Source organism: Camelus bactrianus, chromosome 14, assembly GCF_048773025.1.
Source record: "Camelus bactrianus isolate YW-2024 breed Bactrian camel chromosome 14, ASM4877302v1, whole genome shotgun sequence".
Taxonomy (NCBI): Eukaryota; Metazoa; Chordata; class Mammalia; order Artiodactyla; family Camelidae; genus Camelus; species Camelus bactrianus.
Window position 1 is genome coordinate 50,427,525 of NC_133552.1, and position 576,716 is coordinate 51,004,240.

Genomic DNA, 576,716 nt, shown 5'->3' on the forward strand with positions numbered 1-576,716 from the left:
TATATGTATATATGTATTTATATGATATTGCCTAGTTAGCCAGCATATTTAAATAAACTAGAATATTATCCAATAAGAATAATGGTTTTAATTCATTGAGTATATGCTTTTCCAGGTACCAGGTTTATATAATCTCATAATTTCACTTGACTTGTGAGGAAGCTGAGGATAGCAAGGTTAATCAACTTCTTCAAGGTCACATAGGTAGTAAGAATCAGCTAGCATCATATCTAAAGAGATAAGTTATCTACTCCTGCTATGAAATAAAATTACCAGAGAAAGATTTACTCTTGAAATAAGGATAATCTTCTTGTTCATTTTCTTCTTACTATGCTTAGCAATCCGTCCCAATTTACACAAACTTTTACTTATTCTAAATCTTCTTTAAAGGGATTCCTGAATTTTCACACAATTGTCCATGCCATTATTTCTAATATTTCTAACTACTCTGAGCTAACAGTAAGCTTTTCTCACTGAATGCTATATTTATAAGTATGTAGCCCAGTTCTATTAATGTCACAATTTTCTGCCAAAATACATACTTCAATTACCCCTGTCCTTTCAATCTATTTTTTTTTAACTTTCCTTCTCAAGTGGCTATTCCTGTTCTAATGACCCAGAACCTTTTATATCACAGTTTAAAACTAGTGCCAAATGTGATCTAAGAATAGCAGAATAATTCCAAGTGGCTTTTAACTGTAAATGTCCATGAATAAAAACATAAATATATATTTAAATAAAATAATTTTGTTATATATTGGATTCTTTTCTGTATAATCTGGGTATGTATTTCAAAACTTTGAGTTCATATGTATCAGTATCATGAAAACTCTGGCATCATTGAAAAAGTTCTTCCAAATAATTTTAAAATATGCTTATTTACTTATTTTGTCTTTCCAAAGATTAACATCAAGTATTCTCTAATATTTTAACATGTAGACCGTCCACTTTTCTTAATAGATTCCGCAGATAGACACGTTACAACATTTATTTTTTAATGGCACCTTTCCAAAAATGAATGCATTTTGGCACAAACCATCAAAATCTGAAATAGCACACCTAACTGCCAAAGTCATTTTGTGAATCTATCAGTAGGACACACTCTGCAGCAGCATTAAACTACCCTTAGGAACAGAGTTCATGTTTGTAGATGCCCAGACTAGGACTCACAAATGCCAAGGTTTCCTAGTAAGACTTTCCCTTAACGCACACTCTTTTACTTAATGTTGAGAAAACTACAATGGCTATTTTGGACTTTGTAATGTTAAATTGTCAAAAGTTGCTTTTATAGAAATAAACAAAAGCAGACAAATGTTAAAATCTGATCCATTCTTAAATTTCTCACATTTTTTTATATTAAATAGGGTTTAAAACAGAAACAAAATGTTTCACTTAGCTCTTTCTCTATATTTTCCAAATATGTCTCAAATATTGTGACGAATTATGCAATACAGCATTACACTGACTCTTCTTTATCTCCCTTGGTAAAAGTTGTCTATCTAAAAATTTTCTCCAAAAAATTAAATGATCTCTTCTTTAAATTGTCAAAACACTTTGCAATTAAAAACAGGCCTTTCTGCAAGTGAGATATAAAATGGTGTACTATGAATATAACAAAGCTTAAATTATAGATGTGAGTATTGAGAAATGATTCTTCTTGGAGGAATACTCTAAGAAGCAGTGTACAAGTCTCATGGTAGTGATGACAACTGAGAAGTGCAAATGACGATGGTAGGAAATTATCAAAATTATCTTCCATATATGTAAGAAGAATCATTGTACAACAGGGTGGCATGGAGAAATTCCCTAAGTGAGCACAAGTATTTTGAGCATAACAATTTGATAAAAGCATTATTGATTGGAAACTAATTTTCAAATGAGCAACTAAAATGTTTTAATTATTAAAATTTATGAAGGTTATTTGATTTCCTTAATTAGTGGACAGTTTTTCCTCACTTGGGGCACTTTTCAGTCAAGTACCAATGACTTATTATTTTCAAATCTAAAAAAATACACAGAAGCTAGTTTTTCATCATTTTCCTTATCTAGATTTCTCTTTGTGTTAGGCATGTTTTGCAATTTAAAAATCAGAGTTAATTTCAATTTAAATAAACTTATATGGTTTTATTTGTAATTATTTTACCAAACTCTGATGACGTTGAAGGGAGATGAATGTTAAGGAGGTTGCTTGAATGCTTAAACCTGACTGTTAATATTGGCTTATAATAGTACATAAACATTAAGCATACATCATATTTCTACTTCTGTATATATTACAGCATGCTCACCATCAAAATTTTAGTTTCCATCCATCACCATATAATTAATCCTCATTATCATTTTCATCCTACCCCTACCCTGCTGCCTCTTCCCTTCTGGTAATCACTACTCTGTTTTCTGTATCTATGTATTTGTTTTGGTTTGATTTGTTTTGTTCATTTATTTTGTTTGTTTGTTTGTTTTGATATTCCACATATGAGTGAAATCATGTGGTATTTGTCTTTCTCCATCTGACTTATTTCATTTAGCAAACTACCCTTAAGGTCCATCCATGCAAATGGCAAGGATACCTCAATTTAAAAAAAAAAAAATCTAAAATAAATAAAATGGTGCAGTTGAAAACAAAGAAGGGGAAAAAAACTGCCTGCTAAATCCAACCATGGTTGTGAAAGAAAAGGAATTCTTTATTATTATGACGTCTATTTTTCCTGATACTGTTTTACTCTTTCTAAAATTCAGAAACTGTGAGCACTCAGTAGCTAGGGTATCTTTAAGTATGTAGTAAATATTTATTGAACAAATACTATGTGGTTTGTGGGAATTGTACACAACCAAATTATCTCAATTATTCTCTAAAAAAGTCTATTACTTCAAAATTGTATAAATTAAGTCATCTGAAAGGTAACTAACAAGTCCATGGTCCTACAGCAAGTTAAACTTTGAGCCAGATTTTTCACCTCAAGTAATCTTAATCTAGGGCTTTTTGGTGCATCTCTGAATGTACCTTCTCTGATGATCAATGTTTCCCTAGTTCTCTTCCAGTGATGTGTCCCTTTTGATGTTTCTAATCATGACTGGCTATTAACTTGAGTTTCTGTATTTAATATCAGCCTCAGGTGCTGAAAACAAAGGTAATGATTTTGATAAAGCACTCAGAAAAGATTATGAACCATTAATCTTTTTGATATAAAAACACCTACAAGAGCATCTCAGCTTCTCTAATACTTATCGATAAAAAAAAAAATTTTCTTTATGTAATTTGATGCCCCTGACTCACCTAGTATACCTCTGCCTCCAAGTCTTAATCCTTTTCCCCCTATTCTGCTTACTTACAGTCGGTGTGCTGGGAAGCAGTTGCTAACATAGCAGTTGCCTGAGGGTCTAGTGGGAGAACTGCAGGGTTTGCATTTTCCCCTCCAAGAGCTCAGAGAGAAAGGAAGTAATGTCTATAATTTCAACATAAAGTTATACCACGTCATCATCTACTCAGAGTTCTGTGGTCAAATAATCCTACCCTTTAATTCATCTTATGTAATGACAAGTTCTACTTTAAAGGGAAGGAGTTTCCTTTTCCAAGTAGATTTAAAAATAGGTGCATAGTATGAGAAACAAATGCAGGCCCTGGAGAAAGAGGTGGAAGGAGGGAAAGCTATAAGCAGGTCTAGAGTGAAAGGAAGAGCTGAAAATTGACATGCAGTGTTACTAAGAGGAAATGTGACCTGGTGTGTGTCTGTAGAAGAAAATCCAGAGTTAATACGCATGCGTATAATGAGAGTTAATATTTTGGCCATGGTAATGTAAAATGGACAAAATACCCAAATAGTGGAAAAGGAGAAGAGATTACTGTGACAAAAATGGTAGAAGTCTATATATTTGAATGAAATTGAAAATAGTGCTGATTAAGCCTGGATTCCCGAAGCGCTCAGCAATCAATAAGCAAGGGGGAAAGCTGTTAAGGTTCCTTTAACCTGCGGGTCAGGTAACCAGCCCCATCCAAACCCGGCTGACAGCATATTTTTCTACCCTTTAGGACCTACAAATTATTTGAACATTTGGAAGTATTCCCCAAAAATCAAAAGCAGAAAAAATTTTGACTGATGAAAAATACAGGAAATTCTAATTTCAGAGTTCATAAAGTTTTTAATTATGACAATATAATATATATGGAAATTTGTTTTCCCTCTTGTTATATAAATCCTTATATAATATTCTCACTTTGCCACATGGCTGGCAAAGCATAAATATTTACTAATTGGCTCTTGACAGAAAAAAAAGTTTTTCAACCTCTTGTTTAATTCAGTCAGAACCACGTGGAATTGGATAGAATTCCTGAAACTATACTGTCACCAGCCAATTGGGGGTGTGGATGAAATAGATTCAATAATACTTCTTTACTCAAAAATGGATGGTATGGTAAAGAAAATAATATGTATGTGAATTAATCAAATAATTGCTTTGTTATTTAAATTTCTTATGTGAATTTGTATCCATATGGATACATTAATATGAATATGGATATATAATACATTTATATCATACAACTATTAATATATTCATATTATAATGAAATTGTTATTTGAGATCTGCACATGAAAGAATCTGACCTATTTTTATTCAATAGTACAAAGAAGAAACACTTTGGGGAAGATAGGGTATATTATCACAATGAGATTTTTATCCTCTATCAATTTATGTTCTTTTAATTTTAATGTAGTCAAGTTACACTACTGAGAATCCGTGGACAATCGTGAGAATGCTCTCCACCCACTAGCGCCCCATATTTTCCTCACAATGAACAGCTCTGGGAGAATGAACGTATAAATTGTTGGAATTAAGAATTGGCTGATTTGTTCTATAACAGCCTGGGGACCATCAAACACAATCTGTAGATGACACTTTTTGAGACTAGAGAGCAAATCTAGAAGGATGAGAACTATTTCTTAATTGGATTTATAAATTTAAACAAAATAGATACCTTGCAGTGCTTTAGATTATAAAGCGGAGAAAACAAAGATTTAAAAATAGAGACCATATGTTTAGAAAGAGAATGAAGGTCACATGACAGATCTTTCAAGGTGATTTTCTAAATTGAAGCTAAATTTAATTAGGTTAATTGTGGGAGACTGACTTAGAAGAAAGACAAGGCTTTATCTTTAAGAGCAGATTTGATTGTTTCAGGCACCAGATAAGATGTCCCTTGATAACTCTACTCAAGCAGCATATTTGAGATTGTCATTACTAACACATATGCATTTAAACATAATTATGTTACTATAAAAATTACAATGAAAGTAATTAATTCTTAAAAGGCTAGAGACAAAAAAACAAGCAAACTAAAATCAATTTTGGGTGTTTGTATTATAATAAGTATTTGTTCAAAAATAATCTAACACAATGTCTTTCTTTTTCTTTTTTTTTTTTTTGAGAAAATTGCTGAGTTAATCTTATCTTGCTAATTAAGTATTTCAGTGTTCTGTGTTTTGACTTCATGGTCTTTTTATGGCATAAAGATAAGATAGATATAGATAGATAAGCAAAAGGCAAATAAAGAATTCCCACAGTTTTTACTGATCACAAATGTATTTTTATAACATTTAAAATAATTTCAGTTATTAAAATTATTTCACAGTATCTCCTCCTTGTCAAAAGATAAAGCATTACCAATAAGGCTAAAAGAAACTGTGCCCACTAGTCCAAACCCTCGCTTTTTCCTAAGCATTCCTTTCTGAAGTGCCATTCAATCTCGGAGTCTGCAGAGCTGAATCCCAAACTGTCAGGAAGAGGAAACAATCATGGTAAAAAAAGAAGTATGGGGGAAACATATTAGTTACTATAACCAAATATATTATTACTAAAAGAATATAGAATAAAAAATCCAAACAATATATTTGAATATATAAATCTAATGTCAATTTTCTGATCCAGTCATCAAGTGGCTTCCCATTTTATTCAGAGTGTAAGTCTCAATCCTTACTAGGAGCAGAAAGCCTCATTCAGATAATCCTCCCACCCCACCTCTTTCTATTGCCTCCCTCACTCACTCATGAGTCTACCATTATTCCCAACAGTGCTGACAGAAGTCAAGAGGAAGATTCTGAGCATTTTGACTATTCATATGTCTATTACCAAACCACTGACGATGGACAGGGGTTGAAATTCTGTAACTTCTCTGGCCTTGATCTCATACCCACATAGGAGAAACGGTCATCCCAATTCTTTCTTTCATGTAGGTTTCTCAGTCTAAAGGGAGATGTGCACATAGAGGCACTTTTCCATTTGTATTGAGTTGCACAATCTTCTGAATTTTATGTAATATGCATACAGAAACTTTTGCCCAGAAAGCAGAACCTTAAATAAAGAGGATTTTATTGGTGCAATAAAAAAAAAATTATCCCACCAATCCAGAAAGCCTCTCCACAAAGGTAGAAGAGAAAGAAAACAACTTTATTACTGACTAAGCGTTAAGCCAGAATGCGATGCACGTCACAGACAATGCACCAAGAGACTGGAAAAATAGAAGGAACTCATGCCCTTTGATATCGCCAAGCAGGCACAACCTATTGCATACATGGTCTCAAATAATTAGTCCTCAAGTAAGAGGATTGACAGCACCATTTGTCACACACATTCATCCTAGATTCACTTGGTAATTGGAGTGGCCATCTGTGTTTGTTAATTGTTTTTATCCAAAGGGAAAAATAAACTTTTCATATCTTTATGACAAGAGGTAGTTGTACAACTTGGAAAGAAAAGCAGCCTAAGTTATCTCTGAGTCTCCCACAGAATCTGGTGGGTAGGGGCTTTGTCTTCTTCGATAATTACATTTGGAAGAGATGGTTCCTGTATTCCTGAAAAAGGCACTTCTGGGTCCTGGCAAGAGACTTATTTAGCTCTTAAAAATATTTACACACATTTAAAAGAGACAAAACATTTAAAATTACAAGTTTCCTAAAGAAAATGCTCAAAAGGGGAGAGTCTTTTCCTCTATGTTCTACAGGGAGAAATAAGTCTCTTGTTTTTAATTTACATTTGCCCTTACAAGGTAAGTTTTGAAAAAGGAAAAAAATAGAACAATATTGAATAAAAAGAGTGCATTTTTCTGTGGGCAAGTGTGTAAAAGGTTGATTTTTTAAGGGAGCAGTGTGAGGTATTGAGTGGAAAGAGAGAGACGTAATTACATAGAAGACAACATCTAAATCCTGAGAATTTTTTAGCACAAAGATCCCCATTTTGGTGAATAATTACAGAAAACTGAGGATGTAGTGTCCCTAAGAGAAAGTTCTTTACCATATTTCCCCCGCAGGACCAGCCCTATAAATTGCACTTTTGTAATTGACACTTAGAGTTTGCAGCTTAATACTGCCTTTCAGGGACATACTATTTCCTGTGCTAAACTTCCCATTTTTTAAAAAAATTAACACCAGTGCCAAACTATGCCTCTTTTTAAATTCCTTCATTTTCTAACTGTCCTCATCTTTTAATTTTTATCTTCATAAATGTAATAAGATTCTGGTTAAAGTGGTAAGATGAGCTAGTACCCAAAGTCCCTCTGCTCCAAACTCATAGAAAGGCAGTTTGAAATATAACAAGAATGTTAACTACATAATTGAGTTTAACAAATTTGAAAGTAAGAAAGAAAATAAATGAAAATCTGTAGATATCAAAGGAAAAGAGGAAGAGGAGGTGAAAGGGGAGGAGGAGGAGGAGAAGATGCAAACCAGAGTGGTGAGCACAAGGACCCTATTCAGCCAACAGCAGTTGCGCAATGGGCGGTTCTGCTGTACACTGGAGCTTTAATGCCCTCAGTGTGTGTGTGTGTGTGTGTGTGTGTGTGTGTGTGTGTGTGTGTGTGTGTGTGTGTGTGTGTGTGTGTTTGAGAAGAAGGACTGGTGTCAAAGCTACTGGACTCATGCTTGAGGGGGATCTAAAACCCTTGAGAGACTGAGGAAGCAAAAGGACAGTGGCCAGACCAAGTATTAAGTAGAAGTCTCACCTGCAACTCTTGGTAGCAAGCAGCCCAGGAAGCCTAACCATAGTCTCTATAGCAATCATCCTCAAACTATTAGAATTTGGTCAATAATTACTGGCTTTCTTAATTTTTGTTCCTCTCTTTATAACTCAGGACCAACTAGAAAAAGCCAAATATGTTCCCCAAACCAATCACATAAGATGCCCTGCATCTAGCTAACCAATCTCCAGCTTCCCCAAGCAAACAACACCAAGGTGGCGCAAACCTGAAGCATCCTTTTTTAACTCTAAAGCCTTCCTGCTCTCCCGCCTGCCTCTGAGTCTCTGCCAAATGCAAGTGATGGTGGCTGTCCACCTTGCTACAGCAAATCTGAAAAGATAGCACTTGTTGTTTCTCCTTTGTGTGGTCTTTGTTTATGTCCACACACTAACGGTTTTGGCAGAGGCAAATATGAATTCACCTCCAGGTACTTAGGAATTTTGAAATAATCTGTGCACTCAGGACTCTATAGAAATAACTCACCCAGATGAGCTATTAAAAAATTTAATATCAGCAAGGGCAAAATTTCTGTGAGAAAGAAGAACTAAACAAGAAACTATAGATAACGATTCTCTTCTCTTACATTTTGTCAATAGTTTTGCTTCATAGTTGGACCATGAGTTTTGTCTAGATTTCTTTAAGGGAGATTATTTCCATGTTGTTTTCATTTTTATGCTATTATTTCCTTTTGTATAGTCAGTGATATTTACTTATCTATTCACACTCTTAAAAAGGGGTTAGTGAATTTTTGGATTTTCCGCTTTACTGTTGTGTGGAAAGAACTTCTTCCCATGTAGGTTTCTCCTTCAAGGAGGAGTTCTGAGCGGGAGCTTTGTGAAACAAGGGAGTTTTCTCTTGAGAGCTGTGGACCCTCCAAATACTGAATGGGAAGAGTGTTTCCCAGGAACCTCAGTGTGGAAGTAAGTCTCTTGCATTGTTGTCATTGTTTATTTTTTGGATGAGTTGCTGGTTTTTTGTTTTTTAGTTTAGAAAAAGGATACCTCAGTTTTGCCCCATCTGTGCCCAGTTTTGCCTCTGTTCTGCCTGGAGGTGAGGGAAGGATGGGAGAGCAGGATGGTCAGTTGCCTTGGTTTGCATCCTTCCATGAGCTCCCACTGACCAGGCCTGCATCGCAGCTCAGTCTTCTGCAGACATTTCTTTTGGCCTTTTTTTTTTTTTTTAATTAAAGTGTAGTCACTTTATAATGCGGTGTCAGTTTCTGGTGTACAGCATAAAGTTTCAGTCCTACATATACATACATATATTTGTTTTTATATTCTTTTTCATTATAGGTTACTACAAGGTATTGAATATAGTTCCCTGTGCTCTATAGAAGAAACTTATTGTTTATCTATTCTATATATAGTAGTTAATATCTGCAAATCTCAAACTCCCAATTTATCCCTTCCTACCCTCTTCCCCTCTGGTAACCATAATTTTGTTTTTCATGTCTGTGACTTTGTTTCTGTTTTGTAAATAAGTTCATTTGTGTCATTTTTTTAGATTCCACATATAAGTGATATCATATGGTATTTTTCTTTTTCTTTCTGGCTTACATCACTTAGTATGACAATCTGCAGGCATTTCTGAAAGGACCACAGAGCTCCATGAATGTTCCACTGGGCACACTGACTGCCCTATACTCTGAAGATCCTCTATGTATGTGCTAGGAATCTCAACTTTGGAATTTTCTACATTCCTCTTTCATTTACACTCTTCATGAAGTTTGATAAGTTCCCTCACAAGTTGTATACCCAATCAACTATCTTCCCTGTATTGTTAGTAATTTCTTTCCCTCTGAACCTTAAAACTTAATTTTAGTGTAATTTTCAGTAACTAGAGAAGCAAACACACACGCTTAAAATGTGCTTAATCTTCATTATGAGCCCAAAATGCTGTTATACCTAATTTTAATGCTATTATGTTTCCATTTAAGGAAGTTTTCCCTCTTCAGTTTCAGATGTTCTTGGTTGCAGTTTTGTCTTAAAGAGTGTCAAAGAAAAATTGCACTGGATACTGTGAAACAGGCAAGGAAGACTTTACTCAATCCTATCACAATAGGAGAGAAAGGTCAGAAAGGAGTCTGAACACAACCCAGCTAAAACAAAAGGTGGGAGAGATTTTAAGAACTTGGGCAGGAGGTAGACTCATAGGCCATCCGTGGTTGCTAATTGGCCTGACTCAAAAGAAAAGTACACTCTCTCCTATCTTCATGCAGGAGGTAGTTTTACAGCTTGGATTATGATGCTTTCAAAATTAGGCTGCTCACCTCCCATAAAACTGGGAAATAGGGGTACCCCCTTCCTTGAAGTTTACATTTCAGAAGGATGGCACCCAGGTCCTTGACAAATTCAGTCCTGGGTTGTAAAACTGACAACAGTATTTTAAAAAGATATACATCTCAAATGGGCAGAGAAAGGATTGACAATTACAAGTTTCAAAAGGAAACGCTCTAAAAAAAGGAAGGTCAGGGAGCCAAGAATCAGGAAGAAGCCTGTCTACAATTTAGACAAGCTGAGGGAAACCTCAAGGCCATTTTGCTCAGGTGCAATAGATTTTCAGCTAGATTTCATTAACTTTCCTCCTAGACTATGCCAGTATTTAATGATTACAAAAGCCATTTAGAAGGAAATCCTAAAGACTAAGACACCTTTCCTAATTCATTGTATTTGTTACACCCTAGACAGTCATTTCATGCATACCATTCAAGGAATGCAGTTCACAAAACCAAATAGTATTCTTTTCAAAATTTGGCTTGTTTTCACTTGATTTCCTTTTGTTCTGTATTAGAAAAATGTCCTTGAAATAAACAAAGCAACGTAGAATACTTTATAGGCTGCCATAATTCATTGCTTTTGAAAAGATTTAGTAAATTATAATGGGATGCAAGTTCAATATCAATCAGAATCTCAAAGATTGTGAATTACTAATCACATATACAATAGGAGATAATTATCACATTAAATAGCAAAAGTTTAGTAGAATGTTAAGACTGTAATATAAAAGAAGTAAGATTTAATTGGTGCAAGAGATTCATTTTTGTAAAATAAAATAGGATATACAATTGACACAAATTACTTAAGATTTCAGATTTGGAATAGATGTCTAACTTTCTATATGAGAAGAGTATTCTGGGAAGCTCGTGGTATTTTTGTTTTATTATCTGATTGCTTAAGTCGATCAAATAACAAAAATAATTAGAATTTTTAGAGTTTGGGTAGCTATAATTCCACGGAAGTCTATCTCAGGCTTCTATGAGTAAATAGGCAATAATTTATTTTCAAGAGTGTGGCATATAGTGACAAATGTTACCCTTAAGTGTGTTATTGACTTTGATGATTTTAACTGTTTTTGCAAAGTTATACAACCTGCGTGGATGAATGTATCACATAAATTAACACTATGCTGCAAGAAAACAAAACTTGTAAAATTGTCAAACGTTCGTAAAACTGTTAGGCAACTGAAGTTTGAAGTAACCAATGTTTTAGCTAAAATATGCTTAGCCTCCCCTCAATACCCATAGAGGCTGGGAATATAGACTTGGAGGGAGAGATCTCCCGGAATCCACTTACTCCATACCTTTGCCTATAGGAGGATTCTATATCATTTTATCACTCGGATAGTCTTATCCAGTCTTATACCTTCTCTTTGAATATTTTTACTAACACACATATACAAACACCAAAAACATGAAGCTGAAACAAAGAACTGAGCGATCTGTAGTTTATGATCATGGCTGCACGTTGAAAGAGTACAAATCTAACTAACATAACTAACGAAATGGCTTCCCTGATGCCAAAGCTGTTTGCTGCTGTTTGCTGATTCATTTTAATACATCTTGTTTTTTGTTTTGTTTACTTGCTCAGTTGCTTTGCTAAAATAGCCTCCAACCTTCCCTTTATATTCTTTTGCCCAGAATATCTTACTCTTTAACCCAGAAGCTGTTTTCCAGAAAGACAGTTACAGGTTGATGACCTCGGAAGAATGGACAGGCCCTAAGGAGTTTTCTGTGACACCAGATGGACTTATCAAGATCAAGAAGAATACAGCACCAAAAACTGCCCCTGGTTGTTATCACTGTTCTGCTCCGTCCAGTTTTTCCATAAAACCTCAAGACCACAACCCCAAGATGGATTCACAGTCTCAGGCATTAGCCTGCTGTGACTCCCCTTTGCCTGGCAAAGCAATAAAGCCACTCTTTTTGGTACTCCCAAAACCCTGTCTCCAAGTCTGAATTCGTCTTTTGGGGCACAGAGGCCAGTTTTTCTGCAACAACATTGAATCTATCATTGAACAGAGATCATAATTTGTCATAACAACTTCATAGCATTGTAAGAATTTTATTTGTTAATATAAAGAAAAACATTTTCTGACCCATAAAGCACTACATAGATACAAGGCATTGTTATTAAAGTTGAATTTACTAAACGTAAACTGAAATTATAATCTTTATACTAATCTCTTATGTTTACATCTCCAATGTATGCAAACCAAGCCATGGACCACAACAATGACGTAGCAACTGACTACAGATGATCTTGCCAGTTACTTATAAGTTGATTCATAATTTATTGAGACCTAAACTTCTCTGGGAACTTTGTGTACTGTCTTAACAATATAATCCATGTTTGTGGTCCCGGAACGGTTATTCCCATTCCTCTGTGTACTGTTCCTATCAAATCATATTGAGAAAATGATGGTCAAAAGGTTACACTCACATGACTTTAAGATGTCACTGCGAGGCCCTTATTTGATTACTCCAAGTTAGGTAAATATTTAACTATACCTATCAGCAAATAAAATGTTTGAAGAACTAAGAAGATCCTCCAAAAATTCTGAGGATTATTTTGGCTTTGTTCAAATATTCTAAAACACATATTTTGAGCTATTTACTGTTTTGACATTGGTCACTTAAATCAGCAAATAAATAAGTAAAGAATACATGAATTGGCAGAATAATAGCACCTCAAAGATGTGCACACTCTAATCTCAGGAATCTGTTACATTACATGGCGAAAGGGACTTAACAGATAATAATTAAGGTTACAGACCTTAAAATAAGGCAATTACCCTGGATTACCCAAGTGGGTTTTAAAGAATCACATGAGTCATTGAAAGCAAATAACCTCTATTCCCAATCAGAAGAGACCAGAGGTGAAACGAAAGGATTCCGTGCTCTGTTGCTAGCTCTGAGATGAAGGAATCTGCATTCAAGGAGATAAGAGAGGCCTCTAGGAGCCAAGGACAGTTGCAAGCTGGCAGCCATCTGGGAAACAGAGGGACTTAAATTGTACAACTATAAGGAACTAGGTTCCTCCAACAACTTGAATGAGTTTGAAAGTCAATTCTTTCCCAAAGCCTCCGGTAATAAATACAGCCTTACTATCGACTTGACTTTAGCATAGTGAGACCTGTGTTGGACTTCTGGCCTCCAGTCCTGTGATAATTAATTTGTGTTGTTTCAAACTGCTCAAATGGTGCAAAATTGCTAAGGCAGCAAAATAACATTAATATAATGGGAAAGTTTCATATGGAATAAAGGCCACTGTTTCTTGATGCACACATATACTCCCTCATTCAATCCATGGCTTTTACTGAAAGCCATGGAAGAGTCAGGTGCTGCACAGTGTTATAACTTGGTATTAGAATCAAGGGAATAGGAAACATGTGCCAACTTCCTGAAATATGCAGAATTAGGATGCAGATTATGTATGATAGTGGCAATTTGCAGCAATAGGATTTACCACTATGAAAATGCAGTTTACTTTCACAAGTTAACGATGGAAGGGGTAATAAAGATGTAGGGAAGGGAAAATGAGGAAGAAAAGAAAAAGAGAAGAAAAGTGAGATACTTAAATATTATTTTATCTGTATGTCAGAGGCATTAATTTTCCATGCAACACTTAGGTGCCTGGAATTGCATTCTTTTTTTGGCCTTAAAGAAATCTGGGACTTAAAAAGCAATTGCCAGCATGGATGACACCATATGTACATAATTATCATGGGATCCTCTGCATTTCTTTTTTTTTAATTTTATGTTTATATTTTTCAAAGTGGATCCAAGTGAGGTTTTTTGAGTATATCCATAGGGCTGATTCCTAGAGGCTAGCCTCTTTTGGTTTACTCTGAAAAATACACTTCTAGAATTTTTATGATCATTATATAATTTAAACCACTTAATGGCAATGTTTTACTTAAGGAGAAGTTCTCATTTGCATTTATTTAAACTGAAAAGAAATTATTGAGACTCAATAAAAAAGAAAAAAAATTCTCATCCCACTTAAATCCACATGTATTGTTTTTCTTTCGTTTGTCCCTTGTTTGTACCCTCACCAGCTTCTCTTTTTCAATACTTGAACAATTATCTTTTATATTTTAATTAGTTATTTATTAATTGCAGAAAGAGGGATAATTCACAGTTTATTCTCTTTCCCGATGCCTTTGCAATTTTAATAATAGCTATGTTCAGATGTAAGTAGCTCATAAAATGGTTTTGTATATTTTGTTCTATTCTCTACTATAAAGACATTTATCATTTCATCTGGATTTTTGATTCCCTGTAGCAAAATTTGTTTAGCTTGTGATGTATGAAACCATAATGATAATTTCATGATTATTATTATGGTCTCTCTTTGTCTAGATGCCAGTTACCATATAACTTGTCACCCAACATTTTCTTTGGCAGGTTTTAGGATTTGAATTTTTGGCAAAAAAAAAAGCAAAAAATAAAAATAAGCAGTTTCCAAACACCAGCAATTTACTTTCAATACTATTTTAGCTTTGAAAACTCAGTCTATAAAGTCTACCATTTATATCTAAATTTTTTCAAGAAGTCTTATGATTTTATTAAGAATATTTCATCATAAGAAAAAAATCCATCATTGGATTTTTACTATATACAAGGTAAAATCAATTTTGTAAATACTTCCTCAAAGAGTAGGCATTGGGATGTTTGAAGAGTTGGGGTGGAATTTCTGGCGAGGGAAATACAATGTCATGAATTCTAATAAAACATATTTCTCCTGTTCTCAACTCCATCTACCATTACAGGACCTCTAGGTTCACCAAAAGACTTTCTCTTCCATGTTATTTACTGTTCAAAATTAGCTGTTAGTAATGAGCCAGGGGCGAGGGGGAAGGTGGTAATGGTGATAGTCTTCTGGGTGGAGGACAACTTCTATTTTTGTCCTGAGTCATTAATTTTTTTTTCAATATTAAAAAGAAAAAAAAAGCTAGCATTCAACACAATGGTTGGTTTAAGATTTTTGGATGAGACAGGATGCTTCTTTTTATTTTAAGTATTAAGTCCATGGAGAAAAAAAAAACATAATTGGATCTACCTAACAGGTTAACACACTTAAACTAAAAACTGAAGGAAAGTATCTAATCATTTGTGTGTCATGTAATCAGAAATGTAGCACTTTGAATATAATAAAAGTTGTTAGAAATAACTGATATTTAAATGGTACTAAAAAGCCTGGAAAATGTCATTTGAATAAGATTCAAATAACCTTTACTGAGCACCTGCTATGAACACTGGATACAAAAGAAGACTGTCCTTAAAAACTTTATGACCTTTTGGAATATATAGGTAGGTTAATAGATGATCATTTTATGGTAGAGATTTACAATGAGAGCTTTGGAAGCATACAGGAGGGAGTAAATGCAACTGAAGTTGGAGATAAAATACGGCTTCCTGAAGCAGAGAAGTAGGCCAATAAATAGGATGTAGGGAGAGAATGAATGATCTGTTGTGTAGGAGTTTAATGTGCAGGGTAAGAGGCAAAAGAAATCCTAGGGAGCTTGGGAAATTCAAATATTTCAGTATAGGAGGAGTCCAAGAATAGAGAAATAATTCTGAGCTTCCCATGTTATATTAGTTATTTCAAAATCATGATATTAGTAAAGTGATATATTTGTGATCAATTTGTTAATGTATTTCTCACACTCGCTCCCTTTTAGTATTGGTTTTCTTCACAAAGATATTAAGATAGATTTGGTGACCATAAGCATAAAGCTAAAAACAACTCTTTGCCTTGAGCCTTGGAAAGCAGAAATGGAACAGAGGCAATCATCTTACTATATTAGCTCCTTTCTCCTGGAAAGCCAGGATGTGGAGTAGGTTTTGTCTAAAGTAGTTTTCCAGTGTAACAGGTCTAGGTGGTGGTGTTCAGAGATGATTGTGTCAATGAGTGGGGCCAGGATCATATCTATCATCCATGACCAGCTTGTGTGTGTCAAGATACACCTGTGCCCACTGTAGCAAGTGGACTTCTGATCCCAGTTTCCAGAGAGTAGATAGAGGATACACTTCAGAATGCAGTCACACCAGTGGCAACTTCCTAGTAACTAGTAACTGATAGCCTTGATAGACAGAGGTTGTAGCTCCCCTGAAGAGTGGGGTCTGGCCTAAGTGTGCTTCTGAGAATACTATTATTTTATCATTTCCTCCAGCCCTTCCAACAGTTTCACAAGCATGTCATCCTACATATTAAAATACTCTTAAAATATCTTACAGTGGATTCTGCTTCCCACATGAACTCAACCAGGTTCATTGCCAGAACCCAAGACCCAGGAAATGACTTCTTGACCAAACTATTAGCACATACCTGTTCAAAGGAAGATCAGTAAGAGAGACAAACAAAACACATTTAAAGTGATTCAACCTTAGGTAAAATTGGCTTAAGCTATGAATCTAGAAGTGTGTTTATACGAGGGAATCATTTAATTTTAGTTGATCCATCTCTCTCTCTCTCTTTTTTTTTTATTCCTTAGAGAGGGATTATGCTAGACTCTGCATGCCTTACCAAACAGAAGGTACTTTCATTTTAATATTAACATAGGGCATGATACCTAAAACCTTAAACCTCTAGAATATAAAATCAGAGATTTAATTAAATTAATTCAAATTTATCTGTTTGATTCTACATGGTATATTTAATAGCAACAGCACAGATACAGAAAAGGGAGATCCTGCTTAAGCAAATTGAAAGCTGTCAAAATTTTGTTCAAAAATAGTTGGTACACGAGGCCAGTATTCCAATTGTTGATACATGAAGTGATATTGTTAACTATGCTTCAGGTAATGTCTATAACCAGACAAGGTCTAGATACTGCACTTTTTCTGACATACTCCAATACAGATATGTAGTGAAATGAAATACAGTATTCAAGTGGGAGAAGGTGTGCTGATCAATTCCCTGAAGGAATATGTACTTGAAATATAGGATAATGTTGGCAATTTATGCAGATCTGTAGGAGGAAATTAACCTGCACCGTAAAGCATGTAGCATCACTAATAAGGTAGGAAGTAGCCTGTTCAAAATGAGTGATGTCAGATGCCCTGCAGGTACCAAAGTGAAAGCAGGCTGTCCCTTGAAGCAGAGCCTCCCACTTCTAGCTGCAAGGAGGTGAAGACTGCTTTAGCATAAGCACTGGCACAGCATCTCAAGAAGAGAAGAAAAAGCTACCAGTTACAGCTCTCAAGTAGGATCAAGAGTAAAATAGCAGGATATGCTTACTTTCAATAAGAGAAAGGAACAGCTGAAATCCTATTTTTCTAAAAAACTTGTGACACAGAGGAGATAAATCCTTGGCCTCTTCTCTATGCTTTCATCCATGTAGATACAGGTATATCTGCTGTTGTAATGATTTCACAGCCATTCTGTTTATTCATTCATTTAACAAATATATCTACTATGTGTAATGCCCTGTACAGCGTAATGGAAGTAGAGACAATGTGACCAAAACCTAGAAGAACATGAGAACCATCTTAAGTAAAGAACGTGTAACACCAGTGCATGACATTACATGGACAGACATTAAACAGGTAAAAATGACGCAAAAGGACAGACTACGTACTATGAAGAAAATGAAAAGTCGGCAGTGATATGGGACAGAACCCTAGGAAATGTCAATGTATAGTTCGTGAAAAGAGAGGGAAAAGGCCAGAGAAGAATAACACTGAGAGTCTGGTGGTACAGAATTCAAGGAAGAAGATGTGTTTTCAGGAGGAAGAGGCCATGAGTGTTGAACACTGCATGCGTGTGAAGTGGAGGGGTAAAAGGAAAACACTGGATTTGGCCACTTAGAGGTCCCTGTGGCCTTGCTTGTGCTGTTTTTTTGTAGGTGAAGGAGAAAATACTTAGCATCTAATGGTTTCTCTTTTCTCAATCGTGTGTAAGCTCATCAGCTGCGATGACAGAAGGGGGTTAGGATAACATATACTTGAAGAAAGAAGCTATTATTTCTTAGGAATGAGGAAGTGAGTGTGCTCCTCTGTATCTAGTAGAATGATCATGCAGTGCTGCAGCCTGTTTGAAAGCTGAAATACTAAACATTAAGTAAAACTACTATGTCTGCTTGGATATGTGATTCAGCTGCTTGTCAGAGGTCTGGGGAAGGCTTGGTTTTGAGTTTATACAGGAGGAAAAATTCTCCTCTACATTCTTAAAGTCTCCAGCTGGGCCTCAGTGTTAAACTGACATAAACCAGATTAACAGGAGAAGAGCTTAGCCATTTTATTAAACATGTACATAGGGGTCTTCACAAGAGATCTTAAGAAGTGAGCAGAGCAGGAAGGTTTTATGTCTTTTAGAAAAAGAAACAATAAATTTGTGTAGAACTGATAAAAAGAAGTGATCTGGGCTAGGGGTAGAAAATGATGAAGTAACTAGGAAGATAAGGGTTAGTTTACCAAGGTTTTTGTACAGATTTCTTGGCCTTAATTTCCCATCTCCAGTGATAAAAATGTCTTCCTTTCTCTTGGTGCAGGAATGGTACTTTTCACATGGGAGTTTATCCTTCTGCTTTCAGGAAGAAAAAAGTGGTTCAGAGTATCCTTTTTACATCTGCTGTTTCTGAAGTGCCTTTCATTAAAAATAATCAATATGCCAAAGTAGCATACTTTGGAGTGACATATTCTCATTTCCTTCAAGTCCGTTCAGAGATGGAATTTTGGAAAGCAAATGTTTTGGAGATGGGAGGATGGGGAGAGGACAGGGGTGGATTCAAGCACACATTGAGGAGTTATTACATTGAGGAACCATAGACTCTGAGCTGCTCAGTAAAGAAGGTAAAGTGAGGAGAGGACAATGGATGGATTATTAGCAAGTGGTAGGATTAAGGGATGGCAGGAAAGAATGTGACAGAAGTGGCAGAAGAGCTGAACTGAGAGTACTTGAAAAAACAAACTCAAAGGAAAGAGATTGCTTATTTTTTAAGGCCGGGATTTTGCATTTAAAATTTTGAAGATGAGGTCAAGTTTTTGATGAGGACAATTGTCTTAAGTATCATTATAAGAGAAGATAGGTGAAAAAAATGTGGGGAAAATTTTATTATACATAAGCAAAGAAACTGAATGATCATTGTTTGAAGTAACTATGTGATATTGATGTTGCCAAGAATTATAACAGCAACTGTGGGAAAGTAAACTTTGAGTCAAGAACTAAGTTTTCACAGAGTAAATGGAAGTCAGAAAGAGACTGGTATATCATGGGAATGAGGAAGACGAGTAAATGGTTCATCTGAATGGTATAAGTCTCAAAGAAATGGAACTATTTTTTAGCTTTGAAAGATAGAAAGGACTTTATCATGTGATAGCTATAATAAGGTGAAAGAAAGATGACAGCTATCCATTTCCCATGGAACTGTGGTATAAAGTGAAATAAAATAAACAGCATCAGATTGAGATGGCAACAGAGGAAGTGAGAATTCAGGGCACACTCAGGTTTCTTTAAAGAGATACAGCAAAGTTTCTGAAAAGAGTTTCAGAATGCAAGAAAGTTTGCCTGTCATTGATATTAAATTCCAGAAAACAAAGAACCATAGTTTAAGAGGTAGGGATTAGGATTTGGGTCAGATTAGCAGGGAATAGTCTTGAGGTGAGAACTCAGGTTATGATGGATATCTTGAGGCAGAGGAAGCAGGAATAAGCAGCTTCATCGGGATTGGTCCTGTTCTACACGGAAGCTTGGTGCTAACAATTTACTCTACAATAGTGACATCCTAGAGTGTTATAACCCAAACGTCACTCAGATGTGGCTGCCTCCTCAGGCAGTTTGGAGTTGAGTGACAGAGGAGCTGTTCTTTCTCTCTTGTTGATTATTTATTACATTCCATCTGTCACTCACATTGTCTCATCTTCTCCAGGGAGCATAGAACTTCCTTAGACACTGACCAGACTTATTTATTTATCTTTTTGCTTTGCATTTTGCCTGCTCTTCTAAAAACATGCAAAAACAAACAAACAAAAAACCAATTTGTGTACTGAATTAGGTATGAGGCTTGAGATTATATGATACAAGTGCTCTCTATTTAAATTTTCTCTCAATTTAAAGGGTGACCTTAATTTTCAAATCCAAGTTATTCACGCATATAATTTAAAGAAGCACCTACTTCTACAAAGCTCGTTAAAACAAACGAGATCTCCAGAATACACCCCCTTCTTCAATGACCCACCCTTCAAAACTGATTCTTTTGCATTTATTGTCATTCCTCAAGTTATTTATTTACATTTTGACTTTTTACTTTTAAAAAATCATCTTTTATATTTGAGATGATTTGGACAGAAATTTTCAACTCAGTTAAAAACTGAGGAATCATAAAAATGCCTACTTCATAGTTAAAAAATATTTTGCAGTTTTATTCTTTGTTTTTTAAATCTAAACACACATACACTTACATACACTCACATATACTCCTCAAAATAACATTAATCTTGAACACTTTATACTGACATTTGGACTTTCAAATATACACATTTTCAATGGTCTTGATCTAAGGTTCATGGAAGTGAGATAATAGTTTGAAGACATGTCCATTTCAAAACTGAATTTCCGCTAAATGTCAGTGTGTAGCTCTCTGCTGTTTTTCTAGAGTGAGTATATAGGGAAATGTGCTGGCTTTAAACCCAAAAGATCTCTATTCTGCTGCCTATTACAATATAAATGCAACCAGGGGCATGTAACAGTCAAGATGTGGATTCTTCCGCAAAAGTGCTCTAAACATACTTGGTTTGAATCTTATGCATAAGTAGTTACAGTATTTTGCATGTAGGTAATAAAAATACTCTGGGGTTCCAAACTGTCAAATCTCTAGTGAGAAAAATGTAATGTTATGCTTTCAAAGCAAGGAGTACAAGTTTGTGTCTGTCTATGTGACTGCATGTGTGATTGTATACATACTAACTGGTTGCTTCTGGGTGGTAGCATTATGGGTGATGCAGTTTTGTGTTATTTTAAAATACATATATTTCCACAATAAGTATGTGGTACTTTTAAAATCAGAAATAGTATATGGATATTTTTAGACTCACTGCCTGAGAAAAACCTATGGATATTTCATAAGAAAAATATTCAGTAGGTTTTGGATATTTGGCTTTCAATCTCAGAGGTGAGATCAGTTTTGGAAACACAGACTTTGGAATCATCATTGCATAGATGTTAAAATCACAGGTTCTGTAAGGCCACTCAGAGGTGTCAGCATACAGTAAGAAGAGGAGAGGCCAAAAAGATAAAGCTAGCCTGCAGAAATACTAACCTTTCAGACTGGAGTTAGAAAGAGAACATGTCTGAGACACTGCAAAAGAGCAGCCGAAAATTTAAGGGAAATGCTAAGAAAAGTACTCCTTTCAAGAATATGGGGAAATAGCAAATGCCACATAGAAGCTGATTGAATCTGGGAAAATATATTGGTATATTGGTTTATCATTGAAATAAGATGTTGCAAAACTTAAAAAAGAATAAGTGGCATAGTGGAGTCAGAGCTGGGTTTTGGAAGTGTTGAGACGAGGGAGAGCACAAAGACAAGGCATGTAGGTTACCATTTATTAGGAAGCCTCAATGTATTTATTAGGAAATAGGAAAATAACATGAACAAGGTTAGGAAATAGGAAAAAATATCAACAAAGTTCTATCCTAAGGAGCAAAAACGTAACTGAAAGAGGTATCTGAGAAAACAGAAATTAGTCACCGGGCATGTCTATCTGTAAACCAGCAAGATAGTCCTCACCGAGAACCCACCTGGCTATACTGGCTCCTGGTCTGGGACTTTCAGGTCCCAGAACTGTGTGAAATAAATTTTCTCATTTAAAGTACTCTGTGTATGGTAATTTGTTATAGCTCAAACTGAGACAATTTCCATTCTTGAAATTGGAAATCCAAATCTCTTGTTACTTTTAACTTTTAAAAAATTCTTTATTGGTAACTATTTTTTATCTGTTGTCTGTTTTCCAGATGAGTTGTTTGTGGTGTATTTCCTGACTTGTATCAGCTCTGTATTAGATTGAAAAATGAGAATTCTCACTGACATTCTTTCTCAGTTGGTTGTATTCTGATAAGTTATTTTTTCTGGAGCATTCAAACTTTTTATGTACTTAGATTTTATTTCATTTGTGACTTCTGGGGTGTGATGGGTATTTTGCTTAGAAAAGCCCCTTAAACCAAATGAGCATGGAGAACATTGTAGAGTCCTGTTTTGTGGCTAAAATTTGTTTCCCAGATTGTAATTATTTCTACTTAGAGAAAAACAAAATGTGAAGCAAAATGAAGTTAATAAACTATAACTTTTCCCCTATAGCCATGTACTCCAAGCCTTGATAGTTAAATTCTAAGAGGTATTTATGCACGGTACAATAAAAACATGTCATACTCTGTAGAATTAGACCCTTTCTCTCTTCAGAAATCTTATACAAGCTTAATCTAGTAGAGATTAGAAAAAAATGACCCCCTTGAATCATACTTAAAAAGAAAAATGGTGCATTTGGATGTCATTATTGTTTCATAATCCTATTGTTAAAAAGGGGACATAATTATTCAGTTAGGGGCATAGGGGTGGACAACTGTTCAGATACTTTGTACAAAAAAGAAAGTCTTGCCTTTGCAAGACTGTGAAAACAACAGGATAATATCTACTGCACAAAATATTATTGAAATTAAAAATAATAGTATCTTTGTTGAAAAGTCCTCTTCTTATGTTTATCTTTGTATGTTTTAAGCACTGCCTCACTGTAAAATTAAGTCAAGTTTTAATCAGGAACTGAGCAAAAAAGAAGGGATTCTTCTTTCTTTGGGAATGATTTCCTAACAAAGTGTTCTAATAAACTTTATCTGAGTCAAAAATTACTTTTATAATAAAGGGTAAATACAGCTTACACAGACACACACACACACACACACACGCACACAACCTATTCCAAGCATGAGTCACTTTTATTTCCTCAATGACTTGAAATGCCATCTTTATTGTAGACCAAATTTCATGCATATTTTGGTGTTATATTTGAGCTCCTGCCTGTACTTTTGATTTATTTGTTTTGATGACAGTGACAAATTGTGTTAATTAGGCTAGCTTCCATGTTTTAATATCTGTTAAGACTATTTTACTTCACTACACTTTTGAAACTATTTTTCCTGGCTAGTCTATCAGATTTATTTTATCAGATAAATTTGAGTTTCATTTTGTTAAGTAAACCCCCCACTCTGTCCTGCTGCGAGTTTAATTGGATTTCAATTAAATTTATAGATTAATTTCAGGGTATTTGCTACGCTTATGAGTTTTCTTATCCAGAAACATTGTTCTTCCATTTATCTTAATCTTTTTATGTCTTTCATAGATATTGTTACTTTTCTTTCCTTCTCTTTCTCCCTCTCTCTCATGTCTCTGTAGATATAAATATAGATGGATAAAGATACTACATAATTGTTACAAATTTATATGGACTTTGGTTACTACTATAAAAAAGATTTTTCTGTCATATATTTGCTGCTAATTTTATTTACAAAAAAAAGAAAATGACTTATTTCGTGAATTAATTTTATAACATACTATTGTAGTCAATCTTTTATTTTTATGAGTTTTTTTAATGATTCTCATGTATTTTGCTGACATGTAATCAAATTGTGTTCAACATTTTCTTTCTAGCCTATTTTTAAACTGATATTTTAATTTTGTTTAATCAAATGAGCTAGCACTGTTAACATATGGAAAATGAAATTGGTTATGGTAGGTAAGATTGACTTGTCTAGTTTATAAATTTAGTTGGAAGGCTTCCTGTATTTTGCTTTAGCAGGACTATATTTACATAGAATATGGTGATTAGTTTCTTACATTAGTCAAATTAATTGACTAATACATCTATACACATGACATAGATACATTAGTCAAATATATATACACACACATTAAAGATATATGTATCTAAATTCCTTATTTAATATTTTAAAATTAAATATGAATGTTGACTTAGTCAATTTGCTTTTTTCAAAAAAAAAACTTTATTTTTTAGAGTAGTTTTAGGTTCATTGCAAAATTGAAAGGAACAGAGATTTCCTATATACTTCTGCCCCCCAAAATGTATAGCCTTTCCCATTACCAACATTCCCCGGCAGAGTGGCACATCTATTACAACTGATGAATCTACACTGACACATCATAATCACCCAAAGTCCATACTTTACCTTAAGGTTCACTCAGTGTAGTGCACTGTATGATTTTGGACAAATATATGACTTGTATCTGCCATTACATTATCACTTTCACTGCCCTAAAAATCCTCTGTGCTTTACCTATTTATTCCTCCTGACTCTGAACCCTGGGCAACCACCAATCTTTTAACTTTCTCCATGTTTTGCCTTTTCCAGAATGTCCTATAGGTGGAATCATACAGTATGTAGCCTTTTCAGATTGGTTCTGTCACTTAATAATATGCAGTTAAGATTACTCCATATATTTTCATAATTTGATAGCCTCTCTCTTTTTAGTGCTGAATAATATTGCCTGGTCTGAATGCACCACAGATTATTTATCTCTTTACCCATTGAAGGACATCTTCGTTGTTTTCTTCTTTTGACAAATTATGAATAAATCTGCAATAAACTTGTTTGTGCAGGTTTTTTGAAGGCATGGGTTTTCAATTCCTTTGATTAAATACCAAGGGGTACAATTGCTGAATCATATGGTAACAGTATGTTTAATATTGTAAGAAACCACCAAACCATCTTCCAAAGTGGCTATACCAATTTGCATTCCAGTCAGCAATGAAGGAGAATTCCTGTAGCTCCACAGTATCATTAATACTTGGTGTTGTCAATGTTCTGGATTCTGGCCATTCTAACAGGTGTACAGTGGCTTTTCTTATTTTTTTTTTTTTAATTTTTACTTTTCTAATGACATAATATGGAGCACCTTTTCATGTGACTAAACCATATTATTTTGATAATTGTAGCTTTATCCTAGTACACGAGTATACTTTATACATGACATCACGTAGGATAACATTTGTTCTTTAAAATTGTGTTGTCTATTCTGGGTCTTCTGCCTCTCCATAGAAACTTTAGAATCAGTTTGTCAGATAAACAAAATAATGTTTTGGGATTTTGATTGGGATTTCATGGAATCTATAAGTCAATTTGGGAAGAACTGTTATCTTGATAATATTGAGTCTTCAGTGGAATCTCTCTCCATTTATTTAGTTCTTTGATTACTCTCATCAGAGTTTTGTAGGTTTTCTCATACAGATTTTATAAATATTTTATTAAATGTATACTTTCATTTTTTGGATACTCATATAAATAGTATTTATTTTTAATTTTAAATTCCAGTTGTTTGTTGCTAGTATATAAGAAAGTGATTGAGTTTTTTTGCATATTAATCTTGAACCTGGCAACCTTATTATAATCACCTACTAGTTTCAGGAATTTTTTGTTGGTATTTTCATATTTTCTAAATAGATGATCATGCCATCCATGACTAAAGATGGTTTTATTTCTTTCTTTTCAATTTATTTATATTTTATTCCTTTTCTTGTTTTAAATATTAGCAAGGACTTCAAGTAAAATATAGAAAGAGTGGTGAGAAAGGATATCTTTGCCTTGTACCTGATCTTAGTGAGAGAGCTTCGCATTTTTCACCATAAGTAAGATGTTAGCTGTAAGTTTTTATAGCTATTCTTTATCAAGTTCAGAAAGAGTCCCTCTATTCCTAGTTTCCTGAGAATTTTTTAAAATTATAAATGGGTGGTAGATTTTGTCAAAGATATTTTCTGGATCTACAGACACAATTATGTAATTTCTCCTTTTTAGTCTGTGGATGTGATAGATTACATTAATCTTCAAGTACTGAACCAGTTTTATGTATCTAGGATGAATCCACTCAGTCATGGTGTGTAATTTTTATACACTGTTGGTTTTGATTTGCTAATATTTTGTTGATATTTTTGCATTTATGTTCATCATAGATAGTGTTTGTAGTTTTCTTTACTTGTAATGTCTTTGTATGGTTTTGGTATTAGGGTAGTGCTTGTTTCATAGACTGAACTACAGTCTGCCTGTGTTTCTACCTTCTGAAAGAGACTGTAGACAATTTGTATAATTTCTTTTTTAAATGTTTGGTGGATTTCACCAGTGAACCCATCTGGGCCTGGTGTTTTCAGTTTTGGAAGGCTCTTAATTATTGAGTAAATATCTTTAATAGATATAGGTCTATTTATATCATCTATTTCTTCTATGTCAGTCTTGACTGCTTGTGTCTTTCAAGGAATTTGTTCATTTCATCTAGGTTATATAGTTAGTATTTATATGGTTGTTTGTAGTATACCTTTATTATCTATCTAATGTCCATAAAAACTGTAGTGATGTCCCCTTTTTCATTTCTGATACTAGAAGTGTGTGCTGTCTCTCTTTTTTTCTTAGTTAGCCTGGCTAGAGTTTCACCTAATTTAATGATCTTTTCAAAGAACAAGCTTTGGTTTTGTTGATTTCTTTCTAGTAATTTCCTGTTTTCAATTTCATTGATTTCTGCTGCAATTCTTATTATTTCTTTTCTTCTGTTTACTTTGTACATAATTTGCTTTTAATTTTCTAGTTTCCTAATGTGGAAACTTAGATGATTGATTTTAGATCTCTTTTCTTTTCTAATAGATGTATTCAATGCTATAAATGTCCCTTGAAGCACTGAATTTTCTGTATCTCACAAATTTTGATAAGTTGAGTTTTCATTTTTATTTAGTTCAAAATATTTTAAAATTTCTCCTTTGACCCATGTATTATTTAGAAGTGCATTTGCATGCATTTTGGGATTTTTCAGTTGTCTTTTAATTGTTCATTTCTAGTTTAATTCCATTGTGGACTGAGAGAAGACATTACATGATTTTTATTTGTTAAATTTTTGTGGTGTGTTTTATGGCCCAGAAACTTCTATCATGGTGGAGGTTTCATCTAAGCTTGGAAAGAATATTTATTCTGGCATTATTGGATGCGGCAGTCTATAGATACCAATTATATGCAGTTGATTGATGGTATTGTTGAGTTAAGTATGTCATTACTGATTTTCTGCCTGCTAAATTTGTTCCTTTCTGATAGATGAGTGTTAATTCTCTAACTATGATAGTGAATTAATTTATTTGTCCTTGTAATTCTATCAGTTATTGGCTTACGCAGTTTCACACTCTGTTTCAAGGCACATAAGAATCATTATGTCTTCTTGGAGAATTGACCCCTTTATCATTATTTAACACCCTGCTTTATACCTGGTAGCTTTCCTTGTTTTGAAGTCCACTCTGCCTGAAACTAATATAGCTATTTCTGATTTACTTTAATTAGTGTATATGGTATATGTTCCCCTATCTATTTATTTGTAATCTATATGTATCTTTACATTTAAAGTGGGTTTCTTGTAGTCAACATTTAGTTGTGTCATGTGTTTTGACAAACTCATATTGTTATAGTTACGCTAACAATGACTCATTCTTTGAGAAAACAACTTGAAAGTTTTTTTTGATTATCTGAAATAGTTCAGATAAAATTAGAGTTTTTCATTCCTTGAAAGTTTCATGTATTTTAATTGAAAATATATTTTATTGGTCGGAACTTTTGATAATTTTCTCACATTTTATTATTTTGATTGTTCAAGGCTTTATATTATTTTTATGATTAAAAGTTCACTGTTTCTGGGAAAAACAATGATTTAATCAGAAATTTTAAGTATTTTAATGCAGAGTATGGCAAAATAGCTCAGAATTTGTTTTTGTTTTATTTTGTTTCATTTTACATGTTCTTTTCCTTTTCAACATTTTATGTATGGGGTTGCCTCCCATTTTCTTTGTTGGAGAGGCTAATACTTCTCTTGTACAGGTTTGCTTATCTTTTTTAACTTTCAAATTTTCTTGGTTGCTTTGGTTTAGATGCACCACTTATAAAGAACTTATAATTAGTTTACTGACTACATCATGTCTTATTGTGAAGTAACTATGCATCTCTGTCAATTTTTATATCTAATTGTTTGTCTATTTTTAAAATAGATTTTAGGTGCTGTTTATATATTCTATATACTGATTCCTTTTTAGAAATACTTTTATAAATATTTTCTTCCAGTTTGTGTCTTTATTTTTTAATTTTGCTTTTGAGGAGCATTAGTTCTTAAACACACCATAATTTATGTATCAATATTTTCCTTTTGTTTTGTGCTGTTACTTAAGATATCTCTCCCTGTTCCAAGTTTAAAAAGGTATTTTCCTCCAGTCTTCTAAAAACTTTATATTTTTCCTTCATATAAGATATTATTCAAAAGGGTTTATAAACAGTATTTGTACACTAAAAATCAGTAAAAAGATGACTACACGCAAGTACACATGCATGTGTGTATATGTGGGTGTGTATACATACATACCACCTAGTTAAAAAAATAAGATTATCTTATCCCAGTAATCCTGGTTTTTCCTCCAGACTCTATACCATGGATGTATGTAACCCCCTAGCTTGTTAAATAATTAGAAGAAAAGAATATAAAGAATATTCATTTCTTGATGACATACTCCTCCACTCAACATTATGTTTCTAGGAGTTATCAATATTGATGATAAAAGCTGCAGTTTACCTAATTCCATTGTTTTGTGCTGTTGTACAAATATATTGAAACATATTTATCTATTCTACTGTAATGAATATTTGGACTATTTCTAGCTTTCTGATTTTAGGAACAGTGCTACTGCTTACATTTCTGTACACGTTTTTTTGTGCAGAAATTCAAGCATTACTTAGGGAATATATCTAATAATTAAATCCCAGGGAGAGGACATGATGATTTTCGACATACTAGAGAACACCTAATTGTTTTCCAAAGTGGTTCCCCAAATGAACAAGCCAAGCAGCAAATGGATGAGTCATCCTCACAAAACTTGGTATTGACTTTTTAATATTTATTTAGCAGTGGATGTGAAATTGTATTTCAAAGGCATTTCAATTTTTATTTTCCTCATTACTATGGAGAGAGAACATTTTTTTTTTCATATATAAATCCTTTTCCTCTCCTCTCCTTGTGAATTTGTATACATTGCTTTTACCTAGTTTTCTACTGAGGTTTTTTTTTTTTTTTTCAATCTTACTGAATTATAGGGATTCCTTGTATGTTCTGAATACCAATATTTTACTTATAACCTATGTGGCAATTTTATTTTAAACAAATATATTTAATTGTTAATGTAAGAGAATTTTACCTTTTTTAACAATTTGGTATCTTACTTAAATACAAAGAGCCACGTTTAAATTATAAATGTATTTACCAAATTGTCTTCTAAAAGTTTTATAGATTTACTTTCTACATTTAGGCCATTACTATACTTAGAACTGCTTTTGTTTATGATATGAATTCAAGATCTGTTTTTTTTTTTTCATTTCTTTCCTCTCTGTCTCCCCTTCCTCCCTTCCCCCCTTCTTTTTTTTTTCTTTCTCTCTTTTGATGTGGATAATCAATTATCCCAGCATCATTTATTTAAATACTTCTCTTTCAGGTAGTAATCTTGCAAATGTATTAAAGTCCTTCTATAACGGTGTATTTAAGTGTGTCTGTTTACTGGGTGGTCTTTTCTATTTCTGGGTCTATTTCTAAATAATACTTCAAGAGAATCTCTGTATGACCACAAAGCTTTTTCTTATCTAGTAGTGTCTTTGCTGTTCTTTGAACATTCAACCCTAATAGAAATTTTAGAGTCTGCAGGTAGAGTTTTAGACGTACTGACACTTGTATTGTGATTGAGATTTCATCAAACTACAGACTCACTCAGATAGAATTTCTTTACAACGTTGTATTCCAATCCATGACCATCATCTATTTGTATACTTATTTCAGACTTTAATGTCTTTTGATAAAGTTTCATAGCTTATTTCATAAATGTCTTCTATGTATTTTCTTATAATTATTGTTAGGTGTTACATTTTAATATATATTTTTGTAAATTGTAGTTTTAACTGTTGTGGGCATGCCAAAATTCAACTAAATTTTGTATACTGAATTTCTTTTCAACTATGTTGAAAAATTACTTTGTTCGCTAAAATAAATTATCCGAGGAGTTTTTACTTTTTTAAAGTAGGCAATAATGTTATTCAGGAAAATGACAGAATTTTTTTCTTTCTCAATTCATTTATCTTTTCCTTCTTTTTTAAAAAAATTTATTGTTATTATTTTAACCTATTTATCTAGCTCATATTTAATACATATTGAGCAGCATTGGCTACAGTGGCACCCATCTCTTTTTCTTTTGAAAGGTCATGTTTTCTTGCTTCATAATTAATATGGAATTTGCGATAGGTTTTTGATGATTCTCTTTATTGAGTTAAAGAAACCTCCTATTTCTGGTTGGTTAAGAATCCTTGTTAGTGGATATGGACATTTATCAATTACTTTTCCACATGTGTGGAGGTCATTATATGGTCTTAGTCTTTTAATCTGTTTACTGTTTTATTCATTTTCAAGTTATTCTCTTCTATTGGCTTAATGTCCCAAGTTTGAAGTTAAATGCTTACTCCTCTTGCTTATTGGAATTCTTCTGAGGCTGAAAAAGAAGGTTCCAGAAGTGTCAGAAACTATACACTATATATTTTTCTATTCTTGTATGTCATCAATGTTGGTATCTTTTACATATACATATATATAAAATTATATATAATATATGTAATATGTAGAAAACAAAAAAGTTTTGGTAAAATATATTATATATAATAATGTGAATTATTATTATTATTATTTTAACTTAATCCCTTTGTGTTCCCATTAATTAAGGCTTAGAGTAAAAAGATTTTGAGATTTGAATTAAAACTGTTATCTCCATCCAGAATTTTGTGGTATAAATTATAGAATTTATTTATTCTTAGTTGTTTAATTTTGCCTTAAATTACTATCTTACCTGTAAGCTACCCCAGGGCAGGAATAATTTTATGTATTTCAATTGTATCCTTCAAATCACCTAGCAGAACACAAGGCCCAAGAGAAATTTTTGATTGATCTGTTTCCTTTCACCAAGAACATGAAAAATAATGTTTAGAAAATGCTTATACAAAAAAAAAAAAGGTCATTTATAGATAAAACATTCAATTTATTGTCCAGAGTGTGTCCTACTCTGAATTTTTTCTATCAGACTGCAGGAAAACATGCCCTCTAAGGAATATGGTACAGATTTTTTAAAGTGTTGTTGATTGAGATCTCTCTGAACTGCTAATTTTGGAAAAAATTGTTTTGAAGAAAGAAAAAAAAAAGTTCATGATATGCCTGTCAGACAATATTTTAAAGTAGCTTTCCCAGCCCTAAACATCATCTTGTACTTCAGGCTGTGAGTGATTGATGTGTTTCCATTCTAGATATGTCAGGAGTCAAAGTAATGCTTTATTTTACTTTTATATCCAAGGTGTCATTTCTACAAGTCTTAAACATGCTTTGGAAAGTTTCAAACCACTTTTGAACAGCATTTAATGAACTGTGAACAAATCTCGGTCATAAATTTTTTTTTGTATAGAGTCGCTGTGTATACATAAACTTTAAAACTCAGTTATCAAATGTTACTAGCAATGGAACGTTCATTATGTAAGCCAATTTTTAACAAGCTACCAAAATAAAAAAATTCCAATGAAGTTTCCTTTTCTTTATCTACTTGGAAACATAGCAGGATCAAGTCTAGTATGGTTTAGTAGAATTAACGTTAGGCTGGGGAGCAATATTGTTCTGGTAGATTATACTATTGTTCACACATATTTGTTCTTTATCTCTGCAGAAAATTATTTTTATCCTATCCCATTAATAGCCAGCTTATCCATATTACTTTTGTACCCTTCCTTATTGGAGGATTATTCATGCCTGTCCACTTGAATTAGGAGTGCCTTTGTGACTCCCCTTTGTCAATTAAATGTAAGCAGAAATGACAAGTGACATTTCTTTTTAACATTTTTTATTGATTTATAATCATTTTACAATGTTGTGTCAAATTCCAGTGTTCAGCACAATTTTTCAGTTATTCATGGACATATACACACTCATTGTCACATTTTTTTCTCTGTGAGTTATCATAACATTTTGTGTATATTTCCCTGTGCTATACAGTGTAGTCTATTCTACAATTTTGAAATCCCAGTCTATCCCTTCCCACCCTCCACCCCCCTGGTAACCACAAGTCTGTATTCTCTGTCTGTGAGTCTATTTCTGTCCTTTATTTATGCTTTGTTTTTGTTTGTTTGTTTGTTTTTGTTTTTGTTTTTTAGATTCCACATATGAGCGATCTCATATGGTATTTTTCTTTCTCTTTCTGGCTTAGACAAGTGACATTTCTAAGAGTAGCTTTAAGAGTTATATGTGGTTAGTAATGTCTTTCCCTCCTTCACTCAAAGTAGGAAGGTTGAAGATAAAAGCTCCTTTGTCAGCTTGAGTTCTAAAATGAAGATGATATGGATTAGAACAGATGAACATTGATGGACATTCGGTCTGAGTGAGAAAAGCCTTTAGTGTTGTATTCCCACTACAGTTCTGGGGTTGTTAGTAACTGCCACAAGAGAAGAGCTAGCCTATGCTGACTATTATCTTTAACTTATTATTCTGATTTTGTAAATTTTTGTTGAATTGATTTCATGTTGTTTTAACTCCTGATATATCATAGTTACTCAAATGGAGCATACTCATATATTTTAAGTGAAGCTCCAATTCATTTATTCACCTGTTAACTTATTCATTCAAAAATACTTACTACAGTCCTATTATGTGAATGACACTGTGCTTGTACTGATAATACATCAATAAGCAAGAAAAGCAATGTCTTGATCTAGCTTATAACCATGGAAGATACAGATATTAAGCCCTAACCTCACAATTAATTACAAATATTATGGGTATCATCACTACTATGTATTCTGAAATAACATGTTTTGAGGATTTGTTTTAGACCTAAGAGGTAGGAATGAGTTTGTTAGGAAAGCAATATTAACTTATCTAAACAGATAAAAGAAATAAAAAGAAAAAAGACAGTGAAAATGGCAGAGTAGACCTCTAAAAAATAACTTTTCTATAAAAGTAATGAGAACACTGGCAAAAATCATGAGAATTCATGATTTTTTTTTTTACAAATCAGGAGGTTAGCTAAAGTCTTATGAAAATCTGGGGTGCATTTTTTTTCCAAGAAAAAATAACTGAAACTTGGTAAGAACAGTGAGCTTGTGACACTTTGAACTTGGCTTATTCTGATTCCTTTGTCTCCAGCTCTACAGTGGTCTTTCAAACCAATAACCTGCAATCATAATAAAATCAGAAGGCTGGCCGACATTGGAGAGGGCAGAATGCTGTTGGATCTCCTTTAATTCCCATCCCTATAAATTTTTCATTATTTGATTTGTCTGTTGGTTCCAAGAAGTCGCAACTTGTTAGGCTGTATAAATTTGACCTGATGCAGGGCTTCCCCAGTGTGAGCAGTCTTTTTCCTTGGTAGAGAAAATATATATATATTGGAACCCGTCCCCTGCGATAACAAAGAATGACTGCATTACATTAAGTTGATTAAAGCCCCTGCTCAGTGGCATCCCAGTTGAACCCATCTGTGTGATTAACCCGTCTTGCGCTCCCTTCACCGAAACGCTCTCTCTCATTCTGTAAGAATCTCAATTTTTCTTAAGCGTTAAACAATTTAATTATCAGACAAAAGTGTGACTATCTAAGAAATCTAACCTCAGGTTGTTAATCCTTGTGAGGAGAGACTTATTTGCACTTTTAAAAGAAATTTGTTACCAAAGTACTCACAAAGTGCAGAATATTTATGAGACTCTCCGACTTAAAAACACCCAGAAAGCACCCCTCTACCTTAGTCCTGCATTAATCTTTGTTTCTTAGACTAATTTTCATCTTTACCATTTAGTGCAGTTAAAACATTAAACAGAATGTCCTCAATAACTATCCTGTGACTGGCATTGTGATTGCTGCTAGGCTAAACATATCAATATGGAGTAATAGTCCTAAATTTCAGCTTTATGAAGGCATCCTAGACGTTGAATCTCAGCCTTCCTATTATTAACTGTGAAATTAGGTACTTAACCTTCCTATGCCTCAACATTTTCCTGTGAAATTAAGGTGGTAATAGCAGGTAATGCTATGAAATTCAATACGAGAATTCATGTAAAACATGTAAACTAGTAAAACAGTACTAGGCACACAGTAGATACTAGATAAAACTGATCTATGATAACGGTTATAAGGAGAAACATTTTTTATTTCCTTGAATCAAAGACCCTCTTTGTACCCTCTTCAATTATGACAGTATAAACTTTCCATTTTTTTCTAAACTAGAAAGAGTTTCTGTTATTAAAAGGATGATCTTTATTTTTGAATCTTGCCTGCAATTTCACTAATGTAAATTTTTTCAACTTGAGGCTTTTTGATCATCTCTTGTGAGCTTTCCTGCAAAATTTAGTATGTGTGGTGACTAGAAATTTATAAACACTTGTTAAAGTTTATTCCAGACAGATGCCACCAAATAACAGAAGTATATAAAATTAGCATTCTACATATGAAAATATTATTAATATTCATATCCCATCAAGAGTAAAGCTGGTTTTTCCAGTCACACAATTTAGAAGTTTTTTCTATCAAATTGCATCTTTCAGTCACACCAACCATTCTATTCATTACAAGGCATAGTTAATGTTGTTACAAAATATAAGGACAGCTAGCAATGTAAATGTAGTCACTGATTATTATGAATATCATAAACTCCATATTCAGAAGACATAGACATTTTTGGCATTGTAAGTCCTATGTTTAACCCATCTGCATATGTATAATAACTAAAATGGAAATACTCAGGATCTTTGGTAATACTGCCAATAAAATGTGAAAGAATGCCCTTATTATCTTAAACTGCACAGTCCTCAGAAGCCCAAGTGAAGGGATTAGTACCACTGTTCAAAGGCCAATGCCAAAAGAGGCCCTTTCATCTCTTACTGAAATCCCAGATGTCAGGGCAAAGGCACTGAATGACTTCAAGGCACAGAGAATTGTATAACCTTGGATGTGCGTGTGTTTCTTAGGTAATTATAAAGGAAGGCAATAATTTGCTGAGCTCTAAAAGAACATACCACATTGCCAAGGCAAGGAATTTGTTTCTCAATGGATCTATTATCCAGAGACTTTAAAAATAGGTAATTTAAAAATTTAAAAATGCGTTTAAAATAGATAACAGAAAGTAGACTAAATTTCTGAACCTCCCCCCAAAAAGGAAAAGAGGAACAAAGTCTATCATTGATAGTTCCAGTGACAAAGGGTGTTTCCAAATGTGCAGCTATTTCACACAATCGAAATCAGCTAAGAAAATGACTTCCAGTTCAATATAGCTTAATGCTGGAAACATGTGAGTTAACTCCCATGTGAAGTTCACTACAGTCCACTTTTCAAATATCACATTAGCTGCATGGTGTCAGTAAGCATTGATAAATTACAAACAATAATGAGTGTGGAGAAATATGACCTTTAAGATTTTAAAAAGTCAATGGTTTCCCAAGAGCTCATCTGCTTATTAGATATTGTCTGTCTTCTTTCATACTTAAAATGCATTTATTCCACAAATATTCAGTATTTGACACATGCAAGGTATGGTACTGGATTCTATACGGAATACAAAGATTTATAAAATGTGGTGCCCAATCTCAAGAAATTTTAGAAAAACCAAATACCACTCAAAGCAATATATCATTATAATATAAATGGCACGTAGGAAGTTCTCTTGACTTTCTAAGACAGTAGAAATGATCTTTGCAAGAAGCTTTTAGGATCTTGGGATGACGTTATTAGCTGTATTATGCCAGTGGTAGTTAGAGAAGGTTTTGTTTAAGCAATGATACTGCATGAACAATGTGGTTAGAATGTCTGGCAGGTATGTGAAGGATGAACTGGAGGTGTCAAACATGGGAAAATGATTAGCCAGCTATTTCAGTTGTGAACTTTACTTTATTACATTTTAATAAATATTTATTACATCCCTAATGTTTTTCCTCCATGAGAAAAGAAACAAGATTGTTCTTCAAAGAAGTTCACATTGTAGGGTGTGTATAGTTGCTCCAGATAAAGCTAAATTGTGTATTTTTTAATTTTTTTATTACCCTGGGATTCAGATAAGTTTAAATATTTCTGCTGAAATACTTAAGTAAGAAATTTGGAGAGTTCTTATTTTAGTAGAAAATAGAAATCATGTAATTCAAACTACAAAAGCTTTGGCCTGAAAAGAGGAGACAGTTTTGAGCATAGCACTGTATTTATCACCAGGAAATATCTCCCAACATAGCCCCTTGTGAACTCATGTTCGAGTCATCTAGAAGACTGGGAGGTATTAATAAAACTTGACAGAGACATCAGTGAATGTCAACCATGTCTGATAACATGATAAACTACTCTACCACTATAGCAGCCAACCCTATTGCCTCTACCACTATTAAACCAACCCAGCTTTATAATTTCCTCTTATGAGGACTGGTGAAGTTTAGTATTGCTCAAAACAGTTTGGGATAAGTTTCTGTTACTTTAGTCATAAGCCTTCTATCTGACCCAAACAATAAAAATTAATTTCAAGCCACATTGAATAATGCTACTGTTTACAAAATTTAGAAGATATGGCAGAGGCACTTATTTAGGAATGTGACCATTTCAGTATTACTGGTATTAAATTAAAGAGGGGGGATAACTCCCTGGCTAAAACAACATAAAGGCAATGGTTATTTACTTATACGCTTAATATATAACATTCAGCAATTAAAAAATAAAGCAAATATTAAGTGGAGGAAGAACAAAATATTAAAAACAATTTAAAAAAAAAGATAAAACTGTATGGTTCAGAAGTAAAGAGTATTTATGGTCCTAATAAGATAATCACAGAATAATGATTTAACCAAAAATAATGATATAATATTGGAAACAAGAAGTTTGTTGATGAGATATATTTCTTAATTATAAGTTAACACCTAAAATTGATTAACTGAGAAAAGGCAGTTCAATATATTATTTTGAAATGCAAAAATAAAACAAGAAAGAAAATATTTTGGAGAAGCTTGGTGTGGAGCTGGGGAAGGAAGGCCTCTGAAGTTTTTCTCTAAAAAGATTTAATTTCATTAGATTTTTTGAATGATGTTCAAATATTGAAAGAAAATATTCAGGTTTAAGGCACAAGTAGAGTGCATACATACTTGCATTTTTATTATTATTACAGAAGATGCTGATTTTTAAAAAATGCGACGAGTCAGTCTATTTATAAAACAAGAAAACAAAGTGTAATCTCCATTGATTACATCTGAGCCTCCCACAGTGTTGAATCTCAACGAGCCGTATTAATGGGATGAATAAGTACTACATATTATTCCAACTGATGGATTATCCTAGATAGATTGAGAGAAAGTAACATTATGAGCCTCCAGTATATAAACAGCTTCTTATCAAAATGTGGAAGGTGGTTACATTCCTTGCTGTTTTCCAAATTGGTCATCTGCCCTTTTTATCTCTAGGAGTCATGTTAGATTTCCCCTTCAAATTTTTAAAAATTATACTAGTTGATATTTATGATTCAGTACAAAAAAAATCACATCTACACTACACGAATAAATTGAATTTAAAAAAGGAGTCTCAATTCTGTTCCAGTTTTTAAGTTTCATCTTTGAATACATCGATCAACTCTAAATTGCACCAGTTATATTAATATAACCAAAATACCGGGAAACTTTTGTCCTGATAATTTTTTGGATGAACAATTAAGACTGACAAAGACAAGACAGAAGTACAAAAAGAAGGAGTACAAATAATGAGTAACATAGGAATTTTAAAGTGTTTGTTCCAAGCTCTTGAATGTAACATTTTAGAACTTACTCTTTCATCTAAGACAGGGAGTCACACTGATATTTTATTGGAAAGTACAGAATATATATTGCTATGCCTGTATGAAAAAAATGCTGAAAATAATTTTGACAAAATATTTAGATATGTGACTCTATATAGGTTCTAGCTCAATGCATATGTATCTGAAGATTTTGTCTATTGCCATAAAAAGAGGCACATAATAAAACCACTCTCATGAGATGGAACTAGCGATATTTTCCCCACCTGGCATATTACTATATGTTGCTATTTTTAAAGTAATTTTTAATATCCATAGATGGAGAAAGGTTATCCTCCAAAAGCAAATATCAAAACACTTGCTTCCTAAACCTGACTCATATAAATGAATGAATAAATGAATGAATGAATGAATGAATGAATGAATGAGGGGTAGAGAGAGTGTTGCCAATCACACCTCCATGCATTTTGAAGTATTTCTGGTAGTTATTGAAATTAGTTGTTAAAGACTAGTTTGTAATTCTGATTACTCTTAAGTTAGTGGAAAATCATGTTTGACAGGAAAACTGCAAAAACTAGAAAATCTAACAAATTCTATGTTAGAATTGCCCCAAGTTCTTAACAGTATAATGACTCTTAGAGAGCACTTTCAAAATTCACAGTAATGCTTATTTTGGGGGTCTGGGAATACTCTAATACTGGAATCAGAAGACCTAGGAAAGTAAAATATCAATTTTGCTAATAGAAAAATATAACCACTGACCTCTCCAGCTCCCCAATTTTCAATGAAGACTGAATTAAGTCTGTAAAACTGGACTATCCAGACTTCCAGATTAATGTTAAAACTCATTTTCTAACGACATCTAGGAAAAGGGGCAGAAAGCTAAGAATCAATGAAACCACATTATTTTAGGGTGATTAGTAGGTACTTTTTATAAAAAAATAATTTTTAAAAAGAAATTAATTCTCGTATCAGTTGAGGCACAGAGAGCTTAAGAAAATTGCTCAAATCTCAAAGGTAGTAAGTGAAGGAGTCTGGACTGAACCCCAGTCTTTTGCTTCAGATGTCTATATTCTGTCTCCACTTATGCAAATAAGCAGTGTTACGAACCATCATCACCGCGATACGGAACAGAATTTTCTTACGGGAGAGAAAAATCTAGGCTCATGAATGTCTCCAGCTGCTTAACGGGAACCTAGATGATTTCATCAAGTGTATTTTTCCTAGGGTTTGAGGTTTGTTTTCCAGAGCAGCTTAGGAAGTATCCCCACAGCTTTCTCTAGAAGATGTAGAATATCACAGCAACTTTAAGGACATTAACTACACGTTTCTAGTTTTTCAGAGCTTCAGTTATGGTGGGGGGTGGAGGGGTGCTAATCCTATTAAAAGCAATGGACTTTCATTTCTAAAATTGTAATGCAAATGCTAGCTAGCTAATGTAATTTATAGTTTGGGAGGACTATATTAATATGCTATAGAAAGATTGCAAACAGATATAAACACAGATTACATCAATATATGTATGTAATGAATATCATTTGACTAATAGGTGAAATACATTTTTTTTCATAGTCTTTGCTGAAACAGCTTAAATATTAACTTTTGGGGCTCATTCTCTTCTGAGTGGAGGGATCAGAGGTGCGTGGATCTAGATGTATGTTGGTTCACTTTAGGGGAGTCATCAGGTTAAACTCTTAAGTTTAATATTTACAATGGTGCAAAGGTTCATGAGCTCCTAATCCTCTTTTTGTGGCTAAGAAAAATACAATCTTACTCTAATATAGAACTAGGCTCACATGCGTATTTATCAGATATGAATGAAAGGACGGCTTCAAGAAAAATAAATAATTCATCAAGACAGGGAAGCGAGTTGTGCCTCCTTTGCAACTTTTCTCCTAGGGCTTCACGTATAATCTGTCTCCGGAAAGCAATGAGGCACGTGAGGCTGATTTGTGCTCTCAGAAGCTTGTCCTCACAGTGTTTCATAACAATAGCTCTTTAAGTGTAGAGGAGATTCTTATGCGAAAAAGCTCTCTTTTTTATTTTTTCCCATTTTAAAGTGAAGGTATGCCACATTAACTCACATGAGTGTTTTTTCCATTTCCTTCTAACTATACAGAGACACATAATTTTTCAATTAGAATGGTGTGTTTATCTTCTTTTTAAGTTCTATTTACTCTTATCTAAAACATTACCTTGCTTAAACTACATTACTTCTGCTTGATTAAATTTTCAGTTAGTCCTGAAGTGCTGTGATGTAGGAGACAATCGTAAGCAGGACCTTGCCGCAAAGTACGTAATTAATTAGGCCACTGAAGGCATATTTTAGCTCTCAAAGGCAACTTTATGCAAAGCACCATACCTAAAATCATGAAGACCCTGGGTATTTGCTAAATAGAAAAGTTACAGAGGGGACAAGATGTGGCAGAGCACCATATATGTTTAAGAAATTTAATTCCACTGAGAGCTTCAATAAAGATTTACGTCTTAATCATATGTTCAAAACTTCATTTAAAAATTACTTAGACATACAAATGGCCAATAGACATATGAAAAAATGCTCAATATCACTAATTATCAGAGAAATATAAATCAAAACTACAATGAGGTGTCACCTCCCACCAGTCAGAGTGGCCATCATTCAAAAGTCCAAGAACAATAAATGCTTGAGAGGGTGTGGAGAAAAGGGAACTCTCCTACACTGTTGATAGGAATGTAGTTTGGTGCAGCCATTATGGAAAACAGTATGGAGATTTCTCAAAAAAACTAAAAACTAGACTTAACATATGATCCAGCAATCTCACTTCTGGGTATATATCTGGAGGGAACTCTAAGTTGAAAAGACACATGCACCCCAATGTTCATAGCAGCACTATTTACAATAGCCAAGACATGGAAGCAACCTAAATGTCCACTGACGGATGACTGGATAAAGAAGCTGTGGTATATTTATACAATGAAATACTACTCAGCCATGAGAAAGAATAAAATAATGCCATTTGCAGCAACATGGATGGACCTAGAGATCGTCATTCTAAGTGAAATAAGCCAGAAAGAAAAGTATCATATCATATCACTCATATGTGGAATCTAAAAAAAAAAAAAAAAAGACAGTATGAACTCAGAAACACTCACAGACTTAGTAAACAATCTTATGGTTACCGGGGAAAGGGGATGGGTAGTGATAAATTTGGGAGTTTGAGATTTACAAATGTTAGCCACTATATATAAAAATAGATTTTAAAGGTTTATTTTGTATAGCACAGGGAACTATGTTCAATATCTTGCAATAGCCTTTAATGGAAAAAATATGAAAACAAATATATGTATATATATGCATGACTAGGGTATTGTGCTGAACACCAGAGATAGACACATTGTAATTGACTATACTTCAATAAAAAAAGAAAACTACTTAAAGGAACTAGAAGTGTGAGGCTATAATCTTGAAATAGATAAATGCGTTATGTTAACTAATTCTTAATGAGCAGATAGATAACTCAATACAATTAAGACTCTGGATTATTAGCTTCCACTGGTGAGTGCCTACGGATGCAGGAGTGACTTTTGCACGGAGTCAAGTTTACAGAGTTTCTAGTTCAGAGGACAATGTATTATTATATAAATAATCATAACCAGTTTGATATTAGTGTTGTTGCTAAAACAGCTATGAGGTAGGCATTAACACTGCCTGATAGAGTGGAGGAAGGCATGGGGAGTTGATGACATTGGAGAAGAAATGTCAATTGTAAGGAAGATTTTAAAAGGTGAAGAATGGGGAGGGCAGTCGAGGCAAGATCATCATCATGAATGAGGATGGATGGGCACAGAAACACAAAGGGACCTACTTTAATGAAAAAACTGAGAGGTCTATTGATGTTAAAAAAAAAACATTTTTGGGGGGGATTGGTAAAGAGAAAAGTAGATCACAGCCAAATTGTGAAAGGTCTGATAGACAATATTACACTATTTGTGTAGTCAATCTAGTAAATCTTCCTATATACAAAAAACAAACAAACAAACAAAAAAAAACTGTGCTAAATGCAGAATGGAACACTAGACTCCAAAGGTAGAAGTCCTTTATTTCTGTATAATAGCAGTCATTTCCAACTCACTTCCAGATTTAAAGCTCAGAGATGTTTATTTTCTGAGGTTTTAATTTACACCCCACCATCTCAGAGACCTGTGTTAATTTACACCCCACCATCTCAGAGACCTGTGTTAAATGTACTTTTCTTCAGAAATGACTCAACTGAGGGACATTTTGAGCCCAAATACATAAATATATACTTTTTCTTTCTTTTTTTTTTTTTTTGTCTTAACAGCAGCAGGATTTTTTTTAACCCAAACTCATATTTTCGTAAACGTGCCAGAAACAGATGTTTTTAAATAAACTGTAAGGAAAAGTTATTGTTGATGGGGAGGGGGAATTGCTTACTCACATACATTCTGTCATTACCAACTTTTCAAATTATGCTTGTGAGCGCCTGTTATACATATGGTCCAGTTCCACAAAATACCTGACACACACATTTTCTTCTCGAGTACAACTGAAAATAGGTTGGCTGTGCCTGTTCGGGGTCATTAATTACCTCCTTCGATGCAGTGATCTGTCTAAGATATTAGAGTATTTTGCCTAGTCTTTTCCTTCTTTATTTCTTATCTTTTGTCTCTGGGAACAGGAAGAGCATTGCTGCGCAGCTGCTAAGCACACCAGCCTCAGAAACAAATTGAGTTGTGAGATTAAACACCAGGAGACAGTTTGGGTTTTTCAAATTTGCATGGCTAATGCAAACAGCCCCAAGAGCTCATCAGGGGAGGCTGGAGGGGACCTGGTGGGTGGGCTTTCTCCTCCCTGCTGGGAAAAGCAACGGTTAGCCCTTGAGCAAAGAAAACAAAACAAAAAGTTGAACCATAAAAACAAAACATGAACATAAGTGACATCTTTCAGACTCAGTCTAACCTTTGATTCATGAGTATGATAATCACCTTATTACTTTGTCATAAATCCCTGGGACTAAAATAAGCATTTTTTCAATGTTCAAAAATTGAAAAATATTGTGCTTTTACCTAATTAAAGTTGATACTTACATCTAATTAATGTATTTGTATTTATACTTGTGTTGTGTTGATGTAACTTTCTATCCTTTTCCAAGAAATATACTTTTACGGTAGAAACGAGAGAAGTGTCAGCTTTCTATTCTCCAAAATTAAAGAGGTACTGAGTTCTAGCTGTCTTCTTTTATAATAGAGTTTACAGTCACTCCCTCTTTTCTATTTTTGCATTTACAACCTGCAATATGATTTGTATGATCTTACATCAGTGTTTTTGCAATAGCAAAAAAAAAAAAAAAAAAAAAAAATGACCTCCCTGTGCAGGGATCACTCTATTCTAATTCTTTCTCATGCTCTTACAATATTAATCTTCCGAGTCAATGAAAGCAGAGACCTTGAAGACATCTACAGGGCCATGCTCCTATCCCCAAGATAGTGTCTGGCACAAAGGATGCGTTTGCCCTTTCATTATTTTTGAATTAATGATTAGATGTTGCTACCCTAATTAAAGTCATATTGAGTAAAATTTAAAATGGTCCTTGTCGTTTGACAGATGTAGACTGTCAGCAGTATCCATTGTTCTCACATTCTCATTTCAATCTAGTGGGAAGAATCTCAGAGGAAATTTAAACTGATGCCTTTATTTGTATCTGAGCAAGAGAAGTCTGGAGGTATTATGCACATTTATGTTTAATTATTAATCTTACACAGTATTCCAGGCACTGTTCAATGCCTCGCTAATGCAGAGCAGAATATGACCCTACCTTCGTGATGCTGCATGCTTAATAATGTGGGAGAAAATGTTGTAAATACATAGACCAGGTGAAAGTTTCTCTAAATATGGGTCCCCGAGCAACAGCATCTCCTGGACCCTGTTAGAAATCCACATCCCAGGACACTTCCTGAACTATTGAATCAGAAACTCCTGACGGGAAGAAAGCCGGCAAATCTGTCCTTTAATAAGGGCTTTCTGGTGATTCTGATGCACACAGGAGTTTGGGAAATCCTGGGCTAATGATGATATGGAAATATCGCTTTAGCTCATTTGCTAAAAATGTTATGGTTAACACTAACAATGGTGAGCTGTTGCTGCCAGGAAGGATACTTAAAAAAAAGTCACCTGGTCTCAGACCCAATCTGGAAATGTTCACAACCCAATGATAAGGTCAAATGCTACAAATTATTTCACAAATAAAAGTAAAGAGAATAGTACCGCCACTAGCTAGCTTCTAGAATTTTTCCAGGAAAAATGTATTATATCTCCACACACCTCATCTCTCCCTGTGCTCTCCACTGGAGTATTCTGAAACAAATTATAGAGCAAGTTAAAAGGTGTGTGTATATATATATAATTATTTCAAGATCAATAGCTAGAACAAAATAAAAATCTATAAAATCTAAGTTTCTAAAAAAAAATACATATATTTTTCCTAAGTGGCTGGGGAAAACATGTGGACCCTGTCCTGGTTTTATCCATGGTTCTTCTGTCTTATTTTTTCGCTCTGATGATCTACTTCTGTGTTTCTTGGTGACACCATGTCCCAGACATTCTAACGCGTGATGGTTCTATCCCAGCTTCTGCTTCTGTTTGAACCTTCATTCATTGTAGGTGGATGGCACATATTAATGGTATTGTTAAGGACAGTTTTATTTTCTTCAAGATTTTCATTACAGTCTCTTGGATACTTACTTTTTTTTTATTTTTCATCTTCAACGTCATTGTGTAATACTCAGTATGTGCCAGGCACTGTTTTTAGTTCTCACAATATATTAAACCGTTTATTTCTCACAATCACTCTTTGAGGTAGGTATAATTGCCATCTTCTTTTTTTCTTTTCAGAGACAGATGTTGAAGCACATTGAGACACGGACAAAGTAGCAGACTAGGATTCTGACCCAGTCAGTTTAGCTCCTGAGTCTGAGGCTGTGGTTACTAAATATTATACAATGTTCTTATCATCATTTTTCTAAAAAATTCCATATGTGAGGCCTCTAATTTCTAGCTCTGTTATTCGAGAGTCATTGCTCCTTTTTGTGGCTTTAATCATCTCCACCAACACTGTCTGTTGCCTGCATATTGTCTTGGGTGAGACTATACTGAGTTGGTGTGCTCAGGTGGGGTGCAGTAGATTCTGCCAGGGAAACTGTTATTGATGAGGTGACTTTTGAACTGGGTCTTAAAGGACTTGTATGTGCTTTCAAGGCAAAGCGGTAAAGGCAAAGTGTACTAGTAATTGGACAGAGCACGGGGGAAATCACAAGGTCATACACTCTGCTGGCGTATACAGGGCCTCGTGGAAATTTTGGTGTAGGAAACTTGCAGTGACTGTTGGCAGCACTGAGAAAGAGTCCTGGGGTGACTTACCTCCACACAGAGTTAGAGCTTGTCGAGTGGTACTCACATTTCACTCAGCCTCTATTTCCCTTGCTTTTAGTTTCTCTACAGACAGGAACATCTCTGCCACTACCCTGTCTAGAGAAGTAGTGTGGGAAATGTTAAGCGTACTAGGCTGAAAAACAAGCTAGATCTGAGGGTATAGTTCTTATTTATGTCACTTAGAATCTATGTGACATGGAGTCATTCTTATCACTCCTTTGCATCATGGGGAGTATCATCTAATATTAATAAAGATCAGTGCTTTCGATTCTAGGTGATTGAAACACAACTTTCACAGTGCAGGGCAAGTTAAGAGAACAAATCCAAATAAGTGAAAAGGGCAACTTACTTGATGAACTTTTTATCGCTTGTATTTTACTTAACATCCCTTGATGTCATTTTTTTCTACCTTATTATTGGGAAAATGGCTCACTACAAAATTATGAAAACCTTTTCCAACAAAACGAAAGTAGGTTCAAATCATACAATAAATGACAAAAACACTATAGTAAAAGGATTCACATTACTTTGTTAAGGTCTTTAAAACCTCTATTTTTGACACTCACTTTGTTAACATTTAACTTAAGTTTCCCATTTTTCCTACTGACCTCCCCAAATGGCAGCTTGCATCCCAAGTCTTTAGCACAAACCATGCCACAACTGGCCGGCACACTAAGTGGTCAGCAAGTGATAGTGTCCTGAGAAACTCCTGTTCCAAAGCACATTTTAAAAGTGAGCACCCATATTCTATCCTCGAAAGGAAAAGACTTAATCGCATTGCTTCAGAAGGACTAGAAGAAAGAGAAACAGGTTTTAGCAAGTGTTAAAATGCATCAGAAGAGCATGGAGCACTATGACATGACACCATAGCAGGACCTGGAGATACTCTGTCCAACTCAGCTAATTATAATGAATGCTTTTAACTAATACTTCACACTTACTGGACACTATCTTATATTTTGTGCTTGTATTGAATTTTTAATGTTATTATCTTTTAATGTTTCTTTACCAGGTGAAATTTCCTTGAAGATCTGATACAGTAAATTTCCTTTTTCATATTATATGACATATAATTTATTGACTAATGAAATGCTTCAAGACTGTTATTAATAAAGACTGCTATTTCCATTGATTTAAATACTTGTTTATGCTGCAATAAAAAACTAGAATATCTAAGAGCATATATAGTTCACCGAAGTTATTATATGTATCTGTAATAAACGCCAGGTTGTTGTACAATAATTAAACAAAAAATGGTGACCCATTATCATCATTAATATTTTAATGCTGTTTATAAGGATAAATTTGTCAAATTCAATTTAAAATTATATTTCTTCTTTCTATCTCTCTTGATTTTTTTTGGTATATAACTTTATAACTCCATATCATAGCAATTCATGATAAATGAAAACAGTTGTGAAGTATGTCTGCAAGGAGTAGCTTATGTTGGAAAAATTTACACTATACACTTGAAGTCTGCATAGAAGGCAATTGAAAATAGTTTTCTGAGAGTGCAGTCTTCAAGTGGTAATATTTTTAAAATAATTATGTCAGCATAATTATGTTTCTTCAAAATGTTAATTTATTAGATGTTCTTAATTTGCTATTTTATTTTTAAATTTCACTTTTGAGTACAACATTGTGTTTACTGCTACATTTAAGTAAAAAAAAAAAAAAAAAAGATAAATGAGCCAGTATGTTTTTATCTAAGAGCATAATTAGACAAGTTCATTGTCATGCATATTTACAAGGTAAAAAAATTAAAGGAGAACAATATGCTAAAATGTAATTTAAGTGTTATACACTGTTGTTAGGAAAGTGTGACTCGCAGAACAGTTTGCTGAATTTCTTCTATCCTTGATATTAAAAAAATTTTTTTGCTGCTTTTTTGTTGATAATTGTACTTTCAGTTATAAAATCAGCATTTACAAAATTTGGAGAACTTGTTACATTTATTTCTCATTAAGGGATAGACTTATGATTATTATCCTAAAAATTAAATATCACTTCTCTCTGATGATTCTAGAAAGATTAAAATGTATGAATCAATTAGAATATTTCCATGAAGACACTGAAGAACAGAATCTGAATCATAAGGCATAATTTTTTTTACCCCTCTAGCATTCATAAGTGAATGTCAACTGAATCTAACCTCTGCTGATTCTCCAATCTACACTTTGATTTCTACTCTTTAAATAATAGTGAGGTTGTTGTTAGAGTTGGTTTTGATTTTTCTGTGAAGGGATATTAATAGAACTCAAGGACCTGAGGAAGCTTTGAAGCAAAAATCTAACTGTTTATAATCATAGAGATAACAAAATATCTCTTCATTCACATCTGAAATTATATTTAGAAACTCCAAAGACAAAAAAGGAAAAAAAAGTGCCCTTTTTACTAGTAAATACTCAATTACTCACAGGACACTGATTATTGAGCTCAACCTTTTTATCTTACAGTGAGGAATTCATCAGATTCCCCCAAATCTGCCTTTACTTGGTGGCAGAGTGGGAGCCGTGTCTCCTACACACTGTCTAGGTTGATTTACACAGTACCATCTGCTGTATCATAATAAAATAGTCTTAAATCAACTATACATCAATAAAATAATCACTTTAATTAAGAAATGATATCAAGTTTATTTTCAAAATATTTTATGATCTAAGTTTGAGGTGCTACTTGTGCAAAATTTATCATTTTGGAAATCATCTGAGAGTCTCATTTAAAATCTACTTCACCAGACCAAAATGAAAGCAGCAAAAGTACATCAGGTATTTTGCAATAAGAAAGCTTAAAGAATTGAGCCTATTGACTCTCCAAAATGTCAATGTCAAGAAAGAACAAGAAAAGAACTTAAAGGAGAACACAGGGATATAACAGTTAACTAAGTGCAACATGAAATTCTGTATTGAATTCTGCCCTGGGGAAAAACAATGTTATAAAGAACATTATTGGAGAAGCTGGCAAAATTTGAATGTGGACTATGAACTAGATAATGGCATATTGTTCCATGTTAAATTTTCTGATTTCCATAGTTATCCTATGACTATGTAAGAAAATACTGTTGTTCTTGGGAAATATTTAGGGGGAAAGAGACATGATGTCTGCAACTTACTTTCAAATGTTTCAAATTCAGAGAGAGAGAGAGAGAAGTGGAGAGAGACAGAGAAAGAGAAAGAGACACAGAGAATTTTAAAGTTAATGTGGCAAAATGTTAAATAACTATGTGATTCTGGGTCAAGGGCATGTTCTTTCCATTTTCTGTGACTTTTTCTATAACTTTAAAGTTATTTCAGAAGGAAAGTTAGAAATTTTAAAAACACATTAAAATTAAAGAACTGAGCCTTAATGAATATTTATTAGAATAGGTCTTTTAGTTACAATTAGAAAGTTATTTTTGTCTACCTAGTAACAAAAATATTATTTTTGAGATTACATAGTTGTGTACAATTTTATCTGAAATTGCAAACTAATATACAGACCAAATACCAAATGAATTATCATTATTAGTGTTAGAGCAGGCAGATAGCTAGATATGAGCAGAGAAAGGGTGACACTGGTCACATGGCAGAAATTGGGCAAAAAGGAGGAGCATGGGCGAAATGTAGGAAACCCTACATCATGAAAAACAAGAGTCCCTGGGCAAAGAAAGAAAAGCAGGAACCTCAGAACTGATAAATGGTCACACATTTTGGGGCGACAAGTGGCCTGGAGGCCAACAAGGAAAGGTGGGAAAAGGCAGGAATCTCCAGTGTCTGAATGTGACCTTTTGCTTATTATGCCCTCATTTCAATAAAATTAGCCTTGCAGATTAGAATTACCCATATTGCACCCATGCCACGACCCTTCCAATCCAGACTAAATAAGGACAAAAATCCATCCTCCTGGAGTTGGGATGGAAATCAGGAAATACGACCCCAAACCCTTCCCTCCCCAACGAATATTCTGCCCATTCATTTTTACACTCTATGTAACCAACTTGCCAAAGAAATTCAGGGCAGCCACTCACCTGAGCCTGCCCCCTCTCCTGTTGAGAGTGTACTAGCCATCCCTTAATAAATCCCCATTTTACTTTCTTAACCTCCATGTCCCATCTCTGAATTCTTTCTGTGATGGGAAAAGAAACTGTTCACCACCAGCAACATTAGGATACTGTAAACCCAGAGGCAGGAACTCGTACTGTATAAAGAAAGTAGACATCACGATAATAGGAAGACCTTTTCCACTAAGATGGGTAGAAATTTGTAGCCAAGGGTAATTAATATAGCAAATACAGAAGAATTTAGGAATGTATTAAACAGACAGAATCTCAGCATTTATGATTTTTCCCAGGAGTTTGAAATACAGGACTACACAAAGTCCCATTCCCTGCCTACTGAAGTCCTTTTGTTCTCAATACTACTAAAGTTCAGTTATCAAAAAGAACACTTTTTCCTGATTATCACATCAGAGCAACTAGGAGCTGACATAGTAGGGCTGGTTATCCATTTGAAGAATTTGCCCCCAGCTGCGTTCCTCACAATTTAATCAGAAAGGTAGGGAAGCAATTACAAAATAGTTGCTCCAACACAAAAGATATATCCTGGGGCCAGCTGTGCTGTCAGAAAAACATTTCCCATGCATGGCAATTAAGAAACGATTGGGAGCCTATTTCCAGTAAGTCACAGAAGAGACATTTTAAAAAAAGGTGGGGAGGATGTGGCTTAACTGTGTCACAGGGAAGCTACAGCTGCAAGAAGTAGAAACAAAAGGGAAAAAAAATCAAGATAAGAATAAAACTCAGAGTCTCAGAAAATGTTTTAACAAATATAAAAGAGCAATTGATCTGTACTATTGACAACAAAACAAAACAAAACTGTTTCCACATTACCTTCAAGCAGCAATACTCACAAATTACCTATTTACATTTTTCCACTATTGTTCATGTTGAGAAAATAGTCTTATTTTATTTTCCTTTCAAGCATACCCCCCACTCTACAGTTCTCAATCCACTTGATAATATTTAGAGTCTTTCTGAAGAAAGTGAGTTAGAGTGATCGATGTGGAAATAAAAGTGAATCCTGGTGCTTCAGATTTTTTATAGTTTGTAAATCTCTAAATGCTATATATGCTACCTAGATTAATTATATTAAATCAGACAAATTTTGCGAGGTGTCTCTCTGAATGAGTATGATGTCTACAATATAGAAAAAAATTAAAAGAGGTTGTTAGGTAGTTTAGATAGAAATGAGCACTGGGCAGGGGGAGAGGAAGGGAAAAGGAACAATCCAGAACACAAGGAACCTGAGCTGTTAAGCAACCAGAGCGCAGGGAACCTGAGTTGTCAATCAATCAAATCAATCAATCAATCAATCATGAAACCAGGATATGAAAACAGGAAAAACAAAGGAACGGTGCCATTTTTCCATATGAAAACAGGAAAAACAAAGGAACGGTGCCATTTTTCCTCTCTTGGATTGGCCCACTCCCAATTCTCAGGAGTGCACTGTCTTTTACTTTTTTAACTTCACTAATAAAAATCTTGCTTATATCATGCTTTCTGTCTCCCATCAAAAATCTTTTTTTTCGGGTGACTAAGAACCGAGGTAATTCTTATTTTCCTTTTCCTGGTAACAAGGCTAATTTTATTAACTTCAAACATTGAATCCTTGGTAGAAACATTAAGGAGATGAACAATCTTTTGGATTATGTTACTGAAACAAAATACCTTCAACATTTAAGCAGCTTAAGATACGAGGCATTTATTTTTCACTCATAACATTCCACTATGGTGTTCCTAGTTGTCAGGCAGTTTTGGTCAATGGACCATGTAAAGAGCAACATTTGCCACCCTAAGATGTGTAGATTATTTTAGGCTGAATATTTTTAAGAAATAGAAGACTCAAGGAGTATTTTGAGTCTTCTTAGATAAAAGGCATAGTCCAAGAAGAGCAATATCACCAAAGAATATGGGCTAGATGTGGTGGGGAAATTCAGGAGGGCATGGAGACCAAAGCCCTCTCTGTGAACCAGGGTTTCTGCATGGTATAGCAAACATTTGCTTACCAAACATTTGCTTTTCCATCCACGTATTATTTGCCTTCCTCCTCTTTGAAGTCTCAACCCTTTATCCCCTTCTTCTTCTCTTAGATGGCATATAAGCCTCAACTGCCTAATATGTCCCTGGGTCTCCTTTTTCTTAAGGGAACTTCATATGTACATAATTAAATTTATGTATATAGTTAAATTTGATTTTCTCCTGTTAATCTGTCTTTTGTCAATTTAATTATCACTGCAGCCAAAAGAACTAAAACAGGTAAGAGGACATTTTCCCCTCCCCTATAGCTGATTTAGGCTTATAGCTTCTTTCTTCATAGGATTTGCTATCTCCTAGGATTTGGGAGTCTTCTAACTGGAGAAAGGAGAGAGACTGGAGACACACACACTTTATAACAGCAGAAATGCCACCACTGTTGCTCCACAGCCACCCTGTGAAAGTAGATACATGGCCACATCTGGAGACCAAGTGGAGTCTAGAGTCATTACTGGGAAATGTCCCTGGATAGACACCCAGCTCTCAGCCAGAATTCCACAACATGAAAAATAGAGCACAGATTTTGGTGGATAACTATTCACCAAAACCTTGTTCTTGACAGTTCTTCCTGCCAAAGGTATGAATAACAAAAAGAGTGAATAGAAAATATGTGATCATAAATGCCTGGGGGTGTGGGAGTGTAAGCGATGTGGGTACTATAAGAACTAATCAAAGTTTTAAGACCTTTTTATGATAAACTATATGACAAAGGGAACCAGAAGTTAATGCCTATTTTTATCTGCAAAATGTCTTTGACATAATTCCATAAAGTAAAGTAACAAATTAAAACTGCAAGTAATATGATGAGTTAGAAAGCACTGACTCATAAAATTCTTATTTTAGTACCAATTTTGCAAACTCAAACGAAGTATGCCATCTTGGGTAAGTCACTACATACTTCTTCTTCTGCCCTCTAACACATGTCAGAGAGTCAAATTAGTTCATATCTAAATCACCATATACTTTTGAACTTTTGAGAATTTTAATTTTATAATTTAGGAGAATGATTCATCATGGATGTAAAAGTTCAATTTAATAGTTATTGTCTTTCACTGTAAAAGACCTGGGAGACTGATATATAATAATTAAAGCTGAGATTAGCATGTAATTGTGTGCCAGCCATTGTTCTAAATGCTTTACTTTTCTTTATTTACATTTCTCAATAGCTTTATCATGCTAGTATTATCTCCATTTCACACATGCACACATTTATGTGTGAAGTATATATATTTCAATATACATATGTGTATGTATATGTGTGTGTGTGTGTGTGTGTGTGTATGTATATATACTTGATCTATGATGAGAGTTTAAAGACACTGTATCTTATTCCTTAAAGGCATCATCTTAAATTGCAACTATGTTCTAATAAGTCAAGATAATCTTGGCTATATTGTGAAAATCTTTGTAAACAAAATCACACAACATTTTGCCATTTTTAAAATCCCAGTGACAGTGAACTGATAAGCTTAGTTTAGTATGAAACATTATATCAAATTATTTTATTTAGAGTAGGTAGTTAGAAAGTTAGAACATACTAAAAGATTAAAAGTGAAGAAGTGGCATAAGTATGTATAAAGTGTATTTTAAAAATCAGTACTCAGATCTGGAAAGATGAAAGCAATGTGCTATGATGAGAATCTCTAAAATCATGGAGACATTAATTGGGTCAACAAGAGTATCCTCATCCAGTCCCAATTCCTAGACAGAATTTAACATAGGTCAAATTTGTTTTTCTATCATTTTCAAAATACTAAAAATATATCTAGGCTAAAGAAGGTTTAAAATACATGTAAATCACAATGTATAACTGATTTTTCAGAATATAAGCAATATTTTCCTTTTATACAACATGCAATTCTTTAATGTATTACTCATTCAAAATGTATTCAGAAAAGACTGCAAATGTGAAATGTCTGAGTTGCACACTACTATAATAAAACAAGTTCCTAACTTCAGTCATGAGACAAAAACACAAATGCCTCTAATGTCTTTCAAAAAAAAAAGAAATTAAAAGTGTCATAGGTAACTGCTAGATTCATTTCCATCAAATGAGAAAGAGGGTTTTTGTTTTTGTTTTTGACTATAGGTAGCAGAGAAATCTACAGGGAAAATATGTTTCCTGTGCTAAGTCTCGAGGATTGCACTCAGGTAACTGTGAGAATCATTTTCTACCAAGAGAAATTTGGAAAAGTGGCAGATCTCCTGGGAAAGATAATGTTCTGTGTTTACTGAGTTTAAAATACCAGTGGGAAAATTTAGGTGATGATGCTGATCAAGTAACTGGAAGTATGAATCTAGCTCATTAGGCAGGTTTCAGCTGGATATTTGGAAGCTATTTGCATAGTAGTCATGAAGTTCTGGGCTTGGTTAGGCCTCTCAAAAGAGAAATATGTATATAGGTTTCTAAGGATAGATGGATGTTAAATGATAATGTTCAATGTAAAAAACCTAAACCAGATAAGTCTCCTTAGATCATCATTCAGGAGGGCAGCTGCCTTCCTTGGAAATGACCACTCAATGTTGTCAGGTATTTTCCACCTTAAAAAAATTCTTTATTTTAGGCTTTATGGAGACAAGAAAGACTTTCCATTAGAATCACTGAATTTACACTGGAGAATGAAAGAAAGATACATGTATGCAAAATCAACCTAAATTTAGACACCATACACACACAAATAACCACAAATTACATATAAAGGAAGATTCTTAAGTTAATCAATATTTTACTCATAAATATAATGGTGAAATTTTTAGCAATATATAATAAAGAGCATTTCTTCTGTTCTGAGTTTTCCTTGACAAAATTCAACTGATACTTTTTGGTGTCTTGTCCTGAAGTATTCTATTTTGGGAAAAACAGATAATTCTCAGATATTGTGTGTTTATATATGCTGAACATTAAATAGTAGAGATTTTTTCTTATTAATAGTATCCCTAAGATATTTTCATTACCTCCAATATCATCTACAAAATGCCAGCTGCTAGTTACTTAATACCTATGAATAGCTTCCACTTCGTTTTCTGTCCCCTAAGGCATTTTGCTATATTTTCTGTTCACCTTGTCTACTTTCTCTATGTTACACATGAACTGAGTTTTATTTCACATTTTTTCTGTGGAGTGGAAATGGAAAATTTAAAGTTCTGTTTTTTTTTTTTAATACAGAGAACAGTAATTTTTCAGTTGACATATAAGTTGAAAACAGAAATACAATAAAAATGTTTCAACAGTCTGTTAAATGTATTTTTTCTTCCACAGCACAATTTCATTCATTTGACCATTTAATACCAACAGTAATATAGACCACCCGTATTGTTAAGAACCAGAATTATAAAAACTACTCAAAAATAAATCATCAGAGAAGGTAGAAGTACAATGACAGAGAAGATAGAGGAAGATTAATTCAAGCATTCTGAAAATAGAATGAGAAGTAATAGTAGAAACTGGTGATTAGATGCATTTAATAACTCTTATAACAGGAATTTGAAGAAAATAATGAATGAAAAAAGATGGAATCAATAGGGCAACATTCTAACATGAGAAGTTAGAATAGGGATGCACTTACATCCACATGTGGTTTTGTAAGAAAGGGAAAATAATTTTTCCTCTCCCTTTTGAGTTCTAGGTTCAGGCCTCTTCAATAAAGGACAGGTTAACAAGAGAAAAACAAACAGGAGTTTATTAACATGTGTGCCTTATGTACAAATAAGAGATGTTCAGGGAAGAGTGAGTAACTTTGTGAGGTGATTTAGAACCCTGGCTTAAAAACCAACTTTAGCTCAAGACAAAAGAAGAAAGGAGGTCAGGGCAGCCAGATTGAAGGAGAAAAGTATGGTTAAAAAAAAAGTAATAAAGTTTGTTATACAGATTTAAGTTAGTGCCTTTTCCTTTTATGAGATTCTTCTCTTCCTGGTATAGAGAGGGAGATATCCTTACCATAGGAGATTATCTTTATAAATTTCCCTATAAAAGGGTAGCTTCTAGTCTGTTTCCAGAGATTCTCCTGCATCTGTTTTTCTCAAAATAATTAGCTTAAAATAATACTTATGCCAAAAAGGCACATTTTGGTGTGGAATATTCTTCTATCCTTCAATTTCTAAATACATGATCAATATTAGTTACTTCATCACATTTTGGTTCATTGCAAAAATACACTTTTTAAGCTTTTGTTTTAACATTTAAATAATTTTACACTCAGTTTAATTATATCGATGTAATGCAAATTGCATGGAAATATCACCAAAATGGCTTTTTTTTCTTAAGTAGGTAAAATTTAATCTTAAATCGCTCTTTTTACCATTACTGAACATTTTTGTTTAGTCTTTTTCTGAATAATTACAGACTGATTAAATATAAACTAATAGTTTTTTTTTCACTTATTCAAAAGTCTCTATGTTGTACGGTAACTTTCCTAAGAATATTGGATATGTTAGCACCACTCTAAATTCTCTTCTTTCCTTAAAGAATTCTGGGTATTGAAAATTAATACCTCAAATGAAGAATGTGAGTTCATGAGTGTACACACCAAGTGTCAGGTATTTTTCATAAGATTAATTGTTCTTAGATGTGCCTTCATGTCTCAGAGTCTTTATCTCCACAAATAGAAAAGAAGAAATTGAAGCTCCACAGTTCCACTGTTTATGCAGGCAATGGACTGAATGTTTTTGTCCCCCCAAAATTCATATGTTGAAATTCTAACTCCCAATATGATGGCATTAGGAAGTGGGGATTTTAGAAGGTAATTTGGTCATGAGAGTGGAGCCCTCATGCATAGGATTAGTGTTCTTATAAAAGGGACTCCAGAGTGTTCTCTTACCTGCCTTCTGCCATGTGAGGATACAATCAGATGTTGGCAGTCTGAAACCCAGAAAAGGTTTCTCACCAGAATCTGGCTGTGCTGTCACCCTGATCTTGGACTTCTCAGCCTCCAGAACTGTGAGAGATACATTTCTACTTTTTATAAGTTACTCACTCTATGGTACTTTGTTATAGGAACAAAACCTGACTATGGCAATGGAACACATTCATCCCTAATAATAGAGCCTTTATTGTTAGATGTCCCATTTGAAAGTCTCACTTGACATTCTGGGGTTCAAGAAATTTCTGGAATCCTTCCACACCAAAAGGAATGGAAAGGTTCTCCCCTGAGGCATCTTTAGTCTCTCCTTCTACCTTATTGACTCTATTTTGCTCCTTAATTAAAAAACTCACACAGGATGATTGATGGAATATGGGATGGGAAAGCCCCTGCCTCTGTCCCTTGTGCCTTTGCATTCCCTCCTACTTAACAAACTCTCTAAATGGTCCTATGCTGAGGCTTTAATCCTGAGCAGGGAGATCTAACCATGCATCTCGCTGAATAATCCCTTACCTCCATTTCCAGGTTTTACTATATGTCAAATGCATGTATGACTAAATATCTATAAATTCTTGGAATGTTTTTAGAGAAAGAATAACTGTGCATGTGTTCTATAATTTAAGCTTCAGGTTTTCACTAGTGAATTGGACTTACGACATTGTGAATACACTATAGTAACATTAGAAAGCATGTTGGAAATAACAGAAATAGAATGCTTTAAAACAAGATTAAATAGCATGGACTGATTAATAAATCCATTCTAAAGGAGAAAGGGATAAATGGAATTGTTTTATAACTAATAAATGTAAGTGAAATATTTATTTTTTAGATCAGGTAACCGGCCCCCATGATATTATAACTGCTTGAGGACATGTAATTAAGAAAACCAGGATGGAACCCAGGTCACTTTGCTCAGTGTTTTTCCACTCACTGTATGATATATAACATATTTATCTTTACGTTTTCTGAGAAAAAGCAGGAAGGTTTATTATCAATGAATGTGCTGCTTAGTAATAATGGAAATGTCACAAATTTAAATGCAGAAGTGCAGCTTTTAGCAGTAATGTTTCCCCCATATATACCTATTCAGTCTGGGCTGGAGAGAAGACACTGTGTGTCATTATGTGAACCTCAGTGATTGCACACAGACAGTATCTAAAAAACTTTGATTTCTGAACTGAAATGCAATTTTAGAGACCAATACACCAAAGGAATGCTGAATAAAAGAAGACAGGTTTAGCTGTGAATCTCACAACTGCACACTTACTATACATTTTGCAATTCAGTCCTCTTCTTTTTATTAAGAGTGAAAACACAGACTATCCTCCAGAATCTGGCATTATTATCATTATTGTCCATATTGTCAGTTTTCCTCTCTGCATTCCCTACATTATTAGTAGATAAGACTTGGATCATTATTTTGATAATTGCCTTTTTTTATAGCAGTGTTCTTTCTCACAAAATGTAAACATAAATTTAAAATATTTATATACAGTTTATGTTAACCAGTTGGGGTATTCATTTTCAGAAATGCTTATGAATAAGGACTATGTAACATACATTCTCTTTCGTAGTCTACACTTCTTTCACCAACATATCATGAATTCTCTTTCCATTGTTTTAGATATTATTTACATCATATTTTAATAGCCATGAGATTTAATGGTAGGAATATACTGTATTTTATCTAACTGATCCGCTAATAACAAATAGAAATATTATTTCCTATTATGAAATTACAATCATTAACACAATAAATGTTCTTGAACATTTACCATGGGATGATTGCAAGCACATTTTTATATATTTAATTTATCATTTGGAAGGCACTCCACTGTGGCAGAACGCGTTTTCCAGATATTCCTCTTCCCACGTACCTCACGCTCCTCCCTTTAAGAGATGGGTCCCCTATTTCCTACCCTTGAATCTCAGCTGGGGCTTCTGCCTTCTCTGACCAACAAAATAGGGTAAGAAAGATGCAATTTTCAAGGCTAAGTCATAAAATGGACAAAGCTTTCACCCGGGTGGCACTCTGGGCTCCTGTGCTTTTGAAACTCAGAGCCTACATAAAGGAGTCTTGCTACAAAGCTGGGGAGACTAGCTAGCAATGGAGAGCGATGCCTGCAGAACCACAGCTGTTTAGCTCCCACTCTTCTGATTTTACAGCCTCAGCCACTAGGCATATATAAGAAGGAGACTTTCGAAGAGCCTAGCCACAAACAATCCTCTGACTACAGTCTCATGAGAGACCTTAAACCAGAATGACTCAGATAAGCCACACCTGATTCCTGGCTCGTTGCTTATTATTCCTATTTTCAGCTACTAAGTTTTGGGGTGATTTATTATGGAGCAATAGACAACTAATATATCTCTGTTTCATGGCTTTCAGTGATTTGCCCAAAGCATCTACTGCCAATATTCTTCCAGTTTGTCTTTTTATCTTTAAACTTAACAGTGTCCATTTACATAAACAGTCATTACCTTTTAACAATTATAGTACCGTATTATATTTAAATGGATCTTATTACTACAGGACATCCTAAAAAGCTCTCCTAGACTTTTTTTTTTACAATAATTTATAGTTTTCTTTTAGGTTACCTAATAGCATAGTTTAATTGAATATGAGTGTGTGTTTGTATGTGTGTGTGGACTGTAATGATCTAAGTTTACTTTTCCTATAACTTTTTAGCTTATAATAATCAACCCCCCCACTAATAATTTGAAATTCCAATATTACTATATAGTCCATTGGCTTGTTTTGCTCCCTGTTCAGGAATCTTGAACATCACAGACACATGGTAGATAATAAATAAATATTAGTTCAAATAGTATTCCATTTTATTTCTTTCTTTATCTATGGCTGCGCGGTGGCATTTAAAAAATTATTAGGGTTGATGGGATATTTATACTTATGGCAAGGCAACCATGTTCCTCCTCACTGCTCTTCTTCTACAAGTCATGCTTTATTACCTATTACACATCTCTTCTTCTAGATGAAACTCAGAATCAATTTCTTCTAGTAAAGAAAAGAATCACATTGAGATGTTCATTGAATTTGCATTAAATACATAGGTTAATATGTAGTAGAAATGGCAGTTTTAAAATAGTGAGTCTCCCCATCTAAGATTGAAGGAAGTTAATAGAAAAGATACAGAGAAATAAGAGTCAGCAACTTAGTAACTGTCTTGTCATCATTACTCCACATTATTGTCCATCAATGTTAAAGGAGCTGGTACCAAAATAGATCAAGGAAGATGAGAATGCCATTAGTGTGATTAAATTGATGGCTACTCAGAATTTATCTGGCTTGTTCTCATGTGTCTGGTTCCTGTAATAAAATAACTTTATTTGCATTATCAGTGCTATTAACCAAAATATGTTGATCTATAATAATACCTCTTTCTAAAAACACAATAAATGCACAAGGTTATTTTGAACAGGAATGATAAGCACTATTACATTATCATAAAATCAAATCCATAATCTAATACTTATTAATCACCACTGATGTAAAATAGAATGTGCGAGGTTTACTATAGCCAATAGATTTCATGTCCTGTAGAAGTGTTCTTATGTAAGTAGGCGAATACATATTTTCACATTGGAAATTTACTGTAAGAAATAATAAGGCTTATTCTTTGACCATGTAGATTCATCTGTTTTGAATGTGTTACCCTAACTCGTCCATTGAGTGAATGACTACCTGCTATACATTATTCAAGGCACAAGTTACACGTAATATCATTGTACAGCTTTTCTGAGACCTCCTATTTCAAGCTGAGTGTATCACTCCAATTAAATGTTTCCAAAATACCTATTAGATTGTATATATATACATATTGGGTTCATTATAGTGCCTAAAAGTTGAAACATTGAAACCAGTTAGCCGTGGGCTTAACCTGTGATTCATCAATGTCTAGGTCTTTAACTGTGATCTAATTAGTCTGAGCTCAATATTTCGAGCTTCAAAATGTGCCACATTAGCTGCTGCAGAGGTTTTAGGTGAGATAATATATGCAATACATGCAGCTGAATACTTAGCACATATGCAAGGCTCAATAAATAGCAAATATTGGATGGTAGTGAACAAAATGTTAATGATGATGACAACTAAAACATTTGTTGGTCAATGACCTGATGGATTTCTTGGAGGCTGGAATCATATTTTAATTATCTTGTACAATGCCAGCTATACTGCAGGTGCACAATTAATATTTGTTGAATGGTTAAAATATGTGGAATTAAGATAGATAGATAGATGATAGATAGATAAGAGATGGTTAAAGTGACAATTCTTTACAACTGTTTTCTTGGAAAGGGAAATATATTAAGCTCTGATGTCTAGAGTACTTGATGCAAATCACAGAATTCTCATCATGTTTTAGAAGAATGCCAAATCTTCTATTGTGCAAAAAAATTTCCCCAATGATCTGGTCCAGTAAAATAATTTCAGACATGATAAATTATAACCTTGAAAGTGTAAGTAATGCCCCAAACATTCTCCTAAGGATGACAGGACACCATTAAGGAAAGGTGGTAGTCCTATAACCCTGACTCCAATGGTTATTGTTGGTAAGTCAGAATATAGCGTCCTCAGAGTGGCTTCTCCTTTTTGAGGCTAAGCAGATGTACCCTAGCACTCTTTTATCATCAGTGATTCATTGTTCTAATTATCCATCATCGCTGAAAACAAGAATAAGAGCTCAATAAAGTGTGTGTTTGTATCTTTTTATTTTGCTATAAAGATGAACAATTGGCTCTTTGATTGACTGAAAATACTTGCAGTTGGTGTTTATGTTTCATTTCATACTCTGGACTGTTACATTCCTATGTTTTCTTGTTTGTTTGTTTGTTTTTTTTCCTGTTTACCTTCCCCATTGGGATATGTCAGTTCTTGATACTGCATTTAATGTTTTCAAAATCCTGACAGATGTGAATCTTTAGGAGTCACACACAGAAACTGGAATTCCCCAAATCAAAAGTTATTCTTAAATGTTTATGCAACCCTCATATTAAAATTTTAAAATTGCAAGCAGCATTGCTAGGCCACAGAAAAGTTGTTAAAGGATGGCATCAAAAGCTTGACTGGAACCCTCAGCCGTGGGGAGAAAGGGGATGGGTGAAAATAACATGTGCTGTTAGTCATGAACTTCAAATTCAGGGGAAGACCACACCCCCTCACACACTGTCCTAACTCACACTATGGTGATGGAGATTAGACTGCAGCCCTAAGCGCATACAGACTTCCATGCTGAGAGACAATGAGACAAGAGTAGCGAAACCACATGATTTTCAACTAGAACAGAGACACAGGCATTTCCTCTAACTTAGATGGTGCTCTAACTTTTCTCTTATTTACCTTCTAGAGATCTGTTGAATCTCCTATTTATAAAGCGAATATAATGGCTTTTTATCCCATCTGACACGTTTTGTCCATTAATGTCACCATTTAGTTCATTTACATTGAAGGTAAATACTGATACATTGGAGATTAAATCTACTCCTATAACATTTGCTTTTTATGTTTCCTGCTTGGCAAGTTTCTTTTCCTCTCCTTTCCTGCCTTCTTTTTATTTTTATTTTTTAAAAGCTAGTCTCTTCTATTAGCTTAAAAGTTATAGAATCTTTTACTATTCTTTCTGTGATGAAAAGGTTATGATAAACAACCAAAATGTTGCCTCTTCCTGTGCAGTGCAAAAACCTTGGGACACTCCTTATCTCTTTAACTACATGCTATCTTATAATATATGTACATACTTATTAATAATATAGGTGTATTTAGATGAATATGTATTAGATATATATTAAACACAGTGATACCAAATTCTTTTATACAACCACTATTCTTTATGTATCTTTGTGTTTATCATTTTCATTGTTTTTTTTTTCCCTATATCTTCTAGTTTCTTTTTGGATGATTTTCTTTTTGCTTGACAATCATCCTAAATGTATCATTTAATACGAATATGTTAGTAATAAATTCCCTCAGATTTGCTTGTCTGAAAATATCTAGATTTCCCCTTTTATCTTGAAGGATATCTTTGCTGAAGAGAGAACTCTAGGTTGAGCTGTTGTTTTTCAATATTTTAAAGACATCATTCCCATTGCTGTTTTGGTTTTCATTTGGGTTGAGAAAACAACTGTAAGTCTCTATGTTACTGCTTTGAATGAAAACTACCTTTGAGTCATTTTTTTTCTTGCTACTTATAAAAATTTTTACTTTTCTTCTTTCATTCTTCAATAGTTGAATCATGTAACTAGATGTGGCTTTCTTGTCAATCATCTGCAAGACTTCTCTGTTGATTTCTTAATTTAGGCTACTCTACTTTTCAGTTCTAAAATTACCATGTGATTATTCTTTATACTTTTCATGTCCCTGACCAAAAATGTGAGCATTTTCTTATATCTCTGTACATATAAAATTCAAAATGATTTAAACATCTTTGTCTGATAACATGTTCAAAATTACTTTGGTTTATTTTTATTATCTATTTTTCTCTAGTTTCTCATTTGTTTGTTTTAACTTCTTTATGTGTTCAGTTATTTTTTATTGAGTTCTAGGAGTTATAAATCACATTCAATAATATAAACAGAATTTAAAGTCTAAGATAAAGTCATTTTCTTCTAAAGAGATTTTACTTTGGCTTCTGGAATTCAGAGAGCGGTACCAGCAGTCTGGTATTCCACTAACCTTTGGGATTAATAGTCTTGAAAATTTGCCTTCAGACTCTGTGAGAGCAAATCTACTTCTCATTCACCTTAATTCTTAGAATACAGGTTTGTGGGGTGTCTTAATTCAAAATATAGGGAATTCCCATATTCTCAATGGCAGACCTTACACTTTCTTCCAGTCCTGAAAGGATGTCAAAAAATACTGTTCACTTCCTTTGCCTTTCAGCTCCTTTTCCTGATTGGGAGAAAACCCTAAAAGAATACCGTTTTCAAATATTAAACTTTCCTTTCTAGGTTCCTACCTATTCCTGAGATATTTGTCTAGCAATATTTTACTATATAATTACCTTTTTAAGAAGCTTTAAATAGATTTTTTAGTCATTTGACCAGCTTTTCCAGTTGTCCTCACCAATAGAGTTTATCCAGATTAACTTATTCTTTCTTGTCTGACACAGGCATCCTTCCTCTCCTCTAGTGACACTCACTTCCTTGAAGATCTCATATTGTTTCTTTTTCAATATAATCTAAATTTGAATTTCTATATCTCTTGTGAAATAGAAACACATATCCAGCTGTCTATTAGACACTGTCACTAAGTATCTAATAATTACGTTAAATGAATTTTGTTAAAATAAAATTGCAAGTGATCTCCCTAAAAATTACTCCCTCTATAGTCTCATCCATATCAATTCATTGGGATTTCAAAATTTTAGTTGTGTAGGACAAAAATATAAAGTCTATATTGACTTTTCTCTTTTTCTCATACACTGTATTTATCCATCAGCCAAACTTGTCAGCACCACCTTTAGAAAATATACAGGATTCCACCTTTATGCTACTTTCACTGCTACCACTGGAATCTAAACCATCACTATCTATCAAGCTCTCTCTTGAGTAGCCAGGTTCAAATATTATGGGGAAGATAGGGAGAGATTGTCATAAATGCTGACAAACACGGATGTGGGAGTCAGAAAGTCTGAGTAGCCTAGCAACGTCTCTTTAGCTTATCCATTTATAAAAATGGAGAATAACTTTTCATACATCATAAAGTGCCCATGAGAAATAAGGGAGTCAATATTCATTAACATATAACAACATTGTGTATCACAGACCAAATGGTGTAAAATAGCAATTATTATCAAGCCTACTTTACTTTCTCTTATGTAGTTATTTTTGAAAGTAATAAGATCTAGAATTGTAACTGCTTAGTGAAAGTTCCCCATATTTTGCTTAATTAAAATCATTGTTATATCCAAATATATATTTAAACGTCTCATAACAAAGTATGAAAAAAGAGAAAATATACAAGCATAAATATTTCCTATTTGGAAGGAATTAAAGAATCAAAATTCTGAACGTTGATTTTATTTTTTTAGCTTTTAAATAAAATGTGATGTCCTTTGACTTCATTGCTTTATTCAATACATAGCATTACACAGACTTTATTCAATACATAGCATTACACAGACTTTATCTTTAATAAAGCCAATTTTATGTTGGCTTTAATTCTGCTCAACATAAAATGGTCTCTGTCCTATTTTAATGCCTGTTGTCAAGACTGAAATTTTTTTAATATTTTCTCGTCATTTGTTCAGGCTCAGTTTAATCACCATTTATCATGCTGCACTATCCTTCAAACTCTCCAAAACAAATTAAAGGAAAAGATGAGTAGGAGAATTACGTTTGTTCACTCCTTGAGAAGCCGATTTATTAAAGTATTCTAATTTAAGAGAAACACCTTCAACCAAAATAAAGCTATATGTGATAATATACATCACTATAACATATTCTATACATTATTGCTAAAATATAGGTTACCTAACAATTGGATTCAAAATCAGGAAACACTATAAAAATAATAACATTGGAATATTCAATGCTATAATAAATTAAACATTTTCTACTTAAAACCAAAGTGGCCTTCTAAGTAATCAGGATCTTTTTATAAGAATAGACGTGTATTTTGTTTAACTGAGCAACTTAATGATTTTAGTTCACATAAAAATGGGCCTGGAGCTGAAGGTGGGAGGTAAAGTATCAGAGAGCTACATTTTAGAGTGAGCAGATCTCTTGGTGGGTAAAGAGAAAACATTAAAATGGCAACTTTCTGGAACATTCACTCTTGTGTGTTGGGGAGTAGTGGAAAAGACTTTTAGAAACAGATTTGTAAATTACTGAAATTTAACTTATTTGCTAAATGATTCAACTGCGCAACATTTCCAGTCCTATACTCCCCCTGGCCTCATCACCCAGTCTCCCCACACCCCCAGTATGACAAAATTGTGGTCAGTGCAATGTTTGTGGGTGTGGAGGTGATCAGGGAAACCTGCAGCCTTTTGTGCCTGGACACAGCTTCATGCATCGGGTCATTAGTTGATTCAAACCCTAAGTTACTTCCGGGCCACATAAAGACATAGATATATTAACCGAGAGAAGAAATGTACCCTCACTACCCCCAAAACTATTTGAAATCTTGTGTAGGCATTGCATTTAATATGCATCATTCAATGTGAGAGTGAAGTCAATCACATTTGGCCTACGAATGGATGGTTCAATTTCAGTGAGTATTGAGTTGTAAATAATTTACCAAAAGAAATTAGGATGATCAGGTTTTGCCCACTCTTTACCCACAGCTGACAAAACAGCTCAGTCAGTTCCAGATATGGTGGAAAATCTTACAATAGTAGGCAAAAGAGCTTTTTGGCTTAAGATAAATTTTTATGAACTGAAAATATAATATGTGTACCTTCACACTGATGTACCTTCAAATCTGAACCAAAATACCAAATAGTACTTGTGTCCCCTTGTAGGGGAGGAGCGGGGAAAAGTGGCCTGTTGAGGTTGTGTGGCTGGGTGGGAGGGTGGTGGGGGAAGGGGCAAAAGTAAGAGGCCTTTCACTGGTTGCTACCTTAATAATAAAATAGGAAATCTTCTATACACTTTATATTTGCCTGATACTGTGAAGGAAAAGCTGGGCTGGGCTAACAAGATAACTCACAAATCTAAGTATCAGAATACTGATCTGAGTTCTGCTGGACTAACTCGTAAATCTAAGTTAATTAGTGTTGATTTGCTGTTCATGGTTTTTTTTGTTTTTTTTTTTTTTTTTTTTTTTTTGCTAGCCAGCTGGATTTTCAAAGACATATATCTGGCTTTGGAATGTTGGTTTGCTGCCTCTCTGCCTCCACTTTTGTGATAACGATGCTGCTAAAGTTGTCCCATGCCTATTGGCCAAATACCCCAAGCTTGTACTTTACCCTATAAAATCTCACGCGCATGTCTTGGAGGTGCTCAGAGCTTCGGAGCAGAAGCCCCTCTGAGCCCACCGGCGTAATACATCTTAGTACTCCAACCCTCCAAGTGGTGCTTGTTTCTTGGCTGGCCTGTAGTTTCCGTAACAATACTATATGTTGTGTTCTTTCCTGTATTTCCACGATAACCATGTAAGAGTGGTGTTACTTTCCTGATTGTACAGAAAGCAAACTACATCTCAGAGAGATTATTCACAGAGACAATGTTTAAAAATCCAGTGTTGAGGGAAAGCCTTGAAAACTACATTTTACCAGATTATGAAAAGCTTTAAGGGAAATGCAATCTCCTTACATGAAAAATTGGATCTAGAATACATCCATCTTCAAGCAGGTGGGGAAAAATATTATTATTATTTTTTAACTTCTACCATGTGCTAAGTACTGCTAAGTGCTTTTACATCAGTCATTTTCTTTGATAATCCCAGCAGCCCTATAAGATAGGTATTAAAATCCTCTTTTATTGAAAAGAGAAACTAATTTTTAAGAAAATCTAAGCATTCATTGAAATGAAAATTCAATCCAGGTCTGATTAATTCTAAACTTCATACTTCAGACTACTCTGTTTACTCTGTTTATAGCATTCCTTTCTGTTATCAAGATAAGAATCAAGATCTATGACTTAGAATCTGAGACAGATTCACAAGGATATAAAAATTCTCTTTGATAATGAATAACTGCGTTGAAATTCTTTTACTATGATTCTGAGAAATAAAACCTGCTAAAGTCATTATCAAATGATGATTATATTCAAAGCTAATCGATGCCATTCTCAGGAATCCAGTAATTACCTGGTCTTTAAAGCCATTCTAAGACAAAGCTAATTCCGCACATTTCACTCTAACTTTCACGAGAGCTAGGCAAACTCTAGTATCATTAGACAATCTTCATAGTTAACAATTTTCATGTATATGGAATTAGAGCTAGAATCACAGTGTTACAGTTCCATTTTGCATGCTTTACCAAAGAATATTTGCCTAAAAGAAAGATTTTTTTTTTGCTAGTGATATAATAAGAAACAACTTCAGTATGGTTTTTGAAATGGGGAAATTATTATGTTAAGGATTGATAGAACATAATTTTGGATACAACAATCATTTCTAAGTACACATTCACCATATTTATCCATATATTTCATAAATTTGAAGCCACACTTTTTGTGAGTATGAGAACATAAGAATTACTCAATTGGATTATGCCACCATCCATAACCTCAGCATTCTGTTACAAGCAGTACACAGTACAGCCAAGGATGGTCTGTGCGATGCTAATTCTTCATTCTCAGACTTGCTGAACTTGTCCACATTTTTAATATTAGATTTTAAACGATCTCAGAGTTTTCACCTTACGATCACACTTAGAATCAAAACCACCTGTGCCTGCACAGTTTACTGTCTGTGTTAACATGACTAGTATTTGATGTTATTCCTAGCATGGCTTCCCTTTTTAAGCACTGCTATCATTAGTATAATTTCGCTATTCTCAAATCTCTGACCCAACAAATTAAAAGTTACCAATTACTTGGTTTATTTCAGAAATTTTCTGAAAAAAATCACTTAAATGACCATTAAACTGTTTAACTAGACTAGAAAGCATCAAATGACTATTTTTTAATAAAGGCTTTGATTTCACTGCAATCCTTACCTTGCTATGTCCACCAAGCATACACTGCTATATTACGACCCTTTCTCAATCCAAATCAGAGCACCTGTTTGAAAAAAATCACCTTAAAGTAGATTTCAACAATCACAAACTTGTTGTAGATTTATTCTTCTATCTCTGAGACCCACTTAGACCCTGCCAAGGTAGTGATTGCCCTGACCACAGTAAAAAGAAACTCAGTTTTCTCTTGTCGACAATTGTTCTGGGTATGTTGTCAAGAAGGCAGTATATAATAATACATTAAAGAATCCTATTTTGTTTTAATAGGGTCCTTATTGAACATGTTGTTTTTTAGCTTGTCTTTCTTTTATAATGATCACTTTGGGGGGATAAATTAATATTTTGTTTTGTATCATTAATTTGTCAGTTATATAGCATTTGCTTAAAATATTTCCTTTTGTTTTACAAAAGGAATGACATGAGTGCTATATCTAAGAATTATAATCATCTAAATACGTAAATCTAAAAAACATCCCCCAAGGTTCTAAAGATTTTTAGCGGATAGACTATGAAGATGTTCTCAGCGGTAGATTTTAGTAAGTAAATCTGAAACCAAGTCTAATTTAAACTGAACTGTAACCAACCTAGATCTAAAAATGTTTGCCTAAACTTTGATTTCAAGCTTATGAAAAGTCTGATTCTCACTTGTCTCAAGATATTTGTACTTTCTTAGTAGTGATGGTAAGAAATGGTCATTCTTCACTCTGAGGTCTAGCTACCCTTGCGTTAATTTACCTAATGGAATGTTCCCCATATCTGCCTCTTTCCCACTTAATATGGATTGAAAAGTAGAACTCATTTCTTTATTGATAAACAGGTAACACACAAACACACACACACACACACACATTCCACCAAGTTCTTTTGGTATAAAGTTTACCAGAGGTTTTCAGACATGCAGGGGGTTTGAATTGCAATGATCCAAACAATGAAAAATTCTGTGTAGCGTCCTCTTTAAAGCAGTTTCTTAGCCATTTCAGTAATTTCAGCTCCAGCCCCCCATGACAGTGCAAAGCCTTCGCCTCCCTCTCCCGACCTCCTTTCTCTCCCAGGACTTTCCTCTCCACAGTTCACAGTCACCAGGATAATTATTTCTTCGCTGGTACAATGGTTGCAGATTGTCAGACTAGACCTAAGCAGGGGTCACACATTTTCTTTTCATTCCTCTTTACTTTAAATTTTTTATCATGATTCTCAAATTCCAGATTTTTTTCTGGAATGATTGGGAAATGAAGGAAAAAGACACTCTTGGTAAGGCCATACCTGACTGAAGGCAGTAGCTGTCCTTCAGAGAACCGAGTGAGTAGAACTGAAGTCAGCATGCAAATGATGACTGACATTAACAAAGCCAGTTACTACTGTTAACTGATAACTGAGATGTTTCAAGACAATTACTCTCCTGGTTACTTTTCACATAATTCTGGAAGATTTCTTGATGACAAGATAACTTCCAGTGTAAGATATTAGAAGCTGAATTTAAACAAAGGGAGAAAGAGAAGAGATAGGAATTTAAAGGGCCATACTAACCAGTAGTTAGGCTTTTTTGTTTTCCCCAGAAATCTTTCTTGTTCTATATTTTCCAGAATTTAAAAAAATTTTTCTCATGGTATTCAGTTGATTAGATTTACACTACTTGGTGATTTTAAATAAAAATGTTATTTAAAATATACTTCAGCTTACTGTCTTTCTGATTATATATTCCACTCGATCATTTATTTGCAAAGACTCTACTTGAATTACAAAGCTCAGGATAGTCCTATCTTTAAAAAAAAAAAAAACAGCCAACAAAAATACCTTCTACATAGTATTACTTGGATAATTTCATCTGCTGAAGTAACATTTTTGTTTCTCATTTCACATGCATATATCATCAAAGATAAAATTGCTACCTCAGAGCTATGTGGATCCAATTTTTACAAAATTAAATTGTGTTTGGAACTGACAAAGTTCATAAAGAGTAAAGGATAAAGTTGCCAGTAGCATTTTGCTATGAGGATCATGAAATATTTCCTTACAATGAGAGTAAAACTCTACTTCAGGCCCATACAATCTATAGTAAGTGCTGAATACAGAAATAATTTTGGCCTAATGCTTTATCTGGTGACAGAATTCAATTTTATTTTTATTTAGCAGGCATCTTAAAAATTGTAGTCTTTGCTTCAAGAGATATCTGTTATGTCTAAAACATTGCATCCGGCCTGGAGACACTCACAGTTTTGCTGGAGAGCCAAGAGTTACCCATATGAAGTGGTTAGGGACCGACACAAGGACATATAAGAAAGTCCTTAATTAAGGACACTCAGCTGTCAGTGTGCATCGTTTACATGAAGTATGCTATAGCCACAAGGAAGCAACTAATGGGAGTAGGGGTAGAGGTGAATCACATGGGATAAAAACAACAAAGCATCATCAAAGAAGAAGCGGTGTTTCTCCTAAATGGATAACAAAAACAAACTACAGTAAAATACCCATTAATGCTGTTTAATTCATAAGAACTTTCAGAATCACACACACAAAGCATTCCTGGCACTCAGCACGTTATTTAACATTCCTGAGTCTGTTTTCTCAGATGTAAAGCTGTAATAACTTTACCGACCACCCGAGGTGGCTATGAGAATTGAATGCCAAGGCTCCAACATAGACCACAGCCCGTGGTGAGTGCTCAGTAAACACATCCTGTCCCCTCTTAGTGTGCTGCCTATAGATCACACTTAACAGTGATTTGTCTGGCTTGGTAGACACACTGAGCTGGCGGACTGAAGCAAGAGCCTATGCATTTTAAAATGAAGCTAGAGAAGAGCTGCTTTATCAAATGAAACTAAGAAGAAAAGAGACTGCACTGGTTTATGCTTGTAAATAGTATATCTCATTTCATTAAATTTGATATTAAAAACAGATTTCTGAGTTTCAAATATTTCATACTGTTACACAAAATAAAAACCGATGTTCACCTCTGCGAGCTAATGGGCCATGAAGTAAATGTGCAGGGTTTTACGTGGTTTCTCATCTGGATTGAATTAATTTAGTGCAAATTAATGCATAGCTTTAGGTTGTTCCTGGTTAAAGTCATATTATGGGAGCCTTTGTTCCATTCATTTATAAAGGCATTTTCTATTTTACTCCTAGGGGGTGATGTACTTCAGACAGGTATTAAAAAAGTATTCTGCTGGCTTTTTTACATTCATTATTACAGGAAAGTTAATAGTTTCTACTACAAAATGTAATGACCATCTTTTTTGTTTCTAGTTGTCCAGTATCCTAAGGGAAATGTTATGTGTAAGACTTCCATGTGCATTCATTTTAATGACAGGTACAGAGGCAGGATGGTATCTTCAAACTAGGTACAACTCTCGACAAATCCAATAATTAAGAATATCTGTTATCAACTGCCACTTTTCAGCTGCTGCTGTTGGCACCAGGGTCTCCTTTTTTTAATGCAGCCAGTACTGATAATTCTTTTTTTTTTTAATTGAAGTATAATCAGTTTACAATGTTGTGCCAATTTCTAGTGTACAGCATAATAGTTTAGTCACACATACATATATTTGTGTTCATATTCTTTTTCATTATAGGTTATGACAAGATATTGAATATAGTTCCCTGTGCTATATAGTATAAACTTGTTGTTTATCTATTTTTTATAGTTAGTATCTGCAAATCCTGAACTCCCAATTTATCCCTTCCCACCCCCTTTTTCCCTTGGTAACCATAAGTTTGTTTTCTATACCTGTGAGCCTGTTTCTGTTTTGTAAATAAGTTCATTTGTCGTTTTTTTAGATTCCACATATAAGTGATATCATATAGTATTTTACTTTCTCTTTCTAAGCCAGTACTGATAATTCTTTCTAAATAAATATCTTCACATTTTATAACCAGATGGACTTTTTGTACAAATATTTTATCAGAAATCCATCTCACAAATATTTAAATATAAAATATGCCCAAGCTCTTACTTAAGGTTATTAAATGTATCCATGTACAAGAGACTAAAGTCAGGACTTTAATGGATATAGTTCTTCATTAAGACCCATTAATCCAATTTTAGAAATTTAAAAATTTATACTCAAATACACCAGTCTGTAATATAAAGGTCTATCAAATTATATCAATTAAAATGTGTTTTTAAATAAAAGTTCAAAATCTGCAATCACTGAGAATGGACCATGTTGTCATTTCCAATTGCCATCAAGAAATAGACAACTATGCAAAGAATTCAAAGAAATTTTAATGAGACAAACCCTTAAAATCGAATAAATATTATATTGTCCTGCAGAAATTGAATTTTTGATCACCATATCTTATGCTTAGAGAAAATTAGATAATGAACAAATGAACTGAAAATTCAAATGATAATCATGGGCATTATAATTTATAATAGCATGGTTTTCTCTTTTCAGATCCATATAATTTCATTTCTTGGATAAAGAAAGGTGCAACAAAATTTTCCTTTTTAATTTCTGATTCCAAGTGTTGTAACCTAAACTAACCTGGATATAAAAGGTCCAGAATAAAATAGTTATTTAATTCTAAGACTAATGATAACCACTTCACTTTTTTTCCCCTACATCTTGCACATTTAACAGATGTTATATATATATTTTTCCTATTTTGATGTTCTCCTTCTTCATGAATGCTCAAACTTGTATTGTTTTTAGGAGAAACTTCCAGGAAGTGGCCTGTCTACTCAGTCACACACACACTGCAGGTTATACCACTTTCAATGTAAACAATACTAACATACAAGAAATAACTGTAAATTAAAATTTTCAGGATTATTTACACTTAAGTTATGTTTGTGAATCATTCTTAAAATATTATCCTCATATGAGCTCCATGTGGTTCTATCAACTTGGGTCCTTTTTTTTTTCTGAATACTAATTTAACATGGAATTCAGTTAAAGTACGTATCTTTAAACATGTATATTTTACAGCTGCAAGAAATTTCTTTAAATGGCTCTTAAGGCAGGTTTTACTAACTAAAAGTAATGTGGATTTAATTAAAACAGAGACTTTCTAAGAACAATTAACTCCAATTAAATCCATGCTAAATGTTGAAAGCTACTTGCATTAGTCATTTTAGGTTGTTCACAAATATTTTGTTTCTCTCTCCTCTCAGTAGATGGTAGGATTGTAGTTCCTGCCCTGAGTTGAACTCAAGCGTGAGCAGGAGTTATGAGTGTCATCTTGGGGCAGATGTTTTATGGACAAATATGCTTTCTTCATATTTTCATTTTCCTCCACCAGAATGCCTGGCCACATTCCAGACTGTGGCTGCTCTAGCAGTCTCTGCCTGTTGTGACTATCTTGGAAGACTCAGTGCAGTCCCTGGCTCTCAGCGCAAGATAGATTAGAATATAAAGAAGAAATAAATAATAGATTTTGAAGCTAGTGAGATCTTAGGATTATATGTTACAGCAGAATAACTTTGCCTATCTGCACTGATATTCTAGGCGTTTCCTAAACAAATTTTGTTCCAAATTGTATACTGTAAAATATAGAATATAGCATAACTGTGGGGTATGCTAGTTTGACAACTCGTATTTTTGGATTGAGTTTGTATTTTCAAGTTTAACAGGAAACAGTAGAGAAGACCAAAAAATGTAATGGTGCGTAACTTGTGATCTTAGAACATTTGCAACGTAAATGTTCTGGAAACTCATTCCTGAATGTGGGTAGATGTAGCTTAAGAATATGTGAAGATAATATAAAAATGCTACTGAATGGTATTTGCCAGTTGTCATTCTTGTACAAATTTATCTACACTGTATTTTTTAGAATCTTTGAGAATGTAAAATTTTAAGAATAAAATTGAATATTAGCCTGTTTTCAAAAACTAACACATTGAAATCTGTAGATTTAATCTATTTTAAGCAGAATTTAAAATATTAAGCAACCAAAATATACCATGCCTTGCAGAAAATACCTGAAACAAATTTTGTAATGTATTTCATTGCATATTCATCTGAGCTGCTAGTGTTTTCTTTACTTTGTGTTCAATAACTTGAGAACCTGACGCAGTGTTTATAGCTGTGGCATTATTAAAACCTCCCTGAGCTTATTTTTATGCAAAACTATGTTTGGTAATGACCATTTCTCATTATTTTTATATCCACAAGTACAAATAAAATATGGAATATATTTTAGGTGATATTTTAAATGTTATACCACAGATAGCTTTTTCTTGGTATCAATTTGAAGAACCTTTTTGAAAGCTATGTTTGATTTACTCTGGGGATATAGTAGAACCCCTGATTAATTAATTAAGAAATCTTTATTTAGTTTTTACTAGGTACCATACAAAGTGCTTGTTACAGGACAAATAGAAGAGAATATTAACTCTTCAAATTATTATACTCCATATTTTTAGAGCATGCAACATCACCTTTTTAAATTTGCCCTCATTTTATGTTTCTGTTTTATTTGTATGTTGTTTCTGGTGAATATTCTCAAACACATTTTAATTGAATGGATGAGTGAGTGAGTGACTGAATGAATGAATGAACAAATAAAGGGAATAAGACATGCCCCTTGCCCTAAAGGAGTAGATAGCCCAGTGTGGGGTGGACACTGAGCAAAAATATCACAGTGCAATATGACAGCTGTCATGACAGACACAATTACCAAGTTCCCAGGCAGAAGGAGACTGAAACTAATCCTGCCAAGAGAATCAGGGCAGGACTCAATGACTTCAATAAAGTCAAACTTCTTTCCTCCCAGACTGCAATTATTACCACTGTTAATCAAATATGATCTTAAATTTTAAAAGCAACAGCACACAGCTGATGTCTTGTTTGACCTGAATATAATAATATTCCAGGAAAAATATACTTAAAAAAAACCAAATTTTTAAAATAAATTATATTATAAAGTAGAAATAACTGGTTCAGGATGCCACGGGGTCCATATGATCTCACTGAATGGTTTAGGGTGTCACTAAGAGATCTTTGAAAACACCATAGGAGGATAAGTGCTCTTTCCATAATAGAAGAGAATTAATGTTATCACTAAAGCATATCCTTATCCTTAAAAAAAAACCTAAACACCCTTGACTGAAATGCTAGAATATATGTCTATGATGAGAACTGAGATCATGGCAATGGCATAAACATTGTATAAATTTACACCGGAGCTTACATTCAAATAAATGAAAATTCTATGAAACAGAAATTAATTTCCATTGTATTTGGCATTATTTTCTATGTAGATGTGATTTGCCAGTGTGATAAACTCTTACGTTTGCACTGATCCCCTCTACCTCTTTTCCTTGGAATAGGAATTCAATTTGAGTTCAAAATACTGGTGTATGTATTTTTTCTCATACTGTCCTCTATAAGCTGTGAGCATCAAAATATTCTAAATAACTTGTGAAAAAAGAAAATTCTTTGTTATTCATAAGTTTTTTTTAAACAAAACAACAAAATTCAAGAGCTCAGGATCTGTATTTTTTAACAATAATTCAGGGTGATTTTAGCGTACTGAAGTATAAACACCACTCAACTGCATCAGTAAATTTATTTTTGTTGATTATATACTATATCCTTAAATCCACTCCTGCTTATGTTTTCAAACAAAGAATTATCTCCTCGTTAAATCTTGCCTTATCATCCCTCATTACAGATCCTACACACCCATTTACAGTGAAATTCTAAAGAGGTTATTACTGAACTAATTTCGCATTATGCTTAAGAACACAGACCTTGGAACTGGATGTAATATTCTGATTTCTTCAATAGCTGACACTTGCCCCTGGGGAAATAACAAGTTCTCTTGTTCAGCTTCTTCACTGCAAGTGCTTACAAATATTGAACTTACTTCATTATGCTATTATGAAGATTATTTGAGTTAATACAATGTAAAAGTTTTAGAACAATGTTGGACAAAAGTTTTAGAATCACCGTCTAAGTGTTTCCTGTTATTATTTTTATCCTCATTCATTTTGAATCTCAGTCGTAATACTAGTTTAATTTCTTAAATTCCAAGATACAGAGAGAATCCAAGAGAAAGAAGAAAATACTTCAAACAAATTCTTAGTTGTTACACTAGATGCTAAAAAGGTATGGAGCAATGTATACAACTTAATGAAAGGCTTGGATCATAGAATTCTATTCCAAAATATAACTGCAAAATAAAATCAATATGCTACTCATTAAAGGTAAAGCTTGAGCAAACACACAAACAAAATGAAATCAAGGAGAAGAACTTGGAGATAAGAAGCAATGGTGAGAGATGTAATTCAGTAAAACTAATTAAATCTAGATGATTGCTGGTAATATGGGTATGAAATTTAACATGTTTGTTAAGAAAAAACTCTGAAAATACATGAGGCAAAATAGTTAAATTACAATCAATAGGGAGTTACAATTCTATACAAGTTTAACAAAATATGGGAGGATGGGCGGGGAAAATGAGTTTTTGGAGATCCTGTTTTGTAAGATGGTAAGAAGTTATGTATACTATTGCTTCTGCAATTAAGAAAAAAAATTTTTAAAATATTTTTCTAAATTTTAGGAAAAAACTATCAATGTAATAGTGAAAAAAAAAAACTGCCTTATCACTCAAAGAAACCAAAAACATAAAAGAAAATTTGATTAAAATAGGAAAAGTTTGGGAGGAGGTAGTGTAGCCTAACATTTTTTTATAACACTAATTTATTTGTATTTATTTTTCTTTTCTGTCCTTTTTTGTTGAGGTATAATTGACATACAACATAATATTAGTTTCATAATGATTTGGTATTTGTATGCATTGCAAAGGATCACCATCGTAAGTCTGGTTATAATACAATTCTGAATGTATTCCTTGGCTCTCAAAGGATAGAGTAAGTTTTTCTAAGGTCAAATCTTACAGTATTTTGTTTCTAAATTAATATACAGTTGACCCTTGAACAATGCAGGGGTTAGGGACATCGACCCTTGCACAGTGGGAAATCCACATGTAAATTTACAGTCCAGCCCTTCTAATCAACAGTTCTGCATCTAGATTCCACCAATGGCTGGATGGTGTGGTACCGTAGCACGTACTTATGAAAAAAATAAATCCATGTATACATAAACCTGAGCAGTTCAAACTAATATTTTTCAAGGGACAACTGTACTTATATAAAGTAAATCGTATAGAGGATAAGTTCCCTGATATTTATAATAGTTCTTGGGTGAAACTTTCTCTATGAATTCTTTATTGAATGATTTGCTCTCTACATAAAGGTTTTGGCATTAAATATGCATCTGGAGCAGGACTTTATAAACTGTTTTAACATAGATCCAGTCTATAGATTTGAGATCTTAAATATGGGACAAGTATATCATCAGGCGTCTCATTATTTTCATCCAATTTCCTTGCCATTTTGCTTCCAAGGGATATGACAGAACATAAATGACATGCTCAGCCTCACTGTAAACCTCTGGATGTTGTGATCTGTGCCTCTAAATTATTCCATAGAATTCACAGACTCCAGCTCAGTGTTTACAGTGTAGATGTTTAGTAGAAGTTTTTTGAGTGAATTTAAAACAGATTTCCTAAAACCTTAATTAAAATTTCCCAAATAAAACAAACATCAAGGTACGTGTGTAGGGCATAGAATCAAATGGTCAAACTGGGTCACCTCTGAGTAAAATTCTTTCTTTATAAATCATGAGCTTTCCAAGTTTCTTATGTGCTATATTATCTAGGAGAATTATTTCTTAATTGGAAAACCTACCTTTACCTGTGAATTTAACTTAAGTGGTCTTTCTATATTATTACATCTTTAGAATAAATTGTTCTATCTATAGAAATATTTGTACTAATTTAAAGAGAAGTGAAAACAGCTTCTCATACTTTTTCCATAATGAAGTTTCCCTATTTTTAAAACTCCAGTGAACAGTACTGTTCTACAAGTATTAGTACAACAACTTGATCAGATAAGTTATTCTTTATGTGCATGTTATTTTTTAACTATATTAAATATTTTTAAAGAAAATAATTCTCTTCTTGCTTATATCTTAAGAAAATGTACTTTATGGGGTAATTCTTTTTGCAACATTTTCTTAGAGGCAAATGACATTTTCATTGTTCATGTTTTAGTGAGCAATTGATTTATTCTTATTATTTGGCTATTATATAGCAGAATTTTGCAGAACTTATCAGAAGTATGGGGAAAGGATGATTAGTTTTTTAGCAGATGTTTGCAGCTTATTTTTACAAGGTCACATAAAATTGTACCAATATATTGCAAAATCATAACCTCTAGTATACTTTCATGGCCTAAGATTTTGACCAGGTCCTGCAAGTTTATTGTAAATTGTGGTCTAAAGTGAACCGGGGGGTGGGGGGGCTTTAACAAAGGCTACAGGACTTTTACATGAGAATATTTTTTCCACTACGATACAGTGGCAGATGCAGGTTCACATAAAGAAAAATAAAGTTGAATCTAACACTTATAAAATTTATGTAAAAATTTCATCTTGCATCTGCACGTAAGAAATCTAAAATGAGAGTGTTCTGTGTTTTCATATTTTCTCCTAATATCTACATAATGATAAATAATTATATCTATTTTTGTGAAAAAAAAATGTTTGGCATAAGCTTGTTCTTTATAATAGGTTTCATTGTATGTTTCCCATATCAGTGTTAACCCTAAATGTCAGTACCTATGGCAAGTTCAACTGTGATAAGCATGAAAAGGAACTACATATTTGTAATTATATTTAACTTGGCCTGCTGTACAGAACTTTACATTAAAATCATGATGCATAAATAATATAATATGGCATGCAGATATTGCATTAATTTTAATTGATTTTACTTGAACTTAGCTTTACTTCAAAAAAATTAGTAACAAAAATAGGCTGCCAATATTTTAGCTGAAAATTCAAAAAAAGAAAAAAAATCAAGAAATTCGTAAAAGTATTCAGAAGAATAAAATATAAGACTTATAAACTAAGCATAGCATATTGTTTGAAGTTATTTAGTTTTGCTACTTGTGGCAATATTAAATTGGCTATAAAGTAATAAGGATGTCAAGGACAAAAGGAGAGGATAAGGCAAGCTGAGTGATACAAACAAACTCTTGGAGGACAGAAAGTGGATGGATAGGTATTTAGAGATTACCTTTAAATTGAAAGCTGGAATCTCGTTCTATTGAGTAAGGAGGCAACTTATTTTTCAGCTCCATGGGCAGTTCCAGAATTGGCTAGAGGAAGAATTTCTGAAGGTGACAGTAAGATATGGGACTGAAATCGTAAGAATAGTAAACATCAAATAAGAAGAGTTTTGAGACCAATATGTTCTCTTTGTACCAGATAAGACACTTAGTCAGGTAGTTACATTTCCCCAAGATGATAAAGAAATAAAAAACATTTATTCTATGGGAAACTATTAAGGGCCTTTATATATAGTAACAGCAGGTAGAGGTCTTATACTGAAAAGAGGGGCAGTTAGAGAAATTTATAATATTAACAATAAGACCCTCAAGCTCTGTTATGTAGGTTAAACCTGAGACCAAAAGCACCACACATAATCCTTTTATCTTTTTCACTCAGGAGAATAGAATATTCTTCCCTGAATATAATACGTAAGAAAACACCTGTTATGATATATGGAGATTATTCTCCTAAAATTAATGGGTTCTTACCCAACTTCTCACTTAAAACAGAGATCCCAAGCTATTCTTAAAGCCTCATTATTAATTATGACTAGAAAACTGTGATCACACATCTTTGAGGAAAGAATTTTGCATGAATGAGAGAAACCAAAACCGAGAAACTTAAAAAAGCAAGTTAGCAAAAACAGGCAAAAAAGAGAGACTGGAAGAAAACAAATCAATATGGTTAATATCCTCAGAAATATCAGAAAGTTTATTAAATCCATAAAATAAGCACAAGATGCTTTTAAAAAGGGACATTCCTTTAAAAAGAAATACACTCGGAAGTAAAAAATATAACCATTGTAGAACATTCATTTGGAGATAAACTTGAGAATTTCTCTAGTAAGTAGAATGAAAAGACAAGAGAAAAAGTAGGAAGAAGGATATGAGAAATTTAGGCCATCAAAGTTCAACACCCAAACTTCTAGAAATAGAAAACAGGGAGAGGGGGACCAGGAGTTAGTTATCAGAAAGACGGTACAAGATGATTTCTCAAACCAAAGGGCAAGACGTTTTCATGTTCAAACAATGAATCTGATTTTCATGACATTTAGTGAAAAATAAGCCACAGGAAGCATATCAGTTAATAATTCCGGATCACTGAGATTAACTAGATAACTCTACTTAAAATGTTCTTTCTTGCTCTCAACATGGCCCATAGCAAAGCTGAAGGGCCCCCAACACTTCCTACTAACATCTTCTCAATAGTTTGGACCTTAATAGAATTGGCTGCCTAAAAGAGCAGCCCCAAGGAGTGTGTGTCTGATTAGCTCTTTCCTAAGAAAGTGTCCAACACTTCCTAACCCTGTCAACACAAACTCTTCATTGATATTCACATGAACTAAAAATCTGTCATTACCAAAAGTCTATTAAACACTCATCTTCTTCTCAGAACTTGTTTAAGCTTTGTGCAAATACTAAATCCTGGATGTCAGATGAAGGTACTACTTTTTTTCCCTCTTAGCATATGCGTACTAACGAGAAGGTCGACTAGGCTCTTGATTAGGTTTTCATTATCACTTGTCCATTACTGTTTCATCCTTCTCCCTGAAAACTGCAGCAACTTAGAGGTGTATGTTATAGCTGAGATGCTTCTCCTTGACCTTCCACCTTCCTGCTCATTATTCTTCATCAATTAAATATTTTAGCAGCTGACTCACTTTTTTATTTCCTGTAATATTCTTGTTTTCATTTTTAAAAATTTTATTCATTATTATTTAATTTTATTGACATAATTTTTGTATGTTAAGCAAGTATCTTATTTAAATCATACTTTAAAAATAATTTGTAGTTTTACTTGAGTTTTCCTTCTGTTTTGAAATTTTATTGTCTCTTATTCCATTCGTTCTAGTTTGAAAGTTATTATGCTTGACTGATGTGTCATTTGACACATAACATGGATAATATCTCTGTTTCACAATTTTCCTTCCCCTTGACACTTCCAAATAGCATACCTTGTATTTTTGTTTCTTATTTTTCAAAATTTATTTTAATATTTAATTCAAATTTTAAATTGAAGCATAGTTGCTATACAATATTATATGTTACAGGTATACAATGTAATTATTCACAATTTTTAAAGGTTATAATTCATTTATAGTTATTATAAAATATTGGCTATATTCCTCATGTTGTATAATATATCCTTGTAGCTTATTTTATATCTAGTAGTTTGTCCTTTTTTTTCTCTCAATTTTTAAAAAATGTTTATTTTTTACTAAAGTGTAGTTGATTTACAATGTTAATGTCAGGTGTACAGCAAAGTCATTCAGTTTTGATTTAAATCTCTCTGTCCTCCACATGTTCAAATGTCTTGCCTTCCACTTCACTTCAGCCATCCACTCCCATGTCTCTGGGTTTTGTCATTGCTAATAACTGTTCCACTTCTAAAGCCTTGACTACAACACACAACACCTGAGCTAAAAGAAGACCTCTGAACGCTGATTTGAAACCTGTCTTCAATTATGTGAAAACTTCTTTTACAGAACATAATATCTGATCTTTTAAAATTGTCAATGAGGGTGCTTACAAACAAATTTTGGAATGGTATTTAGGAGTTGAATGATTTCTAACACCAAAGAAAATGTGGGTTCTTAAATTCTGGATATTTTCAGACTAGATTTTAGTTAGTTAAATGCACAAAAAAGCTTTCCACTTAATGACTGCTTGTTTTCTAAGAAAATATTAAGTAGATATTCTGTGGTTACGTGAAAGATAAGATCATCACTGCTGTTACAGGATGAGACAAAAAAAGAATAAATGATGAAAAATAAATTATCCTACATTTGAACAAATTATATGCTAGCATTAATTTTAAAGATCCCTAAGGAAAAGAAATAGGATGTTCCAGTTTTTTTTACAATGGGATTTATTCATCATTTCTACAAATAGAGCTGTAGTTAAAATATATAAATCTTGATGAAATTATTTTAAGAGAAGAAAATGTTATATTGAGACCCCAAATGTATTCAGAAAATCATTTCTGTTTAGACTATCACAATTTTGCAGTCTTCTTTGTATTACTGTTTGCATGCTTAACTCTTGAATTTCATGTTAATTAAATATTTACTCATTAAATTTAGAAACACAATTAAATGTTATCCTGAAAATAAGTACTTAAATTTTATTTTGAACGGTGTTCAGGCTCATATTGTAAGTTTATGAAAACAGGGGCTGAAAATTGAAACACCATTTTCTTACAACTATGGCAACCTACATACTGTTTTAATGAAAAATGCCAGTATAAAGTTTTACCAAGCACCAAAAATGCTCTAAACAAAAACACATCTTTGTATTATGTATTTGGATTGATAGCCTGCAGAGCTAAGATAACAGGTTTCTGTCATTTAAGAAGTTGATATAAATGGCTCTGTAAACTCCATATTATTTCTTAATTACTTGCTATGATATTGTGTGGGGACATCACTTATCAAATTGTAAGTTTCAATGTGTTATCTCAGGTTAAAATGAAAGCATTAGTCAAAAGCTTATGTGGATTTTGTTGCCATTCAATGAGTTTTGGTTTTCTATCAATGTAATACAAAAATATCCTTATTTTATTAAATCAACATGCTATATATAAGAAATGAAAATAAGCTTTCATACAGGTTTTTCCTTCCATTAAATGAACCCCTTTTAACTTAAGAAAAAGGACTAAAGTTATAAAAATGATAGTAATTAGCCAAATTTAACATTACAAAGTCTAAATTAAGTGATAACTCCGCACTATGGTGTATTATGTACTATGAGATGTAGAAAAGAGTGACTCAATTTCTATGCCTACTTCTTTTAAATTAGTATTACTTACTATTTGAAAATTAATTTTGTATTTTTACTTTTCATCGGTAGTAGAAACAACTAAATATATTTAGCTTTTGAAAATATGGCAAAATTTACTCAAGTTATTTAAATATGCTTTTATAAAACATTCCCTTTGTCATATAATTGGGACTAGATGTTACCGAATTTGACTTTTGGCATAGTTTTTCTGAAGGCTCATTGGGTTAATATTTGGAAATTGGTGCTCCTGTTGGCTCAAAGAGCAATTATGTCTCTGAATAGGCCCCTAACAGATTTTACATCCATGATACAGCCAACAGCATATTTACCCATCTTCATAATCAAGTGTAAGCTAGAGTTGATGGGTGTGCCATGTGCGTGCATAAATGATGCCTTCATCCCTTGCATCTGTTCCTATTAATAATGATAATTCTTAAACAGAGATTTTCATCTTTAAGAGTGTTACAAATGCCAACTAATTAATTAATCCCTTAAGTGCTTAATTGCATATGGATAATTAAACACACTCTTTGCCAGCAATGCTTATAGAGCAAAAATTAAAAGGGAAATCATATCAAGCCTGATTTTCTAACCAATGGGTTGAAGATGTGACTTCCATATATTTGGGTAGAAGCATACTTTATTTATGGCCCCATTTTGGAAAATACCTTTTGAGGAAAAGCATTTCCACAATATTGAGAAATATTATGTGATTATTCCTGCTTTTGAGAATTACAAGGAACATTGGTATATTATAGCTGTGGAGAGATAAACTGTTTATTTCTGTGAAACACAGAACATTGGAAACCTACTTGGTTTTTGAATGTCTTTTTCATAAGACCCAACTACATCCCCTGGAAAAAGTCTTGTTTGGAAGGATTTTTGAAAATTATGCAGTTTGTTTTGATTCCTCTCAAGGAGGTAGATTATTAATGTTCCTCTTTCTAACTTGGCTGTATGGTTTTCTGTATTTAAAAGCCTTCTCAAGTGTTCTTTCTTCAAAACAGTTTTCAATATCATTTCAGACTTAATGTGAGGATACTTCTATAAAATCAAAATACAACAAAAACTGATGTCTTACTGTCATTGACCTAGCAATAATAATTCAGCACTGAACATGAAATCCCCTGATACCAGTGTTTCTCAATGAAGGTGCTTTCTGCAAATTAATTGGAGTATTTCTTCATTGTGAGCAATTTTATCACACACTTAAGAAGGTGTTACATTTTCGTCCCCATTCCCAACTTCTCTCTTGCTTTCACACTTGATTCTATATGTTGCCAATGATCATATTATGATTGTTAGGATGTCTTATGTCCTCAATGTGTCTATGCTTCAAGAGCTCACGTCCATAATCTTGTGGCATTTTGTATAGTCTGGTGTACACAATATTTATTCACCAAGATTACTGAATTACTGCGACACAGTATTTGGATATTTTCTGGAGAATGGAGGGTACAGCTACTATTCTCAAGGTCAATATCTAGAGGTGTATATAGATAGCCACAGGACAAGAAAACCTACTGCAAATTCAGGACTCATGTCAGAAACTCTTTTCTCCCTAAGCTAATCAACACTGTAGACTATGTATTTTACTTGTTTAGATTAATAACCTAATCTATGCATATTGTAAATTGGAAGACAAAAGCTGCAATTTGATAAATGTGCTAAGTAATGAATACCTTAGCCTGTAGTATTCATTTTACAGATACTAACAATATTTATCTTGCCATTCAGGCACGTAAACAGAGTGTCAATTTTTGGAGATGAAGTAACAGTAGCAAAACATGTGAACACAGTATATACTTTTAAATTAATTAGTGAAATGATGGAGTGGGAAAGTCATATGTCTTCATGGAGGGGTTGGTGCTCAAAGTGGGGTTGGGACTGTTTTCTATCAGATACAATTTTTCTTATTTTTCCCACCACTGACTTATTCTGTCTTACCAGTTTTTATTAAAGTTGACATTAAGGACATTAAGCCAGGTATGTGTTGTTGCATTTGTTGTTTATGTATCTATATCTATCAATTGTAAAATCTTTAAATTTTAGCTCTGTATGTGAATAACTTCAGTGCACAAGTAAGTTTCTGATGGATTATTACTATATTATCAATGACATTTTTTGAAAATTGTGGGTTTTGCTTGAATATAGTAACAAAACAAGGAATGACTACTACTCTGAAAATATATTGTATCATTGTTCTCTCTGTAAGAACAGTTGATGCAAATTAAGTTTGTTAAATATTCACACTCACCAGTGACCCAGAGGTGACTTGAGAAGAAATTTTGAATAAAGTGGTCAGAATGTTTGGGGTCATTTAGCAACAGATCAATTAGATTGTTATTTTGAGACCCAAGATTATAAAAAATTTGTGACCATAAAGCATGTGAAGTCATTTTCAATCTCATGATATATAATTTAGGAAGTTAGTTAAAAACACAAAAGGCCAGAATTTTGCAGGAACTGCTTATCTGCACTCTTTGAAATACATCATCTAATTTTTATGCTGTTAGATCAGTATGCCGTATGCTACATCAACTTCAACATTTTGGGAAACATTAACTCTCTGAGGTTTGTTGATGTGGAGCAGGAGTATAAAGAATCTATTCTAAGCCTCATGGAAATCTGATTCGGACATTTGATTATCATCTAAATAAAAACTTGTTAGCCACATCAGGCAATTAGGATATATTCCTATTTTCTCAAGTGGAACATAATGACACCACGATGTGATAATGAAAAATGGGAAAGCAGAGGAGTTAACAGATATTAGGCTCAGGATGTGTTGGAAACTGTAGCCTCTTTCTGTCTGATTTTCTACCCCTTTGGCTGTTCTCATACAACTCTCCAGTCTTCTATTTTCTCATCGGTAAGTTGAGACTAATAATAAAATCTATTTCATGGGATTGCTGAGAAGACTAATGGAGATAATATATGTAAAGTTTATAAAGAATAAAGACTAAGCTAACTGCCTCATTAAAATAATTTATCATTGATAATATTATTATGCATAATTAGAGGATGCAACTTGAGGGGAGGTTTTGCTATCCAATGTATGTTTCTTCTTTTCTACAATCTTCTGCGGATGATAGAAATCCTGACATTGTAACTAATGACTTTGTGTTAAAGAAATCACCCATTTAAACATCCATTTGGAAATACAACATATCAATTTATTCACTTAAACTTTGGTGAGGAAGGTTTACTTGAAATTTTTCCCAGTTAGTGCATATTTTGTTTTTGGAGTTTAGAACTTTGAGTCACTTATAAAAAGAAAGCAGTACAAATTGCAGTCTAGTATTTTGGAAAATACTGGCAACTTACTGCCCCTGGGTAGGTGGGAGGAGACTAGAAAGGACAGAAATCATTAGAAGATAAATTTTAAATGTTTCAGATTTTCCAAAGGAAAAAATGAAGAAATGGCTATTTTTAAGACCCATACGACATACATTAAAGATAAGAGTAGCAAGGATCAAAGATTAGACAAAATTCTGTTTCTCCCTATACATTTTTTTTCCTGAATTACGAGCCTTTAAACTAGGAGGAAAAAAAAGGCAAATTTAGGAGGAAGTTTGCAATTTGTGGTGCAAATAACTTTGATCAAGGTAATACCCTTTCAGATATGAAAAGAATCCTTAATATGGGAAAAGGGTTTACTTAAATAGCACATTGTGTGGGTTTGACCAGCAGATGTCCCACCGAGATGGAATGAATTACTCAAGACTCTGTCGAAAGTCAAGAGGGCGAGAGGGAGTTGAGGACCAACTCCATGAGCCTCTCAAATGCTCTCACATTTATTGTGTACAATCAAAGGAAAAATCACTAACAGTTGTGTGATGGAATGCAGGAGTTTAGGGAAAGACAGGATGGGATAGAGATGGTAGAATCCACAAAGAGTATAAAAGCTTAGTTTATCTTTAGGGAAGTCCTGGGGAGAGGGGAACTAGATACATTCTTTAGATACGTTAATTACAAAGCAGACCACTAGACCAGCCAGTTCCTTGTCTTGGGGATAATAGGCTATCTAACAGCAGGCACGCCCAGCATTTATAGCTGAGGGCTTTCCAATGAACAGAGTGCTGTCTAAAACCTCAACTATGCAAGCAAGGCATTGTCCATGCTTTTTACGGCAAGGAGACAGGAGTGCGGATGCACTGGTGATTGCTAGCAAAGCAATTACTAAGCACATTTGTTCTTAAAGGTGACAAGCGGCTGGGGTCTGTTACAATTTGTTAACCCAATCATAGGCTCCCACAATCTTGGATATATATATTTTATAATTAGACATGCAGGCAATCTTATTTACAGAACTTTAAAATCAATAAACGGAATGCATACATTCCAGGCTCGGCTGGCCTTGCTTCTGAGTAAGTAAATGTGGAGTGTAGGAGATTGAGCACAATAAAAAAATAACATCAATGGCAATATATTTTCACTTCACTAGTGTGCATGTTATGATGGAATAAAATTAGCATATTAAACCTATAAAAGGAGATCTATTTTAATTAAAAAAGATGAGAGACTTCATATAATATCCAAAGCAAACGAAGTGGAAATGGTATTACATTTTATTTTAACACAAAGTATAGTTAAAATGATCATCATTATTATTTAATAAAACACAAATTGTAAGTTATCAGGATGTTTAAATTAGGTGATATGTAAATACCATCCAGCATTGTCTGCATGACTGAAGTTTTCAAATGATCTGCAAGAGTTTTCTTTTCTGTTGTCCTCTCCAGCCTCAGGAAAAATAAAAGCTTTCTCAATTTGAATTGCTTTCAGATCCCCACCATTTTGCTAATTACTCTACCTTGTCCCTCTCTCTGACATTTTGTCACTTTTACTGAGGTAGTGTTTGCATATATTAAGGAAAATTTAGTTCTGAAAGTCTAATCTGATAAAAAAATTTACATAACTGTTGATTGCAAATCAAGTCTCAAGGAAGAGGCAGAATGGCAAACTAACAGCTAAAAACTTTTATCAAGCCTTCTTTCTTGAAATAATTCTTTAATACAGGAAACAGTAAGCAGCAATGGCCTCGTTGAACATGCCTAATAATAAGGAATTCATTAGTTTCATTATTAATCTGTGGAAGTATGACTTTTCTCTGGGATCAGCTACTTCCTATTTCATTCTTGAAAAAGCTACATCCAAAATAACAATCAAGGCTGTTGGCACAGATTTCTGTTAGATTTTTGCCAAAACCAATAGATTCCTTAGATACATAGTTTTTTAAATACAAGAATTAATTTTTAGAACAGATTTTGCGTTGCCAAACTCTTTAATATTGCTCATGTAAAATAATGCTAAACAAAAAACTAGCATTGCATTTTATCTAGCTTAATGTGTATGCAATTATTTAGTATAGAGAAAGAAACAGAAACCTAGGTAATTAAAAATTCCCATATTTTGGTGTCTGATGCTTTATTTCTTTCCTAATTTGCATGGATTAGTAGTCAAAAGTAGATTGACCGGAAGGCTAGTAGAAACAGAGGGTTTCATGTAACGTTTGTTCCCTACTGGGCAGAATTTCCTGCTAAAATGAATTTGAGAGTGTGACAGGGACTTCAGACAAACATGACCTCCAAGTCTTTCCTCCTGGAATTGCAGACAAATAGGGAATAGCCTTACCTTTCCGTCAGTTCCAACCGCAATGGAAAAGTAGGAGCAGAGGGCAAGGAGAATCGAATAGGCCTCTGAAGGCCAGTCCTGCCTAAGGTTCATCTACCAGGCCTGAGCACAGAAGACCAATACAGTTTGCGAGTCCCAGTGAAGACTGCTTACTGCTTTCAGACTCAGTATTTTTGCTCCCAAATTAAGTGGGAGTATTGCCCAAGTGATGCTGGATTCAGAGAACAGGACAGTTACTCTCCATCCCACAGGAAACACAGGTGTAAGGAAGTAGATGGAGGCAATGCCCTCTTTAGAACTAGGAATGGCAACATAAGATTCTTTATAGTTTTCTATTTTAACTAAAAATGTAATGTAGGAGAATGTCAATGGCTTCTGAGGGATTTTTTTGACAATCGAAACAAACCTATGAGTCAATAATGTTTTCCATCGCTTCAAAAGAAGAGACCGTATTCCAGATGAAATTCAATAGCATGTGACAACCAAGATCTTTATATTTAGTGCAGAGTTTCAATGCTGTCAAAATGAAATTGCTATATTTAAACTATTCTTTCACAACTTCCCATTCAGAGCTATTGCCCAGGAGCGCAGCATGTTAGTTCAGGTGAGCATGATAAAGGTAAGATTAAGAGCTGATTAGAAAACTAAAAATAAATTTTAAAACACTGAAAAAGAGAGACAACTGCAAGTCTTCATTAAAGTGCCTCAGAGGGATTCTCCAGCAGCATCTGATGAAGGAGGCACTGCAGTAAGAACCAGCAAACAAGAACAACATGGCAGAAGGTGCTGGTGTGCGGGTCCCAGTGACCGAGTGGTGCAGCAGAAATTAACACAGCATTCTTCCCAAATGATGAAAGGGTTTACCTTACATGTTATACATTGGTTTAAGGATAAACAGGTGATTAGGTCACCATTTCAATGCAGGGAGGGGGAAAGCAGTATTCTTTGGAAATTCACAAAATTTATAGGCAAGAGATACTTTAGAATTAGAAAGCACTCGATTTGAATCCTGTCTCTATCATTTTTCAAGCTGTTATGCCTTGGATAAGTTCCCTAATTATATTTAAAATAAATAAAGCAACTTGGAACAGATGGGTTAGTTATACCTCTTCTCAAGTTCAGCTCTTATTTTCCATTAGCTAAGTAATATTGGATGACATTTTTAGGTCTTAATTTTCTTATCTGAAAATTGGGGTGATAAATATTCACCACACATCAATCATGTGTGATAAAACTTCCCAGAGATTTTTATGAATATGAAGTCTGATAATGTATGTAAAGCACTCATTTTTCTCTGTTTTAACAAATATTTGTTAATCCCTGTCTCCATTAAATTATATTCTTCAAGAAAAATATTTGGGAAAATATTAAATTGCTTCTTTGTGATGATGACACCATAAAACATAATAAAATCAAGTATTTGCACATACTGCTGATGGGAGTGTGAATTTTTACAGTTGGGAAAACAATATGACTATTCCATTTATTTGTATGTACCCAAGAGAATTTAAAAGTTATTTACATAAAATCTTACATGAATGTTCACTGGGGTGCTATGCATAATAGCTAAATGTGTAAGCATCTCAAATGCATTAAGTGATAAACAGACAAACAAAAGAAGTATATCCACACAGTGGAATATTATTCAGCCATGTAAAGGAGTGAAGTACTGATATGTGCTGCACCATGGGTGAATCTTGAAACCTTATGCCAAGGTAAAGAAGCTAGAAACAAAAGGCCCCATACTGTATGATTCCATTTTAAAAAAATCTCTAGTAAAGGCAAACCTCAATCTGTAGAGACAGAAAGTACATTAATGGTTGCCAGGGCCTGTGGGAGGAGAAGTCGGGAATGATTGCTAATGGGTACAAGGCTCCATTTGAGGTTGATGAAAATGTTCTAGAATTAGTGCTGACAACTGCACAATCTTGTGAATATTCTAAAAACCACTGAATTGCACACTTTAAGGTGGTAAATTGTCCTTGTCTGTGAACTTATTCTACAGAAATAAAACTACCAACAAATACATAAAAAATGGTTTAGGATATTTGTCATGGCAGGCAGTTGATAACAGAAATGATCATCAAAAGGGAATGTCTGAGTATATCCTAATAAAATAGTAACAAAATTATGAGTGTGCTTACTCGGTACCATGTTTTGTTTTGCAATTTGTATATGTCCCATCTTTTGTTCATCATATAATTGTTTTTTAGTTGAGACAACTTTTTGTTTTTTAAATTTTATTTTTATGAAAGTGTAATTGATTTACAATGTCAGTTTCAGGTGTACAGCAAAGCAATTCAGTTATGCATATACATACATATATATATATATATTTTCTTTTCAGGTTCCTTTCCATTATAGGTTATTACAGGAAAGTTACTTCTTCATTCTATGGAAGATGAAACAAAAGCATAGGATACAGTGACATATTTAAAGTGGCACTGTTTGAATTACATACCACAATTTACTTTCATAGTTTGGAAAATGAAGTCCTATTAAGCAGTATGAATGGGTTTTGAGTGTATAGTTATGAAGGAATGTCCAAGCTAATACACTGAGAAGCAATGGAGCATTGTAATTCAAATCATTGGTTCTGAGCCACAGAGCCTTAATTTATATCCCAACTCTAAAATGCATTGGCTCAAACGTTGGACCAAGTATTAGTTTCTTTCTTAGTCAGTGAGATGGGGATTACAATCCCTAAGTCATAGGATTGTTTTGATCGTTAAATGAAGTAGTTCACAAATTGGAGTATAGTAGACCATACGTGATGGTTAATTTTATGTATCAATTTGCCTAGGTCACAGTACTCAGCATATTGTTATTCTAGATGTTTCTCTGAGTATATTTTTTAGATGAGATTAACATTTAAATTTGTAAACTTTGAGTAAAGCTGATTACCAGACTATACACCATAATGTGGGTGAGCCTCATCTAATCAGTTGAAAACTCAATAAAGGGAAGATTGACTTCCCTGGAAAGAGAATTTTGCCACCAGATTGCCTTCAGACTCAAATACAACTCTTCCCTGGGTCTCCAGCTGGCTGGCCTACCTTGCCAGTTTTATATTTGTCAACCTTTGCAATCATGGCAGCCAACTCCTTAAAACAAACCTCTTGTTCTCTCTCTCTACACACACACACACATGCACACATCCTATTGTTTTTGTTTCTCTGGAGAATATGGAATAATACACCCTAACAAAGTTTGCTCTCAGTTTACTAAGAAGAAAAAAGAACATGCCAAAAATATATTTTATAATCTCATTTTTATATAAAGAAAAAGTTTGTGTTTATACACATACCTGTTTCTTATACCCAGACAAAAAGGTAGACAGATGTATGCGGGACTGAATAATGAAGAAATAGACTCAGACTTTGTATTTTGTACATATTTTTGCGGCCTACTTTGATTCATTAAGTGTATGGCTTTTGCAGTTTGAAAGGAAATGCCATACAATATTTAAAATTCATTTAAATGATTTAAAAACCAACAAAGCAAACAACAACAATCACAAATAAAGCATCTGGGAAGAATCTCTGTTATGTGAATTTGGAGGCAGAGTAACCACCGTTGGGCCACAATTAACAGTGAAACGTGAGCAAGAGGAAGGACAAAGCTGTGTCATGGTCCACACAGGCACATGAAAGTAGAGAATTAGTGAAAAAAATCTGTCTAATACTGAAATTATCAGTTTTTGTCAGAGACCTCTCTTCAATTTTATCATATCCTTCAATTTTCCAAATGATTTATGGTTTCTTGGAGATTCTTACTGAAACCAAAACTGACAGTCAGCTCGCCTATTTGAACTGCCTGTATGAGAGAACTCAACATACTAAGTAAAATTTCTTCACCTGATGTTTTGATTATCAGATGAACTAACATATAACATTTATTTTGTTGAGATTTGCCCAAACTCTCCAAAAGGTCCCAACTAATAAACTGAATAATATTTCTAAGAAATAAAGCAGTTTTTTTCCCTTAGGTTTTGAAGATCTATAATCTTTTGCTTTAGCCCATATCTGAAAACTAATTCCTGATGAAAAGTCTTGCTAAAAGTCATACAGCGAATTGATAGCAAAGCCACAAATAGAACCTAGTCATTCTTATTTTCAAGTCCAGACTTTAATCATTGAACCAGACGTGTTGCCACTTTCTCTGACTGATCACCCTTAGCAGTTAATCCTTCTTCCAAGATTCCCATTTATAGAGGTGACATAATTCAGGATTTCTGCATGGTTCACATGACAGACAAAGGCAGGTGTGGGATTAATTTGCTGAGGATGACAAAAATTACAAAACTGAAATGGTTTGGGACAATAAGTGCAAAATATGCTTGGTATTTTATAATGGAAAACTGCCAAGAAAATGACAAAGATATGTAGTGTGTCACTGCAATAATCCCATGGCTTCACTTACTCTATCAAATGCACACAGTGGTTGGAAAATAGATGGAAAGAAATTATTTACCGGCAATGCTGATGTGTAAAGACATATTCAAACTCGAGAACACAGTACAATCAGCTTGAGGGCGACTGTCCTCAAACCGGCAAGGGCTCAAGATTCTATGCCCTGAAATTAGTATCCTAAGCTTCATGGAATAGCAGAGAGAGTGCAGTAGCCAGGGAAACACAAAGCCCGGCTGCCACCCTGGATAACAGAGCGCTGTGTGTATTCTAAAGACAGTGGATACAGAGGCTTCTTCCTGAACTGAAGTTAGGAGTAGCTGCTGCTTCTTATCCACAAGCCCACGGTTTGAAATCATTCATTTTTCCCCCATAAACTTAACAAGGGGGAGCAGCATAAAATGCTATTAAAGAGTAGTAGTTCAAACTGAGTGATGATTTTTTGTTTGTAATAGAGGTGAATTAAGATAGAAGCAGTTTCTTTTATCTTTTTTCCTCATTTTACTTCTGCATTCACCCATCTCATTTAATAGCTCAGAAAATTAAAACTCTTTTCTGAATATTCAAAGTACAACAACCATATCTGATTAAATCGCTGCTGAATTGAAATTGGAATGGTTCTAATATCAGGACTAGGTTAAACTGCATCTCACTTAATTTTTAGATGGAGTTTCATAATATGATGTGTATGTATAGTTATGTATATGTGTGCTTTCCATTTTTTTTTCTGCTATAATCCTGTCTAGAAAATGAACCTTATGGAAGGAGGTAGCAGTAGCAGACCTATAGGTGCAGAGATCTGTCATGTGAATCTGAAATAGCCCACCTGAGTTTGTATCTTGTGAGGGTCAATTGTTACATCACCAGCGCATTGTTGTGTTATTTGTGTAAAAAGACACTTAGGAGTAAGTCTTGGCAAAGTCTGCCTTGTGAAGGGAGGCTGTTTACCTGGTGTGCTTAAAGTGCATAGTGCAATTATACCCACAGGTGAATCCATACTGTTCTTAGTTATTGCTAATAAAATCTGAAAGGTTTCTATCACAAAGACCTTATAAACTTAAAAAAAATGGCTTAAAATCTATGGAGATTTTACATACATACTGTTATATAATTTAAATAGGTTTTTAAAAAGTATTGTGTAAGTTTCTACATAAAGAATTCCTGAAACTCTTAGCCAAGTGTATCTTATCTTTGGGAAAAGTCTCTGAGACAATTACCAGTCATTCCCTTCTTCCAAATCCCAGCTCCTGGTCATACAGTGCTACCTGTGGAGACCTCTCACGATTTCAGACCCCACCTGTTACTGCATTTAAATTGTCCTGTCTCTGTCTTTTGTTTGTTATTTGTTTTGATTTGCTTTAGTGTTTATTCCTTGAATATCATCTTCCAGGTTCTACTGCCAGTCCTCTACATATGACGTTTTACAAGATCCTGTTTTCAGAGACCCTGCCTTTTAGAGCTTGGAGGGAGAGATCACAAGTTCTATTTTAGACAAAATCCGTTTTTGACTCTGCTACATATTAAAGTTACGAAGAGAAACAGACAGTTTGATAAATGAGTTTTGAGTTCAGGGAAATGGTTAGACTTACAGAATAAACATCAGAGTCAAGCTTTAGAGCTCATTAATTTATAGGTAGGAGGAAAAGGGTCTGGCCAAGGGGATGGTGGTGGGAGGAAGGAGTATGATGGTGCCCCTCATGCCAAATAAATATTATAAGAAGAAAGAAGTTCTGCACAGTGCCAAATAGAGCTGAAAGTCCAGCAAACTGAGAGCTTAGAATTAGCCACCAATATCTGGCTTAGGGAAGTTGTTAAGAACTTGGTAAGAACAACAGTGTCAAAGGAGGAGTGGGGATGAGACCCTGATTATTGTGAATGAGACAATGAAAAACACAAGGAAGTGGAGAAAAGTAAAGAGAATTCTTTCACTCAGTTTTGCAATAAAGAGAAGAGAGAAATGGAAAGATAATTGCTTAAGAGCTACTTAAGATCACGACTTTTGCTATTTTTTGTTTTAAATAGCTGGATGCTATCATAAAGAACTACTAGCAGACATCAAAGTGAAAATAATAAATACCCTTCTCTCAGGGAACTTTGTATGTATGCAAGATTACTTGTATCACTCATATTAATGTCATATTGAAAAAGATGATTATTTTGATAGATCTGGATTTAGAGTTACGCTTTGTTAGTCCTCTATAATTTTTGGTTACCTTCAATTACTTGGCAGACAATGTGGCAAATGAAAAATTTGCTAATCATGAAAGTCTGAACAATATATCATATTTAAAATCTAATTTTGATTTTATTACAGGTCATTAAAATGCGTAGAAAGTTACAACACTTGGTCTATTAGTGTGTGCTCTATAATTCTTTAAAGTGTTAAGAATTCCTTCTATCATCCATGTGACTGTGAGCTATGGTAAAGTGCTCTTTATCTTATTTTTGTAGTTTTCTATTCCAGGATAAAAATCTTCAGGGAATAAGTAAAAGAAGCTGTGACCATAAAGTTTATTTATTAGGGATATTAAGGGAAAAATGCAGTGAAATGTATGTGTAAATGTACTTCATTTAGTTTAACACTTATTTATTAACAATTGTGTTGTTTGTGCTCTCAAGCTGAAAAACATTAAATTTTTTACACATGCTGTCTACAGAAGGATATAACTTTATCTATAATTATATGTAAATTTGTCATTGGAATACCTCATAAGTAATATATTTTTCCTCATCAAAGAGTGAAGTTTAGACTCTAAATCTTTATCATCACACTATCTCCAGTCAACCAGAGCAACAAGGATCTATGTGCGGGTTTCCTTGTGATAATAGTAACATTGATGTTGTATCTTCCAGATGGACCTTGGCTTTCTTTGACAAGTTCATTCCTGAAGTGTTTTTCTTCCAAAGTTAATCATTACTTTTAAGTCTTCCACATAGCATTTCAGAGGAAAGCATTTACTAAGTTATATTGGATAGAAATCTGTCACTATATATTTTCTGACTGGTAGAAAATCCCAAACTCTGTCTGCAAGAGAGATTTTACAGGACACCCATCCTAAAAGACTTTCCTCTGGATGCTTCTGGGGATGTTACACTGGGATGAGGAAAGTACAGTTTCTGGACTCTTAACATCACCAACCCCTAGGAATTTACTATAGACACCCATTCTCTGGTCCCACCCCAAACCTAATGAATCAGAAATTCTAGGGGAGGGGCCCAGGAATTTGTGATTTAACAAGCCCTGGGTTGGTCTGATGTTTGCTGAACTTTGAGATGCTTTGCACAAGGGGAAACTATAGTATAATTATATTAATTTTCTGGTTTTTTTTTTTAAAGCTGTTTTCAAAAGGATCAACATCATTAAGATTTCCTCTCTGCTTGGAATTTTTTATAGCTTGTCTCAGCTGAGAAACTGTTTCTAAGATCTATAAATTTTAAAGGAATTAAATGCACTGCTCCTTTTGCCTTTAGCAAATTCAAAATTTAATTTCTTAGATCATTTTTGTCATTACGCATTTGGCAAATTTAGGCATACTCAATATACTTATTTTTCCTTATTATCATATCTATATATTTTAGGCAGATTTTACTTTCACTTTATTGATAGAATTACCAAAATAATTATAATCCATGAGTGTCACAGTGAAATTTGATCTCTTTTATGATGAGCATCTTTTACTCAACCGTTTTCAGTGTCCAATACTGGGAATTGGAGACTAGGATTTCAGGCTTAAAATGTAATTAAAGACTCTCTGACCTTCCTTTTTGTAAGTTTATGTACTAATCTTGGAAATACAAAGAGGTCCAGAGGTAGATTGTGTGTCTGTCATGATTTGGGTACATGTCTGGTTATGAATTTCACTCTGAAAACACTGGGAGGCAAAAAAGGTCTGGTCTAGTACTTACCTAATGGAAAGTGAGCAAAAAATGGAAGAGAGAACATTTTCTACAATTACAGAACATTTTCTATAAAGAAGGATCCTAAAAATATAGTTTAGCACAGTTGTAGTGAGTCCTTCCATAGACCAGCCCTTACTCCTCCCCAATGTTAAGGGTGAGGAAGGAGCTGTGGTGGTAAGAGGACCCACAACTTTGTTGAAGGTGAATAAGCCTAATACATTAGTTAAGAAATTGTACCCAAATGAAGCTTCACTAAAGAGAAGTTGAATGCAATATTAGTAGAAGTAATGGAAGGTCATGTAGTTGAGAAGTCTTGTATATGAGCAAGTAAGAAGTATCCCCTGGGGGTTCACAGAAGTAATTGGGATATATTTTGAGTTTATCTGGAGTTCCCTCTGTTGCAAATGGATGACTACTAGAGAAAAACTTATTTCAAATAATACAGCCTCATTTTTATCCCCAGACTAATTTGGGTATGTAGATAAAATTTACCTAACTGTACAAATAGCCACCAGGCATTGTCAAAGTAGAGTAGGATTGTGTCCAAACGTATTATTCTCTCCTGGGCAATATTGGATACCTCTTCCTGTTTCCTATCATATGGCTAGACTGAAACATAATCTTCGAACTGCTGTATAACTATAACTTGGCAATGTTTTCCCCTATTAAATAGATTATCCTCTCATGGAGTATTATTTTTCTATTATCTGCCTCTTTGCATTGGTTTCCCTTTTCTCCCTAAAAGTATTATAATAATAATGTCTTCATTTACTTTTTATCAGTTTTCTCTCATATTATTTAGTGGGGAAGTTATGGAGCTAAGCTGACCACCTTGGACGTGTGGGGCTGATATAAGGCGAGAGTGACTCCTGTATATAAGTAAGTGTTTAAGAGACAGGAGTGTCTCAAGGACTGTGTTATGAATCACATATGAAGAAGCAGACATTTTTGTTAAAGTCAAGAGGGACCTGAAGGAGACATGAGATTCAAAATAAGAAATTGAGGAGTTCAAGGACTAGAATATACAAGATCAAGTGCTGCAAGATTGGAAAAGATGTGCAGGAATGTGGTCCATGTAAATAACAGAAATGATGGGCATTTAATGAATCTAGTAAATGTTTCTTCCAAATACCAACATTGAAGTTGACCTCAAAAATGAAAAACAAAATCATTTAGAACTTCTGATTAATAGCATGTTAACTTTCAAAATCAAAGCTTCTCTGTGTATAATTATTTTATGACAATTTTTATCATATCATTCAGATGAACACATCATCCTAAACTTACAGATCTAGTCATACATATTTAATCCACTAAGACTTGTTAAGTGACAACAAATCAATCTCATATATATAGTATTGTAGAAAGTTGACCTGTGTCTATGAATTAGGTCATATATTTTTAAACATTATCTAATGTTCAACATTAATTGTGAATGCAGTAGGAAAAATTTTAAAGATTTGTCAAAAATATTTGAATATATATTATATACATTTGCCATGTCTTATAACCATCATAAGTCACAGAGGCATGAGATGAAATTATGATGTTTAGGGTACTTCTAATGGGTTGAAATAACTGAAGACATATGCCTCCTGGAAAGTGTGGTGTATACAGTTGATTTGCATACTTTTTCTTTGCTTCTGAGTGCATTAATATGTATGCTAAAATGCCTTCCTTTTCTTTCCACACTTCATGATTTGGTGCCAAATGAAATGCATTTCGCAAAATGAATGATGAAAACATGCCTACCAAGGATGAACAGTGTCACTATATATATATGCATAGATTATATTTTTACTATGTTTATATTGTATGTCAAAGGACAATTATGTCAGATGCTTAATTGTAATTCCAGATAACAAAGCCATATATTCATAAGTCAGATAAGGGTGACTAAGAATCCCATTTACTAATCCATTACATTTGCTGGTTATCATTAACCCAATAACTTGAAGAATGCTGACAAGGCTTAATGCTAAGTAGTTGTCATAGAGATCAACTCAATGAACCAATTTACTTCTAAGCTAGAGACAAATTATTGATTTCAAAACCTGCCTTATTGGATTCACCTCTGTAAAAGTTAGAAGTTATCTAACATCATGTAATTAAGTAGATGTATATGAAGTCACAAAGAAAAAAATATTAATACCTTTGGTAAAATGGATAATAAATTTGTGATAAAGGAGAAATACCTTTATATTTTCCTATAGGACAACAAAATAGTCCTAAAAGTGCCAAAGGGTTTACAATTTCACTAGCACTATAAAAAAAATTTCCCAATTAGGAATAAAAGTCAAAATAACTACAATTTGAACTCTCGAGAAACAACACTCCTTCATGAGAAAATGGCAACCGCAAAATTTTCCACATACACCCTTCAGGACATACTCTGCATATAACCATATTCTATCTCTAACTTCACTCTTCATATTACTCCAATCCAGTCCAAGTCCCCTCATTTGATGTGCTATTTTCAAAGTCTCTACTTTCCCAAATTCATTGGACACTTTAGCCATCTTACTCAGGTTCAAACAATACCTTACACAATTGATCACTCTTCTCTCTTAATGCCCCATGTATTCAAACAAACATATATTTATGGATATATACATATGCATAATATTCACACTGAATGAAATGCATGCAAACAGAGTTATGTATAGAGTGTGGCATAATTATTAACATGTGCATGCTCTTACTTATTAAACATATATACTAAGTTGTTATATATTTTTACTAAAAGGTATTTTTTGGAAACTTACTTTTTTGAAAGATGTTTATATTAAGTGGTGTTCTAACATAAAGGAAAAAGAAAAGTAGCTTTAGCTTCCTTTAGCCTAAATGTGGCTCTATATGCGGGTATACATGTAATAGAATGCTTTAGTACAGTTACCAATTTTCTCTTTTCATGCAGTTTGTATATGTTTTAGGATGTAATTTTCCCCCAAAGTTCCCAAAAGTCACTTTGTATCAAAGATGCTGAATTTTAAAATGTAAATAGAATGGATCTCAAAATTCTAAAGTCAAATCAAGCCCCGCTTGATGGTGTCTAATTATTCCTGGATTCTGAAATCTAATGTCCAGATAGGAAGTTTTGGACTCTATTTTCTAATGGGAGAGAACAGTACTGTGTGTTACTCTCAGTTAAAGACAAATTGTTTTATTCCTTCATTTCTCCTAATTTCACAGTCATAATTCTCTCTTTTGTGTTTTCTGACATCAGTGTTGTGACTCCCAAGAAAACTTAAGTCTCTCTTTGTGGGTTCCTGGACATTCACTCTGATCAAGATCTGCAACAATTTCTCAGTGAGATACTTTTCCCTGAGACTTCTCAAGTTTCTCTAATTAAGTGAAAAAGAGCTAATCCATATGACTTTTAACTCAAGAATCATCTCTGTCCTACTCAATTCCCTTTTCTTTTTTAATCATTTCTCTACTCCAAATGGCACTTATAATTCACTTCTACTTATTTCATAATGGCAGTAACTAATATATAATCACAAAACTCAACTGCATAAACTGAAATTATTTATAGCAGGTTAGTCTTCACTTAGGCTATGGATGAGAAACATAGGTCCTAAGTCCACGGAAACTACTATTTAGCTGTATAAACTTTTCTGAGCTTTTTAAACTCTGACTTTAATTTCTTGATATTAAAAACAAAATTAAATGTCCAAGATATATCTCATGTTTTCAGTTATTGAACTAATCAATAATTCTATGATATGAAAAAATATGGTATGCTATTCCCTTTTAAGACATTCTTAACAGTTAACAGCATCCTAAAAATCATGTACTGCATTTCAAACATATGTTCCCTTTGAAAACGATTAGTATATTTGTCTGTTATTGAAAATCTTTAAGGATAGTGATGAGTGAAGCAAAAGGATTTGTTTTATGAACTAGAATTCTGGGAAAATCCCATCTGTGCTTTGTAAGTCATCCTGGGCTTTGTGCTGTTGTTGTTTTCACCAGGAAGTATCAAGATAAATAGTTCACAAAATATAAATGATTTTTTCCCCTTCTAAGCCACTGTCCAAATGATCTAAAGCCAGGATGTGTGTTTATTTATTTATTTATTTATTTTTTTTTTTTCTCTCTCTCTGTGAAATAATAGCTAATGGATTTCATGGCTATGGTAAGAAACTGCTTCAATTTCTTTTAAAAGTTCCAAATCATTTTTTGGGTTCAAATACAATGAATACTTTGAACTTCAATATTTTAGACTCTTCAAGATACCAAAAATAAACAATAAGTTAAATGTAATTTAATTAAGTAGACTGACTGATACAGCAACTGAGTTCTATAAATAACCAAATCAATACTTTAACTAGAATCTAAAGGGTCAGGGATTTTTATTTTTTAACTTGTGTATTAAAGTGAGAGCTCAAAACTTTAATTTATAGATCATTAATCAAGCTGTTCTACTAAGACAAGGTATTTAATATTAGAGAATCATTTGTTTGTTCAATGACTATCACAGTTGTAAGCTATCTTAGACATTGAAAAATAGATATTCTTGAAAAGTATCAGAAATTTTGATGTCATTATCAGCAATATGGTTCCTATATCATCTATTTCAGATTGATAACCCCATTGTATGCCTTGTGGCTATGGTATCTGGGGTAAATCCAACTACCTGTGTATACATCAGGATAAAGAGCTTCTATTAAAAATCCATCTTGTCAGACTTACATAAGTGGACTTTTCCTATCTTGCATGTTCACAGTGTAATTCCATGGGGTCATGGAATATGACTGGGGTGTAATTCCATGGGGTCATGGAATATGACTGGGGTCATATTCTCTTCAGCAAGGCCAGGTGTCTTGTTTAACTGAGCAATCCAACATTCTCTCCCAGTTGCACTAGTAGTGTGTACCAACAGAAGGAAGGGTGGAGAGATGTGCCATGCTGGTATTTCAAACTACCCCAAATATTCCACAACCATTCCTGTGGACCCACTTGTGTCTGGTCCTGATCCTCTGGCTCACGGAGGCTTGAAGTTTGCCATCATTTGAAAAAAAATTGTTTTGGGAGGCCTTTGACTTTAACACTCAATAGCCAACCACATGGCTTGTGAGTTAGTTGTTCTTTTCCACTACTGACCTCAGTTTGTGCTTTTTTCCTCTCTCTCCTGTCTCTCATGAATTTCTGCTGAGATAAGACACTCAGAGTAACAATATTTTTGTTCAGAAAGAGGCTCTGATTCTGAACCTAGATCCCATTGTTAATAAAGTTCAATTAGAACTTGAATTGTGTCATATTGACCAATTTCAACCACATTAAAAGCATATATGCAGTTTGCTAGATGTCTAGATCTCGGTGGATTTCACTATCAATAAAGAGATAGTTTACACCAATAAAATGTTGACTGACACTTAGATTTTCCATATCTTGGCTATTGTGAACAATGTTGCAATGAACATGAGAGTGCAGATCCTATCTCTTCAAGATCCTGTTTTCATTTTCTTTGGGAATAATTCCAGAAGAAGAATTGCTGGATCATATGGCAGTTCCATTTTTACTTTTTGAGGAAATTCCATACTGTTTTCCACAACAGTTGCACCAATCTACATTCTCTCAATCAATGCAGAATTTTTTCCTTCTCTCTACATCCTCACCAACACTTGTTCTCTCTTGTCTTTTTGTTAACAGCCATTCTAACAAGTGTTAGGTGATCTCTTATTTTGGTTTTGATTTTCGTTTTCTTGATGATTGGTGATGCTGAACACTTTCTTGTACTTGTTGGCCATTTGTATGTCTTCTGTGCACTGAACTTTTCTGTGCAGTTCCTCAGAAAAAAATTTTAATCATATTGCTTATTTTTTTGCTATTGAGTTGCATGTTTTCTTTATATATTTTGGATATTAACCCCTGATCAGATATATGATGTGCAAATATTTTCATCCATTCTATGGGGTGTCTTGTCATTTTGTTGATGATTTCCTTTGCTGGGCAAAAACTTTTAATTTGATATACTCCTACTTGGTTTTTATTTTTGCTTTCATTGCCTTCTGGTGTCAAGTCCAGTAAGTCACTGGCAAGATCAGTGTCAAAGAGTTTACCTGTTATGCTTTCTCCTAGAAATTTAAAGGCTCAGGTCTTATATTCAAGTCTAATTCATTTGATTTGATTGTGTGTTTGTGTGTGTGTGTGTTTGTGTGTGTGTGTGTGTGTGTGTGTGTAACTTCAGGGTCCAATGTCATTTTTCTGGCTGTCAAGTTTCTCCAACATGATTTATTGATGGGAGAATCCATTCCTCATTGGATATTCTTGGCTTCTTTGTCATAAATGAAATGACCATGAATGCAATGGAATTTTGATAGGGACTGCATTAATCTGGGTAGTATGTATATTCTAACAGTATTAATTCATTCAGTCTGTGAGCACAGAACAGCTTTCCATTTATTTGTGTCTTCCTCAATTTCTTTCATCACTGTCTTACAGTTTTCAGTGTATGAATTTTCCCATGGCTAAATTTATTCCTTGATATTTTATTCTGTTCAATGCAATTGTACTGTAAATGGAAATTTAAAAAAAAAACTCTTTCTGATAATTTGTCATTCTTGTATATAGACAAAACTGACTTCAGATTTAATATCCTGCAACTGTACTGAATTTATTTATTAGTTTTTTTAATGGAGTCTTTGGAGTTTTCTATGTATAATACAATACCATCTGCAAATGGAAGTAGTTTACTTCTTCCTTTCATGTTCTTTCTGTCTCTCATTATCTCTGTCTTTTTTCTCTGTCTCTGTTTGTGTGTGTATATGTGCTTTTATTAGGATAGACTTTTATTATCCTTATATTCAGAAGAACATTTTTCCCAAAAAAAATCCAAATGTTCAGAACATCCTGGCTCAAATGTAGAATTCTATACTCTGTTATCTCACAATTATTTTTTCATGCAAGAATAATGTGAGCCTAATTAGTCCATATGAGGAATTCAATGCCAGTGTAATAAGAAAAAAAAATGTCATCGTGTGCCTAAAGACAAGACAAAATCCTCAAACTTTCAGTAGAATGGAATTAAGAAAAGAACTGTTAAGCCTTCCATTTGTCTTAGCAATTATACTAGTGCACTGAAAATTTATTTTCAAAGAGGCACACCAAAATGTTCAGTTGATAAAATCATAAATTTTATAGAAAATTTTAGAATATACAAATGATGGGGGATGATGCATTTATAAGGTAAATCTTATGCATACATTAAAACGAGAAACAAAATTTCTGTATAATATGTGGCTTTCTTACAGTATAAAAACAGATATTAATTTCTTGTTATTGACTCCTAGAAGTCATCTCTGCTTAGGTGAATACAGACAGTATACATCCATAATGACGACCATGTGATACTTAAAATGTGTGTGTATGAGTGTGTATGTTTACATATGTGTAAAAAAATACTGTTATCCAACATGGCTTTTGAGTATTCCCTATAATTGAAGAATACAGTATCACAAACAAATGTAAATGCTTACTAACATGCTGTGCTATTGTGCACACATGGGGGTTTGATTTGGACGTTGTGATATTTTAGAGAAGTAATGAAAGAATCTTTTAAAATCTTTAGTAAAGAAACATGCTTATAACTATGATATTTTAATCTGAGTAGTGAACATAGAATTCTGAAATGGAAAAATATCTTGTAATCCTTTCTATTCACCTTCTTGTCTACACTTAATTCACTGGAGATAAAAAAAAAATATGTTTGGGTTTATTTTTCTTATTACAAATTTTTCAAGGTTGGGGGCTCAACAAACTCAAATATTCCACAACACAAGAATAAATGAAAAATTTGAATCCCTCATTCTGAACTCTAAATCTATTCTTTTTTGCACTTTGCTTTTTCTAAAGGACAAAATTATTCACTTCTATGAGGAAAACAGTGTTCAATGTATTTGAATGAGTATTACCTTCAGCCTATAGTTATTCTGGTTTTAAAACAACCATGATAGAGAGTACTTTCTTAATTGAACTTATTTCTGTAATCTTCAAACGTTTTAGAAACAGCCATGTTTATCTCCAAAGTCTATAACGGAACTGTTGAATACAAATTACAGTCCAATCAAAGACATCTCTTGTGTTGCAAATTAAAAGCATTCTCTTTGTGCATGGAAGTAAAGTGTATGGAAAATGTTCTAAGAAAGACACTTCATTAAATTATCCTTTTCTATTTCAGAAGTTAGTGATATTGTATAATAAATATTTTTTAAGATTCTCAGACAACAAAGAATTTGCATGCCATCATCATCAATGCAATAATAATACAATCATAGTTATTGTCATGTCTGTTTATATTAACTGATATGAATAATATCAACATAGAACCATTAAGCCTCAAAATAATTATATATTACAACACTTAAAAGTAATGCTCCATAAAGTTAAATTATTGGGTGGGAATGTCAGAGATATAAGAAATCCCACTTAGTTTTCAAGAGATAATTCAATGGCATCTTGTAGAAAAATACAGATGAGTACACAGTTTATCTTCATTCTCTGATTCATTCATTTAGCAAATGTTTTCAGGGACACATTGCTAGCCAGACAGTGCTGCGATTGGCTCAGATACAACTGATAAAGAAGAATGAAAGATGTCAATTATATATTAAATATAAAACTGACATTTATGTATTTATCTGAAATATCTCTTCCAAAGAGAAAATAGCTATTATTCAAAGATTTTTAAAAAATTATCATGAAATAATATTTATTACTGCAAAACAGTACTCAAATAATAATATTTGAAGCAAGCTCTAGTAAAATTAATATTTTCAATGTTGCTCACACAAATAACACATTTTAAAAATCATATATAAAATGTGAAAATGCTATAATATTAAGTAAAAATGTAGAACATCATATCAGATTTATAATTATATAAAAGGGTGTATTTGTAAGGGCAATTTTGAAAATACTGATATTTATTAGGTGATTTTTGTCTTGGATAGCTATAGATTTTTTTAACTTGTTTTATTTTTGGTTTTTCACTTTGCTGACACTACTCTGCATATCTGTTATGATGTGAGAAAAGAGAACGAGGATAAAGATGCTGATGACACATTTAAAAGGTTCTACATCAAAACATACATATGACTATAGCATAATATTAAGATGTAGAATACAAAGATCTATTTATAATTATACAAAATCAAATATACTTTCTTATAATCACTATTATCCTTAATCTTTTTACTCACTTCCTCTCCCTGAGGTCATCATTATTTATTGCTTAATATTGATTTTTTATGACATATTCAATGTCTATAAAGACACACACAGTTTTTTACGGGAATCTGTTTTTAGAATAAGTAGTATTTTTAACTATATATGGCATATTTACCAAAATAAAAAATAAAAAAGCATTCTATTATGCTAAAAAGAATAGATTGAAAACACAAGGCCTGATTCTCCTGTTAAAATATCACAAAAGGAGAATTTTACATAAATAAAGATGAGCTAAAATACGAAAACAATTGATTCTCAAGCACTACTTTGAACAAATTTAAGTTTTTAGAAGCAGTATATTATTAGCTGATGATGGTGTCCTTGTTCAGATCTTTCAGTGGCTTCCTGTCACACTGAGAATATAATCAACGTCCAACCACGGCCTGGCCTAGGCTGGCCACCATCTACCTTGAATCTCCTTAGACACTCTGAGCCTACTAAGACTTCTGCTTCTTCACAAGGTTTTCCCTTTCCATTCTCTTTATAAAACTTCCCCAGATACTTCCATAGCTGGATCTCTCCTCTTATTTGAGTTTGTGCTTAAATATCCCTTCCTTAGAGAGTCCTTCTTTGAATAAACATGTCAAAATTTCATCCCGTGCTACTCCCTTCTCCATTGCTTGGGGTACTTAAGTGTATCGCATTTATTATCACCTCACATATATAGAAGCATATGTTTATAATCTCTCTGTTCAGCTGGAATTTAAGTTCCGTGAAGTCAGGGAAGATGTGTCTTTTTCAGAGTGAGCAAATGTTCTGGTTTATGTGAAACTTTAGTTTTCTCAAAACGTGGGACTTACAGGGCTCTAACTGGGATAGTCCCTGAAAAAACAGAATGTCTGGTCACCTTAGCTGTTTACTCTGGCTTTTCCTTCACCTGGAATAATCCACACATAGGAGATGCCTAATTACTGTTTACTGAATGAATGAATCAGTGAGTTTATCATATTAAACTTCAAATACAAGAAATATGTTTAAAAATATCATTTCGTTTCATAAAAATGGAGCTGGATTTTCTGATATCAATTTTTGTTTTGGATGGTTGGATATTTCCCATTGATCCTGTGAAACAGCTCACCAAAAACAAAAACAAAAAACCCCACAAAAAACAAAAAACAACAAACTGCTGGAGCTAGTTGTTGTAGCACCCTTAAGACAATCTCCAATCACTTTTTTTCCCCCACTTTAAAACTAACTTCTATTCATTCTGGCCCACTGCTTAAACTTAATTTCCCAGAGAAAACCTTTTCCACACTCTTTAGGACCTGCATGTGGGCATCTCTGGATAATGCTTTCCTTGCTATTTCCCTCTTAGACATGGCATTTCATGATTTCAAGGACCATGTCCATCTTGCTCACTGCTGATTCTCTGACACTTAATACAACACAGTACATCACTTTTTGAGGTCCCTCTAGCACATAGTTTGAGAAGCAGAACCATTTTCCTAGTTACATACAACTGATGCAGTATTACCAATGTGTATTTATAATATAATACACACATATACCCAAATACACATGTCATGTGTGTTAAATACTTAAAACCTGCATTTTGTACTATGACACATCGCTGCAAAGAACACCTCTCTCCCTGGGAAGATTGAGTTGCTCCCTATTTCTTACACCCAAAGAGACCTTCATAAAGGATGAGGAGAAAGGTAACATTGGGAAGAGAGCTGCAAATGGGTCCTGCAGACAAATATGGATATTATAACCAGTGGGGGGATTGGATTCTTACTATTTGGAAGCACTATATATCCTAACTAATTTATCTGAAGTGCCAGCCAAATCTGAAAATAATTCCAGGCAAATCTGAAAATAATTCCAGGCAAATCTGAAAATAATTCAGGTTGGGGAGTTTCCAGACTGGATAAGGAAAGAAACAAGGCACAGTGTATTACTCAATGCATTGTATCAATAAATTGTCCTATGATTAGACTGAAGTCATCTTCTACTCAGAAATAGGTTTTAAGATATTTTGGAAACTGTTACCATTTTATTTCCCATAGTTTTTTTTTAAGTAATAACTTTTGTAAGATGTCTTTTTACTCAGCTATAACAAGGGAAAAAACAAAACAAAATAATGAAAGTGTTCTGCTTCAGATTAAGGCGAGGACTCAGAATCCCCTGGGGGCCACAAACCTCCTTTGTTCCCAGAACAAAACCAGTGTGGATGGAATCCTGATGGGGCTAGAGACAAATGGTGCTGATGGCCTTCAACGGAGCTGACTGGAAAGGCAAGGACAGCTCCTTCTTTACTACACCAGAAACTGCTTTGCAAAGTGCCCATCTGTCCAAAATCAGCCTCCCTCCTTTTCTCCCTCAATCTCTCTCTCATCTCCTTTACTATCTGTCTGAAACCACAGATCACTGTGGCACCTCTTCTGATTAACCCCGACTCACTCTGATTGCTTTTTTTGTTTACTTCACTTCAGAACCTGCCTAGTGGCTGTGCTATGTTAATTTGCTCTCATTTATTTCCTGCTTTTTAAAGGTTGTTAAATCTTTTTAATCTTCTACTAAACTGTCAACTCTTTGAAGGCAGGTACCGTGAGTTTAATTTCTTTTATGCCCTCTCTCAAAACTTAGAAGAGTGCTCTGCCTGTATAAGCACTGAAGAACTAATTTAAGACAGCCTGGGACAGACTCAGCTTTTCACTTAAAGAAATGCTATTGGAAAAAGAGATGCGTATGTTTTGCAATACTGCAAACTGCAGAAAGGCAATCGCTTTTATTAAAGCATTTTCTAAATTATATCTAAGTTCAGAATTGAGGAATTATATGCCATTTTGGCACATACTATGCATTCAAAATATTTGTGTAGTTTTTTTTAATCGCTACTTTCTGATGTATTTGCATACAATAAAATGTATCCATTTTATGCATCCAGTTTGATGAGTTTTGACATACACACATACACAAACACACACACAAACACACACACACATGCTTGTGTACTCCGACTCTAATCAAGATATTTAGAATAGTTCATCATCCTCAAACATTCTCTCCTGTCCCCATCTGACCTGATTTCTATTAAACAAAATTAACTTTACTCGAGTAGAATGTACTTACCCAAATTTTATAACAAGGACACATTTCTATTTGTTAATTGGACTAAAATCTTAATTTACATCCTCAGAGGGAAATAATTAATGAATTATGACATATTTTCAGAAGAGCCTAGGGAAGAAGTACCAGTCTCTCCAAACCTTAACATTTAATATTTTCTACAAGTATTCAATTAGTTCTTTAGTTTTTCCTCAGACTTGATTATGACACTTTGGTCTTTTGTGTGTGCTACAGAAAATAATAGTACTGAGTAGCAATAAGAAGAAAGTGTGTCTTGCATTTAATAAAAATTCTATGCATAATTGATATATTAATGCATTATTGATTTGTACTACAATAACAATTTATCTATAAAACCTATTATAATTACTCTTTTTCACTGCAATTCCACAAAGGAATTCAGACATACATAAACATGAATGGAAACTTATTTTCTATACTGGATGGTACTCATTAAGTTTGTCTTTATTTCTCCCTCTTTCCAGATTTAGGAGCTTTTAAAATATTTTACTGAAATTGTGCAGAATGTAAGAAAACAAAGCATCTATACAAACTCTGTGAAGAAAATTATACTTCAATTCTGAAAAAATTACACTTAATAAGATGATATCACATTGTTGCACAAGCTTTTGTGACATATGTTTGAGTGTGAAAAAACAGTATTTCATAGTTAAAGTTCATGTTCCTTGAAGGTCCTTGTTATGAAAAGCTATGCTGCCTTATATTACTCTGATAAATTCTATACTGTTTGGATTCGATCTTTGTACTTGGCAAGGTGCTGTGGCATATATTAAATGCAGAACTGAGAAAGAGTATTTTGCACGTAGACACAACATTTTGAATATATTAAGAGATGCATATTAATCATCTTGGTTTCCTGGCTGTTACGATGAATTGACTTATAACTTGCTATGAATCTGGTTATTCTATGCAGGGCACTTCAGGTACAAAATATTTAATAAACAAAGAAGGGTAGGAAGAAGCAGTTGGTTTACTTTTTTTTTTATATAACTTTCTTGAAATGACATGAAGTTTTTGGAAGAGTATCTAAAAGGATTTAAAATTTTCTCATGAATAATTTTACAGTTCCAAAGGGGCTGGTTTCATGATAGGAAAACTGTTCATTTGTGTTTGTAATCTGGTCTTTGAACTGTGCTCTGAAATAACGTAGCTCGTTTTAGAGGCAGTCGTTTGGGTGGCATGTCCTGTAGTCCTCAGCATATATCTTTTCTCCTCACATTTTTTATAGTAATGATAATATATTACTTGAACTTTTACTATTCATTTTTATTTTATTTCTTTACTCACATCCTGGTATATCTCTCTAAAATGTGAGGTAAGGAATATAACAAAATACTATTCCAAAGTTTTTCTAGAAGTATCAATTTCTCATCCATGCAAACAAAGGTTTTTACACACACACACACCTTACCTAATTGTATTACCAATTTCCATATTCTCATACAATATTTTTAGTCCTTTATATTAATTTATTGTGGTAAAACATATATATAATGCAACATTTATATATTTTTTAAAATTTAAGTGTACTTGATTCACAATTCTGTGTTTCTGATGTACAGCCTAGTGATTCAGTTTATATATATATGTATATATGTATTATTTTCATTATAGGTTATTACATGATATTGAATATAGTTCCCTGTGTTATATGGAAGAAAACTGCTATTTACCTATTTTATTTACAGTAGTTTGTATCTGCTAATCCCAAAGTCATAATTTATTCCTCTCCCTTTTTTCCCCTTTGGTAACCATAAATTTGCTTTCTGTGTCTGTGAGTCTATTTCTGTTTTGTAAATAAGTTTATTTGTGTCATTTTTTAGACTCTACTTATAGTGAGATTATCATATGATATTTGTCTTTCTCTGAATGAGTTAACTTTACTAAGTATGATAATTTCTAGGTCCATCCATGTTGCTGTAATTAGTATTATTCATTCTTTTTAATGACTGAGTAGTATTCCCATGTATATATACCACATCTTCTTCATCCATTCATCTGTCAATGGACATTTTTGTTGCTTCCATGTCTTGGCTTTTGTAAATAGTGCTGCTATAAACACTGGTGTGCATGTATCTTTTTGAATTAGAGTTCCCTCCTGATATATGCCCAGGAGTGGGATTGCTGGATCATATGGTGACTCTGTTTTTAGCCTTTTAAGGAATCTTCATACTGTTTCCCATAGTGGCTGCCTGCACCAAATGAGGGGGATAGTTTAGATAGGGATAACAACCCTGTCTGCCTCATATGATGCTTGTAAGTTTTAAGTGAAAAGACCTCAGAAGCCTGCCTGGCAAATATTGTACTCAAGCTTTTAAAACTATTTAGTATTGTTTCAACAATAGTACTGGTAGTAGCAGTAGTAGAAGTAACAATAGAAAAAGGAGGGAGAGGGGGTGGAGAAGTAGAAAAGGATGCTTATTGGCTCTTCTCTAGTGGAAATTCCCTTAGGTACCAGATGTAAATATGAGTTAAGAGTAAAACATATACATGTGATTCTTCTTTTTTAGTTTCATTTTTGTTTCTGAATCAAACTCCTTTAAGGTATATCACTTATGAATTGCATCATGTTGTGTATGATCAAAGGCTTTGCTTTCAGACAGAACTGAATACCAATTTCCATTGTGTACCATTTAAGTGAGCTTGATTCAGATTCCTGTTAGTGTCTTTACATTTGCAAGATGAGGATAATATTAATTACTTCATAGATTTGTTAGGAAGATTAAGAATAGGATGGATATTAGCCATTTTACACAGGCCCTGGTACACAGAAATTGTTTATTATATATTAGTTTGCTCTGCTGGCTCTGTGACTGACTCATTCACTGAACTTGGACAACAAATCACATTTCCCCTCAGACTCTGGTTTTCTTGTTTACAAAAATAAGTTCTGAAATAAATATTATATAAATAATATATAAGGTAGTTGAATCAGTTGCTCTCTAAGTCATTCTGAACTATACGATTCATAGATTATTTGACAAGTAAATCATAATCCATAAAATAATCCTCTCAGCTCAACTTGTACTTATTGATTGCCTAAGTGCACACAATAAATAATTTACATACAGGCTTGTTTCTAAGAAATATAATCACATAAAAATCATATATTTTTAAAGTATAGTCATTAATTGCTATTCTAATTAGGTAGGTAAGAGAATAGCAGATATTAGGTACAACTAGTTAATTAAGAAAACAACGCTCCAGTCTTTTTGATTGTAATATATAATCTTAATAGAAGATCTTAATAGAAGAAAATAGAAGGGGGTAATCAAAGAAAAAGAACTTTCCCTAATATTCTGGTCACAACTGGGTGACACAGTCAAATATTCATTATTGATTTTATAGCCATTAAAACATTGCCAAGTTGATGAGATTTTGTTAGCAAACAGTTATATGATACATACTTTTACAATAAAGACAGGTTTTGGAGATCAGTGGGAGAAAAATTAAAGAGCAGTGTTTTAAGGAAATACACGACTGTCATGATTATAGAGGGTTTCATTCAATTAAAGTTTTAACTTTAATGTTTCAGAATTCAAGAGTTTTAATATATATCAAATTTTATAAATCTAGCATTTGTAATTATATGCTACATACTAAACACTATTTCTATGAGAGGTTACAATATTATTGAATCTAGATGCAAAATTCTCAATCAAACAAGATTAGCTAGTAAACGGTATCTGGGGATTATGTATGTATAATCAAATGATTAGGTGATGTCATCAATCTCATAAATGTAAGTTCCTGACACTGGCCAGAGACTAAGTCTATTCTTCAAGGTCCTGTCCATTATGGAACACTGAGGCAATCAGAGTGATATAAAGTTTGTAGTTACAATACTGAAATTACCCTGTTTCTTGGTATACAATCTGTGAAAATTATTATATAATAGAGGACAAACACAGGACAAAATAACCCAAGCTAAAGAAATGCTTGCTGTATTCCCTTTGGGCTGTTTTTATCTTGTTGTTCACTCTATGGCCCTTTTCCGAATCAAGAGATTCTAATTTTATGCATTTTAGGGCAGGTAGGCATTATTCTTTGGACTCATCATCCATTACTAAGTCCATCTCAAATGAAGTGTTGTTTTTATGCTTTATGTAAACTTTACTGATACTATAAAAATGATATATTTAAGAATGGTTTCCTCAGGAATTTGTCTGTAATTATTACTGAAAAATCCCAAATAATGACAGCAATGCAGGGTCTGAAGAGTTGCAGTAATAAAGCTTCTGGTAAATGAGGAATGGAGTGACCTTGACATGGCACATTAAATCTTCATTAAAGTGTCTGAGTTATTCAGTGATTAATGGTTTAGAATTGTGGGGTTGATGAATGGAATAAAAAACCAATAAAAAAGAATGTTACCAAGGTTATTAATTAACGTTTCAAATGTATTTTAAAAGGGAAAGGTGTAAAAAAATGACGTATATGGTAAATAATTTTAAGACTTAACTAAGCAAAATAGTCTAACAACTTGGAATCTCCATTAATTAGTGTATAAAAATGTCTAATAAGAGACTTTTTTTGTGTATTTTTTTGTCAAAGTCTCTATTTTAAGCTAGAAATATCTTAGATATAAAATCAAAATCCTTACAGGAACAGACTATTTTGATCATGAGGTCATTTTTATTTCAACGTCATTTTTAGTTTTCAATTGAATAGTCCTTTGTGCGACCAGCATATGAAATACTAAGTTCTCCTGACCAAACATTGGTGTCCTGTAAAATGTTGAATGGAGAGCCAATATTTTCTATTATCAGTCTGCTTTCTCTCTTTAAACAACAGATACACATGCACACGCACGCACACGCACGCACAGGACACCCCAGGAACAAGGTGGACCAATGGCAGATAGATACAACCCACATAGAGACCAACAGTTACTTTGGCAGCACCTTAAAAACAGGAAGTTGTGTTTTCAATTTAACTCAGACACTTCCAATGGTTTTTCTTTAAAAGTGAAACTATCTGTTTCTTGTGAATTTTTATAGTTTTGTAGTTTGAGCATAATAGCTGAACTCAGAGAAGATCAGAAGTATCAAAAAAAAAAAAAGACTTCATGGAACAGATGGTTGTCATATATGGTTTTAGCAGAAGCTTATGTCTTAAATTTGTAATGTGTGGGCATTTTCAAGAAGCAGCAGTGGGAGTAAAGTTCATGGGTTTGCTTGAACACGTCTTAGTAAAAATGCCTAAGGTAAGTAGCAAAAAGGTAATACTAGTAAGGAGCAAATTTGTTTAGGTAAATTAGTACCGACTTTCTGAGAACTTGAATGGCACATAAATAATGGATTCAGCCAATGTACATTAAGTGTGTAATGTTTATGTACACAATTGGTAGCAGTGAAACAGCAGCATTAATGCCACACACAGTTACTGTCTTCAAAATGCACTATAGTAGAAAAGAAATGAGATGCATCGTGATGTCACCAGATTTAAAGGAAAAATAAATGAGGTAGTTACACTTAAAATTGAATTTCAGATAGCAGTGAAAAATTGTTTAGTAAGAATATGTTTCATGCAATATTAGGGGCATATTTTATGAAAAACCATTCATTGTCTATCTGAAATTCAAATTGAACTGGACATCCTGTTCTGAGGGATCATTTAGGATGTGGGTGAATGTACATGGGAAGGGTTGGAATAGGAGGATGGTTGCTTATAACCAGAGCAAACAGCATACGAAAAAAGGCTAGAAAACAGAGATAATGATTTAGGAAATAATGATAAGGAAAGTGAGGGGCGAGGTGTCCCAAGATGAGGAGATAGAGTAGGTAGCACTCAGATAGGAATTCAGCATCTTAGGTAAATTTTATTTAAAAGACTCACCAGGTTAAAACTTTTACTCTGGTGGGAGATTGAGATGAATGGGAGATGACTCATCTGAAACTATTTAGGATGAATAGGTCATGGTGACTGAGGCAATGAAGAAATGAACAAGGAAGTATGAGGACTGACCATCCAGGTCAGACTTAGAGAAGGTAGGTGAAAGATAATGCAATTTCCTAAGAAAGGAAACAGAGGAAGTTGAAGTATTTGGAAAATAAAGGATGATACATTGTAACACTGTTTAATTTGTATTACTTACAGAGCATTCAAGTGAAGCAAGAAGTTAGATATAAAACTTGGAATCTCTTGGAGCGGCTGAAAGAATGGAGACTGAGATAAGTCTCCATTTGCAGCTTCTCTTGTACCAAACCATTTAATGTTAGAATTTCTTGGAGCGCTAAACACTTCCCCTGCCTGAGGTTCTTTCAGCCACTCCCAGAGCTTTAGTCTTCAATTTCAGGTCAATGCTGTCTTATTTTTTGAAGAGATCGCAAGTTTTCCATACAACTTCCCTAAGTCTGACCTGGACGGTCTTTGTTCCTCTCCTCATCTCCTCAATCAACTACTTCTTTGACTTCCACATCACAGAGCTCACCGAGTTTTTACAAAAAAACTCTGAACGGTGGTGTGGAAGTCAAAGGAATAGTGTTTCAGAAACGAAGAAATGATCAAATATATCTCCTGTTTCAAGAAGTAAAGGGAATTGAGGACTGAGAACAATCCAAAATTACTGTTACTCTATCACACGTATTTTTAGTAGAAGTGTGAAGTTGGACTCCATACTAGGGAAGACTGAGGAATTAGTGGGAGGTGAGGAAATGAAGACAGTGGGTGTAAGTATTTCTCCAGAAAAAAAATTGGATGAAAAAAGATGTAAAGCATGTAGTGGGACCTGGAGAGACTCCAGTGTGCTTGCTTGCACGTGTGCTCTCTCTCCCTCTCTCTTCCCGTGTCTTTCTAGCTGAGTGAGATTTGATATATAAAATGCTTCCAAAAAAAAAAAAAAAAACAGAGATGGCAGATTATAGGAGAGAGTAATACAGCAATGGCAGAGTGTGGGACTAAAACACCAGTGGAAAGATGGAGGAGGAAGAGCTCTTCCATTGTTTTGAGGGTTGGAAAGAGCAAAGGCTGGGGACAGACACAGGCTTGTTTGATTTTGGGTCCACAGGACTGAGATCATTTTCATCTTATGCATTCAATTGTCATTTCCATGAAAAAAAAAATGAGTGGTTGAAATGGTGGTTCTTGAACTATAGTGCACAAAACAGGATGTGAAGAGAGAGAGGGCTGATGGCCTTTACTGAAGAGTTTGTTCCCCTTCAACAAGAAAACAGGCCTCTATATAGGGATTCAGTCAGAGAATAACATGATAAAAGCAATTTGGGGGAAAAATTACTGGCTGCTATATCTTACAGAGATAAAGTAAACAGGAGAGTAAAATGGAAAGAATACTAAGGCCAAGAGATATGAGAGCTTCTAATTTTGCTGTGGTTCTTGACAAATTCTAACTATGCAGTTCTGTTGAATGACTTCTGAATTTACCAGTACGTATCTATAAAGTGGGCTGTTCTAGTATTATCCAGATCCAAAATTCCATTGCAGAAGTGGAGAATTGCACAAAACAAGATAAAGATATGAGGGTTTGGACCCCGTGATTGGCAGTAAGGAAGTGGGAGAAAATATATAAGTAAATATATGTGTCTGTATTTATATATATGATGATTTATTTATACGGTTATAAAATAAAAACAATACAATTAGCATTATCTTTTAAAATCTGAGATCTCAATTTGATTCCTGGCTATTTAAACACACTGAGCTTCAATTTTCTCACCTATGAAATGGAGTTTAACAAATATATTAAATTCGTGGGAGGATTTAGTAAGAATATGTTTAAAAAAGAAAAAAACACTTACCAGAATAGGGAGAATGCTCAGTGACCTTTCCCTTCGGGGACTGGGTATTGGTGAAGGAAGGGGATAAACAAAGAGAAGGAAGTATGAGATGCTAGAGTTAGCCCAGCAACTGTGAACCATCCTCCTTACACTTTTATTGTGGTTCCCTGACTATATGCTTCTCCTTAGGTTGATTCAAAACTTTAATCCATATCTTCATTCTTTTCAGAATTTATCCAAGTTTTTCTCACTTGATATCATCTTTCCCCTCCTCATTAAACTTTAACTCTGTCCTCCTATTGCACTTTTCCTAACCCTCCCCTTTATCACTTAGAGTTGTTTTCATGTACTGCTGACTATACTCCTCCCACGTGTAAGGTAATATAATCAGTTCTTCCTTATGACACAATGAGAACCTAATACAATGTGAAAGGAGATCCTAAGGTACGAAAATAGATATGAGAGATTCACATCAGAAGAACATGGGGTCAGCATTTTTAACATGCTCTACAGAAATGTTATATGTACATTAAAGCTTAGAAACACTCATGCAGGTGTCTCTAATATTTCTTGAGTCAATCAATACATTGTATCTCTATGAAGACTTTAACATTTAAGATTTTAAGTAAAATATTGAATGGTAAATTGAGTTTTTTTGGCATTTATGATTATATTTAGAATTAATAAACTAATATTTCCCTGTTGACTATAGGAGAGTAATACTGATGACACTAATTTAAAAGAGTAATTTGAAACTGGAAGAAGAGTCAGGATGAAAGATATTCAGCTGCTCTACCATTTTACGTGTATGATGTTCTAATGATGTTCAAAAGAGCAACCTGGAGGATTCTTATAGGTGATGTTCTGATAAAAAATCTGTATCTATTTCCTCCACTGTATCAGTGGGTCAACATTTTATACACTCCTTACATTGGAAATATAAATTTCCTAGGGCACAGTCTTTTTCACACAGACATTTGAATAAGAAATTTTGAAGGGAAATGGAAAACAATCTTGCTCTATACAATTCTCTACTTTTACCAAAATAATTTTAGATCCTAGTAATACTGGACCAGCCCCCTTTACAGATACATAAAGGTAAGTTACAGAAGTGAAGTAATTCAACAAACTTTCATAGTTATTTTCAGTTTCTTTATAACATTCACAACACTGTATAAAACTGTGCTTAACTAGCCAATGAATTCTCTAGACACAGTAAGAAGAGACAAAGAATGTGGAGTAAGAAAAGGAAAATAAAGTAATGAAAACCAAGGGAGAAGAGCTTTTCAGGAAAGAGACAATAATTAAGAGTATAAACTACATTTGCAAGCCCAGGGAGAGAATTAGAACAGATGGGCTGAGACTATGGTTGGGTCAGCAGTGATTTTTGATAAAGATATGTTTGTAGAGCATGGAGTAAACCTGACGGTGAAAAAATTGATGCAATAGCTCTAGACATTTATTTGTAAAGTTTGGATATGAAAGAAAAACCAGGGAAAGAAAGAAACCTAACACATAGTGAGCTCTTCCTGATTGTCAGTGTGACTGAGGCAGGTGCTCTAAATATACATTATCCTATTTTCATGTGAATGACTTATATTCTAGATAGTGTTATATTTACCATAGGAAAGAAGTTCTTGTTCAGAGTAGCGGTTCGAACAGTGTGGATGATAACTATTAGGGTACAGATTACAAATCTGGATACATTCAGGGTGGTAGAATCAAGACTTGGGAGATGTATGTACGTTTGAAGGCAGGAATGAATGCACCTTGAGAGATTTATTAGAAAGAAGGATATAAAATTTGGAAGAAAGTTCCTCCAAAGACCAGAGCAGATGGGAATCAGAGCAACGGGTAAGCTCTACAGAAGAGGCTGTACCTCAAACTGGTAAACTTAAAGTAAAGGTGTATATGAGTTGCTTTTATTTGTAATTGTAAAAAAAGAGCCTAGCTTTCTGAGATTCTTCTTTTTCTGAACAATATCAAGTTAATTCCTACAGTAACAACCCTATTGATCATAGACACATATGAATTTTCATTTGATTTATTACTATACATTCTGTGTCATAGCTCTATAGTTTATGGACTAGAAAGATGGTTTTAGCTAAAGTGCATATTTCTCTTTAAATGAAAAGGAAATTCATCAGCATGAATACTCCCACCTTTTTTAATGGGATATTACTTGACCTAATATGCATAAATAAGCTGCATATGCTATATGACAAGAGGACACTTGATACTACGTAATTATGACCAGTTGTTTGTATACTGATGCCCCAGCTTACTAGTTCATTATTTTTCAAGGTAACCTCAAAAGCCCATTCATATCATTTATTTTTAACATTTTTTAAACTGAAAAATCATGTATGTGAGACTCAAAAGAGAATAGATGAAGTTTTTCAGGGCCTCACAAAGGAACATTTTATAGTGAATACATAATAATATAAGAAGGAATTTGAACAGTCTAGCAAGCATTTGTATTCATTAAAGAGAGCTTTCATAATCAGACCCAATCAGACCCTGATTACACAGCAATTTAGCAGTATCTGCGCAAGCAGTTTTATCAGTTACACTCACATTCTCTGTGTTCAGGGATTGTTTGGGATACTGGTTAAAATATAATCATAAAAATGAAAAATTCCTTAGCTAAGATTTGATAAAAGACTTTGTGGGTTAAACATATGCTCATTTATGCCTGGTGAGTGCCAACCTCACAGTGTTTGGACAAAATGGAAGAAATAAAATAAATTTGCCTGCCATCTCACCCAGTTTGATGTGTTGATCTTGGATCTGTCATTCCATATCAGAGCATCTCATACTTGTTTTTAAGGCTTACTATATATAATATGGCCCCAGACTTTATTAGTCTGATACTATCTCCTTGGACTCACTAATATAGATCCTCACTTAATCAACCCTGTGTCGCACAAGTCAGCATTTTCCCTCCTGTTCATAACTTGGGTTTATTGTCTTTATCTTGCCTTTTACATTCTCTTTAGCAATCCACTATCACCAAAGTGTAATTAATTCCCTATCTCTTTTGTGGAATATCATTTAACTTTATTGCTCTCTGCTGCCTCTAGATTTCTCATCTATGAATTGTCTAGATCATCCCTTCTGCCTCTTGTGCCCAGTCATGCATTTCTTTTTTCCTTTCACTTGGTAAGCACTTTGAGAATAACATTGGGTTTTACATATCTGCATTACTTATGATAAATTTACATAATACATACTAACTAAGTAGATACTGAAATAATTGAATGACTTCATGATTATGCACTAACACACAAGTACATGGCATTCAAAATATATTTTCGAAATATGAAAAAAGTTTAAATTTATTTAGATCACATTTAAATTTTCTCAATAAATTTCACAATGACTATCTCACCATAACATCTTTGTAGGAGCACTTCAGAGGAAAGATAGTCAACCAGGTAGGTGAAATGACTTGCAACATGAATTATGTCTAAGATTTTTTTTTTTGTCAAACAGCACTAGATAAAATGGCTAAGACATAGTCTTTGAAAATAGCACATATTAGCTAACAATTATGAACTATGAAAGAAGTATCTATATTTCTGGAGTAAATCAGTCTTTCATATACTAGCAGGTATTTATTAAATACCACATCTTATGATGTTTTTAAAGGCCTAACATTTTCATAGCTGGCCTGAGTTTAGCATTTTATAAATAAGGACTCATTTAGTCCCTATAGGCTTTTGGGAGTAAGGTTGATGTTATTGTTTATTCTTATTTGACAGTTAAGAGACTGACTGTCATTGGAAGTTTAAGTAAGCAGTCGAGGTAGGATTATTCAGCCTGCTACATTATGCTGCAATTTCAACAGAAGAATGAAAAATGATGAGTGGCAAAGGAAATGCTAGCATTAATAAAGAGGACTAATACTATAGGAGTATGAACCATTAACAATTATGAATTATTGTTTAATAAATAATCAGCAAAGAGCTCAATATGAAAATAGTAACTAGGAGAATTGTGGATGGTTTTGATGAACTATCTACTGGTACCACTAGTGGAAAGAGGCCAGGCTGAAAACCATCACAGCAATATAAACATAAAGTCAGTTGCATTCAAATTAGGGGTTCCATTCCATGAAGCATAAAAATCCTAAGCATATTTGTCTCCTTTTGGAAAATCCACTCCTATCCCTAAATTTAATATATTATCAACTCTATGCTGTAAAACTGTAAGTAGCAATGTGGCTTAACATTCACCTGCAAATGAAAGCAATATCACTATGAATTATGTCTTAATGTAATAATTCCCAATATTTTCAAACATTAGGATCCTATCTAATGAAAAGACATTTTGAATGCCCATATATAATATGAAATGTGCTTGCATATGAATTTATGAAGCCAATACAATAACTCCAGATACCTGCCATTCAAGCACTTGTAACTTCACCATTGGGGGACTATTTTTAGGGGTTTTAAGGAAATTTGCCTTGTTATTTTAGGAGCTCTCTAAGATGTCCTCAACCTGGAGTCAGAAATAAAACAGGCAAATTATTATTCATATGTAAACATGATGCCAAAATAATTCAACCAAAGTTTTGTTTTTACCTTGTCCATATAATATTAAAAATATATTTAACTGGTATCTAAGATCCTTTACTAATTTTTGCATTATTTTAGGCAGAATCTGAACCTTATTGTGGTTGCAGGTGAGTGACTTTCAACATGAATTAGTTTAGGTAGGAGGGGATACATATTTAGTCCCAGGACAAAATTTGTGAAGGCCAAAGTTATATTTGGCATCAGGGATCCTGAACCGGAGCATCAGATGCTATCAGGATCTTTGTCGTATATCCTTTCTCTCTTCTTTTCTATGCATATTGGTTTTGGTTTGGGTTTTTAACGCACCAGGTTTTGCCACAAGTCTGTTATAATGGCTGCCAGCAACTACTGAGCCCAGAAAACTTTGGGTCAGATCCTCTACATCGTAGACAAAGAGTAGGGAATTATGGTTGACTGCTTGCATCAAATTACATAGGAATAAGCTGCTATTATAAGAAAAAAAATTGTTCTTTAGACATAATTGATTATTGTGTCACTAAAGATTTATATAAAATAGCAGTAGTCTCATGCGAGGAACCACCTTGTGACCGTTTTTTCCACCATTATTCTCTTGTACTCGTGGAAAGGGGATTGGAAGAAGAAGAAATACATATGCGTCCATACCACCCCACCTTCCCCAGCCAAACTTCTCAGTCTCCATTGTAAGTCCTCATCACCTTCCCCTTCTGTCAACTTTGGATATGCCCAGTGCTCAGTCACTGGATCTCTTCTTTTCTGTCTCTACTCATTCCCTAGATGAGCTCATCAATTCTTTTGGCTTTAAATACTATCTATGCCCATATGGTAACCAAATTTATATACCCAACCTGAGCTCTCCCCTGAACCTCAGTTTTATAGCCAACTGCTTTTCAAATTTAATAAGGCCAAAACTGATATATTGATTCCCACTGCACCTTTCGTCTTCCAGATCTCAGGAATGTCAATTTGATTCTCCAGCTGTTCAAGTCAGGAACCGTGGCAATCTCTCTCACAGTCCATATCCAATTTAAGAAAAAAAATCCACTCAGCTTTATTTTTGAAATAGATCTATTTACACATTCAATCTCTGCCCTTGCAGCTAAGAAGATAACTTGCTCCCCAAGGATACTGTCTGGAAATATTTTTGGTTGAGAAAACCATAAGAGTGCTACTGTTATCCACGGGGTAGAGGTCAGGAATGTTGCTAAAAATCCTATGAAACACAGGACAGTTTTCCACAACAAATTACCCCATCCAAAATGGCAGTGGTACGTAGGTTGAGAAACCCTGACCTGCACCAAGTTCCCTTACCTCTCCCTGTTATCTTCCTAACATCTCCTTAAATAGTCTAAGTTTCCTCCTTAGCTATCCACATACAGTCAAGTAACCACAGAGTACCCAGAAGAATCCTTTTAGAATATTCAGATCATATCACTCTTCTGTCTACAACCGTCAAGAAAACATGGTTCCTGTCATCACTTTCTATTGTCTCTGCTCAAGGGTGACTTTATTGCAGACACCTTTCATGCTCTCCCAAGCTAAACTAGGCACACACTCCCAACACCACTCTCTGTTTCCCTAACCTGATTTACTTTTTTTAAAAAATCATTTTACAAGATACATTAGTAATTTTTAATTTACCTATCCATTCTCTGCTGTTTTTAGGCTAGAATTTTGTTTCCATGAGATAAAGAATATTGTTTTTTTCTTCACTGATATCCCCAGTCATGAGAATTGTGCTTAGCTCATGAACCCAACACACTCCGTTGAATTAAGGAAAACTATATACCTAATATAATTGTTTATTCATATATTGTAAGAATAGCTTTGATACACTGTGGACTGCTTATAATTTTTAAATTCTCTCTTGGTTCCAATTGCAAACAATATTTCATAATTATTTTCCTTCCTGTCTGAATATTGTTTCCATATATATTTTTGCTCCTTTTTTTTTTTTTGTATCTACCCTTTCATTGCTAATGTGTCCTGAGAATCTGTCTTTTGCTTTCTTTTATCTCACATTAATCACTCTCTCAAAACTGAAATTGTAGTGTTCAACCTCAGTTTCCTTATGGTACTGACACCTCAATCCCTATCTTACTGCTCACCTAACTTTAAACACATCCAGATGAAAATCTCACTAGACTCCTATAACTCAGTGTGGCCCATCCAAATCACGAAGTAACCTGCCATGCCAGATAATCTACTTCTGTTCTTCATTTTCATTAGCCTTGTCACCTTGTCCCTTAAGACAGTGAACTGCAAGTTATCCTTCCTTGTCTTCTTATCATTCTCTCCTCACATAGAGTTGGTCAAAAAATCTCATCACATTATTAAAAGTAATTATATAATCTGGTTCAGTCTCTTGACAGTTGTTTTAGTGCCTCAGTTTAAGACCCCATTACCTTTTTGCTTGAGATACTATGATAACTTTCTGTTGGATTCTGTGCTAGAGATTTCAGTGTATTTTGCGTATTGCTACCAGTATCATATTCCAGGAAAATTCTGATAATCTCATTCCTGTGATACAGACTGGCTACAGTATGCAACTAACATTCTTTAGCTTAGTATAACAGCTCTGTCACGAAATGATCCATATCTACCTTTGTGTTTTTATCTACAGAATATCTTTTAACCTTTCCCTGAACTTTTCCCACACTGAATTCCTAATTATTCCCTTAACATACTATGTCCTTTATTACCTCTATCTTTATATATTGTTTCTCCCTTGTCTGGAATATCCTATCTACTTCACCTGGAAAATTCTGAATCATCTTTTAAGATGCAGCTTTAAAGTTACTTTATTAAGATCTCTGTAATCATATGTACCACTTTGTATTTTAATTTATCACCTAATTTCTCCTCCACAAAATTGTCATTTCCTAGAAGTCATCTTCTTTTTGCCAACAACTAATGGAGGAACTAGAACACAGCAACAATCAAAGTAGAAAGCATGAATGAATGAAAGGCCACATATCATTCTTTCCTATAGGTGGATTTCATTAACCCCATTTTATACATGAGAAAAGCAAACCAAAAGCATTAGGATATATATTCAAAACCTTTAAAACAATTAATGACTGAGCCAGGATAAGAAATTAAATCTTTTATTCTTAATCTGGCATTATTATTTATTATGCATGTGCACATATTGTTTTGATGGTGAGTGATTAAGATAGAAAATTTATCAAATAGAAATTTGTGGAATATAGCTTGGACAGCTTTAGAATAGATATTTATTTTAGCTGTACTTGTAAGTTCTATATGAAATTTTATACTGATTTTAAGAGGTTTTATTGTTGTTTTTGTTTGTTTGTTTTTGGAGCTCTAAAGTGCCTCTGAGAAAGACAGAAAATTAGAAGTTAGGAGGCTGCTGTGGAGAAAAAAGAGTAGGTAAAAAAAAGTCTGCAGAGCAGTTGTAGATAGACAATTTTGAACTCCCTCTTTTCCCATTGTATGGTCACATAAGAGGATTTTAGATTATCTCCATTCTGCCTTCAGAAGATTTACAGCAGGAAGTTAATAAAGCTCTCAGCAGAAGCTAAGACAAAAAATAGGCAGGGAAGGGAAAGATTTCATCAGAGAAAGATAGACTTAATTGCACTGCAGATACCAAGTGGTCTCTTTAGAAACGTTGTAGCAGAGCAGTGAGAGGAAGAATAACTGTCCAGCCCAGAGAAACAGAAGCCAGCAGCCCCTCCCTTGAAGGAGCACCAGAGGGAACACAGGAGAAAGCAAAGCAACAGCAAGTAAATGACAAAACAAAAGCAAACCAACAACCACCAACCAAACACAAAAAAATACTCCATAAACCGCACATTCAGATTTACACGTTACTGAACGGTGGAGCAGTATCCTCTGTGATGAGACCCTGAAAAGGCTCCCGGGGGCCAACACTTTGATTCTGACCAGTAATTGAAAATAATTTAGGAAGTAATGGGGATTTGTTATTATAGAGTTAACACAAAAGTCTCTTTAGTTTTTTGTTCGGTAGTAACTAATTTGCAAATATCCACAAAACAATTGATACAGGATAGATGCATTTCTTCTCATATGGAAAATGGATAATAGGGATAACTTAAACACTGTTGTTTGCAATATTTGTTATTGAAATAGTATTGTATGTCTACGGCCATCCCACCCTGAAGGTGCCCAATCTTTTCTGAAATAGCACTGTACATTAAATTCACTATTATTATGCATAAACATATAGGAAAAAATGTTCATATTATTTTTATTCCTAAGAAACAATTCAGAGTTCAGTTCCTCAATCTGACTCCAAAAATGAGTAGTAGCTTACTATGGTCTGAGTCTTTGTGTACCCTCCAAATTTGTGTGTTGAAACCTAATGTCCAATGTGATGGCATTAGGAGGTGGTGCCTTTGGGAAGGGATTAGGTCATGAGAATAGAATCCTCATGAACAAGATTAGTGCCCTTATATCTATTCCAATGACAAAAATACATATTACAATTCAAATGTTTAAAAATGTAGAAGACACATACAATTAACTCAGAAATCATGCAAAATTATCTAAAATTCTGCTACAGTGAAAACTATTGAGAATATTTTGTTCTTTTTTCATTAAGTATTTTTTCAGGACTAGGTAAGTATCTCTGTATTTCAAATATATTTTGTATAGGTTGTTTCTGTACATTAAGATTATACACTCTTTTTATCTTAGCACATCTAAATTTATATATAATAGTTTTGTCTCTAATTTAATTATACTTTTATGCAACACAATTTAAAATTACTGTATCACGCTGATGTATGGCAGCTTATTTCCATATCACATAATATTGGGAAATTTTAGTCATTGACAGTGCTTAGCTATTGTAAATAGTTCTGCTTCTGATTTCCTTCTACATATTTGTCTCTGCTTGTGTCTTATAATTTTCTTAGACTAGATTTTGAGAAGCGGAAAGTGGGATGAAAGAGTCTGACTATGTTTAATGATTTGACACTTGCTGACACTCACTGAAAAAAGTGAATTCCTATCTACACCTGATAGATATCTATTGCCTATTTTACTGCTATCATCAATCTTGGATAACCTCGTAGCGATGATTTAATTTGTATCCCTTTATGTCTAATGAGGTTGATTTTTTTTCTACATGTTTAGAAAATATGACTTGCTTTTTGTCTTTTTACAACTTTAAATTACAGGTAATTAAAAAATCATTTACATTAGGTAACTCTGGATATGAACAGCATCTGTTTGGTACTAGTATATTTTGTAAATGCCTTTATCAAATGACATTTCATTTTAAAACATTTCCTTGACTGTGCTCTTTGAAATGTAGATGTGTAAGTTATATCCAAATATTTCAGTCCTGATTTTCTAGTTTTCACTACTCTTTTAATGCTTAAATAAGTCTGTGTACCATCATCAAATATATATTTACTAAAATTTACTTCTTTTTAATTTTTTTTTTTACTTTTAACTTTTTAATTCACCTGAATTTTACTTTGTTGCAAACGGTTTATAGGAATCATATGCATTATAATTTCCTCTAAGTGCTTAATTAATTTTCTCATTATCATTATTATATCTTTCTCCTGCTACCATGGATTAAAATGCTCCCTACATTCCACAGTAAATACATACATTCCCAATTTTGCAGCCAGTCTTTCTAGTTTATTCCATTAATCGGGCTGTGCTGCACTTAAACTTAAATGCAAGTTTAAGTATTATGGCATTTGAAATTTTCCAACAACATTTTTGACTTTTTGAATTGTATATTGAATATGTTCTTAATTTTCAATTGGCTAGGTTCTTGTATTTGATTGTTACTTTGCAAAGAAGATAATAAAAGTTACTCATATTTTTTCTTTTGTAGCTATGTTTCGAATGATTTTTGTTTGTAAGTGTAACCCTCTTGTTTATGTTGATTTTGTTACTCTTTCAGGACTGCGCTTTTTGCCTTGCTACAGCTTTGACCATTGTTTTCACTCAATTTGTCTTCACTAGAAGACAAATCTCTATTCTGAGCTCTCAATAGCCATTATTTCTTCTCATTTTTAAAAATATCTTTATACTTTTTTCTCTGTAGTTTTCTGTTTGGAAAGAAAAAAACACAGCCCTAGTGGCTTTCCTGGGGGAGCTGGCATGGCATCGACAGCTAGGCTGTGTTCTTTCTCTGCAAAGTTATTATGTGCCCAGGTTCAGGTACACAAGAACACCCCCACAGTCTTAGCTGTACACATCTGAAAACAAGAACACTGCACACCATGCCAAGGACCAAATCCCTGCGTCTGCCAGGAAACGTGAGTGATTGCTGCTTGTTTACCAGTGACAGTTTACCATGCTCCATTTTCTCTGCCTTCAAGATTAAAAGTTTTAACATTTCTAGTTACTGAATTGTTCCTACTTTCTGAGAGCATCCGATCAAGACCAAATCTCCGCTTCCCTGAATCCTCCCCCAAATTATCTACACAAGCCAAATCCAATTACAGGTCCCTTTTAATATTTTTCTTACTCCACAAGTCTTCATGTTGCATTGCCTCCCTTGCTTCAACAAGTAAATAACCCAAATTTGTAAAACTGCATGCACGTCCCTGAGGGCCTTTCCTTAGAGGGCATGTTCAAACTCACTTTGCAAAATTTTTGTTTCTGTTTATTTGTTCTTCAAAATTGCTAAAGTTCTTTCTATCTAAATATTGCTTTGCTTTCCTTTACATTCAAAAGTAAGACATCTCTTCATGCTATGTTTTCTTTCTTTCCTACATAAAATTTTCAAGGATTCATATTTAGTGATACAAAATAAGTGATGATGTGTTTTACATTTTTATAAATTAGTTTTGCTTCAATCCTTTATATTTAACATGGCAGGTCAAAGAGATTTTCTCTTACTTGCATGTTGTTAAACTTTTGCAACAATATGTAATGGTCCAGGAGCCTGCAGAGTAAGAGAGAAAAATGTAGGCAGAATAAAGTCACTCTGGCTCTCTGATTAAGCACTGTAACGAGAGCTTTCCTAACTGCTTTTCCTTTCAGCGTCAGTGAATATTCAGATACTTGATGAAGCTGTGGCTGGCCTTTCCCTGAAGATTCAGCCTTGTGCTTGTACTTGGGTATCAAAAACAGCTGCTTGGGAATAAGGTTTATGTGAATGTTGAGTATAGATCCCCAGGTTTCCGTACCATGCTTTGTTCCAAACTGGAGCATCCTAGAAGGTCTTCTGTGCTTACTTCCCGAGTTTTCACTTCGTTTTTTGGGGGGAGGGAGCTCTGAGTTTGCTCTTACTCTATTCTTGGGTCCTTTTAGGTATGATTTCATTGATTAGGTCCAAAGATCAGACTCTGGGGCAGGCAACTGTAGCCTCCCTTCCTTCTGCCTGAAAGGAGCTATCACTCCTGAATAAATACCCCAAAAAAGGGTGATTTTCTTCTTCATCTTATTTGTTTTAAACAAATTTCTTTGTATACCCAAGAGCAACATGAAAGGAGATTTCTAACAACAGAATGAAGTTTCTCAGAAGAGCTTGTCTCTACAGCAAAAAGACTGAACTGAAGCTCTTTTCTTTCCCCCAGCCTTCTTTGATTAAAAACATTTTAGAATCTTTTTCATGTTTAAAATGTTGTTTCACCTACCTAATCTAATCTCTTAACCAATGTAAGATTACTTTTCGATTTGTTTACCTAAGAATTTTGGCTAAAATGGGAGGATTTCTCACTATTAGTACACCTGTCATATTCTTAGCAAAATGACTTTTCCTTACCTGAGAGCAAGATTTAGTAAATATATTACATCATAGATAATCACACATAAACTTTGGCTCTCAGTCCAATGCTCTACCATGCAGTCAGTATACTACCAACAAACTGATTGTTTGTTAAGATGCACAGCATTCTGGGACACAAATAAGAAATTCATATCTTTTGACTGCCTCTCGGCTCTTGTGTGAACATGGACAATGTTATTTCATCTCTCTGAGCTTCTTTATTTGTTAAGTCTGTACACTATTCACTTTATGGAGAAGCTACGAGAATCAGTTGACTATTGCAAGAATATAGAGATGAATTGGGATATTACTAATATTTTCTCAAGAATAAGTGGTATTTACTGTATTCCAGAGCAGAATGCTTTTTGAGTGTGATCTAAATAAATATCAATTATTGTGAGCAGTGCCTTAAACTAACCAAGTGCAAACAGGCTAGCAGATCTAGAAGAGGTGTGTCATCTTTCCAAAGTATCAAATATTATAGTATAGCTTGAAATATTAAAGGTTATCTTATTCTTTATGAAGATCTGAGTTTAAAAGGGAAGGAGTCCCTCACATTTTGTCATGTGCAAAGCAAAAGCATTATTATAATTATAATTGCCAATTAGAGAAAAAGCTATTAAGTAAGCAGAATGATATCATTATAGAAACCATTTTATAACAAAACTCAATTTCTATATGCCAGATCTCTCCTTCATTCACTTTAAACAGATCTCGAGTTTAAAGTGATGCATCTAGTTTTTTAAGTTTCTCTACAAAAAGAGATAAAATGCAAGGTGCATAGAATATCAGATAATGTGGGATGAAAATAAACATATCTAGATGTTGCCCAGTACTCAAATGTACAATATTAAATATGTTAAATTTGAAATCTTCTCTTTTAATGGAGTTTTATTTGTAAAAGGGGAGGTGGGGGTAAATACAATTACTATTCATATATTGACTATTTAAATCATAAGGAAAAGTAACACTATAATTATATAAAATATATAATGTTCCTCATTGTTAAAATAGTCTAAGAACTGACACACACGTAGCAAGTGTTAGAATGTATATCTATCCTTGTACTGAGCAGATTTTTGCCATGGAAACGTGTTTTATATTATCAGTAACAATTCACTCCCTTTCCTCAGAGACTCTAGGTACTGTAACATGCTGGCCTCGAGGATATTTCAAGTTCTTTGGCTGAACATCTGCAATAGTCACAGGGAAAAAGCATATCCCATTTAGAGTTCAGGAGCAAGAACTAGGATATTAGTACTTGACTAGAAAGAGAGATTATGCTGAGCTCTAGAAAAACACCAAAGTTATGCCCTACAATAGTTTTATTCTGTGTTTGGGAACGTGTTAGGAAAGTAGCATGTTATGTAACTGTGCTAGTAATAAAAGCAGCTTTTATTTTGAAAATGTGCATATACCAAGCTCTCCGCTCAGGGCTTTAAATGTATTATGTCACTTAGTTCTCCCAGTAATCCAACAAGGTAGATTGCATTACTACCCCTATTTGCAGGTGAAGACATTGAAACTTAGATTTGTTTAGAAAAGCAAAGTAATGTAGCTTGTACTAATACTGAAGTTGGCTTTTTATTTTAAAGAACCCCTCCTTTTTTTTTAGCATTGTAAACCAACATTTCAAGAAAAGCAATACAATCTGCATATATTGCTAGCAGAATGCCCAAACTGCTGTGCCAGAATATTACATTTATGAGCACTGAATACGTGTTTATTAAGTATAATGACAGTTGTATGTGATACTGTGTAACTTATTATAGCAATGCCTATCCAAGCAATAGCTTAGATTCTTTTTGTTCTATAGCAGTCAAAAATAATTCTTTCTAAACATCCTAATATGGTGATTTATACATATTAACACGTTTAATCCTCAAAATAACCCCACTATCTAGGTTATCTGAATTTTACAAATATGGACATTTGGGTACAAAGATGACAAGGGCTCTGTCCAATGTCACAAGGCTGCAGTGATCTAGCCAGGATTTCGACCCAGGTAGACGGACTCAAGGTATTGCCTTGCTTAAATCATGATCACTACACTTCTCTCTTAATAGGTTTTGACTAGAGAAATAAAACACCGTTATATCAGTAGAGAGATCCCTAGCAGAAAGCTTTACTTTCATTTTTAAATTAATAATATTTTAATTTTAAAATATACTGAAATAATAATGTTTATTGATGTATGAAAGCAAATACGGTACCAAGGCATCAAAGGTTCTTAGCCAGTGCTTTTCCTTTATAATTCAAAATTTATTAACTAACACAAATATGTCCTAGTTTTAAAATTCTTTCACAGCAAAAGGTAACGATTTTCCTATGCTCTTCCTTCAAAATGGATAGCTCTACTTTTGTGTAGAAAATAAATCATCCATAATTTACTTTAATAGCTAAATTATTCTGAAGTACCAACAAGAATCAGGAAGCTTCTCTGCGTGGATGGTTTTGAAAAATGTAGTAACATAATATTAACTGACAATTTGATATATGAGCATTTGTGGAACTGGGGATATTTTTTAAAATCATAAATACATTGAAATTTAGTACAACATATATATATAAATAAAATGAAAATCTAGACTGCTATAAGCCCACACATTTTTGTGACGTGAATATAATAATTACATGGCAATACTTTAGTCCAAGGTCCACTTATGCCTAACTTTAAAAATCACTCCAGGTGGCTTAAAAGACATAGAATATTGGTCTTAATAGAATATTAGTGTAACCCTCATAATTAAGAAAAAGTTGAGAATACTGAATTCAGCTGTTGGTCAAGTTCTTTAACATAGTTCTTAAGCTGTGTCTACAGTAATCATCCTGTTTTAATCAAGTTTTATTCTTGTGACAAGTTATTATTTTTACTTGTGGTATTTATATTCATCTCTCTTCTATCTAGTCATCTATAAAGCTATGCATCCATTTATTTAGCTACACAAATATACAGTCCATAGACAAAAGCATTGTCCTGGCATTTTGAAAGATACAAAAGTATCAGATTAATTCAATGACATTTTAGCCTAATGCAGAAAAAGATAAAGCAAACTTGAAAAAATGCAGAGAAAGTATGTGACATGGACATGAATTATAACTCATCCTACTCAGTTGTCTATCTAGTGTGGGAAAACTTGAGCTCACTGCATATGTATTGAAATAATAGGTGGACTGCTATGTCAGTGTTAAAACATACCCTAGCAAGACAACACAAATGCAAATTAACATCATAAGTATCGCAGTGATAAATTATGCCACTGTCTGAGTGAAGTGGAGCTGTAATCTTTTTCTCAAGAATCTGTGACTTTTCATCCTTCTTCAATACTGTGGCCCTGCTTTATCAGGCTCTGTTATTCTCATCTGCTCTATAGTCCAGGACCAATGTCACTGTCCAAAGTAACGACAACCAATAGCTACTCTGTCCCTATGAATTTTGATGGATCATCTTATTTTTTGTAACTCACCTCAAGGACTTGATTTAAAAATCTATAGGACTGTATACATGGGATATCAAGATACAGGAGGAATTTTATTTAAAAATGGGACTTTTTGAATGAGCACTGAGGATAAAGTTCAAAATTGGTTACGAATTTGCCCGATCCTGTCAGTTTTGTTTTATTTTCCTCTAATCTCTGTTTCTCTTTCTTCTACAGATGGTGCCAATTCATGATCAAAGCAAGTTGAGTCCCATCTTGGCATACTTCAACTGACTCTATTCTGGCTTTAGTGGGAAATAATTTAGAAGTTCTGTTAATTTTCTCCAGGTTTCAGCATGAAATCACCTTTTTGCTAGTCTGATCTAAATTAATGACCAATTCTTTCACGTAAATGTTTGCTATTTTCCTGAGTTCTAGTCACTATTTTGCTCCCAATGTGAAATCCTAAGCCCTATGTCTTTGCCTCTGAACTTCCATTCTAAAGGCCATATTTTGTTCTATAAAAGACTTTGCAGACATGGATTGTGTGAATTCCTGATTGTCAGGAACTACTCATCATCACTGACAGCTGCCCTCCGGAAGGAAGGAAACCACACTACTCATACAGCTTTGCTTATTTTGAGATAGCCTGGCCCTTTGACAAGCACAACCTGTTAGGCACATTAAAGATAGATTAGTTTCAGATTTTCTCTAGTATTCTGCTATGATTCTGCGCACCACAGAGATGTCTGTTGTAGAAACTCTAGGGTTATTCTGGTGAACCATGAGATCAGAACTGTGTTGCATTGGGTTGAGTATGCCATGACGGATAGGTACAAAAAGGGTCTCGTAGTCCATCCTTGACTTTAGACCACCTCTCAAATTGTGGAAAATTCTTACATATTTGGATCAGAAGCGATTTTAAAGAATTTCATGAGTATCCCTGGCCTTTCCTGAGACCTCTAGTCACAGGCATTAAAAAGCAGTATCCAAAAATAAGATGCTTAAAGTTATAATTCTAGTACTGTCTGCTGCAGAATCATGAAATCTGAGAGTTCAACACTCATTTCCTTATCATCTTTTTCATTCACTGGAAGCACACACAGATGCTGGGACAGCTGGTTTCATTGGCAATGAGTCTTTACTGCTTGCAAGAATGTGCCCTGCATGCCTGGGTCTAGGCCTTCTGAGAATTCTGACCATCTGCCCTTTTAGTAAAGCTTTCTACCCAAAGTGCATTAGATTATCTTGCTCAAGTTCAATACATGTCAAAATTGGGTCTCCAGACATTCTGGGAACTTGGTATAAATAACGTGCAGATAAACTGATGCTCTGGTCTCTATGTACTCCATTCTGATTATAGAAATGTAATTCTCATGGATACAATTTGATCCTAGAGAGAAATAATATGTTTTTTATGTTCATAAAATCTACTCCATCCAGTGGTATTTTTCTAAAATATGTTCACACTAATCATAGGCAAATTCTCTTATAGGCAGGCTCATTATGGTCCATTTCCTATTGTTTTTGTTCAGTGGAATCTGTTTTTCTTTCAGAGTGAAAATTAGATTGCTAAAAGCCCCTGGGCCATGGTAGTTCAAATGGTTGTCAAAGGAAAAGTCCAAGACTGTGTACTTAGGAAGACCTGCACATTACATATTGTCTAACTTTTAGAACAGGTATGACAGTTGGTTGTATTTTTGTATTTTTGGGTTTTTCTGGTAGATCTGCCCTACAGGGATATAAATTCAAGTGTAGAACTCCAATTAGGAAATGAGTTCTGGGAATAAAATGCCTGGTTAGTCACATGCACGGAGAATCATAGGCTGATGCCAAGTCATCCCCTGGAGGCTGGAGAGTATAATGGTTAAGAACAAATATTCTAGAATACAAACAACTCTTTGGGTCTATCTCCCATGACGTTCACTCACTCCAATGTAATCTGAGGCAAATTACTTTCACCTCTTCGTCTGTTAAAATGTAGATTTTAATGTTCTTCTATCACACATAAGTCTGGTGGGCTGACCAAGATACCCATCCCTGTGACACCTAGACCTCTAAGTCACCACAGCCTCCCCAGGTTGTGGCTGCTGCATTTGTTTTCAAAATTGGGCAGAGAAGAAATGAGATATATCCAGATAGATGACTTGAGTGTCATATGCATTCTCCCTTGCTCACATCATATAACTACAGAGAATATGATGATATGAGAACATATATTCTCATAAGAGTGTAAGAAAATATAGGTCATTGCTGTTCATCACTGTCTCTTGCCCATAGGTTCTCAGAAAATATTCACTGATTTGATGAATGAATGCATAGATATATGGGAGTTAAAAGCACTTTGGAGTCATGACCTCTCAACTGAAGTATATGCATTCCAGGTTTCATACAAAGTAATTTAATGAAATGTGGGAAATTAATATAATTCATAATTTGAATTACTTTTTAAAATAAGTATGTACTTTTATGGTTTATAATTTATATGACATGTTAATAAGCAGAATATAAATAAATGTAGAGTTTCTTATGTTTTTGTAGGCAGGGATCCATGACCAAGAGTTTGGAGACCCTGAACCAGAGCATCTCAGAAGTAGATGGATCGTGTCAGATAAATCCACTTGTACTGGGTAATTCTCCTACCAAGTATCTTGTAGATGTAAAGACAAACATACACTAGATTGTATATACTACTAATGCTTTTTTGAATAAAACATATTCTACATTAGGAAAAAAAGATAAAGAAAATTAGTTCCTCAGCTAAATTATGTATACACAACAATTAGCTGATGAATTATGATAATTTTCTTGGTTTTATGATTTTCATCACTATCTAAAGTGAAATTGATTCTTATTATGGTCAATCAGTAAAACCAACTTGGCATCTAAGGAGTTTATACCTGATCTCTTCTTAATTTCATTTACGATCTAAGAAGTAAACTGGAAATAGATCCTGTGATTTATATTAAAAGCAAAACACAGTTGAATACAGTCTTGGGGCTCAAACAAAAACTAGAAATGACTTATCTTGAACCATTTTTCTAGAAGTTAAGACACCTATTTAATATGAGAAAATTGAGTTAAGGAGGAGGTGGGGACAAGCAGTGATACATCCCAGTTCCCAGGCCAATGTTCTTTACATTAAATTGATGTATATAAAAATCGCCAGAGAGATGTAGACTATTTTTTTTAATTTAGCGGTATGAGTACTGTGGTATTTTAGATATTCGTAAGAGCTTATAGATGAAACCATGAGAAATTTTTAAAAATATGTTAATTTCAAAGTCAACACATATACCACATATACTTGTGTATATATACACATACACACAACCATACATACATACAACAGTATACACAAATACACACAGAAGATAGAGAGACAGAGACAGATAGAGACAGAAAGAGAACAGTGAGATCAAAATGCTTATAAAATTTTATCTGAGTTTCCTAACAAAGTTTAAAATGTTTTCGCTCACTTTCACATTATTAATTGCTTTTCAATCAGAATCTATATAATTTAGTGCAAACATAAAATGCTATTGACTTATATTTGGTATGATTAAAACAGTCATAATTTTAATAAAAATGAAAAGGATATTTCCCTAGAGGGACAAATGTTTTACTTTGTTTTTAGCAATTGATGATGTTTCTGCAAAATTTCAAGAGATTATCACCAGAAAACTATTGATCAAAGAAATGGTGTCCATTTAAAGATTTTATTTACAATATTGAGAAAAGTTTTGTATTAGACAAACCTGCCACACCCTCTCAGATGTGCCAAATTACCTCCTGCTTTCTCCACCAAGGTTAGTGCCCACCACCGGTTGCCCCTCTACATCAGATTTAGACGAAACGTCATGATGGGACATGTGGGATCTGACTTCCTAAGTGGCCAGTCAGGGCCAGATGAAGAACTCGGCATTGTGAGCCAGCTGCCGGGGGTGAGGCTAGGCGAGTGTTAACCTTAGTCAATCAAAAACAGGAAGTGGGAGGCTTGCTGCTCCGTTAAATCTCCTCTTCTTTCCCTCCTTATTAGATTTCTCCAAGATACAGTTCCACCTTTCAGCCTTAGCAGGGATGTCCCACAGGGCCAAGCTGACAGATCCCTCGAGAGCACTACTGGTCTCTGAGGGCTCTTTGAAGCAGTAGCCAGCACAGTAACACGGATGTTACTTTTCACCACACTGATTCACATTATTCTTTGCCTCAGGAACCTTCTTCCCACAGCCTCACCACCATGAACATGAACTTACCAAATAAAGTGAAATAACACCTATAATTCTTACTACCCCATGACTTACAATATGACTTACGATGTTATATTAGTTTCAGGTGTACAACGTAGTGATTCAGTGTTTCTACACATTATGAAATGATCACTGTCTAGTTACTGTCTGTCTCCATACAAAATTATAGTATTATTGACTATGTTCCCTAAGCTGTACATTTCCCTGATTTATTAATTCTATAACAGAAGTCTGTACCTCTTAATCCCTCTCATCCTATTTTGTCCATTCCCCAATCTCTTTTCTCTGGCAACCATCAGTCTGTTCTCTGTATCTATGAGTCTGTTTCTGTTTTGTTTTTTTGTTTTGTTTATCAGATTCCTCACATAAGTGAAATCATATGGTATTCGTCATTCCCTATCTGATTTATTTTGATTAGTATAATACCCTCTAGATTTATCCATGTCTCAAATGGCAAGTTGTTATTCTTTTTTATGGCTAAATGGTATATATACACCACCTTTTCTTTCTCCATTCCTCTTATCAGTAGACACTTAGGTTGGTTTCATATCTTGGCTATTGTGAGTAATGCTGCTGAACATTGGAGTGAATATATTTTTATGAATTAGTATTTTTGTCTTCAGATAAATACAAAGGAGTGGAATCACTGCATCATGTAATAATTCTATTTTTATTTTTTTGAGGAACCATCATACCATTTTCCTTAGTGGTTGTACCAATTTAAATTCCCACCAACAGTGCATGAGGGTCCCTTTTGCTCCACATCCTTGCCAATGCCTGTTAGTTGCTGTCTTTTTGACAACAGCTATTCTGGCATGTGTGACGTGACATCTCATTGTGGTTTTGATTTTTATTTCCCTGATTATTAGTGATGCTGAGCATCTTTTCATGGGCCTCTTTGGCCATCTGTATGTCTTCTTTGGGAAAAACGTCTATTCAGATCTACTGCTCATTTTTTAACAGGATTGTTTGCTTTTTTTGATATCGAGTTATATGAGTTCTTTATGTATTATGGATATTAACCCCTTATCTGACATACTGTTTACAAATATCTCTTTCTATTAAGTAGGTTACCTTTTCATTTTGTTGATGGTTTCTTTTGCTGTGCAAAACATTTTAGTTTGAAGTATTTCCATCTGCTTATTTTTGTTTTGTGCCCCTGCTGAGGCGACAGATCCAAAACAATACTGCTAAGACCAATATCAAAGAGTATACTGCCTATGCTTGTTTCTGTAAGTTTTATGGTTTCAGGTCGTACATTTAGGTTTTTAATCTATTTTGAATTTATTTTTGTATGTGATATTTTCTGATGAGGCCTAAAGGAGAGCTTCAAAGATCTTTTAAAAAAACATATTTCATTTACAAGAAAATTCCTAGAAAAGGAATCATTTATTCCTCTTGCATATCACAGTGTTTAGGAAAAATGAGTCCCTTATCATTACTCTAAATGCAATTTGAATAAACGTCTCTGTTTTGCTTGAGTGATTTTTATCTGGTGCAGCTTTCCAGTTTGTCTGTTAGCGCTCTGTGGCAAGACAATAAAAAGGTTCTGTTTTTAATATCTGCAAACTTACTAAAACTTATTTTGTATTCCAAAAGAATATTTATTTTTATTTCTTTAATATGTGTCCCAAGTTATACATAATTTTTAGGGATACTTTTACTATTATTGTTGAAGAGACATTTTATTCATATTTTTAAATTTAATGTTCCTATTATGTGGGGTGTTTTTGGTTTTTGTTGTTGTTTGTTTTGTTTTGTTTTGCCCAAGTGGTCATCCACCTACTTCAATGAACTAATTTATTAATTAATGCTTTTTTTTTTAATTCAGAGTTTGGTGCAGGAGTTATTAAACATAATAATTAAGTATCAAAAAGAAACATTTTTAAATATTTATGTTTTATTCACTAAAATTAGGTAAAAATAAACTAAAATTTTACTTTGTGACTATTAACAATATTAATATGAAAACATTAAAAACTCTAGGAAAAATAAAGTGTTCATTTAAAAATGTATTTTATTTTACTTTTATTTCTATTTTCATTTTAACCATAATATCAGAGATTAGAAGAGAAGTTTTGTCATGTGATCACAAAATCCACTACCCTTTTATATAGTAGGTGGTAGATAAGTCTTTAATTAATAAATGGTCCATTATTATAGAATTACTATATCCATTTTTTGAAATCTGATACTCAGTAATATATATTTTCTGCTTATTATATATTATTATTTTCAGATGCTGTTTATTTTAAACATGCTTAACATTTCTATATACTTTAGATTTGGTATTAAGCTGATTATACTTAAAATGTAATTTAAATATGTTATAATCTCAGAAGACATTAAATTTCATTTTATATGCTGAAAAATGACAATATTTTATTGTGAAATAAAATAGTTAGTATACATTCTAAGGAAATCCGTTTTTACATTTTTCTGAAATTTAATTTAGTTTCCAGTTATTTATATCAGTTTCCTAATTTTCTTTAGAGCAGTTCTGAAAGATCACTGTAAAGCAATGCATTTCATAGTTTTTAATACCTTTTCATATATTTTCACAGTAGTTGGATTATTTAGGCAAGATTCAAGAATTTTTATTTTATTTACACCTCATGTAAATTTAATTTATTACTTTTTATTGTACCAATCCTTTCCAGTCTCAGATTCTCATTATTCAACATATCGTTCTACATAAATCACAGTCTCTATGTTCCAATATATAGGTTTTTCAACACCGCAGCAGCAGTTTCTGTATTATCTATTTATTGGAGCAGTGATAAATGATACTGTCTTTAAGCTGAGTGGATCCCAAGCTAATAAATGACTTGTACAAAGTTTGTCCTTCTCGTCATCCTCAGATATTTTGATATAAAAGCCATGCTGTGGGCCCATTCTTGTTGTCTGCTGTTAATTTGAGGTTAGGGCCAGGATTAAACTCAGATACTAGGATAGATATGACTATAGACTATAGACATAATCAAAACTAGGGTCTGATTAAAAAAAATAGGGTCTGATTGGCAATGCTATAGGAGTAATACTCACTTCATAAAATTTGGGATCATTCAAGTTGTACTCAATGTGGCACTTAATATGTGGTATTCAGATTACCAAGAATTATTCTCTAAACATGAATACATTTGAAAAAAAATCAAAAAGTGATGTTAATGTACTTTTATCTACCTCATTTCAAAAAGAATTTTTAGAATAAAGTCAGAGTATAAACTGTCTTGTTTTGGTTTGGTTTTAATTAGGGTAGAGAGAAAAGAGATGCAAAATTGTAACAGGTAAAGCAGCAGTTACTACAGAGAAATATACGTTGTCAAATAGAAAAACTTACGTAATACCTAAATCTGGGAGGCTAAGTGATCAGTTACACAATTTGCAATCTCCTCAAATTTAAACAAAACAAGGGAACATTCTCCAGTAGTCTTCTTAGGAAGTTTCACCTGAAATCCAGAATCAGGATTACAGACTTGAAGCACCCCTTATCCTATAATATATATTATACAATATATATACACTATATATACATACATAGTATGTACTATATGTTATAATACTATGTTGTATACTGTATATAATATAGCGTGTGTGTGTGTGTACAGTGAGGAAAAACTCATAACCTCACTGCGGATCACAGTAGCTTGCAATTCATGAAGATCACGATGTTGCTGGTGTCACTTGATATTTCACAAGGTATGTGATGTGGAGTGTTCTAGCTTGAGCGGATTCTAACTTTACCTTATCTCTCTGGCATCTGTTGGTTAACACAATATTTACATAGTTTCCCTAAGAGTCAAAGACATTATATGTGGGAAATATTGGGTTTTAAAAGACGTAACATTTCATAATGAGATCAAACATTTGGCTATGATAAAATGGCTTTGACAACAGATCAGATCATGGCGATTCCACTGTGTTATGAGCTCAGCGTGAAGCTCATGTGGGTTCCAGATGATAATATTTCAGGTCTGCTGGAATGACTCTCTCTCTCTTTCTTTCTCATAATAGCTGAATTGTGGTTTTGAATGTAATACATACTATACCAGATATCATTGATTTTTTTTTTTGGTAGTTCTTAAGCCTTGTTGCTAAATCTCACCCATTAGATTTCTTATTTCCTAATGACTATCTTTTGTAATTTATATTATCTTCACTATCTTTTCACTCTTTAGCTCAGGAACATTTTGGTAATGAAGAAGGAGAGCATTTATGAAGTCACTAATTAGATTACAAAGAAAGAAAAGACTGGGTGGAGCTTTCATGGAGCAGGTCCTTTGAGGTATAGCAGGACTAACATGGCCAGTAATAGGCAAATTATTTACCCCTTTCAGCTTAATTCTCCAACTGTGAAATGAAGGAAATATGCCTACTTCACATAACAATTCACCATTATAAAATGTGCTAGTGTCTTGTAGGTAATCAATTTATGTTTGCTACTTTTATTGCCTTCAAAATAGGTATTCAGTTTTAGACCTAAATTAGAAAAAATAAAATCACAATGCTTTTCAAAAACATATAAAAATGCTTTCTAAACCTCAAATTATAAAGAAAAAAAAGATGTTCACATTGTAAGCACTTAGCTCCTTCTTACTCTTTAATATCATAAAGGAAAATTATTTGTGCTTTTTGGACATATATCTACAGTATCTGCAGTGATTATTTTGAATTTGAAAATAGAAATAAAAATTCTATAAAACAAATGTCCTAACAGTAGATTATTATAAAGTGACACTAAATACAAAAAAAGTCCTATCCCTATTTAAACACTTAAGAAATATGTTCAGTTTTCCTAAATCAGCTCACTTGGAAATGTCTAAGTGTCACTTTAAATCACACAAAGGAAATCCAACACACAGTTTTTGCTGTTGTCCCTGGAAACTGCAGGGCTAATCCCCTATGCAGTGCACATAAAATGTAACTCCTAGTATCTGGTTTGGTTTTATCTGATGAAGTGAAGCAGAGAAAATAGAGTATGTAAGTGCTGGCACTGCTTGTTTGCTGGCAAACACAAGATTTTTAGCTACCTGAATTATTTAGAAGTATTTGGAGTTTGTGTGTGTGCATATATCCTCCTTTTCCCACTCTTCTTTCATGAGTACAAAACAATAAAAGCCAGAAAAAATATTCACAATGCAGCCTGATGCTGGCATGGGAATACAGTTATTTTCTTTGAAATTTTAGTGACATAATACCAAATCAACTGTGTTAAATGGTTTTATATGACAAGACTAATAGCTACTATTTTTGTGGAGCTAAAAATCATTGTGCTCTTTTGCAGCAGACATGTGAATTGTAGAGTACTAGCAGCATTATTTCTTGTCTAACTAGCAAGCCACACATGACTGAGGTAAGACCACAGATGCTGATTTGCTTTATCTTGCTTTATGTAGGAAAAATAACAATGGCTTTACTTCCGGACTCATTGGAATAGGACGATTAGCATCCAGCAAGGCTAAGTGGTGAGATATCGCTCCTCTTATTCAGATCCAAGAGGGCCTAGGACCTCTATGTCATTGTAATAAATGCAAATTAGTGTGTAGGATTTAACTTATGTCAGGATATGGTCTCCTTTTTTCTCCTAGAAGTTGGTGATAGTCATAAACCATTCTTTAATCTTGCTAGGACTTCTGGTTTCAATTTGGTTTTTTGTGCTACCTGATCCATACATTTACTCTTCAGTTAACTAACTTAAAGTAACTGAAATGGAAGAAAAAAAATCAACAGAATAGTGACATCAAAGTGAATCATATCTTATACCCACCACTGCTACGGAGTAACCTTGTTTCTCCTACTCACTGAAAGAAATGAATGATCTTAACACCTATGGAAGATGTCTATTTTATTGCAACATTTTGTACAGGATGGTGTAATTTCTACTTCTTCCCTGTCCAAAATTCATCATTCTCTACATCAAAATTTGGTGGCAAATGTCAGTACATTTCAGCATTGCTTTCCTTCGCATCTGTTGACCAAATCAATAGGCTATATGGCAATACAAAAAAATAAATAAATATTTCTCCTAGCCAGTTATAAGAATAGTTAGAAATCATATTTTTACACTAAAGATGGGATTTAAGAGAATAGATTGAAATCAACTCTGGAAGAGGTGATGGGGGTGAAAAGGGTTGGTAGTTTTTGGTGCAATAATAACTGTTCCTAGTTAGGTTGTATAAAAATATATATTTATAAAAATAGAGCACCCAAATATATGATATTTATACAAACTTGTTACCTTATTTAATAAATGATAATTATATACCCACTGTGTGCCCTATTTTATTCCAAATGTTAGGATAAAAAGAAAATAATATAATAAAAAGAAAGTGCCTTGTATACATGAAGAGGAATAATATATGGTGTGGCCATCAGGGAACACCTCTCTGAAGATGCAGCGTTTGGTTTGAGAATTAAATGATGAGTAGAAAACAGTATAAAAGTAAGTAGACAGAGAATTATAAAGTTGGAACAACATGTACAAAGGTCCTTAATGTGGTCAAGGAACATAGTCAAAGCCAGTGGCTCATAAAGGGAAAAAGGTAAGCAGTAGGCTGGCCAGTAAGCAATGGCATGATAATATAGGGGATTAGAGACTTTGAAAACGGTTAGGGCAGGTTTTCCCAGACCCTGCGAGACCCCGAGACATTTAAGGGAATGTGCAAGGTCAAAAAGACTTTCAAAACAACACTAAGATATTACTTTCCCTTTTTTCCTATTTTGACATCTGCACTGATGGTGCAAAAGCAATAGGGAGTCTGCTGGTGACTGCACAAATCAAGGCAGCAAAATCAAACTGTACTAATGGTCTTTGCATTTTTAGGTGCCATGTGCTTGTGGGAAGATAAAATGTTAGTTTCAGTTAAGAATGTCCTTCAAGAAATTGTACAAAGTTACTCATTTATCTTAAATCTCAACCATTGGGTACACAATTTTTTTAATGTTCTGAGTGTTTAAATGGAAAGTATACTTAAAGCCATTCTGCTGTAAACCAAAAAAAAAAAAAAAAAAAAAAAAAGCACTTGAGAGATGAGTAACCAGGAAGGCAGAGGTAATACATATTTCAGACATTTTTTGTGCAAGATTCTGTTCCTTGTTCTCTGCAATTAACTCAGTAATCTGCTTCCATACCCTGGCTGTGCCCTCAGATTCCCTCTTACCTCTGGGCTTCAAAATAGCTGAAGGAGCTCAAGCTCTCATATCTGTAGGGAAATTTGTTTTTCACAATCCCCAATAATGTCCCTGAAATTTACTTCAGTTAGATAGGCTTAGGTCACACACCTTTTCCTTATTAATCCTTGTGGGTCATGCACGTAACATGTGCTGGCCGGAGTTTCTGTTTTTCATTTTTAGTTTCATGTTTCTACCCTGGAGCCAAAGGTAGGGTCACTTTCCCCAGAATGATTGGTATAACCCATGGGAAAGATAGAGAATGATGCTAGAAAGGCAGGCAAGAAATCCATCGTGCTGTACTACTGAGTTCGTACTAAATGGAGTAAAAGAGCTATAGATTTTTAAGCAGAAATGCCATAAATTAATTTGTGATTTTGGTAAACTGTTTAGGCTGCGGTACGGAAAATGGAAAATTGAGAGCAGATGTGATATCAGGGAGATCCATTAAGAGGCTGTTGCAGTAATTCACAGTGGAGACAATGGTATCTTGATTTAGGGATTAGTGAAAGTGATGCACAGAGGCAAACTGATTTTTTCTATATTTGGAGATTTTTTTAACCAACAGATGTATAGATCCTTTGGACTACAGGATGAGAGAGAGAGAGCAAAATAACGTTTGGGCTTTGAGCTTAAGCTCCAAAGAGCACTGGATAATGCCATGTCCCCAAATGGGTGAGAATCAGGAAGAAATGTTTTGGGGGAGAACAGGATTCTGTTTTAGGCAGGTAAAATTGAGATGCCTATTAAATGATGCTACTGGTAACATTGAACAGATATTTGGCTATATCAGTTAATTTTTAACCTTGCATTCAATATAGCCTATGGAAGTTCAGAGTATACAAATAAAGCTGATGATTTGGTGTCATATCAATAAACCTGGGATTAGGATATCTCATGACAGTTTATATTATATCTACTACTTCCTGTTCTCAAAGTCTTTAAGTATCTTTGTCTGGATATGAAAATATAATTCCTTAAGCCTCCTTGTCTACCTGTTCCACACAACAAGTATTCATTAAATAAATATATATTGAGCATCCAATATGTGCCATGTATCACTCATTAATTTTAATTAGCATATCAGGATGTAATTTTATAACATACAGATAATTTACATTTATTCCTGAAAACATGTACACCACCATGGAAGTGAATTTAAAAATGAAATATAATATTGAGCATAACAAAAATGATTCTTTTCCACACTCATTTCACAAGTGTATTTTCCATGTCCAACACTGGGTAGGCACTGCCAGGCACTGAGTAGGAAGTGGTCAATGAATAGTGTATCGTGAACAGCAGTTCACAACTTTAAAAGTAGATCAAGTAGATAATTAGGAGATATGTAATTCAGGAAAGAATATGAGGCCGACTTGAAATCATTACTGTTCACAGTCAACTTAAATTGGCTTGGTCTGTTTACATACAATTTCAACGCATCTAACCCCAGGATAATGCCACCTAGCCAAGCACTTCTCAGCCTAAGCTCCTGACATTTTAGACTAGAAAACGCTTTGCTATGGGGGCTTTCTAGGATGTTTAGCAGCATCCCTGGCCTCTACCCACTAGAGATGCCAATAGCAGTTCCCCAGTGTGGCAACCAAAAATGTCCCCAGGCGTTATCAAAAACTTCTGCCCAAATCGCGCCTTCTTCTTGGGATCACTTCACATTTCTTGCAACTACTTTCTAGATAGTTCTCCATGCATGCAGTAACATCCTCTCTGAAGACAAAACTCTAAGTTAAAATTATTAATCACCTCGCCAGTGTCATACAAAATCAGATCACTGGACAATTAATATGGCCATCAGAATTATCTCAGGGTGAATTTTTAAAGCCCAGAAAAGTTTATGATTTACCTAAGGTTATGTGGAGGGTTTGGATACAGCGTTAGCACTAAAATGCATGACTCCTGAATTTTCATTGTGTGTTCTTTCCACGAGAACCCTGACTTTATGTATGCCTATTTATCATGATGTTGCTATTAATTGCTTAGTGTCTAAGAATCGAAGTGGTTCACTGGATTCATGTTTACTCTCCTGGTATTTTTAAAACTAGTTTAAAAAAAATCCTAGTTCACACCTCTCTCATTTCCAAACAAGTTAGTCATAGAACCTTATAAATGATTCTATATAATGTTTTAGAGCATCGATCAATCTAAGTATCTTCTATTTCTGTTCTTATTAATGTCCCCATCCCAAACTCTAGGCTTAGGTCTACCAGTTACTTCATGTGTATACATCTGTACTAGGCTTCAAATTGTTTGGTCTCACCTCTGTCCTTCGAACTACATAGCACAGCCCCATTGATAAATCTTAAAACACCACTGATTATATCACTTCTCCATTCCTAAATGTTAAAAGGATTCCCCCAATTTTAGAGAACACATTTTAAGTTATATAGTATTTTTTTTCTGTAAATAAAATTATTTTTGGTTTAAGGACCTCCATCATCTATTTGCAGGCAAATTAACACATGTCATCAAGACTTTTACTTTAGCAGAATTGCTCTACTCACTCTGAAAAAAAACTTGAGCACTCTGTCTGGAAGACTTTCTTACACTGTTCCCTCTGCCAGAAAAGCTTATTTCTTCCACTTCTTCAAATCCTATTCTTTTTTTTCAAGTTCCAAAGACTCTCCATAAAAAACCAGCCTATACCAGCCCACAGTGATGTCTCTCTCTTCTGATGTGTCAAAAATATACTTGTATTATTTTTAATACTGCTTATTTTCATTAATAATTTGCAAGATATCATGCAATACCTCTTGGATTTACTTTCTTAGACCAGCTTGTGAGACAAAGATTTGTGTGTAAACAAAACTCAAGCAAAGGCATTATCTGAGGTGAAAACTCAGCTTCACTTGGAGTTTCTGGAGGGGGGGGTGGTCTGGTGTGTAAAACCTACAGCAGATTTTATCTCATCTCTAGGTAAGTGAGGTGGATTTCCCTTCTACTACAGCATCATTCAGTGTTTAGTAACACCCGGCCACTCTGGGGAGTGAGGTGGGCTGGACTGGGGTGGGGTTGGGTGTAGGCTTCTTGAGTTATGTAGCTTAATAAGCACAGTGGTAATCTTCCAAGAGATAGAAGCCAGACAGTAGGAATAGGCTCTTAAAAGGTGAAGGACAGACACACAGACTTTAAAAGAGATCACATTGAGATCTGGACAAAGAAACTGAGGTCTTTACTACATATGTCATTTTAATAATTGCAAAGCTGTTAACCATTTAATGTATTTATTCTTTCTCTGTTTCAATAGACTATGAGGTTTTAGACAAAAAGAGTGGTTCCTAGTCTGTGTCTTTTGGTACCTGCTCAGTAGCAAGAACTGAACACAGTCATTGCTTAGTCAATATTTGTTCATTCATATTTCAAATTAAATTAATTACACGATACTATGCTTAAGTTAGGTTATAAGTTTTTAAAATTATTATAGTGTTGTGAAAAATGAGAAAACATTATTATTTGCCCATGTGGGTTTCATCTTCCCACTTAAAGTATTTGGCTCTTTTCAGCATTTCTTTTCTTGGATTACTTAAAATCTCCCCTTTATGTGTGTTCCTTAATACTGATATTCTGTCTCTGCCAGCCAGTGAGTCTACCACAAGCCACTTGGCAAATTAAAATGTCAATTCTTTTTTAGGATATTATAATTATAGCTCCTTCAAGTTCTTCATGTGTTGAAGACTAAACCTATGCACATTGTTCTAATTTTTTGTATGTAACACTATAGATGTTTTTGGAAAACAATTTTTTTTTCTTCTGGCTTTTCCACAGTTACTGTAGAGATAGTGAGAAGGATGTAATGAATTTGATGTTTAGCCAGAAAAAAAGCAACATTTGTGAACAAATGTTTCATTTTTTATTGTAAGTCTATTTTTGTCAATACATGATTAATGTCTAACTTATCTTCTTGAACAGAGAATATTCTGAGAAACACAAATAAATAATTTAGAAGATTAAGTTTTCAAAAGGTGATTCTTTGTTATCTAATGACACTGCCCAGCCTTGAATATTATTAATCAAATGTGTTTCCTTAAGGTGCAATCATGTAAATGATGATATGTTCTCACCACAACCTTGAATAATTTATTTGACAACTCACTGAAAATCATCTCAATATTAGATAAAACTTAAGAATTCTAAAAAAAAGGCAAAAGATTAATTTCCTGTAAAATCTGCAATGTTTTGTTTTATATCAGTAATGTTGCATTTATATTTATTTCTCTTTATTAGCAGATTATTTTGACAAACCACTAAAACTGCAAGATAATCAGCATTAAGTGTTTTGATATCAGCTATAAGACCTTTATTTATTTTTTTGCATTATTTTTGCAAACAATTATTCTAGGTATATATGCATGCATACAAATATATGTATACACACAAACACACACTCATGGTCTTTTGAGGAGTGAGGGAATGGGAAGATGTTGGTCAAAGTGTACAGACTTTCACTTTAAGATGACTAAATTCTGGGGATCGAATGGACAGCACTCTGACTATGGTTAATAATACTGTCTTGTATACTCAAAATTTGCTGAGAGTAGAGTTCGTGTTCTCACCACACATGCCAAGAAAATAAATAAATGTAACTAGGTGAAGTGATGAATGTATTAATTAATGTGATTGTGGTAGTCATTTCATAATGTACAGCTATATCAAATTATTACATTGCACTCCTTAAATATATATATGTATATAGTTTTTGTCAATTACACCTCAATAAAGGTGGAAAGAAAAATAAAATGCAAAGTGCATGAAAACAGGAAAAATGAAAATTCGTATTACAGAAGAAAATTTAATGAGCTACTGGAAGAGAAATACAGGGAACAAACCAGCGTGAAAATCAAAGATTCTAAAAAGAAATTGATCTGGGGCTAGATTTGATAAAAAAGAAAGACACTGTGTAAGTGTTTTCTGAAAGCTTCGGGTACTCTATTGCATAATGGTACAGCCCAGTATGCCATGTAAGGCCATAATCAGTGGTGTTCCCATCTGTCCTCCCAGATTTCTTCATTAGTTTTCTTCCCAAACTCTAGGTTCAATGGTGTATATTTCTACCTTTATTTATTTTATTTCTTTATTCTCTTTTTCCTCTTTTTAACTTTCCTTTCCATCTTAAGTAAGATCTACTTCTTTCACACACTCTCTAATCTCGATTGCCCTTTTAGTACAGAAGAGGGAAAAACAAAAAGAAAAAAGAAACCACTATACTGGCAGTCAACCAAACTGGGCCTAGAGAATTAATTCCATCATTTATTGGCTATATTTTTCCAATTATAAAATTAGGAAAACAATACCTGTTATGATCAATACATGATGTTTTGTGACTTTCAAGTGAGATTACATACATGAAAGAAATTTAAAAGAGGAATGCTTTATTAGGTTGAGCCAACTCAAATAGACCTGCTCCAGGAAGTATTTCTGAGTCCCACATCTAAGAAGAATCTATTTATCCCTTTGGGCTATAAAGGCTTTTAGTTTATATCTAACTTATAGGAGTTAAACTATGAGCCTCAAAAAATTAGATGGAACCCATTTTGAAGTTATGGGCGTTATCTGTTTCACTCATGGACTTTTGATGTTACCTGGTACATAACCTCAGCTTAGTAAAATTTACTGAACAGGAAATTTTGTGTTATGTTTGCCTGTATTGCTCACTCTGCCCTTAGGCATAAACTGCTGTAACTGTATACTTCTCCATTTCCCCCTTCCTTTTTTTTTTTTTTTTTTTTTTTTTGCTTTTACTGGTTTAAAGGTTGACAATGTTGAACTAAAGTTGAACTCCCTAAAGGGAGTCCTGTGATCCTTGTGATCCTAGACAACAGTGATGATTAAAGAAATGCCCTTACTCCCTATGTTCCCAGTATGAGTCAGGTAAGACTCAGAGATGCTCCCTTTGTTTACCTATGACAAATCTAAACACACATCCTCCAAATTTCATTCTTTGCATCATAAATTATTTGTTGAAATGTTTGTGTCCACTGACCAATCTGGACAAAATATTTGACTAGACCAAACTTTGATTATACTTCTTCCCTTCCCCCAGGCTCTGGTATTTTGACCCATGCTCAGCCTGATCCAGCACGCAACCCCTCCTCAACAGGCCTTCTTGGGAACTGGCTGACTGCCTGGCCTTCCCTGAACACCTGTCAGACCATGGACCCCACTCCCTCACACCTTGTTCTCTCTAGTCTTCTTGACTCCTCCTCAGGAAAGAAAAGAGATGCTTACAGACTTTATGGTTAGAGCATTCTCTCTACTGCAATAGTCACCCTTTCTCAACTGTATTAGTCCTTTTTCTCCATTGTACTCATTCTTTCCTTTAAAGTCTCTCCTTACCTAAGCCCACGTTTGTTGTATTTGACAAAGTTATACACCTATTTCTAGTTTAACCTGAATGTTTAACACCCTCCCTTCTACCTATTTGTCTAATCTTTTTCACTATTCATTTTTTCTTGTCTCTTAAACTATCTTTCACATTTAAATCTCATTATTTAACCTGCACTCATTAATGTCCTCTGACCTAAGTCCCAGTTGCCTTCGAGGTGCATGAAATATTTTCTAATCAGTCCTCTACCTATTTATTTCAAATGGCTCTGTTTTTTAATTTTTTGAAGCTCTTTTTCCATATTGCCTGTATTTTTCATAGTATAAAATGCTTTGCTTATCATTTCCATTATTTTATTTTAGTGTTTTAGTTACTCTAAGTATTTATTTACTCTAAGAGGTTCCTGGGGTTTATTAATACTACTCCTGTTTGGTAGTATTTCCTGACTCCATTATGTTTAGTTGTCTACTATTATATTTTAAAATTGTTATTGTTTTTCTTCAAGAACATTCAACTGCCATAGTTATGGAAGGGGTATCCACTGGCTTCTTCCATGTAATTGAGGGATTTCATTAGACTAGTGACAATTATATGTTACTTTTGAAGTGTGAGTATGTCTGCACCATGCAGATTATATACAAAGTCAGATCCAAAATCTGTAGCTAACACAAGAATGCATATTTAAAATTCTTAATACCTATTACAGGAAGCTCATTCATTTATGCAAAGCCGTGGACAGAGAAAATCTTTTGACCATCTTTCCTAGCTGATGTTCAGGTTTCCTGGTTTTCTTTAAATTAAAGATTCAGCATTTAGAGAGTCTCCAAATACAGGGATTTTCAATTTCAATGTTAAAACCTTGCCAGTTCTAAGGCCTCATGCCGTATCCCAGAAAGGACACTAAAATCTAATCAATCAATAATAAATTAATACATTTGTACACACACACATAAATAAGGCAGAAGAGAGACCTTTTCCTTACACTAGAATCCCAACCAATAAATACAGAAGAAATGATGGACTGAAAATCCCATTCTTCACCGACAGAGTCATATTGATTAAGACAAAAATCATCAGTGGATAGATGCTAAAAACAGGGAAAAAATGATGAACAAGATACTACAGAGTCTCAAAAGTAACTTTAAATTATAAATAATAAAGGGAAAATAATAACTGTATAGTCAAGGAACATGGCTTTCACAAACTTAAGTGATCTAATTGAATATCACCAACAATTAGGCAAACTGACATTGCCGTTTCCTGTTTTCTGTTAATGGTGCACCAAGATCACTTTCCATCTGTGATTTTCTTGCCAATAATAATTTTTAAATGTATAGTCCAAATATGATAAGAAGAAAACATTAGACAAATCTAAATTGAAGGACAGACTCCAAAATAACCTGCTAGTACTTTTGAAAATGTCAAGATCATGAAAGACCCAAAATAGTTAAAGAACCATTCTAGATTAAAGACGTGCAGAAAGACATGACAATGAAATACAAGTCAAGATCCTGAATCGGTTCCTGATCCAGGGAGGAAAATGCTAGTGAGAGCATTGTTGGGACAATTAGCAAAGCCTGAGTTTTGGTCCTGGACAACTGTTATCAATGTCATCAACATTAAATTTCCCGATTTTGATAACTGCACTTTAGTCATGAAAAAAAGTATGCTGCTTTTAAGAAATGCACACTAAAACATTTATGAATAAAGAGGTATGAACCTTGCATTATTCTCAAATATTTCAAAAAATGTACATTATGTATATATTTTCATACAACTACGTGTGTGTGTATAGATAAATAGAAAACAATAAATCAAGTAGCCAAAAATGTGGATAATTAGCAAGTATTTATGTTTTTGCAAATGTTCTATAAATGTATATAATTTGAAAATTAAAATTTATAAAAACTAAAATAGAAAATAACTCTGACTACCTAGCAATTTATTAATTTCTACTTATTTTATCCTTTTCCCTTAAACATGTAGGGTCAAGGTACTATTAGTCTGGGGATTTTTTCTTTCAGCTTTCCATTTTCCTTTTGCTCCTGATAACAAATTTCCTCTACTCCTTGTGCACTTGGCTGGGTGCTTTTTTCTTGTCATATTTTGTCCAGCACACCTGGGCTTTTGTAGTGAAAGGTGATCCTACTAGTTGTCTGAATAAGAGGCTTCCTATTTCATGTTTCTATTTGTCTATTTAGGTGTATGTTTCCTGATTCCCTGCCTTGAGGGAGAGTCCTAGAAAAGAAATTTATTGCTTAGCCATTTACAGTCTTCATTAGTGATTTTCTGATTGGAGGCTGTGTGGTTGGCTTGCCTGGATTTAAAGGCTGGTTTTACCCTGCATTAGCTCTGTGACAAGTATTGAGACTCTCTAATCTCCTGTCTTCTCATAGGTTAAAGGAGGATAAAAATGATTATCTCATAAAGCTGGTAGAATGGAGGCTCATTCAAGGATGACAGAAAAGGATGAGATTAGAACAGGTGAATTGTAAGTTCTTGCTGAGAAATGTGATCTATGTTAGGGCAGAAGAGCGGCTCTAATATTAAGGAGATTATTCCAAACCTATCGTCTGGTTGTTAAAAATAAAACAGGGTGATAGGAACTACTGAAAGCAGGAGGAGGCTATTTGTGTTTATCACTTAACATTAATCCACATGACAAATAATTATGTGCCTGCATTATATGTCAGGCAATTATAGAAAGGGTAGGTGAATGAGGCCCTAAATCGCCTGAACAAGATGGAAATTAGAGACAAAAACATTAGAAATTTTCTGAGAAAACAATGGCAGGACCACTTACATTGGGAATGAATGATTTGTGATAGAAACAAGTGAAAGATGGTGGTGAATGTTTAAATCTGTAGAAAAAAATGATTTGAGGTGTTAACAACAGGAATGTAAAAGCTGGAAACTATGAGATTAACCAGAAGACGAAAAATGTTGGAAGTGTTATTATATTCCTTATAACTACATGCTTCAAGTATAAATGGTAAAAACCTAACTCCTGTGCTCCAAATTTTAAATGAACGCCAATTTTATATTTATATAGTCTTCTATTCTCATATCCTCATTTTTGTTGCATATCATTTATATTTTGCATGTTTACAAGCCTTTTGCCAATTATTTATTCTCCTAGTTCTCTAGATTTCTATATTTATATTGAAATTCCATGACTTAGTGAGCAAATATATATTGAAAAATATATAAACATACAGACACATCAGATATATTAATATTATATTTTCTAATATATATTAGCTGATTAATGCTTACCAGTAGGACTTTTTATTAATCTTGCACATTATTTTATTTAACTCATGCTTGTCTATATTTAGCCTTCAGGCAGATTTTTTTTTCCCCCTTCAGGAACGATATATTATTCAAAGTGAGTTTTTTCATTTGTATGAAATTTTGTCTGTCACCTTAAATTAAAATTATCTTACCTAGGCATTTCAATCAGGAGAGGTGATTTTAGTATGAAACTAGAAACAATCTCAGCTACTTAAAACAACAAACCTTAATCCAGCTAACCATAACTGTCCATCACAGATCAGCTGTGGGTTCTTTTTATTGTACTCAATTCTGAGCCCAAGGCTGACCACCTGAGGCTGATCAGCACAGCCCAGGAAAAAGAAGGTTCTAGAGCTGAAACGTCTAAGAGAGCAGCCACTAGCCACATGTAACTATTAATTTTAAGCTACTTAAAATTAAATTTAAAATTCAGTTCCTGAGTTGCACTCACCACAACTCAAGTGTTGGAAAGCACATGTCCCTCATCGTGGAAACTTCTACTGGATAATGCTCTGCTGGAGGGTCTGCCTTGAGCCCTCATGTGGGAGTGAAGCAGCACTTCTACTCTCAAGTGACTGGCTAGAACTAGTCACATGGCTCCACTCAAGCCCATGGGAGTTAATAAGTTCAGTTCTACCATTTGATGTGAATGGGGGAGAATTTTTTGTCAAGTATTTGTAGAGATGTTTAGCAAACACAACTATTGATTATTCTCAGTGAGTATTATACTGGGTCAGGGGTGGGATCAAAATTTCCTCAAATTATTTTACAAAACTGCATCAACATTTTCTCATATGGATTTTTTGGAGAAGACTTAAATGGGTCTCTTACACCTCCCCCACCACATAGGTGTTATTTTTCTGCCAGTAACACCTCCTTTTTTTCTCCCTTAACAACTTATATCAGAAATTATTTTTGACCAGTCCTCAAGGAGTTTCCACATTCTTTTTCACTTACTGTATGCAAAGTATTCCATCAAATGCATGTGCCATAAGTTTTTGAATTAGGACTTTATCAATTACCGTTTCCATTATTTTACTATTGTAAATATTATTGCAAAGAGTAACCTTGTCCCATTCATCAGTTCACATCCTTGAGAGTACACTGGCTGTATGCATTTTTGAAGCACTTTTTGAGTCAAAAATATATGCATTAGTACAAACTAAAACTGTGAGACACTACTGTGAGACTATACCCTCACCAGAACAGCTATAAGGAAAACACAGAAAATAGCTAGTTTTGGAGAGAATGTAAAGAAATTGGGACTCTTCTACATTACTGGTTGGAAATCAAAATAGTACAGCTACTTTAGAAAACAGATTTTAGTTTTGTTTTATTTTTTATGAAATTGAGCATATAGCTACTATATGACCTAGTATTTCTACTAAATATATACCAGAGAAAAATGACAACCTATGTCCACACAAAGACTTTTACTCAAATATTCACAACAGCTTCATTTGTAATAAGTAGGAAGTGTTAACAACTCAAATGACCATCAACTTGTGTATAAACAACAAAAAAAAATTGAATTTATCCATTCAGTACAACTCTACAGCAAAAAGGAGATTACAGATGCACCAACATATGAATGTAACTAAAAAGCATGATGCTAAGTAAAAAGGGACAAGCACAGACAACCACATATTACACAATCTCATTTTATTTTAAATAAGGAAAACTGTGGTGACATAATGGAAATCAGGCATCCAGGGAAAGGAATAGAGAGGAGACTGCAAAGGGATGGAAGTGAACATTTTTAATGACGGAAATGTCCTTTCATAACTTGAGTAGTGATTGCATGAGTCCATAATTGTATACATCTGTCAAAATGTTATCAAAATTTATACTTAATATTGGTATTTTTTTTTACCAATATTGGTATTTTTAAAATTATACTTAGTATTGGTTGTCAAGTAAACCTCTCTAAAGTAGAAAGGAAAAAAAAAACTAGAGAATAGGGTTAGAATTATAGATTTAACTATTAATTATATGGATGTAGCAGGGTCAGATTTCAGAACTGATTTTTATGGTACATGACTAGAAGGTTTGAGGACCACCTTTGACTCTGGGATTTTTTAGACAAAGTTAAATAAGATATGTGGACAATCAAAGGCAGTGAAAAAGGAAGTCCTCTCATTTGCCTAACTTTAGCTGTGACCTTCCATGTGCTTTCTGTGCTATCTATATTGCTCAGCTTTCATAATTTTGAATAGAATATAAATTTAGGAATTAAAAATAAATAAGAAATCTAGCCCCCAGCCAGAGAAACCCTAGATTTACAGTTGTTGACACAGCTATTCACACATTTTTAGATATATTAACTGCACCTTCGCTGTTCTGAGACTTTTAGTTTGGAACAATAACTTAAAAATCAAACAAGAACTCCAATTTCTCCACATCCTGGCCAACTTTTTTTTTTTTTTTAAATAACATTCATCCTGACAGGATGGATTAAAGAGTTAAGTGCAAGGCTTGAAACTAAAATTTCTAGAAGAAAATCTAGGGAAATTTCTCATGACATTGGTCTTGGCAGTGATTTTATAGGTATGGCACCAAAAGCAGAGGCAACAAAAGCTTTTACTTCTCAAGATACACTAGTTTTAGACATCTCCATTTTTGCCCCTGACTTTCAGGAAGCTAATCACGCCACGAAATTATTCTAATAACTGAATTGCAATGCTGCATATGTCAAATGATTCATTCCAAAATTTTTCCTTTTCCCTCAGATTTTTTTTCCCTTGCATTTTAGGTAATTATTTGTACCTGAAGTCTGGCTGTAAGTAGAACTTTTCTAATGCCTCGATATGGAATTATACCAGCCTGGTAGAAAATTCTTTGTCACTGCCCAAGAGATAAATATTTCACAAGTAACCAAAATACCTGCCCCTACACACAGAAGTCATATGACAGAAACAGTAGACTCCTGTGAGGTTCAGCCTATGAAGACACACTAATCTCTCAGCCCTCATGAGTTTATTTACTGGTGACTAAAAGGAATATCATTTTGGTATTTGTAGAATTTTTCTTATCCAAACCTGTGCCTTCTTTTCTGTCTTTTAGTAGAGAGCCTATATATGTTCAAAGCCTCACTATCTTTAAAAATCCTCCTCAGAGGCTACGACATGAGAGAGATGCTTCTTTGCTTTGCATATATTCATCACAGGGGAGATGTGTCTCTTTGAGCATGAAGTGGTGTGTCAGACCAATAATGTGAAACTTTTGCTTTTCTGCTTGAATTAAAATATCGCTCTGGGCTCTTACCCCACTCAACAAAGCACAAGCTTTTATTTGGTATCATTTTTTATTGCTGCTCTGCAAGTTCTATTTTATTCTTGAATAAGGAAGTCATGCTGTGAAGTAAAGGCTCTGTTCACTTTAAAGTACCTAAAGCCTTTGTAAACTGGCTTTGAACCACGTTCTGCATCAGCTAAGCATGGTGGGATTTATATAATTGTCAAAGTCATGGATTTCACCTAAAACTATAAGCAAATCGAGATAGTTCCAGAAATAACCCAACCAAATTTTCTCCAGATATATTATGCTTCTTTATATACATTCAATTCTGTATTCATAAGACCCTTCATGAAAACCGTGGGAAAAAAGAAACGGTTATTTAATTTATGGTGTAGTAGAATCTCCAGGAAGCTCCTCAGTGAATGAGCTGGTCTCCTAAGATTCTGACCCTAATGTGAATTAAGTACCTAAGGCTTTAAGAAGTCAAAGCAGGCCTCGCAACCACCAAGAAGGATCTGGGAGCATCCCTGCTTGTGCTAACGATTTTTAGAGCTTATTCTGTGCTGAGGTGCTTGAAAAGAGAAATTCAGTATCTTTTCCATCTAATACAGTTTTAACAGTCAATACATGAGACCGCTGTCTTTTTTCCTTTTAATGCAACTTCCTAGTTATCTTGCCCAATGACCCTGCAACAAAATACAAATTGCTTTCAAGTAGTTTAGGCAGAGAAACTTTTGAAAACTGTCAGAAAAGGTATCAATTTTCTTTTGAGACTACTGGCCAGATTGTTTTCGTGGCTTCTTTTAAAGCTGTTAGCATGCTTGATTAATAGGCTAATATTACTTTCAATAACATCATGTCTCAATATTTGGATATATAAGTCTTTCTAAATATAATTGGTTTGGGATAAAAACATTCAATATCAATTGTGACTGTCTTTGGCTGTGTACCACAGATGCCTAACAAATGAAAGTTCTCTTTTTCCTACGTCATTTACAATTTGGGGACGAGCAGCTGTGGCTGGTACGACTACTCACAAGCCAGGTCCCCTCTTATCTGGTTCTCTATTTTTTCTTAGTCTGTGGCTTGCTTCTCCATTGTCATAGGATGTTACTCAATCTCCCAGTCAACTATATGTTCCAGGCAAGAAGAAGAAATACAGTGGGAAATGGGTCTACTAGCTGAAACATGAGAGAGCTGTCACTTTGATATCATTAGAGTTATGCACTGATATTTACATATATTGATACAATATGCAATTTCTTTTACAGAAATATAATCAATCAGAAATAAAACTTTTTATGATACTATCCTCCTCCCCCAAAAATCTGTTTGTATTTTGTTTACCAGATTACACCGCATACCCTCTCCATCCAAAAGCCTAAAAAGACTGAGAAATTAACTTTTTTGAAGAAGAAAAATAAGATTTGGTTGAAGAAAAATAAGTATTATGCTGTTCAAGTAGCAATATGCCACATTATTAAAACCATATATGATATGCTATAAATCTATTGGCATAATTATGGCTCAGTTTATGCTTGTAATAACTAATCTAATAAAATTAGTTTGTGATACTATGCAGTTTTTGATTTGAGAAAATAACTATTGTCAATGTCGAAAATATATTGATAGAAAGCAGTAAACAGAATATTTATTGCATAAGTATTGATTTAGTTGTATTTCCAAGTGATGCTATTTATATGTTTACAGATAACATGTGCTAAGTAGACACCACAGATAGTGAAGCAAAATTTTGCCTAGTTAGTGGTATTTGTTATCTAAACTTCCAACTGAAGCAAATTATCACTGAAAAAGAATCTTTATAGATACAGAAGGACAAGCGCTAACAGCTGCATGCAATCTTTAAAAGCCTGTAATGTTTAATAACTTTAGTCCCAGAGAACATCCTTCTCAGATACATGTGTATATTAATACCTATCAAGGCATATTAACATAACAGTTTATACTTATTTACTGGGGCACACGTGTTTATGTTTATGCAATGTTTCTTTCATTTTTGCTTCTTTTAGCTATACCCACACCCTGCAGTCGTTTCTGCCATGGAACTTGTTTTCTTCTCCACTGAGTCACCCCCAAAATAAGATTTCCCTTCATGGCCTGATGCTTTCTGTAGTTTCTATCATGAACTTTATTTCCTCTCAATTCTCCATTTTAATAATTCTCACTTTGTCACCATCACTCTCTCCATGAAATTCTTCCTTCTGGCACTCCTCTGAGCCAGGATACCCATGTTTTTTCCCCCTTACTCCTTGATGCCTTGCCATGTGTTTTAGGACCATAGACTTCTGTCTCTGCTACCATATGAACCTCAATTCCAGAAAAATTTGACATTTTAATAATGTTTATTATACATATGTTATGAAATACTGCTCTAGGAAGCCTGACCATCCCTCGGCCCTAACTCCCCGCTGCTGAATTAATAGAGGTAACTTCTCTCTAGCCAGGGCCAGGCTGAGTCAACCACTGTCCCTTCAAGTAATTGCTAGTCTATTCTCTGATGTATCTGTTTGATCTTTTAAATGTTTTTCTGTTAAGTCCAAGCAGCCTTCAGTGCTTGCTTTGATTTGACTACTCATCTTGAGAAAAGGGGTATGTTTTTTCTGTCATTATCTCTTTCGATGCTCAGCATCTCCCTGATTATCCTCTTTCTGCTCCTCCTCCCCCTTCCCCACACTCTCTTCCTTCTCTATAGAATTCTCCAATATTTCCTATTAAATTTTCACCACACTTTTTAAAAGTCTTTTTTTTCATTCTCTAACAGAAGAAAAGATTTACCAGTTTTTGTTTTTCTTATATTAGAAAATGAGACAGAGGAATAGGAGGAGGGTAGCTTTCGTTTGATCATCCATATACTGTGTTATTTCACTTATCTTTTATATCTAACCTTCTTAAATAAGTTTTCTTCACTGTCAGCTCCATTTCTCATTGAAGATGCCCTCCATAGCCCTTTAGAATTTGATTTCCTTCCTAACAACCACATTCAAACTATTCTATAACTTTGCCTATAATTTTCTCCCACAAGATACTGCCTTATTTTCTTTCATCTTTGAAATTTGCCTTTCCTGACTATTGTCCTTTTCGAATCACCTTTCTTGACTTCTGTGATACTGCGTGCATTGTTCTCCATCTATATTTCTTTCTGCCTTCCCTTTACCAGGGTCTGGCATTTCTGTTTTGCTTTTTTGGGAACCTATGCTGATACTACTTAGTGGGTGACTGCCACGTTTGCATTTCCAGCACAGTACCCGTTTTAAAAATCTTACTACCTAATAACTGCTCTGCTTGGAAATATATTTATTATCTTCCTCATCCAAATTCTGAATTTCTTTATCTCCATTAGAATCCCCCATCCTCACCACTTAGTGGGTCCTTTAGATTTTTCTGTTTTCTGTTCCACTGTGTTTTGAGGGTGCTGAACCTCTGGCATTTAGCTGCTAAATCATGTTTTACCTATCCCTACATCTTTAAGACTTAACTCCTCATTTGTATTTCCATAGCTATCGCCTTATTCCAGGCACCCATCTTATCATGCTTACTTTATTAGCCTTCTCCATTTTTTCAGTTAATTCTTCATGATGATGCAAGATTAACTCACACTAAGTAGCAATATTATAACTAGTCAACAACCATTCTCCATGAGAGCAAAACTGATCTTCTTTGCGGAGTTAAGACTCCATTACATATTTATTTACTACTTATACTTTAGCTGCAAGTTAAGTTTTACCAATTTGGGCAAGAGAATATTTGTCATTCCCCTTAATCACCTCACTTGTTCTTATCCTTGAATACTTACTCTTCTGAAAATCAAAAATCAGATGCAAAACTTGTGTTTCAAGCTTAGAATCATGCTACTCTCATGATTTCTAACTCTATGTTCTTCTAGTTCCTATGAGATAGAAAAAAATTCATCTTTTTTATTTTATAACTTTAATAGTTATTATTCTTCCTAAATTCCTATAACTGTTTACATCTTGCTATTTAAGCATTTTAAAATGAACAGTTATATAGGGGTTTCTAGGTAAAAAACGTTTACAGAGTCATATATAGGGCTACACATTTTTGATAATTGCCAAATAAGTAATAACACTGACACGTTGTTTCCCCATGCTTCAGCTTTTGATAGTCTTGCATCAGAAGAAGCAGATATTTTAGAATTTGCTTCCATCTCTTTATTTAATGACAACACATAAAAAATATGTTTTATTACAGAAATATTTGCAAGTGAGATTTCATCTGCAGAAATTCTGTCCCTGAAAATATGCTACTTTCTGGAGAACAGGTGATATAAAGAAACCAGGAAAATTTTGGATATACAATGCATTTTCTGGGGAAAAAACTGAATTCTGAAGGAAAATTTTAAAATACCTTAAGAAGGAAGAAACTAATCAGGGCTATACAAGCAGTGTAAAGTATATCTGCCTCCAAAATTAACTTCAATATGCAGGAATATTTTGTGTTCATATATGTCTAGGCTAAATAATTTAAAGTATCTCATCTACTTGCTAAAACAAAGTATTTAAAATTGTTATATTTGGGATACCTTTTAAAAGGATAATCTTTGATTTATGCTGATGGATGGAAAACTCTCTCATACTTGCTGGTACATTAACAACTCTAATTTCATCAATTTTGAAGTTACTCTCATTCTCTATTAAAGTGTAGACAGCCCAATTTTTTACATTAATTACCAACTAATCTCATCCTCTCTATTTATAACTAATATATAACTTCAGATTCTAATTCACCAAATTAAATTATTTAATATTTCAGGATTTACTCTCTTAAAGTTATATAATATGAACATCTGATAAGTTATCAGTTGCTTTATAATGGGAAACCTTCATTAACATGCTTAAGAAAAAAAAGTTATCAAAATATCAAAAAAGGATGACATGTTTTCAGTTTTCTAAAGTTATTATGATCTACAAAGATTCATTATTCTGTTTATTTAAGAACAGCACTAACAACTTTTCTATTTTAGCTGCTATTCCTTCTGCTTAGAGTACTGTCTGCTTGACAAATAGTTGAAAAACTTCCCACAACAAGGTGATGAATGAAAGAGAAACTTCCTACAGTATGAATGACTTTAAGGGAACATTTCAAATAGAAATAAATTTGTGAAATCTGAGTCTATTGTAAGACTTTTGTTTCCTAGTGTGTATGAGGTGGGAGAGAAGTATTTCTATCCATCATGCTGTACATAATCCATCAAATAATCAGGTGTTAATTTAACACAAATCCTAGATCTCTTCAAAAGAGAATTATTACCCTGAAATTATCATCAGGTTGTATTCAATTACCACAAGTTTTTGTGTTTAAAAACTAAAGAAATACTTATATGTTATGTATCTTTTGGCACAAATTCAGGGACATTTCAGCACTAAGGAAAAGTAACTCCACAATTTTCCTAATAATTATGATTTTAAATCTCTGACTAAATTTACCTCTTTCTAGTTTTTCCTTCTCTGTTTAGGTATCTAAACATATACCTATTGTATGGGCCAATTCCTAGGAGCATCTGGTGGTAAGTCCCTTAATTGAGGAATCAAGAAGAAATGCACATTCTATTTACATAGCAAAGCAATTCATGCTTGGACACTTGCTGGTATTTGAGCTATCCCAAACAGACACATGTTTTATGGTATGGGTATAGGCACATAATATAATGCTTGGCACTGACTGAGCACTGAATTTTAATGTGTTCTCCTTTATTCTTCCTTGGATGTCTAAGTACTATTCCTCCTCCAGCTATGCCTATAAAAATGAATATTACTAACTTGAAACAGTACTGGTCTAATTCACATACTCTAGGGCCAAGAGTGATTAAACAGTAAACTCTGTAGCAAGATTGTGGAGCTGGGAGAATGTCTGCATCAGTTAGCTTTTACTGTATAACAAAACACCAAAACTCAGTGGCTTAAAACACCACCACTTATTAAGCTCAAAAGTCTGCAGAGCAGTAGGTGGGCCAGGCTTAGATGAGCAGTGTGTCTCTCGGTCTCTCCTAAGTTCCTATCAGTGTTTCTCCTCAGCAGTCATCTAACAAAGTTGCTCTGCTTTTCTTTCAGACTAATGATTAGCTGTGGAGACTGGAAAAACTGGGCCATGAGTCATCCTGCAGGCTAGCTCGTATGGGTAACTCAAAGTTATAAGAGCAATAAGACAAATCAAGTCCTAAAACACCACCATTTTTCTAGTTTCTTTCTCACATTTGCTAGTTGTTATTGTTTTCCATTAGCCAAAGCAAGTTACATTATCAAGACTAGGATAAGTGAGGGAGGGTCTATCCAAGGACTACAAAAAGAATGCTATGGACTAAATGCTTGTTTCCCCCCCCCAAATTCTTATGTTGAAACCTAATCCCAATGTGATGGTACTGGGAAGTGGAACTTTTGGGAGGTGATTAGGTCATGAGGATGGCGCCCTCACTAATGAGATCAGTGCTTTTAAAAAAGGACCTCAGAGGCTTCTTTGCACCTTCCACCAAGAGAGGACACAGTAAGAAGATACTGTTTATATACCCAGAAGCTAGCCCTCAACAGACATCAGATCTACAGGCGTCTTAATTTTGGACTTCCCAGCCTTGAGAGCCGTGGCAAATAAGCATTCGTTGTTAAAAAAAGAAGGGAGGGGGAAGACTAGAATGAGTAAGGAAGGACCTATCCAAAGGGGAATGCAGGGAAGCAAGACAAAATGGAAGGCTATTACGACAACAGTCTACCACATGGGTTATGATAAATGACATGATATAAATGGTAGAGTTTATTATTTTTTTTATTTTTAATCCTAAACCTGAAGATGGTTTTCCATTAGAGGGATACTAAACATTCTCCCTTTTCCATGGGAATCCCAAACTCCTGGAGACTATATAACATCCTGATCCTCTATGGAATTTTTAGGTTTGAGAGATTATCAGTTATTACTAACTATCTGGAATGAGTAACACAGGCCACAAAACAAGTCAAAAGAAAATGTTTGAGTAAAGCAGGATAGATGTTTGTGAGTCATAAAGCAGGATCTGGAGGGGCTCTTAATGACCGGACCCTGGACTTTGATATCACAAGCAACATCCTAAACTTTGGAGTGCTTCCCCTACAATATATAACATGTTTTGTATACTTCCCTTATTGAGAAGAAGCTTATGGAATTTCAATAAATCCTATGGTTATTTTTATAAAATACTATGTGAAAATACATTTGTAGATTTTGTTATCTTTAGATCCCTGGGGGCTGGACCTCCTTTGAATTTTACAATTAAGATTAAGTGAAATGTGTTCTGTACAGCACAGGGAACTATACTCAACATCTTGTAACCCATAATGAAAAGGAATGTATGTATGGATATGTATGACTGAAACATTATGCTGTACACCAGAAACTGACACAACATTATAAACCGAGTATACCTCAATTTAAAAAAAAAATGATAAAGTGAAATGCATAGAGAAAGTCAGGTACAAATTCTCCTCCGTAGACCATCTGGATTGATGATCTGACTATGATCCACAGTAAAGCCAAACGTCATAGAGCTTACTGATCAGAAGTCAGGGGCCGGCTGCCACCCATCTAGTTTTGTGTCTCAGCTCTGTTCACCAGCTGTGTGACTTTTAGCAGGGTAGATATGCTCCTTAACCTTTATTTCCTTCATTAGATGGTAATAAAAGTCCCTGTCCCTAAGGTTCTTTTAGGTTGAGATGAAGTCTCACGTGGAGAGGCCTGAGCACTCAATAGATTTCATCTGTTATAGATGGCAAAATGCACTAGAAGGGCTGGAAATAGAGCAATAACTGCTGACACATAATCTACAGAAAATGCTACGGACCTTTGCAATTGTTCTCTTAAGAATAGCCCTTTCGTCTGAGGAAATCGGATTGGTAAATTGAGTAGTCTTTCATTTCCTTAAAACCCCATCTCACAGAAACTGTCTTAAGAGGGGAAAATAAAATTTTATAAAATAATCGTGGTTAGGATGTAAATGCATTTCCAATACCAATGTAACATGCTAATTAAAAATGTAAATATTTGATAAGAAATACTTTGTTTAATCTAGAGTAGTGAGAAAAAATGTAATGGCATTGGACAGAAGAACAGATGGGAGTAACAACTGAGACATGAGGACATGTGTAGAAAACTTTCAGTGTCACTAAAATTTTACTGTTCAAGGACAGTTCCCTTCAACAGAGAGGTTACAATAACATCAATTCATACTAGATCACTGCACACATTAGCAACCTTGAATCACATAATACAAAGGTGTTTTTCAAAAATGACTAAATGCAAGCATATGACACTAATCCTGAGATTTTAAGAAATCAATTAATAAAATAGAAAGTGTGCCATACTTTTCCTTAGAAAAGTTAAAATTGAACTGAGAACTAAAAAATTACAATCGTTTTCCATGTGAAAGCTGGAGCGAGTTCCAAAATTCCTATGGGCTTTTATATTTGAGGCCCTAAATAAGGACAGTTCTGACTAATGCAGTGAGGTGGAAAGGGAGCATGGCCCAGTATAAACTGGAATAAATAGAGCCAGACAATGAAAGGGCTTGCAGACCAAGATAAATAAGTATACTCTCTGAAAGCAGAGTTTTAAAAGATAAGCTCTGATTAATGACTTAAGGAGATCATTCTGAATGATGTGTGGAGAAAAAAAAAGATGACAATTAGCAATGGATTCAATTAGAAAATTAGAAAGACTTTATGCTTTTGGAGTGTTGTTGAGAAAGTGATGGTCATTTTCATTAAGATGAAAACAATGGTCAGGTCACTTTCCAGTGAACAGGACTTCATAACAAATTTGATTTGGTGGCTAATGGAGAAGAGGAAATCCTCATGATTCCCAGATTTCTGACTTGACCTACTGAGTGAGATACCAAGATGGGAGAATATGGAGGAAGCATAGATTTGGAGGAAAAAGAAGAAATCATGGAATTTTCTTTTGGATATATTCAGTTCGAGTTGCCTTTGAGGAGAAGGTTGAATGAGAACTAAAGATGAATCTTAAGAGTTGCAATATTTAAAGTTCCATCAAAGAAAGGTGATCTGAAAATGGAACTGAAGAAAAAAAAAAAAAAAGAGGAACATAAGCAGTGTAATGTGAGACAGTGTGAATGGCCAGGAGAACCTCAAAATAGTTTGGTAGCTAAAAATTAAAGTAAATAAAAATAAAAGCAACAATATGTAATATACATGTTGACTGTTTTGCTATTTTAATGTAATCCCTTTCCTTTGATCCCAAGATCTTCAGTAAAGTTTTTTTCTAATTACTACCTTGTATAAATGTGTAGTTTTTGGAAGTGGGTAGAATTTTAGGAAGAATCTCATTTTCTCATCTCAATCAATAAAAACATTTAGTCAAAAAATATATATATACAAGGCATGGGGAGCAGATTTCTAGATAAGTAGGTCACCATGAAAATACAATCCTACAGAATTCCTAAAAATCTTAAAAAGGAATTTGTATTTCTATGGATTGTAGAACTTAGATTCAAGCCAATACAGTATGTAAATCTGTACGTAAATTACGTAACTGGAAGCACCTGCACCATCACTGCATGTTTGGACCTGCCCTCTTTTCACTGACCCAACACTCCCTGTGGCCTCCCAATGCAGGTACCTCAATCACTACATTCCACCACTTTATAACGTTGTTACGATTATTATCCATGCTTTGAAGTTAAGGGCATTTAAGCTCAGAAAGATTAAATAAGTTACCAAAGTTTACAAAGCTGGCAATTGACAAAGTCAAGCTATAAGCCAAGGTCTTTTAGTTTAACAACTGTATCAAGAGGTCCCTCAAACATTAAATACACATAGGAAGTCATATGGAGTGTTAGTCTTACTTTCATATTAATTAGAGAAGACCATATTATGTTATACACACACAAGTTCTCCTTTATTGAGGCAAAAATTCATACAGAGGTTCACCTAATATTTATTGCACATGCTCTGTGTGCAGCACTGGGCTAGAAACTTTAATATATGTGGTCTTTTATCTTGCATATGCAGAGTCTTGACCCATAGTTAATGGAATGTAAACATTCAGTTCTGTTGGTGCCACTGGAGGGTGTGTACTGTTCTATTTAAAGATGGCTGTTGGAACAGCAGGTGCTAACTGTGGTTGAGGTACAGTGTGAACTAACTGGGTGTCATGAGAACGCTGCTTTAGCTTCACTTAGCCACATATTACATCTAAACTAGAGACAACCACCTCTAATATCACAGACATAGATGTAACCAGGGAAGACTCAACACAAAAGCAGACTTCTCTGCAAAGTTTTTCATGCATTTGATCAATATTGACTGCATGCAATGTGCTGGGTACTATTCTAGGGTTGGAGATATAGCAATGAACTAAACAGACAAAAATTCTGCCTCTTGTAGCATACATCCCAGAGGAACTGATCCGCCTTAACTACATTTACTAAAGGATAGTCCTATGACAGCAAACACACGGTTTTGTAGCAATCACTTGTTCATCTTGGCAGCTTTTCTTAGATTTGCTGTTATTAGCCATAAAATGAAGAAAGCTACGTTATATGAGGGACATTTAAAGGGCTAATTGCAAATCAATGTGTGTATGTTTACTAGGAATGCAAAGATTTGCTTACCTTGGTAGACATTATTTTTTTGAGCTAACACTGAAGAACATTACAGATTCAGTGAAAACATGACTATTTCTATCATTAAAAATCATTTTGTCATATTTCAAGTGTGCTATTCTCTGCAGAAATGTTTGCAACTTCTATGTATTTCATTTTAAAGATCTGTGATGCATGACTCTCACTGGACTCCCACAGGTCTAATACAGTTGGAATGGAAAATAGACTTTTCATAATTGTAAGCAGTTTGACAATAAAGACATTCACACAAAAGATACCAACCCTGTATTATCACACACAGAGCATCTTATTCTTGGAAACAAAGCAGGCTATGTGAAAAGGACTAAATAGTGATGACTCAGAAGTCCCAGTTTTTATTCTTAACTATACCACTTAAAACCACGTGAGCTCCAAGAAATCACTTCCCCTCTCTGAAGCACTGTTTCCTCATCTGTAAATTGAGACCAGTATTTCTGCTTCTGTGGACTACAGTGCTGTTCTAAGGATCAGTTAAAAAAATATATAAAATTTATCTGAAAACTACTCTTCAAATATAAGATTGCTTGGCACACGGCAGGCGTTCAATAAATATGTGCTGACTGAATGGAGATTTTATTATCACTTTTGCATCCTGGACTGAAGTGTTTTAATTCATTGTAGACACAGGGAACTAGTATTTGAAGGGAGTGGGGTGACTCATTTATATTTGACAGATAATCAGATGGCACTGCCCAGTTTAATTATACATCTTCGTGGGGAGCTAAATTTATTATAGAAGATGAAGGGCAACTTGCAAAGCCTTTCGTCGAGCAGTGTGCACTGATCACAAAAAGGGAAATCTGAACTCAGTTAAATGAATTACAGAAAATGGAGCCAAGCTGAGGCATGTTTTCACCCCTGAAGCTCTAGCCCTTCAGATTGCTCCCTTTAATAAAGATTTTGTAAAGATTCAGTAAACATAAATGAGTGAAAGGAATCCATGGATTTTATGGGAATAGGAAAGCTTTTGGACCACGTGTGACTAAACCCTAAAATCGATAAAAAGCATTTCCTAAAGTAATGATTGTGATACTCTTTCCAATTATATCACTACAGTGATTATAGGCATGCATACATAATGAAAGGAAGAAATCAAGCTGCCTAATCAGCAGTTGGATTTTTTGTTTGTTTGTTTTAATTGCTTTCTTCACCAACTTGCTATTTTCTGTACTCCCCTAGATTAATGTGGCATGTATTTATTTCCTGAGAGAGAGTCTCAACCAGAATTTTGATGGCTAAGATATTTAGTTACCATAAAGTCATTATAGTGGTTTCAAGCCCCCCAGACTTCTCAGTTTCTAGAATTCCAACGCCAACATGATTCGTAATAGGGATTTTCTATTTTTCCTTCCGATAATGCTCCTCTGAACTACCAGGAAAGAAGCAGCTTGAAATACAGCACATTCAAAAGATCCCTTAAGTTGAAATCACCAGCTACTGCTTCCCACACTGATTTTGGGGAACATGTTCAGTCAGACAGGGACCTCCACAGGCACCAACTAGATGCTGGCAATTCTTCCTATTTGGTTTAACCTATTTCAACAATTACTATATGGCTTTGTTCTCCATACCTTCTCATGAAAGTGAGGAGAAAGGAAAATGCATGAATGATTATTTTAAAATAAATTCTTGAAGGTGATAAAAAGAAACACAGAAAAATGCAATGGGAGATCCTAATTCTGAGTGATGGTATCTGGAGGAATTGTAGAATGAAGAGAGTCATCATGGCACATAAAAGACAGATGTATTTGGAAAAGCAGAAATGATTTAGGTGAGAAGAGTGTAAGCATAAGGAGCAGTTAAGCTAAGGAGAGAAATGTAGAAGTCTGTGATATATTGAAGATGGTTTGAAGTAAAGAGTAGTGTAATGAGGTTGAAAATTTAGAGTGGTATAAAAGAGCAGTCTGTTTTCAGAAGAATAGTTAAAGGAAGTCTGTGCAGAAGGAATTTGAACTGAAACAGAAAAAAAAAATAGTTTAAGTGCTAGCTAGTGCTACTCCAAGTGTGGTCTTTGGACCAATGTGGATCCACTGGATTTTACCATTCAATGAGATAAAAATGGAAAGTAAGAGTAAGCATTTAAAAACCTTTATAGTACTCTACTAGAGTATTGTTATATTTTTTACTATATAAATATTTTTACTTGAGATGATGATACATCTGCATACAGTTGAAAGAAGCAGTAAAGTGAAATCTCATGTGCACATTACCTAATCTCCCGCCAATAATGACTTACAAAGCTATAATACAATATCATAACCGGGATAATGAAATTGGTAGTCAAAACACAGAACGTGTCCGTCAAACAAGGTTCCCACATGGTGCCTTTAAATATTCACAACCACTTCCCTCTTGTGCCTGCCTTCTCCTTAACCCGTGGCAACCAGCAACTTGTTCCCAATTTCTGTAATTTTGTCCATTCCAGCATATTCTATAAATGGAATTCTATAGTATGGAAACTTTTGGAATTCCAATAGTAAAAATGATGTTTGCATTTTACGTGTGTTTTTATTTGATTTTTCTAATTTATTTTAATTGCATTTGACAAAAAGATCGGTCCACAAAAGATTTGGGAGGAAAGCATCATTTCCCTTTTAATCACGAGTAATTTGAAAAGGACAGCCGTGCTGCAGTAGTAGCACGTGAAAAGTGATAAATGAGGGTGTTTGGAAGAGACGAAGCAGCCTAAGAGCAGATAAATGTGCCTGAATGGTCGGGCTGGGTTCTCAATTATTTATTAGCCATGAGGAGCAAGTAAGGGTTTCTGCAACTCCTACGGCTTCCTTTAAGTTGCCTTCCTCCTGCACAGCTGCTGCTGGAGGTGCTCCCTGGAGGCTGTGTTCATCGACAACACTGCCGGAGGTAGCTCACACTGAGAGTGACAGTCTTAACAGCAACACTCCAGAAGTGCTCCCAACAGCAGCTATCACAGGGTGCTTCATCTAACTGGATTCCTCACCCTTCAGCTCTCTTCTCCCCTGACTTCCACAATGTCAGTTTCCCTTGTTCTTTTCCTGTATCTCTGATACACTCTTCCTATTCTCTAAGGCTTACATGTTCTGTCTTTGAAGTTACATCCATCTAACCAACTGGTTATAAATTTATTATTGGTCATGGGTTGCATTGAAAATCTGAGAAAAATAGTACACAAACCCCCTCCCCTTGTAAAATGCCCATGAACCCATGCCCTTAATATTTGACTTTATGTGAGTCTACTATATATTCAAATTAATTTTCTAATTTTTGTCTTTAGTGAACAAAGCACCATATAATAATAAACCAGGATGAAAATCACCTTTGGATCAGTGAAAGTAACATCATCCTTACAGGGATAAAACATTATATAGAAATCTCTGAGGAAAGTCATTCTGCCCAAACTAAATGGGAAGACAGAGGTTGCTGATTTTCCAATGAAAAAAAGTAAGGTCATGTATTTTTTAGGTAGTAGTAGAGATGCTGCTTTATCCCTGGGATGATCATAAAGGAGATCTGACTCCTGAGATGGAAATTGCTAGAATCAACCTTGTCTACCCTTTTGCAGCCAGCTCCTACCACGAGAACACGTGAACTGAAATCATTGCGGGCTAAGTACCACATCCATCAGATGCCAAGCATGGCACAACACTGAGGAAGTAGAATTACCCTTCTGTGCAGAAATGCTACAGGTCATGCTGGGATTTACACACAAATAAGTCACCACCTCAGTGACAAAGCTTTGGCTATGTAGGAATTATCTTTAGTTGTGATTCCATGGATCACAAGGAATACTGGCAGAAAGGGTATGACATGTCGTTCTGTACCTGTCTGGCATGTAGGAGCTGTGTACCATAAACATCTGAGCATTTTGTGAAAAAAATTTGAGGTGAGAAGAAAGGGGCAGATACAAGGAGAGACTTGGGACTGATTTCCACTGAGGGACTTGAGATCAAAAGGAGTTTTAGAAAAATAAAATGGATATGACTACTCATGTATCAAGGTTCTTAGCCTCTACTAGCTATAAATAAATCATTAAAATATACATACAAAGAATGAACTAAACAAAGACTTATTTTTCTCCTGATAGTATGTTTAAATGGAAAATTAATAACCTGTTGATGAAAAAAATCCCAGAAGGTCAAAGTGACAAACAAAAATTAAAATTTAATTTTGCTCATAATTATTGCAATGAGATTATATTTATTTGATCTGAATAAAGAATTGAAGGGCAGTATGCAGATCATCTTTTTGTTTAGTATGATTGGAAAAACCTTCCTCATTTTCATCAACACTGCTGAAAACACTGGTTTACATGCATAATTGGGGAGCAAATGTGATCAGAGAAAGCTCTCTCGGTTCACTTCACAGTGTAAATTTGGCACTATTTCTAAAATTCAGCAAGACTCCACATTGAAGCCATATTGTGTTAAGTTGCCATATAGTTCTTTGCCTTCAGATCAATGGTGAAGCCACTTTTGGCAAGACTTGTCTCTTTTCTGTGTTAACTCTGTGAGCTGGTCTTGAGACGAGTTAAGGCAGTGGGACCCAAGGCCACAATCAGAGCATGTTTATAGTATGCAGTAAATAATTGCTCCACGCACACGTCAATTATATAAGATTTAGAACAAAGAAAATAGAAGTATGCATGTGCTAGAGATATTCTGTAAGCCTAATGAACAAAAAAACTCAGATTGTGCATGTGCCAGGAGAAAACAGATAAAAGCAGGACAGGTTCATCATAGGCACGCACCTCCCTGTGGCAATAAAGTGTTGTTAACCCCATGGTGTCTCCAGCTGAAGTCTGCCCAGCAGTATGGCAACTCCTTGTGCAGTTTTTCGTTTGGGCCGCTCACCTCCTAGAACCCCATGTCAGCCTCCCTCGGCTGACAACTGCATATTTGATTTTAATGTAACCTTAATGAAAATGCACAGCATTTTCAGGTGTCTGCAATTCTCTGCCTGCCAAAGTAAATGACTAGAATATACCACCCTCAAACCTGGTGCATCCTGCTATATATCACTAACATGGGAAAGTTCATGAAGCTTATTTAATCTCCTCTTCTAGAGCAGCATTTCAGTCAAAAGAGCTCTTAGTTTATTAGCACCATACATAAACCTGAATGCAGAGTTTTAAATAAAGAATGCATTATTCATGTAATCAAAACATTGCCTAAATCAGTGTGTATCAAAGTGCTGTTCCTTGGGTCTCACCCCAATTTACTGAAGCAGAAACTCTGGGGGTGGGACCCAGAGTCTATGTTTTAACAAGCCCCCCCAGGCGATTCTGCTGTGCCCTACAATTTGAACTCACTGGTCTAAGTAAACTATCTTCAAATTAAACCTTGTCATAAAAGAACTCCTTCTGATCAAATTGTTCTAACAGGGGAATTTCTTTTACTTCTCAAAATAAAAAATAAAATTTCTACTTCAAGTTAAGATTTTCACTCTGGAAATCTAGAAAATTTCTACACATAGATAAAATGACAGATTTGGCTCCCAGTTTGCAAAAAGCAACATTCTTAATATAGAAATGATTCAAAGCCTTGGCTCTAATGAAGCCAATTACATTTAGAGTAGCAAACAAGACATAGTCCAGTAGCGTCAACTGAGATTTTATGACATTATATACAAGCGTTCTAAGCTATGAATTTGGTGTTATGTGGTGCTACTGTCATCTCCAGTGCCACAGAATCAAATGTGTTAACAAGTGTTACAGATGCCCACCTAACCACAATATACTCCGATTTCCTTTCACTTGAAGATGTGCTTTCCATAGAAAATTTTGGCACATTCAAATCTTTGACAGTTTTTAAACTAATAAAGTGGTGTGAGAACACAGGTACTTGTGTAAGTCCAGAAGCTGGCCACAAACGGTGATACGGGAATTCTTACCCAGTTGCACGTTGAAAGAAATTTAGTGTCTATTTCTCTATGGCTAGTTTCAAAATACCAGAAGAAATGTCATTTTGCAGGTGTTGGTGGTCAGCTGTCATGTATCAAAGGGCATCTCATCTATTGTATTTCTTTCTGCCAAGCCACAATTTAACTCAACCACTTTCAGAACAAATACCTTCACCCAATTGTGCCAAATCACGTGTAGCTCTTTTCAGTCTGACTGCCTGATAAGCAAATTATAAGATGCTTGAAGGCAAGGACTGGGGCAAATCCAAGATTTAATTAGTGTCCAACCTTGTTCAAACTGAGCTTATTTTTCACACTTGTTTTCAGGATGGACTGTTATAAAGTACTCTTATAGTTCTGCTGGCTCCATGCTTACACTGCTAAATCTCTGGCCAAAAAGTATTACTGCAGCTCTTTTTTTTTTTTTAACAGCTTTATATTTTGCACAGTGACTAAATCTAAAAGATGAGCTCGCCCCTTCCTTCCTTCTTTCCTCTCTTTTAACTAAGTCCAGTGTGAAAATATAGAGATGTTCATAATTCAAATGCCACCATAATCCAAATGGCAGCCTATATTTTTATTTAATCCAATGGGAAAGTATTCTGGATGTCATGAGATGGTAATAGTAATGCTATTCTTGATCATGTACCACAGCATTTCATGATAATTTCATTTGTTTGGAGAGAAACAATGTATTAAAGATAGATGCATAAAGCTATACACCAGATTGTGAGCAGTTCTTATCCCTGGAGAATTACATTCAGGGAAAAAGAACAGATCAGGCAGAGGAGAGTATCATATGTTCACAGCTTCCATATTTTCTTAAAATTTTTTACTTAGAGAGCATGCATTTTTTATAATAAAAAATACCTACAAAGATTTAAAAGATCTCTGCTGAAAATAAGTCTGAAAATAGAAAAAATAGAGTCTAAGAATTTTCAAATAATAAAAAGGAATCCGTTAGGGGAAATTATACATGTAAAGTCTGTGCATCCTCACACTCACGTCTGCACATTGCAGACCACTGATCAAAATTCCATGCCTGTACACCCTCTTAGAATGGCCTTAATCACCTCTACAGGTTTTGCTTTGAGCTGAACTTCAGTATTGCTACCTCCCCACATGACATCTTCTCCTCAAAGGATATCACCATGACATCTCAAAGTTAATGTGTTTATAATAGTACTTGTTCAATTCTCCTCAAAGCGGTTCTGTCCTTATTGACTATTTTGTTTGACAGCAACGCTACTGACCAAATATTTTTATTGTAAAAATTTATCTCTAAAATTTACCCATACGTTTTTCTTAATACCAGTAACTGACTTTGTTTTCCTGTCTGAATTTCTGAAATAATTTTTCTGCTGTAAACCTAAAATTTCATCTTTTATTCTTTCAATCTAGTCTATATGCAGACTTCAGAATTGTTTTTATAACAGGACACATTTTATCACTGCATTCCTTTATTAAAACCTTTAACGACATCCCGCTAACAAGACACAATCCAAACTGAACCTGGACACCCATGCACACCTTTCACTAAAAAACTCCTGTCCTGCCCTTTCTTCTCTCATACTTGTATAGGAGTTGTATCTGTGCTCAATGTGTGTTTGGGATTAAATTCTTGGCTCATCCTGTAAATGCATACAAGTATTGTGAGCTTATGTAATTGCATACTACATTGAAGTTAATCTCCCTTCAACCAGACTATATCATCCACATAAGAGTAGTTTTTCAAAAGATAGGCAGCAGTTCGTATGGAGTAGACTGTGTCCTCTATTCCAAGCAGCTTAGTTTGAATTGCATAGGACTACAATTTGAGGAAAATTACTTCACCTTTTTCTCAATTGTAAAAAAGAGGTAATAACAGTATCCACCACAGTAGGGTGGGGATTCAATGAGATATTGCAATGTAAAGTAGCTGAGAATGTCCATATTTTCAACTGAGTAAATGGAATCTATTATATAAATTGCCTTTTTATATCATCATCTTAATGTTTCAGACACTAGATTCTATTTCTATTAATTGATTCATTAAATGTGTTTATTGCATACTCTGTTCCATGCATTATACTAGTCCCTGGAAAGCTAGAGTGACACATTAACACTCAAGACTCTCACTTTCTTAAAACCGACATTAAGCATCTATAATGTGTCATCACTGACAATTATCAGCAGTTATAATCATCTTTTCTAATCTTCAAATAACCCTGAAAGTAAATTTCATACATTTTTAACAAAAGGGGATATTGAAGCTCTAGTAATATGAATTAACTTAAGGTCACACAGGCAATGAACGGTAGAGTTGAAAGACGATCCTAATTTGTTGTCTATGTACCACCCCATCTTAAGCTCATATTGGTGACCACTTACTATCTTTAGTAAATCATGAACTATGAGAAAGGTTTAGATACATTATCTCAAATCATCACAACTGTAGGATTAGCATTTCTCTTTTAAATTTAATATAAAGAAATTAAGACAAAATGGTGGTGGAGGTACCCCAAGAACTATGCATGAGTTAGAAGCAATGAACTGTGTACACGCTGAAAGAAATGGGTCTTTTAAAAAATGCTGCCAAGATTAAAAAAAAAAACGAAAGAAAAAGAAAAAAGAAAAAAAAAAAAACAATTTAAGATATAGAATCAAATTCCATTCACGCGTGTAGGTAAGTAAAAAAAAGAAAAAAAAAACCACATAAAATAAGAACCATTTTGTAAGAACAGACACAAACAAAAAGGATACACATTTAGCACTGAAAATAGGTTTCTTATAAGGCGGAGGTTTAGAGTGGGAAATGCAAACAAAGGGAATAAAACATGAACACAAGAAGGGTCTTGCAGGAACCAATGACGTTGGCAGGGGATTGAGAGAGAGATTAGAAATTTACCTAAGAGACAAAACACACGCAGTAGCAAATGTTCACTCAAATCTATTCCATGATCTCCCCCAAATTCAAATTTTCCATTATGAATATTTAATTCTCTGGGAAATTTTAGGGTCAAAAATAACGTGGTTTTGCACTTTGATAATGAGACAAATAGGGACGTGTTAAGTAATCCTAGAAAATATTGATGCTTCCCATGTCTCATCCTCAGAATATATTGCACATTTCTAGATAATTATTAACTTTGAGGAAGTTATAGAAAATACCAATTTAATACAGATTAGTTATTTAAATTTTATTAATGGAAATTAAATAATTTTCATTTTCAAAAATTACCTTCAAATTTCTATTTCTGATGGCAAAATGCTATGAATATTATAGCCTATTATACCTTAACTCAGTGTTTTTAAAATTTTTCATTTAGCAGAGCTGTTTTTAATAAATTATGTTTAACCCTCAATAAGGGATATAAATGGAAATGAAGCCCCACTTGCACATCTAGGTTCCCTTTCTTTGGCCTATAGGAAGCCACAAGAATATATATTTCATAGGAAGAAAAAGAATACAGGGTTATCAAACAACTCACTCTGAAAACAATTTTCCTAAACAAAATGCAGTATTTTTTAGTCTAGGGAAGAAATCCAAAAATACCCTTTCACAGCTAGCCTCAGATTACAATCAGACCTGAAAAGGATTTGTTGAGTGAATAAATGATTGAGCACATATAATATAATGTTGCAAAGAATATACCATTTCTTTCCTAAATTTTGGAACATGGAATTACTTTGAACAAATTGCATGAAACACAAAAAAAAAGACAAAAAATAAGCTGAAAGGATGATTGAATACATAACCCTCTTTCTAGTCAACTGAATATAATCTTATCCATTTTGAATGCATTTTTTTGGTATTTATCTCACTGCCTAAAGTTAAGGCAGTAATATAATTATCTTAATTGTTTCTCTTTTATAATACAGTTGGCCCTCCATATGTACAGTTCCCACATCCATGGAGTCAAGCAATTGTGGATCAAAAATATTTGGAAAAAATATCCAGGTTGTATCAAAGAGCAAAACTTGAATTTTCTGTATATGGAAGGATGTGTCTATGTTATATGCAAATACAATGCCGTTTAAATAAAGGATGTGGGTATCCTCGGATTTTGGTATCCAAGGAAGATTATGGAACTAACCCCCATGGATACCAAAGACAACAGTATTATCTATCTGTATCTATCAATTGTCTATGTATTTCCACATCTATATAACTGTCTATATAACTGTCTCATTTCAAATCAGTTTTGGAACAATATCAGTTAAAAATAAATAATATGTAAACAATAATAATAATGATCAACCTCTATTTACTGCTTATCATAATTTAGGATCTATTTAGATGTACTATTTCACTTAACTCTTATAAAATTCTTTAAGAAGAAAATTCGATGATTCTTCTTTTATAGACAAGCAACTGCACACTAATGAGATTAAGTAACTTGCTCACATTTACCAGTCAAGGGAATACAGGTCTTAGAAGAACCACAATGGAGTTTTAGTAAATGTTAATAGTAAATTTTAAGGCATGAGTCAGAAAACCAAACTGAATCCAGGATGTATGAAACTTCAGAAAGATGAGGAAAATGTTTGAAAACAATTCAAAATAACCCATTGTATTTATGAGAAGGCTGTACATTAGTCACTAGGTTCTGTAACTTGAGACTACTAGAGCCTACCTGATGAAGAGCACAGAGACAAACCTGCAGTCTAGCAAAACAGTTTACTGGTCTGTGGCATCGAGATAGACTGTATGCCAGAGGTCCTTGTGATGCCCTTGTAAGGGGGCAGAGGTAGGAAGGGCTTCTGGTAAGTCTGGGGCTTGCCATGATAGCTTCTAAGGAGGAGCTAGGGTAGGAAGGATCACCTCTGGATTGGCTGCAATTTCTAAGGTGGAAGTAAATAGTTTTGAGCTCATGATTGCTGTCACCAGGAGATAGAGGCTAACTACTGAGGATCACACTAACCTTGATTCATAAAGTAAGACTAGCAAAGCAGGGCTATAGTAGCCTCTGAAAGAAGAGAAGTCATTTTGATATTATGCAGCTGCAATGAGAGAACTATTATTTCCTTTTAACTTTACAGCTGGCTTTATCAATGTCTGTTATCACAGTCTGATTAATTGCAGGGCTGATTTTTACTGTTTCTGTATTGAGTAGATTTTTTACTCTTTTAGTTTCAGGCTGTTTTTTACTTCTTCAGAATTCACAATTTATTCATTATTTAACAGTTACAGTCTGGAGCTAGAGAGTCTGGAAATGACTCTCAACTGTGATACTTCTAGACTAGGTGAGTGTGGGAAATTCACAGAACTTCCTACTATTTCAGTTTTCTCTGATATAAACTGGGGTAAAATAATTACACCATCCTCACATTTGAAATATAAATTCAGTACAGTGTCTGCAATTTAGTAAATGCTGTATAAGCATTGTTATTAATGTTGTTATTATTTTTACCATAGTCAACTTTAGGTAAAGTATTTCTTAATGCTCACAAAACATTTCTGATGTAAACAGGTTTTGCATTATATATGGAAACACAGTGCAATTCATTGTATATATAATGACCACAGAGCAAATGTGAAAGGCAAAGAAAAAAAGACACAGATATCAAAATGCATAGATTTTTAGCTTTCAATTTGCTTTTCTTTTTTCTCTTCCAAAGCAGAGTCTCACTGCCAGAACATGTTATATATTAACAGTGTGGATGGAAAATCTAACTAAAACTGTGTGCCCTTGGCCTAGTAAGAATTTAATCGGTCTAGAACTCTTTTCCTAGGTATAAAACTATGATTAAAGTACCCAGTCCATGGCTACACATGAGCTTCACTGCATTTCAGGTGAGAAAAAATAACATTCTAAGAGATCACACAGCTAGCGTCGATTTTTAACATATAAAGATTTTTAACATATAAAGACATGAGGCTTAGTATAGATATAAAAGCATCTTGAAAAAAAAAATCTGTGTAAAGTAAAACTGGGTATCTTTGGAACAAAACAGACCAAGTTTCTAATTTGATAATAGAAAAGAGAAATAATGTGGAGTTAAATAATAGACTTACTGTTTTGCCTAGAGCTGGTGTTACATGTATTCACGATCAAAACCATCAATTGTATATAGTTGGAAAATCCATATGTATTTAAAAGCATAAATAAGGCTACTTAGAATTGTACATTAGCTTTTCTATGATTTAATTTGTGCAAGACCTTCTAGAACAGAAAAAATGTTAAATGAGTAGTCAAAATATGTAGTTGAAACATGAAAATATTAAATCAAAATAAGGAAAACAGAAACTGCCTTGAATAGAATAATGATTATAACATATGACAGAATTTTTTTTAATATTAAAAATTTTGACATCTAGTATTTTAAGACTCTTGGGTATGGTGGTGAGTATATATATTATGACTGAATCTGTAGAATATAATATAAAATAAGAGGCATACACTTGTCAGTGTATTTGTTTTTTTTTCTTTCCTAACTCATTTGTAATGACTATTTCATACACATTAGATATTTCTCATAGTAGGTATAAGGGCTTTAAGTAGTCTATAAATCTTTCCCTCATTTTGCTCAGCCTTTGATTGTATTTGTACTTTTTCATCTCGGTACATTTTTCCTCTTTTCAAGGAAATACTGAGACTGACTCACCAGATTAAAAAAAAAAACTTCATGCTCTGATATTAAACCATGAAACTGTTAGATTTTGCACTGTCAGTTCAGGAAGTTTGAAGAGAAGACATCAGAACTATCTATGGTTCTGACAATCATTTAAGGAAGCACAAAGGGAATTACTCTGACTACATTTGCCACTTCTTTTCAGGAATCCTTTCTTTTAACTATTCCTGAAGATAATTTCCCACTACTCCCTCTTGTCTAGGATTTTTTTTTTCCCTACTGAAAACAGATTTTTAGATTGCCCTACCTCTGAAAATATAGCAAAAAATTTTAACGGGGAACAATTTTCTGATCTTCTTACATGGAGAACAGATAGCTTACCCTTTACATGACTCCTGTGATTAGGGAAAATGAAGAAGCATTATGTACAGGGCATTGAAATCCTCCATTTTCCTGCCATTATGGCATGCTAAGCCTAACATTCTAATTATACACATCTATAACTTTTATTCAAGAATTTTTTCCTTTAGTGAAAAATCTAGCTTTCCCAATCTTGGCTAGTAACTATAAATATATATATATATATAACTATAAATATATATATATTAATATATTATATTAATATAAATATATGTATTAATATAAATATATATTACATATATTTATATTAAATATATATATTAGATTACATATATATACATGTAAATTAGATGAATTAAAGACTTGCTGAATTATACCAAATAAAAGACTTCATTCATCTAACCTACCACTGTATGAACAAAAATAATCCATGTGGACTATGATTATTTATCTTACTATAAATTTCCTTTATACATGTACTCTTCCTCAAGCCTGGAATTCTTACCTCCTTTTTAAAATTGTTTTTTACTCAACTTCATCCTCCTTGATTAAAAATAAACTCAACTAAGCCAATTTTGACATGAACTCTTAGTTTCTTTTATGAGTAGATAATTAAAATTGTTTGAAATAGATGAAGTTGAATATGCTCCTCCCACCTTGCTATCAAGTAATAATGAAAATAGTTCTCAGACCAAATTTCATCATACATCCATTTATTAAGTAAATATGACTTAAGCGTCAGAGAATACTTCATAAAGCCTCTGCTCTATATGATGAAGTCACTTTTGTGGTTTGGCTATCTGAACACAACTTTCAGGCAATTGTTAGCAGAGGCACATCTGACAAGATCCCAGAAGCAGGACTCTGTTACTTTGATGACTGACAATTGGCAAACTGAAATTTTCCATTTCAACTTCTAGATGTAGGATCTTTTATGAATCACATTTTAGCCTTTTCCCTACTGTCCTCCCTAGATTCCTATGCTTGTGCATGCAAGTTTGTTACTCAACTAGAAAATATCTTAGCCATTTCACATGTATCAGCTACCATAAATTTCAAAAGAGATAGCCAATTCCTAACATTTATTGGGCTGATTGAAAATGGACAAATTTTACAGCTGACCAGCTCTGAAGCAAGGCCAGTACCGGCCTTCAAATAGACCTTATGTCAACCCACCCTGTGTATACTGTGCTGTTCTCAATGATGTATTTTAAATTAAATCACAGATTTTATAACATTCAGTTGACATATTGTGAAGGAATCCTCCTCTGTGGTAAAACAATTTTTTGAAAAGAAGAAAAGCAGTTATTTATGAATTTGCATACGCTCCTTTCCACCATAGGGGTTCATTTGTGATTATATAGTTAGGGACTCGTCATCTGTACCTATCAGAAAACATGACCATAGATTTTCCAGAGAGCCTATGCTTGAATGTTGAATGGCAATATTGCAGTTGTATGGGGAAGAAAAAGAGCCCATCAGCTAATAAATGTTGTAAAAGACTCACTGGTTTTACTACTTAGAGATTGGGACTTGTAAAAGAGAAATTGAGAGATGAAGTCAATCTGTTAGATGTCCCGAGCTGGGGGAGGGTGTGTTGGCAAACTTGACTTGATATGTAGCTGTAGCTAAATCTGAAAACCTAGCCTGGGGCAGGGAACAAATATCTGAAATCTTTAAGAACAGACACTTTCGAAGAGGAAGGAGGATCATGTAAACATAAAGGAGTCAAGCCAGAATGTCCAGGTCAGCCTCAGGCACAATAGCAGTGACTAAGTACTTAGAAACCTATCAAACTTGATGAGTGTGTAGAGGTGGCAGGAAAGGAAGGATCTCTAAGTATGAAAAATGGTACAAATTCATTCAGACAAGCAGGTAGTTTTTCAGCATTCTTTATGCTGATTACTGCCAGCACAATGTTTTCACTCTGTGATCTTAAAGTTTCCTTAAATGGCCTCTAAGAGACAGCAAAATGGAATTAGCAGTGTGCAAATTGTTTTCTGTACATGTGATTCTTCCACACAGTCTCTTTAATCTTTTGATATATCTCTACCAGACAAATAGCTGCTTTTAGTATTTAGTCTTTAGTTCAACTGACCTTAATGGCTTTTGTTATTTTCATCAACCAAGAGTTTCAGTAACAACCTAGGAACAGCCTGGAAATTAGGAGTGATGAGATCCTTTAAATCTAGGTACTCAATGGTTGTAGAGGTGAGAGATTTGCTTTCCTTGCTTGTATTGGATGCAATGGAACACCCAAGGTAATTTCTTTTTATATAAAAATAGTAAAATTAAGAAAATGACCTAATCGTTGGTCCTATATCGTAGCCAGTTTGATTCTAATGGACAGTTTGAATACCCGCTGTGTTAATCCCCGAAGTACAATGATAAGTAATATGCAATCCTAGACTTTAAAAGTCCTACTTCATCTGCTGAATATAATGTAGTTTCCAGATTTGGGGCAATAGAACAGATACATACAAGTTTGGGAAAATTTACTTTCACAAACAAATTATTTGATGAGGTCTAGGTAGTTTGATTTTTTTAACACAATTGTAATAACAAAAATGACTATCATGTGTTTAATAAACTATCATATCATTATTGGTATTATTATTACTGTGTACTTAACACGTGCTTAAAAAATTCAATCTTTGCAATTATCTTGTATGATATCTTATTAATGCCATTTTACATATGTAGAGAGGTTAAAATAACTTTCTTCTGGTCATACATCCAGTAGCAAATAAGAGAAGTAAAGGTCTGACACTGAACCCATGTTACATGACTCTAAATTATTCCTGTTACCATTGACTGATAGATTTTTTTGACAAGTACATATTAAATATCCACTATTTGTAGACACATCAAAAAACTTGAGATACATCTGTGAACAGAAACAGAGAAAAACTAACCCCTTTCTGGAGCTTTTCTTTTATGGAAACTATGATATTGTACAAGGAACAAAAGTAAAAATGAATAAACAAATGGTATGCTACATTAGATTCCGATTAAGTGCAATGAAAAATAGCGTAACAGGAATGTGGAATGTGGATGGGGGAAATTACTGTTTTAAATAGGATAGTCATGTCAGACTTCATTGAGATGGGGAGTTTTAAGTAAACACCTGAAGGATGTAAGGAATAAAGCCATATAGCTATCTAGAGGGAAAGGTTTAGACGAAGAGAACAGTCAGCACAAAGTGGGGAGTTTATCTGGAGCATCTGAGGAATTGAAAATAATCTATGTGGATGCAGTGGAATAAACAAGAGAGATCATAGTGGGAGAAGCAAGACAGTGAAAGGGAGTCAAATAATGTAAAGGCTTGCAGGCTGTGGTATGGTCTTAGTAGTTTTCTCAAAGAGCAACAAGGAAACACTGAAGCATTTTGTAGGTAAGAATGACATGCTTTACCTGATCAATCTGACAGAGAGGTGGGGAGGACACTCTAAGGGGGTGTGTGTGGCAGGGATGGAATTGCAGGGACAAGTTAGGAGGCTATTGCAGAATCTAGGTAAAAGACCATAGTGACTTGGGTCAGTGTAGTAATAATGTGGGACGTGGGGGAAAATTGTCAGATTTGGATTTATTTGAAAGCAGAGCCAACAGGAAATTCGACAAACTGCTTTTGAGACAAAGAAAGAAAAACTGAGGGCAACTCCAAGTTTTGGTCCCCAACAACTAGAATTATTGAGTTCCTATTAAGTGAAATAGATGGGAAAGAATATGGGTAAAAAAGCATTTTTTGTTTTTTCCCTTTTGAAATGGGGAGTGATAATAAATAATTTAATTTTAAACAAATTTAAGTTTTAGAAGTGGAATCATCAGGTAGGCTGCTATATCTCTGCATTTGGAAAAAGAGGGATCAGCAAACAGATTGATTCACATCATTTATAATATATAGAATTTGCAGTCATAAGATTAAATGGGATTACCAAGGGAGTATGGATAGATAAGAATCTCCTGAACTGTGATTCATTATGAGATGGGAGAGAAGAGGAATCATCATGGAGACTGAGCAACAGCAACAAGTGATTAAGATGGAAATCAAACAACAGTGACGACAACCACCATGGATGCCCTGGAAGCGTCTGTCAAGGGGAGAAGAGTTATCATCAATGTCAGAAATGACTACTGAGCTCTGAATGTTGGATTTTGTGGCACAGAGTGCATTGGTGACAGTGGAGAAGCCATTTCAGTCGAGAGATGAGAGTGGCAGACTGAACTGAATAGGTTCAAGAGAAAACTGGAGGCAGATTAGACTCTACAGATATAAACACATCCTTTAAACTATGTTACTGTAAAGGGAACCAATAAAATGGGGTAGTAGCTATTCAGGGAAGTGGGGACAAGGTAAGTTTGCCTGCTTTTAATGGGAGAAATAACATCATTTTGTATGCCTAAAGAAACGATTTAGTAGAGAAGTAAAAAATGATAATATACATGAGATGGAGAGAAACTGCTAGAGCAATATTCTTCAGTAGGTGTGACGAAGTTTACAAGTGTAAGTATTAGTTTTTGAGAGGAATGTAAACAGCTAATCTATAGCAAGAAGAAAACAGCATAAGACTACATTTGCAGTTAAGTGTTGTAGGAGCCTTTAGAAATTCTCTTTTGATGACTTAACTTTGCGAATTGATGGTCACAATAAGGTTGAAGATGGTGTAGGAGACATTAGAGAGCACAGCAGGTGTCAGAGTCATCTCAGAGAGTGGGCCAGTGAGTGAAGAAGGATATAGAATAACTGCAGGGCAGAATTAAAATCAATATAAGGTTTATGATCAAGAGTTTCGAATGCAAAGAGTTATTATGGTTCTATGTTTTCCCACAGCCATATTAGGCTCACAGGTGCAAGGATGAGGTCGGCAGAGAGTTGGATTTAAACAGGGTTATGGCTTTGTCAAGTGATGAAGAATGGGAAAGACAGGGAAGTCGAGATATAAGTCAGATCGTTTTACAACCATTGATCATGGGATTAAAATTAGTTAAGGACAGAAGAAAGGACATCGATGAGTTGAGTGACAGCAGAAAACTGACAGAAGCACCTCAGCGGCATCCTGGCGGAGGAACCCAGAGAAATCCAAGGAGGCGATGATCAGAGAGAGGGCTTCAGAGAACAGAGATAGGGAAGAGCTGAATTTTTGAGAGCAATGAGGGCATGACAGGAGAAGTGAGTGGCAAAAGTAGGGTAAAGGTGAAGATGGAGTAGAGTTCTAGAAGAATCATCTTGGCAGATAGAAGTCACTAAGATTTTTAGGGAGGAATGTATGAGAATAACCCGAAAGCCAAGATAAGGTACATGGAGCCATCTATTCCACATCGAGTCATTACATTTTTAATGACTGAGTTTGGGTCAAAGCAAGATTCACTGTTTTACATAGCACTCTTAGAATAAAACAGAATCACAAATCAAAGTATCAGTAACAGCTTCATGCATAGAGGCTTACCTTGTATTTTTTTTTTTAATGTTTAATTCTCTTGCTAGATTTCTTCAAGCACCTTCAATATTATTTTCAACCATGCTTCCCTGAACCTTAAGCCTTTTTATAGTTCAAATGGTTTCCACATCACTTAATAGCCTGCTGTGAATGACTGCTTTTCTAACCTGTTTAGTTAAAAACTGAAGCTGTTGATCCATTTCAGTTCTCAGAGCTTGGTTTCTTGCTTCCACAGCTTTTTGCTCACCTCACTTCTCTGATGCTTTCAGCAAGAGAGCAAGGCAAAGATGGAAAACATAGAGTTCATTCACGCTCCTTTCCCTTGAATCCTGGCATATTTCCGGCCACCTACTATCTCACTGCAGCTCACAGTAATTTAATCTCACTTTATACAAAGTAAGTAAAATTTCCAGTTTAAAGTATATCAGATTAGAAACAAGAAACACTATACAATTAAAAACAAGAAAAATGGAGCCAATTCAGTAAAAGAAATTGACACCTCAGAGGGCAAATAAAAACTCACACCTTGTCCCACAGTGTTCAATTTTATTCCAGAAGGAGGCCCTGCAGTAGATTTCACTTCTCCACTGGGAAATAAGCTTCCCTTTCTAGAAGAACAAATAGATGATATGTGGTTGACAAGCTGCCCAATAACCCATAGCTATTTATCGCCAAGAATTCCATGCAAAGCGGTCTAACACAATCACTGCTCAAGATTCCATGTCTGGAAGATTGATGAACTTTTTTGGAGAGCTTCCTAAAAATACAGAGATGTGACGTTTAATATATGCAGCCAATTTCTATTCCTGGAGAGTTCCCCAATTACCTGGCTTGATCATTCCGCACTCTAAAATACATAGCAAACCCTCAAGGGTAATTCATAATAAATTCCTTAGCTCAAATCAATAACATATATTTATGCTCTCTCTCATTTCTTAATTTTGCATAGTTTGAAGCTGTATAGTTCTAAATTTGTCTGTCTACAAAATAATACCACTTTCTTTACGGCTTTTGCCCCCAAATACTACTCTGTGCTTTACTTTCACACCATTTCTAACAGAGCTCTTTATCCTACTCTCCTCGCTACTTTTATCAATGAATCAAAATTTGAACCTTTCAAATGAGTTCTTATACCTCCACCATGACAATACCACCATGGCTTACTTCATGTTTCCTGATTTAACTGTGTCCTTTCCTCAGAAAAATTTACCTAAAATTATGATACAAACTTCTATTTTGTATGTTGGGGTTGAGAAAAAGACTCATGGGTGCACATGGGGTAGTGACAGTTTCCTGGGTAGTGACAGTTTATCGCAGACGCTGCACCTAGAATTGGGATGCAATGCTAAGACTAGAGCCTAATATCCTCCTCCTGAGCTCTTGGCTTTACTAGAGAAGAATCATCTATACTTTGAGCAAAAGTGGGGAAGCCAGTAAAATAAGACACATTACCATGGGCACATGTACATCCATATACAACATGTACTGATTTCTCTTCTGAGGTAAGAAAATGGTCTTATTATTGTTTTGACCCACTGCTCCTCCCACCCCAATAATAACACAAAGAAAAAAGGGACTGATTTCTTAGTTTTCCATCTTGCTTACTTAAATATAGTTATTTATAAAACTGAAGTTACTCGTTCATGTAATCAGATATAAACAGATAATTAAAGAGTTCTTGCTCATGGTATCACAGAGGGTTAACCAGTAGCAAAGCCCTGTAAGCTTCTGTGAGAAGGGAGGACCTTCTCCCTGGACTGGAACCCTTAAGCTTGATGGGGAGGAAAGAAGCCATTTATCCGCTATTTTAAATGTGACTCTGGCTGAGAGTTGCTAGAGCATGAGCTGAATTCTTTGCCCATATTTCCGTTTTTCTTACATGGAGAATTCATATTGTTCCAACTTTATTCTCTTTTCTTTACAAACATTTTGGATAAGTGAAGCAGAGAATAACAGTTTACACCTGCTGAAGGGAAAAGGGCTACATGTGGTGATCTTAAATTGTGAAGTGCTTTTAGGATGGAAAATGGCTTGGATTGTATACAGCTAAGATTACTTTAGCTAGCAATCTTCTTTTTTTTTTTATTAATTTGAGGCTTCATACAATATTTAAATATATATGCTTCCTCTTGTAAATACATCTGTCTCTCTTAGTGCTGGTTGAATTCTAGTTGTTTTTCTAACCCATAGGTTTTTATAGAAGTGAAAATAAACTCCTTATCATTCTATATATATATATATATATATCTGCATATAAATAGGAAACATTTATGGAACACATTAGTTAGGTCCATTAAAAATGTTTATTTTATATTGTTTTGATATTTGGGTGATATAGTACTTTTTTTTAAAGGTATGAATTTGCATAAATTCCCACTAATTAAAATATTTGATGGATATATTTGTTATCTGTTGCTGCATAAAAAATTACCCCAAGATTTAGCAGCTGAAAATAATAAACATCTGTTTATTCTCTCACAGCATCTGAAATGTGGGAGTGGCTTAGCTGAAATCTGCCTCCTGATCACTCATGAGATTTCAGTCAAACTATGCACCAGTGCCGTGGTCCTCCCAAGCCTGGTCTGGGACAGTAGAACCTGCTTGTGAGCTCACTCACATGTCTGTTGGCAAAGCAACACGTCCCCACGTGGCTATTCACCAGAGTTTGGTTCCTTCTCCTGACAGCCTCTGCTGAAAGTTTTCTTACAAATGGCAGCTTGCTTCCTCCAGAGGGAAGAAGAGGGAGGAAAGAAGGATCCCAAGGCAGAAGCCATAGTCTTTTATAATATAAGTTCAAAGGTAATATGGTATTATGAAATACATACTATCTATATAAAATAGTATTAAAGCATATACTGTTGCTCACATAGATCAATCACAGTACAATGTGAGAGAATACTACACGACACTCTGGACACCGGAAGGTATGGATCATGGGGCCATCTTGAAGGCTGGCTACTATAGTCAGATATATTACTAAACCTATTGTATTGACTTTTAAAATTAGATAATTTTACTCATGATTAAAAGTAGCAAAATGAAACTTTGTGTATGAATGATTCAACAGACATTATAAGTGGAGTTACAAACTTGTAAAATGGAAACATGCTTACAATGCAATAAGTGCATTTTATTTAGCATGCAATAAATCTTAAATGATGATTAATGGAATATAAATAAAATACATAAGCTTCATTCATAGTTTTAAATTTGTTTTTGAATGGAAATTAAATTACTTGTTTGCAGTCATTAAAATAGAGCTATGTGGATTTCAGACCATGCACATGGAACATAGATGACTCAGGTTCTTTCTATGCAAGGGCAAATTACAAATTTCAGATTACTATGAATTCTAGCATTTACACTCTTTGTTGCAAAATTAGCAAGCTGTAATGAGGTTATAAATAAACAAACACACACATATAACCTCACACACAGATGTCTGAAAAAGACCAAAAATAATGCAAATAAAATAATAGTATTCCGCTATTTCATTCTAAAGCTAAAAAGGAGGAAATTATATCATGTTACAAGAAAATATAAATGTACAAATTTTGCATAATATTTACATCTCATCAATCCATTATAGGAAAACACTTCATTTTTTGTGTAACACAATACAAAAATTATGTTTGGATAATTATTTTAAAAATAAATTAATTTTTTCATTATTTTAATTCTGATAAAAAATATTTGTTATAGGAAAGATACTGAAATATTAAACTTTTTCCATTGTAATCTTTGCAAGATCTTAATTTCTAGCTGTTTCATTCTCACTTTTTCTGCTAAACACATACTGTCTAATCAAAAGTCTCTAGAGGGCAGTCTCCTTCTCAGTGTTTGTCCTATGTCCTGGCCTGGGGCTACTGAAATCTATATTTCCTCATTCTGAGAATTGTAATAGTGAAGGATTTTTGGAACAAATAAAATTTTGTCTGACATCCCCTAATCTATCCTCTTCCCTCCGTCCAGAGCACCCTCTATTGCTGATCTCAACAATTAATAAAGGTTTGAATTTCTGGTTAGTTTTTACCCTCCCATAATCAGTGTGCAAACTAGGATAGAGAGAAAAGGCTGAACTACATCATATTTCATGCACACAAATAGATATATATCAGGCATATGAAGTTCAGTGTTGTATCTATCTAATAGATTGCTTAATTTACCATTAAGTAATGACTCCCTATTTCCCAGTAGTACTTACATACTCTTAACCATCAAACTTTCCTTTCTTATTTTTAAAATCTTATTTTATTTTACTTTTTTAAATTGAATTGTAGTCAGTTTACAGTGTTGTGTCAATTTCTAGTGTACAGCATGTTTCAGTCATACATATACATACTTGTATTCCTTTTTATATTCTTTTTCATTATAGGTTACTACACAATATTGAATATAGTTCCCTGTGCTATACAGTAGGACCTTACTGTTTATCTGTTTTATATATAGTACTTAGTATCTGCTAATCTCAAATTCCAAATTCCACCCCAGTTTATCTCTGTTAACCGTAAATTTATTTTCTATGTCTATGAGTCTGTTTCTGTTTTGTAAATAAGTTCATTTGTGTGTGTTTTTTTTAGATTCCATATATAAGTGATATCATATGGCATTTTTCTTTCTCTTTCTGGGTTACTTCATTTAGTATGACAATCACCAGGTCCATTCGTGTTGCTGCAAATGGCATTATTTTATTCTTTTTTAAGGTTGAGTAATATGACCCAATCTTTCTGAGTCACATTTTACTTGAACTTCTGAATCATTTTGTTTTATTGATTAAATAATCTAACCTGAAATTTCTGTTTTGAAAAGCAAATTTTTTTTCAGTTATTCCTATATTCCTGATTAGTTTGAAGTACTTACGACTATATAATTTTGAACTTTCTTTTCAGTTTTACTTTTTTTAATTCCATGGTATTGATTATGTGTGTGTGTCTATGTGTCTTCTCTATTGGTTTGGATATTTACATTCTCTTTCTTCTAAGTGAATATGCTTAAGTTTTTAAACATGTATATTTGATTCAATATGAATAAACAAAATTAATATTTTAAACTCTTCCCTAAAAATCAAGTACCTTAGAATTATTTAACCGTATATAGCTGTCTATTATTTATGCTCCACTTAAAAAAAATCTTTAAATTTATATTTATATAGATATTAATTAAATATAAATATATTTCAAATTATATATCAAAATATTATATAAACAATATTTATGTGTAAGCATATGTTTACCATTAAATTTTGTTCAATACTGCTATTCATGCTTTTGTCTTCAATTTTTTTTCTGAGGTTCATGTTTAACTGATTTTCTCTGCAATGCTTTATAAGAAGTAAACTCTTTTTTGTTTGTTTCTTAAAATGTTTTAAAGTTGTCCATCACACTTGCATAGTAGCTGAGCATATAATTTTCAGTTTACAATATCACCTCACCAGTTTCATGACCAAGATTCATTTTCTATTATTGGCACTACTATTAATGACAAGAGATGAGTTACCAGTCTAATTGTCATTACTCATATATCCTTTGTCTCTGATTATTTTTAATATTTCCTGTTTGCCTTCAGTGTTCTACACTTTCAATACAATATCTAAAAGAAGGTGTGATTCTATTTTACTGACTAAAGGCATCTTAATTTCTTTATCTGTTTGTACTGAATTAAAGATAATTTTTTAAGTACAATTCTAGGCCATTAATTTACTTTTCAGCTCTTTATTCTATCAGTTGTTTTTAATTCCAACAACTATATTTTTTCACATCTAGATGGTCTTTTTCTTTTTAAAATTGATTTTTATAATGCCTTATTATTTTATTATGGCATGCCTTCCTTTGATTATTTGTTTAACAATTTTAAACCTATACAATTTATACATGCATTCTGATTGATTTACATTTATAGTTTTGAGGTACCATCACTTGTATTTTCAGTATCTCTTTGCTTTCATTATCACTATTATTATTTCTTATGTGATATAATTTTGTTGTTGTTGTGAGCACATATTCAGATATTTTTTTCTTCCCTCTTTGGAGGCTCTCCAACAAAGACACTGCATCATCCAAGTTTATACTCCCTCACTGTGGACCAATGACCAGCTTTTGCAGTGACACAAAGAGCTGAACTACTTGCTTCAATTTTGGTCTTCTCTCAAGTTGACTTCTGCTCCAACTGCATCATGGTTCAACTTCTCCTCAGTCCAATCATGTTTCTCTTGCTACCACATCAGTGTTATTTCTGGCAACACTCCCCAAACCCACTGCACACACATCCCACTTTTAATGTTTTTTTTTTTTTTTTCTCCTGTAATCTGACCTAAGACATTAGGAAATGGTTTTAGGAAGTTGATTTTAAAATGGGATTTTAGAACTGGATTATGGCTGGTCAGGTGGCAATGAAATTTCCATGATTAGTGACATGATGAGTATGGGATCCCAAGCATGTTGTATCAGTGTACTTCAGTGTAAAAACTTTTACAAGTAGTGAACTGGTATGAGGTGTTAGTGGAAGGGAATACACTGATGAGTGCAATATCTCAGGCATTTGAGAGTTTAGGGAGAAAATTTAAGTTTAAATTCTGTAATATATGACTCTCACTGAGTGCCATCAATGCAATAGAGAAAGACATGGAGGAGTAAAGGTAATTCCTCAAGAATAAGGCAGTGTAAAAACATCAATGGCCTTGATGGCAGTATATAAAGACTTTCATCTCTACTGCTAGAAGCCAGAGAATCAGAAACTAGACTTCATTAGGCTCCATACAATGTTAAATTCTAAACCCTTGAGTTCTGATTTTGTAAAGATGAGAAACCTGGTTGAGAAGGAAGTGGCTTCAGAGACTTGGTATGGGGACATATGGGTTAATATGCTCAAGAACTTGAAAACTCAGGTTTTTCTAAATCTCCTGGGTTGCAGAAACAGTTCATTTATCCTTAATAAATATCCCCCCCACACACACACACACAGTTGCTTAAAGACAATGCAGAGGCATCTTTCTGTCTTGTAAGTCAGGTGGCACTCCTCTCTGGATTTATAGCTACCTTCAATGTTGGCCACCAGCCTAATGACTAAGGTCAAATCACAATGGAACAGAGCCAGGAAACTGCTGGGCCTATTAAGTAAGGAAAAGCACTATGAACTGAAGAAGCTGTAGGACCCAGGTGGTGTGCACCAGGAGAGTATATAAATAGACAAGATCTTGAGAGCTGGAATATAGGGAACAGAATATAAATTTAGATGAGACATTTCACTGATGTGGAATTACTCCTAATACAGGATTCCACAGCCCACATTCCCCCAGAAGACAGTGCTCATAGTGGCTATTTGACTCTTAAAAGCTTGGAAAAAGCAATGGACTTCCCAACATGGAGTGAAAATGCAAGAGGTACCATGGAAAATGGTGGAAGTCATGATAAAATGGCTCAGGGAAATGATAAGTGAGGGTAGACAGACAATGAAGTTCAGAAAAGCCACAAATTAAGCATGTTCTCCAGGAGGGACTAGAAAATACTCTTTACAAAAGTGATAAAGAATACCCTGTTGAGAGGGGCACGGGCAATTTTAAGAAGCTTAGTAGTGAATGTCTTCTGTGTTCTGCGGCTTAAAAGGGATGATCCCGTTACAGATACCGACTCCCTGATAGTAAGATCTCAACATATTGCTGGCCTGGTGGTGATGCACAGTCAATAATAAAGCAAGGTCAGAGCAGCAGCCAGCGGAGTCAGACGTGTGGGGAGCTATAAAGACGATTACTAAAATCAAGATGTCATAGAGACAGCCAACAATGCTATTTCTCAATGTATGTAATCAAAATAATAAATTATGGGTGATCTAGAAGTGGAGGGCAGCTGGTGCAATAAAAAATAATTATCCTTTCTCAGATTCTGGACTTGAGCCAGTTTGCAGATCTGCTATAGCACTGACTGATGGAAAGACCAAGTCTGCAAAAGGATGGAAACTCCAATACTACAACAAGTGCATATAATGATTCATCCAATCTTCCCACAAGGAGACCCATGTCCATTTACTCAGATAAAAACATACTAGAGAAAGAGGAATACACAGATAGTTCAAGAACTGCTGAGAAACAGGGGTCAAGTTGACACTGATAACCTGTGGACTTGAAGTGTCATCATAGCAATCCTCTTAGAGTAAATGCATATTAGAACAGATGCTATGCTGAATCCTGCCCTGTCATAAGTATCTATGTTTCTACTGAGTCCATGGAGCCATTCAATGGTTATCTCACCACCATGTATAATTGGAATGGATATACACATTTATTGACAGAACTCCCACGTGTGTTCCTCAGCCTGCAGGTTCCTCAGCTATAACACAAGAGAGGTCAAGCAGAAACATCTGAGTCTGCCCACCTAAGAGAGTGAATAAAATTCTCCAAAACAACTCATCTGAAGGCAGAAATTAATGACATCTTTAAATATCTAAAAAACGCAGGGATAGTTAACCTCATCACATCCCAATTAATTCATCATTTATAAAAGGATCTATCTGGCACTCATCATGATCAGATTGATTTGGGAGGATCACATTGTATTACTACAAACTGTGCAGAAGCATACAGTAACCCCAACTACAGCTGCTGTGCTAATGTAACATCTTTATTAGAGCAATTAACAAGGTCTCAAGAACATACGCGTAGCAGTTACTGGGTGAAAGTGTTCTTTCCCATCTCTATCGTGAAGGAGGGTCAAAGTAGTTTATATTTAGATTATTCCCAGAGCTATGTCAAATCCTTCTTCCTCTGTCAGTCATAATTTAATTTCAAGGGACCTAGACCTCCTAAATATTCTACAGAAATTCTCCTTGGTTTCCAACTTCAATAATATTACATTATTCAGGACAGAGGAGTAAGAAAGGGTGGCACGTTAGTGGACTTGTAGTGCATAAGCACTCTAGAATGTGTGAGATAAACAGTCTGAGGATTCAAGGACCTGCCACCTTGGTGAGGTTTTGAAGGGTACAGTACAGTGGTCTGGGGCATATCAATATTTCTCCTCCAAAATAAAGGACAACATACATTTTAAGTCTCTCACTACTGATGAGTAAGCACAAGGACTAGCAGGTGTCTTTAGGTTCTGAAGTCAGGATTCTCCACACTTGGGATATTGCTTTGCTCCTTTTACTAAGTGACCTGGGAAGTTTGTTTGTTTGTTTGTTGGTTGGTTTTTGATTTGAGCTGAGAGCAGGAAGGGCCTTACAACATATCGACATCATTGTGCAAGCAGCCCTGTTGCTTAGTCCATACGACCCAGGAAAGTCCATAGTATCCGATGCATCTGTGGTGACAAAGGCTGACATCCTTTGGTAGACTTTAGGGCAATCCCTAATAGAAGAATAACAACATAGACCCCTACAATACTGCAAGAAATTCCTATCATCCACAACAAATAATTATTTACTATTAAAAAAAAAAAAAAACCTGCCAGCATGCTAAGAGGTTCTGGTAGAGGAAACGCAGTTGGTGGTCAGATATCACATGACTACACCACCAGCACCATTCATCAGGAGCCGAGATCTCCCAGATAATTCAAGTCATTCAACTGGACAGGCCCAGAAGTAATACATCAAGAAAGTTATATACCCACTTACAGATACAACTAGTATAAGAGGACAAAATTAGGCTGCAGGAGCTGGTGGCCCTGCCACCCTTTGGTCACCACTGCTGTAGGAGAGGGAGGTGACAAATATCACTGTGGCTCAGACATGAGCTGCGGTATGAGCTGCTGTAGGGGTTGCAGTTTGTTCCACTCACCTTCCGCTTGAAGCTTCTCCAGGAGAAGAGCAAACATTCTGCATGTTTTCAGGTGGGATTTGCCTTTTGTATACAGCATGTAGATCAGAGCAGCCTAAGGATGGACTGTGGTGAGTGCCACAGGTGCTGTACAAATGCCCCCACACTGATTTCAGGATAGAAACACATTCACACAAATTTCCCTCCACTGTAAATCTCTGCCTGTCCCAAGGCTCTGCCCTCTCAGGTCAATACAGGGACACAAAGGCCATGCCCACTATTTAGGACAACTCTGAAGGGTCAGCCTGCACTCAGGTCTCCTGATCAGTGGCTGCCTTTACTACACTCAGAGTCTCTCCCTGTCTTTCCATGTCATCCTGAGAGCATGCCCCAGGACACTTTCTCCCCACATAAGTTGATCTCAGAGTTTGATTCTTGGGAATCTGATTTTAAGACAGGGTAAAATTTTTACTTTTGTTTACTATCCCATGCAGAACATGTAAAAAACGTTAGAAATGCATGCTGAAGACAGTTTGAGTTTAAACTGATCTATTTATCACTAAGGACCTGTCCCCTACGAGAGCTCTAGGTCATGGCAAACTTCCTTACTGAATCTCCAAGTCACTGGGTACAATTTTTCTAGGCCACCTACACCTTGTCTTGAATGAGAAAATTGTCAAGGCTTTCTGCAGTCCTCTTCTCAAACCTATCTGGGTCTGAGGGCAAATCTTTCACCCCAAGTAGTCTTGGAACCAGGTCCCAGACCACTGGATTACTTTGGCAACATCACAGAGTTCTGGCTGCGGTTTTTAATTCCAAGGTTATTTCTGGGACCTGTAGATTTTCGTTTTATTTAGGAATTTCCTATCTATAAAAATGTTTTTATTTTGTTATATTATATCCAGGTATATTATATATTATTGATAAAAGAGTGATCTTTATCTACTCAGTTGGCCATGTAGCTGGAATCAGAACACTCTCTTATTCAGTATTTAGCACATGGTTTAAGCCATAGAATAATATTCATTGAACATAAAATAATTTATAAAACATTTTACTTAAGGCAAATGTCATCTCTTTGACCCATTTCCCCAACAGAACACGTTGCAAGAAAATCTGGTATTTAAAAACACACATTTCTATGTCATGTATGTCTTAGTCTGTTTGGACTGCTGTAATGGAATACCATAGACTGGTTTATAAACAACAGAAATTAGACTTTTCAAGGTTTTGGAGATTGGCAGATTCAGTGTCTCATAAGGGCCTGCTTCATGGTTCAGAGCCTGCAGTCTTCTCTGTGTGGCCTCACAGGACCGAAGGCAGAAGGGAGCTCTCCGGGGTCTTTCTTGTAAGGGCACTAATCCCATTCATGAGGATGCCACCTTTGTGACCTAAACATCTCCCAAAGTGCCCCCTCCAAATGGGATTAGGCTCAACACATGAATTTTAAAGTTGCACAAATGTTTAGGCTATGGCAATGTTATGTTTGTATATTCTTACAAAATAAGATATTTCAAATGTTTCTTTTCCTGTGGTCTATAATGTGATTTCTGTTTCTGCAAGATGGTGACAGATTTCAATGTGATTGAATTATTTAACCTATTTAGATTTGTATAGTGTAAAAATAGAAGATAGACTCAGTTCTTGTTACATATACAAAGAATGGTGGAAACAAAGAATCCGACTAAATATTTTAAAGGACAATATGATGTGCTACACAGCAATATTTGCTATTATTTCTAAGAAAGAAAACAAAACAGGAAGGTTGGGGAGCTTTAGAGTCAGGAAACTTAAATCCAACTTCTGACCCTCTCCCAAAATCAGTGAACTGATTTTGGGAACATCATCAAACTTAGATTGGCAAAGGTCCCTCATGTGGGAAATGGGGCCAGTAATTTAAGTAAGTCATAGTGTCATAGGAACCAGTTAATAAGAAGACTATGAAATCATTAGAAAACATCTGAAATTTAATCATCATCATCATCTTAACAGTTATTATACTTTTAAACAAAGTATAATTTCTGATATGGACAAATAGTAAATGAAATTACCTAGAACTGTATGCAACTATAACTTTGAGAGTTGAAATGGTAGTCCTATCTACAAATGGAAAACCTTTGTGGAAATTAATTAATTAAAATACCACTTATTAATCATGTATATGGCTTAATAACATCATAAGCAAATCTTGGCAATCTGCTTGTCCTGTTCTATAGAAATGCTGTGCCTAGATCTATGTCTTAAATACTCAAATTGTAAATAATCATGGCATTTAATTATGTTACTGTTTATAAAATTAAATAAACATTGTAATAACTGGGGAATTAAAAAATTAAAAAGTCAAACATAAGCATCTATCACTAACAAGAGCTGCAATAATGCCTTCTTCTCTCACCAACCCCTTTCTCACGGTAACAGTTTTAGTAACAACTTAAAATATGTAGAGTTAGAGAGGCCTCAGTTTCAAAATTTAACTTTAATACTAATGTATCAGAATGCAATTACCTTACACACAAAGTAGATACCCTGCCATGAGGTTTAATCATAACCTATTGTGATGATCTATCTCTGAAGGTAACTTAATATGATAACATTAAATATTGAATTCCTATTATTAACACTCTTAATTTAATTTATTCTCACCAAGGAACTTTCAAATACGAAGTTTGGCATTTTCTACTCAGTATCAACATGAAGAGATTGTGCATTAGATTACCTTTTCTATCTTTTTTTTTTTTCCCACTGTAAACTAATTGTATTGTTATTCGGGTTAATTACATCAAGCTTGGTTAATCTGCGACTATGTCAGAGAAATGAAACCCCTGATGTTTACAAATTAGCCTGCTTTAGCCTTTTATGAACTCTGGACTGAGGTAAAAGAATTAAGTTAAGATTTAGAGGAGAGAACTTTCTGGGCAGCCAACCAGCCATCCTCAGGTGTGACGGCATCACAGAATGCTGTGTGCATCTTTTCTTGGATGTTTTCCAAGCAGAAGATGGTACGCTTCATTTAATCAACACTGATAAACAGTTTTAGAACATCTTCCATATGGTAGAGTGATTCTGATCAGAGGTTCTGGACTCTGACTGCTCACTGCTTACTTAGCCTCATCCTATTAGAGACTGGAGAATTTGGGACATATTTCTGAAGGTTTTTAAAAAGTCTTATTCTAATCTTTAAATATATTTCCCAAAACTAAATTGGGTTAATAGAGTTAGAAGAAGAAATAATACTGCAAAGAGAATTCAGTACACTTCAAGCATGGAAAAGCACAGAGTACGTTTAACTGATATCATCTTCACCATCATTTTTTAATTTTTATTATTATTATTATTACTATTATTATTGTTAGCAAATCACTATGAAAAGCACAAGCATTTAAATACAAATAACATTTTTCTTAGGAACAGCTAACTACCAGTTTATTCAGAAACAAAGAAAGAAAAATATTGTAAATACAAGGATAAACAGAGTATTGTGAAATGTAGACGAGTGTCTACCTCACAGCAGTCTTGTGAAGATGAAATAGCATATGTAAAATTCCTGACAAATGGTGGCTACTCAGAAGCAGCTACTGTTATAAACAATGTGTACATCTTTACTATGGCACCGCCCCCCCAAAATCACATTTCTAAAAAAAAATTAAGTTTTAGAATCATTGCTATGAGTTGCTATGGTTTTACTTCACCTTTACCATAATATGTCCAAGTCCCTGGAAGCTGCCCCCCACTTCAGCAGCCTCAGAAGAGGAGACTAGAAAACGTTTACTAGCAGAGCCTTTTCTCTGCTGTGGTGGCTGCACTCTCCCTGTGAAAACAGAGGCTCTCGCCGCCTTTTTGTCTTCCCCAGATCAGCCATGGTAAGAGCCACTGCTGTTCCAACTGCACATGCTGGCACTCAGTCCTTCAGCAGCGAGGAAGGGAAATGACGTGTTGACATCCTGCTCCAGACCAGGGTTTCTCAACCTCAGCACTGCTGGCATTTGGACAGGGGAGGTCTTTGTTGTGGGGAGCTGCACCGCCAATTGTAGTGTCTTCAGTAGCATCTCCAGCCCTCACCCTCCAGATGTCAGTAACACTCTCTCTCCCTTCAAGGATGACAAGCAAAATGTCTTCAGACATGGACAACTCTCCCCTGGGGCACAGAACTGCCCTTGGTCAAGAACCACCATTCTAGACACATGTGCCTATAAACTTTATGGTTGCTTTTTCTCTAGCTACCAAAGGAAACTTTTATTTCTCCTTTACCTGGAGTTTTGAAAGCTCACTATCATTACAGGTTTTGGGGTCATTTGCAAAGTGAGTAATTCAGATCTGGATGAACAGGAAACAGTTTTTGAAGAAAGTAGTATTTGGGGGCTGGCAGGATTTAGTGAGCTGGAGAATAGACAGGGTGGGAGTTAGGTATATGGGGCGGGGGTGGGTTAGCCGGAAGGAACAGTGCAAGCAAAGACTTGGATCTGTGAAAAGTTCCTACCCTGTTTGGTAGATTCCAACTAAATATGTATGATCAATGCTTAGGAAGTCTGGGGCCTGCAGAGGGAGATGAATTATTAAGCTTCAGAGTAAGATAGAGTAAGGCAAATTCTCCTTACACATCTGAATACGTTCTGTAGGACCAAGAAATGAAAGTTTCCAAAAGTAGGTCAATGAGCCTTCCAGGCATATGCTGATTCTGATGTGTGAATTACAGTTAATTCAGATTGGTGCATAAGGAATGCTTGATTCCCTCTATCGCTTGTTAGACAAATCACTTAGCACATCACCAAGACTTAACTGTAAAGGTTTATATTCTAATAATTGCAACCATTTACTGAGTACTAATTATGTGCCAGAAAAGGGCTACTTTGTTGAACTATGAGACATGTGGTGAACACTCACACCTCTGTATACAAATAAGAAATGGGAGGCTCAAAGAGTTTGGGTTTCAAATCTTTTAGAATAAAAATGTTTTTCTCAGAACTAAGTAAAATGTAATTAAGGCACCCAAATGTTTAATGTTGGGAGATGAGCTTACACTGGCATTTAGTAAGAACATTTATTACATAATACATCAATTTGATTCCAATAACTTTGTGCTCATATTAAAACTCTAAAGAGTCAACATTTGTTATGTAAAGTTAAAATCCTATTACCAAATTCCACTTCTGCAGGCCCTTAACAATACTGAACAATCAAGATTCCTAATTTCTCTTTTCCCTATTTCTCTACTATTCTCTGTCTTCTCCGCTTCATTAGAGAAACAGACACCCCTATGAATTCTAAATCTCAGTGTTTTGTAATCCAGTATAAAAGAAAAAAAACCCAAAATCTTAGTTGTCAGATATATGTGAAGACTGCAAATTGATCTGAAGATGAATACATCTATTCATGAGTGATTAATATTCAAGTGTCAACAAAGTGTAAGCTCAGACTTAAAATGTTCTGACTCCACAATTTGTGAATCCTGAAAAAGTACACTTTGCTTTGATGTTCCAAGAGAGTTCAGTACCAAAAGTAGAGGGTAGGATATTAGTCTTATTATAGATCTGAGCTCTCAAATGTAAGAATTCCCAAAACAGAAGATAAACAGTAAGATTCAGTTAGTAAAATGTCCTAGCCCTCACTATAAACCTCATCTTGGAATTACGTGTCATTACACAAACCTATAGCCACAAGAACGTCACATTCTACAGAACCACTGCTGACTAGTCTGCAGCTCTCTTTCCACACATCATTTCTCACTTTGTATCCCCTTAACTTTCACACCAATTCACCCATCTCCTGATCACCCAAATTTTATCCCCTTCCCTTCCTTTAAGGATGATCTCAGATGCCATTTTATATACAAACACTTCCTATCCTCACATCATTAATTCCCTTTTTCCTCCTTTAGATATTCCAGCTGACTTAAAACCGTATCAATATCATTTATAACCTTGTCAATTCTTTAGAGATAGAGCCATGTCTCACACATCGTTTGAATACTGATAACTACTGGAACAATGCCTTGCTCATAGCTGTTTAAGAAATGTTTATTGATGAGGATTTGAATTATCACATATGGCAGAATATTTTTCCCTATCTCGTTCTCTCTTCTTCCTGAGATTTGGCAAATTAGTTATGGAATATAAAAAGAGACACTCTTTGGCAGAATATTATATGGAGGAATTGATATAAAAGTTTGATAATTTTGTAGGTACCATACCCTGAATAACCATCTTAGAGTCCATTTTTACTCATCATTCTCCCTCTTTCTGAGCCACTTGAGGACTCAAATCGTATTGAGTACTCTGAGATCATCTTTATCTTTGTAATAACCTCCCTCCACCTCATTTGAGTCACAGAATATGTTTGTGAGGAGTTCTGTTCCTTGGCACCAGAAAGCTTTTCCTACAACAGGAAGGAAATGGCAACAAAAGTTCAATAGAGAGAATCCATTATATTGAACTATGAGAGAAAATGGCTTCATCAGAGGAATGTTAGATTATGCCCACTTACAGAAATACGTTAAAGCCACCTTTGTTTTGATTTGCAGTCTTGGTTCTTTGCTTTCTTTATGCTTAATTTTATTTCAACCAAAGTATGCAAACAGTTATGACTTGCTACAGGGTTAATGGCAAATAATGACTATTTCAAACATATCATGTCAGTCCAGCATCAAATTCAGTAAATCAGATTCATTCTTTATCAAAACCAAAAACTGATATCTCACAACCTGCTACTCATCACTGATTTGGAAAGAAAAACACTCATATTGTTTTCTGTATATTATTTCCATTAGGAAACACAATACCCTAGGCAAAACACCTCTCTTTGTACTTTGTCAACAGTTACTGACCTCTATAACAGAAACAAGTAACCTGAGTAAAATAATACCAAGGCATTAATAATTACTTAAAAAAGCTATTGAGCTTTTATAAGCTATGTTAATCACAGTGAGAAAACAAATATAACATTATACGTAAGCCAACTAGAAAATAGATTCTATCACACTCCCTCAAAGTAAGTCTTCGACTTCCACTCCTTAAATAGCAATGGAAGTGCTACATATCACAAATAAAACATTTTTCTCAACTTAACAGTAAACTGGTACTCTTCTATAATCATTCTGAAAAAGATCAAAACCATATTTATTGATGGATAGATGGATGAAAGGATGGATGGATAGGTAGATAAATACAAGTATGGCCCCAGCAATTGATAATTTTGTGTTCTTCTTAAGATTTAAAAATAATAATGAAAAAAAAATTTTATTTGATTGGTAAGAACTGTTTTACAAGAAATTAGATTTGAAGAGTATTAATTGAATATTTCATGGAAAACATGACACTGGAGTGATCCCTTAAGACTTGCCCTCACCAAGGGAATTAGCATGAGAAACAAGTGAATGAGGACGACTGAAGCCCAAGAGCATTGTGGGCTGAGTAAAGCATGAGTTATGTAGTCCGAGAAAAAGAGACTGGAGAAAAATAGTGGAACCAGATTGTGGAGAATGTGAAATCCAGGTAGAGTTGTGCTTTCTAAGTAGTAAAATAATTATATTCACTTGCACTTTGGATGATTTTCTTTGAATTACTTTTAAAATGCATGATGGTTTAGAATTTAATACTGAGTTTTCTTCACAAGAGGACCTATGGGCAGAAGAATGAAGAGGGATGAACTACACAGTGCAGGCAGACTGAGTCATTTATTTGTGTCCTAGCCGTAGAAAAGCTTGTGAAATTAAATGGGACATTTTTGGTGCTTCCTTACCCACTTTTCATTTTTCTACTTCTTAATGTCTCTCATATAATGATATTTTAATTGCTCAAGAGACTTTATTAGGGAAAATTTTTTACTCAACAGGGCTGTGCTGTGGTATATGTATATTTCTAATGATATTCCTTATATGAAACTTAATTGTTGCTTGCAACAATATAAGTAGAATAAATTAAAACAACTCTCTAGAAAAATAACTTGTAAATGTGTATCAAAGTTTTAAGAAAACTCATATTCTTTAAATGAGAAATTATTTTTAGTCTTACTGAGATAATAATCTCATCCATAAACATATTACAAAGATATCCACTAAGATATTATTTCTAACAGAAAATATAATGAAAAGGATTGAAAAGTTCAATAAGAGAATATTGGAAATACTGATTATGTTTTATCCATCCATACCCCTGGAATATGTAGCAGGAAGTCTTTAAAGGCAATGGGGAAAAGATAAGACATAGAGTCAAATAAAAAGGAAAAATATACTACTTAAACACACACACACACCCCTAACAAGGAAAACAACAAGGGTAATAATAACTCCTGTGGCAGGATTGCAGATTAATCCTAGTATACACTAGATGTATTCTCATTATCCTCAATTTATTCTCCTGTCACTTCGGTAGTTGAACAGGGACTGTATTTTCTACACTCCCCCCATTTGCCAGTTTGTAAGTAAGATGCTCAGTCTTTCCGATTTCACCCTCTCTGCTGGTCCTCTTTAAGGCGGTGTCTGAGAGGAGGAGGAGGTCGTACATCTTTCATGATACGTGGGAAGGGAGGGGACAGGGTATTTGGCTCACGCAGTGCTCTCCACGGCTCGGCACTGGCTCATCTCTGCTGCTTCTGGAACAGAATGATGACCACTAGGCATGTTGTGGTTTTATCCCTGGGTGTTCAGGATGAATTTGGCTAACCACATACATGGGGAAGTGAACTCTTCCCAGAGTTTCACATTAGAAGCAGAGCTGAAGACATTTGCCTTCGACATCCTCTTCTTCAAAAACCCAGGATGGTAAGGGAAGGATTTACTCCCGTAATCTTCCTGTCTGACTGTATCTCTCTTTATATAAAATTCTATGAACAACTCTTAAGGCCTGCTATTTGATGTCATAAACGAAGAAATAAAGACATGAAAGAAATATTTTCTCTTGTCAAAGCTTTCCCTTCAGTAACTTGATTGCAATGCCCTATTTAGATGTCAAAACCCTAATATTAAGTCTCTTTTTTCTTTTACATTCTTAATAAATCAATTCTAATTCTCCTTCAGGCAGGAGGAAGCCATATTTTGATTAGATAATGCTCCTTCTCTTTGAAAAAGCAAAAAGGGAAAAATATTTTTTAGTGTTAAAGCTGTTACACCAATAACAAGCCATCATAAATCAGATGTGTTCTAGGCACTTTCTTTCAGTTACATAATTTTATCCTCAAAGAGTCCATTGATCTGGGTCCTATTAGAATCTTCATTTTTATTAGCCTTTTGGGGACTAAATAAATTCCCCAAGGTGAATGACAGAGCTATTAAGTGTAAAACATGTGTTTGTCCTACTGTAACTGATTCATTTCACGTAATACAATGTCCTCCAGGTCCATTCATACTGTAGAAAATGTTAAGATTTCCTCCTATTTAAAGACTGAATAATATTCATTTTATGTGTATACCACATTTTCCTTATCTATTCACCTGTGGGTAGAATTTTTTCTTGTTTCCATATCTTGGCTGCTGTGGATAAGGCTGCAATAAGCATGAGTGTGCAGATATCTCTTCAAGATTCTGATTTCAGTTATTTTGGATATGTACTTTGGAGTGGCATTGCTGGATCATATAGTAGTTCTATTTTTAATTTTTTAGTAATGTCTGTAATGGTTAGATACAGTGGCCACACCATTTTACAGCCCCATCAACACTGCACAAGGGTTTCAATTTCTCCACATCTCTGTCATCATTTATTATGCTTAATTTTTCTGATAATAGTCTTTCTAATAGATACAGGGCGATATCTCTTGTGGTTTTGATTTGCATTTCCCTGATGATTAGTGATACTGAGCACTTTTTTCATATACGTGTTGGTCATTTGTATGTCTTTGCAGAAGTATCTATTCAAGTCTAAACTACCAAGTTATGTACATTAAATATGTACAGCTTTTTGTATATCAATTATATCACAATAAAATTGCAAAAAAACAGTTTAAAAAAAGACTTTAAAAGAATGCATATGTAAATAAAAATAAAATGGGATCCAAACATTTAACTTTGAAGAACAGAGATTTTGGTAATTTGCATTTTTCTCCTTTATTCTTTTCTGAGTTCCCTAACAGTCACCAAGAAAAAATAATATATAGTGAAAAGACTTTTCTGAGTCTTCAAAATATTCAATTTTGTTACTATATATTAAATTTCAAGAGATACTGTTTGGCACAAATCATTGTTCATATTTACAATTATTTTAAAGGTTATCAATAAGTAAAAATATCTGATTGAAAAATTTGATTATGGCTAAGATTTTTAAGGAATTTTGCCAAATCAGTTTGGAGGAAGCCTACTTAAATTTTTCATCAGAAGAGCATAAGCTTGTTTGTCTCACCTCAGAACAGCAGAATTTAGCATTCTCTTTTTACTTTAGCTAATTATGGAAAGGTATATTATTATTAATATGAATATATTTCTTTTAAGCTGAATATGAATCAGGTTTAATGTTAAATTGCATATTAAAGACATTAACTCTTTTCTGAACTCTCATAAAGCTCTCTTTTTTACCTCATTGTCTTTCAATTTAGAGTTTTTAATTATATTAACATTCCTTGTGCTTTTATAATAAGAAAAAAAAAACTTAAAAAATATCTAAGTTATGTCCCTACAGGACTTTGCAAAGCATCTCCCTTAAATAGTATTGATCAGCATGTTCATAGCTGCTACCATTTACTTATGATCTCTTTGAAATTATCTTCATGCAGACTTTCATTGTATAAACTAAAAGAAATAGGATATGGAAGAATATAAGAAATGATTAGCTCAAAAAGGAGGTACTTTGGATAACTGATATGTCTTTTAGTTATTTTAAATCTTACTCATAGAGAAGTATTTTATTTCAACTCTTTTAAGAGTCAAACTTGCAGTTTTTAAAGCATAAGTTATTGTTTAAAAATTCTCTTTTCTATATTAAACCTTTCAATCCACTAAATTGGTGATTGTATCACAACATTTTATTAATTAAATTAAAGTTTCAGTTGTGATTCATATAAATTCTAATCTAAGTGAAATCCTTAATTTATGCTAATTCTAAATCTTAAGGAAATTACAGTAAATTTTCTAAATTGCAAAAGACTAAAAATTCGGAATTAGACACCAGGGTTATTTTAATCAAACGTCCCACTTCATTTTGTCACTCCATGTGACTCATCACTTTCTCCAAAAATATTTTTGAACCCCTCCAAAATAACAATGTTGCTAATAAGTGGCATGAGCTGAGTACTTACTAAATGTAAGAAAATATTGTTAAGTATTCTTAATCTCCATGGCAGCCTCCTTCTCCCAGTCAGAGAACGTGCAGTAACATCTGAAGACTTCCTCATTCACCAGAGGTCTCTGCTGGGGCTTTTCATAGGCTCTGAACTTTGAATCTAAGAGAATACCACTGCAGAGGTCAGAAGTCCACCTCAGATGTCATTGGCCTAAACTCAGTGTCAACAGTGCTGTTATGCTTTCTGGAGGCTCTAGGGGAGATTCCAGTCCCTTGGCTTCCCCAGCTTCCAGGAGACAGCTGCATTCACTGGACAGCAGCCCCCTTCCTCCCTCTTCAGGGCCAACACTGCATTTCTCTGAACATTTTTCTCTGGTCACAACTCCCTCGGATTCTCTTCTTCTGCCTCCCTGGTCCACTTTTAAGATGGCTTGTGATTGCATTGGGTCCCCAGTGAGTGAAATTGGTGAGGAAAATTAAGAAGTACAAACTTTCAGTTATAAAATAAATGAGCCATGGGGATGAAATGTACAGCATGAGGAATATAGTCAATAATATCGTGACATCTTTATATGGTGACGGAAGGTAACTAGACTCATTGTGGTAATCGTTCTGTAATGTATAGAAGTACTGAATCATGATGTTGTACACCAGGAACTAACACAGTGCTGTAGGGTGATTATGGTTCAAAGACCACATAAATTCAGATGAAAAGAGATTAAATTTGTGGTTACCAAAGGCAGGGGGTGGGGGTAGGTGGAGGATAAAGAAGTACTAGGCATGAAGCGTACAACATCATTACGATAATTAACACTGCCGTATGCTCTATCGGAAAGTTGTGACGCAGGTAAATTCTAAGAGTTCTCACTGCAAGAAAAACTATCCTTTTTCCTTTTTCTTTTATGTCATGAGATGATGGATGTTCATTAAACTTACTGGGGTAATCATTTCACGACGTATGTAAGTCAAATCACTATGCTATACATGTTAACTTACTCAGTGTTGCATGCCAATTATATCTCAGTTAAACTGGAAGGAAAAAAATCTACATGGCAAATTTTATGTGGCACATATAATTATCATTCTCAATTTTCAGAGGCAGAAACAAAGACCCAGATATTAAACAACTGTTTCTTAGAAGCAAAACTGAAAAAATGAGACAGCTGATCCCTAAATCCAGCCAGTCTGAAGTTCAAGGCTTTTTCTGGTTTTCAAATTCTTTACAGTGACATAAATTCTCATGGTTTAACACTATGCCCTTTTCCATCCTGTTGGCTCTTCTACATGTTAGGTGCTCCAAGTAGAGGCACTAGTTTAAATCTGAGACAGGAATCAATGCTCTGAACAAGAAAGCTTTCCACATCCTTTGAATTTGATGTTGCATATCTTCTTCACTTTTTCATTCTCTTCTCCTGTCTTGGGTCTCTCTTTCTCTTGTCCTATTTGACTGATAGGCAGAACCAACTCTGTGAAAGCTGTTCAGGTAAACGGACAGATGAACCAGTAACAAGAAAAGTGCCATGACTAGATTTACATCAAAAATGACAGGAAACACTGACAAGAATACTTAGAAGCAGTCATTTGTATCTGATGGTAGTAAAAAATGATGAGAAAGAAACAATTCAGTAATCAAAATGCTGATTTTTTCTGACTGGACAGACTTTTAAAAGAGTACAATGATGAATTTCATCTTAGTCTTTCTACACAAATCTATCAAGTAAGTTGTTTCATTTGGATCCTTAAGCTCAATAAGGGACAGTAAGGTATACTGTTTAAGTATCAAGAGAAGCAATAATGTTTCCTAATTTGAAATTGGAATACAACTTGAATATAATAATAAAACTTTATAACTTATATGTTACTATATTATGGTTCAAAATTTTATTATTCAATTTGGCTTAAAGTTCCATTTTGATCTCAAGCCTCTTTTGACCTAAGATTGATACGTTTTGTCTCAGACTTCAGGGTGTGTTTCAATTATCATGCCCAAAGAGCTAGTGTCTACTGTTCTTCCCATTTATCATTTAGAAAATGGGGCTCTTATCATAAGAATGCCTAACATATATATTCTTCGGGGAATTAATTAATGTTATAAGGGAGTTAGAGCAGCATGTGACATACAGTAAACACAGTTTAAATATTGGACAGTATCTTCGTTACTACTGCTATTTTACTGCATGCAAGACAGTACAGTACGGCTATGGCAGAAATCACCTGTGCGCTTGGGACTTTGAACACTCAGGAGGCAAGGGGGACAGGGAAAGGGTACCACACAAAGAGGACAACATTTATTCCAATAGCAATTGTTGTCAATGCATTAAACTTAACTCGGAAGAGTTGGGGGCAGAAAATGTTTTTGGAATTTTTAGCTACCTCTATCATTTGTTGTCCAATCTGAAATTAGGAAACAAAATATGCTTGCAAAGGCATGTGGTTCCATTTAGCCTTCAATCAGGATATCTCAGTTACCCCCAGAGGAATAAAAACATACACTGTTGAAAAACAAATCACAACAATCAAAAGCAAAACAAAACAGAAATCCAAAAAAGAAAAACAACGTGTTCAAAAACCTTCCTTGTTCACAACCTACAGTCCATATGCTTCAGTCTATTGTGTCTTGATCTAAGAAGAGATGCAGAGCAGATGGCATGTTGGTGGTGAGCTTAGGAAAGCCAGTCTTCTGTTAAGAAAGATTGCTGCTGCCCGTATTTCTGATCTTCGCCACCCAATATTAATGTGCATCATGAATGCCAAGTGTGACAATAGGACCAAATGAATATTTGCGGTGCTCTAAATCTTGATGGCCATTTATCAACATAGTTACCCTATAAAAATTAGATCTTTTTTCATTGTTGATATTAAAATCCAGTATATCTAAAGCTTTTCCTACAGAAAAACCCCAAATTCCTCCAATGCTAAAATGAGAATTTTTATGTGCCCTAGAAGTCCATGGCCAAGGCACATTACTTATATTTTTATAAGTATATTTCTGTTTTTTTTTTTTTTCACTAATCATTCTGTTCTCAGTTCATGGTTGTGGCATATTGACTCACTATGCATCAGCTACTTGACCAATTTGTTTTTCCAAATATATCAGTTGTATCTATTTATCTATCTATGAATATATATACACATATGTATAATTCCTGTAAGATCACATTATCAACACTTCCAGTTTTGGTAATTATAAGCTATATAGGGGTAGGTAACAATCCCCAAACTCACCCAAAAATTTTGATAAGAGAAACTGCCCTTGATAGGCTGCTATCATTATTAGCACCTGTTAGAGGCAGACTTAATTAATTATTGAATAAGAAGGATTTAGGTAACTTCTCTTTTCTTATATGATATTTTGACCTGAGCAGCACTAAAAAACAGAGAATCTTGTTATCATTGAGGAATATGTTCAAATCTTAGATTTTTCATCTATTAATAGTTCTGTGCATTTGGAAAACTTTATGATTGTCATTTTTTTCGTAATTACTATAACATAATACTAACTGTATCATGGGTTTACTTTTAAAAATAAATGGAGCTATTTATTTAAAAATAAATGGTATATAAAATTTCTGATACAAGTTATCAGTATAATTAAAAGATATTAGCTTCTCCATTTTCTATTTTTCTTTCAAGTACTTCATGCTGCATCCCTCTCCAAGATTCATATTTACTTCATTTTCTATTTTCCAAACACACTAAGTCATATCAAAACAAAAAATAAGAGTTTTTGTCTGCAGAATATTCTCCATAAAAGTTCCCAGCAAACCATTATACTGTTCAGAATTTTATCCAAAAAAGTATAATTTTAATTAATTTTATCTAAAACTGTATAATTAAAAATCCAAAAAGTGATTTTAGAAATTTATATAATCAATTTTTATGAACTATTTTTTAAATAATTAGTTTAAGATGAAAGTCTGCAAAATTTCTCTGTAAGAAGACAGTTTTTGTGGATCATACACATCTCTTCCATGATAACTAAACTTTGCCATTGTAGCCTGAAAGTAGTCAGAGAGATTACATAAATAAATGGTGCAGTTGGGTTCCAATAAACCTTATTACAAATGGGCTAAAACAACACAAAGATACTACTACACATCTATAAGAACGGTACAAAGAAAAATTTTTTAAAACTGACAATATCAAACGCTGCTTTTGAAAAGAAACTGAAACTCATTAATTGCTAATGTATAACCAGTTGGGAAAACAGTCTGGCAGGTTCTTAGAGAGCTAAACATACTCTCAGCAGACAGTCCAGTAATAATACTCTTAGGTATTTACCTAATTGATTTGAAAAGGTATGTCCATATGCCTATAAATGTTTACAGCAGCTTTATTTATAATTGTTCAAAACTGGAGGCAACCAAGATTTCTTTCAATAGGTGGATGGATGAACAATTTGTGATACATTCACATAAGGGAATATTATTGAGGACTAGACAGAAGTAATCATGCCATGAAAAGACATGGGTGAACCATAAATCCATATTTTTAAATGACTGAAGCCATTCAAAAAAAGCTACATACTTTATAATTCCAATTATATGACTATCTAGAAAAGGTAAAACTATAGTGGCAGTAAAAAGGAGATTGGGAAGAGTTGAATAGGTAAAGCGCCTGTGATTTTTCAGAATGTGCGTCTGCAAATTCTTCACATGTCTGAGTTACACTCACTCCATCTCAATTCACATACAGTCTCTGAAGAGAGAATTCCTGATCACACTTTCTAAACAGGGTTTCTCCCACATTGTAGAATTTTTTTCTTCATAGAATTATCATAATCTGAACTTATGCTTGTACCTATTTTAAATTTGTTTTTGTCTCACTATGTAAGCTCCATTAGTGCAAAATCATTATCTACCAATTTCACTGTTCTTTTCCTCATATTTACCGCATATTTTAGAATTCAATCTTAAAGAAAAGTTGCAACAGTTGTATAGCAAATACCTGTATAGCCTTCATCTAAATGCACTATGTGTTAATACTTTGCAACACTTGCTTTTTTCTTTCTATGACACACACACACACACTTATATTATTAGAAATATTTGAGAGCAAATTATAGAAAACATTATTCTTTACCTTTTCAGTAAGTATCTCTTCAGAAGGTTATTCTCTGGTACAAAGAGGAATCCAGGACATTTAATATTGATACACTGTTATTTTCCCAATAATGGAATTTACAACAATTTTAATATTCCTTATCCAGAAATATCATATTTTACATTTTGCTGCCCTGTGTATTTATAGTTTCATTTACTTTAGAACTGTTATAAGTTGATGTTTTAAAAAGAAAACAATTCTTTTGTAGAATTATCTTTTCTGGGTTTATCAATTTTTCTATTTGATTAGATTCAGATTTTGCATTTTCAACAGGAATATCACATAATGGGTAATGTATTCTTACTGAATTGTGTTAAGGGACACTTGATACCAGTGTGTCCTATTACTGGTCATGGTAACTTTGATCATCACTTGTTTAAAATGATGTCTGCCAGCTTTCTCCAAGGTGGAGTTAACATTTTCTTGTTTGTAACTTATAAGTATGATGTGGTGAGATATCTTGAGGTGGTGTAAGCTCTGATCCAGCAGTTTTAGTCTCCATCATTTTTCTAGTTATATTACTGCTTCTAGTAATTTACTAATTAGCATTGTACTCTAAAGAAGAACACTCTCTCCTATTTGATCATATACTGAATCCATCTGAAATAATAATTTATGTTACTCCTGTGTCGGACGCATGTGAGCAAGTTGGTTTTTCAAAGAAGAAAGTAACAGGCAGCGTGAGAAAAATGGCAAAGAAATGATCTAAGTTATGCAGCCGGTATAAGCACAGAGAAACCTTGTAAAAGTGACAGAGAAAGTCCTGGCAGAGTAAATACTCAAGTTATTTGTTGAGTTAATTCTATTTGAGGAGAACTAAGGTGTTACAATTTTATGGAAACCAGAGAGAACAAGTTTTCAGGAAGTGTTTAGCTGGGCCAAATGTGAATGTTTTAAAGGTAAATGAAGCTATGAAATTAGCTGCTCTACTTATGAGGGTCACTGGTAACAAATGCAAAATTAGATAAGTGGGTTTGTAGGCATGAAAATATATTTAGGGGACCATTAGCAGAATTAGTAGTAAATAACATCAATTAAGTTTAGACCAATTTTCCAGGAGATATGGTAAACATTGAGAATGGTTGTGGCTAAAATAAGTAAAGTTTTTTTTTTTTTTTTTAAGAAAATAGGAACATGTGTAAGCAATTTCTGGGTGTCTGTAGAGACGATGTTCTGCAGGTGATGAAGAGCTAGAAGGGACGTGGACAAGTAGAGTTCTACAGATGTTAGGTGATAAATGAGTGATGTCTGGCACAGTCCTCTAATTACTTCAATCAAGTGGTGAGAGACTTGTAAAGAGTGCACTAAACTATATAAGGAAAAAGGCAGGGTATAATATATTTAAATAGTCCATTATAATTTATGCAATGTTTTCTTCCACCTATATAGTCATATTTAATTATCATAAATATCTAATGAAGGAGGTAATATATTTTTATTTTTTACCCTTCAACTAAATTTCTTGGAGTTACAAATCTTACCTTATAGACAAAGAAGACCCAGAACCTTAGTCCAATTGGAGGAGGTGAACTTGTGCATACGTTGGGGTAGGAGGTAAAATAATGGACAATTTAGTCTTTTAAATTGTATTCAATTTAAAACTGAAAAGCTGTCTAGTGATGAAAACGATTATAGAATGAGGATGCTATGTGATGAAAAGCACGAAGGCAGGGCCATGCACAGTATGTTTGATGGGCGGCACTGGGACGCTTCTAACTCTTTTCTGTGCTCCCAGGAGACTGGGTCTAGCTGTCTGTCACAGCCCTCCCAGCACTGCACCGCCATCCTCCCAGCTCCTCCTCCAGACTGCACTTGGCAAACAGGGGCTGTGTTTTCCTTCTCTTTATCTCTACTGCCTAACAGAGTTTTGTGCTAAAGGTATAGTTGCCGAATAGATGACAGGAGAAAGAGAGGAAGCTGAAAAAGTAATCTGAGGGAAGGGCAGATTTTCCAGCTTACAAAGTGATTATGTCAAAGAGTCACCAACTTCCCAGTTGTCTTGATTTAAAAGGAGGCATTCATTTTTAAGCTTTATAAATTAGATCCATGGCTTTAGAATATATTTCCATCAAAATGTAAGTAAATTGTTCAAAACTGTGTCCCTGCCTATCTTAGAGGATTTCAGTGGATTAACAAGGCTGATGAATTTAGCTCAGTTTTGCTAGAATTCATTAGTTATTGAACATGGGAAATGCCATTTTAAAAAAGACACCACATTAGAGTATATTAATGCAACTAATAATAGTCTTGGAGGGGAGGAATTATATTTTGCTTTCTAATCATTCTTTAGGGAAAAAAAAAAACAGGCTAGACTTAAAATATGGTGATTAAAGCGTATCATTCTTGCTTGTTCTTTTCCACAGTGTGTGTAGGGTGAAAGGGGGAGGTGCTGTAATGGAACTGAAACTAGAAAATTAACATTATGGTTAACCTCTCCATATAAAATAAGGCAGAGACTTCAATTCACTTGGAATTCCTGCCTTACATTTAAAATAAATTGCTAATTCACACCAAGGACCAGCATTTCATTCCATGTGATGGATAGTAAAAAGGATGGGTGGTTATTTTAAGCAAGAATACTTAGTCCTACCAGGTATGTTTTCTTATCACTTTTATGTGTTCCTGTGAAATGACAATGTGTGCTCTCCAAGGGCAAGGTATTCCAATGCGTCCAAATCAACACCAGCAGTTAAGAGTGCACTTAAGTACTGAAGAAGATTTAAGTAGCTATTTTGATTATGTTAAATATATGTAAAATCAATTACCTATTTATGATGAGAGAAAGGGAATGGCATTGTTAAATGAAGAGCTCGAGTGATTTTGTAATTTCCCTTTAATTAAGATAGTCAAGGTCCTCCTAACAATATATTTAACTTCAGGTGCCTTTGTTGTAGATTTAGAGATCAATGGGGGAAAAAAAACAGACATGTAACTGAAGAATAAGAAGGTACAGATGCAATTACAACTCCAAATAAGTGATCAAACTTCTTCAATTACAGAATATTGAGTAACTACTTAGTAACTCAAATGTTTCTAGAGTTATTTTCAGACATGCAGATATTAAAATTTCTGATAGTATAGTTCAAAGATTGTTTTAGCCCACTGCAACCAAAAATATGACTTTGAATTATTACCACAAATGGTAACCAGGGTGAGTCCTCTAGCTTAAGGCGGCAGGCAGAATTCTAAAGATGTTACCCCAAAATTCCCATCCCCTGGTTACTGAATCAAACATGAATCTAGGTACTGCTGTGTAGGCACTTTGCAGATGGAATCAAGGTTGCTAATTAGCTGATTTGAAATAGAAATATTATTCAGGGTAATCCACTCTGCTCAAAGAAATCACATGAGCACTTAAAGATGAGAAATGTAGCAGAGTTTGAGAAATTGGGAGGAAAAAGGAGGCAAATGAGAGAGTGATAGAAAGGTAAGATCCATTTGACGCTTGAGAAGGATTCACCTCACCATTGATGGCACTGACAAGGGTCAGGTATAAGAAAATGCAGGTGGCCTCCAGAAGCTGAAAATGACCCTTGGGCAGCAGGGAGAAAAGTCAATGGAGATCTCGGTTCTAGAGTTGCAAGGAACTGAATTCTACAAACAACCTGAATGACTCACTCCCTTTGAATCAGTAAGAAACAGAGCCTTACTGTTTCCTTAATTTCAGCCTTGTGACATTTGCTGAGTCCATTTGGACTTCTGACCTGCAGACATTGTAAGATAAATCTGTGCTCTAATCTGCTAAATTGCTAGTGATTTGTTATGGCGGCAACAGAAAACTAAAGCAGTTACTAATTTATTCTCACATGCAAGAAGTATATGACCTAGTGGAGAATTGTTTCACCATTAACAACTAGGGAATTACATATCCTTGGGGATGAATAAAGAGAAGCTAATGTTACAAGAAAGAGTCAATCATTTCTTAGGACAGATGCATAAACTGTAATTTGACCTCTATTAGATACATTCCTGTGTCAGGAAGTTCATTTCCTGCGAGATTATGTAATGTCCTTTTGAAAACCCACAAGTGATGTTCTCATATGCCATGAATCTTTACATCATTCTTTCTGGGCAACATTTACTAATTTCAAAATGTTTCCCAAAATTTTACTGTGTTTGGAGAAGAGATGAGGGGCCTGATGTCACTTACATTTTCTGACTTAACAAATTATGAAACTTTTCATCAACTGGTGGTTGCATTTATGAAAAATTTTTGGAGAATACAGTCTGTTACAGCCATCATAATAAATAGGGAGTAAAGGGAATTTTACTAATGTATTTTCATGTATATATGAGCCTTGTATATATGCTGGGAACAAAATTCTTGTAAGTGGAAACTTTTTAATTGCGTCTAACTGTTGTCTGTATGTCCTGTATTGCACAATTAGCATTTTAGCAATAGAGACCTGAGTTAGATCCTGAGCCCTGCCATGTTCCATTGAGTGACATTAGACAAGAAGGAGAACATTTCTTTCTAAGATGTAGTTTTCTCATTTGTAAAATGAAGAATGATAATGGTTCCTTCCCTGGGTTGTTAGAAGGATTAATTAAGCTAATGAGTATAAAGTGATTAGCACTATGCCTACTATGCAGTAAACTAAACAGTCAATATTGTTGGAAGAATAAATAGTAACAATCATCATCATCATTATCATCTGTTTTACAAAATCCCACTAACCTATGAAAGCTCCTTTTTTCCTACTGTTCTCTTACTATTATTCTATATACAGTATCATAATTTTATATATTCGTAAACACAGCAGAGATAGGCTTTTCGATTGGTTTCTTTTCATTTATTATATTGCTTTATATTCTTCATAAATTATTGATAAAACAATTTACCTCCACATTTCTAGTTGTTGCAAAGATGGGATAATTCTAATTATTTGTAGCAAAAAAAAAACTGTGATAAACATCATTGAACATATATAATTTTATAACTTTTGAAATTATACACTAAAGGTAAATTTCTAGTAGAATTTATGTCTTTAAAAATGTAATGCTTGAGTGTTTTCCCATCGGTAAGATGAATAATATTGCTAGATTCCTTTCTCAATTATGTGTCTTAATTTACATTGGTCTCTAAGTATTGGCTTTGTTCCTTTTAACTCAAATTTGTTCATTCTTTGCAATTCTCACATAATATTTATGTTATTATTCTTATTATAAACATTAGTGCACTTATAATTTTCTTACATATATAAAAATCTTTTTGTATACATAATACTTATGTACTCATTAACTTTTAAACTAATTATATCAGCAGTTTTTCCAAGTCTATTTTAATTTTTTCAATTACTTTTCACTCTCTACAGGTTTTACAGATTTATGTAATCCAATTAGTACATTTCTTCTCTGTGATTCCTTAATTATTTCAATGTTTAGATAATTATTACTGTCACAATACTAATCCAATAAAACCTCAATGTTATTTTCTGTTTGTTCTAAGATTACTTTGCATTTGTTAATATCACTATAAAAGTTCTAAGAGAACTTGTTTTGATGATGGAAATGTCCTATATCTGCATTATCCAATGCAGTAGTCATTAAACAAACATGACTATTAAACATTTGAGATGAGATTAAATAACCTTGTGTTGTAACCCTTGGGCTTAATAAGAATGTTTACAGTATGCAAAAAAATTTCTTTAAATATGTGATTTTTACTTTCCTGATACCAAAGACACAATTTATTTCCCCCTTTGGGCTAAGGAAAAACATGTTACACAGTGCTAGTTCCACCTAAAATTATACACTCTAAGTTTACATTAACTGATAAAATTCTAGATACCTCTACCATTTATTAGAACATCCAATATGGTTCTAATGGGCCTATAAGAGATGAGTGTTCTCTTTTATTTATGAGATATATACTAATTTATAATTATGAAAGAATGTATGCTTCGTAATTATGAATATATATTTGTTATGTGTATTTCCAGAAAAATGCAAAGACTTCATTAAAAAGAAAGGATTGTTCGGAAGTGAGTGTCGCATATAAAATCCAGCATGAAGGCGTCCCCAGTCCTTTATATTGCAAGCAGGTAAGACAGAAAAATGTTCCCATATGAGAGCAATGTGCATATCCAATCTTTTATCCCAGGAAATGAAACCTCTAAATGACCCTACTAATTATAATGAACCAAAAATCAGACACAGCAAAATGAACACTAAATGAGGAAGGAAATCCGATCTTTAAAACTAACAATTCCCCTGCTTCTACCCTTGCCTTTAACCAAGAGAGTCTCAGTGTTCCCCTCAGCTTGGCTAAGCTTTCGACAAGCTTCTTTTTGAATCTAGGAGCCTGATCTCCTTTTTCCATAGCATTTACTTTAGAAAACCTATCGTTGTGAATTCTTTCTCTGCCACTCTGAGATACTAATCAATGAAAAGCCTGTTGGCAGATTTACAACCCCTAAAAGTCTTTCTCAAGGATCTAGGAGCCATCCCTTTTAAATGTAACTTTCAAGTAAGATAGTGCCCCCATCTTTCACTTTCTGTGGGAGGGTAGGAGCCTAACTTCTCACTTTAGTGGGCACCTTACTCCAAGATGTTAAACTATCTCCTGTCATGAAGATGTGAGAATGGTAACTTTTCCTTTGGGTAAGGACAATTAGCAAACAGGTGGACTGTGATTTCCCCACCCTCATCCTTGACCCACAACACCACATCTTAAAAACTATCCAGCCCTTTATTTTAGTGGAGTTAAGCTCAGATTGAGTTCTGAAGTCTCTCCTCTATTGTTTTGAATAAAGTCTTCCTTGCCTGTTGCTATAGACTGAAAGTTTGTGTCCCCTACACTCTAAATTAATTGGTTGAAACTTAAACCCCAATGAGATGGTATTTAGAAGTGGGGTCTTTGAGAAATGATTAGATCAGTGGATATAGTGTCTTGGTAAAAGAGGCCCCAGAGAGCTCTCTCCCCTCTGTAGCCACGTGAGGACACAGTTTGAAGTCGGTCATCTATGAACCAAGGAGTGGGCCCTCACTAGGCATTGAATCTGCCAGCACCTTAATCTTAGACTTCCCAACCTCTATAATTGTAAGAAATGCATTTCTTTCGTTTGTAAGCCACTCAGTCTATGGTAGTTTATTATCAGAGCCTAAACAGACTAAGACACCTGTTTAATTATTCCAGTAAGTTTTTGTTTTGAAACTTCTTCCAATCTGCTTTTAATACACAGGCAGCGTGGTCACTCTGAAACCTAAATCAGATCATGCCTCTCCTCTACTCAGTGCCTACAGTCTTCCCTCTCATTCAGAGTGAAAGCCAAAGTCTGTGTAAGGCCCCAAAGGCCCCCTGCAGCTCCTGTTTCTAAACTCATAAACTCTCTACCTTGGTCATTGCCTTCTCCACCATACGTGCAATTCTGTATGGAGGAACCTCGGAGTCACCCTTGAGAACCCCTTTCACTGAACTCCCAATATCTAGTCATTCATCAAATACTGTCACGTTTACTTCCTGATACACTCAAAGCTGCCCTTGCTCCTTTCCCTCACTGTTGTCCTTCTGTACAAGCCATGTAAGTCCCTGCCGGAGTGACTGCTGTAGCCATCCAACTCTCTCTTAGGCTGCTAGCTACTGATGCTGCTCTGTGCTCTTCACTGTTAACAGGGTGCAGAGGCAGCAGGGATGAACTTTTGCAAATAGATACCTGGTTATGTCACACTCATATGTAAACTCCTTTGGTAGCCTTCCTTTGCTATTTTGATAATTCTTACATTGTAGAAAATGACCTAAACTATCAACTTGTACCACCTGACCTCTGATCACCCACCTCCTCTCCTACTTTTTTGTTCTGCCTCCAGCTCATCTCAAGGCCCTTATTGTCAATGGAACTCTATCCCTTCCCCTACACCTACCTTCAAACATGCACACACACTCCAGTGCAGCACCTTAACTGGGAAATTTCTAATTCTCTCTCTTTTCTCAGCTCAGATATAACTTCCCCATAAACATCACTCCCAGTCCCTCTTTACCAGGTCAGTCCCATCTGCTGTTTGTTTCCACAATCCCCATCTTTCACAGTATGTTTTTCCTATCACTTATCACATATAGCAATAATACATTTTGTGATGACTTAATATCTATTTCTCTTATTAGACTATAAACATCTGGAGAAGAGAAATTGTGTCTGTTTTGCTAACTATTTTATCCTACAGTAGGCTCTCCAAGATCTATTAAATAAATGCATCTATACTAATTTGTATCAAAAACTTAAAATTTCTACTAAGAAGCCTGAAATCTATTCTCAATCACTTTGTGTGTGTGTGTGTGTGTGTGTGTGTGTGTGTGTGTTTAACCCCTTACTCTACTGCACTGCTTCTCCTTTATAGGGGGGTCTACATGATAACAAGACTATGTGGAAATCTGTAGGAAGTGTCACCTCTGGCTCCCTTTGTTCTCCACTTGAAACTGGAGAAATCCCTTAATCTCTCAAGTTCTTGGTAACTGACCTAATCAAACTGGTGGTTGTTAAGACAGACTTCATTCATCTCTGGGAGACTACTTTAAGTATAGCAGGACCACCACTTGAAGATAAGGAACATTTCTGCTATTTTTAGGCTCTGTTGTAGCACAGATATTACAGTTGTCCTTTTTGCTTATGGTCCCTGACATGCACACCCGCATTGGAAAACATAACCTAGAAAGAGTGGGAAGTGAGCCTTAAGCTTTGACCTGTCTTTCTGTTTTTTCTAACAGAGAGCTATATTTACATTTTAGCAAATCACCACTTTGTTTTTACAAAAAAAAAAAAAAAAGATCACTCTAATGGGCCTCTTTGTTATTCAACGATAAATTGAAGATTCTATTATGAAAAGCAGAGCTTCAAGACAATAGATACTTAAACTGCTGTGCATAATAAATGGTTGTCTTTATTGCAGAATGATTTTTATCTTTGCAATTCACGAATCCTTTATCAAAAGTTACCCAGAGGAAAGTTGAAGTACCCCCTGGACAACGGCAAAAATGAAAAAGGAGTCACCTCATGCCAGACAAGAATACAAAGGGGAACATACTTGTGTGAAACTCAACTTACCTAAAAGGTTATCCTGGTTGTAGTGGGCAGGAAGTATGAGCAGAAGATGGTCAAATTAAACAAATGACTAAGGGATTATTATAAAACAAAATTCAACTGAGTAGATTTTAAAGATCTTACTGGCTTTAGTCAACAATTGATCATCCCATCAAGCAGAGAGAAAGGAGGTCTGAAAAGCCGTACAAAATGAAAGACTTAGAGGCAGAAGCAGGCAGGACAAAGAAATTACTAGTAAAGAGTGGATTGTTTCAGGCAAGGTCATCTTTGAGGGGACTGTTAGGTAGAGTACTTCACTAGTGCTCGCCAGGCAATTCCAGACTGACTGGTTTAAGATTCTACTCCAGGGAGAGGTTGAAATTTTAAGTTAGGTATAAAGTCTTGGTTTGGTAATGTGGGCTTAGCATAAGTGACTCCATTTTGAGCCTGTTGTCTCTTTTTTTTTTTTTTTTAAACAGGATAAAAATTTTCCCTCCCTGAGGAGAATAAACACTCCAAATTCCATCCTGAAAGGAAAAGGTCCAAGGATGGTGTTAGGGGCTAAATTACGTCCCTCCCAAAGTCAGACTAAAGCCCTAACCCCCAGTGTGATGGTGTCTGGAGAGATAACTTGGTTTAGAGGAGGTCATAAGGATGGGGCTTTTGTGATGAGATTAGCATTGTCACCAAAGAGACACCAAAGAACTTCTCTCTTTCTCTCCCCACCATATGAGGACAAGTGAGGAGGCGGCAGTCTACAGCCAGAAGACAGCTTTCACCAGAAACCACCCACACTGATACCTTGATTTGGTACTTCCAACCTCCAGAACTGTGAGAAAATACATATTTGTTGTTTCAGCCATCCATTCTATGGTACTTTGTTACGGCAGCCTGAGTGGACTGACAAATGGATTGTGAGGTTTAAATTGGGGGACTTGACTCCATAAAGAAGATAATGAAAAATCTCACCATTCAGAGGACTAAGAAAAACTCTTCTAGGTACCAGATATAAGAGAGATACAGAACTAGTAGGGAGAGAAACTTTACCAAAGGAGTATAAATATGTGAGAGACAGTCTGTGTGTATGTATATATATGTGTGTGTATGGTATTGTGGTTCATTTGTGTTATAATATAAGCCTTTGTAACGTCCCATTAAATGTGACCAATTTTACAGATGTTGTCGGGAAATAAATGCTGTGTTCATTTCTAAACTTACTGTGAAAAATCAGCATCCTGGAAAGCCAGGAGAGGGGCAAGGCATGACGCAATCTGCAAAGGTGTTCAGAAGCTGGCTGAGGTAGCATGCAAGTCTCAGGTCAATTCATGTTGCAGATGATCATTCATCCTGAACTTATTGACAAACATAAGATGTAACAGGAAAAGGACTAGGTTTACTATTGACAGGTGAAATGAGGTAAGAAGGGTGATATCTGAAAGCTGAAGAAGCCCAGAATTTCTGGAACAACAGATAATGATCTAATTTTTTTCCACTCTATCAGGCATCCTATCTGTGAAGAAGGAGAATCAACCTGTCCTTGGCATTGCTCCCTGCCCAAGATCATGAACTTCCCAGTCTGACTTTCCTTGGTTTGATCTATAACACTGCAACTTACAAAATTTTAACAACAGTGTTTTTTTTTTTTGTCCCTGCTGATAGCATTTTATTTCTTAGTCAAATGAAATGTTAAAAATAGATAACTACGGAATAACAAGTTCACAGTTTCAAAAGATTATTTTGAGCTGTAATAACCGGCTAGGGAGGAAAATTGCCTGACACCGTATTAATACAAATCCAATGACAGTGCCATCCCATGAATACTTAGAATACATAATATGTAAACATAGAGTAAATAAATAGAAAGTGTGCAGTCAGAATTACTGAATTATTCAAGAAAATGGCAATATTGTGTGAAGAACTTTTGGAAACAACACTGAATTTTGCAAGGAAATGTTCATTCAATTCTTGCATTTATCCGAAAATAACAAACAAACAAACAATAGGCAACTGTCATGAAGCCATAAAGTATACTTCTCACTCCAAACACTTTTATTTGGCCAATGGAACATTTGGAGTAAGAGTCTTATTTTAATTCTACTTCTGACAGTTCATTTCTCTCTTACTAGCGAGAATAAACAGAATTTGTCAAAACTGCTGGACTGCTTCCATGCCTTTAAGGCCATGTCTAGAAGAACAATTGCTAATGTAATTCAAGCAAGAAAAAGATCTTTAGTCAACTTAGACATATTCCCATAATACATTAATTTAGACATAGCTATAAAAGAGATTTTCAAGCCTGACATCCCAATATGGATCAATACCATTATCATATTTGTGACTAATAAAATTTTCTCACCAAGTTATATGACCCACAAGAATTTAAATAAATTAACATCACAAGTAATGATAAATTCAGAAAAGAATATCTAGATTATAGGCAAAAGAAACTTCATGTATTTATTTGCATTTTAAATAACCAATAAGACACTTGACATTATATATCTATTTTTCAATTATAAAAGGACATTTAACCAGAAGGTCACCATTACTTATACTTACTGAAGCAGTTTGATAAAAGAAAGAGAAATGTATAAATGTAAAACTGGCTACATTTAATTCTGCCTCTGTTTTAAAAGGGAAAAAATACAACATTCATAACACACTGAGATTTCTGTATAGTATTCCCAAGTTAATATCATATTAGAGCAACAAAATAAAATTTTAAAACAGTGGCCTTAAAAAATGTATTAAAATTATAAAATAATGTGATAAAAACAGAAAGAAATTAATTTGGTTTTATCTGAGTAATAGAGGATTCTGGCTTGGGTAGGGAAGCTTCTGACATGATGCAATTAAGTTAAAATTTAAGGAGTTAAGTCAAACCACTCAATATGATCTGTGAGAAAGGAATTGAGTTTAGCATCGCTAATGCCTTACATGTGATAGATAAAGTGCACTGCAATTTCTCCCTGTAATAATAACCACAACTCATTGGGAAAATGTTAACTCTACTTTATAGATGAACACAATAAATGTTAGAGAGGTATTCCATGCCAAGGCCATATACATTACAAGAGATAATGTCAGGTTTGTCAACATAGATTTATCCTCAAATTTCACTTGTGTTGTCATACATCATACTGTGTTCAACAGTGGGCATTTAAAAACAGTATCTGCCTATTCTATGTCTGTTTTATTGTGCCCTAATTACTTTAAGACTAGTAACTTTTTGAGAATACAGACTTCATTTTGTGCTTTATTCAATTGTTCATACCAAGCAAGATTCTGGGCTCAGAATACAAATGGCTCAACAAATGTGTGCTGAGAAAAAATTTAGAGGAAGTGTAGCTTAAGGAAAACATTGAGCAATAGAAACTTTTATATTAAGAATGTACAGAACAGCTTTGATCAAACAGAGCATGTAAGTAAATGTGTTCATGAACTTTATGCATTTGCAAAGAATAGTACAATGATGCAAAAAAGGTTTTGAAGAAAATAAATGGGATTGTTTTAATAGGCAACCGTGAACCTTTGTGAAATTTATAAAGAAATTTGACATATTTATGTTTTCTTCTATCTATAGTAAGTATACTGTACAAAGTTATTGCCATGTGATCAAGTGAGAGCAGAGTGACATAATCTCACCTCTTCTTTGAGTCTGAACTAAGTCTAAATTGATACACTACAAACAGAGCAGTGAAGAAGAAAGTTGAAAGTCAGAAGGACTGCAGAAGGGACAACATTTGGAGAGAAAAAAATAGGCACTTTTGCAGACTTACAGTGAGCCTGCGAGTGATCCAACCACTAGGAAGCAAATCACACAGAATGGGAGAAAATACGTGCAAATCACATGTCTGATAGGTGATTAATATGTGGTATTTATAAAGAACTCCTAAAACTCAACAACGATAAAAAGTCCAATTAAAAATGGGCAAGCAACTTGAATAGAATACAATGGTCAATAAGCACATAAAAAGTATCCCACTATCACCAATCATTAGGGAAACGCAATAAAACCACAATGAGATACCACTTCACAGCCATTAGAACAGTTATTAGAAAAAAAGTCAGAAAAAAGGTGTTGGCAAGGATGTACAGAAATTGTAACTCTTGTGCTTTCCTGGTGGGAATGTCAATGTTGAGCTGCTGTAGAAATCAGTATGGTGTTTCCTCAAAAAATTAAATACAGAATTACAATATGATTCAATAATTCTACTCCTGTTTACAGACTCAAAAGATTTGAAGGCAAGGGTTTGAACAGGTATATGTACACCAATGTTCACAGCAGCACTTTTCACAAAAGGAAATAAGTGGAAACAATACTAACATCCATTGACTATAAATTAATAAATAAAATGTGGTATAAACCACATTTATAATAAATGATATTATTAAAATGGCTAATTTTATGTTATATATATTACCACAATTTAAACAAAAGCAAATCACGTCTTTCATAAATATAAAAAAAAATGGCTTTCAGTGAGTTACCATTTAATTAAAAGAATCTCCAATTATTTGGCTTTGCCAAGTACAAACCTTTAGCAAATACTACCTACTTTCTTTCTTCCCTCTATTCCTACCTTTTATTCTGGCTTTCTGAAATGAAACTGCACGTTCACAAAGAAGCATACACACACACACACAAAATATTTGAGTCTTTTGAAAGCTAATAAACATATTTAATACAGATAATGACACAAAATTTTATAATAGACTAGTAGAATTTACCCAGAAAAAACATTTATATTTGGTTACAGCAAGCAAACAAAGATGAAACACATGAAAGCTTCAACCTACAGTTCCTCACTTAGGAAGTAAAAAGAAACAAACAAAATACCATCAAAAATGATCAAACAACAATAGTAAAACTAATCCAAAATGTCAGGCAGATTTAGCACTTCTGTAAGTTTTTCCCCTGAGTGAAATCGTATTTTACTCTCCAAAGAGACTATTTTGGGGAGAGGAGAAGTTGCATTATTTTGTGTCTTTGTTTATATATTTGATAAAAATAAAGACATACACATAAAGCATATGTAGGAAAGCAGAATTTACCACCCCCAAAAGTCTCTGGCACGTGGATGATTTTGAGCTGAAAATAATCAAGGCCCAAAAGACTCAAAGAAATTCTGAGTTCCTCTTAGCTGCCTAAAACAATCTAGATACAGTTCCCAGAACAGAGCTATCACCAAAGAGATCTGCGAAGAATATGGCTAGGTGTGGTGGGGGAGACCTAGAGCCTAGAGAGCAGAGTTTACTCTGTGTCCCATGTCTCTGTAGGGCCCAACAAATATTTGTTTACACACCGTTTGCTTTCCTATCTCCGTATCAATTGCCTTCCTCCCCTTTGAATTCCCAAACCACTACCCTCAACATCCTCTTTTGTTTTTAGCTAGACATGGTATTTAAGGTGAGGCTTTCAGCCATTTTGGTGAGTTACTCAGTTCCACTGGGTCTCTCCCACATGTTATTAAACTTTTGATTTTCTCCTGTAAATCTATCTCATGTCAATTTAATTCTTAGACCAGCCAGAAGAACCCAAAAGAAGAGAGGAAAACATTTTCTCCTGACACATACTGCATACTCTTGTGAGACAGTCACTGCAATCAAGATAATGAGCATATCTAACAGCCCAAAATGTTTCCTCTTGACCCAATGTAATCTCTCCCTTCCGCCCATCCAACACTTACTCCTCACCCCCAGGCAACCACAGATCTCCTTCTGTAATTTGAGCTTAATTTGCTTTTTCTGGAATTGTATATCAGTAGAATCAGTGAGTATACATTCTCTTTTTATCTGACTTCTCTTATTCAGTGTAATTATTTTGACATCCATCAATCCAGAGGCATGTATCAATAGTTCATTACTATTTGGGGCAGAGTAGTGTCTCATTGTATGTATATACCTCTATTTGTTCTTTCAATCACCTGTTGATGAACATTAGGACTGTTTTCAGCTTAAGGCTGTAACAAAGGGAGCAACTGTGAACATTTATTTGCAAGTCTTTGTATAGTTATACGCTTTCTTTTCTCTAAGATAAATATCTAGAAGTGGAACCTTTGCTTCATATGGTAGGCATATTTTTAACTTTATAATTAATCACTAAAACGTTTTCCAAAGTGATTGTATCATTTTATAGTCTCATTAAAATGAGTGAGAATTCCAGTTCCTCCTCCTCTCCAGACACTTGGTATGATCAGTCCTTTTTATTTTAGCTGTTCTAATAGTGATATTTTCTTGTGGTTTTAATTTCATTTCCCTTATGACTAATTATATTAACCATATTTTCAACTGCTTATTTGCACTATATTTTTGCTATTTTCTTTGGTGATGTGTCTTTTCAAATATTTTGACCATTTTTATCATGTTGCTTATTTTTTTATTGTTAACATTTGAGAGTCCTTTATATGTTAATGATGCAAGTCTTGTCCTCTCGTTCTTCAATAATGACTTTTGATTAGTAAACATCTTTAATATTAATGAATCCAAGATCACAAAAATTATTTCTTTCATTTTCTTCTGAAAATTTTATAGTTTTTGGTTTTCCATTTAGGTCTATTTTTAATAAACTTTTATATAAAGTGTGAGGTGTCTTTCAGAGAATTTTTTTTTCATACACGCATTCCATAATTCTAGCAATATTTGTTGAAAATAAAACTATCTTATCTCCACTTTGTCAAAAATCAGCTTTCCATATGTATATTTATCTTTTCCTGGACTATATCTTTTACATAAGTCTACTTACTTCTCTTTATAATAAAACCACATTGCCTTGATTACTGTAGCTTTATGATGTCTTGAAATCAGGGAGCTTTTACCTTGAAATCAGATAGCTTTCTAGTTCTACAACTTTGTTATTTTTTTCAAGTTGATTTCACTATTCTATATCCTTTGCATTTCCACATCAATTTTTGTAATAACCTTGTCAAGTTCCACAAGAAAGCTTGTCAGAATTTTTGTGTGTGTTTGGTAAAAAAAAATTTAAAAATAAATTAATTAATTAATTAATTATATGTGTGTGTGTATGTATGTATGTGTATATATATGTATGTATAAAACATTAAATATATTATCTTAACAATTTTGAACTATATAGTTTAGTAATGTTAAATATATTCACATTGTTGTGCAACTGATACCTAAAACTTTTTCATTTTGCAAAACCGCAACTCTATAACCAGTAAACACAAATTGTTCGTCCTGCCCTCCACCAACTTTTGGCAACCACATTTTTCCTATTTTTATAATTCTGACTACTTCAGATACTTTGAATGAGTAGCATTATACAGTATTTGACCTTTTATGACCAGTTTATTTCACTTAGCATTAATGTCTTCAAGATTTTTTCATGTTGTAGCACGTGACAGGATTTTCTTCTTTTTAAGGTTGTATAACAGTCTATTTTATGTATATACCACATTTTCTTTGTCTATTCATCCATTAGTGGACACTTGAATTGCTTCTACCTCTTGGCTATTGTGAATAATACTGCAATGAACATAGGTATGCGAATAATCCTTCGAGATCCTGCTTTGAATTATTTTGGAAATACACCTAAAGGTGAAATTGCCAGATCATGTGGTAATCTGATTTTTAATTTTTTTGAGAAATTGATACCTTTTCCAGGATTTGTGGCTGCACAATTTTAGATTCTCATCAATAATGCAAAAGGTTTCCAGTTTCTTTACATCCTCACCAAATGCTTATTTTCTCTTCTTTTGATAGTATTTCTTCTAATGGGTTTGAGGTGAGATCTCACTGTGTTTTTAATTTGCACTTCTCCTGTGATTAGTAATGTTGAGCATTTTTCATATGCTTGGTGGGCAGCCTGCTAGGATTTTGATTGGGATTTGCTGTAGCTATATAAAGTTTGGGGGAGAACTGATACCTTAACCATATCTTCAGCCTCATGAACGGAGTTACATTTATTTAGGCTGTCTTTAATTTCTCTCAGTTTTGTATTTTTGTACTTTTGAATGTACAGGTTTAGCACATCTTTCATCATATTTATCCCTAAACATTTTATATATTTGCTCTTGTTGTAAATGGTAGTTTTGGACTGTTTCTTAGTACCATATAGAAAACACTGATTATTTTTATTATGATATTACTACTTTGCTAAATTGACTTAATAGTTGTCATGTTTTGTTTCTTTTTTAAGAGTCCATTGGGTTTTTGTATTGATATTCAGGTAGTCTCTGAATAACAATTGTATATTTTTCTTCTTTCTAGTCAGTATGGCTTTTTTTTTTTTTTATTGCAGCAGGTACCATTTTAGTACAATATTGACTAAAAGTGTAAAGAGAGAAAATTCTTGTGTTCCTCCTGATCTTAGAGAGTAGGAAGTATTTCACTCTTCAGTGGTCATTAGCTATATGGTTTTCATTTGTACAGTTTATCAAGATGACAGTATAGTCTTCTATGTTTAGGTTGTTGATATTTTATAGGAAGAATGGATGTTGAATTTTTTTTTTTCTGTGATTCTTGAAATTATCACATGGTTTTCAATGTTTAGTTTGTTAACATGGTAAATTATATTGATTGATTTTGATTATTAAACCAACTTTTCATTCCTGAGATAAATTCTACTTGCAATGATATATTATATTTTATATTATTAGATTAAACTTGTTAAAGTATTGTTTGTATTATTTGAATCTGTATTTATCTGGGATAATAATAATTTGTTATCTTCTAGTCTAATTTATTTCTATGATTTTTGTTATCAGGGTAATGTAGGCCTTATAAAATTAACTGAGAAATACTTAATTTTCTGCAAATTTTTGAAAGATTATGTATAGAATTGGCATTATTATTTTTTCTTAACATTTTAAATAATTCATCATAATTTTAATAATAATCATTTACTATGGTCTTTAAACAGCGGAATACATAGGGATGCCATATCATTTACTTCTCATAGTAGAAATTTGTGTCTTCCTACCTTTTTTCTTGGTAGTTTAGCTAAAAGTTTATCAATGTGAGTGATCTTCTTAAAGATAGGAGTTTTGGGTTTGTTTTCCTTTTTTCAAATTTTGTTTTATTGATTTCTCATCTGATTTTTTTAATTTTCATTCTACTGTTTACTTAGTTACATTCACACTTTATTTTCTAGTTCTCTAAAGCATATGATATAAGACCTTGCATCTTTACATGCATTTCTCTTATAAATTTTGTGTTATAAAGTTCCATTAAAGCATGCTTTAGCAACAGCCAGCAAATGCTGATATATTGTGTTATTTTTCATTCAGTTCAACATATTTTCTAAATTGAACCATGGTTTATTGAGAACTGTACTACTATATTTTTAAAAAATATTTAGGGGGAATATCTAAAACAAAGCTATGTCTCTTAATTTTTAATTTAATCCCATGTGGAGACAGAATGAATTTTGTAGAATATTTAAATAGAATCATTTTAAATTTACTGAGATTAATTCTGTGACCCAAGATATATTTATTATATTTGTAAATATTCTATGTGCACTTCTAGAAAAAAAAGAGTATTTTTCTGCTGTGTTACAGAGTGTTTAATAAATGTCAATTAAGTCAATTTGTGTTATTCAGGCAATTTATGTCTTTATTGATTCCCTGTTTACTTGTTCTACCAATACTGGACACAAGGTATGGATATCTCTGGCAATAAATATGGAACTGTTTATTTTTTCTTACAGTTCTATTCATTTTTGCTTCATGTATTTTGAAGATCTGTTAATAGGTGCATAGACATTTAGAATTTTTAATTACTTTGACATCCCTTTTCATTATAAATACTTTTCTGTGTCCCTGGTAATACTCTGTTCTGAAATCTATTTTATCTAATATTAATAGAGTCACTCTAGCTTTCTTTTGTTAAATCATTTTTTTCCATGTTTCTACTTTTAATCTATTTATTTCTTTACATTTTAGGTGTGTGTTGAAGGCAACATAGAGTTTATTCTTGCTTGTTTGCCCAATCTGACAATCTCTCCCTTTTAATTATGGGTTTTGGAGCAATTATATTTAATTGTATTATTGATGTGGTTAAGTCTGTCATCTTGCTATTTTTTTCTATTTGTTCCAAATATTCCTTGTTCTTTTTTTCCCTCTTTTGGATTGAGTGTTTTTTATGATTCTGTTTTTTCCATTGTTGGTTTATTAGCTACAGTTTTTTTTTTGCTTTTTCATTTCAAGGAAGCTTTATATTTTATACTATCTTTAATTTATCAGATCCCACATGCAAATGATATTTTATCAGATGTATAGCATAAGAACATTCCAATAGAAGCATTGCATTTCCCTCTTTTCCCATTTTTATTCTATTGCTTCCATACATTTTATTTATACATATATATTAACCCCAACATTCATTATTATTTTTGTTTAAACAGTAATTCATTCTCTAAAGAGATTTAAATTATATGCATATAGCTAACAACTATACAACTTTTCCTACTTGGGGATCCATGTTTAGATTGGATATACTTTTTTTCTTTTTTTTTCTGAGTGAAGGATTTAATATTTTTTGTAGAGCAGGCCTAACAGTGATTGATCCTTTCAACTTTTATTTTTCTGAAAATATCATTTTTTGCTTTCATTTTAAAAGATATTACAGATGTCTTTAGAATTCTGTGTTGATAATTTTCTTTTTTCAGTATCTTAACAATATTGCTCCACTATCTGTTCAGTTACAAATGCTCCTGGCAAGAAATTTGCTTTCTTTCTTATCTTTGTCCCTCAGTCTGTAATGTGTTGTTTCAGTCAGGAGAGTGAATCTTATCACTATGACTCTATTTTGGCCAGATGCCCTCAAATAACTTTTATGGTTGAAAGGTTAATGAGGGTGGCCATTAGTATTTTGGATAGAAACAATTTAGACAGAATCTCTCTTTCTTGTAAAGAAATATCAAGACACAATAAAAGAAACGCCTTAGACTGCTCACAACAGATACCCCTGAACTCCAACAAATTAGTTCCTGAGCCTGCCTCCCACTTGGGCAACAGAAATCTACGTTGAGGCACCTTGCTCGAAGTACCCTGAGTCATAATGTTAATGCTGTACTTTCCAGTTTGTAAATTTCACATGCCTTTTTTCTCAGAACTCAGTGCACATATCTGTGGCAAGGCATTATCATTATTCTTGCTTTATAGTTTGAGTAATTAATGCTCATATTAATTAGATTTCTACCAGCTGACAGTGTTAAGTCTAGGACTAAAAGATTGAAAGCTCTGCCATACTTTCTTTTTATTTTTCTTTTCATAGTTATCTCTTTTGTGTGTGTGTGAGTGAATATTTAAAATCTACCCTTAGCAAATTTCAAGTATACAACACAGTATTATTAAAAGTCAGCATGCTGTGCATTAGATATCCAGAACTCATTCATCTTATAAAGTTTGTACCTTTTAATCACTGTCTCCCCCTTGCCCTACACTCCCAGCCCCTGGCAACCATCATTCTACTCTCTGCCTCTGTGAAGCTCTGCCATCCATTCTTAAGGGGTAAGCTCCATGTTAGATTCTGCAAAAGCACTCTAATATCAAAAGCACTTGATTTGGGGATATCCTTACAATTGAAAAAAAAATGCTTACTGAATACATGTATGAGCAGTTAAGGACACAGTAATGACTGGTTGAAAACTATGAAATTTCCAGTCAACTATAGCTATACCATTATCCTCTGGTTTTAACATTAGCAGAATTGCTAGGAACACAAAGATGATATTAATACAGATGTTTCCTTATGTAGACATTCATGCTGCCCGGATGCCTTTTTAAGCTTGAAGGACATTTTCACAGTTTACAAACAGCCTTCCTTTAAAAATAAACTACCTTGCTAACACCTTGCATACTAAGTTTATGCCTATGGCATTTTTAGAAGCAGAGTTACAAACCTCTGGGAATATAAATGTAATGGAAATCCTGACAGCTTTCTATCTTTAACTAAGAGAATGCTGTCAATGTTAGATGGCATTCTCCAGGTAATACTGATGAGGTCAGCTCTGTAGAGCAAACTAATTGCAAGATGTATTTCTGCTGACAAATTATAAACTGTGCTTACACATGCTATACAAATATAATGTAGTTCAGAGAACTAGATGGGCGCAGAACAATCAGTAAAAGTCATTACTTATATTGAATAAATTGAAAATTGCTGTTCCTAGCACTTTTCAGACTTCTGATGTGAAATACAGACAGTATTTCATATTTATCCCTGTGAAAATACAATCTTCTTTGTGACTCTCTTAAAACTCATTTATATCAAAATCAAACAATTTTCAGACTAGAAAATGTTAAATATAGTGTATAATTTTATCAATTGTAATCATTTTTCATTTAATTACAGAAGAGGAAATTATGTTTGCTTAAATGAAATTCACAAGGAGGACAAAAATATTCTGTTGAGCCTATTTGTTTCATAGTTTTCTCAAAAACTAAAATTTTATTTTTTCTTTTTTAGTTTGGTTTGGGATTTTTTGATAAAGTAAATGTGGATGTTTAGGTTTTTCATGATCTTTCCACTTCTTACTCAGTGATTTAGGCAAAAAAATCAGGGAAAAAAGATAGCAAAGGTGATCTATACATTTAAAATCTAAGTCTTGATTACTTGAGAATAAACAACACCATGGCACATTGCATTTCTCTATAACTATCCTAAATAATAGAAAGTTATCATAGGTTTATTACACTATAAATGTAGACTAGTTTACTCTTTATAGTTTTAAATGAGAAAGAACTGTCATCTTCTTTCAAGTATGTGGAATGGATTTTTTTGGTTACTATTCACTCTGTTCCCTCAATCTACTGCAATAACTTTCAAACTTTTTTGACCGTGAGTATGAAATTACTTTTACCATAAGTGCCAGTATACACTCTTGTATCTGGATGAAACAAAATTATCATATACAATTCTTATACTTCTGTGTGCAATATATTCTGTTATATACTACTTAATTTCATTCTATCTTTATTATTCTCATATTAAAAATACTATTTGTGATATGTTAAATCCATCTCACAACGTGAGACTTCACTTTTGAAAAGCAACGATCCATAAGTTATGTAGAACGATCCTTGCCAGGAATGCTCTGATATATGGAGAAAAGAGATAATAAGTTCTTTCTCTGAAGTAAATGAAAACTAAATCTATAATTTGCACCCATAAATACCTTAAACAAGAGTATATGAATCTACTAGGTAGCTCACAAATAGCGTTCATTCATTGTTTTTTTCCAGTGAAAAACCAAGGAGTTTGATACAAGAGTTTATTGGTTTTTTCCACAAATTTATTTGCATAGAATTTGTGTTTTATAATCCTTACACCATAATTTTCATACATTAATTTGACTTCTATTTCAAGAAGTGTGGCTAGAAAGGCTATCTTAATCAAATCCTCTCTTAAAAATAGCTGAAAATGTAGATTAGATGTTCAAATAAAAAAAAATCAAAGAGCTAATAACATGATAAACACCAGCCTAAAATCAAAGTAAAACAGTATCTCAGATGTTGAGCAGAGGAATTAAACTTGTTTGTTCTGTGAGCATTTGTCCAATTGATGAACTTCATCTTTGTATTTGAAAGAACTGTGTGCAGAGCACTAGAAGTGGGGAGATCAAAGTCAATATACAGGTCCATCTGAGCAAGAATTCTAATAGGCTGCTCTCTGACCCATAAAGTTAGGAGACAAAGGGCTACATTCACAGAATAAGAGGGAGGCAGTAATAAACCCACATCCTCCTTACTTTTAAAGGCTACAAGAAAGTCACAACATTGAGCAGTTCAAGCAAGGAAAATGGTTAGATAAAAAGATAAATAAACCATTAAGAAAACTTGCAGAGGACAAAAACATCCTACATGTAAAAAAGAAAATAACCAAAGTTAATAATTCATTTGATATGCTTATCTGCAGCTAATACATGGCTGAGCACCATTGGTTAAATAGAAAATGGGTAAGGAGAAATTATCCAGAATGTAGCTCAAAGATACCAGTGGAAGAAAACAATTTGGTTTGGTATCAAAAATTCAAGGTTCAATGCATTTTAGAAAATACTCCATTCACTGATTAACAGATTAAAGAAGAAAAAATATGATTTCCCAATAATTTAATAAATTGTTAATGTATTTGTTTAAGAAAATATTTGATTATACTTAAACATTCTTATTTGGGTGGAAAAAGAAGAAAATTTTTCTTAAAGTAATACAAGTGTCATGCACCAGGAGATGGTCTGCTCAGATTCTCCTTCAGGGTTGCACACATGACCCCAGTGGCTGGAAATGCTATCAGCAGATCACTCCAACCATCAGTTACCGAAGAGTCTGCTCTAGTGAAGAGAGCTACCTAACCCAAGGGAATACTCCTATCCAGAGTGATGGCAGTAGGGCTATAATACTCTGGACAGTGAGCCCCATATGAGACAATTTTAATAGGAGATGTCTTTCCAGGGATTCTGAGTCACACAAGCTTTCTTGGGGTCACATTGCAGGCTGATGTCCACCTGTGCTCAATGCTATTTCTGCCAACTCTCCTCACACATGTTGATAACTGAGAATATCCTGAATGCCAAACTTTGTCTCATGAATTGCTTCTAGGGAACCAACCTATGATAATAGTCTATCGAATGAAACTACAATCTATCTAATAAAACCACAACCTATAGTAAATATCATGCTATATGGCAAAACACAGAAAAAGTAATCTTCAAAAATTTGGTAAAAAGAAATATGCTGTTGGAGATTGTATTAATGGCCTTAATTCTTCATTCTTTACTTTTTCCAAAACTTTGCCACTGAGATACCAATCCCTTCCACTAAAAGGGTGAAATTTATTTCCCTACTCCTAGATCTCAGATGTGGCCATGTGACTTGTTCTAACCAACAGAAAAAGACAGAAATGATGGTATGCATGTTGCAAACCTACATCTTTGAAGCCCTATAGGTATACTTTACTCATCATTATCACTTTTAATCATCTTTGCGATAAAGAATCTTGACAGTTTCATAAGGCAAAGAATAATGTGCTAAGTTAGAGAAATAATAAAAACAAACATAATTATTTGTAAATAAATATATATATATAAAAATGCATTTAAAAAATTTGCTAAAGCACTTTATATAATTTTTATATTTGGCATAGAGAAAAATAAAAGCATTGCAGCATCTAGGCAATAAAGTGTCAAAAGGACAATGTAGGATATTTCATTACTGAAGTGTATATGTATATATATAATATGTATGTGGTAGAATATCAAATAGTATAAAGAATAACTTTCAAATTCAGTGACATGTTTAAAAAGTTTTCTGGACACCAAAAAATACAAAAATTATACCCATACATACCAGCAGTATGTTAAACTTAAGCAATGTTAATATGTTAAATATTAAATTTTGAGGAAAAAACATTATTTTTAGCAGCACAAAAATTGAGATATAGTTTGGTATGCATTTCATAACGTTTCAAAAGTATCCCATAAAAATATAAAAACATTTTTATGATTAAAGATGAATCAAAACATGGAAACTTATAAAATACTCATGAACTGGAGGATTCCACATTGACAATTTATATTCTCTCCAAATTAAAGTGTAAATTCAATGCAATCCCAATAAAAATTCAAAGAGAATTTTGACTAGTTGATAAAACAATTTTATAGAACAACAAAGGGCCCCAAAAGAGTCAAGCATTGCTTTAAAAAAAATTGTGAGATGAGGAAACTTGCTCTGTAAGGTATCAAGATATTATGAAAGTGTGATGTTGCTACAGGTAAAACACATAGACCAGTGGAAGAGAATAACAACTCCGAAACAGCGATGCTTAAATGGGCACTATAAATATGATAAAAGGAGCATTACAGCTAAGTGGAGGAATGAACATTTCAGTTAGTTGTGTTGGAATCATAATATAATATTGATCAAAAAATGGATTACTTTTCACTTTACATAAAAAGAAATTCCATGTTCAAAGTGCCTAACTATAAAAGAAAAAATATAAAGATTTAAAGGTGATATAGAAAAATATCTTCATTTCGTATTCATGAATCTATTTAATAAGGCACAGGAAATACTAACCACAAAAATAATTTGTTAAAGTAACTGAAATGAATGGCATTAACATTCAAAAGAAAGAAGGTGAAAAGGCAAACCACAGAAGGAAAACATTATTTTAACACATATCATGGGCAAAGAATTAGTTTCCAAATATGTAAAATAAAATTGACAAGTCAAAAATAATTACACAGTGAAAAAATTTGGCAAAAGAATTGAAAAAGCACTTCACTAAAGAGGAAATCCAAATGGCCAATATATATAGGAAAAGCGCTCAACTTCTTCAGTAATCACTGAAATGTAAAACCAATTCATGAGATACCTCTACACAGTCACCAAGCTGGGCGAAATTTTAAAGTCTCAGAATACCAAGTGTTGGTGGGAATGTGTAGTAATAGAAAGTCTCATCCAGTTGTTGGTGAGAGCAGAAACTGGTAAAGTCACTCTAAAAAATCAGGTATTAATATCAAATCAAAATGAACTTTTATCCAGGAGAATTGAAAACATGTTCACATAAAAACTTGTACAAGAGTGCTCATAGCAACACTATTTATACCAGCCAAAAAGTGGAAATAATCCAAATAGTCATCAATTAATAAATGGATTAAACAAAACTGGCATATCTACACAAAAAATTATTATTCAGCTATAAGAAGAATGAAGTACTGACACATGAATAGATGAATCTTGAAAGTACTATGCTCAGTAAAAGAAGTCAGACACATGAGTCCACATGCTGCATGACTCCATTTATATGAAATTTTCAGAATAGGCAAATCTACAGAGACAGAGAACAGATTAGAAGTTACCTAAAGCTAGCAGTGGGATAAGAGGATTGTGGTTAAGATAACTAAAGCATATGAGTTTGTTTGGGGGTGATGAATATATTCTAAAATTGATCATAGTAATAGTTGCACAACATTGTACCTATTTAAAACCAGTAATGTTTACACTACAAATGATGAATTTTATGATGTATAAATTTTTAATAAAAAGGAAATTTTAGCATTCCCTAAAACCCTGCAATTCTATTCTTATATACATATATATATATATACACACACTGCATATATACATAAATGTACATGGATATTATTAGATACTTTATGCATCTCCTCTATATTAATGTAGAGTGCTAACAAAATAACTCATAATAGCTAAAAAAATTTTAAAAAGATGTTTATCAAGAATGAATGGATTAACATATTTTGGTAAATTCATACAATTAGTCTATACTGCAACAAACATGATTCCACTACAACATATGGATGAATCTCACAAATATACTATTGAGTGAAACAAGAAAAACACACAAAAATACCTCTTGTATTATTTCATTTCTATTATGTTTCAAGACTAGCACAACTGAACTCTAAATTTTAGAGATGCATATGGAGGTAGTAAAATCTATACGGTAAGGCAAACATCAATTATCACAAAGGTCATGAAAGGAGAGATTACTTCTTTGGAGAAAGAAAGGGCTTTCAAAAGTGCCAAGGCATATAATGATATTCTAAGACATTGGTAATGGTCTATTTGTTTACTTCGAAGACTGTTACAGTCATAACTATTCTTCTAATCACCTGTATCTATTTTTTTCTACTCATAGTTATTTATTATATAAAGTAGAGTAACTCAGATTTTTAGTGTGCAGCACAATTGATCAAATGAATATTAAAGCACCTTGAATATTAATTCTGTGGTTACAGATAAATTTTAGCAAATTTGCAAATACAGAATTTGTGATTAATAAGACTAGACTGTATATGTGTATAAATATATAATATATACAGTTTGATGTAGTCCCACTTGTTGATTTTGTCTTTGTTGCTTGTGCTTTTGGTGTCATATCCAAAAAATTATTAAGATCAATGTCAAGGAGATTTTACCCTGTGTATTCATCCAGAAATTGTAAAGTACCATGTCATTTATTTACATCTTTAATCCATTCCAAGTTAATTTTTCTGGATTGTGTAAGACAGGGGTCTAACTTAACTTTTCTGCATGTTGTTATTCAATTTCTCAATACTGTTTTTTGACAAGACCATCATTCCCTCATAGAATGTTCTTGTGGCTCCCTTGTGAGTATTATTAGTCGACTATATGTAGGAGTGTATTTCTGGTCTCTCTATTCTGTTCCATTGGACTATGTGCCTATTTTTATGACAGCACCATATTGCTTTAATTACTATAGTTTTGTAGTATAGTTTGAAATCAGGAAGTGTGATGCCTTCATCTCTGTTCTTCTTTCTCAGGATTGCTTCGGTTATTTGCAGTCTTTGTGGTTCTATACAAATTTTAGGATTGTTCTATTTCTTGAAGATTTTGTTACACATACACACACACACACACACAAACACACAATGGAATATTATTCAGTCATAAGAAAGAAGGAAATCCTGGCATATGTAACAACATGGATGGACCCTGAGGGTATTATACTAAGTGAGATAACTCAGACAGAGAAAGACAAATACTGTATGATATCACTTATATGTGGTGTCTAAAAAAGCCAAACTCCATAGAAACAGAGAGTAGAATGATGGTTACCAGGGCCTAGGGGTTGGGGGGATTGGGAAGATGTTATTTATGGGTACAAACTTGCAACTAGTAGACAAATAGATCCTGGAGATGTAATGCACAGCACATTGATTATAGTTGAATTTAAAATTTTTATACTTCTTCACATATTCATAACTTTCAAACAGGTAGTTATCCCTGTAATAAGGACAAAGTAAATGATTCTTTGTGTATTAAAATATTTCATATTTAAGTAAGTTTACTCCAAGTCATTTGGCTTACCTTCTAGATATTTTCTCACCTCAATGCAATCAGAAAAGCATTCATATTGCAAATCAGTTATAGCTATTTCCCCTTTTACATGATCTAAATTGAGAAAATAAATATTAAAGTATTTTCCTAATGTGTAAAGAAATGTCAAAATGTAAGAATTCATATAGATATCCAGTTTATATTTTAGATTTAATATGTTTAGTCAGCTATGGTGTAATCTTCAATAAAAAGCCAATGTAACTATGCTCCCTTAAGATTTTCTTAACTGACATTTAAATGTCCATGTATTAGAATATTTCTAAGAAGATCAAAACCAATAGAACAGTATGTACTACAAATATTTTAGTTTGTGTCAAGTTTAATAATTATTTTAAATGATCTATTTATAATATTCATCATTTTATTTTCATTTAAATATATGAGTTAATATAATTTATATTATAGAGATTAAAATATCTATATAATTAAAATATAAATTTATATTTATATTTGGAAATCCTTTATTTGAATACTACGTCTATGACTTAGAATGAGTTAATCTTTACTAGTTTAGATCTTTTTTTATCACAATAAATACATTCCTTGCAGTATTCTATTAAAAAAATCAATGATTCATTAAGATTAAACATATAAAATTTTATCAAAATGACTAGGTATCAAAAATGCTAGCTCTTACGTTATTTATAACTAACATTGAAAATATAAATAAAATAATCATGTTATTTATTTCTACTAAGCTGGCTCCACCTATATGATTATATCATATAATTATGAAAATGGTGAGTCCCTTGACTGAGGTTATTTAGCATATTGGAGGGAAGTAGATTTTGAAATATGGAAACCTTTCTGTAGTCAAATTTTGATTATGGATCTTTAGTTCTCAATCAGGCTGACACGGACCTAGAAGCCATTCCCAATTTTAGATAAGACCACAGAGTTTGTACTTCCTTATTCTTATACAGAGTTGTCACCAGGCTTAATAAGAGAAATGAGACTTTAATCAGACTATGTGAAATATTATGATAGATTCACATTTTTCATCTTGAATACTAAAGTGTGATTTTCTTAGAAATTTTAGAGATGAGAGAAGCTAGAGATTTGAAATCCTTTTTTGTATTTTACTAGGATAGAACTACTCATTACACCAGTATCTGATAGGAAAATTACCCCATCAGTGGTAACTTACTAAAAATGGAATCAATTATCCATTTTAGAAAACAATGAATAATTGTGATGATTCAAGGGGTTCTTTTATAAAGCTTTGTCAGTTATAATCTTAAATAAAAAGTTAAATTGAAACTCAGATTAACATGTTGGGCACATATTTGGTACATATGTCATGTTGGGTAGGTGAAGCCTAAGAAGTCATAATTTTGGTTGTTAAAGGATTCCATAATTGTATTGCTTTGAAAGTGGGCACATATATTAAATATAGATTTTGGAAAAAATAAACTAGTGTGAAAGCTTTACTGAATCTACAGAGAAAGACAAATACTGTATTTACTCTATTTTTCCCCTTCCTTTATTATTTTTACTATTTGTAAAATAATACTATACTATACACACACACATATATATGTGTATATACATATGCATGTATCTTACTGGTTCTACTTACCTATTGATGGTTGAACCCTGTCTGACATAGTGATGTACTATATGACAGGCTTTGTGTAAGGAGGAGGAGAAAATGAGAAGTGAGTTCTTGAGTTAAAGGTGCCAAGAGATAGGTGATGGTGTCAGAGTTTTGGCAGTCTCTGTGAGGCTGAAGAAATTTGGAAAAGGTGATAACAGATTCAGCAGTAGCTTGGAAAGGTAGGAAGTAAAAGTCAGGACTGATGAGCACGAAGATTATGGAGGTTGTTCAGTTTTTGATAATGTTATCAGGCAGTGAAAGTGGGTGAGTTTAAGATATTGAAAGTGACATAAAGTAGTTGGGAATCCAACTGAAAAGACCCTATGTAATGAGGAAATACTGAAATACTGAAATGAAGGAGACTCTGATCCATGACATAAGCCATCAAAAGAGCTACGGTATTTGAAGGAAGCAAGGAGGGAAATGGTCCGGAAATGACAAAGAAAAACAAAAAACATTTAAATTTATGTATATATTTAACTTTTTTAACATATGTCTCATGTAGCTCTTGTGCAAAGTTGAATGGCTAAAAACAAACAAACAAAGCAGGATTTGTGAGATCTCTAGGGACCTTAGGAATACAGGAAAGAAGTACCCTCAGTAGAAAATGAAGTTTCTTCTAGAGCATGAAGGTTATGCGGAAACACATAGTAAAGGTCAGGAATATACAAAATGTTAAATATGATGAAACGTTCCAGGGGGAACAGTGGAGGTGTTGAATGATCATAAGAGGTGGGGAACTGGGTCAGCTTTCCATGCTTTGCATATGAAGTCTAGATGACTGTAAACTACCTGGGATAACTGAGCTTCTGGTAATGAAAACAGTTCTCAACAGATTTCTACAGTATTATTGGACTAGGTTCATTCATTTTTACGGAATCTTAGTCTTTGTGGATGATTGGAGAAGAATGATTTCTGATCAGAAGCAAATTAAATTATATAGACATGCCTCAGTTTCTGCTGATGGCCGTTCAGACAAGACCTGACCATATTTATATTCCTATTAAAATTCTTTTTAAAAGTGAAAAATAAAAGCCCAAATAGAGATGAACTGAGAGTAAGTAGGTGGAATGGGGAGTATTAAAACACACATATACCCTACATGGTATCATCTAATCCAGTTATTTTCTTGCCTAAGAAATATACTTTGGAGTATATTTATATCTCTAGTGAAATGCACAAAATACTTCAGGTGTTTCAAACACGCTTTTGAAATGATAGAATCTTACCTCAAATAAAGTATGTCCACCTGCTTTTAAAGCAAAAAACTGTTATATTTAGCATTAAATTAGTTTGATGGATACTCTCAGAAGCATTTTCAAACTTTAACCAAATTAGATACAAGTTTCAATGTTTCTAAAAGTTATAAATGGAATGCTTTAGGCATATACTTTTTGCAGTCACTTTTTTGAGCAAGGAAGTTGAGACTATACGGTATGCTGATTTGTTTCTGCTTTTTCTACAAGGTTGAAGAAAATAAGGGAACAGAATTAACACATATTATACTCTATCATCAAAACAATCTTGAATTAGAGGACTTTCTATATCATAGAAAGAACATTCAGTACTCAATCAATATTTATTTGTTGTCCACGGATAAGGCTCTGTCCACTATCCTAAAGATAAAAAGGATTAATAAAATATATTTAATGAATTTGTTAATTTGCTTACATGCTAAAATACTTAATTTTGGGAAGATTCTTATTACTGAAATGCTGAAAAAAGTTTGAAGAAGGAGAAATTGCCTTCAGGGGAAGCAGAGAAAAATCAAAATTATACTAACATTTAACCAAAACTAGAGAGAGAGGTATGTGAGAAAGAGTAAGTAAAGGAACAAGAAAAAAATAAGAAAAAGCTACTAGAATAACAACAAGATGAAAAATGTCAAGGGAAATAACAAGAATGAAAAGAAAAATAGCGCATGAAGAAGAAATAGAAAAACAGAATCAAGAAGACCAGGAACAAGCAAGAAAAAGAACAAGCAAGGAAAAGAACAAATATAACAAATATAACAAGCATAACAAAAAGAGCAGGGTCTGAAAGGGGAAAAGAGAAGAAGATGACACAGAAGAAATAATAAAGTAATAGTAGAGGAACCTGAAAAATACTGCCTTGGCTGGTGAATGTCAAAAGTAACAAACATGTAACATTGGTAGTATATATCCTGGTTATGATTATTTCTATGGCTAGAATGACTGCTGTTTAGTATGTATGCAAGGGTAATTTATTTTAATATATCTGGTCATTGGTTGTCTTTTGATATTTTTAAAATATTTTACAAAGTTAGTAAAAATAAACTTGAACTAAACTCTGTTAAAATAGATTTCTCTATTTTTCTATCTTGCTCAGGAAAATTTTCCTTTAAAGTCATCATATTGAGTAAAGTTTATATTGTGAATAGACTTAGAAGAGATTTCTTTAAAGATAAGTCTGGCTGTTTTTTAAACTATATTTAATATAAATTAATCTAAGAATTTAAATTTATGTATATATTTAACTTATTTAAAAATGCTAAAAATTAAGAGCATATAATTTGATGATATGAGTTCAAAATAGAGATTGTTATTAACTGTGAATCACAGCAGTTCTAAACTGAAAGGAATGCAAGAAAATTCTATATGGTAGGGATTGCTCATTATGCAGATTTGCACTACAATACTGTCACAAACCTCATGAGAGTATATAAATTTAAGGTATTCAAAATTAAATACCATTTAAAATTCAGTTCTTCAGCCCCACCAGCTACATTTTTATTGAATGACTTGTGTATAATAGAGAGTGTTTTTTTTGTGAAATTGGATGAGAAAGAGGTTAGCATATTACATTCTCTATAATTAATCCTTCGTGCAAAAGATAGATGAAATTTTTCTAAACTTCAGAGAGTTTATTTTGAGAGTTTCAACTTCTTCACAACTAAGTGCAAACTCAGATTAATAACAAGACCTAAGTGGATTTCAGTCATTTGTTGAAAAAAACCAGCTGCATTTCCCTGGACTGTCTTTTGGATCCCTAGTTGAATCTTGGTGAATTGAAACTCTTGAGCACATAAATTAAGGTGTCTAAGGGAGTTCTCCAGAAGCCCCCTGTTACCCATTGCAGCCAAATGTTCACTAGTTTCTGTTAAAGAAAAAAAATCAAAGTTGAGAAACAAGTAACTCTATTTATTGATGTATTGTTGTAGATGAAAATAGAGAAGATAGATTAGGCATAGTTATTTTGATTCAATTTAATCTGCTGATATTCCAGATACTGTACTAAACTCTGGGGATATAAAAATAAAAAGTCATGTAACAGTATTCAAGAAACTTTCTGCCTTAAGCAGTGGTTTTTGACCAGTATAACAAAGCATGACACAGCATAATAGTGTTTCCTAAATCCTTTCCAGCTATGTGCCAAATTTTGATGGATGTATAACATGTATTTTCATTTTAAATGCTATACACCTCTTTTTATGGCCACATCTGTCAGGCTGAATGCTACACTGTTTGTAGAGCAAGGTACAACTTGCTTTGTGTCAGAGGTAAGAGATGAAGCATAAAATTAAATGAATGTCAAAGAAAGTGTTTTCTGGAACATGCAAGAAACTTGGCCTCATGAGAACCTAAGAGAGTTTATTCAGGGCAGTAAACATTTCTCTTTAAAAACAACATGGTGTTGAATGGCAAACATTAAATAGTGCAGTAACTGTGGATTCTTTTATAGACACTCTGAGACATTGTTATATTGCACAGTTTTTGTTATATTATTACTGACTTGTGGGTAGTATTGTCTTCAGTCTTAATTCTGTCAAGCCTAGCTGCCAAAATTTCTTGTGCAGTATTTACAATTCATAAATATAAAAGCAGTAGGAAGCACGGACATATAAACACAAGTTTAAAATGCAATTTAATAGATACATGCATGTATGTATGAGATAGTAGTCCTAAGATTTCAGAGAAAGTGCCATAAAGGAGGGAACATCAACAAATAGCAAAAAGAAATTTCTTGCAAAATAGGTGGTAAACTGTTGAAAATGAAACTGACAACCAGTATTGGTTCTACCTGAAATTAATCTGGAATGTGGGGGTACTTGGGCTGTGAGATACAAGACTGGGGAGGTGAGCATAAGGCAGACCTTAAGAAACCATGATTGTCACACCAAGGAATTCTATCTGTCTGAAGAGACGATTAAGGAATTTTAATTAAAAAAGGAATATGCATCATAACATAGTCGGTAGACAAAGCAAAACAGAGATTTTGAAGTGAGGGTTTGAAACAGCTTATGGAGTAAACAAAAAGTTATTTGATGTAATATATTGAAAAGATAGAAAGCATTATGATTTTAATAAAGTTTTTAGAAAGTTCCTGCAATTAACAATAAAATTATTTGAAACTTTTGTCTTCTAAGGATTAGTAAAGTCATATTGCAGACTATAGTAGATTATAAAATCATGTTAGGAAAGACAGCCAAACAGCAAAGTCACATTAGAGTAGGCAGGAAGTTGAATGGAGATGGCTTCAGTTCACAGTGTACACCCACTTCCCGCTTCCCCAGTAGTCATTCTAAAGACTGACCCGAGGAGTAGACCGTTTATATCTGGGAACATATCCAATCCCACACTTTACCACCACTTGAGGTGCCTCAGTGGTGTCTTAAGTTTTGAGAAAGATTGTATCACCTCCCTAAGGGTCATGTTTTCCTGTCTTTTTGCTTGATGACCATTTGTTAAAACATTTGATGGTAGAGCAGCTACACAGAAGCATTTATGATAATGAGTTCACACATCTAAATAGTGTAAAACAGATTAAACATAAGACAATTATCAGAGTTCACAGTCTGCTTCTGAACCAGTAGCCAGGAGTGCTCAAACTAAACAAGAAAATAGATTCGGTTTCCAATCCAAAGTGTCCTCAGAGCCTGATATAGTTATGTTAGCCAAATTACCTAATTAAAAAGCATTTGCTTTTTTCTTAGATCTTTTTATTAATATTAAAGAGCCTAGACAGGACTGCATGGAGGTAAGCATGTCATTCTTCCGCTAAAACAGCACATGGTCTTTGCCAAGAGGCCGACGTGCTATCTAAAGAATCTCTGCCTGTTCAACTTCATGGGCAAAGATGTTGTCAACTGGCCTTTCTCTTCTCTGACCTAATCACTTAGAATTTCCCCACATGCTGGGCATCTTGTAAAGCACAGAGTTAAGAGGTTTGGAGAGAGAAGAAAATAGTCTAGAACCACCCTGAGGAGTTAAGGTTTCAGTTCTGAAAATGAGGCCCATGACTAACAACTCATCTGGTAAGTGCTCATCAGCAATGGCGTGTCCCCAGGAAATCAAATTTTTAGTATCAGGTTAATAGACTTAAAACAAAAGAGAAGTAATACTTCTTGCTCAGAAGATCAATAAAAGAGAGATACTCTCCAAAGGTCCACCATCTACTCTCTAATCATCTTCTAAGTTTTATTTCTATGAAAGTATATTCGCCAAGTAGCTTTCAAAAAAAGCTAGCTCTAACAAAATCACTGAAATATTGTTTTACTGGAGATAGGAACCTCCTTTTCTAATAATGAAGTGACAGAAGAATTTAAATTTCTGGCTATTTAGCCTGTTGGAGTGTGTGCCACTTAGAGTTACCTAATAATTGAATCAGGTACCCAGAAAGCAAATTCGTCATAAGGAAATTGCACCAAGGTAAGCCTAGTGGTTCTCCCCCTAGAATGCTTACAAATCCAGCAGTTCATTTATTACATGCTTTAGCTAGTTCATGAATAAATTGTGTCTAGGTGTTAGACCCGTATCAAGGAATGACCAAGGATTCAAAAAGCAATATTAAGAAAGATTACAGACTGATAATTTTTTTGTCCCATGTATCTTGGGTAAAAGTTGTCTATATCTTATATAGCCAACTCCTTGACTCAAACATCTTGGGTAGAAATTGTCTCCTAATGGAAACTGATTCTAGATAGCTACTAAGAGTTTTCAGCTCAAGTTTGCTAGCAATGACCATCTTCCAGAGATCTGAGGGATGTTGAGGAAAGGCTGTCTGTATCTGTTGATAACAATAATGTTACATGAGTCTCCTGAAGTATTAGGCCATGTCTGCTTGCAAGAATGTGGAGTGTAGGATAGATGATATCACTGGCCTGTCATTAACTCAATGGGAAAGTCAAAGCATCCCAGTAGGAATTTCATAAAACCAATGGCAATAACTTCAGTCAAGAAAGTTTCAGAGTCTCTGAGTGTATGACTAATTTAATTTTCAGAATTCCGTTTGCTCCTTATGCCATTCCTTAAGAATGGGGTTATATGAACCACAAAGTTTCTGAATAGTGGTAGGTCTTTCCAACATGTTCTGATAAGAATCTCAATTATATGGGTGCTCCTGTCACTAGAGAGATAGAATTGCCCAATTTGGGGATATAAAATCAATATTTTGGTTTGTTTTTCATTTTTGTTTTGTTTGCTACCTTTGAGACAAAGTTCTTTGAAAAGAAAAGGCTACTTGAAAATAAGCAAACAATGACCATCACATATTCAAAATCCATATCAGGAGATAGCTATATGGAATCCAGTTGGAGACGTTCAAAGGAGTCTTAAGGTTTGGGCTCCTCTGTCACACCTTTACAGTTCACCAGGATTGTAGTGGTAGCAGATACACCAGAGACAAATTTAGGAGTTTCATGATAAATTTTCCCCAACAATGTTTATTACTTACTATGGCCAATTTTTCTTTGCTGTGGTGGTAATTACATGTAAAATTTTTGCAAGTCTCCATTTGAGGTCCTCCAGGACGATTTAACCTCCAGTCTTGAAGGTGCCAAACGATATTCTCATGCTTGTCATTCAGATTCTCCCATTGTCCCTTCTCCCGTCAGGAGACAATCATGAGCATTCTAAAACTGTCTCTCTATATGTCTCCAAAGATTTGGTCTCTTGGTATATTATCCTGAGGGTCATATTATTGTAGGCTGTCTGGGAAAAGGATCAGCCAGGGAATTTCTTTTAGCTACCATGTCTATTCCTTTTTGTATAAACTTCTACATTGACGATAAACACCATTACAGAAATTTCCTTAATCTCTTGATCATTCTTATTTGGGTCGCCACCAAAGTGAGAAAACTGTTATTTCCGACACTTTCCAAAATCATGGATGACTCCAAAAGAATATCAACCATCAATATAGTTAACAGTACATACTCCAAGGAGCTTGACTTAGCTCAGTCATCTTGGCAGATTTTCCTATGATAAGGGATTACAGCTTATCCCACTTTATACTCTCCTTTTTTATTTTTAAGGTATAACCCATCCATAAATAAGATTTTTTTCTTCATTTTACTGAAGGGACTTCTATTAAGCCTGAGTGTTTTTGTTGTTGTTGTTGCTGGTGTGTGTGTGTGTGTGTGTGTGTGTATGTTTAATCTAGGAGAATAGTAGTAAAATAACCTCCTCTTCTATCAGGCTTTGATTGTTGGTTTTAACATTTTTTTTTAGCTTCAAGTTAAAAAAGTATAGTGCTTTATTTAGCTTCTGGTATTAAAGTGGGAAACTTACACCTACAAGTTATCTAGCACGTTCTTGAGATATTCAGTCTGGACTTTAGATACAGTTTATGTGTCAGTTCATGTCCAAATTAAATACAACCACATTTGGAATAGAGGAGTCCTCAGGGATTTCAAGGAAGAGATCATCAGGATAGCATTTAAGATGGCAATTAATATGGCAAACGTATACCATAAGTTGTTCCCCGTTAAGTTACTGCTGTGTCATAGCAGAGGGGGAAAGAAGGCTCCCTGGTTAAGGTGTGACCATAAGGCTATAGTCCATGGCATAGGGGAAGTGTGAGAATGACTGGAGGTAACTACCACCAGAGTAGTTTGTTGACTCCATGAAGCATTTGTGTAACAACTGTAAGCTTAAGGTCAATACTGTAGCACCCACATCACTTAAATTTTTTGCAAAGTTGTTCTTTAGCATATACAAAAATTTCTCATTCAGAATTTAAGGGCAAAATGGGAAGCTGACTCTTAGATTTCTCGTTAGTACCTTCACTGATTACTTCATTTTTTCCCCTTCATTTTCTTAATTCAAGTAGGCCAATTTTTTTTCCCCTAATATCCTTTTTCTTTAGAGTATCTACAACTATCTTTCTCAAGAGACTTTCTGCTCTGGTGTTTAATGCCTGGGGTAGGAGCAGCTAGTTGTTTTATCTGAAAGGCCATCAATTTCTTCTCAGTCTTACTCTGTTCTCGTACTAAGGCTTTTTGAAAATGTTCAATGATGTTGGAGATCTTGCAAATACTAAGCTTTATTTACAATAACAATCTAAAAATCATATTATTTTAGCACATAGACATAATTTTAGAAAGTGTTATAAATTCTGGTCTAGAGCTACAAGGATTTATTTCCTCATTATTTTTTACATTCAAAATTGTACTTTGACAGACTTTAACAAGCTATGATTACATCTGTATCCATGATATATTACAATGTTTTTAAAACTGTGTATCCACACTTATTGTTGTCAAAACAACATAGAGGTTCGTTTTAAATTTAAATAATCAACTAAAAATAATAGAACAAGTTATAGTAAAATATGTTCAGAAAAAAAAATGTCTGGGAGTCAAAATACGTATTAAAAATATCTAATTTTGTTCCTATAAGTGGTATAGAAGGGATCAATTTAAAAGTGAGATTACGATTTTAATATCTCAATAGGGTACTCTTGAAAGTAGAAGGGACCAATTGAAGGACATTGTACAATAGATGCATAGTCTACTTGTATAGGAAAAAAAATGTGAGGCAATAAAATAAAAATATGCTTTCATTAAAATGGCATAAGTTTCTCAAAACATATCGAAAGCTAAGGAAAGGCAAGATTCTGAGTAACCCATTTGTATGAATACATATTTATCCTCAGGGTTACTAGGACAATGATGGAATTGTCAACAATAGCCTTCTGTTTTGAAATCAGCTCAGATGGATTCTTTAGGGAAAATAAAACTGTAAACAACCACAACACATTCTTTAGGAGGCAAGGATGTACAATCTCACAGAATGCCAGATCAGGAAATTACAGCGGCCATTAGAACAATGTTACCACAGTAGCCTTCAGGGTTCTTCTTCACGATAGAAGAAAATGAAGGTAAGTTTGGAGGCTACACTTACTTTAAAGCTAAGCAAAATATTTTAACTAGGTTCTCTGTTAAAATCCCGCATATACTTCATCACTGGAATGCCAGAAACACAAAAATAAAAGGGAAATGAAAATTAAGTGGTTTAAAATATTGCTGGTCATACACAGAAGAGGAACATCTCAGTGAGAATTGAAGATAGGAGGTACACACTGTAAATTCGTTTAAAACAAGAATAATTCAATGTTATCCTTTAAAAAATTGCACTATTCTGCCTCTCAAATATTGCATCCATATGTGTATCTATGTTTCTGTGTATTATGTAGGTATGGATGTATGCACGTATGTACGTATGTACATATTTATCTATCTCTATATTTTGGAAGAACGCTTCTCCATGGATATCTTACACATTGTACACATGTGACAGCCCTTCATTCTAAACTTACTTTTCAAGAATGTCTGCATAGAACATAGCATTAAAGGTGGATTCTCCCTACTAAGCAAAGGGCATGTTTGCTCAAAGCTTTAAAAGAGAGTGTCTCCCTCAGGAGCATTGAGTGGACATGCTTATTGTCCATTTTAAACGTTTTAAGTTCCCTAAGTGCAGGATTCTCCTTCTGTAACTCAACCCCCTGGGTGCACAGGTATCATCTGGTTTTCTTTGTCACCTTGTGGAAATTGGGGCTTGCAGAACTGGAGCAAAAAATGCTCATACTCTGGTTACTGCCACTGCTGTGAATATACCCTTCTCATCTAGGAGTCTTGTATCTTCTGCCTGAATTCATGAAACTGTGGCAGGCTGATTTGTTTGCTTGCAAATAAGATCAAATCTTAGACCCTTAACAGTCTTAACATGTATTAGATATGGCATTGGATAACAGTTTTATGAGTATAACTGTTGTAATGATGGACGATCGGCTTGCATTTGTAGTGTTTTCAAACTTTGGGATATCGATGTGATAATCACAACATGCCTACTGGCTCTTTGCGTTTTCTATAAAAGAGAATGGATATCTAAGAGGATTCTGGACTTAATTCAACTTTGGAAATGCTAAAGTAACTACATTCAACCCAGGGTAGCTAGTCTCAAAGGATATACAAAGAAGCAGAGTTGCTTTTAACAGAAAAACTTCAGGGAGCCAAACTGGCATCATATTCTGTTGTTGTCTTAACCCAAAGGAAACATCACGCCATGAGTTGGCTACAGGCTTGTTGTTCAGATAAAAGTCTTAGGAGAATAACAGTTTGAAGAATGCTAGGAAAAAGCCTGGTTCTCAAGGTCCTATGGTGCCCTAACTCTCATAACACAGAACTATTTGAAGGAATGTTTGGGTTTCTTCTTTCCTCTGAGGAAGACAGGGAGAGAATGAGAGTGAGGAAGAGAATCTTATCTGCTAGAGAGAGGAAATGCCTGAATTTTAGGAACCATGTCAATCAAGAAGTAGGAGCTTTGCGTTTAAAAAATTAGCCCTGAAGACCAGCATGCCAAACCTTGCTTCATGGATTCTTGCACTCAGATGTGCAGCACAGCTACAAGTAAGCAGTTCAGCAAGAGCCTAGCCATGTCTCTGCTCATAAAGTGTCAATTTCTCAGTCTGAAATTGGATATAGTAAGTTAGGATTGGAAAGGCAACGAAGCTTCGGCTTGATGAAAAAAAGAGGAAATTCTGTGAAGACTTTAAATTCTTATTTATTAATTAAAATCAACTAGATGCTATAGGTTGATCCACAGTTGGACTTTGCTTTTGTTTTTCATTTGTAAAGAACCCAGAAAGGAGATGTGATCAACACATAACCAACCTACAACAAGGAGAACACAAAGGTCTTGCAATGTAGTTTACTTTATGCCAAATAAAATCTTCCTATGATTAAACTCTTGCTTGCACCATTCTGATGGGATCTCCATGATACACTCAGGTCAAAATTTCCAAATCACAAAATGATTGTACACTAATGTCCTGGGTAGATACCTTAAATTGTCCCTCCTATTCTTTAGGACAAAGGCCAGTTTCCATAGAAGGTTGCAGAAAATCTTTAGGTTACTGATGCCTATTCATTTTCTTAGGATCATTGTCCCTTCCCACTACATTACATGCCTTCCCCTTTCCAGCATCCTTCAAGAATCAGGGCAGTGTCTCTTCTCCAAGAACATACAATGCCCTTCTCCTCAATTCAGGTTGAGTAGTCTCCTGGTACACGGTCATAGCACTCAGTGTATTAAATTGCAAACATCTGTCTACTTCTCTGTTTCCTTCAGTGGACCGAATTCCATGAGGACAGGAAGTTTAACACTCATTAATTGTACTCCCTCTACATCCCAACCCTCAGCATATGGAAGCTGCTGAATAAATGCTTTTAGAATGATAGCACCTCCATGACGTGGCAACTGCATCATTGGACAGCTTTCTAAATCCTGAGGGAGTAGTGAGTACGGAGGGAAAGATTCCTGACATAGAACCTGTGGAAGATGGAGCCTGGAATCTATAGTTTAAAAAATTTCCCTAAGTGGTTACAATAACCCACCTGACTGAGAATCTCTTCCGTCCTATGATTTATTTAGCTTTTGATTTTAGGTACTAATTTTAATTTTATCAATCTCTCTCTCATCATTTTATACATAGATGATTATACTGGATGTTCCAAGTTAAACACTCTAAAATTCTAACATTGTTCATACTGCAGTTTAACTATTTGAATTAACCTGGTCATAAGTTTTTCTTCTTCTAGATAACTAAAAATGCCTTCTTAAGATCACACTTTTATATTTCTCTGAGTGAAATCTTTGAAGTAACTAAGTACTTGTAAATCCCTGTCCAATTTGTATAGGTAAATTGTATTTATATAAGTTTGTTTTCTATTAGTCTGTTCATTTACTATCTCCATAGTAAAAAGGGGGAATTTAATATTTTTGAGGAAAAATGGTATGGATTATAAACATTTAAAACATACTAAAATTATATGTTATGCTATCAATTTTGTTACTTTCCAATGTTATTTAAAAAAAAATTTGTGTAAGCAATACCAGAAATTGTAGCTGTTTATTCCTTTCCCCAACTCCACCAAAAGTCGTCTCTTTAAATCCTTTAAAAAGCTCTGCTTAAAGCATTACTTTTCAAAGATGTTCAAGTACTGACTGTAGGGATGAGTATTTGATGAGCTATGCAAGGTATCTCAAATTAAAAAAAAAATGATGCAAATGAACTTATTACAAAACAGAAACAGACTCACAGACATAAAAACAAACTTATGGTTAACAAAGGGAAAAGGGAGGGGGATAGGGACAAATTCGGAGCTTCGGATTAGCAGATATATAGATAGATAACCAACAAGGTCCTACTGTATAGCATAGGGACCTATAGTCAATGTCTTATAATAACCTATAATGAAAAAGAATATGAAAAAGAATATATATACAGACATATATATAAAATTGAATCACTACACGGTATACCAGAAACTAACACATCGTAAGTCAACTGTACTTCAATTAAGAAAATCAAAAACTAAGAAACAGGAAAGGAGCTGTGGTTAGAGGAGAGTTGAATTTAGACTAAATGTTTTACTATGATAATACTTAAAGCACCTTGACCATCTTTGGATTATCAATAGTGAGAAGATTTAACAAACAGCAACACAATTCTTTGATACTATTGCCTTCAGGCTGCAGGGTCTCTTCCCCCTTTCCTTGAATCTGGGCAGCCTTGTGACTGCTTTGACCAATAGAGAATGGGGAAAGCGACTTTACATGACTTCTGAGACCGGGCCATAAAAGGGATGAAGCTTCTGTCTTGTTCTCTTGACTACTCTTGTTTGCGATCTGAATTAAGAAGACTGGCTATAATGAAGACTGTAAAGAAGCCAATCCACATGCAGACAGCACATTCAGACATTCTGTTGAAGGTCCCAGCTAAATTCATGGTTTCAGTCATTCCAGAGCAGATGGCAGTCATGTGAGTGAATAAATCTCTAGATGATTCCAGGCTCCATTCATCCAGTTACCTTAGCCTTGGAGTCTTTGCAGCTGAGATACAGACATGAGGAGAAGAGACAAGCCATCTCCTCTGTGATTAATTTCTCATCCACAGAGTATGCGAGCATGATACAATGCTTGTTTTGTGCCACTAAACTATGGGGTGGCTCAAAAATAAAAGTTACACTAGATATAGGGAGAAGTAAAATTCTAAGCATAAAATATACTATATCTATTAATAATATTGTGTATTATTATCCCTAACATTATCATTTTTGACTATAAGCAAATGTGAAAGTAATTACAAAATAAAAATAGAAGCACATATACTTTTCTTGTAATTTATATTTATAAAATAAACATAATAATGGTTAAGGGAAATATATAATTGTTTTAAGTAAAATATTAATTATGAAATATAAGGATGAATGTTCACAAATGTTTTATTATTTGTATGCTTTTTTTGCCTAGTTCCAAACTATTTCCAGTTCTGCCAGCTAGTTCAGAAATAAACTAATAGACATAGATTCTTGCTATTGAATGTATTCAGTTATTTTCTACAATCTAGTATAACCATTTACCATGCTAATGCCTGTCTTTCTAATAATCTAAGTTAATATAGGCAGAGAGCAGTTGTTTGCTGGTTCTTAGAATCACAGGTTTTCAGAGGCTAGAGAGAGAGATGTAAATGTTAAGCCGTTTGGAAAGATTCACAGAGCATTTCCCTAGAACTGAGTTTCTACAGGCTGATAATTACAACAGGACTATTTTTGCCTTGTATAATAAACTCATGTTTGTGCTCTCACTATAGGATCTTCAGTCTCTAGAAGACCTGAATCATATAACTTTGAATTAACCCCCTAGTGATTAGTTTATGGATTTGTATCCCAACCTCAGCTGGGTAAGTAGTGGAACTTGTAACATTTGCTCTGTTATGCCTCCAATGTCAAGATCCCAAACAAAGACAATAGACAAGGATTCCCAAGTGATGGGAAAACAAACAGGCACTATGTTTTCTCCAACTTTCAACATTGAGAGAGTTTCCAGAAAGTAGTGCAGGAAAAGAAAATTCAGTCAAGGCCGTATGGGCTATATGAATTAAGGAGAAAAAACTAAGAGTCTAAGGAGAAAAAGCCAAAAGTTGATTAATGGAGGGAGAGGTGAGAGCTGTAGTGTGAAGTCTAGAGATCTAGAGATGGCACCACCCAAGTAGTCACCAGAGCATTCATCAATGCAGGCATGTTGGTAATTACCTGGGGCTGGGGAAAGAACCACCTTTGAACATCAGAGATTATGTAATAATGCCTCAAGCCAGGATAGTGCTTATTCCCAACAGTTAGACTGAATATCTCATGATTCACTCACGAGAGTATAGAGAAGGATCCTGCCTCAGCGGTGGGGAACATTAAAGTTAGACTGAGCACTGTTCTGGTCCTGCCTAAAAATTCTTAAAGCAAGACTTGGGAGGATCAAGCTGTTTCCAAGTAACCTAGCTGTGTCACATAGGAAGGTTCAGGAATATTTCTAAGCAGATAAAAATATCCAGCTCCCAACATGGTAAATTTCATAATTTCTAGCATCCAGTAAGAAACTAGCAGGTATTCAAAAAGCAAAGAAGACACTTATGACCCAAAATAATATTAACAGAATTTAATCAATTGAAACTCAACCCAGACTGAAGTAAGTGTTATAACTGGGAGACTAGAATTTTTAGATGGTTATTTTACCTGTGTTCTATGTATTTAAAAAGTTAAGATGCTCAGAAGGTATTAAAAAAAAAAAAAAGTCTGTCTAAAACCTCCAAAGATGAAAATTACAAAGTCTAAGGTGAAATTTACACTGGATGGGATTAAAAGCAGCTTAGACATTACAAAAGAAAAGATAATTGAACCTGAAAGCATAGCTATGGAAAATATTCAAAATGAAACAAAGACAGCAAAGAGAATAACAAAATGAACAAAGAATTAGTGAGACATGGGACAACATCAAGAATCCAACATGCGTAATTGGAATCCTTAAAAGAGAGGAAAGAAAGAGATAAGAGAAAATTATGTTTGAAGAAATTATGGCTAAAGATTTCCTAAAGTTGTAGAAAACTAAAAATCCATAGATCCACGAAGCTCAACAAACCCCAAGCCCAGGGACTTCAAGAAAACTATAAATCACAGTGACAAAATCAGTGATAAAGAGAAAATTTTAAATGTAACTAAACTGGGTAAATCAGAACAAGATCGGTGGAATAAACCAATTTAAATACCCAGGGTGGGATATTGTAACATAGTCTGTAAATTGTCATCACAGAGGAAATTGATAAAAGATAAATGAGATCTTTTTGTAATTTCTTACAATGGTAGAGAAATCTACAATGATTTCAGAATATAAAGTTTTACTTAAAAAAAACTGAAACCAAAAAAAAAAGTGTAGAAAGGAATAATGTTTTACAATAGATTTTTTAATTCGAAACATTGTAAATTAAAGACAATAAAGCAATAGTCTGAAGTATTGAAAAAAATATGGCAACATAGAATTATATTTGAAAATGCCTTTCCTAAAAGAAAAGAAACATTCTAAATTTGACCACATGACATTAAAAATTACTTCTCTTTGAAAGACACTGTCTAGGACATAAAAGGACAAGCTATAGACTGGTAAATAATACTTAAAAATCTTATACCTGATTAAAGATTTGTGTCCAGAAGGTATAAGAATGACCAAAATTCATGAACAAGAAAACAAACAACATGATTTTAAAAATGGGCAAGTTATTTAAGCAGACATTACACCAAAGGAGAGGTATTTATGGAAAATAAGCACATGAAAGTATGTACAACATCATTATCTATTAGGGAAATGCAAATTAAAATAATTAGATACTAGAAAACATCTATTGGAATGGTTAAAATAAAAACGACTGATCGCACTAAATACTGGTGAAGATGCAGAGGAACTGGGACTTGATACACTTCTGGTGGGAATAAAAAAATGTTATAAATACTTTGGAAAAGTTTTGCAATTTTGTAAAAAGATAACTATATGCTTACCATATGATCCAGCCATTTTATTCATAGGATTTTTCCAAGAAAAAAAGTAGCATATGTTCATATAGGTTTGTACAAGAATTTCCATGGTAGCTTTATTTATAATATCCAACAACTGAAATTAATTCATATATTCTTCAACTGGTGAATGAATAAATATATGGTATATAAATACTACTCAGATATCAAAAAAATACATTTTTGATATCTATCTTAGACTGAACTGACAATGATTAAGCCACACCATCCCCCCACAAAAAATAAAGGGTATGTATGATTTCAGCTGTACAAATTTTTAGAGATTGTAAACTATAGAAACAGAAAGTATGTCAGGTGTTTGGGAAAAGGACACTGGAGAGAGAACTGGAAGGAGGAATTACAGACATGTGGAAACTTTGGGAGTAACGGATATGTTGATTATCTGGTTGTGGTGACGATTTTTCAGGTATGTGCACATATCAAACTTATGAATTTGCACACTTTATGTGCAGTCAATTATACAACAATAAAGCACTTTATAAAGTACAATATTCTCTTACAAATGGTAGATTTATCAGCTCAGTTTCTTTGGTTGCGTTGATTAGGTTTTATTCATTTATTAAACATCATGAATTCAAAATTCAAGATTCCAGAGAATCTATCTTATTACATTTATATTACTACTTTAAAATCTTTAACCTAATTGTTTTTCATTTTAAAAATTATATTTAACATTGAAAACAGGCCAGAAAAGTTTTCATTGTAAGGGGTTAAAAATGGTTTGTTAGTTGCAAATCAGTTTTATATGCTCCTGAAATCAATGAATTACAAAAGATTAAAAAAAAAATTTGCAGTACATTTTCTTAAATTTTTTTATGTTATTTAACTATAGTATTCCGAAGCTTTCTCCTATTTTCAAAGTTGTATTTCCTAATTAGTGAAGTCAAAAATCATTAGGAGGTTTGTATTGCACTGGCTTGTCTACCTCTACAGATATATTTCAGAGTATCAGAGAACTGTAATTTTTACACCTCTGACAACTACCATGACAATTACAATGCATTTGACTTCCATAGCTACACAATCACTCTTTAATTTTATAATTATAATACATGTATAGACAAATCAGAAAGAATCAGTTTATTATACACTATGTGATAGGCTGAATTTATTCAACCTATGTTCCTCTCTTATGAAAATGAGACCAAGAATGATTTTTGAAAGCTTTTCTTTGAATCATTTTAAGCAATTTATGATTTTTTTTTTCTGCGCAGAGCCTGTTTACCTTAGCCTATGTTAACAACCCTTTCTTCTTCCTTAAAAACAGCCTAATTACTGTAGGGGGGACTTTCATCAGCCTTCACGTATTGCATCTAGAAGTGCTGGAACAATAACTCAAGGCGACTGATTGACAGTGACTGCTACCAAATTAGCATTTCCATGGAAGCCAGCATCAGTTATCGTCAACAGACATTATCCTCGTCTGAGATTTTCTGAACTGCTTTTCAATACAGGCCAAATCACTCAGTATGCAATAAAACAAAAGAAACTTTCTCTGAATTCTGTATTAGGATAGAAGCAAGGATCTTGTGTTCTTTCAAGCCAATGTTCTTTAAATTGTAAGAGTTAAACAGAACAGATTCTTTCTGTTAGACATTACCTCTTGCAGTGGGATGATTTGAATTTAGCAATATTTAATAAATGACACATACATTGAATTGAGAAAATTTAAATTTTAAAGATGATTGACTAATGAATTGCCAGGACATCTATCATGAAAATAATAAATTGTGTTAGTGTTAGATCGGAGCAAATGTGAAATAGCAGTAAATAACAGCTTATTTTAAGGAACAAGAATGGATTTGTATTTTAAACATTATTGTAAGTCAAAACAAAAATGCATCGGTATTTAAATGCTGAGTCTGAAAGCTGAAAGAGAATTTAGATACCACCTAGTGAAAATCTCTGTATATAAATAGGAAACTAAAACCAGAGATGTTCATGACTTATACAGTGTTAAATCATCAAATATAAAGAAATCAGGACAAGAATCAGGACATCTAAACTTGTACCTTACTGTTCTTCTCATTTCAAAACACACACACACATTTTCATCAGTCTCCTCCATGTCAAATATTCTCTTCTATTTCTATTAGTTTGATAATAAACTTCAGGATTACCTAATTAAAATTTTGTGTCACTATTAATGTTTAGAACGTCCCAACTCCTGAAAATCAGCTCTGTATGATGGCTAACATCTCAATGACTGCTTTTTTCTTTTAACTCTGCATAGTACATAGTAATCCTGAAACCACTAAACACACATCATGCAGTTAATATCTGATGAATTAAGTGACCAAAGTTACAATCCAGTACAAAACAGAATTCTGAATCAAATACAATAATGGTTCTTGATAACTGACTGTAATTTTATGTATTATCTGAGATATTAATACTTTACACATTAATAGATACACTAACCTGAGTTATATTTAAATAAAGCTTAGGACTATTCTCTAAATATATATATATATTTATAAAATACATCATAAATTGAGTTCGTTTCCGAACCACTAAAAGTAGCTACAATATTTCTGCTGTGCACCTCATGTTATTTATAATGTAACAGAAGAAAATTTTTATTTGAGAAATTGTCTAGATTGATTGCTCCTTTTTTTTTTTACTGGATATTTCCAACTTGGATGATTAGATGTCTTAGTCTCACTTGGACATTGGCACTTTTATATTAAATTAATCATCTTTACTTGGAACTATTTCATTTTAACCTGTTTTGATAATTGGAAATTCCATTACCTCTACAACTATGTATAGAACTTCAGGGTTTTTTAAGGTCATTTTTTTCACTTACTGTTATAGTAACTTTCCTCAGTCACCAAGTCTTCAACAATCTCTCTAATATCATGTCATAACAAGTGAACAATTTTATCTTTTCACTTTAAAGGAAAATATATATAATTTTATCTATGTTATAATTTTATTAACTCTCTTACATAAATAACCATTATTGGAAATAAAGAAAATTAGGAGACATAGTTTTAATAGAATGGTGGAAATCTTTTTGGTATATTCTTTTGGTTTAATATTCTTAAAGTTGTCTCATTTTTTATCACTGCAGCTCCCATTTTTATGCCCATACTGTTAAAGGGAAAAGATAATTTTTATTCATAACTGACACTGCAAGTTCTTACTGCATCCAGGGTTTTCTAATGAGACTATCCATCCAGTATGGCTAAAATAATGCCGAAATATTTATGCTAGTACATAATCTAACTGGCATGATCTGATTTCCCTGATTTGAACATAAATAAATATGGCTAGTTCTCTTTTCATCTTGTAAGTAATTGCTAACTACTTATCTACTCCTTATAATAGGAAATCCACTATTGCTACCATAAATTGTCCAATAATTCTTGGATTTACTCAGTCAAAAGGAGTAAACCCGACTTGTATATATCAAGCAGGTGGGTCTTTATGTTGCTGTGACATTGGCAGTAAAAGTGGATCCAGCTCATTCTGATTTAATGCCTTCTGGTCTTCGGCTTCCTTCTTGCTCTTGCATCTCCAGATGTACTATTGTACGGATATATCACATTTTGGCTCACAAGTTTACCATCCTTAAATACAAGTTTAATGACAGTTGACTGAGTCAAAAAGCCAGAAAAAGAAAAGGCAATCCCAAAAGAATCAGAATATAGAAAACAAATAAATTATTGTAAAAATTAGTCAAAGAGAAACAGATAAATGAATGTGAGAGTGACACAAGGTATGAGAAATTGCAGCAGAAAACTGTGATTGATGTTTCAAAATGTTTTCCTACCACTCTTATTCCCTTTACTAACATGATAATTCCACTACAGATAATCTATTCTCCTTTTACTTGAATCCACTATGGCTCCTTTCATTCACCAAAGCAATTCTTGTCATAGAAAATCCTTTCCACTTCTACTATTGCTATGTTTTTTTAAGTATGCGGAAATTTTAGAAAACCTGAAGCCATATAACTTCTGCAAGAAAATATAGGCAGTTTACTCTTTGACATCGATCTAAGAAATATTTTTTTGGATATGTCTCCTCAGGCAAGGGAAACAAAAGCAAAAGTAAACAGATAGGACTACAGCAAAGGAGAAAAACTTTTGCACCCCAAGGAAACTATCAACAAAATGAAAAAGCTGCTGATTGTGATTGAATAGAAGATATTTGCAAACAATACATCTGATAATGGGTTAATATGCAAAATATACGGAGAACTCACACAACTCAACATCAAAAAAAAAAAAAAAGAAAAACCGCAAAACAAAAAACATACAACCAAATTAAAAAAATGGGCAGAGGATTTGAAAGACTTTATTTTTTTCCCAAAGAAGACATACAAATGGTCAACAGGCATATGAAAAGATGCTCAGCATCACTAATTATCAGGAAAATGAAAATTAATACCACAATGAGATATGACCTCTCAGAATGACTATTATCCAAAACAAATAACAACTGTTGGCAAGGATGTGAAGAAAAGGGAACCATCCCACACTGTTAGAACGTTAATTGGTGCAGTCACTATGGAAAACAGTATGGAGATTTCTCAAAAAGTTAAATATAGAATGCTGCAGCAATTCCACTCCAGAGTATTTATTGGAAGAAAACAAAAACACTAGTTACAAGAGATATATGCAACCCTATTGTTCATTGCAACATTATTTAGAAGAGTCAAGATATTGAAGCAACCTAAGGGTCTATCAATAGATGAATGGATAAAAGACCAAGAGAATGTGGTGTATACACACACACACACAGAAGACTATTACTCAGCTTATAAAAGAAGTGCAGTCTTGCCATTTATGGCAAAATGGATGGACCTAGAGGGTATTATGCTACGTGAAATAAGTCAGACAGCAAGACAAAGACTATATGATTTCACTTATATGTGGAATCTAAAAACAAAACAAATGAACAAACCACAACAAAGCAGAAATAAAGTCATAGATACAGAGAACAAACAGGTGAATGCCAGGGTGGGTGGGGAGTAGGGGAAAGAGGGAAATAGAGGGAGATTGAGAGGTACAAGTTTTCAGTTACAAAAGAAACGAGTCACAAGTATGAAACATACAGTGTGGTAAATATAGTCAATAATTACATATTATCTTTGTATGTTGACAGATGGTAATTAGACTTATTATGGTGATCATTTTGAAATGTACAGAAATATCAAATCACTATATTGTATACTAGGAACCAACACAGTGCTGTAGGTTCATTATACTTCAAAAACAAACAAACTTACAGAAAGAGAGATCAGATTTGTGGTTACCAAAGGTGGAGGTGGGGAGAGGGGGAATTGGATGAAGGTTATGAAAGGGTACAAACTTGCAGTTATAAGATAAACAAGCACTAGGGGTGTAACGTACATGATTAATGTAGTTAACACTGCTGTATGTTATATGTGAAAGATGTTAAAAGAGTAAATCCTAAGAGTTCTCATCACAGGAAAAACATTTTTTTGTCTATTTCTTTAATTTTGTATCTATAAGACATGATAGATGGTCGCTAAACTTATTGGGGTAATCGTTTCATTTGTAAATCAAGTCACTATGCTGTGCACCTTAAACTTATATAGTACTTTATGTTAATGATATCTCAGTAAAAGAGAAAAAATAGTAAACACTTTTATTTAAAGTTATTAGAAAATATTATATCATACCATGACTTGATAAAATTAAAAAATCCGAATATATTAAAACTTATTCAATTTAATGCAGTATTTAATTTTTCTAAGCGTTGAAAAGAAATATAAAAAACACTGGATGGAAAAGAAAAATAAGTAAAATCAACTCCCTGTGCTCAAGGAATTTATAATCCAATAAGGAAGTTAAGAAAAACACTTAAAAAATATACTACAATAATTATGTTTAAGGATGCCATGATTAAAAGAGCAACAAAATATCACCATTCAATAAAGAGGTAAATTATTTTTGCTTAAATAATTATGAAACAATTTACAATTTGAAGTAGCTTATGAATTTTAAAAAATGATTATCATGTACCAGACAAAGATCTCTTTTTAATGAAAAAGAAACAAGACATCTACCTAAAATTAGTGGGCATTAAAAGGACACTCTTAAGATAATACATTTAATTGGTCTTCCTCAAAAATGGAAAGCAAGATACATTACTTAGGATAAATATGAAAATATACTGTGACATATGCAAGTATTTTATGGGAAGTAAAACCATGATTTAATGGGAAATTAGCAATTTACCAAGAAGATATGATTATTACTGGTGATCTGGATGGCTTAAACAACTAATATTTATTTTTACCAACTTCTGGAGACTGGAAGTCCAAGACTAAGTTGGTTGGGTTTCTCTGGAGATTTCTCTCCTTGGCTAGCAGATGGCTGGCTGCCTTCTTGCTTTATCCTCATGTGGTCTTTTTCTGTGTGTGTGTGTATGTGTGTGTGTACGCGCGTGCATGTTTGTGTGTGTGCTCTCCAAGTGTCTCATCTTCTTATAATGAAACCAGTCTTATCGGATTCAGATTAGGGCCCTAAACTTATGGCCTTCTTTAAATTGAATTACCACCTTAAAGGCCCTGTCTCCGAATATAGCAACTCTGGGGATTTGGGATTTGAGCCTGTAAGTTTTAGGGAGACATAATTCAGACCATAACATATAATTCAAAGATATGGATTTTACTGTGAATAACTGTGGAATAAGGTATACTACACAGTTTCAAACAAATTAATGACATTACTCTCTTAAGATAAAAAGTTCTAACCAAGAGTATGTGAACACAAAGACTAGATCATTTCAGATCAACTATATATTCTTTAGTGGAAGTTTACTAAGCTATTATTTTGAGTAACTTATTAGATGTAGCACATCTGGGTTTCAGAAAGGCATTTCATAAGGTCTCACATAATGTCCTTGGGAACAAGAAGTCACTTTGTTGAAAGGCAGGGCATTTGGGCAGAGTTGTCAATGGTTGATCATGCTCAGAAACAGATATATTTACTGAAAAATCTGTCAAGAGAGAAGATAGATTCTAGCAGCATGCAACAGAGGTGTTCGTCCCAGCTCTGTTTTACATTTTTATCAATGACTTGGATGATTAAAATTGCAGACAACACAAAACTTGAAGTGATAGCTGTTATGTTGGATGACAGACATCAGATGCAAATAAGAGCAAAGGATATCAGATGTCCTGTGAGAGTTACATCTGAAAATCAACACAATCTATCAAAGCAGATTTATACAAAGTCACCTCAAAGGCAGGCAAGGTCCCAGTCTTTCTGAAGACTTACTTGTAATTTGGCTGAATGCATTATCTTATTTCAAAAAAAGAATATGTCAATCAAAGGTGTAAAATATCCACCATGGGAGTGTAGAAAAAGGAGAGTCACAGATGCAAACTTTGGCTGTTGCCATTCTAACCCTGGTCAGGGGAGAAAGAATCTTAGCCAATGAGGTTCAAAAATACATATTCCATTAGCAAGATGATTATTATTAATATTTTTGATAAACGTTGTTATCTTGGTACCAATAAATATGAGATTCATCTAACTGTGTTTGTCCTTATGCTCTTAAAACAGCTTTCTGATTCTGCTATTGTTTTTCATCATGGGTCTGCCTACAGGGAGAGAATAAACTACTAAAACTGAGTCAAAGACCCCTTCCTTTTAAGATTTCTAATTTTATTTTGAATAAGTAAATTGTTGTTATGGTTTATAGATCAATTTTAAGAACCTGATTAAATTATCAAACAAGTGAGTGTGGGATCCATTGTGAATGTAATTATACGATCAGTTTTCTGACCCTGCAAATATGAAAGTCAGGTCCTGAACCACAGTAACTTCATGAACATCAGGGACCAGTTAGCATCACAGAAGAATTCTATGAAACCCTGAAGTAGGAATAACACCAACCCTTCTTAAACTCTTTCAGAAAGAACTCTGAAGAAACAAATGAGGAAATACTCTTAAGCTCATTTTACAAGACCAACATTACCCTAATACTAAAACCAGACACTACAAGAAATGAAAGTTACAGGTCAATATATCTGATGAACATAGATGCAAAAATCTACAATACAATATTAACAAACTGAACTTAACAGTACATTAAAAGAATCATATACCATGATCAAGTAATATTTATCTTGGAGATAAAAGGATGATTCAACATTTACAAATAAATCAAAGTACACACCACATTAATGAAACAAGGAATAAATGCCATATGTTCATTTCAGTAGATGCAGAAAATGCAAATCAAAAGTCAACATTCATCCCTGATTGAAAATTCTTGAAAAACTGGGTATAGAGGTAACATGTCCCAACATAATAAAGACCACATATGCCAATTCCACAGCTAACGTTATATTCAATGGTTAAAAGCTAAAACTTTTCCTCTAAGATAAGGTAAAAGACAAAAATTCCCACCCTGCCAACTTTTATTCAACTATGTATTGAAATACCTAGCCAGAGAAATCTGTCAAGAAAAAAGAAATAAAAAGCTCCCAAATTGGAAAGGAAGAAGTAAAATTGTTTCCATTTGCAGATGACATAATATTTTCTATAAAAGCCCTAAAGATTCCACCAGAAAAACTATCAGAAGCATTAAACAAATTTAGCAAGTTGCCAGCATACAGAATCAATATAAAAATTAGTTGCTTCTATACAATAACAAAAAACTATTAGAGAAATTAAGAAAACAATCCCACTTACAATAGCACCAAAAAGACTAAATTAAAACCCTGAGAAATAAATTTAAACAAGGAGGTGAAAGATTTGTACACTGAAAACTGTAAGATATTAATGAAAGAAATAAAAAAGACACAAAGAAATGGAAAGATATGACCTGCTCATGGATTGGAAGAATACTCTTCAAATGCCCATACCACACAAAATGACCTACAGATTCAGTGAAATCCCTATCAAATTTCTAATGGTACTTTTTACAAAAGTTGAAAACACAATTCTAAAATTTACATGGAATCATTAAAGACCTCAAATAGCCAAAGCAATTTTGAGGAAGAAAAGCAAAGTGGGAGGCATCATATTTCCTAATTTCAAATTAAATTATAAATCTATAGTAATCAAAACATTAGGTATTGGCATAAAAGCAGACACATAGGTCAATGGAACAGAATAGAAAGCCCAGAAATAAAGCCATGCTTATATGTTCTATTAATTTTCAGCAAAAGAGCAGAGAATATACAATAGGGAAAGGACAGTCTCTTTAACAAACATGTTGGGAAAACATTAAAAAGAATGAAACTAAGCCTTTACATCGTACACAAAAATCAACTCAAAATAGGTTAAAAACTTGAATATTAAGATCTGAAACCAAAACACTCCTACAAGAAAACAAAGGAGATGAGCTCCTTGATACCAGTCTTGGCAATGACTTTCTGATGTGCCACCAAAAGTAAAGGCAACAAAAAGCCAAAATCAGTATGTGGGACTACATCAAAGAATCCTTCTGCATAGCAAAGGAAACCATCTACAAAATGAAAAGGCAACCTACAGAATAGGAGAAACTATTTGCCAATCATATGTCTGATAAGGGGTTATATCAAAAATATTTTTAAAACTCATACAACTCAATAGTGAGAAAAATAAAACATTAAAAATGGGCAGAGGAACTGAATAGAAATTTTTCCAGAGAAGATATACATGGCCAACAGGTACATGAAAAGATGTTCAACATCACTAATCAGGAAAATGCAAATCAAAGCTATGAGATAATCACCTTACCCCTGTTAGAATGGCTATCATCACAAGATAGATAACAAATATTGACAAGAATACAGAGAAAGGAGAACATTTGTGCTTTGTTGGTAGGGGTGTAAATTGATGCAGGCCCCACAGAAACCACGACGGAGGCTCCTCAAAAATTATAGATGGGGGGGTATAGCTCAGTAGTAAAGTGAGTGCTTAGCATGCATGAAGTCCTGGGTTCTATTCCCAGTATCTCCATTAAAAACAAACAAACAAGCAAAAAAACTAAAGATAGAACTTCTATATTATCCAGCAATCCCACTTTTGCATATATATTCAGAGGAAATAAAAACAGGGTATCAAAGCAGTATCTTCATTCCCATGTTCACAGAAGCATTATTCACAATAGCCAAGATACTGAAGTAAGTGCCCATCAATGCATTAATAAAGAAGATGTGAAATATGCATAATTACATAAAAATAGAATATTGTTTGGCCATGTAAAAGAAGGAAACCCTCCCATCTGTGACAGTGTGAATGGACCTTGAGGGTGTTACACTGAGTGAAATAAGTGAAAATAAAACAAGTACTACATGATTACTTACAAGGAGAATCTGGGGGGAAAATGTCAAACTAATTGAAACAGTAGAAAAGTGGATTCCAGGGGATGAGGGACGGGAGAAATAGGAAAGTATATGGTAAGATAAATTCTATATGTTGCTTTTTCATATTGTTGAGGCTTTCCTTCATGGTGCAGAAGGTTCGTGCTTTGATACAGTCCCACTCTTGACCGGGTAATGGATGTGTCAATTAATTAGATGGAGAACATCCTTTTACATTGTGTATGTGTATCACATCTCTGGGATGTACACTGTAAATATCTTACAACTTGATGTGTTAATTATACCTCAATGAAGGTGGAATTTAAAAAATAAAATCTTTTGAAGAATCATTTTTGTTTCAATTGAAAAGGATCAATTTCCAGTTTCTAACTCTTAACTCTATAGTTGATAACAATTTAAATTAATTCATTGTTTCTGTAAAGGGCTTTGCCTCACCCTTTATTTGAATGTTTTTTTATTATTATTATTATTATTATTATTATTACTACTACTACTACTACTACTACTACTACTACTACTACTACTATTATTATTATTTGTTAACCTAGGTGTAGAATTTTAAGTTTATAGCTATTTTCTCTGGTCACTATGAAAGTTTTCAGTGTTTTTTGTTGATGTGAATTCACATGTTAGCTTGTTATTAATTTGCACATAATTTATTGATTTTTCCTGATTGTTTTTAGGATGAATTTGTTTTCACACGTGTTGGATAGTTTTCAGATGTTTTGTTGTGGACTTTTTTATATATTCTGTCTACTTTGGGGTGTGTTTTCTGAATTTGAGGAGTAAGTGACTTTTACCAATTGTGGAAAACTCATTTTCTCACTGACTCTGCTTCTATGTTTCTATGTCAGCCTATCCTCCTGGTAATCAAAATAGGTCAATGATGAATATTTCCATTTTGGTTCTCCATGCTTCTTTACTGTTCTTTCATAGTTTCCTTCATTTTTATTTGTTTCTTGAATTCTGGGTAAATTATTCAGATTAGTCTTTCCTGTCTACTAATTTCTCTGGCTCTATTTAGGTTGTATTAATTCCATCTATTGAGTTTAAAAAAAAACTCCCTCTCTCAGACACAGATGTATGTATTTATAATTTCCCATATCTATACATGTTATGTATTAAATTGAATGTCTGTCAATATAATTTCTAGGAGCTCTGTGGTCCTTATTCAAATGTTGCTTAATCCTGTTAGTAGTCATTTATTTCTGGATCATATTTTCATTGTTTTCCTTTTGCATTTTAAATATAAATATTTTATAATCAAGCATTCAACAATTTTTATATGTGAAGCCCCCTAGGATTTAATTTTGTCTTTTGGAATTCTTAGATGCCTGCATTTAAGGTGAATTAGCCTGGGTAGCATTTGCATTTATTTCAAACAGCACTCTTAGGTTCTACCAATCAAGGATCACTTTAAATTTGTATCTCATATTCAGAGTATTTTAGACCAAACATGTAGCATAAATTCAAATTTATAGACCAAATTTGTAGTTCGAGGGCATATTTATATTTGCCAATCACAAGGCAGAATTATCTTGTCTTACTTAGAACTGAAAAATAATTTAACATACTGGCTTTTTATAGGGCTGATTTTTTTTCTTTTTTCCCAGCCTTTGATTTCATAGGTAATGCAGCTCTACAGGGCTCTGGCTCCATGAAAAGGTCTTGTTTCCTACTTCCCCTATGATAATGATTAATTCCTTTCTTTTCCTGTTGTCCCCACAAGTGTAAAAATCCATGACTTTCAGTATTAGAGTCAGTGAATAGTCTCAGGGTAGCTTCTGGATTTGTTCACACTTGTCAGTGTCTGTACTGATTCACTTTTGTCTGAAGAAAATTTCCTTTATTTTGAGGGGAAGCTCAGCCAGTCTTTAAAAGAATGTTTTTCCTAGTGTGAATGATTAGGTTTGATGAAGCAGGAAAGCTTCTCATAATATTCAATCTATAATATTTCTGCATTCTGAAGAAGTTTCTTATGTGGGAAATTTGGCATTTCCTCTAGCATTTTAACCTAAGGAAGTATGGAGGTTGGGTGGGGAAATGGTGATATGTCTTTTTTGTTTCTTTATTTAGTCTTCTACTATTGAAATATATAAAAGCAGACAGATTTGTATGGTGAATCCCCATGTATCCATCACCCAGCTGTAATCATGATCTTACTGCTAATTTTGTTTTCTCTACCCTCACCTAGTCCTCCTGTTTTTAATATTTTGAATCAAATTCAAGATATATTATTTAACCCACGTATATTTCAGTGTGCATCTCTACAAGAGAGAGATTCTTTTTAAAAAAAAAATACCCCAAATCATTATGCATCATCTTTGTAAACTTGTGCTAGAGGGATTTAATCTATCCATATGTTGTAACATGGACCAAAAAGCAATAACAATGGGGAATCAGATGTGCCATCACTTTAAAGGACTGTTTCCTCACAATTAGAATTTTTTCAAAATTAAATATGTTACATTGTCAGTTTGTGATTACCTGGGTAGGGTTTAAATATGTGTCTAGTGTTCTTTACATGTTTGCACAGGATAACTTAATCAACCAAATCGATGGTAAGGTTGAGTTTATATTCCATGAGTGAAGAATGTTCTTGAAGATTTTAAACTGGACATCATTTTTGCCCCAATGTATTATCCTTTCTGGTTTTTACTTGTAGTTATTTTATGTAGGAATAAGATGGTCATGGTTATTATTTTTAACTTGGAAAATAACTTATAAAGATATTCTTGCTTTCCATAATAAGGATATTTTATTTCTAACTTTAAGGAATTTTGCCCTAGGTCCAGCATATCTGCTTTATTAACATGTCACGTGTGGTTTGGATGAAAGCTTTTATTCTGTCCTGAGCTGATTTGCCTTAATCAGTCCTCTCATTTGCCATATAAGTTTAATGTAATTTATCACTTTAAAACAGATTTTCCCCCATTTTATTTCATCTTTGATTTATTTGTGATTATTCACTGTCTTTAAAGGAATGTGCATGAATGAGGGACAAGTGAGATGCAATTATTCTATTATGTCACTATGCCACATAATTCACACGATCTTTTTTCATTTGATGTTCCAAATACTCTGAGATCAGCAGTCTAATTTATTATTATAAACATTGGACAATACACATATGCTAACAACTGCTTCATTATTACAAAATACTGTTCTGAATATATATATATATATATATATTTATATATATAGCACTCTGTATGACACTAATCTGTTTTATCCTTTAAGTGTCATATTTTGCCAAACATGTCCATACTTTAGCAATTATAGGTTTCATCCAAATTCCCCTTCCCCCTAGGTGTCAAGATAATTCCAATTCCTGTCATTTCAGTCACTTCTAATCTCATTTGATCACTTTGACCATTTACCACTCATAAAATGTCAAATTTATCACTGTATGCCTTATGTCACTAGCCAGTACTCACAACCACATCACTTATGTAACAACCAACCCAAATCCCATTCCTATACCAAACACCTTTTAAGATCTGAGTAAAGTCCTATTTTCTCCATGAAGTTGGTATCTATCCATTCAACCACCACTAATCCCTTTATTGTCTGAATTCTTGTTATCTTTAACTTTCTGATCTACATTTTTGAGCTTTCTTTGTATTATTTTTTAGCTGATACTTTCCCATGTCTAAGACTTTTTAAAGGAACTATAACTTTGTTGAGAAGGAACGAATTACGTATCTCCTACCAATGCCCCTACAAGTAACTTTAAAAATGCTGTGTAAGATAAATGGCAATAAATACTTATTAAATTAAACTGGTCTCAGTGGGTAATACTTTTCTTAATAATAAAGGCCATTTTTTCACCAATTTCACTTCCTTTTTATGACATAGGTAAAGATTCAATGTTCCTATTTAGACAAATGCAGATTTGAGTATTTGCCAATTAACTCACAGTGATCAATACAGATTTACTGAAGTGAGGAAGGGAATTTGGAAGGCACAAATAACTGAGTGTTAAATTTCAAGAATACTGTTAACAGTTCTTTGTTATCCATTTCCCTTAAAGATTAATTAGTTAGAAATATCTTTATTACAATAAATTACACAGTCTCCACAAACATTCAGCAATGTATATATTTTTTCATCTTAAAATTAGGCTAAACTCTTCACCACTTTGTATACAGAAAAACATATTTGCCTCATTAAGATTAGTAATGAGAATTGATTTTACAGGGTATAATCTGAATTTTATGCATGTCATTCTAACTGGGCTAATGAAATTATTTTGGTTACCAGAAGCATTTCAGTCTGGCTATCTGGAGTGCAGCATTTTACATGAGCTGCCAGAAATAAAAGCATTCATTTGCACTTCTAGACAGAAAATGTGGGTGTCTACAGGCTGCCATACAGAACTAGAGAAACCAATTGGACAATAAAAACCTTTAAAGTATCTCTCCAGATGGTTGAGCTGCTGTTCCTTCACGTGGAACTGCAACACTCTACTTTAGGTGATGGCATTTCTGCCTGTGTATGAAAATTCAAAAGAGACATTTAGAACTCAAAGAACAGTATTCAGCTTTGTTGGTGATCAATATTTTTAGCAAGATTTTTGGAGGTGTAATATTTATCATAGCCCTGATGATAGGGATACACAAGTTTCTTCAAATAACTGAGTAAATACGAGCTTTCTGTACAAACAGAAGCAAATAACTAATGTCACCCAAAGGAAGGAAAATAGCAACGAGATACTAAGATTAACAAGCTTAATATCCTATTGACTGTCAATAGCATTTTTTTAAGAAGGAATGAATCAAAGAGATCCCTTGTGCTTTGCGTGGTAAAAATTATGTGGGTGTCATTATAGTTTTTATGAAAAATGGCTAAATGATTATACAAATGTTATTCTCAGAGACTGGTGTCTGAAATGGCAGCCAATAGCTTCTGGATATATTAGATTTTATTAGTATTGTACAGATGTGTATAATTACTGCTTTGCTTTGCTTGAATTGAAGCCATCTGTTTATCTTAGGATGATTAGAGCATGTAACAAATTTAGTCCCTTTAGCAGCAGAATCTGAATTGCATTTATTTATTTATTAATTTATTTTTCATTTCATGAGATTTAAGGGTCAACCTGAGGAGTTCCTTGACACCTCAATTTCAAAAAAACCTTCAACTGTGAAGAATACTGATATTGACAGCCAAAATTTTTTTTCTATAAAAGGCTGCATTCAATCTGTTTTGCTAAAGTTCTAGGTTAAATATGGATTTGTTCTACCTGTAAACTGAACAGATGAATTATATTGATTTCTTTTTTAAAATCTATTGAGGCAGAAAAAAAAATCTTGTCTAGCATCAGTCTCTTACTGTGGTAGACTACATGAACCAATATTCCAATATTGACTCTTGATTGTGCTAAAATGGTCTGATTTATATTTTTTAAAAAACTGCTTGTTCCAGTTACCTTTTGCTGCATACTAAAAAGCCTACAAGATTAAACATAAACATTCTGTTATACTTTTAAAACTGTATACAGCACTTTACTGAGTAATTCTTCTATTCCAAGTGGTGTCAACAGACACCATTCAGTGGTAATTCAGCTAGTGGGTGGACTGAACTGGAAGTCTAAGTTGTTTCATCACATTCACATTCTGGTGCCTTGGTGGCGTAGGTACAAAGTTGGAGCTCCACCGGGAGTATCTATACATGGTCCTCTGTGTGTCTTGGGCTTCTTCAGAGCGTGGTGACCTCAGGTAGTTGAATTTCTTGTATGGCAATTCAAAGCCCAAAATAATAGTAGAAATTGTTAGTGTTCTTAAAGACTAGGTTAGTAATTGTCTAGCATCACTTGACAATATTCTATTGGACAACAAAATTTTTCAGGAGATTTTTTTTTAAATAAACCAGGCTATTTTCAGAGGAAATGAATGAGATTCCATCTTTGAGTATGAGAAATAGTAATTAACTTATGGCCATATTTTTATCTCCTACAGGGCTGAAGGCCTATATTTTAGTGTTTTTTTTGCATGTATTTTAATGAATGAGTTTGGACTCCCCTTCTCTTTCATCAACTTCAATATGTACTGTGTAGCTTTTCTATATATTTATATTAGATAGAAATTATAATTTTTTTCTATATCTTCTTAAACAATTTACATATTTATGAAAGCTAATAAAATATCTACCATGATTGTGGTCTTAAAACTTCCTTAAATTTTTTATTATATATTTTTGGGTCTAGTTTTTTGTATATAGAAGTTCATGATTTTTTAATCTTTTTTATCATTCTTCTTTTACCATTATTAACTCATTTTTGTCATCTCTTTTAATATTTCCCTTAAATTATGTTTTTTTTAATTTTTATGTGAAAAATTCTACTTTCTTTAGGTTGGCATTTGATATTTTTTTCTTATCTTTTATTATCATTTTCTTTTAACTATGTCTCAAAAGATATAAATAGCTTTTTAACAATTCTACATAATCATTTTTGATCATTCTGAACATATATTGGTATAATCCTAATATCTTGAGTATATTCATATTTAACATCCTTTAACCTAATTTTCTTTCTCTTTTCCTTTGAAACCTTTTATTCTATTGTTGAAGTTTTCTATATGCCACCCTGGTCTTCTCTGTGGATTTGGAAGCCCCACATTTTTAAAATTCTTTTATTGAATGTCCGTAAATATTTAACATCAATACTGAATTATAATTACTTCTAATGAGGTCTGACCTTCAGTGCATTGATTTCAGTCTCTCAGCATAAGAACAAGCTCTTAGCATTTTTATTCACTAAACTACGCCTCTGCTTCCATTTCCTTTTCTCCCTTACTTGTTAGAGCTGTCAAAACTTTAGTTTCACTTTTTCTAGGGTACACCATTTAGCCATATATTTTAAATTATTTTTCTCTTATAGTTATTGATTAAATTCATCAACATTTTCTATCAATATCTGAGCTTAATTTTTTTATCTCACTCCTTCCTTCATATATGCATTTTTTTCTTCTGAAAGTACATCCTTCTGTACTTTCAATGAATATTTGTGCTCCAAAGACTCTGTTTCACTTAATAATGAACAATAATTTACCTCAATTTAGAAATCTAGGCTAACAATTATTTTCCTTCATCACTTTTATGTTAATTTTCACCATAGGTGGCATTTAGATTTGATTAAAGAAAGTGTTATCAGGACAGCTGCCATCACCTGTATATATTCTGCATTTTGGCTGCACTAGTTTTAATTTATATTTACCCTTGAATAGTCTCCTTCCACTCATGTATCTAGATTAGAATTTATTCTTATTACTTAATACTTGAAATGTATCTAAGCTTGAGGATCTAGGTTAGCAATTTTCTGTGGTCTTTTACAGAAATTTCTATTAAACATTTAAAGAAATCTCAGTCTAGCCACTCATAGTTCTCATTGGATTTTTATTTGTTTAACACTTACCTTCTCTCTTGTATCTTAATCATCAGTATCTCATTTTCACTTGAAGCATTTTTAATTGTTCTTCTTGATAATCAACTGATATTTCTGTCTTTTTTTTGTAAGGATTAATTTCTATCTCTGTCATTCCTCTATTTATCTCTTTGAATAAACCAAAAACACTCTATTTCGGATTAACTTTATATTTGAAATTCAAATGGAAGCATATATATTTTTCATGCCTGTCTTAAAGCTTAGATATCTTTATATACAATCCACTGTTGGATTTCTTTTATGAAGTTGTATTTTGATCATTTTTCCATTACTCCCTATCTTTCTGTATACCTTTATCCCATCCAGCATTTTTTTTTTCCAGTTAGCTCTTCCCTTGTGACCTCCTGTCCAAAAAATAGGTCTTTAATTTTGGTTTGGGCTGATGCTGTGCACTTATTTTGGGGATGTAGAAAATCTATTGTTCAAAACAGCAGGTGGCTTGGCTCACTCTCTAGTCAAGAGTTTGTGAATTTCTTTTCCCACCTGCCTGGACTATGGTTTCATAAAAGCTTTAGTTCTGGGCAAAGGTCAGTATGAGTTGTATGAAGCCCTCTTTTGAAAGCTGGGGAGAGAATATGAACTACACACTTGACCTCTAGTTTCCATCCGTGAGCCTGACTCTAGTCATTTTCACGTTCTGAATGGAGGTCTTTTGTAAACTTTTTCATGGTTTCCATGAAAGGACAGAACTACTGGCAACTCCCACCTGCTTCCAGATCAAGAGCACAACAGGCCATGGTGTCAGCCCTGCTCTCTGCTTCCTATTCCAGGGTTCGTTTTGATTCTCAAAGATCTTGTTTGGGAGAATTCACTTCTGCATTTTTATATTTATTTGACTTTATAGGATTATTTTATATTTCATTTTATATTAATTACATATTTATCTAGGATTTCTATGATTTGGAATAGAAATGGGGTGATTAAAAATTATAATGTAATCATGAATGGGAGTTGAAATTTAAACCATATAAACTATATAGTTATTAATTGAAGTCTTTTATTCCCAATCTTTATCCATTTTGCTTCATAGAGTCATAGAGAAAATAATTGATAAAATGCTTGTGTAATAGTTTTAATTTTAGATATTAGAGAAAATACATTGTACTTTGCTTTAAATTTTTGCCAAAGTAATGTGGGTCTGATTACATATATATACATAAAAGATATAATGTATAAACATACATGTTTTATATGTACTAATATATATATTGTATATCAAAAGGCACAAAACTGAAGGAAATAATTAGGAATGTAGTTAAATTTTATACACTATCATGGTTTCGATTCAGTCAAGAAGATGCAAAGAGAATTAGTGTGAAGTATAAGCACTGGGCCCCAAAAGGTGATTATAGAGGATGAAGAGCACACATTGGTATCTGTTTTCCAGAACAGATTTTGGCCAACAGTGCTAAATTCACAAGATAACCTACACTGTCCTCATTTACTGAGTATCTCCAGATCCAAAGAAATCATCCCTCCATGCAATCTTGGAAGCTTCTCATTAAAATGACAGAGACTTTTTATCAAATTAGATCTCTGAATGATTGTATGTAAGACCCCACCAATATGTTCACTTGCTGAGTATTTCCACGAGAAAAAGAAATTACCTTTCATTTTATTTGAGGCATTCTACATATCTGAAAAATTTGTTAGAGTAGTTAATCTTCATTAAGCAATATTTTACTCTATTATACCACCAATCATGATTAATAAGTAGAAAAAAAGGTTAAGTATTTGTCTAAACAACTACTTAGATATATTTTTACTAGACAATTTTTAGAGTACTTATAGGTGCACATTAAAATTGAGAAGCTACAGGGATTTCCATACATGCTCCTTTTTAAAAAAGAATCATAAGTAGTTACATACAATATCCTTGATTTTGTCAATTATCCATTTTTCAATAAATTTGCATACTCACGGACCCCAAAACTAAACCAAGCAGTTCATGTTCAGGTGGTGCATTTTGTTTCTGTGAAGTATTAGAATGAACACAGCAAACATATGTATCTAACTGGTCCCTGATAGCCTTAAATTAAGAGTATCCTCTCCACAGTACTAAGAGTGTGTCCTGGTGTCCTGTGAGTTTCATGCACCTCATTAATATGCGTCTAATTTACAGCTCTAATAGCTATAAAACATAACTGTGAGTAAAACTGTATAGGATGACTAAGTTTTTTTTTTTTAATATTACTCGAGGAGCAGAATGATTTACAAGGGGGAAACTTTAAGAAAAGGAGGCAAAATAGAAAAACATTTTAATAGCTTACATGTGAGGCTATCTATTAGTCACTCAACTATACATTAAATAATATGTACTAAGTATTTTCTAGTTGCTGAAATATGAATGACAGTAGGAATACGGGGATGAGGAATGACTTAAGGGATAATCACATAAGAACATACAACAGGGCATCAAAACTGCTTAAGCCAGCAAGACTTATGTGTTTTCAGGTCTTACATTTAAGTCTTTAATCCATTTCCAGTTAATTTTTGTGTATGGTGTAAGATAAGTGTCCTATTTCATTCATTGGTATGTGGATATCTAGTTTTGCCATACCATATTAAAAGTATCCATATGACTTTAGGTTAAGAAATTCAGTTATTGGGAGAAGAATGTTCTCAGGATGAGTAAGGGAGATTTTAGAGAGGTAGACTTTTTTTTTTAATTTGTGATTTAGTGTCTGTCAGATGGCTTATTTGTGGGAAAGTGTATGGTAATAAACTTGGCTAAGTTAAAACACTGGGAACTTAAATTTCTCATATAATTTTTTTCAAAACATAATCTGTATCAAAAATAAAATTTAGAGTAAAACAATCTCTTTCAGAAAAGTATGTTTCAATATGTTTCATATTGAAAAGTATGTTTCAATATGCGTATCTAACAGGGAGGAGGGAAAAAATGCTGAATTTCCTGAAAAGAAAAATCTGGATTTATCTCAGAGGAGATGGTTAAAGCAAACCTAATGAGGTCATGAATGGAGTGTACAAATAGTGAGCAAATGGAACATGTATAAATTTAAATTCTGGATATAAGCTATTGCCTAGTTTATATTACATATAATTTACCTAGTCTCATTTTTGGTGCTTTGGAGTAACTTTACAGCAAGCAGTTTTTGCACTCCTTTGTGAATTTTTTTGAATTCTATTGTATAAATATTTAAATAAATATAAGCTTTATCATAGTGTACATACAGAAGTTTCTCAGGTTGATTAGAGTATTGACTTATAACTTAGTTATGATTTTATAATTTTTTAAAAATACATTTCCTCTTGGTTTTTCAAAGATATAGAGGAACTAATTAATACATTTTGTTAGCAGCCTAATAAAATTATTTTTAATACATATAAATACAACACAATTGTATGAGTATCAAACCACTCTCAATTTAAATTGTCAGTTTGGGTTGTTACAAATAATTGAGCTAATGTATTCATAAATATATCTTAAGTGTGCATAACATACTTCACTGAATGTTTTCATTCTTATTTTGGATAAACAAAACTCATATCTAATTAAAATTTTTTTAAAAATGCAATAATATATGTTCTAAATTCTAAGTAAAATGGCAAATGTTTGGAGGTTTGGATTCAAAATTTACATTGCTATTAATTACATTCCTTATAAAAATTAATCTTTGAATTAATTTTCTAAATATACTTTGAATCATTGGTTTTTCTTGCAGTTTTCTAGCCAATATTTTTATATTCAGGTATTTTTCAAAAATGATTTTTAGGGAGCCATCCAATTATTATAATATTATGATTATGATTTAAAAACTACAAATTTTAGTTTTCTATACTTAAATATTTGCCATAAATCTATTAGATCTCCTAAGAATAAGAACCTGTTGTGTGTTAAGGTCATGAAAACATATGACACAAGCTGGTACTTATGAATTCTGCCAGGACAGAATTAACTGAAGTGAGCTGGTCTGCTGTAATTGTATATTATGGGCAGAGAAGTAACTATTGTTTTCTTCAATACACAATTTTGTTTTTCTGTATTTATATAGATTACATTAAAGATTTATCTTGGTTTTATAATGGTGAAATGAAAATGATGCCTAAATTTTCTATCTAATATATAAGCAAATGTACATGATGAGAGAACAGCTTCTAAGGATCAGAGAAATGCCTTAATTGAATCACAAAGTGATATTAATAAACAGCAAACCCTCAGAATATTCAGTACTGGATTTACATAAACACAGAAGCTCATGCAACTCTTATTTACCTTAAAGATTAAACATGAAAACTATAAACTGTTACAAGTATTTTTAAATTAATTTCAGTTGGTCACTTATTTGTATAAATTGTCTTTAAAAATAGTACTACAGTGTATGATGACAATGTAATAGAATAAAGAAACACTTTTTCTTATTTCTTTGGGAAATAAATGAGACAAGGTAGCTCCATATTAGAATATTTACTCTAAATACCTGTTATAATCTTTACCCAGTTGAAACTCTGTACTGGAAATATTCTGGTACAAATAGCTACTCATGAAAATATCTAATTATTTAATTCCATATTTACTATTCAGTGGTCAAATATTAAACACAAATTATCTGAACAAAAATGTTTTTCTTCTATTCAGAATATTCTGTTTAACAGCCAGAACAAGAAGCAAATTAATTATAAATTGCATGGTTTAAAAAAAGATCTATCCAATTAATTTAACAAACCATTATTTATGCATTGATCTGCCTACCTATCTATAAGTCTCATTTGAGCTCTAATTCTATTCAAGAACTTTTAAAATGTTCTAGGTAAAAATATACATGATAAAGCAACCTGCTCACAAAATGTTCCTAGTATAACAGGAGAGGTAATTATACATACAATTATTTAAAATGTGGTATGAGAGATGCAGGTCATATGGTATAGAAAACATAGGAGAAGAGTCTCCTAACTTTGACTAAGACCAGCTGAATAGGTTTCAGAGAAGTCCCTACAGTGGATGCATACTCAGTGATTGCTAAAGTATGAGCTTCTTAGACCAATAGATACCATCCATAAAGCACAGGCAAGAACTGGGAGAGAGGAAAGAAATCTGGACATTTGGCGAGCTCCACAAGTTTGATATTGCTCAAAGGTGGTTCATGGGTTAAGGAGGGTGATTGCATCATGCAAGCTCAAACAAACAGGCGTTCAGCACCAAGAACTAATTGTATCATAGGAATGTGACTTTCATTTGAGGAACATAATACGAATTTTCTTTCTCACACATCCCTGAGATATGGTCATTTCATTTTTCCTTGATTTTAAAGGAAATCTGTTTTATTATCTATTGCTGTGTAGAATGATTCCAAAACTTAGTGCCTTAAAATAAGAATTTATTTATTTGCTCTCAATTCTCTGGATCAGGAATTCAGGCAGGACTCAGCTGGGTGGCCTCCAACACGAAGTTATTCATTTGGCTGTGTTATATGGAAAGTCCACGTCTTTACTTGTAGGCATAGTATCACAATATTTTTCCACATGGTCCCTTTGTTTTCCTAGGCTTGGTTTAGACTTTCTCATAATACGGAGGTCTCAGGATAGTCGGATGTCTTACATGGCTTTTGGCTTCTAAGAAGCCCTTTTTTAAACAGTGAAGTCATAAATTTACTTAGGCCAGCATCTTCCATAATTTGCATCCATTTATAAGAATTTTGTTCTTTAGAAAATACAGATTGAATTATACTAATGATTGTATTGATTTTGGGAGAGGACTAGATTTTGTGTATGTAAAAATTCTTAGACAATGCTGGTTTCTGGTGTGCAGATCACACTTTGAGTGGAAATCTGCTGGACTTCCTACTTTTCTGATGACTTCAACTTATATCTTTCAGGGTTACAGTATACTTCTTAAACAGAGATACTCAGAAGTTAACACAGTGGAATCCACAAAGCTTTAGTGAGTTTAGTTAATTTCATTACTCATATTATACCCAAATCTCCTAGAATGATTATAATAAATTTTTGATTCTTCTTCCACAAGCTAATTTAGAAGATTTTCAGGAGTCTCCAAAAGTTATGTATATTTTGGGTTACTTCTGAGAATATAGCTATATATAACATAATGATGGAGACTGGTATTAGTTACTGATATTATTAAAAGATGCCATCATTGACATTAAATTAGTAGTCAACAACACTATGGAAAACAGTATAGAGGTTCCTTAAAAAACTTAAAGTAGAGCTACCATATGAGTCAGCAATTCCACTCCTGGGTATATATCTAGAAAAAATAAAAACTCTAGTTTGAAAAGATACATGCACCCCAATGTTCATGGCAGCACTATTTACAATAGCCAAGACATGGAAACAACTTAAGTGCCCTACAACAGATGATTGGCTTAAGAAGATGTGGTATGTATATTCAATGGAATATCACTCAGCCATAAAAGAGAATGAAGTATTTCCATTTGCAGCAACACCTCTGGACCTAGAGAATATTATGCTTAGTGAAGTAAGTAAGACAGAGAAAGACAAATACTATCTGATATCACTTATATGTGGAATATGAACAATAATACAAATGAATCTATATACAAAACAGAAACAGACTCATGGACATAGAAAACAAACTTACAGTCACCAAAGTGAAGAGGGAGGGAAGGAAAAATTAGAAGCATGAGATTAACAGATACAAACTACTATACATAAAATTAATAAGGAACAAGGGTTTACTGTATAGCACAGGGAATTACATTCAATATCTTGTAATAACTTATAATGAAATATAATCCGAAAAATAAGAATCACTATGCTATACACCTAAAAGTAACATAGTATTGTAAATCAACTATATCTCAACAGCAATAAAAAAATATTTAGTAGGCAATGGTCTTTCTTTATAACTCTTGCCCAAACAGGACAAAATCCTCTGAGAAAGTGATAAAGAATGTTAAAATTGAAAAACAAACCAGACATTAGCCTCTCCCTTGATATAAATTCATCAAGATGCTCCAGAAAATAGAAGACTGACTCTGGATAACAGAGGATCTCTCTTAATAAGTAACCCATACTTTTGAAAACCAGTATCTGCTCCCCTTCCAAAAGTGTCTCATTGCCTACAGTATTCCTCCCTAAAAATCATGTCAGTTAGTGTCCCATTTCCTTTGTGTTCTTCCTGAACTTTCACTTAAAGTAATTATTTTTTGCTGCCAGGTCTACTTAGACTCCCAACCAAGATCATCCACATTTTGCCAACAACATCACAAAATGCACTCAATCTTTAGAATGGCTACTGGCTACTGTCTCCAATAGTTTTTGTCACTTTCACATCAGCGGCTGTCAGAATTACCTACACAATATGGATTTCCATATCTTATATTTTCCTTTAGCTCATGAGAAATGTCAAAAGTAACAGCAAACATTTATAAAACCAAATAAGAGAGAAGCCAAAATATTGGTTGTTAAATTCTTTATAGCACTCAAAGTTTCACAATGTATTTTCATCATTATATGGACTTTTTGGTACTTTAATAACCTGCCTTAGGACAACACTGTCCATATTTTTTTTATCTTTATTGAAATTTTATTCCAGCCTCTGCCCTTGTGTTTCCTTTATTTTGCACATTATAGCCTGCTCTGCTATGTGATATTCCCTTTCTTGGTATTTTTTACTTTTTTTTTTTTTTTTTGAGCAACCCAGTTCCCAAATCATGTACTGATTTTTTTCCTAACTCCAAGTTCATAAAAATATTAATAGACTCTACTGGAATATGGAACTAGAAGTATGCTTTTTTATACATTGTTTGGCACTATTACCTGTGATTTCCATCTGGCATGCAGTTATTGTTCAAATATTTCACTGCACAACACAGCAGCTGGTTGTATGAGTGGATTGTGTCATAATATTCTTGGATAGTGGGAAAGCCAAAACAGAAAGGAGCAAAGTAAAAGGGATTATTACAGATAAATATTTTTAATTGTTTTTAAAATTTAATACTAAAATTATAAACAACTTCTATAATAATATTCAACATATTTCTAAATACAAACATATTAGAAATATACATGTTAACTGAATGCCTATTATATTTGTAAATGATGATTTTGTACCTAATTAACAAACTTTTAGGATGTTAATTAGACAAAGTTTAACAAATATCTACCACTCCTTTATTCTCCACGTCTCCAGTACAAGGGATTCTGTTTTTTTAGGTGCCTAAGAGTTAATGGTAATTGCAGTGATTTGTCTAATATCAGGCAGTATTTCCCTATATATTATACAGTTTGTGTGAATAAGACTTTAGAAACGTTTTAACATATGGTTATATGTGTTCCCAGTGATTAAGTCCTTGTAGATAAAATGGTCTCCCCATCACATGCTCTAAGCCTATGTCTTTATTTCTCCTTCTTCCTGTTAACACAAGCACCAAATCTACTTTCCCTTTCCTTGGAGTAATGCTCTACAAACACTCTTTAGACAGCTGTCCTGGTTGATTACATTTTTAGAGGTGATATTTCAGGAAATATTAATGGTTAGAAAATGTTTTTTTTTTTAATTCATTGTTTCCTATTTTACTTTCCTTTGGTCTCTGTCTTTTTTTGGTAGTGCTTTTGCTGAGGGGAGATGTTGGAAGGTACTTTGGGAGATGTTGAAACATATTACCAAGGTGTTAAAAGCCTAATTAAAGTCATATTTGTCAAGCTTTTAAAGCTAAATCTTCAGTTGTCATCTAGTCTTGGCATTCCTTGGCTATTTTATTTAATCTTCACAAAAACCCTAAAATACAGGTATGTGGTCTTCGTCTGTAAATATCATACCCACACCCTCCAAGGTAGGCTGGGAAGAGCCAAGATTCTGACCAACCCCTGCATCCTGACACTATCTCCTCCCTCCCCCCCAGGTCACCTCATGCAGAGCGATAACACTCAAATGTACATTTCCTACTGTCACCTCTTCCTTGCTGACTCAGACTCTGTATTTTTTATATTAATAGGATTCTCAAACTTAAAATTATCTAACCAAAATTCCTTACTATATATATTTATAGAGATAGATATGCTACAACCTGACCTTTCTTTTTCAGAATATGACAATTTCATCCACCCAGTTGAGTATTTTTTCTCTTCTGCCCCACATAACAACTATCAGCAAATCCTCTCAACTTTATGCTTAAAATGTAACATTGTCCATCCATTTCTCATTCCTGTCCATAACTTATTGTATTGTAAATTCAAGGTATCTGAAGCTATTTTGTTTATTTTGCTAAATGCATCTCAACAGTGGGATTCCACTTAACTGAATGGAAATTTTGCATGGATACAAGAACATACATGTGTAGATCACTTAATTTTATGGACTAGCTGTCATCTTAGAGAATTAGCAATTTCTGTGAGGAAAAAAAGAAAATGTAATTACAGAGACATTTTCTGTCACATATGTGAAATACAGTATCTTTTGAAATTTCATCTTTTAAGATGGGACCTGGAATGCATTACATTCTTGGAAAAACTTCATAGTTAAGGAGTCATTTTTAGATTACAAATTAAAGCACAGAATAAGATCATACACTGATGAAATAAAAGCAACTTTCATTTAAGTCTGACTGATTAGGGAAGTGACTTTTGTTTTGTTTTTGTTTTTCCCTACCAAATATGTAGTTTTGAAAAATCCGCTGTTTTAACATTTCTGTGATTTTCTTTAGGGTGGTTCTCAGATGAACATCTTTAAAGATGTATTTATTAAACTATATTTAAAGAAAATAATTGTATACATTTATAACTCAAAATAAAAAGTGAAATTCTATGTAACCACCACATAGGTCAATAAATAGAAAACTATCAGTACTTTGGAAGCCCACCTACTGACCCTTTCCAACACTACCCACCTTCACTTTTCAAAGACAACCACCATATAAAATAGTAACACAACAGATTCATTTTGCTTGGACTTTGTCTAATTGAAATATATGGGAATTATTTTGAGTCTTGTTTCTTATGTTCATATATAGGAAACATGAGTATTATACCTGTAAATTATAAACAGATAAATGAAGAGTTAACACCTGAACCAGATACCTTCCATTGAAGCAAATATTGAAGCAGGATAAGCCAGAGTAATAGTGAACACATTTCAAACAAATTGAGATCTGGCAATGGTAAGCAATGTTGTTTACTTGATTTTTCAGATTTCAGGTTTCTGAGTGCCTTAATTTATGATTCCCTAAAATTTTAGTTACATACCATCAGCTAGTTACATATATCTCAAAGACCTTACTCTCCACTGCAGTAACCTTTTCGTCGTGTTTATTTATTAGTTCTGGTTTACTTTTGCACTTCAACTAAGCTAAAGAATTTTTAAGGACAGAGGTTATGTCTACAGTGTGACTACCTAACACAGAGCTTGATAGATTGTAACTATTCAAGTACTATTTATGTGAATGAATTAAACAATTTTTTATTCTCTGCATATCACTTGCATATTCTCTATTCTGCATATAACTTGCTAATATATTGTTACAGGACTTAGAATTATTTTTGCAGTAATAAAACATGTTTTTAAAGCAAACTTTTTATTTGAAGTATAATGTACAAACAAAAAAATTGGACAAACCATGAGCATACAACTCAAGTTTCCTGTTTGAACCAACCTACGTAACTGGCATCCAGATCAAGACACAGACTATAACTGCCACCTTAGGAAGCTCTCATGTCCTCTTCCACTCCCACCTTTCACAGATTGTGCCACATTCCTACCCCCTAACAAAAGAGTTTTGTCAACTGCATTTCACAGGGAGGAAACTTGTATTTAGAGGAGAAAAGTGACTTAGAAAAGTTAGAGCTAGTGGGTGGTAATGTCCCCAGGGCTGGGAGGCAGGGACAATATCCCTAGTTGGTTATGTACATTTTTATCACATAGGCATCTCAATGTTCTAGTGGAGTGTGTGCAGGCACCATAATCACTCTGCAGGTGGAGGGAGACAGTGAGGAGAAAAAATCAGAAAAGAGATTAGGAAGTATGGGGCACAGGCCAGCAGGTATCTAAGAGATGCTGGAGTGAGAGAGAAGATGCAGCCAGAGGACAAGAGACGACTGTACCAGTTTCCCAATGCATTGCACGGGGATTCTTGAGTAAGACCCAAGGATCTGCTTCCTGAGCCATTTCCTCACACAACCTCCTTCTCTTGGTTACTAGAGACTTTTTGACTTGAGAACTAGAGAAGAGATGACGGGAGTAGGGTGGTTTGGGGTAGTGTCAATGTATAGAGATGTGTGATTTACATAGTTATAAGTAGTTGCAGTTTATTTTCATTGTCTTATATTTTTACAATTGTATGATGATATCAAACATTTATTAATCCATTTTACTGTTGATAAAATTGAGGGTGTTTCTAATTATTTGCTATTTGGAATGACAACATAAATGCTATGGACTTATACATATCTTTTGCGTATATTCAATCCATTTTGTTTGGTGTAGTATATTATTCTTGTAAATGAAATTGCTGTGTTACAGAGGATGAGTGTCCTTAGTTTTAGTAGATCCTGCCAAATGGTTTTCCAAAGTTGATCATAGCATTTTATGCCTCTATCATCAGGGTATGAGGATTCTCATTTCCCTACATCATTATATTGTCAGTTTCTAATTTCAGCCATTACCAAGTGTATAAGAGTATCTAATTGCAGTTACAATTTGCATTTTTCTTATGACATAAATTTAAACAGCATTTCTTGTTTCTTGACAATTTCGGTATCACTGGTGAAATGTACTTTTAATTTTTTGCTTTTTCTTTTGCATTTTAGAAAATTGTGAATAGGTTTTACCTGTTAATTATATAGTCTAGCTAAAATCCTTTATTGTGTAAGTTAATTGCAAATATGTCTAATATTCGATAGACTATCTTTAACTCTGATGGACAGATATTAAGTTTGATGTAGTCCAATTTGTCAAACTTTTCCTTTATGATAAGTACATCATATATCCTGCTTAAGAAATGGTTTCCTACCTCGAGATCACTCTTACATTATTTTCTAGAAGTTTTATCATTTTATTTTCATATTGAGGTCTACAATCTAACTGGAATTGATACCTGTGTAAAATGTAAAGTAGGAATAAGGATTCACTTAGGTTCACAAAGGTTTGCAACTGAAGCAACACTAGTTATTGAAAAGACCATTATTCTTCAATCCTCTGTATGCCATCTTCATGGTAATTCCAGTCTCCACAATGTGTGAGGCTATTTCTGGGCGCTCCATTCTGTTTCACTGGTTTCATTTTTTTATTCTTGTGTTCATACCACAAAGTACTCACTATGGTGCTTCATAAAAAACATATACAAATATATTTGATAATTTAAGCCCTAGATTTTTCTTTTTCTCTTCTTCCTCCCTTCCCATTCCCCTTCTCTGCTTCTTCAATATTATCTTGGTTGATTGTGACCCCTGAATTTTTATATACATTTTAGAGTAAGCCTTCCACACCAACAACCACCCCAATCGTCAAAGTCAATTATGATTTTGACAAAGATTTCATTGAATCTAGACATCAATTGGAAAAAAATAACATATTTCTCCAGCATAAATCTTTCATTCTAGGAACATAATCTATTCTTCTGCTTATGTAAATATTCTAAGTAACTGTCAATAATGCTTTATAGTTTTCTGTGCTAAGGTTTCCAAATATTTTATTAGGCAAATGAATACCTATAGATTTGATGTTTAACAGTGCTGCAAATTTTTAAAAATTTTACATTTTATTCTCTATTTGCTGTTGCTGATATTTACAATAAACACAACCATACTGAAGAAAGTAGCCTTGCTAAAAATTTACTTATTAAGTCTAATAGTTTACCTTTAAATTATTGTGTAATTTCATCATTCACAATACAATCATGTCATCTGTGATTAATTAAGTTATTTTTTTCTTTACAGTCCTTGTATAATTTATTATCATTTCTTTCATTTATTTTTTTGGCAGTAGTATGGACCTTCAACCTGATAGAAAAGTTGATGGAGGCATTGTTTCTCTTTTTTCTAAACTCAGTAGAAAGTTCTATTATTTTACATATTTGCTAATAGACTTTTTCTAGATCCTAAGATTGTGTGTTGAATGTCATAATTTGTTTTGGAATTTATTGAAATAATTATATGATAAACTTTAAAATCTTAAGTATACACTGTTTCAATTTGATTGGATGTAACATATGCTAGGTTGGGTTTTCTAATATTTTCATTAGAATATTTATAACTGTGTTTCATTGTGTTTTTCTATAAATTATCCAATTTTATCTAACTTTTAAAATTTTGTGAAATAAAATATTTGATAATATTCCTACATTAGCTTTTTAATACCCATGAAGTCTACAGTGGGATCTTGCTTTTTATTTCTGAATTTGGCAAACTGTACCTTCTCTAATTTTTCCTTAATCAGTCTTACCAGGAATTTATAAATTTTATTACTTTACTGAGAAAACAAATTGAATTAATATTACCTACTGCATATATTAATCCCTATATTTATTCTTTTGTATTATATATTTATATTTTCATTGCATTTAATTTTCTGTTCTTTTGTTAATTTTTTTGAGATGGATGCTTCAATCACTAATTCAGATTTTTTTTCTATTATATGCTTGTATGAATGTATCTCCTTTAAGTGCAGATTTATCTGTAATATACACTGTTCTTGAAATTGTATTTTATTTAACATGTTCAAAAGATTTAAGCTTTAATTTGTTTTACTAGTAGGATTTTAGATGCATATATCTGAATTTCCAAATGTACAATGATTTCTTTTCTAGTTATCTTATTAAACATCTGATTTATAGATTCATTTCCCTGTGATAAGAGTATCTAATCTCTCTGTTTACAATTGTTTGAAATTTATACTGAGACTTGCTTTGTAATGAGATTTTTAAAAAAACGAACTCAGCAGTTTTGGATACTGCTTGTCTGTAGTTATTTAGCACTTAATTTAATTTATTTATCATGTTTTTTTAATATCTATATTTTTTGTCTTTATAACATTTGTTAGATAAAATATGATGAATGTGAATTTTATTACTTTAAGTTTTTAATTTACATACTTTGAAATTTAGTTATTTGTGAAATTAAGTCTGAATATTTTCTTCTGTATTTGTTCATTATTAATTTTCTTGTCACTCTATCTAATCAATTGTTAAATTGATTGCTTAATCTCAGGTATTTTATTGTTTACTTTTGTTATATCATCTGATCATATAATAAAATTTCTAGTTCTCTAATGGAAATTTTCAGTTTGTTCTAATTTCTTGATCTTATTAGCCTGTCATTTTAAAGTATTTGTCTAATATATCTAATGTATGGTACCTCTATGGATTGATAATTTGTCCAATTATTTTCTCTTTATATGTTTGGTTATTTTAAGTACATGATATTTTTTATTAAGAAGTCTAAAGATAATTTAAACCACAACATTTTATTTTCTTCTTATGTAGATAGTTTACTGAAAGAAATCGATTAAGGGAAAGCGCCTTAATCCAATGAGAAGCTGTGCTGATGTGATGCTGGATTTTAGAATTTGTGAGGGCTATACTATTTCTATATCACTTTTGCTTCTGAAGTGTAGGTCTGTAATGATCAAAAATGGTAATATATGATATTTACAAGAGGCTCTCAAACTTGACAGGTCTGATATCCAATTTTTATCTACTAGACATTGTAACTGACAAATATTTGGTTTAGCTTCTTGGCCTCTCAGTTGTCAGCTCTTGATTGGCCAAATGCCTCAAAATGAAAAAAAAGATTACCATTATCAAGTTATTTACCTGGGGTGCCAACCTCATAGTGACTAATAGCTCTTCAAGTTATTTCTGTCTTGGTAACTCTCAAAAATCTCATACAGATCAACTTAATGTCCATATATTTTTCTGACTTTTTAGCTATTCATATAGGTGTAACTGTCCAACAATTAATGTTTATTACTAGTGAAAGTGAAATCCTTATGTGAATATTTTATTATATAAACAAATACAAATGCATTTTATGCATAAGTATGTAGTAAAAATAGATTAACATTTTAAGCCTGCCGTTAAAACAAAAATTGTTTTTCTTGGATTTGAAATTCTCTAAAAGATAAGTCTAGTTAACCTGAAGCAAAATAATAGGATAGAAAGTATTGTCTATTTACCATTTCTTAATGTAGCAGGTGCTTCACATAATGAATTGATTTGACTAGTTACTATGAGCCAGACACTGTTAGAACATCTGTATTTAGTCCTTCCCCACCACCCTGAGTAGAAATCCATTTATCCAGTATAGCCTATATATTCATTTCAGGTTAAGTACCATATCTAGGAAGGTTAAGAATACTGCAAAATATCCAACCACCAGTAAGTTATAGAACTAGTACTCATAGTTGGAACCAGCTCTAGAGTCCAGGCTCTTAACTTTTTCATTATTTTGTTTCAACAGAAATATTTTATAAATGGTTTAAGAACATAAAGTTATTCAGTTCTTAAAAAAATATAAGTTATCCTAGCAATGCTTTTCAAGTGAGGGAAAATGTTGTACAATCCATTCACTCTAATCTGACAACCCAGAGAGCTTGGCATTATAAATTTCAATTTAGAGATGAAAAATGTTTGTTAAAATGTACATTTTCAGGTACCACCTCAGAATTACATAATCAGATTCTCTGGCAGTGTGGTCTAGGAATTTGAATTTTTAATACAGTTGATTTATATGCACATTCAAGTTTAAAGAATATTGTGCATGAAAAATGTTTCTAAACAAAAATCTGTCATTCAATACACTTGACTCTGTTAAAATTAAACTATAATTGAAAAGGTAGAGATAAATCCCTGTATGACTACTATGTAAAGCTAGCCATCCTTAATGATTTTACCACTACTGAGATTTTATAGGCAGTCACTCAACCTGATTTTTATGAGTACAGAAGGACTGCCTCTATCAAAGATTAAAGCTATCTATTTTCTTGGAATTATTTCATCAATTTCGATGAACACTGGCTTGTCCAAAGTGGCTACTTGGAATCCATTAAAATCAAGACTTTGAGAGCTTATGTTACATAGACCATCCATGTCAAGTTAATCAAGTAAATCCAAACTTTAAAAAATTCTTGATGGAGGAATTTTACTTGAGAGAATCAAAAAATTACCAAAATCTCCCTTAACCATAATACGACTCAAGAAAACTATAAAGTCAGGCAAGCTTTACAACAATCATCAAGGACCATTTGAATTTACAAATGGATTTGATTCAGTTATCCTAATCATGAAACTATCAATATGTTTTAGTATACACATTTCCTGGTTAGATTAATGCTTTTTCTTATCTGGAACCTCCAAAATGACTTATCAATTTTCTTTTTGCACCTTAGGAAATACTTTCAATACACTTTGGTGTGAGAGGATCTTACTTTATAATTTAATAACCAAGAAATTATGTAAAGTTTCTCATTAAAACATGAACTTTCATGCCTTATTATCCCAAAGTTTTCAAAAGGTTGAAGTAATATATTTTAAAATCGAAACTGTCCAAATTTACAATAGGATTTAATCTTGACCTAAAGTTGTATCCTTAGCTCTACAGAGATATATCACCACATACTGTACATTTTCAATATATAATAAGATGTCTCGTAAGGCTTAGATTAACTCCTCCATTGTCAGTATGCAACATTTCACCTTAAAACTAATGTTCTCATGTGTACATATACACGTATGACAGAAACATTTCCAACAGATAGTCACCAGACATAACTTTACATGACATGCAGCTAGAAGACAGAATTTTACTGAAAAAAGAGCACTATGAAGGCAAGCCATAGAACTGCATTGAGTGGGATAATTTCAGCTACTTTATCTGTTGTGCTCTTATATTTCAGAACACACACCCAACAACTCAAGCTACCTGTGTACATGTGTTAACAATTTTAGAGCTTGGACATTCATACATGAGAGGTTTAACCCTGAAAGTCACTAAACTACCATTTGAAGCAACAGATTTCCAGAACCAGATAGCTACTATAAAATTTAATGGATCAAAAATATAACATTTAGTTCTAGACCACTTCCTCCCAAGATCTTTAGCTGATTGCTATAAAATAGGCATACTTTTTGTCTCCTTTTCCTTCCCTTATCCTTCCTGTGTCATTTTCCTTGTGTTGTTTCTAGAAACTAGACTATAAGAATTACCACTATAATTTTCTCCCCTCTCTCTATTCTTTACTCCTTGAAATTTCTTTTATTTTTCCAGTTTACCATTCTCAAGGAATTGTGAAGCTATCATACTTTACAACCATTGACTATGTCCCAGACCCCTCTGATAGTCATTAGGTGAACCCCACACCCCCATAATCAACCATCAGGACCAATTTTTGCAATACCTCAAAGGAACTCAGGGGACATAAGAGAACAGGACATAGGGCTAATAATATAGGCTATGACCAAATTATTGTCTTACAAAACCATTAGTTTAACTCCACCTAGATATTAATTTGTCTTCTGCAATAAGACTAACAAATCCAGAGAATAATTTGAACTAGTCTTTATTTTCTTGTCTTTTTATATGTCATTATAGTCCCTGGGAATGTATTTGTGTCATCAGATGGCCTTAACAAGTTTTCCTCATCAAAACATAGCATATACATTACACAGTCATCTTGCCTTTCCAGAATTTAAACAGATTTCCTATTTTTTCATATGCTATAAGGAGCCTAATGTAGTGATTTACCAATGGATTTACTAGTTTACATAAGGCCTTCCAGTCTAGACTAGACTAAAATATGTGACCACAGTTTATTCCTGATTATTGCTCAGTTATCAAACAAAATAGTTTGAGTGCTCCATGTCCAACAATGAGTCTGTATAATAACAGACTGGGTAAACACTTAAGGAATAATAGATCAACCAAGTATTCAGTTAGCAAAAAAAGCCGGTTGGTTACCAAAATTTGGCAAACTAATCTATGGGATCCATTCATTTAGGTGGGTTTAGGCCAACTGAAAACAAAGACAAAAACCAGCTAAGAGGGAGTTTCCAAATGTTATCTAAGTTGTTTTGATTGTGTAAATAGTCTTGCCTTCCTCTGCTGTCTGATAAAGTTGCTTAAACATTAATTTCCAGTGATAATTCCAAGACATTATCCAGCAGATGGCATGTCAAGAAGAAACAATAGCCTCCATAGTCAGTTTAGCTCTTCTGGGAGTTGGGGTTGACCCAAAGGAAATACAGGAATTATTATGAGGGAAATGCTGTTATCCTTGTTTAACTAGTGGAGATGCAAACAGATGGATACCAGTAGGCATTACTCAGAGCTGAACAGAACGTGTACATTTTACAGCTGAAATCAAAAGCTTAAGAAACACCCATAGATAATTGAAATTGTTTTCCCTAATAACTATATCAATCTACTTTAGGGAAGACTGTTAACCCTGATTGGCTGAAAGCTAAAAAACAAGAAATAAAAACAAATGTAAAAGAGAATATACATCTCATTGTTCCACAGAGTGGTTTATAAACTCATTTTGCTTTTGTTCAGTTACTATTACATAAGTGATAAATTTGCAAGTGTATGAATAAATTCAGGTGTACTTTCTACTAAACTAATTTCAAATTATTCTTTGATAAGTAAGATCCGAACTCGCCAAGACTTTAGAGTTAACTTCTATTAACGTGAAACTCAGAAGGTAAAGGAACCAGTTCAGACACCAGAGTGAAAGACAACATAAATATAAAATACAAGACATTTTAAAAGACAATGGGCCTGGCTTTTGCAACAATCAATAGTAGAAAGGGAAAACAATGAAGAGGATACTATTCCAAATCAAGACACTTGTTAATGACCAAATATCATGTGACCAACTTACATGGGTCTTGGTTAAACAAACCAACAACAGCAAATTATTACTGAAACAATTAGGGACCCTTACTTATGATTTGGGTATCAGCAGCGAAGAAATATTGTTAATTTTTAAGTTATTTGATAATTGTTGCATTTAGGTTACCAATATGTAGGGGCTAATGTTGAACTGTTTCTTCTGGACTTGACTATATATGAAAATTTTCATTATTTTTACTAAAAGGTTTTATATAAAACAGGGTCCCTTAAAAAATAATATTATATAGCTTTTCACAAATTGTAGTGGAAATTTCAGACTCTTCTTTTATTTCCAAATCAGGCCCTCTAAGAACTAGAAGTTCTTACTCTTCTGAATTCACCATTCACCCTTATTCATCCACTCAAACCACATATATGTCTGACCAGTCATACAACATGACTGTTTGCCATTGCACAGGCTGTACCCTCTATCTGACGTGGCATTAACTGCTATTTAAAAACAAAAATAAGACAAAAAAAACCCTGACTTTTTAAGAGAAGGTGTCAGGACTATTAGTCTTGCTGCAAGGGAAATGGCCTCTGATTAGAGAGTTGAAAAATTCACTCTTGGTATAGAAAAAGAGAATACTCAACATTCAATAGATGAAAATGAAAAGGAAGGCCTGGTTAAACACTTTAGATTGAGTGAGACATATACTAAAAGGCAGCTGGGCAGATGGGTGGAATTAACTAATGTCTCTCTTTGGGTACAATTTGCATTTACATATGTTAACACAATTAGACTCAATCTAACCATGATTTATGTTGATTTAAGATGTTTGCTTTGTTTCCAACTAGATATGTATCCTCTGCTTTGTATTCCCATAGCCTTGTGCTTGCCACAGGATACCATATTCATTATTTTTTTAATTCTCTTTTGTGAGATTATAATTAATTTGAAAGTCTGAATGATTTCTTATGATTTACAACCTTGCACCTAGCACAATGTCTGGCTTACTCTACATACTAAATAGGTATTGGGGAATTTGTTTTTGAATTAAAGAGTTATTTAGAGGACAATAGGAGTGTGAAGAATATACACACAAAATTTAGGCAATATCTGGATCTATTAAAGTGTTAATTTTCAGTAAAGGAATTGAGAATTTAAATATTTTTATGTGTATTTTTCCAGGTAGTGAGTGACTTTGCTATTCCTGTAAAGATAATCAACACTCCGCTGACTCTGAAATCTAGTCGTAGGCTTTTGGGTGTTTTTTTTTTTTTTTTTTGTATATTTTATAGCATAAGCAGTTCAAAAGTACAGTTTTAGTATGCACCAGTTCCTGGCTTTTATCTCAGAGTCTTTGATAATGTTTAAGTCTTCGAGTTGTAAAATTTCCCTTGGGAATTGAAAATATATTCTTATGATGGCTTCTTGATCTTTTCTTGAACCCTCAAACAAAGACCAAAAGGAATATTGAATAGAAGTATAGAATATCAGGAAAACTGCTTCACTTAATTAATAACGGGTAATTGTTAGGAGAATTGAACAGGACCTGTGACGGAAGTCTACCTGACTATGAGGTTCAAAACTGAAATAAACAGGAAATCTACTTCAAGCCTATCAGATACCACAAATTTCAAGGCAAGGGAAATTTGAAAGAAACTTTATGGCTTCTTTGGAAGGAAAACCATTTATAAATATAATTGTTTATAAAATTTCAGAAAATACATTTTTCAAAATAATTGATAACAAACAGAATAACAGTTTATACTTGCAAGGCATTGTCCTATGTAATCCTCAAGGATTATATGATTTAGTTCCCCAATCATGTGATAAACAGGAACTAGCAATAGCTTCACCTTTAGAGAAGAAGGTACATGGAGAGCAAGAAACTCATTCAAGTAAATGGTAGATCTGAATTTTAAATCGAGCATTCACACTCTAGATCTCCTTTTCTGAATTATTACTTTATATAATACACACTGTGAGTTAATCTCCACAATTATGAAGAAAATTCACAAAACTCAATTAAGTGTTTAGCTTAAGAATGATATGGAAAGAGTCCTTAATTTGCTTTAATCACACACAATTTTCTTTAAGTCACAAAGCAATCTCTTCTCAGAGGATGTTAATATGCCTGATACATTTGTCTCTCTCTCTCCTCTACTTATGGTTCAAATTCTATCCACTTTTCAATATGTAACTTAAATGCTGCATCATATAATGCACTACACAAAAGTCATCTCACTCTGCTTTAGGCTATCATAGTACTTCTCCACAACTTTATTATGAAACATAATACCTTATGAAACATAATACTTTATGATAGTAAAAAGGGAATGGAATTTAAAGATTCAAATTCTGACTCTTTAATTTGCTATGGATGTAAGCTTGGTCTTGGACCCTCTGAGTATTGATTTCTTCATCTTCAAATTCAAGTTTATAGCCTGAATACATAAGGTTATTAAGTGTGATAGATTACACAAAGTATACCACACAGAGTCTGAAACACCACAAGAACAGAATAAATATTTTCCTTTTTGCCCTTCATTAATCTGAGAATCAGAAGACTCAATTCTGGTCTTTGTCATAGCTATTAAAACTTTGGCATCTACATGGCTTTCATAAACCTCGCCTCTCTTGTGCATTCAATATTTACTGGAAGTCCATGATGTACAAGACAACATGTAAGAGACTAGAGGAACACTTGTATACAAGTGAGACAAGGATACAATTACACACAAATCTTCATGGGACATGGTTCCTGTCTTAATGTCTAGTTCAGTTCAAATGAACAATGACAGCTTACCAAAATGTGTATCAGGCTAAATAAAGTGAGGAAAGTAAAGCAGTTCAAAAATACCAAACAATAATAACAAGAGGGAATAAGCTTGGTATAGAAGATACAAACTATGCAATTCTGTATCCTTTTACACATATATTTTAAGTGTCTTAGCTCAGGTTGCTATAACAAAACATCAGACTTTGCGGCATAAACAACCAACATTTGTGACAGTTCCAGAAGCCAGAGAGTCCAAGGTGTTAGCAGATTCAGTTCTTGGTGAGGGCTCTTTACCTGGCTCGCAGCCAACTCTTTTCTACCTGTGTGCTCACATGGCCTTGCCTTGGTGAGAGCACATGGAGAGAGAGCTCTCGAGTCTTTTCTTTATATAAGGGCATTCATTCCACCATGAGAGACTTACCCTCATGACCTAACCTCACCCTAATTACCATCCAAACATCCCACCTCCAGATACCATCACATTAGAGAGTAGGGTTTCAACGAATAAATTTGGGTTGAAACACAAACATTCAATCCATAAAATCAAGTTTGTTAGTGACAGTTCTAGAAGCTGACCAAACAAGGAATTTCAATTACTTACACATTTGATGTTATTTAAAAGAGAACAAACAAAAACAAAAAAGCTGCTCAGTATTGATTTTTCATTTCGATCGAAGTTAGGTACCCTTTGTGCTCACTCATAAAAAGAATCAAGTGGCATGTAGTGAACAATGACTTCCGAAACATAACTATCGTCAACCCAATGACGTTTCATCAGGTGATTTCTTAAAGTATATTTAAAATAAGCTAGTGACATAAAGCATGAGGAAATGTTAATAATTGCAGTTCTATGCTGAACCGGTCTTTGACCTTAGGTAAATTACTTTCTTTTCTGTGACTCATGTCTCCCATTTTTGAAAGGAAGATGTTAAGCTAATTTCTTAGCTATTTTCAGTTCGAAATATACTGTACAAATTTTGAATAATGAAATTTATACAGTTGCTTCCTTACATCATCATGTATTCAATGAAAAGGGTCCCAGCAGTGTGTCAGGGCCATGCCTTCACACAATCTAAGAGGTTCCCTTTTAAGAGAGATCACAGAACCATAAATATGAAAATAGGTGTAAGACCCTCCTCGCGCTTAGCTGAGTGAATTAGGGTGATTTAGTTAATGAATCTAAACACCACTTTCCTCAGCTTCCACCTGAATAGAGTACGTCTCTTGAAGGTGGCAATGAGAATTAAGTTATTAGATAATGTTTGTAAAGTATCTAGAAAAGAGGGAGGAGAAGCATGTGTATTACCTATACTATATCTGTGTCAAGGTTTTGTCAAAGACCAATTGTACCAGACAAAGTTAAATAGGCAAGAAAGAGTTTACTAAAGACTATTGAAATTTCTCTATGGGAGACAGACTGAATTCAACTCTACTGAAACCAAAGGCAAGAGGGTTTTAAGCACTGGGGTGAGCTCCTGGCAAAGTACTGCAGGACAAGATGGAGGAAGTTGATCAATGTGATTAGCCCATCTGTGTTTGCTAATGGGCACTTATCAAAGTTAGACTCCTGCCTCCCACAGAAGCTGAGAGATAGGAGTATTTTAAGTTTTCCACTGAACAATTTGGACATTATGACTAATAATGTTATACTGTGAATGCCTAATACCAGCAGAGGAGAACTGAGATACATTGTGGACAGCATGGACACTGACAAATTTCTAGGAACTTTAAAGTTGCTGAAATATTTATATTAATTCTATTTTACACATACAAATAACCTAGGGAAGGTTAAGCATCTCTTCTTATTTGACAAAGTTTTTAACGCGACTCAACACATCAAATAAACCTAATTACTTTTAATATCTCTCTTTTTACATGGTAAAAGGAAAAATCTTTTGTGAATTTCTAGGGGCCCTCTGGAAAAATTAAACTCCAAAGTCAGTTTGAGATTAAGAAAATTTCATTTAGAATTCCATTTTGGGAAGGAAAATATCAGAAGTTCTCAAAAATGTCAGAAGATTTGGGCACTTGGCTAAAAAGGATCATGGGTCACTAAAACAATACTTGGCTACCAATTTAATCACAGTGTCAAAGGATTTTAAAAGCAAATATAAGTGGTAACAATTGAAACAGCAACAACTTTAGCTCTTTTAAATGTGAGAAGACTTGGCTCATTTAAATAATCAAATTCATGTTAAAGTCAACATAAAACACAGGAAGTTATTCTGGTATAATATAATCCTTACCTTCTAGGAAAATTACTCATAAGGAAAATAAAACCTTTTACAATCTCATTAAGAGCGAGCCAACAACCTAAGAAAATTTTGCCACTGTAACAGACAGAAAACAAAACTCTAGTTTTGCATCAGCACACTGTTGACACTGAAGGTCATTAACAAAGGAAAAAGAAAAATGAAATTAACCCTATCTTTACTAGCTTTGAATACACAAATCACCATCTCCGAAAACCTATGGCTATTCCTAACCATTCAGGTTTTGTCCTCCATTTCCTTCTCATTCAGAAACAACCAATCACTTTACTTTAGGATAAAATTACTCCTTTTTCCTTAACAAAAACACACCCAACATGACTCATACTTTTCCTTAACAAAACACATCCTACATATCCAATATACTTTGCATACAAAATGGTTTTTCTCTTTCTGTAATTATTTCAGAGGTTTTCTTTAGCTATGTTGATCATACTTTTTAACCACTTATAAGTTATATTTTACAGAAAAACACAAGGAAATAGATCATTGTGAACAGTCATATCAGCATTCTGTAGCAGACAAATTTATGAATATACTATCTCACAATTTTTTAATAGGTATACACGTTCTTATGGTGTAATTTCTCAATATAGCAACCAATATATTTAGTCTCTCTGTATCATAAAAATAAGACACTATATAAACTGAAACATGCTTAATAATGAGTTTCAGTAGATTATTTTAGAAATAATCTAGATATTTTATGGATGTTACTTAATTTAGCATAATTTAACATTATCCTTACCAAAAATATTTTGGAGACCATTTTTAAACAGAGACAGAAAACATAATTATGGGTGAAATAAAGTTTATTAGAATAATGACTAAATTTGACTAAAATCAAATTTAGAATCTTAAATATCTAGTAGATATAATATCAGTTTATTTGACCTGTGAACCCAAGTAGAGTAAAAATGTATGTTTTTATTACAATTAATGCTGATAATTCAGAAGTCATAGCAGTTTTTATTAAAGTAACAATATTAAACTATCATTGCCAAAGTTTTACCTAATTTATGTGAACATGAGTTTTTGAGTATTTGGGCTAATTTTGATAATAATTTTTTTTTGCATTTTAATAATCAGAAGTTCAGTGATTTGTTTTTAATTTCTGAGAAGTGCAGGAATATTTATATAAGCACAAACTTCTTTATGCCCATTGTAGTAATGCCCCTTTACCAGAAGTTATAAATTTATTTGGTAATTCTGTCCAGAAGCAGGAAAATGTCAAAGCATATAGAAACTGGGAGACTTTAAAGGAAAATCAGGAGAGTGAGAATTTCCCATCGGGGAGAAAGGCACCAAAGTAACTGACCAAAAGTCAAACAAGATCTCAGCACATGACAAATACTCTAAGCACCAAAAAACCAAAGCTCAATCAAATGAGATCTCATTACCATTAGGAACACTATTAGAATTAAAGTCAATTACTTACCACCCTTCAATGCTTGGATATTGGAGTCACTGAATCAGAAGTCAATGGTTTCCTGATCCAGTCAGACAGAAGCTCTCAAGTTGTGCACCAGGATTCCTGGGTAAAATGCCTAGGGGTCCAAAGATGAATCCTATCCTGAGTTGCAGCACCAGAACTGTCCAAGAAAATTTGGAAGAGACAAAGTTAAGTGGGTAAGTTAACTGGGGAGAAAGATGCAACTCAACTTCACTCAAACAAAAGGTGAGAGGGTTTTCAAGTGCTCGGGTGACCTAGTGGAGAGGTACTAGGGGACATTAGTGGGGAGACTGGTCCATCCAATGTGATTAGGCCATCTGTGTGCTAACTGGAACTTACTGAAGTTAGACTTTTACCCTCTTGCAGAGACTGGGAAGTAGGGATATAATCTCCTTTAATGATATCATTCAAACGATGTCTCCCAGGTCCTTGAGGAAGACATTTCCGGACTGTAAAACTGGCAAGAGGCTGTGAGATCTATATGCATTCTAAGGGTCACAGACAGCTCAAAGTTAAGCATATCATAAACCATCTTTAATTGAAGTAAGTAGAATTCTTAAAAGGCAAAATAAAAAATCGTTTATCTTGTGCATGCCTTTTTTCCTTTTCTAAAGGTATATCATGGTTGCTCAAAATAAGTTATCAAATGAAAGAATCAGCCTCAAATCATCAAGGACATGGAAATCAGATTCAGATTCTAGAGGGAAACCAATGTAGCTTAAGGAAACAAGATAAATAATATAGGAAAAGAATCAGGTTATAAACAAAGGTCAGAGGGAAAAGAAACAGGAGAGCACTGTTATTCAGGCCTGCAATGCATGAACAACCAGAAGCAGGCAAAACCGAACAGATAATTACCTGAGGGATTTAAACTTTAGCGAGTTTAGTAAAGATTTCCCTACCACCTTAAACAAGAGGAAGAGGAACTGGTTCATGCCAAGACCTTAGGCTTCCCTTGGACCTAGGTCAGGCATGTGTATCAGAAATTTTAAGTTCTTTCAATTGAACTGTAAAGATTTTTATGAAAATTCTCTTATGAATGGATTAACATGGTATTCTCCCCAACTGGTTATATATCTTGATTTTTTAAAACACTATATTAAAAAATTACCAAGTTTGTCATGAGGTTATGTTTGTAACCAAACTACTTGATAGCTTACTAAGCATCTTGCATTAAACAAGTTCTTTGATTTTTGTATTAAAACACCACAGATTTTATTTCCTAGAAGAAAACACAATGCATGTCTTTGTTGACTTAGAACACATAGAGTTGATTTGTCAAAGATCACTAAATATAACTCTGCTCTGAAAGATCTCTCTCTATATATGTATACACACAAGTATTATATATTTAGTTAGCATTTTTATAGTCAAATATTTTTAAAGGACTAGAAAATATGACTGGGCAAATGTAATAAAATGTGGCATGCTGATGTTTGTTTGAATCTAATGTTGATAAATTACTTCTAGGCCATGAAAATTTTCATATCAAGCAAAAATGTCATCTATTATGTAATAATGAATGCACCTCATCTTGCCTTTGATTTATTTTTAAAATGCCCATAAGTTGCTAAAACACAACGAACCATAAAATACTTCAGAAACTAAAAAACGAAAATTGAAAATTTAGTTATTTGGTGTTTGTTATGGGGCACACAATATGTCAATATTTTCATTTATCATTTTTAAATAAATATTTTTAAAATACTTTTGAGCATGCATTAAAGAATTGATAAGAACATTAGTCTAAAAATAACCACTAAAAACATATCATAGAGAAGAAATGTGTAATTATTAGACCAACATAAACAGTAAAGGTGACTAAAGTAAACTGCAGGCTTTTGTATGAAAATGTCTGATATTATCTATGCTATGACTTCAGATTTCTTTATGTCACAGCCTGAAAGCAGAGGACGTTCAGAAGCTTCTCTGAAGGACAAGAGAGTGTATCCCTAGATTTTTTTCACCCCTCCTTGGAAATTTGTTGTGATATACACTGCCAGGGATTATTGGTCTATATTCTCTCTACTTTTGTTCTCTGTACAGATCGATAATTAATTTGTATTTCAGTGTCACTGATCCAAATTAATTTTTGATACGAGTGCTTGTTTTATTTGAAAGTTTCCTTAACTTATTTCTTTGATATCTTTCCCAATCTTGTCTACAACAACAATGTCAAAATCTGTATACAGTCTGTCTATGTGGCAACTGGATGCATTAGAAATGTAGAAAACAAAAATTAGCATGTTGGGTCAGATCCATAATTAATATACTTTAATGCTTTATTTCTGACAATTGGATTAAGGATTAATTTTTGTGAAATCATTTCCCCACTGATTCTCTCCAGCAAGACTGACTTTTTCATTGCGTTTTGCCAAATCTTATGAGCAGTGCTTTCAACTAGAATGAAGTGTATCAAAGTGGGTGGAAACTATTAAGGGTTCAAAGCTGTTTTGTATTCTATAGAAACCAGGGCAGGACACATAAGCCCTATTTGAGTTATACAATTTGCTTAGAGGATCCCCAGAGCAGTGCTTCCTGAGCTCAGATACCTTAAAGAAATTTTATTGAAAGAAAAATGTTTTCATTGTAGTCCCCTCATTCCTGGGTCATAGACATAAGTCTACCAGAATTTGAGCCACAGATAAACACAAGTTATAGACAATTACTGCTCCTCAGAAAATCACACTTCCAATCCTCTTGTGGGTTAAGCTCTTTACTTACTCATTTTTATCTGCTTCCCTGATCTTCTCTCTTATAATGTGTTCTCTCCAAGTGAGCTACCCAGTTTTTTATGCAAACTGATAGATACTACTAGGTTGTAAGAGAAGTTCAAACACATCTCCATTTCTTCTCAAACTGAAAAGGCCTCTACTAGAATTTATAAAATTTTATACAGGTTAAGTTCTGATTTAAATTATCCATCTTATAGGATAACACTCAGAATTCCTACACTTAAACATAGGTAGTAAAGATTTTGATTTTACTAACTAGCTTTCCTCTTTTACTTTCTTCCTTTTCACTGATTGTGAATAGTCACTTATCTTTTATTTTTCCCTCCAAGTGAAATAAATTATTCCATATTATTCATATTTGTATTCTAAAACTATATGTAAACAATCCCTCACTGAGGCAGGGAATAAGGGAATTAGTTATAAGAGAAATCATTTCCCTGCTATGCTCTGAGTGCCACACAAATATGAACTTCTTTACTTTACATGTGAATTGAACTTGAGACTCACTGACGAACAATATGGGGCAGAGCTGTGCTTGAATCCAGGCAATGTGGCTCCAGAGACATCCTTAACCGCTGCACCGTGCTAACTTGTTCTTCCTTTTAGCTAGCCTAGAAATTAAGAACATCCTGGAAGTAGAACTGGCAAAATGTCTTCTTTTCCTCTGCATGTCAATGCATCCTCCCTACAGGAAGAGTGTGATTGACTTTATTAACATTAAGCAAAATGGGTCATGAGCTAGTCCCCCTTCATCATAAGTATGTTAGAGGTCATCAGCATATTTGGTTTGCTCTTTGTCCCTGGTCTACCTCAGCACACCCAGATTGTCTGTGGAAGACCTCACGCTCCTCCTGGTGAACAATAATGTCCAGACCTAGAGGTAGAAGTGGTTTCAAGTTCAAGTCATGTTTTTTGACTCAGCCTGATCAGGAAGAAAGCTAATAGTTGCTCACCAGGTTACATTTGTGCCCATTATTCAGTTGGTTCAAAACTAAGTTTTGACTGTGTGGTGATTAATTTCTACCATTATTCCAACTATGTTAACACTTACTGAAAACGTACTATGATTCTCTCAAGAATTTTTTTTTGTAACTACATTTTCATGTAACTACCGTACAGCGACACAATGATGCAGGTGATAGTATATTCATTTCACTCATGAAAAAACTTACTTTCTGGTGGTTTATGTTTCTTGACAAACTTTGAATATATTACATCTAGTGAATAATAGAGTTCTGTTCAGAGCTTTGCATTCTCATGTTCTGTTTGAATTAAATAATAAATAGCTCATGGCCTATCAGAAGCTCACTGGAGTGTTTAGTACGCCTCCCCGCAAAATTATTAGATGCTTGTATAAAATTGCATTGTGGAATTTTGCCCTCATTTCACCCCTCTTTTCCAGGGTATGACATTAAGTGAGGAAATTTCCAAAGAGAAAATATCCTTGTAAGTTAGTGCCTTAGCTAGAGGAAAGTCCGATTAAACAAAGATAATGTAGAAAAAGTTATCATCAATGAAATCAAATAATTTAATTCTCTTTTTTCCAATTGGTTTCAGTTATTGAAGTAGTTTTGCCAATGGTACCTTTCCTTTGGGTAATATGTGTTGTAATAATATAATTGCCCTTAATCACAATAGCAGAAGGAAAAATATAGAAAGTTTAATGCATGGAACCTCCTCCAGCCCAGACACAGGACACAAACACACATACACACATATACTGTTAAAACTGATTTATAAAAAAATATTTATTTGTGGACTGCTTTAATTTTTCATAGTGTTTTAGATTTATGGTACATTTGTACCTGTGATGTTCTAAAACATTGAAAATTGTAAATGACAAGGGATTCTCTGGTCATCTAATCAATTTTATTCATAGAAATTGTTTTTATGCAAGAAAAGTGTTTAAGAAAAATTATGGTGAAAAATACAGAAAGCTTCTTCTCTAAGATCAGGAACAAGATGAGGATGCTCACTCTCACCACTTTTATTCAACATAGTATTCAAAGGCCTAGCCACAGTAATTAGGCAAGTAAAAGAAATAAAAGCATCCAAATTGGAAAGGAAGAAGTAAAACTGTTACTACTTGCAGATGACATCATGTTATATAGAAAACTCTAAAGACCCACCAAAATCCTGTTAGAACAAAATCAACAAAAATCTGTTGTATTTATATACACTAATAATAAAAAATATTGAAGAAAAGATCAATTTACCACAAAATTAAAATTACCACATGATCTAGCAATTCCTCTTCTGCATATTTACCCATAGAGATACTAATTCACAAAGACACATGCATCCTCACGTTCATTGCAGCATTATTTACAGCAGCCAAGATATGGAAAGAACTTAAGTTTCCATCACTGAACGAATGGATAAAGATATACACACACACACACACACACACACACACACACACACACCAAGGGATATTATTCAGCTATAAAAATGAATGAATTTTGCCATTTTTGATAACATGGATGGACCTTGAGGGCATTATGTTAACTGAAATAAGTCAAAGTAAGACAAATGCCATAGGATCTCACATATATGTGGCATCAAAACACAAACAGAACAAGCTCATAGATAACGAAGAACATATTGGTTGTTGCCTGAGGTAGGAGGGGTAGAGGAGGTCAAAATGAACACATATGTACAGTTACAAAATAATGTGTCATGGGGTTGTAATATACAGCATGGTGACTGTAGTTAATAATGTACTGCATATTTTAATGCTGCTAAGAGAATAAATCTTAATTTTTTTCATCACAAGAAAAAAATTGTAACTATGTAAGGTGATGGATATTAACTGGAATTATTGTGTTGATCATTTTCAAACGTACAAAATATCAAATCATCTTATTATACACCTGAAACTAATAATGTTCTATGTCAATTATATCTCAATTAAAAAAAAAACTACCAGAGGATTCCATGATATTAAATTTCACTGAGGAATAATGTCCTAAAACCCAACTAAACTCCACCTTGATGCAGTTTACGCTCTTTTTCAGAGTCATATCAAATTTTGAGAAGCAAAATTCACTAAATTCTACTGAATAAAATAAGTCATTGACTTTTAAGCCACATAAACAATTGATTTTGACTCCACTACTGATCACCAATGTGATCCTGAGCAATTTAAATAAACTTTTGAGTTCTTTGTTCTTTTCATTAAAATTGGGATTAAAGATGTCTAGGTATGTCCCAATTATTAATTGAAATATATATAAAATATAGATATATATTTTAGATGCTGAAAAATGTGGGTTGTAAATATTGCTTAAATTTTCACTGTTTATAAAATAATTTGGTTAACATAATGAAAATATAAACTATAAAAAAGCATGTTTAACCTGTACAGCTAACGAACATATACATTTGTCCAAAGAACCCCAGACTTCTGTGTATGGATATAGACTTGAGTACCCACTTTCCACATGACAGTAGAAATGGCAGTTATGTCTTTTATTAGTATAACTTTGCCAACATTTTTCATGTTGCATCAAAGTATATTGTTTTAAGTACAGTTTGGAAAAATGAGTTCTACGGTGAATCAGTGTCCTAGTGACTAGCTCATAATTCCTAAATTTGAATTCTTCCATCTTCAAAGCACACCCTAGCTATGCACCTTCTCAGTAATAAAAGAAATCAGCTGTTAGAGCTGACCTGAATACACTCCTAAAATATAAAATCATCGTTTCCCATGTTTTATCCCTATTAGAATGCAGTGTTTAAGAGTATGGAGCTTAGAGTCAAACAGCCTGGGCTGGTATTATTATTTTAATACTTTGTATCACTTTAGTTTTAAAGAACTCAATTGACACACTTCATTTTGAAAGACAGGGTGGTGACCTGGACACATAATTTCAGGACATCACAGAACTCCAATTTTACTGAATAAATAAGTGAATGTATTTTATGAGTAACTCTGAAACAACTGTTCTTTATGGTCTTTAAGGCTTAGCTTCAAAGCATAGTCATGAGATGATTGTGTAGGCATTTATGTAAGGTGACAGAACTATCCACCTCATAGTAATATATATGACATGACAACAATGTTGCAGAGAAATGTCTTTATGTTTCTAACCCCTCATAAACCATTCAGTATATCCCATTGCTCACTTTCAATATTAGTTTTCTTTTAATATCACAGTAGTAGCTAGATCAATTACAAAAGTTTCTTTTTAATATAGTAAGTGTTTTATTTCCCTACATGTCATAATTTAGAGGCATAAATAATTTCAGCATTAATACAAAACATTTATTGAGCCTCACTATGGACAGTGCTTATATGTGACAGGTGCTTAACAGTGATGGATTTGATCCCACAGGAAGTTAATTAAGTTATTCAGGCATTGAGTTTCTATTTGGAAAGCTTCCCTAAAAGCTCTCCTGTAATAGCTGATTGTATTTCTATTTTATATTACTAGAAAGCCATGGCTGGTGTTTGTTCTGCACCTGGTTTCCCACAGCATGTATCAAAATAATAATTCTTGTGACTAATAGCAAATATATCTTTATAATTGCAAGTAGAGTAAGACAGCATTCTTATGAGGAGAAAACTCCACGTTTTTCAGAGAAATAAATTCAAGTCATTCCTACATGAATAGTTTGGGATACAGTGTAAGATTCCATTGATTTATCTAATAATTTTGGGTCGTAAAGTAGATTTAACTTCTTTAGCAGGTCAAGTATAATACTAAAAAATAAAAAAATGTATCCCTTAGCTAACAAGGAAGCTCACGGGAATAAGAATATTTCAGAGTTCAATTGTTTTTTATATTCTGGATTTACTTTGATTACAACAATGTCTCCTGTCCTATTGTACAATGGTGGCAATTCACTTGGATGTTACATAAATAGTGTAGAAAGCATTAGACAAATTTCTAGGAAAGTAGATACTTGGAAAAATAAGTAGAGTTCTTCAATCAGTACCTTTACCAGATGCAGCACTAAATATTCACTTAGGACAGACACACAACTCTAAGTCAGGCACAGAATCCTAAGTTCTCTGCAGCTATCACCCTGCTCCCCACCCCCCCCCCATTCAGGAAAAAGCTTGGGCTGTTTTATATAACTTTTGTTTAAATTTAAAATCTATTGATACAGCATAGAGAATTACTTTATATTGATGCAGTTAATATTCACATTTCATTAGCATGTTTATATTACTATTTTTTAGTGTGAACTGAGTATGAAAATGAAAAACATTTCCTTCACATAGTATGAACTTTTATCCTTCACTCTCATTAAAGCTATGATTTTGCTGTAATACAAAGATTAAATTTCATTTTAGACAATTCTAACTAAAGTTCTGAGGAGCTCTCACTTTCTACAATGTTCTTTTACATTTAAGGCTGTTCCAACATAGTCTATATTGTACTCCTAATATGATCTTACCTTCCTCTTGAAATCTTTTCAGTTACCCACATTAACATTATGCTTCTTTTGAATCACAGAATTAAGAGCTGAACTCCACTGAAATGACTTCAGTACACTGCTTTCCATATGGAATGGTGACATAGTTTATTCAATATTAGATTTTTTTTCGTATAATCAGATAGCATCTTTTCTGGATTTCTTCTAACCCAGAAATACATGAAATGGCAATTTTGACATAGAGACATCCCTTCAGGGGAAATGGACTTCTTTTTTTTTTTTTTTTTTTTTTCCAATCATCTGTTAGTATCTCTCCTTGGTGGCCTCATGCCACCTCCTGGAACTGAAAGCAGGAATTAACCCACTTGCTGACAATACTGACATGTACATCATTAGTCCAGGTCCTGCTCCCCAGACTCAAATTGGAGCTCCATGCTCACTGTTGGCTACTCACATGCCTACTGGGCCTCTGCAACTCTCTGCACTCAATCCGATCTCCTGCTTTTCTTGCCAAACGGCCCCCACTTTTAATCTCATTTCAGTCTCACTTCAGGCAGTGGCCATACTTACAGTTGCTTAGTCTGAAATGGCATCGTCTGTGACTTCACTCTTCCTCTCACCCTGCACATTCAGTCTCAGTAAAATCAGTTGTTCAGTCTTCAGAATTCTCTGTAACTGGAAACTATTTTCTGCACTTCCACCGCAACCATCAACGTTCCCATAGGGATCATTGGAAAAACCTTCAAAGAAGTTTCCCTGCTTCTACCATTGTTCATACTATCTATTCTTTATAGGCCAGTCACATGACCTTCTGAAGTTCAAGTCATGGCATGTCACTCCTGCTCAGAATCCTGAAGTGGCTCCTCATTTAACTTAAGGTAACATTGTCTGCAAGGCCCTGCACAACAAGGTCCCTATTATCTTATCACTCATCCCATCCCTCTCTTAGGTATGCAAACGTAGCCTTCCTGAATATGACAGGCTTGTTCCTGCCTCAGGAATACTGCCCTAGTTATCCCCTCTGCATGGACCACTCTTTCCCCAGATACACATATGGTTAACAGCCCCATCTCAATCTTTGCTCAAATGTTACTTTCCTAGTGAGGCATACCCTGACCACCACATTTCATACTGCTACATTCTTATACCTCCCTCCATCACTTGTGTTCCCTCTTCCCTAGTTCTATACCCCTAAGCTTACCTGACTCTTTATAGCACTTCTCACCCTCCAATATTCTATATCCTACCTCTTTTATTATGTTAATTCTCTTTTGTCTATCTCCACTAAAACTGAACAATATTAACATTAGGTATCTATCACCTTGTTTTGTTCTGATGTACCCAAGTGCCTAGTCAAGTACTTACAGGTACATAGTATTTTTTTTTTTTTTGTAGGGATGAGGTAATCAGGTTTATTTATTTATTCTTAATGGAGGGACTGGCGATGGAACCCAGGACCTCATGCATGCTAGGCATGCATTTTACCACTGAGCTATACTCTCTCCCAACATAGTATTTTTTGAATGAATGAATAAATTTCCAATGTATCTCACATCATGCAGCCTGAGTTTAGCCTGTAGCTAAATATTACACTCAAAATTTGTTCATGACATTCACTTGCTATTTTAACATTCCTAACTTGTATAAAAATTAACCATACTTTAGATACTATGGAAATTCAAGTCTTACATGTATCTTGCCAGCTCATTCAGACTGAAAAAAAAAATTTTTTTTAATTCCCCCTCTGAAAAAGTGAACATTCAGTTATCTCATATATTCATTGTGGTCAAAGTCAAAGTTTACTCCTGACAGGATCTTTCCTGAGATGACTTCTATCTGCAAGTCTTTTTTTTATGTTACCTCATATGCTACTTCTCCCTAATTGCTTCAGATATTTGCATGTCTTATCTCTGCCTTAAAATTTTTTTCTGCTTTAATTTTGCTTTCATTTCTTTTAGAATGTGAAAGAATCACCTATTTTCCTAAGTTTACTTCTCTTAGATAGCCACGTTAATTTATGATTTAACAAATAATAATCAGTTCATAAATGTGAATGGCTTCTTTCAATAAATTATTCTAGATTATGAGTGAGGAACCATCTGGTTAGAACTCAGTGGAGTCCATTTTCAGCATCACATTCTCAGAGTTATGGGTGTGAGTCCCTGATTCATTCTGTGTTAAAAATATGCCCCTGGGTGCTGTTATGGAAGATAGAGTGCTGGTGTCAGTGGTCTCCTTGCAGAATGTCATTAGAAGCAGCAGCTATGCCACAATGAAAGCAGAGCTGGCAGTAAACCATGAGCCATATCAATTACATTTGAAAGTAAAATAGTCCCAGTAATGAAATATGTTAATTTGCAGTGAAAGCAACTGAAATCTTTGGAAAATGAGATTCCCCCTACCCTGGTGCACCTCAGGAATTTTTGTATTCCTGCTAGCATATTTGCTTCATGCCTTAAATATTTTGTTCTCTAAAAATGATGGCTGTGCTGACAGTTCTCTCTTCCTTCTTTGCTTGAACATCTCAGGTAATGGAGATGAGGTTCCTAACTAGCATTTCATTTGTGGACAAGTATCTGTCAGATATGACTCTAATAAGATGCTCAAATAGAGATGTGTGGTGAGTGGTAACCAGTACCTTCAGGTAGTAGAACTTTTGTACCATTCATGTCTATCTTAATCATCCAAAGATAAGTTTAACATCTTCATGAAACTGAAGGTTCTATTACGCAGGAGAAAAGAATTTTTTTACCCTCAGTAAATTCCTGTAACAAGAATCCAATGTCATAGCATGTTACAAAACTTAGTACTTTTTAGCTCTAGCAGTCTTGAACCAGCTTCCAGCGGATCAAGACTATACTTTTCAAACCAAACTTCTGAGAGTGGGTTACACATTATCATTTATTGGTTGAAATATTAAGTTAAATGAGTTCATTTTATTATCTTAATTACCTTATTAAAATATTTTGATTAATTTCTATGTATTAAAGTGGGAAAGAATTTATTATACTTAGGCCTTGTTTTTAGGTAAAATTATAATATTGTTACTATGTGTTTGTCAATGCTATGTTTTCCTGTGGCTTTCAATGTCTTTTTCCAAATGTGTCCACATTTGTGACTGAAACCTTTACCCAAGCTAATCTTGCTTCACAGTGCAAACGTAATGAATAATTTTTTTGAAATAAACAAGCTCCTGTCTTTGTATCTATGAACAAGGTTTATCCATCACTTCCTCTATATCCTCTTCTGCACCAGTAAATTAAAACTCACAAGAAATGACCTGATATAAATAAGTACATTCAGCAAACTAAAATTTTGACATAAAATATGGTTGCAATAATATCTAAATGATTGGTTTCTAAATGATTGAGTTTTCTTTCTTATTCAAGTGACTGTAAGGTTACAAATTGTTATTATATAGAATTTGGCCGGGACACACACATTAGAAACCCTGCTCTCCCTATATCTCTACGAAGGAACAATATTGACAGATGGTAAAGCAAGAAAAAACAGAATCAGCACTGTAGTCCTTTGTTAAAAGTGGGCCCCATGGTCCAATGTGGAATTTCTGAACACAGGGAAAAATCCGGTAATGTCTTTTATTTTTCTGGACAAGAGAGTTCTAAGATTCCACAAACCAAAGCAGGCCCAGGGTACACACATATACACACTCATACAGTCTAGGGTTGTACAAACCACAGTCTGAGCAGAGAGCACATCTGTCAGGTTCAGAGGAAAAGGAGTGGTAGAGAAACAAGAAAGTGATTCCACAAGGTGTGGGGCCAGCTCAGGTGTGACCACTGTCTGCCTGTTCCTCCTCTCTGTGCTCAGGTAAGAGAAAGCATCGACAAAATGCAGGAGAAAACTCTGGGAAGCCTAAAGAAACGTAAGTGCACCAACTACTGAATTTGCATAATCTCATGGATATTTTAACAGGACCAAATAAAATCCTTAGCCTCTCTTTGCTCTGCCATTTTTTAGTGCATAGTTGCCACATTTTTCAATCCGATTAACTACAAAGCTTCATAATGTATTCTAAAGTACCCCTCATAACACTAGTATCTGAAACATTTTTAGTCCAATTTTTACTACTTTTTTCTCCAACTAAAGGCATTCATTCTTTTAAAAATTTTGTTCTATCTAAATAAATATGATAAAGAATACCAAAAATGCTCACAATTTCAAATTTTTGATATAATTAATAATGACATTTTGCCTATTTCTCTGTTTACATAACTGATATCCCACTATATATAATTGTGTGCTATTTATTCTGAAAATATGCATTTATTATCTGCTCTTAGAGTGTGCCTGGCATTGTTCTTGACGCCAAGAATAAGCATTGCTACAGCAAATTAACTGCTGTCGTGGAGCTCATTTTCTAGTATGAGAGAGGCAATAAACAGAAAAAACACATATATACCAGATCAGAATGCAAAGAAAACAAAACCCTGGTAGGGGGAAGATAGCGATGGGGACTGGGGTAGGATTTTCCCTGTCAGCATTGCTAAGAAAGACTTCTTGATAGTGTGACCTAAGTGCAGAAATGTAAATATTGGGAGCATTTTCCATATTATTAAAATTGTAATGCTTATGCAATCAGATTTATTTAGACCCCAGTTGTTTGAGTTTCAGGTTAATTTTTCTGTGATATAAATGGATTGCAGACAGCGTATGTAGTGTAAGAGTTGCCCACATCTCTAATATTTTCCTAAGAATAGACATTTAAATATAGAATTACTATGTCAAAGTTTTATATATATAATGATCTACGAACCAATATTGGTCTGTTTTTCAGAATGCACATAACATTATTTATAATTTCTAGAAGTACATAATATTGCTCAGCTCCTTATATGAAAGTCAGCATTGATTACTTTTTGCATTTTTACTAATTCAATAGAAAAAAAAAGTAGGTGTTTATTTTTTGTTCTTTTAATTGTTATTCCCATGAATCCTAATGTAGGTGATCATGTGGAGCATAATTTTTCTTCCTTCTCAATTTTGCAGTGTCTGTTCAGGTGTTCAAGTACCACTAGATTGATCATTTATTGTACTTTGACCCTTTACTCTTACCCTTGTGCTTACTTTCTCCCACTAGCCTCTCTTTATTGCTCAGTAGTTGATAAACTCTTTCTGTAGCAACAATAAGTTCTGTAAACAAAATTTGATACCTCAAAGGAAAAATAAGTTCAAGACCCATTGTGTTTTGCTGGGCTCAAAGATAAGACATCCCACCTCTTGCCTGTCTACCTACTACACACTGGACTAAAATGGGTTCCCCAAACATTTTTTAATACCCCACAGGAAAAAGGATAGATTTCTTAAGATTCTTCATGACTTTACCAACTTTAAAACTTATTTTTTATCTCTTGTCCCCTAAACTCTAGCCATAGACCTCAAATTGCAATTCCCCCATCTATGTCATAATCTCGCTTACTTTCTTGCCTTTTCCTTCTAGAGAGAATGTGCTCTCCCTATATGTCCCACTTCAACTCCAGAACGACCATCAGTTGTTCAAATCTCAAAGCAGTAAGATTTTCTTTCAACTCCCTTTCAGTCTGGGTCAGGCATCCTTGTTCCGTTTCCTTGGTAGAATGTAGCATTCTCAACATACTTCAATCATCATAACCACATATTTACTTTTGGTCTCTTATACTAAATTCCTTGAGGATGCAGATAATGTCACATTCATTATATTTATTTGCAGCATTCAGTGGATAATCAAGAAAAATTCTTAAATAAATGGAAACAGGAAAAGTCTTTACTTTTCACTCATTCTGACATCTTCCTCAAATTCTCAACAGCATTTAAACAATATCTCCACATCAATGCCTGATTATCTTTAGAGAAAAGTTCATTCATGATACTTAGTGCTAAGAAGCTCAATATTTTCCTGTTGCCTACCATGCTAAATCAAAATGTCACAGCTTAAGTTTTAAAATCTTCTATACTATATTCCCAGTCTGATATTTTAGCCTGGTGTGGAGATGAACTACGTGCAAAAATCTGTGAGTTTCTCAGCATTGCCTACCACTATTTCCCAGCACCTGCCATTAGTCACTGCATTAGGAAGGACTTCCTCTTTATTCATAATATTGATCTGCTTTAATTGCCTTGCCTGATACCTACCTCCTAATTGGAGGAGAGCTCTCCTTTCTCTGAACTATGACTTTATACTTCTCTTATAGCAATCATTATTTCTGTTTTTGTTATGTGTACTTGAAGATTTTTCACTTTTGCCTCTCCAAATCATGCTTTTATTTCTGTCATAGTCATGCCATATTAAAATGATGAGTTTACACATTTCTTATTTACGTTTGGGGCCTCAACAGTTAGCACAACACCTCATATAATAGATATCCAACAACTGTTAAATATGTGCACATACAGTCAATACCACGGACATGATGAAAAAGAGCTCTTACAGCATCCAGTACAGTGTTTTAAATATAGTAGGTGATCCATAAATATTTATAGAACTGAATTAACAAACATTTGACCTAAGAATGAGAATATGCCACCAAAAGTCATTACTGGCTTAGCTAAATATCTATTCTCTATTTTCACTCTCTCTGAATAAGTATTTTACTATTTTACTTGACTCTCTTTGAATCTTTCATTACTTAACCTCATGGAGGTTAACCATATCTGGTTACCATTTACACATCAAGAAGGTGAAAATTCAATTTTGTTAGGTCATATTTCTATACTGATCAAAAATTAATATTAAATAGCAATTCTCTTTTCCTTATTATATTTAGAATATCAAAAACTACTTTTAAATACTAGAAAACATGAAATATTTAATGGTTGTAGGAAATAAGTGAGTGAAAAAAAGATAGAAGCAGGTCAAAAAGAAACAAGAACCAACCTGAAGAATTATTCCATGGCCAAAACTGGTATAATTTGAGCCAAATTTTTTTAAATGATAGTATTGGATTAAAAAATGTAAGATAAACATTCATGAATACACATAGATATGCATGAATAATTCAATCCAATATATAAAGAAGAGAACTCCTCCTCAAAGAAAAATTTAAATTAACATATGTAGAAGGAATTAAGGAAATCTAAAATCACTATTAAGAAAACACCACAGTAATAATTTTTCCACGCACAATCAACCAAGACATCCTAAAACCAGTGGGGATGAAAAGTCTAGAGATCTAGTGTACAATATGATGACTATAGTTAATAATACTGTAGTGAATACTAGAAATTTTCTAAGATAGTAGAATTCAAGTATTATCACACAAAAAATGGTAACTATGTAAGGAGAATATATGTTAAGTAGACTGACTGTAGTAAGTATTTTTCTACATATATGTGTGTGAAATCATGCTGTAAGATTTCAAATATATATATAATTTTAATTACAAATTTTAATTAAAAAATAAATCAAAATCAGTTGCAAAATTTGAGTAAAAAAAGGATATTTGCATAATCTCAATATTTACACCAAGTGATTTATCAATTACAAAATAAATAACACTCTGGCCATTGAGTTGTTTGTTTGGTCAAAGACATTATAAAATCAAATAACTACATTTCCACTCTGTCTGCAAAGTATTTACATATGAGTTCATTTTGTCCATTTATAATCTATTAAGAAGAAAGACTTTGAGATTAAAGTATATGCAACATTTAAAAATTATGTTTGATCATGTTTTGTATCCCATTTTTTAAATATACACAAACCATTGCTGAAAATTACAAAAGTCAGTAATTAGAAAATTATTTAGCCTTTAGGGGGTGGTTATTCCAAATAACCAAGTACTTTGATTTTAGGCACACTTTAGTTGTTGGCTTTTCTTTTGCGTGGCACTGTATTAGCAGGACAAAAGCTGCTTGGCATGTCTTATTGTTATTTATTAAACTAATAAACATGTCATCCGGTGTATAGTAACCTTGTGCTACCATCTGTTTGTGAATAAATAGACCCTTTCCAGCAAGATAAATGACTAAATCTTTCTTCATATTATAAGTAAAATAATGATCCATGGGCCAGCAAGTGAGGTCAATCAGAATCTTAAAACCATAGCAATTTAGCAACCATTTTTAGATGTCATACCTGCGAGGAGAAACTCCCAAAGCTACTGGAGGTTTATTAAATACAACACTGCTGATTCTGCCGGGCAGACTCCTTCACAGATGGCACATGTTTAGCTACCATTTCTGCAATTTATTGCCCCAGGACAGATGTCCTACAAACAATCTTATCCCCTGGTGATTTGCTGTTTCATTTGTGAGGAACTATTCAAAAACAGATAAAAGACAAAAAGGCCTAATCTTTTCACCATACACTTTGCTCATCTGACCAATATTCCTGCCGTAATTCTAAAAATTCCCTAATGTAAGAAATAAATGAAAACAGAACACTACTTTAATATGTCAGAACTAATATTACAGCCAGATTCCTTTAATCTCTAAGCAAATAATTTTTTTAAAGTTTAAGTGTACTAAGTACAGATGTAAATTCATGGTCATTTCATGAGTCAATTACACTCATTACTATTTACAAAACAAATGAATTTCCTATTATGCCCTAAACTAAATTAAGTCCCTGTTCTTTTCATATATTTTAATATGCTGACCTATTTCTTTTTCTTAATAATTTCAGGAAAATATACTAATAATTATTATAAAAAATTTTTAAAACCATCTAGTAAAAGAGATTTTACCTCATCACTTAGGCAGATATTTAACAGTGGAATTATGCCAGCATAATAACACATATTGTTTGAGTGTGAGACAGGAAGAGGGTAGGGCACAGCCATTCAAGGAATGATACAGCAATTAACATCAAATGGTGGAAGATTCAACCCCCAGTAGGCCTTGAGGCTGAAGATGGTGGGAGATTTGACTTCTAGCAGATCTTGAGCTTCATTATATGCCCATTGTAATATATTAACATGGTAAATAACATGGCCACAGGCGCCATGACAGTCCCAAGGCTAGCCACAAAAGGTCAAAGACTGGGAAACGGCCAAATTCCTGGGAATCCCACCAGCCCCTTCCCCAGGCTAGTTAGACTGGTCCTTCCACTTATTAGCATATGAAGCCACTGAGCCCATAAATACTGGCAACACGTGCCTCTCCACCACTGCCCCCTCTCTCTCCCTCTTCAGAGACCGCCCACACTCTGTCTATGGAATGTGTACCTACTTTTACTCCAATCTGAACACCCAACCCCCACACCTCGTGGCCTTTTTCTTGCCTTTCATGATGTATCTCTCAAAATAAATTTACTTTTACTCAACTGTGGCTTGCTCTTGAATTCTTTCCTGCACAAAGCCAAGGACCCACACTCAACTGAAGCCTGGGACACAGCCCTCCTCACGCCCCACATCTGTTTTTCCTGCATCAAGTGGACACGTGGGTATACAGGGAAGGTGACTTTTTAAAATGCATAATCTTTATTAAATACCAGTTTATGTTAAATTTTTTGCATCCCTTCCTGTCTCCTTGTGCTCTGCTCTCCTGTTACACTGTCCTGGTGATGAAAAGTAGGTGTTGCCTGTGTACTTACATCTAGAGTCAGAAGATACGGAAGAATCATTTCCTACAAAACTGATTCCTCATGGGCTTCCCCATGGTAGCTGAGGGAGGAAAGGGTGTAAAACAGATACTAAGCTTCATTGATCTGAGAAGCAAAATTCCAGTAAAATTCTATATTGGAAAGAATGGTTTGATTTTTACCTCCTTCATAGAAAGATAATTTATGTTTGAGAAGGGAATAAAGAAGTAATCTACAATCACCCACCATACTTGGGAATAGGTATTCTGACATGCCTAGCTCATTCTTCTCTGAAAAACACCTGAAGGCTAGCCTATGAGAAACTTTTCAAATTTCTTTGCTTTGTAACCAAAACATAAGCCATCATCATCTCTGTACAATATTCATACAAAACATATTCACTCTATATACCCATTTTCAGAATCAAAAACAGTAAAATTCTGTGTGAATCTGTTGGCCAGAGTACCACATTTTCACCCTGAATTCCATGCATTTCAGAATATATATTCAACACATTATTCTATACTAATAGAATTTAATGTTTGAGGGGCTCAGAGATCACCTGCTCATATTTGTATGTTTCTAGTAAAAATTAGGCAAAATGCTTAGGTGAAGACTTTCTCTGCAAGATGAGGAGGAAATACTTCAACACTTTGGATTTTTTTTTTTTTTTATTCCATTCATGTCTGGTCTGAGCCTAGAATGTAAACTAATTCTGTTCAGTCTTCCCAGCGGAGTTCAGGCTGCCCCTTAAGAGCTTCCTGAGAGTTCGTTAAAGTATCTAAGCCTGAAAGTCCACCTAGGGGTCAATTTTCGATTTCTAAAAACTTTAGTTGAAAAACAAAGTCAAGGAGCTACTTCAATGTTGTTGATTATTATGAATATTATTGGTAGGGAGTCCAATCTGTTTTATTTGTGACCCCATTACTTCACTTGTCTATGATCCTTTTAGTATTTCATGTGCTTTATATTCATAGTGATGACTCAAGATGCGGAGTATAAAACAAAAATTTCATTATGATAAATAGTCAAAGTTTCAACTATATATTATTGTTTTTGTTTCAAGATGAGTCTCTTTACTGATGAAATGACTAATCCCTAAGATCTGTAAAACAATAATATGTAGTTGAGTTTATGAACATTCATTCCAGGAAAAAGTTACTCTCTTGACAGTCGCACTTTATGGATCACCTTCTGCTGTCCATGTAAAATGTGTTCACAAATGAAATACACTGAACTTGAACACAATCTATAAATAATCATTAGAAATCCAAAGAAGAAAATTTCAAATGTGTTGGGTGTAAATTATCCAGGAATGTTTGGAGGTTTAAAAGTTTTGTTACCAATAAAGTAGGAAACATTATGAGTTTGGATAACATGACAAACAGGAAAATGTTAACAGTATCGGAATTATTTAACCTAGGGGAGAAAATTAAGACAAGTTATTATACTTATCTTTAAACACTGAAAGTACTGCCTTTTCAGTCAGGTTATATAATCTATGTTGCATGAAATCTATTTGAACAATTCCACTGACTTGAAAACAACAATTATGTTTCATGCTACCAGCCAATCTCAGGCAGGTGGCAGTTCTCACTACAATGTCCTCTCGTAGGGATCCAAGATGAAAGGTTTTCCACCCTGTGTAATATTGCTGGCCAGCATGACCATGGATGAAGAACATGGCACGCTATGTACCAGCTTTTCATGGTATCTACCCAGAAAGCTTATGCACTCTGGAATCTCTCACACTTCTTAAGTCACAGACCATATTTGACTTAAAGGAGCTGTGAAATTGTAGTCCTATAATATGCCCAGAAACATTAAAGAACTGCACTAACAACCACAATTGCCATGCAGAAAATTGATACCACTTCACTCCCCGTATGACAAGCAAGTCCATGTACATATGGGTATGGGTATAATGCTCCTAGAAGTTTGTGTGAATACTTATCCCCCCTTAAATTATGCATATAACTAAAATAGGTCATATTTAATTAAATATTCTATAAATAGGTAATCCATTTGTAGATCAAAGGTAAAATTTGTACAAAAATTATAGACAGAGAATTCTCCTTCCCATGTCAATCATCCTACTCTCCTGCCTTGTATAATTAACCATGTTTATTACTTTATGGTTCCAGAGGTTTTAATAGTAATTCAAATATTTACTCTTAAATATCTTTTCTTAATAGAAATTAAAATTCATAAAAGCATATTAAAATTATGTTTGTGATTTAATCAATCATTTAAATACTCTATGGCACAGATAAGATTTGTGTAATACAAACATTCCCAAATGTGAGCTGTAATGGTGTCAATGTTTCTCCTGGGAAATCACTGATATGAGGAGTGCAAATTCAGAGGATGATGTTGAGTTTCTCTAATGTGAAAAACTGTAAATGAATGGAATATTTTTGTACTTCATTATTAACACTTTCTAACACAGTTCTACAAATATTAAAATGCATCAGTATCTTATAATTTGAGATCCTGATTTGAGCTATCGAAAGCAGAGAGAGTACATATCTTTACAATCGATCCTAAGAAGCATCTTGATTTTTGATGATAGCTCTGTTTGTTTATAACTTAAGCAATACGCTTATGGATTCTTTGGAGGTCAACATAAAAGATTTCCAAAACCATAACCTACGCCTGACAAAAATGGGAGCCCCTCATGTTCTCGTGGTTTCCAGTTTAATAGTTGAGAGTTGGTTTGTGGTCAGACTGCCTCTGTTCATATCCCAACCTGGCTTCTTAGGAAATCTGTAAACCCAGGTGATATAGACTGAATGTTTGTATCCCCCAAATTCATATGTTGAAACCTGGCCCCCATTGTGATAGTACTGGGAAGTGGGCCTTTGGAGGTGATTAGGTCATGGTGGTGGAACCCTCATAAATGGGATTAGTGACCTGAGAGAGCTTCCTTGCCTCTTCTACCATGTGAGAAGATTATTGTCTATGAACCAAGAAGTTTCCATACCAGACACTGAATCTGCTGATGCCTTGATTTTGCAGTTCCCAACCTCCAGAACTGTGAGAAATAAATTTCTGTTGTTTATAAGCCAATCAGCCTATGTTTTTTTGTTATAGTAGCCCAAACAGACTGAGATATCAGGCAGAATACTTAACCCTTATAAATGTAGTTTTTTTCCTATCTCAAAAATGAATAACTATATTAATTTATATTTTTTGTTTGTGAGGAATAAATGTGAGCACAAGGACAAAACTGAAGAGTGGTGGCATACAGTACTCATTCAAGTGTAGGGAGTGCTGGTATAGCCACTTATACCTCCATCTATCATTTTCTCAGATTAAGATCTGGTCACTCCTCCAGTTGTACACTCTTGCTTTCTGGTTCTGTCTGCTACCCTTAGCAATGATACTGGATAGAGATTCCCACACTCTAGCTTCTCTGAGGAACAACTGCTAAATTGTGGCACTACTGACTGCTGGGACCCAGTGACTGTTGACTCTTGCAGAGGTTTTAAGGGCTTAAAGACAAAAAGTTTAATGATTACAGTTGGTAAAAATAAAAGTAATACATTTGAAAGATGAAAACGAACACATTCCTAATAATCTAGATTCCAAGCCTCCATGTTTCCCGGACTCCACCTTCACCACTACGGCTAAGTACATGTCTCACATTCGCTTTCCTTCAAATATTGCCCTCCCTAAGCCCCCTTTAAAATTATTAAAATTTATTGTTCTCAGCTACTTTATGAATAACTTCAGTTATTCTGTTTTTCTGTTATTCTGCCATTTCTGTTCCAAGTCTGGACTTAGATTACCTTTCCATTTCTTCCCTCCTCAGACTACTCCCCAACATAAGCATTGCTCCCACCCAACTGTTTTACAAGCTCCTCAAAAGTGATTTAAATTTCCTATTTTTGTGCCTCTTAACTTGTGAATCTCTAAAAATATTTCCAGTTTCATCAGACAAAATCTTGGCTATTTTTAAGATATAAATTAAAATACCATTTTAAAAGCCTCACCTATTTACCCTTAGCAAGATAAGCATTCTTCTTTCTCTTAATTGCAATTCACGTCAACCCTACCAAATGTATAGCATTTATAGGGGAGATTTTAAGTTGCTATTAATAAATTGATATTGAGATATATTTAAGTCAATAGTCTTGTCATCTATATTTCTTATACTTTATTTTATCCCTAGAGTTCCTAGACCAATGTCTTTACATAAATATTTCTTAATAATCAATTTTTTATTCATTCTGAAGTGGGGATTCTCTCTAAACACACACATGTAGACAAATGCACACCTGTGTATGCCTGCACTTATGCACATATATATCTGTGTGTAGGTGTATATGCATGTATGTGTGTGTGTGTGTGATGGACTGATCCAAAAGAATTCAGATACTATACAAAACTTTATAATGTGCTCTTCAAAACAGGTGTGAATGGGAGAGTCATGGTCAAGCAAATATGCCCATTTCTCATGTGTTGGATGTAGAATATTGAAGTGCACAAGCAAGGGAGCTCCATGTTAGATCTATAACCACATCATGTCACATTTGGTCTTTTGAAATGCCTTTGAGTGTAGCGAATAATGAGCACATCTTAAAACATGTTGGGAATGGTTCATCACCATGCTTTGTAGGTTTTACTTGGATGTAGCATATATTTCAGACTTGCAGTTCCAGATCTGACTGATCATTATAATCTCTTGGGAAGATTAATTATCAAAATCTCCAATCCCTGTATAGGGGATTACTGAATCATTTGCTTATCAATAGCCTTTAGAATCAGCACTTCTGGAATGCTCCCCAGGTGACTCTTTGCAAACCTTTGTATCTAAGGATACAGAAATTCTACAGGCAAACATGAAAGAGTCATAAATATGTATTTTTGTCACTAAGGGTAAGCTGTGCTCTTGTCACTGAATATGTAAGCATTATTATATTTGGGATTTTTCTCACCAAACTTTAGTCACTTTCAAATTCTAGGAGCTTTGAGAATATCATACATTTCCATGTCTTAAGTATTCTAGTCAATATAAAAATATGCTTCAGTGTTGATGTGGGAATATACAAGTGCATGTTTCTGAAATGTGTTTATAAGTTACATTTAACAATTACAATACTAGCAGTTTGGGACCTTTCTAATTTTTTGCATCTCTGCTTAGGATAATATATTTTACAAGCAGATGTATAGCATTGGAGGTGTCCACTGGGGGGGAAAAACACAACGTAAAAGTTGAGAGTTCTGTTTTATTCAGGAAGCTTACTGAGAACTACAGCCTAGGAATCAGCCTCTGAGATAACTGAGGAACTGTTCCAAAGAAGTAAGGGAAGAGCCAGGATACATAGGAGTTTTTGTTGAAAAAAATGAGGTCACACATCAAAAAACTACTACTTATCACAAAAAAACAGGTATCTCAACTTAATGATTTTAGTTTCTTCTCTACATATGGGAAGATGCAAGAGTCTGGGCTTACTGAAATTACTCCTTAGATATGAATCTTAACTATCTAGGGCCAGTGTCCTGTTTTTCTTCATCCTGAGTTCTCCTCAGGGTGCACCTTCATGGGTGGTTGCAGTGTCCGATGGCATGATGGAGAGCAATGTTCTTTGTTTACTGGAATGGCAAGAACACTTTTTTTTTTTTTTTCCCCTCACAGAGGGCTAGCCTGGGATGATGCTCAGTATACTTAGAATGAGTCATTGTTGAGTGAATACATGAAGGCCCACAGTTAGGGTTTTCATTGTTTTTCTAGTTCCTAAAGTAATACTGGAAAACTTTTCTAATAGAATAAAGAGAACTCCTCTACTCTCTATAAACATATTCACTGTAACTTAAAATTCTATCTATGCATGCTGATGGGAGGAGTGGAGTCTCAAGAGGTTCCTAGCTGAATTTTCTGGATTGACTCAGTTTAAAGATATGGAGTCTGAAATGAAGACAGGTAAAAGGATCTTGCCAAGATTGTAACTTTTATTTTAGTGGGAGTGTTACAGGAGAGTGAATGAGGGATTTCAAGAAATTCTGAAGAACACTAAACAGAGACAGCATGTATCACACACCACCAATCAGTGAGGATTTTCATGAGCACATGAGGTAGTTGGTCTGCAACTGTATTTCTAATAACCAAACACATATGTACCCTTTGACTGCTCAGAAGTCTACTGTATCTCTTTTGTGCTTTCAAACTCAAGCAAGGATTATCCCTAGTGAAAGGTAAATACCAATGTAAGGAAAGGAAGTCACTAGAACACAGTTGCTGGGGAGGAATAAATTTTCCCCTGCCCTTCTAGGCTCTTCTGGAGGGTCTAGGAATTAAATTCACGTACGCTAGATTAACAGGAGGAAATTAAACAAATGTTGAATAATATGTATAAATGGCAGAAACCCAGGAAAACTGAGTAACTCACCATCATAAATGAAGCCCTCACCTTAAATACTACTTTCAGCTAAAGACAAAAGATGATATTGGGGGGTAGTGGTTTGGGACTTCAAAGGGGAGAAAGGAAATTCACACGGAGATGGGAAAGTAAATGTTTGGTAAACAAACATTTGCTGTGTTATGTAGAGACAATGGAACATGGAATAGACTTTGATTTCTAGGCCCTGCTGAGTTTCCACCACCATACTTAGTCCATATTCTTTGAAGATATCTCTGTTGATAGCTCTGAGGCAGGAGGGAAGGGCTCAGGCCACAACAGTTAAAAAGAATGATACAGCAATTAGCACCAAGATGCCAGAAGATTCAACTCCTAGTGGACCTTGAACTTCATTATATGCTCATTGTCATATGTTAGCATGCTAACTGGCACTCCCACAGGTGTCATGATGGTTTCAAGGCTGATCATAAAAAAATAAAAAAGTGGGTGATGGCCCAATTCCCAGTAATCCCAGCCCCTTTTTCAAAGTGGTTGGAATAATCCTCCCACTTGTTAACATCTGAAGTTACTAAGCCCATAAAAACTAATAACACTACACACCAGGAGTCTCCCTCTCTCTTGCTCTGGAGACAACCTGCACTCTGTCTATGGAGTGTGCATCTCTCTGAATAAATCTACCTTCACTCTAGTATGGCTTACTTTTGGATTCTTTCCTGCACAAACCCAAGGACCCTCACTTGGCAGGGTGCATCTCAGGGACTGGACCAAGACCTTGGACAAGACTATCCTCTCCAAGCCCCATTTTTCCTGTATCAGCTCTATTCAGGGAACCCTTTATCTAAATTCTTTTAGGCAGGTGAGGGGGAGGTCAAAGTTTCTTCCTAAATCTTTTTTACCTAGATTATTTTTAGCTTGAAACAATCACACGTGAAAGAGACATTTTGGGGTGGCAAATTTTGCTTCCCTATAAACATCAAACCACCTCCCCAAAACAAAATTCAAAGCTCAAAGGAGGAAACTCCGTATTGACAGATACAATGTGAAAATCTGTGTCTTAAAATAAAAATCAGAACTTTACATTACTGACACTAGAGTGATATATCGAGTTATGACACAAATGTAGGTAACTCCAAGGCAAATATCTGTTATTCACATTTTACAAAGTAGGCCCAGGACTCCTATGTGTTGAAATTACTATTGAAGCAGTTTGCCTGTAATTATTACCTTGACAGAGATTTGCTAGGTTTAAAGAATCTGCTGTCAACTTTGGAACAACAAGGGGTGGAATAATAAGTGATATTTATAAAGAGAACCAATAGGATCTCTTTGATGATTTATTTACTTCTAGAAAGAACATAAAAGATGCTCTAAGGTGGCATATAAAGTTTTTAACTTTTATTCTGAGTTAAATTTACTTAAATGCATTATAAAATAAGGTTTTAAGAAAATGCAGATAAAATTGAACTGAAAAATTGCTTTTCTGAGAAATTATAAACACAAATACTTACTTTGTTTTGAAGAAGATATCTTAATAAAAAGGGACTTTTTGTGTCTTTTTTCTTCACTTTTCTACAAATAAGTATCTAATGCTTATAAGTTGCTTACTATATGCCAGGGACTGCTCTGATTGTTTTACAGATAGTAACTCAATCAATCCTCACAACAACCCTATGAGGTAGGGTCTTACTACTTCATTTTACAGATATGGAAGCTGAGGAACAAAAAGGATATGGGTGCAGTTCAAGATCACATAGTAAGCGGTAGGGAGTGAGCTGGGCCCGAGATGCTCAGGTGTCCTAGCAGGACACCACCAAGGGACAGCATGTGAAAGCTTAGGCACATGGATTCTGGGGTGTAGATGGCCTGGGATCAACTACTGTAATACCTGAAAGATTCTGAGATATTTAACTTAAAACGTACATCTTCTTACAATCCTCTTAAATGTCACAATTAAGTTAATTGGATTTTTAATACCACATAGCCAAAAAAGTTTGGTACTAAGAAGAGAAAATAGTTGCTCTCATTACATGTTCTACTATAATAGAGACTCCATTTTTGATGTGTGACTCCTGACAGCTTTTAGGTCCCACCTCTGTCCCTTGCCCTCCAGCTCCACATCTGGGTAATAGAGGAAGACCCCACCTTCTCCCTTCATGCAGCTGGAAATGCAAATCATGAAAGCCCTGAATGAAGAGCTGGAAACTTGCCCAACTTCAACTGATAACCGCAATAAAACCTCAGACTTTTTGCTCAAGTCATTCCTGACTGGCTTGGGTGGCAGTTTGGTTTCTCCCTCAAATCTCTTCCTATAAGGAATAAATCTTTTCATACTCTTGATGCATGGGTGGCATCATCAGACCTGACTTTCAAACCAGTTTTGGGTGAGAGGTTTGGCTAACCTTCTGTGGGGTCACCACAAACATCTAACCAATGTCTGTATTGCGAGAGCTAACTATCAATCATTTTCACTGTATCATTATGAAATTAACAGACAATAGTTTTCCCAGTTTGGTCTGGTGTATATACAGTTTAGCCTTGAAGAGATTCACCTTTGTCTCCTTTAACAGATTAATATATAGTTAAATTTGCAGCATTAAACATATACTCAAACATTTATGAAAATAACTGATAATAAAATTACCCCAGAATAGAAAATGGGATAATTTTATTGCCAGTTATGGCAGTTACTCAAAAAATTAAAGGTTGACTTATTATTGGATCCCAGAATTCTACTTCTATGTATATACACAAAAGAATTGAAAACAGGGATTTGTATAGCTAGCTAGACACGCATTTTCATATCAACCTTATTAACAGTAGCCAAAAGGTAGAAACGACCTAAATGTCCATTAATGGATAAACAGATAAACAAAATGTGGTATATACATACAATGGAATATTATTCAGCCTTAAAATGGAATGAAATGCTGACATATGTTATCAAGATAGATACACTTTGAAGACATTATGTTAAGTTAAAAGAGTGAGGCAAAAGGGACACATTTAATGTTAAATATATTTTACCACAGTAAGAAAAAGTTAAAAAAAATTACTCCAATGGCATCTTATGACACTTCTGCATTCTCTCATATATATATATTTTTAGCTCTGCAATGCCTTTTCACAAGTTATGGAACAGAAACAAGGCCTTTGGCCCAAATGAACACTGTGGATTGAGTGGCTTCCTGACTTGTGATAGTCTTTCCTCCAAGTCTCTCCTCTAATAGGGAGAAAAATTCTATAGGGTTTCTGAGTAAAGAATATTTCCTCCATAGATTTATAGAATATCACTGCCAGTATTGACTTCAAAAAATTAAAGTAACCATATTTATATGTTTCTTCCTTGCTTCCTCCCTCTACGTGGGTTAATAGGGTAAAAAAATAATAATAATAATTACATTTTATACATATTATACTTAGGAGTTAAATCCTATGAAAACTCATTTCTGCCTATACAGATTTTTAATAGTTTCCAAAGAAAGTATTAAGTACAACAGCATGATGAGCAATTTTTTTTTTCCCTGAATCTGACTTACTTTTTCTCCCTTATTCTAATATAAGCTGTAGGGGAGCAAAACCGCCACCCTAAAATCTCTCTTTGGTATATGGCCAAAAAATAGTCTGCCTGCCATTTCAGTAAATACAGAACGTTGCCCTCCATCAAGGCGTCAGCCACAGAAGACACCCCTGAAGGTTCACCCTGAGGGTAACTCAGGATAAAATGAAACAGGACACTGGCCCTAGATAGTTAAGATGTTTATCTAAGGAATAATTTCATTAAGACCAGATGTTTGCATCTTCCTATAAGTAAAAAAGCACTAAAATCATTGAGATACCTGTTTCTGTGATAAGCAGTAGTCTTTTGATGTTTGGCTATATTTTTCTTTGTTTCAGCAAAAACTCCTATATATCTGGCTCCGCCCTTACCTCTTTGGAGCAGTTCCTCAGAGCTATCTGAGAGACTGATTTCCATGCTGTAGTCCTCAGTAAAGCCCCCAAATAAACATCACTCACCATTTTTAGGCTGTGTGTTTTCTCTTAGTCAGCAAGTATGTTGATTATTTCACCCTGAAAACAATCAAGATCCAAAAGGAAGAAACTTTTGCCTTCCCCTCAGGTGCCTAAGGAACTTAGATGGAGGGCCTGTTCCCAAAATAAAGCCATCACCAGAGACAGCTACAAAGAATATGAACTAGGTGTGGTAGGGAAACTCTGGGCAGGGCCTAAAGATGAGAGTCCACTCTGTGTCCTTGTATGGCCCAGTAAACATTTGTTTACCAAAAATTTGCTTTTTCGTTTCTGTGTGAAATTCTGTCCTCCATTTTGAAGCCTCAAACCACCACCCCTAACATCCTCTTTTGTCTTTAACTGAAGACAATATTTAAGATGAGGACTTTGGACATTTTCCCGAGTTACTCAGTTTTCCTGGGTCTCGCCCATGTATACATGTTATTAAATGTTTGTTTGATTTTCTCCTTAATCTGTCTCATATCAATTTAATTCTTAGACCAGCCAGAAGAACCTAGAAGGGTAGAGAAAAATTACTTCCTCCCCAGCAATCAGTGTATATTAACAAAGAGTGAGAGAGCTGCTTTCCACTTATATAGAGATCACATTCTGTAAAACATCCACAGAATCAAAAAAAAAAAAAAATTTAGGTGAAAAGAAGAAATATCTTATTCTTTACATGCATAACTGGGAGTTAATTCACCCCACTCATCGCAAAGCATAAACCTAAATATCAGAGGAAGAGTACACTGTAAGATATAAAATTGAATCAATATATTTTTTATGGGATTAACATGAATCTTTATGCAGTTTCTTAAATCTGAGCAAAACCTATAGTGGTATTGGTTGAGTAGGCAGGGAAGACATTAAGGTCATTACTCTTTCCAGGGAAGACTTAGCCTCAACATAATAGTAAACTCTATTTATTTATGCAGTCATCTCAGATCAGTAGAAGTGAGCATTTCATCTTTGAGGTCATCTTTGCAAACTAGGGCTTGCTCTAATTCCATCCATGTCCTCATCCCAATTACTTTAACATTAGAACAGAAAACCCTCTAGTAATCTTAATTCCCTTCCACTTCTCTCAGCAAACAGGCTGCTTGCCGGGTGAAAATAAGACATTTATCATGTTATGAACTCCATCAGCATAATTAGTTATATTGTAGTCTAATGTATTACAACAGGGCTTTGGGGGCTGTAGAATTATAATAAGAAGGAGTAGAGCCTGAAGCTATGCCTTTTCTTAAACAGTGCATTTGAAGAACACAAAATCCTCTATCATCTCTTCCAACAAATACTCAGTTCAGTCTCTTGCGTAGTTTCTATGGATCTGAGAGGACTTCTTAGGAGGGGGGATGGGGAAAGGGAGGGGGCTAAAAGTACCATTGTGTGTTAAATAGCCAAACTATTCTAACATAAAATAACAACACACTTAAGTATTTGTTTAAGGATTGTTACTTTAACTTAAGATGCATATGCGTTTTTAGTGTGCTAGCAATTAAGAGGGTATTTTATTCCCTTTTAGGAGGCTGCCCTAGATGATCTATCCATTTTCTTTTTCTCTTTTGTTTTGTTTCCATCCCTAGGCTTAACTAAGAAATTATGCCTCATATTTTTAACACATTTCCTTTGCCATGAAGCAAGCCTCTGAAGGCAAATACTTTGTGCATTATAGTTAATCATATTTTTATAATAGATACCATTTTATACTATCCAGATTAAAATACATTGCAATTTTAAAAGGCAATTATGTGGAAAATCTTGCCACATAGATTTTTGTATCTCTTTCATTTTGTTTAGTTTTCAGAGTGCCTATTCAAAGCAGGGATCCTAGAAATGGATAATTTGTTTCAATGCCTACTTAGTCGGGAGTCTCAACATAGCATTAAGAACATGACCTACAAGATGTACATGATAAATTATGAGCTCATGTGAACTGGATTTTTTTTTGCCTAAATATTTAAAAGTATAGAAAACAATTTGTAGAAATTGTTTAACTTGCTTTTGGAACCATGATGGTGTACATAAAGAAGACAATGAAATTTAGATGTCATATACTGACTCAACTCCCTTGTAATCAAAGTAAGTTATGGCATTATCATTCACTAACTTTGTATGATCTTAGGTATAATGTGGTCATTAAAGTTATTACAATCTTATTAGCATATAGTCACTAAGCATATTAATGTTCAAACTGTGAAACTCTGTCATTGATTTGTTCTGGGGGTTTTACCTAACTTATATAAACACTTTTAACATTTTATACATGTTAGATATATTAGTAAGACAAAATATGGGTAAAAGTGAATGACTAGTATTTTAAACTGACTACTATCCATTTTTGAGATTCTCCTCTGCTCTGTTTTAACATAATTTTAATCAATTTTAAAGATACTCATCACCTCTGCCTTAAACATCTCATGAAATGTTCTGAACATAGGGAGGGCGCCTCTGAATGGATATCTATTGAATGCAGCTGGTTTGAAAAGTGATATCATTTATTTTATTTTTGAGCCTTGTAAAAGATCCTTTATTCCTAGATGTGGGTAGTCACTTTCAGTTATATTAGAAGCAGAGAGAAGAAAAGTAATAAAGCAGTCAAGAGACAACCGGTTTTATACAAAAGAGTTAGCTCTGAATACAGGCTGAAGTTACTGACCAAGAATGAAATTCCCAACCTGACCCAAGCCAAGTTTTCATGGCGCAAAGACCTGAAAAGAGAGAATAAACAGTTGACAAACGCTGTTGTTATTTGGAATCTGGGTACCTGAGGTCTCTTATTTACTCCTTCCCTATGTGTTCACATGTCAACCATTAAAGGCGGCAGGCAGAGCAGGTATAACAAAGTTATAACTTTAGAAGAGGATATAGAAGCATAGAATCAGGAACAATGAAGTAGGAAAGGGATCGAATGGTCTTCTAATCCAAATTCTTCATGTTATATAATGGGTAAAATGAAGCCAGAGCGTCTGACTTGCATAAATGTGACCGAAACACTCCTAGGATTCAGTATGCTCTTAATTTCTCTTTTATCCTTATTTCAATTTTTGAATTTAATTCTGTTGTTAAAAAAAAAAGCAAAAACAAAATCCCTAACTTTCCCTTCCCAAGTATGTTTTATTGAAAAAATTGAGTTTACAATAATTTATACACAAAAGTCCACAACCCCAAAAGTATGTATTTTCTTTTCCCCTTAACTCTCTGTGGGCATGAATCATGAACACAATCTCAAAATTAAAAAAAAAAAAATTGAGGCTAGTGTCTTTTATATGCTGTGTATGCACTTATAAATAGATACGCTAGATTTTGTTCCTATAGACAGATGCTCATTTAATCTTCAGTTTAATAAAATTTCCAAAGTATAACACTTTAATATGTTCTGCGAATTTAAAAATCTATCAATTAATCATCATTCCTTAAAAGGGAATTCAATCTTTGTAATAATATTAAGTAGTCCAAAATTTCTGTTCTTTTGGCTTCTATGTTTGCATCACTTTTTGTATGATATAAAGAGGCAAGACTTTTTAAAGTAGTAACATGAATATATAGGTAAATACTGTTGAAAAAGATAAAGTTTTTGTCTTTATATTTTATACATTAATAGCTCTCAATTGCTTGAATAACAACAACAAAGGAAATCAGTATGTAAGCAACTTTTAAAGTCCCCTGTGTATAAAGGAAGATGTACAATAATTATTAAATATATTCAATAATAGTAAGGCCAAATCTTGCATACATTATTGCAATTTAAAGAGTTATATATATATATAATGAAATATATTAATGTACATATATAAATTCACAATTTTGATAATAGATGAGTTAATTCTTATATGAAATGATGTTAAGTATTTACACATAAAGATACACTTACAGAAACTGTCTCAGCAAAGATGCTTTCCCCAAATTATACAGATGCTAATTGGAAAGCAAAATTAAATCCAACTTCTTTCTGCATGCACTGTTCTTTTTAGTACATTTGTTGCCTCATTACACCTCATCTACTTTACAATGAGATTAGCAATTTTATAGTATTTTTTAGTATTTCACAGGATTTTTTCATATTAGCACAAAGTAGAATTTTGAGCACAGTGAAAGGCAGAGCCAAATAAAACTTACATGTATTAATGACTAATATTTTTCAGCAATAACAGGACTATTCTCTTAGCCATTTGGAAGTCTCAAATGATTTCTTTATTTTCACTGTTCATACTCAGTTTTTCCTCTCAATTATACCACCAGCACCAACGGAATCAGTTCCACCTTTCAATTCCTTTGCTTTCATTTCACACACATCACTATTCTACACCAGTGTTTTAGCCTCTGCAGTGGGAATTCACACCAGGAAAGGCATCAAGAGGTATAAATAACTTAAATATGTTACAGATGCATTCTGTTAAGTTAATGTGTATGGTGTTATGTAAGTGTGTCTCTATCAAGTTGAACGAGCTTCCCATTAGCTTTAATGTGTTCAGATGTGTCCGGGTAAGATGATAAATACCATCTGTGCCTTGAATAGGAGCAAAGTAAAGTTGGTAAAAGTTGACTTCATTTGCCCTTCATCTGCCCTTAGTTCAAAGATGTCCAAGACTTGGAAGGTATTAAAGATTGTTATAATAAGAACAAATCTAGCTGTTATGTCAAAACACTAGTAAACTGTGGCACCACGTGATCATATCCTAGACAGTAGTTTAAGCAAGTGATGAAACTATGACGTGTGCAAATCAACAAAGAGGATCAGTTGGTAACAAACTTCAAATTTTTCTCCTTTGGGCCAATTTTTCTCCCTTTAATACACCCACCACACAGCTGATAATTGAATTTGTAATCATTGAACATGCAATGATAAACAAGACATAGTCTCTACTTTGAGGGATAGAGAGATGAATGGAAAGTATATACAAACAATCATAACACAATGTGACATGGGATGTGTACTGCGACAGAACTATACACTGAGATACTTAATTGTAGATAACTGATCTGATTGTGTGTAAGGTCATAGAAAAAGAAATCATCCCTCAAAACAACATAGAAAGGTCAATACATCATCATTATCACAGCCATTGTTACTTAAAACAGTGCAGGAGTGGTGAAACATGCTAAGATGATGCCAAAAAATGTATGCTAAAAGTTATTAAGTATTTAAAGTATGGCATGGTCAAGGAGAATGGAGGAACTCAGTGTGCTTGAATATATAGAAAGAAAGAAGGAAAGATATGGGAAGCAAGGATATATTGCTATTAGTAGTTAAATACCATTATAGATGAATGTTACAGAATGTCATAAGCAGTTATTTTTAGAAACAACACTATCAGTGATAAAGAGAACACTATGAGATATGCAGAGATATTGAAAGTACATGGCATAGGGGTCTCTAGTAACAGTTTTGAGGTCAAGTGTAAAACTGGAGAAAGACTTGATATGTAGTTTTTGCAATAATTGTTAGGACTGTGATACTGAGGACATGTGAGACAAATTACGCAGATAGTTTCCCAAATTTTTTAAGTATATGATAGTAACTTTGAAAGAGTTAACATGAAAAATGGAGCTTAGGAAAACAAGTATAAAGTCAATTGTAGAAATTACAGGTTGAAATATTAGAGAGTGCAAAAGAGAGCATGCAAGCTGATTGGAGATGCATTTAAGATAAGAATATCAGAATATGGATAAAGAAGCTTATATGTCGTAATGGCATAGCTGTAGAAGATAAGCAGAGGGGCTTCTTTAGGGAGAGTATAAAGTCAAAAGCCAAACATACCTAAGGACTGAAGAAGCTGAGGGTGGTGGGGGGAGGGAGAGAACAAGTGAGAGACAGAAAGAACTAATTTTCATTTTGTTTTGGAATGATGTTAGATTTACAGAAAGGTAACAAGGATATTACAGAGAATTTTCATAAACCTTTTACTGAGCTGCTTCTAATATGAACATCTTATACTATGAGTTTCTTATTACTTTGGTAACAAATTACCACAAAATCCGTGGCTCAAAACAACACAAGTTATTAACTTAACAGTTCCGGGGGTCAGAAGTTCAGAATGGGGCTCAAGGTGTCAGCAGTGTTGCTCTCCTTTCTGGAGGCTCTGGGAGAGACTTCATTTTCTTACCTTGCCCAGCTTCTAGAGGCCACCGGCATTCCTTGATTTGGGGGCTTCCTTTCATCTTCAAAGACAGCAAGAGCCAGGGGCCCAGGGTACTCCACCCCAAAATGTGCCTCAATGGTATACTGATTATTTTGAATTAAAGTTACCTAAGAAACAGCCAATGCAAGAAGCACACTCTGATTCTCCTTTCTCTCTCCCTGGAAGCCAGCAATAAATCTCTCCTGAGAAAGGTGCACTCCCTGAATCTGAAGGTAGAACGCTACGTTTATTACCAGAGAACAGGGAATTTGGGCTGAGAAGCTTATTTGAACAAATTTTGTTACTGCTTTAATTTACTACCCCAAGCCCAAATTCTGTTTAGATTCTTCACCACTTGAGCCCCCAGAAACCTAAAACATAAGGTGGGCAGGGCGGAAATGTTCCCTTTGCCCCCAGGGAGCTTTCTCACACTGACTAACTGCGATACTGACTCTCCTGCCTTCCTTTTCCACATTTAAGGAACATGTTATTACACGGGGTCCACCTTGTTAGTCCAGGCCACACCCTCTAATTTAAAGTCAGTTTACTGGCAAACCTTAATGCCACCTGCTACCTTAATTCTCCTTTGCACGTAACAGCACGTAGTCACAGGTTCCAGAGATTAGAATGTAAACATCTTTGGCGGTGGTGGGGGTCGTTATTCTGCCTACCAGCATAACCATGGTATCGTTGGCAAAACGAAGAAATTAACATAGGCATATTGCTGTTAACTAGAATCCAGAATCTGTTTGCGTTCCACCATTATTTCTACTATTGTTCCACAGCACTATTATTATGCACAGTAGGTAAGCCAGAGTGGTAACCTGCTCAAAAACATCTGGCTTGAATGTTTGTATAAAACAAATCCCAGATCATAGGCATGGCCATTCACAAGGTTCATCTCATGCAAAGCATCCTCCAATGCAATATCCCAGCCACTGAGTCTCGTGATGTCCTAGGAACATACCCACAAAAGCTATCCAACATTATCCTATTTTAAGTTATAAATTTTTTTGAATAATAATTTAACTTGGAATTTTCTTTTTAATGTTCAACCCCCGCCCCCACCCACATAGGATTCATTTTTCATTATTTTCACTCTTCCACTCTAGCAGATTATTTTTGTTTGGATTATTCAATAGCTACCCAGCAAGTTTTCCTAATTCTATTATTTCCCATCACAGTATATATTCCACATAACAGTTCATGACACCTTCTTAAAATACCATTGTACCATCATGCCCTAAAATTCTAAAGGATTTCTTTCACACTCAGAATAAAATCCGGCCTCCCTCTCCTGAACTCACAGGCTGAACATGATCTCTCTGACCTTCCAGACCTCATCTTCTATCACCGTTCTTCTGGTTTATTCAGTTCTCAACTTTACCAATCATATTCAGCCCTCACTGTTACTACCTAATATTTATTTTCCTTTGAATATTCTTCCTCTAAGTATGTACAGGCTTGCTCTATTATTCCTCTCAGATCTCTGTTCAAATGGTAGCTTTTTATAAGGTGTTCAAAAAAAATCTAAAATAAGAAGTCTACAAGCATACCAGTCTTTTCTCTCTTCTTCACTTCTTTAATATATCATTTAGCACTAGATACTGCATATTAGCTTTGCCTATTAAAATCATTACAGTTAAAACAAATTGCATACAAGAATATAACAGTTAATATTTCCAGTTATTACTTGCATGGTTTCTAGGTGTCAAGCATTGATCTAAGCATTTTAGATTAAACAATTTGCTTCCAACAACTCTCAGAGCTAGGCAGCACAGAAAACTGAGGCACAAGGGATTAGGCAACCTGCCTGAGGCTACAAGACCATTTAGAGGTAGAACTGGGCTGCTTCTGAATCACAGTGGCATGCTGCCCCTTATGTAGGCTGAAAAAAAAGAAAAAATTAATAACTTTTTCAAAAAAATTTAAGTTTTCTCTTTACTCATTTCTACCAAAAGATTTGAGTCATTGAAATTTAGAATATTTCTAAGCTATATCCTCACTCATTTCAACAACTGAAACCTGTGCTTCATCCAACTACTTTTACCCAGTTCAGGCCATTGTTATTTATTCTCTTGGTTAATGCACATATAAAATAGTCTGAGAGCCTCTCAAGTGTTCTCCTATATCTAATTTCTAATTTTCATATCTAATACAGGTAATTTGTGTCTGCTCCGTGGCTTTTGTCTTTCTCTTAAGCCTGCCTACTTGCACGAACCAAATACATTATTCTCATTTTACATCTCTTCATGTGTCCATTAATGAAATTCTCCCATCTGAGAGGAATGTTCTGTAGGTCCCATTGCACTGAATAGTTGAATAGTGGGAGGCTGGAAATCCAGGAAACTAGATCAAGACATTCTCATATATATGGGTCAATGCAATTTCTAAAATAGCTGCTGCCTTTCGAGATTTCAAAAGTGAATAAGAAAAAAAAAAAAAAGGATATTCTTGGATGTTATATTCAACCCTATTGACTCTCATAATTGGTATTATATAATGAAACTAAATAATGTATTCATTCTTTGTATTCATCTTCTAAGCCTTCTCTTTCAACATTGTATTACTGTGATTTACTGGTGCTAGTGGTATTGTGCCTAAAATAAGTAATAAAACTAATATTTCACATACAAAACCAAAGTGAATAAGATACACCAATAGTAAGAGCCCACTTTTAATACAGCAGATAGGTATTTCATATTGCTTACTAATACAAAAACAGAAAATTCTATTAATATCAGCAAGTAGATTTTTCTACCATCTCCTGGCACAGTTCCTTCAGTTCCCTTTACACCTGGGTGCACATATTGGCTCACACAAGGCAGTCCTTGCGAAATCTAAGCATCAAGTTACTAAAGTACCACAATTTATAACTAGTCCCATGTCCTTCAGCAGTTACATCAACCCAGATTTTTATGGATCTTGCTTATAGTACATCCCACAAGATGGTACATAACAGGAAACAGTTATAACCTTACAATCATAGATTCATGACTCACAGATACAGTTTCCATTTCTCTGAATTGTTCTCTCTGAAGGAATTAAACCTCAGGCATCCTCTATTTAACTTGTTTAAAAAGTTCCAAAAGAGCAGATATTTTTCTAGGATAGGCAGGAAAAAGTTCAATTCAGTTTGCTGAATGGGTGTGTTGGCAGCAATGATGGTTAATGTAGTGACCTATGTTATAACTTTATAAAAACTAAATTGTAGAATACTTTGGGAGAATGTTTAAAAATCCATGTGTGATTTGGAAAAAATCTAATACAGGCTATACTTTAAAAGGAACTATTTTGATTTTTTCTCAAACAAAATAATTATTTTCACTCAGACTTAGTAGATGGTGTTTATTGGCTTGAACTTATTCTCTTAGTGACAAGATAATTCTTTTACTCATTAAATGGAAGTGTTCTTAGTGCTTAATATCTAAGCTCGTAATTCCTGCAAGCATTCTGTTTCAGTAATATTAGATTCCTTGACAGCATCTGACAAGACTTCGTGATGTAGCATCAAAATGTATTACATAGCATGTGGTTCATTTTGAGGAAGTCCTTTATATTCAAAAGACACCTTACATTCTGACATGGTAAAATGTATCACAGTATTACTATAAAATATCTCTTATAGGAAATCTATTTCTTGATACTTAGAGGAAATCTGTGACTTTTTTCTTTTTTTTTATTCAGACTGCCTTTATGTGGCCAGCTGTATTCAAGTACAGTTTCAGTAACATTCAGCATGGCAGTTCACCAAGGTCTCTATAAATAAATGCTGGGGGAAATCACAAAACCTCTCTAGACTCTAAGTTGGCCAGATAAGAGATAATTCCACAAAAATATGGCTTAGACAATGTATCTTTGCCATGCTCATTATATATCTGTACCCTTTCCCCTGCTAGAAGCCACATCTATCTTCGATGTGTCCCCATCTAGCCCATTTCCTTTGTGTTGATAAAGGAGACTTGGGAACATAATAGTATTTCAGCCTGATTTGGAATATCTTCCCAGGCAGAATTATGAGGACTTCTGGGTTATAAGGAGAAATGATTAGTCGATTTTGCCCTTCTTTTCAAGTCAGAGCTGATTATAAGAATGCAAATAAAACTGGAGAGGGAAGTGGCATTGCATTGGCAAAAAGAAGCAAAGGCATCCATCCATGCAGAACTTTTGAGGAATTTCTCCTAGCTATAGTATAGCTACTGTATAGATTAAGGGAAAAGTCAGTGGACCAACCAGTACTCATGGTCAGAAACAGCTTGCTTAGGAGGTGGGTGGAAGATATCCACTCCAACACACCTTTACTAGCTCAGTTCTAACTCCAAGGAGCAGGGATCATCAGCAAAGGTATAGAATGTATCAGCATGTCTGAAATTGTCTGTGGTAGCACCCATGCCTGGCCTACATTTGATCTAGCTATGCATACCAGGCAAAAAGCTAGAAACGAAGATAACTAATTCCACCATGGGGATTCTGTCCTACTTCACTCTCAGTTACCATATCGAACATAATTAATATAAGACAAAAGTTACTGAGATAATCAAACCTTTTTTTTAAAACTGAACATAATTACTCTCTTGACACTCCATTTAAACTGGATTATTCTTACTTGTTCAAGTAAATTCATTAGTGTAGAAGAAATTTAGTCAATTGAGACTCATGCTCTTCCTATATCTTCCTCTGGCTGAAGATAAGGTTTAAGGGTTACATTTTGGTTTTGAGAAATGAGGAGACTGTGTTTAGACAAGTGCTTCTCAAACATCAATGTATATTAAGTCACCTAGGATTTTTTTAAAAAGCTGATTCAATCAGGGATGATTCTGATTCAGTAAGGGATGAGACCTGAGATGCTGTATTTCTAAGAAACTCAGCTGCCAATGATGCTAGTAGTCAGGACAAGACTTTGGGTAGCAAAGCACAGATTAAAGTCTCAGTTATATATCCAATTATGGTGCCTGGAGATGTTTCATTGAACTTTACTAGCTGAAGTAGTAGTTCTCCCACTAAATAATCTGTGTCCTTGCTAGTTCTCCACTTGAACAGTCTAGGGAGAGTTACCGTATATCCTGGTTCCCTTTGGATGGTATATGCCTGTTGAACCAATTTAATTACTAATAGTACTGCTTTATCCTAAAGTACCTCAGTTTGGTTGGTAAACTATATTGCCATCTTAGATTTAGGCCATGTTCTGCTGCAGAGTCCCCTCATTAAAACTTTGTGACTACTATAGAACCATCGTTCCTCTTCTCAACACAATTTTGTTCATTCTTAGTATCTCTGGGAGATTCAGCTATTTGACTAAGCCATAGTGATTCCGACTAAATTCCTTCTCAGCTCTGCAGTGGGGAAAGGAGTGCAATTTGAAGTGTCTTTAGCTTCTCAAATATTTTTTGGCACCTGTCACATGGCCTAAGAGTTAAACCTGATGTTGGGGTGGTGGGCAGGAAGCAGAGCTACTTTACAAAAGCCCTAACCACTTCTAAATATTGATTTATTTTCTAGTATATCTTTTAGACTCCTTACATCATCTAGTCTATTGGTGACAGGGCATGAGTCATGGGAGGAATGAAAATTCTGATCAACTACATTTGCTTGAAAACTTGAAAGGACAAAAAATTATCATTCTACTTGTTTCTTGAAAATTCTATGGGGGCAACATCATAGTACATAACCCAATGGTGAAGCAGAAATCTAAATATGATCTATGTTAAACGGGATTTAAACGCTTTAGAACTCAGGACCCATTTCTTATGACTATGTTCTGTATCTCATATCTGTATAAACTATAGTTCATAAAGTTTTCTGAAATTCTGGAGAAAAATCTTTCTCTCTATCTATCTATCAATCAATCAATCAATCAACCAAAGTTTAATAGCATCTATGTGACCTAGGAGTTGTGAATAAAGAACTCTAACATTAAGAACGTAGATCAAGTTAAATCTTGGTATACAACAAAAATAAACTTTGTTCTATGGGCATAAATAAAGATAAGAAAAGCAATAGATAGATGTAATGATACTATATTTTTTTTAAAAAGGAACTATCAGGCATCAGACAACTTTTTTTTACATAAACAATTATACCAACTACTAATATATTTATATTAAAAATTAAGACTAAAATATATTATATAAATTATTTAGTCATAAATTATATAGTATCTGAACTCAGGACAGAGTATACAGAGATAGAAAATAGCAATGCCAAATTAAAAATCAGAATTGAGCCAATAATTTAGATATTTCACAGAATCAATAAAGGAAAAAATAAAAATATCATCCAGATTTAATAGACTTGTATAAAGAAATGAGATGATAAAAGAAAAGAACGAGTGATGAAAAACAGATATCAGCATACATGTATACCTGTAAAGGATTTCAAAATTAAAAAGCAGGAGATATGAGAAATAAATAACGCATGAAAGATATACCAAAAAGGAAGATATTACAAGAAGGTAAAGATCTTTGAATACCCACAATAGTAAAGATGCATCAAATATTACAAAAATAAATTAACAACATTACTAGTAACATTTTGGTGCAAATTTGGATTTTAAAGATAAGGAGAAAACCCATAGTACTAGGTAGAAAAAAACTATCTATATATGCTGAAAATACTTTAGCCCCAGAAATCAACTTGAAAATATTTAAGCAGAGAAAATGATGGCGCCCTGATGTATGGAGCATGGAGAGAAATATCTGTAAACTGATATTTCCATACTCAAACAGTTGTGAAGCATGGCAAGAAATATTACCAGAAATGTAAGGATTAGAAGATAAACTAGTTCTGGAAAAGGAAATATTATAATCTGCAGTTGATATACTTATCTATATGAAAAAACCTAAAGAAATAAATTGAAGATTTTGGAACTTAAAGCATAATTATGCTGGGTCTGATGATGTTATATCAATGTTAAGAGAGTTATTAAACTATTAACTTGGAAGTAAAAATAAAATAGGCAATAGAAACAAGAGTATAAAATAGCTAAAAATTCATTTAGTAAGAAATAATCAGAATTTATACTAAGGAAAGTATACATCTTTTAAGGAATATGCTATTTGAATAAAAGAAAAGAAATATAATACAGGTGGAATTTTATTTTGTTTAATAAATCATGTGAGATTAATAAAAAATTTAATTAAGTAATTAATTAAATTAAATTAAATAAAGAATAATTAAAATTTCTAAACATTCCCACTGGAAGTTTTAGAAATAATGGTAAAAATATTTCAGCTTTGTAAAAAAAAATAGTGAGACTGTCAGATTTTAAAAAATGAATAATACAGTAAATGCATAATAGAAATATATTAAATAAAATAGCCTACTACTGATGAAAGAATTACAGACAGATAAATAAATTAGAATTAAAAGACAAGACAAAAGTATCAAGGAATTTTGTTTTCCAAAACAGTGACATTCCAATCCATGTATATTGAATAAATGATCTGAAAAATGGTCTGAAGAAAAATCATTTATATGTTACTTTGAAAATTGATTTTCTTTCTTAAAAATATAAAAGTAAGACTAGGAAAAAAGCGATGACAATTGCTATCTAATATTGGCAGAAATGTTTTTCTAAGCATAAATCAAAGGATATAATAATGGGAAACATGTATTTTTCATATGGGCAAGAATCGTTTTTATCCTTCAATCACCATGAACAAAATATAAAGGTACACAGAAATTCTAGGAGAAGTAAAACAACATGTGAACTATTGGTGAGGGTAAGTTAGTTTCTATAACAAATGATCCCCAAAACTTGGTGCCTTAAGTAACAGGTTTATTCCCTTCTTAATTATTTGGTCAAACAGGTAGGATAAAAGGTTGGGGGGTGGGGTCCTCCAATTTTATGCCAATATTCAGGGATCTACTATATTTCAATCTGGTGGTTTTATAAGCCTTTAAATCTTTATCCTCAGTTTTGGACCCACAGATGTGGACAACAATTGGATGGAAAATGCTTCTAACAGCTGCTTTTAGAAACGATATACATCACTTTCTTTCATAATTCATGTTTGGGAACTTTTATGATGGTCCTAAATAGCTGTAAGGGAGATGAGAATTCTCTCTAGTAGTTTGCACAAGAAAAGGAGATACTGAATTGGGATATTGAAAACACCAGCAATCTCTGTCACATGATGCTTAAATGTCTGATTATTTTCATAGATCATGAGATTAATATTGTTCTCTGAGAAGCAAAATACCTATATGTAGAGTACTTGGACTTTGGTCTTAATCTGTCTTAGTTTCCAGTTTCCCTTTTACTCTTCTGCAAAAATGAGGAAAACCACAAAATTTTGTTTTGAAGAAATAGTAAGGTATGCATGAAAAATTTCAGTATAGTGCTTATTAAATATTAATTGTTATTGCTATAATTAGACCCTATAAATCAATGTGAAAATTAAAAATAACTAACAGTGTTTAAAGGAAACATACAGCCTTTGAGCAATTAAGAAATATTAATGGTCAATTTTTAAAGAAAGAGATCATTACAATTAAAAAAAAAAAAAGAAACTGAAAAATCCAATAGAGGTATTCAACAACAAGCTACATTAAGCAGAAGAAAGGATCAGCAAACTCAACAAGGCAGTGGAACTCATGCACTTAGAGGAACAAAAAGAAAATGAATGAAAAAGAATGAAGATAAATTAAGGCTTACAGGACACCATCAAGCAGACCTATATATGCATCACTGGAGTCCCAGATAGGAAAAAGACAAAAGGACAAAAAACTTAGTCAAAGACATAATGGCTGAAAATTTCTCTAACCTGGGGGAAGAAACATATATACAGATACAAAAAGCCTAAAGATGATCAAATAAGATAAACCTAAAGAAACTTACAGTGGGACATACTCTAATTAAATTATCTAAAGTTAAAGACAGAGAGATAATTTTAAAAGCAGCAAGAAAGAAAAAAAACAACTTGTTACATACAAGGGAACTATCAGCAGGTATATACTATCAGCAGATTTTTCAATGAAAAAATTGCAGTCCAGAAGGGAATGGCATAATATATTCAAAGGGCTGAAAAACAAAACAAAACAAAAACCTTTCAACCAGGAATACTCTGTTAAGAAAATTAATCCCTCAAAACTGAAGGAGAGATAAACATTCCTGAAGATAAGCAAAAGTTAAAGAGTTCATCACCACTAGACAATTCTTACAAGAAATGTTAAAGAAGTTTCTTCAGGCTGAAACAAAATGATGCTAATTAGTAACAGAAAAACATATGAAGTAAAAACACTCACTCTAAAAGGTCAATAAACAGTTATATTTCGAATAATCTAATGGTGGTAGGTAAATCACTTACAACTCTAGCATGAAGTTTAAAAGACAAAAGTGTTAAAAATAAGAGTTACTACAATAATTTGATAACAGGCAGACAAAGTAAAAGTATGTACATTGTGACATCAAAAGCATAAAATGTATGGGGGAAGAGTAAAAATGTAGAGCTTTAGTATGTGTTCAAAGTTAAGTTATTATCAGCTTAAAATAGACTGTTATAAATATGTTTTATGTAAGTCTCATGGGGACCACAAAGCAAAAACCTACAGTAGATGCATAAAAGATAAAAAGCAACACACAATGTTAAAAAAAAATGAACAAGTCACAAAAGAAGACAGCAAGAAAAAAGAAAAGGAATAATGAAATTATAAAAGAGCCAAAATAATTAATAAAATGGCAATAGTAAGTCCATACTTATCAATAATTACTTTAAATGTGAATGAATTAAATTCTCCAATTAAAAAAAACAGTATCTGAATAAATTAAAAAAAAATAAGAGCTAACTATATGCAATATAGTGAATATGGAAAAAGGTATTTTATGCTAATGGAAAAGAAAAGAAAGCAGGGGTAATTATACTTATATTAGACATAATAGACTTTAAGCTAAAGACTGTAAAAGGAAAAAGAATTTCATTGTATAATAATAAAGGGGTCGATCCAACAAGAGGATATCACATTTGTAAATATTTATGCACCCAACACAGGAACACCTAAATTTGTAGAGTAGATGTTAACAGATCTGAAGGGAGAAATAGACAGCCAGACAGAAAGACAAATACTGCACAGTATTTCTTATATGTGGAATCTAAAGAAAAGTCAAATTCATGGAATTGGGAGAGGAAAAGTAGTCGCCAAGGGATGGGGGTGATGAGGGAAATAGGGAGAAGTTGATAAAAGGGTTCCAACTTTCATCTGTAAGATGAATAAAGTCTGAGGATCTAAAGTATAACAGGGTGATTATAGTTGATAACATTGTGTTATATAATTGACATTTGCTGAGAAAGTAGAACTCCTTACTCAAACAAAAACAAACCAAAAAAACTATAATATGTGAAGTGATGAATGTGTAATTAACTAGATGGGGGAATCTTTTCAAAAAGTATGCATGTATCAGATCATCATGTTGTACACTTTAAATATCTTACCACCTTATTTGTCAATTATATCTCAGTTAAGCTAAAAGAAAATAAAGAAATATATATAAAAACAACAATGACCTACTGTATAGCACAGGGAACTATATTCAATATTTTATAATAACCTATGATGGAAAATAATCTGAAAAAAGATATATATATACATATATATATATATATGTAACTGAATCATTTTGCTGTACACCTGAAACTAACACAGCATTGTAAATTAACTATACTTCAATGAAAATTAAAAAAGAAATAAATATAGAAAATGTTCAAGCACAATTGGAATAAAAACAAACATGCTTTTTCCTGCTAGCCTACTTATAAGAAATTCTACGATAAAATTATAAGACAAGTATTTTTAAAATATACATAGTTGTTTAATGGGCACAAAAAAAGTCCTTATTATAATCAAATTGCACTGAATAATTCAAACATTCACTTTCTGCCACATACCATAGTAAACAGTAAAAAAATTCTTCGCAGTCAGGAACATGATAAATACATCCCCTACTCTTCTGGCCCTATATTGTAGTAAAAGAAGAAGCGAAAAATCGTGTGAATTAAAAGACAAACTAAAACAAACAAACATAAAGCTAGATAAAATAACAGTAACTGTATTAAGTGATAAGGAAACAAATGCAACCAGGGACTCCAGAAAGTAACAGGGAGATACGACATCACTGGGGTTATTCAGGCTATCCCTGAAAGGTAAGGAATTAACAGACTAAAATTCAGAAGGATATTCCACATAAAGGGACTAAATAGCCAAGGCAAGACCTTGGTGCTGGATATGGATTAGCATGTTCTATGAACTGACAGAGTTGTGGCTGGAGCACCGTGAGAAAGAGGAAGCTGCCAGAGACAGAGTGGGAGAAAGAAGCTGGAGCTGGGTCAGTAGGCCATGTTAAGGAATTTGAATTGTATTCAAAATCTAATGGAAAGCTATTACAGGACTTTAAATAGTTGACCAACATGATGTAAATTACATTTTTAGAAAATCCCTCTCTGGTAAAGTGTGTATGAGAAAGTCACTGGAAAAAGCAGTTAAGAGGTTATGGCGATAGGCCAAGAATTGATTGTGGCTTGGACAAGAGTGTACCAGCAGAGATGGAGAAGAGTAGAATGAATCAGAACATATTGCAGAGTCAGAAAGGACAGAATTTGCCATTGAATTGGATGTGAGGGCCAGAGGGTGGAGTAAAGCATGGAAATTATTCTTGACTTGGTATTTGGATGGATTTTTTTGCCCTTTACCAAGGAAAAATGAGTGAAAAGCAAGTTTGAGGGAGAGATGAGAACTTCATTTTGGAGATACCAAATTTGACATAGCTCAGAAACATGAAAGTAGAAGAACCAAGTAAACCTGGACTATGAATTTGGAGTTCATAGGATAGGTCTAGCAGGAGGACTGCATTTTGGAGTCATGAGCATATAAGTATACCATGCACATGGTGATGGGGAGGAGATGGAGAGAAGAGCACTGAAGCATTTTAATATTTACAGATCAAGTAATAGTCAGGGAAGTAGACAAAGAAATAGCCCCTTTTATTGTCTGGGGGAAAAGCAAGGTCATGTAACATCACTGAAGCAGTGAAGATCATGTATCAGTTGTTTGAAATGTTCTGAGAATTCAAATTAAAGTAAGAATGGAAAATGCCTGTTGTACCTGGCAATAAAAAGAACATTATTGACATTGATAAGAAGCAATGATAAAAGAATTACAATTGGCATAAGCTATTTTTGTTACAGAAGTCTTATGAATATAAAAGCAACAGTTCATATCTAATTACCTGGTAATTCCTTCAAGGATATTTTCATCAAGAAGAAAAATCAAGAAATGTTAAAAGAGCTTTGTATACAAACATATTTTTGAGTTATTTCTCATATGCAGAAAGTGGCAGACTACCAAGAGACGATTGGTTTTAAAATATACGCGCATAAAATAAAGTGCTAAAAAGTTATTAAAATCATTTGTTAGAAGGTTAACTGATTTCACTGAGGATGCCCTATTTTTTTTAATGGAAGTAGCAGTGCTTGCGCCCAGGACCTTGTGCATGCTAAGCAGGCACTCTACTAATGAACTATTCCCACTGGCCTCCCTCTCCGTTAGGATGGCTTTTGGTATGTAGTTTTTAGATTGAAGGCCACAAAATGATATTAAAACTATAAGCTAGTATAAATATATGTCTCTACATATCAATCGAGCTAGCCATCCTTTTCTTTTTCACTTATTTTTATTGCTTTATGCTCAGAAAACTAAAAAGCAGGGGCTTAACTCACTTTGAAACTTACTAAAACTTTCTTTGTGGCTTAGAATATATTAATTTTATTGAGACTGTCCTAAGCGTGATCAAAAACAATGTTTTCTTCCCTTGGTTGTAAAGTCCTTTAAAATACTTCTAGTTGACTTTCATTAATTCAGCTATTAAATTTTTTCAATATTTTTGTGTGTTTATGCCTGATATTTTCTGAGGATTTGTTAAAAATTTCAACTACCATTCATCTATTTCTGTTGAGACAGGAGGGAAGAGGGCAGGATATAATCATGAAAAGAATGACACAGCATTTAGTATCAAGATGGTGGAAGATTCAACTCCTAGTAGACCTTGAGCTTCATTATGTGCTCATTATAATATATTAGCATGCTAAACGGCAGTCTCACAGCTGCTATAACAGTTTCAAGGCTGACCATAAAAGGTCAAAAAGTGGGTGATAGCCCAATTCCTGGGAATCCCAGCCCCTTCCCCAAAGCAGTTGGAATAATCCTCTCATTTGTTAGCATATGAAGTTACTGAGCCCATAAAAACTAGCAACTCCCACACCTGGTGGCCAATCTCATTTTTCCTAGCTGAACCCATGTTCTGAGGCTCCCATTCTCCCATCTGAATAAGATGGGCTGCATTCTGCTTATGGAATTTATATCTCCTAGGTCCCTCGGCCTTTTTCTTGCCTTTTGAGATGGTCTGCATGCACTCCGTCTATGGAGTATGTATCTCTCTGAATAAATCTATCTTCATTTTATGACGGCTCACTTTTGAATTCTTTCCTGTGTGAAGCCAAGGACCTACACTTGGTGTGGCACATCCCAGGGACTTATCTGAGACCTGGGACATAGCCATCCTCTTAGGCCCCTCATTTTTTTTCCTGTATCATTATTAATATTTATCTTACAGTTCTGGTAGTTGTTGCCTTATATATTCTGAGGTTGTGATGTGTGTGCATGTATGTGTGTGTGTGAGAGTGAAATGTGTGTATTCCTGATAGTTAACCTTCTTTTATTGTATATGACATGCTTTTTTTAAAAAAAAATCATTATGTTATTCTATACTGTTTGATATCAAAATAGCTACCCCAGTTTGGTTTATATTTCCTTGCATAACTTTTTTCAGCTCCTTAATTTTTCCCCATTTTTGTGTAGATATTTGCTTTACTGTTTTTTTATGGACCACTTGATGGATCTAAGGAAGATCTGTGTGTGTGTATGTGTGTGTGTGTGTGTGTGTGTATGACTTCTTTCTTGATTTGATGGTATACTTCATCCGTTTATTGAAATAATTGTGATTTATCATATTTTTGCCCTCTTATATTTGCTTTCTATATACAATATATTATTTTTGTCTTGTTTTTTTTTTCTCTTTCCTGTCTTTCATTCAATGGGCTCACTATTCTGTTGCTATGAAAATCATGTGTTCTGTTCTAATTCTTTTTGTGGTTCCCCTAGCTTACTGAAAGTCATTCTTATGTCTATTTATCTCTACTAATAATTTAACTTATGGAATTAAATATAGTTAAAACGACTACTTGAAAATACACCTTCCTCCTGTTATTTCATCTCCTGTCTACCATCATTACTAGGGCATTACTACTGGCTGGAATTTCAGTTCTGGAATACAATATAATGTTTAGGCACCAGACTGTTGTAGAAAACCATATTTTACTAAGCTACTTATATATCATTTTTCCTCGTATAGATTTTTATCTCAATTTTTCTTTCCTTGAAGGAGTATGTAACCCAGGAATAGGCCAGTGTTTTGCCTGAGTTTGCATGGGATGGATCTAGTTTACATTTTGACCAGTAAAATTATAAATATTAATTAATAGTTATTTATTATTTATTAAACATTAATGCTAGGAAGCATCATAGTTTGGATGATAAATTATACAAATACCATCTATAAGAATTTTCAAGAGGGATAATGAATGAAACATTCTGAAACCTTGTATTTCTCAGAATAATTTCCCCTTTCAATTAAATGAGACTTCTACTGGATATAAAGAGTAGGTTTGAGGTTTAGTTTACATGGCACTTTGAAGATTTTTCTTCAGAGTGTTCCTTCACTTGTCATTGATGATGTTGAAGTCATTTGTCAGTCTAAACTTACTTTTTTTTTTGGTAGGTGAACTGGTCTTTTTTGAGAAATATTTTAGAAGGTGCTTTGCTTTATAGATTATAGAATTTCCATGAAATGTGTTTATTTGTGGGTTTCTGCTTCGTTTTAAAAACATCTTTACTGCAATATAATTATTATTTAAAAACTGCATTTTTTTAATTATGCTATTTGATGGATTGGAACATAGTCTCTCACCTGTGAAACCATCAACACGATCAAGGTAATAAATATATCTATCACTTCCAAAATTTCTGCTGCCCATTTGTTTATTTGTTTATATGTGTTTGTGTTTGTGTCATGTGAAGAAGATAACTTGAGATTCACTCTCTTAATACAAAATTTTAAGTGTACAATACAGTATGAACTATTGTCACTATGTTGTGCAGAAGATCTAAACTTTTTATCTGTTGAACAACAAATCCCCATTTCTTCCTCACCCCAGGCCCTAGTGACCATCATTCTATTCTCTCCTTGTATGAGTCTGACTATTTTAGATATCTCATATATGTGGGATCACATAGTATTTGTCCTTCTGTGACTGGCTTAATTCACTTAATGTCCTCTTAGCTCATCCATGTTGTCCCATATGACAAGATTTTTTCTTTTAAGGCTGAGTATCTCATTTATGTATATATCACATTTTCTTTATCCATTCATCCATCAATGAATATTCAGATTGTTTTCATTTTGGGGCTATGGTAAGTAATGCTGCAATGAACATGGGAGTGCAAATATCTCTTTGAGATTCTGATTTCAATTCATTTGTATACCCAGAAGTGGGATTGGAAATAATACTGGTTAAATAGCTTGTAGTCTAATTCTCTTGAAAAACCAACCAAATATCTTTTGAATTTTATTCTTAGGGTTTGGGAGCTATTAAGGTTTTTTAAAGTAAACTCTCTAGCCTAACATCTTTAGCATATATTTAGTCTAAATTCCCCAAATATAAGAAGCTACTGACTCATTGTTCTCATATAATTAAATACTGACAAGAATCTGGAATTGCATTGCTTTCTAGAAATGATGACAGTGCCTCATTCTCCTGTGAATTTCAAACTTTCTTAAATCAGTATAGATAAATATCACATTTTTGTGATGTTTTCATTTACAACTCTGTCAATTAGTGCTGCTTGGAAATGTACTAAATAGTCTCCAAGTGGCTTGGAAGAGTTAATATCTCCCTAAATGCTTAATTTGCTACCGAAGATTGACAGAGACACAGAAGCAAACAGATACCGATAACATTTAGTAGCACTGAAATAAAGTGAAAAAGAATTGAAGCATTTTCTTTCATCTCTTCAGGGCATTATTTCTGTCTACTGTTCACCTGCTCTAATTATCCTGGCAGCTCACTTAAATTACGTTTTTTCTGCTACTAACAAGATAAGCCAGATTTTCCCCAGTGCCAAAGACACAGCATCATCAACAAAACAGTCTTGATGATACCCTAGTGACTTCAGAGTGTTAATCCATCTCATTGGATGCTTATCTAGGTTCCAAGGAATGCTATGCTCCAAGGGAGAATGTGGCACAGTGAGAGATGGGTTTAGTCTACAAGTGATGGTACCATTCAATTTGCTATTCTTATATTTACATTAGGTAAACTTTGGCAACAAGACTTCGATTTTGAAGCAAACATAGCACCATGCCTGCTGCTCATGTTGGGCTGTTTTCAGGTCAATTAGTGCCTCCTAAATTCTTAAAGCAGGTGCTAATCTGGTACTTAAACTGCTGAGACATTTGGCATGTTTTCTCTGTAAGCAGAAGTTGGAAGTACTTTTTATAAGAGTTTAAGAGGATAGATGAATAAACAGACACAAGACTTTCCCTTATTAACCTTACATTGTTTCTTTTTAATATGAAGCATATTAAAAAGTAAATCTTAGTTTAGAACCAGCTTAAGCAGCTTTCCTCTTAAAGAATAGAAAACCCATGACTAGCACATCTTGATTTGCTTCTCCATGTTAATGTTTTTATTTCTAATTTAATCTCTAATTTGTTAACGCCAGTGATTTAGGGAGTAAAACAGTATCTTCTTCAATATGGATTCTACCTTTTTTAATGAGAAGATGTCACTGAAGAAGCATTTTAGAAGAGTTCCTCATGAACAGATTTTTGTTTCAGAGATAATTTTGACAGAAAAAAGGAAACACTACACGGATAACCAAACATACTTTGTATGTAATCATCTACCAAATAAATATGGGTGAAGTCTTGGGTCTATTAGGGATTAGTGTTTAAAAGAAGAATACAAGAAAGGCCCTGGACTTAGGGCACTTAAAGTCTAGGACATGAGATATAAACAAATTATAATACCTTGTGAGGGCCCCAGGCAGCTATATTAAAATGCAAGAATGTCATAAGAGGGAGTGATCAATTCTACCACAGTTTATAGGACATTGGAAAGGCTTTTGGAAAGAGATTATACCTGAGATGGATTATGAAGTATAAAATTTGAGTTTTTAAGAGCATGAAAGGGGAAAGTATCCTTGGGCAGAAAATAGAAACAAGTTCAGAAACAGAAAGAGAGAATATTCCAAGAGAAAATAAAAGATGTGCAGCTCTGTTGGTATAAAATCAGTCAGGAAGGGCAGCAATGTGGGAGTTGAGACTAGAAATTTAAAGGCTGAACAGTGGTGTGACTCACATGACATGTTAACCAGCTTACATTTTTCCTGTGAGTCAGTAGTGCTCATAGTTCAGCTTGCAAACATCACCTTAGAGAGTTTGTTAAAAATGCAAATCCTGGAACTCACACTCCTAAGTTTTTCATTTAGCAGGTCTGTTTAAAACTCAGGATTCTGCATTTTCACCAGACCCTGTTTTCAGCCATACCACTATTTGAGAAAAAGGGCAGTCGATGACAGGGCAGCTTATAAATGGTGTTAAGCAGGAAAAAGACATAATTAGACTTGTGTTTTAGAAACTATTTGAGCAGTGACATTAATTACACAAAGTAGGATGGAAGCAAAAGTGAAGGAGATCAATCAAACTTGTTAATTTGTTCACTTACATTTCACTGAATGTCAAGTAAGTGCCAAGGTCTGTGCTGGGTATCATATGTACATCACAAGTCTCCTGATGAGGTAGGTAGTTTTTCAAAGTCTGCCCTGCTCGTTAGCTCTCAGATCCCTCACCGTGACCCACAGCCTCATGGGGAAATGCTTGCAGAGCTATTTTACTGATGCTCATAAAGAGCCAAGAAGTAGAGAGCTATGAAAGCCAGACAGTATGATTTGGTGCCAGTTTACTGGGAATGGAGAGTAAAAGAGTGGTTTCGAAGTTCTGTGAAGACTTCCGAGTGGGCTAGCAACCCACAAGTCCACATAGTTTATATGCAAAGAATGGGTTTGAATAGATTAGAGATTTGGGGATAAAAAAAAAAGCAGTTTGGGATTCTTGTAGAGATTATATATATGTGACCATTTGAGTTTTACAATTGGGGAATGAATATCTTCCTCTGAAATGTTACGAGTATCAAATAATTGGACACATATATTGCTGATGGCATTCATTGTTTTTTCTAGTTGAGAAAATACATCAGTCCTGTTTTTATTACTTCGAGTGACTTCAGAAATGGTTATTCATAAATTAAAGAAACAGATCATAAACTTTGGAGAGCATCTTTCCATTTCATACTTCCCTGTGCATCTGAGTCTGATTGAGAAGGAAGAGGTGGGCTTGGTAAGGAGCTTTGCTGCTGCAGCGCTGCCCTCTTCCCTCTCCCCACCCATCTACATGACTCCCCACATAGCCTGTGACATCTCCTTGCCTTCTTTGACCAATTATGAAGTACTGTTTGCCTCTCCTTCTTCAGATTTAGCAGACGAAATGTGAAACGTCTGTAAGGAATCACCGGTAATACATTTAACAGGGGCAATGATGAAATGAAGGTAATTTTAGGGTAGCAGGAATAACAACTTTGGAAGGAAACTGGGGCAAAGGTAGGCAAAGAAGAGGAGACTTCCTGGGCCCGAATGTAGAACACTGTATTGATTAGAAGACTTGAAATTTTCACAACATGAGTTTCTGGACAGCGAGCTCTCATGGTCACACTGCAGACATTGCCTTTCTCATGAAGCTTCTTTACAAGAAGTACTAGCTCTCAGGGTTAGTTTTTTGTTTGTTTGTTTGTTTTGTTTCTCAGTTATTGAAAGGCTTAAGACACTTGCAGAGAAAATTAAATGTTTTACTGCTTTGCTTTTTTTCTAATGATTCTATATTTGTTGCATAATTGAAAGAGATCTAGATACGGATACTAATACCTAGATCTAGATACAAAATTTGCAAAAATGCCAAATTTTAAATCATCATCTTATGGAGCATTCCAAGAATGTATGTGTGCACCCTCCATTTCCCTGGTGCTTTCCTTATTGTTTTGTGAGACTTTATATATTTTATTTAAATGCTAGTTACTCTGGTAGAGGAACTAGATTTTTTTTTTTGAATTGGGTAGAATGATAATAGCTAAATAGCAGTTAATATTTATTGAATATTTACTGTGAGTGAGCTAAATGCTCTAATTTCTAGGTGACTGACAAGCATTAGCTCACTTTCTCAAAAAAAAAAAAACATAGAGAAGTAGTACTATTATCAACTCCCTATTATAGATGGAAAGCTAAAGAGGCTGCTTTTTGTTGGCATTGCTTCTGAAGCTTCACAGCTTTCTTCCCTCTGTTCATTCACCCTTCCCCCACATGCTTTTTAATTTCCAAAGTTTTATTGACATCTCTTATTTGCTGTTACTTCCTCATTCACTCTGTAGCTGTATGATTCTTTGTCTATAATTCAATTGTCACCGCCATAGAAGAGAGCAGAGAGAAATCCACGTTTAACCAGAAATCTGCCAGCCATTCTCCACATGAGAAAAAATCATATACAATTTCCGTGTTTTATTTGTTTGCTGTCTAACAGTCATTACTGATGTTGACAACATAAAGAAGATAAGCCCAGTGTGGTAGTCCTGGTCCTCTAAGGAGCAAAGGTCAGGTGCGATTACACACTCAAGAGATTTATTACGAGAAAGGCTTGTGAGGCAAAAGGGAGAAAGACCCTGGGACATCTGAGAGAGGTACAGGTACATAACGCAGATCTGACCTTTCTGAAGAAGAGAGGGAAGGATGGTTAAGCGGAAGCAAACTAGACTGCCACGCAATTCATAAAAAACTTTGGCAAGACTGGTAGAGATTTCTTGAGCCATAGTTGCCTTTCTGAGGGATTATTCATCTCCTAGGAATCTACATGATTTCGTGTCATATTGCTGTGTCAAGGCACTGCCTAGAAGCAACTCATTAGAAGCATTGCCCTGGTGCAAACATCAAAATGAATTTCAGAGTGCAGTGGCTGCAATCATAGTCCATGTCCTTAGAGTTCTGAGTGGTGCATTTTCATAGCCACTACAGCCAACAGTGATCAAGAATCTATATTAAATAAATATTCATTTTCTGTATATACAAATCATGCACATAACTCATGAATCAATAAGATGCTGGAAGATGGAATAGTATATTGCTTTTCTTTTTCCTTTAGGCATGGTTTTACAAGGAGACAATGAGTATGAATTTGTTTAGAGGATTATGTACCAGGCTCCTTAGGAACTAGAGGTAACAAAAGTCTTGCCTCTAGCTGATTCTCCTTCCTTGAGTCAAATGGTTCTTAAATAAAGGAGATTTTACTTCTACAAAGGATAAAGGGATTGATTATATGGAGAAGCTTTGGGAGAGAGATGAATGAGACAAATGTATTCAGGCACCAAAACATTGCTGGAAGATTTGGAGGGTTTGAATCTAAAGTTTATATACAGTGGGATATTATTCAGCCATGAAAAAGAATGAAATAATGTCATTTGCAGCAACATGGATGGACTTAGAGATTATCATAGTAAGTGAAGCAAGTCAGACAGAGAAAGACAAATGTAGGATATCACTTATATTTGGAATCTATTATTTACCCAGAAATAGACTCAAGGGCACAGAAAACAAACTATGGTTATCAAAGGGAAAATGAGAAGGGAGGAATAAATTAGGACTTCGGGATTAACATATACAAACTACTATATGTAAAACAGATAAACAACAAGGACCTACTGTATAGCACAGGGAACTATCTTCAATTTCTTGTCATAAGATATAATGGAAAAGAATCTGAAAAAATAAATGTGCACATATATGTATAACTGAATTGCTCTGCTGTACACATAAAACTAATATTATGTATCAACTACACTTAAATTTAAAAAAAAATAAATAAAAATTTTAAAGGATTAGATCATTATGAGAGAAATAGAGAAAAAAATAAACTAGAATGGAAGGATGGCAACTGGCTTTTATTTTTATTTAATTTTTAAATAAATTTTATAAGATTACCTTGGAAGAAAGATGGAAAAAAAATTAGAGAACATTGGATAAGAAATAGTATATTATATAAGGTTAGAGCTTTCGCAGGGAACTGTGTGGATCTTGTACTCAAACTATCATCTAATGAATTCACCCTAAGATTTTAAGGAGGCATGTGTTAAAATATAATAATTTTTCAATGGATATAACAATTTAAGACTTGCAAAAAGAGAAATTAAAACCTTGAGTGTGCATACATATATTTGCTGATCTTAAAAAGAAATTTTGATATTCACTCTTGCTTAGACTATTGAATATGATTTATCTTTGTATGCTAGTTTCTCTCTAGACCATAATATATGGAAGATTAGGTGTCTTAAATATAGCCCATTGGTCTAATATAACTACTGACCATTACTATGCCTTGTCTGAATTCCCAGTTACTCTGGATCAGTGGAGCCTACAGAGAGTATTTTCACTCTGTTCTTTCCCATCACCCTACCTCCTTAGGGTTTAAATAAACTAATGTAATAGGAAGTTTAATTGTTTTTCTTTTTTACTTGCCTGACTTGTCCCTTGTTTTTTTTTTTCCCAACTCTTTGAAAATTCTAAATATTATTTTGTTTCTCTTAGTGGATAACTTTAATTTCTTATCAATTTTGATATATTAATCACTACCTGAACTCTCTTCTGAGTCAGAATGATTCCCTAACATTCTTTTATCCCTGGGCAATGTCCATGCTTTATTTTGCATTATTAATTAATTCATTTTTTTTTATTAAACTCTGTGCCAAGCTTCATGATCAAGAAATCAGATAAGGTCTATGCCTCTCATCTAGATTCTAATATGAAAAGAAAGACTATCTACATGTATTAAAATAAATAAAGCATTGCAAATTGTGATGTCTCAGGAAGGGAGTAAATAGGTGTGATAAAGTGAGTACAGTGACCAAATTTAGATAAGTTTTCATAAATGCATTTATTGAAATGTGTTAAAATCAAGTTTTAGCACATTGGATACCACTGGCATATAAATTCTATTCTTAACTCCTGTTCTAAGTATGTCATAAACCTGAGTTTGATAAATACATTGTAATGCTAGTTCTATGATATTTATTTTGGTTTCACCTGCTATCTGCTTAATTTGGATGATTGGCACCATTACTAAAAATATATATCAACCCCCAAGGTTTGTTAACTGTATTTAGCCTGAGGGATTACAACCCTTCCTATTGTGGTTAAAGAACAATTCACCTTGGGTATCTTCTGTCATATCAATGAGTGATTCCTGAATGCGGGAAAAAAATGGCTGGCTCTGCACTGGTAGGCTTATCCCCGCTGGTGCCTGCTGTCAGCCTGTGCGTCCCAGATAGGATGTGCTGTAGTGACTAAAATGACAGTTGGCAGCAATACCTGCTGAGGCCTGTTTTGGAGAAACTAGGTTTAAATGTCTATCTTGCTCTTTTGTGCCCAAAAGAAAACAGCAGTATTATCTCTTCACGTTTAACCAAAGAGCAGTACTACAGCCTTCTGTCAGATAATGATTGAAATACCAGAAAGCCGGCCACAATTTACAACATCAAGTCAGCTGTGTCTACTATAAATACTAATCAATATGAGTAGTGAAGGGGAAATAGTATGAAGAGCTCTAATCTGAAGTTTTTCCAAAGAGATTTTTTTATTCCTCGTAGGATAGGAATCATTACCTTTTTTTTTTAACGCAACAATTGGTAGCAAAATATGATAAGAGCTAGCCTGGGAATTAAACATCATGGTTCAGATCATTAGTCTGGTACTTAGCAGCTGTGTAATAATGGGCAATTGACCTGAAGTGGTTTATTTGTTCGTAAAATGTGGCTAAGAGTGTCTACATCACAGAATTGTTAAAGGTGAAATAATGCGTATGAGGGTATCCACCATGAGGTTTCTCACATGGTAGGTTTAGTTGCCTTTTTTTTTTTCTGTATCTCTTATTAAACAGTTAACTTTGGTTTGAACTTTCCGGTTCTCAGTTTTCCCACTTAACATAAAAGAATGAATTGAACCATCTTTTGACCTATCTACTTTAGAATTCTTAGTCTTTAGTAAGGAAAAACTTCTGACAGAGTTGACTGTTAAGGAATTGCCTCATGAAGTAGTCAATGCCCCATCCTTGTCACTGTGTCAATAGAAGATGACATCTATAATAGGGTTCCATTTAGAGAAATGTTTGTAAACTGGTAGACAGCAGTTGTACCATATTGGGACTGCACAGTTATTTCTTTTTAAAATAAAGTAGGCAATACTTATGATTTCAAAATAAAAAATAATAAGGTTTTCTGGTTTCTCTTTTAAAATAGCAGCACTGAAACTGCTTGTTCTACTAGACTGAATGGCAACAATTCTGCTGGAGCAGGGTCATTTGCTCCTTTGGAGCAAACCTACCATAATGTTTCAGAGATTCCATCAGTTCTCATTGTGGCCTCAAATCTCATTTTTTTTTTTTAAGACCTGCCCAGATCCCATAGGCATTTGAATTTGTTTTTCCCAGCCTAGAGGTTTAGGGAAAGACCTAAAAAAAACCTTCTGACTTTTAATTTCCATTCTTCGTTAAGTATTTTTAAAATACAGTTTGTGGCAATATCACCAAATGATTAACAATTTTAAAACATTAGCATTCTCAAAAAAAAAAAAACAAAAACAAAAACTCCAAACCAAACCAAACAAACCAACAACAATGTGATCACGTTAAGATGATTTTATAAATTTTTTTTTCAGGGCATAGAGTGTCAGCTGAAAGAATAATGACACCTAATAGCTAAATAAGCCAATTGAAATTAGGAAAATTCTCTTCAAGTGTAGAACTTGAACTTGCAAACATAAATATTTGAAGTGAAAGGAAACATGCTCTATAGCTTTTGAACTTCCACATATCCACCGACGCACTTCTCTATGTTTCCTACCTGAAGTTTTAGAAACAACGGTGTGTGTGTCTTTCAAACTTCCACACGAATGAAACTTTCTATATCTAGGACTTCCAATCTCTAAGAATTCTTTCTTGAAACTCCATAACAAGTCAGATGGCTAATCCTTTATATGAAAAGGTCTTAAAACATTTATAGTGGGTTTTTTTTTTGGTAAATTATACCTGGAATAGTTAATTTCTCTATTGAGATGAGACATGCAAATAGTGTATTCCTATGGGTTAATTTTTCCAGATGAAAGAACTTTTAACTTTTGAGCAAATTTCTAATGGAAAGTTGTTTAATGACCTCCCCCAAAAATGTTTAAAAGAACAAGAATAACATCTAGTAAATACTAGTAAGCCCTGAAGATGAGTGAACATATGTAACAGAAAATTATCCAGCTACCTTCAAGTTATATCAATTTTCCCAAATTTATTAAAGACTATCTCATATTCACTATTTCATTCCACTAAGCTTCCATATTTATTCAGAGAATTGTTCAAGCACTATAGCTACTGAGAAAGTAGTCAGGTATTTAGAAATCACCAGGAAGCTTTGCTAATTCACCTCCATATTGTAACACTGTGGGATTTTCCTACTCAACTAATTGCACTGCATGTCTGATGATTCAATCAACAATTCCACTGATACAGCTGAACACTTTGAAGTTACAATTGCTGAGTTTTAAGCTGCACTACAGGTTGTGAAGTTAGACTTTCTGATTAGGTTGCCAGCTTTAATAACTGAGCTCTCAATGTAGCACAATTTATTAATCATGCATTAGTCATTATTGACAAAAGTTGAATGTTTAACTCTGGATTTTTTTTCATTTCCCAACCCCACTGCCTCATATTTTAAGTTCAATTAATATAAATTTTGGAGGAATTTTTAAGTGTCAAATTCATGATATGACATATTAGCATTAACTACTTAATAAAGTAGAATTATTTTGTTAACTATAATATAAATGACATTATTTTGCAAAATAAAATTATTTTATCTTTATTAAATAAACAGTTTATTTAAGTGAAATAATTAAAATTTTCTTACCCCCAAAATATATTTCTATAATTCTCAACATATATAATATATCTTGTCTATGGAAATTAAAAATAAATTCATATATATATATATACACATACTTTTATGTCTACATTTAGATATCTATACACATATATGTGTATTATGAATGCATATATATATAATATTGATGTGTGATATATATTCAATTATGAAATTCAATAATATTAAAATTTTTTTCCAAAGAGGAATGAAATAATTCTGACTCATCCAATATTATACTCAATTCTCTTACTCATAAATTATTGTTCTGACAAAATTGCATAGTGTATAAAGATTCAGTTGTACATAATGGAAAAGTTCTAGAGATCTGCTGGACAACACTGTGCTCATAGTTAACAGTAGTATTGAACACCTATAAATCTGTTAAGTAGATCTCATATTATATGTTTTTTTCCACAATAAAATATATAACATTAAAGGTAAACAAGAAGAATAAACACCACCTAATTATGGCTTTATTACAGTGGAGATAGTCACACTCACTCATTCAGGTAATACTTTTGGGAATTTACTATGTACCTGAGATATTCACACTGGCAATAGGCACAGACAAGGAATAACAATCACATGAACGTTTTATAAATGCCCTGATCATAAGTACACACAGTGCTTCAGCAACAGGGTGTATAATGCAGGTTGAGAATTGACTAGAAATCTTTGCAGGGGTAGGGGTGGGTAAAAACAAGGTATAAAGGACCTTCCAAATAAAGGAAACAGTGTGTGAGAAGGCAACAATGCCAAGAGTCAGAGCAAATATGGGAACATCATGCTGCAGGTAAATAACTGCTTTCCTATGTTCTTAAATTATACACTGACTCCTAGAGAATATAGTAAGTTCCAGTCCTCATTCTTAATATATAGTTTCTCACTAAAAACATGTTTTTATGATATAAGTCAATTACCTAGGAAATATATTCAAAATACCTTAAAATAATAGAGTGCTTCATGATTTTCAAAAAGGCTAAATTTGATCTATTTCATGTCTCTTATAGAAATTAACTGAGATGTGAAAGGTAAGTATTATCTCAATTTCAGATTTAGATACAGAAGTGAGTGATATGTCCAACCACACAAACCTAGAAAGTGACAGAGGTATGAATCTTTAAAAAGACTTTTTTAGTCCAGGGCATAAATGATGAGATAGAAATTAAAGGATTTGAATCTGGATGGTTCCAGATTGTAGTCTGAGGTCTTACAACTGACAAGGTGTGTAGACTTCAGCGACTTTATTTAAACATCTCTAAGTTTGTCTCCTTATCTGTGAAACGGTGTCAACTGTTTATTAAAGAAAAAAATATTTTTGATAGCTTGGCACATAGTAGAGACAAAATTAATAGAATTTCCATCCTTCCAAGTCATATGTCCATAGAAATTACATTAATAAAAACCTCAAGGTGGGTTGGAAGGGATAGACTGGGATTCAAAATTGTAGAATTGATAAACAAGATTATACTGTATAGCACAGGGAAATATATACAAGATCTTATGGTAGCTCACAGAGAAAAAAATGTGACAATGAATATATATATGTTCATGTATAACTGAAAAATTGTGCTCTACACTGGAATTTGACACAACATTGTAAAATGATTATAAATCAATAAAAACTGTTAAAAAAAAACAAACCCTCAAATTGCACCATACCAAAGACTTAAAGTATTAGACAATATAGATCCATTATACCAATATTAATCACAAAAGAAGATGCTTTGCTAACGGGGTTTTTCTTTTTATCTTGAAGCAATCAGGAACATATCACAAAATACAACCCTCTGAAAATCAAAACAACAGTTTAATTTTGAAGTGACCAATAATGTCACTCAAAGACAACAGAGCAATCTTTCATGTTAATAACAGATTAAGAGAACAGTAATAAGGAAGGTCACCAAATCTTTGGGCTAGGTTAATTTTAAGTCATGGACTTTAATCTCCTTAATAGAACAAACTACTTACACTTTTAAAAAAAATTTTAACAACATATACACTTGCATAATACCCAGGGTAATCAGTATATATGCAAATTCAACTACTAATATATTCATTTCAATCAGTAAAGTATGCAAAACCTAACAGTTGAAGAATTCAGCTTAGGTAGTAAACAGTATGCAGCTGGTTCTATAAAAATAAAATATGACTACAACATAAAGGGAATTTACAAAATGTTTAAATCTCAAAACTGCTGTCCAAATTTTCATCAACTGTATTATTTGATAAATATGTTAATCAGTACCTAATCAGTACCAAATCTGAGCAATTAACAGTTTGTTGGGTTTTACTACTTTCAGTTTTAGTGACATAGCCTTTACAAACATTGTATATTTGTAAAATCAAAGACCAGAAAAAGAAAAAAGGAAAAGAAAAAGAAGAATAAAACATTCTAAAATGTTGAATGTCAGGATATATTTCTGTTTTACGTGTATAATCTTTTTACCAAACCTAATAACATATGCCTAGGAATAACTGTCATCAAACAACTATTGGCTTTTCATAACTCCCCTTCTCTGGGTAAAATCATGCAAATTTTGATTGTTAACATCTGGCATGTAAAATAAATCACTTTAATATTTTCAGAGTTCACAAGATTTAAAACTAGATTATTTATTTAACCCAAGTTTATAGAAAGTATAAATACAGAGATTGTATTAGTAAAATATAGTCATAAAACCTTAACTGGCACCATGTTGTCATGGGGGAAAAATCCTTTAACGTGGTATATTTAGATAAGAAATCTATTTACTACTTCTTCTGGTTTAAATACTTTGGTTAAAAGATTTCACTGTTCTTTTTATTCATTTGTAAATATAGATGTCTCATTTTGACTTTTAAAAACTACCTAATACTTTATATTAATTCATGAAACATCTGCACATCAATCTATTTGGATTTTTGTCCTTTCTTTCTTATCTTAGTCATCTAGGCAGTTATAGAACATCGTCTATCTCTGGGAAAACTTGACTATGATGGATAAATACTGTGGACTGTCCATCACATCCCAATGCCAGTCTCCTAAGGGGAAGAAAAGTAGGAAGGTAAAAACTGTATTTCACACTTTCTTTGCAATTAAGGTGTGACTACTTAGGAGGATGAGCTATTTAGGTTTTGCCAACCAGATGCACCCTCATGAAACCTGGATTCATTACTAGTTATGCACTGAGAGGCACGGGGAGTAGAAAATCCATTTTGCTGTTATGGATTATGGCAGAGGTAATCTCGTTTAGAAGCCAGGAGCTGGGTAGCAGCTTCTTGATTTTTGAAGAGGCACAAGATTTGAAAACAGTGTTTATGTTGACAGATTAAAATTCTGCCTGATCTTGGCAAAAGCAGCAACTCCTTCAATGGCCAAGTCCTGTGGATGATTTGGGGATTTATTCTTTAAGCATCAGACTACTGTCTGTTGATTCAACCTTCCAGATAGCCCTAGGAGTGTGCTTCAACTATGAAATCCCTTTTATTTAAACTAGCCAGAGTCAATATGGCTATCTTAAATAGAAAACACTGACAAAGATAGTAATTAGTAGATGGAAGTAGTGTGGTACACGAATCTTGCTAACCAAAGTGTAGTCCTGTCCTAGTAGTACTGATATCAGCAGGGAGTTTGTTAGAAGTTCTGGATCTCAAGCCCCACACCAGAACTTCTGATTCAGAACCTGCATTTTAACAGGCTCCCCAGAGGATCTGTATGCCCATTAAAGTTGCAACCTAAAGAATACGTGAATAAATAAACAAACAAAACAAAAAAAGGGAGTATTTTGGCTTGGTGTAGGTAAGCAGCAAGTGGGGGGCAAGGGCTCAGATACTGATGCCTGGAAAACATCAGATGCACAACATGAGGTGGGTGGCAAAGCAGTCAAATTGTTTCCTGCTGTAAGTTGGAAGGCAGACCGTGTGCTTAGGCTATTAGGGCTGAAAAGAAGGAGCAATTAATATTGGCATGTATAGTCTGCTTCCTGCAGCTTTCATAAACATCACAAAGAAATACTTTTAAAAAAAAAACAAAAAACTGGAGGTATTTTGTCTTAAGCAGAGACAGAAAAGCACACAGCTACAAAAAACCTGAGGATGCAACCGAAGTTGCCCAACAGTTATGTGATTTGGAGCATTTTAAGGCTTACAAGCCAATTGTAGCTAAACTCCTAAAACTGAGCAGACCCATCCCCGCTTATTGTTGATTGGGTAAAGAGGCTATGGAAATACACCGTGACCTCCTAGGCCTTCCGTGTGGAAGAAAGAACAGGCCCTAGCAGTAAATGTTCGGAGAAGTAAAGAATGCAAAACAAAGATAGGACAGCCAGGCAGGAGAGTAGCCATAACTTACACAATAAATCAGTCACTAGGACTCCCAGTTCTGGTTCAAAGGTAAAGGTAAGTCTGGTGCACTTCCCTAAACTGTTCTGCAGACACTAAAACGCCCACTACGTGGGCGTTTGACTGCAGGCTGATCACCAGGTTAGCCCTCGGACCGGTTGGAGCCAGAAAATGGATGCTATCGATTCCTGAAATACCACCCTGTTCCCTTACCACCAAGCAATCAGAAAGATGCCCAAGAGCTGATACCGAACCCGTGACCCCTTCTCTCACACTGCCATTAAAAACCCTTTCCCGAAAGCCGTTGCGGAGTTCGGGTTTTTGAGCACCAGCTGCCTGATCTCCTTGCTGGGTTTGCAGTAAATGCCATGCTTACCTTTACCACAACCTATGTCACTAGATTGGCTTTGCTGTGTGGCGGGGGGATTGGACCAAGTTCGGTTCAGCACGACTCCAAAGTGCTGAAGCAGGAGTGTGCACCAGCGGAGGTGAGGACCGTAAGTGAGATCTTACTTTGCTTTTGCATTTGCACTTGCTCTTTGTTAAATGTTCCCTAGAAGACAATGAGACCAAACACTCAGACTAAATCAGATTAGGTGTGCTGTCTTCCCACCCAGGACTTCCGAGAGCTGTCATTTGAAGACAGAGGGTGTGAGCAGTGCACAGAGACAGCATTTAGAAGATAGGAGTATTTAACTTCTAGTCTTTGGTTGTGCTAATTTTCCCATGGAACTGATTCAAGATAGTAGAGAAGAACTTTTCTGTGTTTTGAAGTAATAAGGTGACTATATTGCCAAAGGAATTTGTATGGAGTTTGCACAGCTCACAAAGTAATCTCTCTACTGCCCAAAGCTGTATCTCCAGAAGCATGTACTTCCCAAAGTCTATCTCAGATGTGCAGGGAGGACATGGGTCAAGGAATAACTTCCAGGAAGGCAAAGCCAGAAACAAAAGACAAAATAGTCTTTCTTAGCCTAATCAGAGACCACTAGGCCAGCTTTAGTACCTCACTCTGTTGCCACGTTCCTTTTAGCAGGACTCATCACTGCCAAAACCACTGACGGCTGTGATTTTCCAATTCTTTGTTTCCAAACAAAGTTTTTTTTATTATAATTATCATTTTCCTTTTCTAATTTAATGTATTTAGTATATGAAGATAGATAACTTAACATTTAGTTTATTAGTTGCTCATTGCTGGATATACCACATCCCACATCACACCTGAAGGGGAGGATTACTTGATACACAGGTGTGCAGACTTTATTCTCAGGGAGGTTTGGAGAAATGGTTCCCTTGGTTCACTTAATATTGTAAGAAGTTTCTCTTTATCAGCATAGGGATACATGTGGATATATGAACAGCAAAGGTGTAGATTTTTTAGAGACTGCTTGTTGTCTGACCAATTACCATATGTGCCTTTGTTTTTTGTAACAGGACCTCAATTTATTGATGGGAACAGGGAGGGGGTGATTATGGCCCTGTATTTACATGGAGACATTCTTGAAGTCCTACGTTGGATCATCTTCCCTCATCAGCCGGAAGCTCCTCTCACGGCCACATCTACCACAAAGGCTGCTGCTTCCTGCCCCTTCTGCTGCTGCTTCTGCTTTCTGCTTCCAAATTGCTTTCCTGAATTAAATTGGGTCTAGTACTCTCTCCACTCATTTTCACCTTGATTAAAAAGTCCTCTCAATATATTTTAGTAAAAAGTATTTTCTTTACCCATCTTTATCTCCTTTTCTTCTCTTACACACTTATACAGTGTCCTAAACTGATTCTACTCTTTCAACAGTTGTAGTCATGCTTTTCCCAAATGACTCTACAAGAAACTCTCCCTCAGAATGAACACCAACAGTTTCCTAATTGTGATGGTCCTTGTCCCATATGACGTCTCTTTTGACTTGCAGGCATGGTTGGCTACATGGTCTTTGACACCATTTCTTCCATCATATATATACTTTTATTTCACTCTTCCACTTAGCTGAAAATGTAGCTTTTTTTTTTCCCTTGTTTGGCTTTACTTCCCTTATCTTCTTCTAAATTGAAACACTCCCCAAAGTTACCAGTTCTTTTTTCTTCCCTGTTAATGTTTCCTTATAAGGACATGTATGTTTCAACAAATATTAATTTATTAGATGTACCTAGAAATATGTTAGATACAGACACAGCTATATATGTGACAATATTATTTTTAGGTTAAATAAGAGCACAGACAGAATATATAATCATAATATAGCAATTACACTCCTGATTACTGTGTAGTAACTATACGGGATATGTTTAAAAGATGTAGCCAAGCTAGAGAAATGTGTGAGTTTGCCTGAGAGAGTCAGAGATGTCTTCAAGAGAAAGTTCAAGATACTGGAACAAATTAAAGCAAAACATAATTTATTAAACTTGCTGGGCAAGAGATCTACCTTTGAAAACACCCTTGCTCCCAGTGCTGGAACAATTCCTATATACACTACAGGACATAGACATTGAGAATTCTGATTGGCTGTAAGAGAAGGACTAATACTGACTGACTGACTTTTGGATCAGAGGGAGATGCTTCAACATTCTCACCAGTTAGTTTATTCTGGACTGGTTGTTTATGATGTAACTTAAAACAGCAAAATATTTCAAGGACTTATGTTTTTACAGAGTGAAGTTCCTCAGGATTGTATTGATGTTTTATTCCTTGATATTCACTTGACTGAATTAACTTTGAAATTTTATAAGCGAGAACAGAAGCATCCTCCACCCAGACTTCAAAGGCTAGAACATTTCAAATATCATTTCAAACCTTTTGGTTCAAAATTGCCATATGACCACAATTTCTCTTCCACTCCACACACACACACACACATACACACACACACACACACACACACACACACACACACACATTTCCCCAGAGTTCTGCTGAAAAGTGGAGGGAAAAAGATATTGGGCAAAAGCCTCCTGATCTCTCTTGGATAGCTCTCGGGGTAGGGATTTCTCTACAGCTTTCTACCTACTTCTGCCTTAAACCTGAGGACTTCAGAGAGTGGGATTCCAAACTAACATCTAATTTTTCATGTTCTCTTTAAAAAATTATCCTCTGAGTTAGGGCAGTGATCTTTTTGTTTTATTTTATTTAGTTTTTTTTTCTCCTGCCTGTAAAGCATAAAAACTATTTCCGTATGTAGAGTCAGAATGTCCCTACTCATTGTGTAGCTGTAGGTACGATGTATCCTCAATCCTCCACTAACTTGCTCTTGATAACTGCAGGATCAGGTTGTTAAAACTCCATGACATTTTTTTTCCCATCACTAGAACTTAGCTCTTGCAAGTAAAACAATCTTGGAATTCTAGATGCTTATGTCTGTAATGAGATTAAGTTCTATATTTTAAAATTTAAAATAAGTGTAGTGTTTTAGTTCTACTCTGTGTTACTTTCTCATTGAAATAATAAATATTTATGAGTCACTGGATGGTAAGCTACAGTATTACTTGTGTGAATTATTCCACATAAAATATATCAATTAATATGTCAGAATATGGAATTCCACATGACACTCACATGTGTATATTTCACCTACACACTGAAGTGACCCAGAATAGAATATGTCTTTTGGTTTGTTATTTCCACATCTACACTTTCCATTCTGGAGGGGCATGGAGTAAATACAAAGAAACTAGGCAAACATATAAACCTGTATTGCTTTTAGCAAAAGGAAGAGAATGGCAGATTGATATTTAGCAGAGATGATATAATATAGGCACTTATTTTGGTCACAAAAAAGGGAACCCAAAACAGTACATTAAGGTGTATGTAGGAGGAGGGCAGAGATCCCTCAGTTACCAGAAACACATAACCTAAAGATAAGGGATGTCTATTCAAAACTTACCAATTCAATTCTAATAACTTTCTACGGTTGCCTTGATTTTGTACTACCATTCTCACTATACCGCTTAAGAACTAATAATCCTTGTCTAGTCTACTGAAATAGTTTCCTAACAGATCACTGAACTTCTTTTTTCTCTTCTCCCCATCTTTCCAAAGCAAAAAAACAATCATATCAATCTTTTGATCCAACACCACTGATGGCTTCTATACATGTTTAAAATGAAGTCCAAACCCCTCAGCCTACAATGCAAGATTTTCCAAAATTAATCCTAAGAACTTTTTGTACTTACCATCCACTCCAGTGCATTGCACCTAGGTGGTCTTATTCGATCTTTTTCCATTTGCTATTGATACCTTATTTTTCCTTCCAATTCTGATTTTATTCCTGTATCTTTACATCAATGTTATTCTCCTTATGTCTCCAACTGGCTAATCTGTTTTTTCAAGACAATGTATGTTGTAATGTCTCCAACAAATCTACCTTCACTCCAATCTGTCCCCTACCATGTAATCTACATTTTTTGTTTTTACTACTAATAATGATTTTATTCATCTACTGTCTATGTAAAGTTCATATTTAAAGACAAAATGTTAAATGCCAGTGAGAAATTAATAAAATAAAAGTATCCATTTATTTTTCCAAAGACCTCTATTTTCATAGACCAGGTAGGTCGAAGGAAGATACAATCTATGAGTGTACGAGAGGGAGCTCCACAATCAGGAGATTCAGGTTTGAATGAACTTTCAGTGGCATTTTAGCACTATCCCAGCACCACAGAATTATTGTAAATTTTCTTCTCTCTCTTATCATCTATACCCAAGGAGGCTGCATCCTATTTAGTGGCTTTTCTATTTGCAGGTGCCTCACAAAGCTGTGTTTCCAAGCCAGACTGCTCCCATGAGCTGCAGGCATGTAGCCAGTTGTAACTAGCTACCTCCCCACCTGTATGTCTGGGCACTTACTTGTCTCCTAACCTGCATCTCCTAAATCACTGAGGTGGTAGTGATACAACCTGCTTTCACCCATCAACACCAGAAACTTGGGGGTCCATCTTAGAGAATCCCTCCTTACTATAACACAACCATCAAATATTGACCAAGTACTTTTGGTTCTATTTCCACGCCATTAAAAAAAATTTTTTTAACCTTATCTATTATCACTTTTACTGGGAAATTCCAAGTCTTTATCTCTGAGTAAGAGATGAGCTCTTTCCTAGCCTCTATTATTACTCTTCCTCCACTCACCTCCCTGGAAATGTGTTTCTACACTGAAGACATGAATTTTTGAAAAGATAAATATTTATTATGTTACCTTCTATTTAAAAACACATCAATGGCCCATAAATGCCTATAAGGATAGTTTTCAATATATCCTTATAGGGATTCCCATGATCTAAGTCTTACCTGTATCTACAGCTGCATACCTTGCCAAATGCCTATCCTCTTTTTTATTTCCAACTGCGTAGAGTTCCCAGATCACTTCAGATTCTGTCAAGCTCTGCGACTTTTTTCTTGCCTCTAAAATTTTCCTGATATCCTAATTCCTAACCCAGGTCCCTTCAGTAGACATTCCCATGCTCTTTACTTGTACCTTGTCTATATCCTTCACATCCTTTTCCGTAACAACTTGTTGTAGTTATTTGCTAATGTACTCATCTTGCCCTTATGCTAACATGATGATAAATGTACTCTCCCCCCAGCGTCTAATGGTAATAATGATTTTATCATTCAATACCATGTATTGAGTACCTACAATGTATCAGAAAATGTTGAACTGTGACTATATTAACTCATCACTCTGTTACACATAATTCATGAGACAAGAAGAGGCTAAATAAATTGTTTAAGTCCCTTCATTGAATGCACATCTGTGCCAAACTCTGCACTGAGGCATACTGGCTGCTGATCCTGTAACTATCTCTCTTGCTAAGATCTAATTAAATGACTATTGACTAGATGATTGAAATATATAGACAGTCTTGATTTTGTGCAAGAGTTGATGGTTTTAATTTTACTCCAGGTACACTCAGGAAGCAGTGATGCATCAGAAGTTCTAGGTTATTGTGCTGATTAAGTGAATTGATTCCTGTGAATTACTTAGAACACACTCATAGTAAGTATCTGGTCAGTAAATGTGTTCTGCTAGCACATCTACCACTTTTTGATGCTTACCTATATGCTGGCTACTTTAACACCCACTTTACATAGATTACCTATTTTTATTCTTATGGCAACTTTGAAAGGTTGACATTATTTTCTCTTCATCAGATTAGAACTTAAGTAATCATCAAATGTCACATACATAGTGTTAGAAGCAAGATTTTAACACAGATTTATCAGTCTCTCAAACCCATATTTCTTGCATTTCATATGAACCAGTAAAATTTTTGATTAAATGATATTCATATAAATAAATAAACATGTAAATATATACACACATATTGCTTCTTTAAAATTTCATGACATGGCTATTGCTGTATCATTCAACTTTGAGACAAATTCTGTCACTTTGTTTATTGATTCCTGTTTTATATACTTCAAGGCAAATGATTATCAAACATGTTAATATTTATCATGAAATAATTAATATAATCTTTCCCTTTAAAATAATTTTTTCTTCCTCATGTGTGAAAATAACTATTAAGCTACACTGAAAGCTTCCAAGTAGAAAACATAACTTGAAAAACAATCAATTTGAGAGTGAGGCCTGTTTGCATAATTTGATTTATTCTGTTAACTAGATTATCTTTGAAATATTATTTTAAAACTCTGAAGGGCTTATTAAACTGAACACACAGAGCTCCAGTTTCTATTTCCAGACTTAGATACCTCTCAACTGCTGTCATCATGCTGTTAATTGAATGTTTGTGTGAAGATGATAGCATTTTCAACAGCAAGAGCAAAAACATTGTTCTCAACTCTTTGATTTTGGTCTCTTCTTTTTTTAGATATTTCTAAAGCTGGTTATAGCTTTGTTTCTCAGTCTCTATTTACTTAATCTTGGCTTTTGACTTTCTATCTGACAACTTCACTTTGGTGTGTCACTGCTTGTCACTCTGCTTTAATATGTTTTTCTTCAATAACTTCAAACACGGTAGCAGCCTCTCTAGCATCATGAATAAGAGAATATTTTAAAATATTAAAAAAAATGAATAGGGCAAATTAACTCTGAAGAATGGAATCCTCTTGATGTATATTCGTCATTTCAAAATGCTGATCCCAGGCCAAAAAACAACTACAGTGTAACAGGGACAGGCAAATCTGAAAGCTGTGAAAAGACTTAGGGGAAAATAATAAAGGATTCTGCAAAGTTATCAGAGTAGATAGCAACAAAAATACTTCTCTCCACCTAGAAGACAATATGTCTTGATATAACCATATTGGAACTCTGGACTCTATTTACAGCATGCAACTTCCAGAGGAAGGCTTGGGCATAAGCTGAAGTTAAGTTCTATCAGTTTTATGACTGAACCCCTCAAAAAACTCAGGACAACAAGATTCAGGAGAACTTACCTGGTTGGCATTACTTCATACATTTCACCACAGGTAGTTTCTAGGAAAACTGAGCATCTCTGTGTGACTCCATCTGGAGAGGACACTTGGAAGGCTTGACTCTGGTTTCTACTGGACTTCATCCCATGTACATTTTCCCTTTGCTGATTTTACTCTGTATTCTTTCCCTGCAATAAACCATAGCCATGATTAGAACAGCTTTTTTGAGTCTTAAGATTTCCACTGATTTATTAACCTTATGGGTGATCTTAGGGATTCCTAGGCCAGCAGGATTTTCATATTAATGAATTCATTTTCTAAGTCACTATTAAAATAACATAGGCTTCCCACTCGATTTTAATTCACCCTCACATAATTTCTCTCCTCTTTTTACTTCCTGCTATTTTTAGCCCGTGTGGTAAGTGAATCTAGAAAAGTCTGACTGATCTAATATTTTTCCCTTCTCCATGTAGCAGGGTAGGTGAGCTGATCTGGATTTGCCTTGTCACAATGATAAATTTCCCTTCTTTGACAAACTTATCCCTTAGGATTATATTTTGTATGGTGTGTGCAGATGAAAGTCCTCCCTGAAGCTTAAAGCATAAACTACACACATGAGTCAGCCTTTTATCAGACCTGTGTACTGGGAGATACAGGTCCTGTGGGTCCTTGGAGAAGGACAAGAAAGGGGTGTTTTGATTTCATTCTACTATTTCCCCTCATATGTATAGCTCACTGGTAACCCCAAGTAAAGGAAGAGTAATTTGCAGGGGAATATTTTGCCCTGAGTTTCCTAGAAGCTGTATCATCAAATAACATCAAATACTAAATAATTTTCTAAGTGACAAGGCTTCCAAAAATGCCTTAAGTCTTACAAAGTGGGAACATAGTGCTAACTAGTGCTAATTAGTTGCAGTAGATATGTCATGTTGGGAACACACTCAGCAGTTTCCTTTTAATTTGGAGGCCATGAGGACCAGTCAGCTGGGTGATCATGGTCTTCTTTCCTCTCCAGCTCATGCCTTCATGTGTCATTAGACAATTAACCTCTTTGTACTTCAGTTTTTCCATCTGCTCAGCAATAATGTTGACTTCAGAGGAATGCTGTAACAAATAGTGCTATATTTTAGGAAATTCTTTCTCCCAATTAGTCTGGATTTACTTGTTGCTTCTTATTTTAATGATAATGCCCTTGAGGAAATACGTAACAAAACCCAGGAGTAACAGATATTGGTATATTTTGCTGGGGAGCTATCGCAATGCTGTTTTCTAGGACTTGGTGTTAAATAACAAATCCAGATGGTCACATTTGCAGCAACAAACGTAATAATTCATAAGTGGCAGTGCAGGTATGACTATTTCCTCTGTGTGATGCCATATTCTATCTAGAATACACTTGTCTTAAAGCAATAATCAGCACAATGTTAATCCTATTTTTCTTAATAAGAAATTATATCTAAAAAGGCAAAGCTAATGTCAGTATTCCTCAACAGTGAAAAATTATTTCTTACAAACTCTAACTCACAACAGTGCTGATATAAATCTCTCCTAAATTTGCAAAACCCAATCAATCAACTGTCTGTCCACATTTGGAGAATTTATGGTCAATTCATTATCAGTTCCTTTAACGTCATTCTGATCAATTTACCAAGTTATTCACCATAATATTCCTAATGTACTTATTTTCAGTGTACAGTGGAAAAGTCAAGTTTCATAGTAGTGTTAGGCCTGCTTAACATCTTCCTTTCCAAATCCCTATTTCACCTCCGGTAAACCTACCAAAGTTGGCAACAGCATGTTCTAATAAAAAGTTATTTCTTCACACATTCATACTATGTAAAGACATATACTCAAGCAAAGTGAAATTTTTAAAAGTATTTAAGTAAGATATGCATATACCTGGGAAATCATCATGACTATCAATACCATAGCAAACGTATCTATCATTCCAGTTATTCCTCCTATTCCTTGTTTTGTTTTGTTTTGTTTTCATGGTAAGAACACTTAAAGATGGAATTATTTTATCTATTATGCTTGCTTTAGCTATTTATATTAAACAGATTAATCTCTAGAATCTGAAGGACAATTCAACTAAGAAATCAAAACCATTATATTTTGGTGTTTATTGTAGTGCTGCCCCACTTGTGGTTTTCATTATTAACGTATCAATAGTTGTCGTGATAGTGTAGTAACAGTGAACATTTTTTTGACTTAGTATAAGGACATACTTTCTTAACAACAACATATAAAGTAGTAACTGTTAAGTCAGAGTTCACAGCTGCTAAAACAGAGGCCAAGAGCATACAAGTAGCAAGTGACAGAAATGGGATACTTTACCCAAGTTACTCAATTCCAGATGTAGCACTCTGAACCATTTTCTCAAGCTTTCTTCTATTCGTTGCCAATTGTATGCCTCCTTCCTGTTCCAAATTAATGATTTCCTTTTATAAGAATGGTATTAAAAATAAAAATGTTCAATATATTTTTAGATTAAAATCATATTCTATTCACATAAGACTACTATTCAACATAGTTGGCTATGCATGTCATTTTTATGTCTAGTGAAGAATGGGGATCCAACAGTGAGCAACAGCCTAAACCTTGTCTATCTTGTCCTATTTATTACATTTTTTTCCAGCAATGTGATGAAATAAAAGCAGCAATTGATACTAAAAATTGCATGTTTATTATGTTCTAGGCACTGTTATTTTTGTTAATTTATTTAATGCTACTAATATCTCTATTGGTAGGCACTATTATTTGCCCCATTTCACAAATGAGAGCAATAAAGATCAGAAAGGTTAAACAAATTACCAAGGGTCACTCAGTGAACAAAATGAAGAAAAAAGTGTTGAATTCAATACACATGGCAGTAGAGTCTACCTTTTGTAGCTTTCTTAGTTCCAAAATAAATAAGCCATGGAAATGTATTATTCAGCATAAGGAATATGGTTGATAATATTATAATAATTCTGAATGGGGACAGCTGGTTACTAGATTTACTGTGGTGAATATTTTATAATATATGCAAATTTCAAATCACTATATGTAATATACTTGAAATTAACATAATATAGTACATCAACTATATTTCAGTTTAAAAAAAAGAAGATCAAGATACATAGAGAAGCAAAGGAACTTAAGAAAACAAGAATATACTTAAGATACATTTTAAAATCTTTTATTTGAAAGAAAAAGGACAAAATAACAGGATATAATCTTTTTAGATTTTAAAGAAATCTTCTGGTATCTTTGGGAAAATAATTGTTTTTCATTTGCTTGATGCTTTATTTTAAGGTGATTAATTCTTTGGCATAATAACTCATTGAAAAATTTAAATGTTTGTTTTCATGAAATAAGATATATAAAGACAATTTTCAAAATACTTTATTATACAAAATCTTTTAAAATGCCTAATATGCATGAACAATTATCAAAATCTTTAAACCCAAAGCATCTGGGGTCTTTTTGCATATCTTGAATTAGTTCTCAAAATTTTAATTATACCTTTCAGTTAAGAACTGTATTTATAAGCATCAATTTTCATAGTATTCTTACAATTCTTCAATTTTGTAATGGATATATTAAACTTTAATACTTAAATCTGGGAATAATGGAATTAATTATCTAACAATTGACAATTGATTTATCAATTGTGTTCCCTCTGTGTATTATATTTGATACCAGTGAGGAACAGGAGAAACTAAGCAATAAAGATATCTCAAAGGAGTTGACATATTCCAATTTAGTACTTATTGTCTGTCAGAAAATAGATTATGATTTAAAACTTTGATATCTCATTTGCATGATAAAGAAAGTGAAAATAAATTCTTATTAGTTCTTTCATATTGCAATGATTTTCCCCTCTACCTAGATTTTTGACAAAGGAATCAGTAATCCTAAATGTTCTGGGGCTTCTTCTTAATGACACTGCTGATAATACGGAGAAAAAGACTAACACCAATGTTTACAACTAAAGCTACCTTGATTTATTATAGAAATTTATTCAAATGTTCCATAAATATTACATATGATTATAGGGTTAGCTAAGAAAAATATAATTTCTTGTTTTTATTCAAGTAATAGTGTAAAAAAAGAAATTGATGAATTTTATATCTGTTATTCTATCTCAAATTATAAGGATAAAAAGTTGGTAAGTCCATAGTGTTGGGGGTTTGTTGAATGTTTGTGTGCTAAGGAACTACACACACACACACACAAATACACATGAAATGTGGTGTAGGTCTATTTAAATATCCACCCAAGCTCAGATGCACACATATTCATTTATTCATACATTTATTCAAAAAGTGTCTCAGTTTCTAACATGTGCTAACTCTTGTGGTGGGTGCTAGGAGGTATAGTGAAAAAAACGAGCATATTTCATATTCTTCTTGAGGAAAGGGTTCAGAGAAAACTGCACAGGTAAATGGAGAACTGTAAATCTAGTAAGTGCTATGTGTAGACACACACTTAGTATCAGTCTCACTTGTGAGTGCTGATTAAAAGCTTTCTTGAAAGAGTAACATTTGAAACTGAGAGATTTAACCAAGTGAAGAGGAAGACAAGTGCTCCAGGCAGAGTGAACACAATCATACCCAGTGGTAAAGGTATCATGACATTCGGAGAAACTGAAAGAAGCACACACAAAGGAGGCTGCCAAGGAAAGGGGTGTAATCAATAGGCCTTAAGAGGAAGGTTAAGGACTTAGGACTATACTCTAAGAAATAGTAAATCATCGAAGGACTGGGATAGTGAGAATGTCAGATTTACATTTGGAAAATTGATTTCAGCTATGGAGTAACATGGGTTGGAAGAAGGAGATATGTTTTCTGTTAACTGATTGCAGTCATCTAAGGTAGCGATGAGGGTAATTCTGATTAAAATGGTGTTGGTGGAGAAGGATAGAAATGGAAGATTCTAGAGTTTTCAAAAGGAAATTTGGTAGAACTGAGTGATATCTTCTATGAGATGGAACATATAGGGAGTAAAATACCCAGTTTTTATATTGAGGAACTAGATAGACAATGTGCCAATCAATAGCAGAAGGAACATAAGAGGACCAGGTAGGATGAATGGATGGAAAATGATGAACAATACTACGCTTATTTAGTTGAAATATGCATGTATGCAAAGGGCTATTAATATAGTTGGAAGCTGATTTTTGGAGAATCTCTGGATGAGTTTAATATCTTAAAAGCGTAATGATAAATTACTCAACTTCTCCAAATTGCATGAATTTACATTGAAACAATGTGATGTAAACCAGATCATTCAAATCAGCTTTTTAGTTGTATTTATTAAAACTTTTAACATAATTGTATACATGACTATTGCCTTTAACTAGTAAAAATAACATGATTTAAGGAGACATTCATTAATGTATGTTAGGTTTTCTAAGAAAGTAAATAAAATATATTGTAACTAATGATACTACTTTTTAAGATGTACTATTAGCTGCAATAATAGATACTAATTTTAAAAATACTTGATATAAATATTTTATACCCTGAAAGTAGGAAAGAACATTTCCTTTTTAATTATTCATAAAATTTGTATCAAATTTGCAAAGTTGACCATATATCAAGTCACTGGGAAATATCGATGAAGACTGATATATTTTGTTGAAGTTAACCTTCCTTTTTGGAGCAGTTGATCTGGGAGTATAAGCAGCTCTGAATTTTCCTGATAAATGAGGCTGACATAAAGTACATTTTATTTTCTACAGCAACATGTGACTGTAATGTTAAAAATGTGTGGAAGCATTATGTGCTTTTATCATTTTATTGACGCTTTAGAGAAATATTGTTTGAAAATTTACTATAGTTCGTTTTCTGACATGTAGGTCATTAATATTGGTTCATCGTGGTGGTGTCTATTTGTTTGATTTGAGTATCTCAAACAACATTTTACCCCAGAGAATCGTCTATCTTTTCTCTTTTGCCAATACCATGTCTTTCCTCTTCTTGCCTCTCCTTTCCCCTAAGTCACCCCCTGAAGCACACCCTAAGTCTATAAAGACTTCCCCAGCCTCTCCCAGTATTTCAGGTTTCTCATTCATCCCCATTTCTCAGCTGGAACAGATTTATTATTTACAAGTTTCAAAGGTGCTAGTTGGTTGAACAGGATTAAAGGCAAAGGAAGCAGTGAAATACAGGGAGGGCAATCCTTCAGTAGATTTTTATTATACATTTATTTCAATACCATAAAAGATCTGAGATAGAAATCACATATTCTGACACCAATACCAAGAAGTCAGTTATTCAGTTTTTGCTGAAAATGCTTACTGAACAGATTTTGTCTAGACCTAGAGAAACTTACGCTACTTTAAATTTTGTAAAAACTTTCTTTTATATATTTATAATTCTCAAGAGGAGAAAGAAAACAATAAATAAGTCAAAGTTTCTATTTGAAGAATTCTTGCTGTAGTTCAAAGGCTTTCTGAGCAGGTGGAATATGAACATAATGATATTGAAATTGATAACATTAATTTCTGCAGAGGAAATGCCACCTACATAAAGGAATGTAAGAAGATAAAACATGGGGTAATTTCTCTGAAACAAAAACTGCATTGACTATCAAAAATATTGCAGTTGCTGCAAATAAATAAATAAACAAAATAAGCAGTTCCTCAAAAAGAGATCTCAAAGACCCATGAAAGAAGAGATTCTTTGAAGATAAGAGTCAGATAAAAATATTTGGGTTAGCTCATTTGTCTCCTCACAAATCTTAAGAATAATATTGAATCAAACAAAGACTTTTCAACACAAAGCAGGGGAGAAAATCACTCTTCACTTCTCTCCTTTTTCTTCAACAGTCTCAGATCACCAGAGCCTCTCCCTTAAAGTCTGTGGTGGAGAGATTCCTTGTGCCCAAGGCCAGTGGATACAAAGCCAGAGCGAAGAGAAGGATCAAGAATTTGTAAAAAATCCCTGATGCCCATGGTAGGTAGAGATATTTAAAGATGGCCAATACTTAAAGTGACTTTGACTCGAATCACTCAAATGATACTCTAGACCTAGAGGAGAATTTTGCAGTTAGATTGAGAAATGATGGGAAATCAGAAAGCCTCTAGAGGACTAATGCAGGCAGTTATTTACATTTTCAAACAAATGAATCAGAATCTTTAGAATAAGTCTGTATAAAGAGGAATGAAATAAGAACAGTAACAACAGCAACAACAACAAACCCGAATATTTACTAAGAGCATACTGAGTCCCAGGCACGGTGCTACTTGAAAGTTGCTCACAGAAATTTGAAAGTGATTATGTGGTTATACAATTTAATTGTTTGAGGGGCAAATTTTTTTAATTAAACATGAAAGCTAAAGAAAATGATGTGGGCATTTGATGTTATTTAGCTTCAGAGAAAATAGTAAAACTCTTTTAATTATCCATTTGTGGACAAGTTGTAGACTCAGGCAAAATACTACTATATGTAGAAAAATGGAAAACAGTTTGAACAATGGTACCTAATTAACAGGACCTTTAAAAGAGCTCTTTTTTAATTTTGCTGTAGGGCTTCATAATTTTTTTATGTAATAATCACCCATTTGGTTGCAAAAAAAATAAGCTTCAACATGTGCTAGGTATTCAGGATAACAAAAAATTATGATCCAAGAACTTGAAGTATCATAGCTTGGGTAGTAGTCCTAAAAAGTTGATATGTTCAGAGATAAATATAAGATCATGAGCGTAATTTCAGAAATTTAACTGGACAAATCGGCACCAACAATTACAGAAAACAAAAACAAAAACCTTAGGAACAATAGTGTATAGTAAATATAATATGCAATAGTTTGAAAATGTGAATGCCAAAATTAGCTAATGAGGCATCGTCTAGCTTTGGTAGCTATGTGGTATGTAGGACATGATTGTGTAAACTCTGTGTTACTTTGTGTAAAGTAAAATAACTCATTTTAAAGGTCATGTTAATTAGGCATCACTGTTTAAATTGTTATCCATTTTTCTATATATGGTAGCCAACCTTTAAAGTACTTAATTCCAATGCAGATAGGGTCTTGCCAGCCTTGCTTCCTCTCCTTATGATTTGGGTGGAAACAATGCAGAATGTAGAAGTGAAAAGTTAATAAGCACTGAGGTCTATCAGGGGATGTCAAGGTTGAAGAAAAAAATAATGAAATACAAAGAGAAAGAAATGTCACTCTGAAGTCTACAAGAAAACTAAAATAATTGTCTATTTTCCAGAGAAAAATGAGGAAAGCTTCACACAATTCTTAGCTTCATGTCCACAATACAAGGTAAAAAATATATGCCCTTTATACAATCATGCCAGGAAATTATTCAGAAAAACAATGTGATGTCAGCAATATAAGCGAACATTTAGATGCAGGGTAATCACATGCAAATGATACCCATAAGTCTCAATTTGCATCCATATAAATATTTGTTCGAATAAAATTTTAAGGTAAGAAAAAAGCTATAAACTTTAATATAAATTATATTAAATGTAAACTTGGAATAAGGAAAATATTCCCTAGTGCAATCCTGTAAAAGAGATTTTGATATTTTCAAATAAATAGAAATGTAAACTTTTACATGTCAGCTAAAGTGATACCACAAACTGAAAAACACACTGAAGATACTTGGAACATCTATGGTAATAATGATTGAATATCCTTAACATATCAGATTATCTTTTAAATTAAAATGCCTGTATACACAGGTTATTTGCATACGTTCAAGGGCAGGTTGGATTTTAAGAGACTGTAAAATTGAGACTTCAAAGACCACACCTCCAAACCCCAGTCTATTTTTACCTCTGGGTTGCCTCTGGGTGTCTCCCTCTTTCATTGTTTATTTTCAACTTTAGCTGATCACCAAAATACTCGAAGGGAGTGTTGATGGTAATGCTTTTGGGTTCACTTACTGTCAATATATATCTGGTCTATTGTTGGAATAATCCCTGGCTCTTCCACCTAAGTGCAGTTCATCCTCCTTTGAGATTTTTCTTTCATTTGCATGTGGGATAACACAACAAGAGCGAACAGTCAGAATTCATGCTAGTGTTAGCCTATCTTCACAACTTTTGTATACATACATAAATTTCATTACTCAGGGTGAAAATATATTAGCACTTTAAAATTTTTACTTATTTTGTCACTTTTGTTTCCCTTCTCTGTTACTTTTTTTCTATACGATATATTTTTGTTAACAACGAGGCTGCATATTTAAAGATAGTACTTTGATGATGACATTTAACGCCACTGTTTTGAAGTCTGACACATTAACGTGGATTTTTTTTTAATTTAGTCACATTAATTATATGCTGTGAAGACTGAAGTGGAGTGAGGTTTCATATGGTGTAATACTCAAAATGAGAATATCTGTTTCTCATGTTGCCTGAAGATAAACATGATTGACTGCAAATGGTTTGTGTTTTATGCTGCCTAACAATATTGGCTAATGAAACTGTTAAGAGTGTCTTCTTAAAAATAGCCCTACCCCCAAAGAATTCTTTCAAAACAAGTACATCTTTATTACTCCGTGAAATTTTCAATGTCAAATACATTTTGTTCAGACACTTTAAAAAAAAAATCTTCATTCCTTATACACACTCCTGAATTCATGATCCTGTACGTGCAGGATGATGGTTTAGCTTTCTCAACCTCCATCCACATTCCCTCCACTTGAAGAAAGAGGAAGGTGGAAAATCCATACCTCGTTATCAGGGTTCTGGGAATGAACTAGGTTGTATCTTTCAGGTACTTCCATGAGATTTAGATGGCTCTATCTTAGATGAATCAGCAGGTTCTGGGGGAATAGAGCAGGAGCACTGTCTGGACTACCTGGTCTCCAGTTCTGTGAGCGCAGTACCATGTGGCGGCTTAAGGATGACAGCCAAAGCCCTGAAACTGGATTTAAGCTGCAGTGGTGTGACTTAGATGCAAAAAGCCAATGTGACAGTCCCTTAACTTGTAGTCCTCTGGCCCTTCAGTGATTTTTTAAGCATATGATTTGCATTTAAAAAATTTTTTGCTTAAAATACCAAGTTGTTTCTGTTCTTCACGTACTCCAGATTAAACAAGTTGTATAGATCTGTTTTTGAGAATCTGAGGTATTTTGTGTCTGAGGAAAGTTCATATGCATAAAAGACTAGAGTTCCTTGTGTTCATTTTACATCAAATGTAACAATCAGTATTATTTGATCATCTCAAATTTAATAGACTAACTTTAAACAATCAAACATCTGACCAAACAAATAAAATCTGACCAGATTTGGAAGAAAACACTTTGCTACTAAGAAGCAGATTTATCTATAGAAAGTTAAGTTTACTTGGTCAGTTATTTATGATGATTTTATTGTCAGTTATTGAGATTTTAGACAAGATAGAGAATGAAGAAGACAAGGGCTAGTATCTCGTCATTAGATTCTAGATGTGCTAGAGATAAGCTCATTATTCCTTCTTTCTCTCTCTCTTTTTTTTTTTTTTCCTCCTCATTTCAGGACATTAGTTGATTCCAAGTCTGCATCCTTCAGAGGGATTGGTTTCACAGTGCATGTCTTACGTGTTTAAGTTATACCCTTATGTGAGTCTCTTTTTAGTTGACTGGAGACTACATATTTCTAGCCCTCTAAAGATATTTAATGGTTTGAAGAGGATTTCATTACTTCTATCCTTTCCCAGATGACTTCCCTTTCTTAATTCCTTTTAATAGAGGTAGTTATCCAAACGTTAAACAATGGGATACCCAACCCCTACTTCCAAGGCCTGCCATTGGGCCTGCTACTGTCTCATCTATTCCTAGCTCTCCAGAGATAAAATCCTAGAGACTGGATTTCTTACAAAGAACGCACAGGATGACTGGAGAAACAGAGTAGGTATAAGACATTAAATAGTCAGTTGGAAGCTGGATATTTGTCAATGGTGATTAAAAGTATTGATGCCTAATTTTAAGAAAAAGGGGGAAGCAATATTAAATACAACAGATATTTTTCTAGGTTAGACTTAATGAGCATTTACAAATATTTCCTCAAAGTTAGATAAACTTCTTCATCAGTTGACTATGCATTTCCTCATCTGTTTATCAGAGCTATGCTTTCCTATTTTAGAATACCTAGCTTTCATTTTTTTTTCCTCTAGGTAATCTGAAAAATTTATTAGAGTAAGGCCTGGATATTTTTGATAACCAATCAGTGCTCATGAGATGAGCTGCACCTCTTAAAATGTCAAAATTTTCTAAGTATAAGACAACAAGCTCAAATTGGGGATAAAATCCATTATTGACTTACGGTCCTTGTCCCCTGGTATTGTCATCTAAAAGTTTACAAATGTAGATTAGATGATAACAGATTATTTAAATTAGCATTTGTTTTAAAATATGGGAATAGGACCTTGTCCCATTTTGTCCATAGTGCTCATTTTTAATTAGGCTACAGATAGTGTACAGCCTGTTTCCTTAATTCCTGCAGGCCTCATGATATCAATCACAATTTCTAAGAATGTGTGAAACATTCTGGTCCCTAACCCTGATTACCTTAGGTCACCATGGGATGTGACAATTACTAAATGAGAATAAGGAAGAGGGTGGCCCAAGTAACTGTTAGTGGAAGCAAATACGCTAATGTATGTATAAATGTTGTTCATTCCTCAAGTCCTATCTTTAATCCATCATTTCCAAGCAAGCCATTGAGAGCCATAAAAATATCGCAATCTCCTTGAAAACCTGAAGAATTTACTGATGTAAATACTGAAATAAAATGAAGCAAGAGTAAATTTCCATGTGTTCCCTTTTATAACAATATTACACTGAAATTCTAAATGTAGAAACAAGCTGTATTAGTCTGGGAACAGAACCAGTAGGAGATTTACATCTATCTATCTATTATGTTTCTATCTATCTATCTATCTATCTACCTACCTACCTATTTACCTATATATTAAGGGAGCTGAGAAGACCCACAATCTGCAGTTGACAGGCAGGAGGTTCAAAATGGGCTATGGTATCACTTCAGTTCAAGTTCAAAGGCTTTAGAATCAGGAAAGCTGTTGATGTAAGTTCCAGTCTTATTCTGAGCCCAAAGGCAGAAGACCAATGTCCAAGCTTGATGACAAGAAGAAAGCAGTTCTCCCTCACTCATCCTTTTTTGTTCTATACAGGCCTCCAGTGGACAGGATGAGGCCCAGTCCTCCCAATGGGAGGACAACATGCTTTACTCAGTCTTCTGATTTAAATGTTAATCTCATGCAGAAACACCCTTACAGACACACCCAGAGCCATCTGTTGACAAAATATCAGGGCACACTGTGATCCAGTATGTTTGACTAATAGAATTAATCATCACAAGTCCTCATGATACCCCCAGCAGTTAGTTAAACATTGTAACATCAGTTCATTACTGTCCATTTCATAGGTTATATTGGTATCAATGTAATTCTACTCTGTCTCAATTTTCTTCCTTTATTGATGCATGATTATCCCCTTCTAACAATCCAGAATCTTAAAGTTAGAAACTTCAGCAAAAAGGGGGAAGCTGGCCAGCTTCTTCCCATAATGGTCTAGCTACTGTCTCCTTTTACTATTTCCATCTTGAAGCTTATGTGACCTCCAGAGGGAGAATCCCTTTTATTGTACTCAAATAGATTTGCACTTGGGTTTGTGCTCTGTTTGTATGGTCCCTTGTTTCTAAAAGAGGTGAATTAAGCCTAGAATTGCCATGAAAGTATCATCTTTGATGTTCCAAGGAGAAGTGCCCTGGTCAAGTCTGTCACACAGGCAAAGTTTATTTTGGAGGCACTGGCCATTCTGTTTTCTAGAATAGGGCCATGGAGACAGTATATATGTTTCAAAGCCAAAAGAATTGGCTTCAGATGACAGCTTTTTCAATTTTAACTTGTTCAAGTAACTTAACCTCTCTGAACTGCATTTTTCCCTTCTAAAAACTCTTGCAGGGTTATTGTGAAATTAAATGTGTGAAATGCCAAGTTGTTCCAGCCTGATTCTCAAACAGAATCAAGTTGAATGGCAGTGAAACATATATGTTTATTTAAAAAGAACAGTGTTGAAGTGACTAAGGTAGAAGATTTGCAATCTGTTCCCTCTCCTCTCTTCTCTATTTCCTCGCTTTTTTTAATTAGAGGATTAATCTCTCTCAGAATTTTCCAATGTAAAAATTTTTTTGGATACTGTTTTCTGAAAGTCAGAAATGACCCCACACCTTTATGATTATACAGACTAAGTAAGTTATGTGTCAGGAGAGAAAAAAAAAAAGTATTTTGGAAGCAACACTGAAAATACAAATCTTAAATTACTTTTATCTATCTTCCAATTTACAATAAAATATTTATTTTTATAATGCTAGGAGAGAGCCAAACTAGGAAAGTATTGAAGAAACATGCAATTCATAATACACAGCACTGTTGTTATCACAGGATATTAGAAATGTGGAATTTCAGACTCCACCCCAGATTTCTGAATCAGAATCTGTGTTTAAATAAGGCCCTCAAGGTGAATAATATTTACTTTGGAGTGTGAGAAGCACTGCTGTAGAAGATTTTATGAAGTGTGAAGATGTTTATGTGAACATTTCTTTGCCTGAGAATACTTTTCCCTGGGATGTGGTGTTGCGTACCCCTGTAGTATCCAACGTTATGAATTTAACAGATACCTGGTGATTCTTATTGGGCTGGTTTATCTTATGATACCAAAACACAGGACTTTCTGAGGTAGTCACAGTTATCATGTTGAATGGAAGGGACTCCTGGGCCAGTGAGCCCTCCCAGATCAGGTGACTTATTTAGTCCTATTGGCCATCTTCTCTTTCCCATTACCACAATTATGTTACAAATATCCTCAAAATTTCCCAAGTGTTCTTGCTTTCTGCTCCTTTTTTTTTTTTTTGATTGAAATATAGTCAGCTGCTTTTTCTGATGATAGATCTTTTACTGGGAGCTTGCAACAAAGTAAATTTGAGTTATGGGATATTCTCATTTTATTCTTATAATTATTAGTTGGATGACATAATCCTTCCTTAAGATAATACAACATCAGTAAGCTGGTTTGGGAAATGTTCAAGAATTAGGCATATACCTGTATGTCTAGAAAGACATCACAGAGATGCTGTCATTTGTACCTACAATACAGAAAACTTTATGCTCTGCTCCAAATGGAGTGGTCATTAAACTAAATTTTAGTTTGATGGTCAAGTATGTAAGTTATTTCATACTTATATATTTTTAACCTCATTCTGTTGACTGCTTCTAGAATTAATTTCCATTGAAAGCAATTATCTGAGTGGTGGATATAGGTTAAATAGAGCTCTCCAGATGAATTCTGATCACTGTTTAGTTTAGAATCACAGTGGTTTCAGGATGTGGTATTTATATTTTTCTCTAGCTATCTTTTTAAAATAATTGAGGCGTGGCAAAAATTAAATTAAAATAATAGGCAGGAATTTGGACTAGTGCATGGTTTAAGAAATAAGTAAGAATGATTAAAATATTTTAATAAAATATTGTATAACTTCTAATAGTCATTAGTTTAATTTTTTGTGTGAATTTTTTGTGAATAGGATTATAACCATCTATCAATTTAAATTTTTATTATATAAGATATATCCATACATGTTTAAACTCATCTAGCAAAACTGGGACATAAAGGACACTATGCTATGAATCTGTGAATTTTTAATGTGAATTTTTTAAATTGGTACATTCTTTGGAAAATTACCAAAGTATAAGCATTTTTTCTTTCTTACTGGCAAAATGTTCATATTGAAACATATTCTGTTTTATCTCATAGATACATCATATTTAAAATCTAACAAAAGAAGGTAAAAGGTCACAGAGATGACATTAAATATGCATGACATTAATTAGATAAGAATATTAATCTACAGAGGACATTTTCCAATTTAGAAATTTGAAGAAACTTCTGAGCATGACTTGATTATTGTAAATATTATTTCAGCCCATTATATCTAGAGACCTGGGTTATCAGAACAACTTATATTAGTGAATAGCTTAATGGTAAGGTAAATAAAAATGCAGTATTTAAAGCTATTTTTTTCCTTCCAAAGAAATAATCACGTAATAAAAGTCTATAAAATAACAAAGTTACCAGTTTCAAACTGTCATTAAAAATGAATCTGATAGTAACTCTTACCACATTTATTGTGTATCCTGTTTTTTTAATCTATTCAATTGCATATTTGCATATATAAATATATAGAAAGGTTTGCATTTTTAAACAGCTTACACAAATGTTATCATAGTGTTTGCATTATTTTGTATTTTATTATTATTGTATAATTAATCCTTGCACACACAAATACACACACACACACTCACACAGAGTGAACCTAAACAGTTTCAGTGGAAATTTCAGAATGAGAGTAAGTCTAAAACTGGCTAACAAGGTAAGTCTGAGTCTTTCCTAAGTGTTTATTTATATAACATGTATTTAGAAAAAATATAATATTTTGGTTGGCAATAAGGAATTACATAGTTAATAATTTAACAAGAGGTCATTTAAATAGATATTTTGCTTTAATATGTCATGTTATTTTTCATTTTATGCTGTCAGATAACCTTTTATTAATGGGCTATGTGAATGACCATTGTTTGCCCACAGGATAGTTAAACATAAAATAGTGTTCTCCTTGATTCTTATTTTCCTTCATTAGGTAACACCATCCATGGTAATTATGTTGCAGCCTATTCCATATGCACACATACCTCACTCCCCCTTAGGACTTATGCCATAATTTATAGGATTTAATTTAATTTTATATTAGTATTATGTCCCCCAGCAGAGATTTTTTGGAATATTTTTATAGATTAATAAAATAATTCTTCATCAAGCTACCATCTGCTAGCTTGTCAACTTCATCTTACCTCTGCATCATGAAGTACTATAGGGCTTATAAAATCTTCTCAGCAGTAGAGTCATTTTTGTCACAGAATAATTATGGTGTTGTTGTTGTTCTTTTCTTTTTCTCATCATTGTCTACAGAAGTAATAGTATTCCATCATAGGGACTTGAAAGAAACACATTCAAGCATGAGTAGTGACACAACCACAAAACTTCCTCATATGTGATCTATAACTGCTGAAATTTCTTTGTAGTTTTTCATATAGATCTTTAATATAGGTTAATTCTGTATAGTATCTTAAGTTCCAGAAGCAAATTTGGCTGCTCCCCTACTAACCTGAAAATCTACATTATAAAAATTTTTATTTAACATGCTAAACATTTTTTAAAAAAATACTTTATTTGACTGTCAAACAGTTAGTTTTAAATATATGTGAATATTGACAAATGAGTTTAACATAGTTTATCAGTTATTTTTTTGTATAAATAGGATTTATGGAATCATCAGCAAATTTCAAAAATAAAATTGTTAAAAAGAAAATTTTGTGTAGTTGTATATTGGAGGATTTTTGTTGTTGATTTAATATTGCCTCTGTTTTTGCTTCATTTTTACTTTTCATGTCTTGTTCTAAGAAATATCTAGGTTTTCTTTTTTTTTGTTTTAGCATAACTACATTTTCTAAGTAAAACATATTTTTTTAAAAAGTGACAATAATCTACATCAAGGCAGAAGTACAAACATTATCTAATTTAGATAGAAAAAAAGAAAGGATACCATGCAAAAAAAAAAAAATATAAGTGATGCTACTTTTATAAACAAGGTTCTATTTACACACTAATATTTTAGTCTATTCATGAAATTCATGATTACGTTTTTAGGATATTTCTTAAAGTTAGCTTTAGCTTTAAATTTTAAAACAGATGCACATAGTAGTTTCTCTTCATTATTCAAAAATTAAATATAAATCATATTAAAACTTTAAATTGTATTATGTATCTGTTTTCTAATATATCCTTGGCAATGTTCTGGCGGAATACTTTTAGATCATAACTCTGTTTTTATAAAAATAAAATATTAATAAAAATACTTACCAGTTTCATTAAAAATTGTGACATACAAATTGTGACATCTACGATTTGGATGATGACAAATTAGTAATGCTTAAAACCTGATATAATGCTTATTTTTCAAAAAGATGCCTATAATTCAATCACATAGCCATAAATAGCCATGGTTTAAAATGTAAAATGCTACTACATGTCTATGAAACTCAAAAAGGGCATAAAGCTTATGAAATAATTTGGTGATACACTTGAAAATAAAGTAATGTTATTACTGTTTTTTTAAAAAATTGGTATTTTGGATTAATGATTATCAAACATGATCTTTTAATTTTTTCGTGTAAAAATAATTAGAATAACATCTAATTGACTGCATCTTTTACTATAACAGACGATACTCTTTGTAAAGACATTCTTTTCAAATAATTTGTATTTCAAATAATTACCTATTTCAAATAAAGCACCATTAAATATATAATAGATTATATATATATCTACATATATATATATATATATATATATCTGCACTTCACCTCCTCTTATTTCTACATTGGATTATCTTTTGTATATTCTTAAAATTTTTTCCGAATATATCATAAACCCATACTTGGAAGGTACTGATTGTGTGAGCATGCATTCTAAGAAAGTGAAGCAGTGTTCCGTGGCAATGTTATTATCACATTTATGCTCATTGCAAATAAGGGCCAGAGAACAGATCCCTAGGATAAACAGAGAGGCACATCAAGGAGACCAACTTTCAAATTGCCACCAATCCCGAAGGAACAGAAGATATTAAAAAAATGATCCCTGCTCACCTGGAAGTCTTATTTGACATTAAATTGGGAGACTTTGATTTAGAGGTGGCTAATGATCTGAGTATGGAGATGAAGGTCAATGAGTTTACTTTTCTTTTGCTACTTCCCATTGCCTGTTGAGCAGTAGTATGGTGTTATAGTTATTATAATAGGTTTTACTGAATCATGACTCTAATTATTAACTGTGATAATACTGCTCTAATTTTCCTTACTACAAAAATAACATACTTCTGTGTGTTGCAAATCAGATGGTGTATGTGGAGCCACCTAATAATGCACTGAATTCACTGCTTCTGCAACATTTTCCTTAATTAATTCTTTGTAGAGCATAGTAAATGTGTATTGGAATTTGTATCACAAATGGTTCACCAGAAATGTGACATTTTCTACATACTTATTTTACTCCATAATACATCTGATTGAGTTAACATTTAAATGGAGTTCTAATTTCTCTCCTTAGTGTAAGATAGCTTCCTCTTGGAAAACATGTATATCCTTGATAATAAACGTAAAATTCCTCATTTAATGTATAAAATAAGTGCTGTTTTTATTCTGGCTTTTCCAATGAGGAAGCTGACACTAGAGATGAAACAACATGCCCATGTTCATACAAGCAATAAGTGGTGGAGACCAAATTTGAAGACAAGTGAAACACACTTTTTTTTTTTGAATTCAGATATAAGTACACAACATGTGAAACTGAGAAAAATGCCCTTATTGTTATTGTGGAATTATTAAAATATCATGAGGATTTTCCATATCAAGCTGCCAAAAAAGTTCACTTCCTTTTGCCTCACCAAACTAGTCCTTCAAATTTTGTCTCCACTTGCTAATTATAGTCACCCATTCTTATATTGTTTCTAGCTCAGTGATGGCCATATAAGTCTTTGGGTCAAAGAAAATTGCCTGCCACTAATGTCTTCCTAGGCCAGCATAGACGGAGTTTCATCTATTCTGATTTATTCTCTTTACTTTTACTGGAGACGTTGATGTCCTGATCATACATCTTGTCAGCCTGCACCTGCTACTCCTAACTAGATAATTCTTTTTTTAAATTTTTAATTATCAATACACTACATACTTTTGCCCTATGTGTACAACACACAAGTCAAAATGATCTGAAGAATATAAAATAAAAATGAAAATCTACTGCTCAACACATCCCATTCCATTTTCCAGAAATGGTTGCTGCTATTCTTGTTGTTTATAGAGATTACAACCACTCTCTCCATGGGTAATGCATGTCTCTCCTTCTTGCTTACAATTAAAAAATAGGCATAAAGTGTATGAAGTACTCTGCAGACAACTCTCATCTATTTTAGATGGCCACCTTCAATGACACCCCTGACCTCCAGCATCAGAATCCCTTAAGTGACACCAGGCTACAAAAGAACGAAACTCTCTCTTCTCTCTCTCTCTCTCTCTCTCTCTTCCTGTTTCTCTCTCTCTCTCCATCTTGCAACATGCTGGTGATAGAAGAGATTGGCCTACCATATACAGTTTTGAGGAACAGCATTTGAGAAACAAGGAAAGAGACCAATACCAATAGCTTAACAACTGATGTCAAAATATATAAGAGAAAAGGAATCAGGCAGACAAAATAGTAGAGGAAAAATTAAGATAGATGGCCAGAAATATGATCAGGATTCAAGATCTCTTTTAAAATTCTAGACTGATGACTTTTAAAATGTTTTTAAATATGTGTCCATAAATTGAAATTTTTAAATGGAGTACTATCTAGTCCCCCTTCTTGAGTTTGCTGATGGAAAACTGCCATGAGGGGAAAAGAGGAGGGGGAGGCAGGAGGAGACAGAAGGAAAGAAATAACTAGGCAGCATAGCTAGGTAGCGAACTGGAGATCAGCCTTAGTGCCCCATTGAACTGAGTTTGACATGGTAAAAATTTCCTTACTTCTTCTTTTCATCAGAGTAGACTGTGGAAGGTAATCAAGGCAAACAGATACACAAGACAAATTGATGCTACCAGCAACTTTCCATGTTCCATAAGGTACTAAAATACATCATCTGCTGATGACTCCTGTGTTCTTTCCCCCTTTTATAACAGGCTTACTCCATTGTTTTGTTTTGTTGCTTGCCCCTCTGGCCCTCCCACAGGTGAGACTTGGAGAGCAAAAGGAGAAACAGTATGTAGGTGGTCTACTATCTTGATGAGAGAGCCTGATTCTGATTATTTCCTTGTGCTTTGATCATCCAACTTGGATTGTTCTCTAGTATTTTTTTCTTGTGATTTTAAATTGTTTTCCTATTAGTTGATGAAACATTAGAATTATTCTTCATCTAGTTTAACATGATTATAATTATTTGCTATTATTTTCTTGGCTTTTTTTTTTTTTTGCTGTTGACGGCTTTGCTGAGTTCTGTACCTCAACTTCTGTTTTAACCCCAACTTCTCAGTTCTTCTGCAATTCAAATTGTTGAATTTCTTAGATTTCTGTCAAGCATGTCTCTTGTTTATAACTTGCTCTCAAAAATATGCTGACTCATAATCCAAGGACTGAGAAACAGCACAACAAAAAAGAGAAACATGATAATCTGTGAAGTGAAAATAATTTAATTACTGTTCCAAATTGGTGAAAAATGATTTTAAATGATTTACACTTTAAAAATTTTCATATTACGGGTGGAGGGTATAACTCAGCAGTAAAGCGTATGCTTAACATGCACTCAGTCCTGGATCAAATTCCCAGTACCTACATTAAAATAAATACATACATAAATACATATATATATATATCACACACACACACACAAATCTAATTCTCTCCCCTCCCAAAAAAAGAAAGAAAGAAAAAAAATTTTGTATTATGGAGATATTTTACATTTATATAGAGTTTTAGTAATTTTCCAGTAACCAGGGAGTTTATGAACTGCCTAGTCACATGATAAACTGTAAAGCAGAGTCATTCAGTAATTGAAGAAAGTTATTACAAAGCATGACATACATGAATCACTTTCTTACAGAGACTTGGAATGTAGCCTGTAGTTAAAGGCACACTCAAATTTATTTTTTAAATTATGAATTGCAATTACATTAATATAAGGCTTCTTAAACCATTTAGCAGTGACCTAATCAGGATAAATAGGTCATTTTCTGGGAACTAATACTATATTGTTCATTGAACACATTCTAAACTTTATTGGATTAAATGAAACAATACCAATATTTCACCCCTTAATATATTTGTAATTAAAGCGATACATTCAGAACATACAACATAACTTAATAAATATTTTATTGTGAACCCACTCATGTGCCAAGCTCTCCTCTAGGTATGAATGAAAGATAAAATATTGCCTTGTCCTCCAGGAAAGGGACTTAGAGTCTTGCAGGAGATAAACATACATAAGTGACTACAATATAACATGCCATGATAAATAGTGCAATAGACTCCAGTAAAAGAAATGATTTTTTTTCACTAAAACACAGAGCAAGCAAGGAGGGAAAATTTATTTCAGTCTGACACGTGACCCAAATTGTACCCAAGAACAAAAGAAACTGCAGAGTCGGATTCCAGAAATGCAATTCAGGGAATATTTAAGGAGCATGTAATAGTTAACATTTTGCTGAATGTAAGTAACAGAAAGTTCATTGAACTAGTCTCAGTTTAGGAGGAATTTGTTGTAACATACTAGGGCATATCACAGAACTCAAAAACAGAACCCTGCTAGATCTCACATTAAGAGTTGGAGTCAGGGATTTATATGTCAACAGATTTCTTCCCTCCCCAGCCTCTGCTTACCTTTGTGAGAATGCCCATTAATTCCTTTCTTTTTTCAGAATCTAACTTTTTCTTTTCTATTTCACCTGGTCCAACCTGGATAATAACAGTTTCTTGTTTTTATATGTAACGGTTTCAGCTATTGTGAGAAAAACTGGACTTATTTTCTAGTTCTGTTTTCCATCATTCCCCGGAAGAGACTGATTTGCTATCTCAGGTCCTCTGAACTGGAGCGGGGTAGTAAGTATTGCTCCAATACAGAAACAGCTGCAATCAAGTAGGCAAAAGGAAGAGGGGCATTTTCTAGAATTAGAATGCTTGAGTCAATGAGGTTTCTAATCGGGCGATTACTCAGAAGCCAGTTACTATTACATAACTTCATAGTTTATGAATACTGATAACCAGTAATTCTCACAAGGTTGTATGACTAAGCCTAATTTCCAGAGATAAGACCTGGCAAAAATAAATGAATACAACAGGACCCAAAGTACTGTATAATTTTCAGAGCCACATTCAACTATTGGAGGAGGGAATAAAGAACCTGGCAACATTACTGGAAAGAATTACACAAAACATGGGAGGAAGCAAGTCCTTGAGTGTCATGATATTAAATTTTACTGATTTTACCAGATTTTATTGAATTCTTTTTTTTTTCCTTTACCCTGTTCTTTCTCAGAAAAACAGAAGAGTCTTTCAGCTAAGAGGGCAGACTCTGTAAATACAGGCTTCCCACATTCTATATTTTGGCTTCTACAACTAGAAATAATGATTTGGGGGATAACACTTAACCTCTTTAATATTAAAGTTTTTCACCTGTAAAACTTAGAAAAAATGAGGTCATTCATGAAAATCACTTGTCATGACGCCTGACAAAGAGCAGGTGCTTAATAAATATTAGCTGCTGCCAGTGTAGCCCCCAGATTTCTATTCTGGCCCACTTATTATTTTACATCCCATCCCTGGATAGTATATGAGATTCAAATACCTCTCATTTGCTTGTAATTCCCAAGTCAATATGTCTAGTCTGTAATTCAAACTAGATCTTCCTATTAATGCCTGCTACATGTCCAGGGCAGACACCAGGAGGAAGAACTGGTGATCCAACAGGCAGGAGCCCAACCACTTATTAACTTACATTTCACTAGTGCAACTTGCTGTGTAATTCATTCATCATGTATTCATCCTTTCCTTCTTTTAGCAATTACTCATTCAGTAAATGTACTCATTTACATATTTAATGAATCACAGATATAATGATAGCCACTGTAGATATAGTTCCTGCCTTTATGGCACTTAAATTTTTTTTATGAATAATAACATACAATCATCACATTAACAAATATCAACAGGATGTTAGAAGGACTTCTGTTGTATCAACTAACTGGGTCTAATAAAAAGCAACATGACATAGAGTTTCAAATCAACACCACATTTCTAGTTCAGATAGCTTCTGATGAACTACCAGTAGCTGGGGCAACCAGCTGCCCAGTAGTTATAAGGAAAAATGCTGGAAACAAACCAAATATCATCATTTTCTAGGAGGAGTACTGAAAGGAGAGAGAAGTTCTTTCTTAAACTCTGTCAGATGGAAGTTCTCCTAGGGAACAACTCATACATAGGGGTTATTCTTAGAAATAAAGGAGACCAATATATAATTTGCCAGAGGCATGTTTATTTAATTACGAAACCCACCCTTGTGCTATGACCGATTTATTGAAAGTCTTCTTGAGAGAGTTCAATGAGAGCATTTTTGGAAGAACTTTCTCTTAGCCTAAGACTATGGAATGTTAAACTTCTGACTTTCTTTCCCATTTCACAGTATAGAAAAACAGGATGCCTGACATGTATCCCATTAGGTTTGCAGGTACACTTTATCACAGACTTCACAGCCAACTCTGGTTATAGAGAGAACTGAAAATAAGAGGTTTTCTATTGGCATTTTTATCAGAAGCATTTGAAGGGACCATGGAGTTTTAAGACTATGTGCCTTAAAAACAATGAGATTGCATCATTCCACACTAGATCTCATAATTCTTAAGAAGACATGTTAGAAAACCCTTCATACTCCCTAGGCACCATGAATAATCAAGTAAATTATCAGGACCTGAGCCATGAAGAATACACAGGCAGAGTGACTTGAGACAGATCTATCAGAAGATTATGGCAGAAGTTAAGGTAAGATACAATTAACTGAGACTTGTTAGAGTAGTAGTGATGGATATAGAGAGAAACTGATGAACTTGGAACATATTTTCAAATTAGTGGTGGGTCGAATGACCTACAGGAAAGATTCAAGGATAACACCAGTTTGGGGCTTAAACAACTGAGGAGACAGTGGTTTCAGAACAAGGAACCCTGGCAGATTAATAAACCTAGTGAGGGAATCCTTTTCTCCATTGAGGTGATGTTCAATTTGCGATGACAGTTAGTGATAAAATAGGAAGCTAGAAGAGTTCTGAAGTCCAGAGCGCAAGCAGAGTGTTTGGACTTCAAGGGGAGCTGGAATAATCCTCCTGTTCCAACAGGAGGGAAAACAAAGATCATGATTACAGACAGAGCCTGGCTTTGAGGCTTAGAAATAAGCATCTTGAGAAAGCTCCTCCTCGAATACTTTTATTTTCTCCAGCAATCTGAGATGAAGCCTTTTGCTGAGAGGGAAGAGGTATAGCAGCTGGATATGGAGGAAAGCGCTAAAAGTATAAAGCAGTCTCAAGAGTGAGAAATGATTACACTAGAGAAATAGAAGACTTCTAAGCAGCATCAAGTTTCTATTTGAGGTCAGGTCTGTGGTCATGAATTTTAAGTTAAACCAGGAAGGAACAAAATCAGGCTTTGCCTTGGGTTTGAATTTGCTGTCAGAGACTATTTCATTACTAATTTTTATGCAGCCGTAGGAAAAACGGAGGCAAAATAGCCTCTGCTAGATGAGAACCTGCACAAGTCTGATGAGTTAATTTACAGGTTAACTGAGCAAATTCTCATACCAAATATTTCATACTCAAACGAGCTAAATATATATAATTTCTGATGAGAGATGAAGTTTACTAATTTCATGGTCACCACAACTTCATCATTAAGGGTTATATTCTGAGGCTATTAAACATAAATTTGATATTTAAAATTCAGTTTTGAAAACCTGAATTATAGACTTTAATTTCTTTGATTTAAATATGGAAATGTAAGTTACAACTCTATTTGACAGGGAGACTTGAGAGAAATATAACCTTGTTAGGATAATTATCCTGGTGCTATTATGAAATTGTTCTTAGCAATGTAAGGAAAAGAAGACTAGAAAATGTTTACATTTCAATAATACTATAAATAAAGTGATCATCAGGGTAGTCTTAACTCTTTTTCAAGCTTAATGCATGCTTTATTTCCTAGAGAGTGCTAAAGTCAACTCGGTTAAGATGGAAACTAGGTTTCCCAGGCTTTCTCTATGTTTATGATTCCAAGTTAGAATGGCCATAAAAAGAGTCTGAATGAGATTTGAAAGGCAAAGCTGAAGCAGTATCTATTTTCCTACAAAGGTCGTTGTGTTCAGCTAGGGTGACAGACACAGAGAGGGGTCTCAGCCATTTCCCGTTCCTCATTTAGTTTGTCTTCCCAACTGCTTGTCCTGTTGCCCACCAGTGGCCTTAAGTTACCCCGAGTGCTTGGCTGTGTAGCTTCTGAAGTGTTAGCTGCACAGAGTCCCCCTTCTTGAGATTCCCCCTTCTTAAGAAGATGGGCATGTTTTACTATTTCAGTTATCTCTTCAAATGCCCATGTTGTCATCTGTCAGTCCTTCAAGCAGAATCTTTAGTGACTAACTAGTGCCTTCTGAACGCCCCTTCCAGACCTTCACTTTCTCAGCACTTCCATCTTTATATAACATTTAATTCCTATACTAAACCTCTTAATACAGAAGTATTCATCATGATTCTGGTTTTCTCTTTAAACCAGAGAAATATACTATTTTTGATTACAGCATTTCTCTTTAATATTTAAGGTTTAATTTTTATGTTATACACTAGTGAAGACCTTATCTATTGACATGGGCCTCAAATTGTTTATACAAAGATGCTACCTTTAGGAGTTGAGGTCAAAGTTCCACACAGGAGAACAAAGTGCTTGGTTTGGATGCAGCAGCTCTATAGTTAAGACTGATACTTAATTTTCAGGAAAAGATATATCCAAATAATTTTTAGCTAAGACATTTCAAATTAGGCATGTGCAGAATTTATGGCCATCAATATGAGGAATACATTTATTTACATGTATTTCAGATTGCAATATCATTTAAAATGTTCTATGAGAGTACAAGTACTAGTTTATGAGTTTAATGTCCTTTAAAAAGTTAAGACAGATACAAGTTGGTGACTCTTGGATGGTTGTTTTATAGTTTCTTTCTAAACTCATTTAAAAGTGTTTCAAGTTTCAAAAATGAACTGAATTAGTGATGGCTACAGCTAACCATTTGGATGATGGTGCCTTGTTTTGGGGATTCTGGTCATATCCTCACCCCTGTCACTACCACTTGACTTATTTCTGTATTTTTCATTGCATAGGTTGTGAACAATGGTTGTAATGCATCTAGGATCCCCACTGAGACCAAACACAGTGAGATAATTGATGTTATCCATGAACAGTTAAAGAAAAATTGTGGTAAAACAACCATGCTTTTCACATTTTTTCTTTCAAACTCAGTTAGCAATGTCCATTTTTTAAAAGAGGTTTTCATTCAGTGGCAAAAATAAACAATAGAAAATGGTAAGCATAAATATATAAACAAAGGAAAGAAAATATGCTGAACGAAATGGGGTTCTTAGAGTCAAATCTAGTATAACATGAAAGTAAATATCAAATATCTACCTACATGGGGTAGTTCCAGGGAATAAGTTTTCTTTAATTGTTATTGGACTGGGAAAGAATCTTGGCCCCAAAAAGTGAAGTAGAGAATATTCAGAAAGTTAATGGGAATGACCTGCCCAGGTGAAGCTAAGGTATACAAAATAGATGTTCCCTAAAATCTACAGACATGAATTTATAGTCTGCATAATAATTGGATGACTTCTAACCATAATTAGATGACTAAGGGAATAATTTCAGATGGTTAGTTAAATCTGGACATATTTGAAAGGGTATGCATGAACAAAAATTAAATCATTTAAGTAACATCAGATTTTAAGTTAACAGAGCTATTTTGAAATTGAAAACAATAATGTTTTTCAATACACAATAAATGCCTGTGAAATAAAAGGAAGTTACTAAAAGAACCTGCAAAATCAATAAGTCAATTAAAAAGAACTGGCATGGCCACAATAAATGGAATCCTGACCTGAGTTTGACATTAGACACACAGGAAGATCTGTACTGGGTTTTGTGTATGCTGGTAGGTGAAAATGGACAAGATTTGCTTCAACAATGGATACTTTTTGTAGACACATAATTTACTATTATAAGAGAGCCCATGTGTTGCATAATCTTAAGAAATGTGTTAGAAAAACAAGTACCTAAACTTGAAAGCAAAAAGAAAGAGCAAAGGATGCGGGCACTTGGACACACACAGTTTATAAGTTACAACTGCATTAAATGAGGAGCTTTGAGGAATCTGTAATCTTGCCAACATAATTATTCTGGTTCCATTATATATATTTTTTCACATCACGTTATGGAAGCATTTGAAGAGAAACAGTGGGGACTGGGACCTATGTCATTCTAGTTCAGATTTAGGTAATCCAGATGGCACTGCCAGCCTCAGCTTCTCCTGGGCATCAGAATGAGACTTAGAAATTTTGGAGGAAAGTGTCCCAAAGCTTGGGTCCATGAGGCATGGAATCCAGGTAGGAGCCCACTAGCCAGGATCTAAGGGAAGTTCTGGTCAGGAGGATCTTTCCTGACATATATTTACTTGTGCAAATTCCTTTAAAAGAATTGCTTACAATCCTTTTGGAACACTTTTCTCAGTTGCAATTTTGTGTTTGTTGTCATCATTGTTAAATTAAGAGCTTTCTGTGCTAATAAACTATAAGTTTTATGATGGCACAGATGATATGTGTTTTGTCTTCTTTCTTTATCATCTGGCTTAGACTAAGTTATTTTGCAATAATAACCCCAAATAGATCACAAAAACATTAGATCACAAAAACAAAAATGCATTTTTCATTCATATTAATGTCTTTTGCTGGTCGACTTTAGCTGTGTTCAAAGTCATCTTCAATTCTGCATCTAAGCTGAAGAAACAGTCTCTGCCTGTGGTTATCCAGACTCATAATATGTGGGAAAATAGAGATAGCAGAATCTCATGATGGTTCTTAAAGCTCTTGCTAAGAAATGGCACGTCACTCACACTCACATTTCATTGGTAAAAGCAAATTGCATGACCAGCATGAGTTCAGGGGAAGTATAATTCTTCCACATGAACAGGGCTGGTACAGAGGAGAAGCAAGTCTTTGTTGATAACATCTAACAATGTCCTGTTTTTTGTGGACTTTAGGTGATGGTCCCCACATCTGATCTGAATGTGGTTCCTCTTGATCCAGATTTACATTATGTATGTATGTATGCATGCATGCATGCAAATACATTGTTTACCTATGTTTAGATGTCAGCATGCTTGGTTTGTAGCAGTTACACAATAAATGCCAACAAGGCAAAGACATGTATAAGGTGTTAAATAATATAAGCATTACAGAAACTCAAATGTGAGATCAATTAAGATTATTTCCAGAAAGCCTGGTATGAGATGGTAAGAAGGTGACATTTCCAGAAAATAGAAAAGACAAGGAAAGTCATCAACAAACACCGTCTGGATGAGCAAGCTTGATGAGGAATCTGAAGGAAAACAATGTCTTTTATAAAAGCAACTATGGTTTATGAGCTGATATAAGTTTTTAAATTCCACATATGAAAATCTATATTTTAATATTTCTAAAAAGTAGATTGAAGTATTCTTTGTCTAGTGCATATGAATTTTTACATAAGATAACTAAAACTAAGTTTGCTCATGTTTCCCTCAGACTCTTTGTTCTCTATCAAACACAGAAGAATTTATCATTAAAAATGACACTGACAACAGCAAACTCACAAACAAAATGATCTGGCTTTACCCTCCTCACTGTGATTTATGATCATGTACTTAAAGTGTCTACCCAAAGCATTAAAATGATTAAGGGTTCCGAGATCACAAAATAACGCCACTAAGAAGTTAAAGGAATGATAGAAGTCTAAGAAGGAAATAACAGAATTTTAGTTTATGACTGCACTGACCCTCTCTAAATTTCTGCTCAATTTTCCCTTATCCTTTCTGATGTATTGTCTACCTACCTAAATTAAGCACCTATCTGTAAACAAAATTCATTCCCACAAGAGGAAAACAAAAACCTGTTGAATTTACCATATGCAAGTTTGTATGTAAGTTATTAAACTTTAAGTCCTGATGCCTTTCCTATGAACAGTAATTAAGCAGACATGATGAAGCAACTTCAATAAGTGCTTAGTTGGCGTGCCTATTGTTGTATTTCCTCTATCTCATTAAACATTGAAGAAATACATATTAGGTACTTGCTATGAGTTAATTCCTTGCACTGTGTGCTGAGATTTTTATTGAGGAATATGAAAATGGAATAAAATTCACACATGCAGTGTTCTGCCTCTGCCATGCAGTAGATATGAGACTTTGTGCAAGTTGCTGAACCCTATCCGTGCCTCAGTTTCCCTATTTCTAGTACAAGGATGTTCACAAACCTCTCTCTCAGGTTGTTCGTAGAAAAAAATGAATAAATGAATGCTTGCCTGGAATAGTATCCAAATGTTAGTTTCTATTAATATTGTTAGGAAATTACAACACAATGTGATTAATAGATGTAATATTGATGGATAGCAATCTCAATGGATGGTAAAGAAGGGCTTAACTCCTTTTTAGAATAAGGCTTCCTGGGAAAAGTAACTTTTGATCTGACTGTTGAAGACAGAATAAAAATTAAGCTGATTGGTAGAGCGGAAGAAGGGCAGTCCAGGAAGAGAACAGTGTGTGTTACAAAGTAAATGTACAGAGCATATCACATTTTGAAAATTGCAAGTCATTGTGCATAGCTAGAACCAAAGTTCCAGGAGGAAAGCTTCTGTAAATTGTGCTGGAAAATATTACTCAGGGCCAGATCAGAAAAGAACTATTTTCAGGTTAAGTTTTTTTACCACAATTTTTGTTATTTTATCTATATATATACAATTGCACATTATTTTTGTTAAAAAGTTATGTATGGTATGTTGAAAGAGCATATCAAGGATTAATGTATTAAAATGATAAGTTAGGATGTTATTATAAGATTCAGTAAGAATGACATGACCTTGTACTAATGTGGAAAAATGAACTGAAAGGAAAGGAAGAAAAGGAGACCTCGGAAATAGGATTAGGTGCAAGTATTGTTAAGTCAAAATACTGACTTATCAAGGAATGGGAGAAGAACAGATGCTTTTTTTTAACTGCTTCCAAAGCAACTGAAGAAGTTAAGAAGGGAAGGAAAAAAGAATGGCAAAATGCCAATCGTGGAAAGCAGAGCGTGTCAAGAAGGAGGGGGTTATTAGCTATATGATATACTATTGAGTGTCAAAGAAACAGTGTAGAGCAACTTGCAACTGGTCTATAGAATCCTGAAGGTGTGACAATATTAATAATTTTTGTTAGAGCATTCCAGTGTGATGATCACAAGCAAAATCACATTTCATTACACTTAAGTATGAATGGGAAGTGGTGACCTGACAGTTGACTATAGATAACATTAAAACACATAAACAACAAAAAAGCAAGAGAGCAAGAGAGAGTATTTTCCATAGAAAAATTGGAGCAAATAATTTTTTAAATAAAATTTTTAAGTAAATAATATTTTTAAATAAAATACGTGTATATATAATGTAAATATATATTATATGTAATGTAAATATCCAAGAAGCATATAGAAGTATTAACAGAGTGGGACCCTAGAGCCATAAAGAGAAATGGAGTGCTTCAGAATACTGAGGAAGGAAAGACATTTCTACTGAGGAAAGTAAAAATGGAGCAAAGACAGTAAGAAATGTATGTATGGATAGAGATGAGTGTGAGACAAGAAAGGTGATTAGATCTCTGTTTCTCTATTTTTTTTTCTTTAAATATGAAGTAAGAGTAATTAGCAGAAAGTAAGGGAGGCAGAGCAGTGGCACAGGGAAGGGTTCAGAACTTTAAAATGGTAGAAATATTGGGAAATAGTTTAATCTGAATTAGCCCAAGACAACAGTCTCCAGAAACAAATAAATGTATTTCCAGTTGGCATTTAAAATTTCAGAGATTCCTCCAAACCGTAAAATAGAACTGGCTTCAAAGAGTTGGTTTATTAATTGTTACATTTCTCTTTCAGGTGACATTTCGTTGAGTGGGAGGGTAGTGTGTAGAGGAGGAAAAGGAATGTGAGTTATACAGATCAGCAATTAGAATTTTTAGATCCCATATGTCAGAAAGGGGTAAGAAGTTGAAGATCTTTTCGAGAATGTTGTGAGGTGTTTGGCCTTGGAAAGGGAGAAATGGCAAGAGGGAGCTGAGAGCCTAGCATAAAACGAGTTCATTTACAAGATTAGAGACGTCACTACAGACAAGGATCAGCTCGTCATCATAAATAAAATGGAGTAAGAGTTCAGAAGATGGACTCTTTGAGCTTACATTTACATTTGATGGACCAGATCCATCAAAATTATCTGTGGGAATAGGTTGTTGCAATGAAATGAAGGCAAAAGCCATTGATGCAAAATGGTAAATTAACTCATTGCAGTCTTCTCATTTTAACCAGTTTTACTTTAATTAATATAAGCTCACACGAACTTGTCTTGCAAAATCCTCCTGTAACAAAGGTAAATAAAAGAATAGTCTCACTTCCAAACTGGAATCAATTTAGAATAATGAGCATTTGAAATCTGACTCAACATATTAACCATACTCAGCCAGTCATTAACTTCTCTCAGCCTCAATTTTCTCAAATTGTAAAATTGTCATAATAAATATTTTATCAAGTTAAGTTTTGTAAGAGTAAGGTTATATAACAAGTCAAAACACTTTGTAACTTACATGAATGTTCACAACTATTAGGTATACTTTTATTTATTTTATCATTATCAGTATTATTCAAATTTGCATTATCCATACAAAATAAACACAGATATTCAACAGACAGACAGACTAATCAGTTATGATTGATCTCTTCTCCACCTAGGAAACATGAATTTGCTGAAAGTTGTTAACATTGTGGGACAAAACTTGAATTGCTTCCTTTTGAAATCTGCCTGCATGCTAATGAATGCTTACTTTTTTTCTTATAAAAATTAAAACAAATATATGTAAAATTATATTTCTTCTAGTGAATAATTGACTATTGGTCTTGTTTTTCACAAGTAGAGCAAAAAGCAGTTAATTATCACAATTTAGAACAGTTTGGGTTTGTGTGTAGCTGCAAGTAATGGAAATGGGGTCCCCAGTGACCCCTTACATAAAGAAGCATACAAAGGCAGGCATCCCAGAGTTGCATCAGAGGCTTCATAGTACTAAGGATGTTCTAGGCCCCTCATTTCTATTTCACCATCTTTAGCAAAGGGGTTTTACTTTCACAGTCACCTTGTGGTTGCAAGATAGTGCTCTACCTATGGCTTCATATTTGCAATCTGTGCCAGAATAAATATAAGATACACAAACAACAAAAAGAATACTTTCTTGATCAAGAAAGCAAATTATCTCAGAAATCCCAGCAGAAAATTCATTGGCAATAGCTGTCTTGGGATAGGACTAAACTGCAAAGGAGGCTGGGAAATGTAGTTTTTCAACTGGGCACTTTGTAGCCTCAAAGTGGGTAATAAAGATGTAGAAGAGACTAGACAATGAATAGGCAACCAATAGTCAGCCACATGAATGTGTGGTACATTTTAAATTTATGTTGATACCAAAAAAAGAAAGTTACATGAAATGTTTTACGTAGTTATTGAGTTACAAATCCACTTAAAAGCCCTATGACTATCAAGTGATTCTTAATCAATACAGAATAGTAATTAGAGTATATGTAGTAATGTACTGTTTACTATTTTGAACAAAGTATTGTTTTCCTAAAATGAAATTTAGATTTATGTGCTTATCATATTTGAAATTTCTAATTTAAGGCTCAGAACTTCTGCAAATATTGTTACCTTATATTGCTTGCCTTTACGTATGCCTTTATCATGGCAATGGATATCAAAATGGTTGCTGTTAATTGACCTAAGAAAATATTTGTAGTCAATCATTGTCAGATTCCTTTCATCATTATTAGTGAATTCTGACTACTAAGGACAAAGGAGGATGTATATAACTCCTCAAGCTTGCCAGCTTGGGACATGTTACAATGAAAGTCTAAGTCTCAGACTGAATTCTGATAAACATACAAATATTTATTACCAAGTCTGTACAAAAGTAATTGGTAACTTATTTCATAACATTGATGCTTGTTCCCTTTTAGGCACTCCTACAAGCACCTGGAAACTTTTAGTTCACTCTAAAGCTGATAAAATGGTAAATTAATGGCAGGATCAGGTCAATCTTCTACTTAGATCAGAAATCAGTGTTTTTGGTTAAGAAAGAGAGGAAGAGAGAGAAAGAATGTGTGTTGTGGTGAATTTACTATATAATCTTCCTAGACAACTATACATTGTGAATATCATTTATTTCCCACAAACAGAACACTCTCAATGTTTATCATGTTAAGATTTATGTTTCAGTGTTACTTAGAAAGGCGTAATAAGCTTATATAGGAGCTCCAAAGTATGAATTCCTGATTAAGGGCCTGTAATGACTCATTAACCACCTCTAAATTGTGTATTCTTAATGAAGGTCCTACAAATGTCATCTAACCATCCCAAGGGTGTATGTTAATATTAATTCACACACACATACACAAACACACACACACACACAACTCTATACTGAGATGTCTTACATTTCAGACATAACCAGTAAATATATTTGGTTGCAAAGGCTAATGTGACCATTGTACTGGACAGCGGCTGGAGATTGGGTGGAGAACTTAAGCCAACTCTCAGAGAGCTCTGTAGCATCTGCTATGGGCCGTCGCAGGCCAAGTGAGCTCAAGAAAGCCTGAAGATGGAAGCAATAGCATATCAACAGTGACCAAGTTAGAGGGAGAGCTCAGACCAGACACTTCACCTGGGACTAGTCAGCATCCCAAGATTTCACTGTGACCCTGAGAATCCTGTCACCTCTCACATCTTTCACTTTTAAAACATTTTGTTTGCTGCTTGGAGTCTAATGTGTCATGAATTTGCAATTAGATTTCTTTCTCTTTCAAGCCTCATACTATTGATCAGATATGCTTCTTAATTAGTGGTTTTATCTTGTGAAAATTTTCATGTTTCATGTGTCTTCTGGGCTTCCAATACATTGTACTCTGCAACACATATTTGAGAGTTTAATAAAACGTGCTAAAAAAAATTTACTGACTTTCACATTTTGGATTGTGGAGTCAATATAATTACTTAATATTTACACCTGAATGTTAAAATATTCCTATTTGGAATTTCACTATAGCAATAAATTTGAACGTGGCAGTGGTAGTATTTAAATATGGCACAAACCATGAAAAAAGAATTAGCAATGTAAAAATTTTATGTGAATATTTCAGTTGTTTTACCATTTGTATCCCCAATAAAAATATAATTGGTTGCCTAGACAATTACGTATGGTATGCCATAAACTGACACTATAAAAACTATCTTCACTCAGTTAAAAGCTTGCTGTGTGTTGCATTGTAATTTTCACTGACAATGAGAAATCAACATATTTTATAATAATTACTTACTCCATTAAAATTTCAAATTGGAACATTTAGCATACTTAAATCTGATTGTTACAGCTATCATCTACAAAGAGCTGGAATTAGGGTCAAGATAATAAAAACAGAATCCCCAAAATACCAAACATCTTTTAGTATTCAGAATATGTTGCAAACTCTTAGAATGATAATGTTACTTTGCATTTTACATCATATATAATATTGTTTAGCTGCTAAAATAGTTGTTTGAACCAAAATTACGGAAACAAACACATTTTTAAAAAATCTGTTACTCAAATGTCACCACTATTTCACTAGCACATAGTCAGCTTTCCCTTAGGTGCTGGTTCTTAACCATTGCAGCCTTATCACTAACCTGATTAGTTGACTGAAACTCTCTCAAATGCTACTTAATTAATTAAGGGTGACAGTGAGACGTTCAGAAGTTTTATTTTGTAATCATCTGTTTATATTTGATCATTTGGCTTTCTACTACCTCAGGATACACACTTCACCAGCATAGTTTAGGAGGGGCATATTCAAGTTATCGGAAGTTGTAACCAGTGATTCTAGTTAGAAGCAGTGCTCTCCTCTGCTCTCAGACTTCATTGGTCTCTCTTTCTAGTTAAATAGCTCAACACTTTTTTGCTTCAGTTGGATTGTTTCCCTGAGCCCTGAATCTACCTTTGTGATGTGACTTCAAAAGCATGCCCTCTACATGTGTCTGCCTGAAATTCTTTTTTATGTCTGAATAGTACTGGTGTTCCAGTTGCTTTCAAAGAGGCTCCTTAGTTCTCAATGTGTTAAGTCTCTTGATCAAAATAAGCACTGAGTTAAGCATGAAGGTGGGATTCTACTCAACATTTCAATTTTAATTTTCTTTCTAAGTTGCTAGAGACAAATGCAATGCTGCTTTTAACATGTGTCTCAAACTGTGATGTATATTTGAAGAACCTGGTGAGCTTGTTAGAAAGGCAGATACTCAGGCCCCATCCCAGACCTAGAGAATCCAAATCTCCATGTTAACAAGATTCCCAGGTGATTCATCTGCACATTAGACTTTGATAAATCAGTGGCTTATAGGCTTATTTTTATTTATCTAAAAAATCAAATGAAAATATTTAAACATGTACAATGATTTTTCACAGACATCTAATACTACGTGTATATAGTGTCTGTTTTCCTGATGACACTTTCTTATTGAACATGGGATTTCCACTAATTCTTTTAAGCTCCCAGATAATGATTTAGGCTATATGAAATCTAAGGAAGAACAGTTACTGTTATAATAAAATAAAAATAGCAATAAATTTGATTGCCATATTACATATACATAATTTCATGGTGATGCATCGTAATTAGATATAATTATAAGTCCCTGGCAGACTTGATTATAAATGACTTTAAGACAGCCATACCCCCAAAATACATATATAGCCATATGTATTTATTAGCAGAAAGAAGAGAGATGCTATTAGGATTTCCCTCCATCCAAAGACCTCTCAAAAACAGTATGCCTTCTTTACCCATCTAGCAGGAAACCCCATAACTTGTTTTTCTGGAAATGTTATAAATTCAACTGTTTTTTAATTTAACATTTATTAACTTCATACTACTATCAGAGATTGTGTTCAATACTAAAAACTAAATGAGATACAGTCTTCCCCTCAAGAATATCAAAGGTTTTTGTGGAGCCAGACAGCGAAGCAGAGGTGGTTTCTGTAGGGTTTCAGAAAACGTCACCCCATAACATGCCACTATGGCATATTGATTATTTTGAATTAAAGTTATTTGATAAACATTTGATGTTAGGACACTCTGACCCTCATTTGTCTCCCTGAAAATAGGACATAAATCTCCCATGTGAAAGGCCCCCTCCCTTTACCAGGAGGGTAGAAGGCATTCTTATTATCAGAGACGGAGAATTTAGGGCTGAGAAGGATGTATTAACAAACCTTGTCACTTCTTCACTAACTTACTCCCCCAAACCCAAACCCCTTTGTCTTGTCAATTCTTTACAAATGTATTTTTTTTTTTTTTGTCTTAAAGATAAAAAGCTTCCTGCTCTGGTCACTTTTTTGAGTCTCATATTTTTATAAGAATTCCTTATGTATGAAATTAGATTTGTTTTTCTCCTATTATCTGTTTATATCTATTTAATTATTAGATGAGCCAATGAAGCAAAAGTGAAGAATGGAAAATCCACCCCCCTCACTTGGATAGAGCAAAGTGCATTTTGGGTATACAGGTATAAGCAGAATGCTATCAAAACAAATAATAGAAGATCCCACTTACTGGTACAATCAAGATATTACTCATAGTCACAAACACCTTGAGTTAGATGTTTCTGAAGGAATATAATATGCTAGTTAAAAGAATACATGGAGCATGGAATGCATATCCAGGTAGAGGGACAAAAAGTACAAAATTATACTGCTGTGCAAAAGCAATATTCATAGCATATAGAATGTCTGAGTACCTGAGCAAGTTGTAGTACAGGGTGAAGCTTATTAAAAGCTGGCTGGAAAGAAAGTAGATTGTAAGTTTTTCTTACTTACCATGCTAAGTGATTGTCTTACTCAAAGAACATAATTTATTCCTCTTCCCCATTTCAGGCAGAAATCTTATTTTCCTGGATTTTGATCTCAGAAAATTTCTGTTTCTGTTCTTTGCCATCAAACCTGTGTAGTACAGAAGAGAATACATAAATCCTTCAGCATGGGTTTTAGCAAAGTGTCTACTGAGTTCTAGCTTCTAACTTCTAGAGATAGGCTTGTGAAATTCCTTTGTGAGGTCTCTATGGAAGTAAGTTGATTTAAATACCTGTTTTGCTCTGGGCTGTGGCATCAGGTGTCCTGAGAAGGAATTTACTCATTCACTGCCCTGTCATTCTCTTATTCTACTCCTCTTTGTTGTTGGATAAATACAGGTATCATAACTATTCCCATTTCATTTCTTTTTCTTTTGTCAAGTGTATTTATATACATTGTTAGAATTAGCCAAGTTACATGACTAATGGAAAGACATATCCCATGTTTCATCAAACTTTATCAAAAACTGCACTGGGGCCATGGAAGCATCAGAAAAAATTAACTGAAAACAAACTATAGACTAATATTTTAGCTGGGGCACTTATCAGCTATAGGATATGGGCAAAACTCCTAGCATTTCTGAGGCATATTACCTTCATTTGAAAATGATGGACAGTAATTATCTGCCACACAAGATTGCTCTCAAGACCTTAGATTTTTGTTGTTGGAAATTAGGTTATGTGTAAATGTTGTAGACAATGGAAAATTAGCTATTTCTTTATCCTATGCTTAGGAATAACAATCTTAGAAAATAATTGATTTTAACAAATTTACTGAAAGAGAAGAGAAATTATGATTAAATATTTTGCCACAGTGACTTAAAAGTTGGCCTTGGGTTCAGGAAACGTTTGTCCATCTGCTTACAGAGAAAAATGCTAGTTGTAGGTCTTTGCATAAGTGCTTTCATTCATGAAAGCCACAATGTCATCATTTATAGAAAGTGGACAGCAAGAGGATTTATTTCATAAAGTTTTTCATTAGATTAGGTAATCATGTAAGTGAAACATGTAACTAGTATCTGTTAGTTTCTGATATACAGCAACATTAGCTACTAATAAGAAAGTGGATGGGAAACTAATTTTAAAATGTTGTTCATTAAAAGAGGATTACTTGTGAAATGAGACAACATGTTTAATATATGACAGTATATAGTCAGGGGTGCAGAAATGTTGGCAAGAGGCCACTTAAACACAGTCTAAGGTTTTTGAGAGCTGAGTTTGTTCATATTCTCCTTTTCATCCTTAATACCTAGTCACTAACTAAGACACGTAGTAGGCTATTTTTTCAAATGAATTCATTTTATATGAATGGAAACAAGCTGAATTGACCTCACAATCAATCCCTTGACAGAGTAGACTTTTCTACTGTGGTAAGTTCTCACTTGCAGCCCACCCAAGCTAGTCACCTCCTATGTTGGGCTATGTTCAAAGTGAAAAGGACTGAAGATTTAAAAAAAATAAAACAATGGGCAGCTTGTGATTCATACTTCTATGGCTACACATATATACTTAAGGATGTGATGCAGGAACCTGAATTATATATTTAAAAAAAACCCCTTATAAATAATGAATGTACTAGGTACTATCATATAGTCAAATTCATAATTGTATCTCCTTTTACTCCAAGGAAAAGTGTTTGACACAGAGTAAAAGCAAGGATGATTTGTAGCACTAACCTTGAGCATGCATAAATAACTTACAAGGGTGATTTACTGTGAACTAAATTCTAAATGAACTATTTGCTTTAATTGCAAAAGGGTCAATCTTACTGACTACACAGACCAAGCGTAACCCAAGATTTATAAATAATGAACAAACCCCAAGAGGGCCATTTACAAAAGCCTTTGAAAGATTATACTTCTAAAATCAAAAAGATTGTATCTAATTTATGTTTGAGGATACGCAAACTTGATTTCAAAAAACACACTTTTAAAAATAGAAATATAACTTTTTAAAGGAAAGATATATTAATATCTTTATTCTCTGATAGATTATTTTAACTTATGTTTTAAAAACTACATTGGTAATACTACATGAAAAGATTTTTGACTTTATTTTATTTATGATTATTACACATAGTATATATGAAGTAAAATTGCCAAATAAAGTACAAAACTATTTTTAGAATATTAAATATAAATTTAGTTTAGTTAAGTAACTGTAGGTAATTCCCATATACCTAATACTGTGGTAAGCATTGCTGTGGGAAGACAAAGAAATACATAGTGTCCTCAAGGACTAGAGCTGTCATGACCTCAAGATACATTCTTCAAAAAAAAAATATATATATATATCCTTTTATGTCTATTTGGTTGTAATTCTGTTTTACTTGAAACTGAAAAGCAGGACGTGTAACTTCAGTAATGAAAGTCATAATTAAAATAAATATGCTAACAATTTAGATTAGTTATACATTAAGAGAAAGTGAGAAATGTTATAAACTTAGATTCATCCTTGAATGGGAAATTCAATTTGGGGATAGAAGTAAATAGAAGTTTAAGCAAAAATATGTGTAATTAGTTATCTTAGCTCTTAATGTAAAAAAAAAATCTAGATGTATATTTATCTAGTGTCTAGAGAGGTAATTTAACTTTCTAGGTGAGAAAAAAATCCCCAAAGAATATAATTATTTAAGAAGAAAAATCATTCCAATGTAAATCTAAACTCCTAGGGATGTAAAACTTATTTCATTCCTTTCAAAAGATAAACACACAGCTGAATGTATTTGGTATTAAATTTGCACTCAAAGTATGAAACAAGTTGTAACATAAAGCTAGCCTGACACTGAACTGTTCAAAGTAGTCTTTCTGTATGTGAGAAAATTTAAGTATTTTCTTTGAATTACAATATGCTGGTTATAGAAAACTGTGAAACAGAATAGAGGGAAAAGGGAGCAATGTTAGAAGAGAATTAGATCCTGGTACCAGACTCTGAATCTGTAAACCAGTAGTTATAATTTCACCTTTCAAAAAAGTTTCAAAGAAAGTTATCTCCCAGGATATTCTATCATAAAAGTGTGTCGATGATCATTGAATAGAATAAACTCTAGTATGTTACTTTCTAAAAGTCATATCTCTGAAAAGTTTAAATTCAAGACATTTACAGAATTTTACTCTAGGGGTTTCCAAAGTGAGCTGCGTGTAGCCAAGAGGTGTACAAAAATATCTATTGGTAGGCAACAGGAAACTATTCAACTTCCATTTATATGCAACTTTACCAAAAATAAGAGACTTCTCCTTCCAAACATTTAACATATAGATTTATTCTCTTTTGCTAAGTGTCAGTTCCAATAAGTAAAGTATCCAGAGGAATTAGGAAAAGTTTTGCAATAATGAGGACTTGGAAACAGTGTCTCTAGAATATACTCATTCTCAGCATACTGGACTATATGGAAAGAGTATGGATGAATCAAAGGTTTGGAAATGTTGACATATTTATATGACTTTGTTACAGAAATTATTGCCTATACAAACTCGAATATTAACTACATAGGAAATTTAGAAACATTTTGTCTTATTTCAAATTTTTGAAATGAAAGTTTCAGTTGGCTTAAAACCTATATCATAATTTTTTAAATGATATCTTCCATTTAATGTTAAGAATAGCTCTCAAGGAAGATGACGGTTTTCTTTCCAGAGTTAATAAATTCATGCAAATGATCTATTTTTCTCGTTTCAATCTGCTGATTTTTTCCCCCATTAGTGACAACTATTTTCAGCTATGATGGTTAAACCAGAAAAAGTGGAGTATTTAGACAAAAGTCTTTGAGTAGCTCTTCTCATTTCCTTCCTTTAATACTGCAGATTAAGCCAAAATATTTTCCTAGACTAATGTGTGGCTTAGGGTTGATTTGTGTCCCAGTTCTATCCATTGAATACAAGCAGTGGCTGTGCTGGAAAAGAATTTTAGGACATGCCTTTTCATGTGCCCCCTCACTCACTCTTGATTTCACCTCTTGCCTAAATAACAGATATAACGTGAAAGATGCAGCAGCTGTTGTGTGAACATGAAGATGAAAGTCTCATACTGGAAACTACAGAAATGGAGAAGAAGAACAGTAGTCCTTGAAAACATCCTTGAACAGATTCAGTAGCTCTGGATTGCCTATTTTTGTAATTCCTAAAACAAGGGAAAGTAAAACTCTTGTTGAACTCTAATTTTAAAATTCTTATTGCTTAAAACCTATTTCTAAAAGATATTTTTAGTGTTGATGTACATTACATTAAGAACCAGATTTTGAAATGTTTAGTTATCACTGATAATAAATATTGAGAGATTTTTATGTAAATACTGTTTATTCTAATTAATTAATACTAATTTATACTGGAGTTATCTTTAACTATTTTTTCATTCTTTTTTATATTTTGCATATTTTAAAGAGACTGGATATATCATTATGGTAGGAAATGTACTTTAAATTATATATATATATATATTCAGGAAGAATTATCACATCACAGTTTGGAGAGTACTAATTTAGACCATTATTTAACCATGTTTTTAAATAGAGTATCTGTTGAGAACTCATTGTATACTAGGCCATGTGGTGTATGCTAGCAATGTAATTTAGTCAAGTGGTTAAAATGTGACTTACGTTATTGGTTGAAAGGTGATAGGGGCAGTTATATGACTAGTATTGCAAAAGTGTTTTAGTCTTTTCTTTTCTAAACATGTAAAACATCACACATACTAAGGTACTGTGGGACATATGTGTCTATCTAGCATATAAAGACACAAAATCATGCTTACTCTTACAATCTTCTGATAGCATGGAATTTGTATACAGCTTGTTGCCTTCCATTATTATAACTTCTGTGCTCTAATGGTAAACCTTTTCTACCGTGATTTGAATTCTTCAGAACAATGAGTAACATCATCCATTCACCATGCGTATCTGGGTCTACTACTATACCCAGTAGGCAGTAGATATTAAAAACTATCTGATTCATAATGGAATGCATGAATCCATTTATTTGTGTAAGAGATCACTACTGAGAACATTTTGTGATAGAAAGTATTTCAATGCAATTGGAGGAGCAAAGATGAGTACAGCGAGTCTTAGCCTCTGAGAGCATCCAGTTTGGTTAGGAGGGCAAAAATCAGTGCATGATGTATTGAGTACCATACAGATGTACTGAGAAGTAAATGATGAGTAAAACTGAAGGAACTCACATACCTTTTTGAGAGAGTCAGTAAAGACTGCATTTGAACTGAACTTGATGGAAGAGTGGGAATTTGCCAAGTGGGCCAAATAAAACAATCCATCTCAGCAGGGGAGAACAGCATGTGAAGATACAAAGGGCCTGGCCCCTTGTAGGTACTCAATAAAGATTTGTTGCACTGAATTGAGTAAGTGATTCTTACAGAATAGATTTGTTAGGCTCAGGGGAAGTTCTTGGATCAGGAAGAAAGATGTGAGTTTTGGCAAAGTGTAAAACTGAAATAGCACTGTTTCTATTTCAAGCTTCTAGGTTTGGAGATAGGTGTTTCAAAGTAGTTCGCAGACGTTTTGAAATTTTGACTAACCTAATTGAATATGCTTTTTGTGCTAGAGTATAAGTATATTCCAAATTGAATTAAATGTCAAGGCACGGAACTTCATAACACAAATGTTAGATCTATTGGTATTGTCTTGCAGGTCCCTGAGTTTCTGTTCATTATTTTTTTCAGTCTACTTTTTCTCATTCAATCAGATTGGGTCATATCTATACTTCCATATTTGAGTTCTCTGATTATTTTCTCTGTCTCTTCCATTTTGCTGCTGATCCCATTCACAAAGGCTTTTTGTTGTTGCTGTTTCATTTTGTTTTAATTTTGGCTACTGTATTAGTTTCCATTTGTTTCATCTTCCATTTGTTACTTTGCTGGGTCTCTCCATTTTTGCATTTGTTTCAAGTGTACTTACAATTGCTTATTGAAGCTTTTTTGTCATGGCTGCTTTAAAATATGTATCACATAATTCTAACATTTCTGCTCTCTCAGTAGATCTCAGTAATGACATCTATGAACTATACACACACACACACACACACACACACACATATTTCACTTAGTTTGAGAACTTCCTTCTTTCTAATATGACAAGGGGTTATTGATTAGAACCTGAATATTTTCATGTTATATGTTTTATATGACAAGGGGTTATTGACTGAAATGTGAGTATTTTTGTGTTATATGAGTCTCTGGATCTTTACACCTTTTGTTTTAACTTTCTCTCTCTGACACCACTCTGGCAAGGGAAGGGCTGGCACACTGTCTCATTACTGCCAGATGGAGGTAGAAGTCTGGGTTGCCCACTTATCTTTCATTGATACCTACGATGTGGGCTGCTTCTAATTAATGCTGAGCAGTGGTGGGCACTTTAGCTTCCCAGGTTGTTGCCAGTAACACTGCAGTGGGGTGGACTTTCTATCACAGGGCATGGTAACAGTCCTGATTCCCCACTTCTGACAGCATTTCAGCATGGAGGTAGGGCATGCTTGCTGCTGCCAGTGAGGGGTGGTACTATCTCCCCATGGGGTTTTCTCTGATACTACAGAGTGTCAGGGATGAAAACCTCACATCTCTGCCTACTTTCTTGGCCACCAGTCTGGTGGGATATTAGGAAACTTCATTACAGCCTAGGAAGTCTAGGTTCCCCATTCAAATTTTGCTGGTGTAGCTGGGTCAGGAGACACAAGTTTGTTTTTGTTTTTGTTCTTGTTTTTGATGTGGCTTTTGGCTGTAAGAGAGCAGTTATTTAAGTTTTCTATTTTGATAAGTTGTTTTTTTCTGGTCTTGCTGAGAGACAGCAGGCTTTGTTGGAACTTCTATTGTGCATACCCATTGGCATTTCTGGGTAATTCATTCTTTAGCTCCATGTCTGGAATGTATGAATTAAAAAATAATCAGAGAAATGCAACATACTGAACTTGTTGCATTGAGGAAAAAAATCATTTTTTTCTCAGAAAAGAAAAAGAGAACACACCATTGTGTCATTCCTTCGGTTCTGAGGTCCCAGAATGCTCTACTTTTCTCTCTTTACCTTTCAGAGTCTTTTTATGTTTTACATACACTATCCAAGGTTTTTGGTAGCACATAGTGCAAAGAACACGAAAAAGTACATCTATCTTCTCTGACACATAAATCATATGTAACTTTTAAACATAGGTTTTTTTTTTTTTTCACTTAATAGAATAGTACTCAAAAATGTTATCGAATACATTTCTGGATTTAATCAAACAATTTTTTGGCTTCATTAGCTACCTCTGGTAAACTTTTGAGATAGTAAGTCAAATTTAGGTTCTAGAAAGGCTGAATTGTAATTAGTCTTTATATAAGAATGCTGATTAACTTTACATGGATGACAATATTTTTTAAAGTTTTGCTTTCATTTGTATATTTGTTAATTTAATTAGTACTTTGAAAAGTTTATTGACTATTTTAGTTATATTGTTGTAGAAATGACTGGATTGTGTACCACTGTACAATTTATTCAGTTCTTTATAGTTGATATACAAGCAACCTTAGGAAGAGTTAAGATCAGAAAATTTATTTCCTAAATAAAACAGCCTTAAAATAGAGTTAAATATATAATGCTTATTGCTGAGATTTTTTTAACTGTAATTCATTATGTCATTAAATGTTACATCTTTGAGGAAATATAGTTGTTGAAGGTCACCATTAAAAATTAATACAACTGCAACTTTCTTCCTCAAAAAAAATAAAGGAAATAAAAGGAAGATTACTAATCCTTATTTTCCCATTCTTGTGCTCTTTTATAGCTACAGATCAGGTCAAATCTTGAATACACTGGCACCACTGCAGTAGCACTTCAATAGCATACCTCTTTTCTGGTCCTTGAATAGGAATGTTAATTGGAAACTTCCTTTCAGAGAAGGGCATGACTTTATTTAATTGGGAGTATATCTAGAGATTCATAGCTCATCTTTTCAGTGGAAATAAGAGAAATGCAACACAACAAGTGTATTAAAGGAAAAATATATTTTTCCCCCTAAGGAAAGGAAGATGTTTTCATTCTTTTAATTCCTAAGTAATTAAGTATCTACTATCTAAGTTAATTGATAGTCATATAAAAATAGTTTGTCATGACAGAAAGCAGAGCAGCAAGCACATTAACTTGAAAGGTCTTTGCATCCATCACCTACTTCTCTGTCAGGGCTTCAGAAGCATTGAAATAGAGGAAGAGAATTGCCTCCCAGGGTTGTCTTTACAGTTGTCAGGTCTGAAAATACTATGTTAGGTGTTAGAGTACTCTGTCATTGTGATTAATTGAAGGTTGGCTTACTGACAAAAGACTTCACAGAGTCACATGTTGGAAATTCTTGTAATAGCGTAGCTTCTCCTATCTTTGGTACAATCTGCTAACACATTCCAAATGTTCTGTAAGAGACAGATTAGAATGGAAAAAGTGAAAGTCAGCCTTTGGCATAAACTCTATTTTATGATCTTATAAATAACATATATAATTATATAGCTAGATAGTATATATTTAGCTATATATGTACACATACACACACACACCCCTGTAACAATATTTAGTTTCCCATGGTTAGAGTTCCATAGAAAATCAAGTTTTTTTTGTGACTCCAAAGAATTTAATAATGTTCAAGCTATAATTAATTAAACCAATAAATCTTAACAGATATCTGCTGGGACAAGTTTGTAAGAGAAAGCAGTTTAAAGAGCTGTCTTCCTACACTGTTACTCAATAAGTAAAACGTAATCATGCTGGAGTACTAGAAGAGCAAAAAAAAAAAAGACTCATTTCTTTTAGAAATCTTTCTGATAGCCACTAAAACACCATCACTTTGATAAGAAAAATGACAAATGACAATAAAGAAATGAGTGGGTAGTAAATCTGAATTGTGAAATGGAAGGAAAAGTTGTGAATCAACCATAAAAATGAAGCTACTGAAAGTATATCAGAAGCATCCATCTTGCTTACCTGTTCCCTAGCCCCACACACCAAATGTGTTATTGAATTGTATGAATTTAAGGTAAGCCTTATCTATTGTAAAGTACTTTCATCTGACAGTGGTTTTAATGCATATATTGTATCTATATGTGTGTGTGTATATATAAATACACATACATATACATATATATCTTTAAAGTACATTAATAATAATTATTCAGGTTTAAATATCTTTGGATGTCTAGATGCATATCAAATTCCCCTCCCAACATCACAGGATTAAAGTTAGAACTCTGACTCAATCTCTTTATTTAAAATTATTATATTTGCCTCATCACAGATTTCCTGCATTGATGTAGATTTTAAAAATGCATCAAAATATAACTTATGTTTGTTACAAAGTTTTTTAACCCCCATCTTAAATTTGTACCTGAGATGACTGCCTGTATACATGCCCAGTCACCTCATACATGGCCAGTATTTGAAGCTGACGAGTGGAGTGTTTGACTCTTGACATATCTTTCTTTGTCCTTCAAGATGTCAACTGAAGAAAAACACACAACTTAAAAATTGGGAATTATATTTTTTATTTGGGGACTTTACTGAAGACGATAGCCTGGGAGATAGCCTCTCAGATAGCTCTCAGGAACTGTACCAAAGAGGTAAGTGAGGAGCCAGAATATAAAGTGTTTTTGTTGAAAAAAATGTATTCAAACATCAAAAGATTACTGCTAATCACAAAATACAGACATTAATGATTTTAGTGCTTTTCTATATTTGAGAAGATGCAATAGTCTGGGTTATTGAAGATATTCTTTAGCTATGCATCTTAACTAACTAGGGCCAGTATCCTGGTTTTCTCCATCCTGAATCCCCTTCAGAGCACACCATCAAGTTTGGCTGCAATGGTTAAAAGCTCAGTGGCAGGCAACAATTTTTATTTACTCAAAAGTCAGGCAACATTTTTTGTCCATAAAGGCATGACTTTTTCAGTGCATTAGGGTAGGATGGGGAGAGAGACTAAAAACAAATATCCCTTTCCACTACTGACCTTTTGTATCCTCCTCTTGACCTTGACTGTCAGAGATTTCTGGTCAATACTGACGCTCCTCTGTATCATACACCTGACACTGCATCTCATTTGGAATGTGTGTGTGTGTGTGTGTGTGTGTGTGTGTTTGTGTGTGCATGTTTCTTAGAATTACATGGCACCTCAGTCAGATATTTTTGTTGTGGAAGATCTCACTAGGGCTCAACTTTTCAAACTCCCCTCTCCCCTGCTATGATTTTGCCACTTAAAATGTCCTCATTATATGTTTTCATTGGGGTTCCTTCATCAGCTCCCTTCCCTGAACGCTGCAGAGACATTCTCTAAATTTAAATAGACACATACTATTTTAAGTTTTTAATATGCTGGTGGTTTATGAAATATTTTTTAAAAGAAAACTTTCCAATTTAAAGCTGAGAACTGATACCAATGAAAATAAGATTGTGACAAAAGAGGTTAGGATTGGTAAAAAGAAATTTTAAAGAAAAGCTTTTATACTTAACATTTTAAATTTAATATGTAAAATAACTATTTTTTACAATCTGAAATAGTATTCCCCTCTGTCCATTAAATAATTTGCCTATTCACGACATTTATGAAAATGACCTCATCAATCCAAGTTTCTTATTTCATTTTTACAAAAATACATTACACTTTTCATTTTTTTGGTTTCAAAACACTATAGAAGTCTGTAACACTTTTCAATTAGAATTAGTATTTTAGCAACTGTTTTAAAAATAAAGAGCAAATTTTAATGTTTTATATATTAATTGCACTCTACAGCACTTTTAAGGACAATATTCTCAATATATTTCAACAGCAATCTATTAAAGTAGTTACTATGATTGTTTTACAATACATTTGAAGTACTGAAAGGTGAAATAATTTTTTCAAGGTAACAGAATTTAATATCAAATTTTAAGTTTCGATCCCTATTCTTTGCCTGGAGTGCTTTTAATTCTAACAATCTATGAAGAATATTATAATAGGAACCTTATAGAGACTAATTATTTTGAAATTGGTTTCTACCTATTTCTCTCTCTGTGAGAATGCCTGCAATTACTGCTGTGATATTTTATAACCTAAAGGCTGCAGACAATAGGAAAATTGTATGTGGAAGTGCATTTGAGGCAGAATATGCATTTCTACACTGTATTCTCACGGTGACTAAATGGAAGTATAACTGCAGTGGGCCTGTTTGAGGAACGCCAAGTACAGCATATTGTCTAGCTTTCTTTTTTTCTGCTTGTCACCTGTGGGCCCTTAAGAAACAAAGTTTGGGCTTGAAGGATTAGCCTCAGCAGTTCCACTTATTTGATTAGTGTCCTGCCTGCTCTGCTTTTACTCAGGTTCATTGATCAAGATGATTGCATTCTCTGTCCTTTGCTGGGCAAGTCAGGCAGAGGAAAGGGATCATTTGCTGAGATGTGAGTCCTTAGGGCAGGTGCATGTCTTTGAACACACAGTCAACTGGCTAGTTCACTATGGTGTTCAGTAATAAAAATAATAAAATGAGTCAAATGGCCCCTCTGTTAGAAGAGAATTCCACTCTACTCTGATTCTCAGCTGCTAGAGTTGGACTTTGACATAGCTGGTGAACTGTATTAGACGGCGAATAGTCTCCCCAGAGAGAAGCTAGATGATCCATAGCTTGGAGAATTTTAAAGTGAAACGCACACAGCTGGACAAAGGAGAAAATAAGAAAAACTTGTATTGTCTGAGGATAGCCAAATGTGAGTTTTTCACTTGGCTTTTATTGTCTTTAATTCAACTCTGTTGTCTTCAAATTCTAAAGGGAAAACAATTTTGGTTTTTTTTTCAGGATTTGCAGAAACATACCCACTTCGATAACAGCACGGTAGACTCATATAGGAAATGTTATATATCTCCCACTGAAATATATTAGTCAAACGCTTATCAGGTTTAAGTGTGTTGTTAAAATACAGACTCAGTGCATTTGATAAAAAATGTTTAACTATGAGACGTTTATTTTTCCAATGGAAACTAAAGGCATATTCTGAGCTTGTGGAGACATGTCAGTGCCTAAGGTACTGAGTAGACAGAAAAAATTTTTTGCAGTGATTTTATGTGAGCTGACACTATAACAAAATGAGTAAGTCACTAGTTTATATTGGTTGTTACAAGTGAAAATTTACATTTAATGGATGAGCTAATGAAATTAGTAAAATTTAAATTAAGAAATACTGTATGCTAACAGGAATACTAATTAGTTCTATTACAATATATTAACTTTTTTTCATATTTCTTTTGTAAAATGTATCAACCTGAAAATATCCCTGAACCTGTAACATTAACATTTCCTTGCAGGCTTGATTTAAAATACCCTTAATAGGTCTGCCTCAGTCTTCTACTTTATATGGTGAAAACTTATATACAATTAGTACCACAAATGCATAATTCATGGTAATGTAATGAAGCTTATGTTTCACTATATAAATGCTTCCCAAGCACATTAATGGCATAAACAACAGTTCATATGGGATCTAATTTGAAAGAAAGCAGTATTTGTGGGTCTTTATTGCATATGAACAAATACATTCTAACTACAAATATTCCTTTATTTATTAATCCCAGTAGGATTTCTACTCAATTGCATCTGATTTACCAAATAGGTCAGAATGAAATTAAACTGCATTTTTTAAAAAATTGCTTCATGCATTCTGTTATTTAAAACTGATTCATCCCCCTTGAATTTATTCACACTGGTCATATTTTATGTATGTGCAAATATATTTCTTCTCTAAGAAGATTATGCTCTTCAAAAATATGAATTTAACTATTATATATTTTACTGGTGTAGCCTGTCAATGATACAGGAATCCAAATCCAATCCAAAAATGGGCAGAAGAACTAAACAATCAATTCTTCAATGAAGACATAAAAATGGCCAACAGGCACATGAAAAAATGCTCAATATTGCTAATTACCAGAGAAATGCAAATCAAAATTACAATGAGATATCACCTCACACCAATCAGAATGGGCAACATTAAAATGTACACAAATGATAAATGCTGGAGAGGCTGTGGAGAAAAGGAAACCCTCCTACACTGTTGGTAGGAATATAGTTTAGTGCAGCCATTATGGAAAACAGTAAGAAGATATCCTTAAAAGACTAAAAATAGACTACCATAGGATTCAGCAATCCCACCCCTGGGCATATATCCAGAGGGAACTTTAATTTGCCTAATTATTCAGGGTAGAATTTTCATCAAATGTTGAATAGAAATAATAAGGATGGATATTCTTGTCATTTTCTTGATTTTAGGAAGAAAGTTTTCAGTCTTTCATCATTAAATATGATGTTAGCAATACGGTTTTTTTTCTGTAGATGCTCATTTTCAGTTTCAGCAAATTTCATTTTATTCCTCATCTGTTGAATGTGTTTTTGTCATTGAAAAGTTACTGGACTTTGCCAAATATTTTTTCTGTGTCTACTGGGATGACCTTATGGATTCTGTTCTCTATTCTATTAATGTGATGTGTTCTATTCATTTATAAACAGTATCCTTGTGTGGCTTTTCTTTCTGACTCTCTGTGCTGGTCGGACTGTGCTATAGACCAAGATCCATTTTAAATGTGGCAGATTCTAACTGTCAGCTTTACAGTCTTCATCCGCAGCTCACAGTGGTTATACTTATGGGGATGTAGTATTAGTGAGGCTGAAGATTTGGCCTGAGGTTCAAACCATGGTCTCTAATTTTTAGTTACTGGTAATAAAGAGGATATTTTAGCCTTTGCTGCATGTTCTATTTATTTTTTGAGTTAAGCTAGAGGAGAGAAAAATGTGACTAGTTGATTATTTTTAAAATGTTGTAAATCACATATTTCCAATGGCTACTAACTAAGAATCTAAGGTATAATCTTATTTTTTCCAGTTTCAGCAATAATTGCATTGACTTACCATTTGGGTTAGAGTTAAATATTGCCACAACTTAAATATAATCCTATAATATGCCTATTTAAAGTTGACATTCAAGTAAAATTCACTGACATAAATTTGATTAAGTTGAAGGATTGCTTATTCTGATCTAGCCAAAAATAAACCTTGAAGTTATTCCATGCATTTCTATTTTTTGAGAACAAATATTTTGTGTTAGTAAAATCAAAGTTAAAATACTTTACCACAGAACCAGATGTTAACATGACACTATATTAAATGTGATTTTTCTTCTATTAACTTTCTAGTGTTTATTAAATACAATTTGTAAACTTGCATTAGTATTACAGTTTCATAATACATTTATGCATAAGATATTTTAAGGTGATAACTCCAGTTTACAAATATTAGGTAGTATTCCAATTTGGAGTAAAATAACATGGAAGCTATGCAGATTTCTTTTTTTGTTTAAGCTAATTTCTTGCATTAGTCAAATTTGAGAATCCTTGCTGTGAATAATCTGGACTACTTGCATGTCCTTGGGCTGGTCTGACTCCTTAGTGTTTCTTACTATCTATTTCTGACTCAGACTGCCTGGTGAGTTACTAGTGCTCCTTTTGGGTGCAGCATGAATGCAACAGTCATCATCCAGCTTCCCATCAATCTCTACCATGGGCCAGCTATGCCTGTTCCTGTGCTTGCAGGTGTACACACACGTGCACACATGCACACACAGACACATACCCCTTTGCTTTCTACTCTGTTCCTATTGTATGTTTTAACTTCTATATCACTTTGCTAACGCACTTATTTATTGTTTTAACCTGTATATCTCCCTTCTTATGTTAAATTTCCTTGAGAACAGGAACTACATCTCACTTAGCTCTATGTCTTCCCATTTCAGCTTTCTCCTTAGCTCAGAATACCTTTCCTTGATTCTGAGTTGAACTGAATAAACACACAACTTGTATTATCCTATTTTAAAACAAAATGATGTAGAATGGCTTTCTAAGTTGACGCTTTTTATATGTTGATAAATGTTTAGAAATTCCTCTTTTAAAAACATATGAAAATATTCCTTTTTAGGACATTAACACATTTTATTTTAAATACTCTGATTTCTAATAAAGAGTTAATGCCTTTTTATAAGTTAGAAAATGCAATGAGAAATATGTTTAAACTCTTTGTATTATGCGTTTTAATTTTGGAATGGTTTGCTATTAATGCCCATTGTAATAACAGTAAATCCAATTCTCATTTTATAGATAACTTAGTGATTCCGATCTTTTCACTGCAATTCAGCTTATTTCCCAAGTGACAGAACGCTATTTTAAAGTAAATTACTCTTCTCAATAATAAAGCCAACTCTATTCACACAGTACTGTAATCAATAAACACATATTGATCTCCTACTATGTGTCAGACAATAAGATAACCACCAGATACAAAAATAAAAGATATACTTTTTGCGCCTCAGAAAGAAAAGAACAAATACTTGAAATTCAGAGTTACAGTGTGCAGGAACATGTACAGGGAGCAGGAGCCAGAGCTCAGTCCTGACAGCCTGAGCAAAGAGGATCTTGTTTTCTGTTGGCTTTTGTTTGTTTTACCTGAAATAGAAGGAAGGATTGAAGGAATTAGGTAAATCAAGAGCTGTGAGGAAGAGCACTCAAGACAGAAGGAAGAACAAGCACAAAAGAGCTGAAGGGAGAGAGAGGATGGTGTGTTGAGAGAACAGTGAGTGGTTCCCAGTCCATAGCTGAGCTGCAAGGTACTCTTTGTGAGAAGGTCAGTGCTAGCAAAGAAGAGTTAGTACAGTTGGCTTAATAATATTCCCCAAACGATACGCATCTCTAGTCCTTAGAACCTGAGAATGTTACGTTACATGGGCAAACATGTCGGTGGAGGTGTGCTTAAGAAACTTGAGGCAGAAAGATTTTACTAGATTGTCTGAGTGTTCCCTAAATGCAATCACATATATCCTCAGAAGAGGAAGGCAGAGGGAAATGTGACACACAGAGAAGAGAAGGCAATGTGGCTACTGAGGCATAGACTGAAGAGATGTAACCACAAGCCAAAGAATGGCAGCAGCTACCAGGAGCTGGAAGAGGCAAGGAAGGGAGACTGCAGGGTGTCCTGAGGGAGCAGAGTCCTGCTCTCACCTTGATTTCAGCCAAGCAGTACTGAGTTTGGATTTCTGGCTTCCAGAACTGCAAGATAATACATTTCTGTTATTTTAACTCATAAAGTCTGTGCTAATTTGTTAAGCAGCCCCAGGAAATAAACAGTTGATAAGGGCCAATCTAGATGAGTGAAAGCTTGCATGATAAACTAAGCAATTTGTACTGTAACATCAGATTAATGTAATAAAACCATTTTTTTCAATAAGTAATTTATAATCATAAAAATTGAATAGGTAGTGAAAAATATATCTTCAATTACAATGCAAGCATATAATCTTACCATGTGTGTTTTTTTAAAAGCATAGTTTTTATATTGATCATTCTCTTTACCTATATGTATATATTAATTATTTTTATGTCTGTGTGAAATAAAATTCATATTTTATGTCAAGTCAAGAAAAATTTAAATATGAAAAAAATTTGTCTGCCCTTTGGCCTCCTCTGTCCCCCCTCCTGTGCATTGTGTTTCTGCGTTACACATCGATCAAACCTCCCCATAGGCAGAAGTACATGCTCAACTATAAAAGCAACATTCTCTTAACACCAACAAGACAACTTCTTAAAAGATAACATTCCTTCTTGATCTTGTAAGGGACCACAATGACGCTTAGCTTTGGACTGTGTAAACTGTCAATAATACATCATTTAATGTATAGCCCCTCTGTCTCAAAACATATAACTGTACCTTGACTCCTAATGAGCAAAACAGGTCTCAGAGCTTTCTGGGTTATAATCCTCAAATTTGGCTTGAATAAAATTTTCCACTTCTTTCTTAGATTGAATATCGATAAATTTTTGTCAACATCTCAGTACTTTATTTCACCAAAAAGGCTATGAATCTTAAACTTATTAGGTTATTTTTCCTTTTGACAATTTTATCAAATCTATTCATATGCCATGGGAAAATGTACAAACACAAAAAATACTACACACAAATGTATAGGTATTGCTAAATCTGCTGAAACGAAATCATCCACTCCATGGGACTTCTTGGAAACTTTAGATAGTAGGACCGATTTTAAAACAATCTATCTCTGTTAAAACTTGCAAATCAACTATGTAAACTTTTTCAGAATTTACTTTCAAATTCTTAGCCATTGTGAACAAACAGCAGAGAAAGAACTCTTATACTGTATCATTTGATGATAGTGAGTAAAAATGAAAAGCAATTTGGTTTTACTCCCTCTCTGTCTAACCAGCAGCATAACTTTAGAGAAGTTACTTTAAGGTTTTCTGTTTCAGATTTCCATTTATAAATTTCTGGAGCTACATAAATCATTCTGTAAGGCCCTTTTCAGTTCTACTCCTCTATTTTTCTACTTCTCTATATTATAGAAGTAAGCCCACATAATAATTTTAGAACAATTTAACTACTCAGGAAAAGTTGACAAGGTGCACTGTAAAGTTAGAGCATCCAAGAAGGAAGTGAATTGTGGGACAGTTAACATTGCTGTTCTTTTCTATAACTTCTGAGAAGACTGTTAGATTTTGACATGTAAACTTGCTTCCTAAGAGCATGTATATAGGTTTTCTGGATCATGCGATATAGTTGCTCATTCCTGCTAATCAGGCAGATGTCTAATTCCAATTTAGAGTGTGTTAGTTATTGAAAGTCTGTTTCATGGGCATAGCCTCTACTGCAGTGCAAATGGTCAGTCAATGCATCTTGAAAATAATCCCTCTTGAAAATAGAAATAAATGTGCAAACATATCTGTCTGAAATGTGCACAATTCTCAGTATTATCACTCTAATTAAAATAGCTCAGGAAATCAGTAACCTATAAATAGTATATCTGGGAATTCAAAAAATAATAGCATCCATTTAATATTGATTACATGCCTGCATTCTCATATTTTCCTGTATGTAGTGATTTACCTAGCTATAAAGGATGAACTAGAGACTGCAGACTACATTGACTATATTTGTTCTGCACAGTGCTTGGCACATGGTAGTGGATAATGTGACAGTTAATATATGTTTTGATCAGATTTGATGACTGAATTATCCTTCTTTTTTGTCACATCATTTCATCTATAACAAAATTAAAATTACAATGGTCTTTTAAGATATGCCTGGAATTTTTATTTTGAAAGAAAAATATTTCTCTATCAAGAATAAAAATTTTATATATTTGTAAACTCAGTACCCTTCATTAAATCTTATATTCCTCATGTAAATGTTGGTGTTACTTAGCCTGTGGCAATCAACTACAGCACGACTTTATAATTATTTATAGAATTAATTAATTTTACCATTATGCATATGACACTGTCCACGTCAGGAATATTTCATTTATGTATACATTTAAAGATCATAGAGAATTATATACTATATCTGCTTAAAATAAAACTTATTAATAAAACTGCTATATTGGTTTATGTTTCAATAAACTGTCAAAATTATCTAAATTAAGTTAATTTAATATGTGTATTATTTCTAAATATTCATGATACATGTACCTATTTTAATAAAATAAGTTTTCATACTTTATAAAAATTTAATATTGTATGCCATTTAACTAACATCCTAAATGTACTAACCAAACATCATATGTAAACAATAATATAGCTAGTTCATGGAATCAATGGATAATCACCTCTCATTATTCATTTTGAGTATTAATCACTTTTGTAAATGCAAATTTTCATTTTTGGAGTGATTTCATTCAAATATATATCTATATAGCTATAATTAGATTATGAAATCATCATAAAAATATGTAAAATTATTAGATAAAATATATTGAATCAAAATCACACGCCTGCTATTTTAAAGGTAGTATTCTTTAGTATTAACACTAATATTTCACCCATTTGACAGATTGCAAAACCAGGTAAAGAGAATTAATATGACTTGCCCACCACATAAAGGAAACATTCTGATTCAACCATAATTAGCAGTGCTGAAGACTCCAGTCGCTGGGATTCATTTCGATTCTGATAAGTGCGATAATGCTTAATCCTGACCTCACTTATTCACAGAGCAATTGAACAATGTAGGAGGTGGAAAAAAGAGACATGTTAACAGATATATAAGTATATGAATCAAGATGTCTGATGTAAATATATCCTGAAGCATTTACAGGTTCAATCAAAATAATTTACTCAAAGGTATTGGCAATTCTGGCCTGTGGATAAGAACGGACTGCCTATACCGTAGACACTAAACACTCCTTTGGACCAAGTGAGAATATAAATCAGTAAGCAAAGAAAAGTTTTCAAAGCTTATTCCAAACAGAACTTCAACATCCAACAAAGCTGTAACAAGCAAGAACATGCACAGATCAGCCTGCTGTGCAGCCAACACAGGAGGTAGCTTTGTTCAACTCGGGCTTTGGGCTGACCTGGGGCTTAATAGGCAGTCTCAGCACCAAGCTCTTCAAACTGCAGCACTGGCCACAAGTCAAAAAAACAGGCTCCTCCAGCATCCATGACTTTTGCTAGAGCTGAATATATAGGCTATTGAAAATGACTGGCATAGTTATGTAGGTAAGAAGGACACATCATCTACACTTGAGTGCATGCAAATAGTTGTATAATACTCAAAACAATGATTATACATTCATTTTAACCAACTACGATTTATGTAATTTGTTGCATTGTTATTTAAAACTTTAAATAAACATGAATTTTATGAAAAAGGACAGAATGTTAGAGCTGGAATATTTCTAAAGGTAATAATATCCCATTTTAGAATTTGGAAGAAATATTTCTCTAAGTATTTGAGATTCACATAATGGCATCGCATGTATACATATATAACAAATTACAAGCCATTCACCTAACACTTGCTCACAAGCATCTTAACAGAAGTCATCTATTAGATCAGATACACACACACACACACACACACACACACACACACACACATATATATATATGTTCAATGAAATATATATGATGATTATTCAACAGACTGAAGATGCTGGAAAAATGAGGAGTCACTTTCAGGTCTTAAACTTTTTGACAAAGTCTCTGGTTTTCAGACAAAGGCAATTGTAAGAAAGCTAAACTCACTCATCAGAATTTGGTTTGGTGGCAGTATAAGATGGTATTATCTTTGATACTGGATTACAAGAATGGATATCTGTTCTTTGCGTTTTACAACCCCATATTTCCCATTTATTAGAAAAAACCTCTGCCTCACAGATATGTAAATTGATTCATTGTTTTTGACTATAGTCTCTCTACTGAAAACTGTCAGTTGAACTGCCAGATAAAAACTTACGTCATTCTAACTTGCCGTATTTACAGTGTTGATTACTAAAATAGCATTACACTTCATTTATCTTGAAGGAACACTGCATCAAAAAATAAATAAAAATAAAAAACAGAATTTGATGCAGATGTTGTACTGTTAAAAATCTTCAGAAATAAAACAGTGTTAATGATTTATTAAATTGTGAATCACAATTTGAGATAGCAGAGTATAAAAATAATTGTTTTAATTTTTTGCAGATACAATTTTGAGTTTTAATATATGAGACAATCCTCATTTAGAGTGATAACTTCTATTAGGATGTTTGTGAGAAAATATTAGGTAAACTGGCTTTAAATTTGTTCTATATATACATGCAATGCCATTATGTTAACTCAATTATTTTGAAGTATTTCTCCCAAATTCTAAAAATGAGTTACTGTTGTCTTCAGAAATATTGTCTCCAACATTCTGTTCTTTTTAATAAAATTTATATTCATTTAAAAATTTTAAAATAACAATGTAACAAGTTATATAAATTCATAATTGCTTAAAATAAATTGATCAGCTTAAAGCTGGAATGATGTGGTAATAAAAGTATTCCATCTTACAGATAAAATCAGAATTCTAATTCTTCCAATAAAGTTATCTGTGACTGTTTTTAAGACATCATTTACTCTCTCTGTAACTCAGTATACAAAATAATCACATTCTACTCAATTATGTCTAAAACATGTAAAAAAATCTAAAACTTGACGTAGCCATTATTTAAAATGTATTTAACAGAAGCACAAAAATTTCACCTATTAAAATTGATTATATTAAATAATACAATGCTGCACAAAACAGCTACAATGGTTGACTTATCTCACAATAAGAATATTGAGGTCAATTTTTCATGTTAAATTGACACTTGGCCTTTCATAAACATTTAGAGAATAGGAAATACAGGCTCATTTATGAAAAAAGATTTTCTTTACTTAACTAAATGTAGCAGAGACACTACCCTTGGATGGTTTTGCTTATGCATTTTACTGAGTGTTGAAATACATATTTTATGACACTCAGAAGCAGTATTACCTAAAGGTCTGGAATTTTTTAGTATATAGATTGTGCACGTGTGTCTTTACTTTTATGAAGAAAGATATCATGTGCTTAATTCTCATTATCAGTGGTAGTAGAATAGCAAACATCTTTTAACATAATTTTTTAAAAATATTTTCTTCATTCTGTGAATAAAACTTTAAGTTAAATTTAATAATAGAATTTATGCAAAAATGGGAAATATTTATGATACAGAGAAAAACAATCCATAGGTGAAAGCCAGCTATTTGATTTGACTATGGTGTGTGCCAAAGCTAATTTTAAAATAGATTAAAAACTCATGTGAGAAAAGCATGATATTAAACAATTTATTAAAGTAGATTAGAATCTTTCTGAGAAGTCATGGTAGCATGCTATTTCTTAACAAGACGCAAAAAGCATAAAGCACAAAGGGAAATTAATTAGTTTGACCACATTAAAATAAATACATTCTGTAAGACTTTAAACAAAGTAAAAAGACAAGCCACAAATTGTGGGAAAAAAGGCATTTACAATCCACATAACTAACAAAGACATCTATAAGGAGCTGTTAAAAATTATGAGCCATAAAAAAATTGTAGAACTCCTCTAGTCATCAGGGAAATGTGAATTAAAAATAATTTGATGAAATTGTTCACCCAGCATTTTTGCAAAAATTTAAAAATCTGAAAATTTAAATCTTACTAGAGTTTTTAAAAAAGCTATTATACAAGGCAATGATTTAATTTTGCTTGCATTCAACCGTATATCCATTTGTACAGATGACATTTATTGATACGCATCATTTTGATTTGAATTAGTAATTACATACCTCTGCCATATCCTTTAGTCTCTCTCTTATTCACATACTTAAGCACACACATGCATGCACACATGCACAGACATAAACTCACACAGAGAAATATCTTTTAAAATTTTCTAATCCATTGATATATTGTTGCTATTACTCAACTCTACCACTTGTCCATTTTGTGCCAATTTTTTAGAAGTTTTTTTATTTCTCATAGGGACAACTTTATCATCTTCAATAATTTTTAGAATTTTATGCTTACAAAAGAATAGTATAACCAAATTGCTAAGATTTGTGAATAATCCTACAGGAATTGGGATGAAAACTGCACGGACATTGTTTCAGCATTTCACCTCATTACCTACAGCATCATTAAGTTATAATTTATCTACCTGAAAATAAATTAAGTCACATCAGTAACAAGAGTCCTTTAGCAGTGAAGCTAATTCTCTATTTCTTTACAAAAAAAATCTTTGAAAGAGAAGTCCATAAATATTTTTTCTTCTGTTCTTTTTCTCTCTGGAACTATTCCAATGAACTATTTGTAAAAAGAAATCAATTGAATGAGATTTTATCAAGGATAACAATCACCTGGAAATTATTACATCTAGTGGTTAATTTTCACTTCTTGTATAATTTCACCTATGAACAGTATTTTATGCCATTGATCATACTTTCCTTCCTGTAACCATATTTCTCCTAGTTTCCAGGACCTTATATTTTGTTTTTACTAACCCACTGGTTATTTCTTCCCAGTTTTCTTTTCTAGATTCTCCTCCTATCCATGACCCCTAAATTTTAGGGTATCTTAGAGCACAGTTCTAGGATGACTCCTTTTGCCTGTCTATATTACCCAATCTCAAGGCTTTAAATACATCCATAAATTAACAGTTCCTCACTTTATATTTCTACTAAACTTTTCCCTTAAACTCCAGACTCATTTATCTAAGTCCCTACTAGAATTTGTATTTAAGTATCTAATAAGCTTCTCAACTTAAATCTCTTTAAGTCCTGATACAATGCCCCATTTTTGCCCAGATTCTCCTTCAGTTTTATTCAACTCAATAAATCGCAAATTCATATTTCAAGTTGCAGATCTAGTGTGTTCCTCTTCATCCCCATTGCAAATAATAACACTGGAAAGTTAATTTTTATGGTCACTTGGTTTGTTTCAGATAGTAGAAGATACCACTCTTTGAAGTAGTAAGGGTCAGGAAATCTAACTATCATTTTACATTTGTTTTCCTTGAGAATTCTCATATCTCCAGGTATCTGGAACACTAATGATTTATTTAATATTTTTCCCAATTATTGATAAAATAACCAGCGCTTTTAATTGTGTGCTCTGCATTCAATTTTGTTGGTCTTTTCCTCCTGACATTGTAAATTAAAAAAAAAAAAAAAGCTCTTTATGAAAGGAAAGTACTTAGCCTTTTTTGTGTTCTTTCACATCTGTGGAAGACATTTTTAAACATTTGGAGATTATTGGGCGTGGAAATACCCTTCCTCTGAAACTACCAGAGAGCCTTTTTGCTGGTGGGTCATGCCCTTCTCCCAGGAATGACTTTGTTTTGCATATGTCTGAGTGAGAAATAAACGTGTGCCTTCTTTATGAATGTTGCTTTCATGTGGCGTGTTTTGACATCCCATACCTTATAAAGGGGAGGAAGTGGTGATCCAAGATATAGTCCCAGCAAAAGGGACTATAGGTGACATTGTAACAAAAACTATTGTAAATAAAATTCTTCTTTTAAATTTCATTTTTCATTTGTTTGTCAAGTATATGGAAAAATTAGAATTAACTTTTTGTATGAAACTGCTTAACTTTGCTAAATTCACATAATGTTCTAGTTGTTTTGTAGATTCTGCCAACTAAAAATTGTCACTTGCCATCTGTTTCTTTAAGAATGAAGTAATTAGCCACTGCTGTTACTGACATTCAACATACCCTGAAAGGAGTTCAGGGTGGGGATCAGGAATGAGGCACTCTGTGCTCTGGGGAAAGCTGGCAGAACAGGCCTTCATGTAGTTAGATACTGTCAGGAGATTTTATGAGCCCAATTTTCTTCATCTTCTCATATATAGAAAATTTCTAAAATCTTTAGCCATTAACGGAGACATCTATTCCTCGTGACTAGCATCAACATTTTTGTGACTACTAGCAAGCCTCAGCCAAAATACGTGCTTGATTGCAGGTGTCCCACTTTACTAAAATCATATATAATACAGACTTCCACGCATACCTCTTTAGAGCAGGTCCTCAGAGCTATCTGAGAGGCTGTCTCCTGGGCTGTAGTCCTCATCTTGCCCCCCAATAAAACTTAACTCATAACTCTCACATTGTGCTTTTTTGTTTTTGTTTCCAGTCTACAGATTTTTTTTTACAATTTCTCTGTAAATAATCGTGTTCCCTGGGAATAGACAATTTTATGTTTTCTTTTCCAAATGTTACATCATTTTCCCCCCTTTTTAAAATCTCTGGTCAAGGTATCCAATACAGTGTTGAAATGGAGATAGCAGATGTCCTGAAGGTGCTCTCAATTCTAGGGGTAAATCTTTCAATATTTTACCATTAAGTTAGTATATTGTTAGCCGTAGATTTTTTTCTTCTATTTTAATCTTTTTTTTTTCATGGGTGTCCTTCATTTGTTAGACGAAATTGTTTTCAATTGCAAATTTGCTGAGAGTTTTTATCATGAGTGTTGAGCTTTTTCTTTTTCCTTTGCATCCATTAAAATAATTTTTTTTCTCTTTAATTTTGTGAATTATGTTAATTGATTTTTCAAATGTCAAACCACACTTGAAATTCTGGTCATCATTTTATGTCATCATTGGTATTCATTTTATGTATTGGTAGATCCTATATATTAATATTTTAATATTAATGTTTATAAGTTATTCCATAATTTTTTGTCAAGTTTTTGGCAGCTGTTTTACAAAGATTATGCTGGCCTCATGAAACAACTTAGGGAAATTTTCCTCCTCTATATTGTGAAAGTAAGATTCCGGTCATTTCTTCTTTAGATGATTGATTGAAATTACTGTTTAGCAATGAAATCACTGATGTCTTGAATTTATGTGACAGGAATGGGGAATACATTCAATGTATTTTACAGATATAAACCTATTTAGATTTTTATTCATCACATGCTAGTTCTTGTCTATTATAGTTTTCAAGAAATTGATTACTTTCATGTAAGCTGTCTAATTTATTGACATAATGCTATTTATAACATTCTCATGACATTTCTTTCTATGTCTACAGGGAGATCTCTTTTCTTTCATGCCTGTTTTTGGCATGTATGTTACCTCTGTTTTCTTGATTATTCTAAAAGTTTATAAGCATTGCTTAACTTTTCAAAAAGCCAGCTTTTGGTTTGCTTAATTTTCTCTATTGTTTGTTTTCTATCACCAATTTTTCAGTCTGAAATTTTAGTATTTCCTTTATTTTATTTGCTTTGATTTATTTTGCCATTTTCCCCTTATCTTTCTAATTTAGAAGGTTATACCATTGATTTTATATTTTTCTTCCTAACATAAGCATTTTTAAAGCTATAAATTTTTCTCTAAGCATCTTTTGGTCTAAGTTGCAGGGATTTTGATAGCTCTTATTTTCTTTATATTTCTGTTAAAATATTTTTAATATCCCTTATGACTTTCTCTTTTACCCAACATTTATTTAAAAGTATGTTGCTAACTTATAATGGTTATTATTTTTAAACTATTTTGTTTGTTTTTGGTGATATCTAATTTTTCTGTCATAAATTTAGACATGGATTAATTTCCATTTCTCTTGCTCAGGACTTAGACTTCTTCATTTTGTCTTTCATCAATCTGAAAAAGTTTCAAAAAAAAATTCCTATTCTCTTTTTCAGAATTCCTATTAAACTTTTGTCAAATGTGCTAAATACACTTGTTTTAGTTTCCTGGGCCTGCCATATAAAATTACCACAAACTTGGTAGCTTAAGAAACAGAAATTTCTGCAAAAATTTATTCTTTCACAGTTTTGGAGGCTAGAGTCTGATTAAGGTGTGGGCAGGGCTGCACTCCTAGGAGACTTTTAAAATCCAAACCCATCAGAGTCTGAGAGGAATTAAATTGTCTAGAATGGCACATCTAGTCTTGCTATTTTGTCATAGTTTGCCTTCCTCAAATTCTCTATGGGAGAATTATGCCTCTAGCTTCTGCTAGTGACTGACATTCCTTAACTGAAGGCCACATCACTCCAGTTTCTGCCTTCATCTTTACATCATTTTTTTTCCTGCTGTCTATCCAATCTCCCTTTGCCTTATTAGTTGGACTAGGACCCTGTTGTATAGTCCAGGATGATCTCATCTCAAGATTCTTTACTTAATGAAATTTTTTTAAAAAAGTCTTTTTTCAAATCAGGTAATAGTCACAGGTTCCACAAATTAAAATGCGGACGTATCTTTGAGGGACCACCATTCAACCCACGATAATCCTTCTCATTGTTTAAAATTATAGCAACTACATGATACATGTATTATTCAGGGCTCTCCAGAGATATTAAACCAATGGGGGTGGGGAGAGATGGAGGAGGAGTTGGTAATTACACAATTAAAGGGACTGGCAAGACTGAAACTGACAGGGCAAGCCAGTATAATGAACATCCAGGTAAGAGTTTATGTTGCTGTTCAAGTCCAAAGGCAATCTGGAGGCATCATCCAGGAGATCTCAGTCTTTCCTCTTAAGGCTTTCAATTTGCTTTACTCAAAGGCTACTAATTGAAACGTTAATCTCATCTAAAAATATACATTCACTGGACATCTAGACTGGTGTTAGACCAAATATCTGGGTACCGTAGCCTCGTCAAGTTGGCACATAAAATTAACCATCACAACTTATCTCCATAATTTTATTTTTATTCTTTGTTCGAACCTCTCTGTTTCCTTTGCTTGATACTTCTGTATCTTCTTTCTCTTTATATCTTATAGATTTTCTTGATTATTTGTTTGTGTGAAAAAGTTCCTGTGCCTATAGCTTTTTTAATTTTATCTTTTAAGACTACCTCATTTATATTATTTCCTTGTAGTTTTTTTGTTTGTTTGTTTTTAAATTGTGATCTCATCTTTAACTGTGAGCGTTTCCTTTCTGTGAGGATCTCATTTGCTTCTGGACATTTTTTTAACCTAGTGTTTTACATTTTGCTGAGATTTTTTTTTCCCATAAAGGTACTGTAAATCTGGGCCCCATACCCTCTAGCATTGATTTCCCAAATGAGCAGAGTGCCTAAACAGAGATTTTGTTTATTGTTTGTTTAGCTTTTTTTTTTTTCCCCTGCATGGGGTTGGAGAAGTCCTCACTCAAGGGCAGTCCTTTATCAGAATTCTTGATAATCTCAAATGGAAGGTTCTTGTTCATCAAACACCATGTTTCATTAGACTATTCTTCTCCTATTTGAGAAGTCACTTACTTACCCCTTCTCACTCATCTTTCAGGACCAAACTCTTCTATTCATTTTTTAGGGAAAAAATTATTCTTCATGAAAAATTTTGAAAAACCCATATAAAGAGCTTATCGCTGTAGTTTTTTTAAATTTTTGTTTGTTTGTTTGTTTGTTTGTCTTGTTTTACTCAGATCAGATAGAGAATAATGGCCTCTTGGCGTACATTCTAGAAAAGAGAAGAATGGAACTATATTGAAAACAACCAAATCGGAGTTCCGGTCAAGATGGCGGAGTGGTAGGACCACGAGCTTGCCTCTCTTTGGAATTACAATGAAATCACAGCTGAATGCTAAACACCATCGAAAAAAGACTGGAACCTAGCAAAAAAGACTTTCTGCAACTGGAAATATAAAGAGGGAACCAAGTATTTGGGTACCATGGCCTAGTCAAGTTGGCACACAGCAGGATGGTAGGAGGGGCATGCTTGCAATGTAATTAGGCTCCATACCCCCCAGGTGGGTGACCCACAAACTGAAGATTTGTTAAGTCGCAGAGGCCCTCCCACAGGAGTGAGAGCTCTAAGCCCCACGTCAGGCTCCCCAGCTCAGGTCCCAGCACTGGGAAGAGAAGGAGACCCCTGGACATCTGCTTTTGAAGGCCAGGGGGGCTCAGCTCTGGGAGCCTCATGGGACTGGAGGAAACAGAGGATCCATTCTCTTGAGAAGCGTACACAGAAACTCACGTGCACCAGGTCCAAAGGCAGAGGCAGTGATTTCATAGGAACCTGGGCCAGACCTGCCTGCTGGATTTGGAGGGTCTCCTGGAGACATGGGGGATGGCTGTGGCTCACTCAGGGGACATAAAAGCTGCTGGCAGACATTCCGGGAGTGTTAATCTACATGAACTTTCCTGGAGGCTGACATCTTGATTGGATCATTAGCACCAAGAACTAGCTCCACCCAATAGCCTGTAGGGAAGACTCAGGCCAAACAACATACAGGATGGGGACACAGCCACACCCATCATCAGACTTCCTAAGCCACAAAGGCCTCTAGACACAGACCTAAATACCAGAGGTCCAGGACCAAGCTTCACCCAGCAGTGGGCAGGCATTGGCTCGTCCTGCCAGGAAACCTGCTTAAGCCTCTAGTCCAGCCTCATCCACCAAGGGAAGATATCAGAAATAAGAAAACAATAATAACAAAGCCTGTGGAAGGAATCCACAACCACATAGAAAGATAGATATGAGGTGGCAATGGAATATCTCCCAGGCCAAGGCACAAGATAAAATCCCAGAAGAAGAAATAAGTGATGAGGAGATAGGTAATTTATCTGAGAAACAGTTTAAAGTAATGATGGCCAAGATGTTCAGAGAACTCAAGAAGAGTATATATGCACACAGTGAAGTTTTAGCAGAGTTGGAAAATACAAAGAATACCCAAACAGAGTTGAAGAATAAAATCACTGACATGAACAAAACACCAGAAGGAACCAAGAATAGACTAAATGAGGCAGAAGAATGGATTAGTGAGCTAAAAAACAGATTAGTGGAAATAACTACTTCAGAACAGAAAAAAGAATTAAAATGAATGAGGATAGTTTAAGAGAACTCTGGGACAACATGAAGTGCTCTAATATTTGCATTATTGGGGTCCCAGAAAGAAAAGAGAGAGAAAGGGCCTGAGAAAACTTTTGGAGAGATAATAACCAAAAACTTCCCCAGCTTGGGAAAGGAAACAGTCACCCAAGTCCCGGAAGCACAGAGTACCACACAGAATCAACCCAAAGAGGAACACACCAAGGCACATAGTCATCAAATTGACAACAATTAAAGATAAGGAGAAAATATTAAAATTAGCAAGGGAAAAGCAACAAATAACATATAAGGGAACTCCCATAAGGTTATCAACTGATTTTTCAGCAGAAACTCTGTAAGCCAGAGGGAGTGGCATGATATATTTAAAGTGATGCGAGGGGGAAACATGCAAACTCTCGTTCAGACTTGATGGAGAAATCAAACTCTTCACAGATAAACAAAAGCTAAAAGATTTCAGCACCACTAACCAGCTATACAACAAATGTTAAAGGACCTTCTCTAGTCATCAAACCATAGGAAAAGAGAACAAAAAGAAGAAAGAGGGAAAAAAAAGAGAGAGAGATCTATAAAAGATTGCTTTGGCTGTTCAGGGTCTCTTGTGGTTCCATTTTGTGGAATGTCGTGAGTATTTTGATGGGGGTTGCGCTGGATCTGTGGATTGCTTTGGGTATTGTGGCCATTTTGATAGTGTTGATTCTTCCAATACAAGAGCATAAGAAATCTTTCCATTTCTTTGGGTCATTTCAGTTTTCAGAGTATAGGTAACCTCCCTGGTTAAGTTTAGTTCTAGGTATTTTGTTGTTTTTGATATAATGGAAATGTCCTTGCGAGTTATAAAATTCTGGTTTTTGAAATGAAAAAAAAAAGTGAATGAAGGGCCACAAATGGCAAAATATCCTTCTTTTTTATGGGTGAGTTGTATTCCATTATATATATATCTATACACACACACATGCATACTGCATCTCCATTATCTATTCAACTATTGATGTGCACTTAGGATGCTTCCATATCCTGGCAATTATAAATAATATTGCTCTTAATAGCAGGGTGTATGTATCTTTTTGAGTTAATTCTTATTTTGTGGTTGGCTTTATTCCTTTGATAACTATGTAAGTTTAAAAAGCTAAAGCTCTAAACGTTCTTAGAAATAATGAACAGTACATATACGTAAATTAAAAAAAATATGTGTATTAAAAAAAATCATCTATCAAGCCATGAAAGATGGAAGAAACTTAAAAGACATATTACTAAAGGAAAGGAGCCAGTCTGAAAAGGCTACAAACTGCATAATTCCAACCAAATGACATTCTGGAAAAGGCACAGCTACAGAAACAATAAAAAGATTGTTGTTTCCAGAGGTTTGGGGAGAGGGAGGGAGGGAGGGAGGAATGAATAGATGCAGCACAAGGGATTTTTAGGGCAATGAAATTATTCTGTATGATAGTACAGTGGTAGCTACATGTCATTATGCATTTGTCAAAACCCATAGAATGTACAACATCAAGAGTAAACCCTAATGTAAACTATGGACTTTGGTTGATAATAATATGTCCATGTTTGTTAATCAATTGTACCAAATATGCCACACTGATGAGGGATGTTGATGGTAGGGGAGTATAAATGTGTGGGTGGGGACGGCTATGTGGGAACTCTGTATTCTGCTCTGTATTTTCTGAAACTGCTCTAAAAAAATAGAATCTATTAAAAAAAAAAGGAAAAAACAAATTAATATTTCATGATATATCCCTACTATGCAGACACACAAAGATTTGCAACCTATAACCAAAATCAGGGGTCAGCAAACTATGGCCTATAGACCAAATTCATCTTACAGAGCATTGTTGTAAATAAGAAATTGGAACACACCCATGCTCATTTGTTTATGTATTGCTTATTGATTAGTTTTGTGCTACAAATGTGAAGTGGAGTAGTTGAAACAAAGACATATGACTTATATAACTTAAAGTATTGACTATCTGGCCTTAAACAAAAACAAAAACTATTGGCTGACCCTGGCCTGAAAAGCCTCTTGGAGAAGAGATTGTGGTGTTTTTGAAAGGAGAAGGGGATACAGTTTTTTTGTTTGTTTCTTTGTTTGTTTTTGGTTTTTTTAGCCTGGGAATTAATCTCTAGAAATGGCTCTGCTTGCTTACCATTGCTTTCATGTAGAGTACCTCAAGAACTGCTCGTGATCGATAATGTGACATGGACTGTTACTTCTTTTCTTCTAGGCTACCATCCAGAGACAGAATCCTGACAAAACTTAAATCTTTCTTTTTTTAATTCAAGTTATACGAATAAAATCCAAGCCCATCAGACTCCAAGGAGAATTTAAAATGTCTAGGATGGCATATTTAGTCTAGTTATCTTGTCATAGTGTGTCTACCACAAATTAGTGCTTCTTAGCCAAAATATTTGGGCATCCCTATATAGATATTTCATCTCCTAGTCCTTAAAACAGTGTTCCAGGTGCCTCATTAATTTCCTTTCTAGTGGCAAAGAGTCAATACCAGCGTTTCTAAAGCATGCTAGATTTCAATCCCACAGAAGAAAATCTAATTCCTCAGAGAAATGAACCCCTTTGGCAGACTTCAGGAAAACCTGGAATAATTTCAACTTCATATATTCAGAAAGATCTCAAATTTCTTAATATAGTAGATGTTTATGTAAGTTAGGCTAAAAATAAGTTTCCGGATTGCAAGTTCATTCTGGTTTTTACACCAGAATTGTGCTTTACTGCTTTTCCATGATTTTAGAGCATAGGTCTGACCAATAACAGCCCTTTAAACCAGAAATTTGCTAATAATAATGCAGTCAGACAGAGAGAAGATGATTTCCTCAAATTAAGGTAACAGTTTTATTCCGAGATGCACTTGGGAATTTATTGTATCTCAAACCAAAAATATCCAAAAAGCCTCAAAATATATTCCATAAAAATGGGATTTCCCTAAGATAGTATTACAGTAAAAAAAAAAAAAGAGAAAAAAGCCAAGTCTGATGCTAAATCTCTCTCTCTCTCTCTATTTCTAAAGCAGATTGTTGTGTTTTTTTGGAAAGAAAATGGCGAGTGGACACATCTGTAAGATCTCTATCAAAGTATTTCTTCATTGTGCTTCTTTCATGTTCTGCTGCTACTAAAATGCATCTCATCTGTCCCCTAGTTCTCTGTCTTTCCCAACTGCTACCTTTCTCTCTTACTCTCCTTCCTTTTTCCTCTTACTTCCTCATTCTGCCCCCATTCTGTTCATCTTTGATGAGGTGCTTTCCAAGCACTAATGCTGGTAACTATTACACGTTCTTACTGAAAGCAGCCTCTTGGGAATTATTGTCTTTCTCCTTTCTAATGTTTCTTATTTTTTTTCCTTTGAGATGGGTCCTGCTGGAATTTTAGTGATTTAGTCATCTATTTTCTTTAAAAATAAATATTAAAATCATTTTCTTTAATTCTTTTTTTTTTGAGTTGCCAGCAGTTTTATTTAATGCATGTTGCATAATTTTTTTTGCTCCATAAATCATCAGAGTCTCCTCATTGTTTAAGAAAATGTTGCGCATCAAGAAAGTTTCCAGGGAAAATTAGCAGATGACTTATAAAAATGCAAAAATGATATGAGTTACAAAGGTGACACTTATATGCTTTATGGTGATTTTAATGGTTGAATGGGAATATTGCTTTGTTTACTCAAGATACTTCATTCCCTCTGTACTTTACATCAATGATTTATTTTATTTTTTTAAAAAATTAGAGAACTTTTAATTTTATAGCAAAATTGAGGGGAAGATATAGAGAGTTCCTTTATAACTCATGTCCCACACGTGCATAACCTCCCCCATTATCAGTATCTTTCACCAGAGTGGTACATTTGTTATCATTAGTGGGCCTATATTAACATATTATAATCATCCAAAGTCCACAGTTTAAATTAGGGTTCACTCTTGGTTTTGTACATTCTATTGGTTTGGACAAATGTATCACAATTATGTTATTGTACACATTATTTTCACTGCCATAAAAACTGTCCGTGCACCATCTACTTATCCTCCACCCCTAACCCTATCCTTGGCAACCATTGATCTTTTTACTGTTTCCATAGTTTTTGCCTTTTTCAAAACGTCTTATAGTTGGAATTACAAAGTAGACTTTTCAGATTGGCTCTTTTCACTTAGTAATACGCATTTAAGGTTTGCATATGTCTTTTCATGGCTTAATTGTTCATTTATTTTCAGTCTTGAATAATACTCTATTGCTTGGATGTATCATAGTTTATTCAGTTTATTTATGCATTCAATAACTGAAGGACATCTGGTGGAATTTTTTAATTATTCATACATGTTTTTAAAAACAGTCATCACTTATAAGGTTTCTAGCTTACAGATCTGTATTTAAAATTGAAGGACATTTCAGAATTATATAAATCTATTATTTTTTAGAGAAGCTGTACCTACTTAAAAATACTATGAAACCTAATTATACTATGATTTTATTTACAATATTATTATTCTTTTAAAAGTAAAATGTCAAAGTAGTGTTTTGAAATATTTTCTTTTGAGAATAGTCAAATTCTAAGTGTGCAGCTAAGCAATTATATAATGTAATGACATATAGTTGTATTTTATCACTGGCAGGTAATTTTTTGCACATTTATTGGCTTTCTACAGAATCTTATATGACAATTTTCCAAACATGAATTACACTAGAATCATCTACAAAATTACATCAAAAAAATAGTAAAAAGTTATGTCACTGTGTTCCCTTACATTTTAGATCTGCTGAGGGTACAACATTTAATCTTTAGAAAATAGGACTAGTTTTCACAAATGAGTATAACTGTATTGATTTATTTCTAGTAAGACTAAAAATTACAAACACTTTATATATAAGTTTCTTACATGATATTATTATTACTAACATCAAATTTTTTAGAAAGACCCTATTCTGATAAGTATATATAATAAAAAGTTTAGATTTCATCACTAAAGCTTTGTTATAGCTACATAAAAAACACTGTGCTAAGTTGATAGTTAACATTTTATTGTAGTTGTTTTGCACCTTGCTGATCTGGAAACTGATATTTCAGCATTCTAGAGTGGGGTTACTTTATAGTTTATAACGCAGTCTTGTATTTATCACATTATATATCTACATCATTTCTATCTCTACAAAAACAGTGTTTACTACTGAATAGTAAAGTTTTTCAAGTGTAGAGAATATCATGAGATTTGCTGAATAAATTAACTGTCTTGCAAATGGCATAAGAAATGTCACATTTTATGAATCAGAGTTAACAAGATCTAAAAAATGGTCTGTCACAATGTTCACAGTGCATTATAGGATTATTCTATCTGAGGATATTTGAAAGTATTTATGATTAAATTTCAAAGCATCAGTGAAGAATTTTTCCTAGAAAGTTTTAGAAGTGATTTCACCAAGATTACTCTAAATATTGTGAACATATAAGGTTTCTATATAATATGCATGGTTAATATTAATGTAAGAGATTTCTATATAATACTGAGAAAATATCAAGGAATATATTTTGTCTGAGGTGTATCAATTTTTTAATTTTTATAACTTAATTTTTTTTCTTTTCCCAGTAAAATATTTATTGCATACTGTTATTTATTCTAAAAGGCAGTGACAATTGCCTGAAGTGTCTCAAATATATTTCTGTATATTGAAAATTTTACGTATCTTCAAAATTACATAAATATGAGGCACATAAAACCTATTAAATTTTGTTTATGATAAATTAGCTTTTTCAAGAAGATTTTTACTTTGTTTTTGATGATCTTATTTTTGGAAATCTATGTCTGAATGAAAAATGTATCATGTAATCTAACCGCAAAGTCATCTTTTCTTCAATTTTATTAATGTATTCAACTAAAGGAAATTAATAACACAAATAAAACCTGTATTGCATGAAAGTCATTCCCTACATGATAAAAATTATTTTCATCAGAACTTAAGCAAGAGTATCTATTATATAAAATTATAGGCCAAAACCGATAATCTACAATTTTTTAACAAAACCGTCAATGTGTCTCGAAGAGTAAGATTATAGAATTAAGAAGGCTGCTGGCTAATAGTATAAACTGAACTCATTGAAGCCTAAGGAAAGTATAATTTATATAGTTAATACTTACCTTAGCTAATTAATTTGCCTTTTTCTTTTCTTGCCCTGTTGTAGTTATTTGATAATGTGTTCTGGATTATCTAGATCTTCATACTGCATTCTTGCTGAAGATAGAACAAGATAATCAAAACTGTGTATGCTTGGTAGCTAGTAAGTTGTTACAATGATAATAGTCCACTAAAGAAATAATTATGATTATTACAGCATTCCATACACATGCTAAAGACTATCTTTATCTCTATGTTTAAAAACCATGAGCTGTTTCATTATACCATCTTGAAATCTCCTTAGAAATGGAAATTCATTGGCTCATTATTAAAGCTAAACAAAGCTCATCTCTAATAGGCTAATAAGTTAAGGTCTTTATTCAAAATGGAAATCATTAAAGATTATTGCACTGTTTTTAGATGGTACCAGATATGCTTATAAATGTTCACTAAGAAATTATATACACTGATTAAATAATCTAGACTGTGAGTTGCCTATTCACAATTCCCTACTTGCATAATTTAGGGAGCATTGTGGATGCAGCTTCTAACAATAACAGAAAGCATTCCTATCTGTGTTCCTTTTTTAAGACCTCTCCTAATGTTTATAATTTAACTTCACCCTTGCCTCACTATCTTCCTAATAGAGGGTGGGGAGTATTAATATTAATGCAATTATCAAAATTTCCTAGATCTTATAGGACAGCTTATAGAACAGCCACCTCAATACAGAATCTTCCTGAGCTGGGTCTGGGGTTTTTGTGGCAAGTCTCATGTACTATGATCCACATCTCAAGCTTTAGCTGAGCTCATCTCAGCCATGTGCTGTGTCAATGGTTTATGGATGTGTCATCAGGACTTATGAACACCTAGATAGGGATGTTGATATCATATAAATGGTATTAATGTTTCAAAAACTAGAATTGTATATTGTGAATTAGTGAGATTAAAGTCCATTTTCCCATCACTAAACACCCTGGACCAGGCTAAAAGTAGATTTCTAATTTTTGTTGTAAAACAAATTAGAATATCAGGAAATGCCTTAATAATTAGCAATTATCTTTATTTTTCTTTTTTCTCTACTTCCCTCTTTCCTGTCTTTCCCTCCTTCCCTTTCTGTCTCCCTCCCTTCCTTCTTATTTTTAAATATTGCTGTTTCTGTGTATGTTGGAATCAGAAAGTCACTTTCTCTCTGGCTTCAACCCTCCTCAATTTCCTTTTCTCAACTCTAAACAGATTTTCCTCAAAAGTGCTTATTTTGAGTTACATACAGTTTATTTTGTCACATCCCATCAACATTACAAGATAGAATATTGTCACAAAAATGACATTCTTTATATTAAAAATACAAGTCAAATAAAAAAATGTTAAAGGAAAAAAATTCAGTAATCTAGGGGTCACATAAAATGAGGGCTTAGAATTGACCTTTGGGTTTAGCAATTTTTAGATTATCAACAAAGAGTGTGTGTGTGTGTGTGTATGTGTGTGTATTTTAAGATAAAAGAGATAACTTTAGTTGAAATGTAAAGGAAATGATACAGTTGAATTTGAAAAAAAATTTTGAGAGAGGGAGGGAAAGTGGGTGAGAGGGAGAGAGAAGGGGAGAGAGGGGGCGAGAGAGAGAAAAAGAGAGAAAGAGAGTAAAGATTTTGAGATTGAGTTTCCAAAGTGATAAGAACAGACAAGAGAGGATGGCTTATGCCAAGAGGATAAAATCACCCTAAGAAAAAAGAGAGATAATTTAGGTTTAATTATGGGAAGAAAGAGAATATGATTAGTGATGCTGACAGATAGGCAGATTATTTTTCTCCCAGTAAAAAGGGAACACTAGTCCATAAAAGAAAATGTAACCACCCAAAGCAGTGAAGAATGTGAGAGTCATTTAACTAATATGGGGAGACTGTATGCATCTTCTAGAAGAATAGGGTAATAAATAGATTATGAGACACTAATACATTCTCTGGGTAGTATTTAGGGCCTACTTGAGATGAGTGGGATGGACTTGAAGTGAGATCAGTTAATCATTTTGTGCCTTTTATCTTTACGCAGGCAGATAATCAGGGTAAGAAGAGATATGCATTTAAACAAGACTGAGGTTCTCCCCAGAAACTAGGAAGAAATAGAAGGCACTTGATTTTAAACTGTATATGAAGGACTGGTTATGATATTGTAACAAAGAATTTAAACTAGATAAAGATGAAAATGTAGACATAAATTACATGAAATGAAATGAAGATGTAGACATAAAGAGAGTTAAAATTAATGAAAAGTTGTGATATAAATTAATTTTAGGTTCTTGTTGGGGAGAGAAATCATTATTGCAACTGTAGCACTCTCTAGAGCAAGGTAGAAAGACATTGAAATTGAAATAGTGGTATAGTTGAAATGATTTGCAATTCAGTATTACCACTATGGACATGAGTGCCTAATGTTAGAAGACAAAAATTTTGCTAAGTAATAGGTCATGGAATGGAGAGAGAAAGGGTTTTTGACATCAACTAGATATATGATAAGAATAGTGTTAGAGAGTAAGCAGAGAGCGAAGAGTTAAAATATCAGCTGAATGAAGGCAATTAACTTGGAGAATCTATAGGAATAATCTACAGATTATTATATAATAGTCAAGCATATTGGGTACTATGGTCTGCTAACAAATGACTCAATGTTGGGAGTATTTAATAAAGAGGGAAAAAAATTATTTGAAAGCAGCAAGGGAGGACACTGAGTTTCTGGCCAAATCAGATGAGAAGTATGGAAAGTAGCTCTAAGTCTTGGGAGCAGAAGTCATGTTCCCAGGGGAAAGCCAGTTTTCTGTTAACTTAAGGGGGCAAAGGAGACATTTAGATCAGAGGTTCTGAATATGGGTGGTTTTGCAGACAGTTGACTGTTGGCCCCGATAGGCATGATGGATAGATCTCAAAGTTTAGGAGAAGAGGGAGATGGGGTCATAAAAGGGATTTTAGAGCTCGATAAGGGGTTTGAATGCATTAGATGAGGGTGACCCAACAGGCTTTAGGCTTCTTTTGGTGATTGACATAATCCAGAATGAAGGACAAAATATGATGAGGTCCGGATATCTTAAAGCTGAACATTTCTGATAAGGTATTAATGTAATGGTGTTGGGAGATATGTGAGTCTTGCCAAGAGAACCCTTCTTGATTTTTTGCTGGTAGATGTGTGAAGACCAGAGGAGCGGTATGGGAATTAATCTGGGAATACAGGACTCCTAGAGAAAGCCACTGATGGAGGAGAAGTCCGTTGATGTGATAGCCTAACTCAAGTAATGTAAGAAATGGAAAACAAAATAAAATTGATGCAGTCACCCTCTGACTTGACAACTTTTCAGTGAAAATCTTCATGCTAAACATTACCTAAATTCAAGAAAGAAGGAGGAGGGAGTGAAGAGCGAGGCTGAAAAACTGTAGGATTTTGCTCTAAATGGGAATAAGAGCTGCAGATACATGTGATTCATTCAAGAATATAATCTCTGTATGACAAGGAGGTATAAAATCATATATTATATATACATACATACATACATATATAAACAAAAGAGATACCACTGTCTCTTTTGCTAGCCAATCAAAAAACCGAGTGCAAACCTTGAAACTCCTCTGTAAATTATTTGAAGTAGACGTAAAGGTCATTGGAGAATGTGCTAAATAACTAGGTTTTTCTGTGCTGAACAGAAGAGATATGAAGACCACTAATTACATTTGAGTATGTCTAAAACTCACATCATTTCTCCAGTTGATGAGTTTAGGAAAGAAGGCACAAAGGAAAACTACAAAAATAGCCATTCTTATGTTCTTTGTTGGCTCTGTACAGGCTAAATAGACATCAATGAAGTCTTTTCGTCCAGAGAGTTAAAGGATCCCTCAGGTTTCCTTGAACTTGTAGAAGGACAGTATATGCAATGGTTATCTATATTTTTGCCTCCATGAAATGAGAAAATGTACTCTATGCTAGTTGCTTCTGTTTCTATGAATTTTTAGTGAGATTTCCACCTTAGTAGCAACACTCTCTTTGTATGTGCCTTAGGATGAAGACGGCTGAAAAAATCCAAGGCTTAAAATGTACACAATATTATTTAACTATAAACTGTTATATTTTTATATTCTTATATTTCACATTTGAGATTGTCATCTCTTCTGCCCTCTGCTGATGGGATTTGCTCATATGAATTTTAAAACCTGCTGTCTCTTTTGTGTACCAGTTAAGTTAGGAAAGGATTTTCAGTTTAAAGCTAAATCATGCAGCTTTTTCATTTTTCCCTAATTATATAGTTTTTAATACAAAATTGAGGAGTCTAGTGTATCACAATTATGAGAAAAACTGTAATTGGGTTAAATATATTTTCTACTCTTCTCTCAAATTTAGCAAATATCACAATCACTATGAATGAGTTTGCAGTGATGATTTCAAATCATTTTCATAATTTCATTATCTGACATGATTTAAAATCAGTATATAATAATAAAAAGAAAAGAGGGATTAAGGCTATACTTTGTGCTTGTCATGTGGGCTGCATAAATTGTAACTTACAATCTATTGGATTTCATATGCCTAACTTTGATCAGAGAAACAAAGCAAAATGAAAAATGAAGTATGGCATGCATGCTTCTTTTTCCAGATAGCATACACCTTCAGTGATTTGTACAATAAGAGGTGTTTTGTTCCCTATGCATTTAATGTTTGTTCTCTTGTTTCCAGTTATTTTTCAGTTCTGTATCTTCTTTAGGTCTTGTTTTTGTGGTAACTTGATTGAATATTTTCTGCCATTAAAAAAAGTAAAGAAACTTTTACTTCATAAAAAAAAAAAATCACATTTTTCTTACAAAAATAATGCCTCCAGCAATAAAATAAGTATATTCTGAAGCTGTTTAAAAAATTTTTGTAATGTTGAGAAGTCTTTGTTTCAAATGCTCATAGGTTTTGAAGTGACATAAATTGTCTTTTAAGTTGAAAATAAAACTAAATGTATAATAAATTCCTATCAAGGTTATAACAGTAGTCCTTTAGCATACAAATACGGTTTTAAATCCCAGCTCAGCAAATATCTATGTTTTTATTCTTTGGAAAGTTATTTCTCTTCTCTGTCCCTCAATGTTCTCCATGACAGAGGTGATAACGCCTACCCCAATGAACTGACATAAATACTTAATGAAATAATACAGGCAAATTACATGTGACATACTTTGATACATAATGAGTGTCTTGAAAATATATTCACTGTAATAACAAAAAGAATAAATGCTGAACTAGGGCAAGATAATCTTAAGAAAGCAAGACATAATTAAGCATATAACATAGGGCTTAAAATTTATACACACATCCATGTTGCCAACTCAGTTACATCTGAATGGGTTTGTATTTGAAATTAATTCTTTAGGAGACTATAACAAAAAAATTATACCAGAATGTTATTTTAATAAAATATTCAGTATGTTCAGGATTAGCCTTTCCTTATGCAGAAAAGTTGTCTTTAAAATCCAACTGCCATGAGAGATTATTTTCTGATGACACAGAAAAGCATGAAACACCACAAATTTGTTTATTTAAGATACATTCAAGAGTTTACTATGTGTTAGGCATGATGTAATACACTGGGTATATATTGGTGAATGAAACAAAGCCTGTCTCCTTATAAAGTTTAGTTTGATGGAACTCAGGATGGAGAGACAAACAAAAAGTAAGTAAATCAACAAAACTGAATGTCATTAAAACTCTTTAAATTGCCTTGGTTAAAAATGGCAGTTGTTGAGATAGAGATGAATAGAGTGGGAGACAGCAAGGCTTCTTAAAGGAGTCAAACTAGACAAAGGTCAGAAGAAGAAATAATATGTTAAAATGAGAATCAAAGAATGAGGAAAAGCTAGCCACGTGTAGGGAAAAATGTGAACAGTGAATGCAAAGGTCTAAAATGGTTGAGTATGAGTGCTTTAGAAATTGAAAGTAAACTAATTTTTTGCAGCACATTAAAGAGGAGAGTCATTTGAAGTAATGTTGGAAAGGTAATGAGAAGGAATCATGGAGTGCATTACAGACTGTGTTAAGGAATCTGTATTTTATTTTCAGGGCCATGGAAAGTTACTGATTAATTTTAATCACAAATTAATAAGATTAGATTTATATTTTATAAGGATCACTTTGACTGTTAAGTAGAGGACTAAGTTCTGTACTCTTGAAAATACTTTGATAATGACAAAGTGGCGTTTGTGTGTATATGTGTGTGTGTGTGTTTGTGTGTGTGTGTGTGAACTAAAACTACACTACAAAGCAAGGGAAGAGTATTTGTTGGCTTAACACCTATACTGTCTGAATCAGTTATTTCCACTCCTGGAAAGGCTCATTAACATCTTCAAGACCCTAATTAGAAGTCTATACAGTGGGGACTCCTCTGCTTAGCCCTTTACATGAAGATATCTATGTTTACAATGGGGTAGTTTTTTTTAATATTCAGGTTTTTTTTTTTTTAACTTTTTAGGTTGAAGTATAGTTGATTTACAATGTTGTATTAGTTTCTGGTGCACAGCATAGTGATTCAGTTGCATATGTATATATTTCTTTTTCATATTCTTTTTTATTATAGGCTGTTATAAGGTATTGAATATAGTTCCCTGTGCTATACAGTAGAATCTTGTTGTTTATCAGTTTTTTTAAAACTTTTAAAGAACTTTTTGAAAAAGAGTATACCACTTTGCTCATTTAAAATTACATTTCAGATATTTTTTGCAGAAATTTAAGTATTGACAAAGTATAATTTTACTGTATTATGGTGGCATTTAAAAAATAAGACACTGGCATTTCCAAATTAAATGACTTCTAAAAAATAAAGCAAAGAGACTCTAAGTATAAGTCATTTGATACTCTCCATCATCCACTTAAAAATACCTACAAAAAAAGTTCTGTGACAGAAATTTTAAAGATTTTCCTTTATCAATTATTCAATATTTCCATTTACTTTCCCTAAAGAATTCTATCTAAAAATGTCCTGTGGGTTCTTATAGTGATGAGGGTGCTCTATTAGCATTTAGTAGGCAGAGCTCAGGGATGTTAAATATCTTGGAATCATAGCAGCATCTTCAACAAAGAACTGTCTCACCCCAAGTTTCCAGTAGCATTGTGAAATGCAAATGGAATGTTACATTTTAATTTAATTGATTCTATCCCTTGTCTCCTGCATGAAGAGCTCCTCACTTCTTGGAGAGAGTTGTAGTGATCCAAGTTTTCTACTAACTTTTCTGAGGGCTGCAACTATTCCTGATCTCTTCAGGCACAATCATATAGAAGCCTAGGCTTTCTATTTGGATTTATTCAGTGTTAGTACTTTAGGAAGAATGGCTCCTAAGGACTTAGCACTACAGCAAGTACTATAATACAAACAAGATCAAGACAGGGTCCTTGCCAGCAGGTGCTCACACGATAGCGGAAACAACAGACATATGATCCAGTCACAGTATCAGTGTGATAAACACAACAGTTTATAGTAAGTTTAAAACCTAATGGCGTTTATGCACTCCACTCCAGTACCCATATATGTAAATGTAAGATCTACTCTAGACCTCAGCCAAGGAAGTCAGCAGGAAATGTGTGTTGACTGGGACTCAGGGTTATCAATATTTCAAAACTGTAAATACAACAAAAATATCTGGATATCTGTCTTCTTTTGAAAATGAAGCAAACACAAAGCAACAAAGTGAATCTGCAGAACAGGTCCAGCTTTACCTCTAGCCAACAACTAACCAGAGATGAGCTTCAGATCCCTCCTTTAGATAATGTGTGAGTCTCCAGTTTGCCCCAGACCTCCTAAATCCAGCTTCATTCACAACTGTTACCTGACTAATTCCTATAGGTGTTTGATTTTATGCCTGGTCTAGATCTTCAGGGATGACAATACTTTTCTTTGATATCAGTCAACACTGTTGATTGATATTTTTGTCCATAATTGCAGATAATCTTTATATTATAGATTGCTTATATATTATTACATCTATATTGTTATCCTGTAACATATGCTTGTTAAGAATTTACTTTATGCAGTACATTATGTCTCACATATTGTAAATGATTAAATATATGTAAGCAATTCATTATGAGTCAATACTACCTGCCTGATTTCACAGTTTTGAAAACTGAGACTTAAAGGAATTGGCCTATTTGTCTAAGGTCACAGAAGATGTTTTTGAGCAGATATTCTATTGCAAATCTGTCCAACATTCAAAACCTACATCCTTCCAATCTGCTTCAATTATTATATATGATTTAACTTAGTTTTTTGTATATTATAAATAAATTGCAAATCAAAATATCTTTAGGTGGCTTGAGGTGGCTAAAATTAATTTCTTGATATAATCAAAAGAGCCCAAATCTCAATACTAAGCTTAGCTTTATAAAAATTCTTCAATTTGTAAACATTTTAAACCTATGTGTGCTTCAAAAGACAATAAACCTAAGATTTTATGATTTCCCCTTGTAGGGAAATAAAATTTGTCACTCCAAAATGTCTCTTTGGCATGTGAATTATTTCCAGCTGAAAACATTCAAGGCCCAAAAGACTCAAGAAGAAACTTTGACATTCCCCCTAGTATCATGAAGATTTTAGATAGAGGGTCTATTACAGGAACAGAGCTATTACCAGAGTATCTGCAAAGAATATGGGCTAGGTGTGGTGGGGAAACTCAGAATCCTCTCTGTGTCCCATTGTCTCTGCATAAACCAGAAAATACTTGTTTATCAAACATCTGCAATTTCGTCTCCATGTGAATTGCCACTACTCTCAACATTCTCTTTTGTCTTTAGCTGAAGATGATATCTAAGGTAAGGGCTTCAGCCATTTTGATGAGTTACTCAGTTTTCCTGAGTCTCTCCTGTACGTACATGTCTCTAAACTTTTGTTTGATTTTCTCTGTCTCATGTCAGTTCTTAGGCCAGCAAGAAAAGACCAGGAGGATTTAGGGAAATGTCTTTCTCCCTGACACCCTATTAAGACATAATAATACCACTTATTCCCTTTTTTCATTCAACAATGATTAAACACATGCAATTTATTAGGCACTAAACTTGGCACTGGATGGAGTAAGACCACTGAACAGAATTCTCAGAGAAATGAAGTTCCTACTGAGGAAATGGAAAATGATGAAAAATACAACCTAAAAACAGAACGAAATGCTAGGCCGTCATAAGAGCTAAGAACCAAATAAAGGATGGTTGTGATGTTGTGGTCTGTCTTAGAAACTGTTGTCTGGGCAGGAGAAGATGGCTGGCATCTGAAAAGAGATTCTGTGAAACAAAGTCACAAATGGCATGGAATCCTTAAAAAGGCACTTTAAGTAGAGGGAATAGACTTCCCTGAAATGGGAACAAGTTTAGAGTACTAGGGCAAAACTCAGGAATCCAGCATGGTTCAAAGTGGCTGGAGGGGCAGAATAATGGTAAGAGGTAAGATCAGCCTGGTTGCCTGTGGGCAAAATGTGTTATTAATGCAGGATGACATCTTTTTACTCCTAAGGTATTCTGTTGAGATCCTGGTTCCCTACTACCGTTCTGTGTCCTATGAGCCATGAGGGGGTAAAAAAGATTTTTCTGATTCATTTGTTTAGAAGGTGATCCTGTGCATGCACTAGTTATGTCCTTCTCTGTCTTTTTCTTTCTTGAAAAATAGTCTATCTGCAGTCAGCCTGTCTTGTCCATTTCTCTATGCCAGGAGTAAAGGGGGAATATCGATAGGGGTGGAATGATACAGTTTTGGAGTGCATGCTCAAATATCAGTGATAAGATTCTCATGATATTTTTGTTGTATGCATGATGAGAAATCAATGCAAGTTTTATTTTTAAATGATCCACTTAACCCTGATTATTAAAAACAAACAAACAAGCAAACAAATTCCAAGAAAGGAACTCAGAAATGTGCTAAGGTAAAAGACCCCAAATGTGAAAAGATGGATATTCTCTGATCTAGCTACAACATAATACCTTGTTAAAAGATTAAAAAGGCACTTTTTTGAGATAAGGCTATTATTACCTTTCTACCAATAGAGTGGAGCATTTGACAGTAGCTCTGCTAAAACAAGTACAAGTAATGATTTTCTCTTCTTTAGAGCTTTAGAGAAAGAGCTCTTGTTAGAGAAAGAAAGATACCAAACATTTAGAGGCATAAAATATCCTCTTCATGCTATGTAAGATTCCATCTCTTTCAGTTACTTAAAGGAAAAGACATTGAACATAGATCCAAACTGTGTAGGAGTTCATTAGCACATGAACTTGGTTCAATATAGCTTTACCACTTATCTGTCTGGTATTCTAAGCAAGAGGAAGATAAGGCTCTTGCCTATTATGTTTTCAACAATAAGCCCAGAACCTAGTACTATGTCTGTAATATTGAACACATTGTTGCTACATGAATCAATAATACTGTGCTTGTGTGAGGAGGAAATCTGGTTTAGCATCTGTTTCATTGTCCTAGTATGATGTATGCATAACAATCTGCATATGGAAATAAGTGGCTATTATGCTTTGCTTCCTGCGTTTTATGTTTAAACTGTAAATTTTATATATAATATTAATATTTTATATATTTTAGAGGGATCTGTGGGTATATTAATTTTTGACAAACAGAAATCTCTATACACATTTAGAACATAAATTTTGGAAGAATGGCTCCCTTAGTGATGCCTGAAGACGGCTCACTTGTTGGTGATGGAAAACTATTTCCCAAAAGCACCTTTAACCCAGATTCCCTGTCTAAAAACACAAAAGAAGGTATATGTTAACAATAATTCACACACACAAAAATCAATCAAATGTTTTAGAAGAACAAGCAAGTGAAATAAATGTCTTAGCAATAAAGGTATATCTAAATCAGGTTTGAAAGCAATAGACCATATTGCAGGTTGTTCTATTTCAGCCAGACTTTTTGTAGTAGTGAATTCACAACACTAATGCTATCCAACACTTTCAGCTTTAATTTATATGAGTTACTTTTATTTTATCAATACAAAAAATCTACTTTTCAAGACCTAGAAGAAATATAACTTCTTTCCTATAGCTTTTCCTCTTTCCCCATTTGTTTATATCATTTTTCATGTTGTTTGCTTCTCTGTATTTGGACATGCTTTGCTTATTACATATTTAAAAAATTTAACCCACTATATAATGAATCATTTTTCTCTCCAAACCCTCTCCCATTCCCACACCATACCGAAAGCTTGCACAGGTTATTCTCAGTCTTACTCACTTCTTTTTCTCATCTCTCATAATCCCAGAACTTTATAGAAGCCAAAATAAGTTGGTTGGATTTAATGATCTGTGAAAAAAGAAAACAGGAAAAAATTAAATAATGCTAGTGTTGATGCTAATAAAATAAAAATAATAACTAAACATTTACATGACTATAAGAATTGCAATCAGATCTATAATGTTAAAAAATCAAAATAATTAAATTCTTTATGTGTTAGCCATAATATCAAGCATTTACACGATTATTTTAGGTCAAAATATTCAATATAAATCTACTAGGGTTTTAATCACATCACACTATTTACACTGGCTTGGCAAAAGAAAGCTTTCGATACATTTCACTACAATGAGTTTGGTCCAGGCTCTGACACTATCTAGCATACAGTTTTACCTTTTTTTATCATTCATTCTTTATCGATCTCCTTCTCCCTTGTATTAGCTTTGCTTTATCCTCCTTACACACTAAAATAATCTCACGGAGAGTCAAATTAAAATCTGATTTTATCATAGTAAAATATGAGGCCCACATTTCAATGCATAAAGCACATATGCTATTAATGTAAAATTGACTAAGGAATGTAATCTGTGACCAATCCTTGTTAATGATGAGTTATCAGACTAGAAATTGGAATCCATTACATTTTTTTTAAATATCAGGAAATGTCATAATATATGAGTCAATCACTGGACATGCACTTCAAAATATTCACAGAATTACATTTTGAGAATATTAAAATCTTAAGTGTTTAATCCTGCCATTTTGTTAATGGAGCAAGAGATACTGGATACGTCTTTGGGTTGCCAAATCATGGATTTTTAGAATTTTAAAGATTGTACAGAATTTTAATAAAATTACTTTACACCACAGAGAAGGAAACTGGAGTCTGGACATGTTCAGTCTCTTGCACATAGTTCTCTAAGTAGTGTATGAGATAGGTCTAGAACCTTAGATCCAGAACTCTTCTTATCATCATAGGGTTGTTTTGAGAACAATTCTTTTAGTGTATTTTTCAAAAATACAAATGATTATTATAAAATATTTTTTAAAAACAGATAAATTATGTAGAATGCTCCAAAATTACCCATTCAGATATTATCATAGTCTATGTTTAATATTTTTCCAATGGTATTTTGATTTGATAAGACAAACTACATTTTCCTGTCCCTTGAGAGAGAAACATTTTTTTGCATTTCCCTCAGGATGGGTTATCGGGTTCCAAAAACTATCTATGTTGACTTATTTGAGTCTAGAATTCACATCTTACTCTGTTTTACCCTGAATTTATGTTGGCACATCTGGCCAATCTCAGGCTGGCAGTAATAGAGTTTGGCAGAAGTAGAGTATTTAAAAATAGTTGACACAAAGCCATTAATTAAACCAGAAAAAGAGTACTATCTGGCTACATACCTATAAGTAAATAAAATTTAAAACACTTTATTTTAAGGATGATAAATGAGTAGGTAGTTCTACAACAGTTAATTCTTTAAAAAAATATTTATTCTTCTAAAGACCTTGCTTACATCATTAAAAGTAGGCTTTGTGTTTAGGTGAGATTTTAAAAAAGTATTATTGTGTCCCAATTTGGGGGACATTAAAATTTAAAGCCCTGAAAGCAATAACAAGTCTCAGACATAAAATCAAACATGCAAAAGACTGCTCATATTTATAGTAATACAGACATATGATCGATGTTACACCCCACAAACATGGTCATATAAATTATTTGGAGGTGATGACTTAGGCATGATAAATCATGCTATAAATCACCATTTTCCAGACTACATTTGAAATGTTGTTACTGTGAAGGAAAATTCATGATATCTCTTATCTCATGAATGATATCTCTGAAAGAGAATGATTTTAAATGCTTAATCTTGTGTTTCTAAAATCAACACTTTAATTTACTTATATAAAATTAAGTCTTGTAGCATCAATCAAAAACTTCAGAAAGTCCCTTAAATGTTTACTCAATGTAAAATGAATGGATCTCTAATTCTCCTACTGAAAGTACAGTATGTTATGATTTTAGGATAATCCTGCAAACTCTAAAGTAAATCTAATTTAAGGGAGATACATTCACTCAGCAATATTTTGGAACACCTACCTGAACCAGAAATTAGGTTATGGCCACAGACATACTGGCAAACAATACAGACTTTGTCCTTTCTGACTTTTTTGGAGTTTACTGCAGAGAAGGCTGTCTTAGTAGTATCATGATAACCACCAATCTAGACCTTCCCTCAGAATGCTTCTCTTAATTAAATCCTCTACCTTTCTATAGTGTGATTATCTAAGCAGTTGTTAAATGTATTAACATCTTTATGGTGTTTGTTATTGTTCTTTGCACCTCTCTAGGGAAATTTCTAAAATTTAAGCAGGCAGGGAGTTAATAAATTCCAACTTTTTTTTTTCTTAACAGGGGATGATTTATAAAAAAGGATATTTTTAGTCCTTTGCAATAATAAAACAGAATACTGCTGCCACTTTCAGAAATGAGGAAGCCAGACAACTACTGGAGTTGCTATAATGTCGGGAGAAAAAGAAAGAAACAGTAGAAGGGGCACATTAACTCAAGCTGTCGTATAACTGTTACATACAGGGTCCAGAGGACCTGTTTCTGTAGGATAAAGTAAGGACTCTATGGCCCCATACGGTATTTAAACCCAAATATGGAGATGGACACTTGTAAACTGGCAAAAAAAAAGTAAAGGAAAAATATGGATTTTCTTTAACCCAGTCGAAGAAACACGGATAAAATAAACCAACATGTCAATATAGTCTATAATTCTAAGGTATATACCATTAATAGAGTTGAAAGATATTAAGATAGATAGTTGAGATTTGATGGGAAAATGTTTTAGATAAAAGTAAAGCTGACAACAGCAAAGCACACCTACAAGTCTCTTTCAATGTAAGTGAAAACTTTAACCCATAAAATTCATGTGTTACTTTTAGGGACCATAGATGACATCAGCCACCATAACTGAGTGGCCTCTGCACCTACTCTGTACCGCTTTGTTACTCAGTCACTAAGGCGAATAGATGTGTGAGAAAGGAAAGTGGCATTTGTGAACACAAAATGTTATTTGAGATTCATGCAAATGGAGAGGATATTAGGATCACTGTCTTTAAGTATTTTGAAAAAAGGTTGTGTATTGAAAGAAAGTTAAAATGAAAAATTACCCCCAAAGAAGCTTTCCTTTTTTTTCCTTCTCATTGTTTTTATTTTCCTCTTTTGTCCTATTCCAGAGGCTAATGATGGAAACTCAGAGAAAAGCCTCGAACAGCAGTTTCTCAGATACACACACACACACATCAACAATACAATTTTCTTATTAGATTATAAAACAAATACTAGGCAACCTATACAGTATTTGGGGGAAATAATAGTCTATGACTTGAAATAGACAAAACAGAGCCACAGAATTTTAAACTAATACAGCATAATAAACAGAATGAGTGATTACAGAATAAATACTGCTTCAATCAGATTCAATTAGGAAACATAAAGGGAATGGGTTAGCATTTTGTTAATTTAATAGGCTAATTAAATTAGTGAATTTTAATCATGTACTTTTTGTTTTATTTATCTTTAGAAATTAACCACAATAACAGAGGAGAAATTGTATAATTTAGGTTTTTCTTCTTCCTGAAATTATAAAAATTTAGGACACAAAGACCTGTGGCCAAGATTACAATGTCTCCCCCAATGGGATTGCCAGATAAAATAAATGACACTCAGTTAAATTTGAATTTCAGATAAACAACGACACATTTTAGTATATTCCAAATATTGTATGGAATACTTACAATAGAAAAGCTATTTGATACTCAGCTCAAATTTAAATTTAACTGGTCACCCTTACTAAACTCTAGCATCCTTATTCTGTAATCTTCAAGGCTTTATATTTATGTTCCAAATGCATGCTTTTCTATTTACACTAAGCTGAAATAAATATACTATTCAGAATTTATAACTATGCCCTCGTAGATGAATTTTCCACTATTCCTAAATACCAAGGTGGAAATAAAGAGGAAAAGGAATCAGAGGTTTTATCTTTAACATGTGAAATACTCCTGAGATGTGAGTATTGGGAATGGTGGGAGTACAAACATAGTGAACATCAGATGAGAAATAAATTACAAGGTGCAGCTTTATACAAAGACCCTATCACATCTTTTCTACAATCTTAATCAACAGAAAAACAATATTTCCTACACCCAGCCATTTTCTCTCCAAAGAATTACAAGTTCTTTGTTTATAATGAAATCACATTGGCCCCGTGTTCTAATGCATGAAAACGAAAATGCGCATGCCATCAATGTGGCTATTAAGTAAAGGAATTCCCCCTCAGTGGAATTCATTTTGTTTTTTTGTTTGTTATGAATGAACAAATAGGTCTTTGTGAACTGAATTGGCACAGCCAGAGATTACCGCTAAACCTTTTTTTGTGTTTGCAGTACATCCATTGTGAAGACTGGAAGCTACAATTTGTTTGCATGTCTTTTTCATTTTGATTTTTTTTTTCCTTTTTTCAGGTTACTTCACCACTAACAGGAACAATAATTCCAGAGGAAAAGATAGCTTGAATGAGACTGCATGATTGCTTTTCCAACTAAAATGAGTAGAAAATGAAAACACTTTAAACGAAGTGTCTCAAATAAACATTTAATTTAGGATAAGACAGCAACCGCATATATACCACCATATCAAATATTGAAAGAGCACTTACTGAAGAGTTGAAAGACTCATTTGCAAGAAAATAAATGTAGCTCTAAAAGTGAGCTGCTAAGAGTAAATATGTAAAAACACATTTAAACGGCATGCAATTAACATGAATTTATACTAAAAAAAAATGAAAAACATGATGAAATTTTGGAGAATTACATATTCGAACAGGAAACTGTTTCATTTTTCATCAAACATGAGCCTAACTGTGCACTCGATGCTCTTTAATGAGCTGTGGATTTCAAACAAACTAGACGGTTTTCCCTTCATACATTAGGCAAAGTAGATGCATTCTTTTCTCAGTCCCTTCTATGTCTTTAAATATTCCTTTCTTATCTTCTTCTGTGTTTAAATACCAGACTTCGCAGCCCTCATGACTTTATCCTTCTTTATTCTCTCCTTCCTTCTTAATAATTTTGACTTTTTATTCTTTCTTCCCCTTAAGTTCTCATGTTTTCTGGCATTAATATTTGTTCTGTTCCTTGTCCATTGTTTTATAACAATCTCACTTCACTTCAACCCCATATTTATTTCTAGCCACATAGTTTACTTTGGTATAATACCTGGGCATCACAGATATTTGTGTAGCTACTAAAAACTATGACCCTAACATGGAGATAGAAAATTTTGTATTTTAATACACACAGAGATGATATTGTTATTAGAGTGTTTTGTAAATCATAAAGCATTCAATAAAATTATAATGGTTGTTTTTATTAGATGTATTGTTGGAAATGATCACACATGGCTAGAATAATCATTTAATAGTTATACTAGGTAATGAACTATATTTATGTAATTATATATAGTATATAACTGTAACTATATGTAAAATAATTGTGATCATGTATGTATAGGTCAATCAGATTAAAATATATTACAGTTCCCAATAAATTAAATAGCAAATGCACTGGTAAATGATATGGATGTCAAAATGTTAAGCAATTTCTTTTCCTCCTAATATTGCTATGTTTATCAAATGGGGGGAAGTGATTCTCAATTGATATGTTTATGGAATGAAAATGGAAGCTGTTTGGATTGCTTCTAGAGCCAAGACAGTAACAAAATAGAAATTTCAAATGATTTGCATCCATCGCCAAATGTTTTCTTGGCCAATATCAGTTATATTATTTTCTGCTAGTTCAGCATTCAGAAGATCAATTGAAGTTAAAGAAATGAAATTAAAGATGATAAAGTGGCTTTAGTTTTTGGTCCAATGTTAAAAAGAGAAATCTTCAGTTCCTTTTTGCCTAGTTTAGTCCTCAGGCAAGATACAATTTATTTTATTCTTGCATCTTTCTATAAAATTTTGAATATTTTACATCTATATGATTACAGTTTTTAAATCTTTTAAATTTTCTTTAGAGTCATGATCTATTTCTCCCAACAGTTTTCAATGGAATGCAAATTGCCCATTAAAATGTTTTCATTCCTGATGATAAAATATAAATTAAACTCTGATTATGAAGCCTAGATCAAAAGCCTATTCTGTCACTTAACTCACTGATTTAGTCTTCATTCTTCCTAAACTTTAATCATCTCTATATCAAGCAACAAAAATATAAACAAATCTGGTGGACTGAAGGGCATATTAATGGTAATCAGATTATCAAACTATCATACTTTAAATTCCAACTCATTTCGAACCATTATGTGACCATTCTACTCTAATTACTTATTTTTTGTCCAGCTAAATTTTCTTATTGAATTAGAGAAAATATCATTTTATCTAAATTCATTAAAAATTTCCTGGCTTATTTAAAAGTCCTGTTAGCAGACAGGACATCCTTTTCCTCATTACAAATGTTTAGGATCTGTGTTGGGGTTCCTTTTATGTTTCTTTGTATTTCACTTGGACCTGTTTCAACAACACGCTTAAATATATAACCACATCAATTAAATTGGATAGATTTCCTCTGAAAGGTATGTTAACACATTGGAGACCTGCTCCCTGACTACCTTAGTAACAAACCAATGTAATTTTAAATAATATTTAGTTACATTTAAGAGGAAAATTCACAGACTATATTAGGACAATCATGCCATCACCTTCTAAAAGCTGAAGTAAATGTAAGTCAGAGATACTCATAGCCATTTGACCTGATAATGTCAGAGTCTGGAGACATAAAGAGTCAAAGACATTCTTCAGTAGACCAGTCCACAATCTAGTTAGATCTTTTGTCTATATCTAATAGTACCAATAATCATATTGTGGAAAAAGATTGCTGTGGTCTGAATGTTTGTGATGCCCCAAAATTTATATGTTGAAATTCTAGCCTCCAGAAAGCAGGGTATTTGGGAGGTGCCTAGGTCATGAGGGTGGAGTCGTTATGAATAGGATTAGTGTTCTTCTAAAGGAGACCCTACAGAGATCCCTCACCCCCTCCACCCTGTGAGGAACAGCAAGAGGTACTGGCTGTGAACCAGGAAAAAATTTCTCACCAGAATGAGACCACGTTGGCACCTTGATCTTGGGCTTCCAACCTCCAGAACTGTGAGAAACAAACGTGTTTATAAGCTACTCAGTCTTGTATGTTGTTGCAGCAGATGAATGGACTGAGACAATGATCAAGTCACACTTTTCATTTTGAGAATGCTGGCTTTGAAACAGAAAATTTGGAAAATGCTCACTTCTGAAAGAGTACATACACACTCCATGGCTTCACCTTTCCATGCTCTTTCTGCACTTCTTAATGCTGATACTTATAAAAGGTAAACTAGCTGACATCATCGATATAAATTTAAAAAAAAATAGTACTTTATAATATAGAAAGGCAGGTATGTTTCTGGCCTTGAGCTTTATTTTCCAACCGCTCTCCTCTATGCCCGGGGCTCTGGCCAGTTAGAAGACATGCCCCTGATGTATTCTCCTCCCTCCACTCTTGTGGTCCGTCTCTACATGCCTTTTGATGCTTTCTGTGGTGTTGGTTCTCTCAACAGCACTTGCATTTCTTATATGACACTGACAGGGGATCTGATCTAAATCAAGCCTCTCTACTTGTAGGCAGGTAAGAAAACAGCTTGGGCAAAATCTTGGAACATAATAATCTATATGTTGAAGCAGGAGATTTCGAGAGTCACATGCTAGGTTCTATTCTCTGTGCTGTCTTGTTAAAAGAGCTAATGCTTCCATCATGGATCACATTTTCAGAAATAAACAGCTGGGACCCAAGGCATCTGCATGGCAGGACAAAGCTTTTATCTCTCTCACAGCAAAGAGCTTCCAGACCCCTGTCAGTCTGGCATAGCTCTCCAGACTAGAGGAAAGCCTTTCCTTAAGCATTTATTCACAGAAATAGTGCTTTGATATGTTATTATATATTTAACTTTTTATCCAAAAACCCCCACAAAATTCCCCCTACATTTTTACATCTGGAAAAAGGATATTAAAGTGATTTTTTTTTTAGGGGGCAAGCATTATACTGTAGTCAGCATAGATTAAAATTGGAAACAAGATATAAAACCCCACATACTGGCAAGTGTTGAACCAATGGCATTAGCTGTGTATGAAAACCAAATACTAGAACCAGAAACTGAACTTCAAGAACCCCCTAAAAGCAAAATCTGTACTTCTCAGTGACCTCATGACTCATAGGCCTTTCATGTCCAAACCGGAACATATACAGACATTCCTTTGAATGTGAAGGCATTTCTCACCTAAGTAGGCCTCAAAATCTAAGAGCAGAATTGGACTAGAAACCACTACCATTATAAACAGAGACTAAACTCTAGTCAGTAGAGACTCACACAGCTGCTGGAGTGACATCCTCAAACCAGAATGTGGCCAAAAGTGAGAATCTTATCCAGGACTAAGATTCCCCATTTATGCCTTCAGAGGAACTCTTGAGCCCAAATGCTCCACTGGCTTTGATGTATCTCATTTTAAGACACTTTGCCAACAGAATACATCACACCACTATCTACAGATGACTGGATGTATTTCAAAACTTAAAGCTGTTATCACACCTTAGGAAGAATCCTGCTGAATACGTAAACTACCTACTTGATAAATAGTGATTTTTACCTACTTTAAAGTTAGAGCACCAATGAATTCTAACACACAAGATATGGTGAGCTAGCCTATGTTGAATTTACTCAGAGGTTAGTTTCATGGAAACATTTTTACTTCCCAGAGTATTTGGTTTTATAATTAGGTCTGTGATCTGCCAAAAGTCTTATTGCTTTTTGCAGCAGGAGATAGTGATGATAATGTAATAAATTTAAATCAACTATGTACTTTTGTGCTAAATCACCGCTTACAAATCATACGTAATTCTTTTTGAATACTACCTTCAAAATACATTCAGACTCCCGATGTTTACTACCACTTCCACTGCTACACGCCTTGTCAGAAACAGTTGCCCCTTGCCTGTGTTACTCAGATAGCCACCTAGCTGGTATCTGGTTCCACTTCTGCCATCCTTCCTCTTCAATTCTCAACACAGCAACAATATTAATTATTTTAAATCTTAAACCAGTTTTTAATACTCTTCAGTTCAAATGAACTAATGATTTCCATTTTCACTTACAGTTTAAGACAGAGTTTACAACTAATTGCCTATGCAATTCTATGTAATCTGGCTTTGGACTTCATTTTTACTTCTTTAATTCTTGTTTTTCTTATTTGTCTTCTTACTGTTTTAAGTATTCTCTCTTTAGACACTTTGCCTTCACTGTTCCCTTGCCTAGAATCTTCCCTCAGATAGTTGTATCACTAACTGATCAACTTCCTTCAAATTTTGCCCAAATATTACTTTTTCTATGAGACACATTAATCCTCTTCTCTTTTTCATCCATTCTCTGTTAACTTTCTCTATTTTTTTTTTTTCTGTAGAAGATTTCACCTTCTAACACACTGTATAGTTAGATTTTGATTTTGGTGGATTATTAATTTTCTATATTCACCTACTATCATGTAAGCTACAACAAAGCATGAAATGTCACTTCTCTGATGAATTTTAAGCACTTAAAACATTGTCTCATACATAGTAGGCTTTCAAATAATTATTTGCTAAAATAATGAAGGAATGAATGACAGATTCTGCATTATTTATAGACACAAGAACAGACTTGTATGCATGACTAGGACATTATGATGTACACCAGAAATTGACACATTTTAACTGCCTATACTTCAATTAAAAAAAAAACACATATCAAAAGAAACTTTTTGATTTACAACTTTAATAACTGAGAAATTTATCTCCGTTGTGTGTGTCTTTGTATGTGTGTGAGACACACATTGCTAGGTCTGAATTGTGGTGCCTCACCTCCTATTCATATGCTGAAGTCCTAACCCCCAATGTGATTATATTTGGAGATAGGCCTCTTAGGAGCCTATTTAACTAAAATCAGATGAGGTCACAAGAGTGATTCCTAATGTGATAGGATTGGTGACCTTATAAGAAAAGGAAGAGAAAAAAGACCTCTCTTCACCATGTAAGGTCACAGTGAGAAAGCAGCCACCTACAAGCCACAGAGAAAGCTCTCACTAGAAACCAAACTCTGCGAGACCTTGATCTTGAATTTTCCAGCCTTCAGAACTGTCAGAAAATAGTTTTCGGTTGTTTAAACTATGCAATCCATAGTATTTTGTAATGGCAGCTTGAGTAGTTCATACATATATGCATATTGTGAATTTGTGTGCATATGTGTCTGTGTTTGTGTGTGTTTGCAAATTTTGAGATATTGTCATCACCTGATCTTAATTCGGTAGCATTTTTGGCCGAGTATTTAAATGTTTCCTAAGAGTGTTGTTTAGGGACTTCTATTAGAGGTAGTGTAATGCACCAATTTTAATGTATCATAAGTTAATATTCCATCATCATTTCAATCAGGTTATTTTGAGTCTGAAAAAATCCATTACACTAACAATAGAAACTCGTAAACTCCCAAAGAAATACAAATGAAAATAACACATTAGGGAGGACAGAATGGTTACTTTGAGGAAAGAGGAGATGGAGAATATGACACTAAAAGGGAACAGCTATGTAAATTAAGAAAGGCAGCTGTATATACCAATAATAATAATATGCCATGAAAACTTGCTTCGATTATGTCAGTCCTCTTCACCTGCGGTTAAGCAACATGTTTACATTCAGGATGTTATTACATTTAAAGGGCTTGAATCATTTTAAGAAAATTTTAGAACCTTGTATCAGTGTGAAAACAAGCAGTCATCCTGAGAAATACTGTGAGAATGGCTTAATTTATTACCCGCATTTCTTCAGTTAAGGTACCAATACCATGTATTTGTGCTTCATTACCTACTGAGAGTAATCACCATCCTTACGTTGCTTGACTCTTCTCTGGACCCACTCGCAACTGCTACTTTAATTCTGGTTGGTAACCATGGAACCAAATACAGAAAGAGAAAAAAATAAAAGGAAAGCCTGTGTTACTGCTATTTTTCCTCACATGTTCTCTCCTCCCCTTCCCCTCCTAATCTGGCCTCTCATCCAAAATATTGGAAACATGTGCAAAAGTGAAAAGAAATGAAAGTTCTTCTTTCTCCCTCTTGTCTTACTGCCTTACACTCATCCTGTTCTCTGCTTCAATCCTATCAAGCTCTCCTAAGCACCAATTTTTAAAGAGTTGATGAGGGCAAAATGTAGTAACAGTGTGAAGCGTAAGAAGAGGAACACATTGTAGAGCAGAGTAGGTGTCTGATCACTTCCAATCCTGCCTACCAGTCAGCTCAAATTATGTCTTCTCCTTGGCCCCTACATTAGTTAGGACAATAAACCAAGGGTTTGTAATAAATGACTCAAAAATCTCAGTGGCTTAATTCAATAAAAATTCATTTCTCACTCACACAAAGTTCATATCAAATGTTTTTGGCTGGGGAGCTCATAGTTCTAATCCAAGGACTGATTTGGGAATCCAGACTCCTTCCAACTAGTGATATCAGCATCTTTGACTCAAAGGAAAGTGAAAGAATGTAAGGGAGGTATATGCTAACCCACATCATTTAACTTTATATTCTATTGTCCAGAACTAGTCTCCTGTAGATGTAAAGACACAATATCTGCCCATCAACAACTCCTTTCATATGCAGATTCACAAGCCTTAAGTGTCCCACTAGCCATCTATCTCTGCAACGCATCCCACCAGTGATTAGGGTTTCTCTTTATTTCAAGAGCTTATTTGCCCACGATGTTCCCAGTCTCCTTCATCAACCTAGAATTTATACTTAAGCTAATAGCTCCATGTAAAATAGTGTGTGATCTTGAATGTTTGAATTGCATTGAAGAGATATATGGGTAGAGTTTCATGTTAGGCTCTGAACACATTTCTTCAAAGAATTATTGGTGAGTAAAATGATTTGGTTTTATGCTTTTATGAGGACAATAAAATACATCAGGGACATTATGGACCAAATCGGATTTCGTGGAATGGAACTAGAAGTAAATCACCTCGTGTAACAATAATTATGGAAAATGTTTCCAATGAAAATTTATATTTAATGTTAAATAAAGTATATAAATTGATGCCTGCACATAATAATATTTTGGAGGAGGATCTAAGTGGAATTATGTAGGGACATGATGATTTTTATTACAGAAGCAAAGTGACGGCTGTGAGAACAGAGCTGCTGCATCTACACGTTTTTTCATAGGGTAATTTTTAAAGATTTTTTTGTTTATTATTAATTTCCTTTTGGAAGAATAGCATTTTATATATATATATATATATATATATATATATATATATATATATATATATTTCTTTATAGGGAAAATCTACAGTATTTTATCATGATGATCTCCGGTGATAGTGCAGTGTTTGGCACATCTTCAGAGTCCAAACACTTGCTAATTTGAGTTCCACTGTTGGAAACAGGATTTTATTTCTTTCTACTATGTGGAAAACAGCTAAGATGGAAAAAGCCCACTGATTTTCATAGACATAATAGAGAAAGGTATTCTGGATCCATTTATCTGATGAGGCATATAAACTTAAAAAAAAAAAGAAACTAACTTTGTAGCCAGTAAAATGACCACAGAGATTATTTTAAAGAGATTCTCCGAAGAAGCAAAGAAAAATTTGGTGGAGTCATTTTATTACAGGAAAGTTCTAAATAAATATTTTTTGTTGTGGTAATGTAGAAAAGGTACTGTATTCACGTGATAAATAATAATTGAGAATTTATTAGTGGAAAAAACCTATGAGCTATACTGCTTTTCATTTTTAAGAATATATTGTGACTGATATTTTATGTTTATTCTTCTAAATTTATATAACTAATGCACTGATAATCGTATATTTTTGTTCTTTTTTAAAAGGATTTTGATTTCATGATAATCTCTACTTTTTAAAAAAAATTCTCTAAATTTATTATTAAACTAGACTTTCTTCTATTATATAGCTCATTATTTAGAGCCTGTTATTTTTTGCCAAGCACTATAGACTGAAAGGAAAACGTACATGATTCCTGGCATTAAAAATGTAGAGACCCATGACAGAGGGAAAAGAAAAAAAATACAATTTGATAAGGACTTGAATATACATACAATAGTGGAATATATAATTTATATTCAACATGGGGAAGACAGAAGTGATACTTGAAAGTGAGAGAGGAAGATATTCTAAATGGAAAGCAACACCTGCAAAGATACTATGTCATAATTTATTTAAGTATATTACATAGTACTTTTTTGTTGTTGGTTTGTTATTTGTCATCCTTAACCCATTGAATTAATTGGGATCATCAATAGGACTTATTCATTTATGAAATCCTAGTACATCACAGTGTCTCACTCTGACCCATATTAGTTGATCAGTAAAGGATTATGGGACTGTTGAACTGGCAACATTTATGTTGATGTACCCAACGATCTTCTAATGAATGCTCTCATGACTATTGTGCATCATGGTGATAACAAATCTTATAGCCATATTTTATTTCTGATTTTATAGTTTTTGAAGCTTTCACTATGAGCCTAGTCGAATGCTTTTTATACATAATCTTATTTAAACTTATAACTTGTGCTATAGGTAGGTCCTATTGCTATCTAACAAGAATAGATAAAACACTGAACCTTAAAGAAATTAAATGATCTACTCAAGGTCACACCCAGTAAATGTGGGCTTAAAAACAGGACAGACACCAGATGCTGATCTCTGAACTACAACATTTCCTACCTTCTACCTTTTTGCAATTTCTAACATTATTTTTCATCATGGTAGTGTTTTTGTTAAGCTATGATTGTGCCAAACTTAATTATTCTTCAATTTGATCTGATAATTACTTCTATGCCAATAAGTATAGCACAACTTATGACTCAAACTTATTATATGGTCTCAAATATTTGGTCAGTTCTTATACAAAGTAAAATAAATATTATTATATCTTGTTAGGTATTTTTACATTTTTATCCTATGTATTATGCCCCAGAAATGTGTGTATCTGTTCATATTATGCCAATGTCATGATTAAGGAAACTGTAGAAAATGAGTTTTGACCCGTCCAATGGCAAATTAAGAAAATAACATAAAGTAGCTTTAGAAAAAAATAAAATAAAAGGTATCATTTACTGTGATATTTATTTTATAATGGAACTCATGAGTATGAATACAGAAAGAAATCTGAAAGCAATTAGGACTAAGAATTACAGAGCTACCAAGAGTGTGTAGATATAGATATGGATATAGGTTTAGATGAATGCATATATACAACAATGTGGTGTATATATACATACCTATATCCATACCTATATACATAGTTTTCACTAAATTTTTTGTTAAAATTTACCTGAAGTCTTCTCTCCAATGGACTAGTTTTTTTCTTCTTTTCCATTCCTATTTGGGAAAATATCGTCACCTTCTGTAATGCACGTATATTAGGGTTTCTAACATTTAGTGAGCTTAACTTGCTTTCTGATAATCTCATTTCAAATATGATAGTCTTATAACTAGATCAGATGTACCTCCCAAGGACAGTCGTTCAGTCATCAGAGAATAAAGGTCATGCAATACAAATACTGATGTTGAGGAAACATCTCTCTATGTGGATGGGGCAGGCCCCCCCAAAAAGAACCTAGTCATTAAATAAGTTTTCATGATATTACATTTCTTGACTGCTTAGTGCATACATCTTTTTTACCCACATATGAAATCCCAATGATAAAATAAAATATTTTATCAAAGTAAAATTATCTTCAGTAAAATGTTAATATCTCTTCTGTTTTTGTGAGACAGCTCAAAATCTAACCAATCTATTGCATTCACAAGCTATGATATGTAGCTACTCTTCTCTAAATCCATTACACTAAGGTGATTTCCATATTTTCATTAGAGTACTCTTTTTATACAGTATGATGTTTTTATTCTACAGAATCTGGACAATATAATCATTAAAAATACTAAAATATAGCTTCCATTTGAAATTGAGAATATACAGAGAAACAAATTTCACATTACAGATGGTCTAAAACATGTAATATTTCCTGTTTTAGATGGAAAATAATGTACATACTAACATCAAATATCAAGGCCATCTATTTGACTCCCTTGGACTGCCATTCTGGCTGCCATAAATTTCCCACTAGGATGATCTCCTTGGTCCAGGGGTTTTTAAGACTACCTATGAGAAAGTAATTGGGGATATATTCTCCGTGTGTGTGTGTGTGTGTGTGTGTGTGTGTAGGGTGTGTAGAATGTGGCGTGGTTACTGTTTTATCTTGCTTTGAATAAGCTGTTAGAATGCTTTGAGTTTTGTTGATTTTGATAGTGATTTGTTTTCATTACTTTTTTTGTTTGTTTAGTTGTTTTCTTCATTCTGGGATAACTAATAATATGTTTAATCAGAAGGAAATTTTATTTAGAGGTAGGGGGCAATTTGCTAAAATTCAATAAAATTTTAGTTACATATAAAGGCTAACTACTGTTAATCCACTCAGTTTTTAAGTTGCTGAAAAACAAAATCTAATTAGCCTAACCTAGGTCAGATGCCCAACATTTCTTTTCCATCAGCTATTGTCAGGAAGGCAGGTTAGGTGTCCGTCTTGTGGTTGCTGTGAAGCTACCTTGTGAACAAGATGGATGTTTTCCATTGAAGAATGGATGAACAGAAATTTCAGTATATTATATACTCCAAATCCCAATATTATATTCACAAAACAAGTATAACTATTAAGTGTGCAAGTGAAAAATGTAACTTTGTGCATTTCCAAGGAAGAATTTAGCAAGAAAACTACAACTCTTTATTTGATTTTACCATTTTCCAATTTTTCTTGCAAATAAAAAAAATATTGGGAAATTATTGAGCACTTCGAAATGTTACTGATAGTATAAAAAGGATTTTCAATATTCATTTTGGAATCAAAGTGCAAATGGAGGGACCAAATTGATGGAGATGCTGACAATATGACTGAATTAGAAAGAATCACATCTGTTTGGGGATATCATAGAAGAAAAAATGTGGTAGAAGATTTTGAGAAAACAATCCAAAAAATCAATGTGATGTATTCTGTGTCCTTAGGACTTTCAAAGTTCAATCCTTGAAGTAAGCAAAACTTTTTATCTTCTTTCTTACTCTTTTATCTGTCATCTCTCTATATTTTTTCCTCTTGTAAAAAGAAGTACTTTTCTTTATTGATGATATAAAGTTTACACTACCTGAACCCAAAGTGTCCATTGTGGCAAGCTTTATATCTGACAACTATATTTTAGCCAATGAAAGAACAATAAAATAATGGCTTCGCTCCCCCTTTCTTCCTATTTTGAAGGCAATGCACACTACAGATTGAGCAATGACCCAGCACACTTGCTATCAGTCTGTGCAGTTACTTTGTGCCATCTTTCACTACCCTTTGGTCATCCTTACATTTATATATCAGGAAAATAATATTAATTACATGTAATCTCCAACTTAATAAATTATGATGAAATGATATAATGGAATTGTATAGGTCTAGTAAAAAGTGAGATTTCTAGAGTACTAAAAAGAAAAAAATAATCCAGGGTATACTGTCCAACAGGAAAAAAAGTATGTTGTAATTTTTATTCACATACATTTATAGTAATTTTGCATATTAATATATGTAAAAGTACATATCATATTTACACAGTATATCTCTAGATGATAAGACCTGATACTTTTATAAATCTGTATTATATATGATTATCTCTCTGTATTTATATGTAAATGAAGGCTTATATTGTTATAGACATTTTACTATAAGGGGGTTTTGGTAAATAACTATAGTAATATACTACTTTTTGGATCCATAAAATAAATTTTGAAAACCCAATTGGTTATAGTTTTTGTAATAGTTGTGCAATATTTTCTTCAATATATGTTGATAAAAGTACAGAGCACTATTCCTATATATGGGCAAGGAAAAATACAAATAAATAAAAAGTAGATTTTTTTACAGATCTGAAATTTGTATTGTATTATGCTTAAGGTTTAATATTATAGAGTCATATATAACACAGTTTGAATGAAATTCTTAAAAACATAGCTATATAATTAATTTACCACCATATGCTGAATCGCAATATAAAATGTTTCAAAAGATATTATGAATAAAATACAGCTTTAGGAGTGTAAAATAATCATAAAAATCATCTTTATGTGAATTGTGCTCCATTAATATTTCGATTCATCTTTCCAGAATAATAAACACTTTAGGCTGTCAATTTAGCTATTTCTCTTTTTCCTTAGTGAGAACCCTAGAATTTCACCTATTACCTTGTTACTTGGGAATACAGACTATGTCATTTGGAATAACACTGGTGATTTATCTAGTCTGGCATTCTCTGCTCTAAAAATAAATTTTGAAGATCATTCTTCCCTCTGTGCTAAAGAAGACAACATGGTCTAGAATTTACAAAAAAAGGTAGAGATTTATCTTAGGCAAGAGTATGCCAATTGTATGTGACATTTATCCTCTCAAGCCAGATGGCAGTGGGATGGAATTTGGGTCTTTCTTTTTCCTTTATATATTATTCAAAAGCTAATTTAATGTTCAAATGATAAAACCAACAGCAAACCTGAGCTATTCCATTGCATAATCAGCCACCTCTTTCACCAAAAGGGAGAAAAGTTCTAGTCAATATTATTAGCACATTATATTTTGTTTAAAAGTTTTAATAGCATTAATAACCAGAACTTAAAATAAATATATAATGTTCACTAGCAAATACTCCATGGCCTGTTATATAAAATTAATATTGTTTCACCAAGAAGGTCCAAATCTGCTGACTAGCTCCCTTCTTTTCTGCCCTTATCCTGAAGGAAAAATAGCTTTTGACTTATGGATATTTAGAAGTGTTTCAGCAGTGATGCAACTAACTGAAGAGGCAGTTCTAACTTGGTAGTAATATCATTGAGAATTGAGAAACACAGATACAATAAAGGGTAGCATCCTTAAAACTTAATTTGGCCCAGAATGTATTAAAATCAGTGTGAGATTAGCTGACTGTCAGCACAACTTTCCTGAGAAATGTATGTTTTTGCTATTATTATTTAGAAAACACAAATGATTGGTTACTGTGAAATATCTACTCAGAAAAAAACCCCTCCAAATTCATTTTAAAATGCACATATAACGCTTTAGAATAAAAACAAATACCTACATAGTTGTTAATAATGCCAAGTGTATATTAACTTTTTCAGATTTCAGTAAATCTATGAAATAAGTGCTGGAATTATCTTCTCACTTTAAAGGAAAGAAGTGTTTAAAAAAACTCCTTCAGGGACCCATATCCAGTTAGCTAAAGAGCCAGGATTGAACTCAAACATTCTGAGTCCAAAGCCTGTATTCTCACCAGTGTAGTCATCTAGCTTTCCAACGAACAAAGAGTATTACTTTAAGGAAAATACATTTTCAGAGGTAGAAGGCATTATCATGAATTCATTGGGCTTTTGAGGGGAAATGGAAGACACTTGAGAGCTAAATGTACCCTTGGATGCTAATGAAAAAGCATTAACTTGTTTAGACTAGATCAAGTTCTAACAGTGCTAACCAGCAACATTGGGTCTAATGTGATATCTGGAAAGAGACAGCCACTTCAAAACAATAAGTACATTCTAGGAAATCAGAAAGATCCATTGAGGAAAGAGAAAAAAGAGATAAATGAAGGTGAATATGATCTAATTAGCTGTACTAGGAGAGGTTTTCAGACAAATTAGAGAATCTTCTACCTGTGATTCTCTGCCTATAGATAACTTAGAACTGGATACTTGGAAGAGGTCTTATTCCTTTGAGGAAGTAAGTCAAATGTTTGGTATACAGGTTTATATATTATATACCTGGAAAGGCAAATTCCATTCAAATTCCTTCTAACTGGCAGTTAAGGCTTTGAATATTGTGCTCTTTTAACTTGATTGATTACCTTTTGATAATGATAGGCCACAGTCAGGTCAATGACACTGTACACTAGAGAAACTAGAAGGATGTATGTCTGTAAACCCAGAATTTTTCATGTTATGAGAAATATACCCTTCCCTCCCTCATTTCTTCACCCACATAAAATATCTATATCCTTTACCTCATCCTCCACACTCTACTGTCCTTGATCCTCCTAACTTTAATTTCACTTCTTACCAACAGCATCAGCCTCCTAAGATGAGCAAACTGAGTATATTTCAATTCTAATAAAGGCCTTGGTACTCATTCCCACTGGGAAAAATCGAGGAAGCTATTTCTCCATAAGAAAACCTCTTCAATTTCATTAATTGTCACATTATGTTATGTCGGTATTTCCTACATAATTTATGAGTTTGTATGCCTTTGAAATTCTAAAAGCATCTAGGTCTATGACAAACTATGCCTGTCTTAGCCCTAGTTCCACTAGATCTCAATGTCTTATATAACCTCTGGATTAGATTCTTAAAGATAATGAACAAAAATAGGGAATGTAGTAGGATGAACATTAAAGAATGACTTTAATTGTAAATGTATCAAGATTGAGCTGTTTACGAGACATCTGTGTAGAGGGTGTCCCACAAGTACTTAGAGAGACGCAGTTAGAGCTCAGAAGAGAGAGAATGGCAAGAAAAATATAAATCACAATATTCAGCCTAAAGATTTTGTCTCAAGCTAGAGGATTTACATGATTATCTAAAGCTTACATTTTGTATTTTTTGAGAGTCCAGTAAGTAACACTCCTTGTCCCTATTCAAATTATGAATAAATTGAGAAATAAAGAAGCAGATTCAGCAGACAAAGCACCAAGAGATCATTTTTATGACTGATAAAGCTAGATTGGAAGACACAGCTTGATTTAAGTATTAAATAGGCCTGAGGTCTCCCTAATTACGCCAAAGTCTACACAAGATACTCCATTCAAGGAAAATGTAGAGTCTGCAGAAGTATACCTCTACTTTTTCTATTGATTTACTTTGAGGAAAAAGAAAAGAATGGATTGGATTCTCTGTGCCTAGGTGTATTCCTAAATTAGCTCATTTCAGAAATGTGGACCAACTGCTGTCATCCCTCCTCCCAATATGGTAGTTAACTCCTTTATATTACTTGGGAAAATGGATGAGTCAGTAAACAAGCACCAAAACAGAAACTAAGGATAGACAGTATAGATTTTAGAACCAGAAATCTCTGTAATGGGTCAGAAGTATGACCCAATTAAATTATCAACTCCAAAATCACACATTACCCAAGAATGAACTTTCCTCAAATTATTTGCAGTTAAATTGTCCAATACTGCTTATTATAAATTTTGCAATGAAATCAAATGACATTATGACAAGTATTGAATTAAAAAAAAATGACATTCACATAGCCATTGTATAAATTAAGGCATTTCCTGGAGGAAAAATAAATGTCAAAAACCAAAACTGTCTTCTAGGTTAAAGGTCAAAAATATTAAATGACAAATAGTTAAGCCTGACCTAAATCTACCTTGCATTTCCAAAAATTTGAAATCATCCCAATATCTTATACAGATTACTTTTAGTTGGATAGATTTTCAAATTTAGGTAGAGTTAGAGAGTCATTCAATAGCTTTAGCCTTTTTGTTTCTCACCCAAAAGTTGTACTTCCTTTAGGAGCTCACAAATTAAATTAGCCTGGTGTCTTACCTTTTATTTCACTAGTACCAAATAGTTCAGAGTTGCAAGAACACACAGTGTTGGCTCCTCTAAATCATTTAAATCAGCCTCTAAATCATTTATTCCAGGCAAAATTATATTCTCAGATTGTAGTGTTACAAAAGACCTATTCTTTTGATTTCTAACTGAAAACTGGCCAATTCTTTCCTAGGTCCATCTCTTTTGTGTAGCTGGCCAAAAGCAACCAACACAGCCTACACACAACACTAAGTCTCAGTTTTTTAACCAGTTCCCCCTAGAGCTTCCAGGTGTGTGATATGCATTCCCAGTTACTACAGGTCACAGTTTTACCTCTCACTGCCAATTCCTTTTATTTTAGCTTTATATTATGGCAGAAACCTCCTTTCGATTGCCATTCCTATTAAGTCACCCATAGGTTAAGAATAACATCAATAATCTATTATGCATTGAGATGGAGATGACTGTGAAAATTGAATAGGATGATCTTTGAGGAATCTGTGTTTTGGGCTTTTAAAAAAAATTATATAATTTAGAACTGTGTAATTAAAATACACAAGCTTGTTATTTCTACATCTTCTGGCAGAATTGGACGTTTTAACAGGTAAATAAGGATCTATATCTGATAATAAGGATCTATCTCTGATAATATTGTCATTTTAAAGTCTATTTTACTTATTATTAGGTTACCTACGCCAACCTCCCTTTGGTTTGTATCAGTATTTTCTTGGTATAATTCTTCCCCAGACTTTCACTGTTTAACCTTAGGTGTCCTTACAATTTAAGTAGCTTTGCTATAGTCAGAGTAAAATTTTGGTTTTGAATTCAACTGACATCATTTTTCATTTCAAGAATTTACTACATTTATATTGATTTACAAGTCTAATATTCTTCTTTGTGTTTTCTGTTTGTCCAGATCTTTCTATACCTCTTTTATCGTAGTAGATCCAAATAACAAACTTCAGGAGGAGCTAATATTACTCTTAAACTGTAACTAAAAAGGGCAGGAACTGAGGCAAATCCTTGTTTCTCTATCTTAAAACCTTAGTGTTTAAGATTCCACATGTAAGTGTTACAAGGCATTCGGAGGTGGAGGGCTAGGACAGATGTTCAAGGGTACAAACTTGAAAAGACTAGTAAATAAGTCTTAGAGATATAATGCCCAGTATAGTGAATATAGCCAACACTATTATATGAAAATCATCAAACTTGCTGAGACTAGAACTGAATTATTCCAACCACCAAAAAGAAATGATAATAATGTAACATGATAGAGATGCTAATTATCACTATAATGACAATTATATTACAATATAGAAATGTATCAAGTTAATATGTTCTATAGCTTAAATTTGCACAATGTTATACGTCAAATATATTTCAACTTTAAAATAATAGAGCTTTTTGCTCAGTGAATCACTGGTTTTAGATGGAAGCATCTAGGCTACTTTTTAGCTCCGTTTTGGTAACAAAACTGTTTTGATATTATTTTGTTTTTACTTTTCCTATCATCTTTCATATGTCAAAAAGTTTTATTCTTTCTATTTTTTCCTTTAATTAATTTGGAATTTATGTTTCTACTCTTGTAATGATTCCTCTAGAAACTTGGATACCCATGTATTTAAAAGACTAAATTTGATGCATATTTTATCTTACAATTAGCATTTTATTCACTATATACTATTATTATTGTTCAGCACATTAGGGCTAATTTAATTTATTTTAATTCTCTTATTTAGATGTTTATTGCCACATTTTATGTATTCAATAATTAAATGTTGATGTAATATTTTTGCATATTTATTACATCTAAGAGCTTTATTTGAAATTATATTTCTTCTTTGTGAATCATAACTTTATGCTTTCTTTTAATGAGTAGCTTTTGGTAACAACCTCACTTTTTCATTAATTTTAAAATATCTTACTTTTACCCTTGTTTCTGTTTATTTGGATATTAAACTGTAAATTGAAAGTGATTTTATCTACACAGATTCTTATCAAGTGTCTTTGGCTTTCTCTGTTTTCATCAAGTTACCTATTAGTTTAATTGGTAATTTCCTTTCAGGTAATCTGTTCTTTCTTCCCAAGGGTTTATATGATCTCTTAATTATCTTAGGTGTTCAGCAGGTTTACAAAGATTTGTCTTGGAATTGACTTTTTTCTTTTTACTTGTTCTGCTTTTATTTGTTGTGCTTTCTGAATATGAGGATTGATCCTGTTTACCATTTGAGGAAAATTTTGTTATTATCTCTTAAAATCCTATCTCTCGTATTTTTTATTTTTGCATTATGGAATGGCAGCTAAATATATGTTGACATTTTCATTTATCCACCATGGCCCCTATTCTTTTAATATATTTTTGCTTTTTTTTTTTCTTCTAATGATCTATTTTCTACTTAATACTCTTTCCAGCAGTGTCTATTTTGCTTTTAATAACTTGTTACACTGTTCATTTATAGTCCTTTTTGGTTCTTTATTGATCAATTTTGGTAATCTCTTATTATTCTGGCAAATTTTCGAACTCAACTGACAGGGCTGATTCAACTTTGTACTTGCTATAATTTATGCTGGCTTGACTAGGATTGCTGAGAACTGAACTTCATAAAAACTTCCTGAAGTGTAAATTATTGCTCCATTTCATGCCCAGTCCTCAGCCCTTTGTACTCAACCATGCTCTTCCCTATTATTATAACATTTGAGACAGTTTGTTATGTTTCACAGAACCCCTCAGTAGTTTTCAGTGCCCTGCCTGCCACCTTCACCCCAGCTCTATCAACAGCTACCTTCCCAAGGCCTCAGTTTATAAAACTTTTACTGACCAAGAGAGAAGCACCATTAATGATGGATATTTTTCCTTAAGCATTTGTTCATTTTTAATAGTGAATATTATTTTTCTTGTAACATTATTTTAAAAATAATTTGAGACGTGTTGTATGAAAGTGAATTATGCTAGAGGGTTTTGGTTTTAGGTCGCTTCTGCCTGGTCTCTATGTAATCCCACAACCTGAGACTTTAAATTAACTGTTTGAATTGGGATTTCTCAGGCAACACAGGAAATGTGGATTCTGGCTTCCATCCCTTCCATAAATCATGACTTCTGGTTATTAACTCTCCAGGACTTTAGTACTTGTTTTCACAAGCTCTGCTCCATATAGAGCACAAATTCAAACATACCAATCTCTTTTTCTGCAATTTCGCAGGATTAAAAAAAAAATTTCTTTTGAAAATATGACCCATTGGAGGTCCTGATTTTAGGTGTGAGTGACCATGTGACTCTCTTTATTGCTAGAATTTGTTCCTGTGACCCAGGTGGGGCCAAATGATAGACAGACTCCAGGTCTTCAGAGATTGGCAGCCAGCATGTTGTAGACTGTCTACTCTGCAACCTGTCTCACACTAATAAAAGAGCAAACAGTTTGTAAACTAATGTTTTATATCTATTTATCAGAATTTTTAGAGGGAGGTTGCTGAAGTTTTCTGTTTTCACATAGATACACAAATCCAGGACTGACTGAAATGAGGAAGTTATTTTCCTGTATCTGCCCAATGTCCTCATCCTTTTAAACCTAGGACAGGATTTTCCTAGGGATAAATGCTTTTTCCATTTAAATTAGATGCCAGAATTTTCTGACTAATGGTTCTGCTTAGGTGGTTTTCAAAGAAGGAGAAAAAGTTTTCAAAAAATTTCTTTATAATAATAAAGATATACTTCCTAAATTTACCTCTCTTGCTTTGTGTTTTGGTATTCTGAGATACATTAAGATTAAACTATTTTAATGATCTCTTCTGTAGAAAAATGTAAAAAACCACAAAGTATAAAAAGTGATAAGCTAAATTTTAGTTATTTCTGATATACTATGATTTCATCCCTTTGAACTTAAATTATCAGAGCTACAATATAACATATATAACTTTCTAGATTTGTTGGATTTTCTGCATTGAATCATTTTTATAATATAGTCTTTTCATAGGAAGTTTTTCAGATTCCAATGCCATCTCTTCTGCTGAAGTTTTGCTAATTTATGAAGATAAATAGACTTGTTTAACCACTATATATATATAAAATACTGTGTCTGAATATATATAGTGATATATATATATATATCACAATTGCAAGTATTGAATGTATAAAGGCAATGCTTTTAGTTATGAAAATATGAAAGAGACATTAAACAAAAGTTATGTTATTATACTACTTTTAACATATTTTACCAAGATCTTAATGCCTTTAAGCTAGTCAGAATGCTCATGGATAATTCATAAATGGAGATTATATTGAATAGAGTGTTTATTATTTTATTTTACCTTCAAGTCTCTAAACAATTAACTGGAGGAAATGTGTGCAATAAGTATCTTAAATTAAACCTTATTGCCTCTATTAATAAAGATTTCATGCAAATTGACAAAAGAACTGTAATCCTTTATGAGAAAAACAAATAAAAAAATCACAGATCAATTAAGCATAAGAACAATGTTCAACATTAATAGTAACTGAATAAAGGCAAAATGTTAAAAAAATTAAGAATGTTCACCTACCAAATCTTAGACATTTTTAATGAAACTATTCAAGGATAGCCAGGAAAATATTATCCTACATTTCAGGAAAAGATATAAATTGATTAAATATTTTTAATAAATTAGGCAGTTTCTATTCAAAACTATTGATGATTTTGTTACCAAAACGGGTTCCTTTGCCTGACAAGCAGCAAGCCAAATGCTGAGATGACAAAGTTTGCCCAGAGGAAGACTTTATTCATAAGGCAGCCAAGAGAGGAAAGGGACACATTCACCTCCCTGAAAGCTAGGGGCTTGGGATATTTATGGGTGAAGAGTATAAGGTGGTTGGAAGTGCAGGGGAAGGTGACTGGAGGCAGGAAAAAGATAAGGTAAGGTAACCCCTGTTCTTTGAAGGCATATCTGAGTTACATGCTTCTTCTTGGGATGCATGTTCAGAAAATGGCAGCATTAATATGATCTGAGTGTGGAGTTTTAGCCTTCTAATGTCAAAAGATCACCCATCAGACAAGCAAGTCTATTCTGCATAGGCTCTAATCAACCACTTTGGTTCCATCCAGTTTCAGCAGTTTTGATTGTTAAAGGGAGGAGTTTTTAACAAGCTGTTCCCTTGTCTGCTGCTCTGTAAGACAAACTTGAGAGTTTCTGTCACTCATTAGGATCTGTTAACCCTATGAAGCATGGTTTGGATATTTTTTTTAACCCTATGGGGCACAGTTTCAATTTCACATATGTTGGCATAATTAAAGGTTCATATAATAGTTTTTTACAATATCATTTTTAAATTAAACATTTAAAAACTATGTAAACATCCAATAACATGATAAGCCTTAAATAAATCCATTCATACACCTTTATTATGAGATATTATTGCTATTTTCATTAGGCATGCATGATTGTTGAGTAACAGTAATGGGCTGAAAAATTCATGGAACATAGTATTAAATGAAAAAATTGGGATAAAAATGTATATGTTACAAGATTTAATTATATAATCATCACACACAAACATATAACAAAGTAAGCCTGTGACAAAATATAGCATTATAAGTCATTATGGCTATTTTTAGGTGAAGTGCTAAAAAATGCTCTTTTATTTTCCACAAATTTTTCTAACTTATTATCCAGAATGTGCCAAAAACATGGAACTAAGTAACTAATAATTCTTGTCTGTGTCATGTCAATGACCCTAGAATATTACCTTCTTTTTCTACCACACTGAAAAAGTCTTTAAATTATTAGGAAACATACTTAATTCATGGATCAAGATGGGTTTTTACTACAGATTGACTATAGACACTTAAAATGCATGCTTCTGTACAAAGATAATATGATATTAATGACCTCACATTAAGGCATAAGAGGAAGATAACTTATTCAGTAAGATAAATATTTATAAGATGCTTCATTTGTGTATGATATTGGATTGGGAACAACAGGTATATAAGCAGTCATATTTATCCGAGACATTATAACTAAGAATTGGGATGGTCCAAGCATAGGAATGAGCTTCCCACAGGAAAGAATAATATATATATATATATATTCATAAAAGGGCAAAGGTAAATACAGGCATTAAAGTAAAAGAAATGCTATGTCACATTGGTGAATTATAGATGGGACATATAATAATAAATGTAAACAATTTTTAAACAATTTCATTACTTTCTATAATATTTTAAACATGATTAAGTAGAGAAAAATTTAAAATTGTACAAATGTGACTAACAGATGCTCTTCGTGGTACAGCTATGATTGAGCATCTATGTTGGATTTCTGACTTCTAAAATGATTGCATATAACTTCCAATCATTAATTAATTATTTTAAAATCAAATTATGCCTAGTTAATCAACTAGTTTAAAAAATCCCCTGCTTTACTCCTTCTACATATTATTCTTGCTCCTTAGAGATATTTTAAATTTATCTGTATCTTTTATTTAGTTTTCAGCTTATTTACATTTTATTTATATATTACATGTCACAACTATTCATTGATTTTGTTTTTAAATTCACATCACATTTTTTGACTAATTACATGGGAATAAGTGATCTAACTTTTAAAAAATCTACCCCCCCACATCCATTTGCATACACTTGATATAATTTTATAATATTGTGAAATAGACCAATGGTTAGGATTTACTATATTTGGAGGTTAAAAATATAATCCATAGCTGAGCCATACTCTACTGATTATATCTCTTTTTTTTTTTTTGATAAACTACCTCTTACAGATAAATATTGTTTCTTTTATAAATGTATTTGATTGGCTTTTTTGTACTCATCAGTGATTTTTTTTTCCTCCAACTCCCTGCCAGAAGTGATAACACCTACTGAAATATTTTAATGCACAATGTAAATAAAAGTTATACTTTGTGTGTGTGTGTGTATGTGACCCTTCCCTCCTGGGCTTCCCTCACCCAGCTACCTAGCTGGCTGATATTTAGGTAGAGCTGATATTCTGAAATGTACCTTGAGATTTCCTTTCTCTCTCACTTGTGCTTTATCTTCATGTTCCAAATCTTGCTTAGTTCCCTCATTTTAGTGGAACTTATATCCAGTGACTTTCTGATAAAATGGGCCATAAAGGAAAATTTTTTTGATACCCCAATGTCTGGAAAAGTCTTGTTCTCTGTGACTCTTTTACATATCTATTTCATACTTTATTCTCTCCTCTTAAATTGCCCTATCCATTCTCTCAGATGATGATAACCTTGATTCATACATCACTAAGAAGATTGAAACAATCAGAAGAAAGCTTCAGGAGCTTTCTTTAATACCTCATCTATCTATCAACTTGAATCTCAGCTCACATAGAGTTCATGCCCTCCTGTTACTAAAGATGCATTGTCCTTGTTCCAAGCAAAAGCTAAACTTTTCATAATTGCCTGATATATGCCCTGGACCACATTCCATCTCAAATTCTTGAAGATATTGCTCCATCAGTTTTCCCATCTTTTTGTCATCATCATCATTTTTTTCTCTCTCTTCTGGACCATTTTCATCAGCATACAACCATGTATTATTTCTCCCAGCTAAAAGAAAAATTGCCCTGATCTCTCTCATCTTTCAACTACTATGCCATTTTTCTCCTCTTCTTTGCAGCAAAACATCTTTATATTATTTAAAAAGTTATTTATCTCAACCTGTTCTCTCTTAAACCACCTCCAATCAGGTTTCTGCTCCTACCACTTCAAATTTACCATTTGATAAACTTCCTTTATCAAATTAACAATGATTTCTTGTTGTAAAATACAGTAGTCTTACTTAGGCCTTCTTTATTGGCTATCAGTGGCATTTGACATAGTGAATCAGACCCTCTTTCTGAAGCACTTTCTTCATTTGGCTTCTGTGACACTCTTCTCATCTAGTTTTCCTCCTACCTCTCTGATTATTTCTTTCGCTGGTCAGTATCTTTAGCTGGTTCATCTCACCAATATAAACATGTACTGCTGGGCGGGACTTAAATTATTTTCTCCCTCCATGCTTACTCCCTAGGCAATCTTACGTACTTTTCTCAGTGAGAAAACCTTTAACTACCTGTATGTGATGATGGGAAAATTGATGGAGCAGTATCTTTAAGAAATGATATGGAATGGGGTCTAAAGTATATTAGGCAAATACAGAGAGTTTAGCTTTTGCTTAGAAGGAGGACATTGAATATTTTTTCTCTCTATGCTCACTATCTATGCAATCCTTTAACTTCTGTATATATGATGGTAACTACCATGCACAGTAGTAATCATGCATGATGGCTGTAATCAAAACTTCTCTTCTGCTTTCCATTTATGGAGTCTACATTTATGATGAACTTCTTGACATAAACTCTTCAATGATAAGCAGGCATTTCATATGTAAGATTTCTTAAATGGTGATCGTGATGGCTCAGCAAGTATTTGCGTCCTGTGATCTTTTCCATTCCATCAGAGGGCAACTCTATTATTTCAGTTCTTCAAGTTAAAAATCTTGGCATTATCTTTAACAGCTTTCTTGTTCTCATACTGTATCTAGTCCATCAGCAAATTCTAAAAGCTTTAACTTCAAAATATCCAGATTTCACCCATTTGTCCTCAATCACATTGCCACCACTCAGTGCAGGCCTCTTACCTGATATCTTGATTTTGCCCTTGCTGTATAGTATTTGTACTAAAGTTTATGTCTAGAACTGCTCAGACAATTCCACTGTCTTTTCACTTCACTCAAAGTTTATCCAAAGTCTTCACTATGATCTTCAATATTGAACACAACCCCACTTCCACCCTTAGTTTTCTGATCCTTGCCTTAATCCTTTCTTCTCTTTTATGGCTTTAAGTACAATGACTTCTTCCTATTTCTTCAATATGCTATGTTGTATGTTCAGTACAATTTCCAGATTTTTGATCCCTATAGGATTCCTTGGAATACTTTTATCCAGGAAGTTCTATTTCTAGATTACTCTTCATTTCTTTACTCAGAAACCCACTTTTAGGGAGACTTTATTTGTTGTCTTCAGCACTTATCAAGGTCTAAAATTCTCTATTTTTTACTTATTTATTTTATTTGTCTCCACTATGAACATGTAAAGTACATTAAAGAAGAATTTTTGTCTAATTTATAATATATTTTCTCCTTAGTACCTAGAATAATTCCTGTAGCATAACAGGTACTCAGAAATATGTGGAAAATAGAATAAACGAGTGAGTAAATTAAACCGAAAGGTTGCTTTATATATAATTATAGATTGGGAATAAGAATCATCAAAATTTTAAAGAAAGTGCTTCACTATCCTCTAACTTATGATGTTAGTGTGATGAAGTAAATTGTGCCCCATCCCCCATTCTTTAGATGATATAACAGACTTCTCCTAAAATTTGAATGATTTTATGACTTTAATCCTAATGTTTTAACGTTTTCTATCAGGGAAACGTTTTCTTTGTTTATCCAATGCTTGCCACTTAGTAGTGGGCAATTTCAATCAAGAAACAAATTATCTTTTAATTCTCGTAAGTAAAATGCAAGCCCTTGAAAGTGTCCTTCCTGTCATTTCCTCTACTCCTCGTTTCTGGAACTCTTAATAAGCATGGGTTCCAACACTGGTTCTCTAATTTTCTTACCTCTTCTTTCCTATTTTCAGTTTCTTGGTCACTTTGTTCTCTAATATGACGTATTTTCTCAACTTTATGCACCAAGACTTGATTTTTTTTTGTTACTGTCATCATATTTTTTTTAATTATCAACAATGTCTTTATGTGTTATCTGAATATTTACTTTATATAGCCTTTAGAATAGATAGAATATCTTTGCTTTTTTAAAAGATACTGAGTATCATTTTTTTAAGATCTTTTCTACTCTGTACATTGTCTTTCATTGTGTTAATTAGTCTTTCATACTAGAAGATTTTCTGAATTGTCTAGTGATTCCTGGTTCTCTGTCCATAGATGATAGTTAAGAACTCCAAAGCCCACCAGAATCTCTGTGAGGGTAGGCAAGACTTAGGATGGGAACATTTCTATATACTAACCTGGCTGGGCACCTGACTAAAAATATCTGCAATTCGTTATCTCTGATTAATTCCCTAAAAGGAAATCCTTCATTGTCCATTCTGTGCTCAAGGATGAGGGTGTCTAAACCTCCTAGGAGGAGCTAGGCACACAGATGCTGTGCTCTCTCAACTTTCAATATGCTAGTTTCCACTCATGTTTGTTTTCAGCATGTGTTAATGACATCATCTGTGTTTAGTGCCTCCAACATGAAGCCTGTTCAAACTCTCCAGAGAGTAAAGCTCCAGCCTGCATGCATTAAACAGGGACATTTTGGCTCCAGGTATATCCACACTTTCAAGGTTACCAGTGCCAGAATTCCTGTGGATTTCTGGATGCTGCCCTGCAGATGAGTTAGTTCCTAGGCATTTTTTCCTGCCAGCTTAAGTCTCAGCTTCTTATTATCTCATAAATCTGTTTCTTCTTGTACATTTATCACCAACTTCCAGCATTTTATGTTGGAAGGAATTTTGTCTTCCCATCCCCTCCTCATCCCAGCTTTTAATCTTCTCTCTCTGACATTATTGGGATTTCAGGAGGCAGTATATAAAAGCTACATATTAATCAGCTACATTTTATCAATAGTTTGTATCCCTTATAGTCTGGAGACAAAACGCTTATTAACTGCCCCCATGCTCAAAGGAAAGCAATGATCATAACAAAAGAAAGTTAGAGAAGTTGAAAGTTATATTTTAAAATCTCAGTTTAAATAATTAAAGTTTCATATTAATATATTATGTTTATACTTGAACAAATGACCGTACCCTCTTTTTCAGACATTGTGATAAATTTACATAAATGTTTTATACTATAGTTAGTCAAGATAAAACAATAACAACAACAAAAATCAATAAAACATACAAACAAAAACCAACAGTTTGGGTTAGTGTTAATAACACATTATGAAAAAACAGAAGCTGATAGTTTAGAAAAAGAATTCTAGAAAATAATTTTTTATTTGTTCCCCAAATAGTAAACATGGGCCTTAATTATAGATTCTCAAGTGACAATCTTCCTTCCCCTAAAGAGGTTGAAATAAAAGCCCACTTCATAGCACACTCTGTTATGGTATTAAAGATAGTGTGTCTTTTTGTAAATTGGCTTTGATTTTGGGAATCAATCCCATTAATGCATTAATGACTAGGCAGAATTTAAAATGTTAATTCAGTGCCAAATGTTCTGACTGTGTTAAATGTAAGCTGGCAAAGTATTTTCTTTACATACAGGGAAGAACTTAAAATTTAAATATGAAGGTCCTTTGGTAGCTATATAAGAGTTTTTACTCTAAACAAAATCTGAATATTGCTCCCATTTAACAAACTTGCTTTTCAATGGCATCATCAAGGAAAATTATGTTCTTTTATTTTCATATCATGGAAGTGCCAAATTTTCTGATGTAATAGTCAAGCATATTACATGTGGCCTTATACTATACTAATATCATTATGAACAAATAAACCAATTAAAGAAATAAAGAAACAAGGTAAAGAAAGGAGAAAGGAAAAAAGAAAAACTACAATTTCATATTTTCTATGAATTTTTACGGGTCCTTATAACAGGACAGCTCATTTTAAAGTGCATCAGAATGATATCATTTTTATTTTGTCTTTAAATAAGATTTTATAGTTGGCAGATTTTTAGACTATGTTCTAATTTACAGAAAAATATATAAGGAAAACAAATAATAATATATGAGGAAAACATGGCTAAGTTCATATTTTATACAAACAAAAAAATTAATTAGTCCAAGAATTTTTTCAGTAATGTGTGCACTTCCCTTATTACACATTTTAATGTGGAAATCCTGTAATTCTTGGACTTTTATACACAAAGAATAAGATATGCCTTTAAATCCTAATATCCTAAATATCCACATTCACATGCTTAGTAATTTGGTATTTAATTATATCATCTTTAGTCATCAACATAGCAAGCATTTAAAACAAGAAACCATCTGATGTTTCAAAAAAGGTAGAATTTTAACCCAGTGGTTTTAAAATTTCATTGAATCATGTACTGTAAGTTTCATTTTCCTCCTCAGAACGTCTGCATTATTGCCATTCTAGGGTAGCTTAAAAGGCAAGGTGAAAACAATTTCCCACTGGTCCAGTGAAAGATTTATTCGAAATCCTTTTTTTATTTTTATTTTTTTTGATACCTGTGGTAGCAGTGACATACCCAGGCTCCAGTAGAGGCTGCCGCATAGGGTCAGCCACATCTTTTGATGTGGAAACAATCTTCTTAGGATCAAAAAGAAGCAGCCCAGCCTTGGCTTCTGATTTCTGTGCATTTCTCCTGTTGAGAAGTCCCTTTATGAAACAGCTATGGTTCAGAAGGGATTTGGGGGAAATACAGAACATTTGTTTTAACACAAGCACTTAGCCTGACACACTTGACTATCCCTGAGGGACTGAAGAGTCACCAAATGGAGGAACTTCACAAAGTGAGTTACTTAGGGAGGCTTAGAATGTAACACAGAGGACAGAAATCATTTCAGCTTTACTGAAGTCCTGCTTTACTCCAAAATATTTTCTATCATCTGGGTGAAAAAAACAGTTCAAAGTGAGTCAAAGAGAGGGCAGTAAACAGACAAACAGAGTAAAAGGCTCAGGAAAGCATATCCAACACAGGGTGGGATAGAAAACCCAATATGTGTGCCAATATGGCCCTCTGAGTCTCAGTGAAGAAATGTTTAACTTAGATCAGCAGTTCCATCAGTGGTTTCTATTTTTCCTCTGGTCACAAGCTACCAGACATAAATGCAGTGAAGTTTGTCAAACAGTCTTGGAAATGTAACATTTTAAAAGAGAGAACCGGCAAAAATTTTATGAAACTTCATTTTGCAGGTGGATTTAAAAAGTCTGAACAGGGGTTGCAGGTAATCCTACAATGCTGCATCAAAAAGCTTAAACAGGTGAAGGGGAAACACTTTGATTTGAGATTAAAATGGAATCACTGCTGATGTGCTGGTTATTTAACGTTTTCTCCAATATAAATCATTTAAACTAATTTGCATTTGGTTACTCCTAAAATTCACTGCATTGAATTAAAAAAATGGGAGAGAGACAGAGAGCATCCACTGGTATTGCTTTATTTCTGTTACTTTTTTCTTGTTGTTTTCGCCATTCCTCATATATATGATGTGTGAAAATGTTACAGTTTTCAGTATCCCAAAACTCCTTCTTTTCCCACCCTTTTTTCTTATCTGAATGATATAAAATATTGAAGCCAATGTTTGCATTGCTTAGTTAATCAAATGATTTACCTTCAATATCCATTTAATTTTTTTTAAACGGAGGATTGAAATCAAGGATCAGCTGAAATGACCCTCATTCCCAATTTGAAGACTCTTATTGACAAGGCTACAACCACAAATATTTCTATTATAAAATTTTGCAACATCACATAATTAAATACCTATAAAATTCTGATTTATTGACATAGCCTAATTCTAACACTCCTTACATCCTTGTTAAGATAATACATTTTATATTTCACAACCCCTTAAACTTCCAGAGTGTGTGTTCCAGATGAGTAATATATGCTCAGCTAGAATTATTGTAAAGGCCAGTTCCACTTTCTTTTGAAAGATTAAAAAAGAAAATTCATGTTTTTAAATTAATCAGTTGTTAGTTAACCTCTGTAAGATGTCTCCATTTTGCAATGCATTACAATAATGTCTGTGAAGAGCTCATTTCAAATAATTATTATCAAGAAAATCTCAGAAGGACACTGAGTCTCATAGTTCTTTAACTATCACTAGATGAAAGGAAAAAAGTGCCATATTATCCCTTGGGTTCTTCCTTACTTTTTGTTGCTATTATTGATTGGATTTTTGTTTTTGTGGCTTTAGGCACGGTGAACCTTGTTAATTTCAAAAAAGTACTCCTTGGTGATTCAGGTGACTCAAGTGAAGTGACTCAAGGAAGTGAAAAATGTTCATGTTGTGTTTGATGCCTTTGAAATTTTCTACGTCAAGGTGGTTTGCCTAGAGACATTCTCCCACTTTCAGTAAGTTGTTTTGCCACACCTGCCAACTTATTCCTTAGACACATTTCTTTTTATGGTGCTTTTTCAAAATGCTTTGCCTAGTTCAGTTGAAGCTTGTTAAACCTCGTACATTTTTTAAAGCAATCACCTTAAACTTGATTTTGTTTTAGAGTCAAACTGATATGTCACTTGATATATTTCAAATGTTATCAAGCAAAAATTCTGTACTTCCCTCATGACCATGTAAGTTCACTCATCTAATCATTGCATTTGGAAAAAGTAAGTGATTATCGTAAGTTTTTCTTTCTCCCTTTCTGTTTTTTAAATTTTACCCTTAAGAGATCTAGGTCAATTATCTTTTAAATTTTTAATATTTAGTAAAGTGTACTTTATTTTCTGTGGTAAGAGAGTGTTTTCTTATCATGTCTTTCATACACATCGCACATTTTTACTGTATAAGAGAAAGTATAGCTTTTATTTGCTGTCTACTCTATGGCAGGCACTATAAATGACTTAAAATATATATTTTCATTAAATCCTAAGGACATCATTCCAATATATTAAGCCTATTTAATAATTAGAAATGGAAGGTATTGAACATGTAAGCCAATTTTTCAAAATCACAGAATTAGTCATTGTCAAGGATAAATCTTTACCTAAACTTCACATAACTGCCAAAAGTATATTATTTTCTTACTTTTATATTATTATTTATGTGGTTCAACCTTGATCATAACTTAGTATGAAATGACCACATAAGAACATTTCCTGAGCTCCAAGATGCAAAGGGAGATAGGTACTTAGTGCTGACACAGAGAAGTGATATGCTTTGAAGTAACATTTCTCAGCTTAGACAAAAATGAGAAACTGATTCTTCTCATTAAAATGTCACTGAAATATTTTCTTATGCCAAATCACCACAAAGAAGACACACATGTAAATGTCAAGTAGGCACAGAAAAGAAAGCATTTGGATAAAGCAGAATTCAATTTCTAAGTAAGTAGTCATTCTAGGGATAGTAAGTAAAACAAGTACAGAGGATCCTCACTGTTCATGGAGTCTGTACCTGAGAAATCCCCTTTTTACTAAAATTTACGTGTGACTCTCCCTTCCCTCTTCCCCGCAGTGGTGCTTTTCTGGTCATTTTTGGACATGTACAGAATGTCAAAAAGTTCTAATTAACCAACACCCGACACTCGTTTCTGGCTGATGTCAAATAAGATGATGGCTTACCTTTTCGTTTTACCTCTCATCCTGCAAGCAAGTGTCCTTTCTGTGGTCTGTTTAAGTGCCACAGTTCTACCACTTTTGTGCCTTTTGTTGATGATTTTACTTTTCTAAATTGCCCCACGTGTCGTGCCGAAGTGCTACCCATTGTCTCTGAGCGCAAGAAAGCTCTGATGTACCTTGTGGAGAAAATACATGTGTTAGATAAGCTTCATTCAGGCATGAGTTATAGTACTGTTGGCTGTGAGTTCAGTGTTAATAAATCGATAACCATATTAAATAGAATGTCTTTAAAAGAAACACACATATAACAAAGTTATGTGTTGATTTGTTGACAAAAATGTTATGACAGGAAGCTTGCAGGAAACTAATTCTGAATTTCTCCTAGGTATGATGGTTTCGTGTTCACTAATTCATTTTTTGCAGAGACTTTATAGAACATAACTACAGAGAATAACAAAGTTTGACTATAGTTGGCATTCTTCGAAAACATCAGAGTGAGTAAATCTAGGTTTAAATGTACTAAAACAAAGAACTAGAACTTTTGAGATTAGGCATCCTTTCAGTCCCCAAACGAGTACATTCTATCAGCTACCATTCAGTCAAGAAAGAGAAACCAACACATTACTTAAAACAAACAAAACATTAACAATAAAGATCAGCAGAACTTGAATCAGGAAAATTCCAATCCAGAACAGTAACTAATGATACCATGACCTTATCACAAAGTCTCCTCCCTTCTATCTTCTTTTCCCCCTCATCTTCTATTCTTTATCTCCATCTCATAGCATCAGTATTCATCAGAACTTGTTGATTATTCCTTTGTAATGTTCCCTTTTTTTATACTTCGTCTTACTATATATAAGCTAGTCTTTATTATTTCATACCCATGTTATTAAAATTGTTTCTTGCCTTAAATATTTACTTAAAATTATCCTTCATCTCATCTTAAATTATTTGTTAGTGTGGGTAAGAAACTTAAATGTCTTGAACCTGATTTTTTGAGGACATATACAAAAATCTAATATGTGTATCTTTATATAATTGTAAAATGCCACTTTGTATATGTTACCTATTTGATAAGAAATCTCAATGATTTACCACTGCATTCAGAATGATCCCGAAGTCCGCTGAATGCATGTGTCAAATGCAGAATAAATTGGGTCCTTGGTGCTGATGAACCAGATTCTCCAAGTGGTGGCCTATGCTGTATGGAAACTCCTGTGTTGTATCATTGTGTGATGTCAGGAAGCCACAATTACCTAGAGGGGAGCCCTGTGCTCACATGGGTAGAAACTAATTAAATGGCAACTATGTTTTAATATGAAAGACTAGAAACACTTGGCCAAAATCAAAATTAGCTTAGATAATCTGTTATGAAATATAAACTGAAATAATCTGAGTCAAAATTGAAAATTCAGTCCTTCATCAAGGTATTTCTTAATTTACCTCATCTCTCCCAGTCCCTACCACCTGCAAACTGAAGCATTCATTGCAAGTGAGAAACACATATTTTATGAGTCATACAAACCCAAAACTAAATAAAAGACTAAGTGAAATATATTAGAAGCCCAGTTCCCACTGGCAGTGATTAGCCTGTTTGCCCATTTGTGTATCCCAGGGAGATACACTGAATATTGTGATTATTCACAACAGTCACATCTTACATGAACTATTGTGTTTTTTTTTTTTCCATTTAATCTTTAAAGTAACTCAGTTAAACATACATTTTAAAGATTTGGAAGCCCAGGTTTAGAGGCGTTTAGTGACATGGCTGGTAAGAGGCAAATTTACAAATGATTAAACTCAGCTTAGTCGCTACCACGGATCACTATTTACAAAGCTTCTTTTCCAAAGTAGATGGTAACATTTCTGAAGCCTAGTAGTATAATGAAAAACCACATGACCCTAGATTACCCCACAGATGACACCGTATCGTGAAAAACATGTGTTTGAATGTCTTTCACCCTTTGCTTTCAGAAGCATACATTATCATACGATTAAAATGGTGACTATATTAAACACTAAGGCCTATTTTTCTTTATAATAGATAACACAAAGTATGAGTGAGAGACTGTTTTGCATCTATATTTATGTTATATACTTCTTAGGAAACTCTATAACCCTTTTGTAAGATCAAGGTTGCTATTTTCTTTCCATGCTTGATACAATTTTCACAGTTAAACATTGAGTAATTAGAATTCTGTTTTTTTAAATAGTTGTTTTTTTTTTTTGATGCAGTGAAGCAAGCTCATGCAATCAAAATACTGGATAAAATAAAAACCAGGTATGATATTGTTCTGAGTACATTTTTAACATAAAATGTTTCTCAAGGATGAATTTCTGTTTTACTACTTGTAAAAAAAGAGCACAAAAATAAGAAACTTTTCTAATCATATTATCAGTTAGCATATGCACAATATATAAACAGTAATTAAAAGTCAGAGATAGAAAAGTATAAAAATATGGCTATGGCTTTTGGACTTGCTTACTCAAAATATTTCAAATGTTCATTTTTTGTATCTTTCAAAATTATTTGTTTACAATTTCACAACAGGAATTGGTATTCATTTCATATTTTCTTGTATTCAGGTTGATATTCTTTAAATATACATATTAGGTTAATGGTGTGGTTTGATAACATGTAACTATTTATAATGTCTCATTTATCAGATAATCTGATCTCCACTCCATATCCATAATCCATTTTTCCCAAATAAAATTCCTCATTATTATTTTTATTAGACTGATGCTCTAGTCAGCATGACATGTTTATAACAACTGTTATTTACCATTAGACCAAATGGACCCAACTTTTGTATCTCCTTTTATGATCTAGTCTCAAATTACTAGTCTTATGCTTTTAATGGAAGCAGTCACAAAGGCCCTCTCAGATTCACCAAGAGGAGACATAGATTCTTCATCTAGATAAGAGGGTGGTAAGATTCTTGAAGTTCATGTGGAATACAGCCATTTTTGGAAAATACATTCTGCTGTAGTTGTCTGTCTACAACTGGGACCACAGAGATCAGCTGTAATTGAATAAGGGGGTCTAACTGTTACTGTTTTCCCGTTTTTGTTTTTTTGTTTTGTTTTTTTTTAACGGTTCTTTGTTACTAGCTCTTGGGCCATAGCATATTTTCTTCCTTTGCTCTCTCCTAGCATTTTCCTTTCTGTGGGGCTGTGAATTTCAAACCTCCTGTATTCTAGTGAATTAAATTAGAAGTTACTACATATTTGAAAGTTCAACATGACTACTTAAAAAAACATTCTCAATCAGGGTATAACTCCCACCATTTTGCGTCTATGTAATTTAATCAATACAGGCTTTAACTTTTCAAGGATTTTTCCATATTTAGTATAATCTATAATCTACTACAAATTATTTTCTTAAAATTGCTGTATGTTGTTTGACAAATGTGGCCACATTATATAGAAAAAGCACATGATTATTGATAGTAAGTATACCTGAATATATCATTTAACCAGTCTGTTAAATTGACAGATTATTAAAAGTATTAATATACCAAGCTAGCTGCAAACTGTTGCCTCGCCAGTTAATAGTAGGGGAAAAAAAGCATTAATTAAGTGCCTATTTTGTTACAGGGTCTGTGCTACATACTGTGAACATAAATAATATATAAATACTCTTTCCTTCCTTCCTTCTTCTCTCCCTCCTTCCTTTCCTCTTTTCCTTCCTTTCTTCTTTCTTTCTTTCAACAAGTACTTGTCTGCTGCATACTATGAAACAAGCACTCTCCTCGGCATTGAGAATATAGCAATTGATAATATACACAATATTCTCTGTTCAAATGGAGTTTATGCATTTTAACAAATTAGAAAAGTACATATTTTTCATGATAAGTGCCATGTGGTAAATGGAGTAACACGAAACAGAAGATGAGCATGTGAGCACTAGGATATGGGGGGACAATGGGGATTTTTATCCTTATGAAGCTTATGTTCGTAAGGGAACAAACACATGATAGATACTTTCTATGCACCATGGTTGGTGTAGATATATTTGGTTTGTCACAGAAGCATACAAGAGACAAAAAATGCTGATTATCCTATTTTATATGTTAATTTTTCTTAGCTTCAGTGTGTTTATCTGTAAAATAATATATCCATTCTAAGTTTCCATGATAAAATTCTATTCAGAATATATATATTTAATTCTAAAATAATTATTTGATATTTAAGTTCTTAAATTGTAAAGTCTTAAGGATCAATGCCTTTGATACTAGCTTTTGGTGCAAGGTAGCTTAAAATCATCAGCACTTTGTATTTTTTTTTAAATGATAAATTATATTTATTTAGTTGCAAGAAATCACAATACAACCTTTTCTATTGTTACTAGAAAGAAAGTCATTCTGAATTTCCAATTGCACTTAATGTTACCATCTAAAATCACTTCCTGAATATCAAATCAGTTCTTTTCTAAAGGCAGGAGTATACTACTATACTAAAAAAAGAAAAATGAATTTTTACTCTGTCACCCCTCTTTGGAAGATTTTCTTATACTAGAAAAAATAAGCAATCATAAGTATAATTTTCTATAAGCATAATGTAGGTGATTATGTAAGTACCTTTAAGTATTTTCTTCAATTTTAGATATTGATTATATTCTCATTTATATGATATGTTGCTATGTGAAATTATTTTTATATATACTTTTATAATAATAAAACTTTAAACAAAAATAGTAAATTAACATAAGCATTGATATATAAAAAGGTAATTATCAGTCTATGCATCCATGAGAGAAAATATTCATTAATGCTTCCTTTGCAGATCATAATTGAAGAAGATAATAAAAATCAATAACATATTTTCCTCTAGTTCTGCTGGTGAAACAAAATATTTAGGGCAAATCTACATGTGCAGCACTAGTGCAATTTTAGATAAGTTAGTCTGGATCTATTTAGGTAATTATATTATATTTACCATCTATTTATTCTCGGTTCTCTTCAGTATGTTACACAAAATTGACCAAAGAAAAGGATTAGTTCACTGCTTGCAGGTTAAACTATTGTTTGGAAACTTGAATCAGGAAAGAAAAAATATTTGGACAAATGATAAATGCATACAGGGACTTTACAAAATTTATGTACAAGGTTCATTTATCTAATAATTCCACTGTTTTGAACAGTCACAAATAGTTGTTTCATATTCTCTATGTTTAAGACCTGAGGGAAATATAGAAAGATATATATATTTTTTCCCTTTTAAGGTGTGAATTCTCTAGTTGATGTAAGGCCTAGTACAACATTATTAGTAAGACTTTTACAGTTAGATCTACAAAGAGTCAAGTTTCAGGAAAGTCACTTCACGTCTCTGAATCTTTGTTCCTTCATCTATAAACTGGAGATAATCATGATAACTATTACACAGTGCTAGGGGAAGCAAATTGATAATCACAAGGCCTAATATTTAATAATTGCTTAGAAAGTGTTTTATAAGTCACACTATTGTTGTTATCAATGCTAGATGCTCTTTAATCCAAAACAAATTTAAATTTAACATAATGCAGTTTTCCCATAAGAGGCAGAGATGACCATCAAATGTTGAGGGTTGAGCTGTGTATTAAAATATAACCAGCTAAGGAGTCAACTGAAAATATCATTTTACATTATACACAAGTATTTGCAGTGATAATGATTATGATTATCTGGCCTAGAAATAAAACCAAAGATGGCTTTTAATATAGAAAAAAATGAAACATTTTTGGAGATTATTCTCTTTATCTATTATGGTTCTTTGATCATTTTGTATGTATTTGTATGTTGGAAGAGAAAAAGAAAAGAAAAATGGTTGAAACAGGACAGAGAAAAGATAATTGTTCTTATATATTCTCAGAAACCACTGATTCAGGAAGGAACAGATGGATATACAGAGATGTAAGTAGAATATACTCAATAATTCATTTCAGGAAAATCAGTAGTTAAAAATTTTTTAATCTTTCTGTATAGAAAGGAGTTTTTCAACTTATATAATTGATTACTGTCTCAAAAACAATGGAACTACATAAGCTCCGTCTTTCTACCTGTGAAGGAAAGTTGGCTAAGTTATTGTGGCACAAACATCTTTGACTGACAGGCTATTGTTATCCATGGGCATTATGAAACGATGAAATAATGACAAAGGAATAAAATAATAGATGTTATTACGTTGCTAAAAAATGTTAATTGTTGCTAAAATGCAGTAGGTCTGGTTTGAGACCAGAAAATACACATTTCTCATAAGTTCCCAGTTGGTGCACATACTGTAGTGAACCAACATTTTGATCAGTGAAAGTTGGGAGATACCATCCGGTTCAGTCTGAGCCCTAGTATTCTCCCATTCGAATACTTAGAATAAATAAATTCTTACTTTATCTTCATATTCTTATGTAAAATCACTTACAAATCTTTTTAGTTTTTATATTTCTTGTTTAAAAAATAATGTGGCCTAAAGTTGGCAACCTTCTGGGTAATACTTGCTAAAGATAATGGTAAGTGAACCAAGTTACCAAGCACATGAATCAGGTGGATTTTAGAGTAAAAGATATACGTAGTTGCCTCAAACACAATTTGGAATAAGCAGAATATTATGTAATAAACAGAGTTACTTGCTGCATTTTTAAATAATTCAAATACATGTTTCCACTCTATTACAAGAACATCTGTGATGGTTTTTTAAGCCCTACTAATTGACAGAATTTGGAACAGTCAATGATACAGCTGAGCTGGAATTTGAGGAACGGCCATAAAAATAAGCAGTGATGTCCCAGAAGAAGCTAGAGTTAATCTATATAATGAATGCTTGGTCCTGGTTCCCAACCAGACATTTCAATTCTAGGTCTTCTGCCAAATAGGCAAGTGACAGTAGGATTGTTTAGGTATTATTTTCTTCTTATTTTAGGACAAGGAAACCTAGGCTTAAATAGATTAAATCATTTGTCCAAGTTCCCAAAGCTAGCAAGAACAAAGTCAGGATTCAAATCTTGGCTAATTCCAAGTCCCTTATTCTTTTGAGAAATATGCTTGTAGTCATTGGAAAGACCTCTAATGCACTGATGTATTGAATTAGGTAGCTTCCAATTTGATTTCTGTGAGGAATTTAGGGCCAATGTTTGTGCTTGTTTTAGTTTCCTAAAGTTTTGTCATCTGACACAACTCTTTATTTCTCTTACTTTGTGACTACTTAAATAATACAATTTATTTTTTACCAAAGCATTTTAATTTTACAGCCGTTTTATTGCATCCCACATCAAATCTTGGTAAATTTAATACTGGTAAGTAAATATTTCTTTTAAATTTTGTCTTTGCAAGCAATGTATAATAATATATTTCCCTGACTTATTTATCTCCTTTTTCACTATCCATAGTGAAAAAGTATTAGTATTGATAAAGATAACTTTTAACTTCAAAGAAAGTGAAAATTTTAAATGCATTTGGTTTCTTTGTATTTCATAATACATTAGAACATATTTAAGGGGGGAGGGTATAGCTCAGTTGTAGAGTGCATGCTTAGCATGCATGAGGTCCTGGGCTCAATCCCCAGTACCTCCGTTTAAGATTGAAAAAAAAAAAACAACAAAAAATAACTGCTCTCCCCCAGAAAACATCTTTAGAGCATTTTAAAGAAAATAACAATTCTTTTCTAAGGCTATTTTATCCTCCATGTAATATACATATATATTTCACATATCTTGAAGTAACAATAGTTTTCTTTCCCTTTTTATATCATTAACAGTAATTGAATCAGAAATATGAATATTAAAATTCTACCTATTTACCAGTGCTAACAGTGATGGATTTTCCCTTCATTGCACAATGTAAAGAAATAGCGAAAGAGAATCTTTACTGCCATGCAACAGAGCTCCACTTTTAACCCCCTATTTGTTCAGAAGGGATTTTATTCAAAGATCTCATTCTCTAATGTGGAAAGGAAGAATATTATATAATAGTCATTTCCCACGTATCTGACCAAGAGAATTAAAAAGTTGATTTTCAGTGTGCAGTCAGGAAAAGAAAAAAATCTGTAGTCATCAGCAAAGCCAAAACCATTCAGAATTAATGCGTTTTTACATGGTAATTGGAGTCGTGACCTTAGCATAGATTAAGAGATAAATATATTGACTTTCATCCATGGAAAGTGTTGGCTTCTAAGATAGACTATTTCTAACTACGTCTGTGCTATATTTAAGCACCTGCTTTTCTCTAGCAGCAGCATTAGGCCTGCTAGAAGTGTTCCTTAATGCGGTCTAATTGACCATCTGAATGTGAGGCCGAGCCACCTCATGGCCTCTTATGCTCACCATCCAAGCCACTGTCCCTGGACAGAGAACAGTTGATGGTTTCAATTATGCCGGGGTCATAAGATCATTGGCTGGTTACTTTTTAAATGATCACAATCATGTTTCCAAAGGTTCATTCTTATCGCTTTATATGGGAAGTCATCACTTACATATGAGAGTAAAACAAGGAAGAACTTAAGTCTTTTTATAAAGCTAAAAGTCTAGAGAAATTAAGAATATGATGGACTTATCTGAAAAGACAGGAATCATATAAGTTATTGCCATGTATTTGGGGCAGCACACAACTATATTTGATTATGAAAGCATATTTTAACTATAGTACTTTTATTTTTGTCATATCCATATTATTTGTATATCTATTTATGAATAAAAATAATTTTTAAGAAACAAGGCAGCTTTTTAAAAGATAGGTAATCTCTTTACAGAAATAAGGCATACTTTAACAATGTTTATATTGTTGGATATATACATATAAGTTAAGCCCTAAAATTAAACATTTAAACAGAAAGTTTGAAAAATTTATGAGAAATATTTTAAAACAACCTTCATATTCTCTTTATAGTCCAGTCTTTTTATCATATTATCTTGGCAAACATTTTTAAGTTGTTTTAATTAAGTACAGTAGGTTTTCTTAGTTATCACTGATGGATAGTAGAGGAAATCTCAACTTTGTATGTGGGGAGGGAGGGGGTAATTTGTTTATTTCATATGATAAATTCTCCTTTATAAAACATGTATTTTTAGTTGAAAAACATATATCACAGTCTAAATTTAGAGTGCCATCTAGTGATGAACAAGAGTTTCATCAGCTACAGAATTCAAGAAATTTTAATGCTCCCATGTTAACTTCAATATATATATTTTGTCTTAACCTGGGCGATATGACAGGATATTCAATGTGAATCTAGTAGAAAACATAGTAATTTGATAAGCTTTATTTAAATTGTAAGACATTTTGAACTTTAAAAAGAGTTAAAGCTCATGCAATATGTTTAATCTTAGCAGCAGAGAAGTTATTTTCATGTAGATTAAGAACCAAACAGATTGCACTGGTGTTTGTGTTAAAATATTTGCAGTTAATTGAGACTAACTGACCATATTCAGGGTCACAAATAGTCCCCAAAAATGTTTGTTGATGGATTAAATCAGAGAATGAATAAAGGGTAAGTGTTTCAAAACATATTGTTTCAAATGTCAGTATAAAGCAGTAACAATGACAATTTAAAAAAATAAAACTCCTCTTTTATAAAATTTGTCAGCTTTGAGTATCTGCTCCCTTTACTGAGTGATTAAGTGATTTTTCTCTAGAGTTTTAAACTAAACATTGTCTTTGAAATTGAACATAATAATTGATGAAAAGGAAAGCAAGGAACATAAGGGTTAGCAAAGGAATGGAAAAGGAAAAAGGGGGAAATGAGAATGAAATAAAGATCAAGGAAAAAAGAGCAGGAAAAGGCAGGGAGGGGAAGATAGCTTTATTGATGATCTGCTCTGTGCCAGCTATTGTAACAGATGCTGTAACACATATGACTCCATTTCCTCCCACCCCATTTTAGTAGGATGCTTAGGTCAAGCAACCCACTCAACTATTTCAAAATTTAATTTTTTATATTAATTTTAATAGTCTTTGCAAGTAAGTGTTAAATAATGTTCATTGTCAAAACCTGTACCATAAATGTTTTAACAAAGCAGTTGTAGCAGCATTTTGTAAGTTTTTACTTATTTAGAGGTCTAGATTAGGTTCCAGAAGATCTACATTCAGATCATGAAAAGTAACAAAGATGAAAATTTTCACTCTTGAGCCCCCTTCAGATCTAGTTTATTATGTTAAATTAGTATCAACACTCACTGTGGTCTGGCTGATCTGATGTTGCTTGATTATGATAACTTTATCTGTCTGCAAACAAAGGGATTCTTTTGCTATAGATTAAAATCAATGGACCAACTAAGAAACAAACAAACAAACAAAAAATCACATGAACCATCCTGGAAAGAGTCAGGACCAATTGGTCTTTAAGATCTATGGGGTCCTCCACTAACCAGAGTCTTCCCTCTATAATCACTCAGGTTATTATGTGGTGAAACAGCAACAGGTTTCAGAAGACTTCTGTTGGTCTCAGGGACACTGCGGCCACTTAACCCCAAATGACCTGGTGGCTGTGTCCTAAATTAATATTCTGCCACAGCCACTGGTTTTAATGCTCTCCAGTTATGCTCATTCATGGATTCTGTCCAATGTAAGAAGTCATTTTTCTCCATCAAATTAACATTTAAAAAAATTTTAAAAACCCATGGGATTGACATAATGTCCTAAATCATAGAATAACTTCTCTTTTATTTGTAAAGAGTTCCTTTATCTGACCAACTTTCTAAAAGAATAATACAGTTGATGCTTTGGGGGCAGTTTCTTGAAGGGTACTGATATGAGATCTATTATATGCTAGACAAATGGCTTCAACTCCTATCAAGCAAAATCGCATTGTTCTAATTTAGTATCAAGTTCAACATAATGATATTTCTGTGGAGATTTGCCAATAGCCTGCTGTCATCATAGGAAGTGACTTTGGCTCAGGCATTCAGTCAGTGAGCAAGTCATGGGGGACATTCCAAAATGAGCAAGGCAGTCCCTGCCTTCAAGGATGTGGAAGATTCTCTGTGGACTATTACTTTATCTCACCTTGAGAAAAGGAAAAAGGAAGGTCACACTAAATATGTTTTGTCTTAGAATGAACTGTTTTTAGTAAATGAATTAGGGACAGCTTTGTACTTGTCAGTAGAAACTGGCCTTGAGCAAATTTTATTCCCTAGTAATAGTTGATATTTGTTGTTTTCCAGTTCACATTTCTAACTCTAATTTTCTTTTGGGGAATCACTGCTTCCCAATTTGTGTAACCTTGATACAGTTATAAATCTAGGTGCTTGTCCTCACAATGAGGAGTCTTAGGGGAGTCTCCAGAAGGTGCCTCCACTGGATCAATGTTTTTTCCCAACCCTTTCATCCATTTCCAGGTGATAATTAATAGTTAGTCAATCAGATGCTCTAGCTAAGGATCTTAAATGTTTACCATGTAATCATGAACAGAGAAAAGGAAATGGCTTTGAGGTCATTCTTCGCAAACAAGAAACTCTGAGCAAGCCTTCTGTCTCAACCATATTATCATGACTCCTTGCTAATCATACAGTGTTAACATGAAGACTGAGCCTTGGGAATGATGTTTTATGCTTTATATTTAATCAGAAAATGACTCACTAGAATCTATGGAACCTCATTCTGAATAATTTGTGGAGTTCCCAGAAGCAGGCAATACACCTTCTAAGGGGAAGGGAACAGATATTAAAAAGAAAGCCATTTCAGAGAGGTAGTCTTAAGAGTTGCCTGCCAAATATTTCTGACTTCTGGACTCCAAAAACATGATATGACTGTACTCCTTGACCCCTTAGAGTTGAATGGGGCCTTGTGACTAAGTAAGACTGAGTGTGAGCAGAAGAGATAAGTGCCATTTCTGGGCCACAATATTTAATTGCTAATCAAGATCCTCTAGGACATCCTTTGCCTGTCACATAGCAACCAGATAGTAACCAGTAAAGCTAAAATGGTAGCTTTTCTGACATTCAGGGGACTATGCTGAGCAGTCATCTGACATCCCATGAAGGATGTGTTAACTGGGTCAGGAGTCCTCTTTTGTTGTTTTGGCTACTGAGATTTAAGGGTTGGTATTCAGCATAAAACATCATAACATAACATAGCATGTCCTGACAAATACAATCAGCTATTGTCACTGCTAACGTATGTGAGGGGCTCAGCTGAGCTCGATAGAAAGACCTGAGTTGTCAGCTGTCAATGAAAACATGCCATTTGCAGCAACATGGATGGACCTAGAGATTATCACACTAAGTGAGGTAAATCAGACAGAGAAAGACAACTATCGTATGATATCACTTATATGTGGAATCTAAAAAAAATGGTATGAGTAGACTTAGTCACAAAACAGAAACAGACTCACAGACAAGGAATTCAAACTTATTGTTACTAAAGGGAATGTGGGGGAGGGGTAAATTATGAATTTGGGATTAGCAGATAGAAACTACCATATACAAGGTAGATAAACAACAAAATCCTAGTATATAGCACATGGTACAATATTAAATAGCTTGTAATAATCTATAATGGAAAACAGTAAAAAAATAATAAATGTATGTGTAACTGAATCACTATGCTATATATCAGAAACTAATACAACATTGTAAATCAACTACACTACAATCAAAACTAAACAAGACAAAAAGCAATAAGCCACAATGAAAGTAGCACTCAAGACTTTAATTAATTACCATGATAGTATATCAGGAGCTTAAACCAGAGAAAGCACAGACCCCTTCACTTCCATTTTCCCCTTGTGGAGGGTTTGTTGGATCAGCCCATAATATCACCAACAAGGGAGCCTGAAACAAAAGGCTCCTTTAGTTTTATCAACCCAGTGACAAGGGACAGAGAAGCAATGGTTAGGAGTGGAAAATTACTGAGTCAGAGTAGAGAAAAGTGTGTCTAAGTTTTCCCTCCCTCTCCCCTGTCAGAAGGTCTCAGCAGAGGCGCACCTAAGGAAGGCTTTGGCCTAAGGCCCCAGATAAAGAGGACTCTGATTAAGGCAACTGGATTAGGAATGCAGATACACATAAAAGTATGACTGACCAGGAGGTCTGAGTCCTTGACTAAACTCCCTTCAGAGACTGCAGTGTACTGGCTGTGCACCAAGCCTGGTGTGGGGAGGGCAGCTGTCAGGTAAAGACTTTGTAATTGTCTATCATCAGACCTGAAAAATCACACACAGGGTTTTTGGCCAGGAGCTGAACTCCTCATTATATACTTATAAGACCAAAAATGCATCTGTTTTGACATTAGAAGTAGAGATTTGGTAATTATTATTATTTTTTTAATGACCAGAGTTGTTTTTAACCAATCAACTTATTTCAGTTATCTATGGCTGTGTAACAAAATGCCCCAAAACCTAGAGGCTTAAACAATCATTTTAGTTGCTCATAATTTGAGGGTGAGGAATTTGGAATGAGCTAACCTGAGTAGTTTATCTGTGATTCTTTTGGTATCAGCTGGGGTAGTTGTGACTGAAGGATGTGCCCTTCCAAAATAGCTTCTCCATTCACATATCTGTTGCCTCAATGTTTGTTAATCTCTTTATCTCTCTCTCTCTCTCTCTCACTCTGAAAATTAAATCCCATATTTATGATGTCTTATCTTCCAGGGTGTTTTGCATGTTCTAGGCTTTCCAGGTTTCTCACAGCCTGGTGACTCCAGGGTAGTTACATTTGTTTTATGGTGGCTGTCTTCCAAGAGACAGAAAGTAGAAGCTAACAGGTCAGTAAAGAAGGACACAGAACTAACATAGAATCATGCCTGGCCTTTTTTTTTTTTTTTTTTTTTTTTGTCAATATAGTCACAAGGCCCACCCAGTTTTGAGTGAGTAGAGAATTAAATTCTACCTCTTTCTGGAAAAATGGAAAATCACATTGTAGCAGCACATATGGAATGGGAGATATTGTTGTGGCTACCTTTGGAAAACAAATCTGCCGTGTATCCCATGTTGGTGAGTTTAGGAAGAATGAAATACTAACTAGCTCAAAGAACATCTGTAGCAAAGCATTTATATGTCCTAAGAGTAAAAGTATATATACAAATTAACATAAAGCAACATATACATAGGATATGTTGTATAAGAAGAAATAGGAAAAAAATGTTTACTTTGAAGGGATAATGTTTATTTCTAAGGGAGGCTTTAGTTTAGGTTTCTATTGCTGCTATAATAAATTCTTACAAATTTAGGGGCCAGTAACATCTATTTCTTATCTCTCAAATCTTTAGCTGAAAAGTCTAGGTGGGTTTAGCTGGTTTCTCTGCTCCAGGTCTTATAAGGCCAAAACCAAATGCCTTCTAGGGGTTGGGAAAGGATCTATTTCCAAGCTCATGTGGGTGGTGAACTGAATTCTGTTTTTCAGTAGTTGTCAGATTGAAGTCCCTGTTTTCTTGTCGGCTGTTAATGAGGCCAGATTTTACTGCTAGAAAACACACACATTCCACATACTTTCTATGGGGTCCCCTCCAGCAGTGAGGAGATGAGTCACTGTTATCCCCCTGACTTATTCTCCTGACATCTCTCTTCAGTTTCAGGTGGAGATGTGCTTGCTATTTAAGGGCTCATGTGATTATAGTGCACCCACCCAGGTAGCCCAGTATAATCTCATTATTTTAAGGTCTGTAAGTGTTAAGTACACTTGCAAAACTCCTTTTGCCATGTAATATAACATATTCTTAGGTTGCAGGGGTTAGGGCATGGACACGGGGGATGTTCTATCTACCACAGAGATAACGAAAAACATTTGATATGTGTCTTGACAGACGAAGAAGATATGTTAGTGCTATAGAAGTTGAAGATATGGCAGAATGTGGACTGTCTTGAATTTATGCAAAGAAGTTGGAATTAAATCTGTTTTGACTAAAGTTATATCAATGGTATTGGAGCAGAAAATAATATAATTTCTTCCTGGTTTTTAGAGTTGAATTTATTGCAGATGTGGAAGAATCTTCAGAGAAAACTGGTTCAAGGCTTAAATATCAGGAAGAAATAATAATGTTATATACTGTGGCTTACTTATAAGATTGATTCAGAAAAAGAACCATTTCAAGAGGGTATGAATGGAAGTATTTGGTGATCAACTTTTTCTCAGTTTATAAAAGGATCTTGATTGACTTACACATTTTGTTAAGTTTATCTAAAAAGATGAATAGGTCATGGAAAAATAACACTTTTGGTTGAAATTATAAAGATTTTGAGATGTGGTTGGGCTATCTTTAAAGAGATATCCTTAAGGTAACTAGATGTATTAATAGGTTGTGAATTTAAGAGAGAGATAAAATATGCAGAGGGACTTGTGATTTTCTATTTCCTTTAAAATAATATAAATAATAACTACATTAATATTTAGAGGACTCATGTCTTCTAGAAGTCTACAAGGAAAAATTGGAGAGCATTTTCTACCTTGCCTTAGTCCGTTCGGGTTCCTATAAGGAAATGCCACAGAATGGATGGCTTACAAACAACAGGAATTCTTTTCTCACAGTCTAGACACTGGAAAATCCAAGATCAGGGTGGCAGCACAGCCAGGTGAGGGCCCCCTTCCTGGTCCACAGCCAGCACCTTTTCCCTGTGTCCACAAGGAGGGAGGGCAAGAGAGTTCTGCAGGATCTTCTTCTTCTTCTTCTTTTTTCTTTTAAAGTACAAATCCCATTTATGAGAGCTCCACCCTCATGAACAAACAGCTTCCCAAAGGCCTCACCTACAACTATCCTCACCTTTGGGGGTTAGGATTTCAAAATATGCATTTTGAGGAGCCATAAACATTCAGACCATAGCATAATTTTCCCCCAACATACCCTTAGTGGCATATTACACAGTTTTTCTTCCTATAATAATTGTATTTTCTTCTAATTGGCTGGTTTTAATAATGCTTAAGCACAAGTATGCCTTGAGGGTTTTATAATTTACCTTTTTAGCCTTTAAATCCCCTTCTTAATTAGAGACTAAGATTTTGGTTATGAAATCAACAATGTCTCTAGATGTCTTATTTTACAGCATAAATGGAACTTGTTGCCTATTAGAATTTATTACAAAATGGAAAAAGCACTGTTAAGTGGGATGAGGCAGGATCCTCAGTAGAGCTTAAAGGGTAAGAAAAAATATTAAGAAATGAAATAAAGTTTGATATTTATACTTAGAAACATACAAACACACACACACATCCCTCACTTCAGTTTAAAATTATGAAGATGTAATAAAAAGAGGTCACAGAAATAATGAAAAGCCCAACATATTTATGTAGTCAATAGAATTTTGCAGTGGGGAAATTCTTTTAACCCTTCTCAAATTGTCCTCTGACATCAGGGTTATTCTGGCATAGATGCTCATAAAGTAATGTTCTAAGAAAGCTGTTGCACTTTTATAAGTAATAATATTGTTTCCATGTCCCATTATTCTGTTTGCCTGCTTCCACACTTATGGAGCAATTATTTTATGACTTTGTTAAACTTTTCTACAAGACTTTCTTTCTGAAAGAATGTATTGAATAGGAAAAAATGTCTATGTTCTAAGACCTAATATGTATATATATGTGTGTGTGTGTGTGTATATATATATATATATATTTATGGAAGTATATATAGAAATAAAGATTTGAACCATTATTGAATAGTTTTATCTCAGAAAACAGATAAATTTAAATATGAAATGTTCTAAAATATGCATTATATTTATACTTGGAGGGGGGAAATGCTATTCGTAGAAACCCAAGAGTAGAAGTACAGGTAGGGTAACTGTTTAAATCACTTTCACTCTGTGACCTTGGCAATGAAAAGACAGACTCCGATGATGTAATGCTTAAGGTTCCCTTGGTCACTTGAATGCGATGACAAGCATTAGAGAGATGGTGAAACTAGTGTATTTTGCAACCTGCAACACCAGGCCTATTCATGCACCCCTAGACCAATAAGTGGATTAATCAAATGCACAAAGAGAAGATGTTTGCAATAGGCTCCAAGACTGGGCTTAGGATACAACTTCCCAATGAGCAGCTGGCCCAAAGGGGGTCTTCAATAAAAGTCTCCTGTGCCGAGTTTGGGATTAACAGATACACCCTACTATATATAAAACAGATAAACAGCACAGAGAACTATAGTCAATATCCTGTAGTAACCTATAATGGAAAAGAATTTGAAAAGAAAAAAAATGTATATATACGTGAATGCATATGTATAACTAAATTGTTCTGCTGTACACCTGAAACTAACATTGCAAATCAACTCCACTTCAATAAAAAATATAATTAAAAAAAATATGGGTTATTATGGGGATTGTTTTTATAGTGGGCACATTTGATTTCTTTTATCCTTGCTTTGTTTTGGTGAATTCTAATTTTATTTATTTATTTATTTGTGTTTTTTTGGTATATTTTTGTTTTGGAGAATTGATATTTTGCAATGTTAAGAATTTCAGAAAGAATGTTATAAAGTTTATAAACAACAGTAAATCATTGCAAGTATCTGACAAGTTAAATTAATACTTGTAAAATTAAGACTTAATAGGTAACTTCTCTAGAGGCCCAGAAGAAAACCAATATGGGTATCATTTACCATTAAACCCATTATTGTTGACACTGCAGTTTGCTAAATGTCTCCAAATCTTAGGAGTACCTAGAACATACCTTGGCCTTGGTATACACCCAGGTATTTCCATAAGAACTATTGTAATATGCTTATATTGATTAACAACAATTATTTGGCATAGAATAATATCAATTTTGCACTCATTGCATGCCCTTCCTATGTTTTGTTTTCACATAATACCATCTAATTTTGACTGCAGATTTGCAGTTATTGATCAAATGTTGACTGATTCTATATCCACCTTCAAAATTTTCTTAAATTTTATTCTTTAATATTAATGTCTATTTTTGCTCTTATTTTCTGAAATAAGGGGAAAAAAGGTTAAAAACTAAGTACCTTATTTTTGCTAACCAGGTAATCCTGCTTCATGTTTTCATTCTTTGAATAAACTTCACTTATTTACAGAAGTTTCTTAATCTCCTGCAAAAAAGAAAGAGGACAAAGGCAGAACTTGATTTGCATTATATTGATGTATTAATGACACACTTGACATACAACAGTTTATTTGGTTTACAAATGGATACAAACAATAACATCAAAATGCAGAGTGAAAAATATTGGCAATATTGGCTATTATTTATACTGAACAACCATGTTATTTAGAAGTTAAGAAAAAAATCAATATGTTACTTGGAATTTAGTAGAATACATTAAATCTCTTTTTGTTTATTTTGGCAATAAAAGTAAATTGCAGAATAAAGGAAAAAAAAAAAACCCCTGCAGTCAAACACTAATCCACTTTCTATCTAAGCTTATACATATGCATTTACATAGGCACACAAATCAGTCATACATGTAAGTTATCTAATGATTTTCTGTTGCTTCAAAGCTAGACTCTTATGTAAATCATAGAACATTAGAGCTGGGGGAACCTTAAGCATTACATCATCGGAGCCTGTCTTTTCATTGCCAAGGTCACAGAGTGAAAGTGATTTAAACTAGAGTCAATTCATCTTCCAAGCCCAGATTCCATTTTACTATACTTTATCCCATCTGTCTAGAAAACTCAGAAAGAATGTAATAAAAGCACATTTCTGAAATCCCACATCATTTTAAGAGATAATGTCTTCTCCTTCACATTCCAGAAGCTTGTTATCCGATTTTTGATCCTCAACATATTAGAGGCTTTGCTATCGGCTCTTCCCAGTGCTGAATCACCCAATATGAGAAAATTTCTCCCTTTAGTGTATGAATAACCTCAAAGTTGGAGTCTGGAAACTTAAGTGCATTTGATGAGAGTGACACTAATTTTTTATATATTTAATATATACAAATATATCTTCATTTAATTTAGAGGAATAGGGTTGGAAAAATAAGAATCCTATAATGCTAAAGGAAAACAAATAATGAACAAACTGAGGCTCCATTCAAGAGTATTATACTTAAAACAAGTATGAAAGAAATCCATAAGACTTTTAAATTCCCTCATGATATATTTTGAGTAAATTTAACTTATTAGATGAGCTCTGTTTTCAATCACTCTAAAATTCATTATAACTTAATTTATTAGTTTATTCAACACAAACTTTTGAGTACCTTCTATATGTTTGACAATTTTATAGGTTATTTTTTGTCTATTGAACAAAACAACTAAATTCTCTCCCATTGAGGATTCTGTTTCTATGTCTTAGAAACTTGAAACTACAGTCTTTGTTAACTGATCAAAAGCTAGGTAAATCTGCAACTAAAAAATATATTTAGTCAATTTACTTTTTTTTTCTCAATAGGGTATTCCATCTGGTATAGACAAGGAGTATAAATGAATGTGAGTTACAAAACAATGTACAGTTGAGGGGATGCATTATGGGGAAATTAGAAATTAATCTGCTTGGGTTCAAATTCAAGGTCTGCCATTCCAGCTGTGGGCAAGATATGATGTGGAGCATAAAGGAAGAGGCCAGTTGACTTAGTATGTTATCATAAACTTACTTGACTATTAAACAAAGGAAGCAGTTTAATTTGTAGCATTTTGTAGATAAAACCAAATGTTTGACTTAAAGTAATTGTGTGGAAACTGTTTTTTAAATAGGAGTATATTTTAGGCAGAGAAACTAGTCCAGACTTTTGTAATAGCCTAAGATAAAATTCATGAGAGTTTAAGTAAAAGTAACAAAATTGTAATTGGAAAACACTAACATGTTTTGAGCCAATTTTACTGAAAATTATGTATGTATAGATTCACTGAATCTGCCCTGTAAAGTATGGATTACTGTTATTTCCTGTTGTAAAAGAACAAAGTAGAGCTTGGAGATTAGATTAGACAGGGTTCTCCAGAAAAACAATAGGAGATTGTCTAGCTATCATCTATATTACTATCATAATTCCATCTATCTAGCTGTCTATCTATCAAGATAGTTTAAGGAATTAGCTCACTTGAATGGAAGCTGACAAGTCCCAAGATCTTCAGGAGTTTGAAGAGTCAGAAGAACAGATGGTATCATTCCAATATGAAGCCAGTAAGCTTGAGACTCAGAAATAGCCAGTGATTCAATGGTATCTTCACTCAAAGCCAGTCAGGCAGTCAGAAAGAATAAATTTTCTCTTATTTGGCATTTTTGTTCTCATCAGGCCTTGAACTGATTGGATGAAGCCCATCTACATTAGGGAGGGCAATCTGCTCTACTCAGTCTACCAATTCAAATGTTAATCTCATTCAGAAACATCCTCACGGACACATCCAGTATAATGTTTGACCAACTATCTGGGCCTCATGGTTGGTCCAGTCAAGTTGACCCATAAAATTAACCAAGTTTAGAAGTTTGTCTAATATCACACAGTCTCTAAGTGGTAGAGTTCAATTTTATATCCAAGTCTATTTGATCTAATAAATAGCTTCCTTTGTCCTTATAATTATTAATTTATATAAAATAACAGTAGTAGATATTTATTGGATTGATTTATGTGCTGATAAGAATAAAGACACAAAGATGAATAAGGGCTCTCCAGTCAATGGTAGTGGGATTAGGAGAGGAGGAATAGACTGAGTTTATTCAACACGAAAGAGATGGTTGATTAACTTTGGCATATGGTAATTCTTAGCTAGGCAGCTAGGTACTTAAGAGCTAGGGAGCTCCTGGATGTCCAGGAAAGGATGTCAAGAATACAGTTGAATATACATGTGTAAAGCCCCCAGTGAAGTGTGAGCAAGAAATAGAGATTATGAGCTTAAGACGCACACAGAGTAAAAGCAAAAACAAAAATTAAACAAAATTGTCAAAATGGCACCAGGATAATCTGGGCAAACAAAGGGAGCAGAACCCTCCAAGGGGCTAGATCTCAGCAGTGCTGATGGTACCATAGAGTCATACAGCCATACAAGGATAGAAATGCTTTTCATTAAATTTAGTATCTGGGAGGCTTTTAATTTCTTGAGAGAGAATATTTTACATTCAGGCATGGAGGAATTGTTGGATTTTAAAATGTCAGTAGCAAATGAGATCCAGGAAATTGGACTCATAAAATATAGAATAAATTTTCTGTAATTTTAATGAGAAGTAAAATAGAAAGGGAGTTAAGGGTCAGTAGCACAAGCAGAGAAATTTATTCTACATTGTTGTTTTTGTTGTTACTGAAATGGATACACACATAAAAAATTGAAAGAGGATGAGTATCTAATAGAGATAGGAACCTTTCCCTGGAGCAAATCCATGAGGAGACAGGTAGTAAAACTATCAAAAGCACGTGCATCTGGAATAGGCTAATAGACCGAGGGGCCAATATTCGAAAGCACGTAAAATTTTAACTTCTGGATCTATTCTTTTCCGTGCTTAACATAATTATCATTTCATAGATAAAATTCAATTCCCATCAGACTATAAATCCTTCAGATTCTCACTCTCCTTATGACATTGAATGTCTGGTCCAGAGCCTTGCTTGTGCATTTAAATTTCACTCAACTTTTAAGAAAATATTACCATAACCTTCTAGGCAATTAAAAAATATTCTATAAAACCATAATTTCCCTCATCTTAATATCAGGCATTTTCTGAATTTTTCCTGTTTTATCTCTCTTTACAACAAAAAAAATTGGGCGTTACTCAATCCTCTAAATAAAAATATGATCTTAAGTCTTCTAAAGATGATAGGGGATAGGCTTTGAATGCATTCTCACTGAAAGTATTTGTGACATAATTTCTAAAAAACAAAATGGCTAAGTATTCTCTCTCTTTATCTCAATTAAAAAACAATTTCAGAAGACAAACCATGTGACAAGCTTGAAATGTCCCAAGGATCAGTCCAAGGACCTCTTTCTCTCTCTATCAGCATTCACTTTAGTTAAGGTACTGCTATCTGCCTTAAATAAATTCTGATTTCTCAGAGGTTTCACAAGAGATCTTGCTGGATATTTGGAAAGTAAAAGTAGAGCAGAGACCATTTAGTAGCTCAAACATATTGTCCCTTATCTGCTGACCTCACTGGCATGGTGGCTGGGCTTGGAATGCCTTCACTTTCCTTTCGATCCTTTCTTAGCCTCACATAGTCTTGAGTCCAGTGGGAGTGTTTATCACTATTACAAAGGACCCAGTTTCAACCCTCCTGCATCAAGGTCAGAGGCAACAAAAACTGAAAACAAGTTTCAGTCCATCTGCATGGGAGTCCAGCTCATGCTTGTGGGTTCTAGCCTGAGTTTGCATGCTCTCTTCCACTTTAACATCCAGTTTCCCTTCTTAACTTGCCTGTCCTGTTTACTTCTATTTCCAGCATCAGACTTGATTAGAAGAGCCTTAGGGAGACTACTTAACTAGTTCCTAAAATTGCTTGAAGTCAAATTCCTATAACCAAAAAAACCAAAAATAAAAACAAAAACAAAACAAAACAAAACAAAAAAACAAAAAAACACCAAACAAATGAATGAGTGCTATGTGTATACATGCTAATAGATCTGCTTCTCTAATTAAGCCTTGATTAATATCCCCAGTTTTTATCTTTAACATGAATTCTCCTCTATAATTTACACTGATACACAACCTGCTTACTCCAATCAACACTTTAAATTTATCATATGCAGGACAAAACTTTTAAATTTTACTCTAAAATCACTGTTTCACATACCTGCTCCTGTCAATAAAGGGATATTATAGTCTCTTCAGTTGCTTAGGTTTGGGGACATCTTTGATTTTGCTCTTTTACTCACACTCACCATCCACCTATGACTTCTCTAACAAATAAAATTTTAAGTTCATCCACTTAGTTATTTCACTTTACATACTGGTGAAACAATAGATTGATTAATGTGATGCACAATATTTGACTGCCAAAGAATCTTGCAAGTTTATAGTTATATTTTTTAAATTATACAATAGAATATTTCTCTTCTGCAGCTTTAAAATCTTAATGTGGAAGGGGAAAAAAATCTAAATAATAACAGCAACAACTACAGACCTTTGCAAGACTGGTTATGAGTAAGTTAAAAATGAGGGAGAAGGAGGAAGAAGAGGAGGAGGAGAGGAAAAGAAGATAAGGGAGAAGAAAAAAGATTTCTGACACACTGACACAGAGTCAGTTGTGTAAATAGATACAGGCTGGAGTTTTAGAGGAACGGTGAACTGTGAATTGTGAGCCAAACCTTAAAGAACAGATACGGTTTGGATGAAAAGAAAAATGGGAAGGACATGCCAATCTGAAGTGCACAGAGTAAAAATGCAAGAATAGCAAGGAATTCCAAAGGTTATAGACAGTGTGCAAGATTAACTGATCTAGTTAATATAATACAGTTAATACAATCAGGGTGCCAACAAGTACTTCAGTTAAAGATGACCTTTACTTACAACCCCATATACCACTAAGTTGATCTGATCGTAGAAGGAATTATATATTAAAATTCATTTTATTCTTTGTTCTAAATTAACTTCTATTGATCAGTATACCTCATTTAATTTTATTTCTAAAAGAGTATGTTAATACTCTTAAGATAATGCTTACATTGGTCATTCCAGATAGAGTAAACATGATTATTTGGTCATTTTGATATATTTTAGATGTTAGGAATTTAGATATTGAAATACAATAAAAAAGATTTTGAAATTTATAAATAAATGCATAAGCCTTTGTACATAAAGGGTGAGTTAAGCTGATAAATTTGCTGATAAAAAGTATTTATATGTAAAGCTGATTTACAGAATGTTTGCTGAAGAATTATTTTTAAAAATTCATAAACTTATGCCTCAATAAGTTAGAAAACTGAATACCAATAACAAAGTATTTAAACAAACTTCTTTCACACATAGTTTCATTAACCCAAAGTTCACTTCACTAGTTTACAAGAAGATGACTTGAGTTTTCCCAAATCTTTTACTCAAAAATATGAAAGTAAAGATTTGGAATTGTTTCATTGGACGAAAAAAAATCCAATATAGAAGACTTCTATTCTAAGAAATGTTCTTTTCTTCCTGTGGACAAATAAAGAATTTGTACTTTTATGTTGGCTCTGTGATTCTAGATTTCATTAAATGCTTAGCTTTTGACCAGGGCTAGCAAGGTTTCTGATTTCTGCCTAAGGCTGTATAACGCTTGTTTAGTGTACGCACCAAGTGGTGGCCGAAGTTGGGCTAGCAAAATTGGTAGACTGTGACTAACTGGGCAGAGCCTTCTTGGCTTTGAGAAAGCTGGGCTTTCATTAAAAATACGTTGTTAAGTATTTCTCAGGAATTTTATTTTGCTTATATATATTTGTGAGAAATAAATCATCCACTCAAAATTTGATTTGTGAGTTTCTGCTCAAGTTGTCAGTAAAAATTTTGATTTTTTTAAGAGTTTTTTTCTTCACAATATGGATGAGACAAGAAAGAAGATGTATAATCTAACAATAATTTAAGGTCAATTAAACTACAACCAATAAGGGAAGTAGGAAAATCCTCAATAATCCAAATAAAATATCAGACTACAGCTTTTCATATTAATAATGGGAGATGATGTGAAGGAAGAAAGTAATAGCTGAGTTGTGACACAGGAGAGAAGTTCTGTATCTTGAGTTCTTGATATGTGCCAGACACTTTATGTATCATTTCTCATATTTATTATATTGATCTTTAAGTGTACACATAATTATAAAGTGGGAATTCAAAATAACTATGATAAAACGGCTAGATAACAGTAGAGCTTAAATCTAAATTGATTTGTTTGATGCAACTATAATATTCTGAAGGATACTCAGTGAACACACTGGAGGGTGCTTAAGAGAAAATGGAAACAGAAAATGTATTTTCAACAAATTAGGAAAATAGAATCAAAACTATAAATGGAAAGAAGAAAAGAGTATCTCTCTTTATTCTATTCTATCCAAAATACTTCTAACATGTGGACTGGACTAAAAACCACAATCAAAATATCAAATACATAGCATATATAGATATACATATATGAAATGTATGTATGGATGCATGTGTATCTGTGTGTGCATGTTGCTGTCTGAGAATTTAGGCAGGATGGTTGATATATTCAATATTTCAACACATTCTAATCATTTGGAATCAATTTAAAATTATGCTTGCAAAGCATGAGCTGAAATATTTAAACTAGTGTTTAGCATGTTTTCTTTCTGTTTTACTATGCAGCAGTTTCTCAATGAGCAATTAATATAGTGCTAATATGTAGCTGAACACATTATTATGAATCATTTCAACCAAATACTTCATGCACAATGATGAAGAGTATAAGCCTGACTCAATCACTTCAAATAGAAAATGCTTTGACCTAAAATACAGAATAGTGTTTTGTACAATGAATTTCTCTCTCGCTCTCTCTTTTTTTTCTCTCTTTTTTTTTTCCCTGCAATATCTCTAGTGCTTTGGGCTCACATATTTAACACTATATAAACAATAAGTTTCTTCTGTATAGCTCAGGGAACTATATTCAATATCTTGTAGTAACCTATAATGAAAAAAGAATATGAAAATGAGTGTATGTATGCATATGTATGGCTGAAACATTAAATGAAGTACACCAGATGCTGACACATCGTAAACTGACTATACTTCAATAAAAAACAAACAAAAAAACTGCTCCAGTAATGATGAAAGATTTGGAAAATTAGGAATTGAGTAATAGTCATTTGGAATAATATTTTTCCCAGTACAAAAATATTTACAAATATTTTACTAGTGCTACTTAAACATATTAAATATACATTTCTGAATTTTTATGTAGCTTTTAAGGGGGGGAGGATTGCATTTTGATATCTTTATCTACAGTCAGATTTAAGACATGATACTATAGTTGCTACAGAATTACTGTAAGAAAATACCTGACAAAAATTTTTGACTTAGACCTGAAGGTATCCGTCAAGGACAACATATCTGAGAGAAGTTAGGTCAGGAGAATATTAGCACATTTATTGAGTGTTTACTATGTTGTAGCTAGCTACCTACACACTCTATATATTTAACTCATTTTAATTTCAGAAATACAGAAATGGAGGCAAAGATGGGTTTGTAACTTCTTTAAATCAAAGTCACAAAACTAATAAATGCTGGAAACTGGATTAAAATCCAATCTCCAATGTACATATACTGCAGTGATTGCCTTTCAAGAGGCATGTGGTGAGCACACATGGGTACAGTATCAGCTGGTTGAAGACGGTACTGTCTTCATCTTTCTATGTACTCCCTACTGTCACTTTCCCCAGTCCCTGCTTCCTGTTTTTATGCTGTCTTTCAAATTCACTAGGTATATTAGCAACTAAAAATTCAGTACAGGGACAGCATCTTCAGAGTTCTCTTTTTATATCTCCTAGAATTGTGAAAGTTACCAGTCCAATGAATAGTTTAGTAGAATTCAGGATGAAAAGGAATAAAAAACAGAAGTTCTGAAAGACACTGATTTCTCCCAATGAACATAAACTGTGGCAGGAAATAATAGGACATCACCATTCTCTGCATTGTCAATATCTAAGTGGGGAGGAGTGTTTAAGTAAAAACAAGGCCAGTCCTTGTCAGATCTTCAATATGGCAAACTGCCAGTACTTTTAGGATCTTGAAGTTCAGACATTTAACAACCTGCTCTCCATTTAGGTAATTTAGTCTTTGTGAAAGGAAGATTGGCAGGGAGGAAGAAAGTAAAGCACTCTGTTTATCCAAAGAAAAATAGATTCTGGGCACTAAATGCACAATCTTCTACCATGTTACCCTGACAAGACACTTTTCTTTATACATGTGAAGAATAATTCACAGGACAAAGGGTAATTGAGATACTGACCTTAACCACTCCTTGATCTTAGAAACCTGTCCACTTGCTGTATAATGCCCATGGTGGCTGTGGCTACTTTATTGTTCCTTCAAAAAAAAAAAAAAAAAGTTCACCTCTGTATTGTCAAAGATTGTCTACATAATATAAAATTCATAAATATATACTTAAGATATATTCTAAATTTACTGATGACAGGCTTTTAACACATTTAATAGGTATTGGAAATGAAGTAATAGCAACACGGAGTTGCTATTTGTAAAGAATTTATTATCAGCTGATCCTTTACTGATCCTTTCATTCATGTTTTTGACCTTAAGCTAACAAAGAAAGTGCAAAACCAGTCCCAGGTGGAAGTCCTTAAGAATAATTTAAAGATTGTGGGCCACTCTAAAGCCATATAACATTTAATTTTCAACCCCGAGCAACACTCTACAGTATTAAAAATAGATCTCTTCATTGTTAAGTGACCATTAGGTTGGAAGGAAAGAAAACATGTATTTACTCTTTAAATATTAGACAGTATGTTCCTTTCCACGAAAAACAAAAACACAGATTTGAGATAGACATAGTAACTTGAAAGCTTTCTTTAAAAATCTGTAGAGAAAGCTTTTTATAACAAAGATAGCAATTATTTGTGTAATATTTTTTAAAAGACTAAATAACGTGTGCATATGTATGTGTGTGTTTGGGTGTGACGAGAGGAAAAGGTTAATATGCACATGGTTGTGGTTAACATAAATACAGTGGCAAAGGAAAACTATTGATTGAGACTTTCATCATGTGCTAAGAACTTGAAGGTAATTCTACATAGTTTTTTTCTTAGTAAATCCTCACAGAAGACCCATAGGGGACTGTTTATTATCTGACTTTTATTAATGAGAAAAATGAGTCTGAAAGATTAAATATATTTTTACACATCAAAGATCACTGAAATTCAAAACAGGTTTTTCATTTTAAAGCTTATATTTTCTGAGTCATGTATTGTTATCTGAGCCACGTATCTTCATACCACTGCTTCAGCCATATCCTTACATCATTGTTTAGCTAGTCCAAAACTTTGAATTAATATAAGTTGCAAATATCAGTGAATATCAATATCCATTTCTCTTATTGTAAAATGGAATTAATTATCCATAACATGTCAATATTACATCTCTTTAAATAACAATTGTGATAACAGTATGAGAAAGTTTTAGAACTTTAGAAATTCTAAGATGATACGATGTGCAAGATGTTATCATACTTAAATTGTCTGTATTTGTTTGCTGTCATACTTGAAATTGTTTTTATTCTTTAACAGAATTACACAAATGTCTGACTTGTATTTCTGATTAAGGCTCATACAAATCTTCTTTGGGTAAGACATTGCCCACTACATAATAATCATAACAACAAGGCAATACAGAAGAAAATTGTTATCTGCTATCATCAACACATACTAAATACTTTAAATCTCTTATTTAGATATATGTCTTTAACTTACACTCCAACATGTCATAATAAGAACAAAGATAATGACTTTTTCTGCCTTTTCCCAGTATATGAATATTTCTAGATATGATAATCCTCTTTACTGTTAGATTTCTGTTCTATTGCATGTAATTTGAAGGGCACTTTAAATCTCACTTCCTCAAAGGGTAAAACTCAAAACTCCTTTTGCTGATAGCATTTCTCACTTTACAAAGGAAAGCAGCATATGTCATATAGTGAAATCAATGTTTCTGGAATCCCAGCTTTACATGTTTTAATTTATATTTCATTGGCTTCAACAGTTATTTTGAATATTTTTGAATAATATACTCTTACTCCAAAATTTGACCTGTGTTCCAAGTAGTTGTAATAACCATGTAATAATAACAAATAATAGTAACCATATAATAATAATAATAATAATAATAATAATAATAATAATAATAATAATAATAATAATAATAATAATAATAATATATGGGAGTGTTTAAGGTTGCTTTACATCCATTATTTTTGGGGAATGAGGAGCTGTGTGACACAAGATGATGAAGATTGTTTTATTGTGATTTCATTCTATACCTGTTCAAATTTAGAGTTATTTGTATGTTTAGAGATGAGAAAAATAAATTAATAGAGAGATTTTGGTGATATTCTGATAATGGGTGATGGAACTAGCATGGTGGGGGAATCTTAGTGTAAGCCTTTATATGAAGGACCACAAGTGACAAAATTTTATAGAGTATCAGAGAGAAAGTCATTCTTCCTACCTCTCCATAAAAGTTATCAATGTTTGAGTCCAAGAATACTTAGAAATTTACATAGCATCAGAAAAAGTAGACTGCACGTGAGAGCTAGATGCCAATAATGAACAGTGTAAACAAAGAGGCTTCTAAAATAACATTATGAGCAGCAGACACAAATAAATGAAGTCAAAATTAGAAAGGAGGAAGAAAACAGACTTTAAAATGAATAGAAATGATAGGCTGTTTTCTTTGCACATACATGAGACACTTCAATGTGAGCTCTCATAAGAATTGGAAGAACACATTAAAGAATGTCTAATTCCCAAAAATACAGTTCCTGAGGCCACTGTAATTTGGGTACAAAAAGGACAGATGAACTTGCTTTGTGGTCAAGCAACATTCTAGTTAAAAGTGTAATAATGGTAGTTACAACATTCATTAAAGGAATTATTGAGGCACTATTCATAAGACTCAGCATACACTTTCTTAAGATTCAACATATACTTTCATCTAGATATTAATCATGAAATACATATTACTATCATTGTTTTAAAGATGTAGAATTTGAAATTCAGAGATGTCAATTTGTTCATTGCAAACAAATGGTAGTCAGGATTGAAATCAGTTGCTTTTATTCTAAACACTGTCTTTTTAATTAGCATTGCTACAAAATTTGGACTCACTCGGTGCATTTTAACACATGAAAAATACTTGCTTTGTATATCAGTACTTTTGAGACTAAAGCAACTGACAAACTGATAAAATGGAGCCTGAAGTTAGAAAAAAGTAGAATATAAAAAGAATATGTATGTGTATATCCTCTCTCATTAGAAACTGTTTGATCATCTAAAATAAAAGTAAGTAATAAAATGAAGATTTTTACTTGAAGCTCTAACCAGCTTATATTTTGTTGTTCAGAACTGCATCATATGCACACTTATACATGCAAAAAGGAATGGGAAATGTATTTTCTTCCATTTGGCCATACAAGCAGCTAGTATTCTCTGTCACATAGCGCAAAAAAAAAGAGGGCAGGGGAGATTAAGATAGGTAAATACCTAGATAGATGCATCAATAGAGGTAGATTTGGAGGCTATGAAATATGAATGCTTAATTAAAATATATAAAAATAGAAATAAAGTAAAATATTTAAAATAATGACATATTTTTCTCTTATTAAATTGCACAGCCTTTATTTTTTGCTGTTGTTGCTATTGTTATTTGCTTCCTAAACTGTCACTTGCTTGTTTAGAATATCCAATACTGGGTAACATTTAAGGAATAATATTTCATACGTCATTGATGAGAACATGATGTGGGACAAGCTTGGTCATTTTGGGAATCTGACAGTGTGTATCAAAAGCATACATCATTCTCCATGGGATATAATGGGTATAGAAATCCTGGCAGTATCCATCAGTGAGCTGAAATGAATACCAGCCTGAATACAGTTGGCCTTCTGTATCTGTGGGTTCCACATCCATGGATTTAACCAATCACAAATCAAAAATATTTGCAAAAAGAAAAAATATATATATATATAAAGTTCCAAAAAACAAAACTTTAATTTGCTTCATGCTTGCAACCATTTACGTAGCATTTACGTTGTATTGACAACTATTTACATAGTATTTACATTGTATTAGGTATTATAATCTAGAGATGACAAAATTTACAAGAAAGCAAGCATAGGGCTCATACATACTATTTTATATAAGTGACTTGAACATTCAGGGATTAATAAGGTATCTGAGGAGATCCCCCAAGAAGACATTGGGAAATGACTGTACACACATTCACTAAATGTTCTTTGAATGAATGAACTGAATGCCCTAATTTTAGTAATTTTGATAGTAGAAAAGCAGCCTAAGGAATAAAACAGGTTTGCATAAAATATATATAAAAGAGTGCTAAATTTGGCCTTATTTCCAATACTGAAAATAGAAACTACATATTCCAAAATATCAGAATGTTTGGCTAAATTATGTTTTCTTTATACAATAAGATAGTAGAGATTTATTAAAAACAATGATATTTAGAAATATAGGGAAAGTTTCATGCTAGAGGAAAAAGCTGTTTCCAAATGAGTTTATAGAGCTAAAAACACTCTTCCCTTATATTGCTAATATAAAGTGAATGCAAACAGTATTCTGAGGTTAATTTCATCCTCACAACTGATTAATTAATTTAATCTTAGACATCTTCAAGCTTATGAGGTCACTATTGCTAATAAAGTGTTAATTATTTTAAATCTCACATCAGCCCTATGAGGTCAGTATGATTTGATTCCCCTGGAGGCTGAATCACAGAAAACTTAATTACCTTGCTTTGGAATGAATCTTAAGGGCTGGCAGAGACAGAGTTCGAACCCAGGGAATCAGGCTCCAGAACCATTCATCCTCAGCCTTCTGCTCTATGCCTGAATCTATATGCATTATAGTTTATTTGGGTTTCATCTTGTGTGTCAAATTATAAAATATTTATTTTTATAATGAACATACATTACTTTTATAGCAGGAAAACCAAAGCAATATTTTAGAGGGTTGTTGAGAAATGTTTGCTTAAATAAATAGGAAGTGAAAAAGAAAAAAGGCATACAGTAATATGGAGATGTTTAGGGCAGAAGATGAGTAGTTTGCAAAATGGACTACAACAGTCAAGGAATCACCATGCTTAGTAACATTATTTGAGTCTGAGATTGTCTGTGGTGTCAAATTGTGTAGTATCAGGGGGAACTGTGTTAAGGAACATGAGTGAGACGAACCCTTACTACATTTGTGAACTCTTATTCTGTGGTTAATGTTTCAAGCTGTGGTTTCCCTGACATTTTGTGATCTCTCCTCTTCATGTCAAATAGATGCCAATTGGCATATGGACATGAATTTCAGATCACAGGATCAGAACTTAAATTTTATTTGATTTTAATGTAATTTTTAAAATAAAATGAATAATTCATTCATGGGTAAAAATTTGAAAATTGCCTTGCTGAATTAAAAAAGATACAAAAAAGTTGGGAAATATTATGCCTGCTGAAATTTTACTTAATAATGGTGTTACTAGAATGCAAAATGCATAATTGAATTAGCTCAATACCTTCTACATTTAATAAAAAGTCAGATTAAATGTCCTTTATATTTCCTTACAGCCTGCAGTTGTCATTATTAACTTTAATTATCTATGAAAGCACCCTATATAAGGAACAGACAAATGTTTTATAAAAATATTGCATATTCAAAAACTAGAAATCTAAAGAATATTTATCAATGTTTGCATTAACAATAAATTCAACACTGATATTTTTAATGAGTTATTTTGAAACCCAAATATCAGTGACTGGTTAATATTTACATTCTTATTTTGAAATTGAATTCCAATAAAAATATACTGTATTTGGAAATAAAATGCATATGATTTAAAAGAAAAAGAATCACTAGTTCTGAAATTAGGATACAGTTTATTTTAATTGACATGCATACAGTTATTTTATTAGAGGCTCTTTCCAAATGCAGTGTATAGAATTGTCTTTATATTTTATAAAAATTAAAATGATTGTATAAAGCAAAATTTTTTCAAATTTGTAACTTAAATAATGTCTCAGAGTTGACATAGAATATAACAGAAAGACAAGATACCTCAGCAATTGAGAAAGGCATTTTCAGGTTTCACTTACTCATTTATATCTGTATGTATTTCCAAAGGGTTTACATATTTATGAATACATATATATATACACACATATGTGTATATAAATGATTGAGTGAAACCTAAAACATATTTTGATATATATATATATCCTTCAAAATCCCCAAAAATGTTATAGTTACTTCTACTCCTCCAGTGCAATGACAAGGAAGAAAAGCTATTCTCAGCTATTAAGTGATTGCAAAGAGCACTTTGCCCAGATCTCAGTTGGGGGAGTGTGAAATTCTTTAATACAAGGTTTGCAACAGCAGAGCAACATCATATCTTGACATTAGTAACTGAGAGCATAGAAAGAGAACATTTTGCACTCTAAATTATATCTATTTCAAACAGAAAGATTGAGAATTAAAGGAGGAATTCTCATTCTTATGAGGAGAGAGAATAACCTAATAAGCAAGCCATTAGAAGGAAAAGAAAAAAAAAATCAGAGCCCTTTCTTGCAGCCATATGTGGTTAAAATTTTCATGATGAGCTCATAATGAGCTTTGTGTTGTGACTATAATCATTACATTTTCTTAAGTTTAAATGTTGCCGTAAATAGTCATGGTACAATAAATACCAAAAATTAATACAACACAATTCCTTTATCCAGTCATCATTTAGTTGTTCACAGTCCGCTATGGTAAAAATTGCTTCCTTGAACATTCGTGTATGATTGTGGTGAACAAGTGTAAGGAACCAAAATTTTGATCTCAGGATATAGTTACACTTTTAAAAATTATTAAAAATTTCCCTTAAATTTTGTTTATGTGGTCTATATTTATCAATAATAACTCTATTAGAAATTAAAATTAAGATATTTCAAAATATTTATTTATTAATTTTGTTTTATGATAACAATAATTATAATCATATACCCATTATATGCTAATACATTTTATTGAAAATAGCACATTATTTAAAACGATTAGTGAGAAAAGTACCTTTGTACACATAAGGGACCTAATTAAACTTAAAAGCTTATGCACCGTAAAGGAAACCATAAACAAAAGGAAAAGACAACCTACAGAACGGAGAAAATATTTGCAAATGATGAGACTGACAAGGATTTAATTTCCAAAATACACAAACAGCTCATACAGCTCACTATCAATAAAAGAAACAGCCCAATTAAAAAATTATCAGAAGACCTAAATAGACATTTCTTCAAAGAAGGCTTACAGATGGACAACAGGCACATGAAAAGATACTCAACATCAGTAATTAGATTAGTTAAAAGATTTAAGTGATATTAAAATTTGGAGCCTGGAGAGGACCATTGATAGCACTTTTGTGAAATGTATGAAGGACAGTGGGTAAGAATTTAGCCTTAGTTCCCTTAAAAAAACTTCAGATTCATAGGTCTTTTGGATTTTCCCAGCTATGGGGATTCACTGACAGAGTTTAAAATACTTAACAAATATTCATTATTTAGCTATGAGCTAGATAAAATTCCATAATTAAAACAGAAGTGTGTAAAATCATAATTTAATTTTCAAAAAAACCCCAAATATTATTTCATGCTCTAATTTGCTGGACCCAGTAACATAATATAATCACTAAAGATTATGTCAATGAATTGAATAATTTTTCACAGCTGTTTTATCACAGTTAATAAAGGCTTCTATTTTCCACATGTTACCCACCTATTTCCCCTATGATTTCTCAGTTCCGTGTGACAAATGTAGCATTCAGATTTAACATCCAGATTTAGGTGGGGAACATGCAGTAGAAGGGAATAGGAAGAAGAAGAAACTTACATAGTCTATTTATCTGAAAGCATTTCTGAAATACACTTAATCTCATATTGTGGTTCATCATATGCTTCCACCTCTGTCGTATCTGATGAGAAGACTTTGGACCCACCAACCTTCTAATCACCTATTTAATTTAGATTATTTCAAGCACCAAGAGTTTTTCAGGACTACTTGCTCTTTATCAGACAATTATTTACAGATGTTCAGATGAAGGTAAGAAATAATGCAAACTGAAATTCTCTCCAAAAGTCTTTCTTGGGTGGGTCCTGAGACTTAGTGGGGAGGGTGCCTTTTGATGAGAAATATTCTTACTACCATTTCTACATTAAAGCTGCTTTACCATATTCAAATGGTGGATTTTTGTGTGTTGGGGGGGGTTCTTTGAGCTTGACCCCATTAGAAATGTACACACCATGGATAATCTTTAACAAGACTACAGGGGCAAGGAGATGCAATTTTCTGTTTCTTGTTCCTGCCGCTTATGTATAGTTAACATACTCAGCTTGGCATCCTTCAAAGCTTATTCTTTGGTTCTTTAAAATAACAGACTCTTGAAAATAAAAAGTCTTTCATTCTGAGTTTACTATCCCTGCCTTAAGTATAAAAATCTAATTTGGAACACTAAGCTAATTGTTCTATTCTTTCTGAATTCATCTTGGTCCTCCTTTTACTGTATGTTCTTGAAAACAATGGATGTTGCTGATCCAGTTGCAGGAAGATAGAAGATGGAGGGGAAGAAATAGATGTGTGAGTAAAAACTTGGTTTATAGGTCCAAATTTTATTACAGCATATATATATTTGCACAAATTTTCCTAGTTTTTTCAACATAAGCATAACACATATGTAGAGAGTTTTTAATATTTTAAGTCTACCTATATCATCCAAGTGAGGAAATGGCACATAACCAGTATGTCAAAAGCTGCCTGCATGTCCAAAGTTAACTACTATTATGATTTCTAACAGATTAATCCATATTGTGGTTTTGTCTATGTTTGAAATTTATATAAATTAATTGTATTGTCTGTAGTATTTCAGGTTTTGCTCCTTTTATACGACATTGTGTTTGTGAGATTCATGCATGTTGTTCACTGTAGCTCTAATTACATCATTTTAATTTCTGTACATTATTCCATTGAGTAGATATATTGCAATTGATTGATAATCTGGGGTTGATACTTCAGTTTCCTAGTTTGGAACGTTTATAAATCATGTGGCCATTGATATTGTTTTATGTATCTTTTGGTATGCATGTGCATACAATTTGGTTTGAAAATTGTTTGTTTTCAACATCACTAGATGAGTCCAGAGAATTTTACAAAGGGTTATGCAAATTGATTCCTCCTTAAGAAGTGTGTGAGCACTACATCAATGCCAACATTTGGTATTGTTAGATGTTTTGTTTGGTTTTATTTTGTTTTAAAACACATTCTTTGATGGAAACATCTTCAAACTGATACAAAGCAACTGTGGAAATCCTATAGCTAATGTTATTTTCAATGGTAAAGGACTGGATGCTTTTCAGCTAAAATCAGGAAATAGGCAAATATGTCGATCTACTATGCCTCTTCAACATTTTACTGGAAATTCTAGCCAGAACAATAAGACAAATAAATGAAATAAAATGTATTATAATCTACAGGGAAGAAGTATAACCATTTTATTTGCAAACAAGATAATTTATGTAGAAAATGCTCTAGAATTTATAATAAAAGCTACAATAATTAATAAGTGCATTTAGCAAGTTTGCAGGAAACAAGGTCAATATACAAAAATCCCTAGGTATTCACCTTCATTCTTGAAGAGATATTCTACAGAGTATATAATTCTAAATTGAGACTTTTTTTTTTCCAGCAGCACTCAAACAGTGGGGAGGATCCAAATAATCAACCAAGACAGGAAGGTATGTTTTATCATTGACAATATTTAGAAATGCTATGCATGATGATAATAAAAAAAAGGATGGTTTCTATTCAGTTTTATTATGTACCTAAATTTATTACAGTCAACCTACTATTGCCTATAATTGGGACAAAATACCCCGCCCACTTTCACATGGCATTCCATTACTATGAAGATATAATTCAATCACATCCAACTTCCAAAAGTTTTGCTTAAAAGCAACTGTTGTTCTTAATTATAAAATGTGATTGTTGCTTCTTTGAAGGTAAAATACACCACCTGCCCCCCATCTTACTGGCTGTTTTATAGATCTCTATTTGTGTTTGATTTTAGTATGTGTAAATTTCATTTTATATTTGTATTTTTCTCAGGTGTTTGTTGTAGCAGCACTCCAATCCTGTTAGCAAAATCTGTATTAGTTTCTTAGGGCTGTCATATCAAATTATCACAAATATAGTGGCTTAAAACAACAAAAAGTTTTTGTCATCTAGTTTAGGAGGCTAAAAGTCTGCTGTAACAAACACCTAAAAAATGTGAAAGTGGTTTTGAAATTGGGTAATGGGTAGAGACTCTTGATAGAAAAAGCTAGATTACCTTGAAGAGATTGTTGATAGAAATAAAGCCATCAAATAAAATTCTGAGGAAGAATCAGAAAGTGAGGAGAGCTGCATACAAAGCTTCTGTTTCTTAGACAATGCACATATTGTGAATGGAATGTTACTAGAGATATGAACATTAAGGGTACGTCTGGTGGTCTGTGATGGAAATGAGGAATGTGTCTTGGAAACTGGAGGAAAGGTGATTCTTATAATAAAGTGGCAGAGAGCATGGTCGAATTATATGCTACTATTTTGTGGAAAGTAGAACTTGTAAGGGATGACCTTGGATATTTAGCTGAGGGTACTTGCTGGCAAAATGTGGAATGCGTGACCTGGATTCTCCTTGCTGCTTATAGTAAAATGCAAGAGGTAAGAGAAAACTTGAGGAATCAACTGTTACACTAAAAGAAAACAGCACCTGATGACTTAGAAAATTCTCATCCTATCCAGATAGTTCATACTTGTTCTGGAAACAGGCCTAAGAATGTGGCTAGACAACCATTTGCTACTGAGACAGGTTATGTGACTTGTGGATCCAATGAGCTTTTTCAGAGGATCCCATTATTCAGGAAAGATGTATGGAGGACTTTCCTATTTGATGGTTTTGGAACATAAATGTCTATCTAATGAGTGTTCCAACATTGTATTTTATAAACTTATAAATTATTTCCAATTTCACAAGTCTGTAGATGACAAGAAATTGTCTCCAAATGGACATTACCCAGTGTCTCATCCATAACTGATTTAGGTGAGTTTGAGTTTATTATATTTGGATGAGAATTTGGATATTGAGTTGAACTGGAATGGATGAAAACTTTTGGGGATGTTGTGATGGAGTGAATATATTTTGCACATGGGAAAGACCTGAATTTTGGGGAGGACAGAGGGTGGACTCTTATGGGTTGAATTGCATTCCCCCAAAAAGATACATTGGAGACTTCAGATTAAAATATACTCATGTACAAGCAGAAAGGCTTGCATAATAACTATCTACAAAATGATTTTTGTTTTAAATTTAAATTTGCATGACCAACAGGTACAATCAGTGATAATCAGTTTGTTTTTTAATGTAAATAAGATTGCTATGGAGGCTTGTCCATGTCTATACTGTTTATAATATTTTCCCACTCCCAGGATATCCTTTGATTATAATAATTTATTAACACAATTAATTAAATAATAGTTTATAAACATAAATATTCAGTTTGATCACCATAACAAAGATAAATTGGCTGAAATGTTAAAATCACTGTAACTGGGATCATTTTACTCAAAAATACTTAGGATGTTTCAGGCAAATGACCCATCTGCCAAATTTATAATCGAGGAAGACCTGAAAAAGACGGGTATAAGAAAAAAACCAAAGCCTCAAGATCTATTTTGAAATGTAAAAATGGAGTTTTGCAATCACCTCCTTCAAATGGATATAAATATACTTTTACTAATTATTTTCTGGATGGCCATAAGATTTTTTTCTGCCAAATAACAACTATATTAACCACTAGAAAACAAAGAAGATGAGACAAAACAAACAAACAATAACAATCAGCTTCCCAGGCTTTGTATTTTCAACTTGGTGTATTACCAACCTTTTTAACCAAGAAACAGAAGTGCCTATTTTACAATAGCTCGAACTGGTGCCTCTCATCATCCAGAAACTCCATTGTCTTTATCATCCTCTACCAGTAGTGAAAGACAAAAGAACAAATAAAGCTTAGCAAATTATTTCAAGGATTAACTCCCATGACCTAAGGTATCATCCTTAACTTCTTTGGCTATCAAAAATTCACCGACCAGAAATCATATGTTGTTATTCCCAACTCTCACCTGGTGAGATGAGCAATTACATAGCCAATAACTGACTGTCACTTTTTAAAATTTTATTGAAAAACGCAACAATTTATATTCAACAGATCTAGGCAGCTTTACCAAAGGAAAACCTCAGAAACAATGTGAGAATACTCTTAAACCTCATTAGAAAAGATCATATCAGGTTCTATTAACCCAGAAATTATCTTTGAAAGCACAGATTCCTGGATTTATATTTCCAAACTTACAAGGCATCACCTACGTGACACAACTGTCCTCAATGCTTGGAAATATAAAACTGACACTCTTTGGGGATTCTTTAAAAGCAGATGGTGTCATAAAGAATTCAGCTTTCCCAAAAATTTCAGATCACATATCTGACTTTCAGATTTCTAAGATTTTTAGACACAAGACTGAATGCAATGAGCTCCTGACTGTTGTCTCTTTCAACTTTTTTGTTATAACTATCTTCAAACCACTTGTTGTAGTTTAAAATTTTAATTATCAAGGATGGAAAATTTCACATTTTTCCCTTTTTTCCTAAAACTGTTTTTTCAACAGCTAATCCTTGGTATTTGACAACACTTGACTGACAGAATGAAGAACTAAACAGAAACAAATGAAAAGTTGGAAACCAGGCCACTGTGGCACTTATCAAATTGGGGAATTCAGATTGATGATTTGTTTTTCTAGCTAAAGGAAGCACTTCAAGGTGTATTGATGATTCACTTCCTGTGTTCCTTAGCATTTCAATTCTATATTATATCTTATCCAGAGCAGTAAGTGTTCTTATGTGGCCACTATCTGAGGAGTGAATTCACCAGAAAAAAAAAAAAAATACAGGAAACTGATGATCTACTTGAAACACAAACATTTACTATGCTCACAGACTTTGTTTGTTCTTCAGCCTTGGAAATCTGTTTAGAGGTGAGAATCTGGACTCCCGACATTCAGCATAAGGATTTTTCCCCTGAGGCAAATGTTAGTAAAGAGAAATAACTATAAAAGTCCCTGAAAAGCTAAAAATGTTTCACTGTTACCCTTGGAAAATATGTCTCCAACTATTCCTCGCCATCAAAATTTTGCTAAAATAAAATTGATCAAACAGTAGCTGTTAAACAGCAACCACAATTTTGCTGCTCTTTCTGTCCCATAATTAATGTAACATAAGTTTCCACAAATATTGATAATTTCCATAGTGAACATTCTCTGAACAAAACTGTATTTTGACTGGTCTTCTTCCATCTGTCATATATTTAACCATCTTGCTCAACTCCCTAACATGTCAAAGTTAGCCTCAGTTAGCAATATTTAATATAAACTTGAGCTAATGCCTTGGCTTGTTTTCTCTCCTTTCACAATCGGTAATGAACGTTAGGGTTGGTAATAGGAAAAAAATAGAAAAATAAACAAACAGAAATGTGAGGTATACAGCAAGGCAAAAGTTCCATTTCCAATCCTCCAAAGTATATTGCCTAAAGATACATTCAGAAAGTACATTCTGTTTCTTCAGTTTTAGCAAGGAAATCAAACAGAAATCCAGGGTACATTGGGTGGTTTGGGGTTTATTGTAGGTAACAGGCCAGGGCATTGGGTTTGCTTGATGCAGGGTTGCAAAAATATATAATTATTTACAAAACAAGGAGAGAATATGAGGGTGGATGAAATTTTTATTGTCGATATATTTAGGGCCAAATCATAGACAAAATAGTGTGACATTAAGGATTATGTATTTTTCTCATAAGCAATTGAAAACACTAAGCTATTTACAGAGATAAAACTTACAAACTTCAATTATAGAAATGATTTTAGAAACATGACTTTAGAAGTTTTAGAGTGTATGATAGTTTGGAAATACATTAGAAGAAGGTAGTAAGGGAAGGTATGAACACATCCTCAGAGTAGTGTTTCAGTGAATTGACAGTTTCTTATACTCTAAATTTGAGAGCTAGCAAAGATCAGGAAAAAAAAAAAAACCAAAGTATGCCAGCATCATGGCTGGGGCTAGTCCCTTCTCTTTGGAGAAGGGTTTACCCTTTTTAAAGAAATAACCATGAGAGCAAAGCAAACTAGTTTTCATATTTCAGGCAAGTGTTTGTCAGAATCCTGGGGTAAGCTGCAAATCCAGCCCTCATTCTCACACCTATGTGATATAGAGGAGTTGTTTAGAACCGTCAAAGGAATCCAGTGCAATTTTTGTGTGCATGAAATCTTTGCCACACACCAAACTGTAAAGTTAGAAAATCTATCCCTATTGCTATCACTTCTGTTGTCACTGCACCCAATAAATTCACCATGTTTAGTTACCTTCTGTAGGTTAATCAGAACCTTCCACTCATTTGCTTCATTTATGCAAATTTAATGGTCTCAGGCAATGACGATTTAGCCAGGAAATAAGTTATAAGTAGGGTCTGTTTTCAAAGGAAGAAAAGAGGAGATGAACAGCTCTAAGCAACAGATGTTGGCTAAAACATTCAAGGTAGTATATAACTTATCTGGAAAAATAATGTGGTTTATTTGTTAATGAATAAACTTAGGAAATACTTCACCCTTAAATCAAAGCACTACTCTTAAATCGTGTGCACATTATGCAATATTCAACTTTAGATTTTATTCCAGGATTATACTTACTAGATTTGAGATCACAATCAGTAATTGGGTAATTTATCTCAAACAGTTTCATCCTTTAAAATATGGGAATAATTTTATATGTATGTGTGCATTTATATATAGAATCATTTATCAAAAAGTTGTGATAATGGTCGCTAAAGTATGTTTAAATGGTTTACTATGTCTTTCTTAAAATTTTTGCATATACCTGATCTCACTGCAATAAGCTTTTGCAACAATATAGAAAAATACTATAGTCTCTAAACTGAGAAGAATTCATGTGTCAGCTTTAACGAGGTTCCATTATATACTACAATATACTATATCTGGAATTATAAATAGCCAATTGATCATATTCAGAAAAAATAACTCCATGTATATATTTGCTCAAACTACTCCTTAAATATAGATCTAAATTTTCATTTGGGTTTGTAGGGGTTTTTTGTTGTTGTTGTTGTTGTTGTTAATTTAGGATATTTTATCTTTATATGTGCAATTTTTAATAGCATAAGTTTTATACATATGTATTCACCATCTGTATTTTTCTCAGTTCCTAAAATATTACTGACATATCTCAGTTACTGTCTTCATGACTACTTGGGAATTCAGGTCATGTTGCTTCTTTTTGCCTTTGGGTGTTGTTTTATACACAAAACTTGCACTGAAAAAAATTTAGTCTCAGTGCTCTGCAAAGGTCCTATATAAATTTCATGCTGTGATATTCTTTTAAAGTTATAGCTAAGACACATGGTATACTGAAAGTATTAAGACAATTATTTATTCAAGACATATCAGTAATTAAAGAGAATTGGAAGAATAATAAAAAATAAAAAATTAACCTTCATCATATTTTTGAATGATGTTTCATACACATGGCAAAATAACAAAATATACAGTTTAATGAATAATCATGATGTGAACACCTATGTACACACCACCCTAGTCAAGAAATCATAAAATATTACCACCTGCAACTCACAATCCTCTCCTCTCTCTCATTATTTTTTTCCAATCACAAACTTACCTATTTTCCAGAGGTCACCATTATAGTGTGTCTCGTGATTCTCATTTTCTTACTTGCTTCTATGGTTTTCCTACATATACATCCTCAAAATAGTACAGTTTAATATTGTCTTTTATTGAACATTTTACAAGTAGAATTCATACTCTAGGCCATCATTTTTCTTTGTTCTTTCACCAGATAATGTTTTTTTTAAACTCCTTCAGTTATTTTATGTAACTGTAGTTTATTTTCATTGAAATACAGTCTTGCTTTCTTATTTTTAAGTATCTTGACATTTATGAATTAATCACCATTTATATATTCATTCTATTGACCATTTTTCTCTACTATTGAGAATGATTATTTTTGTACATGCATCCTGGTACCCTTGATTCTGCAAAGTTTATTCTGAGGAATAGAATAGCTTGGTCTTAGAGAATTTGTATGTTCATCTTTCCTATTTATAGCCAAACTGTTTTCCAAAACACATTTCCACCATTAGTGCATACATGCTAAAATATTTCTACTTCTTACTATTTCTGGGCTTGTCAATCTTTTAAAATTGTTACCACACTAATGTATACGAGAAACAATCTTCTGGTTTTGGCTTGCATTTCTCTGATTATTAATATGGTTTAAGTACTTCTTCTGATATTTATTTGGCAATTTGGATCTTTTCTATTTCAGAAATCCCTATTCAAACTGCAGCCCATTTTCCTATTGGATTGACAGTGTTTTTCTTAAAGACTTATAGCAGCATTTTTTCCAATATTTTTGTGGCAAAGTATGCATGTTATAAAATTTACTTTCTTAAGCATTTTAAGTTCACAGTTCAGAGGTAGTAAGTACATTCATATTTTTGTGCGACAGTCACCACTATCCATATCCAGAAATCTTTCATCTTGCAAAACTGAAACTCTCTACCATTAAATAATAACTCTCCATTCTTATCTCCCCACAGACACTGGAGACCACTATTCTATTTTCTGTCTCTGATTTTGACTATTTTAATTATTTCATATAAGTGGAATCACACAGTATTTGTCTTTTTTGACTAGCTTAGCATCATGTCCTCAAGGTTGATTTATCTTGTAGCATTTGTCAGAATTTCCTTTCTTTTTAATGCTGCATAATATTCCATTGTAACTATATACCATATTTCACTTATCATTCACCTGTCATTAGGCACCTAGTTTGCTTCCACATTTTAGCTATTGTGAATGATGCTGCTATGAACATAGGTGTACAAATCTACATAGGTGTACAAATATCTCTTCAATACCTTGCTTTCAGTACTTTGAATTATACATGTGGAAGTGGAGTTGCTGGATAATATGATAATTCTATGTTTAATTTTTTGAGGAGCTGCCATTTTGTTTTCTCCAGGGGCTATTCCATTTTACATTTCCACTATAATGCTTAAGAGTTCTAATTTATCCATATACTTGGCAATACTTATTTTAAAAAAAAAAATTTTTGAACCATCTAATATGTGTGAGGTGGTATATCATTGTAGTTTTGATTTGCATTTCCATAATGGTTAGTGATGTTTAGTATCTTCGAAGGTGCTTGTTGGTCATTCGTATATCTTCTTTGGAGAATTGTCTATTCAAGTCATTTGCCCATTTTTAAATTTAATTTCTTCCCTGAATTTTAAGAGTCCTCTCTTTATATTTTAGAGCAACTTAATTGAATCTCTAGATCACTTCAGGTAGTATTGATATGTCAACAAATTAAGTTTTCTCATAATTAACACAAGATGTCTTTCCATTTATTTATTTCTTCTTTATTTCAGAAATTTTGTAGTTTTCATTGTACAAGTCTTTCACATTCTTGGTAGTTAACTATGAAGTATTTTATTCTTTTTGATGCTATTGTAAGTAAAATTGGTTTTATTAATTTTCTTGAGGAGTATTCATTGTTAGTACACAGAAATAAAAGTAACTTTTGTATATTGAGTTTGTATCCTGTTATTTTCCTGAATTTGTGGTATCACTAGGGTTTTTTACATATAAGAGTATATCATCAGTGGACTGAGATGATTTTACTTCTTTTTTTACAAACTAGATGCCTCTTACTTCTTTCTTGCCTAATTGCTCTGGCTGCATCTTCCTATGTTGAATAGACATGGCAAAAGCAAATATCCTTTCCTTGTTCCTGATCTTAGAGGAAAGCTTTCAGTCTTTAGCCACTAGGTATTAGGTTCACTATGGGATTTTCATGTATGGCTTTTATTGAGGTAGCATTTTGTTTTTCCTATTCTTAGTTTGTTGAGTGCTTTTATCATGAAAAGCTGTTGAATTCTGTTGAATGCTTTTTTCTGCCTCAGTTGAGATGATCATGTGTTTTTTTTTTCTTTGTTATGTTAACTTGGTCCATTACATTTATCAATTTTCATGTATTGAATTGTCCTTGCCTTCCTAGGAGAAATCTCACTTGGTCATGTTGTCTTATCCTTTTAGTAGACTAATGAATTCATATTGCTAGTATTTTGTTGAGGATTTTTGCATAAATGTTTAAAAGGTGTATTGGTCTGTAGTTTTCTACTTTCGTAGTGTTTCTGTCTTTGAAATCAATGTAACGATGGACTCAAATAATGAGTTAGGAAGTGATTTAATTCAATTTTTTGAAAGCTTTGAGAATGATTGTTGTTAGTTCCTCTTTAAATATTTGGTAGAATTCACCATTGAAGCCATTAGGTTCAGGGCTTTTTCCCTGTTGTTCAGAGATTTTTGATTATTCATTCATTCCCTCTACTAGTTATAGGCCCATTCAGATTTTACATTTCATCATGGTTCAGTCTTAATGGGTTTTGTGTTTCTAGAAATTTGTCTATTTCGTCTATCTATTGTCTGGCATACAATTATTCATAGTAATGTCTTATATAATCCATTTTATTTCTGTAGAACTGATAATAATGACATTTATTTTTGTTTTAGTAAATTGAATCTTTTTTCTTTTTTTTTTAATCCATCAAGCTAAAGGTTTGTCATCTTTTCAAATAACTTAGTTCTGTTTGCATTGATTTTCTCTATTGCTTCTCTATTTTATCTCAGCTCTAATCTTATTACTTCCTTCCTTCTGCTAACTTTAGATTTACTTTTTTTCTTCTTTATCTAATTCTTTAAGTTGCAAAATTAGGTTGCTGATGATCTTCCTTATCTTTTAATGTCTTTATAGTTATAAGTCTACTCATTATCAGTACTTTCACGGTATCCTCATACATTTGGAATGCTGTGTTTTCTTTTCTATAGATTTCTAAGTATTTTCTAAATCATCTTGAGGTTTCTTTGATTCATTGAGTCTTTAAAATGCATTGTTTAACTTCCATATATTTATGGGGTTTTCAGTTTTCATTCTGTTATTGATTTCTAATTTCGTCTTATGTGGTTGGAGTAGACATTTCATATGGTACCTAAACTTTTTAACCTCTTGAGACTTAATTTGTGGCCCAATAGATAGTCTATCCTGGAAAATGTCCCTCGTGGATTTGAGAAGTGTTTATTCTATTTTTGTTGGATGGAGTGTTCTGTATCTATCTTTTAGGTCTAGTTCATTGTGTTGTTCAAGTCTTCTAATTCCTGACTTATCTTATGTCCGATTAGTCTCTCCATTATTGAGAGTAGATTATTAAAATCTTGAACTATTTTTATATGTGTCTATTTTTCAATTGAATTCTGTCCATTTTTGCTTCATATGCTTTGGTGATCTCTTATTAGATATGTAAAAACATCTTCCTGCTGTTGAAATTTTATTAATATAAAATGTTTTTCTTTGTCTCTTCCAAACTTTATTTTTAAAGCCATTATGTCTGATATTAATATAAACACCTTTACTCCCTTTTGGTTATTATTTGCATCTATTTTCCATCCTTTTACTTTCAATCTATCTGTGCCTTTGGATCTACAGTGAGTCTCTTGCAGGTAGCATATAGTTGGATCATATTTTTTGTCTTGTTTCCATTCTGCCAATTTTGCCTTTTTATTGGTGAGTTTACATTTAAATAATTACTGATAAGGAGAAACTTAATTCTGTCATTTTTCTATTGAGTTTCAATATGCCTCATAGCTTTTTGTCCCTTATTTCCCACATTACTGTCTCCTTCTGTGCTTAGCTAATTTTTGGCAGTGAAAGGTTTTAATTTTCTTCTCAATTTCTCATGTATATATCACAGGAATTACATTTTAACATCCAAAAGCTATATAATTCTAATTTGAATTTATACTAGCTTAAGTTCAATTATCTGTTTAAAACTCTGCTTCTTTATAGCTTCTTACACTCCACTTTCAGTTACCAATTTACATCTTGGATTATTTTCCTTTTTCCCTTTAGTGCTAACCAGTCAGTAATAAAAGCCTCTCTTCTTAAAGAAAACTTTGTGTCACATAGAAGTACAATTCAAAAATGATCATCTTTCAATACGCTAAATGTATTATTCCACTCTCTTTTTTTCCCTTTTTTACTACAGAGAAGTCCATGTAGTTGGTACTCTTGCACTCGTTTTTAAAAAATTCTTTGGTTTAATTTTTTTTAATCTGTTTTTGGGTTTTTAGACCACTTGCACTCTGAAAATTATATGCATTTTATTGGAAAAGCCATTTAAAAATGAGCTGATAGTCAAGCTATTTGATGGAAATTCCATGCTTCCCACTATCTGTAGACATCTGGTATTAATGTTGGAACAGTTTCTTTATAAATTAATTTAAACATATTTCTACTTCACCTCTTCTTATCTACCTCATTAGAGTAATTTGGTCATAGAATATAACTCTTTTCAGAAAAAGATCATCCTCTCTTAGAGATAGATGAGTGGATTCTCCTCCCACCCCTTTCATTCCTAGAGACAATGCATCTTTCTTTATCTTACTAGCAACCTCTAGCCAGCTTGGTTGACATACTCTTCATGTGACAATACAGTCAATAGAAGGCAAATGGGATTCAAACTTACTTCCAATTAAATTTTATGGAAATGCACAGTCTTCTACCTGACCCTTTTGTGATAAAGGTTTAGCTATGAGCAGTTTGTTGGGGAAAAATTATAGATACTGAGATCTGACACACCAATGCTACCCAGCAGGTGTCTGAAATAAACAGGACAGATTGGATTCAATGCCCTCAGGCAATCCCACTAAAAACAAGAACTGGGTTCAGTTATTTAAACTGATGAATTGTATCATAAAGTTCATCAATTATCTGGGAGGCTATGCTGAAGGCACTATCAGCCTGTGCCCTGAAGCTGATTAAATTCCAACAAAAGCAAACATTTTCTTTCCATAGTACCATATGTACCTTGGAATCATACTTCTTTTGTGGAAACCAAGCATTAACTTGACTCCTTTCCCAAAACACAATGATTTTCATCTTAGAGATGTCGTTAAGAGATCCCAAATATTTAAGAAAATCCCACCAGTAGATCAATTATCCCTCAATTGGCTGGGCAATCTATAAAGAATATGGCTTCTTTTGGTTATTTGAGGAGATTTCCTGGAAGGATAACTGATTCATGGTTTGTGTGCAGCCTGTGGGCAGTTATTTCCTACAATGGAGTCAACCAACTGGAAAAAATGGTACAAAATCTATCCCATACTATAGCTGAAGTGATCAATGACAAGAATTGGGCCATTGAAGGCATGCAGGTCAACTTCAAATCACTGGCCAGGGTTCTGATGAGTGATAGAATTGCCCTAGACTTTCTCCTTGAAGGCCAAAGTGGAGTTTGCACAGTCACAAATATATTCTGCTGCATCTTGCCAAATGTCCCAGGCCAATTCGAAAGATCAATACAGAAACTTAAGGTAAAGGATAACTGGCTTTCTAGGGTAGATGATGGTAGTTTATGAGAGTTCAGCTGTCTGTGCATTGTTATGCTTTTTTTTTTTTAACATTTCTGGAAAATCTTAGTCTTTTCTAATATTATGTCTGTTCCTTTCTTTTCTCCTACAGCTCTCATTAAGCAATATTATACCTCCTCACTGTGTCCTCCATGTTTTCATTACTGCTATAACATACCTTCTACTGCTTTGAGTCTGAATGCTCTACCTAGATAATTTATTTTGACCTAACTTCTAGTATTTTCTTTTTTTTCAGTCTGCTGTGAAACTTATCCACTGAGTCTTGATTTGGTCACTGATTTTCTTTAAACTTCCACAAGTTTGTTTTTTTTTTTTTTTGAATATTTTTCAAATCACCTAATTAATGTAACAATTTCTTGTTCTCTTTAGATATGCCCAAAGCTTATATTTTTTAGCACCATAAAATTTATTTTTTTAATAATCTGTGTCTAATACTTCCAGTATGTATGATGACTGTGTGTGTGCATTTTCACTGCCTATTTCTTTCTGTTTGTTCATTCTTTAGTTACTTGTGCAATTTGGTTTTTGACTTTATATTAGTCACTATACTTGAAAAATAATTTTGGGGCTTCTGAGTAGCTGAAATGAGTGTGTGTCCTTGAGAGAAATTTTGTGTTTGCTCTGCCAGATACTTGTGGTACTGTGATTTATACACCTCCTGGATCATATTCAATAGTTGAATTCCCTTGGTCCTCACAAAATGTGTCCTTAGGGGATTAAATCACATGAGAGTCTGTATTTGTCTTTAAGTTTCTGAGGCTGCTTCAAGTTTACCCTAAGAAAGCAGCCTTAATTTAGAGAATTTGCATTTGGATTAGTCACTTTACACAGCCTTCTGCTTTTACTTCTATCTTTCTAGCCCTACTAGATTCTCAAAAGCAAGAGCCCAATTTCTCTAAGATTTGCATATGAACTTAGGCTTATGTTTCTGCCAGATAATTCCCTATTATTTTATTATCTCTTCGATATTTTCCATAAGATTTGGGAAGATATTTTATCCAGCATCTTTAGTTATTTTCAATGGAAAAAGTTATTCTGAATAATGTTGAGTGCCATTAGAGGAACAGTTTGCTGGAAAATGTTGTACTTTTGTTTTGCTTTATTATTGGTTTAAGTTTACAGTTACTGGGCATTTATCACACACCAGACATTGTGTAAAGCAGATTTCTGTTTTTAATCCTTGCAAAAACCCTATGGTATGTATATATTTGAAATAGAGGCTTGCCCACTGTTGCTATATGCACAAAAAAGAAAAAAAAACTATGTGCAAGAAATATATTAGCATATGAAGTATGAAAACATTCTTCATTTAGACTTCTCAGTTACCCAATTATCAAGAGGATATATATGTATATATATCTCCTTATATATACAAAACCACTACATAGAGTACACTTTTATGATGACTCCTTTCTTTCAGTCATCTGGAAAAAAGTAGTATTTGGAACTTTACCTATTACAACAAATGAAATAGCATATTCACATATAACAGTAATGGAGGTGGTAAGAAATAACAAAATGCGATATGTAGACAGAGCGTGAAATTGGGAGTCACATTGCACTAAATTGAATCCCAGCTCCATTGTGCACTTAGCTGTGGAGCTTCATTCAAATTACATAACCTCTGTGTACCCATTTTATCACCTACAAAAAGACAATAATAATACTGGCTTTATGTATTGTTATATAGATAAAATGCTCATATGATAGACATGAATATAAAACAGATCTGGGCATATTATAGTAGATAATCTGGCCATTAAAGTTGTTACAGTGCTATTTTATTTATGAAATGAGAATGAGTTCAGATTCTTGCACTTACAGTTAATTTTGTCCCAAACAATGTCAATGTCAAAATGAATATTTAATAATGACTCTGGGGCAAGAGTAGTGGGGGTACTCTCTTAACCAATTGAGCCTGGCTTACTACTTCTGAAAAGTTCTTTAAAATCTGACTGATACTCAAGTTGAGGCAATCACAAACCAGCAAAAATTATAATTTACATAAACTGAAGGTAGGGGACTTGTATGAACAAGCATAACAAACGGCTTCTGTTGAAATGAAACTAATGGAAAAATTTCCTAAAAATACAATAACTATCAAAGAAATGCAATTCAAACACAAAACCACTTTGTATAACTGAAGAAACATAATTTAATTAAAAAAAAACTAAAATAGACAATTTGAAGACAACGGACACTGCTATGAAACAGATTACTGTTCCAGAAGAGCAAAGGAAGAAGTGGTTGTCAAAAAAATTAAACAAATAAATGACAATAACACTCACACAATCCTGAAGCATGAGTTCAAGGACATGGAAATCATGGGCAAAACAAACAAATAAAAATCACTTGAAGTGTAGATCCAACAGATGAATCATGTGAATAAAAGGAATTTCACAAGACAGGTAGATATAATTGGAGTAATTATTCTACAGAAAGACCTTAAATTTGGTAACTGAATGGATTAACCAAGTCTCTAGCAAAACTAATGACTAAGATAGAGGCACATACATATGTCCTTTTAAATTCCTAAAGATATAGGTTAAAGTAGGAAAGAAAAAGTATTTTCCACTTTTTTTAAAACCTTGTTATAGAAAGAGAAATCAGCATTTTCTACTCAGAATCCACATTGGTAACAAGGGAAAAGAGAAATCAATGGAACGATGCTTAAAATATAAAAGTAACTGATTTTCAAGTTATTGTTCATGTTGAATGATAAAATCTTGACAAAAATGCTGGAATTCATAGTATGGTTTAACATTCATGTGCCTGATCTGAGGACAGTACTTGGCATGTTATGCTAAACAAAGGACTATTGAGAGAGAGTAGACATTTTAAGAGAGAGAAGATAAAATTTCCCTGGAGCAGGAAACAACAGTTCGTTCTGACTGTAGATGGTATTTTTTTTATAAATGAGAACATACACACACACACATACACACAGAATTCTTGACACACAGAAATATAAAAGAAATTTTTATTAACCTAAAATTAAGGCTTAAAAATCATGACAGCATAACCTAGGGTTTGAATAAGGGTTAGAGTAGGAAGGTGAGTGCCCTCTAGACGCTCCAGCCTAGCAACTGCCTCACACAAGATGCCAAATAAGTTATAGCTATTAAAAAAAGCAATTTCAAAAATTTCTGTGTGGCAATAAGAGAGATACCATTTCCCGGGTAAAGCAGGTGATTGGAGAATATATTGTAGGCAGAGAGAACTCTTTATTGTCTTTTACTTTGTGAGAAGTGATGTCTACTGCTATATACTTGATGTCTGACATTTTTAGCTAATTTAGACAGGGATCCTAAATTTTTTTTTTTAATATCAGTACTGAATTTGATGACCTAACAACAAGGGCAACAAGAAATGTATCAGTAGACAGTGGGGAGTCTAGATTGCAAAAATTCAATTTCAGATTGTTTTTGTGTGAATTCACAAAGATACATTTGTATGCCACTAGCTTAACATTGCATTGACCAAATCCATGCCATATATTTGTAAAATTTGTAAGATATACTTGCATGTATGTACACATACATGTAAGTTTTACAACACACAAACATACATTTTACCTACAATGTATATATCAAGTGACCATATAAAGAGAAAGAACTTTCTCCTGTTGACCTATGATGTATTTAGCCTCTTTTGAAAAAATCATCAAGAATTCCTACCTAATGAACACAGACAATGAAGAATATTTTAGGTTAAAAAGAGTCAAATTTAAATATTTAAACATTTTCTGGCACAAATAGCTTTGGAATTATGATGATTCAATTGAAAAAGTTACATCATACTAAAATTCAGCTAAAACATGACTTATCAAAGAGTCAGAGTTAATAATTAGATCATCTGAGCAGTTTGGGAAGAACTATGATTGCAAATACTTTCATATCAGAGTTAAGAGTAAAGAGGTTGCAAGTATGTTTCAATTGCTATGTGAGAATATTACCTCATTCCCTTTCCTCCCCTTCCTTCCTTCCTTCCTTCCTTCCTTTCTTTCTTTCTTTCTTATATATATCTATGGTTTGGTTTCTGACAAATTTTCACATTTTTAATAAGGAAGATGATTGTCCTATGGGATTCTTCTGTTACACTTTCATTCCGTGTACAATGTATATAACATTAAAAGCAATATTATTTAAAAAGAATAAAGTCATAAGCAGCTCATACAACTCAGTAAGAAAAAAAATAAACAACCGAATCCAAAAATGGGCAGAAGACCTAAACAAGCAATTCTCCAAGGAAGACATACAAATGATCAATAGGCATGTGAAAAAATGCTCAATATCACTAATTATCAGAGAAATGCAAATCAAAACTACCATGAGGTATCACCTCACACCAGTCAGAATGGCCATCATTCAAAAATCCACAAATGACAAATGCTGCAGAGGCCATGGAGAAGAGGGAACCTTCCTTTACTGCTGGTGGGAATGTAGTTTGGTGCAGCCACTGTGGAAAACAGTACAGAGATTTCTCAAAAGACTAGGAATAGACTTACCATATGACCCAGGAATCCCACTCCTGGGCATATATCCAGAAGGAACCCTACTTCAGGACGACACCTGCACCCCAATGTTCATAGCAGCATTATTTACAATAGCCAAGACATGGAAACAGCCTAAATGTCCATCAACAGATGACTGGATAAAGAAGAGGTGGTATATGTATACCATGGAATACTACTCAGCAATAAAAACTGACAACATAACGTCATTTGCAGCAACATGGATGCTCCTGGAGAATGTCATTCTAAGTGAAGTAAGCCAGAAAGAGAAAGAAAAATACCATATGAGGTCGCTCATATGTGGAATCTAAACAAACAAACAAACAAACAAACAAACAAAGCATAAATACAAAACAGAAATAGACTCACAGACATAGAGAATATAAACTTGTGGTTGCCAAGGGAGCAGGGGGTGGGAAGAGATAGACTGGGATTTCAAAATTTTAGAATAGATAAACAAGATTATACTGTATAGCACAGGGAAATATATACAAGATCTTATGGTAGCTCACAGAGAAAAAAATGTGACAATGAATATATACATGTTCATGTATAACTGAAAAATTGTGCTCTACACTGGAATTTGACACAACATTGTAAAATGATTATAAATCAATAAAAAATGTTAAAAAAATAAAAAGAATAAAGTCTTTATAACTGTTACCTTTTCTATAAATATAAAACCTATATGGCACCAATAAAATTGTGTTGCAAGCATTATTATACACATCCGTTACTCTTTAAGCAAAAAGATATATGGTTCCCCAGTGTCTAGATCAGTCTCATCCCACCTGACCCCATTACAAATTCAGTGCGACAGATCTAAGCATAAAGAGCTGCAACATTAGTATTGGTTTGGAAAGATTAGATAAAAAACACATAGGGACAGAACAAGTGAGGTTTTTATAGTTCCAAATATGTTTTCTTATTGAATTTGCACCTGCTTAAAGCTCAGCCAAATTATGGTACATGGGCCAGTTCTATTTTCCATTTTCTTTGTGAATTAAAAGTAAAATAAATGTGCAGTTGAGCCTAGACAGCAGATGGTCTGCAATAGGTATAAACATATTGTACCATATGCCTGAATGGTACTTTCAGAAAGTACTTGGCACTGCTAAGATATTTCATTTTCAATAGACATATGAAAATACACACACTACTACAACTAAAGATAAAGTGACTGATTCACTTCTTAACATTTGGGAGAAGAAGGGCTTAGGAATAGATTATGTACTCCATCTGGGAAACAGCAGTCTCCTTGATGGGATAGAGAAAAACAAAGCCAACCCAGGGTGTTAAGTGGGTGGAGAATTTTGTACCTCAGTAGGCTGTGTGCAGGTGATTACATACAAGTGAGGCTCCCTCTGGTTTTAAAACTGTCTCTGGAGTAGCTGGATATCCTGGGAAGAAAACTGAATGTACCTGGAGCCCTTCTTTTTCTCTCTTCTGATTAGCATTTATCTTATTCCCAGATACTTTCTATTCTTCATTGCAAAGTAGAAAAATAAGGAACTTTTGAAGTGAAAAAATTTAGTCATACTTTAACAGAGGGGAAAACTGAAGTTTGGAAGTATTACCTGCCTTAATTTATAGTACATATCATGGTAGACAACAGCTGATACAGGTTTTTAATTCCATATTCAGAATGACACATATGCTAGGCATGCATTTAAAAATATATATATAACATATAGCTTATCTCTATAAAGAGTTTTATTTTTATTCTTTTAGATGATAAATGAATGCATACATATGAGTTTCTTCTCTTTTTTGTAATTTTCTCCTGGGTGAGTTTAACTAAGGAAATTGCTTCGGATGTCACCTCTATGCAATCATCACTCATCCAAGATCCAGACCCAAATTTTCAAGTAGAAGTTATACATTCAAGTATGAGTGTGCCACCAGCGTATGTCACTAAGCCAACACGAAAACACAGAGCATTTTACTACCACAGTGTCCTAACGAACCTTATTTTAATCTAGGCTTCCACGCTATATATTTTGCTCCAATATGTGCACAAATCATGAATAAAACTTTAGTCATCTTTGTCACTTACCTCTTTTCCAACTGGCAGTTCAATTTATGGATAATTCTGTAACTGGCAAAGCTCACTGGGGTCCCCAGGAAAAATAAAATGGAATCCAGGTGATATGATAAAGTTTAACCTCTTCCTTTGGGCTTAGTCTAGTCTTAACTTGCCTGTAGTGTGTCCTCTGCAGAAACCTTGCAGATAACACATCGAATTAGAGTTCCAGCACAGAACAGCCGCTCCTGACACTCTAACTTGATGCGTGTTGTAGAGAGGCAAGCTAGAGTGCAAGCTCCCACCTCTTCATTTTTTGATCAAATAATAAAGCTTCCCCTTGTTCTGAACTGGACTTGGTTTCACTCTGATGGTTTAAAGGACACCTGGCAGAAGAACTTTTGTTGGGGACCCATTCGAAAGAGTGGGTAACAGTTCCTTCTGATACTACTGTGATGGCCTTCTAATGTTTATTTTCCTTAGCACTCCCACAGTTCTAGTTTCCAGCCTTGTCCTAAAACTTTATACTCTTTATTATTAAATACCTAATTAACCTCCTAAATGTTTAATGATATTTTTACATACCGTTTATGCTTTTGCAATAGGCTTTTGCTAAGTTAAATTTTGTCTCCAAATTACATAAATAGCACATTAAAATAGGATACAAAATGTGAAAAATACAAGATAATAAAGTATTGTAATTCATAATAAATACTGTATATTTCTTCAGGCATTTTTAAACTCTTTGATGGGGGAAGTTCAAATTGGTGACACAGGAGGATCTTGGGCTCCCCACTTCCCAAGGACAAAACAAATCTGCAGCAAAACATGGAACAATTTCCTCTGGGTGGGGGGAAACCAAATATCTACCTCAGTGACTCCTACACTTGGGGACATTGAGAGAAGGCTTGCATCAAAGTGGATAGGAGAAGCTGGGACACAATTTCTCCACAATCTCATCTCTGACACAGCAACCCACGATCAAGAGGGAATTCCAAACCCGGAGCCTCTCCTTGAGGAGTGAAAGCATTGAACCCCACATCTGACACTCCAACTTTTAAGACCTGCACCTGTTAGATGAGTCCCCAAAACATCTAGCTTTGAAAACCAATGCGGCTCAAGTCCACAAGACCGTAAGACCAAAAATGGGCTCTTAAAGGGCTTGTCAGGTCAGGCTCCCTGATCAAGGGCACAGTTCAGAGTCAGCACGTGGAGAAAACATTGGCCTAAGGGGTGGCATCTGATTTAACACCCATTTAGGGAACCATCTTGATGGTCTTCCTCTGTCTCACCACAGCCCACTGATATTTCCTATAAAGGAACTTAAACACTCATGTGGGGCCCCAGTTTTAACACCGAAGAATCTCCAGATTGCCTGGCTCTGGTAGCCAGCATGGCTTGGCTTATGCTTGTAGCTCCACAGGACTGTATATATTTACATACTATAAAAGCTGCTGCCTGCGGTCTGGCTTCCAATCAAGCTGAATTTAGGTACTGACTGAGATCCTCCCTGTTGGGACACTGAAGGGTCTTGGCATACCCTCAACTACTGGGGGTCATTAGAAATAGGCTATTTGGACAGTCACAAAGATTCGAGAGACAACCAAGAGCTAGGGCAGGGTTGAATGACAAATCTCATTTCCTTCATGAGGCCACTCCTTCAAGACTGAGAGAGAGAGCTTTTTATCTAATGACTAGAAATCAACAGAGTCAAGAAAAATGAAGAAGTGAAGAAATATGTTCCAAATAAAATAAAAAGATAAACTATTTTTTTGTAGAACTAAATAGTATCAGGCAATAAATATGTATTCTGTGACTACCTTCAGTTAACTAACATTATATCCCTAGAGATGTTTTCATCATAATATATAAACCACATAACTTAGAAATATTAAAAAAATTAAGAAAAAGTTAATTATGTCAATGAATGCACAGAACATATGTTGATACCATTCTATCCCTGTATAGGCATAAGGTGAATATTATTTATTATAAAATTAATGATGTGTTAGTTTTCTTACTGTCTTATAACTGCTTTCAAAGAATTTCATTATCTTACAGTATGCTTCTCTTTCTCATAATTGGAGGAACTGCATATCAGCCTATCATCACAGGTAAATGTTTTTTCTTCTTTAAATGTAACAATTTTCCCAATACTATATTATGAATATGACTATAGTGATGTATACCATAAACATTTTATAATGATTCATTCATTAGTGTATAGGCTAGGCTGCCGTGAAGCAATCGTATTGATTACGCTAGGCTACCATAAAGCCATCCTATTGCTGCTTCTTTGTTATCAATGCATAAATCGTTACACTTATAAGACATATTTATTTTCACATTATCTTTTTATTTTTGATGCCTAGTGGTTGTAATGCACATATCGTCTATAGTGTTTGGTATCATATAAGACAATATATTGACGTAGGTAACAACAGACAATTCATCTTGTAAACAGATGATGGAAACTTATGGTATGGATAAATACATTACTGTGAACATATTTTCTCTTCTCTATGATTTTCTTAATAACATTTTCCCTCTGGTATACTTTATTTTAAGAAAAAATAAAAAATATATGTTAATTGACTGTTTATGTTATTGGCAAGACTCCTGTTCAACAGTAGGCTCTTAGTTAAAATTCTGGGAACTCAAAAGTTATACATGAATTTTTTACTGTGTAGGAAGTCAGTGCTTCTAACCTCTCTGTTGTTCAAGTGTCAACTGTACTTGATAGACATTAATACAGTACTACTTTTTTCCTTTTGTAGAAAATAAATTTGACCAGTGGAAGCATTGAGTCATGGCTGGGAAGCTCCTATCAGACCACACTTCTCATATATAAAAACCAATAAATTCTGGTAAACAAAAATGTACCTGAAGGTGCGAAGCATAACCAAAAGTCCACAGATAATGAAAAATGAAATTCAAACTTGGAATTAAAAATAACACTAAGTCAAATTCCTTTTTTAAATAGATAATTTCTGAGGTTCAACCCCAGTCTTCTTCATCAGGGATAATTCAAAATCTATTACATGTGAAAAAAAATTAAACACTTGAGGAAACAGTAGACAGAGTTTGTACTATCAAAGCCAAGGAAAAGTGAGAAGGTAAATCCTGGAAATGAGAAGACCAGAGATGGAGAGACCTAAATCTATTTATAAACTTTGCCAGGGTTTCTGACTGATCCCTGAACATGAATTATTGGGGTCTATTTCAAGCACCACAGAAAAGGCTAAAATAATAAATAAATTGAGATACGAGTTTCTATCCCCACAGGAGTGACAAAACTGTGGTTCAGTCAAGTTGAATGATTGCTTAAAAAAAAAAACAAAATCAATATTCATAAGAGGAACATACAGAACCTAGAGTAGATATTCTAAAAATATCTGAAATAAAAGATCCATCACTCATGTACAAGACAGAAGTCAAAATTACTTAGCAATAAAAATATAAGAAAATATGACTAGTTGTCTAGGAAATAAGACAACTCTCACAAAGGCTGAACTAAGATGATCCAGTTAGGATATTATAGCAGACAAAAATATATATATAAGAAAAGAAATTACAATTCTAGAATGGAAAAATATCTAAAAGAAAAAAAAATCTTCACTGGATGGACTTAAGAAATTAACAGAAATAACAGAATAAAGATTAATTGACCTAAATATAGACCAATGGAAATAATTATTTCTGAAGAACAAGGAGAAAAAATAGCTTAAAAAAACTAAACACTAAATAAAACCTCTCAAGAAAATATGAGATAGTATGTAATGAACTGAATTGTGTCCCCCAAAATTGTGTATTGAAGCCCTAACAAATAGATCAGTAGAAAACTATTAGAAATGGATCCGCTCAAATCCCTTACATAGATTAATATTACAAAAATGATTTTCTCTTCTAATAAATGCAAAAGTTAAAGCAATTGTGATTGAGTTTTGAACAAGAATTTTATGGACCAAGGCACAATGATTCTTAATTCTGTTAAGAAAAAATATATAAGTACAGTCAGGAAAACTCAGAAAATGTTGAACAATAGACACTCCTGATATCAACTTTTAAGAGACAACTAATTATGAGTTTGATGTTAATGCAGGAATAAAGAAGCATGTACTTATAATAAGATAAGAAAATGAAAGAAACATAAAATTAAAAGCAATTAGGTTTTGTTTAAGCTCATATCAAGTAAATGAAGTTAGATGAAGAATTTAAATACAAACCATAAGGATAATTAGATACACATTTTTGAAGAAAACAAAGTTTGATTCCCACAAGTAACTCTACTTCATGTCTCATTTAGTTCAAGCACTATAACAAAATACCATAGACTGGGTGACTTATAAACAACAGACATTTATTTCTCATAGTTCTGGAGGCTGAGAAAACCAAGCACAAGGTGCCAGGCATATTCATCAGTATGTGGTTAGAGCTCAATTTCTGGTTCATAGATGGCTGGTTTTGCTGTGTCCTCACATAGTGAAAGGGGCAAGTCAGATTTCTAGGTCTCTCTCTCTCTTTTTAATTTCCCTGGCCTATACAGTAAGTCCCAGTTGTTTATCTATCTTATATATAGTAGTGTGTATCTTTTAACCCCAAATTCCCAATTTATCTCTGTCCCATCTTCCCCTTTTGTAACCAGAGTTTGTTTTCTAGGTCTGTGAGTCTAATTCTGCCATGTAAATAAGTTCATCTGTATCATTTTTTTTAGATTCCATATATAAGTGATATCATGTAATATATCTGTCTTTCTCTGACTTACTTCAAGTAGTATGATAATCTCTGGGTCTAACCTTGTTGTTGTAAATGCCACTATTTCTTTTTTTTTTTTTTTAGCTGAGTAACATTCCATTGTACGCAAGCACACACACACACACATATTATGTATATCTCACATCTTTTTTATCCATTTATCTGTTGATGGACATTTATGTTGCTTTCATGTCTTAGCTATTGTAAATAGTGCTGCTATAAACATTAGGGACCATGTATCTTTTTGAATTAGCTTTCATCTTTTCTGGATATATGCCCAAGAGTAGGATTGCTGGATCATATGGTAATTCTATTTCTACTTTTTAAGAAACTTCCATACTATTCTCCATAATGGCTGTACCAATTTGCTTTCCCACCAACAGTGTAGGAGTGTTCCCTTTTTTCCACATCCTCTCCAAAATGTATTGTTTGTAGACTTTTTTGATGATGGCCATTCTGATGAGTTTGACCTGATACCTCATTGTAATTTTGAATTGCATTTCTCTAATAATTAATGGTGTTGAGCATCTTTTCATGTGCTTGTTGGCCATCTATAAGTCTTCTTTGGAAGAAATGTCTATTTAGGTCTTCTGCCCATTTTTGATTAGGTTGATATCTCTCTATAAAAGCACTAATATCATTCATGAAGACTCCAGCTCCATGATCTAATTATATCCTAAAGGCCCCCACCTCCTAATATCATCTACTTGGGGGTGAGGGCTTCAACATATAAATTTGTGGGGAAGTGAGGGAGACACATTCAGACTACAGACAGCACTTGACTAAAACAGAATTATTTTAACAATAACAAATTGGGAAAGTAATTATAAATACATTTTGCTAGTATTTTATTATTTTTGCATCTATCTATCCATCTGGTCTGGTTTATGTGTTCTTCTTTTTTTCATACTTCTCATGTTTCTTTTTTAAATTAGAATATTATATAAAATATAATCACTTGGGGAGTTTCTCATCTTTTTAAAAAATTTATATAAATTAGAATTATCTAGGAAGTGATTTGTAGTGAAATTAATTAAACCACTTTAATTCATGTATTTTGTATACACACGTAGTAGATTGTTTGTTATTTGTGTTCATGTTATTTGCAGCCCTGTGTTGATGTTTCCCTTTTTTATTAGTCATTATTTTATTTATAAAAATACCATGCACATGATTATTTTTAATGAAAAAGTTCCAAAAACCTTTTTAAATAAGTTTACAGAGTGACATATTCACAGAGAATTATGAATGTTTTAAAAAATGGCAAATCCAAAAACACTTGAGGATTAATTCCTGTAACAGCAAAGGGTATAAATGTGAGAACAAGAAGAAAAGTTGCCTCCATCAATGTCATAATATTAAATTATTACAGTACAATGAAATAGTTATATTATTGATAATGAATCATTAACTTTGAAGACCAGATGAACTGACATCAATTTTAATATCTGTACTAGTACTTTCTTGATAATTGGAATCAATTTGTTAAGGCTTTTTTTGTGGAGAGAATTTTACGTTATTACATAAAATAAGACAAATTTTGCTTAGCAAATACTCAAAAGGTAGACTTCATTATAAATATCATTTGCCATCAAAAATAACTTCCTATGTGAATTTTCTGTTTTTAAAATTATTTTACAAAAAAATTCTATTTTATGCATCAATATTTTCACAACTATCAATAAACATATCACTTAAGTCTACTTGAAGGATGGAAAGTCAGTTGTAAAAGTCTTTAATAACTTTCCCAAATCAGAGTAATCTAAATGTGTGGCTGAATTTTGGTTATTCTGCTCTGTGGTGTTTTTGGAACTGCCAGGGTGCATATAGCTTCTCCATGTAACCCGGCACTGAGTTGCAGCTTTATAAATTGGAGGAAATAAAACTAGTAATTGTTCCCTTTTTTGCCAGTATCTAACATCTGAAACATTTGAGGCTTTTAATATTTTTGTCAAAGCTATAAGGGGTTCTGTGACTTACAGACAGAATCTAAATAGTCAATAATAATTAAAAAATAATAAAAATAACCTGTGTCTTCTGTATAGTTTTTTCCTCTATGTCAAACAAGCTGTTTACTTTCTTAGGCTTTCACATTGTGTTCATTTCTCCAAAAGTTTTTTTTTTCTATGTTTGAAATTATTCTGCAATTTCTGATAAGTGCACTTGGAAAACAGGGCAACTTTTACACTTCTGTAGATATGCATTCAATTTCACTTGGTTATTTTTTAGGTTGTATTTTTTTAATCCATGTTTCTGTCTATACGTATTACTTGGACTCAATTCTTCCATGGGCCTTTCTAGGCCATACTACATTTTGTAGGTTTCTTCTGCTTTGATGAAGTGGCAATATATTTTAGTGTAGTAAACTAAATTGGCCAGAAGACCTAACTCTAATCCTCAAATACTACTTGCACTCAGATACTGAGCATAGTATTCTAGTTCTTCTTTGTCTCATATGCATACATCATATATACATATGAGCATCTCTAAGGTATCTTCTAACTCTAACTTAAACAACTGGTAAATCTATATGTGTGACTGATTAAGCAGGTCCACTCTATTTCAACTTTTACTAAAGGGAAGATTCAGCGTTCAGCAATCACTACAAGGGGATGCATATTTCAGATGAGTTGAAGAACAAGGTAAGAACACATCTGTTTTTATCTTCTGTTTTAATCTGACTGTAATTTTGAGTAGAGTGTTCAATGACTTTTCCTACCTCTGTAACTATTTTTGTCTTGTAAGTAAATCTATATTCTAGGTTTTTATGAATAAATAACATATTTTGGTGTTTTTATTTTTATTTTATTATTTCTAAATCTGCTCATGAAAGATGTAAGGAGCAAAAACTTCAGGAGGGGTAATTCAGTAACTCAGCAATCTCAATAATGTCATGAAAACCCCAGCTTCTTTCAGTCTCTGCTTGGGCAACCACATCATATACTGACTACATCCTCAAACTGGTTTCTTATTCACATACAAGAGGGCTGCCATTGGCACCTGTGGTTAGATGACAATTCACTCTTATTCATCAAAACTGAGAGATTGAGTTATTACAGATTTCCTTTAAGAAATAAAATTAAACAGAAGCTTGATTTTCAGAAGCCCTAGTGAGACATCACTCGTCTCTTATTGGTTGATATTCTTCTTATATGCAAAAATCTCCAGATAATTATAATTGTTTTAGACCAATCAGGTAGAGATAACAGATGTCAAGAAGGCAATCAAATTATTTTTATTAAAATCACCACAAAATACTTATGGTGATGAAGTTGTTTTTTCTTTCTAGCAAAGCAGACATAGTACCATTACCTGCCTTGGTTTCTTTAAACCCTAGAGCTTTAGTCATTGTACATAAACAACATCCTTTAACTTATTTTCAAAAATATTTCTTATATATTTTAAAATCATATTTTTTCTAAAATATTTTGTTATAATATTATCTATCAAGAGCCTAGATCAAGTATTTACTCAATTGTGTAAATTTCAAATAAAATGGGAACAGGCTATCAAATTTTATTTTAATTTAAGGGAAACTCGGGTAGTTGAAAAACAAATAAAGAAACAAAATCTGAATTTTGGTCCTAAATCTGATATCATTTAACTGTATGGTTTTAAATTTTACTTGCTATTTAACCTTTGTGAATCCTTTTATTTAACTGATATATTTGGAGTTTCACTATAAATTTACTTCCAGTTCTAAAACTCTCTGGCTCTCTAAACATGTTGTGGCTATCTCCCTGGCTTTGTATGGGTACAGAAAATCACTTTTCTTTTAGACATGAAAGACTGCCATGAAGGTGTTTTTCACCCAGGCTATGTGTTATAAATATCTTCATTTAAAATTGTATTTGTTATCCAGTATGTCAAAGAGACTGGGAGACCCACACAAGAAAAAACTTCCAACTGTCGTAAGGCATGCGTACTTTTTTCAATCAGAAACAAATCCATGTTTAAACATAAACATTGTAAAAAATTAAAATAGTAAGATATAAAACCTAAGTACTATTTACAGAAGCATATAGACTATAAGAATTTTAGATTACTGAGAGATCATTTTCAATATTTCTATCATGTGAAAATACTTCATAAAGAATTTGTGCATGCTTTATTTCATTTTGCCCCTGTTAACTTGGTGATTTATAATAAGATAAGTGTATATATATTTTTCCATGTAAGAAATGCTTTTCGGATTGATGTGGCACATAAATAAATATCCTGATTCTAATGACTGAGTTAATATATTAATTGTTATACATTGATTTTTATAGTCTCACAATTGATTTTTTACATATTTATTTATATTGGTATGAACTTATAAATTCTTATTTAGTCAATGAGTGATAATCTGCTATAATCTTTTTGTATGTTTGTGTCTGCTTTTAGTTGCCTCAGATTTGTCCAGTGGGAGCCTCTTAAAATTAGAACTCCCACACTTTTGGCATGTCTCTCTCATTCTTTGAGAATTTGCTTATTTTCTGACACAATAGAGTATTCCAGGTTTATCTTATTATTTGTTTTTCCCAGATTTGTATTGGTCATTTCTTCAAAGAATCTGCATTCATTGTGGTACAGAAAAATATTTGGAAATATTTCTAAATATTTAGAAGTGCAAGTTGTGAGTACCAGATCTGCTCATTATTACAGGGATGTTGCTGCTTCCAGGCTTTTTCAGAGAAAAGACCCCCAAATATATGAATGTTTATCTATGTATAAACACACATACACACATTCACACATGCACACCTGTTTCTTTCTATACATATCTCTATATTGAAAACTTAGTTCACACCACAAACTCCTTTTTAATTCTGACACCAATTTTTACAGTTTATGTTCCCTTTGACTCTTCCCCTCTTTACAACTCTCTTCTCTGACAGTGAGAAACCTCATTTTATTTTAGTCCAAAACCTTTACTTTTTGGCTAAGTCCTTCCGTATATCCCAATCTGCAAGCCTATTCTTCACTTAGACCTAACAGTCATGCTGTTTTTCACTGGGCTGTCTGTAACACTGGTGGGGCCTCAAACATGCTGGGCCATGGGCTTGCAGCTCTGAACCAGTAGGGCACCTTCAAAATATATTGTGGAATAGGCTATAATGGATTTTTGCTCCACTTTTTTTTTTTTTGTAGCTATTACTTTTGACATTATTGTCCTTAATGTTTGGTTCATCTTTATTGTGTTAGTGGTGGTTTTATAGACAGAGATAGAAAAAAATTGCTAACAAAGAAGACAGCATTAGCAAGACATAATATATGTTATAAGAAGTTGGCATATATTTGTTTATTGAACTAATGTGTATATATATAACATTATAGATATATTTCATACAAGAAATATAATATATAATTATACACATATACATATGCCTGTATGTAAGTATATATGTATGTGTATATAAATGATCTATCTATATATACACATGTATATATATTTACACACACACATATGGCGATGTAAGTGTATACTTACGTGTGTATGTATATTTTATATATAAACATATGTTTATATATACATATATAGAGAAACAGAGAAAACCATATAGACCATCTTCTATTTTACGTGTTAAGGCTTATAAAAGAATACATATTGTGCCTACAATCAAAGAGCTAAAGAACAATCTACTTATATTCAATATAAATATCATACTCTTAACTACTACTCTATAATGGTTGAGTGTTCTTATATTTCATTATAATATTTTAAAACATTTTATAATATTATTATAATACTTATTTAATATTATACTATTATAATATTTATATCTTATTATACCTAAATTAATTCCTGGGATCACTTTAAAATTGCATTGAAAATTACTTCACCACCCAAATGTATTTGATTTTTTACGTGTTTGGTTTAAAAAAGGGTAAATAGAGGAACAGAATTACTGTCTACTATTGAGACAAAGTAAAATAATAATGACAATGATAATGACAGTGATAATAATAAAACCTTTAAACAGGTTCTCTATGTATGTATTAATTGAATTGACCATGGTTATCCTGTGATCTATTGAACACCTTGGTGTAAGAACATTCTAAGAATAGCTTATTGCCTTTCTGATTGTTAATTTCCTCTCTGAAGAGGCAGAAAATTGTTTTCAGTATAGAACTCTGTCTTTGAAGATAATTTTAATCACCAATCACACATATAGTTTGTAAATTACCCAGAAGTACAATTCCACAGTACATAAGAATTCAATAGAACTCACAAAGGCAGGTCCTTAGTGTCAGCTAAACTGCAGTTCTTTCAGATGAAATTACTTTCCAAGCCATAGTTGAGGAAAGGGTAAGCAATTTTCTACAATTATTATTGACTACTCTGATGGTAGCATGATGTTAAAGAGAAATTTATTACTCTATTTTAGGTTTCTGAATTTTCAGTTTATAGTCTAACACCATGCCTATATCTGATTTCTATTAAGCTGGGAGATGAAGGGGATTGTATGTTTTCAGAGACCATTAAATAGGAGTTTATTTTTTGTTGTTAATTCAGGATTGATGCATTATAATACATACTTAAGAAAGGTAATTTATTTAGAATGCTTTTTATATTTTTTGTCTTATTTTTAATTTGGAGGGATTATGTTTTTCAATTATTAATCTGATATAATTGTGTAGTTTTCATTTTAATTAAGTGATTAATTTAATGCCACAAAATAACTAGATATTATAGTCTACCTTACTCTTAGAATTTTGAAATTCTTAGTTTGAAGACTGAACTGTGATCTAGAAATTTATCACAGTTTATATAAGTTATCTCTTATGAATACAGCTTTGATTTGCAAGTTATATAATAAAATATGATAACCAGCAATAAATAAATGAGTAGCATTTATTGATTATTTATAATGCATGAGGCACCATTCTAGCCTTTTCATAAGCATTTTGCTCATTTTGTAAAAAAGGAATCTCAGGCACACAATTGGTAAATAATTTGTCTAAGGTCACATGACTAGATTTAGTGTTGCTGGGATTCAAAAATAATCTGGCAACATGATTAAGCATTATACAATATATAGTTGTTTAACATTCAGTAAGTACAGGAATATTTTTACATGTATACTTATTGCTCAGGATAAAGCTTTTTATTTAAGTTTTTGTTCTAGATAAAAATTACATTTCTAAATCTTTTTATTCCACTTACAAGGACTTTTTCTGACATTAGTTATCTGTTGCTGCTGTGAAATACTACTACAAACTAGTGGCTTAAAATAATGCAAATGTATTAATATTTTCTTTCATAGTTACAGTTTTGGAGGACAAAAATCTTAAATGGTATTTATTGGGCTAAAATCTAGGGGTTCCTTTGAAAGGTTCCAGGAGAGAGTCTGTTCCCTTGCTTTCTCCAGCTTCTAGAGGCTGACTGTAACCTGTCCGTGGCATGTGATTCGTTTCTCATCTACAAGACAGCAGCTATATCTCTCGGCTTTATGCTTCCTCTGCTCTGTTTTTCCATCTTCTATGACTTTGACCCTCCTGCTTTCATCTTATTAGGTTCCTATAATTATTACACAGAGCTCACCTGAATTATTCAACATAATCTCCCTATTTCAAGATGTTTAATTTTTCTGCAAAGTCCTTCATTTGTAACAGTAGGAGGGCAGCAAGTGATATCATTGCAATGTGTTAATTCAAAGTACATGATAACAAATACCTACGATGGAGTTCATATATTTTCTAAATGTTCAAAGATTGAAACATTTAAAAATGTATGTCAAACAAATCATAATAAATTCATTCTTTTCCAAAGAAACACAGAGAAAAAACTTTGTTCTCTTAGAATTTTTGTTTGTTATTTTAGAACTTAGAAATCAAATTTCTGTCTCCAGGAAAACTGAATGGTTTTGAGAATCACCACAATATATGCCAAATTCCCCAAAGAATACAGAACCAGTAATTCAAGGAAGAATATGAGAAGAGGTAGTTGTTGAAGGATTATTTAGTGTGAAAAACATAAAAGAAGTCCTGCATTTTATGCTATGTGTTCATCCCTATTCAGGGATGTAAGGTGGCTGAAGACTTTTACTATTTTGGTATTAAGTATATATCTATTGAGGAAATGCATGCATACAGCTAATCTACAATCATAGAGCCCTGTAATAAAACCTAATTTCATGGGATTAATGAATTAGATAAGAGTATCCTATATTTCATAGTTATTACATTTCTCTAACTATTCTCTAACCGTTATAAATAGTTAAACCTGAATTCTGGTTATAGATAAATTACTTTTGAGGTTGTTGGTGTGAGGTCAGACATAGGTAATATAGTCATTCTCAATGTATTTAGAAATTAACTTTTTTGAGCCTAAAACCCTTAAAGCTAGGCTTTACAAATTTGTGAATTCATGATGTTAACACTTAGTAAGTTAGCTAGGAGATGACTTCTCTTGACATCATCTATATCTTACCAGACACCATTTAACAAAAATCTATAACCTTTAACAAACATAATAGTGAAACACTGTTCATATTAATTTTAGATAATTTCTCTGATTTTCTTCTACTGTTGTTCAAAGTTCATGCAATTAGGAAGTGATGTTCAAAGAGTTGATGAAGAAGAATGAAGGAAATAGAACCATATCAAATTTTGTATTTTCTGTTTTAATTATTTGAGTTTTTTAGACCCAGTTGTTTTTATTATTAATATATTTCTATAATCCCTTGAAATTACAAGTAGCTTTACAATTAGTATCATGCTAGGCTGTAAGTTCCATGGTACAGGCATTATATCTGCCTTCTGTGCACCATTGTGTATCTACATGTGAATAGTAGCTGCTCTATTAATAAGTGCTGAATAAAAATACATATATATATTATTCAGATGTGTATTATATATTAGGTATATATGTAATTATATGTATGTATAGTTTATATACATAAATATAATTTATATAATGTATATCTAATATATATATTAGATTATATATATACACATAAAGTTAGTATTCAATGGTCATTTATTATTTGCTAATTTATACATCGTTAATTATCCATTCATTCATTCATTTAGTAGTATATATAAATAAAAATGATTAAAAGAGAGTGTTTTCAATTGCAGACCATTCTCAGGAGAAAGTGATCTTTTGGGGCAGACAGGGAATGCATCTGCAAATTTATATCACTCTCTAATGCTCTGCATCTATTCAAAATCCACCTAAATCATCAAATTTGGTTTCCATATAAATTTAAAATATCTATATTAATTTAAGGTTTTCTGGGTTACATATAAATATAAAGTATGCATACTGATTTGAGAGTCCTCAGTTCACTGACAGCAGCATTCAATTTCAAAGGCTATAGCAATATTGCTTTGCAGTTATCAAAATAAGAAATGGGTATCTTTTAAAGTTTCTATTATGTGTCCTTGAACTAAAATCCTTCAAACTATTTAGGCATCTACATTACTGATCACACTTTGCTTATTAGGATAATTTTAGGAAGTGTGCTCTGTAGCTTATTCTTTAGAACATTGGCATTTTTTGTGCAATTTATTTGACAACAAAGATTTCAGCTTTATGATCAATTGTATACTGATTCTTTAGGGTGTAACTTGAGTGGAAGTCAGAACACATAGAAGTAATAAAACTAAATAGACACATTAAATTTTTTATGGTTTAGCAGCATTTGTCAAAAAAAAACTTAGTGGTGACAAGATGCTCATGTGGTGTAAGGGATATGTGCATATCTACCTGGCTTTCATTTCCTTCTTATATACTTAACTCTAGATCTGTTTTTATCTTTGATTCTTGAATATATTTTTCTATATATAGAATTCTATACCCCAATTCAAAATTTTCCTGGGATTAGGATGTTTTCATTCCTTATAACTAAGCCTCATACCTTACAAGGATACTGCCTCCAAGTTGTCAATAAAGCTGGACCCTGATAGAATTCAGATACCACAGGTATTAGAAAACTATTGAACTCCATTTATTATGTTGTGCTCAGGGATAGTTTTATTACAAATTGATGTAGTGTACTCATCTCTTTAAAATGTGTGCGTTTTATGTTTGTTTTTAAAGTGCAATCATCAGTTTAACACAAAATTTAATCAGTGCCATTAACATTAATTTTAATATTTTCACAGATCAACTAAAATAATTATAAACAATAGTTAATACATGTTTATAAAGAAAATTCTAAATTAATACTATTATTAAAATAAATGACTTCAAACATTTCTATAATTTGAAGTTTGATATAAAGATATTTTCCTATAGTTTCATAGTATTGGTGTTCAAATATTTTATTTTTCATCTAATAAATGGAAATTATTATGGCACATGTTTATTTGTTAAATTATATTTAATGAGCAGACTTTATGGAATCTAAGAATACTAGAGAAATTAATTATATTGGTAGCATAGAGTACTATATTGCATACCAGATATGCAGACTATATAATACAAAGTAATGCAAAATGCAACTGACAAAACATGCTATAATGGCATATTTTAAGTTAATATTTATGAGAAATTGTAATGCTTCACTTCTATCAGAATATAATATAAGCATAAGATTTAGGAATATTGATGCATTGACATTAAAGTTCAACCCTCCACATTCAGAGAAATAAATAATTATTTTTATAGTAGTGTTTAATTCATACAAATGTTGGCAATTTGTAATAGCAAAACACTTTAAGGAAATAGAAACTTCAAAGAATTACAATAGTCTTAAAAAAAAACCCTAAGGTACTTAAAGATGTTATTATTTTGAAAACATTTAGAATATTTGAGAGAGTCATTGAAAGAAGACAAAAGAATTGTCAACATCTACTTGATCGTGAGTCAATAAAGCACCAGGACATCTAGCTTTATTGTATGCTGTTTCCCAATAACAAAAGCAATTTGTAGGCTGGTAATGAGATGTGGTGCATTGGCTGCCTAAACAAACTGCAGAGGCAATAATCCGAGATTCACATTTGACGATATTGGCACTTTTTCTGAAGTTAAATGCAGTGAAGCCTATTACGTTTGCGTCTTATTAACCAGCTTCAAATAGAGCTATGAAGCACTTCATTCTCACTTTACAGGAAACCCTAGAGACATTCTTTTGCTGCTAAAAGATTTGTCTTTGCCACATTGTTTGGTAAATTTCCGTTTACTACAATGAATGAAATAAGGGAGATTTTTGGAATGTGTTTAAAAGGAAAGAAAGCAATTATACAGTAGGGTTTTTTTTCCCATAATTGGACAATGAGAAATGGCTCAAAATATAAATCTTTCATGTCTATTTGCCCTTGGGGATTTTGGGACTTAGAATGGACAATTAGGATTAAAAGCAAAAACTCTGCAACTAAAGTGCAGTTTTTAAGATAATGAATTTGTTTCACATTTGGTAAACAAAACTTAAAAATGAAATGAATGTTATGATTATCTATAATCCAATGTAGAGATAATAATATCTTTAAAATTGTGTAATTTTAAAGAAATAGTTGATTGATTCTTTTGAATCAGGATTGAAAGCACCCATTTCACTGGCCAAAAAACAAAACACCTCATTGGAAGGGTTGACATTAATTCCTAAGAAAACTAATAAACCAAAGGTTGGAAAACAAAAACCACTTTTTATCAATTGTTTTAGGCTTTATGAAGTTATCAATAGTGTTAAAAGCATCAGAGTAAGTTTTCCTTTCCACAGGGGGACATTAATGTATTTAAGAAATTGGTGAATTTTTAGATCAGAATGTTCTGACAGAAACTTCAAACTCAACAGCTTATTAAACATAACCCAGAGTAAATTATTCATTTTTGAGGCAGAAATCCTTATGGGTTGGGGGGAGGGTATATAGCTCAAGTGATAGAGCACATGCTTGGCATGCATGAGGTCCTGGGTTCAATACCCAGTACCTCCTCCAAAAATAAACCTAATCACCTATCCCCTCCAATAAAATAATTAGATAATACAATAATACATAAATAAATAAAAGAAATCCTAATGGGTTAAATAGCCATGGTTTTAATAGACAGCTTCTAAAAGGGTTGAAATATAAAGTATTTCATTATATAATTCATTGTAACCTATATCTCCAGAGATGAGTATGCATTCAGGGACCCCCCCAGGTACCTCATGCTCTCCCCTTCTGTGCACTATAATGCATCTTCACTCATGATATTTCCAGAGCATTCCAAATTTGGAAGCTATGCTTTATGCACTTTTCTATACCTAACATTAACAAATGAATTTTCATTAATTATGTACTGAATGAATAAGTAAATAAATCCACTGAATGAATGATTAAAATTAAAATCTCTTGTTCTATAGACATTCAATACTACTTACTAACTTAAAAAAAAAACAAACAACTGACACCCATTCTTTGTTATTTATGTGTTTCAAAAAATAAAAACCACTGACTTAGATGAGCCTCCTCATTTAGTAGCTGAAGCTATTAGGGTCAAGAGCATTAAATCCCTTTGATTTTTTTCAGACAGGGAATTAATGGCAGAGCCAGGAACTGGTCCCCAGCCTTTTGGAATCTAATCTGGCACATTATCTTTTAGAGGGCTCTACTTCCCTGTTTCGACCCTATTTCTTCTCATTGAGAGCAAATACTAAAGATGAAGGATGAATGGGACTGAGTGGGTTGATTGTCAGAGTTTAGTGAAAAACCCAGGGGTTTAAAGCTTTCAGAACAGTTCTGGTGAACATTCTCTGAAAGTTAATGACATGTTATTTTGTTCCCTTATGAACTTATTGAAATACCAGCATACAATAGTCAAGGGCTTAGTCACAAAAGCATGATGTAGACATAGTTATAAGAAGGGAAACCAATTATAACTAAGAGGACTTAATGTGAACAATTTAAAAAGCAATACACAATAAAAGTGGTGATGTAGAGTTTTTATTTTTAAATTTCTAGGTATTATGAAAGGAGAAACAAAAGTTTCAGATGTTGTTAATATCTTACCATATTCCAGTAAAATGATCTAAGGTGGCACATGTTAGTATATAGTATCACTCTACATATATATATAGGCATTCTTCCATGACAAGTTACTCAACAAATAAGTACTGAGTCCATTCCATTGAGAGTCCCAAGATTGTCGGAACATAGTGAACTAAGACTGACGAACCCTTACTATCAAACAGCATAAATTCTATTTCAGAATTGTGTCAGTAATTAAGCTCTTGTCATTCAGCTTCAAATCAACTCCATTATATTCTACTTTGCAATACCTGAACTTCAAATTCAAGTACTGGATTCTTCAAATCATTTATTTTTTGTTGGCTGACTTATTTTACTTTCTGCCAAATGAACACACTATAGGAAGGCAAGAAGGAAAAGATGGCTGTATTTTTTCCTTTCTCTTTGATTGCTATTTCAATTGACACCACTATATTACTGGATCTTTGCCTTGGAAGTAACACTTGGGTCAGTTTTCCAGCTTCCTTTAGCACTTACAACCAGTCTTGTTAAACTTTCTCAGAGCTATCATTACTAACCGGACAGTGACCCCTGCTCAGGGTTCAGCTCTGTAGGCTTTATCACTCATGAGGTATTAGCAACAATCAGAAAGTACTCCCTCCTTGATGTCTGACCTTAGGTTGACAGGGACTCTTCCTTTGAGTGCCTATCCTTGGATAATCTAAATAATATCTGTTTTACTTGAGTGTTTTCATTTTACATTTCCAGACATCCCCAAACTATGTAACCAGTATTATATATAGAATTTTCTCTGTTGAAATACTTAATGTAGTTTCACTTTCCCTGACTGGGTTATAATTTAGATTCATACCTGATATTAGAAATGGTCCCAGGAAAACAGAACCATATACATGTGATTATGGGATTGTTTGGTTATGTTTTGTCTTGAAGGCACTAATGAGTTCCTTGACAATGAAAAATAGAACGTAAGTAGATTGCCCTGATGATAAAATTTATTAAAGTAATATACACATATTGTTATTGACTGTGAGGTAATAATTGCTGAAACAAGTGCATTGGGGCAGGGTTGGGGGCAGAAGGCTGCTGTACATGACGATTATGTTTGTGATGATTACTACTGAATCTGTGAACTGGAATCCCTGATTGTGAATGCACCAAAGAATTTATGTAAGAAAAATCACAAGCCTATAACTTTACAGTCTCAGCTCACATAACAGAGAACCAGAGAGCTTCCATGAAAGCTTCCAGAGAGATTCTTTCAAGACCTGAAAGAATCACCTAACAAACTCTTATTCCTTATTGTTTTAAGACAGAGCTCACTGACTACCAGAACCAAACTGTAATCATGTAGCCTTCAGAATTACAGCATATGTTGAATTCATAGATTTCCCTTGTGTCTCAGGTAAAGTTTATTTTGAAAGAATAAGACCCTAGGATTATAGGCATATAGATAGAACCAGATGAAGCTGAGAATATTTAATACCCAAGTCTCTCTGAGCCTTTTTTGCTAGCAGAAGGATATCCACTCTAAGGAGATCTATGCTCTCCAATGTCTAGAGAGACAAGTTCTGCCTTCCTTGAAGACCCTTCATTAATCTCATCCTGGGCAGGTGACTTGCAAAGGACTACTTATTCCCATCTCAACTCATCCCTACCTCTCATTATATCCTTCAGTACGATAACTAGTACAAATAAATACAAATAGTACATAAATTATATCTCAGGGAAGTAAGTACATTACAGGACTCAAAAGTAGATAACAAATCCTGCAAAATAATTCAAAGATTAATCTACTTGATATCATATGACACATGGAAATATGTTTTGGAATTCTTCATAGCGATTTAAAAAGAATGGAATAACACTCTGTAGTAAGACAGATTTATATAAATGCACTTATCAGTTATGAATATAAAATGCTAGTTTGTATAGCAGTAGGGGCTCTCATAAGAGTTTGCTTGATTGTTTGACTGAGATTTGGACTTACTGGTGGCCTACATTCAATATGTTTGGGAGGTCAATACTTTCTTCTTATAATATAGAAGAAAAGGATGTAAAGCCTTAGGGAGTTAGACATTTTTTGTAGTATGTTGTTTGTATGTTATGTATATCCATTCATTCACTCTATTCTTCAATCAATAGAGTGAGCTCTTCACCAAGGCATTTGAGAACTGCATTTTTTAGGAGATTTTCAGCATACCAGGAATCTTTGTAATAGCTGCCCTTTGAAGACTGGATATGATAGAGACAGATACTGTCCTTAAGGTGGGCTTCAAGATTGCAACAGCATCAGAGATAGCAGCTCAGAATGATGAGGCTGAGTGGTGGCACTTAATAGCAAGAAGCAATATGGATATAATTTCCCTAGCGAGTAGTAAGAACAAATTGGTAAAGATATTTGATAGTGGAAGATAATATTATATCTCTGAGGGGACTTAACAGATTACTATCACTATCAAATACTTGAAAATCCTGAATTGGTGATTCCTATGGCATTTTCATTTTAACTTATTTGTTCTCCCTATGCAGAGGCAGATGGATTTCAGAAAAAAGACTATGGATTTCAGTTATTTTTTAGATTTATGTTTATTAGAGGAAATCTATACAACTATTGATCAAGGAAATATTTTATTATTTTTCTCAATATATAAAGTCCACCAGAGGCAGATTGCTATTGCCTGACAGGTACAATAGTATACCTTCATGGTCTTTTTTCAAAGCTCTATCAATTTTTCTGCTTTTGCCTGAAAGAATCTTGGTAGTATTCACAAACCAATTTACACTATTCACCTATATTCCTGAGACTTTGCTTATTAAATATAATGTTCAGGAAGTAGCAATGGCCATAACATGTTTAGTAAGAAAACTGTGAACCAATGGTTGAAGTCAAACCCCACAAACATGAGGCTCTTGCCATCTCAATAAATGATGTGGATATCCACTGACTTACAGCATATAAATATAACCCCTCCAATGGCACTTAGCATTATCCACTTTAAAAACAATATGTTACACATACTTTGTGTAATAAATAAAACTGTCAATGTTGAGTGAGTGAGGCCAAGAGCAAGAGAAAACTCTAAGATGTCCCAACTGCAATAAAAACTATTACATCATATGAACCTTCTGTACAGTAGTTTCATTGGTATATAAAATGTCTGTGGCAAAAAGGGCTGTTTTGCAAAATATTTGGCAAGGCAAAATAGGACACTGAGAACTTCTAGGAGTATTATGAAGCAACATCATTCCCTCTTCTGCATATGACATTTTAAAGTCTCCTTACAAGAAATAATATCTGGGTCATTTCTGGGTCCTGTATAAATTTTAAAATGATCACAAGACATCAAGAGACCATGCAGCTTGATCTAACAATTTGGATTGGGTGTCTTCTGACTGCCAAAACATAAGGCTGGACAGTCAGAGAAGCCATCAGTCATCCTATGTAAATGATACATAGGAGATCAGGTTTAAGTAGGTAAAAAAGGCACAAGGAAGTTTAATGAATTGCAAGTGACAGATTTCTTTAATATCTTCTCTTGAAACATTGCCACTCCTCTTTTCATGGCCTCTTGCCATGTTCCTTATGACAAATTGACTCAAGAGGAAATAGCTTAGGCCTTTTGTCCATGTAAGTATCCGACCATAGAAAGACTACTACAATAATAGAACTTCGATCAGAAGTGTGTCATTGAAAGACAATGATGAATGGAAATCATCTCAGTGGGCAGAACATCAATTTACAATATTTTTTTGTAGATCCTTTGTCTGGATCAAGAAATAGATAGAGGAATAGATCTATATGTATTAATATGTGAGCAGTAGCTAATGGTTTGGCTGTATGACCAGAGACTTGGAAAATGAGTAGAAAACAGAATTGGAAAATTGGTAACAATGGGTTCAAAGGAATATATTAATATACCTATTGAAACGAGAAGAGCATGAAGCTATTTGTATGCCATTGAATGCTGACCTGACAAATGTTCATCTAATTAAGAGGAGGCTTCACTAATCAAATGGCAATATGACCTCTCTTTTGGATATCAATCTCATTCTCCAAATACCTTGCTACTTGCTACTTATTTATAAACTGGCCATGGTAAAAGGGTAGCAGCTCTGCATGGGCTAAACAGTGTGGAATTCCCTCTTTAAGAATCATTTTGCTGTCTCTACTCCTAAATGCCTAACTTTCTAACATCAGAGAAAAAGGCCCTGATAAGGCACCATTCCCAGGCATGACTGGGATGATTTCACTGGATTCTATCCCATGGTAAGGGCAGTGATTTGTCCTCCCTGGTTTAGAAAGATACTTTACTTATGGATTTACTTTTCCTACACATAATGTTTTTATTAGCATCACCATCTATGGACTTACTGCTTCTGAATGAGGGAAGTATTTGCAGCAAATAAATGTAGAAATGGGAATATGCCATAAACTTCACAGGTTTTTCCACATACTCTATCATCCCAAGCAGCTGCCTTAATAGAAAAGAAGAATGACCTACTAAAGGCTCAATTATGTAGTGCCAGCTAAGAACCAATGCCATCAAAGTTTATTGTTCTACCTTACAGATATGTGACCTGTGCTTTAAGTATGAAAATATGGACTATATCCTTCTATTAATAGAAAATATAGATCTTGGAATCAAGGAGTGAAATGAGGGCAGATCAAATTACTATTGCTTTACTTTTCTATTACTGCCATAACAAATTGTCACAAACTCAAACATTTACTTAAAACAGCACAAATGTATTGTCTGAGAAATCCATCAGTCAAAAGTCTGGTGGGCTTGGTTGGTTTCTTGGCTTAGCATCTAAGAAGGCTGAAATCAAAGCTTCAGCAGATGCAAACTTTCCTGGAATCACCAGAGACGAATTCATTTCTAAGCTCATGTAGAATTTTTTTTGGCTATAATTCAGTTCAATGTGGTTGGAGGACTAAGGTTCTCATTTCCTTGTTGACTATCAGCCAGGGTTTTTTTCTCATCTTCTGCAGGTTACCTACATACTCTGTCTCCATGGTATTTGTCCTCCATCTAAAACCCAGCAATAATACGTTGTATTCTCAATCATCAAGTCTCTCTAACCTCCCTTTATGCTTCATTTCTCCACTGTACTTCTCTGAATGACCCTTAAGCCTTCATTTTATGTTTTTAAGGGCTCAGATGAATATATTGATAATCCAAGGTAATGCTATGTTGAAGTCACCTGAATAGTAACCTTAACTCCATTAATGAAATCTTCTCACAGAACTACCTAGATTAATGTTTGTTGAGTAACTAGTAGATAGGTATCTTGGTAGGAGCAAACATTTTTATAATTCTGCCCACCACACTATTAAACCTAATAATTCATTTAGAAGGCCTTCCCTGTACCAAAAATGCTAGTTTTGCTCTTTTCACCAGGACATAGCAAAATGGCCCAGTGAACTGAAGGACAAAGTTATCATGGCCATTTTGATCCCCTTATTCCACTGAATAGACAAGGGAATGGTTATGGGCTGATGTGATTGATTGCTGATACACAATGGTGATAAGGAGGAGTATGCTTAGGACCCATAGATTTATCTGCGGTATCACTTAGTATACATGCATGTCTAAGAGTAAACATTAATGCAAAACTACAGCAACCAATAAAGGCTAGAGCAGGAAAATGTTAGACCTTTCAGAAATGAAGTTTGTGGTCACTCCACAAGCTAAAGAAATTCAACCTGCCTAAAACAATGAATGGGCAGTTAAGGAATGAATTTTTAAAATATCAGCTATATCTACTGTGGACTTAAGTTTAGAAGGAAAATAGGATTATAGCAGGTATACATATTCCCTCCTCCACTTGTTTTAAACGTGCATACACACACACACACATGCTTACACTAGTATCATTTAATTTATTTGTTTCTACCTCCTGCTTTTCCTTTATTACTATATAAAAGGGAAGTTGTCTGTTAGTGGTTAACTTTACATGTAGCCTTTAGATTGCAATATATTCATATGAGGAGCTGTAACACCCTTAGTGGGCCAAGGAAAGAAAATCAGATAGGAATGATATGCTATTTACTGTGCATTGAATAAAATGGGTCTTGGCACCTTATGCTCTCTTTTGAAAAGAATAATAACTTCTCTGTTTGCATGAAAAGTAATTGCATCTTGCTAGGTGAAAGAAGAAAATTGTAATCACCATTGTATGGAAATACATTATAGTAAATGTTTGTGTGGGTACAATATACCAAAAGAGTAAGATATTTTGGTTATTAAACTAGTGTCTCTCGGCTACAGCATATAATTTGCTCCCCAGCATCTTAAGCACTAGCCAGATAGTACCCAATGCTTAGCAGTCTAAGTCACATTTACATTAAGCCCATTTCTCCAAGTTCTTAAAGTCTACCAGTAGCCAGTTCGTGTGTTCCCATAAGTTTGAGCCTGTCTTTGCATGGCCTATTCTTATGTTCTTAGATTCTTCTACTTTCTGTCTCTTTTATTTGTTTTTTTTTTTTTCTTTCTGTTAGCTACAGGGGTAGGAGGCTGATACCTGCAGTTACAATGTCTATGTTACCTCAGTGTTGTTTTTGCTTTTCCAGTTCTCTAATACTTGTGAAAATAATTATTTACATTTAATTATCTGCTGAAATACCCACTGTGGTTTCTGTTTTTCTGAAAATATCCCCTCAGAGAGAGGTATAAAAAGTTAATAAACAAGTAAAACAATATAAACTTAAAAAATGAGGTTAGATAAAGTTAATGATATAGAGAGACAGACAGAGACAGAGAGAAACATGAAGACAGAAAAGAAGGCAGGAAGGAAATCAGAAGAAAGGAGGGAGGGAGAGGAGAGAAGAGGAAGGGAGAAATGAAAGAAAGAAGGAAGGAAAGAAAGAAGGCAGGCAGGAAGGAAGAAATTACATATAGTAGAATCATAAAAAGAATATAGCAAAATAATAGGATGGAAGTTGACTTTGGTGAGTAGTGAAACTTCATACAGTATGATTAGAGGAAGATTCCAGGAATAGGACATTTGAGTGAACACCTAACAAATGAAAATAATTCAAAAATAAGAGATTAAGGAGAAGATCCTTTCACAAAGAGGAAACGGTAAGTGTAAAGCAATCTAAACAAGGATGCAGTTGGCATTAAAAAAGACTGTGGGGTCTTTACATGAAGATCGATGAATAAAGTAAAAAAAAAAAGGAGAAGAAGATGAATCTGAAGTATGCAGGGGGACAATCACTAAATCATGCCTCAAATGTATTTTTTAATCTAAGATAAATCTTGAGGTTGTATGCACATACACAAAACAAGAGGTTCTAAATTAAAAAAAAAAAATAAGATAGGCTATGTTGTCCTAAATTTAATGAAAATATAGACAATGTATACTGATTAAGCTTACTATGATTATTGGATAATTTGACATTCCAATTCTATTTTCTTTATCTATCAACTGTTTAATTCAATATCATCTCAGTCCAAGAAATATAAAGTGTATACTAAGGGAAGGGATCATTTCCTAAGCACATAATTTTTTAACCTGCACCGAGAACCAAAATAGATGCTCAAGAATTTTGTGTTGAATTTCATTTCATCTTTTCAAGTTCAGGATTGAAATTCAGACCTAGCATATTTAAATGCTTTTAATTCCAAATAGGAAGAAACATGTGGTTACCATGCATTCAATAAAGGGATCTGAATCACAGTAAAAGGAAGTACTAACATAACTCAAAACTCATGCTTCCTGCTGTCTAGATCAGACCTCTGGCCAAAAATGAGTAGCAAGGAAATACAAGTCTACTAGCTTATGACAAATGTTTGAACAAGTAACATCTGTTCCAGTGGGGGACATAATAGCCTGGTGTGATACTGATAAATGTTATAGTGATTTTCCCATCAGCTTAGTAAAGACATCATTTTCAGCATGGAGCATAATACAGTGTAATACATGCTGCAAAGCAGAATCAGTATGAGGATTTGAGCACTGGGAGAGCTGTTATGGAAATGCTGAATTCCCCATTCAAAGTTTTGAGCCTAAATATTGTTGAAATCCAGATGCCTGAATTAAAGCATACCACAAAGGAGAACTCTGGAATGTCCCTAAAATGTTGGAACGTAATTGAAGTATCATCTGACTTTTCATTCGCAAGGTAAGCGGTTCTTCATGGTATCCTTTATATTGTTACATAAAAAACATTTCTTAGTGGGGCCAGAAAACTTAGTAATGAAACAGAACTTTTGAAGCAATAACAGTCAGGTTGAGAAGTAGTTTTCCAGATAAGACAAGAACAAAATATGATAGGTAAGATGATGAAGACCTCTAGTAAAATAAATCAGTTTCTTTCACTATGGAGGGAATTTGTGAAGTGTAATTCTCTGGTATGTTTTAATCCACATAATTTTGCAGCATGTATGACATACATGCTTCATTGTGTCAGTGCAACCATCACAATTGTAAGTGATAAACTGAAAATATTAGCAATTGATGATCCAATTAATGATCAACTTCAGCAAAGAAGAGAGCAAAAAATTTAACTTAGAGAAGACAGAAGTTCTCTACCTGTTTTAACATCTATTGATAGCTGTTATTTTCTGGGTAAAGTTAACAGCTGAAAAAAAAATTGGAAATGCACTGAAAGTTTTGTATTTAAAAGTAAAAAAAAAAAAGAATGCCATTTTAGCTTTTTTTTTTTTTTCAATATGAAAGTCACAGGACTAATCACTATGACACTGGATATATCATATTGTTATTATGTAGTACATTAAGACAACTACACATCCTAACTGATCTCTGAGATAATTGTGCTTGGCCCATAAAATTATTTTAAGGATAGTATAGAGAATATGTTATCAATCTATATCCCCCCACCGATTTTTTTTCCTGGGAAACCATGAAAGACATTTTTTTGCCAGAAAGAAGGCAAGTTAGTTTCCATATACAATTCCTCATGTATATCACATCATAATATAAATTGGTTCTAATTCCTTATCACATTCATTTCTGGTACCATTGAAATAATAATAGTTTGTGTTTGTATACCATTTTACAATTTACAGTGTATCAGTTCAGTTTAATATAATGTTTCTCAACACATTTTAAGCACCCACACTATGATTGGTATTACCTTAGGTATGAAGATACAAAGATAAATTAACATTATTTTCAAGTTGTTCACATTCCAGTGAGTCAGAAACCTAAAAACGTAATTGTGATATAAAATGAGAATATAGACAATAAAAGTCTATAAAAAGTGCCTCGAGAGCATAGGAAAACGTAGTTCTGTCTGATTTTATAACAGTTTACTTATTTTTTTCAACCTGCCATGCCACATTGTCTGTTAGTGTTAAGGTAAAAATTGCTTGTTATATGGGGAGAAAAAGAAGCTCCAGGTATTGTATAATTCAGTTATATAAAATCTCTCTCTTTATATATATATTTGTGTGTGTGTTGATGTCTCTCAGGAAATCCATAACTTCAAAAATTTTGCGTTCATCACCCCACACGTTCCAGCTTCTCCTATCGCTGAGGACACCAATTCTTAGAAGGGCTCCAGAACTCCTGAAAGTGATGTCCATGATCCTGGGTCCAGTCAGACAAACACAGACCTCACTAATTATTTTAACAGCAATATTTATTAGAATAATTGGTTAAATAAATAGTGGAGGACTCAAAAAATTAAAGTGAAAACTCAACTAACAGAAATATTAACACAGAGAGCAGCCCTTCCTTCCCCTAATGTTGAGGAAACAAAGAAGATTGACTGCTATTGTCAGATCACCCAAGCTTGGAGGAGGGGCCTCCAGAACTCAGATCTGGACCTCTGAGGAAGATAAATCTAACTACGTGCATGTGAGACCAAGCTAGAAACCAGAACCAATGACTGCAGGGTGAGTGTCCACATTGGAACAATGCTGTCAGGAATAGCAGTATAAGAGAAAAGAGAATGTTCCTTCTTCCATATTCTGCTGCTTGCCAGTTTCTTTGTAGCTACTATTGGCAGAACCTAACATAATTGAAAATCAGCTGCCCATGAAGAAATGTAGTTTGTAGAATTCTAGCCCAACCAATAGAAAGTAGAGAGGGTGGATTTCTATCTGACTGAGAGACAAATTTTTAATAATTTATTGGATTCTTTAAATACTTATTCACTAAATATTTGCATAATATTAACTATTTGAACAACAAAATGACAAGAGATGTATTGAAAACGTATTTAATCTCCCTTTAAATATATATTTAGTCTTCTTGATACTGATATCTATGATATTCTGGGGTTCTAAGAATTGCCACAAAATAAGAGGGAGCTACTGATTTCTTGGATTGAGAACTTTCTTGCCATAAACTCATTCATTTCATATTTACAGTCATAGACAGATTTTGTTGTTGTTTGTTTATCTTAATTTTTCTGAATTAACTGCATTGCCAGTTGTCAAAACTTTTCTCCTAATGCATGACCTAGGAAAATTGGATGTGTTTTTAATGTATTTAATTCACTCTTTATGTGAGGCATACTAGGGAAAGTGACTGTAAAAGAATAAAACCCAAAAACAAACATACACACACACACACACACACACACACACACGAAGTAGACTGAATAGTTTCCCTGGTGCAACTTGATCTAATAGAAATGGCAGGTCTAGATTAGTGATTTGAGACTATACTAAACCTTTGCAAATTTCTGTATTATTGTTTTTTTATGGTAGTAAGCTTTCAAGTTCTTTGAAAAAGGGAAAAAAAGGAGAAAGGTCCAAGACTGAGAGATGTTTATCATTCACCGTGAATGGGAGTGAGTCTAAATGGAGGGTATGTAACATTTAATAGACCTATAAAAGAAACTGGTATCTTTTAGAAAATGATCTAGAAAGATTTTCTTCTCTGTGATTATGAATTTAAATGACCAGGAAATCAAATTAAGGACTTAGAGAAGAAAATAAATTAGTACACTGAACCTGTTGGACATATGAATATAATAGTCAATTTCAGTTCATAAGATACTGGTTCAGTGGATACTGGTTTTTCAGAGGCCAATTTAAGTAGGATGCAGAGGGGGACGCTTTGTGAAACATTGAGGTTTCCCATCTCCAAGTAACTTCAATTGTAAATCTATTTTTAATATTTTTTTAAATAAAATATTGTGTTAATATGGAAAATTTAAGATTACTACCATGCACTCCATACTAGGAGGGCAATTTTTTGCAGTGGTAGATTTTGTGCCTACTTCTTAAAAAAGAACAACTAAGAGGAATTTAAAAAAAAGATACTAGCTAATATATATAAAATAGATAAATAACAAGTTTATACTGTATAGCACAGGGACCTATATTCAGTATCTTGTAGTAACTTATGATGAAAAAGAATATGAAAACGAATATATGTATGTTTGGATATGACTGAAGCATTGTGCTGTACACTAGAAATTGGCACAACATTGTAAACTGATTATACCTCAACAAATATGTATACAAAATTAAAAATAAAAAAAAAATTGAGACAGGGAAAAAATGGATACCTTTCAGCTGCCATGTAGATTTTCCTACCAATTAGAAAACATGTTGGGAATTTTTGTGATTTTTCACTACATTCAAAATAAGAAAATTATTGGTGATATGAAATGTTCTTCTTCTGTGATGCTTAATTTTAACTGTCAACACAGCTGAGCCACGGTACCCAGATATTTGGTCAAACATTATTCTGGGTGGTTCTGTGGTATGTTTTTGGATGAGATTTACATTTAATTTGGTGGACTTTGAGTAAAGCAGATTGACCTCCATAATATGGGTGGGCCTCACTGAATCTTTTGAAGTCCTGAGCGGAATAAAAGCTGACTTCCCCTGAGCAAGAGTGAATTCTGCCAGCCTACTACCTTCACATTTGATCTACAACCTCAGTTCTTCCTGATTCTCCAGCAGACTGCCTTTGAACTTGAAATGGAACTGTTTCTTAAGTCTCCAATCTACCAGCATCATTCAAAGTTTGAACTTGTCAAGCCTCCAAAATTGCATGACACGATTCCTTAAAATACACACTCATACACACACACACACACACACACACACACACACACACACTACACTGGTTCTGTTTCTCTGGAGAACCTGACTAATAGACTTCTAATGAATGATTATATTATGTGTCTAATTTACCAAGACTGGGGTAAATCTTAGTCTTTTTCTTTTCTCCATTTTCACAAATACAATCTATTAAAAACTTATCGTTTTTTCCCTTAGGTCTTTCTGAAAATCAGTCTAAATAATTCATTTCTCTACATCCCCTCTGCTTTTACCATGCATTCTCATAATTGCAAATCTTGGTATGTGCCTTTCCCCTGGCCTGGAATGCCCTTCACAACCTTATTTTCCTGGGCTCACTGCTGTTTATTCTTCAAGTATCATTTCAGGCCTGACTTTCTTAAGAAAGCTTCTCCTGATAATCGACAAAGAGTAAGTGATGTTCCCCTATCATTTTTTTTTCCACCCCTATTTCTCCACTTTCACTTGTCTGCATCTCCACTCTTCTGCAAATTGTTAAAAGGTTGAGATTTTGTCCTGTATCTCTGAATCCTCAGGTTTAAGCCAGTGCTTGTGATATATCAGGTACTCACTCAAAGACTGATAACTGTTTGGAATGAAATGGGGCAGTTCATGGACAGATGTTGAATAGAAAGATAGTTGAGAATGACCATCTGTGTAATTTGGATATTATTTGAATTAAATGTGCAATCTTGAGTTGCATAGTAGTAAACAGTGTGTTAATATGAATCTTATAGATTCAAATCCCAGTTCCAACACTATTGAGCTTCCTGTGTCACAATTCCCTTTATTGTATATTGAGGTAATAATAGTACAAAACTCATATCTTTATGAGATACTTACACTTTAAAATATTTCTACAGCACTATCCAAAGACTAGCATATTGTAAGTGAAAAAATACTAAGATTAAACAAAGCACATTAGTATAAAGGTCTTTGGTTTTCTTTTAGTGCATTTTACCATAAATATGATATAATAATTGAATACAGATGATTCTAGATGTCTTATTCCTGTAGTTACATACTCACTCCCCTAACCCTGTCTCTCCATATTTCTGTATTTAGCTATCCTTGAAATATCATTTCTCTGCTACACCATTTACCTTAATCCATTTACCTACAATTTTCTCTGAAGATAATACTCTGCTCATTTTGATGTTCTCTTGACTAACTTAATTTCTATGGGAATGGCTTTCCTAAAGTCTAAACCAATCAACGTTCTTTTATTTGTTATACATATTTGTTTAAAATGTGTGACTCCTGCTGGAGTTTAGCTTTGTGAGGGCAAGTTTTGTGCAAATTTTTTTAAATATAGAAGTCTAGTATTCCATACTCTATATAATAAATAGTATATGTTAAATGAATATTTTAACACAAATACATAAACATTTCACTCATCTGAATTATCATTTCTGATCTATAGAT

General features: G+C 33.6%; 1 long non-coding RNA gene across 1 annotated transcript; it reads right to left on the minus strand.

The window, feature by feature from the left end:
- Positions 1 to 198,952: 198,952 nt before the first annotated feature.
- LOC141579776 (uncharacterized) lies at positions 198,953 to 207,005 on the minus strand. Its single transcript, XR_012511745.1, has 2 exons — positions 206,882 to 207,005; positions 198,953 to 199,752 (listed from the first exon to the last, which is right to left on the minus strand). It is a non-coding gene; the product is annotated as an uncharacterized LOC141579776 (long non-coding RNA).
- Positions 207,006 to 576,716: the final 369,711 nt, after the last annotated feature.